Source organism: Chaetodon auriga, chromosome 12, assembly GCF_051107435.1.
Source record: "Chaetodon auriga isolate fChaAug3 chromosome 12, fChaAug3.hap1, whole genome shotgun sequence".
NCBI lineage: Eukaryota > Metazoa > Chordata > Actinopteri > Chaetodontiformes > Chaetodontidae > Chaetodon > Chaetodon auriga.
Window position 1 is genome coordinate 12,573,541 of NC_135085.1, and position 478,931 is coordinate 13,052,471.

General features: G+C 43.5%; 33 protein-coding genes and 3 long non-coding RNA genes across 79 annotated transcripts; 13 read left to right on the top strand and 23 right to left on the bottom strand.

Annotated features, from left to right (window-relative positions):
- Window positions 1-4,243: 4,243 nt before the first annotated feature.
- Window positions 4,244-13,004, bottom strand: aknad1 (AKNA domain containing 1). The gene is made up of 21 exons (XM_076745059.1): window positions 12,797-13,004; window positions 11,324-12,525; window positions 11,110-11,184; window positions 10,903-11,023; window positions 10,224-10,372; window positions 10,077-10,136; window positions 9,782-9,915; window positions 9,494-9,686; window positions 7,880-7,977; window positions 7,392-7,550; window positions 6,948-7,107; window positions 6,749-6,843; window positions 6,439-6,638; window positions 6,226-6,340; window positions 5,949-6,130; window positions 5,604-5,711; window positions 5,366-5,482; window positions 5,191-5,268; window positions 4,812-4,926; window positions 4,536-4,698; window positions 4,244-4,415 (listed from the first exon to the last, which is right to left on the bottom strand). The coding sequence occupies exons 1-21, from the start codon at window positions 13,002-13,004 to the stop codon at window positions 4,245-4,247; spliced, it is 3,903 nt and encodes a 1,300-aa protein (XP_076601174.1). The 3' UTR covers window position 4,244.
- Window positions 13,005-14,371: 1,367 nt separating this feature from the next.
- Window positions 14,372-24,414, top strand: gpsm2 (G protein signaling modulator 2). Of its 3 annotated transcripts, XM_076744557.1 has the most exons (15): window positions 14,372-14,496; window positions 15,405-15,443; window positions 20,199-20,420; window positions 20,502-20,637; window positions 20,758-20,897; window positions 21,010-21,133; window positions 21,292-21,407; window positions 21,496-21,651; window positions 21,747-21,855; window positions 21,953-22,082; window positions 22,161-22,237; window positions 22,365-22,553; window positions 22,680-22,839; window positions 23,051-23,250; window positions 23,624-24,414. In XM_076744557.1, exons 3-15 carry the CDS (start codon window positions 20,200-20,202, stop codon window positions 23,804-23,806), a joined length of 1,941 nt encoding a protein of 646 aa, XP_076600672.1. In that variant the 5' UTR covers window positions 14,372-14,496; window positions 15,405-15,443; window position 20,199; the 3' UTR covers window positions 23,807-24,414. The 3 variants fall into 3 exon arrangements, with proteins under 3 accessions (XP_076600672.1, XP_076600673.1, XP_076600671.1); XM_076744558.1 differs by lacking the exons at window positions 14,372-14,496; window positions 15,405-15,443 and adding an exon at window positions 17,688-17,913; XM_076744556.1 differs by lacking the exons at window positions 14,372-14,496; window positions 15,405-15,443 and adding an exon at window positions 18,849-19,021.
- A 50-nt stretch (window positions 24,415-24,464) lies between these two features.
- On the bottom strand, window positions 24,465-37,822 carry wdr47a (WD repeat domain 47a). The gene is made up of 17 exons (XM_076744555.1): window positions 37,668-37,822; window positions 36,386-36,555; window positions 35,932-36,015; window positions 35,729-35,813; window positions 33,489-33,620; window positions 33,077-33,253; window positions 32,480-32,991; window positions 32,237-32,354; window positions 30,166-30,347; window positions 29,148-29,390; window positions 28,990-29,053; window positions 28,488-28,645; window positions 27,878-28,047; window positions 27,581-27,751; window positions 27,341-27,472; window positions 26,943-27,161; window positions 24,465-26,026 (listed from the first exon to the last, which is right to left on the bottom strand). Exons 2-17 carry the CDS (start codon window positions 36,541-36,543, stop codon window positions 25,884-25,886), a joined length of 2,748 nt encoding a protein of 915 aa, XP_076600670.1. The 5' UTR covers window positions 36,544-36,555; window positions 37,668-37,822; the 3' UTR covers window positions 24,465-25,883.
- Window positions 37,823-39,261: 1,439 nt separating this feature from the next.
- camsap2b (calmodulin regulated spectrin-associated protein family, member 2b) lies at window positions 39,262-72,670 on the bottom strand. Of its 2 annotated transcripts, XM_076744421.1 has the most exons (22): window positions 71,978-72,653; window positions 65,731-65,990; window positions 58,389-58,568; window positions 57,187-57,273; window positions 52,076-52,217; window positions 50,714-50,853; window positions 48,954-49,044; window positions 48,707-48,811; window positions 48,015-48,084; window positions 47,638-47,919; window positions 46,754-47,483; window positions 46,527-46,673; window positions 46,216-46,444; window positions 45,869-46,052; window positions 45,035-45,776; window positions 43,634-43,770; window positions 43,276-43,490; window positions 43,089-43,188; window positions 42,313-42,378; window positions 41,540-41,655; window positions 41,331-41,449; window positions 39,262-41,241 (listed from the first exon to the last, which is right to left on the bottom strand). In XM_076744421.1, exons 1-22 carry the CDS (start codon window positions 72,114-72,116, stop codon window positions 40,942-40,944), a joined length of 4,581 nt encoding a protein of 1,526 aa, XP_076600536.1. In that variant the 5' UTR covers window positions 72,117-72,653; the 3' UTR covers window positions 39,262-40,941. The 2 variants fall into 2 exon arrangements, with proteins under 2 accessions (XP_076600536.1, XP_076600537.1); XM_076744422.1 differs by lacking the exon at window positions 42,313-42,378 and having other exon boundaries at window positions 71,978-72,670.
- Window positions 72,671-74,306: 1,636 nt separating this feature from the next.
- ticam1 (TIR domain containing adaptor molecule 1) lies at window positions 74,307-77,535 on the bottom strand. 2 transcript variants are annotated; one of them, XM_076744129.1, is made up of 2 exons: window positions 77,478-77,535; window positions 74,307-77,053 (listed from the first exon to the last, which is right to left on the bottom strand). In XM_076744129.1, the coding sequence occupies exon 2, from the start codon at window positions 76,914-76,916 to the stop codon at window positions 75,138-75,140; it is 1,779 nt and encodes a 592-aa protein (XP_076600244.1). In that variant the 5' UTR covers window positions 76,917-77,053; window positions 77,478-77,535; the 3' UTR covers window positions 74,307-75,137. The 2 variants fall into 2 exon arrangements, with proteins under 2 accessions (XP_076600244.1, XP_076600243.1); XM_076744128.1 differs by having other exon boundaries at window positions 77,262-77,488.
- Window positions 77,536-86,980: 9,445 nt separating this feature from the next.
- LOC143328870 (uncharacterized) lies at window positions 86,981-98,491 on the top strand. The gene is made up of 3 exons (XR_013077857.1): window positions 86,981-87,108; window positions 94,559-94,612; window positions 96,887-98,491. It is a non-coding gene; the product is annotated as an uncharacterized LOC143328870 (long non-coding RNA).
- A 2,643-nt stretch (window positions 98,492-101,134) lies between these two features.
- Window positions 101,135-101,984, bottom strand: ccl20a.3 (chemokine (C-C motif) ligand 20a, duplicate 3). The gene is made up of 4 exons (XM_076745690.1): window positions 101,849-101,984; window positions 101,615-101,723; window positions 101,425-101,499; window positions 101,135-101,314 (listed from the first exon to the last, which is right to left on the bottom strand). The coding sequence occupies exons 1-4, from the start codon at window positions 101,919-101,921 to the stop codon at window positions 101,266-101,268; spliced, it is 306 nt and encodes a 101-aa protein (XP_076601805.1). The 5' UTR covers window positions 101,922-101,984; the 3' UTR covers window positions 101,135-101,265.
- A 2,961-nt stretch (window positions 101,985-104,945) lies between these two features.
- Window positions 104,946-105,643, top strand: ccl20a.4 (chemokine (C-C motif) ligand 20a, duplicate 4). Its single transcript, XM_076744109.1, has 4 exons — window positions 104,946-105,061; window positions 105,155-105,266; window positions 105,378-105,458; window positions 105,575-105,643. The coding sequence occupies exons 1-4, from the start codon at window positions 104,998-105,000 to the stop codon at window positions 105,621-105,623; spliced, it is 306 nt and encodes a 101-aa protein (XP_076600224.1). The 5' UTR covers window positions 104,946-104,997; the 3' UTR covers window positions 105,624-105,643.
- Window positions 105,644-106,123: 480 nt separating this feature from the next.
- On the top strand, window positions 106,124-113,403 carry capn10 (calpain 10). The gene is made up of 13 exons (XM_076744990.1): window positions 106,124-106,414; window positions 106,924-107,167; window positions 107,685-107,816; window positions 107,975-108,171; window positions 108,333-108,562; window positions 108,647-108,788; window positions 108,904-109,070; window positions 109,171-109,427; window positions 109,513-109,715; window positions 110,326-110,581; window positions 111,400-111,593; window positions 111,716-111,761; window positions 112,306-113,403. The coding sequence occupies exons 2-13, from the start codon at window positions 107,024-107,026 to the stop codon at window positions 112,333-112,335; spliced, it is 1,998 nt and encodes a 665-aa protein (XP_076601105.1). The 5' UTR covers window positions 106,124-106,414; window positions 106,924-107,023; the 3' UTR covers window positions 112,336-113,403.
- A 172-nt stretch (window positions 113,404-113,575) lies between these two features.
- Window positions 113,576-117,400, top strand: eif4e2 (eukaryotic translation initiation factor 4E family member 2). Of its 2 annotated transcripts, none has more exons than XM_076744992.1 (8): window positions 113,576-113,670; window positions 114,497-114,608; window positions 114,694-114,828; window positions 114,927-115,031; window positions 115,113-115,265; window positions 115,361-115,501; window positions 116,086-116,161; window positions 116,257-117,400. In XM_076744992.1, exons 1-7 carry the CDS (start codon window positions 113,651-113,653, stop codon window positions 116,119-116,121), a joined length of 702 nt encoding a protein of 233 aa, XP_076601107.1. In that variant the 5' UTR covers window positions 113,576-113,650; the 3' UTR covers window positions 116,122-116,161; window positions 116,257-117,400. The 2 variants fall into 2 exon arrangements, with proteins under 2 accessions (XP_076601107.1, XP_076601106.1); XM_076744991.1 differs by having other exon boundaries at window positions 115,361-115,497.
- Window positions 117,401-117,508: 108 nt separating this feature from the next.
- LOC143329250 (phospholipid scramblase family member 5) lies at window positions 117,509-120,433 on the bottom strand. Its single transcript, XM_076745060.1, has 7 exons — window positions 120,094-120,433; window positions 119,940-120,017; window positions 119,641-119,833; window positions 118,344-118,455; window positions 118,159-118,258; window positions 117,760-117,818; window positions 117,509-117,621 (listed from the first exon to the last, which is right to left on the bottom strand). The coding sequence occupies exons 1-7, from the start codon at window positions 120,431-120,433 to the stop codon at window positions 117,595-117,597; spliced, it is 909 nt and encodes a 302-aa protein (XP_076601175.1). The 3' UTR covers window positions 117,509-117,594.
- A 1,220-nt stretch (window positions 120,434-121,653) lies between these two features.
- On the bottom strand, window positions 121,654-126,430 carry chrng (cholinergic receptor, nicotinic, gamma). Its single transcript, XM_076745339.1, has 12 exons — window positions 126,258-126,430; window positions 125,312-125,448; window positions 125,184-125,228; window positions 124,965-125,089; window positions 124,561-124,716; window positions 123,869-123,966; window positions 123,547-123,747; window positions 123,167-123,281; window positions 122,960-123,074; window positions 122,596-122,860; window positions 122,378-122,511; window positions 121,654-122,294 (listed from the first exon to the last, which is right to left on the bottom strand). The coding sequence occupies exons 1-12, from the start codon at window positions 126,319-126,321 to the stop codon at window positions 122,091-122,093; spliced, it is 1,659 nt and encodes a 552-aa protein (XP_076601454.1). The 5' UTR covers window positions 126,322-126,430; the 3' UTR covers window positions 121,654-122,090.
- A 1,381-nt stretch (window positions 126,431-127,811) lies between these two features.
- On the bottom strand, window positions 127,812-131,984 carry prss56 (serine protease 56). Its single transcript, XM_076745607.1, has 11 exons — window positions 131,801-131,984; window positions 131,575-131,683; window positions 131,297-131,453; window positions 130,946-131,088; window positions 130,639-130,798; window positions 130,317-130,505; window positions 129,995-130,186; window positions 129,672-129,868; window positions 128,786-129,353; window positions 128,567-128,676; window positions 127,812-128,451 (listed from the first exon to the last, which is right to left on the bottom strand). Exons 1-11 carry the CDS (start codon window positions 131,965-131,967, stop codon window positions 128,278-128,280), a joined length of 2,166 nt encoding a protein of 721 aa, XP_076601722.1. The 5' UTR covers window positions 131,968-131,984; the 3' UTR covers window positions 127,812-128,277.
- Window positions 131,985-141,583: 9,599 nt separating this feature from the next.
- On the top strand, window positions 141,584-153,959 carry vwa5b2 (von Willebrand factor A domain containing 5B2). 2 transcript variants are annotated; one of them, XM_076745581.1, is made up of 22 exons: window positions 141,584-141,679; window positions 143,119-143,285; window positions 144,015-144,230; window positions 145,005-145,230; window positions 145,339-145,496; window positions 145,827-145,958; window positions 146,054-146,178; window positions 146,263-146,439; window positions 146,550-146,660; window positions 147,326-147,528; window positions 148,423-148,537; window positions 148,789-148,974; window positions 149,061-149,277; window positions 149,387-149,727; window positions 150,259-150,508; window positions 150,599-150,940; window positions 151,150-151,287; window positions 151,432-151,560; window positions 151,639-151,689; window positions 152,263-152,374; window positions 152,598-152,721; window positions 152,811-153,959. In XM_076745581.1, exons 2-22 carry the CDS (start codon window positions 143,147-143,149, stop codon window positions 153,570-153,572), a joined length of 4,254 nt encoding a protein of 1,417 aa, XP_076601696.1. In that variant the 5' UTR covers window positions 141,584-141,679; window positions 143,119-143,146; the 3' UTR covers window positions 153,573-153,959. The 2 variants fall into 2 exon arrangements, with proteins under 2 accessions (XP_076601696.1, XP_076601695.1); XM_076745580.1 differs by lacking the exons at window positions 141,584-141,679; window positions 143,119-143,285; window positions 144,015-144,230 and having other exon boundaries at window positions 145,073-145,230; window positions 152,874-153,959.
- LOC143329601 (uncharacterized) lies at window positions 145,491-149,128 on the bottom strand. Its single transcript, XR_013077887.1, has 3 exons — window positions 148,415-149,128; window positions 147,389-147,536; window positions 145,491-146,444 (listed from the first exon to the last, which is right to left on the bottom strand). It is a non-coding gene; the product is annotated as an uncharacterized LOC143329601 (long non-coding RNA).
- A 135-nt stretch (window positions 153,960-154,094) lies between the features above and the next one.
- Window positions 154,095-158,173, bottom strand: alg3 (ALG3 alpha-1,3- mannosyltransferase). Its single transcript, XM_076745582.1, has 9 exons — window positions 157,963-158,173; window positions 157,318-157,417; window positions 157,074-157,221; window positions 156,796-156,956; window positions 156,499-156,619; window positions 156,175-156,380; window positions 155,484-155,561; window positions 155,166-155,309; window positions 154,095-155,080 (listed from the first exon to the last, which is right to left on the bottom strand). Exons 1-9 carry the CDS (start codon window positions 158,141-158,143, stop codon window positions 154,900-154,902), a joined length of 1,320 nt encoding a protein of 439 aa, XP_076601697.1. The 5' UTR covers window positions 158,144-158,173; the 3' UTR covers window positions 154,095-154,899.
- Window positions 158,174-158,213: 40 nt separating this feature from the next.
- mul2 (mitochondrial E3 ubiquitin protein ligase 2) lies at window positions 158,214-162,329 on the top strand. Its single transcript, XM_076744105.1, has 6 exons — window positions 158,214-158,295; window positions 159,314-159,467; window positions 160,021-160,108; window positions 160,228-160,348; window positions 160,825-161,056; window positions 161,222-162,329. Exons 2-6 carry the CDS (start codon window positions 159,351-159,353, stop codon window positions 161,735-161,737), a joined length of 1,074 nt encoding a protein of 357 aa, XP_076600220.1. The 5' UTR covers window positions 158,214-158,295; window positions 159,314-159,350; the 3' UTR covers window positions 161,738-162,329.
- Window positions 162,330-169,971: 7,642 nt separating this feature from the next.
- Window positions 169,972-173,025, top strand: camk2n2a (calcium/calmodulin-dependent protein kinase II inhibitor 2a). Its single transcript, XM_076745437.1, has 2 exons — window positions 169,972-170,461; window positions 171,101-173,025. Exons 1-2 carry the CDS (start codon window positions 170,293-170,295, stop codon window positions 171,169-171,171), a joined length of 240 nt encoding a protein of 79 aa, XP_076601552.1. The 5' UTR covers window positions 169,972-170,292; the 3' UTR covers window positions 171,172-173,025.
- Window positions 173,026-178,802: 5,777 nt separating this feature from the next.
- Window positions 178,803-249,877, bottom strand: ece2a (endothelin converting enzyme 2a). Of its 3 annotated transcripts, none has more exons than XM_076744224.1 (4): window positions 249,728-249,877; window positions 248,287-248,451; window positions 215,341-215,624; window positions 178,803-181,469 (listed from the first exon to the last, which is right to left on the bottom strand). In XM_076744224.1, exons 2-4 carry the CDS (start codon window positions 248,444-248,446, stop codon window positions 181,179-181,181), a joined length of 735 nt encoding a protein of 244 aa, XP_076600339.1. In that variant the 5' UTR covers window positions 248,447-248,451; window positions 249,728-249,877; the 3' UTR covers window positions 178,803-181,178. The 3 variants fall into 3 exon arrangements, with proteins under 3 accessions (XP_076600339.1, XP_076600341.1, XP_076600340.1); XM_076744226.1 differs by lacking the exon at window positions 249,728-249,877 and adding an exon at window positions 249,439-249,516; XM_076744225.1 differs by lacking the exon at window positions 249,728-249,877 and adding an exon at window positions 249,403-249,507.
- A 4,268-nt stretch (window positions 249,878-254,145) lies between these two features.
- Window positions 254,146-261,746, top strand: map6d1 (MAP6 domain containing 1). Its single transcript, XM_076745858.1, has 3 exons — window positions 254,146-255,237; window positions 255,945-256,272; window positions 261,052-261,746. The coding sequence occupies exons 1-3, from the start codon at window positions 254,705-254,707 to the stop codon at window positions 261,127-261,129; spliced, it is 939 nt and encodes a 312-aa protein (XP_076601973.1). The 5' UTR covers window positions 254,146-254,704; the 3' UTR covers window positions 261,130-261,746.
- Window positions 261,747-262,725: 979 nt separating this feature from the next.
- yeats2 (YEATS domain containing 2) lies at window positions 262,726-283,578 on the bottom strand. 3 transcript variants are annotated; one of them, XM_076745483.1, is made up of 30 exons: window positions 283,399-283,578; window positions 282,853-282,954; window positions 282,636-282,733; window positions 282,398-282,490; window positions 282,068-282,301; window positions 281,832-281,950; window positions 281,118-281,279; window positions 279,527-279,638; window positions 279,139-279,183; window positions 278,887-279,055; window positions 278,522-278,764; window positions 277,677-277,844; window positions 276,594-276,685; window positions 275,486-275,671; window positions 275,154-275,382; window positions 274,440-274,598; window positions 273,653-273,786; window positions 272,823-272,969; window positions 271,789-271,974; window positions 270,425-270,797; window positions 270,167-270,301; window positions 269,387-269,518; window positions 268,933-269,074; window positions 268,661-268,737; window positions 268,463-268,542; window positions 266,920-267,124; window positions 266,074-266,309; window positions 265,838-265,912; window positions 265,506-265,579; window positions 262,726-264,165 (listed from the first exon to the last, which is right to left on the bottom strand). In XM_076745483.1, exons 2-30 carry the CDS (start codon window positions 282,950-282,952, stop codon window positions 264,057-264,059), a joined length of 4,314 nt encoding a protein of 1,437 aa, XP_076601598.1. In that variant the 5' UTR covers window positions 282,953-282,954; window positions 283,399-283,578; the 3' UTR covers window positions 262,726-264,056. The 3 variants fall into 3 exon arrangements, with proteins under 3 accessions (XP_076601598.1, XP_076601596.1, XP_076601599.1); XM_076745481.1 differs by having other exon boundaries at window positions 269,387-269,521; XM_076745484.1 differs by lacking the exon at window positions 269,387-269,518.
- Window positions 283,579-288,704: 5,126 nt separating this feature from the next.
- Window positions 288,705-305,648, bottom strand: klhl24a (kelch-like family member 24a). Its single transcript, XM_076745631.1, has 8 exons — window positions 305,355-305,648; window positions 303,780-303,898; window positions 302,826-303,670; window positions 300,786-300,970; window positions 296,970-297,088; window positions 291,332-291,520; window positions 289,402-289,590; window positions 288,705-289,285 (listed from the first exon to the last, which is right to left on the bottom strand). Exons 2-8 carry the CDS (start codon window positions 303,852-303,854, stop codon window positions 289,085-289,087), a joined length of 1,803 nt encoding a protein of 600 aa, XP_076601746.1. The 5' UTR covers window positions 303,855-303,898; window positions 305,355-305,648; the 3' UTR covers window positions 288,705-289,084.
- Window positions 305,649-308,484: 2,836 nt separating this feature from the next.
- On the bottom strand, window positions 308,485-310,265 carry LOC143328866 (putative G-protein coupled receptor 148). Its single transcript, XM_076744282.1, has 2 exons — window positions 310,186-310,265; window positions 308,485-309,713 (listed from the first exon to the last, which is right to left on the bottom strand). The coding sequence occupies exons 1-2, from the start codon at window positions 310,222-310,224 to the stop codon at window positions 308,676-308,678; spliced, it is 1,077 nt and encodes a 358-aa protein (XP_076600397.1). The 5' UTR covers window positions 310,225-310,265; the 3' UTR covers window positions 308,485-308,675.
- Window positions 310,266-310,568: 303 nt separating this feature from the next.
- mterf4 (mitochondrial transcription termination factor 4) lies at window positions 310,569-313,243 on the bottom strand. 2 transcript variants are annotated; one of them, XM_076744283.1, is made up of 4 exons: window positions 313,201-313,243; window positions 312,414-312,852; window positions 312,112-312,296; window positions 310,569-311,067 (listed from the first exon to the last, which is right to left on the bottom strand). In XM_076744283.1, the coding sequence occupies exons 1-4, from the start codon at window positions 313,225-313,227 to the stop codon at window positions 310,675-310,677; spliced, it is 1,044 nt and encodes a 347-aa protein (XP_076600398.1). In that variant the 5' UTR covers window positions 313,228-313,243; the 3' UTR covers window positions 310,569-310,674. The 2 variants fall into 2 exon arrangements, with proteins under 2 accessions (XP_076600398.1, XP_076600399.1); XM_076744284.1 differs by having other exon boundaries at window positions 312,414-312,808; window positions 313,201-313,222.
- A 305-nt stretch (window positions 313,244-313,548) lies between these two features.
- On the bottom strand, window positions 313,549-323,877 carry pask (PAS domain containing serine/threonine kinase). Its single transcript, XM_076745603.1, has 20 exons — window positions 323,673-323,877; window positions 323,148-323,377; window positions 322,869-323,039; window positions 322,587-322,721; window positions 322,294-322,428; window positions 321,841-322,102; window positions 320,628-320,809; window positions 320,409-320,538; window positions 319,960-320,131; window positions 318,801-319,033; window positions 318,463-318,592; window positions 317,482-318,071; window positions 317,235-317,377; window positions 316,775-316,942; window positions 316,507-316,632; window positions 316,185-316,319; window positions 315,881-316,080; window positions 315,375-315,508; window positions 315,103-315,252; window positions 313,549-314,657 (listed from the first exon to the last, which is right to left on the bottom strand). The coding sequence occupies exons 1-20, from the start codon at window positions 323,875-323,877 to the stop codon at window positions 314,488-314,490; spliced, it is 3,801 nt and encodes a 1,266-aa protein (XP_076601718.1). The 3' UTR covers window positions 313,549-314,487.
- A 748-nt stretch (window positions 323,878-324,625) lies between these two features.
- On the bottom strand, window positions 324,626-354,918 carry kcnab1b (potassium voltage-gated channel subfamily A regulatory beta subunit 1b). The gene is made up of 15 exons (XM_076745154.1): window positions 354,423-354,918; window positions 353,091-353,642; window positions 344,508-344,551; window positions 341,293-341,330; window positions 340,455-340,534; window positions 339,919-339,963; window positions 338,666-338,710; window positions 336,484-336,527; window positions 333,045-333,131; window positions 327,621-327,706; window positions 326,901-327,021; window positions 326,702-326,796; window positions 326,419-326,539; window positions 326,249-326,337; window positions 324,626-326,157 (listed from the first exon to the last, which is right to left on the bottom strand). The coding sequence occupies exons 2-15, from the start codon at window positions 353,303-353,305 to the stop codon at window positions 326,068-326,070; spliced, it is 1,200 nt and encodes a 399-aa protein (XP_076601269.1). The 5' UTR covers window positions 353,306-353,642; window positions 354,423-354,918; the 3' UTR covers window positions 324,626-326,067.
- A 7,163-nt stretch (window positions 354,919-362,081) lies between these two features.
- On the top strand, window positions 362,082-363,533 carry LOC143329317 (uncharacterized). The gene is made up of 3 exons (XM_076745155.1): window positions 362,082-362,364; window positions 362,490-362,621; window positions 363,188-363,533. The coding sequence occupies exons 1-3, from the start codon at window positions 362,112-362,114 to the stop codon at window positions 363,451-363,453; spliced, it is 651 nt and encodes a 216-aa protein (XP_076601270.1). The 5' UTR covers window positions 362,082-362,111; the 3' UTR covers window positions 363,454-363,533.
- Window positions 363,534-367,983: 4,450 nt separating this feature from the next.
- On the top strand, window positions 367,984-368,927 carry LOC143329251 (cerebellin-4-like). Its single transcript, XM_076745061.1, has 4 exons — window positions 367,984-367,988; window positions 368,090-368,295; window positions 368,417-368,539; window positions 368,647-368,927. Exons 1-4 carry the CDS (start codon window positions 367,984-367,986, stop codon window positions 368,925-368,927), a joined length of 615 nt encoding a protein of 204 aa, XP_076601176.1.
- A 5,724-nt stretch (window positions 368,928-374,651) lies between these two features.
- Window positions 374,652-378,668, bottom strand: LOC143328913 (ras-related protein Rap-2b-like). The gene has a single exon (XM_076744411.1). The coding sequence runs from the start codon at window positions 376,522-376,524 to the stop codon at window positions 375,976-375,978; it is 549 nt and encodes a 182-aa protein (XP_076600526.1). The 5' UTR covers window positions 376,525-378,668; the 3' UTR covers window positions 374,652-375,975.
- On the bottom strand, window positions 378,660-420,840 carry mbnl1 (muscleblind-like splicing regulator 1). Of its 30 annotated transcripts, none has more exons than XM_076744385.1 (12): window positions 415,070-415,278; window positions 406,769-407,792; window positions 390,220-390,390; window positions 389,770-389,991; window positions 388,039-388,278; window positions 386,935-386,988; window positions 385,586-385,739; window positions 384,646-384,681; window positions 383,729-383,820; window positions 383,151-383,177; window positions 382,358-382,429; window positions 378,660-382,167 (listed from the first exon to the last, which is right to left on the bottom strand). In XM_076744385.1, exons 2-11 carry the CDS (start codon window positions 406,940-406,942, stop codon window positions 382,373-382,375), a joined length of 1,227 nt encoding a protein of 408 aa, XP_076600500.1. In that variant the 5' UTR covers window positions 406,943-407,792; window positions 415,070-415,278; the 3' UTR covers window positions 378,660-382,167; window positions 382,358-382,372. The 30 variants fall into 30 exon arrangements, with proteins under 30 accessions (XP_076600500.1, XP_076600496.1, XP_076600501.1 ...); XM_076744381.1 differs by having other exon boundaries at window positions 383,151-383,195; XM_076744386.1 differs by lacking the exons at window positions 386,935-386,988; window positions 415,070-415,278 and adding an exon at window positions 420,702-420,840 and having other exon boundaries at window positions 383,151-383,195; window positions 390,175-390,390.
- A 478-nt stretch (window positions 420,841-421,318) lies between these two features.
- On the bottom strand, window positions 421,319-430,955 carry LOC143328915 (uncharacterized). The gene is made up of 4 exons (XR_013077861.1): window positions 430,706-430,955; window positions 430,477-430,602; window positions 422,696-422,941; window positions 421,319-421,477 (listed from the first exon to the last, which is right to left on the bottom strand). It is a non-coding gene; the product is annotated as an uncharacterized LOC143328915 (long non-coding RNA).
- An 11-nt stretch (window positions 430,956-430,966) lies between these two features.
- LOC143328907 (cullin-3-like) lies at window positions 430,967-439,715 on the top strand. Its single transcript, XM_076744374.1, has 16 exons — window positions 430,967-431,285; window positions 433,866-434,063; window positions 434,367-434,480; window positions 435,674-435,834; window positions 436,225-436,339; window positions 436,431-436,659; window positions 436,816-436,961; window positions 437,082-437,258; window positions 437,378-437,548; window positions 437,670-437,777; window positions 437,912-438,036; window positions 438,124-438,220; window positions 438,313-438,447; window positions 438,559-438,745; window positions 438,863-439,008; window positions 439,137-439,715. Exons 1-16 carry the CDS (start codon window positions 431,226-431,228, stop codon window positions 439,266-439,268), a joined length of 2,301 nt encoding a protein of 766 aa, XP_076600489.1. The 5' UTR covers window positions 430,967-431,225; the 3' UTR covers window positions 439,269-439,715.
- Window positions 439,716-440,659: 944 nt separating this feature from the next.
- On the bottom strand, window positions 440,660-444,450 carry dhrs12lb (dehydrogenase/reductase (SDR family) member 12-like b). Its single transcript, XM_076744410.1, has 10 exons — window positions 444,217-444,450; window positions 443,689-443,822; window positions 443,527-443,609; window positions 443,345-443,440; window positions 443,187-443,268; window positions 442,971-443,032; window positions 442,715-442,819; window positions 442,129-442,219; window positions 441,363-441,500; window positions 440,660-441,223 (listed from the first exon to the last, which is right to left on the bottom strand). The coding sequence occupies exons 1-10, from the start codon at window positions 444,270-444,272 to the stop codon at window positions 441,057-441,059; spliced, it is 1,014 nt and encodes a 337-aa protein (XP_076600525.1). The 5' UTR covers window positions 444,273-444,450; the 3' UTR covers window positions 440,660-441,056.
- Window positions 444,451-444,610: 160 nt separating this feature from the next.
- On the top strand, window positions 444,611-448,849 carry ap1s3b (adaptor related protein complex 1 subunit sigma 3b). 3 transcript variants are annotated; one of them, XM_076744413.1, is made up of 6 exons: window positions 444,611-444,711; window positions 446,470-446,648; window positions 446,811-446,919; window positions 447,045-447,182; window positions 447,875-447,936; window positions 448,096-448,849. In XM_076744413.1, exons 2-5 carry the CDS (start codon window positions 446,470-446,472, stop codon window positions 447,914-447,916), a joined length of 468 nt encoding a protein of 155 aa, XP_076600528.1. In that variant the 5' UTR covers window positions 444,611-444,711; the 3' UTR covers window positions 447,917-447,936; window positions 448,096-448,849. The 3 variants fall into 3 exon arrangements, with proteins under 3 accessions (XP_076600528.1, XP_076600529.1, XP_076600527.1); XM_076744412.1 differs by having other exon boundaries at window positions 444,648-444,800; XM_076744414.1 differs by lacking the exon at window positions 447,875-447,936 and having other exon boundaries at window positions 444,623-444,800.
- A 232-nt stretch (window positions 448,850-449,081) lies between these two features.
- scg2b (secretogranin II b) lies at window positions 449,082-452,584 on the bottom strand. 2 transcript variants are annotated; one of them, XM_076744375.1, is made up of 2 exons: window positions 452,326-452,584; window positions 449,082-451,812 (listed from the first exon to the last, which is right to left on the bottom strand). In XM_076744375.1, exon 2 carries the CDS (start codon window positions 451,793-451,795, stop codon window positions 449,987-449,989), a length of 1,809 nt encoding a protein of 602 aa, XP_076600490.1. In that variant the 5' UTR covers window positions 451,796-451,812; window positions 452,326-452,584; the 3' UTR covers window positions 449,082-449,986. The 2 variants fall into 2 exon arrangements, with proteins under 2 accessions (XP_076600490.1, XP_076600491.1); XM_076744376.1 differs by lacking the exon at window positions 452,326-452,584 and adding an exon at window positions 451,919-452,086.
- Window positions 452,585-464,484: 11,900 nt separating this feature from the next.
- On the bottom strand, window positions 464,485-475,658 carry acsl3b (acyl-CoA synthetase long chain family member 3b). The gene is made up of 15 exons (XM_076745217.1): window positions 475,443-475,658; window positions 471,850-472,340; window positions 471,220-471,397; window positions 471,033-471,142; window positions 470,701-470,839; window positions 470,167-470,314; window positions 469,918-470,041; window positions 469,615-469,686; window positions 469,227-469,366; window positions 468,731-468,903; window positions 468,509-468,583; window positions 468,244-468,435; window positions 468,042-468,156; window positions 467,736-467,893; window positions 464,485-467,459 (listed from the first exon to the last, which is right to left on the bottom strand). Exons 2-15 carry the CDS (start codon window positions 472,198-472,200, stop codon window positions 467,302-467,304), a joined length of 2,133 nt encoding a protein of 710 aa, XP_076601332.1. The 5' UTR covers window positions 472,201-472,340; window positions 475,443-475,658; the 3' UTR covers window positions 464,485-467,301.
- Window positions 475,659-478,931: the final 3,273 nt, after the last annotated feature.

Below are 478,931 nucleotides of genomic sequence, written 5' to 3' on the forward strand. Positions count from 1 at the left end.
TCTCTGCACTGCTGAGGACATTGAGGGCATTGTCCATGGCTTCTAGCTGCATGGTGTACACTGTGTTTGGCGACAGGGAGTTGACGGAGCCCATCACGGTGTTGCCACCGAACTGAGCAAAGACGGATCGTTCTGGAGAGTTCTTGGGTGTTGCTGTGATCTTGTAGGAGCTGGCGCCGGTGTGGTCGCTCCACTGCACTGTCATACTCTTCGATGTGACCGTAAACACTGAAAAAGTCATGTCTGGAGGAAATGGAGACGAAAACATTGATGGGTTAAAAAAGTGCCTGATGCCAATAAAATCCACATATTTGTGTTATTTCAGGTCAATCTTTAATTCTAGAATATGAATGTCTTTTGGGGACTTTTCAAGATAATTTGGATTTCAAAGAAACAAATACTATACATTATAGGGGGAACTATCAAAGAAGATCATTTACCATTTTGAGCAGCACAAATCTGAAAAGAACAAAACATGACTAAGTTAATGGATGAAACAAAGAAATACCTTGCTGATAAAAGACAGGAAATACAGTATATTTAAGACATCATTCCAAGGATAGAGAGCTATTAGTACTGCACATTATATCCTGAGGCAAAGTATGCCCTGTATCATATTCTCGGAGCATGAGAGGCAGCAGGCTGCACATTACCTTCACTCAACACAGATTTCAGGACTGGTCAGTGCAGGTATTTCTTTCAGCTCGGAATGAATTTGTCTATTGAGCTAAGGTTGGGCATGGCACACGCACTTGTTGAAAGCAATGACACTCAAAAGAGCCTGTGTTCATGCATTTCAAAAGTACTCTGTCTATACACTACCGTTATTTATCTGGACATATAAAATATGCGTTATATCAAAGACAGGAAACGTGCTGTACACTGGTGATGTACAAACTGTTCTTTGTTGTGTGTTTTTGTTGAAATGTTTGAGAAATTCAGTGTGCAAGGAGAGAATGATCATCTCTTACCTCCGTGAAGGCCAACAAAAGCAGAAGTTTCAGCATCCTTAACTGTGCTGTTCCCATGCCTTCAGCTGAGCCACTGCCTGGAGGCGAGATGCGTGATGCTGTTTCTCAAAATGACTTCAGGGAAGCAGCTCAGGCTTAAATTCGACTTTTTTTTTTCTCTCCCTCTCTCCCTCTCAGATGAAACGACAGGTCCTTTATTGTTTCAGCAAATACCAAAGGGCCCAAAGGCTGTAACTCCTCCCCCTTAGGGGTGTTTGGGTGTCCTATCGTAGCGAGAGGAGAAAGCTCACCTTTGTTAGATGAGGATGCAGATAAAAACAACCATGCTCCAAACTTTTGTTTTAAACTTTTTGTCTTTACATCCATGTGTTTAAAATACACAAATTGTCTCCTGTCTTATGGTCTTCTATATTTTGTTTCCTCCAAACTCCCATAAGGAGCATGATTTGAGAAATATTTTCCCTCACAGCTTATAAAAAGAGAGAACATGATACAAGCGATGACCCATTTCACTTGCTGCTGTGTATGGGAGGACGTTTTATGGCCTGGTTAACAATACTTGATTTCTCCAGGTGTCCATGTCCCTGTTATCTTGTGATAGTTGAAACCTTTTTTTAAGCACTTTATCATTTTGCCCTCAATTTGTCAGTTCCTGAAGAAACACAAGTCTGTAAGGGTTGTTTACTGTAAAGATAGACATGATGTAGAATAATATGCATCTGCAAGACAGATTCTGTACATGTACATGTACTGTACACTGTGCACTGTACAGAAAAAAGCTTACTTATGTAACCACAGCATACATTTGAACAACTGTAACATAATACATTGTAGAATACTACAGGGAGGCATGGACTGTATGTACAGTACAGCAGTGTGCAGTGCAAATAGTTTATGTTAAAATGACAAAGGCGAGGTAAACTTATAATAATGGTTTTACTTTCCCCCAGTGGTCGAGTATCTGCGTCAGGTGTGTATTATGAGGCTGGGCTGGGAGGGTCCCCGAGGACCAACTATGGACAAACGCTTTTGTGCATAAAGGCCAAAAGGAGACAGCTGATTGAATTCAGTGTCACATGAGATAATCTCCACTTTCCGAAAGTTTAAAGAACAAAAAGTAACAGTGTCAGATTTCCCAAATCACCAGTGTTTTGTGCACAGATAAAGCTCCAGTGTACTTCAATACATGGTCAATTCTACAGATAAATATTTCAACAATGATATTGAACTTGTGTGCTGTGACTTTTGTAAACTTCTCAGTATATAATGACTGTACGTAGTCTACATTGTCAAGATTCAATGCAGGTTTACTTGAATAGCCATTAATCAAAATAAAACGTAAAGTGAAACAGATCCACAAGTTTATACAAGAAAGCAGTTTGTCCTGCACTGAATTTCATCTGTGTCATCCGCCTCAGGAAAAAAAAAAAAGAACATTCTTATCCTCAAGGAATATTTAGTCAAAAAAGGCAGCACTGCAAAAGCCCACTTTGAATAAAATGGTGACACTGAAGCAGACAAGAAAAAACTCCTTAACAAAGAGAAATTGAAATCGTGGGAGGGACCACAACAGTGAGCAAAGAAGGGGCAGCAGTGCCAAGCTGCTTTTTCTGGTTCTGTTTTTCTATGTCAGGGATGGACGAATAAGGACATGAATCTCATCAACCTGTCGCTAACAGAGAAAATGTTACGTCATCTCATCATCACAGACGTGAAATACTAACTACTTTCTTCGTGTCTTTCTTTCTTTTCTTACTGTAACTTTATTTATTTGCACCTCCTCTAACACCTGTCTCATGTGGGGGACTAAAACATAGATCAGAAATTTGGACGCCACTTTCACATGCACACACACGTGATGACCAAATATCTTCTGTACCCCCCTGAGAGATCACTAAGGTTTCTGGTTCACAGCTGATATGAGGTACATCTGTCTACAAGTTTCTTTGGTGCACAGTGAGATTACACAAAGGCTAAAAATAACTTTCCATAAATAGCACTGCTCATAATTTGTAGTATTTTACTGCACAGTATCTTAGCTTTTCAGCAGTGGATATTAAAGATGAAGTGCTTGAGTAAACTTGTAAATTTGAGTAAACTAAGATGACTTCTGACACACTCAGCATGGCTCACTGAAATGCTTGGCTACCTCAGAGGGACCCTGTGCTGCCTTAGACACTGCCTGGTCTGTGGGAGGTTCTGTATTTGTGTTTCAGTCTGAGAGATCTACTACATTAGTTCATGCTTGCCTCACTGTGACCAGTCCATCCTGTTTGATGGCCTTCAGGTTAACGAACACCAAGAACCTCATCTGTTCATCAATCAGAGGGGCTCAGGAATGTTGTTTGGACACATCCTCTTTCCTGATACCCCCCCTAAGAACAACAGTGAAAGTTGATACCCTGCAACAAAAACTGAACACAGCCCAGCACCAGCAGGCTACGACGGCGACAAAGCCACGCAACAGAAACTCAGTAAGAAGACACTGTGTCAGCAGCACCCACAGGCCAGCAGGATGGGCATTAGAGGCGTCAAATGAGCATATTGGCTAGAAGGACAAAAGCTGATACTCATTCAAACTAAAGGCAGAAAGGGATTTTCCTGAAATGGAATATTTCCAATCTGACCTACTTTTAATTAGTTTTAACATCATCTCCTCACCCTGTGGCTGCTTGTGTGTGGCTAATAGTTCGGAGGCAGGTCAATTAAAAACGGACTAAAGGATTATGTGACATAAGTGTACTGACTTGGAACATCGTGAAAAGATAAAATTTATGTTTATTGATTTATTGCTGATTGATACTGTACTGTGTGACTGATGTTGCTCCCTAGCTAAAGGTCACAGCTGGATCATATTGTTCCTCCTTGTGTGTTGTCAGTAAAGCATACATAACAGAAAAAATAAATGAGCCTTAGCAAGATATTGAACTGTATTGATGTAATATTGGCCTTGTATCAAATATATCAGACACACATTTTGCCTGTGACAGTGAACATAAGGTATTTTTTGGTTACATTTTGTACACTACTGAGAATAAAACAGAGACAGTGGATGATTTTTTTTGCAACAAAAGAAATGGCAAAAATCCTCAAAATGGAAAACTGCTCAATATAACTGAAATGTTGTCAATCAAAATGTTAAAAAAAAAAATAAAACAAACATATAAGTACAAAAGAAATAACTTCAATAAGCCTTAAATATTATCGGATGTTATTATCCTTATCATCCAACAAAGATAAACTCTACACAGGCATCAGGTCTCGCCCTGCTTGTTATAATGCGTGGTGTTTCCTGCCCCCTAGTGGCTGAATGCTGTGCAGTTTCCTGTGCAGTTGAGCCTTGGCCAGGTCAGCTGACAGTCTCTTGGCCATTCGGTCTGTGGTCCTCTTCATGCAGCGGGCCACCTCAATAGCCTGGTCCAGAGTCCTGTTCATTTCTTCCTCCTAGAAAACAGGAGCAAACTCTCCAGTGAGCACGGAAAAATCTTGCTCTTTTTTTGAGATGCGCGGTTGATTTTCTTTAAAATGTATCAGTCAGCAGAGATGCAGGTGGAAAGATCTCACCTTGTTCCCTCTGCGTCTGCCTGTCCTGCTGCCAGTCCTTGAGGGCACTGATACTGGTGTCTGCTGGAAGTACACATTGCTGGGCAGGAGTGCTGTGTCTGACTGGGTGGAGCGCTCCCTGTGATGGAGTGTAGACTGCAGCGGCGGCTCCCTCACTTTATAGCTGAATATGATGACAGACAGCGAGAAAGATGACAACCAAACTGTATAATTTAGTACCTTTATTTTGGAACCTGCTGATAAATATCTGCCTGCTTTGAGTGATGATGTGTTTACCTTGCAGGCAGGCTGCTGGAGGAGCCATAGCTGACCTGGAGAAGAGGCTTCTGAGGAGATGGAGAGGAGAAAGGAGACCATCTCTCCTTGGAGTAAAAACTCTCCGTGATGGCTGCTGACCGCAGAAACATGAGAGGCTCTACAGTACGTACACTAATAAAAACACAATACTGCTCATGTTCTTAAGTTAAAAATAAGGACATGTTATGATGATGATGATGATGATGATGATGGCGATACGCGTTGTATCAACTTTTCAAGTATATCCTCTGCACATGCTCCAGTTTGTCTATTATGGAAAAATTAGGTTGAAATCTGCCAATGTGAACTTGACAAAAAAATGCTGACGTTATATACATCAGATGATTAAATCACTTACTTTGTGTTCTCTGCTTGGCATGGCTGTCAGGAGCCTCCAGAAGACCAGAGGTTTTCACTGAGCCTTTTCCTTCTGACCCTGACGGAGAACAAACACAGTCCCATGTAAATCATACATGCACAAATAAATTCAGAAATATATACAGTGTACTGTGACAAATAGCTGGTGCTCTGACCTCGGGTGGATTGCACTGCCCCGTGACGTTTATACTCAGGTACTCTCCTGCTCTCTACAGGCACACTGTGCAACTGCAACATGATCTCAGAGCCAGAGGTGCCTCCACTGTCTGTACCTGAAGAGCCAATAATGAAAACCATAGTGGATGATGGAGGAAATACACGCACATATACAGATACAGATGTAAAGATACACTTTGGGACATGTGAGTGTCATTAGCTTTTCAGGTAAAGTACCTTTGCTCTTGCTGGGGTCCATGTCTGAAGAGATCCAGTCCTCTATCCTCATCTGACTGGAACTGAGATTGTTCACATTCTGTCTGCTACTTGATGGTTTCCACACACGACGGGTTAGAATAAAAATACAATAATAACGACTGCATAATGAATAAACGGTAAGAACATGACAGAACTTTGAATGCCTGTCCTGGACTTTTAGATGACGATATCTGTATTACTCACGGAAGCTTTTCTAGGCGCTAGTATTATAGGACATCATGATTAGTAGGTAAATGTCAGCTAAATTTCACATCAGTACATCCCAACAATGCCCAGCATACTTCTATTCCTCAGATACCCACCTGTTGCAGGCTGACCTGTGGTGGCTCCGGGGTCTGGTTTTAGACCGGAGCTCCTGCCGCTCCTGCCTGTATTTGGAGGTGAGATAATCCATCTTCTGTGCTAGGTGAGGCAGCTGGACCAAGCCCTCCTCCAGGTCCTTCTTCAGTCTAGATACCTCTGACTGCAAGGCCAGGATCGCTTCACTAAACACAGACAGACAGACACAGATAATCAGATGTTCACTGAAACATTGGAGAAAAAATTGCTTAAAATTCAGTTATCAGCAGTGCAGTCCAACCTATTACAAGAGCAGGAGTACAGTGGGCTGCCTCTCCCTTCTGTATCCATGGTGGTGCTCAGTATGGGTTCAGATACGTGTTGATGGAGCCTGGCGAGCGGGCTGCGTTCAGATCCTGTTCGGTCTGTGGTGGAGAAGCGTTTATCATTTCAGAATTGACCAGATAGGATCAAACCAAAAGAGAAATTTTTCTATGAAGAGGGATTTGCTCACCCTGCAGCCTGACTGGAGGCTCCTTAGTGGTGCTCTCCACCCACCGCTCTACTGCTGCACCACTGGACTGTGTTTGGATAGATGGGTGAGGACTGGCCCACCGCTGGCTGGTGAGGCTGTTTGAATGGATGGCTGTCCGCAGGTTAGAGCAGGAACCCTCACTGTCTGAACTATTTAAAGCACCACTCTGGGACTGCGCACTGTAGATGGAAGGATGAAACTTGAGTTATTCTCAAGTTAGTCTCATGTTCCCAATCAGTTCCTGTCTACTGAAAGTATTTCTTTGATTGCTGTTTATATATATTTGTACCTTTCTGGAAGCAGATTTGGTTGAAATGGTCCAGAAGCTGACTGATTCAAGTAAGAACTCCCAAATCCACTGTCTGTCTCTGGGCTCACAATCCTCTGCACCCCAGAAAAAACACACATCAGTTTGAAGTGTAGCCTATGCACCCTACAGGTCACTGTAACTTAAACAGCACACAAACCAACTACTGTCTGTGACTGACCTGTGATACAGATGAGGTGTTGAGAGGAGGCTCTGAGAGGTTGTGGGTGCCAGAGTCTTTGGGTGCAACAGAGGAAGAAGAGACCTCCACAGCCAGACTCACACAATCTCCCAGATCACATTCACATACTGGGTTCACGGCACTATCCAAGGTGCTACAACTACAGCAACAACAAGTAAGATATTAAGTCACTGTGGAGTGGAGATGAGAGGAGTTAAAGTCGCATTTTTAACAGTGTGGCATGAAAAGCATTGCATGATAAAGCTAAATCTTGGTGCAGTAGATGCTTTCTATATCTGGACAGACAATACATACAGTGTGCAAAAGTAGCTCACTTACACTGTGACAGGATTACAAGCCTGATTACTTGTATGAGCTATGCATCATTTAAGAGCAAACGAGCATAGAGAAACCACAACACAGAATCAGTCAAGTCTCACTCACCTGTTGGGTGTGTGCTGCCTCCATCTTAAGGATGAACTGGTTCCACTCAAGTGTGCTAAGATGTTATTTTGATCTATCACCTCTGATAAGACGGGGCTCCTCTCCTCTTCAGCCTCAGCTGTCTGGATGTCCAGTGCCTCCAGAGAGCCCTGTGAGCTCCTGAAACAGGACAGAGACTCAAACACTGAAAGGAACCTAACACCAACGCTGCACCTGAAACACTATCTGCTGCACAGGAAGGATGAGAACATGCCAATAGTTTTAACACAAACACACATGCAAGCACCACTCAGAGCATCAACAGCTAGACACAACAGTGACAGTGAAGCATGCACGACAGCAACAGTATTATATTTATGTACCCTAGCCATTAAAACTGCTGTAATTTTTGTGTACAGAATTAACGCTGGTACCTGTTTGGCTACATTATTTGATATACTATGAAAAGACAAATATTATTGAAACTTTTAAAGTATTTTAACAAGTACCTTGAATGCTGTAATCTACCATCTCCATGGATCCGACTGGCCTCCTCCTCTTCTGTCTCCCTTTTATAACCCACAGTGGAAAAGTCTGCATGTGGTCCCTGAAACATGAGACCCAGTCAGATAATTTGCAGTTAGTGTAATGTTGCACACATGCACACGCCACAATTCATCACAAGTTCAGGTGCAGGGTGTGATTGCTATGAATTAGCTTCTACAGTTCAACATAGAGCAGGCTGCATCCACAGCTGGAGTACAATGTTAACTGTAATTGATATAATGTGTAATATTCAAGAATTTTTAATGAGGTCATGAAATATAACATGCAATGTTTTAGAATTATTAACAATATTAAGAGATATAACATGTTCTAAAAATCTAAATCATAGATACATAATGTGTTATGTTCTAAAATTCTTAATAATACGATACAGCAAATATAACATGTAATGTTCTAGAATTCTTTATGCTATAATATGTAACATGTAGAATTCTAGAATTCAAAATGCTATGATATATAATTTGTAATGTTCTAGAAATTCTAATGATATGACATATAATGCGCATTGTTCTAGAATTCTTAATGATATCTTGATATATAAAGTTCAATGTTCTAGAATTATTAATGACATGATATGCAATGAGTCATGTTCTAGAATTCTAAATGATATCATGATACATTATGTGTAATGTTTGAGAATTCTTGATGATGTCATGATATATAATGTGTAAAGCTTTAGAATTCTTAATGATATATAACATGTAATATTCTAGAATTTGAAACGATATCATGACATATAACGTGCAATGTTCTAAAATTCTTTATGATATGATCATATTTAAAGTGTAATGTTCTAGAATTCTTTAAGTAGAAACAGACAACTTTTCAAACCCCCCAGCATTCTCTGATATTTCCAATGACAGACCTGAAAATATAAGACAAACTGAGAAACTGAGTGGTCAGAATTATGTTGCAGAACCCACTGAGTAGTGTGAGAATCAGGTTCTTTGCAGAAACAACAGCGCCCTCCAGCTGCAGAGTGCAGCAATAAAACGGTACTTCAAAAACAAGCTCACAGCAGAGACCCCCAGAGAAACCTTGTCAAACACATGGACGTGAAGCAGGTCGGCTCAATGCCAGATGCTTGCCACTGAGTTCAAAACAGATAAAAAGAAGCGGGAACTTCTCTCTCAAAGCATTATGGAGCTCAACCACCAGCTCATGATAGAGTGGGACCAGAGGGCCTAGGCCGGGGCCGCAAAGGAGGTGAGGCACTTTGCCAAAAAACAGAGAAAGTGTGCTTGAAGTCCCAGGAGGGAAATGCATGATCTGCTGCCAAGACTGTGGCAAGACCAGCCAACTGAGCACTGATACCCTTTATTCTTCAGTCCTTCTTTACTCAAATGTACAATATAAATAGCACCACAGTGCACGTCCAGCAAAGCAGGGACAAATGCTTGAGATACGAGTTTGATCCAAAGCTATTTTTATATAATTAATTCATTTATTATTTGATATAGAAATATACCTTTTGTTGGAGCTACTCAACAGTGAACTTATGACGTTCCTCTTATTTGGCATAAATATGATATTATATGGGTGTGTGCATTGGTTACCTCATGCAGGGATGGTGGAGGTAAGGGTGTGTGCATACAGACAGGACTGGACTTCACATGCAGTGTCTCCTTCATGGGCGTGGGAGTGGAGGATGAGTTGGGTGGAGAAATCTGCTCACACATGTTTATGTCTATCATCTCCTTTATGTCCTCCAGGTGCATCCCTATCCTGAATATGTCTCCCTCCACAAGCCTGCACAGGTTTTAACACACACACACAAATAGATGCATTAACATGATGCTTACAGTGACACATTCATACAGATGCAATAACAGGGTCTCTTTAACCTGTCTGGGTCAAAGGTGCCGGTGTTCCTGGACAGGCCCATGTAGTTCTGCATCTCTAGAGCTCTGTGCTCTTCCTTCTTACTGATGTAGTTTCTTTCCAGCTGGTCCTGAGCCTCCATAATACTCCTCAGCATCTGAAAATGGACGCATTTCACATTTCTGCACACACAGAAGAAAAAAGGGGAACTATGCTGCGCTCAAAAATTTTAATTTTACAATCAAGATGCTCTAAATTTCCATATTCTGTGCATTAAAAAATGAGCTACATACTGTAAAGGAGGTGAACAGTACTTACCATTTGCTGTTCTGCTGTGGTCACTGACATGTTCCTCACATTCAATTTGAATTCTTCTACCTGAGTAGATTAAGGTTTACAAACTGTATTGGATGTCTGTTAGTGTGATAGCTTATTATTAACATCGTGGCAAATCTTCAGATTTACCTTCTGTATGAACTGGCTGATGATGTCTCTCAGCTCAGCAGTCATTCTTTCCCCATCACTGGGACCCTCTGCAGGCTGGATGAAGGAGGCTGTGTTCACGTCTTTAATGCAGCTCTGGAGGGTTGTTCGTCCTTTTTCACCAAAGTTTTCTGAAAACAAAGCAAGACAGGAGTGATACACAACATACATTGGTGGGCAGAAGACAAGCAACATGTCCTTGCTTGATATTAAGTCTTTGATAAACTTCAACATCTTATCGATCCATTTTGTACAGATAAGGGGAATCAAATTCAGATTTTTTTCTTACCTGCCTTTACCTCACCAATGTACTTGATGAAGAAAGTACCTAATGTTTTGTACATTCAGTGTTTACATGCAACAAATTTTTTGATGAAAAATCACATGATGATTCATAGTTACCATGATCTTAAGATGTAAACATATTGCATAGAATCCAAAAGTGAAATGTTTTATTGTGGTTAGATTCCCCAGTTTACAGCTATTGTTTTCCATATAATTAAAGTGCCCCAAAAGGAAAGAAAAGATGTTTGTGTAACTAGAATGTCATCGGACCCCATTTGCCTCTGTGGAAACCAGTTGCACTTCGCTGCCTAATTTGCAGGTAGTGAAGCAAAGCGCTGACCCGCCATAATATCAAATGTCAGACACAGAAACGTACCTGATGGGGGAAGGTAAGGAGCCAAGGATCCAAGATGGCTTCCCTCCACTGCAGGTAAGTTTCCCTGATGATCATCATCATCATACTCTAAACAAGGCATCAGTTCTGAGGAGGGCTGAGTCTGGGAAAAGAGATCCATATGTTTGTAGCTTGAAATGAAAATGACTGTAAAATTATAACCAGTTGAAGCGCCAGCTTTTTACTTACATTTGTTCCTAGTCTCATTTGATCAATAAGGTTCTCTGCCTCAGCATATTTGGTTAATAATTTATCATATTCGGCCTAAAGAAATACAGAATGAGACAAATGTTGGTCCCTTGCCCTATGCACAGCATCCATATTTGTGACTGCTTGGAAATACAGGCAAAAGAAACCAAAATGCCTTCATGTACAAGTGCACAGTGAACAGTACGTTCTCTACCTGCAGGTGATGCACCAGGGCTGGAGGAGTCTGGTCCTCATCTTTGAAGACGTAAGGCTTCTTTGTTGGCTGGACTGAATCTTCCAGGACTCTGCTGATCAAATCTAACATCCCTGGAGAGGACTGGGCTCTGTGTATGGTGCTGGGGCTCTGAGGAACAGGTCTGGCTGGCCCACTTGGAGCTTTGGGGATTTTGACCTTGGGGGCTACCTTGGAGAAGTCAGGGAGTGGGTAATGGACTGGACCTTGGCCATACTTCATCTCGCTGAAGGACCTGGTGCGCATAAATGGTACTCTCTGAACCTGACCCTCCTCTTGAGCCTTTCTCTGCGTCGCTACATCTACGGCACTTTCATCACCGCTGCCTTGTTTTGAGTCTGTACTTGAAGAGCTGGATGTAATGCTGTCAGTACCAACAGTGGTGATGTTATCAACTTTCCTCTCTGCTTCTTCCTCTACACTTGAAGTCTTGGATGCAGTGTCACTCTTTTCATCAGTCCTATCAGAGCACAAACTCTGATTAATCTCAGAATTGCACGTAAGGCTCTCTGAGTGGTTACTATTAATTGTTATGCTGTTGTGTGTTGGAGCCCTGCTAAAAACAGTGTCATCCACGCTCTCCAGCAGGGACACCTCCGGCAGGGTCTCTGCCTCGATTAGCCTGCCTGACCGCAGCAGCTCCTCTTGGGAGAAGTGTCGCAGCAACAGCTGGTTAATGTCTACAGGACAGGGGCACGATGCTGCTACATCATTTGGCTTGGAAACATCAAAAAAGTTGTCCTGCTTGGTGTTGGCATCCTCTTGTGACAAAATTGCTGGTTTCTCAGCATTATGCTCAACAGAAACCAAGCGTTCAATAACACCATCTCTTGTATTGCATTCAAGCAAACCAGGAGCATCAGGACTTCCATGGACAGTTTCTCTTCCATCAGAGCTCGTGTTGCCCTCAGAGGTGACTGTCTGGTTGAAATAGAGGCTTCCAAGGTCACCATCATAAGGTAGGTCATCCTGATCCTCATCACTAGTATTCTGTCCTGGGTCCTCGTAGCCCTGGTTTAAAGGAGGCTCATCTTGCACGGTGTTTGGTCTTTGGGTAGATACATGCAATATGCTGCTCTTGCTCTCTACCACCCTCTCACTCTGACTGCTGACATTACTGGACCCTGAGGAGGTGACATCCAAGGCTGACATCTCCGCGCTCCCTGCAAATACAGAACATCAACAACATAAATGCCAAATTAGAGGGTTGCATAGATTTAAGTCTTAGTGTTTGCATTTACTTTTTTTAAAGACTGCCCATTAACAGCTCCAATTTACTCTGTGACACTGCCGACATACAGTATGTCATCATTACATGTAGCACTTTAACTGACATTACGTGTCAAAAAATAAATAAAATCTCCAAAAGTCTTTTCCATTGCTTGAATTTAAATTCACATCCAAGCCTACAATCACCACTTATGATCCACTCACCGCTGAGATGGATGCTGGCCTCGGAGGCAGCAGACTCTGCCTGGGACAGATGTAAGGCTAAAGAACTCTCCAAGTCACTCAAGTGGAGACTTTCATCCTCACTTAGGTCAACAAAGATGCTCTGCTGAATGCACTTCTCCCAGAGCAGCGTGGGCTTGCCCTCTCCCTGAACATCCTCATCTGATTCCTCCAGTTCTTCTGCCTCCATGGACACTCTGTGACAGAAAATGTAAGCCTCTGCGCCTGTGTGAAGACAGGGGGTAAGAAAGGAGGATGGAGCACCTGCTCATCACTTAGCAACGCAACTTGTGAGCTGACAACATTGGATCAAAATGTGCAAAGCTGTCAGTTATTTAACAACACATGCATTGTGTGGGCAGAGGTTTGCGTGACATAAGTGTGCAAGGTGATTGTGTGAATGATGATTACAGGAAAAGTCCAGCATTTGAAAGTGTTGTCAGAGTACAATAATGCATTCATTAACATGTTAGCAGCATTTCAATGTTGGAGACAGACAAGGGAGTTATTCATATTCTGTTGGGTAGTTTCATATAACAATGCTCCATATTTTATAAGCTGATGTGTTTTGCATGCAATATCACAATGTCTACAGTACTAATCTGTAAATATAGTAACTGTATCTGTCAAATAAAGCAAAAGTTCAGTATTTCCTTCTGAACTGGAGACTTCCACTGGTGAGTGAGGACATGTGTGTGTGTTGTGACAGCCCTGGCATTACAAAGCAACCCATGTTAGTACACTGTTGTCAGACTGTCAAAAGAGCACCTTTAAATTTCTGTGTGCACTGCTTCTCTGTACTAAATGTTCAGCCTCATTTTGAAGTGTCATGGTGGTAACTTACTTTTGAACGGGTCCTTCAGCAGCAGTGCCTCGTTAGTTTTAATTCGATCCGTTCCACAGCCATGTCCCTGCTCCTGGCTTCATCTTGTCACTAGCCACAGCATTTCTGTCTCTTTCTTTCTTGACATATGGCTTCTCGGACAGGTTTAGTTTCGGTGGCATCATTAATAATGTAGGTAGCTGGTGTACACGGCAGCACTGGACGTCTGGCAGCTGTGCAGGCAGAGTCTGGTTGCCTGGTAACGGTGGTGAAACCACCACCAGAAGGACTACCGAAGAAGTTGGCGTTAGCAAGTTAGGACAGTTTTGGACAACTTTACGTATTTTTAAACATTTTACGTGTTTATTATCTTTTAGGAGGTATGAGTAAGGGGAACTTTACATCCCCATGTTTCTTAATGATACACAGTGGCAAAGCGGCTCTTTGTGTTTACTTAGCAAATGTGACGGTGTCAAAAATTCATACTTGAAAAAATCTGTCAGGTACAGTGTGACAGCTAAACTTGATAATACGTCATCTCTTTTCTATTCAAATCCATTGGTCCAATGACTGTTATTCGGGGCGTGGCTAACTTTGAATGTCGTGATCTGATTGGCTACTTGGCGAAAACACATACGCCAGTACAGCCGTAAAGATTTTCGTCTTTCTCGGAGTTAAATCGAAGTTTTATAAAAGTTAAAGGGTAATGTAGAGTTAGGCTGGACTTAGTACAGGTCGTCTCTGAATTACACACGTCCGTTTATTTATTTTTAGAAAACGGACGTATGTTTTTAATTCTGTGAGAAAGTTAAACAAAAAGAAAGAAGAAGTCACCATTGTTCGAGCTGGATCGTCTAACGTAAGTTTACAAGCTAACATGCTAACTAGCTAACGTTAATCTTTGCCTAGCTGGATGTAATACGGTGTAACCAGAGCGAGATGAATTGAGTGCCCGAGTTTGTCGCTTCTAGCGGGGAAACGTCTGACAGTAGTCCCCATCATGAAAGTGTGGTGTTTACAATCCTCTTTCAAGCTTCCTCCTGGAAGCTGCAGTCTGTCTGAATGGAGCTCATACTGACAGCAGTATGTTCAGCACAAACTAACGTTAATCTGTTGATCCGTTTCAGTGAATTCAAGTAATCAATGTTGTTACTGCTTGTTTACGCCAATATGAAATATCTGAATCGCAAACTCATGTTGTAGCTTGTTGTATTTTCAAGCTTGTTAAATGAATGCAATTGAAGTACTATACATAATTAGAGTAATTGTTTCACTGTAATTATCTTACATGATTATGGCGACTTTCTTATGTTTCATTTGCTTGCACTAACATTTTTATTATTTATGCCACTTTAGTAATACACAGTTACACAGACACACACACACACACACACACGCACACACACTCATTTTTATTTTATATTTCTACACAGTGTTGACACAGGCATGGACATTACACTCAGATCATTACCCAGACCATTATCATATGGCTTATATACACTCAGTTGCTAGTTTATTAGTTACACTAAGCTAAAATCTATGCAACAGCCCTGCAAGAAATGTTAGAGTTTAGTTTTTGTTGAAACTGTCACAGAATAGTTTTGATTGTATGGTCATTTTGGAGATGCTGTATTGCAATATACCAGGAAGTGTTGATAATATCCAGTCTTCCTTCACTGTTAATGCTGTGTATTACATGTTTCTAATTTACTGTACAGCTTTATTTAGATGTAAATTTATTTATGATCACAACACTATTCCTTGCAGGCTTTCCAGATATCCTGTTCCTGTGAGGAAGAATTACCGGTCAGTATCCCAGTACTTATGTAGTTGTTTCCTTCTTTTGTTTTGGTGCAGGTTTTTGCTTACTCATGGTGTAGTGCTGAGTGGTGATTCCATATTTAGGTTTTGCTCTCAGTGGCAGTAGTCATTTTAGTGCATCAATGGCCTGTAAGCACAAAGAAAATAGATCACATCTGCTGTGTGTTTAAGATGAAATCATGTCATGTTTGTGACTCAACAGAGTCCCTGATTACCTCCTGCGAAGCTGTCATTAAAAAACAACCTCGTTTCCTTTGATGTGCCCTTAGTCATGAATCACTTCTTCCTCTTACCCTTGCTCGTGCTCTTTGCCTTGTGAGCTGAGAAGGTCTCTCTCAAACACACCCAGTTGGCATACAATGGTGGAAAAGGCTGCACGAACACTGGCACACATCAATCTGTGATTATAATAATGTGCCGGAACATGTACTTCACAGACTCTGAAAGCCCTGGGCTTTGGTTTGTTATAACCGTTCATGTTCACACAGCAGTGGGAAGAACAGGGTGAAAAACACAAGTAGTCATCAAATATGGACTATTTATACAAAGACTACAAATTGCCATAGATGGTTTTTGTTAGTTAATGCATGGATTGTGGTAAGATAAAAACCTCTCTTTATAAATGTCAGCACCATGTTACGCTCATATTCACACACAAGTCCCTGTCTGTGTATTTTTTTTAGCAGGCCCTAAACTTGACATCCCCTCAAGTTTAGTCATGGATTTCTTCTGCCACTCAAACTGTGTTGAGTCTTTTAATTGAGAGAAATTTACCAGCCTTAATATTAGTTGAACAACAGATTCAGAAACTAACAATCATGATTGAGTTGTGGCATGTTCTCATTTTTTGTTGCTATTTAGGTTGTCATCAGTTTTGGGTTTGTTTTTTTTTTTAGGATTCTTTGCTCTTGCAATATGAGCTCAGTGCTGATCTAGCGCTGGTCAAAAGTAAAAAAAAAAAAAAGAAAAAACTGCTCAGCAGGTCTAAGGTCCTAATCCAAGGTCCTTTAGAGACACTGCCCTCCTTTTTATGGGCAGTAGGTAGAACTGGGTCGGCATTAATAAATAAGTACATATTAAGTAATATTCAAGTAAGTGAAAATTCATAATTGACAGTCACATACACAACTTAAACACCCAAAGTTTTCTCATATTTTGACATTTAGAATGCGTTAATGGGAATGTGTTTTGTAGAATAAAAAGGCAATTTTGCATACCACTGAGTGACCTATATGTAACGTAGTGCTGAACATATTTAGAGTGCTAGAAAAAGAACATGGTGGTTGTTATTTATACTCTGCCCAGAATATAAAATGCACTACAGTTTATGTGGCAGTGCCATGTAACTGTCCCTGAAAGGTTTTTAAATACACACCCTGCTTGTTTGCCATGTTTTTGTTGCCTTTGAGCTGTTTTTACCATAAAGAATTAACCCGGTTTGCAAATAACTGGTCTGCCCCGTTTTCCATTTTGTGTGTATTGGGGAGAGGGGGGGCTGATGGGTTAAACTTGGGGGACTAATGGGTGTGGCTAGTATGACCTCATGGAGAAATGAGGTAATGGTTGGCTCTGGTCTTTACTTGGTGCAGTGTATCTTATCCATGCAGCTTGCTTGTCACTGTCCTTTCCTTTGGTGGTAGTTGCATACCCTCAGGTTCATCTGCTCTTTTATTCAGATCTTAAGTTTTAATTTAGTGACCTTTTTTGTTTTTTTTGCGAAATCATGCAAAAGGTTGCTGGTTGCTTTCTTTTCAGTGACTTCTTCTAATTTGCATCCACACGCCCTGGAGATGATGTTCTCCTGCTTGCATAGGTTACATTCTCTGCGTCCATTGCTTGCTCACCTTGTAGCAACTTTAGAGCAGACGCTCACGTCTCCAAGCCTGGATGAACTGAGTCACCATCTTAGCCTGACAGCTTGCCTGTGTTGTTGACCCCATCCATTCATTCCCACCCTGCTCTCCCACTTCCTGCCTGCCCCACTTGTGCACGCTGCTGTTTGGTTGGTGTTGCCATGGCACTGTGTGGCCAGAATGAGGCTTCACATACAGCATCTTGTGTTCTCTTCACAGAGGGCAGCTGACGAGATTGAGGCGCGGTGACGCAAAACACACAGTATACGAAAGCAGCCGCGTGGACTGCCGCTCAGGACTCTGCAGCTCTGTCTAACACTCATGGGGGTTACCTTCCCCTGTCAGCATTCAGCAGACGGACAGTCGCAGACTTGACCACGTTGGGTGATTTTTTTTTTTTTTGCTTGGTTTACCTCCTTGCACCCAACTCCTTTCAACCGGAGATTTTTTTGTTTTCTTTCTTGTTGGCTCTTGTTTTTAAACGCAACCATTTTTTCGGGAACAAAACTGGGATTTTCCCTCATATTATGCACGTCAATGGATACCAGTGGCTCAGTGGTTAGCACGCGAGCTGAGGAGCAGTCCTTTCATGTCCGCTACAGGTAGGAATCTCTCCTCTCTCAACTAAGGTATGGTTATAGAGTAGATTCCCTGGTTCTGTTTTTAGCTCTTTAATATTTTACTTTGCCCTTGTTAGTTTTAGAGGGCACTGTAAATAACATTGGTGGTTAAGAGGAGGAAAATCTCTTAATTTTCGCAATTATTTAAATGCTTGTAACATAAGATGCGTCACTGAACATACGTTATTTATTTATATAGTGTTAACCTTGTTGAGGAATTAATGGCATTATGTGTAATGTGGAATTGAAAATAGAGGCTTAAGTTATATTACCGAGTGGTGGACCCTTTTCACAGTGCTTTCAGTGAGTTTGTTGACTAAAGGCAGGTGAGTTTCCCCAAAAAGGCGTCAGCCAGCTGTCCCTACATACCCGAGTAAAGAGCTCTGGCAGCAGGTGTGACCTGCCAAACACAGACAGAGCTGCTCCAGTTAGCTTCAATATTTAACAAGCCCTGAAAAATTCATCACTGCTTGCATTGTTTTTCCCCGCACATGTTTTTGGATAGAGCAGGCATCTGTTTTACGATGTCTTTTGCCAGTGGACACTACTGTCGGGGTGGTTATCGCCAATGACTTGATTCCATTAGACTTCACTACAGAGTCTACTGTCTGTCTGACACATCTAATAAAGCTACTTAACACTGAATCACCGGTGCTTTAATCTGTCGGGTGCACACGCTAGAGCCGTAATCTCAGGTGACCAGGTCAGAAGAGAGAGAGCTCGAAAGAAAGAAAAGCAGATTAACTTAGAAAACGCTGAATGAGCAGTTTCCTTGCTGCCATGCATTGGAAGTTAATACTGTGACAACATCGTCTCCTTGGAAGTTTTCCAACATGTGCTGCTAAAATATCTCTATGACGTCAGTGATTTTGATATCACAGGAAAGAAATGCTATTTTTTGACCCTTTTTTTCTCAACTGTTGATCACCTGCTTTTAGTACAAACTACTGAATTGGGTTGAGTTGATCTCTCCATGTGTCAGACAAAGAGAAGGAGCTGCGGCCTGGAAGTTTTTCTAGTGGAAACCTTGGTAGATGCCTCTCAGATGTTCCATGTGCTGTTGTTGTTGTAAGACACAAAAAACAAGCAGGTAGGCTAGTGTTTGCCACAACTACAGTGCTGGAAAAGTATGTTGTAGAAAATAGAAAGTGGGTTTTTCATGTTTGCCATTGTTCACAAATTATAGCCTGACCGGATTAGGAAACAAGCTACTGTGGTGGGACTTTTTGTGTGATTTTAATAGCACACCAGAGACTGTGTAAGATATTACATGAGGAGTCCAGACTAGATTGTGTCTTTAATTCAGTGTTGTTGTGTCAGTGTTTTGAGAGCTGTAAGACAAACCTTGGGTGGGTACAGGAGGAAAAGTTTGAGATAAACACACTTTGTGTGGAGCCGATCGTTTCCCAACGATAGTTTCCTGAAAAACAGAAGTTGGCAGACTAACAATTTTTGCTTTGTGCAAATGTGCCGCTTAATCTAAAGATAATCCATGTGCAGATAAGCCACCAGCCATTGTCTGACGCTCCTTTCATCTGGCCTATAAACACCCGAGTCTAACCTCATTTGTTACTCCACACGTCTTAGTTGCCTACATTACAAGAAGTTATTTGCTGCATCCTTTGATGTCAGTGTCTTATGAAAAGTAACCAACTGCTTATTACTTTCACAAGCGAAATTCAGGATAATGTGAATATGATTGTTTCTTTCCTTAAAAAGATTATTAAGAGCCGACTCACGAATCTCAATTGGGCTGTAACATACATCTTTTTAGGCACAACACAAAATATTAAACAATTAATCTAATTCTATCTAATTCTAAAGCAAAGCTAATAAACAGGGGAATTAAGGACTTTGCATTTCTACCTGCTTTTTGTTTCATTTGACTGTAAAAGGAACCCACTTAACTTTCTGAGGCATGTCTAAAGGATGTGAGATCTACCATAACAAACAAACCCCAGTTTGAACCATTGTTCTCTGTAGGTGGAAGGAAGTGGCTAAACAACATTCCCTGTTGAGAGCCTTTGCTTAGAAAGAGGATTTCTTCCCTGGTTTTGTGCGGAGTACAGTCAGTTGGCTGTAGGTTTCAGCCACGAAAGATCTATTTTTTCACAGTTTTGTCATCGGCCCTCAATAGTTGTGTTTGGATTCTAGATAGTTTGGTGCTGCTCAGTAAGAGGAGAGTAAAAGAGTCTAAACTATTTCAAACAGCAGTCCAGATCCTTTTTCGACCTGTGACGGACTGACTCTGCTTCTGTCTGCTGTAGGATGGAGGTGTCCTGCCTGGAGCTTGCGTTGGAAGGCGAGCGGCTCTGTAAGGTGGGCGACTACAGAGCAGGCGTCTCCTTCTTTGAAGCTGCCATCCAGGTGGGCACAGAGGACCTGCAGGTGCTCAGTGCCATCTACAGCCAGCTGGGTAATGCCTACTTCCACCTGCATGACTATGCCAAGGCCCTGGAGTTCCACCGGCATGACCTCACCTTGACCAGGTTAGACCTGCACAAGAACCTCACAACGCTGCTGACAGATCATTACTATGCTTATTATTACTGACATAAACTGTTGTGTAGGACTATTGGTGACCTGCTTGGAGAAGCTAAAGCCAGTGGGAACCTTGGCAACACATTAAAGGTGCTGGGGCGGTTTGATGAGGCAGTGGTTTGCTGTCAGAGGCACTTGGACATAGCAAGAGACATTAGTGACAAGGTGAGGCTGAGAGATATTCAAGCGTTAGTGATCATTTTTACAGTGAAGTATTCTGTAGTGTGTGGGCGGATTCAGGGGACATCAATCATCACCGCTGACATGTCGAACATTTCCTGTTAGGTGGGTCAGGCGCGAGCTCTGTATAACTTTGGGAACGTGTACCATGCCAAAGGCAAAAGTATCTGCTGGAGTGGAGCTGAGCCTGGAGATTTCCCAGAGGAGGTCATGATGGCACTGCGGAAGGCAGCCGAGTACTACGAGTAAGTGGCTGTACATTATAACGCTGGCTGATATGTGTGGGTGACATTTTAATGACACCATCCGTCTCTGCTGTTGTCCAGTCATATTGCATTTGACTCTGCGTATTTTCAGGGCAAACTTGACGATAGTGAAGGAGCTTGGGGATCGTGCCGCTCAGGGCCGAACCTACGGCAACCTTGGCAACACACACTACCTGTTGGGAAACTTTCGCAAAGCTGTAGCTTCTCACGAGCAGGTGTGGTATAAACACGAAAAACCCTTTTATTGTCCAAGCATATTTGCAAAGTCTTCACACTACCCAGACAATCATTACGAACGTGACTCAGGTCCATCTGTAATTACAGTTAATCTAATAGAAATAATAAAATCTGTTTCTATGTCTCTTTCACGCAGCGCTTGTTCATAGCTAAGGAATTTGGCGACCGCTCAGCAGAGAGACGGGCTTACTGCAACCTGGGGAACGCCTATATCTTTTTGGGGGAATTTGAAGTGGCAGCTGAACATTACAAGTAAGCCAAATGAAGCGTTAGTTTTTCTTTCTTCCACGAGCATCCGTTCCCAGACTGTTTTGAACCAGCGTGTCTGCGTGTTTGTCAGGAGGACACTGCAGCTGGCGAGGCAGTTGAAGGATCGAGCTGTGGAGGCCCAAGCCTGCTACAGTCTGGGCAACACCTACACGCTTCTCCAGGATTACGAGAGAGCGATAGACTACCACCTCAAACACCTCATCATAGCCCAGGACCTCAATGACAGGTACGCACACAAGCATATTCACGTAGAGTTCATACTGATGTTTGCTTTATTTGAACTGTGTCCCTATGCATGTTTTGAAATGTGTTTTCATGCAGGATTGGGGAGGGCCGTGCATGCTGGAGTCTTGGAAATGCTCACACTGCTCTGGGGAACCATGACCAAGCCATGCACTTTGCAGAGAAACACCTGGAGATCTGCAAAGAGGTAAATCCAAGTGATGGAATTTTTCCTTTGCAGCATTTACGTCAAAGCAAAGAAAAATCTAATCAGTACTTTACAAAAAACTGTTTTGTTTTTCCAGACTGGAGACCGGAGCGGGGAGCTGACGGCTCGTATGAACGTCTCTGATCTCCAGATGGTTTTGGGTCTGAGTTATAGCACAAATAACTCCACTCTGTCAGAGAATAAGGACATAGACTACAACTTGCATGGTACGTCAGTCAAGTTATATGTCTCATTTGAACAGTGTAATTGGTGTTACAGCTGCTTACACTGTTTATGTGTTTTAGGAGCGAGACCCAGGATGAGCAGACGACACAGCATGGAGAACCTGGAACTGATGAAACTCACTCCAGACAAGATGAATGTAAGAGCTTCTCTCCTGTCCCATGATCCTTTTCAAGTTTGAACCACAGACAATTGGATGATTTGCCGTCTCCGAGCTTTGTGTTTCCTCTTATCGTCTTCTTGTGGTCCATTTCTGTCTATTGAAGGGTCAGAAGTGGAACAGTGACATCCTGACCAAACAGTCCAAACCCTCCCTCGCTAAGAGCTCCTCCAAGCTGTTCTTTGTCAGCCGCCTGCGTGGGAAAAAGTACAAGGCTGGTGGCTCCAGCAAGGTCCTCCAGGACACCAGCAACACCCTGGACACGAGCCAGGTGCCTGCACAGGGACCACAAAAGGTACACAGTGCAGGGTGCAACCGGCCGATAACCACACGCACTTAGACCTCATGTCATCTCCTGCAGCATCGTCATACAAGGCTGGTTCTGCCGTTTGTTCACGCTCCTGTTTTTGTACTTCCTTAGCGACTCAGTCCTGACATGCTTGGAGATGAAGGCTTCTTTGACCTGCTGAGCCGTTTCCAGAGCAACCGTATGGATGACCAGCGTTGTTCGATTCAGGATAAGGGCAGCAGGTTATCATTGAACAGCGGTCCAGAGTCGCCTCCCAGAGCCATCAGGAAATGTAAGTCCACGCCTCCCACAGTATACAGGATGCATACAGCTTTTTAAGAGTGAAATTCAAGCACCTTCAAGGTACCTAATCCAAAGATTTGCAGACTCTTCTACTGGATTATATTGGAAAATCAGGCATTTTTCAAGCAGTACATTTAAATGTCTCCTGAGTTTAACTTGCTTGTCACACTGAAATAAAACTGTCACTTCATTGATTGTAGCGGTGTCAGAGTCTGCCAACGTCTCGGACGTCCACGGCCGGCGGTTAGAGGACTCGTCAGTAGCAGCAGCAGGAGGAGGAAGCCTGCCCGGCCTCAGGCTCAATCAGAACAGCAGCCAGGCCGTGCTCAGCCACCTGATGGCCAACGCTGACAGTGCTGAGCCTGACGACGACTTCTTCGATATGCTTGTGAAGTGCCAGGTGATATGACCAAATATAGTGTTTTCCACAGGATGACTGTTAAACTGTGACGGGGACCGGGGGCTTGACAGAATAGAATACATGACCCTATTTCCAGTATGTTATTTCTTATTTTACCATTTGGATTCTGCTTAATTCTTCTTCTTTTTTTTAAACTCATAAATCACAGCTCACCTTGTTTGTCCCTTTAGTTCTCTTTTCGCCACACACACACACACACACACACAAAACAACAGCATAAGTAGGCCCACATGAAAGAAGGCTAACCACTGTTTCTTACACAGGGACAACAGTACATTTACTACAGAACAAGTTAGAATATCCAGAAACAGATCTCAAGCCAACGCTCTCTTCCTTCCTCTAACTCTGCCAGGGGTCCCGTTTGGATGACCAGCGCTGTGCCCCTCCCCCTCCCCCGGTGCGAGGGCCCACTGTACCGGACGAGGACTTCTTCAGCCTCATCATGCGCTCTCAGGCCAAACGAATGGACGAGCAGCGCGTCACTCTGCCTTCTGCAGCAAACAATACAGCCAGACCCGGTGCTGGCTCCAACTGAACGAAGCACTAAAGGGATCGCCAGGTTTTCATTTGTTTGGTTTTTTTTTCTATCTCACGAAGGTGTGGACAGTGTTGTGACTGACCAGTGGGTGGTCATTCAGAGGTCTCATTGCATTAGTCCTCTTGGACAAAACAAAGCACTGTCAGCATTGTATGTAGTATACATGATGGAAAAAATCTCAAATTAGCTTGGACTTGTTTTGGAAAATACCAACACACTCTCAGTAGTATCAGGGACAAAAGTGTTTTATTTTTTCATCCTTGTTTGTCATTTTTTCTGTCCTCCTTTAAATTTCATTTCACCTCACGTGTATTTTTAAATACACGACTGCAGTTATGTTTGTATTTATTGTGCTCTTTATGATCTGATTACTGCCGTCCCACTACAATGAAGTGATGTGGTTTTACTCACTGTGGTGTCTGAGTCAGTGTGGACACAGAGGTACAGCACTCTTTTCACATGTTTGGGGGGGGTTACAAGTTTCATAAGGAACAAAGGAAAAGGTATTTTAAGCTAACTGATAAAAGATGAATTTAACCCATGTTATGCTTTTTTGTACTAAATGTTTCAGTGAGGTCAGAGGAATAAAGCCTCATTTGTGTAGCCATCTTGCTTGGACTCTTTAAAATGTTGAAAGCACAAAAGCAGACGCAGCTTGTGTAAAAGACACTTTATTGAACGTACCAGCAGTCAGACTTGGATCAAGTTAAGTTACTTTTAAAAACAAGAATTAGAAAGGCTTAATGCAAGAGCCACTAGCATTTCAAAAACATACTAATAACTGTACATATATATTAAACACAACTGAAATAAATACATCTATGTACGTATTAGTTTGGCCTTATTTGTTAAAACAATATACTATACATGAACATAAAAACTTAAATATGCATCTCTGTAAGTAAATCAATATTAGAAGACAATGTTAAGAGACAAAGTGCGCATGTAAAATACTAGAAAAGAATACAACGCAAATACTGGTTCTACATAAATATCAAAACACCCGTTCCTCCATTCAGATTTCTTTGTGCATATGGTTAGACACTCATTATGGGCAAAGACTGCCACCTGCTGTTGTTATATTATTACAGCAGTAGACAAACCAAAGCTTTTGAACACTGGAAAATCCTAAACGGAACGCTAGAACGGCACAAATTACTCTTTGTATTTCCCTTTGATGCCGGCATAATAACAATCTTCCATTGCAAGCAAGCCATCGCAAGACACTGTAACAGCTTCAGCGCAAAACACCGATTTTCAGATTCAAAACAAATGCACAAGCTAATTTACACATTTTGAGTTGTAGTAATGCAGTGGATACAGTAACAGTACACATCATCCCACAGGGAAGCAACAGCCGACTGGTCAACAGATAGTATGACTTCCACAGATTCAGCATCCTGACGGGAAAAGCTCACTACTGACACACCGAAAATTACATTTTACACCATAAAGTCAACTCTTGTTTTCCCAAACAATAGCAGCATAAAATGATACGCTAAAGGAGGCGGAATGTAGGGTTTCTCAGAATGACTTAACAAAATTTGATCTTGAAAAATGACCACATTATCTTTTTTTTTTTACATCGTTGTTATGGAAATCGAGAACTCAAGGAAGGCACCATCATGAACAAAGCACTCTGCCCTGTCTGACCTCAACCACTGCTCAGTGAAAAGGACGCGCAGCAACCGACTGGTGTGTGTGTGTGTGTGTGTGTGTGCGTGTGCGTGTGTACAAGGGGTGAAGATGGAGGATGGGACCACATGAAGGGATGAAGCGATTTTGAGAATAGTGATTTTGCTGTTTTACAATCGGAGTGACGCACGCAATGTGACAGATGAAAAGGAAAAGAACTTCGAACGTGTGCGTTTGACGTGTCACAGGTTTGAATCCATGTGGTTTCCTACGGACAGGAGTGAAAGGCCCGTCGTGTTAACGTGTGTTTGCTTTCAGGCTGTAAGTGTTAAGCGTGTGTGGAAAGGGTGTGACAGTGGTGGTAGTGAGGAGGAGCAGTGTTGTTTTAGGGAAATGTGTGTCTTTTAGATTATAGCAACTGGTTGTGTGTGTGTGCTCATTATGGGTTGTGTGTCCAGAGTGTGACAGTGCGGTCAGCAGAGGATGAGAGGAAGGACAGGTCTTGTGTGTGCCATCGACACTGAATCACCTTATCGCCGTGTTCTCCCACCACTGTCAGAGGCAACTGCTTGGTCAGGTCACCTACAAACACACACACACACACAAAAGAAATGGAGCTCAGACGGGCAGATTTAAAACCAGGACACACTAGAAGACAAAAACATGTCTCACATCAGATTATAATTATGATAGATTTTCCAGGATTATTCCTGAGCTTACATGAACACTATGTAGAGGTTATTAAAATCCTGTACAAGACAGACGAGTGGTTTAAGCACACTCTACTTTACATCACTTTCTCCTGCTTTTTATTCTGAGACATTACAAGCTGGGGAAAGCACACTATGAGAAGAGTCTCCCTTCATCAAGGGTGCAAAATAGTCCTTAGACCAGGTATTTCCATTCATGGCAACAATATTCCGAAGTGTAGAATTCAGAATGGTAAGTGCAACAGTATTAGTCTAAGCAGATGATTAAGAAACATTAAGTATAAAACAAGAAACCAAAGTATATCAGTATATCATTCCTTAACTCTCATGTTTACATAGTTTTCAACTAGTCTATGTACTAAAACAGCATGATAGAAATTCAGTCTAGACAACCCCATGAAAACAGCCAGAGCCGGGGGTGACGGTAGCTTTTAATCCACTGTATCTGTCTGCTTACTGAGGCACTAGTTAAACATTTTGGGAAATATCTGCAGTCTGGCAGACAATTAGATGAGAAGACTGACATCACTCTCATGTCTGTAGTGTAAATATGTAGCTACTGCCAGCAGCTGAGCTTAGCATTAACACTGGAGTCAGATAGCCTGGCTCTGTCTAGCACCTCTAAAGCTCACTAATTACCACCAAAATACAGTAAAACAGAAGGGCCCAATTATGGACTGAACATCCTCAAATAAGAGATCTCCACTACTGCCAGCCTAAAGGTATCAGTTGTGGTTAGCTGCATCACTCATACATCAGCATACATCAGCTGATGAGACGTTTCGTACCTTGGAGGTTTGTGACCATGACCTTTGTGTCATAGGAGCCGGTGAGCAGGTAGTGTGCTCCGGGGGAGAATCTGACGGATCGCACGTCACTGCTGTGCGGCCGGTACACCTGGACGATTCGCCCTCCTCTGATGTCATACAGCATGCACGCACTGTCTTCCTGTCCTGTTGCTAGGAGACGGCCACTCGGATCTACTGCTACTGAGGCAACGGGACTGCCTGTGGCGTAAATTAAAAAAGGCGGGGGGGAGCTGTAAAAATCTACACAATTACCAGTAAAATCATTTGACGCCAACTGAGAGAAGCATTACTTTCATCAGCACCCATTATGGAAGCAGTGCTATTACTGGTGTCATACAAGGAGTTATTTGATCCAAAGGTGGAGATGAAGCTCATACCTGAACCATGGAAAGCAGTTCCCACTACTCGGACGCAGCTGGGCACCCTGAGGTCCCAGAAACGCACCGTCTTGTCTTGAGAGCCAGAGGCGATCATCCAGCCCCCCCACGTATACAGAGACAGGATGTGACCTGAACAGCAACACAACACAATGACTCATCACACGCTTACATCGCTGCTCTCTCTTTGACACTCCGCCTCGTGTTTTGAGTGCAGAAGGCCAGGTGGGTGGAGCGTACCTGTGTGTCCACTGAGGGCGTGCAGACCCTGGCCTCTCTGGCAGTCGGTGGTGTAGATGTTACAGTCTCCAGCTCCGGCGCTGATCAAGATGGCTCCTCCACTTTCTGGACCCTCCATGAAGGCCAGGTCTCTGATGGTGCCGTCGTGCATGCTGAACTCCAGGTCTGGACCTGAGGCGCAGCAACAGAAGAAAACATGAAAATGTTATGCTAATAATAATAACAGGTAAACTTCAAATCACAAAAGTATCCCACTGATGCAATCAATCAACACTGTCACATGCAGAGTATGCTCACCTGTGGCGTTGCATGTCTCTGCACTAAAAGGCAGGACTTTGACATATTTGTCATTGGAGCCTGTAGCCAGCAGCTGCCCACAGTGGCTCCAGGCCACACAGTAGATTGAGCCTTTGTGGTGTTTGTTCCTCTTGAAGCGGACGACCGGCTGCTTGACTGGACTTGAACCACTGAGGACAGAAAGAGCACAGATGAGAAAAAAGTCAACTACATACTGATGAAAAAAACAACAATTTTCTTAAATGAGGAAACCACAGTTATAGATTATGTACTTTTCCTGAAAGGGACCAAAGTCCTGCCCAGTTCATAGGATGAACATTAACTTAACTTTTCAGCAAACGTGGATGAAACCTCCAACGTAAATGAATTGGCCAGCTGTCGCAGGTCACTCCCAACAAATAGTTGTACACATATCACCAGGGGAACTGCTAGCTGCTGCTCACTATACTCTACAAGCTGCTGTAAGCTAGTTAGCTCAGTTAGCTGTGCAGCTTGTGGCCCTATTAGCTGACTGGAGTCTGCCCCGACCGAGAGCTCGGAGCACCGGGAGACTGTTTGTTTTGATTGTCTGTTTTTGAAGCTAAATGCTTGAGATGTCCGTCCAGGTTACCTTAGGTCTAATGTTTCTGGATAAGCACAGACTCGTAGAGTTTTGGAGTTGGACCCCACGGCGTAGAGTGCTCCAGACGGGTGAAAGGCAACAGCTCGAACAGCCTGAGTGTCCTCCAGAGTATGCACAGGCACAAACAGGCCTTTTTTCTTGTCACCCTAAAAAAAACACAGCCACATTTTAAAAACACATGAACACAGATTACATGTAATTAGCAGTCTAATCTGCTTTGATCTTCTCTAGCCTATGACATCCATACTGTCATGATGCCAGCATGACATCAATGCTGAAATCTGCTTAGTCAAATTAGCATTGGACTGTATCAATACTATGATGGAGGGAATCAGCTCAACTTTTTGATCAGATCAGGGAAGAACAGAGTGATTCAAGGTCACCATTCAGCACAGTGAGTCAATGATACGCTTGTTGAGGTTTAAATCATTTACAGAATCGGGTGAATGTTGCTTTCAGCTATTGACTTTATATCTGTGATCATATCTACCTCTTTACTTCGTGACAAGGAGCCCGGAGAGTCTTCTTGTTCACCTCCTTTGTGTTTCTGCTCACTGCCAAAAAAAAAAAACCCCACAAAATACAGTAATCACCAAATTTAACCCTGCAACAAATGGCGTTCTATAGACTAAAGAAACCATGTAGCACCTCTGGGTGATGACTGGGGACTCATCTGGAGGAGGGACTGCGCGGCCCCCCACGGTGTGTTGTGGTGTGCTGCTGAGCACCCCTCCCCCTTGTGTCCCGGTCCGCTCCGGGGTCCCAGATGGAGGGTTGTTATTGTCCTCGGAGGCGGGCGTGTTCCCGTTGCCATTACAGTGCTGAGCCAGGGACTTCACCTCCCCTATATTCTCCATCCCCACGTTGAGCTCCTCCAGCTTCTGGATGGACCTGAGGAGCACAGACACACTCATTAACTTTCTCCACAAATTCTCATTTTCTGTCTTTTAACCTTTCCCTTTCTTGCTCTCTTCTCGTATGGTTTTCTTGAACGGTACTTCACATTTTACTTTTCGAGATGGCAGTCTAGTTAAATTTTGTTAAAACCACAAAGGACAGAGGACAAAAGAAAACCAAGGTAATGATGTCATTATGCACAACTACCCTTGTGAATAATGCAGGAGGATACAGAGACAGGGAGAGGCAGGGGAACAGGAGGACTGGAGGAACTCTCAGGGGACAAATCAAAGGGCCTTTGTCCTCCTGACAGAGACAACTTGAACAAATTTCATGTCATTTTTGTCACACACCCAAAGCTAACACACTCTTATGGTGGTTTGGGAGCACGCTAACGTGGACAAGGGACATATTTAAGATGGATGCTATTTTTGAGTGGAGTCTGGGTTTAATATTGTGTATAACTAACACACACGAGGCGATGGTCCCATGTGACGCGATGTAGCTGATCACCACAGATGGTGCAGTGTGGACCGGAGGCGGGTTTCGGGGGAGGCGTGTGTCATGCTAGGAGAAGCCACCTGGGACTCATAATTATCAGGGGCCTTAACATGTCTACTTCTGCTTGTCTGACAGCTGCTCCCCTATTGTTCGAGAATATTAAAAGCCGTACAGTAATTAGCAATTAAGTTTGCCACATGACAGTGACAGGTGTCGACGTGTGCACTAACTGTCTGATGGGGGAACATTTTGGGTACCATGTCTTTACCTGTTGAGGAACTTCTCTGTGAGGCTGTGCTGCATGTCGCTGGGTGGGGGCTCCTGCTGGACCCCACCCTCCAGCAACATCTGCTGGTACATCTGCCTCTGCTGCTGCTTCTGCTCCAGGTGCTGCTGCACGCGCAGACGCTGTCGGTAGTACTCCTCATACTTCTCTGTTGAGTCACGAAGCTGAGGATTGGACACGACGCCGTTCATGAAAAATACATGGAACATCTCCTATGATGAAAAACTCCCTCTAACTTCCCTCTTGTATAGTTCACTAATTCCTCTTGGTTGTTTATCTGCATTCATGAATTTATTCTGTTTGGTGATTCATTCTAGAAAGTAGAATAAGTCACTCTGGATAAGAAAAAAACAGTTAAATGGCTTAAATGGAAAATATAAGCACACATACAAATGAACAAGGATACACACTCATAGCACACAGTGAAGCATGTTAAGCATCTGAAGGAGGCCACTGCCAACTCCTATAAACACCACTGAAAGGCAGCACTGTGGCCAGATGAACCCTGCTTCACCCTGATCCACTGTCAGTTCAGGTATTTGAAGAGGAAGAAGGGCGAGACTGAGAGCTGAGGACAGGTCACTTCCCCTCTCTGTCCTCTACTTCCCGTCCTGACAATCTGATGGGAACAGATCTATGGTACGTTTCAGAGGAGGGGAGGGGGGGAGTGATGCTGGCACTGTGCCAGCTCTGGAAAAGGGATGGAGGGCAGCGAGGAAAACAGAGAGGACAGGGGTGTGACAGTGAGATCACAGAGGCCCCAGAGTCTGCTTCTGTTTCTGGCCTTTTTATGCGTCTCCAGGGTGACGGGGAAGGCAGAGCAGAGCACTAGCTTCACGCTGAAATGCACAAGGGGGCCCAGAATAGAAAGCATGAGACAGACAGAGACGGATACTGTGTTAACACTGTGTTTACAGGCAACATGAGGGCAGTAATGACTCATTATTTTGTGGTTAAGCTCCTGGGTTCTTGAGCCGCATGTCCCTGCTGACCTAGAACCAAATCCACCTGGGCTTCTTTTCCCATTTTCTGCCCCGTTCAGGCTCCTTTGTTACTGGCTGGATGCTTAAAACAGCCAGAGCTGCATTATGTTTCATAATAATCTCTGTAATAAAAACTTATTAAATCATTCAGGACCATAAACAACAACTTTTCATTATTAATACTGGATTTTATGCAGCAAGTTGCTCTAAATCTATTATTATCTACTGCAGTGGTTTTCAAAGTGTGACACAGTGAGCCCCCAAAGTGCACCCCATCAAACACCCCCATCATCTCGTCCCTGTTGCTATAGAGAGAGTTACACTGAGGGTGACAACTTCAGCCTGTATTTGTTTCCATATGGGCAAATCAGCCATTAACAGTATGCTGAATAAGCAATTAGCAGTTCCTGTTTGCTTTGTGCTCGTGGATGAACAGAAAACTGTCACTGGATTACTTTGACAGTGAAGCTCTGGAATTATAAGGAGCTTCTTATTTCTTCTTCTAAGCATTTATGGAATTTTGTAGTCATGGATTTTTGAGGTAACAGCATCAGCGTAAGTCACACTGAATCTGAAAATATGAGCATCGTGTCTGTGTGTTCAGTTTTGACTGAGCTATGACACAGAGAACAAGCACAAATTTTGACGAATCAGCAGGCCAAACTGTAATAATTAACTTCCTGTTGTTTTGTCCCTTTCACGTCCTTTACACACAGATAAAAGCTCCTTCCCTACATGCACAAAGGTTTAGGGTGCACACTTTAAAAAGACAACCGTTCATCCAGGCTGAGGACAACAGAGCTTGAATGGACTGAGCCAGCAAACACAGCACTCTCAGCAGCCATGTCGGCCTTGACAGAGACTAGCTGTAATTCACACTTGCAGGAGGAGGATGACTCAGACACTCAGAAAACGACTCATCAGAACTGGCCGATACACAGATTTTCATGGGTGTAACCCATGAAGGAAAGAAAACAATGCAGGGACATAGCAAAGTCAAGCACATGTTCAGCAATGCGTGATATACAACAGGTCTATCGAGTTAAAAAGCAAAGGTGGATGATGTTTACCTCGTTCCTGTCAGCGGGGCTGGCGGATGGTGCATCCTCACCCGGAGCTGAGGCAGGACGCAGGTTCTGAGCTCCACCTGAACTCATCATCTTATCCACAGGCGTGTCAGTCCTTGACCTTCACACAGAAGACAACAGATTATCTAAGACATCTGACACTGTGAAGTGTCAAAACATCAACAGAGCTCGCTCCAATTGTGCTTTTGGACAAAAACTTGGTCTTCTCCAAACCTAAACTCTTACGTTTCAGGGGATTCCTCAAAGATGCTGTGGCAGTCAGAGCTCTCCATCATGAGACTCCTGCTCAGGCTCTGCCCTCCTGCTCCGGGGTAGTGGAAGTTGGCAAATGAGTGGGACATGGGAGAGACACCTTTACCCGGTGCTACCTCCCCGCCACTCGCTCTCTTATCTTGGCCAGACAGTCCATAAGATAACCCATCCAACGCCGGGTTCAAGGAGCGTGACATGTAGGTATCAGCGGACTGGGGGCGGCGCAGGGGCGAGGAGGGGTATGGAGAGAGCTTGCTGATGAGCGGGGTGAGGAGGTCAGCGTAGCCGGTCTTTGCGGGCTTGACCAAGCGGTCCACGTGGATGTTGAGCTGCTTCTGTTCGAAGGCGCAGGAGAAGACGCTGTGGGAGAGGTTCTGCATCCAGGAGAGCAGGGACAGGTCCAGGTCGTCACAGCCGTTCCCGCACAGCATGTCGACACCCACGAGGACCTCGCTCTCTGTGATCTCCTCACCTGTCGCCTTGCTCTGCACACAAAAACATCCAACACATTCACACCAGCCACTCTGCAAGCTAGTGTAGACCACAGTGTTTATGCTCAGTGATTCAAACCTGGCAGAACTCCACACAGCATTCATAGAGGACTCCCTTGAGAAGCAGCTGGAAAAGTCGATCTCTACTGGCCTTGAATCCAGCCTCACTCAACTTCCTGTCAGCAGGGATGAACTCCGCTACCATGGTGCAGGCCTCCTCAAAACACTGCACCCTGGCTGTGCTCGGGTTCCAATCCTGAGGGACACCAGAGGAGAAATAATCAACATACAATCAACACGTGGAAATAAAAATCTCAAGAAAACGCATGATTGTTTCTTATTGACATGAATTCAATTTGTATAATTGTCATTTTAACCTGCAGATCAGTGCACAATAGAATAAAAAGAAGATGCTTCCAGTCTTAAATATGTAAGTACATATTCTGTACTACTGGAATATTTCTGGTTCAGTCCAATTTCACAAGTCTTGCCTTGAACTCTGCGTGGTTTGTGAGGCGAGGCAGTGTGAGGAGCAGACACAGTTTGCTGTAGTCGTCTTTAGAGGGACAGAACTCCTCCAGGGCGTGGAGACACTTGACAGCCTCCTGCATGGTGAACTCCAACTGAAAAAACATGAAGACGGTCACGAATGCCAGAGGAGAAGTTTTGCTCTGAACGACAGACATAGAAAGACATGATGCGTTTTAAGGAGTTTTGTCTCCAGCAGCACACCGGAGGTACAGATGACTTTTAAATGTCAACCAGACCAGCTTTGAGGCTAACACTCAGATAAGCCAGACAACTCTTTGTTCTTATTCCTGAAGCTTGTTCTGCACCATCCTTGCCAGTGAACACGCACACCAATACATTAGACCCACAGATGCATTCACAGCTCTGCCATGTGACAGCAGTATGAGTTCCACAGTGCAGAGAACACAGACGCAATCACGGGATTTGATAATAAAGAGGAATCAACTGTAACATGCAGAATAACACAGAAATTGCCAAAATGTGGATATAAAAATCCAGGCTTTCCCTACGATTGTAAGTGTTGTTTCACAGGCGTATGCTGCTAGGTTTTGTTTTTGCTCACTCACTCACTCACTCACTCACACGCTCACACGCTCACACACAGTCATGTCAAAGAACATGCTAGCAAGAGCTCATCACTTCAACAACCTCCAGACGAGCAACAACATCAGCAGATGTGAGACGTGAGTTTGTAGAAGGCTTCGCTGCTGTAAGCACAGTCAGATAATCCATTAGAAACAATTAAAAAGCCTGGCCCATTTCTGGTCAAGCATCATAAACAAGGAGGAGTGTTGACCAGACATGAGAGTGGCCTCCATCACACCCACTTACGGAGGAGCCATTTCATAAAAAACAGTGTAATATCAAATTCACTGATATTCATTACAATTTGAATGTTTTCTTATTGAACTGTTGAAATTATATTCATCCACCACACACAATTCACATGATTCAGAACAATTTAAATGGAAAACACAGAGTTTGGGAATAAGTCCAACGGATATCCCAGGGCGGTCCAGCTAGCTGAGTTTAAGAGCATGAATAGAGGAGAAAGAATGAGATGGGAATATAACGGTAATTGAAACACTGTATACTAGATTTGTGGATTTGATTGATCATTTATTACAAATTAGGATTTCTAATATGCTCAGACTTGATTCAGGGTTGTTTATTTATTTGCTTTGGTGACAGTTCTGCAATTCATAGAGAAACCATGCAGAGTGAAAGATTGATCAGATTCATTATGCTCTGTTCAAACTGTTGGCGACTCTTCAGGTGCATTTCGTTCTTCAGTTACTGTTTTTAAGCTGCCTGACACCACATCCTCATCTTTTAATGGCAATATTTACATATATGTGTTATTCACGGAGGATTTTGGATTGACTCAAATCATAACTGAGCTACAACTCAAAAAAGATAACACTCATCATGAGTTAAGGGGCGACTGCACAATTAAAGTGATTGCTAAGCATATTCATTCACGCTTTGCAATATGAGAACCTTCTGGTATTGAGTAAAAGCATTTTAGTATCCATTGCTTACTACTATTGTTGCCAATGGGCTATCCTTTCTGCCCACTGTGCTAAATACAATCTACAGCTCAGGCAAAAAGAAAGGGGGCAGCACATGGCTGCACTTTCATTGGACTATTTCATCTGTGGGTGGGACATCACAGGTGAGCAGATGCATTCTGCAAAATGGATTATTCTCAGGATAGTCAATCATGTCGTACCAGGGGTACACATGGACAGCTTAATCCAGATAAATCCTTGGCCGCAGTGAGGCCAACAGCCACGTCACTCCTTGCATGCAAATGTGCCCACTGTTGAGCGCACACACACACACACACACACACACACACACACACACACACACACACACACACACACACACACACACACACACAACCTGCCTTCTCCTGCATTTACATACAGAAGAACTGTGAGGTTTATTCAGATAACTCGCAGAGTTGCAGTTTAGGATGACATGCATTAAAAAACAGTTTGCTTCTCTTCATCTTTGAGATTCAGCCTTCGTGTTTACTGCCATGACAACCGGCGACAGTCAGAGGGAAGACAAAGCAGCGCCATTACAAAGTCTATTCATTAAGGATAAGAATTTATGGCCGTGTCACTCGAGAGGCTGAGAGAACATTAAAAAACACTGATAGCCAGTAAACTTACTGAGCTTAGTGACTTACATGCTGTGGCTCATCTTCTGCAGACATTGCGTTATTCACACAGAGAGCCTCCAGAAACTTCTGCTTGAGGACGATGTAACGGAACCTGTGGACACGACAGCAGACATTAGAAATCCTGCCACAAAAAGAGGCGATTTAAGGGTCGACGCACGTGATGCCTCTTTGAGTCGACATGCTGACGGTGATTTGCACCGTGGACACACCTTTTTCTGTCAAACTTATCCATGCACTCCAAAGGCTGAATGAACTGCAAGACCTCGTCCCACTGGCCATCGAGCACCAGTTGCCTGAAACAAACATAGGCTTAGTGTGGCAACATGGAACAAAATAGTTTCTTAATGAAAGTGGACCAAGACAAGAGAGCTTATTAACAGACATTTCATAGTAAAAGGGGAAGTACCAAAATGTATTTAATACTCTTTACTATACTTGTATATTATAACAGGCAACACACTGTGCGCTAACTTTCCAGGAATCCCTCACATCTACAGAAGTGGTGCAGTGTTACACTATGTCCAATGTAGAGGACACAATCAGAGACACTAAACTGAAGACTGGAAGAGCCGCCTGCTGTGTCTGCCTCATAGTGCACTAAACAACCTGAGACGACTGTATCCGGACTGTGCAGGTGTGGCTGCTGCTGCCGAGTTCATGTACCTGAGGAAGAGCATGTCGTCTGAGTAGAGCCCATTGATGACGCCGCTCTCCTTCTCCAGCGCCAGCATGCTGATGTGCAGCTTCCTGGTGTTGAGAAAGTCCAGGATGGCCTTGATGATCTCCACCTCCTTCACATTTATGGTTTCTTCCGCTGTCATGGTGACGACGGGCTGCCAATGGCAAGGGCAAAGAAGCAAAACACTAATACAATTAACAATACGCACGCATATAAAGAAACAAAAACAGAACAGAGCAGTTTCTATGTTATTTCACACTACAGGCATAACAAAACCCCGAGGTGGTTGAAGTAGACTTGTGACCAAAACGGGAAAATGTGGATAGCAAGGAGGACGGGGAGATAATTCAATATCATCACTTATCAACGATCAGCAGAAGCATTAGTTATATCAGAAAATACTGAGATTTCAGCCATATCACCAAGCCCTATTCTTTTATGACCAGCAAAATGCAAATGCTTAAGTGAAGCTGTTCAATGGCAATGACTGGAGGACTGCAGTAGACTGGAAAGCTCCTAAATATGCATGTGTGGAAGTGTGTGCATCTGAAATAAACAGTGCCTCATTCTGCAGAATGAACGACAAAAGTCCAGATTTTCACTCTTGCCTAAGCCAGTCTGATAAAATTTCCTCCGAAATGCAGAAAAAACATGCCAACACCTGCTATGTACAAAGCCAAAATGCATGATCACAGGTCTCAGATTACCTCTTCTCTGTAAAGTAGGATTTTACAGAGGCAACAGAGGATGATGGCACTCCTCCACATGTGTTTAAGAGGAGACAATAATCTCATATTACTGTCATGACAGTGAGCAGCCTCTGATATATTAACGATTATGTACCTGGGTGTGTGGGCTTCAACAATTAAGTTACATATCAGCGGCTACAAAACTAGCAAGAAAGCTAGCTTACGAATCACCAAAGACTAGCACACACGCACTGCAGTCCGGCTAAGCTAGCATGAGAGATGGTTAGCTAATAACACGGGCACTGAGCCACGAGTCAAACAGTATAAGAAGCTTAGGCTGCTTGTTAGCTTTACATGGTTCCTGAATTTAGCGGATTACAGCAAAACCAACAAATAGCTAGTTACCGTTAGAGCTCATACAAAGCCGACTGGTTTACCCGGCGGTCGGAGGGGGAGACTGTCTAGCTAGCCGGGGCAGAGAGGCATCATCCGCTAGTTAGCTGGGCGGGCGGGGTGCGCACTGACAGCTTTCCAAACAACAACACAAATCTGCCCCTGTGCTGCGATTAATGCTCACCTGAGTCTAAAAATACATGAAAACGCAGCTCTCCTTGTTGTTTCCGTGCTGTTGACACACGCTGTCGCGACGGCACCGCTCGGTATCGTCGGGGCTGTTGGTCTCGCCGTCCCGTCCCTCCTCCTCCTTGCTGGATCTTTCTGCGGCGCTCCGCTGCGGTGCGCTCCGCTGCCGCCCAGCCCTGCCTGCTGCCTGCCTGCCGCCTGCGGGAGCACCGCCTCCATCCATCCTCCAGACACTCCTCAAACAAACTTCACACGATCCGCAGCAGAGAATACAGCGTGACATGGCACGAATATGAACAAAAAACAGGTAAATGTTGCAATGGAAGGTAATAGGAAGAATTAAAGCGTTATATGAATGTCATGAAACATCGTGCGCAGAGACTGACGGGGCGTTTTTCACCTTGTGTGCAAAATAGTCCTTTTGAGTTTTTCACTCATTTGCTGATGTAGCCATCATCTGGCCTGCGTGATACAAATTTGGAGGAAATATGTGTAAGCTGTCAGTACTCCTGATGCCCCCCTTCATTAGCAGTGACCCTCTGCAGCCCCTCAGTATAAACCTCTATGGCAGCCAAAGCTCAAGGCAGGTGCTCAGTTTTATCCCCTTCCCCTGTTAGTGGTTTTATTCAGCACTGGTTTTATTCATGGTGAAATGCATTATTTATCTGTAGATTATATATGAGAATTTCTAGTTACATTTCTAACAATATCATATTTATCCATTACAATAATTTAGGCAGCTTTCATAAGTGCTTCATATAGAAAAACACTGTCATATATAACAATAGCATGCACCATAACAATTGATTCCTGAACATTTTTAAGTTTATGAGACAGATACTGATGTCTAATAGTTGACAATATATCAGCTGATATCCATTTTCCATATCTATATCCAATATAAACAAACATTCCCTTAAATCCCTTAAATTTATCTATTAGGGAGTTGTCACCCTGACGTGTGAGTGGACACTTTATATTTGAAAAGTAACAATAACAAAGGATTTAACTGTTTCTTTATTTCAAGTTATGTGTTTAAACACTTTCTAAATCACCGCAAACATATCTTTGGCATTTCTCTCAGCAGTGTCCTGTTGATTATCAGCCGACATACCAACACTCACATCTAACTATCTGCAATGAGCTAATATTGGCTATGTGGGCCCAGACGATTTATCCGTCTAGCTCTAAGAACAATATAAGGATGTGGTGGAGAAAGTGCAGATTTTCTAACGACTCCATGTTTTGTTTAATAGCCTGAAGTCAGTAGTATTCAGCGTCTGCCACAGTAAAGCCTCATTAGCCTCGAAAAAAGTACACAGACACACCACAGCAGATCATGACTATGATAGTGATAGTAAAGACTAAAGTATGTCTGGTGTTGCAGAGTAACTGGACTTTCTGTCTTCACAATCATGATGATGATGATGATGATACTTACCCTTGTTATTCTTGTAGCTCTTTGCAAAGACAAGGACAAGTGGTGGAGTGATATTTTGTCAGACAGTGCATCAAGCAGCATTAATATCAGTTTAAATGAGGCTATTATTGTCATAACACTTGAATCAATCAAAATGAGACACCATGGATACTGTTGATAGCTGGCATTTTAATAAAGCTCAAAGGAATAGAAAAACAACAGAAATCCATGAACAGTTGAGCATATTTAGTAAATTGAAAAGAAAATGAATTCTGAGTTGGAAAAAATACTATGATTTTCTCAGTATACTTAATGGATTTCATACAATAAAGCCTCGTGAAGGCTTTATAAACCTTGCCTCACTTCACTTTCAACTCACGTCCTTCAACAACTGTACTGCTTCATTAGTACACAAACCCAACAGGCAAATGTCATTACAAAAAATACTTCTATATGCCAAAATATATCTGTACAGTGTCAACACGTACTGAAGGAACACATGATAAAAAAAAATGGAACAGTAATGTAAAAGTAAAGAAATGAGCATGGCGGTCCTGAAGTGGGAACGACTCAGCGACAGTGGGCAGGGTCTTGAAGTGCTATCGTAGGTGAATTCATTTATTTACACTTGTGGACTACTTCGAGGGCATCAAGATCTAGTAGTTAAGACAATATCCACATGAAAAGTGGCTTTTTAAGTATTTGTTAGTTCCAACTGCAACATGATCAATGGTGATTACTTAAGTGACTCTTAAATTGCACAGACTGATATAGACTGACATAGTGTGGGATTTCCATCTATTCTACTACTGATGATAGTCTCATCAGTGATACTGTTGAGTGATCACACGCTTTGCATTTGTAGCACGATAAAAGGCCCCAAACGACAACATACTGATACACATACATGATAAATTATAAACGCTACTCCAAAGCTACTACAAGCGGACTTGTTCATTTTGAATGGATCTGCCGTCATATACAAATTAATTTAACTTATATACGTACAGTATATTATGTTTCTCTGAATAAAATCTAAGACGCCTTTTAAAATATCTTCAAAGCATTATCAAAATGAAATAAATTAAGAGTCTATTGCAGGTGCTTTCCAGAATTGTTTGATGGTACTCCATACGCTCAGTCATCTCATCATTTCACACTTTTGGAAAGTAAATGCAATCACCAACTGAGGTATTTTCCTCGCTCTTCTTGGCACTTCACTATACACACACATACACAAGTTTGAAATGTTTATAAGTGTTTCAGTCACATGTAAAAAAAAAGAAACAACAACATGCCTGTGTAGCAGCAAAACTCATCAAAAATGCTGCCTCGACCTGATCACAGATCAGACAGGCCATCCTCTTAACAACCTGGGCTTTGGGTGCGTGGGTGGGGGGGGATGTGATCTGATCCCAGACCTGTATCACAACAGACTTTTTCAACAGGCGCTGACAAAATGACACCAACACTCACAGCGCATCCATATGACACAAAACAAGCATAAGGCCACACATGATCAACTTATAGAAACCAAACTGCCTCTTTCAGAGACGTGACATTCACTGCTTCAGTGGTTCAACTAGGTAAGGCATCGGTCCGCCTCTTATTTTCTTCTGTTTTTTTGGCAAACGAGAACATTGATACACATGCTGACATGGTCACACTTGCGCCCCATCGAAGCAGTCCAGTGTGTAACAGTCAGCTCTGAATTGTAACAACAACGTCTGTGAGGCCCGTTTGTGTTCTACATTCCAGTTGTGATTTCTTACAGTGGGACAGCGTGTCCTGTTAATGATACAGTAAAATCCACAAATTCGTCTGCGTCCGATTCTTGCCCATTCTGGCGCTACTTAGGGTGCAGTTTTTTGGGCGTCCCCTGCTTCTTGGTTTGCCACAGGTGACTGGCGATGGTGATGGCGTCCACGCTGGCGGACATGGTTTTGGCTGGGATCTGGCTGAACTGCTTCCTGTCCGAGTTGTACTTGTACAGGCCCTCGATCATCTTGGTCGTGATGCTCCTCGGCCCGATGCCGGCCAGTTTGGTGATCTCCTCAGTCTCGGGGCAGTAGGTGTACACAGACCTGAACTGGCATCCGGCGTCACGGAACAAAATCAGGAAGTTATTGGCTTCGGATTTCTCCATTTCCTGCAGAGAGTCACAGAGAAAAGCCATTGTTTTAGTGCAGAATGTTATTATAATGCAGAAAGACACAGACACATAGCTGCAAAACATACATCAAGTATCTTGTTCTTCTGCCCTTCGTTGACCTTGCCAGCCAGGCAGCAGTAAGCCAAGGCATTCTGGATGATGTGCTTGTTGGACTTGGCACTCGGCTCCTTGTATAATTTGGGTCCTGTGGACAGAAAGCACAGGCATGAGATCGCTAAAAAGGAATGTCGTGCTCCGCACAGTGGCTGTGTAAATGTCGAGGTATGTCTTATACCTGTGTACTCAGCGTTGGAGGGAGTGGATGAGGTGGTAGAATCATTTTCCCAGTCCTTCTCACCGTTTCGACTACCAGTCGAGGGACAAGAGGAAAAACCTTCTGCAGAGTCCGGCCTGGAGACGATCACACACAAACCAACCAATGACACACAGACGCAACAAAAACCCCCCGACAAACACGTAAAGGTCGATACACGTAAGCGTGTAGGAGGTATGAAAGCATACGAGCACAAACAGACATGCACACATACACAGAGAGATGTGGTAAAACAAGGTCAGACGCCGTGACACAATTGTCCAAACCCTGCCTGTTGTCTCGCATTACATCACACCGTACATACTCCGACGAAGCTGTGCAGAGAGGGACAAAGGGCATGTTCAGCCAAGCAAAGCAAAGTCTCAGTGCCATCTTTATGGCTACTGGGAGAGATGAGCGCAAGTGCTTGTGGAAGAAACAGCATACACAGCGGTGAAGTGCAGAGCAGCCAACATAAAGAAGAGAGCAAACAACAGCCTGAGAGCAATGCTGCAAAAGACAGAGAAAGGATAAAGAGCAGGAGAACTGAGGTGGAAACATCTCAGCCACGCAGCTCCAGTGTGCCTTAATGCAGAAGCAAAAACTGCAGTGACGGAATATGTTAAATGATTCACTGTCTCGTCTACTGTCTGTGTCGAAAGGACGTCTGATGAAATGCAGGCTGAACCAAAGCTGGAGCTGTTTCTACATGGAGCCACATCAGCTGAAGCGCCACTTTTCGGAGCATTACTAACCTTCCCTTTCTTTCTTTGGGAGAGCTTAGAAAGAACGGGATGTGGGCAGAAGCTACTTTATTGCCTCTGAGGTGATGCAGGCAAAATGTAGAGAAAGGAGAGAGGGATACAAGAGAATCAAGGTGCAAGGGGTAAGAAAAAGAAGAACCTCATCAACAGAACACCCCACGAAGTTAAAGTCACAGCAGAGTATTTGATGTCGGGATGACACAAATGAAATATGGGGTGGGAGGTGGGAAGTTATATTCATTGTGGGAGTGCACATCACAATGGTGGTAACAAAGGAATGAATGATCAACTGCATGAGCCAAATGGAGTATCTGACAAATGGATTCTGAAATACTTGATGTAGTAAAGCAGATTTTAGACACATCAGCGCGCAGACCGATCTGATCCATTATTGATCTCAGGGGCCCATACTGATGTCATTCACTCATCGGATATTGGACTGACATCACAGATCAACATACCGATCCAGACATCGATCCGAATTCAGGTATCAGAAACAGATTAGAGCTGAAAAAAGTGGATCGATGCATCTCTACATAGATACTTGAAGGAAAGGTGCATGAAAATGAGATGCATGTGAAGAGTGAAGTCAGCTGTAACACTGAACTCTGATTCGGGTTGAGAGTGGAGAGGTGGTAAGAAGGCAGAAGATGACAGAACTGAGGACGCTAGACTAACAGGGTGCAGGCGGAATATTTGTTTTTCTTGAGCTTCTTACATCTGTGATTTGTCTAAAATTCAGGCTCCAGGCAGAGCGAGGATCTTACCTGTTGTTCTTCCTGTTATTTGGCTGGTCTCTGTCGTTGTCAGCCAGATTGAGTGACGCCAAAGAGACACTTGATACCGAGAAGCCTCGAGGACGCACGCCTGCAACATAACCACAGGGACAGCTGAGGACAGGTGGAGCGTGGACTAGCGGCTGTCATACATCGATAGTGTGTGCTTGTCGCTCACCTGTTGCTCTCACAGGGGGAGTGGACGACTCCATGACGTCCCTGTGGATGGACTTGGGCCGCGGCTTCTTCTTGAGACTTCCAGACCGGGGCTTGATGACCTCGTCCATGTCCACCATCAGCTTGAGCTGCTTCTTCCTCAGATATTCATTCCTGATGTACTCTCTCCTTGCCTTCTCGTCATCCTTTTTCTGCTGCTCTTCTTCAGCTTTCAACCTGGAGGAGGAGACGAGATGAAGATTTATTGCGCATCTGCACACTTCAAGTTCAATAGGCACGATGCATGTACTGCTGCTATAAACCTGGGAACAGTGTCAGAGTTGGCATATAGAGAGAGACAGTAAGAGAGTCAGACAGACCGTGCAGCTTCCTTCTTCTGCTCCTGGTCCAGCTCCTGCTGCTGCTTCTTCTCCTGAGCCTCCTTCTCCCTCCTCAGCCTCTTCTCCAGCAGAGCTGCTTTCTTTGCTGCCATGTCCCCTTCCTCTTTCACATCATCCTGGTGTTTGATGGATGGAGAACACACAAAATACATGAGTCACATTATACGTAGAAATATGCAGACAGCATCTGTATTACTTTCATGATGAGCTAGCAGACATGATTTTCAATTAATAATTTACTCAGTTGATGAATTATTCTATCGTATATGAAGTTATTATGACAAAAAATGCCCTAATGTGTCACTGTTCTGTCCTCTCAACCATCAAAAATCCCAGATATGAAAGGGAAGATTCTGCTTCTTAATAATAATAGAGTATGCAGTATTTAATATGGCATTAGTGTAACTGCCTTCTGTCAACAAAGCTCTGACATTGCTCTCTAATCAAAGCTCTAATGGTCGACCATGCGTCTGCCCTGGCTGGGTTTTTTTTGGCCCACATTCATTCGTGCATTGTTTTTGATCAGCTCATGGCTCAGCGGGCACAACACTGCACATGTTGTGCCAGGCACTCACAGTATGAGATCCTTCCTGTCGCTGCGTTCTGTATACAGCACCATAAGGCTGCATTGAATTAGATATTAGATAATAGAATGTATTATTAATGAGAAGTTAATTAACTGAGTATATCACCTGCTATTGTAGTTTTACTGCAGTGGTTCCTAAACTAAGGGTTTTTTGCCGTCAACCACAAGTGCAACCAATAAAATACTCATGAACTACTGTATTGCATTGCATTAACTGTAGGGGAGACATCATGAAGGTTGTGAGTGCCATCTAATGCATTTAGAAATACAGAAACAAGAATGTTCTGATGCTAGCAAGGCCAACAAAATTCATGGATAAGCCTGTCAGTGTTCAGTTGTCGTGCTGTGGCAGCAGACATTAAAAGTGGACCAAGTTACACGGACAAAGCTGTGCCTGCACTCTGGCTTTACCCACAGCCTGACAGTACTTTTAATTCATTCATTTATCTTGGCCTTGAGTCGACGCGGCAGACCAGCCTTGTGTGTGTATGAACTCTGGTATTCTGGCAACATTTCAAGCAGCACTTCGACACTTTGGGAAATATGCTTTCTGGCAGAAAATCTCTGCCCCAGTTCCTCAAATAAAGTCAATACAAGCAGTGTGAAGGTCATAAAATATGTCAACAGAAAGCAGCCTGTTTAGTTTATGGCTAAACCTGTGTCCTCCTCAGTCCTTACCGACAGGTGTGTTACAGATAATATTTACAGAAACTATTATCATTGATAATGTGAGATAGAGTTTTTTATGTATACCACACATATTATCCTATATATACTCTACAGCTCCAGCTCACCTTGAAGAAGAATCCACAGCACATCTTTTGGTCGTCTCCGTAAGTGTCTCCTCCTGCCTCACCCTCCACCTCTCCCATCATCTCCTGACCGCCGGGTAGTTCTCCTGGAGGTTTCAGCTCAGACAGAGGCACCTCCACCAGGTCCCTTCTGTCCTTGGTGTCTCCCTTGACCTGGCTGCCTGTGGGCCCTTGGATCTCAGACACCGGCTGACACAACACCTCCGATGACCTTGTTTGTTTGACTTCACTCTTCGACTGAGCCTGCTCCGCCTGTTTTCTCTCCTCCTCTCTCTCATCTTCCTTCTCTTTGGCTGCTTCTTTAGCAGAAGTCTGAGGAGTGCCAGCACTCTTCTTTGCCGCTGTCTCTTCTTTGTCCTGAGTGTTTTCTTTGTTCTCCTTGGCCTCTCGGTCCTTGCTTCCCCCTGGTCCCTCATCATGGCCCAGGTAGGCAAACGAGCTGGGCTGGGTTTGGTTGGGGGTGAACCGCCTCAGTCTGGGTAGACTGTCCACTGAGGTCGGAGTGTTGAGCATTCGACTGAAGGGTGTCACCTTCAGATCATTTGGTCGCGGAGTCCGAGGTGTCCTGGCATGGAAGGAGGCTGGTCGCCGCTTAATACCAGCAGGGGAACGATTGGGAGCGTGGGGAGAGCCAGAAGAAGACAGGATGGGAGACAAAGACCCGACCGAGCCTCTGCCTGATCCCCGGCCAGTTACACTGCTGCTACGCAACTCACGGAGCTGCCTGTAGAGAAAAAACCCACATGGTCCTGTAAGTGTATACAGATTTCTTTTTTTTTCCTGGTAAAATTATTGACCTCTATCATAAAGTGATACCTGTGTGGAGACGGAGCAGGAGGAGGAATGACCCAGGCTTGTTGCTGCTGCTCTCTCATGGCCATGATCTTCTCCTGCTGCTGGGCCAAACGCTGCATCTCTGTCTGCAGGAAGCCCAGCGACGTGTTCAGCCTCTCAATGGAGCGAGTGTAATCTGCAAGGTCGATTTCTCCTGGAGTCACACCTGTGTCACCACATGGAATACGCAGGTCAGTCATTCAATCACCAGTTTGATCAGAATCCTTCTCAATGGAAAACAGCCCCCAAAGAAACAGCATCATTATTCTGGCATTGTCTGTGCTGCTACGTTATTTTTCTTACTTTGAGATCTGTGAAAGTGAACTCACCTCCACCGTCCTCACAGGGGGATTTAGGAGCTGCTCCGTCTGGCTTACATCTCTCCGCCCGCTCCATGCTGCTCTGGCTGCTGTCCTTAGATGGGAGTGGCTCTGGAGAAGGTGTTTCTGCTCCACCTGAGCTGGGGCTGGGAGGAGCAGTGACTCCTTTTCTCCTCACCACATTCAGAAATGCTGTCCTGCCCATCTTCTGACGATGGCGGGTGAATGCTGCTTCCACCTGGAAAATGTGAGAAGAGGAACGTGGTGTCGATATTTACATTTAAAGCTATACTACTGGCTATGTGTCTATATCTGTTTACCTTCTTCTTCTGGGCTTCAATGGCTCTGCGTTTCTCTTCCAGCTTCATCCTCAGCTGAATCATCTCTGAGGCTATCAGGTGGGAGGGGTCTCTGGGGGAAGGCGTTACTGGAGAGGGAGATGTGATTGGCAAAGGAGGTGAAGAGATCTAGAAAAAAGCACAGGGATCATTCACATTAATTCCATGCCAACCCCAAAGAGAGACAAAACACACAGTAGGACACAAACCTGAGAGGAAATGTTTTTTGGCGGGTGTGTGTACGGCACATTGAGATCTGAACTCTCTGGTGTGGTTCCTCCACTACTCCGTCCCTCCAGCTTCCTGAACTTCTGCTCTGCAAAGCTTGTCATGCGGACCATGCCACCTCCAGAGCCTCCAGAGGACGAAGCGGGGCTGGCTGTGTGGGATCTGGGGAGTGTGGGTGCTGAGCTGGGGCAGGGGCTGCTCCTGTCACCTCCATCTCCCCTCTCGCCCTCAGGGTTAGCATCACCAAAGCCTTTCTGCCCCCCTTCCCTGCTCCTCTCCCTCTCGGGGCGGTCAGTCAGGGGGCACGACCGAGTCATGGCCTCACAGTCTGGGTCTATATCGGAATAGTCTCTCAGAGAGGAGGAGTCCTCATCCAAGCTCTGGATGTCCTCTGTCCTCACATGGATGCCCGTGTCGACTTCATCAGTGGACACTGAGTTAGGGTCGTGGTCATTCAATCGAGCCTTGGCTGAACCTGGGTCGTCTCCTTGACCTTGGGCCCCTGGAGGGTCTGAGGGCTCTGCACCGTGGAGAAAGAAACCATTGTCTCCGTCCCCCACACCCAGGCTAGCATGGGGCCTTTCAGTGTCGTGGATAATCTTCAGGGCCTCCTCAATGCTCGGAGGTGTTGATGGGCTGAGATGGCCACTGTGGTTGCCATGGTGATCGCTGGGACTGTGGTTGCTGTCTGGAAGGACTCCATTGGAGTACCTAGGGACAATGAAAAAGCAAAGACAGTGAACGGGAAGGTGATGTTTACTGTGTCTTGCTGGAGCTGCAAATGCTAGCATGGGTGCAACATAATGAAAAAATGGTACTTTTCTATTATTCATAAATCATAACCTCACACACCCCTCTGCTGTACCTGCTTTGGTTCTTGACTGAGAATGTGTTGTTCCTCCCCAGGGGTTTGTGGGAGCTGAAGTCCTCATCCTCCTCTGGTATGTGTCTGCTCTGGCCGTTTACACTGACGGGCATGAGGGAGAGGTGGCGCTTCATGCCCCCTCGAGATGCAAAGTGAACTTTGAATCCAAGACCGTCACTGCTGGCAGAGCGGGTCATCCCGCGGAGGGGGGGAACTTCACAGGGCGGCAGAGTGGGGTCTCCGTCCAGAGGAATCTCAAAGGAAATTCCCCGAGAGGAGGAGCTGAGGGAGTGAGGAAGTGTGCTGTTAGCCAAACAGACTGCTCCACATGTGCAGGTCAATGAATGTCATCTGTGCTGTGGAGTTTGGGTACCAACCGTTTTTCTTTGGGCCATGTCCCGACGCAGCCATCCACATAGGACATGGAGGTAGATCTCTTCATCACACCTGTTGCAGACACGGAGAAGTGTGTTTGAGTTTCTTACTGGATTTCACCCATCAACAAGTGTGAATATACTTATATACATAAGAAGTTTAACTCCAGTGAGAGAGTCCAGCTCAGATTTTTAAAGGCAGTCTGGAGATCTGAGCTGTCTGACTGCGACACACCTGGCTACTTATTCCACATTAGATTTTTCTGAAATAAATTTTACTGTATAGTGTATATATACAGTAGAATAGCTAAATGTTTAAGTATACAGCTGAATAGGAGAGCATAACAACTGCTGCATGGCTGTAAATCAGCCACTAGATGGCCTCTGGTTTCAAAGTAAAACACATCCACACATTCTTCCACTGCTCTGTATTCATGCCCCAGGTCACTCGTTCTCATAGTGATACTGTCTTGTTTTTTAACCACCACAACAGTATTTACAGTATGGGCAAGTACAAGAAACTAGAGGATAAACTAAATTACGCACCTAATTAGAGATGGATGTGATTTTTCTTCTTACTATGCGCTTGCCTGAGCAAACACATACTGTATATATATTTATTTGGACTAGCACTCAATTTTCAGCCGTCAGCAAACAGATTTGAGCACATCCTCAGCTGATGACGGATAGTTTACCCTCTGCTGGGATGCTCTCTGGGCTGTCAGGTCTGTCTGCATAGCTCTGTTTGACTGGACTGGACACAGGAGCCATTTTTCTACAGGATGACACAGGCTCACAGGCTGCAGAGGGAAACAAAAGAAAATAATCATTATTCAACTGCAACCTTGAGTTAATTACTAAAATTAACAATTTATATGCATGAGATGGTAAAGTTATCATCAGTTAACAGCATGCTGACATTACTGTGAAGCTGTGCTGTACCGTTTGGATCGAAGACTCTGGGCTGTACAAATGAAGGTTTAACCACTTCAAACCACCAGAAAAGCTCAGCCATAAACACCAGGTAGTTACTCTGCAAGAACACAGACACACAGACACACACACACACACACACACACACACACACACCTTTGTGGTAAATGTTGCAGTCATATTTGTAGTTATTCATTGATCTTGTAAGCACAACATTTGTCTCTTTGCTGTCATAGCTCCTTCTCCCATGTCTCTGTTAAGACATTAGCTACAGCATTATAAAGCATTTTGACACATCAGTGAGGTCACAACCTGCCAACTGTTGCTAGGTAACAGGTGCAGGTGTGTGTGTGTGTGTGTGTGTGTGTGTGTGTGTGTGTGTGTGTGTGTAGGTGAATATCAGTGCATGTTTCATTGCCTAAGTGGTTTAATGTCAGACCTGTGCCAAAAACACCATCTGGAGATTAGTTTAAATGTGTCACATATGCACAGATGGGTGCATGGAGCAGCGAGTAAGTCACCCGCATCAATGATAAATGCATTTGTGTTATGAACAGAAAGTCTCTGGAGGCTGATACAGATGATTTCATCTGTAGGAAACCTTTTGGTCAACACACACAATTCAATGACTCTCTAGCAGGGATAGAAACACTGGGGTTTTCTTCCTCTTTCCTATACACTGGCTCTCCAGTTTGCATTCTGTTCAATGGCACAAACAGTATTTCTTTTTGTCTAATATATTAAATGAATCCACACACACACTAGTTAAGATTCAGTGGGCAGTGAGTCTGTGGTGAATGGGCAGTGAGCCAGTGTCTGAAGCTGCTCTTCATGACAATTTTTCTCCCTCTCCTCCCCTATTTCCCTATTGTACAACTGTAGCATTATACAGCCAATAAACACTCACTATGAACAATGTAGTGACTGAGAAATACACAGCAAAGAGTGCATAAGTGTGAAAGCCGTCTGCTGTGTTGTCTTGAAGAATGGAAAGTCCCGGTCAGCTCAGACCGTGACTTGAATCCGAATGTTTCAACCCACGCTCTCCGCATACTATTTACCCACATGGGCGCTGCCGCTTCTAATGTGTGGATGGCACAGAGATGCTCCGACTGCTGCACACTAAGTCTTTGATTAATCAGAAACAAAAGTGTGTGAAATGGGGAGATCTAAGCCAGAGGGCCGAGTGAATCAGCAGTTGTGTTATCTCCAAAGTTCACAGATTTTGCTGTTTGATAAAAAGAGAGGGGATGTGCAGGGGGGGAGAACAAGAGAGGCAGGCAGAGACGGGGCAGGATTGTGGTGAATGTCCTCGGAGCAGAATCTGTGCTCTGTCGGGGGGTGGGTGGGGGGGGTGGGGGGTATTTGGCCAGCAGCGTCTGTACTGAAAAAGCAGTAACACATACTCTCACACACACATTCATCATATTCATTCCATCTGGCCGCAAAGCAATATTCATTGTGACAAAATGAACTTTATGTCCCTGTTAATACATTCACACACACACACACACACACACACACACACTAACAACCCCTGTCAGAACCAAGCGTGCACACACACACACACATCCATTATTAAACTTTTCCTTGCATGACTCATTTTTGCCTTTTTGTAATTCCTTGCCCTGACTCTCCTTATTCCCCGAAGCACTTTTCTGTTCTCTTTTTCTTTACGTCAATCGACATTTTTAAAAAACACCACTTTTCACATCCTCCACATCCATGTTTTTTAATGTGTTCCAGCATTTGAATGTCCGTCTCCTTACCTTTATGGATGCATGCGCGTAGAGCATGTCCTCCAGGCTGAAGTGGCAGCAGTGGTTGAGGTTGTTCCTGCAGAACTCCTGCACCAGCTGGAGGTTGTACAGACTGTCAGCCAAAGACATGGTCTCCTTGAGGCAGATATCTGCTCAGCCAGGGGAGGGGTCAGGCACACAAACACACACAAAGGAGGGGGGGTGATAGCAAGGCCAAGCAGGAAGGCGAGGAAAAGATAAGGCATTGTTTATGTTAAAAAAAAGGAACAGATGAGAGGAACATTACCCTACTTTTCCCTGCAGTATTTGTGCCATGCAGTAGCAGAAGCCGATTTTAATCACTCAAAATCCTTGAAACAATTCATGATACAAGTTTTCAACTTTTCAAACCGTCCCCAACTCCTTCCAGATGAATCATCAGGATTTTTATCCCATGACGTTACTGTAAGGGCCGGCCCATGCATGTGTATAACGTCTGACACGAGGGAGCAGCTCAGGCACAGATGATGTCATTCTGTACTTTACTGTACTTCTTCATTACATTTAAGTAGTAAATCAAGCTCCCAGCAAGCAGACCTAAATGAAGTTTAACTCGCGTCCACATCTGGTCCACATGTGTCTGAGCTCCCTGTGAACTACATTCAATCCCAGAGCACCAACACAAGGGTTGTTTATCTTTGAAATAGCAGCCAAGCTACTCCTCTAACGGTTCTCCGTCACATACCCCTTGTGACCAATCACAACCCAACCCAGGGCATTTTTAGAACTGAGGGCGCAGGCGAGCTGAGAGGAAACAAGTCTTTGTTTCTCTTTGTCTCGTACTTGTTCTCCATGTTTGTCCTGAGACCTCTCTGCCACTCACTGTCTTTCTTAGTTCAATATCGTGACCAATATCCTGCATTTATATCATTAAACGTAACAGAAAGTCAGAACAGGGCCCTTGATCTCTTGATTATGTTCTTTGAGATGAGGATTAGAGTTTAGGCCACTGAAAACCATAAAACATTTTCTAAAAAAGGGCTCCTATGGTATTATTAGTTTCCATTCAATTTACTTATTTACTTACTTACTATATATTCATAAGGAAAAAGCCCTCAGAAAATAAAGGCACATTGATAATAAATCTTTGTTTGAAGCCCCGTATTCAAATGTCAGGGTGTTTGTAGTTGGAAAAGAGCGTCCTTTGTGCTGTCCAGCTGTGACCGAAAATCATTGTGGTTCGCTCATTGTATACCATTTCTCTCCTATTTCTTCTTGTTTAACTGAACTGACTTTTGTCTCTCTGTTTACTTGTTGGAATAGTTACAGTAAAAAAGGCCGTAGCCAGTGACGTCACGTGGGTGTGGTTACAGATTGAGGGGCTGGTCCCACCTTCCAGTCTGATGGCCTGTGAGCAGTAGAAGTGCAGCAGGGTGGTCAGGGCACAGCCGTCTGTGTTGTCCTTCAGCAGGTTCTCCACCAGGGGGAGTGATGGAGCGTTCCTCTGCTGAGCATGCTCCTTCCTGTAACGAGCCTGAAACCATGGCAACAGCACAAAGACATCACCTATATGTGTCATCAGGGTGGATACATACAGCTGTTGGTGCAGAAACACTTTTGTCTGCATGCACCAAAACTCAATCACACCCACACACAGACTAACAGGTGCTAATTTGAGGGTCTTCAAGCACAGGGAGGGCTTCAGGCTCAACTCAAATAAATTGATCATGCAAATAGTCAGACATAACGGGTTAGGATTACAGAGTCATTTTACAGTAAAATGAATAAGAAAGGTACAATCACAACACCTTAGCACTACTTTGCTCCCTTTGATTGCTTGTGAGAAATCGTTAGTTGTTTAGAAGGAGAAGGGGAACAAAATGCATGCAGCATGGGGGGGCGGGGGTGGGGGGTGTAGCAGACAATGAATGTGATTTAAAGGTTAATAATAATCTACTTTAGCAAGTCCGCCCTTCTCTGTACATCTCTCTGGGCCTATAAAGATCAACACCTCTACTACTACAATCCTGCTACATATGTCTTTAGGACACCAGCATTTCCCAGTTTGCCCATTAACACACAAGAGTGGTGTCACATATGCATGGCTCTGGCTGTCTGACAGCCTCTCTGTGCATCCAGCTCTGTGGAACAAAATGTTGTCCCTCGTTGCATTTGGTTTGTATAAACAGATAATACAGCACATCTCTGACAGTTTGTGTCACAGCAGCCAATCTGAAGTGGAACTGGGACGATCCGATCCAATCTCCATACCAATACCATAGTCTGATGTTTTTAGCTATTAAAAATTTTATGCCAATACCAAAAAATGTAGCACACGTGGCATTAGTTTCCACTTTCCATTTTAAGTGGAATGCCTTATAAATTGTAAACTGCAAATTGTTCGTATTAGTATCATCAAGCTATAGGACTGTACTCCTCCAGGTAGAGTTTGTAACTCTTGATAGTGAAGCCAGTTCAAACTGGTTACTACACCAGTCAATCTGACCCCTGGGAATGTGGAGACGAGGCCTGGGGTGGGAAAAGGTGGGAGGTGTCTGACCAATGCATGATGAGGCTTAGGGCCACATGCAATGACAAGAGACTTGGAGGGGAGAATGTGAAGGGATGTATCCTTGCAGGTTTGGGATTAGACAGAGAGGAGGTGGATGCTGGTGGGGGGTGCAGAGGAGGTCTTCAGAATGGATGAACTTACAGGTACTAATCTCCAGTACCATTTGCTAGGAGACTTGATGGTGGATGATGATTGGACAACAACAGGAAAGAGTGGGAGAGGTGTTAGGCCGACAGCAGGCAAATAAGTTTTGCTACCACAGATGAGATTTGGGGACAAGCCCTTAAACACAGTTTAAAATTACACTGCAAACAAAGAGCTTTGTCTCCCCGCCCGTGCTCCTCAAATAAAGTCTGCTACTAAAAGCTGCTTTCCTAAAACACAAGTCAGGACTTTTATAATCATCCAACCACAGAAAGCTCTAGAAATGAAGGATATCTTACAATGAAGTACTGCACTTAAATCACCTTACAAGGAGGAATCAAAAGTCTGTTCAGGGAGTCCATTAACTTACCTGTTTCTACAGCAGCTTCAACACTATAATTGTTTTTATGAGACACCAACAGACTGCATAAAGATGACCTAATTTTTTGTGTGTGTGCAGTAGTTATGTGCAGTAAAATAGTGGATCTGTACCAAAAGCTAATCGCTCGTTTCTTGGCCTCTGTCCTCACATTCCACTGCATTTTATTGAAATCTGTTGAAATGTTTTTGAGATATGTTGCAAACAGATTTTCATGATGTAGAAGCTCCCGTTGCACATGTAACGATCCGACGTGTCCGTCATTCTGACTTTTCACTCAGTCTAAGTGTAAGCACATACTGAGCGTCAAGCGCAAACACAGAATCCACACACAGAAATGCTAAGCACTTAGTCATAAGACCACAGTTAAAGATTTTTCACACCGTCCCAGAATAGACAAGACTTACTGAGAAGTGTCTCGTGCTCATCCATTAGTGTGTGTGTGTGTGTGTGTGTGTGTGTGTGTGTGTGTGTGTGTGAAATGATCTGCTCTGAGTTTGTCCTACTCAGTGAATAGACTCCTGTTGAAGCTGATATTGCAGACAGGGAGCTGTGTGATGGAGCAGGAAAGCAGCTGACTGACACTGAGTGTACAGAGTATTCCTCTTCTTCTTCTCTTGCTGCAACTTGCTTCCTTTGACAATGCCCTAGTGTCTATGTGAGTCAGTCCCGGATAGGTCACATATCCCGCGTGTATTATCAGCTTACAGAGCAATTAGAGTAAGGTGGTGATCACTCTCACTACATCGACACAAAAACAGACAATGAGCGCGTGAAATCTCGCCTAGAGGCTCCCGTACAGCTCCTTCTAAACTGATTTAGCCGCTCAAGGCATCCTGCAGATCTTTGAAGAGAAAGGTAATGTTACTCCATATGACAGAACAGGGACACACTCACCATGAGACACTGTACAACCTGTTGTATGAAAACAGCATGACAACAAGTGTTCTGCCCTTATGCATGGTGATGTCGGGCTGTCCACCACTTTGGTCCAGATTGTGCTATGTTGTTTAGCGTTTTTGTGTTTTTCTGTTTGTGCTTCACACTCAGTATGCGCTTACACATTAGACTGAGTGAAAAGTCAGAATGACGGACACGTTGCATCGTTATATGTGCGTCAGGAGCTTCAACAGTCATGGAAATCTGGTTGCAACACCCGTATCTCAAAAACATTTCAACAGATTTCAATAAATAAATAGCATCTTTGTTGCCTTCAAGTATATTTAAGTGTACTCAATTAGCGTGTAATACATGAGTATACCCTAAGTGCAAGTAGTATGCTAAATTGGCACAACGTTGTACAATATTTAAGTGTATTGAAGTACACCTGTGAAAATCATGATTCATGAGCATTCAAAACACACTTGCCGTACAATTGTATCATATCACCAGTGTGATATGTGTGTGACATGTTGGAAATATACTTCAACTACTTAAAATGAAGTGAAATTAAAGTGCACTTTAATTGAGCACGCTAACAGTAAGCACACTTAAGAAAAGTAAGCATACTTTTCTTAAGTACACTCTATTACTATTAAAAGTATTTGCAATTTAGTACATTTTTTCAAAGTACACTTGAGTACAATTTATTGTACACTTTGAATAAAGTACACTTTTTATAAGTACTCTGAAATACCACTTTAGGTATTGCAGAATCAGTATATTCATTTTGAATACATTTAAGTAGTTCAAAAGTCAAACATACTTTAAGCACAAAAAGTAAAAGTGTACTTGTACTGACCTTTCTATACTTTAATTATATTTCTAATTCACTACTGTATACTTCTTTTTGACCCGGGTTACCTCTTTGACCTGGTCTTGAATTGCAGGAAGTTGACCTACTACATTTGCCAGGGTTGAATTGAGTAAAATAATATTTGTTTGTCCATTTTTTTACTTTTACCCTCTTGTCAGTGTCACCATCAAAGAGCAGAGACCTGAGGCGAAGGTCGTGACCTGATCAGGCACCAGCTGGAGCTTCATGGTTAAGTGAGTAGAAGAGGACGCTAGCTGACTGCTGTGTGTTTGTCCCAGTGGACGGACTCGTTCCGTCACATGGACCTTACATAACTGCGAGGCCTGCAGGATGACAACACTGTCTCTGTCTGTCACAGACTCTCTTTTGCTACAGCTGACAAAGTTCCTGAGTGTCTCTCTCCATGTCCACCACCCTGGTGTCATGTCTCCCGTTCTCCTCTCTCTGATTATCTCTCCTCGCTTTTCTTCTCTCTCTGTCCGTCACCCTTTCTCTCTTCCTCCGCCCCGCGCATTTCTTTGTCTTCTCTAACAGCAGTGTCGCGACTCTTGCCAACATTTCTCTGCAGCTGGTCTGAGACTGAGCTCATCTGTTCCTCTGATTTACAGAGCTCTGTGCACTCGGCTGTATGTGTGTGTACGTATCATGTGAGTCTGCATGCGCCTTGTGTGGATGCAAACGTGTTCATGCCTATGGGTAGGAAAGATTTCAAATCCAATAACAGATAGGAGACAAAAGAAAAGCATGACAAGCAGAGAAATCAACTCAAGACAAATGAAAATTAGATGAAGACATTAAAGAAAAAAGGCTTTTTAATGCTTCTGTTTTTCGTGCTGTCTTTAAAGGAATTGCTCAACATTTTGAGAAATATATACACGAGAGTATCAATTTTCTCATTTAACTCTTGGCAAGAAAGCATGTTTCCCAAAATGTTAGCCTCCAGATTATCTTAATTTAGCCCAAAGATGGGACATAGGGGTTAACAGCTATTCTGGTTGTCTCCAAAGCTCAGAAATACAGCCACCACCTCTTGAAAAGCTCATTAATTAAAGGGCTATATCTCTTATACACAAACTGAATTGTAAAAACAATAATTTGAGGTTTAAGAGGGAGTCACTAGGTGTTAACTCAGACAAACAACAGTTCATCCATCCATCTCTTCTGTGTAGCATCAGCAATGTGCCGGCTGTTCACCAAGAAATAACGGTAGGTGACCCCCCTCTGATGACAACTCTGGACAGAGCCAGGCTAACAGTTTCCCCCTGCTCCCTGTCTTTATGCTAAGCTAAGCTAAGCTTCTCCTGGCCCCAGCTCAGTACTTAACACACAGATATGACAGTGGTATCGATCTTCTCATTTAACTTCGGTCAGGGATGCAAATAAGTGGTGAAAGAATTAAGAGTGATTTCAAAACCACAGACACAGACTGCCCACATGACTCTAAAACCACAACCTGTCAGCTTACATTTGACTGGAGATATTTTTGGACTTTGGACAGAACCAGGCTAACAGTTTCCACTTGTTTCCAGTCTTTATGCTAAGCTAAGTTAGCTCCTTATTTAAAGCTCAGACCAAATGCTGAATGATGTCTTTAAAAACCTCGTTATTTGAACACCTGACAAATAAGAGCTTGTGTTTGTGTGTGTTCTTACTTTCTGTGTTGTTGCATTTGACTCCTGGAAGGAAGCCTCTCTCAACTTTTGCTCATCCACTAGGATGTCCCTCAGGTGTTCATTCACCTGGAGAGAGAGAGTGATAGAGAGAGAGAGAGAGAGAGAGAGAGAGAGAGAGAGAGAGAGAGAGGGAGAGAGAGAGAGAGAGAGAGAGAGAGAGAGATGAAGGTCAAATTTCAAGCAAGCATTTTGTGCACACTGACAGACTGAATGGTGAGTCTGTGTTGGAGAAAGGAGAAACTTGAATTTGAGAACCAGAGTCTCCAAACATCACAGAACAACTTTTCACCACCACCTCTGCCCATTAGCCACTGATGCTAAATATCATTGTTACCTGATATACAGCACTCAGCTGACTTCCGACCCAAGCACGACGTAGAAAGAACTTCAAAGATAGCTGATAGTATTGTATGATAGTATTTTTGTCTTCAAAAGCCTCAAGTTACTGCTTTTCTGTCTTCAAAGGTTCTTTACAATCAGTGATGCAACGTTTTGACCTGAGGACACACAAGGCTGCATCGACCAATCCCCACCACGGCGTGCTGTGTCACAGAGAGACACGTGTTTTTTTTAATGTGTGTCTGTAAAAGAACATGTGTAAGTTCCTGCCTTTGGGCTGCAAAAGGAAGCCGCAAATGTCAGTGAACACTGAACATTTAATTGATTAATTCATGCCATGGTGGGGCTCGTTTCATTATTTTAAACAAAGTGAAATTAGGTCACAGTTAAAATCTCCTGCAAGAAAAGTAAAAGTACTTCTAAATAATCCGGAAAATGATGAATTAAACGAAAGATGCAATCACAGAGACTTGACTGCCCTCTTAAAGCTTAGAGCCCTCTCAAGGTCTGACTTTATACTCCCAATCCTGCTTTAACAGACCAGAGGAGGTTTGGATGAGTCAGCTGTGTCTCAGTAATCTCTCTGACATGATTACAAGCAGTCGGTGCCAGGTCTTCATCTAGTTTTCTTGCAAACATATTAGATTTTGAAGCAGCAGTGGAGGAATTGAGTGCTGACACACTTCCCAGCACCTCTCGTGTCTCGAAAATCCAGAGTAAAACAAAGACGTGTGTGTCCTCATTGTAAAGGGCTCCAGGATGTGTACAGTTGTTATCCTCTGAAATGAGAAAACACACACCCTTGTGGTTTTGTGTGTACATGAACGTGCTCCCGTGCGTACCTTGTTGATCCAGGTGATGATTGCATCCTCGGTGTCATAAGGCAGCTCCTGGATGTGTCTGTCACTGTGTGAGGGTTTAGCGGAGGAGTACCTGTTGATGCAGGACATCACCCTCTCCACGCTCACCATCTCCACAGTGTACGCCATCATCAGGGTATCTATGAGCGCCAGGTGGGAACTCTGTAGAGACATACAGCAGCATCGTCAGGATTGCCTTCTAAAAAAGCATCAAACTGACAATAAAGTGCTAACTTCATATTTGTGTCAGTCCTTCTCTGTGCTTCTGCACCTCACGCTGACTGTGGCTCGACACTGTATGGGTGTTTTTGATGTACAGCATTGGCTAAATCTGTTGATCTGAAAGAGCACCTACAGGACCGCAACCATGATCAGACAACAATTATTTGATAAATGTCACATTTGCTCAACAATCCAACATGCATCCATCTCATTTTCACGCAAACCTGCAAGTGATCGGCAAAAACTGCCTTTCAAATGCATCGACATGATGCTGCTGCATTACACAATTCAAGCAGGGGTTCGAACAGAAAAACACTGGCTAACAAATAACGAGGAAGTCATTTCCTGATGGGAAATACGTTGTGTACTGATGTTTGACGTTATGTACTGTGAGGCAATAAATCTGTCTGTAGTCAGAGAGTTTGTCAAACCATGATATTGTTTTAAACTAGTGAGCTGAGAGAAGAGAGCTGACAGGAAATGAGCCCACAGAGAGAGAGAGGAGCAATATGGAATAAAAGGTATCCACCTGAGCTCAAACTGGGGGCATTGTGCTTCATGGTCTGCATCTTAAACCGCTGGACCACCAGCTCATCCCCATTTATGTGTTTGCTGGCCTTTAACATGTCTGATATGACAATATGAGCCAAAGGTTCAATGTTAGCCAAAATCAAAATGTAATCCAGTAACAAATTTTCAACTGATTTTCGATAGAACTTCTGGTATCACAGTATTTATCAATTTTGTGATTTAAAATGACATGACATGTCAGGAGAGGGGATTTCACCCATACCGCCCACCACTATAAAAGACACACAGCCTGCAATCTTCTTTTCACATCTCTTTTTCTATCTTTCACATTAAACTGACTTTGCTGCACAACTTTTCAGCTCCCCCCTCAAGTGTTTCCATGTGGTATTATTGTTGGCATCACTCTCACAAAGACAACTGGATGGCTTTCCGTTTTCCTCCAGAGCCCAGCAACTACCAACAACACAGGACACGCTGCATTCGTTTCCAAATTTCCACGAATGAACCATCAACACCACTTTGGAAATAATAGAGACGAAAGAAACATGTTCACTGAGGAGGTAAAGTGACAGTGTCAACATTTTACATGGCTCTCCATGTAAAATGATGACAGTAACAGTTTGAGTATTGATAACAGTTTGAGTATTGCTTCATGCAGCAGTAACTACAGGAGGAGGTGGCAGCGGGGTGGAGTAGAAGAAATCAGGACAAAAGGATGAGTTCATTCATTCATTTAGTCCATAATGAAGACATGAAAGCTGGTAGAAATTCTACAGTATGTGTTGAGAAAGGTGAACTGGGTACATATCATTTCATATTTTTACAAAATTAATAAAAAGTGTGCAACAGAGACAGTAAAAAGACATTTTCTGTATGACTCTGCTGTAAATTGAGCCTTCGTTTTCCTCAGATCGGACCTGGTGGCAGACAGAATTGCATAGTGAAAGCCAGGCTTGTAGGGAACCAATCAAAACGCTGACGGGGTCATTATTCCATAACCATTACACTGTGCAATCAACACTTAGTTCATAATGAGAAATTGAAGTAAAAAACACGTCTATTGCCAGTTTAGCATCAGGAAGAAATCAATAAAACCACTGTGCAGTTGTTTAGGACGTAAGCAAGGATGCATTGCCACACAGGTTACTAAACACACACTGAGCCCATCAGGCTTCAAACCCTCTCTGTCCTGTAATGTCAACTGAGGAAGTTTTTTGTGGACACCAGGAAGCTGCTGGGAATCAAATGTCCATCTGTTCAACCCCTCTTGCGTCATGATGCCTGAAAACACTCTGCGCTCTGAAATGTGTGTACATGGAGAGCTACTTTTATAGCGCACACATGACCTAATTTTGAGTCATTCGCTTTATGCGAGTGGTTCAGCCATCAACACCTACACAAAGCTTGACATTCTCCTGGCCTTTCTAATCCCATTCCAGACCAACAGACCTCCCCTTCCCCTTCCTGTCACACCACAGGCCTGCTCAAAAACATTACGCTCTGTGTGTATGTGTGTGTGTGTGTGTGCGCTTACAAGTGCTCGCTGCTTACCTAAGCATCTATGTATGAGTCCAACCGACACCTAAAGTCAGGTGCTCCACGGTCCTGGAGAATCAAACAGACACAAACAAGCAGCGAGACCTCGTCCCGCTGGAGCCTGTACTGTCAAGCACAGACCTCTATTCATAACCACAGAGCCTCATGTAACAGCCAGCGTGACCAAATGTTTCCCCAAGAAACCAACAACTGATCCAGCTCTACGACTGTGTGCTGCTGCTGGTGCTCAGCGTCAGCACCACATGTTCATCTGCCAGTCTAAACAGACAGCGTGTACAGGAGAAACACGGCCGTTACACGCAAACGCCTCACGGAAAGAAGTGCAGACATATTTAAATAAACTGAACTCAAGTGTCACCTGATGTCAGAATATGTCAATCTAATTAGATTTAATTACAAAGGAAAAGGAAAAACTCAACAAACAGACATTTGTGACAGGAGTGTCACAGTGTTGACCAAATGCTCATCCTGTTGACTCGGGGAAGGATACAATTAACAATTATTGTCATTATTGTAGATGTAGATTATTTTTTTTTTCAAGTGATCATTTAATTTCTATCAAAATGTCATAAAACAACAGACGTTCCCCTCAGAATTGAAAACTTCAATAAACAAGATATTCAATTTACATGGACATAAAAAACACATTGTCACATTGGAGAAGATGGAACCAGAAAATATTTGGTATCATAGCTCAAGTTTGTAGACCCTGATGGATGGCTGACCTTTATAAAGACGCAGGTAGACGTACAATGTGTTACGCTAAGTGCTACAGCTGTAGTGCATTACATGGCTATACAGGATTGTTTAGATTGGTGCCTGAACACAGCGCCGCCACACTAGAGGAGCCTGATCGTGAACTGTCTATGAAAAGTCTGCAAACACTGCTTTGAATTCCTGCATCTTCAGGATATTACCAAATATTTGACATTGCGTGCATTCTCCTCCAGAGGTACAGCAGCCGGTCTGGGTGACAGCTGGACTGACTGACAGAGAGACAGACGGAGGGAGAGACAGGCCAAGCAGCTTAGACTTGGACCTGGAGATCCAGAAAACACGATCTTCATGAAAACCCACTGAGCTCTTTCTGTGATTGAAGCTTTTCTGAACTCATTTACATAAAACCCCCAAATCTTTAATGTCATTAAGAAGCTTGTGCAGGTGTGTGCTCATGCATCTGTGTGTGTGTGTGTTCAGAGCATTGGGCAGAGAAGGACCATGAATTCAAACGATGACGGCAAATCACTGTTTTATTAAGGCTTTTGTCTGCATTCAAACATCTGCATTGAAAAAAACATCATTATTTGTGACAAAGGTCAGACGACTGAAACTACATCTGCATGTGTTTTCTTAACCTTTCTGTAGGCTTGTCTGTGTCATTGTGCTCTCACTGCACTGTTTCTAATAGGGCACCGCATTCAGAGCTAACGTGCAAGTGTGTGTGTGAATGTATGTGGATGTCCATAAAAGTGAGTGCACAAGAGACAGAGAAGACAGACAGACAGTATATGGAGCCGCTGCTTACATATCTACAGACCGTTCTGGCATCCACTACTGTTGACACTACAGCATGGATTTAAAAGCCATGTGCTGTCTATTATCCCTTCACAAAGGCCTTTGGTGTGTGTGTGTGTGTGTGTGTGTGTGTGTGTGTGAGTGTGAGTGTGCTCACAGACGAGTCTAAACCACTCACAGTGACAGACACGCCTTATAAGGCTGTGGAAATGGCACACACTGGTCATAAAGAGCAGTAAAGAGCTGCAGTGCACTCATGCACACTATCTAACAAGAGCATCAGTATTCACCCTAACTACTGTTGTATGGCTGCATGAGTGTGTGTGTGTGCGTGCGTGCGCCCTTGATCAAAGGCATCTATAGGAAAGCACAATACAGCTGAGCAAACAGATAATCAAAGTAACCTCTTTCTGCACAAACAACCCAAGTGTCCATTCAAGACGGGCACACGCTCAGAAATGGCCGACACCTGAGCAACGCAAGTGTTTTTGTTGTACAACTTCACACCTTCATGTCTGGCTCTGTTCAGATGTGTGTGTGTGTGCCGACAGTTGAGGTGCAATTGTCCAAACTGCCAGTTAAAATAGTGACTGCTCTCGCTATCTCTCTCACACACATCCATGACATCCTGCAAATCTTTCAGCGTTATTTGGCAGAAAGCTTTCAGATGAAGGTACACGCCCCTCTGCAGGAAAATCCAACTACCACTACGTCTCTCTCTCTCTCTCTCTCTCTCTCTCTCTCTCTCTCTCTCTCTCTCTCAGTGTTTTAACACTTAGAGGGCAGTGCCTGAGAGCATGTGCGAGGCCGAAGCAAAGTCCAAAAGAGACAGGAAGGTCGAGTTAGAAAAGGACACACAGGTCATGTGCACACTGCTGGAGGTCTGACAGCTCTTTGGAGGTGTGTGTGTGTATGTGTGTGTGTGTGTCTGAAGAGGGGGTAATGGGGGAGTGGGGGGCTCTCATTTGTGCACCAGACGTGCTTTGACTCACTGTGAGACCCCACCCCGCACAGTGCTGCAGTGGTGCACATCACGTCTTGCTCCTCTCGTCTCCCTGCTCTCCATGTACTCTGCTCCTCTCCTCCCCCGTCATCTCCCCTGTTTTTTCCCCTCCTCTCCCCTCATTCCAGATGGCCATATGAACAGTGGACCGTTTCCACTCTCTTCTCTGGCACGCACATGTCATCCCGACCGCCAAAAAGGCAATACCTTACCCTTCCCCTCCTCTCCTCTCTATCTTTCCCTTCCCGCCTTTCCATTCGTCCTCTCACAGACTTCCACACTCACCCTTTCCTTCTCTCCTCTTGCTCTACTTTCCTGCTTCCTGCTGGATCGCAACCAAATGGCAGCCCCTAAACTCCATCTTTCCCCCCCTTTCCCTCCTTCTCTGTCTATATCCATTCGCCCTCTGACTGCCACGCTCCTCCTCCTCCTCCTCCTCCTCCTCCTCTTCCTCCTCCTCCACCTCCCTGACATGAGTTATTTCTCTGTTGCACAGTATTTGGAAAACCATGAGGTCATCATTTTCTCTGCAGATATACCATAACCCAAAATGAAAAGCCCTCACTTTAGCGTGACTGAAATTATCCCGCTGAGTCCACAAATACACACACACACACACACACACGCACACACACATGCACGCACAGTTCCTGTACTTTGCAGAAGCAATCTAATAAATTCAGGGCAGCACAGAGCAACAATAAGGACGGACAGGATAACAAATTGCCTGGCTGTGTGTTACACAAATGAAGGTCAATAGTCATAGAGAGTCGAGGGGCTATAGGCTCCATTTGTCTTCTTAGCGCTGCCACTGAATCACCTGCCATACACACAGAATCAGAGACAAAGAGGGAGACTGCACATTTACTTTTACGGCTGTGGAAGGACACAGGATCATTAAGCGCTGCACCTAATCACCGCCAGTTACTCCCACCTTCATGACATCCTCAGTCAGTCAGTTTTGTCTTGAGCACAAGCAACTAAACATAAAAATGTCCTTCACTTGTGACGTTGAATTTTCCTCCAGAGCTGTGAACCGGGAGAGAACAAGCAGAGGGCAAAAAAAAAAATAAAAATCCAACCTGAGTTAGAGGAAGATGTGTGGGCACTGGTGGCTTTAATGAAATATGCTTTTCCTTCAATTAAATATTCAGGAGATAACAGTGTCCCGGCCTCATTTAATCCACAGCGATGAGAGCTGGGATGAGAGGGAGGGCTGGAAAAGGCTAAGAGAGAGACAGGAAGAGGGAGAGTTGAGGAAAGAAACAGCAAGACAGACGGAGTGAGAGCAGGAGAGGGAGGGAGAGAGCGTGCACTGCAATGCAGACACCTTTGGGCGTCAGCAGAAGTGCCTGGCCTCCAGCCATGCGTGTGTGAGCCGTGTGTCTGGATCAAGCTGCCACAGACTCAGCCTCCTTTCATAACTACAACAGCAGAAATGAAGACTTTTTGGGCTTAATATCTGTTCCACTCACGTCCAGTATAATATTAAATGGCTGAAACAATGAATAATGAATTATTACCGACAGTTACGCTAATCGTTGGGCTCATTTCTCAATCGAAAATGTGTCAAATTAGCTTGTTCCAGCCTCTCAGGTGTGAAGACTCTCTGTTTCATATCACTGTAAAATGAATATGTTTGGATTTGGACTGTTAAGACATCACATGGGCTCACACAACGTGATTGACTGACTAATCTTTCGATAAAAAATAATGCATTTTCAGATGAATCTCAGTCGCTATTACTGGCATGTTGTAGCCTCTTCTAGCACCCGGTGCTGCACACAGTGCTGACAACATGCTACTGGAATATCTCTGAGCTAAGGCATGTTTGCCAATGCTGTCTAATGACACAGAGACCGAACAGTGAGTAATGGGTTGCTATAGGAAACCCGTCATTAGCGGTTGTTTTTCTCTCAACAGGACAGATCTTGGAGGACGGTAGGACACACGGAGCGGTACACACAAAGACACTATCATATAACTCACTTATTCCGCATGAGGGGAAGACACAGCAAAGCACACAGTAGCGTGCGCTCTTCTAATAGTCCTGAAACGATTAGTGGATTTATCAATTAGTCGTGTGACAGAAAATAGATCGATTTAAGCCATTTATCAAGCATTTGTTGGGTCCAGCCTCTCAAATGTACGGCTTTCCTCCTTTTCTCTGTTTTATATTACTGTAAATTCTGTATATTGGATTGTTTGTTAGTCAAATGTGAAGACATAATATTGAGCTCTGGGAAACTGTGAGGGTTTTTGACATTTAATGGACAATTAATGGAGTTAATTCCTTAGATGTAGCCCTGGTTTATATGCTCACAGACTTGTGTGAGCATATGCATGAAATCAGGAGATCCCATTTCATGCATCATATCTCCACAGTTGCTAAATTACACGCATTTTAAGCGGGAACATATAGATACAGAATATATGTCGAAAAAACATGTGCAGTGCAAGCATTAAAAACAGGATGTCAGGTGCATGTCCACTCACCATGTGTATAGGCGTGCTGGTCAGATCCCTCTCAGTGACCAGTCGGTCCTGGTCTGTGACGTACAGGCCTTTCTGGGCCAGCGCCTGGATGACAGCATTGTGTCCCAGTAAAGGTTTGACGGCATCACTGCGGAGGATCAAGCTTCCTGCCCGGCAGTAGAGCTCTGCAGACTGGAGCAGGCAGGCCACCGGAGGCTTCAGGTGCTCCTGGTTGTACTGGTCCCTGTATAAAGGCTCAGCCAGCTCCTCTGGTACTGCGTCTGTGCGGAGACAAAGACACACATGAGGGAGAGGATACGGGGCTGAGAGCTGATCTTGAGCACCTCCTGTCCTCCAGCTGCATCTCTGCTGAGACGCCACCATCGACAGCGAAGCAAACAGTGAATGTATGCAGGCAATAAAAAAAAGCTGTGCTGCTATTCTTTCTCGGTTTTACTGCCTTTGTTGTTGTTGCTATGGCTTCACTACAGTACACTGTAGCTCAGAGCCTCGCCTTCACGGCCACAAGCAGCTCAAAGCTTGTTGAACACACCCAGAAGAGACGGTACATGCATCACGAAACCTCCGGAACATCATGACTGAAAAGCACTGAAAAGTTTCATAAGTCAGAAGGTCAGTTCGTGGTGAAAAGTCAGTTTTCAGGCAGAAAGTTTTCCCCATTACAACAAAGAGCGCAACAATGTCACATGTTTATCTGCTTATCTTACCAATGAGCCACACAAGACATCTTGTGAGCACAAAGCCACAGTGTGTGTGTGTGTGTGTGTGTGTGTGTGTGTGTGTGTGTGTGTGTGTGAAGTATACTGGTAGAAGCGCACGTTACAAAGCACGGAGTACCTTATAATCTTGTTACCTCACCAAGTAAATCTGATTTGAAGAAAATAGCATGGAGACACACACACACACACACACACACACACACACACACACACACACAGCTACACTAAGACTCATTCACTCTTCTTCTTTACTACCGAACTATGTAGTGCTGTGACTCAAAGTTATAATACTCGTCATCAATCTGTCATTGAATGACATACAAACTCTACACACCTCCATCCCATGTGTGTCACTTTAGGCGAGGAATTGGTGTGTGTGTGTGTGTGTGTGTTTTGCATGCATGCTCAAGTATGAGTGTGTATTCCTGGTGTGTGGGGTCATTTCCTCTTTGCCTGCCTCTGAATCACACTGAGGGAAACAAAGGACACTAAAGGAATCCATCTTAAAGGTACAGCTTTCTGTTCTTCAATCCTCCATAACAACAGTGTAGAAGAAAATGAGCTCAACAAAATGACATTTAAACAACATTTAAAGCTCGGTCCAGAAAAAAAATAAAGTCTATTAAGCGTGTGATCAAAGCTCGGCAGTTTCCAGCGGCTGTGGTTACTGTAGCCCCCCCATAACCCTGTGCTGGGTGATGAAAAGAGATATTTAAAGCAACAGGCAGTTGTTAAACCACACAGACATCTACTTCATAACAAGCCCGACTGCCACGTCTAGTCACAGCTATTAAATCGATCCAACTTTTGTCAGAATGTCTATAAAGCCGATAAATGAAGCCGCACTTCAAAGAATACCAATTTGGCAGCTAAAGCGACATCTGTGTGATGTACACAACCAGAGACCATTCACGAAGATGACCTTTAAGCTCTGAGGTTAATAAAGAAATTAAAAAGAACAGCAGGCGGCAATACAGCAGAGAGATTTTCTAGAGTTCATGAAAATCTGCCGCGTCAAGTAAAAAGCCTCTCCTTTGTGTTGGCCATCAAAGAGGAAACAGACAGGAAGTAGCTGCCACAGGAAGTGCAGGCATGGAGAAGACTGCTCCCCTGGAGACCCCCAGATCACAGCTCAGCACACACAACATCATGGTCAGCAGCGTTTATCTCTGCTGCGCAACTGCTTTGTTAAAAAATGAATTCATTTAGTGATCCAGGTTTCCAACTGGTAATGATTTCTGACGTTTTTACACAGATTAGATTATCAGTTCATTAGATTTGGTTTATGTTAGTAAGTGGTGTTGGCTCACTCTCCATTTGAAATCCGCTGGGCTCCAGTTTTACACAGATTATCATCATGTGACAGACTAGTTAATAAAAAAATGACTTTAAACCTGCAGTGACTGATTTTTTTTGGCTTCTTGGGAACAATCTGCGAACCCAGCACAGACATATTATCACCTTTTAAGATAATATGGCAAATTTGTTCGCACACATCTCACAGACACGCAGCAACATTATCATCCATCTGGAGTCGTATTTCTTCTCGCCACCTGATGAATGCAAGTCCAACATTTACTCTCCTCTTAGCTGTTTTTGTTCTCTATCAGCTCCTGAGGGACATATCTGGCCCTGTAGCTGCTGAATGCTCCACTGTGATCACCAGCTAGCTGCTAACTGTGTTGATGTGTGGTTTGGCGCTGGGCAGGTAGCATACAGTTGGCTCTGGTTGAAAACAGCTGCGACTCTGTGAGAGAGAACAAAAAACGAGCCGTAAAATCCTAACAATACGCTGAAAGACGCTATATCTGAGCTGAGTCCGATGATAAGCAAGTTATCACATACTGATTTATTGATGTTTCACACAGCACGCCAGTCTTTCTGGAATCAGGGTTATACAGTATTTGACAGCTGCGATGTGTCCAAAACAACTTGCATGTTTTTCCTATGCATGCACATTAGGAGTAATTTTAGGTTTCAGTGTCTTGCTCAATGACACATGGACAAGAGAGGCTGGGATCAAACCGCAAACCCTACAATTAACAGTCCACCCTCTCTACCATCTGAACTACAGGATCACTTTCTCACATGACGGCTGGTGGCAAATTCATCCATGTACTGGATATCCAGTATTTATTTTTCTTCTACACTGCATGCCAAGTAAGCTAATGGACAGCATGAGCCAGCTTCTCAATTCACAGCCCTGTAGCCTATGAGACACAGAGCACAAAGAATCACCGCACAGCTGTTAGCTGAAATGCATGTTTTCTCTCACTTCCATCATTGATTTCACTGATCAGCTCCCTCACAGCTTAAGAAGCAATGCAGCATCTACTCCATCACCGCTGGAGGAGATACTCTCTTGGCTCTCCATGATCATCTTTGTCTGTAAGTGACACTGATGGAGATGAAGAATTGCATTTCCATCCATCCTCTGAATGAGCTGAATGTCTGTGCTGCGGTGGATGATGTGATACGGCCCTTTAGTGTAAATCTGCCATCACATGATAGTTTGGATGTCAAAAATATGACCTACCCACACTTGTAATTTGTCAAAGGTCATTGTCAGATGTCAGGTGTGATTAAATACACTGCAAAAGGCCAAATCTAAATAAGATGGGATATCTTAAACAATGGCAATAAAAGCTGATTTCTTTGTCAGCCAAGATAAATCTTCTACCAGGCAGCTTTTCTATTACAGTATCTGACTTGTTTCAAGCTTTTTGTGCTTAATTATCTTCATAAGATATTATAAGTTCTTAGTGAAATTTCATTATTGGTTCTGTGTTACTTCATGCTTGAAATTAGACCTTCCAGAATCATAAAGCTGTCTGATCAAGTGCAGAAGTGCAAAGTGACAAATGTGCTTGTTATTAGTCAGGCTGCACTACTTTTGAGACAACTGTGGGTTCTTTGAGACTTGATATTTTTACTTGTTTTAAATTTTCCTATTCTGTTGGCAGATGATTTTGCTTATTCTAAGTAATATTACCCCATTTAGTCGCTGTTTTTTTGTCTTGAGAGCTGAGATCTTGCAGTGTATTCAACTTATAACCACAAATTTGCACTCGAGCGCAATCGAAGCTGAGGTAAACAAATGCCAGACAGTGACCAGTAACCACCAGCTACCATCATCAGTCCCAAGGGAACTTCACAAAAATCAATGCTGTTCATGGAAGTCCTCCTCCACTCAAAAAAAGTCTCTTTCCTGTTGTTCCTTTGATTTCATACCTTTCACTTAATTCTGCTTGTTTAAAGAGCTCGTCCTCTTTTTCATCTCCCTCTTTCCTTCTTCTTCTTAATCACTTTGTAACTTCTGCTCTATGAATATTGTTCCTTCCTTGCTTGCTCCTGTGCTTTATGTGTACCCATGTGCACGTTTTACATGTGCTCATGCAAATCCATCACTCTGACGTTTGGGCACAAACATTCTGCTGATGAGAAAGTTGTTCCATCCGAGCACATTCAAACCATCGCTCGTCCCTCCAAACTAGGCCAAACGGGGCTCTGAAGACTGGTTATGAACTGGGCCACAGTCCTCGGCGGCGCTGGGAGCTGAAACTGTGTCACTGAAGGGATGAAAAAACACGGCGGCGGCAGAGCGCTGACAGCCGCAGGTCTTGTACAGCTTTCCCCCACGTCGCTGTCCTCCACCTTCTATATGTCTCCACCATTTCATGCTCTCTGAGAGCAGAAAAAAAAGACCGGCGTGCAGCCCCGTCTGGCACTCACTGCTGGATCAATGGGTGTGATTCAGAGGTCTGTCTTTTGATCCGTCTCTTTCTAGGTTTGTCTGTCCGTGCGGCGGAGACTCTGAGTACTGTACATGGAGGAGCAGCTGTTAAAAGCATTCATTAGGAGCTGGGGTAAACCTCTGGGCTGAGGGCAGGCTGGAATTACTCGTTGTGAAGGAAAGGCCGCCAGAGCTGCTTCCAGACCACACTGAGGACAGGAGACAGGCCAGCGCTCGCAAACATGCAGTCACATATGAAGAGTAACTGGTGACACACGCGTCCATATGAAAACATCGTCATTGTTACTGTCAGGACACGCTACAGTCAACGCCATGTTAACAGAGCTGAAGCTACTAGTCAATCAATCAATTACCTGATCTGAAACTGAATGTCTTTGGGTTTTAGACTTTTGGTTGGACAAAACAAGACAGTTTATGATGCTGCCATGGGTTTTAGGACATGTGATATCCATAAATTCAATATATTCTGACATATTTATAGAGGAAAAATATTTGTTTTTTCTCTATAAATTTCCACCTTCTCCATGTTCTCAGGATTTGATTAATTTTTTGTCTGATGTCGTGCACTAAATATCTTTTAGCTTTAGATTGTTGTTTGGACAAAACATTTTAAGACGTCACCTTGCCCTCTAGCAAAGTGTGATGTGCATTATTCACCATAGTTTGACATTTTTATCGTCCAAAACATTGAGTGCAGAAATCTGTTTCAAGCAAATATGCCAAACATTCGCTGCTTGCAGCTTCTCCAGGATTTGCTGCTTGTCCTCATCCAATGTGATAGTGAACTGAACATTTTGGGGGGTTTTGACTTTTTAATCAAAGTTTTGGCTCAGATATTTTAGAACATTTAGATTCCCTGCAAGTAAACCAAATAGAAGGAGGTCATTAGACTTCTGAACAAGACGTGATCAGTTCACCGTGTTTACAGAACAACAAATCCATCTGCACCTGTTGATCGTCTTTGTGGTGACACTGTCGGTCAGCTACAGATTGGTCCCTGCCATCAACTGTGTAGTTCAACTCTGGCAATGTAATATTTAGCCTTTCTAGATTGTTTTCATGTGTGTGAATGAACATTTGCTTGTACTGCTTTTGCAAACCTGCTGGCCTCAAAATGCATTCAATTTCCTGACATTGCTGCCATTTATTCAGTTCTAACTGATAAACTCATGGACAGACTGCCATCGGCTGCAGCTCTAAACCCTAACCTTAAGCAGAAGTTAAGCTCTCGCATGGGTTGATCAGCCACCACACAGTTAAGACTGGCAGTCCAGGTCTGTTGTCAGAGTTACATAATAGGTTTGGCCTGACTTCTGCAGAGGGGAATAATTAGCATCAGGCATGCAACAGGTTAAATCAATGACACTGTGACATGAGCAGTGATGTGGAGGATTTGAACTGCAGGTGGAGACTGCCATATGAAAAACAATGCAGTATACACAAATACAGGCATGCAGTCATGAAGCCTAAAATGCCTTACAGTGTACATCAGGGTGATAACACTCAGTTTATGGATAAAGAAGACATGCTGGTGTTCAGTCTTTAATCAACTGCTGCTATTTCATAGACTAGAAAGTTTCTATTTATAATACAAATGGAGGGACACTTAAATAGTTTTGACTGTGACACTGAGAGTCTGATTACAGGCTGCTGTTTACAAAATAGTCCTGCGTCCAAGTCAACATCAGTCCTCATTATAACACCCGTTAGATGATTCATCTCAACAACGTTTTCCTCTAATCTAATCCAGAGACGATTAGGAGAAGCCACCTACCCGAGCCGAAAGCCTTGGCCACCAGCCACGTCAGGCTGCAGGATATCTTGGCCCTGGTAAAGTCATAGTGATCGAAGCTCTTGATGGCAGGGACGATGAAGGTCCGTCTCATCCCTCTGTCGTCTGCCGCATCTCCCATCTTCTCTGTCTATCACGACTATCAACGCTGCAGCTGGAGGATCAGTCAGCCTGAGGAATTCCTCCTGACTGCGGATGACATCCCGTCCGGAGGAATTCAATGCAGCAAAAATTTCCCCCTTCTCCAGAAAAAAGGAAAAAAAAAAAAAAAAAAAAAAAACTTTGCGCGTGGCCTTGACTGTTGGAGAGCACGACGGGCGGCTTGGAAAAAGGGCGCTCCTCGCTTACACGAGCACCATCCTCCAGATTTTAGGTCTGAGTAACACCCTTAAAGCCTGATAGCGCAGCGCAGTTTAGGAGGAGGATTTCTCCAGATTTCCTCCATTCCCGGACATTATTATCCTCAGGTTGTCCGACATAACGGAGCAGCTGTGCGGCAGAGGAGAGAGGCCACAGTTCAGCACCGGGGGCCAGTTTCACACATCAGCTAAAGACGCTGTTCGTGTCCATGTTGCTCCGCTTTTTCTTTTCTAACTGTTTTCCTCTCTCCTCTGTCTCTCCGCGGCGTCTTCTCTGCGCTTTTCCTGCCGCACCGATCGGAGGAGAGAGCGCAGTGCGCATGCGCGCTCCACCCACCCAGTCTATTCAGCGCTGACAGGAGTCACCACAATGTAACTCAGACCAAGGTGGAGTTAACTGGCAGGAGGGTCTCTGACTAACTCCCAGATGTTGTTTCCATGGAGAAACGGGGAGAGAAATGCACTTTTTGTAATTCTTCTTCACAAATATTTGTGACAGGATGGCTGGCACTGACTCTGAAAGGAGTCACCATTACATTTATTCCATTTGTTTTTATTTCCACCAGAAATTTTGGAAAAGTGAAAAGAATATTTAGGCCTCAGTGGATAGGTGCTGTCCCTACTTTCATAGATATGACTGGTTTTATTATAGCTTACTATTAAGACAAATGACACATATAAAAATCAAATGTTTCCTAAATATTCTCCAAATTTCTGATTATTTTTGTTATGTGTCACTTTATTATGAGGATACTTTCTCAGTGGTAAGCAACAAAATAAATTAAGAAATTTCTGAAACACAGAGAAGTACCATACCATAAAGTGTCTGTAGCACTTAATGTTGTATTCCTTCATTTGGCGCTCTGATAAGAAACATGAAGATTAGGGACTAATTATGACGATGTCACCTATTATTGTACATGTATTATCTTAAAATATGTATATAAGGAAAGAGATGCTTCTGGTGCACTGAATGTCTGTATTTTGTAAGATTTTAGACTTTTACACCACTAAACTGTTATGTTGTATTACTGAAGATTGATATAAGATAATGAAATATTGCTCTTTCCTGGTAGGGGTCATACTTCTTTACGATTAAATTTTACAAAATGTTAGAGTCTTAGAAAGAATAAGAGGTGCAACAGGTCAGAGGATTTTCTTATCTTACTAAAAAATGACATCACAGACTCTTAAGGCCAATGGACAAAATGATGAAGGAGCAGCAGAGCCCCACCTGGTTTGGAGGAGAAAGTGCCCAGTTTAGGCTGAACTGACACACACACACACACACACACACACACACACACACACACACACACACACAAATGTACTATAAACAAGAGTCCGATAGGGGGATTGTCTGGCTGATATGCCTGTAGAAGAAGTCTGAGCTGCTCCTATGATAGAAAAAAGTCACTCATGCTCCTCTGATGTGAGATTAGAGCAAAAATAAGGCACGAGTGTCCTATTAGAGCGCAGACAGAACCTGGTCATCATTATCATGCATATCTTGAAGGCACTGTGCAGGATTCTCACCTGACAGTGACGATATGACACGTTTCTTTAGATTCACAACCAGCCAAACCTGCCGTCACCTGAACCATTCACAACACTAAAATACACTTAAATATCCCCATCACTTATGTTATTGAGTCAATTATTTTTATACCCAGCACATTTCATTTTAGTGCTTAACACAGTTTGACTGCAGGATGTTTTATCAATAATTGAGTATTTTGAGTATCTGCTTAAATACTTCTTCCACCACTGATTAAAGGCACAATACGCAGTTACAGAGGAGTAGAAAACAAGCATACACATACAGATCACACAGCAACAGCCATGGAGAGGCTGTACATGTCCTCTCAATACGGATGAGACTATAGTGAGAATTAGAATAAAAATTTATTCATGAAGCTTCCTCACAAACAAGCTTACAAAGTGCACCAGAAAACACTGCTTGAGGGAAAAAAACTAGCTGAACAACAGTGAACAGATACTAACAATACAAGAAGCAAAGAGTAAAAAGAAATGTAGAAAAGTAAGTGTCATTGAAGTGATTTTACCTGTTCTCAGGTAGTTTGTGTCATCGTCATTTTCAGCCTGACCTATCAAAGCACCTGTCTGAGAAGCTCAGCTGGCAGTTTGGCTCATATACAAATTAGCAGAGACCCATGCACCCGAGCTGATCAAATTCATTTTTAAACTCATTTCTGAGCGACGGTCATGTCTCCAATATTGTGTTAACAGCCTGTTGTCGTCTGCAGCTACAGATATGAGACACAGAGACACGAATAACACATTTGGAACAATATGGAAAATACAGAAGTGAGATGGCTTTTAGCTGTTATTGGATGACACTGCACTCCCAAGATCCTGTGAAGGGCAATGAGGAGCAATACCGAACGTGTAACAGCATTGCTCCCTAGTGCCTACAGTGGGTTCACACAGCTCACGAGACCAGGAGGTATAAGTCACATATCTGTCAGTAGATGGCAGTCTTCTGCTAAATATTCACTTTAAACACTGGTTCTGCTCAACAGTCTTTACAGAATCCTCTCACATCACATCACTGAGAAGGCCCTTAATTGCTCTAGTGACAGTTTTATTGAATTGTCTTTGCCCAGCAGGTTTAAATACAGTGAAACAATTTGCAGTGAATACCCCACAGTGGTTGTTACATTTTAGTGTTCAGAAAAACATTATTTCTCTCAGTTCTGACGAATGAATTGACTCCAGAAAACGGCGCCTTATCAAACATCATCACATTTTCATCTTTAAGCTTATTGCTCCTCCTCTCTGTAAACTGAATCGTCTTTGTCAGCGCCGCCGCCCAAATCCACGGTCATCTGAGAGTCGTTGCCAATCATAATATACTTGGCATTTTCAATATGAATATTTCGTGGCCAGTATTCTCTGCTGTCTCCGCCGCGCTGTTCTGGTGGCACAGTGGAACCGAGAAGAAGTTTCTGTGCCATTAAAAGCCTGATGTTCTCCTCCTCCAGAATCTGTACTGAGGCACACTCTTTGATCAGCTGCTTTTGATGCTGGTTTAATTGCTTTAGTCTCTCCTGTCTCTCTATCTGCATTTTCACCGTTTGCTCTTCAGTCCAGATTTTCTTCTGTGTCTTAATCTTTGCTGGAGACAGCGACCTTTGTATTTTTCTCTCAAAGCTCTTGTTCTCCTCGAGTGGAACTATTGTCTGCAAAGCTATAGGGATGCTCTGCCTGGGCATGCAGTTCTCCCGCGGCAGCAGAGGGATGACGGTGTTGTACTTGTGCCTCTTGTTTATGGAGTTGATGAGGGCAGAGTTTGTCTTCATCTCCAGCATGCGAGTGTTGAAGTTGCGGGTGAGCAGCAAAAGAGTAAAGGCTGTGTTGTTGATAGCATCTTCCACACACTTCAGAGTGCTCTTTCCAGGGGTGGCGAAGTCCTCCGAGAAAGTTGCACCTTCACTACCAATGACCGTTTCCAGCTTTTCCCTCATGCTCTCGGCCACATCTGCATCCTCTGGCGCATGCAAGATAACGAATGCGTAAAATATTGCCTCTTCTTCCTCTTCCGCACTGTTGCTTCGATGCATTTCATTTGCAACAGGCGTCATGGGCAGAACAATGTTTGTTGCAGTAGGTAGTGCAGTGGCTGGTTTGGTGGTTTGGGTTGGAGCGATAAGACTGTCCAACTTAATGCTCTTGGCAGCAAATGTTTCATCCATCCTTGAGTGTTTCTGTGCTCCAGACATTGGAGGTTCAATGGATTTACGGTCAGGCTCCTCAGATGTCAGAGATCGCTCAGATGGATTTTTTGCGTCAAATCCACTAACAAGGACGGTGGGGGTGTTTTGCTTGGATTTATCTGATGTTTCTGGGGAGCTTCTCTCTTCTTGAAAAGGGGCTGTTGGAGGCATACTTATCTCTAGGTGAGTGGGGTATGAGGGCATTGAGGAGCTTGCCTGCAGTGGGCTGGGCAGACCGTGAGCTCTCTCTGACTGATTATGGGACAGCGTCACTTTTAAAGTTGTGTTTCCTTCATCCAGGCTGCTATGAAGATCACAGGAAGACCCTGACTTGAGATCTGTCGGGGACCACATGCTCTCTGCGAACTGAGGTCCACACACAGCTTTAGCTTCCTCTCTGAGTTGATCGTACTCCAGATCGTCACTGGAAACGGCTCTCTTATAGGCCAGATTTCTCAGAAGTGGATCACACAGCCTCTGTTCTGACAAAACTTTGAAAATGCGAGCCAGCTCTGCCAAAGATTCCCGTGTAAACTCTTGGAAATTACCACAATGAATGGAAAAATCTTCTAATTTACCTCCACACATCTGCCACTTCTCAGCCAGATGTTTAGCGAGGTAGTTGTCCCTCAGCGTCTGGAGTTTGTCCAAGGCCTGTGCCTCCCTCTGGAGAACGATCAGACACAAGGCGTGTATGATATTATCTTCAGGAGACTCACCCAGCTGGAATGTCAGGCTCAGCAGTCGCTCCTGAGGTGCTTTAACAAGTATATCAAAAACATCTCTCAGTCCTGTTCCCTGATTGTCTTGTCCTCCGTGACTCATTTCCAGTTTCACTCGCTACTCAACCTCCAGCCAATGACAGAAGCTGATCACATGTGATTTTCCAACGTATTCCTCATTTCTTCAAAAACCTGAGTTGTTGAAGAGAGAGGTATGACATTTCCTGGACATTCTTGTTTCTGTAAAGAGATCAAATCAACATCAGAAGTTATGTAGCCAGCATGTAAGGTCACAACATGATGGCTTTTTGTAGCTGCACATTTGTGTGCATCAGCAGCCCAAGTGGCATTCAAGAGATCAAACTTTGTATTCTTGTTCCACCAAGATCAAACTGACCCTTGAACTGATTTTAAAACAACAAAAAAAAACTTGATGACAACAACTCACCGGCATGGAGTGCTAGGCGCCATAACATTAATCAGTCTGTGTGCTTCCAGCTCAAACAAGGAAGTCACTCAAGTCTCTTTTCCAGCTCAGTTCAACCAGCAGAAAACTCTTTTGTCTCAACAGGAAGTTCTCAGTGCACACTTGAGACTGACAGAACACCACTGAGCACACTAAGTCTTGTCTAACCTTCGGTATAAACTTTAGAAGTAACCGTACCTTTGTCAGCTGTAGGCCTCAGCCAGCCTGAAACACTTTTGCACAGCACAATGATGATGTCACAGGTTGGGAAGTAGTGGAGCCCATAAGGAACAAAAGACAAAAGCAGGAAGAAGCATTCGTGACAAGCAAAAGCACAGTTCTCCACATTACAAAATAAGTTAACACATGCTATGCATAATAATAACATTAACCACAATTGTACACCTCTTTAACATATTGCGTGACTTTAAATTTCCCACAACTTTGCAAATCTGCCACAAAAAACAAAGCGAAACCTTGGGATGAGTGTGGGAGTGTTTACCTCCTCGTGCACAATAGGCACAGAGGAGAGAAGAATTCTGGCTTTTCTCCCTCTCTGCTGAGAAGCAAGTGTATTTTTATCCACGGAGGAAACCTCCAACCCTGTATTTACCAGGGGTGGGGTCACAGCAGGCAGAGTGCAAGCCAGCATCAAATCCCTCCATACAGTGCAGACAGAGAGCCTCTCTGTTCTTAGTGCTGAGCACACTGTGTGTTTACTGTATGACCACTTCTAAGGGATTACAGTCAATCTATAAGAAGTGTGGTTTCTGAGTCTATTGTAGCGTCGGTATGTATATGTGCCTTCACAGGATAAAGTATCATCATGCCGTTGAGCTGTACAGCACATGCCACAAGACCGCAGCTCTGTTGCTTTAAGCGTAACCCCATCCAGAGCCAACACAACACCGACTAAGGGACTGTATGAAAATTATCTCAGAAAAAGGGAGAAGCATTGTGAGTTTTCTTTTGGCTAGAAAGATGGTAGTTTGTGGTCTTTATTTTTATCGTAGCCTTCCTTTTATAGAGTTAATATATACATGACGATATCAAAGGATAGAGTTGTTAGGGTATGGACTCATGCATTGCATGAGCGTTGAATCTGATTTTGAAACCCTTATTGAATCTTGTCATGTAGCTTGTTTGGTGGGAGAAGAATACATTTCTTAGTGAAAAGAACATGTTCTGTTGGTTTGCTGGGATGCTGTGTAAAACATCATTAAAACAGAATGTGGTCATTTCCTAATCCTTCGCTGCATATACTCAATCGAAAACAGTACCGAGACGATGTATTTAATGTTTTACTCATCAGCTTCATTGATTTTTGTAAATATCTGCTTATTCTGAATTTGATGCAGCAACATGTTTCAAACAGGTTTGGACAGGAGCAACTAAAGACTGGGAAAGATGTAGAATGCTCCAAAACACCTGTTTGGAACATTCCACAGGTAAACAGGTTCATTGGTAACAGGTGATAGTGTCGTGATTGGGTATGAAAGGGGCGTCCTGGAGAGGCTCAGTCGTTCACAAGTGAGGATCGAGTGAGGTTCACCACTTCATGAACACACGATTGGATAAAGGAGATTAGTGGGCCCAGGAACACTCTTAAAACCAGTGCCGATAAACACAGTTCATTTGTAATGATGCATCCTGTATTTATTTACGTTTACACAGCATCCCAACTTTTTTGGAATCAGGGTTGGATTTTACTCAGTATAACACCTATTCCACAGATATTCTACTGCGCTGAAAGGGTGTTGGGCTTTCACTACATATTCTTGTCACTGCTCTGTGACATTCAGTAAACCTGCCCTGACACATTTCTCCACTTGCTGCGAGGGAAAACAGTGTTAACTCCTCACTGGGGGCCTGTGCTACAGCTGCAGAAGAAAATTAAAACAGTCTAGAGACTGGAAATAATATTAATTCTACTTTATCATTGAGCACATATCAACTAAATAAATCTCAGATTCTTCTTCGAGCACAGTGCCCTTACTGTTACGTGAAGGTGAAATGGTTGTCGCACTGCTACAAGTCAGAATCTGATGGGTCACAGAATATGATGTAACACCAGCGATCAGGTGAGGAGCTCTCTCTTCTTTTCAGCTAACCAAAAATGCTGGAAAGGTTTTAACATGATGGACAGTAAATAAATATATTAGCAAAGGGATTAAACTCGCTTCAGCTTGTGCCCTCCAAGTACTGCATGTGGCAGTTGTTTTTGTAGACTCTGGTGAAATGCATCCACATTTTTAGTTAAGGTGGTCTGACATGTTCAGTTGGTTAACAACTGTGTTGAGTTAACACTTGTTTGATATGTTGCCAGTTTTTCCAGGTGCCTGTAGTGTCAGAAATATACAAAATTCCCATCTAAGAGAGATCGTGAAGGGAAGATTCCATAAGGGACACTCAGAATTTTGCAGTGTCTGCCATAATTTTGGTCATTTCCAGTTTGTTCCATAAAGGTTTTAAATTGATTACACGATTAAACAGGTTTTACCAATTCAAGTGTTTTTTTTAGTCAAAGAAATGGGTGATTATTAATAACACTCTTTTAAAAAAAAAGATTCAGACCCCTCCCCACCCCAGCCATTTTCCTACGTTCCCTAACTTGCCATGATATGCACATGAATTTTCTCATGAACACTCTCACACACACACATGCACGCAGATGCACACATGAAAGCACTCGCACAAAAAAACAACACACGCATCCACACAGCCGCGGGATCATCCTCAGCCAGTTACATAACGCACTGCCAAACGTCCATCTTTATTGAGGTCAGTTCTTTTAACGAGAGGCACGCTCTCCCAACAGCTGTGTTAGTCAGCCTGGCGGTAAATTTGCCTTCACCTTCGGGCAAAACATATAGTAAGATGCTCTGTCAGTTTGTGGCTTTGCACAGCTTTGATAATGGTGTTTGGAGCAAATGCATTCTGACCTCTGCTTGTTTTTTTTTTTTTTTCTTTTCTGTTTTTTCATGGTTGAAATATTATGTTGTTGCAACACAAACACATGCAACTTTCTCCGTGTACCGTAAAATAAAATGCACAGATGTGTGTGTGTTTGTGAGTGTGGTTTCTGTCCGTGGGAGAGAGCCCTGAGGGAGAGACAGAGGGGTCACATATAAGAGGCTTTAGGGCAGACAAGTGAAAGGGAGGCCCTTTCTTGGACAGAGACTACGGATTAGGATGAAAGACGTACGAGTGGGGGATGCTCTCTCTTTTTTATCTCACACGCTCGCTGCATCTCTCTCCCACATTCTGCATCATGTCTATTCAAAATGAGCACGAAATAAAGAAGAAGATACAAAGACGGACACTGTGGAAGATGCAGAGATGAAGATACAAAGCCAAATAGATAAGATAATGAGTTAGGGGCAAAGCAAAATACAAACTGAGACCTTGACAGATCGATAGCCTCTTTAGAATTTAGCCTGTGAGAGGCAGAGAGAGGCCACGCAACGCGCTGCTCTTTTCCCAGCCACTTGATTCGTCACACATGCTAAGAGAATTTAACACACTCGCTTCTGGCGGGCAAATATATGCTCCACACATGTACATGTGAAGACATACACAGATACAAGGCCATGCACTCATTCAATGGAGCGTCCACGCCCACGGTTTGGCCTCTATTGAAACGCTGAATGAAACACCTGCACGATTACACTCCGCAGAAAAGTTTTGCATTTTGCTGCACAGTTTTGCTTGGAGAACACAAAGCTGCATGCATAGCTTTAAATTCTTATACAACAGTGCGTTTTGCTCACATAAGATAGAGGTTATATATGGATGGCTGCAGCTTTCGGTAGCCTGCATACATAGAGTCCAACTCAGTCCGTGCGTGTGCTGTGTATCAAAGCAAAAATAACCCTGGCTATCACATACTGAGGCTAGTTTATGTTGTTGACAAAGCAAGCAAACAGATATGAGTTAATGTGACAGTTAACTAGCATTAATTCAGGAGCAAAGGTAAATGAAGCGGGCCTGCGGACACGACAGGGGAGTGCAGTGTAGATGGGAAGACGTGTGTACTGTACCACACTGAACCATGCTTGGGTGAGCATGTAGGCCATGCCAACAACAATGCATAATACAGCCTCTGGTGATGGGGGATGCATATGCACACACACACACACACACACACACATACACACACACACACACACAACACCCCCACCTCACCTCACATACACAAACAGGGATACACTTGCACAAATGCACACAGAAACTCACACGCATGCACAGACATTGACGGTGATGGGGCATGGAGCAGTTTATGCTCATATCAAGAGAAACTCTTTGATCAATGTGACAGCAAGGGCACTCGCCCCGAAGGAATTAGCTAACTCTTGCCTCGCAAAAGCACAGCCGCCATAAATCGCGCGTGTTTGCATTTGCAACAGAGGAGACAATGTCTGATATTTAACGTCATTAATATGCTAAATGTATGAATATGATTTGTTCCAGTTCAACGTCCAGAGTAGCATGTCCAAGAGAGGCATGATAACCATAAAGAGAAGAATGTGCAGAAATTCAGGTTGCATGCATAATCCTCTCCGTTTAATAGGTTGTTAAGCTGCACAAGCAATTTACATATGGCTTTTAAATTAGCACAACCACTGGTTTTATTTCTCCTGTGAAATAAAAAAATTACACAGTGTTTCTGACATGTGGAGGACTGTATAACAGATTTCACATTTTCCTTATTTCTGCTTTTGGAGTCTGAAGTTACAGCATTTTATCACAGTCGCAATTAAAACTGCAAGGTTTTACATTTAATATTTACTCAATGTTGTGCATTTCTAATTCATTTCCTTTGGGAAAGATCCGATTCTTCTTCTCCTTACTTTTGTTTGTTCATCCTACAAGAGAGTCCCTCCTCCTGAAATTTCTGCCTTTTTTCCTCATTAACCCCCCCCCCTTTTTTTTTGTTGATGTTCTAGAGCTGTACAACACTGTGATGCTCTTTAAAACTAACCTGTGATTCTGTCCCACATAGATAAAATTGGCTTGATTTGACCTGATGAGTATTACGTTGGATCTCGTTTTGGCCTGAGAGACAGGTTGCTAAAGGTTTTTAAAGTCATCCACGCATTCGTAGATTTGCAAAGAAGAGTAGAAAAGAAGTGACAGAACAAGGGCATCGAGCAGAAGAGGAGAGGAGAGGAACTAAAACCAGCGTTCTATCAGAAATGAACAGAACTAAAAGAATAAATGGACCCAATCTGGCTGCACTCGGTGTTAGAATAGCTGCCCATCCAAAAGCCCATGCCCAATCCCCCATGTCACTTTTGTCCGTCTCCAAACCCTGCGGATGCTCCGCTTGTATAGCAGATGCGCATAACCAAAGGATGTGAGGCATGAAAGCAATGGGAAATTCATTACATATTCCTACCCCCCTCCGTTCGCCATAATCACCACAATTAGCAGACATCTGCAGTGACTCCAAAGCTGGGAGTGTATTCAGGCAATCAGAGCAGCTTCACCGACAGCACTGACTGCAGCCCCCTCTGTGATGGGCCTCATCCTGAAGGGAAGCATTCCATTAGAAACTCAGTGATTAATTGAGATGGAGAATTTGCTCCTGGCATCGAGCGAGAATGAGACCCGACAGGAGGCATCCATGATGGCAGAGCTGTACGCAGGGTTGTTGGAGGTGGTCTGACGTTGGCGGGGACTGTGCCATACTGCTGATGGTGTGAGATAAGGCGCTCACACTGCGGCTCGCAATTAGCTGTATGAGAACAGTTTCCAGACAACAGCTATATCAAGATTTTCTGACCCATCAAATAAACAAAACCTGTGTGTGTCTAATGATAATCTGGATTTTATAGCTACTTACATTTGGAGGCAAAAAAAAAAAAAAAAAAAAAAAGCAATTGGTGGTGATCACAATTGCTAAAATCCTCTGTTCTCTTTTGGAAATGTTGAATATCTGGATTCCCAAATTACCCCAAACTCTACAGGCCTGTATGCTGTGCGGGTGCGCAGCATTTTAGCTCGAAGAGAAATGTGTCTCGTGTGTAAGATTTAACTGCTGAAACTTTAAAGGAAGAGTCTGATATTTTGGAAAATACATTTACTTGCTTTCCTTTGCACTCTCATGTCTGTACGGTAAATGTGACACCACAGCCAGCAGCGGTTTAGCTTAGTGTAGCATAAAGGAAACAGGGGGAAACAGCTATGTCCATTCAAATGTAGCAAACTCTGCCTACCAGTGCATTTAAAGTCTGTTTTAACACTTTATATCTCATTTGTTGTTGCGATCTGGATTCTCTCTAGTTTTTTACGCAACAAAGTGTTTTCCTCCAGGGATTTACCAAACAAGTCATACTGTGTTAATTAATGAGTCTCAGAGGTGCTTGTATGTGAATTTTGTTACCTTTGGACAGCCTTGCTATTTCCCCCTGTCTCCAGTCTTTGGTAGTAGCTTCATATTTACCGTACAAACATAACATAGCTGTCTCACTCACAACAAGGAAGTGAATAAGCATATTTCCTGTATGTCAAAGCATCCCTTTAAAACATTTCTGGTAATTCTCAGGAGAGTTGAGTGGCCTACTGTAGTCCGTCTGTGGAGGATGACAGCATGTTAGACAGCTCATTACTGAAGCAGTTGGAGATGTCACTCTTACTAGGCACAGTATGGCACAGCCATGGCTTTAAGCCTCAGCTTAATACGTTGTCATGGAAATCAACAGTAGCACATCGGACACTTTCCATTTGTGTGGAGTCCAGGGCCGGCTTGAGCCTGGATCACACACACATGTGGGCATAAGAGGAAATGCGCACATCAGTCTAGCTTACGCAGGCACAGCTGCACATGGACCTTATGCAAAAAAAAAAAAAAAAAAAATCTTGTACAAACCAAGAAGAGAGAAATGTTTTCAGGTTGATGAAAACACATATTGAAGGTTATCAGACTGAGTTTAAGAATGTTGTGTTTGCTAAAGCAGCTGAATAATTAATATCAGAATCACCACAAGATCTGATGTTTGTGAATAGAACAGAATAGAACAGAAAGGATCTCTCCTGTTCACCAGGGTTGAATTTTGGCCCAAGAAACTGACATGCAGTTAGCAAACCAGACACACGGAGAAGGTCACATTACACAGTAAACAGTTCATTTCAATGTCTGTGACTTAAATTTCAGCAGTCACTTTGTCGGGTGAAGGATACTGATGGGACGAGGGACTTCTTCAACACATTTTTAGCTGCCAGAGGGATTCTATAGCGCCTCCTGGAGCTGAAATGCTCAAACTGGCTGGAGACAGGATGTGAGCGATACCTTCTTCCTCATCCTTTCTGTACAAGCTATTTTGGTTGCCACAATCCTAGAAAACTTATTGTTATAGGTTCAGTGTATGTGATCGTACCAGGAAGGAAGGTGAAAGGTTTTTTAACTTTCACCAACAGTTTTGTACTAAAATCTGCTGACGAACACCAATGCCGCTGAGTTAACGCTAGCTAACATTAGCCACCATAAGCTCCAAGTACGGCTGCCGCAGCAAAACTGCGGCTAGATTAAACAAAGGGGTTTTATTGCAAATGAACTAAACGTAATTGACTGCTGTGAAAATTCCTTTTGGCTGGTGTTCATCCTTTCTTCTTTGTAATAATACAGTTATAAATATTAGTAATTCATGAATAAATTCTTCTGGTTTCTCAACTTTCTTATCATGTCTGGAGTTATAAATGTTCATAAGTGGCTAAGAAATGGATCCTCTGCAGTATTAAGTGGCATAAGTGGTCCATTGAATATTAAACACCAGCCATAGGGCTTTTTCACAACCTGGTAACCAAAAAGTAGGCTATTCTTAATCCTGTTTAATAACTCACACTGTTCATAAATGATTTATTAACCATCTAAACGTTACAACTTATAGATGAGTTTTAAAAGCTGCTTCATCAGAAGGTTGTGCCAAAAAGCTTTAAACTGAAGGAGAATCAAATGACCCTTCAATTAGAAATAAAGCACCGAATATGCAATTATAAGGTTTTCACATGATAGCAGTCACACACATAAACTCCCACACAGTTAGGTTTGTGAAAGAGCTGTGATTGAAGCTGCAGCTAAATTAAGAGGAAAGAGAGATTAGAAGCTTAAAGGAAATCAAGCCAAGGCTGTTGCTCTCATTTGGATGTTTGAAATTAGACTGAATACTGCAGAACTCTAGGTGCTGCACTTCTGAGAGCATCATTCCCACCAGTTATGCAAATGAGCCTTCAAATCCACACAATAATCAGATGATGTGCCGCTTTGTTGAGATTTGAGCGTGCCATTTTATCGGCTTGAAGAGCACAACGTCTTCCCAAAAAGAGCCAGTTTGTGGTCGACGGCCTCTTGACTGTCGTAAAATTGTAGAGTCACAATGAAGCGGGGTGTGATCCTCCACTTGGCGCTTCCTTCCTTCCAGTCCAAGGGTCTGGGCCTAATAAAGGCCTGTGTGGTGCAGCACAGACACACCGCCTTTCTGCTGTGTGGAGAAATGTGTTCAATCACCATGGCTACCGGTCAGAGCAGAGCCCCCGCTGTGGTTATTAGGATTTCTCTGTCTGCTCGCACACCGGCTCAGTACGCAGGTTAGTATTGTGGATGTGAATCTGTGTGCCTTCACGGGGCCTGTAGGTCAAGGGTGATTTAGTATTGTAATTACCCCTCCACAGAAGGAGGGGTGGAGTTTTTAATTCAAAACATCATCTCTAGAAAACACCCAAAATGGACTGGCCCGGACTCCCAACAGCAGCACTGATGTGAGAAGGGGAACATGAGAAAGCTTTGAGCAGTATTGATTCAGCCGAGTACTCTCTGAGCGAGCACCAGAGGATCTGAAGCGAGAATTATCCATGCACCATTTCCTCCCCTACTCCTGTGTGGAGAATTCTGCAGTTCCAGCTTTCTCGTAGCCTACATACAGCAGAAACGCACACGCAGGAGCGCGCACACACACACAAACACACACACACACTCTGACACAGACACACACACACACTCTGACACAGACACACACATGCAGAAAGTCACATGCACACACAGAGACTTTCTTGAGGTTTGATGTTGCAAAATAATGGCTGTTTGATTTATTTATAGTTGTTCCCTTCCATCTGGTTAGTCCAGCATATTTTATTTTTGTCCAATTTTAATCTTAAAATAGGACAAACATGGGCAGGAAAGCTAAAAGGCGAAATATGCTCATGTAATGGTGGAAAATTAAGGGTTTTCTCTGTGTCACATCATTTTTTTCCGATAGGAAACTGCCATTATGGGCTTATTACAGTGATCCCACAGCCTATATTAAGCACTCCGGGGTCATTATAAACACAGACACTCTTGGGGTTAACATAAGTGCTCCGATTTGAATGTTAGTCCATGTGAAGAGATTATTGGAAGCCATAAACTGTGGCGCATAAGTCCACCAATGAAATCTGAATTTCTGAGACACAGGGCATTGTCTGCATATGCCGCTTTGCCCCGAGTATCCTCCTCCTCCACTCCCCACCCGGTTTCTCCTGAATAATACACGACAGCCCCCTCCGCGCCTCCGCCCCGCTTGCAAGCCCGTCCAATGGCAGACGCGCATTTTATCAAGCTATCTCCTCTGAGCCAATCCCGGTCCTCCCGGTGATCCCTGTAAACCGGATGCCCTCCCTCCTGCCTCTCAAACAGACGTAATCTGTGGATCAGAGCGGCAGCGGGCGCTCAGTCGGTGGAGAATTGGTCTTGGACGGAAGTGATGAGAGTGAAAACACCCACTGTGGAAGACCTGAAGAAACCGCATCAGTCCACCTCGACAGGAAAGTGCATCAGGAGGTAGAGGGACAAAATGTAAGTATGCTACCATGTAAAATGCAAAAACTCGAACCTAAAAACAGAGCGGCGGCGTTTGGTTAAATCCAGCAGAATCTGTGCAAACTGATGTTTTAGGGGGGAGATGGCGCTTCTTTAAGATATTCATTCATTTGAAGAAAGTGTGGATTTTCTGCTGATCGTGCACACGGAATGAATGTGGAACTCTGACATGATGTGATGGGGTCTGGGTGGGCGCTCAGTGCCAATAAGGCGGCTTCGCGTCTCTTAATCCGGCGCATGTTGTGAAACATGCCAGCAGATAGAAAAAAAAATCCTTCATCGGTGGTTTCATGAGGGCATCCGTGTGACTCGAGGAAAAACGGGATTTCCGATTGGTCTGTGCGAGCTTTTAATGCACACTTCAACTTTTAATGCCCAGCAAGACGCGTCGACGGTACACAGTGTACAGACAAATGCTGTTTCCGTCGCTCGGAAAGTTTTAACGATACGTTTAAACAGCCAGTGCAGCCCAGAGGAATCCTGGTGGGAGCCTCCCAAACAATATAACTTTGATTCATTTCACTCACCAGACAGTCTTCTGTTTCTATTGGGCCCGCACGCTGATAAATGGTGGCTATTATTTTTCAGCTGAACAGTGCGCACCGGCTTTGTGCGGACCATCTGTCATTGTATAGACATTACAGCCCCCCCCCCCCCCCCCCGCCTTGAAGAATCCGAGTGAGACACCTGAAGACCAGAGAACAGACAGCGATCATTCAGAGCCGCCACCCGTCTCTCGCCAAGCCGTGACTCATGATGTGATCCGTCTGTGTGGATGGGTGCGTAACGCTGCCAGAAAATAAAGAGGCACCCGAGCACAGCGCGTGCGGGTAAAATATTCTGTTTCGTGGCGAGGTGCAGCGCAGCGCAATGCACGCGGGGATGTTTTTTTTTTTCTTTCTTTTTTTTTGTGCAAGTAGACTATACACTCATGGTTTTGCGCATCCTGAATTCTCGGAAACAGTCTTTGCGCATCTGACTTCCTCCCGGAATTTGGGCCTCCAGCACATGGCAGAAACAGCCAGACTGCCATTTTCAGGGTGGGCACTCTGAGAAGATCCACATTGACCCAATAAACACACTCCATCGCGAGCGTTTCACGCTCACTTTTGGGCCACGATATGGCCCAACGTGCCACTCAGTGGTTTTGACCCTCCAGGTGGTTTAATGCAGCTGAGACAGGCTTTCTTTAAAGAGATGCTGCCGTGCTAAGTCTGCCAAGCACTAATATGCCTTAAGGTTAATGAGGCAGCCTCCATAAATTCTCCTGCCGTTTGGATATAGTAGGTCTAGACGCTTAGTGCAGCACTACATTTTACTTGCTATGGATTGTGTACACAGCGTGCTTTAATTAAAAAAAAAAAAAGGTTTTATTGAAAAACGGATATTTAGCTAACTGGCATTTAACTGCTTGTGCTTACATATGTTGTACATAATATAGTGAGGGGGGAAAAAAAATCAGTGTCAGGAGTTGTTAATAGAGAAATGCAGAGTGAATGAACAGTACTGATAGGTGCGGATGTGCTGTGATAGCCTCACTTCCGTCCCTCTCAGGGCTGAGTTACATGTAATTCACTTTGTCCCCAATGAAGAGACAGAACAGCAACCTCGTAGCAAAGAGCAGCGCACGTCCGAGTGCGTATCTCTTGTGGGGCTTTTAATTCAGTTTGGAGCTGCGCTCAGAGAGCTATCAGGATGAAGTAAGTGTGGCAAAGCCGCTGTCTTCCTGCCGCTGTTATGTAGGCAGAAGGATGGTTGGATGTTGGCTTATCATATCTCCTGCTGGAACTATGATCATCATTCCTGCATAGCTCATTATCACACGGGATGAGTTTCATCGGCTGCACCCCGCAATTATCTCGAGAAGCAACCTGCTATCACAGCGGAAGAGGCTCTCCACCACAGATCACTGTGGTTCCTCCATTGTTACACATCATCTTTGTATCAACGGCATTCACAGAGCAGTTCAAACGAAAAAGAATACAACCTCTTTCTCATTTTTCGTTGGTGAAAATGTGATGTCGTCCGCACCGGGGAGCCCTGTCTCACCTCTCCCACCATCACAGGACTCCCAGCAGACACCCACTTCTTTCCCTGCTGCCATCAAACACACAAGCGAGGAGGGAGAAAGATGCTTCCACTCATTCTTCGTCCTTTCCGATCATTAAAAAAACAACATGCACACATTTGGTGAATTATTTCATCAGCTTGAAGACGTGTCAGTTTGCCCTAATGTTCCACCTCAGACTTAGTTGTCGATCTATGGATCCAAAGCAGCACCACATACACTTGCATTGTGCTCATGAAGTTAAGGGTTGAGTGAGTTCACAGCAGCAGGGACCTGCATCCATATGTGTGCGTGTTTGTGCTTCTTTGTGAGTGCAGAGTTGGGTAAATGGAAAGGTTAGGTAGTGCGCCCTGCCTCAGGCACCGCAACATACTGCCTATCTAGATGAGTGGATGACCTCTGACCTCTTGTCTCGCCGAAGGCCCAGGTCTGCTCGGGTCAAGCCAGGTGGCTTTCAAGAGCCTGTCGGCCCACTCAGGAGCACATGACACTTGAACTCTCTCCACTTCAGGACTAAACGGGTTCTTTTGGTTAATTAAGGCACTCCTGCGGCTTGTGTGTGTGTGTGTGTGTGTGTGTGTGTGTGTGTGTGTGTGTGTGTGTGTGTGTGTGTGTGTGTGCGCTGTCTGTGCTTTAGGTAAAATTATAGATTAGAAAATGCAGATCAGGGAAGCTTGTTAAAACTCAGAACATCTGCTGAAACTCTGCTGAGTTTTTAGTGCTCCTCTGTGCTTAATGTCCAAACAGTTTGATGCTTCAGAAGCTCCTTTTATCTACGAGTTCACACTGCAGATTTTGCAACATCCTACATGTGAGAAATGGCAGATATTCCAAAGACGGATCCAGGCTTCACTCTCAGCTCGTTCATGAGACGTTACAGCTGCTGTGTGGCCGCTTTAATCGTGAAGTATGGTCGCCGTAAGACAGAAACACTGCATTAGTCCCGATCGTGTCACAGCTGAGAGAAACAGCCCTGTCACAACATGCTTTCTATTGTGTCGCCACGCAAAGAAACTCCCCGTGGAAATTTTGGAATCTTTCCCATTGTTCCTAAAGGAAAAGGGGGCTTTCATATGGAAGTGGGGAACGCCAGGAAATGGCAGGCATTCTTTGTGGACTATTTGAAAATAAACTTGTGGGTTCTCGCTTCCCTCTCGACAGCTAAGCAAAAACTAGAAATAAGAAGAGAGGATTATGGTCTTAACAATCCCTGAATGGCATTTTCACTTTCTCACCTTTCCTGCCGCAATTTGTCCCGAAAGTATATTTTCTTATTCAGCGTACTGGAGACGTGCCATCAGAGTTTCAGCTAAAGAGCTTTTGTCTAGGGCTTTTCACTCTTTTCTCCGCAGTTTTCTGAATGGGTGCATTCTTATTTGCCTCCGCATTTGTCCTTATTTTGCCTTATCTTTCCCCCTGGCTTTTAAACACAACCCCGGTGCTCGAGCTCTGCTTTATGAGGTGTGACAGTGAGGTCTGGTTGCCGATGCAGGCCGTGTGGACTGGAACGTAAAGCTTTTTACATTCAGCCGGCTGCAGTCGGGTTTAGGGAGGACTTAAACTCACTTCACCCCCATACAGTACCTCACATACAGGAACTGCCTTCATTCTGCTGAGCTGGCATGAAAGTGCAGAATTGGACGAGGGAAAAGGGGAAAAAAAACCCTGCCTTCTTTCACCTCAGAGTTCTTAATTGCACATGTACAGTTGTTACCTTTTTAATAAGGAAGAAAGACGAGCGAGAACTGGATGAAAAGTAAAAACAGGTGGGCATGACTTTAGTCTCTAAAATCATGTATAACATTTTTTCTCCAGTGTCAGCGGCCTTAACGTCTTTTTGAAGTGCAGTTTGGTGCCAGGTGTTCATAGTTCTCTGCAGCTTTGTGCAACTTCCCCCATCCTTCCCTTTGAGATTTAATAACAGGGTTTTGTTTTTTTTTTTTTTTTACAGGCTCTTCTGTTTTAGCTGGTCAGTCTCGCCGTGTCTCAGATTAACACTCACACCTTACCCCCCCCACCCCTCCTCTCTCTTTCTGTCTCTCTTCCTCCTCCTCCTCTTGTTGTTTTTCCCACCAGGCTAGTGGTAGTTCCCAGGTATTTGACCAGTGTAGCGTAGCCGGGAGGCTGGCTGTTCTGTCCTCTGTGAGACAAAGGCAGCGTGCCACAAGGAGAGGGATGAAAGGAAACGGGGCTGTGCAGCCACTCCTTTTTACAATGGGAAACCTCCTTAGTTAGGTTGTAGAGCAAATAACCATCTTCTCTCTTCCTTTTTTTAACAAGCGCTGAGACTGTGACAGTGTATCTCTATCTTTTTGTGGTAGTGCTGTCTGTATACGTACAGATGTGAGTTTGTGTGTGCGTGCAAAGAGGGTTGATTGAGCATCCTTTATGTCCTCATAGAACGTTTTTCAGCTTTCTCTTCCTTACACCTGCTTAGTTTGAGCTGACAGATGGTGCTCCTCTTGTTAAAAATCTTGCATTAAGGGTTTTTTTTTAACTGTAAAGAGATGGTTGTAAATTGAGGGAGAGAAGGATAAGAGAAAGCTTTTAAAGATGAAAATGAATCTGTAGCAGTCTAGTCTCATCCAGTGGGCCAAAAGCATTTTTATTGCACAGTGTTAGTGATAGAATTATTGATTATAAAGTATTTAAATCCTGTACTCGTGTATGAGTGGCAATGCTATGTTTTCAAATACTTAAGCATTAAAATTCTTAAGTAAAAGCAAATTAATATGAGCAGGAAAATGTACCTACGTCCCAAGCAAACACATGAAAGTTTTGATGTATGTGGGTATGTTTGAAATCCCGTATGTGGTTCAGCCGGCGGTGGGTCGAATTAATACACACCCACCATATTTTATGATTTTGTTATGTATTTTCTTAAGCAGAATATTGAAATGTTTTTTAAAAAAATCTGAAAAAGTTGTGAAGGACAAGATGAAATTTTAATGTTCCTTGGAAACTCAAAAACCCTGAACTTTCCATCTGTAGTTTTCTGAAGCATTTTTCCATCCCATTGTTCACTCACTCATTGTTCCATGTTTACAGATGAGTTGGATTACACGCATACACTTGCATGTTGTGTGTCTGTGCTGCATAGCTCTGTCTGGCGCTCAGTCTACTGTTATCATCTCGGGTGGTAGTCAGGGGGAGGGAGCGGAAGCCGCAGGAGTCTTTTATGGCTGCAGCTCCAGAGACAACCTGTTCTCAGGCACTTCTCTTCTGGCACTTTTTTATGACATCATAAATTCCTCCATTTCCTCTGACCAGCCCTAGGTGGGTATAAAGGACATACCTGGCCAGTAATTGTCTGTCTGGCCCTCTCATCTGTCAGTCTCCTTCTACTGCTGTTGACTTCCTCCAGAGCCAGACTCTCAGACTGCCTGAAGACTCTCAGATCTCTTAGATCTGGACAGTGGACCAATAAAAAACAGTGGTTTATTTGATTAGTGATAGGGCAAAGAAGGTTTTCCTTGAGTGTGGTTTTCTTAGACGCCCTTTTACTGCATCTTTGTTGGTCAATTAGGTCAGCGAGGAGCGTTGGCCTGGCACCCTCGTTAGTGGCCTTTCTGCATGTGCACTTCAGGCCGACAACGGCGGCACACTCGGACCTGTTGATACCTTTTGTTTGTTGAAGTCTGAGGATGAAGAGCAGAAAAGAAACGGATTAAGGCAAGAAAGAGGAGGTTTTTTTGAGGGGGGGGGGGGCCCTCAGGAACATTCAGCGCTCAGCATTCATCTGATGCTCGGCTGGGGCTCCTCAGGGAGGCTGGAACAATACAGGCACCAGCACAACAACATTCCTTGGGGTTAGAAAGGTCAAGGGTCACCCAACGACCCCACCCTGCCAATCAGTCCTGAGGCGCTAACTCTGTGCCTTTTGTTTTTGGTTTATGTCTACGCACTTGTTGAGCAGACTCTGCACCTTGTGTTACAATGTGCCCTTTGCTCTCTAATAGACTACATTGGCATGGAGCACTGTCACTGCTTTAGAGGGCCTGTTTTGGTTCAGGTATCAATAGATTAAATCCACAACCCTGATTCCAAAAATGCTGGGACGCTGTGTAAAACATAAATAAAGCATAGTGTGATAACGTGCTAATCCTTTTTGACGTATACTCTATTGACAGCAGCACAAAGACAATATATTTAGAGTTTTACCTCTTTTTCTACATTGGTTTTGGTAAATTTCTGCTTATTCTGAATTTGATGCAGCAACACATTTCAAACAAGTTGGTTCAGGAGCAACTTAAGACTGAGAAAGTTGTGGAATGCTCCAAAAACACCTGTTTGGAACATTCCACAGGTAAACAGGTTGATTGGTAACAGGTGACAGCATCATGATTGAGTGTGAAAGGGGCATCGTTTGACCGCTCTGAACACGTGACGGCATACAGGATATTACTACATGGACTCAGGAACACTTCTTAAAACCGTTCCTTTGCAAATGTCTGCACTCTGTTTTTATTACCGCTTTACACAGCGTTAGCGGGGTTGTATAATGTGGGGGTTGTGAGGAAGGAGATTATATTTTTTCTTTCATGGTCATCATTTTAAGGGAAACTTCTGCTACACAGGAGATGAAAATAGATTTTCTAGAAGCTGCAGAGACGTGCAACTTCAGTTAGATTCTTTTCCTGGCGATATACTTTTTTTTAAATTATGTCTGCAGTCTATATCACATATAATATCCCAGCCAGATGTTTGGCAACCCCAGATCTATATATGTTAGACAAAGAGCCACCACAGAGCAGGCAAGCTGCAATTATCCACATTTTGATTTAAATGGCCACTTTATATAACCAACCCCCAAGGGTCAAATATTAGTCTGAGGGCACCGCAGGTCCTCAAATCCATATTTTTCTTCCCTTATGAAAAATCTGGGGTCAGTTTTTTTAGTGAACACCACAGCGCACTTCAAATGAAGTCTGAAGGCTGCCATTAAAGTGGAGCGTATGCATGTGTAGGCATGGAGTGGCGTGTGAGGCCCTTACAGGCAAACTGCAGGTCTGTTAGTCATTAGTACGATGTACAGTATACACTGGAGTGGACATGCAGCTACATTAAAGCCTCGCCCACGGCCACATCAGACCACCCCAGAGACACACCACTGGCACTTCCTCCGCCCGCCTCCGTGGCTCAGCCTTGGGGGAAGTATGTTTTGGGATTTCCGGAGGATGCACTGGACATTAATCATCTGTTGATTAGGAACCTTTCTAGTGAAAATCAGATTAATTGTGAATGTATGTGATAGATGGTCAGGTTCCTGGAAAAGTGATGCTTTTTGTAAAAATCGATCTCCATTTCTTTGCCTCTGACTGGTTTGTGTTTATATCTGCTTCTGTCTCCAATCTGTAGGTGTTCACACTGTGCCTCCTGACGCTGTGACTCCATGGAGATCGTTTCCATCAGGTATACTGCACATCATCGTTAAAGCGTCCTCATAAAATCCTCAGTTTCTCTATTGCTGAATATTTACCATGTGCCACATTCTTTTGTCCCCTTTCTTGGTGGAGTAGCATCACTGAGAGAGATGGCTATAAACCTCCTGAATTTGATCCCGTGCACTAAATCGGCTTACAGTAGAGGAAGGAGACGTTGCTCTCTATTAGTCCGCAGTGAGAAACGAAAGCCTATCTGGCTGCAGCTGTGGAGGAGCTCCAAAGATGGGGACGTTTATTGTCAGGAACAAATAGAGGCCTTTTAATTTTGTCTAGCAGCTGACGCCTTTCCCCACCCACTCCTCCAAAACCGCTTTTGTCAGTAATGTAGAGAGGCCTGCTCAGGCAAAAGCACGAGCGACCATGAGTTTCATAAAAGAAGAAAAAATAAAGTGTGGGGTCTGTTGTTGATAGGCTCAGAGGGGGGAAAGGCCCGGCTGTTTGCCATATGATGTAATTATCTGCTATTTCAAAAGATTATCTCCCTCCATCAATATAGTGTTTAAATGTGTGTATGTATGTGTGTGTGTGTGTGTGTGTGTGTGTGTGTGTGTGTGTCTGTGAGTGATTTGATCTCTGGTTTGTACCCCGGTGTAATGTTGAGACTCTGTGGCCTGCAGCTTGGCCCCCCATTTAAGCTGGGTTAGCTATGATCTCCCCCTCTAACCCCAATCCCTCCCCCCTCCGTGATCCCTCCCTGTCTCTCTCGCACACACACACACACACACACACACACACACACATATACATAGAGTCTCTCAACACAAAAGAAATATTCAGCTGTAGAGAGGGGGTCCCTGAGAGGGCGCGACATTGAACTGGGGGGATTAAGAAGAAATGGCTGGCTGACACAGGGGTTGCCATGACAAAGCCCTCTTTTCTCCCCTCCCTCGAACCTCTGACTATTTTTCATTTTCGGTCTCATTGTGGGGTGAGGTGTAAGTGTGTGTGTGTGTGTGTGTGTGTGTGTGTGTGTGTGTGTGAGAGAGAGGCTGTGACGGAGTTGGGAAGATGTAATATGGCTTATGAATTTAGTCTCTTATCTGAGCTGGTCTGCTTCGTCCTGAGAGAAAAGAGACTTCTGGTTCACATGCTGCAGTTCAGACGGCAGAAAGAAGCCGACTGAAAAAGCTCCTTTTCATGATGCAGGCCGTTTATAGTGTTTTATCTTATTTACTAAGTGGCTGTAAATATTATACTACATTATTTGACTACCAACCTGGCTGCCATATTTCTTTCCCTGTGATCATACAAATTAATTTGTACATTTTTGCATATTCATAAAAGAAAGCATGCCGTGAATGAATGCGGAGGCTATAATTCAAATACCTCGCATACTCGCGAGACAAAAACCAAACTGTCTGTTTTATGACCTTCTGAATTATAGCTGCTATAACGTGACGCATTGCTCATCCATTGTAGCCAGTGTGCGATCATGCTAGCCTGACGTCGGCCTCCCACAGCAGAGTAATGGATGCAGGTCTGGCCTGCTCAATGACATCAGCTCCCTAAGCCGATGAAACGGGGCGACGAATGACCAGAGATCAGCGTTTACCATCCTGACGTCAGCCCCCGGTCGGCGCAGCGGCGCAGTGACACTGTCGGCAGTTGTTCCCCAGCTATGCCCTGCTTCTGACAATGGGAGCTCTCAGCCTGTGGCCGGCTGACGGCTGGGGTATAAAAAGCTTGGCTGCACAGCGGGACATCGCAGCATTGTTCTCTGGACTAGATGTCCATAAGAACCGTGACAGGCTCCGTGATAATTCTCTAATATCGTCCTGGGAAGCGCTTATTTTATTAATTTAAAGCATTTATATAATTGTAATCTAATTGAAGGGTGAGTTCACTGAAATTGCAAAAACATTCTCCCTCTTAATTCTAGTGTTGTCTGTGTATGCAAGTAGTTTTGTTTCATTTGCCCTTCTTCACCGCGAAGCAGTGGAAGTGATATGTATGTCGTCTGCGTCGCTACATTTCTCCCACGAAAACTGTGCTGTGGATTATTTAGGGTGGCTGGGACTTTCTGGAAGGAGGCGTTGCTGTTGAATATTTTAAACATGTCTGAATGCTGCGACCGTGGCACGTTCCATTCACCTCTGTTACACTCACCTGCGCAAAGAAAAACAAAAATGATCTGCATGGCTGGACTCTGCAAAAAGAAATGGAGAAAGGCGTTAATTGAATGTGAACTGATCCTTTAAAGACCATATCGCTGCTAACAACTTCCTCTTCATCTGTGTTTCAGATGCTGTTACGGCCAAACTGAGCTGAAGATGAAAGACTTGGAGTTCCTCTGATAAATGAGGTGGTGGTAACGCGGTAGAGCAGACCCTCTCAGTTCATGTTCACGCACCATGTGATCCTGTGTAACGTAACCACGGCGGACTCATTCTGCCACTGTCCGCTGCCGTTACGTCCCCGTGCCGTGCGACCTGCCCTCCGTGGATTGAGCAACGTCCTCGGCTCTGTCCCCGTCCCCGGCTTTGCCCGACTGTCTGTGCCCCCCCCCCCTCCCCCTCCCGCCTCGTCTGTCAGCCCCGGCTCACGCTCACAGCCCCTGTCCCGCTTGCCTCGGTGAACATTCAACGCTGTCGGTGAGTTTGGTATGGATCACATAAAAACCATCGACCGTTGACTGTGCCCCGCGGCTTGCTCCGGCGACGTCAGGAAAGAGCAAGAACGAACAAAAGGCCAAGTGGGCGCATGCAAATCTCAGAGACGAAGACACACACACGCACGCACGCACGCACGCACAGAAGTGACGCTCTGTTTCCACTGTACCCAAAGACCAAAGGTCACAATCAACATTCATTGCTGTCGCTGGGTTGGACTGTGTAGAAAAGCTCACTGAACAATGAGTGCAACTGTGGCCCAGATCTGCCTGACTCGTGTCTCAGCCAATCAGCCGACCGGATGTGAAACACTCTGATTTCTTTATTTATATACTTCTTGTTTTTCACTTCTATTTTCTCCTCTCTTCCTCCCTCCCTGGCGCTGGGAGTCTTCAGGGGGAAGAGAGAGAGAGAGAGAGACACAAATAGACTTCTGGCTGCTTGCTTGTCCTCATCCTCCTCTTTTCTCCTCTAATTGGTGGTTATGTGTGCAGCAAGGGGGAAGGAAGCGGAGTGAATGTGTAATCATTTGGAGCCTCTTCTCCTTTAGATGTTTCATCCCTCTCTTTTTTGTTTGTCTAATTATATACCGAGCCCAGTTAACTCCGTGTTAACTGTGCTGGCAAGAATGAACGAGTGACAAAGCGAGGGAGGACAAGGGAGACGATAAAAAAGGTGGAGAGATTATAGCACCAGTAAAATTATTATCTAGTTTTTAGTATAGCTCAATATTCTTCCCGGTGGTGTGGGTGAGTGTGTCAGGATATGAGCAATTTTCAAATGCAGAGAGAAGATTGTTTTCACCTTTTCAGGCTGAGCATGTCTCATTATCTGTGTTTGAGTTTCATGAGAGACTGTCTGGTTTCCTGCCTGCCTCTGTGTGTGTGTGTGTGTGTGTGTGTGTGTGTGTGTGTGTGTTGCTACAATGACAGAGGACCTGTCTGCTGATCTCAGAGAGCAATATGTTATTTTCTTTCTATACTAAAGCAGCCGGCTCCCTCATGGGAAAACACAGTCTATAACCTTGTCTTCCTTCAGACAGTCTGGGACCGGCCAGGCTGCTGCCATTTCTCACTGCACCTGTCTGTAACATCTCTCTGGCACTCCGTCCTGTGTCTGTGATTCATGTAAACACACGGCTGGCACTGCTGATCGATATGCAGGAATGTGTTGTCGTGCTCTCGTGAAGTTTTTCATGTGGCTGATCCATTGATTCAATAAAGTTCAATCAGAATCCATGCATTGGTGTCTGATGTGTTTACTGACTGTGTGTCTTACACATATAACTCACATTCACTGTTTCACCCGAGGATATCCTCCCAACTCCCATCTTCCTCCAGTCTCTCGCTCCTTTCTAACAGCATGTACTTTCTCTGTCATTTAGTAACTAAGCCCCATGTCCATGTCCCCCTCTCCCCAGTCTCTCTGTATTATTCATAGAAAAGCACTCTGTACAGTGGTGCAGAACAGTGGAAGTGATGTAACAGTGGCTGCGAGCGTGCCTCCAGACTGTCATTTGGGATAGATTCATGCGACAGGAGAAGACACTCATTGGTTCATTTGTTCAGCTTTGTTGGTGTTGCCCACAGCTACAGCTGATGACCAGGGATTGGAGATGAAGCACATCCATGATAAAAGTGTCGTTTTCAGCAGCTTAAAAGTCAGAAAAGTTTTTTTTCCACGATGAGAAAAAGCTGTTCGAAGTAGACAGAAGGAAATAGTGTGGAGTCGCAGCTAAAAGTCCTCGTCATCATCATCATCATCATCATCATCATCTCACTGAACATCATCATGCTGTGTGATGACTCCTTTTCACTTATGAATAGCACTGAAACAGCAAAAAAAACTGTTGAAAAAGTGTTGCTGACGCGTTGTTTCACAGCATTTCTTTGAAGTGAGGCTACCGCCATCTAGTGTTCACAGTTTCTCACAGGCTTCATGCGCGAGAGGATCGTTCATCCTGTGATTGTTGAGGAAATGACATGAAACAGTTTCCATAAATCACAGTAATCAGGTCACTCCTTATTCGCACGGAGCAGCCTGTTTTATTTTATTATTTATTTCATTTAGCTTGTCTTTAATTTGAAAATGTATTCATGCTTTTTAATCATCTCGTTTATTGGAGTGAAGCACTTTGTAGCCCTGGTTTTTCTTTTGCATATTTTAAGTACAGATAAAGTTTTACTGACTCATGTAAGTGCTGTCAAGTTGTCATGATAAAGTTACGGGGGAACAAAAGGTGGACAGAGAAAAACTGATCATTAATGGACAAAGTCTCTGAAGACTCAGAGGCCAGATAAGCAGGAGAAATTTCATAATGACAATTCATTGTTACATCCTGCCTGCGATTGATTTTTTTCTCTTCATTTGAAATGCTCATTAAAGTCTCTAGAAAGACTACAAAGAATTACGTCTTTGTGTGTGTGTGTGTGTGTGCGTGCGTGTGTGTGTGTGTGTGTGTGTGTGTGTGTGTGTTTTTCCCCCCACAAATTACATTTAAGAAGCTGAACTTCTATTGACAAGCTGCATAACTTGTCAATATAAACATTTTACTTATAATCAATAGCACTCTGACAGATAGAGACAATTGATTCTTTTTTCCTGGGGATTAATGTGACTGCTTCCTGTCTCATCTGCAAATGTAAAGCTTTCGCTGCTCTTTCCTACAGTTACAGAACGTCTCCTCAGCTCAGCTTTAAAGTGCATACTGCTGAAATTTACATTCTTTTATCTGTTAAATGTTCAAGCGGTTCCTCTGGATTAGTGGCTTCATCATCTCACTAATCTTAAAACACATGTAAAAGCTCTGCTCTCTTTAAAGCCAATAACATGTTTGAAAGAAGAAAAAACACATTCTACCTTTCACAAATGAATAGTGGACTTTATGAGAAGTAAAACACACTTTTGCTCAGTGTCTTGATGCTCCAGACTCATCAGCTCTGGTATAACAGCTGACATGAGCGAACTTTAAACAGGTATTACTATGCAGCTGACACTTGAATGACTCAACTGTAGGATTCTTCTCTGCTTGTGCTTCTTTTATATTCTCTTATTATTACTGTTGTTGTACTATTTACCATTATCTCATAATTGTCACATGTGGCGACAGAACAAGTCAGCATTGAGTCTTTTCATCGATGGCTGTTTAAATCGAGTTGAAATTGTAAAATCATAACAGAATTCAAACATTTTCAAACTGATGAACTACGTCACACTGGACGATGGGGAAATGTGTTTAAATAATGCACAAAACCTCTTGCAAAAAAATCGCATTTGATGTAATGGTGCAACCAAAAATATGACACCTAGAATTTTAATATTTAAATGACCGTGAGTCATATTCGGTGGCTTCACAAACAGATACATAATATATTTTGTTTGGAGGATAATCTTGGTTCAAGTGGTCAAAATTGTTCTTTTTAACAGCAAATTAAAAATATTTTAAATTGTTCTAGTCTAATAGTCCCTGAAAAACACCGTTACACCATGACCTCGAAAGTAAGCACACTTCATTACAGCTGATGTCAGCTTTGTGTCAACAGGGAAATACCTGTTGTGCTACGCACCTCAAATAAACAGCTCTCCTGTAACTTCCTCTTCCTGATGTCACAGCATTCGCACCACTTGGTCCGTAACTGCTGATCACAGGACGTAAAACTTCCAGAGCTGGAAGTTTTCACCGTGAAAGCACGAGGAAGTCAAGATAAAAAAAACAAGTGCTGTGCTGTCAGAGAATGCGTGTGTGTAGTAATTCAGTTGAGTTTACTATGAGGCCTTTCATTCACTGGACACTTTGTTCTTTTTTTAAAAAAACTTTAATTCTTCTATATTACAGCATGTGCAAATATAACATCTGATATAAAAACAAAGGACAATAAAATGTTCTAATAATTTTTGCAGTGCTCTGGGAAACATCGTTTGCTCCAAACGAGGCAAAGCGTAAAAGAGATAAAAAGAACAGTGCGTTTGCTGCAGCAGAGCTCCACCGTCTCTCCAGAAAAGCAGGATTACTTTACTTCTGTGCTTGCGAGGATTTGATGTGAACCATTTGGGCTTTGTTCCTGCAATCAGAAGCAATCACATCATCACTCTTGTGATTTCACAGGCCACAAATGTACAAATGTATGCTGTTTGTTAGTTATGCTGCCCAAGTCTTTTCTGGACGTCTTACCTTAATTTGTTGACATAGTCCATCACCCACGTCAGAGCAGGATTGCAGCATGCTTTACCCCTCCTTGTGAGGAAACTAAAGATTAAATGGAAAGAGACAAAACATTTATACACTCTTGATAAACACTGATGTTATGTCTGTGTTGTCTAGGAGGAGGAGAAGAGATTAGCATCATTTAATTGATACTCACATGATGGCATTGATGTGACACATCTCTGTGACCGTCTGGACTGAGTACCCCCTGATTGCCGCAAATGGTAATTTAGCTTCCATGTAACTTCGACAACATCCATGATAGGCTGTGAAACAAGAGAAATTATGGTTAGAAAGAAAAGGAAAAGTATGTGTGAATGCATGAAATGAAATAACAAGCAAATAACAAACAATTATTTACTTAAGAGAGGAGACCCAGCACTGTATGTACCTGCAGATTGTGTGGCCAGCAGACAAAAGGTGAGGAGCATGATCGCCATCGCTGTGGCTTTGATTGACACCATGTCTTCTTCTGTGTAGGCAGCAGTGACTCTGAGCTGAGCTGGTGTCTGGCCTGTCCTCAGGTGGAGTCAGAGACTTGTGGTGACAAGCTTGCTGATCACTGCAGCCTTTTATATTCCTCAGAGAAACAGGAAATTTCCACTCGGAAAGCATGAGATAGAAGCATTAAGCCAGCGCAGAAAACCCCCCTCACTTTCCCCAGTGAGAGTAAAAGGGGAAGGTGAGGGGAAGACATATCACGCACAGTAGTCATATTGTCATTCATCTGTGAATAAGATGAAGTGCTGGTTATTTGTGTGTGTACGTCTTTATTATTAAACAGATGGTATCAATTTGAAAAAGTCCAAGTATGCAGAAGTGCTCTTAAAGATCACATCGTAGAGGAAGGAATGAAAACAAGCAGGACGATCCAATCAGGGCTGTCATTTCAGGGTATTTATTCTCAGAATAAATGAGAATATGTCACTGAATTATAGTTCAGCACACTAACATTATGAATATGAACAGAACAAAATAGAATCAGAAACAGAGTAAAACAGGGTCTCACTTGGTATACTGACTAAATATAAAGATGGGAAATATAAAAGAGGAGTTGAACGTCTAATTACAAACTAATCCAGTAGACTAATGTTAGTGTGTTGGGTCAAACACGTTAAATCTTTCTATCACCACACCTTGATCTGACAAAGAGTCCTGTAAAACCAGTGGCACATGGGAAGTTACGAAGGCGCGGTTCCTTTCTTAATGGCTCTCAGCATGCACATAATAATGCCCACGCCAGAATATTTAATCATAGTAAACTATTTGAAATCAAGCCGGAAAAGAGTTCAGTGGGGTTGAAGTTTCGCTGAAGAACAATCTGACTTTTCGTGGGTTGCAACCAGCAGGTTGCTCTGAGGTTGTACGGAGGTTCTTTTCTAGGTCAGAGGAACACTTATTACATACTCGAGAAGCATACATCAAAGGAAAAAAGTACATGCAAGCATTAAAATAGGTCATGATACAGTCAATGTGTGTGTGCTTCATGACATTTCCACCATAACCACACCATGTTTGATCTACATCACTCTTCACCGATTCCCTGCAACATGCATCTTATATTTCATCTCAACTTCAGAGCTTTATTTTAATTATTCTTACTTCTACTACTCCGCTGTGCCTCCACAGGGAGACAAACCTTAAAACAATACTCACATGTGCGCATGTAGTTGTTAGTGACCGTCCTGCCTGTTCAGACTAGACGTGAAGTGGTCTCTTTCCAGAGTGACCCACATGTAAGTACTTAAGTTTATATGGTGTGATTAATATCAGCAGAATAACTTCATGGTGGTTCAACAGACCTTTTTCACAACCCACTCCAAAACCAGAGAGCAGAGCTGAGAAAATACACGGATCCACAATGTGAAATAGCCCAAACGGGTTAAATTTGGTAGAAGCTGCCGAAAATCCAGACGGTTCCTTTCTGATCCCTCTGCTCACAGTAAAGACTTGATTGAGAAAATGGGTTTTCGGGGTCTTTGGGGTCTGACTAACTTTCCCAGATTGATATAGAAGAGTTAGAGTATTTTTCACAGCAGAAAAAAACTCACATAAGCCATGACAGTGTGACAGTGGGCCAGCATGCACAGCACCAGGACCTGAAAGTGAAGCAGCTAAATAGAATTCAGCCGTCATTGATTTTATTATTATTACAGCCTCCGACTGTGACGTATGGCCCGTCACACTGTGTGTGAGGAGGTTCTTGGTGTCCTTAATGTACATTTTACCTTTTAATAAAACTACGGTGCTCTCATGAAAAAGGAGATTATTTAGGATGTTTTGAGCTTTTATAATACAAAATATGCTTATATTGACTTTTAGTTGGTGGTCATGTCTGCATCACCACAATGACTAATTTACATTTCCTTGTAGTAAATGCAAACTTTTATAAGAGATGCTGATGTGTAATGTTAAGCAGGAGCGGCAACTGACCAATGATAAAAACTGTATGAATGATAATTAGATGTAAAGACAATAAACACAATGACAAACAGCGTGTGGTCGTAATTAGAGTCGAAATGACTTTCCTTTATTGCGCCATAATATTGTCTGTATGCAGCAACAAGGTCAGCAGGATGTTATGTTGTGAGGCGGTTTAAGGTTCATGTCAGTCTACTTCGTCTTGTACGTTCTCAGGTCTCTCTTGAAAAATAGGCACTGATCTCCATGAGACGACTAACAATGCCGCAAGAAGTAAACAGATATTATACTTACTGTACTGTAAAAGTAGCAGTACCACAACATAAAATACTCTATTAACAGTGATAGTACTGTATTCAAAATGTTACTTAAGTAAATCTACTCAAAAAAGTATTATTAGCATAGTTATCAAAAGTAAAAGTACTCATTGCGCTCCAAAACGACTCTAGTCATAATTATATATTAGATCACTGTATTATACATTATTACTGATGCAGTCATGTGAAATCAGCTGATTTAATTTATCAGGATACGTCACATATTATAAACTGATCACATTTTTTGTGTGAAATTCTGAATGTGCAAAGTAGTAACTAATAAATGTGGTGGAGTAGAGCCATAAAGTAGAGTAAAATTGAAGTAATAAGTTAAAGCACAAGTAACCTCATATTTATACAGTAGTTGAGTAAATGTACTTAGTTACACTTATTAAAAACAGCTGAACAACAGCGCTAATATTACTTACTTATGTGGTACTAATTGTGTCTAACAGCGTTTACTTTCAAGGAATGAACGTGAACAGAATTCATCGTCTTCATGCCGGGATCTTCTTTAAAAGATGAAGTAGCACATATGTGTGTCTTGGTTCCTGTGTTCCAGCCCACAGAAGAGGGGGTTTTGTGCCACTGTTGTGGTTAAGAGTACACTGCATGTCATACTTCCCACTTGACCCAGTTACATTACAGCATTGGTGTTTCCAGGCAGTTCCTCAATGGGACTTTACCTTCCCATTTGAGAGTGTATTTAAAGCTGGCCACCAGAGACAGACTTCACCAGTTCATCACTTTTGAGAATCCTGATCAGAAAACTGATTGACTGCTGAAGAGACGCTGTGTGAAGATGGCAAAGCTTGCAGTGTTTGTCTCCATAATGCTGGTGCTGCTGGTGTCGCTGGGTGACAGCAGTAAGTATGACTTCAGCAGTTATTTACCGTGCATGGTTGGACATTTCACTACTGTTCTTTTGCTAACATGTTGGTAATGTCTCTTCATTAAAGGCCCCTTGAGCGCTTGCTGCACGCAGTACCATGAAAGTCCAGTCCCAGTAAGACTGCTGAAGTGCTACGCTATCCAGGACGACACGGATTACTGCAACATCAAGGCAGTAATGTAAGAAACTAAAATGAAGGCATCTGTAAAAACACACACTTCTATAACAAACAGAAATGTTGACTCTGCGATCGTACTCACGTCTTAACTGCTTCCTTTGTCTTAATACAGTTTCAAGACAGTGAGAAACAAACTTCTCTGTGCCAATCCTGAGAGCGAGTGGGTGCAGAGGGCCATGAAGTCCGTGCCACCGTAAGTTCATTTCTCTGATCAATCAACCTCTGTGCTCACACACCCAGCAGGTATCAATGCTGAGTCAAGATGCAACCACCTCTGCAAATTCATTTAACGCTTTTTTCTTTTGTCAGTGTCAATAGGAAAGCTGATGCAGCAGATCACCTGAGGAAGTCATCGTAAAGAACTCAAAGACACACAAGATGAATTCATGTATCATTTGGATGTCAAATAACCAGATATTTTTGTACGACTTTAATGCCAATAAATCGAATATTTTTGTAATGATTTGCTGTTTCGGTGTTTAAGTATTTAAGCATGTTGATGTAGTGTTTTTTTTTCTAATATTTACACTAAATTGTTAAAACAGTGAGGAGGACAATGATGGCTGCTTAGTTTAATGCAGTCCTGGAGACAACTGGATCCCAAGCTGTATCCTCCAAAGTGACCACAAAGCTGAATTTGTTGAGTTTAAACAAGAACTGAATATTATAACCTGGGTTTGTTGCAGGACTGTTGTATTAGCCTGCATTTATTTTCGCGATATGTGCCTGATAATAAGCTACAAAACAGTCCTTGTCAATACAAACACATGGTTCACAGTGAGCGGACATGCAGTGTGTAGTTCACTGTACCGACAGTAGGTGGCGGAAGTGCTCAACAGCACAGGAAGGATTCTCTTCATGAATGAGACGCTGGATGTCCAACCGGAAGACACTTTACGTGCTTCCAGAGCTTCAGATGGAAGATGTTATGTCTGCTCTGGGTTTAACTGTCAGTCGAAACTAAATGTGTCATGCTTTTGGATAAAACCTCGTTGTGACTGTGGTGATGGTTCTGAAACCATGATGAGATGAAACCGTGCGGAGATGCTACAGCTATGCATGTCAAGCTAGCTGATGCTAACAGTTAGCTGTGGTGTTATTGTGAAGAATGAAAGCTGTGAGGGGAAAGATGCTTAAAAGAGGAGAAAGGTAAGATACAGAAACAGAAGAGAGCCACGTAATGAACCAGCCCTGTTTCTAACATTACATTTTAATAGTCACAGAGCTTTTCCTTATTTTTTCCTTAAATAACGGTTAAGTTAATTTCATGAGTGAGCAACGTTAAATTGAGATAACGGTTAAAATATGAATGTTTCCCCCGAAAAGACACCTTTACTTACATACCTATAATCATGTGATACGATATATACATTGAAACATTAACATATATTAAATATATGACAGTTTTTTGTTGATTTGTGAAGGAAGATGAGTCATAAATAGCACGCATGCAGCACAACAGTTCAAATAGTCATAATACAAATTAATAAAGAAGAGGAAAAAAACATTAGTAACCATATTGTCACAGATAAATAAGTTTAACTTCCAAATCCCTACACACGTCTACAGCTTTCTCTTGGTGCCTAAGATCTTTGCACAAAACCACAAATACACAAACTCTCATGAGTGCATAATGTCAGTGTTTCTTTTGCTTTTAGGTGAAACGTACATGGAGGCAATGAGGACGGTCACAGCTGGCTGAGATTCAGCCGCTGACACAGCAGGCACGACGATCCAGGTTGAAAAGAAGCCGGAGCCATGAAGGAAGAGGGCAAGGCAGAGTGCGGAGCCCAGGCTCTGTTTGAGGACCCGGACTTCCCCTCTGAGGACACGTCACTGTTCTGTGACCGCTCCACGCCCATCGGCAGGCTGCAGGGAGAAATCACCTGGCGACGCCCACAGGTTAGACTCAGTGTTAAGGCTGAGTGGGGAAATGCCGCTGTAAATTCCTTGTATGTGTGTTTTGTGACGGGTTGTGATCATGTGTACTTTTGGCAGAGGTTGGTTTGTTTAACCAAAGAAGGATTTCCTTCATCAGGTGGTTGGTTTTTCTTAAGAAAAAGTGCCTGCAGGCCTAAAGTTCAGCAGTTCACAAACAGGGAATATGTAGTAAAGGACAAAATGTGATATCTTTTTAGTTATTTCTATATCTATCATCTTCAAACTAGACAAAATGATAGTGTGACAAAACAACACAGTGAGAGGCCATGAACTCCATTGCAACAACTTCTGGTTCAACCTGTTGTAAATAACATTTATTGAGATCAACTTTCTTTGCCCACGTTCAGTTAAATTACTTAGAATGAGACATTTCTGCACCTCATTTTTTTTTTCAACCGCCCAAAAACCAAAATGATTGCAAGTCGTCTTCAAGCAGCGTGTCTCAGTAATCCTCCTTATGTCTATTTCACACTTCCAGGAGATCTGCCAGTCGCCAGCTCTCTTCCCTGATAACATCAACCTGGGTCATGCAAAACAAGGCTTACTGGGAGACTGCTGGTTTCTCTGCGCCTGCACCTTCTTGCTCAAGAACGAACGTCTATTGAACAAGGTAGAGAGACAACTGTATTATCATTTAGGTTTTTGTGATCTGCAGCTCTGGCTCTCGCTGAGTGGCCATGTGGTGAGACTAAATTGCTGTGAGGAAGCACGTCATAAGGATATTATGTACGTCACTGCTTTACTGACTTAGTCTGTGACTCTCTGTAGGTGTTGCCTCCAGACCAGCCCCAGTGGGGTGACAGCGGGTACAGGGGCTCCTTCCAGTTTTGTTTCTGGCAGCAGGGGCACTGGACAGAGGTGATCATCGATGACCGACTGCCCTGTATCAGTTCCAATCTCTGCTTCTCACGCTGCCACTCCCCCTCTGCTTTTTGGGTAGCCCTGTTGGAGAAGGCCTATGCCAAGTAAGTAATCCCGATCTTTCTTTCAGGTTGACCTGCTGTGAACTTTTAGGAGAGACTGTCTTGATGGTACTTTTGGAAAGTTTTAGTGACCCTCTGATGAATTCCATGCATGTTAAGTGAAGTTTGGAAACCCCATTTGCTGTCCCCTCCATCCTCATTAGGCTTCACGGCTCATATGAGCGACTGTGGGCAGGGCAGGTGTCTGAGGCCCTGGTGGATTTGACTGGGGGCCTGGCAGAGCGCTGGAGCTTGGGAGGCTTGGGCTCAGGAGAGGAGCAGGGACCAGAACGGGACAGCGACCAGGTCAGAAGGAGAAGGCTGGACCTGAATCTTCTGTACCCGGTGAAAGACCAGTGTGCGATCAGCTGCTCCACTCACAGCAGCCCCGGAGGTCAGAAATAAAAAAGCACCTATGTGTAGATGCGTGGTTTTGATCCTGTATGACATCACCTCATGACCTCACTGACTGTTCTAGGGGCCAGTGAGCTGGGTCAGTACCACGCGCTGAGTGTCATGGAGTGGTTGGATGTGAAGACGCTGTCAGGGAGCGAAGTACTGCTGCTCAGAATCAGAAACCCCTGGGGAAGATGCTGCTGGGGAGGGGCCTGGATGGGGAGGTAGGCATGGGTGTCTCCTTATGTGTGTTATAATCACAAGTGTGTGTGACCTCAAAAGGAGTTTTGCTGCATCCAAATGTCCACCCTCCAGACTCTACTACTACTGTCTCTGCAGTGGTGCTGGTTGGAGTTCTGTCGACCCTGTTTCTGCTTTGGACCTACAATCCAGAGCGACCGAGGGCGAGTTCTGGTTGGATGAGACCGAGTTCCTGTCCCAGTTTGATGATGTCACAGTGGGCTACCCCATCAGCAATGAGGGGCACCTAAAGAGCATCTATAGTGGTAAATCCCTTATTTTGCTAAGGAATTTGTTCAACTTGCCGTCACTGACTGTGACCTCCTTGGCAGCCTTTTTAACCCTGATGACTCTCCCCTCCGACAGGAAACCTGCTGATACACAACCATCAGCTGGCTGGCCGGTGGATGAAAGGGCACTCCGCGGGCGGCAGTCGAAACAGCAGCAGTTATGGTAGCAACCCTAAGTTTTGGCTCAAAGTGTGTGAGAGAGGAGAGGTGCTGATATCCCTGCTACAGCATCGAAAACTGAGAAACATGGAGAAATACGCACAAACGCCACTCGAGGATAGCAAGAACACAAAGCACCAGCACTACCAGGCTATCGCTCTACACATGTGGAAGGTACGAGCCGTCAGTTAGAGGTGAAAAAAAAGGTTTGTGTTTGTGTCTGTGCATCGTGTTACTTGTGTTTTTTTTCTGTAACTAGGTGGAGAAGAAGCGTTTTAATCTAAGCCGGATGTTGAACAAACCTCCTTGTGCTTCTACTCACTGCCACGCGTACGAGAGAGAGGTGGTCCTCCATGGAGAGCTCGAGCCCGGATACTACCTGTTGATCCCCAGCACCTACCAGCCAGGGGCTGAGGCCCGCTTTCTCATCCGGGTCTTTTCTTCCTCCTCCACATCCCTCAGGTAAGGACCAGTTAATGGGAAGAGAAATAATACAAGAGATGATATTTTTTAATGGACCATGGAACAGGTGTCACAGAGAAAAAACTAACCCTCTCAAATCAACAAAATTTAATGCACAAATTAACAGAATATGATGTTAAACGGTGGGTACAGTCAGCACATTTTTGTCTACTTTCAGATTCAAACCGATACTGTATTAGGTATTTTGCCCATTAAACAATTATCTTTAAAATCCCTTAAACATATATTAAATGTCAATAGTATTGTTTAATGTCATGTTCTATAAATTTGCACACATAATTTATAAATGTGAAATCACAGTTTATACATTTGTGCAAACAAACTTTCTTAATTCCAGGATTTCCCATAAAAAAAATGAAGGACATTAAATAATAGTGACATCTGCTGGTCAATTTGAAAGACGCCCTTGAACAGAATCAACTATTAAATTCTGATTTTTATCAAGTGCACTTCCAGCTGTTTGTCCACACGTTGTTTACTAAAGATGGACTTTCGTGCTTCTGTGTTTCAACATGTGAAGTGCTGTGATCATAAAATTTGTTTTGTTTCTGCATTATTCACGGCATAAAAATGTTGGTTTCCTCCTCAGTGGCCTGAAAAGCCCAGCACCTTCACTGCCATTAACAACAGATGGAGAGTGGGAGACCAGTTACTTCCGAGGCTCGTGGGTGGACGGTAGGACAGCCGGAGGAAGCAGGAACTTCGTGTCTCACTGGCAGAACCCGCGCTTCCCTTTTACAGTGTGTGATGAGTCAGCAGTGACATCAGGAGTTAATGTCAGGATTACCCTGCACCAGAGCCGCCCTGACACTGATCTACACCCTATTGGCTTCCACATTTATAAGGTCAGTCAAACAATGAAGGTTAATTCTGGCATATTTAAGTAAAGACCATAGTTTTACATATTTGCTGAATAACTAATAGGTAGAAGAAGTTTTAGAATTGGTCCAGTATATTGTCTCAGCCTGCAGCCATGAAATGGGCTGCATTGTCACCCTTGGGGGCGTTTGCACACGGTCAAAATTCATCCACTAAAAGTTATTGTTTTTGCCACTGAAAGGCTCAGATTGTTACTCTAATGTCTGACAACATTATGGAAAGGATCAGTACAGAGGTAGGCCTTTTTTTAAAAAAAAAAAAAAAAGAAAGAATCAAAAATCCATTTGTTTAACCACAAACAGCCACTATATCACTCTATTCAAAGCCTCCAGACTCCATTGACTAAAACAGTAATTTTACCTCACAGAACATGAGAGTTACTGGTCTATAGCTGCCTCGGTCACTTAGTTTGTTTGTGTTGTTGTGTGACTTTAGTGTTTTAAGACAGCAGTTTTGATCTACTGTTCAGCAAAGTAAAATTACTGTTCTTGTCAATGGAGTCTGGTGGCTATGAACAGAGTGATATGATGGCTCATCAACAAAAAGGTCCATCTCTGAAGGGATTCTTCCATAATGTTGTCAGACACTCAGAAAAGCAATCTGAGCCTGTCAGTGACACAAACAAGCACTCTGTTAGTCATTTAGACACCAAAATATGAAAAAAGCTTAGGTTTAAAAATACTGGAACTACACAATCTTCATATTGTTCATGTACTATTTGATAAATTTGCTAGTGATTGTAATTCATTATAATCTGAGCATTTGATCTTCACTATGTATCCAGTTCCCAGAGGGGGAATCTGAGCAGACAGTACCCAGGGATGAGGATCCTGTGGCCAGTTGTGTCCCTCACTGCTACACCCAGGATGTCAGTCTGGCCTGCTGTCTCTCTCCTGGAGCTTACACCATAGTGCCATCCACTTATCAGCCCGACTGCTCGGCAAACTTCACCCTCAGCCTGGCTCGCAGAATACACAGGTAGGCTGTGCTGCTCTGTCTTAATCCTGTGATTAGAGCGTGAGTATGCAGCTAATAGCAGTAGCTTCAGGTATCTTTATTGTATCATGCGCGAAATAATAATGGATGCGTGTGTCTTTCAGGAAAGTGGTGAAAAGTCAGGAGAGGCTGGGAAGAGCCATTCAGGAGGTGAGTTCACTGGACAACTCAGCGACACTAACTGTCTTTATTTCACCAGTGGCACAGAGCCTTCGTCATGCCAAGTATTCGGTTGCTTCTGCTTCTCAAATTTTGATGATTTTCTTCTTTTTTCTCTTTTATATCAGTGTAAATTGGGTTTTATAATCTTGGCCAGACAAAAGATGCCACTTTAGGCTGTGATGGATGCGTTTTGTGACATTCTGTATTCTTAAGTTTTAATCATCTACACAGTGAAAAGACTTGTTATTTGCAGCCCTGATGTTATGTGACATTGTGGTCAAGAAACTCTCTTGTCATAAGTTCTTAGGCAGCACCTTCTCTCTCTCTTGAGAAAAGCTCAACAAATCAAATGTGTTTTTTTGGAAAGTTGGTGGTAGGATGAGGCAGACGGGGCCTGACAGCAAATCCTCCCTCGAGGAGATCCTCCCAAATTTCCCTTTTGTCTGCCTGTATTTTTAAGACTGTGGTCATGGTCAGAAGATGGCAGCGCTGAATAATCACTGTCTTGCTTTTGTGTCTTTCTGGGCGGCAGATCTCTCACATCTCAGTGATGCAAAGCTAGTTCTCTGGGACTGTTGCTGCTCCACTGACATCGCCTCACCTCCCTGTGCCTCTTGGCCCATGATGAAAGAGCCAGCTCTCCCATCCACCCTCACCACGGAGGCTGTATGTGTGCATATGTATGTATGTATGTATGTGTACCAGCAGTGGCTGAGAAGGCAGGCAGGCAGAATTAGTGGGAATGTGTGTGTCGGGAATCCTGGAAACCCCTTTATCCTGAACCGCTGAGGCTCAGGGCTGATGGGCAGCCACACACTCATCGGCGATTAGGACATCAGAGGTTGTCGGTGGGCTGGGCTGCTAATGAAGTATGACGGGACTGGCTGGTGTAAACAAACAGCCGCCATTGAAGAGGGCCGCCGCTGCTCTTGCTCATTCACTCACTGGTGTGCCTGCCGGCCCAGAACAAAGGGCCCTCTCATGAAGGTCCTCACAGAGGCACAGGGGGCAAGGGGCGAGGGGATGGTCTCCGACTGCAGAGCCAACCAAACCACACCACACCATACCGTGCCATACCATGCCAGAGCTTTCCTCCCATCCCTCACCCATAGACACTCTGCTCCTTCCCAAGCTTGCACTGTTTGCCTCTAGACCCAGTCAGTCGTCCCCAAACCTGATCACCATCCACTAACACTAAAGTCAGACTGGCCCTAAAGAAGTCCGCTCCATCAGCCCCCTCCACTCCCTTTTTGTACCCCCAGACTCGGTCCACAGCTCTGCTTGGACCTGAACAGAGCGACGGTTTGAAGTTGCCGCGAGAACAGATGACAAGCGGACGGATGGAGGGGATGAAACGAGGGATGCGGCACATCAGAGGAGGCCGGTTCATATGAAGAAGCTGCCAGTCCCTTTTTGTGTTGAGGCTGCGTATGTGTGGTGGTGTGTGTGTCTGCCTGCTCGCACACATGTCTGTGTGTCTAAGTCACAGGGTTTCTGGTTTATCATTGGAGCCAGTCTTAACAGAGACTTTCACAAAGCTATAATTACCTGATTAGAGTGGTACTTTGCTGTGTATTTATTATGTTTGGGAATCAGCTGTATGAGATGTGATGAATAAATTGTTTAAACACCATTTCATGTGTGTCATATTTTGATGTATTTTTTCGTACATCTTTACATCATCCATGTTCTTCGGTGAGTGTAAATGAATGAATGTGGTAAAAGAGTGAAAAGAGTTATGTGTTCACCCCTGAGCTCTCCACGCGCATCACCCCAACCGAAATACGGCGTGCGCGTACACGTACCGTGCGCGCCGCTGTTCCTGCGGAAAACAGGAGGCTGAGGTCGGACTCCGAAAGGCTCCCACCTGGAAAATAATGAACAACAAATTTGACGCGTGAGTAATCCAACGTTTCTGTGGAGTGTCCGCCGGACGGTGGGCTCCCCGTCGTGGCTGCAAATTCACGGGGGAGCGTAACGTTAACGAAAGCTGTTGCGTGTGAAAGAGAGGTGTGTCAGCTTTATTGCATGGTCCTGCGTGCTCTGTGTGTGCTCATAAACCCAACTGAGAGGGAGGTCCACACACATAGGTGCATTTACAACGAAGGACGCAACAACAGCGATTTAACAGCATTTTACAATGGGGAATATGCTATGTTGCTAGCTGTAGCTTAGCTTGGCGGAAGCCGGATAGGCCCCGGATCCTCGGTGTGGTAGTTGTTGAGAGGCGGCGGAAGGGGCTCGCACTCCTCGCTCACACTGCACTCCCATGGCCCCCGTAGCGTCCGGGCAGATAGCTAACTGCGCTGTAGGCTATTCACGGTCAGAGCAGTTTTCAAGTGGAGGTATGTACGTGTGCATCATTAACAGTCCACATCTGTTCAGGTAGCAGGGGAAAATAACTATCAGTTGACAGTTTATTAGGTATACCGAGCTAAAACTGAAGGGTATGGTGTTCAGTTTTTGTTCAAAGTGTCTTATTTTGTCTAGTTCATGTATATCCATGAGGGCACTCTTAATATTAGTTATACCTATCGATACAGTTCAGTACATTTCATCAGCACCTCAAACTGTAACCGGGAAAATGTCCATGAAGTTGACTCAACTCCTTAATTTTAGCTAATTTAACTGACAACACAATCCGGTGCTCCTTCACTGAACTGAATCTAATGCACGACACGAACGTGTTTGTTTTGCTGCCTGTGTGTTTCCACCAAATCCAGTCTGAAAGATGATGACAGTGGAGACCACGACCAGGACCAAGGCTCACCGAAAGACAGTGAGAAGGAAAAAACTGAAGACGAGGATAAGGAACAGAACATCTCCAAGAAAAAGGTGAGCTTGCGAAGAGTGACTTGTGTGTGTCTGCTGCAGCTTCAAAGAGAAGTGGAGGACTAAGCCTCCGTCTTGTTGTCTGCAGATGGTGGTGCCAGGGGCAGGAGAGCACCCTCTTCAGTACAACTACACCTTCTGGTACTCCAGACGCACCCCAGGGAGGCCAGCGAGCACTCAGAGCTACGAACAGAACATTAAGCAGATTGGCAGCTTCGCCTCGGTATGTCGATCTGGTGGATATCACAGTCTCCAAATGCAAGCTCATGCTGACTCATTCTCTCACAGTTGTTGGTATAAACATTTCTTGGTCCTCACCAGGTGGAGCAGTTCTGGCGTTTCTATAGTCACATGATCCGGCCAGGTGACCTGACAGGCCATAGTGACTTCCACCTCTTCAAGGAGGGTATTAAGCCCATGTGGGAGGTGGGTGCTCATTTTCTAATACATTGAATCTGTTTGGTTTTAAAAATGGAAAGCTCACTGTGAAACCCCGCCTGTGTTTAGGATGATGCCAACAAGATGGGTGGAAAGTGGATCATCCGTTTGAGGAAAGGTCTGGCATCTCGATGCTGGGAGAACCTGATCCTGGCCATGCTCGGTGAGCAGTTCATGGTGGGAGAGGAGATCTGCGGGGCTGTGGTGTCAGTACGCTTCCAGGTAAAAGCAACAGACAGACACACACCTGTTTTATCGATCCATGCACCGCCTGTTTCAGTACACTCAGACGTGCCCTCTGTGCTTCTCCTCTGTAGGAGGACATCATCTCCATCTGGAACAAAACCGCCAGTGACCAGGCGACCACTGCCCGCATCAGAGACACCCTGCGCAGAGTCCTCAACCTCCCGCCCAACACCATCATGGAGTACAAGACTCACACAGACAGCATTAAGTATGTATGTCTCTTCGTTTTATTATTTTCTCTTCAACCTCTCTCTCTCTCTCCCGCACACATACACATTCACATAAATGTATGCATACTCTCAAACTTTATTGGTTATTAGTGTTGTTTTAAAGCAGAATTATAGAGAAGAGTGCTAATGTTCCTCAAAGCTTTTGCATGTGTATATTAACTGTGTGTATACTGTGTGTATGTGTGTGTGTGTTTGTGTGTATAACAAGCAAAAATTCCAAACATTTGCTTGTTTGAGCTTCTCAAATGTGAAGATTTGCTTCCCTCTGTTTTATGTTATTGTAAATTAGAATTTGAACTGTTTTGAGACGTTTTATTGAAGAAATGTTAAAGTTAAGAGATCAAATTTATACTTGATAATGAAAATAACTTGCAGTGCTGCTTTTCATTACTTGTCATATATGTTAGAAAAGAAAGATCAGTAAAACACATGCGACTCCATCATGTTTCATGTACTTTTGCAGTAAAATGATGCATTTGTGAGCCTCCCATTGAAAACACATACACATCCAAAACCGTTTGTTTTATTGTGAATGATGAAATGCTGCATCCTCCTTTTGTTTCCAGAGCCTGGGAAGACTTCCATGGTCTGGTGAATGCTAGCGGCGGACGTTAGCCCCTCACACAGAGAACCTCTAAAAGAGTAAGACCAGTTGCTGCGTCAGCTTTGAGTGGGAGAAATCCTCTGGTGTGCTTTGTCTCATGCCGCTGTTGGTTGTGTCTGCGTGTGCTGTGCAGGTATGTGTATTTGCGATGTGTTGGGGGATGACGAGTCCAGGAAAGGACACCTTAACATGGATTGGCACTGTGTAGTATGAAGACAGGAACAGAGGCAAGAAGACCATTCCTTCTTTGTGTCAACTTGGAAATGAACAGAAGAGCCTGTCAACAGAACACTGAATTAAGCCGAAGAGAGAAATACGCGTCATTTTTTTTATCAACCAGAGAAGAATGAAGCCTCCTTCTTTTCTTTTTTTCCAAAAAAAAACCAACAAAAAACACAAGTTGTAACATACATTAACTTGCCACCAGAGGGAGGCCATGTGACTGGTGTTTGCTGATCTGTTCATTAGACGTTAACAAAGTGTACTTGACAAAATACAACACAACCAATCTGATACTAGATCTGATTTTATTGCTTGACATAACATCACACTTCCTGCTGTTGAGATACGTTTGTGTTCATCTGTTGTATTGGGACTCAAACAGGGTTGCAGGTAGATGTTATTTTATTACAGTGCTGTATTTTAACTACAATTCCTCTGGTCATTTCGAACTAGAATGATTACTTTTAGTGTGTATGATATATTTGTAAATACAGTCCACTTCAAAGATCACTTAACTGAATCAGCGATGGTTCTCCATCTTTGACCTGGAAGTCGAATCCCAAAGGATGAGGACCATCCTGTGCTGGGCAGAAGGTTGTGTAACTGGCATCTTAAGAATGGACTGCCAAGCTGCCTAAATCACTGTGCCTGGCCTTGAGCCCAACCCGAACCAGTTTTCCCGTCTGTCTCTTTTGTCTTTACCCCGCCTTTCAACAATCCAAGGGATGGGCTTTGTTTTCATGTCCTCGACAAAGGCGGATAGGAGTCCTGAAACACTGACCTTCACCCCTTTTCCATTTTGTAGTAATGAAATGAAACTGGGCCCGGGGTCAGGGTCTGTTACAGTTTTTGTCAATTCCTCGGGAGCATTTCTTTTTTTTTTTTTTTTCGTGGAACCATGCCAAGAAAGCAACTATAGTTTGTTGAAAAACTGTAATGCTACCCATGTTTGGTTTTGTGATGATGGGTGCAGGTGTGTGTCAAAAGTGAAGATACACTGTTGGATGTACACCTGATGGAGTATAGCAATAAATGTCAAATATGCATCTGCTGCTAAAGTTGGTTCACTGTCGTTTTCTTTCATAACTGTGTGTTGAAGCTGAATTGTTTGAAAGCCACGCCAGCCTTTTCCAAACACAGCTGAAGGATGCAGCGTCTTGAACCAGAAAGGGACTTGGCTGCTGTTCCCCGGTAGTTATAGATCACTTGCAGTGGTGTTCGTGTGCTCCTGACTCATCCTTTTCATCGGTCAGCTCATTTCAAAATACATGTGATTCTGTAGAGAAAAATAATGTGTGATATATTCAAGCAGCACGAACAGCACCCTGAAAGTGAGGCAGCAGTGCTTTTCCTGCTGTGAGAAAGCCCTATTTTAACACAACATAGGAGTGAGGATAGAAACTCATATGCTTACCAACAGGAACGTGGCTGCCAGCAGCAGCAGTTTAGTGTGTGGTTCCACACTCTGCAGCACTGGAAGAGTGACATCGTTTTAGAAATGGCACAGTTTCTCATTTGACATGAGAACAGGGTATAAAAAGCAGTGGTTACCCTGAGGGCATTGCAAGAATCAAAAATACATTATGGCAGTAGATCCCAAACCATGGGGTGCACATGAATCAGGAAAAACTAATCAGACATTTTGACTTGGAAACACATGAAAGTAATTTATTAATTGCTGTATTTGCAGTGGAGCCATCATTGATGTTATTAGGGACACTTGTCTCTTCTGTTTTTTATCTTTTAATACATAAATACATATATTCCTTGCATGTATTCACTTCATGATCACATTTCCGTATGTACCACTCACCATCCAGCCCAAAATATTCATGGTCCATGTTGTGTTCTTCACTGAAGCCGGGCCATTTCTTCCATATTGTGCCCATCTTCTCACCAATGTTGGAGACAATCTGCCGTGTGATTAAAAGCCAAAAATACTGAATGCAATACACTTGCAGAAACACATCTTATTTTGGTTTGCTTCAATGGTGCTACCTGGAATTGCTGGTTGGAGAAGCAGCGGCACGGACAGCAGGAGCCCTGGATTCTGACGATAGATGCTCCTTCTGCATCACACACTTCCAGGAGAGGGCTGAACATGCTCCACCTGAAAACACAGTCAGCCAACACAAAACACATTTTCTTACATAATCATGCAATAAGCAAACCGGCAGATGCACTGGCCAGTACTTCACACGCTGGCGCAGCCCAGCCTTGATGCTTGGTTGATCACATTTTCAGCTGTCATGATTCTGCAGCACCAAAACCATTGTTTGCTCGGCGTCGGAGGAGTTCAAATTGGGGCATGCTTTATTCGAGCACAACTGAGAGAATATTTATACCAAGTAGATCTCTGGTCACTGAAACCTCTGCCAGATCAGTCTTAATTGGACACTACTTCATCGAGCGCTGCTTCTGCAGAGCTCTAAATTCGACACACAAAGGCAGCCCAGCTAACCTTGGGTCAGATTTAGGCCAGATGAAGAAGGAAGTATTTCAGGAGACACGAGAGCTGGCATTCATTAGCCAACATTCCCGTTATGAAGGATGCTGCATTCCTTCCCTGCCAGCCCAGGGTAGCTCCGGTGGTGTGTCTCTGTGCAGAAAACTGTACTGTGCATTAACTCTCCCAGGTTTAGACGATACCCCGGCTGGATGGAACAATAAAGGCTCTCATTGCTATTTACAGACAGGCCTGGGCATCGACAGTGGCCCAGGGAGGCCACAGGCTGGGAGTGACATGGAAAAAGGCTCACATGACAAGTTGTTCGGTCTGAGAATGTAAAGTATTAAGATTGGTGTCACTGGTCAAAGGGTTAAAGGGTTCATACACACAGATGACAAGAAACTTGAAAAATGACGAAATTTGAACACTTAAAATGCCGTAAAATGTGTCCTGTTTCTCTGGTTAACCCACAGAACTAGCTGTCAACAGCTTTTGCATGAGCTGTTTTTTTCGACTGGAAACTTTTCACAGTAAAATCAGACTATTTAAAAAGCCTGTGAGCACCACAAACACAACTGTACACCACCACTGTGTTTGGGAAGTCTCAAAAATGGTCAAACAGTCAGAGCAAACCAAAAACAGATAACATTATTTCATAAGTAAGTGAGTTTCTTTTTATAATTTGAGTTAACTGATCCTGTTTTTAAGGCTGTCATTCAAAATAACGGCAGGTATAGATAGGGTATTACAGTTAAAAGTCCTTGTTTAAGTACAGCATTTGAGTAAACATACTTTCTCCTGTTCAAGTTAGACAAGGCTGCTAGAAGCAGATTCAGGCTGTCCTACCTCTGGCATACAGTGCCAATGAGATGTTTTTGAGGCGTGTAGACCCTCATCTCCATCAGGCAGCAGCCGAAGCAGCAGGCGTCCACCCTGAGGGGCCTTTCAAAATGAAAGACCTGCCGCCCCTGACAGTCGAAGCCCTGCATGGAACAGGCCCGAGCTGGACCGCAACACTGGAGGCACACACAAGAGCTATCTGACAAGAGGGCGAGACGGAGGAGAGACTCAGAATACGGTGAAAAACTCTCTCATCATATGAGTTTTCTTAATTAAGACACATGTAGCTGACCAGGGATCAGTACCTTCCACAGCTACAAGTAACTGTGACCTGCTGCCTCCTGTGCTGATGCTGTAGATCCTCCTGGGAACACACTGCAGTCCTACAACGATGAAGCATTATTGTTCAAAGACAAACCTCTCTCACAGAAACACACACAATCAGTCCCTCCTGCTCACCCTGCAGTTGTGGTCTGGCAGTGATGTGTATCTGACTGACTGTTTCCAGCACTGACATAAAGTGAGATCCCGCTGCACCTCCAGGCCACTGCTCCTCCACCCCTGGCCTGTTCACTCTCCCCAGTTGCTGCATCTTCTCCATCTTCCTCTCAGCAGCCTGACCTGACGGCTGCTCAGATTCACAGCCTGGAGGCGTTCGGTGGGGTTTTGGTCCAGGTGAGAGCGTGTGGTGCTCACATGAAGGCCCACAGCTGTTCTGGAAAGCTCTGAAGATCATCTGGATGTGCTTCTCTCGCTCAAGCCGAGCAAAGGGAGGAGGCTGACTGGTCACCGCTGACATGGTGCAAAACTGGAAATATATGTGGAACTCAGCTTTCACATAACAATGACGAACAGTGTTAGAAATATGTAGATGAATATTCTAACATTGTATTTTTTTGCTAAATTGAATCAACTTCATACAGAAAATGAAGAAGAAAGATAATTTTAATAAATTGTGACAGAGGAGGTGGGGTTTTTTTTTGGAGCTGATGGATTGGATCAACCTTTTTGTGTCTGACCTTTATTACAAGGCGATGTCTACTTGTCACCGCCTGTTTTCTCTTCTCAGATGGTTTCATTTGAACCATTTTTAGTTCCCTGAAGTCCTAAACTGCACAGTTTATGACTTTAAAGCCTCATTATTGAGCTTGTAAACAGTAATTCTGACACTTAATTCTGAGTTCAAACTCTACTTTAAGTATAGGAAGCAAGCAAAGATTAGAGAAAAGTACAAAAAATATTTTGTGTGATTTTGAATTTTGCATAGCAGAATTTAGGTTTGAAAATGTAGGCTTACAACAAACAAACAAACAAACAAAAAAATTAACTCTTGAATTTACAGGGAAAAGTTCAAGGCTCCTTACAGCAGGTCAGCAGATGCAGACAGTTCTCTGGCACAAGCGTAAACATCCTCCTCTAAAACAACGTGATTTCATCACAGCAGCCAGCCTGAGCCTCCTTTAATTCACATCACACACACACACAGCTTGTTCCCTTTCTACAGCTGCACTGTATATTCCTCTACAAAAAAAAAAAAAAAAGCAAAATAGCACTAGCATTAAAAGTCTCTTGCTTACCGTCTGTGGTCAACCTCCAGGCTCCTTCAGACTCTGATAATCGAACTGAGAGAATGAAGAGACTGGGCAAATGTTCATAAGTCTTCATGATGGGGGGGAGGTTAAGCACACCCCTCTTCCCACCTCTGTGTGTTTGTGTGAATATTCACGTAGTAATATTTGGCTTTGTGAGTGTTTGTGTTTGGACAGTCTCACTCCCGCTCCTGTTCCCCGGCTCTGTCTCACCCCCTGACTCCGTTTCCATCCCAACCAGCCGGATCTGCCTTTTGTTGGGTTAGAAAGGCACCACTCAGCCATGTAATTGAAATCCTGTTTCCAGAGGTGGGGGGCTGTGCAGTGGGTCTGTGTTTCGGGGCTAGACTGGGGGGTGTCAGTGCTCTCTATGCACCTTGAAAAAGGTGTCAAACACAGGAGGACGAAGAAAGTGTACAATCACAAGATTACAGTTGTGACTTTTATTGATAAAAGCATTCATTTAGCTGTTGTTCACTGTTTGCATGTGTGAGCAACAAATCTTGTGCAGTTTATTACGATGGCCTTGACTTCTATCAAAGTGACAGCAGGTGAAAAAGTTACAGCAAACACTGAGCTGGTAAACTAAGGAAACTGCTGTTTTTCACACATTCTCAACCTCACCAAGTGGTCACAGCTGATACCAGCAGGCATCATCACGGATCAAACGTGGCATCCACACCACCCTTCAGTGTATCCATTAATACCACAAACAAGCATTTTTGACTTTGTGACAGACCCACATTCCCAAACACACACAGCTGTATCTGCTCCATCCTCTCTGTGTCCCGGTCATGGATGAAACATCACTGACGGACAGGCTTCCACTTCAGTCGAAGGGATAAAATCTGGAGAATCTCTCCTGGCTCACCCCAGGAAGTCTGTTAGATCAGTGAGATTGTTGACTGGAGGGAGATACTTCTTAGGATCCCCAAGGAAAGGTGAGGAGGGAGGCTGGTTGAAATGGCCCATCAGGAAGATTCCGATTGTGCCAATAAAGAACAACAATGCCATGAAAATAAAGCAGACCCTGTCGATCACCCGGGCGACCAGGAACCACTCTTCGTTCTCCTGGGGTTAAGGGACATTAGAGATTACCACTGATGTTAATCTAAATCCAAGAAAAGGAGCAAATGTATGGATATAGAGCTTACATTCTGGAAGTTGTTCTGTTGCCTTGCAGCCTCGGCTATGTGTTTGCAGGAGGCCACACACTTCTTCAGCTCTGGAGAGGCCTTTGCCAGGCTGGTCCCGAGCTGCTCAGCTGTACCCGCCTCCAGTCCATCATCTGTGCATTAAACACACCAGATATTCATTCAGTAAAGGGGGAACGCACTTTCATGTGCTCTTGTAAAGTCGTTCAAATACTCACGTAGCTTCTCTAGCACTGACTTCATCAATCCATTTCTTTCTTTGAGTCTGGCGAACATGAGTTCAGACCGTGCCGTTTTCATCACATATTCCTCCGCCTTGGTGATCAGGGTTATGGAGCTGCGGCGTCGGCAGGGGACCAGGAACACGCCGTTTCCGTCTGTGGCCAAAGTGTTTCCGTTTCCAGTTTCTGAGGTGTTGTCATTGTTTGGCAACCAGGGTCGCATCTGCATCCTCAGCAGCCGAGGCAGGACGTTTAAAAGGATCTGAAGAGGACATCAACGGTTATCAAATAGACCTGTGTTGACTTCACAGTATGTTCATTCATTAGCTTCTTCTTGGATTTAGAGTGAAAGTAGTCTCACCTTCCGGACTGTGTTTGTCATTCTGTGAGTGTTTGGGGTTCTCAGGGAGACGTTGAGGACTATCACACAGTTCATCACAACCATCGTGGTCACTGACATCGCAAACATCAAATACCTGGAGACAAAGAAGTATATGTCACGCCCTTTTCAGCTGTTTCAGATCAGCAACAGGTGGACTGAAATCTTAGAGCGATCACGTGAACTTACTTGCCAATAAGAGGCACTGCCTTCGAAGTCTCTGGAACCTTCTTAGCGATAAGGAAGAGGAACACAGTCTGGCCCAGAAGAGTGGCAATAGACATGGTGCACTTCTGACCACCCGCTGCAAAACTCAAACCAACATTCAGTCAGTAGTGGTGAGGTCTTGTGTTGATGAAAACAAATACTGATGACTTATTGTAACCCTCCTGGAGCCAGGCCTCTGTCCTGTCAACCACATGGAGGTCTGGGGAAAATCTTGATGATGAGATCTTGGAAATCTGAACACATCTGATTACAGGATTTCACCAGACTTGGATGAGGTTGATTTGACTGAGGTCAGACAACCCGAGATGATGCTTTTAGATACACAAAGTGGGGAAAAAGACCTTTGGCAGGTAGGTAGTAGACCAGGAGGCAGAGGGAAGAGAAGAGCACACAGGGAGCAATGATGTTGATGATGTAGAAGAGGGGCTTTCTCTGGATGATGAGGAAAAAGACCACCTCCTGGTACTCCAGCTCATCCTTAGTGTACTGAGTGTTGATCATCTTCTTAGCTGGCCTGTGTTTGATGACCCACTCTCCATTTTCTAATAAACAGCAACAAAATTAGGCACTTTCATTCTGTTTTAATTGCAGAAGCACACTTAGATCGCAGTGAGTTTTATTTTGAATAATTATCCAAAATCTTTTATGCAAATGTTACTTTACCAGTAAAAGCCTCTGGGTCAATATCCACCCACTCCAACGTGTGGTTATCCTCCTGTTTGAGAACCAGTTCGATCTCATTGGCGCTGTAAGTCTGGGAGCTGAACGCAGGGAGGAGACATACGGTCCATCACCACAACAAACCCAAGCATCAATTTACTTTTACAGGACAACACGGTGAAAAGGGACCAAAGAAACCTGATATGTGAACTGGATGTCGAGAGGCCAAATCTCTTCAAGGCAACAACTTAGAAATGAAAATAGGCACCAACAATGATTTTTCTGATTTTGTTTCCCTTAATTTTATTTAATAATTTCATATAACTAATTCCATTTTCCTCCTGGGTATAACTCTGGGGGAGGAGAACAAAATGCCTCTATTCATTTAATTCAATGTTTTAGCTAAAATGTCAAATTTAAAGAGTTTTGGTCTAAACATGGTTCAAATCAGCTTGTAAACTCCACCATAAGTACTATATTGTTATTATTGTGGTCAAATGTTATTATATTATCATGCTTATTATTATGCTCTTTGATTTGCACACAAACAAACACACACACACACACACACACACACACACACACCCTGTTGGGTGTTTTATACGCTTAATTGAGTTATAGTGTCTCATGTTTTACATGTACTAGAATTTTATCATCATCATCATGACATCCCAACACATCTTGCCTCTACTCACCGGAAGACCATGGTGCAGTTCTGCCAGTCAAAAGGAAAGTAGTTGACAGTGATGGTACAGGCGCTGCGGTAGATGGCAGGAGGCAGCCAGTACACACAGCCGTTGGGAGACACCAGAGCATTGCAGTAAAGTGCTACCTCGAACTGCCCGTCCACACTGTGCACAGGTTAGAGCAGATGTGCAGGTGTAGGTGTGTTCAAAGTCACAGACACATGGTGTCCACATTGCAGATACTGCACTTATTGTACAAAGAAGGATGATATGGGCTTCTAAAATGTAATGAGGTGGAAATATTAAAGATTAAATGCTCAAGTAAAGTACAAATACCTAAGAAGTGTACTTAAGCAGCTTGCTGGCTGAGACCAAACTCTGTGTTCATAAAATGTGAGGGCAGTCATACTCACTTGTTCTCCAGTATAACGTCTGGCAGCCAGATGCTCTTGGAGGGGACCCGCAGCTCAGAGGTGATGTTGCCATATAGAGCTGATCTGGGCAGTTGGTCCCATCTGAGCCTGTAGTCACACCACTGCTACATACAGAAATGCTATAGGTTGGACCATGTCTGTGTTAAATCAATGGACAGCAGCTAAAAGAAGCAGCAGGTGAGGTGTGTCTAAGGTTACCAGTTCTATCCAGACACTCGTTGTCAGGGCCTCCTCCTTTTCATTCTAGGGAGAGATAGTTAAGTACAACAGTGTTAACTCTCAGGCCGATGCATTAAAACCAAAACAACAGCCTGAACTCGACTCACCAGAGAGATGAGGTTGGTGAGCGTCATCTTGATGTTGACCTGAGTGACGTCACCACTCTTCTCCATGGGCCGGACGTTCTTGTTGTAGCCCTTCATCAAATCCTTAAAAAGTTCCCCTTCAAGGTTGACTGCTGATGCTGCAGACAAACCACACGCATGTCAGAGAAATAAAAACAAGTGATAGCAAGTTGAGTTGAGTTCAGGTTGGCACCCTAACCCTAACCCTTCCAAAGTTTACAAAAGTAACCTAAATGATGTCATAATGATTCTTAAGAAAAGAAGACTGGACACGTGAGGTTTGGAATATGGGCATTTAGGACGCGGGGGTGTCTGATTAAAGATTGAGTTGCATTATGGAAATGTAGGATTCATTGTTTCTGGAGCTCGACCCATGCTGGGACTTACAGTCAGGATGTCTCAGCCTCTGCTACTTCGGTTCTGACCATTTTTTTAAATCTGCCTCTTGTGAGTCCAACAGCTATAACTATAGCTAAAACATCAAGACCCCAGTTTACGATTTTGTTGGAATATATCAGGACAGAAATAATAACTAAAGAGCAAAAGAGCAAACTAAGTAAAGCTTGATGAATAACTGTATAAGAGGCTTTTAGGTAGGTTTAGCAAGATTACCAAGCACAAACAAATGTTCCTGGTGTGGTTGGTGTCTAGTATTACAGTCATTTCAACCCCTTTGCACCAGGTAGTATTACTAATTTCCCGATTACTAGTGAGTAAAAGTAAAAATACTATTTAAAGGGTTTAAACGGTAATTAAATGGATTTTGTTGTTGAAGAAAACCTGTCACTTGTGTTGCACTCAGTTCAATACAAATCTGATAATCTGACATCACAAATTCACACCACACCATGCAAATCTCCAGAAACTAACAATATGCTGTATACTTTCTCCCAAATGTGGCATGGGGTTGATGAGCAGGCGCTCCTACCTGTGGCAGAAACCATAAACACCCGTACGAAGAGCGACAGAGAGAGCAGAGGTCCACAATCCATTAGTATGTGTGTTTGTGCTCCAAGTCAAATCACTAATCTGATACACACGGACACTACTTGATGTAGCTGCTGTCACTCGGCTTGTGTGTGTGTGTGTATGTGTGAGTATGAATCTGCATGTGTGTGTGCTTCCCAGCAAAAGTTGGGGCTCGGGCTGATGGGAGGGTTGAGGTTTAGAGGATTGGTTGGGGGTTGTTAGGGGAGATGATGATTGTTAGGCTTCAATCCAAGAGTGTATTTCCAGTACTGCATAGCCAGCTGTCAAAACATACACACGCACGCACACGCACACACACACACACACACACACACACACACACACTGGGAACATGACATGCAAATAGTTTAGGCATTGTACTAAGTACATGGCTGCCCCCCAGTGTTAAGGTACACCATGAAAACACACACTGTACTGTAATTGGGTTCAGTGCACCTGGCTATTGTCATTCAGATGTCCACATGAACACAGCCATGTAAATTTAGCGCAGCAGTGAGCTATATTAAGCTAGCTAACATTATTTTCCATTCGAGCCATGGTTAAATGTGTTGTCTTTAATAAAGGGCTTACAGACACACAGATTAGATGATAAACAGTCGCAACACTGTGTGTGTCTGCAAGCCAGGAAGTTAAAAGAGACGTACAGTGGACAAGAGAACAGGTGTTAAGTCCCGTCCATTTACAGCACACTGTCTGATGATGGACCAGGCTCTGTGGAGGTTGCTGGCGCATTTGTGGCCTGTCATTACTTGGGGCACGTGCACGCGCGTGTGTGTGTCTCACAAAAATACTTCCTACCATGATTTGGCACACTTCCCACACACACAAACCACAGGCAGGAGTTGATGTGTTGCAGCAGAGGTATTTGTGTGTGTGTTTACTCAGCTGTTCCACTCATATCCCTGTATATCCCTCTTTTAGCACTTGGAATTAGTTACTTTGGTTTATTTGGGCTCATTCAGCCTATCAGCGGCTGAGACATGGCAACCACAACGAGGTGGACAGAAGTCAACACTTGTCTACGACTCAAAAGCGTCACTTCCTGAAAAAGCAGTTGTCTTTACTCGCTACGCTCTGACTCATGACAACAAGAGGCTATAAAGGTCAGCCTAGTTCTGTGTCCAGTTACAATTCCCCGTCCTGGAAATAAGGAGTGAAGACAGGGACGAGGTGGGAGGTACTTCTCGCCAAAGCACGGCAGCTGCTGTGCTGATGGCAAAGTGTACCATTAAAGGGTCAGAGGACTGAGGTCAATCTGGGGTCTCAAAATGAGCCAATCAGCATTGAAAACGTGTCTCAAGAGAGTACGTTTGGATCTCGGCTGAGCCGCTGTGCACCAGGACCAAAATACTGCAGGATTAGCAGCCAGACTAACCGCTAATTCAAACATCTCACTTCTAAAATTCAATTTGGCGTTACATGATTACAACATTCAACACATACCATATCATTAATCATTTTATTTATATATAGATTTTTTTTTTTTTTTTTACAAAAATACAAATGCTTTGTTCTATACAAATAAATATGGTAGGAATAAGGTAAGAATATGAATAATATATACAGTCTGCATGCTTCACAAGAGGCTCAACCTTTGCAAAAGAAAATATGAATAACTTATCATTTTGTACAGATTCATAAGTTAGACAAGGCTGCGTCTCGCAACCACATACAAAACAAAAAAAAAATCCTGTGGCCTGATGGGCGGGTGATAGTTGGATTGATACATTCATGGTTGGGTTTTCTTCTAGAGCCGAAGTCAAGCTCTCACATGGGGAAAACAAAGTAATGTTTCTCACAGGAGGGACTGAAGGAGGGGTAAAGTTTTCGTGAGTGTGCGTTTTATGTGCGTCTCCCTGTCCCATGATGAGGGGTTTCTGCAGGTCTCTTGGACAGTCTTCGTGCATCTCTCCTTTCAGTCTTTCATTTCTGGCATCTCACTCACTGTTATGGCAAAATTAAGTCTTGAGTGCCTCCAGTGCCAAAGCAATGATCCTTGGCACGCTGCGGTAGAATGACTCATTCTCCAAGCCCACGAGACTGTAGAAGGTTAAAGGTCGTCCTCCCACTACAGCTCTGACCCGCGCCTGGTAAAGTCCTCGATCGTTTTTGGAACTCAGATCAACTAAAACCTGAACAAAAAAAGAATCAAGAAAGGAGACAGAGAAAATTAATCAATACGTATGCTAAAAATGTTTCCGTTTGGTGAACTTTTACTGAACTTCTCCATCTTAAACGATAACTTACCTCTTGGAAGATCATGTGTAGGTTCTTGCTGGGGATGCTTAAGACCCATCTGTAAGAGTCTCTGACTTGGCTGACTTGCTGTGAGGACTCTCTCACTCCAGGACAAACTACTGCGACAAAAACAGTTCATATAAGAAATAACATCTACACACAAACAAATATTACAACAAATATACATTTATAGAAATATATCATGTTAGAAGTGGGCGTGGCACATACTTTTCCCATTGGTCCCGGGCAGTTGCCTCTTGCGAAGAAGGCTCCTGTATTTTCTGTGAAGGCTGGAAGTCTCTACAGCATGCACAGTTTGTTTGGGGTCAGCAGTCGTCTCTGTGTGAGCACCCTCACTGATCAGCTGATCGACAGTTGTTGACTGCTCCGGTGGTGGTAACGCTGAAGATTTTAATTCTGTTCTGTCTCCATTCTCAACAAAAGTAAAATCCTCTGAGGCGGCGCTCCATCTAACATCAGGAGAAGCATCTCTATTGACAAAGGTTGTATCTTCTGTCACAATTTCATCTTGTGTCCTTATTTTCTGAAATTCATTCATCAGGGCAGTTAGAAGTGACCAAGGCTGCTGGGACTCCTGGGAGGATGAGGGGCCGGTGTCGACTGATGCTTCAGTGGAGGAAGCAGGAAAAGGGGGACTGTTGGGTGACTCCTCCTGCAGGTAGAGTGTGTCCAAGTGCATGATGGGAGGAGCAGCTCTGGAGTCCAGTTTGGAGCGCAGAGCTGAGATAACAGATCGAAGTTCTCCCTCTAGCCGATGCACTGAGGAGTCCTCTGTCTGGGGATGACATGTAAAAACAAGTTGGATTTTAAGTTTAGCTTCCGATAATTCACATCAAAACATTATATTTAACTTTCCCAAACTGCCTTTCAAAAAAGAAAGGACAAAAATGGAAGAAAATAGCAAGCAACACGCTGAAGACCTAATCAGTAAACCCTCACCTGTAAACCATTACTGATTAACACAGTTTACTTTTGAAGGACTTCTGAACAGTCAAACATCAGTCTGTGCTGAGAGTATTTCAAAATGATGTGATATGACGTGACGCAAACTCATCCTCGTTTGGACATTTTCCAAATACCACAAATGATCTACCTGTGAGAAAAGGTTGTCCTCCTGTCTTGCGGAGGAGATGTCTGTGGTTGTGTCAGGGTGTTGTTTGTCCAGGTCCTCAGCCATGTTTCTCAGGTATTTCTCCCAGTCATCCACTGAGGGCCCCACCTCTCTGAATAAGGCTGGAGGAACTGGAGAAGGACCCTGCTCTGTTGGCACCACAGCGCCACCTAGCTGTTCTGCAAAGAAAAAAACACGCATTACAAGAGTAACCAACAACAGAATTTTGCAGTGTACAATGTTGTCATGTTTGTCTTTACATTTTAAATTGGACAGAAGAACAACATAATCTGTCAATCATGTACCTTCAATCTGTGTGAGACCATGGCTCAGACTTAGGTCTCTCCTGTCTCTGGTGTGGGTGAAGGCTGTGCTGTAGATGTGCTCCACCAGCTGAGGCAGAGTCTGGGTGAAGAAAGTCAAGTCGACTTTGTCCCTGATGTAGTCCTCGGCCCTCTGGAGCAAGTCCAACAGGGTCTGCAGGAACGAACGCAACTCTAGGGGGCAAAGAGTGAGCAACAGATCAGAAACCTCTGCACAACCACAAACCAACATAAAGAGTTTATGCAGTTTCTGTTCAACAACCATCAAGTTGGGCTTTTGAATTACTTTGAATTGAGTACTCACGACATTTCTTGAAGCGGGTGAGGCACTTGTCCTCGGCCATTCGGCTGCAAGAGCTGGCAGACTGACCAGGGGGGCAGGTCAGGGTATAGAAGCGACAGAGGGAGCTGAACTCTGACCTCTGCTCCTCCTCCGTCATTTCTGTTGTCTTCAGAAGCTCTGGACATGTTGGCTCCCTGCTTCCAAATGACTCTAAAAAAAAAAAAAAAAAAAAAAAACAAGTACAGATTGCAGTATTGTAGATAGTATTTTAACACACAAGACGTATGCTGTACGCCCAAAGTATTTGAGTTTCTGTGGTGATTTAGTATTGCTTTAAACTCACTTTGTATCTCAGCCTGAATCCAGTCAGAGAAAGCAGACACCCGTGTGTACACTCCAGGCTTGCCCTTCTCCCCACAGCCATCCCCCCAGGAGGTAATGCCGTAGAGTTGGAACCGACCTGAAATTCGGTCCTGGTAGATCAGGGGGCCACCAGAATCTCCCTACAGATGACAGAAAATAACCCAAACGTTAAAAAATATTATCTGTCGGCTAATTTGATAAAATGCATCAGAAACAAAACCAGCATCAGATTTTTTTTTTGCAGTGAATTCAAGGTATGCTAATTCTGAGCTGAAGACAGTTCCCACCTGGCAGGAGTCTATGCCTCCAGAGAGATAGCCAGCACACAGCATCGTATTGGTGACCAGTTCTTTACCAAGGGCACTCTTACAGGTGCTCTGAGGCAGCAGAGGCACCTTGGCCTCCATCACCACGTCAGCAGATGGGCCATCTGTGGAGAACAATGCAAACAGAAATGCACCTCGTTATATCATGAGTACCTTTAGATTTAAATATTTAGCCACATTTTCAAGCTTGCGGTCTTCATAAACAGCACATATTCTCGCAAAAAGGAACAATAATCATTTAATCTTGCTTGCAGAAATCTAATCTATAAATACCTCTAAAGTGAAAATCCATGTCAATTATCTCCCACTCACCCTCATAGAGGGACCCCCAGCCTGCCACCAGACATGGACTGCCAGTAGGGGGCTCCATGCCAGAGGGGAGACACACCGGAGTGACACGGTTGGACAGGACCACCGGGGATGTTAGCTCCACCAGGGCTATATCGTTGTTAAAAGTCTTTGGGTTGAACTGCAGGAAGTGGAGAAGGTTTCATTGATTAAATGGCTTGAAGACTGATCTGGTTGTTTGATGGTTTGACCAGGAAGTGTACTAATACTAATACTATTATTTAGATTGATTACATTGTTACCTTAGGATGAGGGATGATTCGGTTCACTTTGAGAACCTGCTCATCAGGGTCAGTCTTGGTGATGTCAAACTCTCCCACCACAGCTGTCCAGTAACTCTCACTACGGCTGCTGTGGAGGTCAGAACAATAAGAGAAACTAGGAGTGAGAGGAGAAAAAACAATCTCAAATGCTATAGTCAAATCAAAGATATTATTACAGTTGCATCAAAAAGTGATGCACACTCACCCGGCAAAACAATGAGCAGCAGTGACCACCCAGGAGCTGTCCACCAGGACCCCTCCGCACATCAGACCACCATCTAGCTGGAGGTTGACCAGCCAGGGCCAGCTGCCTGGAGGCGCAGGAGAGCCACCCACAATCCGAGAGCGAGGCTGTGTGATGTTTTGCACCATGGACGACCTCTGACCACACACTGCTGCTGGGACAGAGACACACTGATGGTCAAAAAAGGCAGCAAAACTGATTTTTCTTGCAGACAAACATTGAATATTGGAGCTGTGCAAATGAGCCTCACACCTCTTCACTGACTTCACTGACAGAGACAGTAGGATAATCTATGAATGCATGAAAACTTCTTTGTGATCACGTATGCCCTCACCCTGTGCATGCGTCTGTGTAGCAGGTTCCAGGTTCTGCATTGTGTTAAGTAGGCTGCACTGGAGGACACGGGCGCTGCAACTCTCACCCATGATCCTGATGCAGCTCTCCTTGTCCAGTTCACCAGGCGGGCAGCGATGCTGATAGTATGCACAGGCCTGGCTCAGAGCCCAGCTCCGCTGAGCTTCATCCTGAAGCTTCTGGGCCTTACTGATGACATCACAGCTGGGCTCTGATAAGGCACTGGCAGGAGACGCTGTTGGGCAAGAGGAGGAGATATGACAGTTATAGGCATACTAACATTATTTGGCGAGTGTGTGAGACAATGTGACCCAAGAATGAAAAGGGCAAGAGGCACTGTATTTTACTTACAGCACGAACCAGACAGCTGTCCACAGTCCTGAAACAAACAGGGAACACAGCCCCGGCAGCCGGCTTCAGCCCGACTCCTCTCAGATGACGCACGCTCAAGAGCGGACAGAGCACTAGCCATGGCTGCCTCCAGAACCACAGTGCCACGATCAGACAGAGCTGCAGGAGATAACAGGAACACACAGGCAAGAGAGATAATGTTTGAAAAGGCAGAATAGAACAGTGAACCAGACCAATATATTGGACAGGCTGATATGCAGATATAATTTATACTATATTACATTGTGTCTGTGTATATATACAGTATATAGTATATTGTGTATATGTTGACCAATCTGTAACAAGAAATCCCAACAACTTAAAAAACAAATTCAAGGAATTTTTATAAAAAATCTTGACATCCACTGTTGGTTGGACTTCAGTGCAAACTGGACTGATAGCAGGTTTTTGACAAATACATTTGCATTTAATTAATTTCGAAAAAATTACTAGAATTTTGAAAGGAAACAGGCAAACAGGAAGCACCCCCAGGTCGTAACATCGTCATCTGCTGTGGGAACACCATGTGTGTATGTGAGCATTAGCATGAACGGGTGCAGAATTGTGGTATGTGTTTGAGTAGCCCCCTTTTTCTCATGCTGCTCTTTGAGCTCATTGGCAGCATGTTAGGGAGGCTAGCTCACGCTCAGCGCGCTGGTGAGGCTTCTGCTGACACACATCAATCGGGCCGCCGACCCGGCAGCCCCCCTCTGTGCCGCACAACATCACAGGATAGGCCACTAACAACAACAATGCTGATTGAAGACTTAATTAGAAGGCCAGGGCTGAGCTGGCAGAGGCTGGCGGGCAGGGACAGGCCGTAGGGGCACGGGCTGGCAGTCCCGGGGTGGCTGGGACCCCAAAGCCCTTGTTCTAAACACTCCAAACACACATTGCCATCACCAGCCGTTGTATGAAGGCTCTGCTGTACTCAGCACTTCAACTAGAGAGGGCCAGAGGTCTCTCACCACTGTGCTCTATTGCAGGATTAAACAAGTTCCTCTGCAGTAAATCTGTGACAAGTCTGCCTGAGAAAGTGCAAAAATGACACCACTGTAGGCTGAAGAAGAGATCATACATGCAAGTGAAAATATTTCTGTCCTTTCCTGCTTAAGACAGTTTATGAGGATGAATGCTGAAATGCACAGTATCATAAAATGTGTTGTACTACTTCCTCTAAGGTTAGACACCTGCCTCTCATCAGGGAAACACTCAACCATTTATCACGTTAAGTTTCCAAGCATATCACTAATCATCCAGCTGAAACACAAAGTAGGCCCATAGCAAAACAAATAAAGCCTAGGAATTGAACGCGTGTCATCTATGTCAGGGTAAGACACAAGCGATCTCATCAGGACTATCATCAGGTGTTTTGCCTGCTTAAATCTTGGAAAGATATTGATGCTTTTGAAAAATCACAGCATCACCAGTGTTGGTTTGCAGGGTTCTCACTGTAGTGTATTTAAAAAAAAAAAAAGATATGAATAAAAGAAAGCTATAAGAAAGATTTGCCTACACGCTTAAAACGCAGTCATCAGATTTCCAAACTGTCATCACTTCTCCTAACCTATATTGCCACAATTGAGAAAGACTAAAAAACAAGTTGAAATAAAATTACCTTTGAGTGCACTCTGGGGCATCCTGTAGACCTCCCGACCTGTCGGGGCTCCCAGCAAGCAGTCGAGTCCCACAAGCAGCAGTGATATCAGCAGCAGCATGATGTCAGAACATCAGACCTCCACTCCACAGAGACAGCAAGCGGACAGGCAGGAGACACGCAGAGCGAGCTGGGAGGATGCAGAGGTGCTGGAGATGAGTCTAGCCTGCAGTGTTTCCAGGTCCTTATTGTCTGGTTGCTCTCTGCGATCTCTAACTGTCTCCCTCCTCCTGATTCTTTGGGCTCTCTCCCACACTGTGGTGCAGGGCATCTGTCTGTAAGTTTACTTAGAGGAACAATAGGTGCCTGGAGTGGTCCCTGGTATATATAGAGTCCCCAGGGGAACACCAGTAAGAGGGAGGGGGTGGGGTGGGGGGGGGATAGGAGAGAGGGAGAAGAGGGAGGAGGGGGAAATGCTCCCATGGCCAATACACAAACAGATGAATTCATTAAGACTGTGACAGCAAATCGGGCGCAACTTGCCAAGGCTGGACATTACAAAGAGGTTTGGTTCTATGAAAGAGACAGAGGGAGGGAGAGAGAGATGCAGATTGGGAGGGGGGAAAACGGGAAGGCGGAGTGATTGGCTGGGCGGCAGGGAAGGGGGTGTTGTTTGAATTAATTAATGTGAGAGGAAGAGGGAGAAAGTTATGCAGATAAGGATATGGGCTGATGTGACACTGGAGTAGAGCGATGTAGAGCAAGAGAGGGACGTGGACGAGCGTCTGAACCGAGGAGTCACAGCGTGAGTGGAGCGAGGAGCAGGAGATGGAGGGAGGTTGAGTGACAGAGTGTGAGAGAGTGAGAGAGAGGGAGAGGGAAGTGTCTGCCATTCTGCATGCCCCTCAAAGAGGGCATTGTCCCCGGCGTCCCTCTGAGGATGCCCACATCAAAGCCGTCCCCCGGGCATCACTTGGCCGCCGCCTCCATTGATCACTTACAGTCTTTTATCCCCCCCATTAAAATATTGTCAGTTCACATCACTTTTGTCTTTCTCTGCTGAACTCTGCTTTTGTTACATAAAGATACCGCAAAAAAAAAGTGCTCATAAACATGGTGTATTTTTAAAGTCCGGAAGAAATCATTCATTGAACACATCAAAACATTTTTTTTTTTTTGTTTTAGTGTCTTGTATTTCTTGTCAACTTTTTGGATGTCTCCTGTCACTGCTGAAAGAAAATCTGACATTGTGACTGTTGGACAAAATGTCTGAGTCTTGTTATTACAGAGATAATGTATCTAAATCGTTCAAGTGTGTAGTTACTGCAGCCTTTCACCTTTAAGATTTACAGCTCAAACAACAACAACATAATGTGAGACACAACTGTAAAAGAACATTACAGTGAATGTGAAAAGCATTGTGACCACTCTGCCTTATTAAAGCTGAATGTGACTAAAACCTAGGATTTCTTACTGAGGGAAGATGAGTACTCTTCAACACATGAACGAAGCAGATAGAGATCAGGGGCAGCTCTGTATGCAAGAACTGCCAATATGTAATGTGTCAAAATCAGAAATGCAAGTTTGCTTAGTCCAGATCACTGTAATGTCAAAGTATCTACATATTCAAGGAGAGTAAAAATGTCTGCAGAGAGTGATCCAAGTATAAAACAGATACAAACAAAATGTTCTGTACATTCGCAGGCATCAGACAGGGGCATGGTCCGGACCGGTAACCCAAAGGAGAAGCACAAATTGGAGTCAACTTTGAGCCAACTAACTGGCTGAACGATAAAAAGAGTGGCGGCTGAATCTAGCAGGGCATTATCAAAGAGAGCCGTCCACTGCTGCCACAAGCCAGCACTGACGGCAGAGTTCACACTGACAACAACTTAGAGTACGTGTTTAGGGAGTGTGTGACTGTGTGTTTATGTTAGGTTTGTGCAGCCAACTCTGGTGCATTCAAATGATTTGATGGTGAAATAATGCAAGCAGGTGTACAAATGCAAGGTGTCAGAAACAGAATAAAGGGACAGAATAAAGAGGATTAGCAGGATCGAAAAATGATATTTCTTCCTTTTTGAGCTTAACGTTTAGACATTTGTTTGTGTGTGTGTGTGTGTGTGTGTGTGTGTGTATGTATGTTTTGTTGTGTGCATTGTGCCCCAGCCCCCTCCATGCACCCGTGCGGCACAATGGCCCTGAGATCTGAGAGCAGGCTCAGGCGGAGCGGAGCGGGAACGGCATGGGACAAACGGGCGGCACTCTTTCATTCCTTCCCTCCCTCAGTCCGTTTTCCTTTGATGTCCTTTGATTAATTTGCCTTCTGCTCGCTCTTCCTTCATCCATCCACTGAGTATGGAGCACTCTGTCTGTCTTTTCTCCGCCGCCTGCCTGTTTCTATCACTACAAACGGTGATGTTCCACCTTATCTACTCTTTCCCAGCAGTGGCTACAAAAGGTTGTGCGCCTCTTATACTTTAGCATCTTTGGTTACATCTTAAGCAATAACATTGTAAATATATTGTAAATAATCACAATGAGCAGAAGTTTGCTCTTTAATTAATGGCACAGTTTATGTGGGTTTGCCCTCAATACAACACTAATTTAGGTGCATTGTGTGTCTGTGAGCGTTGCTGGTATGATTTCACCACCTCAGGCCAAAATACTTTTCTGATCTGTTTGATGAATGTTAACCCAGCAGGTTTTTCAGCTCCTCAAAGAAAGCCACAAACTGGTATCGCCTGGAGTCAGAACCACTTAGTGTGAAGCCGCTTTTAGCTGCTGGAATCAACTTCTTGATCATCTTAAGCCAGTTTTAAATCTAAGTCAAACCTCTGCTGTTCCTCTGTGCCTTTGGTTTATTAATCCCTCTACTGTCCTTTTAGGTCCTTTATTGAATTTTGGGCATCTTATTACTGCACTGTAGCTGCACTATAGCTGTATTTCTGATCTTTTATCCTATAATAGAATTTTTCTGTCTCATTTTATTCTATTTAATTGATTTCATTTTCTGTATTATTGTGTTTCATTTTGTTCGACTGCATTTCTTTGCTTTATGTGAAGCACTTTGATTTGCTCCTTGTCTGAAAGGTGCCAAAACTGAAAAGTTGTATAACACCAGATGTAAGCTATTTTTAAGTCTCATCTGAGTTCCATAGTGCAGGATGGTACATAGATTATCATCCTCAATTCTGGACCAAGTTCGAAACCTCACCAGTGCGTAGGGGGACTTTAAATAGTCAGGGGCGAATGTAGCTCATACCCAATGTGATTTTGTTTTTCAGGCCCAGGGAGCAGCTGTCCTTAATTTTTAGTGAGCCACTAAATTACATATTTGTCTCCCAGATTATAACAATGAAGTATTTCTTTGGAGAGTGGAAACCTTTTTCAAATCTTGTAAGAAATGTGCTTTTGTTTGAAACAGGAGTGGTTGGATGAGCTGTGCTGCAGAAATTCACGTGAATGCACAATCATCTGTTGAACCGTCTAGAAGAGATTTATTGTGGGCTGCACTGGCTCGCCACCGGCTGGCTGCTTGAGCAGGTTACATAAAGAAAACACACAACGCTCAGCACAAAATCACACCACAATGAGAACCTTAACAACAATCGTGTTGAATAACACCCAGGTATTGTGTTCAGTTATGAAACCATTTCTCCCATTGTCTCAGCCAGAAAACAATTGAAATCTAGGTCAGTGGGGTACGCAAGAGAGAAAAGGTTCCCAACATTTCAACACAGACAGACACTTGAACCCCCTGACAATAGTCAGGCAAGAGCAGCTCGTCTGCACAGGCCTGTATTGGGTCATTGTTATCCATGTTGTTAATTAGATCTATTATGACCTCAACAATCTCATAACTGCCATTAAATGCACATTAACCACCAACTGTTCAATAATGAAATATCCACTTTACCTAAATGGAGTGATAATGATGATGTGGTTGATTAAGTCCATAATAATTAGAACAATGACGATCATCTATCGTCACAGGCCCTTTGTCCTGTCATGTTACATTTTTATTGAATGAAATCACTTTGTACAATTCAATCACAAGTAGCAGGAAGGACTTTAAGTTGTATTTTATAATTGGATTAAATTTGATTTTAACTCAAATTTGCTGTAGTGCTGAAGTTCAGTTCATATCTGTTTATTCATGAACAAAAAGAAGGGTCCTGGCTGTCTCCTCCACCCAGCGGTAACATGGGGTAGACCCCCTTCACAAAATGATGCTTTGATGGTCAGTGACGCTGACAGGCTGCATCTTTGACCTTTGAGCTAAGTTTGAGGGGTGAAAACCTTCACTTTATCCCCACACTGTCCACATCCCATTCTGTCCCTTTGCTCTTTCAGGCTTTGTTTAGTAGATGTATTGGAACTATTCCACGTTTACAGGTGGATGTACCTCACCTGTAGGCAGCAAGGCCAGGTGAAAAAATGTGTCTCTCAGTGTGCTGTAAAACATTAGAGCAGGCCTCATTGCTCTTGTTCATGCTATCCACCCACTAGAGGTTAAAACACAGCCTCACACTCTTTGCACCTGAAGCCACAATGAACAGAAACACAATGAGTCAACCATTTGTTTGTTATATACAACTGTACTCTATGGCAAGGCTGAGATGCATAATTATACATAATGGAGATCATTGCCACCCAAAACTGTCTTCTGTTAGAGTCCAATCAGCAAGATGCTGCAAGTACAGAGCAAAAAGTGTTCTTTAAATAGTATGTGCAAACTCTTGAAATTCGGCTTCCTCTGATGCAACATTCCCGCACCCACAGTATGTCCAGCTGTTGTTTTCACTTGTCCAGCCTCCATGTACACACACCAACACACTCAACCAGTCCACCAGCTTCCAAACACTCACCAGCTCTGGTTTGTCCATTAATGTTTGGGGCAACCTTAGAATAGAGAATATGTAAGTCAGGCAATGTAAAGGCAAAAATGGGAGGAATTGTACACTAAGTGTGAAACCTGTGAGCTAAACTTGTACACTAAAAAATGGACTGTTACGTAAATCAGTCGGAACAGAAAAATACATTACATGATGTTATTATGTGCAGTTCCACCTTTACAACCAAATCGGCAATGAAATGTCTTTGAAAGCTGTAAATGAGAATCACCGTTGCTCTTGCTGTGCACCTAATCTACAAGTTAAATATAGCCTCTGTTTGGACTGTCAGACAGCTGAAAATTCAGAAACAGAAGAAACTACATGAAGTGCTGACAGTGCGCTACTGACGTGCTGCAGCTGACTTGAAAAGGCTGACATCTAGTGTCACAAAATTGAAATTTTCCTTTTACAGAATTGCAGTCCAGCCTGGTCATCCTCCTCTGCTGAAACTGCAATATCCTGCATGTTGTGAGCTTACATGAGCAGCTGTTGAATGCATGGATGCTAAACAGAGTGAAAACAGGGGTTTGAGCCTTTGGTTCCTTCGACAAACAGCCTGATATGTTCAAGCTCTTCTCCTAGATCAATTAAACCTTTCCGAGCTCCTTGTTATGCTTAGAGTCAGCTGAATAATGCTGAACTGTAGTTAACCTGGCTAACTTAACTGTGACTACATTTGTTTGCTAATTAACCACATTCTTAGTTCATTTACCATTACTTTCTTAACTTGGTTCAACTATTAACCTTAGTTATATTGTTGTCTTGTAAAAGTTATTTTGCTATAGCTAAGACAGATATATTCAATTGGAAATACATTATTTAAAAAAAAACCTGCAGCAACATCAAATAACATTCTTTGCACTTTTCAATGCATTTACTGTTAATTACTCAGCAGCCTTTTCAATACTGATTCTGACTTTTCAGCAGGCAGGAACAGTATAAAACTGACAGGTGTGAAGAATGTGATTGACTTGAATGTGATGAAATCAATAGGATGGAAAATGTCTCACAAGTTAACGGGAAAGATGATCATGTAAAGGCTGTTTACTGTGACATAACTTAAATAGATAGGACATGTAAAAGGCCACATGGAGGCAGCATGGGACACAGATTAGATTCGTCTCTCTCTCTCTCCCTCTCTCTCTCTCTCTCTCCACACACACACACACACACACCCCTGCAAGCACTCTGCCAAATAATGATGGAAAAAATTAAATGAAACAAACAGTCTTGTGTCCTCGGTTCTTACTGACCCAGCACTTTTTTGTCGCTCATTACAGCAGCCTATTTTAACAGATGCACAGTAACGGTACATTTTAAAAATATATGAGAACATACAGTATGGAGTGCCAAGTGAGCTATAATGACACATATAGGCATGTTGATTTCTTCATATTCTTAAAATATAATGAATTACTGCTGTCATGCTTTCACTAATCAGTGTAACTCTGCTCACTCACGTTTAAACAAATTGATTAAAATGACTGTTTTTATTTTGTTATTATTTTGCTTTATTATATTCCAAACACTTGTCTATAGATTAAATGTTACATAGTAATAACTTGAGAAGCAAACAATAACATAAGAAAAGTAATTTCTTCTTTGTTTAACATAGTAATTCCTTATATTTTAAGAATATGAAGAAATCAACACACAGCAGAATAGTCATGCTTATATGTCTCATTATTACTTACTTGCCACTCCATACTGCACGTTCTCGTTATTTATTTTTGAAATGTACCTTTACTGTTTATTTATTTATGTGGTAGCACTGGACCCATTAAAATGGAGAGGACGAAAAGCTGCTGCATCTTTGGTCTCACCTACCCACGCCTGCTGCTGCTGCTGCTGTCTGACTGACCTGTTGGAAGAGGCAGAGCACATCACCCTCCCTCCCCTCTCTGGCTGAGCCATTAGCCATGAATTATGGTGCTGCTACCATCACAGCCAATTGTCTGGATGAAAAGCAGGCTCTGCCTCGCTTACCGTTGTGTGTTAGCTTGTGCCTGAACAGCAGGTTCAGGATCATAGTTTCTGATCAGCACTGTGGCTCAGGTCAGAGCAGGTAAGCAGATGACATTTCACTTAGCAGGAAATGCAGGTTAGTGTACAGCTGTATGTTGGTGATTGATCACAGCAGTGAGATTTCCAGGTCTGCTGAAAATGGACATTTTAATTCATATTTACTGTTTGTCTGATGCAGAAAATACATTTTATGTAGTTACTCAAGATTTTGGTTTGATGTGTCATGATAGTCTATGCATGCAACAATCTGTTAATATATATAAATTTTCATCCCAGATACTCTATTGAGCTATAGTTGTGATATCATATCTCTGAATATATGACTGTACTCTGTTAAATGATTGTTTTCCTTATAGGGCAACTGGTGGATTTGTAGAGAGAGAGAGAGAGAGAGAGAGAGAGAGAGAGAGAGAGAGAGAGAGAGAGAGAGAGAGAGAGAGAGAGAGCGAGCAGTATCTGTTACCAGGAAAAGTCCTACCCTTGTATCACTGGGAAACCCGCGAGCAGATGTGATGGTGGAGTGATGCAGAGACTGGACACAGAGGCAAATTATCAGACACTGCACTGAACAGTACAGTAAGTGTTCCTGGGTGATTATTTTGCTTGTTATCTGGAGCTTGTAACTGACATAAGGGGATGACTGCAGTGTTGCCCAGAGCTAACTCTTTGCCAGATATGCGACTGCAAAACCCCAGACGGAATAATTAAACCTCACAGAGGAAATGCAGAGTTGTCGTTCTGTAACATCTGGATTTACTTTCAAAGCTTTATTCTTGAGACAACAGCTACTGCAGCAACTTGTGCCAAAATGTGTTACTGAACGTTTTTCAGATTTTATTTTGTAAATGTGTACATTTAAGTTTCAAATGGAGCTTTACAAGGTTACCATATGTTGATACACTCTAATTAAAACCAGACATGCACGCACACACGCACACACACACACACACACACACACACACACACACACACACGACTCATTCATGTGTAAAGAAGTCCTTATCTGTCTTTTTCCTGTGACAAAGCTGAACAGACAGTCTTTCAGACTTATTCTTCAGCTTGAGCACAGTTCTGAGTCTCAGCAGTGTGCAGAGAGGTGCTGTGCTGTACTTTTCCTTTTGTTTGTATTGTGACAGCATCAGTTTGCCCTACTTTAACAAACCAGGCATTTATTTGCCTGTTATGAGCTGAGAGCACGGTAGCCAGATGGAGACTGTTGATCTTGTTAGAAAGGTAGATGTGAAAAAACCATTACATGGACCACAGCAAACACACACGCACACAAATGCCCACGTGTGCATACACAAACACACATGCATACACAGACACACACACATGCACACGCACACACACACACACACACACACACACACAGTTTTTTGCAGTTTACCATCCACTAAGCTGTGATTTGCGCACTGGTCTCTGCACCTGCCGCACTTAAACTTATTAAGAAGTCAATCATGAAGAATTATTGCATTCACCTCGAGTTACAGAAATGGAAGCTCTGAACCAAAGTGGGATTAGTTGGGTGTTTGTTATCCCGTATAGCAAAGACTATAGTCTACCGTTTCTTACCATCCTACCGTCGCAGTTGACTCAGAGTAAGACAGTTGTGCTAAGTTCAAATGGATTTGCATATGGGTAGACGACTGATTACATATGTTAGGCATGATGGATAATGTAGTAAGTGCTGACCTGCAATGTTAATAATTGACCAAGCCTCTTACACTCAAACTACCACAGTTGGTTGCTAAGAGCCTGAGGACAGGAGATAGCATTTCCAAGAGCTGATACATATAAATAAATATCTGGCAGGTATATATACATATAAATGTGACACCAATAGACATTTTAGACGCTTTTAATCAATGCAGGAAAAATCAGGTCTGATTTACAAAGATTACTGTGATTGAGCCACGAATGGAAAATGAGGGAATTTAGATGCACACTCACATATTCTTCTTCCCGTCTACTCAGACCATTTCAGTGTACCTGTGTTCTCATGCAACCGGCAGAGTCGAGGCTTGTTGCTGCCCGGGAAGGATGGTGGGACTGAGAAACTGCTCTACCTGGGAACCATTGCTACTCAAGGCCTCCTGCATCAAGTCGTGTGCAAACGGCTGTTCCCTGGGCATCACCGCATACCTTACCTATGCCAATGCTGACATAGAGTCTGTAGAAGGTGAGTGGTGGGATGATACACTCTTAGAGCAAGTTGAACTGAACTACATTTTGTGAGAAATCTAGGGCCTGGTTTGAGTCGGAAGAAAAATAACTAGACAGCCCTCTTTATTCAACCTCAAAACAATATTTTTTGTGATGTCTGCATTTAGCACAAGTAAATTGAAAACAGTAGAGGGATAAGGATTGACCCTGGAGGAACACCACTGAACATTTGCATTTAAACAAACCGTCCCATTTAAATTCAACTCGATCTATGCTCAGGCGCCCCTATTGGTCAGTTGGTTGGGTGTGCACCCCAAATATTGAGGCTATCAGTCCTGTACAGTGGCTGCAGGTTCGACTCCCACCTGTGGCTCATTTGGTGCATGTCGTCCCCTCTCTCTCTCTCTGCCCCCTTTCCTATCGCACCTTCAGCTGTCTCTATCATAAAGGCTAAAGAGCCCCAAAAAATAACAATAATGACAAAAATATCAATAACAATAACATTTGAAACATTTTTTGAAAAACTGCTGTGTCAGCATGAGAGCCATCACAGCAAATTCATTTGGCAGATGGTTATGTCCAAAGCAGCTACAGTGAAAACGTCAAACGAAGTTAGAGACTTTGGAAATGCCAAAGCAGATCTTTATCGTGCTCTAAGAAAAATATCTATTGTTTTTTTAAATATGTTAAATGTTCTGTGGTTTGGTAAAGTCTAAACTCATTGTTTTGTGTGACAAACATCTAGGTGTGTTCGTGTACCCTCTTGGGGAAAAGGAAGTCGTGGTGGGCTTTGAGGCTGTGATTGCGGGCCGGTTGGTGGGGGTCCAGATCCAGAACCGAGGGAAATTGAAGGACTGCTGTTTGGATTGGTGCCCTGGATCTGGATTTGAAGGTCCCTGTGGAAATGGACGGGAGTGGGGATGCTGTGGAGGATCCAGCCTCGACATGCAATGCACCAATGGTGAGGAGGGAGGATGGAAGATTACTGTAAAGGAAAGAAATCTTATGCCTGTATAATTATCTGATATGATTCCAAAAACTCATGATATACTACACATTTAGCTTTCAGTTTAGAAAATTAAAGCTGGTGAGACTTCCTGTGTTTTGCTCATAGATAAAAAAAATGTAATTTGGTCTATAAAGCAGCAGAACTGCAAGTCATTTCAACCACTGGTTGAACTGTGGTCTGCTGCTGTAATGATCTGGTTTCTGCATGAATGTAAATATAACTGCAGTAAGTCCCTTCTTTGTCCCGTTTTAACCTCACTGAGGGAAGAGAGGACAGACAAGGGAGGCAAATAGATTTGGCTGTCTGCCTAATGGTGAAATGGCATTCACTTAGTACAAGCATAAATCAACTTGAAGTGCGTAGTATTTTATTGGAAACAGTGATATCATGTGCATGGAGTAATTTCAACCATACAACCAACACCACACAGATTCAAGTAACCCTTACACAGCACTGGGTTATTTTCATTTCAAGGCATGAATGAATTTATTTGGGACTGCACAAAACAGACTATGAGGTCAGAAAAGAAGGAAAGTTAAGCTTTCTTGTTGTTTTTTTGCTGGAGAGAGGGTGGTCTTTTAACTTTTCTCATCCCCGATTTAAATTTGATTTAATAAATCTCTTGTGGGATTCATGGAAAGAGACATCTACATTTCAGCAAGCACTGGACTCTAATGTACAAGTAATTGTTTCATGATGTGAGTAAATGTTGTATTTCTGCTTTAGGACATCTCATCCTGGACGAAGACCTTGAAAGAACCACCTTCATTGTGGGCACAGGCGTCATTGGTCCCATGGATATCGTGTCCGTTGTCATAAGCACCACGTTAGAACTCCCCACATTAGAAAATGGAGCAATCCGTATTGTCTACCCAACATTGCTTACTCCGATCGTCACTGGCCAGATGACTTCCAGCAAGAGTGAAAATGAGGGGAAATCTGAAGAAAATGGGTATTTACGTTTGGACTAACTGTAGCAACACAATTTGACCAGACAATGTACATATCAGTAAATTAGACGCAGTAAGGACCGAGTGCTGTATGTTGTTCTACTCCTCAGACCAACCAGCTGTTTCGGTGCCGCCTCAGGAAAACAAGACCGGGCTCTCGACTCAGAGCAGCAGTGTGCCCATGCCATCTTCACCAGTCCAGCTGCCAACCTGGCACCCTATGAACTCAACTTCCAGCTGCTGGTCAGAGGGGCCTGCCTGCTGGCCGGTACTGCGTTTCTTCCTCAAATATCTTTGAGTCAGTGAACCACGCCACAGTGGGCAGTAGTGGGCAATCTCATTACAGTATAAAATCAATGGGTTTACAGAGAGGGCCTGAATCCAAACACAGCCAGAACACAAAATCAAAAGGGACACAAGGAAAACTTATTCTCTTCCAGTGGTATGTGCTGTAGAAACTGAAAAAGCATGCTCAAATTCTGAAAGAGTCTGCAGGACTGGTGTTGATACATCTTCACTAAAAAAGCCACTGCTAAAAACACATTAAACCCTATGAAAACTCTCACTTTGTCCTGTTTTTTCCTGAACTGATTTGTAGGCTTGGAGAGTCCCACTCACGCTCTGAGGGCAGATGCAGACCCCAGTGCCCAAAGTGCCTCTGCTACCTACATCACCTTGGCACAGGAGCATCCATACGACAGACACATAGAGATCATTCTGCACCTCAGCGGTGAGCGACTGAAAACTGTCCCAATGGTTTTCCCCTTCCCTGTTGTGTCATTTTTTTCCCCTGATAATTGAATGTGACTCAAAACTGTTCCACAGAACCTCACAGCCCATTGGTCATATTGGAGAGAGGCAGGCTCTCATTCATCCAGTATGAGCAGCAGATCTCTTCACGCCGTGATTTCATTCGCTGCACTCGCAAGGATTCAGAACCTGAGAGGAAGGTCAGTAGATACTCACACTTGCTTTACTGATGTCTCACACGTGCCACAAACTGACATGCTAAAGTTCCACTTGGGCTCCTGCAGCTGGAGTTCGTGAGGAAGCGATACCACAAAGACATTCTGAACAGCCCCGTCTTGATGCTGAACTTCTGCCCCGACTTGCTATCAGAGCCTCTGGAGCTGCACAAAGCCACCAGAGAGCTGCTGTTCCTCGTGGATCGCAGTGGTAGTATGAGTGGCACCAACATCCGTCGTGTGAAGGTGAGCTACAGGCGGGATAAAAATATACCAATGAACCAGAGTGCTGTTGGTAGATTTAAGCAGATACATTGATCTGGCCCCATCCTGTCTATCTCCTCTTCTTTCCACAGGAAGCCATGGTGGTGGCACTGAAGAGTCTCCCCTCGGGCACCATGCTCAACATCGTGGGCTTCGGCACCACCATCAAGCCTCTGTTCACCTCCAGCAAGCTCAGCACTGATGTTAGCTTTACACAATGACTTTGTTTAGGATAGATAATTATCTGAATCTGTCTTGTTTTAAGGATTTTCTGTTAAACAAATCGTGTTATTCTTCATTACATATGAAGTGTTTTCAGTGAAAGTTGGCACATGGAGCAATGGGATCGTGTTCCCTAAAAGCAGATGTTTTTCAACCACATAGGACTACCTGTTCTATTTTGTCTACCATCTAATCAGGCAATAGGTCAGTTCTTTGGGTTGCCTTAGTAGCAGAGTATCAGGTTTTATCCAGACCAGGGGCTGCAAGGACAAACAGCCTTTGCACATACTCCCGACCATATGGTGACCTTTCATGCATTTTCACTAAGGCAGGACATGTCCTCCATCTCCTCTCCTGTCAGGCATGTTTGTTCACGGTGAGATTTGAGGGGGTTTTAAAGCAGGTGCTAATGTGTGTATGTTTGCTCTCGCTTTATTAGAGACACACTGATTCAACTCTCTGCTACCCTCACAGGGTAATTGGGGCATCTGATATCAAACAGTGAATTTATCTCGACAACATAGGTGTATGTTTGCAAAGGCGACGTCATGCAGTTGGACAGGTGTTGTTTGATGCTTGCCTCTCCCAGCTTTACTGTAGATCTGATAGCATCTTTCCTCCTCTGTTTCTCTCCGCATCCACACAGGTCACTCTAATGCAGGCATATGAGTACGTCCAGAGGATGAGAGCCGACATGCGAGGTACCAACCTGCTGGGGGCGCTGTCCTGGGTGTACCAACAGCCCATGCAGCGCTCATATCCTCGTCAGGTCTTCATCATCACAGATGGATCCATCAGCAATGTGGCTAAAGTGCTGGAGCTGGTCCGCAGAAACACATGTGCTGGCAGGTACTGAGCTGAAAGTAAACCACCAATTAGATATTTGGCACAAAGAAATGGATATCTAATATGAGGCAAAAAACATGTACAAAATGGACTTTAATTTGTGTACTGCTAACAAAGATTTATTCTGAGGCTGCCATGTGATAGGACATTAAATCACTGAGTGTGACAAGGAAGCAGAGAGGAGTGGAGTGCAGGCAGAACAAGGTGATAAATATGACAGAGACACCATGGGAGAGGATAGAGAGGAAGAGAGAAACAGACAGAAAGAGAGGGGACACAAGCAAATGGCCATCTTGAAGATGTGAGACCAAAGCGCTGTGGAGAAAGAAAGAAAAGAAAAGGGTTGAGGTATTTTTCAGCCCCGCCCAGTAATCCAGTTAAGTGCCTTCCTCTGCAGTAAGAGTCACGCCCCTCCGGTTCCCCCCAGGCCCTTCAGCAATGTACAATAACTCCATTTATCTCTCATTAGTATTCTGCTATTGGAGTGACTTTCTCCACTGTATTTTGGCTGTCCCTCCACACCTTTTACACGTTTGTTGTCTTGTATTTTGGTCATGTTGTGTTTTCAGTTATTCTGTCCCCTGCTCTTTTCAAATTCTCAATTAGACAAATAACAAAAACAGTTTTGTCTGTTTGATGACTCCAAATTTTCTCCTTCCTGAGACTCATGGAAGTCTCTGAATACCCTTATGTTTTCACAAACAGATACTTATTCAAGTCTGAGTTGTTGGGAGAGGCTGGTACTTGATTTGCTGCATAGTGCAGGCAGTGCATCAAAGACCACACTGGAATAGTCGAAAGTGAAGATAATTCTCACATAACAGTTGTGGTATCATAATTCGGTTTTCTCAGGGGATGTGATAAAAACTTGATAGATGTACTGAATCACCTCTGCAGATGCTTTGGCCTGGGCCTTGGTCCCCGAGCCTGCAGGAGACTCCTGCAGGGCGTCGCCAAACTGACAGGAGGGACGACAGAGTTCTTGGATGACGAGGAGAGACTCCAGCCCAAGGTCAGTACCATTGCAGCACCTATTGGAGAAAATATGAACTGCAGAAAAATTATAAGCAGAATTTTACATTGGGAGGTAAATATATACAGCTTTAGTACTGCTAGCAGTGGACAAAATTTAGTCAAGTACTCTATGTAAGTACAATTTTGAGGTACTTTTGCTTTACTTATCACCTCATTTCAGATGGAAATACTATACTTTTTACTCTCCTAGATTTATCTGACAGCTGCACTTACAATCTTTATCCCCAGTTGATCAAGTCTCTGAAAAAGGCCTTTGAACCTGTGCTGACTGATGTGCGGATTGACTGGTACCTGCCGGAAAACATGGAGGCTTTTCTTTCACCCAATGAAATCCCTCCTCTCTACCCTGGGAGTCGTCTGATAGGATATTGCACCCTATATGATATGACGAATTTCAAAGCAAAAAAGACAGAGGTACTACTAGAGTGTACTACATTATTTAAAAGTATGTTTGTGTCTGCGTAGGAAAACAGATCTAATCTAACTGTCTTATTTTATAGTCTCAGGGACGGTGCTTTAAAGGTGTTCATCGTGGCTCCACGGGTTCAGTTTTTGGCCAGTCAAATGATGAACTTTCACCTCCTCCTGCCTCTGAATTAATGCCTGTGGTGACATGTGCAGATGGCACCGACTTGGAGGAGGCACTGAGAGAGATTTCCAGAGAAATCTCCTCTGAGTTCTCATGTGCCAGAGACACAGAACCTGGCACCAGCCCAGGTCTGTCATGCATCAGTGGATCTTGCAGTGAATATATACCGAGTATGCAGAATCTGAAACTGGACACCTCATGCCATAGTGGCTGACATTTAGCTTTTATCGTCTCTAGGTGTGGAGCTGCACTGGTCCAGTGACGTGAGGAGGAGGATCCAGGAGAGCTCTTATATCCAGGAGCAGTACGTCCTCACTCGCTGCTCCCTCAGCAGCGAGCGGAGTCTACAAACACAGTCCCACTCACACATACATGCCTCGTCCAACTCTGACTCTGCAACCGGTGTCTTTCTGCCTGACCCTCGCTCCTCTGGTTCAGTGCTGGATACAGGCTCTCTCCCCCAAGGCCTTGAAAAGATGCCCGCTCCGGAACAAAGGTCATCCCTGTCTCGCTGGGCAGACTCTGCGTGGCAACAAAATCTCTCAGAGATTCAAACCCCTGACAACAGGCCAGAAAAGGTAACAGAATCCCCCTAAAGACGTTTTTTGTGGTCCTGCTGCCATAACTTAGATGCAACAAGTCATGAAAATATACCTCCACCCCCGCTACAAAATAGTTTGACAGCATAAAATGTTTTCGTCTATCAGTCCTGTGAATCAAAGATCTTTTTTTTTCTTTCTCTGCCCACTTCTTTATGACAAACTGCAACAATAATGGTGGGAGCAATCCATTGTAGAAAATGAAAGATACCAATTTATCCACCGACACAATAAACCAAACACAATAAAGCCACAAGACATGTTTTGAGAGAGGGGTGTAACCTCTAGCTTTGTGACTCTTACTTGACAGTCATTATTGAGGATTGTTGAAAAGTTCAGGCACACAACAGAGGTACATCACAGGACTTCATTACCCCTGGAATGTACAAAATATCACAAATACACAGTACCACACAATACCAGAAGTAGCAGATCACTCTAATGTATTTCAATCTTAGACATACTGCCTAATAATAGGCCTAACAACTTTTGAACATGTTTGGTTTTCAGTTTGACAGCCGGAGTGGGCGTCTGGATGGAGGTGAGGAGTGTCGTAGGAGACACAAAGCACTGGCCCGTTCAACCATGGCAGCAAGGAGTTTCTCGTCACCCCAGGGCGAGCTGGAGATGCATCGCCTGAGGAGAGCTCTGGAGAGGGTCTCCTTTGACCAAACACTGGGAGGGAAGTTGGAGGAAAGCGATGGGGAGACAAAGCCCCCATCAAGAGGGACACTGTCCCACAGAAGCCTCACTGACTCCAGTAAGCTTTAGTGCTAAGAAAAGCAGGATTATCCTTCCTGCCTTGCCTCTAACAAATTCCTAGCTCTTTCTCTCTGACTCTGACCCTCAGATGGACTCCTGTTCCCTGCCTCTCCTCTGGACTGGGACAGCTTCACAGACCCAGAGTACCTCTTTACTGCTGTTCCCCCCGAGGATCCCCCGCCGGGCCAGTGCCGCTCCCTTATTCACGGCATGCTGAGTGGCAGACCTATGTCCTGGGAGGTCACTGTGGACCTGGGACACCTCTGGACCCCTGAGGGCCAGGAGACACCAGCAGTTGAGGGATGTGGAGGAGGAGGGGAAGAAGGAAGAGGAGGGGAACCATGGGAGGAGATCATTCACCAACTGACTGCTCGCTCAGTTATAAGGGACTTTGAGAAGATGGCCGAGAAGGAGAGCGACTTTGGACATGGTGAGGTTTGACTTCAGATGCTTATCTCGCTGATCTGTTGACACTTAATTTAAATCATATTGATTGACACATCTACAAAGGGAGCCTGTCCTCATGCATGGAGTCCACCGTGTTTCTACAGCAGCCCAGGCTGTGGAAATTAGCTATTTTTTGTACCAGGTTCTGAACATTTTTATTCCTGCGTATTTCTACCCCTTACTGTTTCCTAGGTTCAGCAAAGCGATACCGTATGAAGGCTATCCAGACCAGTAAGCATTGTAACATCATCTGCATGTACACAGCCTTCACTACCACTGATAGCAATCCCAACAAAGGCTTGCCAGACAGCATGGATGCCCAAAACACAGGTGTGACTTATTACACACACAGAGACAACGATGTTACATATAAAGTGTAGTCTACTTGTGACAGAGAGTACTATCCAGTCTGAAAAGTAATTATATAATATCTGAGAAAACAGTGTGTGTGTGTGTGTGTGTGTGTGATTTTAGGGGTGCATTTGGGGAACAGGCGGAGTGTCCAGGCTGGCAGTCGCAGGCAGAGAGCCTATTCTGTTGGTTTGGGCAGGCGGCGCACCAGTGGAGACAGTGAAGAGATCGAGGATACCTGGAACTCTACAGGTACAACAGGCTAACAGATACCACCACCCATTTCTGCTGTCAAGACTTTAGGTCATCAACAATCTTTGTATCTCTCAGACAGAGATGACACTCCTGCGTCACCCTGTAGCCTTACATCCTGGGACTCTAGTAAGTATTACAGTCGTCTCGATCAGTGGAAACATTGTAGTATCAGTCTCAAGGTTAGAGGCATCTGACCAGAAAGGCAGTGCAAACGTCCAGGTGTGTCTGTATGGAAGGAGAGAAATCAGAGCTGCTCTCCCCTAACTAAAGTATACACATACGCAACCACTGAGGTTGTTCTCAAAGGACCAATTCACCCAAATTAGAAAAAAAACCTGTTTCTCACCCCTAGTGGCATCCAGCCATGCAGATAGTTTTGGTTTCATTGACCCAGGTTTCTGCCTTTGCCCCAGCACAACAAAACTGTATGGACTTTCTTTGTGGTGCTCCCAGCACGGTACTTCAATAGCAACATTTCTTTCCAGAAGCATTGGAAACATTCATCCACAAAATACACTGCAAACCATTTTTTAAGGGGCTAATTCTAAAAAACGTGTACAGCAAAGACAAAAATGTGTTGTTTTTTTTGTCATGTCATGTAAAGGGTGAACTGAGCCTTTAAACACAGCCAGGGAACATCTTTTAATCACTGTGCTGATGAAATAACACTGTTTGTTTTATTCCACACTGCCGTCTCAGGTGTAGGAGGCAGTGCCTTCTCTGCTACAGCCCCAACAATAACAGGTGCCCCATGCACTCGTTCACAGCGATCTATTGAGAGCAAGTCAATGGAGAGCTTTTTTGGTGCCAGGTAAGACTTTCACGTTGAATGATGCACCTACAGTTTGGGAACAGATATTTTGGTCTCTTTGAGGGTCTGTTATTTGTTTCAAGCTGCTTTAAAACTTGTGCCACTCATCCTTTTGTGGCAGTGTTTGTGCTTGAATTACTTTGGAGAGAAAGCTCCTTTCTGTGAGGGCTGTCTACATCCAAATGTATATATTCCATATATATGTTCTTTCTGTGTATTCCAGATTTCCACTGGGCAGACTCAGGTCCTCTATTTCATCAGGAAAGCAGGTTCCTCTCAAGTCCCACTGTCTGTCTGCAGAGACGGAGAAACGACCTGAAATTGAAGCTCCAGACTACCTGCCCCTGGTGAGCTGTGCAGACACTTCCAACATATATATTTACCTTCACACAAGCGTGCACATTTATTAATTTGTGTCTATATGGTGTCAAATCAGGTGCGTCTGCAGTTGGCATCAGGAGCTTTTCTTCTGACAGAGATCTACTCTGACTGTGTCCAGATCCCCCTAGACCGCCTGAAGAGGGCTTCACCCTACAGCCTCCACCGTCGCAGCCTCAGCCCGCCCTTCCGCTGCACATCTCCCAGTGCTCCATCTTTATCCACCGCTACCAAGCCTTCTGGTGCTCCTACTAGTCACCATGTTACCTTTTCTCCTTCTTCCTGCTCCCTTGCCAAGCCAAGTGCACCTCCTTTCCACCACACTCCAGATGACACTCCCCTGATGCTGGAAGCACGGCTTCGTCGAAGACACCTGTCTGACAGAGACCCTGTCACCTCACCCCCTGACCTCCCGAGCTCCGAGGAGGGCTCCCTGGAGCTATCTGTTGGCCCCTCTCCGAGCCAGAGCCACGGCCAGGCAGATAGTGGTCGCGGATCAGAGACAGATGTATGTGAAGGCTCTTTGGGAGAGCCAGCTGACCTCCAGGGGAGCAGCCAGTTGGCTCAAGAGGACCTGGAAGGCTCAAGCTGGGCCACAGCAGTGGCTCTCGCCTGGCTAGAGCACCGCTGTGCTGGCTTCTTCATGGAGTGGGAGCTGGTGGCAGCAAAAGCGGACTCATGGCTGCGCTGTCAGGAGCTGCCCGAGGGAGTGGACCTGGCAGGGCTGAAGGGAGCCGCCAGGCAGCTGTTCCTGCTGCTACGCCACTGGGACGAGAACATCAAGCTGAACATGCTGTGTTATAACCCCAATAATATGTGACACAATGATCCCTGAGGAACCTGAGCCAGATCTACTGATTAACCTACTCACTTGTTACCAGTGATAGTGACTCCTAAGAAGCAAAGCTTTTACATGAAATAGTAAATCCTGGATTTTATCTGCAGGATCAACTAATACCATAATCCAGTGCCAAGTTCAGTCTAATATTAAGTTGCACATGAATGATGTAAGACTTTATATTTATGTGACTGGAATACCCTTTACATGACATAGACCAAGTGGCCTTTTATCATAAATATGCTTTATGCAATCACAAGAATGCCTTGATCATCTGAATGGGCTTTTTATAATCTATATGTAGACAGTATAATGCTTTACTTTGCCAAATGTATAATCACAGTCAGTCAGTGCTGAATGGGAATGATTTTGATTACCAGAGCGATTATTTGATTAACTGGTGAGATATAACTTTAAATAATGAAACTATTGTTGGGCAAATAAAAAGCTAAATTGCGGAATTTGTCATTTCTTGTAATGCGGGAAGAAGAAACAAACAAAGCATCGAGGTTAAGTGGCATCTGCGTTTAATAAAAAATGTCAATTTTTGCAGCCTCGGTCTACTGTGGATTTTCCACATCAAATCTACTTCTGTGCTTGTGAAGCCCCCCCACAACAGAGGATGAATGAATTACATTAGAAATTGGACCTGATTGTCTACAGCTTAGTTTTACACATTTGTGTAAAATTCTACAACTACTGAAGTTTTTGGCCTCATTCTGGAGAATACTGAAAGTGCAGTAGCAGGAGGAAATGCTACTGATGCAGCTAATTTAAAGCTTTGGGTGCCAAGTTCTATATTATATTAATGACATTTTTCAATATCCTGCCTTTTAATACAATGTACAAGATCATTTGTGTATGAGTAGATATCAGATGAAAAAAGATCAGGCCAGCAGAGTGCAGTTTTAACATAATATGTGGAAATACAGGATATGTAACAAATTTTCAAAACATCAGCATAACATTCACAATTTCCTTCTCGCACTATACTCCTCCCTTCCTTTTCTGTATCTGAAAATGAAACCTGAGAATCCACATTCCCTTCCTCCTTTCATCTCTTCAACTATAAGTCATTTCATCATGTAGGTACCGGTCTGCAGACTGCACCCACACGTTTGCTTCCTCCACTTTTAGCAGTGAGCCGAGATGAGAAGTATCAAATGACTCCTTGTATTCACTTATAAAAACAGTCTACCCCAGTGACCTCCCTCTGCACTGGTGGTGTGAGGATCAAAGAGAGGAGCATGATGGAGGCTGTTCGGCAGTTGATTAAACTCACTACTGTCTGGTCCGATGAGGCTGCGGCTCACTGGCGTTTGTCCTTGGCTGGTGCATCCTCTTGCTTTTCCGTTGGCGCCGAAGGCAGGGGCGGAGCCAGCCACAGACAGAGGAGGATGATGAAGTGACAGACATGGAGGGCGGCAGAGCTGCTGTTAGTGGAGGGGTAGGTGTTCCACGAAAGCTCGATCAGACCCAGAATGAGGACCCTGAAGACAAGAAGACCATATAGCATTAACGTGTGAACAAATGATGTGAATGGAGCTTGTGGTTTCGTATTGGGCTACTTCTTACCTGAGCAGGTGAGCCAGTTTCTTGACTCCTCCACTCCAGAGCAGGTAAGGCAGCGTGTGGAAGTACCAGACATAGAACTGGTAGTGCAACGAACGGCTGAAGCACATGCCAATGAAGTTAGAGGTGAACAGAATCAGCACAATCTGTGATCGTCTGTTAAGGTTCAACACAAAAGACAGCGAGTAACAGGGACATCATTCATTTACTCTCTGGCCTGTATCATGCAGACATTCACAGCAAATGAATATCTGATGTCTAGCAGTGGAAGTAACGGTGTTGCTGACAATCCTCTACAGATAAGAGTAGATTCAAAGGATATGATCGACAGTGCTTTTCTGGGCAGGGATCTTCCTCTTGTTTGGCTCCTTGAGGAGCTCAAAGATGTTTTCTCCTGGTCTGATAAGAGAGAAAATAGTTACCTTTCATTAAAAGAAAAAATTGTATTTCCACTTCCATGACTAACACATAAGCATTATGACACAAATTGCTAATACCTGCCATAATTCTAAAAAAAAAAACACAACAACAACCAATATCTAAATCTGACTTTAAGACATAAATTGTCATGAAATGCCAAAATGCATCTATATTTTTATATGCTTTTACGGGTTCAGCAGAATACAGAGACAGACTGCAGACATTTGACATGTTAAAATAACACATCCAGCAAGGACTCGTATGATGTTGAGATCTCCCGCCATTTCTTTGTGACAGCTTGCTGCCTTGTCTGCAGTCATAATGACATACGGTGGCAGGCAAAACACTGCTGTCACTGCATAACAGATCAACAGCAGCTCTGTCTGAAGTCATTATTCCTGCCATCCTCAGGCTTGGTCAAAATACCCAGGGTACCCTGCCTCAGGGTCTATGAGATCAGCTACTGACTGAGCCAACGCCTGTGGTGCTGTGGAATAAAAACTGGCACGATATTAACCCCCTCCGATTTGGTCCAGCTCATCTTCAACTCTAACACCAACAGTAACCTTGGCACAGCCAAACTCTGTCTCACCTCTTCCAACGGTGGAGCGCAAAGAGCAGCAGGGCAAGCAGGTGGGCAGCCAGCAGGGCTACGTGAAAGTACCGATTCAAGAAGAGCCACTCTGGCAAGAAGCGCCAGTTGACCGTCCACTTGAACAGAAACTGACGGCCAAGATCAAACGCCCGGTTCACATAACCGATGGGGTTCTCCAGGAGGAAAGGCAGACCCAGCAAAATCTGCGATATTAAGACAGACAAATTTAGAGATGATACTTGGCAATACTGAACATAAAAAGAAATATTTTTGTATTGCAGTAAAAGTGTGCCTGGTTTGATGTTACAGGGAACATTTTACCTGAATGCCTGCACACAGAGAAAGTCTCGGGATTGTCCTGATCAGACCAAACTCAGACAGGAGGAGGAAAAGCAGCCCAGGAGCAAAAAGCAGCACATTCATTTTCACAGACACTGCTAAACTGTCAGAAAGAGAGGATGACTGAGTTGTAATTTCATCATGTCACATGGCAAAACACACAAACAAACTACTGTGCTGTATAAAGTTTCAGACACACCCAATGCATTCTCCTCTTGGTTAACTCAGAAAGCCATAACATGAAAAGCTGCATTGTGCTGTCAAGGAGTCAACACTTGCCTGTAAAGGCCGCAGCCCAGGGTCCAGTATCCATCCATGAAGAGGTTGACAGCTGCAAACAGCAGCATCATGGCCACTGGATCATTAAAGAGACGCAGCACAAAGATGGAGTGGATCCGATAAGAAGCACAGCACACAAAGAAAAACACATAGGGAGGAACCTGGAACAAAAAATGGCATACATTATTGACATGTCCTAAAAGACAAAGAGTTTCACACAAACTGAATGGCTTCATGAGCATTTGAACATGTAACTGAGGCTTTAATCACAGACCAACCTTTTTAGTGCGGTAGTATATCCTGAAGACAAGCAGTAGCGTGATGAGGTAGAAAACAGCAAAAACATACTGGCCCAGGCGAATGTTCACCCCATGGTTGGTGATGTAGTAGAGAGCAGTGAAGATGTAAACAAAGCCGGCCGGGTACCTGCAACAACAAGGCACTCATTTATGCTGCACTCAGGAAACTACATCCAATTGCAGGATGGAGACCTACATCACTGAGAAACACACTGAAACTTACACCAACGGGCCGGTGTCTCCTTTAAGCTGAGTGTAGTCGTAGGTACCATTGATGACTCCCTCTACTTCATCCATGTAGGCTTTCCAGTCTATCTCAGTGTCTGCAGTAGAGAACATAAGAACACAAGTCAGAGCTGTGGTTATTTAAAATATCAACATTAGCATTAATCTGCAGATTACTGTAACCCTTTGCTTTATCTTTTGTCTGTCAATCTACTGATACTGTGAAATTTTCTACTACTTTCTGTCATTTTATAGAGTAAGTAATTAACCGATTAATCATAACACTAACTGATGGTGTAAGTATTATTGATGGTAACTGTTGCATCATTAGAGAAATAAGAAGACTTGTCACAATTTAGGATGACATACTAATGCTTGAATATATGGGTTACGTTAGTTTACGTAAAAAAATACCTGCAGCTGCATCAGGTCTTAGAAGATAGCAGCTGCTTAAAATAATTAATGTCATTTAACACGAGAACAGAACACACGATTGTATACGGACATGTAACGGCAGTAAATTCCCTCTGACAGGTGGCAGTGGAAGTCAGTAGATTTGCTAATGCTAGCTATTTAGCGTTGAGATGCGTTCAATGAAAAGACAAAACACCATAGCATGCTAACTAGCTGCGCAGCTACTTACATGCTACTTTTTGTATGACCCACACATTGATCCCGATCTCCAGGAACCACAAAACTGAAACCACTAGTAACGTATATTCCGTCTTGAACAAGACCAAATGTTTGTCCTGCCACAGTGTATGAAGCTTCCCCCACAGTGGGGACGGGGCGCCGGGAGACTTTCTCCGCACTCCTCCTGCCATGTCGGCGGTGCAGAGACGTGGAGAGAGGCCGCAACTGACACGATAGTTAGACTTCGTCACGTGACTCAACGTTTTCGTCTCCTACATCACGTGACATAGACAACACTGTTCCAACCGAAGATGTCAAATTAAGAGATTTCTTTCGTTGACAGGTAATAAAAAACATTTTTTAATTATACTTGATAGTTAAAACATATATACTCTTATACATGAATAATTGTTGCTCATATGTTAAGCTAATGGTAAGGTTGTAAAAAAAACGCTTAAAGGTCACTGCTGTTTCCCTAGCTGTCGACAGCTAGCTAGCAGCTAGCTTTAGCCAACCAATATTTTAAAGATAAATAATCTCACGGAAATACGTTATATGGCAAGCGACACACTCACAGCAGAAAAAATTACTTTCAGCGTATGGTTACCATTTTTAAAGGCACAATTAACGCTAACAGCATTATTGACATTAAAGTGTGATTGCTTCTTTGCAAGAAACTCAAGTGCTAGCTTCCTTATAACAAGCTAGTTGTGAGTTACAGTCCATCCATGATTTTAGCCGTCAAAGAGATGAGTCTTTGTGTCTTATTATTAACACAACTTCTAGCTCTGTGGCCCTGCGCTAGCCTCAGTATGTGGCTTATTTGCAGTACCTTCAGACTACAGCCATCTGAAGTCTGAGTCCACGTCGACTCACAGTCATAGTTTGAATGTCAAAACCGCTAAGTTACACTTTAAACAACTGACACACTCTCAGCCATGATACCCACGTGTAAAATATTTACATGTATCACTTTCCTTTTATCATGTCTAGCTTTGCCTGTAACATTGTTCACATTGTTTACATCTTGCCGTGTCTGATGTCATTGAGACATAGGCCTATTTCAGTGAGACTTGATGTCTGCATATTCTGTAGGCATCACATGTGCCTTTTTACTGACTTCAGTTTGTGTTGATGATGACCAAGTGAAAGCGGTATGAAGTGCTGTCACTGAGATGAGACTGTTACACTGCATGAAGTCATAGCCTTTTTGGACACACAGCAGCAAACTATATTATTTAGTTACTTACCTGAGATCACACACTGTAAACATATCAAAGCATGTCCCAGTTAAGTCAAGATGAGTCTTGTACTTGACAGTGTGACTAATTGATCTTTTAACATATCATATGTTTGTACAGGTCTGCTGCTCAGGCAGTGACAGGAGACAAAGAGGGAATGGATGAATTTCCTGTCAGTGTTACACAGGCAGTGTGTCTTGGGACCAGCCTTGCCCTCTCAGGCATCTGCTACTATCTCTATAAGAAGAGCCGGACGACACTAGATAAACTTGATGTTAGTTGTGGATCATGTGTGATGAACTGTTTTCTGTTTTAATGATGTCTAAGCCATAGAAAGGAATTAGTTGTGAAACCCTCAAAAATACCTTCAGCTTTCACACAGACTGCTTGAATCTCTTTTTATAATGATCAACACACTGCTAATGTTTATGAACTGTCCTTTCATTGGAGGCCAATCTTCTAGGCCAGTTGTTTCCAACCTATTCGGCCTGTGACCAAAGCAGTGTCTACTCACAACTCCTCATCACAAGTTGCATGGAGTATTTCATTTTTATTTTATCGAGCTGAAGAAGTAAACCATGCCCAATCTGAAGAAAAAAAGCAAATACTGGAGAACTTGAAACATAATAAGCTGAATTTTGTATGGCAGAAACACATTTTTTCATGTTTCTTTTCCATTTTGTAAACACTTTCGGGGTCTAAACCTCCAGTTTTGGAACCTGTGCAATATGTGAGAGTTTTCTTGTGCACCGTGCAATTTTGTAAAACCTGAAACTCTGTCTACCACAGTATGTATACTATACAAATAGTCTGTGTCTCATCATCAGGATGCTCCACACTTCACCATAGATGGCAAACTCAAAGACATTTTGAAAGTTACTCCAGGAGCGTGTCTGCAGTATGCTGTCATCGAAGGTAATTAGGCTTTCACTGTTTCTGATACAGCCAAGAGGTGTTAGCATATTCTTTTCCACTGAAAATGTGTGTACTGTCCTTGCCTCTTATTCTCCAGTATGTGTGTATGTACACTGTAGGTGCTGTGCAACCAGTGGGTGAGCCTCTGACGTGTCACTTCCAGAGAGAAATTGCCGGAGTGTTGCAGAAATTCATGTTGAGAGAGCACAGGCTGGTGTGGAACAGCCTCTCACGCACTTGGTGAGAACTCCATCAATAATACAATGCTGCATTATGATATCATACACAATGCTTTTTTTTTTTTTTTTTGCCGTTTTCACCTTTATTTGATGGCGTGCAATTTAGAGGCAGACTGAAAATGAGGGGAGGTCAGGGCATGACATGCAACAAAAGTTCTCAGTAGGAATCAAACCAGGGACTGAGGCTGTGATATGAGCCTTAAAAGGTTATGTCCACATTAGATTTAGAAAGGAGAAGGAGTAGGACAGAGGAAGTACTGGCTATCAGATGTAAACACATGCGTGTATGCATTGAACAATAATTCATCAACAATCAAAATCTGAGAAAACCACAGTTTAATTCTCATTTTATACAAGCCGTATAATGTATACATGAAACAAAGAGGCAACCAGACAAAGTTCCAGTGTATGATATTTTGTCTTCATCATCGTACGTGTTGACTGAAAAGAGCTGTTGTTCCTCTATGCCTGTTGCAGGACGGACAGTGAACGAGTCTTGCACCAAAGAGTGAATGCAGTGCCCTTTGTGTTAGTGGGATCAGATGAGACCACAGTCAAAGTCCTGTGCCCTCTGCAGGCCTCCGGAGTGCACATGGAGATCATCCATGAGAAGTTCCACCAGGTCAACTACAGCTTGGGTGACATCGTAGGACAATACCTCAGTGGGGAGAAGCTTAAAGGTCAACTGGAGACCGAGGAAATACTCAAAGTCAGTTGTTACATCAGATACTGGAAGTGTAAACACCTAGAACTCAGTCATTAAGTCTTATTCATTTGACAAAGCATGAATATTTTTTTTTGCTAACCATGATGACAAATATGAGCATAAACTGATCTTAATGATACATTTCACAAATATTCCCTCTTTCTCCAGGTGGGCACAGCTCTTACAGGCGTAGGCGAGTTGATACTGGACACAGACGGCACCCTGAATCTTCGACCCCCCTCTAATGGTTCACAGTACTTCTTGAGCATTGCGGACTTTGGCACCCTGCGGGGAGAGCAGGAGAGCGCAGCTGTTTGGTGGAGGGCGCTGTCCATTGCCTCTGCTTTGGCGGGAGTGGTGGTCCTCCTCTGGGTTGGTCGACGCTACTACAACCAACTAAGAATTCGCTGGGAGCAGGAGCAGGAGAGGAGGGAATTTGAGAGACTGATGGCTGAAGCCCCAAGAGCACGCGCTGCAGTGATGGGCCCAGGGGCCCCTACTGACGGGGCTGAGGAACACATAGAGAATGCCTGTGTGATTTGCGTCAGTCGGCCACGTGACTGTATTCTGTTGGACTGTGGACATGTGTGCTGCTGCCACAGCTGTTACCAGGCGCTTCCACGGCGCCACTGCCCCATATGTAGACGGAACATCAGCAGAGTGGTGCCTCTCTACCACGCCTGAGACACCTGTGTGACCACATGACCTCAGTGGAACATCACCAACATACAAACTGTAGCTCAGCTTTACACCACTAAGGTCTAAACTGCTGCAGAACGTTAGCTTGTTGATCATCTTGTTACTGTAAAGAATAAAGATTTTCTTTAAAGAACATACTGTAAGTGTTTGTAAAACACGGATTTTAAGGATGTGCAAATGCTTTGTTCATTACAGGGTGTCAGTGAAGTACATTTATCTATAATTGTACATGAGAACTATAGGAAGTAATTGGGGAAAAGGGTGTACATTTATGCAACAGATAATTATTTTCTTACATGTTTGTTCTGTGCCTTATTCTGGTAATTTATATTGCTGCTGCTAAGAGTGATTGTTCTGTGTATATCTGAATAATTCAAGTGTGGTCATGAGCAAAACTTGTGTTTCAAAAACTTTCAGTCACATATTCGAGTCACGGGAAGTTACTGAAACACAGATAGATTTAGTGCCAAGATGAGGATTTAGTGTAAAGGTGTAATTAATGCACTAGAGACCATTGAGAGTGTGTAAAATGTTGGTTTGTTGAAAGAAATTCCATAAAACATCACCCTTTGAATCATTTGTGTAGTGTTTTTCGCTTTCTTGTCAGTATCACCATGGAGAGATGGTGCTAAAGTGCTCACCCACTTTTCTTTTATAAATTAAGTCTCGCTGTACAGACCCGTGTGAGGCTGGCATGTGTTACTGTATTATGGTCATTATGTCTGTATGTACAGATCTCAGTATAATTCAAGAGATGGTGTTCCGCCTGCCTGTGTCTCTGAATGATCCACAGACGTCTGAACAACAGCTGTTACATCAAATGGCTGCTGCTCCTCTTAAACATTAGGAAAGTAGTTTGTGTCTGAATAGATCCACATGTTTCACAGGGCTCTCAAGATGGTGTCAATTCATGATGTTTTTTTTTTATTTTTCCATAGGCACAAATGCTTGTTGACAGCACCTGGTGTCTGAAAAGATGTCGTGAGTCATCAGGCTTACTATTTCTGTCATCTCTAACAAGCAGTGAGAAGATGTGGAGATAGGGTGGAGAGATGAAACGCCACCTTCACATTTTTTTTCTCAGCAGTAGCACAAAAAGGGAAAAACTAATGGGCATGTGTAGGTGTGTGTGTGTGTGTGTGTGTGTGTGTGTGTGTGGGTGGGTGGCTGGGTGTAGGGATTGGGGAGGTGAAGAGTGGTCCATTGGGCCTGAGTGGGGGGGGTGAAAAAAGGAGCAGGTGGGAGATGCAGAACCCCATAAATCTTCGTCAGCGGTCATAAGGGTTCACTCTGACAAATTCCTCATGAGCTCTCTCAGCGGAACAGCAGCTGTGGCTCTCGTGGAACAGACTATTACTGTAGCACTCGCAGACCTTTGAGGGCATGGGAGAAAAACATTGGCATTTGGTTTGTTCATTCCAGTTTAACTGAACAATTGAGAGGATAAAAAGACAATTACAGACACATTACAGCTAAAGAGTGATAGGAATAATCTCACATGGGCCTTTGGAGAGAGTGGATGCTTTGAGAACGAGGTTAAAATCTGTAAACACACACTTCTGCTGTGATGTATACACAATTCATATAGAGGTAAAGGCTGATTCCCCCCGTCATCATTGTTCATTGCCACAAATACTTATTCTAGGCTTATTTCACCACCTCTAAATTAGAATAAAAGATTCAACCACTAGGTGTCCATCTTTCTTCACTTGTGGTAGTGAGCTGTACTGGTTGACAGTGAGGGAAGACACTGATTCCAGGGGAAGGTTTCCATGTCACATGCAATTAATGTACATTATTAAATCCTGTTAAATCCCTTCTGATAGCTGACAAACAATGTAGATGATATGATTATTCTTTCATTGGCTGTGCTTCATGGGTGTTGACCCTGATTTGTGATGATGAGGGTGCAGATTGGTGGTTATGATAGGTGAAACCTTATTTATTAGGAGAACCTGTTTGAAATGCAAGGATTTAATTGTATCATTATCTCGGCTAGCAATCATCCTAACTTTAAATATTGTCAAACTAACCTTTTTTATAGGGATGGGAATGTCAGCCTGCTGTTGAAATGCCTCAGTTATTTGATGGAATACCATGAAGTGGGTTACAGGCGTTCATGATCCCCAGAAGATGATCCCCCTGATTTTTGTGATTCCCAGACTTTTGCTTTTAATGACATGTCTCAAAAACCATTGGATGAAACTTATCCATGGTTCTCAGCTGATGAAGCCTTTTCAATCTGCCTTAACCAAACCTAATTATATTGTTAATGTTGTTTTTCACTATCAGTAAGAGGGCTATCAGTCAGGAAATTAGTAGTGTTTAGTCTGTGTTTAGTGCTAATTAGCAAATGTTAGCATGTTTACACACTAAACAAAGATGGTGAACCTGGTAAACATACCTGTTGAACATTAACATATTAGCATTGTCATTGAGAGCATGTTGACACAGAGATGTTAGCATTTAGCTCAGAGCACTGATATGCTTAAGCAAAGCTTCACAGAACCTTTTAGCATGTCTCTAGACTCTACAGTCTTGATGGAGCAAAAGTACCATCATTTCACTTCATGTACAAAAGTGGTATTGTTGTGCTTTGATTTATTTGTTCAGTTTATTGTCGTGGATGTCTTTTGTGTGTTGAAGTCTTGCATCCAAAAAGTTTCATACTTCAGCTGAACTACAGCAGGTGGAGCCAAATCCCATCTTTAACCAACGATAAAGTGTAAAATGAAAATGGCGTAGCTCCAGATCTGCAGAAAAAGTTTGGATAAATCTTTGAAATCCTGGCACACCGTGACCTTATGTGCTTGTGTTCCTGACAGGGAGCTGTGGGGTGGAGGGGTCTTTTATAACTTTGGCATTAGCAGACACTCAACAGACAGCAGGAGGAAAGGTAGAGATGTGGTATCTCAGGAGAGAGAGCCATCACAGCGTGCTGTAGTCCCTGATGCCAATTACCGCTGTCACCCATCTGCTTTGGGCATGCAGTGAAACGTGGGACAAGTGACCTACTTTGTAACAGCAGTGTGACTGCAGTGCTTCTCCTCTCATCAACAAACCAAGCACTCCCTCCCTATGGAGGGAAAGAGACAGGTGTGATATCACAGGGAAATACACAATGGTCAGATAGAAAGTTTTCACCCTCCAGTTTGAGCACACAGCCCATTCACCCAACCCAGAATACAAAAATACTGTAAATCCAACGGAGGGAGGTGAAATCATGAAAAACAAACAAACAAACAAACAAACAAACAAACAAAAACCAACCTGCCCAGGAGATATCTGTCTCCTACATTTCTTCTGTCGTTCCAGTGTACTGTAGGGGAGTTTAATTTGTGGTGCTCACAGCATTAAAAAATTGCAGTTGAAAAATTCAACACCAAAATATCTTTTCAGGTATCTTTTCCTGGATAGTCCACAGAAGACGCCGTCAGCAGTTTTCTTTGGGGCTGTGTCCTCAAGTGAAAGTAGTTTCAGTGACAGTGAAGTTTTTTTTCTTTTTCAGACTTTCCTCTGATCTTTATTTAGCAGTACTGCCTGATAATTTGACCTCTACTGCACAATATTTAAACCTGCATCAATGAATAATTTGGCCATTTTGGTGCAGTCTAGTAAGCTGGAAACACAGAAACACCAAATGATAAAAAAAAAAAAAGGTTTTTATGTGTAAACAGACAGAGGTTCATTAGCATTTCTTTTGAATCATGCTTCTGGTCCAGAAAAGCAGCTGCTTTTAGCTGCTAAATGCTCCTCTATGTTCACCAGCCTGTCACTAACTTGTCCTCTCTGCTGTTTGGTGCTGGGCAGGTCGTGTTCCACTGAAAACAGCTGCCTGCTGTTGCTGGAAACTACGCAGGTGAGAGTGGAGACCAGAACTGTAAAGTCATGGACCAGAAAACCAAAACAATGAGCTGAAAGATGCTGAAATGCTACATGGAGATGAGGAGTAACAGTCATGTGATAATTCTCTGTGTGTTTGTCACTAGCAACACCTTTCAGGTGACATTGTTTTGCATTCAGGAGTCATGTGCTACAACAGTTGAGAGCTAGAACCAGAGGTAGAGGAAGTACTCAGCTCCTTTATTTTAGATCAAGCAGTGTACCACGCTATAAAAATACTCTATCACCTTCAAAAAATGACTAAAGTAAAGGTACAGGCTTGCTGGCAACAAAATGTACTCATAGTAAGAAAAGAGAAGGTACTCTTTATGCAGAGTGAATAATTATTATTGATGCATTAACGTGCAAGCAGATCGTTAACAATAAGCTAACGCTAATTTCAGCTGCTTCATATACATTTGGATAGTTTAAACTGTAACAATGCATCATATTTTACAAATGAATGATATGTTTTATATGAAGCAGTAGCTATGTCAAATATAGTACAGTAATAAGTATGATATTTCCAATTAAAATGTTGTGGAGCAGAGGTATAAAGTAGCATAAAAAGGAAAGTACAAGTAACTTCATGTTGTACTAGTACAATACTTGAGTAAAAGCCAGCTTTAAATATGCCTGATATCTGCCCTGTCGTCCAAATACAACAAATAAAGAAATGCAGAGGCTTTGAACAGAACTTTGCGACAAGTTTTGCTTTTTCAAATCACCCACAGGCTTCACCAACATGGCACTAAACCACATGAAACATTCACCTTTGATCACAGCTTTGGCCTCCCCTGTGAACGAGGTGCAGGAGGCGGAGTGTGCAGCTGCCTCGGTGTAGCTCCAGCGTGCTGGAAACTACAGCTGTGAGCTTTTCTTTCTGAGCCGTGTGCTCGCTGATCTGAGGGCAGGAGATCTGCCAACGTTTCTAAAATCTACTGGAGGATGTTTGTGCAGGAGGACAAATAGCATTAATCTTCACGACGAGGAGAGCAGATATACATGCTTTTATTTAGCCCATCACCACAGATGGTGTGCACCTTTCCTCTTTGTCCTCTTGCTTACGTTTTTAGTTTTCCTGAAATATATACCTGCATGCGCGCGCGCGCACGCGCACACACACACACACACACACACACACACACACACACACACACACACACACAAATCCTAAGAGCTGATACTCAAGGAATTGATCATATAGCCCTTAGCTCTTGGCTTGTTATTGGGAGGAACATAGTGAGTATATTCAATGTGCGTGTGTGTGTGTGTGTGTGTGTGTGTGTGTGTGTGTGTGTGTGTGTGTTCAGCAGTGCTTGGTCTGCTCGAGGGGAGAGATGGGGAGGGGGTGAGTGACTCAGCAAGGTGATTCATTTGTAATTGGAGGCAGTGCTTCGAGAACACACACGCACACACACACACACACACACACACACACACACACACAAACACACACACACACACACACACACACACACACACACACACACACACACACACATTTCTTAAGGGTGGGTGCCCTTGTCAGAGATGAATGACTGATTGACTGAACCTGATCATTAAGAACTGCTGCCTGCTAAAGAGGCAGAGATGGAGGAAGAGAAGGAACGGCACAGAAGAGGAGGAATCACAGCATGTGGATGGAAAGAGATCAATTGAGTTAAACAGAGAGAGACTAAATGTGGAGTCACTGCACTAAAGCACGGTGGGTTAAACATCATGTACAACATCTGATTCCAAATAGGTTGGGACACTGTATAAAACACAAAAACAGAATGCAACCATTTGCAAAGAAATGTTATATTACTGTAGTAATCTCCTTCATACAGTCATGTGTTCACAAAGTGGTGAACCTCTCTCCATCTTTGCTTGTGAACGACTGAGCCTTTCCAGGATGCCTCTTTCATACCCAATCATGATGCTATCACCTGTTACCAATGAACCTGTTTATGTGTGGAATGTTCCAAACAGGTGTTTTTGGAGCGTTCCACAACTTTCCCAGTCTTTACGTCATTGATTTATTTACAAAAATCAATGAAGTCGATGAGGTCAAGCATTAAATAGATTGTCTCTGAGCTGTTTTCAATTGAGTGTATGTCAAATAGGATTAGCAAATGATCCCATTCTATTTTATTTATGTTTGATGCAGCGTCATTTTGTTTGTATGAGGTCAGAGAGAGAAACATCCAGTTGGTGTAAAGGATGCATATTTCTTGTTCATTTGGAGCGGGCAGGTCAGATTTCTCCCCTCAGCCTCAGACTGCATCGCTGACTGATGACATCATGTGAAATCCCTGCGTCAATCAGCTGCTCTGCTTGGAGGCTGCAGGTAATAACCTGCACCTGGAGCAGGTGGAGCTTTGTGAGTTATCCCTGGGGAATTACATTGAGATGAAGTGGCAGATTTATGATCTGTGACACGTTATAAAGCCTTATACATTGACTGTGGATCCATGTTAGAGAAAGATCATATAAAGGTAATGAGTTGTAGTTGTCTATCGTGAGCGGTAACCCATCAAATAACTTCATTCAAGTCTCTGTGACGACTTTTTGCCATGCATGGAAATAGACTGTTTGGGTTGAACCCACCTCCAAAGATGTTGGCTGCGTGTTTTCTGAGTAAACTGTTGGTAAACAGAAATGTTCTCTGGACTCTGAAATGTGTTTTACAGGGTTATATGGGCCATATTTCTGTGGGAAGCCAGTCAGCAGGCAGGAGCTCACTTGGCTTTGACTCAGCAGCCGCCCCGCGTCTTATCCCCACAGGAAATCCAAGAGCCTTTCCAACAGCACTGATCTCGAGACTGGTCAGCTGGTCACTCTCAACGGTCAGCTATGCAGGATGGCCACTAAAACAGAGGAACGCCACTTCAATGGAAAGTTTGTTACATGTTTATAGACAGGTCAGCTGGCCTGAGTTGTTAAAACTAGCCTGGTCCAATAATAGGCTTTCTGTTAATTAATTATTTTTAGCTTTTTATGAGGCACCATATGCTGTGAGGACAGGATATTGTAACACAGGCTGCAAAGAGAAAGAGGGAAGAATGACATAATTTCAAATGCAGCTAATGTATAAATTATGCTGCCTCTGTCCAGGGTGCTGAAATGAGCCATTTTCTGCTGACACACAGCCAGGTCCAGATTGTATATTTCTCTGTTTGACAGTTTATTTTTATTTCTTAATTTAGTGTATTTCTTGTAGAAAGTCTAAAAGGTTTTTAATGTCATCATTTAAACTCTGTAATGTTTTCTTTTCATGCCACTTATTGTGTACAGCAGACACTCATTATTTATAGACCTGTATTGTATTTTAGTGTTTCCAGTTTTTTTGTATTTGACTTCTCTTGTTTGTACAATTATGCATCTGTTTTTGTATTTTCTTTTGCTGCTGTGACACTTTAGGGGCACTTCAATGATTTAGAAAATGCACTTTAATCAAGTTGTGGGATTCACAATGATCACAATAAAAATTAATATACATAAAGAAGCAGAGGGTGACATGTCCTGAGATGATCCAGATTTTAAAAAATCCTGGTTCCTACATGTCCCATAACAATACAACTACCTTTGTTTTTGTGTTTGGCTCTTGCTGTCTCCTGCTGTCTTTGCTGTCATACCAACATCCTGTGCTGCTATGAGCGTTAGAATAAGTACTCAGATCCTTAAGTAAGAGTAGTAATGCCAAAGTATGAAAGGACTCTGTAACACAGAAAAATCCCACATTCAAAATTTTACTTGAGTAAAAGCACAGAAGCATTAAAAATAATTTTCAAAGTGTTTTATTATTGTATATAGCACTTTATTGGATTCTTATAACTGATACAATGACATTTTAACAACTTTTTAGAGTTGCAGCGGGTGGAGATGGAGCCAGTTTCGACTACTTTACCGACTTTTGCACAGTTGAATCTATAACGATACATCATATTTCATAAATGTATCACGTTTCATATGTGAAATCTTAATTTGTACTTGCAGCAGACTGTGCAAAGGCAGAGTCTGATCCTATAGTATATGGAAAGAACTATCCCATGATGTGGCTGCTGTGTGCTACAATATGAAATATAATGCTATGGTATGCATTCATTTTACCAGCCACACAATAAGTTTTTATATAACAGGGAATTTTCCTCCTTCCATCCTAAAGCAAAGTCTTCGTCTCCAAACCTCAGACCGACTCCAGTCTGAGTCCTTCACTTCTGCAGTTTCATCTCTCGCCTGTTGATGTCACTCTTGCTCCTCTCCCGCTCGGAGTCCCCAACCACACACACACTCACACACATTCACACGCTCGCACACACATTCACACGCGCGCGCTTCAAACCCGGATGGATGACTTCACCGTTCTGCCTGGGTTTCCTTTATGATCCCGGGATCTCCCACTTTCCTCATCAGACATCAGCCAGCAACACAGGCGAACACAGCTCTCTCTCTGCAGCCGCAGCACATCCAGAGACCACCGAGAGACCACAACAACACCCGGACCTCAGCCGCTGGCCCCCGGATCCACATCGAGTAATTCTCAGAAAAGGGTCCCAAACAGGAGAGACCCCAAATTGCTGCAGCTTGCACGCGCAAAAAAAGGGAATCTACGGCTGAATATATTTTTATCCACTATTTAATCCCCGCTGGTGATCCTTCTCCATCGTGCCACAATGTCCGAGGTGCTGCCATACAACGAGGGGAAAATGAGCGGCTACGGGGCGGACAGCGAGGTCAGCCAGATGTCCTTTAGCTGCGGACTGCAGGACACAAGCGCCTTTTTCGCCGCGTCGCAGGCGAAAAGACCCCCGAAGCTTGGACAGATCGGCAGAGCCAAGCGAGGTAAATGACGGTTAAATAAAGGACTGACACTTAGGCACGCTGCCACCATTCTGCACACACTCTCACAATTATTAATGTGATGGAAAATGAGCAAATCATATATGAATATTACAAGCCTGCACTGCATTTAGGGATTTATAGTCATAATTCGTATAATCTCCCTTAATCCGCGGTGCTGTATCTAGAATACTCTGCAAATATGACATTTGAAAATGCACCACGGGCATGAATCCTTCTTTGTTGCACGAGCGTGTGGCTGTCGACGACATTCAGACTGTTTACATACATGCAGGAGAAATGCTCTCCATGCGAGGACACACCCCGCGGTGTAGCCCTCAAACAATGGGGTTAAACTGTCGCCATCACCGGGGATGAGCTGTTTTCACCAAGTGCGCGCAGTCGAGGTCAGGGATTTGCAGTAGCGCTTTCATTAATTGATTGATTCACCTGCAGACGCACCACGTTCACTGGGTATTTTAGTGCGCCACATCCCCCTTACTATAGGCCATAAATAAGACTCCATTATGGAAAGAAGTCGTGACCTACAATAAAACACAATGTCCGCGCTGTTTGATTGTACTGCATGCGCCTCTGCTGTCATGGTCTCAGTCCACGTCCTCTTCCCTTCTCTCTCCACAGTGGTCATCGAGGACGACCGGATAGACGAGGTCCTGAAGGGGATGACAGACAAGTCCTCACCCGGCGTTTAAAACACGAACGATGCCTTGCAGACTTTTTAATTTTGATCACCGATTTGAAGCACTTGGCGGCTGTGCATGTTCGAGGATTGCAGGAGAAAAACGACGGCACGAAGCGTGGATGGCATGAGGAAACGAGAAAAGGCAAAGGAGGGGAAATGGAGAAGGCTGAAAGGAAGAGGAATGAGGAAGGAAGAGATGAAGGAAGGAAGAAAGAGAGAGAGATAGAGAGAGAGAGAGAGAGAGACTCTGGAAAAGACCAAGATTTATCATGGGATTTGCTGGCAATTCTCCAAACGAATCCCGATTTTAACTACTACTGCGCAGCAGGATGTTGAGATGGCGGACTCTGCTCTGTATCTCAACCTCTGCTGACTTTAATGATGGATGAACTTGTCATTACTTCACGACCATCTCTTTTTCCTTTCCAAAAGCGCTGTAAGCAACAAAATACTGCAACTGGAGGCTGAAGCTAAATCACAGCCCTGTTTCAATAAGTTGTACAGTAGGTAGGCTAAGCTCTCAGACCCCCCACCCCCCACCCCTCTTCTTCCTCCCCCCCTCCTCCTCCTGTAGGCTTTGCTTTGGTGATTCAGTCAGCGACGGTGCATTCAAGGGAGCTGTCCTTTTCAGCACTAGTCCAATGCATTCCTGTTGCTGCTAAGCTTTTTAAAAACAGACCAACCAAACTCTCGAGTCTACTAAATAGAGCAGACCTATTGTATGTAAAAACATATATCCGAGGATGGTGCAATGTTAATATTTTCTGTAGTGGAACCCCATTTATTTATGGCCCTTAAAGAGCATTAGGCCACAGTTTAAAACTGAACCACAGGCTACATTCTTCTTCTTCTTCTTCTTCTTCTTCTTCTTCTTCTTCTTCTTCTTCTTCTTCTTCATCTTGCGGCACCCATCAGTGGTTAAAGGTGCAGGTTGGCACCTTCATGTAGCTGATTTTACTCCGGCACATATCTATTTTTTTTTTCCTCTCTTTTTTTTTTTCTCTCTTTTTGTTTGTTTTGCATTTTCAAATGCTCAGATATCTACAGAGGCCAGCAGAGACGTGGAGGTTATAGTACATGTTTAAAATTATAGTCATGAAATTGATGGGAAAAAAATAAATGATTTGGTTATTTTAATTGAGCAATTATTCGTGTTTTTCGTCTTCTATGAATTCAGTTTTTTCTCCATCTATTTGCATGAACTTTCACTCCGGTGCCAACACAGGTGCCACTACTCTTACCCTGGCACGCTTCTTTTTAACAAAAGTCATATTTGTATTTTTATATCTAAATATTTGTTATTTAAATGATATGCTAGTCTATCGTCTTACAATTCATCAACAAAAATATTTCTACTTCAGAGAGGATATACAGAATGAGACTAGGCTTCATACAGCAGAGGCGGATTTAAGATTTGGTCTGGACTGGTCTCATTCTATATCAGACGTGGGACGTTTTTTAAAGACTAACTGAATGTGTCTGGGGTTTTTGCACACATCAATGTTAAACTATTATTAAGAAATCGTATACTGTGACTTGAGCTTCGTTGATGAATTTGTTAGAAAATGGCAGTTTTAGAGTATATTGCACTGTTTACGAGTATCCTCAAATAACACGTTGTTATTTGACCGATTTTGGACATTACAGTTTTTGTTTTTTAATTTTGTTTATTTTGTACCATTATTTTAAAGAAACTGGATATGGTTTGTTGTGCATGAAACCTTAATATTTTCAATAATGAAACATCGTTTTATGAAGCAAAAAAGCAACAAAAATGTCATGACATTCTAAGAATGAGTCATTGTATATTATGATGCCATTTTCACTGTATTTGGTGAATTAATAAATGGTGAAAGAAAATGTTGATGTGATTCTCTGGTATGGCTTTTGTCCAAAAACGTTTTTACTAAGAAGTCAGTGGGAGATGACAAACATCAGAGCAGCCTTGGCTTGTTCTGTGAATGAAAGACGAAGAAGAAAAAACAGCAGAGCCCCTCACCTCAGCACAGTGACGATTAAAAAAGAAGGGTGAGATCTTTTTAAGAAACAGAACAAACACGCAGTTTCAGCATTTGAAAGTGAAAATCTGCCCATTTCTTTGCAGCCTTTGGATTCAGTAGCCATTACCTGAGTGACAGTAAATACTGATCCTTAATTAAAGAGCGTGGAAGGAACAGTGATCCATCTGTTAAGCTGTTAAACAGCTCTATGCAGGCCTACACTAGTGAATCCATTAAACCACAGACCCCCGGGGGAGCCACATGATCATCCATCAAAGTCTACATGTACAGTGTCCTCATAGAGTATGTCTCACACAAACACTACAGCAGGCTGGTAAACACTCGCTTTGGTTGGAGCACCAAGAAAAACTTACATCATGCACAAGACTTCAAAAAACAATGTGTTTATTACAGCGTTTCCCGTCCTTTGTGTGTCCAACATGCCCATGCTGCCCTGTCAGCTGGGCTCAAGCAGCCCTTCATTGCACCCTTTTGATAGATTGGACGGTCTTCATAGAAATGTGCAGCAACATTTGACAGAAGAGGGAATGCAGAGGTGTTGCTGGATCTGTGGGATACATATGTAAATCCTTAGAAGACATCATCCTGGTAGCTGTGTTAAAGCTTATTTTCTTCTCTTCGGTAGTTGTGAAATTTACCCTCAAAAAACAACCACATGGAGTGGCAGAGCCTGCACATGTCAACAGTCATCCAGCAGTTTTAGCTTTTTGCTAGCTAGTTTCCACAAAGTCTCAACCGCAACATTTGGTATAAACTGATTCAGGTTGCTGGAAAACTTACTGTGCCGTTAGACCGACATAATAGTAGTTAATGTGATCTGACTTGAGTGTTTATTTTCATCCTAAACCCAATATGTGGATACATGTCTTCTATGAAGCTGGTTGGGAATATGACAACAGCAGATCTGTGAAACTGTCAGGTGGAAGAAAAGGGAAGAATACTGTACTACACTGTTTGCCAGCAGTGTCAGAGGAAATTGTGTGAGCTGATATCGCCCGTCTTCCAGCTGAGGTACACAAACCTGCACAGCATTGATAACAACTCATTTCCTTGTGATCACACTGTAGAATTTTCCTGGAAGTCCCGCCGCAGGTACGACAGATTTTCAGTCTCATTTGTGTATCTTTTGGAAGCAAAAACATCCACAGTATCAGGGCACATCTATAAAAAGCTACATGTCAACAATGTATGAACACTGGTGCTTATATTACTCTGAATTGCACTTCACTCTAATAACAGAACATCAACAAAACGTCACCAGTGGAGCTGACCACATTACCATCAGTGAGTTTATTGACTGTCCTGATAACATCAGCACTGCACTGAATGAACACATAGTGCTATCGATCATGTTGCTGTGTGTGTGTGTGTCTGTCTGAGGCCATGGGCAATTACACTTTTCACAGTAATGTGCAGCCCTGGAGAGCCGGAACCGGACTGACATATTTGGGCAGGTATTGAACTGTGTCAGCTCCGCTCCACGCCTCTCTCCCTGTCATGACTGTGATTGACTTCTTCAGTGATTCATTCAAGTCCTGCAACCAGTGGTGCTGCAGCCTCCAACATTTTGTCAGTTAATTTTTAATTCTATACTTTTGCATTCTTTTCAGGCAAAAGAACAGAGTATTCTTAATCAAAATATGCTCATATTAATATTTGAATAATTATCAACATTTTCCCTGAAGAGACAAAAATCAGCTATGCATCTGGTTACGTTTGTTTCATTACAATGAACAAAGCCAGCGTAGTATATTCTTATATCCTTAGCTGGGATTTTAGCTTATGACAAGATATTTTGCATCAGCTAAATGTCTTAACTGTCTAATCTAACTAGCACATATAATGGTCTTTTAAAGTCTACTGAGGGTTCAAAATCTCCCATATGTGATCTGGTGACTGTGACAGCCACATGATTCATCAAACCACACAGTAGCCCCTCCTGACCTGTGTGGATGTATCAGATTCTCCACTTTATTCAAGTTTTTCCTTTAATTTGTCGCCCGTCTGTATATCAGGCTCTGGCTACAGACGTTACTTTTTATTTGGATAAAATAATGCTTGGTTTTAAGACTGGATTTATCTATCACATCTAAGGCAACAAATAATGAGCTACTGTCCTCTGATGAGACCTAAATTCGGTCATCATCTTGCAGCTTTCACGGTCAGAGGTCAGCTGAGTGTTAGCTGGGGCTGTGGATGTAACCCAGGGTCTTTGTGGCTCGTGTTTCTGACCTGGCAGATGGGCTTGGAGGGCAGGCCACACTGGGGTCAGCACAGACATGCAGCCTCGCTAATGGACAGCCACTGTGGAGAGACTGAATGAAAAAACATGCATGACAAAACCAACGAAATGCTAAAGCAGCCGCACTGACAGACCACTGCAAATGTTAAGTGCCATTGTTGTGTTCGCTCTGCTGTTATCTCTCGATTACACGAGCACACACAGCTAAGAGCTACGCTCAGTGTAGGTTCGAACTGAGCGTGTGCAGCGAGGACAGAGAGCTTTGATCTGATTCCACTTTCGCCCCATCCTGAGTGGACGTCCATTAATATTCCTCCTCCAGTTACATAAGCCTGCCATACAGTATATTATGCCATTATGCTGCCCCAAGGGAGATGGGCAGATATACAGTGCTGTTTAAAGCAGCGGCAGAGCTTTAGTCCTCTCTACACTGACAAGGATAACCGATGATCCCCCCGTCCATTCTCCTCTTGTCTATAGAAATTGATGAGGCAATACAGTGTCCAATCTCAAATTTGAATCATGTTTGGAGGGCTGAAAGGTTAATCTTCCTAGTATTTAACAAGAAAAAGGGAATTTAAGGAAAGTAGAAGTAAACACAATTTTGTGCAGAAGAAATATGTTTTTTATTTATGAGGCTGATCTAAACCACTTTATTTGGAGTTCAAATCAAAAGCGAGCAACCCTAAAATGCTGGTAATAAACCCTCATTAACCAAGAAGTCTGTGTGAAAGTAAATAAGCTTGTTTAAAGCTGATCTAGGACGCTGGTCGGTGAAGCACCCTGCAAAGCGAAGGTCACATGACCAACAGGGGTGGCCGAGCTGCTGTAGCGTTAGCACTTGTGAGCTAATCTGTTAGCATGCAGACTGCCAGCTGACTGCTCCAGGTGTTCGCTGTGTGAACTATTACAAACTCACTTTGTGTCAAGAGGATCCTTCCATGAGGTTTTCAAAATCCGATTCACTAAAGGTTTTGTTTCCATGAATATTCACAGTGGATACAGTGATTTTATTTACATTTGAAGGTTTTTTGCATTGCTGGTTAACAAGGTTTAGTGTTCTTTTCTTTACTGTAGGCAGTTTTACTCATTTTTCAAAGACAGCTGTGGTCTGTTCTTCACTAATTACTTTCTATAGTACAAGCAGACAAACTAGTAAAATTAGCCTACAGATGATGCCATTCACCCATTTCAATCAATCACATGATCCTCACCTTAAAAGTTGTATAGCCTTCTCTTTTACTGTTTGCCATTTGCCTAGTCTACACATACACGAGTATTTATTTATAAAACATAGCTTTTTCTATGCATTTGGGCCTTTCGTCCACACATAAACAGTTCAAGGACACTGAAAAGGAAACTTTTGGAAAATTCTGTCTGCAGTGCTGGTGTGTAGACAGTTTTTTTTGACAACACAGCGTCACTCGCTTTCGTTTCCATGAGGCAATTTTGTGTAATGTCAGACGTGGCCAAAAAAGTTCGGGTGCTTTTTTCATGTTTAAACACAAATGGACAGTCACCCTTCCACTATATTGAGGTAGACAGACAACAGAATATGCTACAGAGGTCACTATTACATAATAACACTCCTATGACACACACTCCGCCGCCAACGTCACCGGTTTTGGACAGGAACCTGTCAAATGTCTAGTTGCAAGTAGCCTACTGCTAATGGCTTTTTTCAGGCATCTGATTGGCCAACATAGCCTTGGATTCGGGTTGTTCTGATGCCTGTGCTCCTGCCATCAGTTGTGTTGTTGCGTCTTCATATTGATGGAGATTTTTTGAAACAGTGCTTATGTGGACGAAGGAGAAAAAAGGAGGAAAAACCCTGTTTTAAAATACCCATGAGGCCTAAGTTTCATTCTCCAAATAAGTTTGACTCACCTGAGGGTTTGTTTAAAGCCTGTGTGATCGTGTTTCTCGCCTGATTGGACTTGTTTTTATTAATGTTGCTGCATTTCCAAACCTCAGAAATTGTCAGCACAACGTTTTTATTACAGACAGAACAAAAATTGGACCTTGGTTGTAAACCTTTAAAAACGGACAAAGCTTTGAGGGCAGCCGCAGTAAGTAGCCGGTTGAATGCGGCACAAACAGACAGCCGCGCTGTGTCGTGATTCAGTGTGAACACAAACACATACAATGTGGCAGATGAAACCCAGAGATGTTTGGTTAAAGCATGCAGTCGACCTTTTGACTCGCATGAGCCCTCACATAACACCCACACACCAAAGCACTCAGGGCCAATCGATGCAGACAGAGAGGGCAGGGTGGTGGTAGTGGTGAGAGGAGTGACTGAGAGGGTAAAAGAGAGACAGAAATACAGAGAGAGAGAGAGAGAGAGAGAGAGGGAGAGAGAGAGAGAGAGAAAGGCATTGAGCATGCAGGAGATTAGTGTTGTTGCTGCCCTTGGGCAACAGAGCATGGAGGACAATTAGCAGCAGGAGAGAAAATTGTGGCTCTGCTATCTCTCTCACACACATAAATCCACAGTACTCTATATTAAATCATGGTCTTAGACACCTGGATGACTCAGGTAATCAGCTGAAGAAACAAAAAAAAAACTGCACATAAGACGAAAAGGTTTGTGTTTGAGAGAAAATGATGACTAAACCTCTCCTGCACGAGGCCTGTGCCCTGCTCTGTGGTTACGTAATTTAAGTCCAGTCAAGTTAAATCTCACTGTCGGGGTCTCAGCTTGTGCATATCAGTTAGCCCGACGAAGGGAGATGCAAACTAAATTTAAGGGCTGCTGAATTTTAATATATTCATATATTGACTGAGCAGAAATGGAAGCAAGGTTAAGTCCAAGTGAGGAAAAAGTGGAGTAAACGGCATCATGCTTTGGAGGAAAAATAGAGCACGAAAAGCAGAAACTATGCATGAGAAGGGACATACAGTCTCCATCAGTCCACCCTGAGTGTTGAATCTATCAGATGATCTTATGTGGCAGTGCTGCGTTGTGGCCGCTCTGCACCCCTGAGCCTCTGTTGTCAATATCAAACCCACTGCCACTTACATAAGCACCCTCCTGTCATTCACCCTGCCAGGCCAAATAGGTGCCAGGCTGTTTTTTTTTTTTAAGCCTCCTGTTAAGGTAGCCAGGGCATTGCACCCAGACATCACCATGGAAACCAGATAATAGCCAATGGGGTTTACACAGACACAATGCAAGGGTTCGGGGGGAGATACAGAGCGGGTGAGATCGAGACCATCGCTGTCTGAGAGGAAGACATTTCAATATGCGCCGCAGTGTGTGTGCAGGGTGTATGTGTGAGTGTGTGTGAGGAATATACCACAGGAGCGAGGTCATGTCACACCGTTTTTTACTCTTTCAGTATAAAAGACACAAAGATGAACATTTTATATCTCATGAGCGCGAGACATTATAACTTGATGACGCCCATTCAGCAGCTGTTCTGGAGCTTCAGTCACACAGTGGATGAAGTTGGTCCAGTTATCACGGGAGCCAAAGATCCAGAAGAGCTCCAACACGGCTTATAAACTGACCTCATGGTGACATTGTTGCATCAGCTTCTGTTTTTAAGATTAAGAGTGATTGTTCAGTCTCAACTTTATGCACTATTGTAAGAACAACACTCAGCATTTGAGGAGTTTGGAGGAGGGTGTGCTTTTTTTTTTAGCAGCTCCAAGAGCAAAAACCCGAGAGCAACAGCAACCAAGCCGCTCTAAATGTCTGCAGTGTGAGAACAATGCTGCCTCTTTATTTGCATGTCTTCCACAAAGTCAGCAGGAGACAGCTTGTTTGACCAATTCATGGAGTTAACATAAGCTTAATTAACCAGCTAGCTGCTGCACAGCTGATAAAATCTGTGTTGTTATTTCATTTGACAAAAATCAACAGTTGCCGGCTAGACATGAAAAGCTGCTTCAGTCGCTCTCTAACTGAAATCAAGGACTCATTGTTTGAGTCCAAACAGTCGCTGATGCTGTCATTATTTTTGCATGTGTGTCCAAGGACAACACAAAGCTTGACAGGAACTACAGTCAATAGTCAGGCCCATGACAACTGGGCAAACTCCATCTGCTCGGGAAGATTGTGCAGTACGAACAAAAGCTCCAGAGCAGCTACTAAACAGACCATTCTGTTAACATCAAAGGTAAAGTTAAACAAACCGCCATGTTAGCCCAGCAGAAAATCATGGAACGAAAGAGGAGCCTTCTGAAAAATCACACACCTTTTTTTTCCCCAAGTCTTAAAAATAGGCGGTAATTAGATCTCAGTGGAGAATTAAAAATAAATGATTTCTACTTTATCAATGTGGTCCCCCCTCCAGTCACCAGCCTTCCTGCCTGTCTGCACGCCCGGCTGCCTCTCCCTTTCTGGTCTATATTTAAGCAGCAGAGAGCACAGGACCGGAGACTCATCTCATGTTTCCTCAACAAATAACACGCAGGGTGAGCTGTTACTTGTATGCACATGTGTATGTGCCCACATGCAGCACCGGTGCACTTGAGAGGTGTGTCAAACACCGCATATCTCCATTAGCAGCTTTTGTCTGGAATCTAAAGCAGACGTGGGACAGATTCAGACAACCCCAACAGGGGGGGAGACTCTGACTGACATATTAATAGACTTTAACACTGACTTTACATGCAGGCCGGGGCCGCTGTTATGTACTGTGTCTGGACATGCCGGTTTGTCTCGCAAGCTGCGCGACACTGGCAGGCTTGTCCTGGCGAATATCTCTGATATATATGCAGACAGAACAGCTGAGGACACTTGGAAGTAAAATTGCTTTATAAAAGATAAAAGTTTCTATTATGAACTCAGCTCGAACAGAAGCTGATAATAGCTGCTTCAGAAAATTATGGCACAGACGGAAGAAAAACCATGATGAGTCATGCTTGACTTTACTACAAATCACTCCAGCAATCACAATTAAACTGACGGTACAAATAATACGATCCCATAAAATGATACAGAAAACAATGTCCATGGTTCATGGAGATTTTACTGGGGCAGTTCTCCTGAGGGACCATTCCCTTGGTTGTTTTGTGGTGTTGTGTGCCATTACTGGATTGCTTTGCACCTGTGAGCTCCAGGTCTGATCATTCATTGGCCATTTTGAATCTGAGGGATCCAATCAGCAATAAGGAGACTCGCCAACGTCGTAAGAATGTGTCACTTTGACTGTGCTCTCCATTTTGTATTTGACCTTTTCTGAATTTTCATACACGTAGATGACTTTCTGTTAAAAACACCAGTTTTATTGGCTGGTGCCACCGCTGTGATGAATAGAAAAGTTAGTTAGGTCTTTTGATTGAGTCTTTGGGTGGTTATTTAAGAAATGGTTGCTTTATTAATTTCTTTTATTTGTCTAAATGTTGTAAATAGTCTGTACAAGTAAGTGATATCTGTGATAATCATTACTCATCGATGACATCATTGACATAAATACAACTCTATGCGTTACATTAACGCTCAGATTGGACTTCCTTCTGAAAAAACAGACTGTGTTTCCGGAAAAAACAAACAAACAAACAACAGTATAAATATTTATACTGTTATATTTTGTGCTCTTATTTTTAACAGATGTGTCATACACCAACTGCACCACAACAAATTCCTCGTATGTGTAAAATCATACTTGGCAATAAAGCTTTTTCTGATTCTGATTCTGATTCTGACAGGAGGATATCATTTCAAAAACAGTGGCATTTCTCAGTTTCAACATTTGGTTTAGATTTAGGATTTATGTGTATTTATATGTAGATAATCCACTTATCTCACAATTCAATATTAAACAGAAAGTCTTCCTCAGCTTCATTCAGTGTTGTGACGACCCTGGTAGGTGGGGATTTCATATCCTCCAGTAGCTTTTTTTCCAGAGCTGCATCTTCTGGGCTGAGTTCCTCTCCTTTGGTCATTACATACACAAAGTATTCAAAACCTTCTCCATAACTGTACTTCTTAACGGACCAGTTGTACTCTGTGCGCGCGTAGAGGTGTTTCCTGATGAAGGGGCTGGCGAAGGTGATGGAGACAAATCGTCCTCCAGTCTTCAAGCAGCGACTAATCTGGCAGAAGAAAGAGGAGAGGAAGAGTATTAGCATTAGTCCACATGTAGCTTGAAAAAATAGCAATGACCAGAAGGCTACCTGCAACTAGAGGTCCGACCAGCTCTGACATCAGCTGGAGTTGAGTTTCTGAATATCATCGCAGTGGAAGGAGTTTTCCAAAAGGTCAGTTTTCAGTGACCTTAAAGTGCGTTTGTGTGTGGAGGAAAAGCCAAAAAGGTGTAGAAAATACTACATTTAGAAAAAATACCTGTGTATGTTTGGACTAAGCCTCAGGAGACATTTCCACCAAGAGCCACACCATCATAACTTCCATCATCAACACCAGAAACCTCAACTGCTGTCTACCACAGTTATTGAATCATCTGAGACCGTTTCAACCGTTACAAAGGACAGATGGAGCTAGCTACTCCAGCTCAAGCTGTAAACCTCTACTTAGACTACTTGTTGGTTGTTAGATACCTTACGATTAAATGTTAAATACCAAATTCCCTCAAATCAGCATCTCAGGCACATGCATTGCACTGCATCACTGTAAGCCAGAGCAAATGTGATGCAGGGAGCCGATGCTCAGCCACGCAGTCTGATAACATGGTGTGATGGCACGAAAACCGTCAAGGCCCCTCCGTATGAATAATTGTTGTTCTGGGTCCATCAGCACTCCAGTGTGCTGATCCTTCGTGTGAGATACACGTGTGCATCACGACACAGTAAGCTTCAGAGGACTGCAGAGCTCAGGCAGACAAGAGTACATGCACACACACACAATATGGATACTGACACAAATCGAAGCATGCACAGACACATTTACCCAGACTCAGGCCGAGAGTTTCTCCAGAGACAGAAGTGTGTGTGGCAGTATTTTGTATTTCTCACATCAAACATGCAAACTGGGTCTGAACATGATGATCACAGGTGCAGTGTACAGCAGACTTTATTACAAGTTTGCATAAACCTGATAATAAACAACAGCCATTTCTCGGGAGTTGTGGCCTTGAGTCACATGACACCAATAACCTCACTTTAGCCTTTGAATAGCCTTTTATTAGCATGCTAACAAAATCTTTGCATCCAAGATTTGGGAGCTAAATGTTGCCTTTTAAAATCAGCATTCATCAGTTTAATGTTAGCTATTTGTTGCTGCTGGTTAGCAGTAAAGTTAGCCTAACGCTGCTACTGTTTAAGACCAGAAAATCACAGCTTTGACCTCGACTTGACTTGACAGCCAAGACTTGAGACTTGCTTGAGACTTTCAAAACGATGGCTTTGTCCCACATTTGCTAATTCTTGTACAATTATGGAACATTTACAGCAATTTGACTTACCACAGCTTGTTAAAAAGCCTGAATTATCATATGTTACGGCAACTGAGCTTTCTCTGTGACGCCTGAGCAAACTCAGTCAGCTGATGAGGATCCATGAGATACCGTATGGTTGACGGCTCTGGAAACGGTGAACCTTGAATTGGGACTTTTCTGTTTCATTTAAAATGTCATATGAGCAACCACGTGGACACCTACGGTTCCAGGGGATCAGTCAACTAAATATAAACATCTAAACTGTTAATTCATGAACTAATTCATGTTTCATGCCATACACTGTAGGTGCAGCAGGGCTATATGCATGCATGGTGAGAGGCTACATCACGGTCTCTGGGGATGGCTCCATGCCTGGGCTTTGAAGGCAGAGCTCACGTGTGACTGTCATGAAAGCTGGGATGTTAATGCCATGCAGCCAGGAGGGAGTAGTAGTAGCGGTCTGTACAGTAAGCTGTGGAGGAGCACAGTGGCTCCCCCCTACGCTGTCCTGGGGTCTTTGGAGAGAAGAGTCGCTCTGAGACGAGCACGTGCATCCTGCTCTACTCACATGATTCATCTCCACCAGCAAGCAGCCCGAACATGAATTATTCACTCTCCACTGTGACACGGAGGAGAAGTGGGAGGAAGGGTGGAGGGGTCGCTGGATATGGGAGAGAATGCCTAATATGATGCACAGAAGGGTTGGGTGCTCTAGATTAGATAGTACCTGACAAAAGCATGGCAAGAGCATTTAGAGTTGAAGCAATGATGGTCATAAAAATTGGGTGGATGACAGATTTATTCAAAACTTTTCATGGTGGTCCAGACAACTAGGAGAATATTATATACTGTACATACAGAATGAACAGGCTGATTCCAGATTCTGCCTGCCCCTGGACTTGTACTGGATAAAAACTCACTTTCAGTGGTGAGAAATGCAATAAACTACTGCTCCTCTTCAGGGCAAAGTGTTGCTTGAGAATTATTTTGTGATAAGTGCAGAGACGCCTTTGCAAATCTGCAGCACTCCACATTTAAGACTGTTACGAGCATATTTCCCAAAATGTTAAAGGTCTTGTGAGTCCAGAGTGTCAAGAAACAGCTTCACAGTACTGCACTCTGCAACCGTTTCAGTCTCTACAAGTATTACACACACAAGATACAGCAAGTTTAACACATTGTCTTGGAGTTACTGGAAGGCGAGTTGTTTTGCTTTTGACAGGTAACTGTTACCCAACCTCAACTGATTGAGCTAAATGAGTCTAAAGAAGTGCTGGACCTCTCCCTTTCTTGGTATTGATGTTCTTATCTGACTCTGGGCATCATAGCAAACAAAATGAATCAAACAAAAAAATCTTTCTCAAGCTGCAATAATTAATTTTTGACCCCTAAGAAGCCTAAAAACAATGTAAAATGTGTAGTCTTCAGGCGCTGGATATTCATCCATGTTCACCAACCAATCATTGACTCCTGCCTGCCGTCTGCTTATTGGAGCCTGCTGAAACAGCTGGGCTGTAAAACTAAATATTGAGCTCAAAGGGACTAAAAGGCTCAGCAGAACTGCAGAGATGTGTGTTAATTCTTTGAGTTCTGGTGCTATGAGTGACCCTTTCACATTACAAAGAGTTTTTATTCAGTCTCAGTGTGGAAAAATATATTAAGTTTAAAACTAATGATGTCTGTCCCTTTTACCTTAAAAAAAATACATCATGACAGCTTCCTCAGAAGGTCTTAAAAAGTCCAGCACAGGTGGAGCCCTCCACAGGATTTGGTGAGTGAGTAAAGCAGAGCGGGAGTTAACAAAGAGCATCATCCTCACTTCACCCCTTCAGCCATTATTCATGACACTGAGATGTATGGGTGCACCTTCTGTACCTGCACAGTGTAACTCCAGAGCCTTATGTCACTGGTGGCTGCAGGACTGACATCACTGCAACCCGACACTGACCTATAGCAAACAGCTCAGCTACAACCGTGACCGCTTGATAGCAAGGCTGGCAGTTGGAGGGCAGCTTGAACTGTAAGTTCTGTTGCGTTTCGGACCCTTTTAAACAACACAGAGTGACATCACATTACCCCGTCCCACTTCATGTGTTTACGGGATACACTACTGACCGAGATTCTCACACTCAGCATGGACATGCATGTATGCATTCACAGGAAATCCTTATGAGGAGGAGGATGATGCATCGAGTGTGGTGAGTCATATTTGTACACATTCTGTATGTATCAGCACGCGCACTACGGCAGCAGCTCTGGCGCTATGTAAACCATCCACCCACACATCAGAGTGGTGGTATTATTATGATACGAACGATCAACACTGGCAGATCTGTTCGGATGTGATGTTCATCTGCTCGGAAAGCTACAGATAAACAAGCCTTTTACTTACAGAACAGATCATTTTCAGGACGTGCAGATAAGATGGAACGTATCTAAAAGTGTCATAAAGTGTCTCGTGTGGAGTCTCTTCAGAATCAACAGGTGGATGAGGGCTCGCTGGCCGCTGCACCCAAACACAAGAGTAAGGAAACAGCATCCCCAAAACACTGAGTCAGTCTACCCCCCTCCATCCACTCGCAACCAGACGTCTGTAAACTGATCCTAAGTGGGCCACAGGGCTTCTCCAAGAGGACAGAGGAAACCACTCTGTTAGCGCCCATCTTCGCACACTCACACTCTACTGATTTGATTCCTCAACATCCACACTCCAACATGGTTTGCGCTCATGCACGTGGACACACACACACACACACACACACACACACACACACACACACACACACACACACACTCATGGCCTCTCCTGAATTATTCACAGTGGTGGTGGAAGCATGTGTCTAAGTGACCCGACCTGTCCTGAGTGTACTGCAACAAAGAGGTAACAGGAGATCCGGAGTCAAGATCCCCATGAGGAATTCCAGGTTATCCTACTGCCTTTTCAAGATGTTTCACGACATTCTGATATTGATCGATCTGTTGTATGTGAGGGAGAATGATGCTACTCATCCTAAACCCAGACATTTACCTTTGATCTGTAATTTCTCAACAACCGTTCAGTACAGTCATGGTTCCCAGGCGACGGCTCCTCGGGACTTTGGACTTTGACCGTTTTCCTGAAGCACCGTCAGCAGGTTTAAGTCAGATTTTGTACGACATTCATGGTAGCATGGTAAACTATGACAGTGAATAAGGTAAACATACCTGCACATTAGCATGTTAGCGTTATCATTGTGAGCATGGTAGCATGCTACTGTTAGCATTTAGCTCAAAACACCACGCTGCTAGCATGGCTGCCATCTCTTAGTCAAACCAACCTGATGATCCAACTTTCTAACAAGCTTTTTTGAGTTTAAATGCATCATAAACATAACTGAAGTCTTATTTTCTTAATATTTCTTCATGCGGTTATCAATTTTTTAGTGTACTGTCAGAACTAGCCTGTGTGATCGCCACATTAAGAATTACTTCAGCAGACATAGAACAGTCTTTGTACTGGGACAAGAGAATAATTTGAAATGAACTTGAAATATTAACTTTGTATATGTCAGTCTGAGTCACTGTCTGACCTTTCTGTAGCAGTCAGAAAGAAGATAAGCTGTCGATCCAAGGAGAATGACAATTCATCTACTCTGTAACCTCTGTCTTTCTCCAGGTGTGCGTCCTCAGCTTCTGCTATTCACCGCTTTGTCTTTCTGTCCTCACTGGACTGCAATAATACTCATCCTCCGTTATCTCTGTCCATTCTCTCCTCTCTGAGCTCTGGTTTGCCTAAAGATACTGTACGAGGGATAACCGATTGTCTGCGGTGGTCATATGAGGACGGGGTTTCACTCTGCAGGAGCCTCAGGTTTACGTAATCTGGGTTCATCTGAGATTGAAAAGGTATGTTTGTGGCTCCTGAGGCAGTGAGAGCACACGCTGTCATCCTGTCCAATCCTACTGCATCACCACTGATCTATTAGATGATTTGTAATAGCTGTCCACATGTTCACTGCATCAGTTCAGGGTTGAAATGTTTGAGAGCTAAAAACAAAAACCATGTACGATAGAAAGAGTCTGAAATCAAAGAAACAAAACTGTAAACAAATGAAATGTAAAAGAATGAACCGGGATGTTGTCACGAAAGCAGCTTCACCTTATTTTACATGGTTCATCTGAGGATCGGTCTGAGCTGAATCCACACAATCAGTCACATGAAAGGTGGCCTACAGGACCTACTCAGCCGACTGCATTTCAAAATTTGAGAGGAATTATTGAATTATGGCATTAACTATGGGTCAAGATGAGCGTGTTAAGCTAAGTGAGGAAAATGAGTGAAAAAATGTATTAGTCAATACCCACTGTCTTGCCAGACACTCATATGTGATCTCGTCTGAAGTTAGCTGATACGATCTCCAGGTCATAGCCAGCATCAATGTAAACCTGACCACGCTCCATGATGTACAGCAGTCCAGTGGAAAATATTATGTTATAGTATAATTGTTCAGGTAGAAACTGCGAGGGGTCTGTTTCCTTGTTTTTTACTGTCTGACCAACAGGGTTCTAAATTAACTTTTTTGATCACCAGCCAATGTGGCTGGTGACCTTCTAAAGTTACCAGCCAATCAGAATTTCCACTAGCCAAATTTTTTCCTGGTGAAAATAAGAGAGATTATGAGTGCCACTGAATGCATTTGATCATTTTATTTACATTGTTGGCATGAAAAATGCACAGAAAGTACAACACATGAAACAAAATATACAAAGAAAGTGCAAACATTTAATTTATACAAACAAAAAATGCTGTCAGATTTATTATTTTATAAGACATTTTTCCAGTATTTAGTATCATTACATTCCTAATAAAATGTATTTTTCCTTTCAACTTAAAGTGTTTCTGCCTTCCTTCTTTAATAAGAAATATATATAAGTAACAGCCATGACTTAAGCACTTGCAAAAAATTGCATTGGTAATAAATTGAATTATGTATGTACAACTAGAAAACACAAATAGTGCAGCAGTCAGTAGTGCAGACTCCTTCGACTCTCCTGATGACTTCGGGCACTCTCATGGTCCTTTACTGCCTCGACTTTAAAATTATTAGTCCCCACCACAAAATTATTCGTCTTGTTTTTTTCTTTCGTGTACATGCGGCAATCCTTACAAAACATGACGGCATTTTCGTGATCAAACACAAGCCATTCACGACCTGTCAGCCATTTAGCGTTAAACTGTCTTTTCTTCGTTTCGCACGCTTTGTCGACATTCTCATCCCCTGCCTCCTTCCTCTTCTCGCCCCCAGACGTCTGTCCCAGCCACGCATTTAGTTTAACTTTACTTTTTACTTTTAGCTAGCTCAGTCTCCTTTTTTACAGTTTATACGCCGCCGTTCATTCTTCTTCTTCTTCTTTGTGTTTGCGTTTCCGTGGTTTCTCGCGCCGGTTGCACTACAAACTGTAGCGTGCCTTCGCACAGCCAATGGGCGTCTTGTACGTCATCACGTAGCATTACGACAGTGTTCATGGGAAATGTAGGACGAACTGTCCGTGGGACAAATGACCAAGAACTGTAGAGCGGCTCTGACTGACATGATTGCCTAATGCATTACCGGCCAAATTGGCTAGTAAGTTTTTATTTACACCCGCCAATATGAATTTTAACCCGCATTTGGCGGGTTGGCGGGTGTTAATTTAGAACCCTGCTGACCAATAATCCTGCGATATTTCCATGCACATGGCTTTTGATAGTGTACGACCTACATCACTCTCAACCTGACAAATATAAACTTCGACATGTTCAGTGATGTTGACCCACAGGAGAAAAGTCCTGCCTGCACAACAGTAAACATGGCAAAGTGAAAGCAGAACAATGTTACTGCTGTTAGTAAAGTAGGACAGTGAAGTTGATCATCACTGATGTTCATTATACGAGTCATGAAGCTACGACTGGTCAGGGTCCAGTCTGCAGTCTGCTCTGCTTCTCAGGAGTCAGTTGTTCTTTGTTATGAACCTATGGAGGCTTCAGTATGGGAGGATGATTAGTGAGAGGCAAGCAGAGGTGGATCCTTCAAGTACATTTATATGTGTGTGTGTGTGTGTGTGTGTGTGTGTGTGTGTGTGTGTGTGTGTGTGTGTGTGTGTGTATGTGTGCACATGCACCCACCACACTGTGGGTGAGGCAGAGCTGGTCAGTGGGTAGAAACAACTGAGTGCTATCTCTGGTCAGCAGACTTGTGTGGACCAGAGTGTACTGTCACCTTTAGAGATACTGTACATGCACACAAACACACACACACACAGAATGAAGCACATGCACGCACGCACACACAGACACACACAATCTGTGAACCAGTGAACACGTATTTGAACTGGGGCAGAGAGAGAAGCAGGGAGGAGGTGTGCATTTTATTTAGGTCATATTTCAGATCATATTTTATAAATTCTCTCTCCATCTTCTCTGTGGTTGTTTACTGGTCTCATGCAGCTCAGCAGACCCCCTCCCTGCAGCCCCCCCCCCCCCCCCCCCCACCCCTTCTGAAGGAATGTGCATTTGAAATGAACTGCCTCTCTTCCTTTCCATTTCACCTCACCCATAGCCTGCAGCCAGGCATGTGGATGGCAAAAACGTGTAAACGTCTTGAGGAAAAAAAAGAAAAGAAACGAAGAGCGAGTGGGTGAGAGGAACATGGAGAAGAGGGGTGATGAGAGAATAAAGATGGGAGGGAGGGAGGCGGCGGGGTGAGAGAATGAGTTCTCAATGCCGGTCTAACAAAGCAGATCTACTCTTCGGCTCTACCCTCCAGGGGTGCAACAGCCTGCTTGGTTTCCTTCATCCCTCCATCCCTGTTTTTAACCCTCCCGTTCTCTTCTTCCGTCTCCAAGCTCCTGCCTTCAAGAGCCCAATGTGCGAACGCTATAAGGCACCATCTGCCCTGGAGACGCTTGATTTTGTGCAAGTATAAATTTGCCTGAGCGAGTGGGCTGTTGCTGCCCGAGCAAAGCGTCTTCCTCAGGAACATGTTTTCATTTGAAATTGACCTAGAAAACAAAATACCTCACAAAAATCGATTACATAAAGATAACACAGTATTTTCGCTTCATGTGCACAAGAACAAAACAACACAACAAACATCCTGTTAACACATTCATTGACACAGGCCCATGTTCCCACTGGACGACTCGCGGTACTTGGCACAGTGATGGATGACAGGGAAAACGTGAGTGTTGGATTCCCTCTCTCCACCCTCCAACTCCCTGACTTCCCCATTTTGCCCACCCACCTTTCCTTCCCCTAATTTCCTCTCCACTACCCTCCTGTCCTCCCCTCTCCGCTCCTCATTCAGCTCACACCCCATGTCCTTTGCTCACCCACTGCATGGGTAAATTATACATCAGAGACCCTCCTTTTCTCTTCTCTCTCTCAGCATCTATCCACTCTTGCCTTGCTATAAGACAAAAAATGGCGCGTTTGTGCTTGAACATATAGACGAAGCTGACGCTGATTCAAGGAGGAAGATTTCTATGCTCAGTACCTGCTCTGATATAAATGTGAGCGCAGGTTGTGTGGGGCTTGTGGAGGCACGGGCGACCGTAGGAAGACAGCAACATCCTGCCTTTCAAGTAGGCGCATCCCTCTCTCATGCCTCGCGTCGCCATGGAGACAAAAGTTTAGCGCTGGTCACGGTAACGTATGTAGGTCAGCACGGGACACCTCTCCAAACAAAAACACCAGGCAGCAGAACAGTGAAGCTCACGCCTTCGTTAGGCGAGGAGAACGCCAGAAAGTTGGGATAACGAGCAGCGCTGATGTGAGAAAACAGCTCGAGCAACACAAAACTACACTGAATGTTTGCAGTGGAAACAAACATCAACATTTCACTGGGATTTGAGGCTTTTTCAGTCTGCCGACAAGCAAGGTTGTGTGTCAGAAACGTCTTTCTCGGCAGCCTAATTAGTGGGTTGACTTGAGGTGAACGCAGGGGTTCAATAAAGACAAATCCCTGTTTTTTGACACTAAATGCAGCTCTGAACTGGGTCACTGCTGATGTGTTTACAAAGCGCCCATTCAAGATGAAGGAAATGGAGAAACTCTGCCTTGGTCATTTCCCTTAAAATGAGGGAAACTCTTGTCTTCAGGGATATTTTCAACAGCGTGCCCATGCTGTGAGATGTAATGTCAGTGTTGGTGTGTGTGTGTGTGTGTGTGTGTGTGTGTGTGGTCTGTGCGAGCGCAGTTCGACCCCTGTCGAACCGATCAGCATCTCCGCATTCAGCTGCCACATTCTCCCCTCCGGCTATCCGGCACGCCGAGCTAAAATTAAAACCTCCCTTTCTTCCCTTTTCATCAGAAATAACCGACTCTGGCTTTTATCTCTCCTTTCTTCTTTATCTCTCCCACTCCCTCTCACTGCCTCCTCACCCTTTCTGCCTTCCCTTTCCATTGGGGACCAGAGAGAGGTTTGCTTTAATTACTGAACTACTTTTCACACCAGCGGAGAAAGACAGAGACACACTTCAGACACCCACGCCCGCCCACTGTCATGCTCCCAGCATCCTAGCACTGCCTTTCATGCCTATACTCCAGAGTGCGTGTGTGCGTGTGTGTTTGTGTGTGTGTAAGCATTTGTGTTTAATTTAGTAAAAAGTTGCCTCATCCACGGTCACTACTTTAGAGCAGTCGCAGATACAAAGCAGCGTTTCACTGTGGTCAAATATGCAAAGTTAATTAAGCAACGTTTGCTATTCTTGGTGCAGAATGATGAAAGAACGATGCAGACTTTGTGAAAAACTTCGCACTGGATGGGAAGGCACCGAGTCAGCGAATGTGTAATTAATAAACTCATCTGCCTTTCAGAACAGTTCAAAAAATAGTAAAACTCAGAGGAATATGAGCCGCGGAGAAACTAGAGCAAAACGTGAGTGGCTGGTACAGTGACACTCTTGGCTTAGAAGCCTGAAAGGAGGGAGGGTGTTCCCCTCTTTTTGGCTCACTCCCTCTGTGCCTCTGTTTCCTCAGCCTGTAAATCTGATGCTACCCAAAGCCCAGGACACTTATTACACTTATCAAGCCCTCGCTTGCACTTATATGTAATTATCCATTAAGTTCTTGTGGGTAGACTTGTGTCAGCAGTGGCTGGGTAATTAGTTTATTGTTGCCATTCTCTATTTAGCAACACTTACAACTTACACTGCAGCTAATGCTTTACTGCTTTCCGATTGGGTTTTAGCCATAAACAGGCACTGCGCATTAAGCTTGGACAGAAACTGACAAGTCAATCGAGATATTGTGGACAGATCGTGAGCCAAAACAGAAACAACAACTTCAATAAAGTCTTCACTCATTCTCTCCTTTTTAATGGCGAGCCAGAGATGAAGAGTTTTTGGCAGCAGCTGGAGAAGGAGGAGACACCGCGCGAGGCAAAGGGAGGCGAAATGGGCCAGTGTGTCTGGCTGCTGAAGGGGTCTCCCACGGGATGGGGAAGGGGGACAGGACAGCCCGGTGGAGTTTCCAGCAGCACACTAACACACTCCAGTCCTTTCACTAGGCCAGTAGCACAGGGAAGCCACGGAAACTGAAACCAACACAACTGGCACCTGAACCGCCTCGATGCTTCCAGAGCGGCTCCGAGGGAATTCCCTCTGCATTTTCAAGTGACATAACTTGTTGATGAACACTGTAAGAAATATCTGACCCTCATCGTGGTATCGATCACTCGGCCACCAAACATTTCCTTCAGGGCAGTATTGAATATGCGATGTGATATCTGTTTGAATTTCTCAGCCTGAAAGCTCAACCAACAACGGATGTGAACTGTAACTTGGCCTGCTGGCCGAGACCCTCAACCACAAGGTCGTAACGCTAGTTTGAAAACGTGACAGACTGAGTTTCCTTATTGTGTGAATGAAGCTAAAGGTTTTATTTTTGACCAACCAGAGACGTTCATCACCGCAAACGCCACACTGATGGTGGAAAGCACTACCCACGGTGCAGGGACTTTCTGGAACCAGGAACTAGGTCTGAGGAACTGGTTCCTGGGCCTGCGGTGAAAATGGGCCATATGATGATTAAGAATATTTGAGAGTTTCATTAAGACAGTGTGTTCACGTTCAAGTTTTCCATCTGTACCAACACTTGTGTGTTACTTGGTAAGAAAATAAATGTATCACCTATTGTTCAGGCCCAGAAGCCCAGACAGTCTCTTCCCCCATAGGTCTCAGTCCACTGGGGACCTCCCAGTGACTAATCCCACTACAAAGCAGAGGTGGGTCTGCTTCTCTTTGGCTCGCTGGCTTGACTAATAATAAAAACAATAGTATGCAGCTATTATGGAGAGGCATATTTACTCATGAGTGCAGCAAGTACATGTGTTTTTACGTTTCTCAGTTTCCCTCGGAGGAGGAGGAGGAGGATGAGGAGGAGGAGCAAAGGTTCACTCTGACCCAAAGAGCTCGCTGATGGAAACCAATTCATGAAAGATGCTGGTGCTTAGCAGAGAAATAACAGTCAGAGGTCAATTCATCGTGTTTGGCTATGGGACACTGGTACATTTACTCTGTCCCTCACTGGTTCACACTCAGTGCTGGTTTGCTGTTAAAGTCCACTGAGCCACCACGAATCCTCCAAAAAGTTGTAGCTAGCTGTGCTGAGTAACAGTAACATTAATTTACTGAGTGACTGTAGAGAGACTTAGCGGCAGAAAACACTTCTGTACAGCACAGGCCTGCTGCAGACGTGGGCAGGCCAGTTTCCATAACAACCTGAAAAAAAAAAGATCATTTATTCTTGAAGTTTGGGTGCAAGAATACAAGTTTGCTCATGTACTTGTGTTATACATAACATATAACTGCAGTCTAAGTTGATTGTTCCTAAAGCAAAGCTCGTTCTTGTCACCGTAGCTCCTCCATGCTCTCACAACAGTCCGTCCTGTTCAGAGGAAAGAGGCTGTTCCTCCATTCAGAGGTAATGTAACATCAGCTGTTCAGGTGGCAGTGCGCCCAACAATAAACATTATTGGAGACAACAAAACATAAATCTCCAATGGGGATCAAATCTAGATTAACACTCAAACATTTTCCAACTTGGCATTTGTTACTGAGGCCAGTTTTGCCATCAGGATAATTTCTTGGAGCTCCAACACATCCTTGGGGGTGTGTTCGCTTCTGCAAAAGTCTATTTTACAGGACACAAAAGGCAGTAATGACAGTGTGCAGATTTTAAAAGGTTTCTGCTGAGCTGACGTCCAATGTGGTGGATTTCACAATATAAACAAGTTTCAAGAGTGTGAATTGATTTTAATGCTGCATGCAAATGAATCGAAAGCATCAATTGCCTGAAAGTGGGAGAAAAACTTTACACGCCACAGAGGCAGTCATGTGAAGTTACACATGGTTTGTATCAAATTAGCGAAAAACAAGCACAGTCACAGATTTGGTCCTTTAAGAGGAAAAGTGTGGGTTGAAATTTAGAGACATGAGAGAATATGTCCCTGACCTCCCAGCCTGTGCAGGAGTCTGGGAAAAGGTGTCCTCAAATCACAGAATTGCCCCCTAACTGCACAACAGCGCAATTACCTTTCAACTCAATAGACAGCACTCTTCCTCTTTCCAGTTATACTGCCAACGTTATAAAGCAGCTCCTGCTCTTCACACAAAACCAGGCCGAGACTCATTAAATAGTAGATCATAAAACTGTTCTTTAACTGTGCTTCTACTGTCTCATTATACGGTAAGAACACCAGGCGAGTGTTAGAGCCTTCACAGTCAGGCAGTCAGAGCCGCACACTCAGGGGAACAAGTGATGGGTTCGAGCCCAGCGTAGTGTGACTGTACCATTTGTGTGGGAGGGGGAGGAGGAGCTGGATCCAAATTAAAGCAGAGGGGGCAGAAAATGGTTGGAAGTGTCGACAAGAAGAAGAAGAAGAAGAAGAAGAAGAAGAAGAAGGAGAAGGAGAAATTTAACAGAGCAACAGGCGAAGAGCGTTAAGGGGAATATTCGGGGAGATGATGACGGCGGGGGAAACAGCTTCTTCTTCTTCTTTGGTGTTTGTAATGGAAACAGCTGATCAGTCTTGTGAGTTTTGTTTGTTACATCAGAGCTTATTCTGCAAAGGTCTCGCATTCAACACTTTTTCAAAAAAGGCAAAAACCACCTCGAGACAGCGTAAAATTACTTTTGTGAACTTGAATTTAGCTTTTAGCTTTGCAAATGCCATATTTCAAAATGTGCATAAAAACACCTCGATGGAAACACGGCGAGTGTTACTAGCACACAGTCCCTTTAAGTGATTTAGGCCCCACACACTGCACTCACACTGGTGTTTCCACTTGCTGTCCGTGTGCATGCACATACTGAGCTTGACTAACATCTGCTTCACATCTCCGTTGTGTGACGTCCTCTCATTCTCAGCAGAGCTCCACCCAAACTGTGAATCCAGTACACCTGTGTGGGTGTGCAGGGGACACTTGCCTTCCAATCAGCAATTATTTGCTTGTCCAGCTGATCTTTTTTAGGTTGTGTCCTGTGATATATGCGGATATCTGCCTCATATCAGGCCAAAACAGTGACTCAGAGCACGGACGATTGATTTCACACCGGTTTACAAGCAGCAAAAGAGCACTCGCAATGCCAACAAAGCTATATAATAAATAAAACAATTAAAAGCCACTTTGTCAACAAAAGTGTTGTAGTGAGATGTAGTGTATTGGCATCTGGCCAATAAGAGTCTGTGAATGGAGTCTGCCTCGAGGAAAACAGCTTTTACTGGAGGGTGAACGGCTCCAAAAGAGAGTTGGCTCCGCTCTGACACCTCATACTAATGGCTCTCCTGGCATTGCCAAACCAACAGCACAGTAGTCTGGACAGCTGCTGTTCAAACACACCTTGCTGGAGTCATTAAAGACGTCTGGGACGGATGGATGAAGCTGGTGAGGCTCAGGGATGCCTCCGCTGATTGATTGACTACTGGCTGGCTGCTGCAGCTCGGAGGTTTTTCCTGCTTCCACTTGGTTGCACTGGACTCCCACAGTGAGCAGAGTAACAGTCACTGTATGAGTTGATGTTGACGTGACTGGAGTAGGGCTGAGTCACCGGCGATGAGGCTTTAATCCAAATTTAACAGCCAGAGGAATTCCCTGACTGTTGTACTGCAGCATCAGGACTGACAGTGTGATCAAGTGATGGAGTTTTTGAAACCACAGCATTGTATTCAGATTTGGTCGAGGTCCCAGAGCTGAACCGCTGGGACACGCACTCCAGATCACACCGGAGCGTGGAGATGAATGTGCAGGTGGTTTGGTGGAGGTAAATTCGAGGTTTACTTTGTTAAGGGCTCAGACCTTCAAAGGCAACACACGCTGTATGCATGGCTGTGTGTATGACCCGAATTAATCATGAAAAGCTTTTGGTCTTCAATCTCCCAATTCCTTATGCTAAAAAAGCCCGAGTCCACCATTATCATCTATTCATAGCATAACACAATGACACCTAATTTATACCCTACAGCGTCGGCCGTGCGTGTTGTTTAGAGATCAAAAACAACCAACTGCTGAGATGTGACCTAAATTTATTTTCAGCTTTCATTGCCACAGTTCATTTTAGATTCGTAAGAAAACACTGCTGACTGCATGTTGTCAGCAGTGTTGACTGCAGTTATTTAACAATTCAATAAAGATAAACTAGAACAGAGTCACCGTTTCTGACTGGTTCCTTATGGGATACAACGGTGTTGTGGGGAAAGCCTGAACTCCCCATGAGCCTTTACCTGAGAGGTACTTGACACTGAAGATGCATTCGAGGCCTAAATACAGATTTTTAGATTCATGCATAAATTCAACTGCGACTGGATCACAGTCGCTTGTTTAATGTTTAATGCTGATAGCTCATGCAAACTCTTGGTCCTCTCGAGCAAAACAAGAACAAGCTGTTATGCCTCTAACAAATGGAGACTTCTCCCTCTGTGCCTTCGCTTTGCTTCTGAACAGCTCCTCTTCACTTAGGGAGATCAATATGATCCTGATGTTGACATCGGTGTGTGGCATAATGTTTAAATCCAGAAAACACTCATCAGAATATGTAAATCAATGCTTCTCAATATGATGTTATTGCAGACTTAGTGTTCACTGTAATGTATTTTCTATCTCAAGCAAGTTGCGAGTAAGTTAATTACAGCTTCTCTCGAGTAAATGGAAACCATTGGCTGCCTGGAAGGTAGGAAAAACAATATACCACTTCCTTAGAAAGAAGAGGCGTTAACTGGCTAAAACAGCAGTCAGGTTCTTTAGGAAAACATCAGATTTTACTTCATATCTGCTGATGGTAGAAGCCTGTTGTCAAATACGCCTTCAGTACAATTGACTCCAAATTTTCACAGTTGCACGTCAGCCTGATATCTATGGACAGTAATGACAAACAGCATCAAGAGTGCGTCTCCCAGAGCTAATCCCAGAGGGGACTGAACAAATCCCTTTGCTTCTTGCCACCGGCATCAAAGCTGTAGAGAGTAACACCGCACATCAAAGCCTGAAACGACTCAAATAAATAAAAAAAAAAAATTAAAAATCAACAGCCGACAAGCCGAGCACCAGAAATGCCTAAAAAACTCAAATCCACCTCGTTCCTCTTTCACCGTTCCCGGCTCATTCAGCGAACACCAGCAGCAAACAATCAAATGCTCACTCGCTGCGAGCGGCTTTGTCCAACCTTAAAATGTCACATCCAATTCAGGAGACACCCAATAGTGTCCTGACTCACGCTAAGCACTGGCGAACTGTTGCTATTATTTGGGAGCTATTTTTGTGGCAGCAGTCGATGCTCCGGGCAGAATATGCGGCTTGTAGACTGCAACAGCGGCGTCTAATCACGTGCCCCAGACTGGGAGAGAGAGGCCTGGAGCTCGCCCACTTAGGTCCCCTCAGATACTCCATCCTCAAATATGAAGTGCTGCTTCAACTGGGAAACTTTTCAAGCCACACGTTACTGCTGCACAATCTTTATGTGGTTCTGATGTGGCCTGAATGAAGGAATGCGCAGCTGACTCATTTGTGTGTGTGTGTGCATAATTTTGCACGGTTGAGTACAGTAACGTGAAAATCTTGGTAGTAGCAGGATGAGACCGCGGCGGCAACACGGTCGCTCCATCACTCTGTCGCACCTTCTGTTTGTTTGTGCTCCGCTTATCTGTCACTCTTTCTCCCTGTCCCTCTGTCTGTCTCTCCGTCTCCCTCCATCTGATCGAGGACTGAATGAGCACTTGGATTCAAAAAAGCTGTGATTGTTTTGTGAAAATTCAGCGAGGCCCCAGGCTGTTGTTTTTCATAATTAAGTACTGGAGCAACAATCTGGCTCCAAACAAAGCCCACAGCAGAGGGGGACGCTCACACTGCTGGGCTGTCCCAAAATGTCCCTCATCTAACATCCATACTGTACAGGTCTGAGCTGACCACATACAGTAGTCCTGCAGGGGTTTAAGCAGGCGGAGGCACTGTAGCAAAACAAACCCTCCACCCTCCACCCTCCACCCTCACTCCCTTTACACGTGAGCAACTTTGTCTTGTGAATGCTCGGCTGGTAGCTCTTTCGCCTTGTCTGCTTCTAAATTTGAAGCAACATGAAAGCACGGTCCATTCTTTGCCATTTCTGTGTAATTGCATCATTTGGCAAGTGGTACAGTTATTTCAGGCACTTGGATATCTCACTGTAAACAATGCGGAGGCTCAGGGGGACATAAAAAGGATAGAGAAGAGGGGCGAGGGGAATCATCAGAGCTTCTTTTCTGCAAGTGGGTCAGGATATAAATTCATCTGACGTTTTGGGACAAAGGTCAGACAAACATGCTTTTTTGTCTTATGTTCAACATTTGAAGCTTAAACCTCAACATGTTAACATTTATTCACCCAAAGATTTGGATTTAAAATGCCTAAAATACTCAAAGCTTATTCAAACCGCATGAGCGTGTACACTGCATGTATGCGACGTCTTCATGTCATACAGGCTTTCATTTCTCTGTGGCCTTAAAAGGCGTTTGAAAAGGCTGAAATAAAGCCCACGGCTTCATCTCAGTTTCGGTAAACAGGAGACGGTCAAAACAAACTTTCCCTTCCCGACCACCTCTCGACTGCGTGGCAAGAGCAGGATGGGATGCGCCGCACTGTCACCTAGTTTCCATGGTAACCTGTTGCTATGGAAACAGGCCCTGGAACAGACTCTGGAGTCGGGCGGTGGAGATTTTGCTGCCGGAGAGGCGGAGGGAGGTGAGGATAGCAGGGAGAGAAGAAAAAAAAAAAAAAACAGGGGAGAGGAAAGTGAAAACATGAGGAAGAGGATGGAAAGTAAAGTGGAGTACAATCCTATCCGAGCACCAACACAGCTCGCTCATCACCGCACCACCCTCTGAACTACATCTTCAGAGTGAGGCTGGCTGTTTTTTATTCTTTTTTTTTTCTTTGTTCACTGCATTAAGTGCAGGATTTTGGGGGCAATCAAGTGTTTGATAATGGCCAAAAAGGAGGAAAAGGAGGGAGCAGCCTCATTGACATTCATCTCACACGTCTGTTGGCCGTGTACAGCAAACATTACATAACCGCCGTGATGGCTGATGGTGCCACTACAGCCAAACACGGAGTTACACGCTCCCTCTGCGTGTTCTACTCCTCCCATCTTTGTGAGGACCACTTTGAGTTAAAGACATTCATAATGAGGAGCACTTTGACCCCTCCTCATATGTTTATGACGATGTATGAGTGTTGGCGGTCTTAAAATGACTTTAGGTATCTGATCAACAAAATGAGAGTTTGTGTGCGTGTGTGTGTGTGTACCTGCAGGCATGTTTTGATGAGTGAGTGTCGTAATTGTAATGGTTTATGTTATGAGGACTTGTGTTTTGTCCCCATCAGGACGGTGAGTCTTCATAATATGATTGCGTAAAAAGATTTGTCCCCACAACATCAGTAAAACAAAGGCACACACACACCCACATACATACCCACAAACACACCTACACACACACACACACACACAAATCACATGAGTAAGAGAGGAAAGTGGCAAACAGCTTAATTTGTTTGTTACTGAGAAAATAACAAAGAGGCAGCGCTGTGTGCTGCCAGGTAAATCCAAACCTAACACACTCATTTGCAGATGTCCACATAAAAGACTGTTTCCCAGAATTTACAGACCAAGCAGCCTTCGGACAACATTTGATTTCCTGTAACGTCTTCTTGCGCACACACCACCCCCTCCTCTCCATCTCCATCTCGCTCTCTAATCTTTCCCTGGCTGAAGTTGGACTGCAGCCTGCTGGGTTAGTCTATACAACTGCTGTCACATAGACAGCCTTGGAGCATGTTGTGTAGTACAGTCAGTGACAGACAATATGGGCAGCAACTGGCAGGGAGCACCATAGCACAGATGGACATGGACACACACACACACACACACACACACACACACACACACACACACACACAGAGTCAGAGGCACACTTATTCATGCAGTCTGAGGTTTATTCACTCAATCGCTCGGACAAACTGCACCAGAGTTCAGTCACACTTTCTACATTATGGTGTGTGGGATATGAACAATCTGACAGCAAGGACGTGGACGTGAGTCAGTCAATTTATACCCCCCCCCCAGCTGAGAGGGGAGACGCATGACAGCTTTTAGTGCTGCCCTAATTAATGTTTACAGTCTGTAGGTGCAACCTGAACATCAGATATTAAAGGAAAAGTTTAACATTTTGGGAAATTTTACAAGCCGTTAGATGCTGAGCTATATCTTGTCAGGGACTGGATTCACCTCTGGTTGCTAGGCAACAGGTCCTGACCAAGAAAGTCAAGCACATCAACCCCCAAAACTATTCAGATTTTGTACAAACTAAACACACGTGTTCATTAGTGAGTTTCCAGGTGCTGGAAGGCACTTTGTTATCTTTGGACAGAACCAGGCTAGCTGTTTCCACCTGTTTCCAGTCTTTATGCTAAGCTAATTAACTATTTAATTTTTGCTCGTTATATTTTAAAATAAGACATTTCAATACACAACATCCCATGATAGCCACTGACAGAAGCGCAGGAACAGGAATGAAAAAAGAGAGACGACATGATGGGGAGGGAGAAGATCTGATGGACAAACCAGGAGAGGAAGAGGAGTGAGACAAACTATCTCTATGAATTGTCACAGTTGCCTCAGGCATGACTGTTTTCTGTGGACGACGGGATAAAAGGTTCGCAATGACTTCAGTCTGACGATACTGAAGGAGGCGATTTAATTAACTGATTTGGAGTATTACACAGCTCCACTTCTGTTCAATGAACAACCCACAACTGCCCCCTGAAACAGCATCCAGAGGCTCTGTCATCTGTCTGTAGGAAACCACAGCTATATGTATGAATCTGTCTATTCATACGAGAGCTCGTGGGGATTATCTAAAATCCCTAAAACCAGCAAAACCAGCAAATGATCACATTCTGTTTTATTTATATTTTACACAACATCCCACTGTTTCTGGAATTGGGGTTACTTATTTGTGATGTGACAGTGTCGTTTTATGGGTTTTTTTTTTAATCTACATTTACAGTCCATAGCGGTATATTGTGGAAAAAAGGTTCCTCTCATAGCCATAAATGTGATGTAATATTAGGTACAAATGGAAGTCAGACATTTGTAAGAAGAGCATGAAGTAACTTTTCGAGTTAACGAGGCCCTGAAATACAATAAAGTCGTTTAAAACATGCAATTTAATGCTTAATACGCTGATACATTTAATGGCAAATACATCTCTGTCACATTTTATTTGCTGAGATTTGTTCAAATGAAGGCTCTTTTGAGTCACAGCAGACGTTAGGACGTTTCTTGGACTTGATTTATGTATTTCTTCATTGCTCCTCTATGTTGGCAGACGGCAACCATAATGATATTTTTTCACATATACAATAATGTGTGTGTGTGTGTGTGTGTGAAGTGCAGAGCCTGCCAAAAGCCTGCTGACAGCCGCTGGCAGCTACTGTGTTGCAGATGCATAAGTCACTGTCACAGTCTCACGCTTCCTGCAGCTTGGGAGGTGTCAGTTAAATAAATGTATAATTATCTGAAGGTTGTCGAGAAGCAGTTTAGTGCGGCGTTGCGCTGCCTGACTCAAAGAGGACGGGAAGACGAGCTCCTCAGATCTCTGACTTCTTTTCAGTGAACGAGAAATGTGAGGACATACAGCAAAGACCTCTGTCTACACATCTGGAGCTGAGACACTGGAGGGCACATCTGTGTCATGTGTGTTTGTCCATGTGTGTTAGGTTTTGGTGCATGATTTGTCCAGGCATGTATGTGTATGAATGTGTGTGTGTGTGTGTTTAGCGGTGGTGTCCAGCTGTTCAACAGTGGGATCCCTGCACATCTGGCAGCATGCTTTGGCCTGGAGTTGAGAGGGTTAGCTACCATACAGCCACGATGAGGGGGATGGGAGAAAGAGAAAGACGAGGAGGAGATAAGATTAAAGACAAAGGGGAGCCGGCAGAAGGCTTGAGAAGATGAAAAGACGATGGATTTAGCTTCATAATATGAGATGAAAATAAGCAGATATTCAGCGAGACACCTGGGGATGAGCTGTGTTTGAGAGAGGCGAGGAAAGAAATTGAATACACTTACGCTCCTCTGCCTCCTGTAGTCTTGTAATTTTCCTTTAATTCCAATAAAAAGGAAATAAACTTGAAAATGTAGTCATTAAGGATGTGGTGAAATGAGTTGACAGACCATCATCTTAAAGCTCTGCTCAGTATTCAAAGGTTCAGGCGTACCCTCGCCCTCTCTGTGAGTTCAGTCCAAACAATTTGGTGACATACAAATATAGCAAAGGTGAAAAGAACATGATCGTGGCTGACATTTGGCCTCTGCTTTCCATTACTTCTGTCACATTTGTTGGGGCTTGAGGGGAAAAAGCAGCAGATGGCTGAGCTATAGATTCATTGAGTTGAACTTATACAGTACCAAATCCTTTTAAAACCTAAACAAAGCTTAAGTCTGCAACAACTGATTATTTTGGCCCCCTGGGGACGGTGCAAACACAACACTGACATGTCGTCACCTTTTGAGCTGATATGATGAACTTGTTAGCAAACAGTTGCTTATTAACACATCCGGCAGTTAAAAGACCAACACTATCAATCATGTTTGTAGCCTCTTGGTGAATAGAAGCCCAACATTCACTCTCTTTTGGATCTGTTTTTGGTTTCTCTTAAGGGAAACACAGTATATAATGTACAATATAAATGAGCTTCTAAATGCGTTGCTATGTTTACTAGCTTGTTGCTGTTTCTGACTCTCACTTAATACTTATGACACTACGAGAGCAGTGAGACTGACGGGCCGGACAGTTAAACAATGAGCCCAAACTCCCCGTAAATCTCCGCAAAGCCGAGGGGAGCTGCAGATCCAGGTGCTAATTCTTTGCAATCACCACTATAAGCGGCATCTTTCACACAGACGTCGTCATTTGATGCATTGTTACCGTAAATATATCACTTTCAGCCACTTTAAGGTGCATTTCTTGCATACTTGTCCCCTTCCACTCAAAAATGAGGTTCGCTTGTTGTCATTTCACTTGGATGTTTCACACAGTCTCAGACACTGACAGACGTAGGCCTTTACCAGGTAGGAGGAGAAGCATGCCATCAAGTTGCATTGTGGGAGGAGTGTTTCAGCTGCTTTGGTGCTTGACCTACATTAAAATTTAAAGCCAGAACATGTTGGCATCTGCTTCAATGTTAACCAGTATTTATCCGTCTCTGTTATCTATTTGGTTCTCTTTCACTTCACAGACATGCTGAACCAAACTGTTTGAGTACCCTTTTAAATATCCAAACAAATTTTCTTTTTCCAAGGTCTCTTTATTCTACTTCAGCAGAGCCAAAAGGACTCCACGGCTGACAATTGATGAGTTACATGATCTGTTTGTACCTGCAGGAAACAGGTCTATTTCTGGTGAGAGGGTCAAGCCTCAAGAGTCCAAATCAGCGCCCTCTCCCTGCTTCAACCACTCCTTTAAAGCAGCAAATAGCTGTTACCTTAGCTGTCTGCTCTGGTCCATTAGCTCACAAGAGAGGAGGTCATTTTGGTCACTTGAGATGGAACCAGCATTATGTTGCATGGATCTCTGCCAGTTGAGAAAAATCTGTTTCTTGTGAGTCTTCTGTGTGCCCGCTGTGGGACTGGCATGCGGGAAGATAGAGGATCACAAGGCTCAGCAATCGACCCAGGCCAGCTTTCGGTGGACAGCGAAAGGTTGGGGTAGAGGAGAAAGAGAAAAATAGAGCGCAGCGGAGAAGAGAAAGTGACCAAACTGCAGGATTGATTGATTTGCCATGTGGAAGAAAGCTGTTTCACAGTTGGCTGGGTCTTATCTACCCAGAAACACCTCACACACACACACATTGAACGCTCGCTCCTGCAAACACATACGTGAACACATGCCAGCGCACAGACACACAAGCATGTTGTTGTGCATGTTGGAAAAATGTGATGATTTCTCCGTCATATATAATGAGAGACGAACATGATGATGGTGACAGGCGTCGACTGGAAGGAAGGCAAAATGGGACCGACCTCCTAAACACTCCTCAACTGGAATGAAAACTTTCAACAGGAGAATGGAGAACATAACAGGGACCAATAAAAACAAAGCATTCCCTCCTTTTCCTCCATCCCTCTCTCCCTCCTCTCTGACTTTGAAAGGCCTTAATGAAAGAAAAGCGTGTGTATTGATTCGCCTGCATTCTAACACCCTATGATCGAAGAACAAAAGAGAGAAAAGATCGGGACGACGGCAGACGGGGAGAGTGAGCGCGCGTCCTATCGAAGAAGCTTCCAGACGCTGCAGCCGACTGAGGAACAGTGCACCCTGTATACATAAGAGAAAATAAGACATTTCAAGCTTTACGGTTTGGGAGTTTTTGTTCTGGCTGTTAAACAGAAAAAAGTGAATGTGAACAGCACTGACATACATCTGTGCATGTTTACAGTATGTAACTGTTTAATGCTTTTAATGATGAAGGAACACTGTAGAAGAGCCAAACGAGCAACACAGATACAGTCCTTTGTAACAACCTCGTCGCCTTTACTTATTTGCCCTGTTTATTGCCCTATTTATGCAGTCTATGGAACTACAGGCATGACAACAGCAACTGTGGCGAGGGTGGACAAAATAACAATCTTCTGTAATAGCACTACAATAATTCACACCCAATGGAAACATGTTCAAATTTAGTCGAATGAGAAGTTTGACACTTAGGAAAATATGCATGTTTGCTTTCTAGGGGAGAGATAGATGAGAAGATCGATACTACAATCGTAGCTGTCTGTGAATAATGAGGCTAAAGCCAGCAGCCGGGTTAGCTTAGCTTGGCACAAAGACTGGAGGAAATGGGACAGTGGGAAACAGCTAGCCTGACCTAGCCGGCCAAATGAAACAAAACCTGTGCACCAACACTTCAGAGGCTCACTAAGTACCACAAGTGTAAAAAAAACGACGCCAGGAAGTTACTGTCTTTTGAAAAGCTTAGGGACAAACAGATGAAACATTGGTATTGGGGGGAAAAAAGAGGTTGAGCCTTAATATCAACAGCTGTACCAGCATCTACTTTTATATAATTAACAGTGTAAAACATCTCCATTAAAATCTGCTCAAAAGAACAGCATGTGACGGGTGGTGTTGATGAAGGGGTTGTGGATTCATGTGAGAGGGCTGTGGGAGTGCGTCTGGCTGAAGAGGTTGGGAACTGAACGGTGATGAGGTGTGATGGGATCAGGAATATAAAAGCAGCCTCGCACGCACAGTCACACACACACACACACTCCTGGGAGATTTGCGTCGTCTGCTAACCTTCTTCACACCACTCCACTTCACTGTGGCCTACATTGATTTCCCATACATCCACTCTAAACATGGATTCTGCCCCTCTTTCTACTCCCTACCACGCTGTGCTCATCTCATGTCACCTGGATGAACAAACACACGCACAGAAGAGATAAACTGAGAGTGAAAACACAGGAATACATCTTCGTAATCATTTATGTCCAAGTGCATGGGTTTTTCTTTTCAGGTTTTCTGGCCACACCTCTGCTCAGCTACACTTTCTCTCTCCCTCATTATCCTCCCTCCTGTCCCTCATCCCTCTCTCCTATATTCTCTTATTCCAATTAATGATCTTCCTCCTTTAGGCATCCGTTGTTTCCATAGGAACAGTGCTCTGTAGTCGATACCAGTTGCCTAGGCAACGGTGAGCTGGGCAGGACATTCTGTGTGTGTGTGTGTGTGCGCGACTGTGCGTGCACATATGACATGTTTACTTGATTTGGGCTTGCCCCCCTTGCAGTGGGGCAGACAAATTCAAAGTTTTCTTCATGTGTGTTTAAAACATATTTCCTTTCACATCATGGAGAAATAATACCTTCAGGTTAAAGCTGAGAGATCTTCGGCCAGCCTGCACAGCCATTTCCCTCACTTTCCTCCTCAATTCTGCAACAGCGTGCTTCGTGTTGTTGGTGTCCAGTTCTCCTCCCTTGCTCTTTCTTAACTTTATCCTTCAGTATTGTGCACACTCTCTATTCATTGCACACACACACACACACACCACTAAGGGATAGTCCCTGTAGATTATAATCTCTGTCTTGTGTACGGATTATATTGTACATGTGGTGAAAAGTGGGTAAAAAATCTGGCAGCACATTATTTCCCACAGTAATGCTGCAATCCTGTGCACAGATGACATGACAAAAAGCTACAGGATTGAGAAACAAGCACTAGTGTGTGTGTGTGTGTGTGTGTGTGTGTGTGCAAAGTGTGTGTGAATGCATCAAGCGTGCATTAAAGCATGCAGTCATATTTACGAGATTTAGCAACGACTCGATCTTTGTCTGTGTGTGTGTGTGTGTGTGTGTGAGTGAGTTAGAATGAGGGAGGGAGATGGACAGCGTGTGTGTAAAAGGGAACAAAGGGATTGCATCTGGCTCCAGGGGCTTCCCTCTTCACAGCTGGGACAAACCTTAACGCTGGATTAACAAAAGTATCCACAGATAGAAAGAGCAAATGTGAGGTGAACAGTGCAGAGAGGACTCGGGTTGAGACTGGGAGAGACGAGCGAATACATAGAAAACAGGGACAAAGGGAAGGACGTAAATGAGAAAACGGTTTTACTGAGTGTGATGAGTTGCTACAAATATGTCTTGTGATCCTGAGACCACAGACACAACTGTGTTTGTCTCTTCCCTCCTAAATTCTTCATTAAACAGAGAAGCAGACTGGCTTAAGGTCATGATTTGAATGGAAGGACACCAACATACTGCAATATTAGATGTCGATATACACTAAACATGGCATAGAATAAATACGTTACACAGCGCATGTATGTGTTGTTTTGGTGGTGGTGGTATGTGTGTGTGTGTGTATGTGTGTGTGTGTGTGTGGAGAAGGCCATCTGCCAGTATGAGTGGTGAGTCTATGTATGACTGAGCACGTGCAGAGAATCCGGCCCAGTGTGAAAATCTCTGGAGAGCCGGGAGGCCTCAGCATGGCAGTCCATCCCCTGACACACACGCGCACACACACACACACACATAAACACACACACACACACACACACACACACACACACACACTCTCAAGCAAACCACGAACACATCAAGTATACACAACAAGAAAAAAAAAACACTCATGTAAGGACTCATGTAGATGTCGATGTACAGACGTTTTGTACGCCCACACTGAAGCGCATGGACAAACAAGCACCATAAAAAATAAAGAAGATAAAGAAATAAAAAGATGCTCTGCCAGCATACACAACTGCACTCGCACACTCCGTCTTTGATCTCACCCTTGCATCTCTGCACATGCGCAACCAGAATTGCAATCACCCACGCTCCGTCTCCCTCACGTGTGCTCCACTGCTCTACTTTCCCTCTGCTGGAAACAGAGAGAGGAGGGTTCATCGGGCCAGCCCTCACACACACGCGCACACACATACACACACAAACCATAGAGGAACGCATGCAGAATGCAGAAATATCTACACGAGCATGCATGCTAGGCAATAAACACATGTGCACATATACACATGAGACTGCAGGTACGCAAAATTAAGCACGTGCAGGCACACAGGCAAATGTGCAGTTTTGGATACGCACACACAAATACATGTATGTGTGTAAAATATATGTGGGAGGAAATGGCTCACAAGGCTCGCAGATAAACACAAATACAAGAGCAGCGACGTGAAAGACTTCCTATGAAAATTAATCAGGTTTTAAAGTTTACTGACTCACTCAATCACTTTGACTTCTGGGACTAACAACATCTTCCTTTCCAGACTTTCACGGACCATGAGTCATTTCTATGTTCCCACGGTTCTGCGTTCTCCAGAGTTACACGACATGTAATGGAACATGACAAAGGGTCCTACATTGCACAGTTCTACATATGTGCTCTCCCAGCCTTCTATGTTTAAAGGGTCCATAAATCAGCTTAGAAATCATACAAAAAACACACTTCTTGTATCTCCAGAGCTTGCCTGAGAATCATCCGATTTCCAGTGATAACTGTCTGTGAAATGCAAACTGCTGCTTAATGTTCAGCATAGTATTAATGGTGCCAATCTGCCAAAATGTAAACAGCCCATTTCATTCCAACATTATATGTATTTTATGTTTATGTCCACCAAAGCATTACAGGAACTGTGGCTCCAAATCAAAGACAGACAAAGAATATTAATAGAAGTGACGATAGATAGAGCCGGGTTGTCTCATCGCAGATATATCGGTATCACTAAATGTGCTGACTGACAAGCAACAACAAATAACAGGACACAGATGTCTGACATAATTTTAGAAACAGTACCACCACAATATAACACTGACAAGTTTATTTAACTTTTGAAGTCTAACCAAGCCCTTCAAAATGTTCTTTATAACGTGTGAAGTGTTTTTATGAAAAAACATATCATTTACTGACTTTTAAAACTCTTTTATTTTGAAAATCTCAATGAATTCCCAGTGTCACTGGGTTCAAGCTGTTGTGCACCTCTGCCTATTTGCTTCTTTTGCAGCTCAAGCCTTCCTCTGTGCCACGATGACTGAGGTGGCACATGATGTTGGCTGCTTAAATTTTGGTATTTAATGAAGCTTAAATCAGCGATGCCAAGAGAATTCAGAGCTTTATGTAGCAAAACAAATAAACACAAGCGTAAAAGTCACACATGACTCGGAGCCAATTATTTACATGTATGCTAAATCTGAATCTGCAGCAACTCCAAACTCCAGTCTATGTTAAAAATGTCCTAAATTAAACAGAAGCCTACAAATCGCACTTCACCTTCCCATCTCTTTTTAAGCCTCACCTTTTACAAGAGCATGGAACGGGCTGAGGTAGAAAAGGGAGAGTGTGAAAAGTGAGAGGAGAGAGACAATAAAGTGGATTGGTGTAATCCACTTTATCCTGGCACAAAAGGTTCAAACAGCAATGAAAACATGCCAACATCAAGACACAGGAAGACACACACGTGCACACACACACTGAGTGTTCAGCGTTATTTGAGCACTGCAAGAATACATTTCACAAACTCTGAGAAATGAGACTAAAGCTTATGTGTGTGTGCATGACTGTTAATAGCATCTATGTGTGTGCTGTGTGTGTGTGTGTGTGTGTGTGTGTGTCCCCTAAAATGAATGTTCCCCTGGGGCTGTCTTCCCGGCAGGCGTCCAAGCTTCCTGGTAATGGAGCAGGGGAAAACTCTCCACAGCAGGAGCCAGGGACAGCCAATCAATGTCAATGAGTGTCTCACGATGATGTCATGACATGAGCCTCTCCACAATGACGGGTGGGTGGGTACACAGTCATATGTTTTCCAGTATCTTAGCCCAGCGGAGGCGGGGATTCACCCAATCTTCAACTCCTCGCACATTTAAAAGACGCTCGGTGAAAAGAACAGAAGGAAGCTGCACGTTTTCTGTGACATGATGTAAAAAGAAGCTGTGTGATGCTGTAAGACCATCAGCGCAGCCTTGAAGCTCTTCGAATGATTTACAGACTGTGGGATAACAGCAATCTTACAAGCTTGCTGCATGTCACACTGTCTGAGATGGGCCTAATAAAGTCTAGGTCACAGTCTGCGTCAGACAGGTCATCAACTCTCGTCATCCGTCTTTGTCTTGAAATGTAGCGCAACATCAAACAAGCTTCGGCTGTGCAACACTTCTTCAGCTGAAAAAAGATTGAGGGCGACCAAGAAAAAGATGGGTGACATGAAGTGTCAATTCTGCAAAGCGAGTTTGACTTCAGCAGACTTTCATTTTTAGGCCAGACGGAGCAAAAACACACGCAGTGTGTGCAGAACGCATCCAGGCAGGTTCTGCTGAGTTACGCCGGTTTGTGATCTGAATCGTTCCCCTCGTTCCCACGTCTCTCCGTCTACGATGCGCTAATTCATCTGTGTTATTGTCACAAAGCTTACGCTGCCAAGTTTTCCAAAGGGAATTCTTTAAAAACAGAAATGTGGATAGTTTAGATTTATCTCAAGTAATACGTTTAAAGTATGTGTGAATTATACATCATTTTAAAAAAATGAAATAAAAACTGACACACTAGCACAAGTTGAAGTTTAAAAGGTCCTCTGCTGTAGCTCAGTAAGACTGGAAAATGATTTGCATTCAAATGTTTATATTTTGAATTCTTAACTGAAAGAAAACCCAAAATCCCAGCTGGTTGCTCTTCCTGAAGTTTTATGCCTGATGAAATAATCCTCTCAGGGCTTTTTTTTGCTTGATGCAAAAACTGATCCAAAAATCTCACACTTTCTTTGAAAAGTGACAGATTTAGGTAGATCTGGATCAAAATATGTGAATGTGTACAAACACAGATGCGACTAATAAACCAAACAGAGGCACTATTCATGCTCGTCCCGCACCTGTTCCTCTCCTGCTATGACGAGTCAAAACAACAGCAGCATGTGTTGACACGCCATGTTGTTTTGTTAAGCTGCATCCTTTCAGACCAGAGCAAACGACATGATTTAAAGCCTCACTACGGCCCTGAATTGCTCGTGACAAATGACTGTGAAGGCAGGGGACGGTGGACGGTCGGCAGCCGTTGACCTGCAGTGAGGAGGATTCACATTTCTTGCCACCAAACGGAAACTTTAAAGTGAAACTTTTGACGACTAAACACCAACTTACAGATGTTGATCTCACTGATATACTGACACTGTGCAGAACTGCATCTGCTTGCTCTGCATCAGTATAGCACAGATTTGTATTTACTTCTTCAACAGCGCTGAAAAACACGGTTTGAGATGACTAAACAAACTAGCTCTTACCTCCTTGAACAAGCCCAAGGACTAGTCTTTACCTCTTTAAACAGGACTAAAGGTTAGCAATTAAAAGTGTTAGTCTGAGATGATATCCAACGAAAGAGTCTCCATAGCAACAGTAAGAGTGATTCACGGAGCATGTCAGGGTGTGAAATAAATTTCACACCTCAGTGCACCACGGCCTCGACTGTGAGGCTCAGTTTGTGTGTGTGTGTGTGCGTGTGTGTGTGCGTGTGCGTGTGTGCATGTTCGCAGCAGAAGTGAAGCTGTATTTGTTGTTACGCTGATTGTGCTGCGATACAGTCTGTGTGTCCTGGTGCATCTGAGCTGTTTGTTCTCTGCAGGGTCTTTCTTATCTTCACATGCTGAAACATGTATTTGCTTAGTTATTACAGCATCGATTGTTCATTAGTGTATTTATTTGCTTTTTCTTTCTACTCATCATGATTGCTTTTGTTAGGAAACACTCTGAAAGCATGTTTTAGATGAATTTTGCTCCTCTTTTTTCCCCTTCCCTCCTTTCTCTCTCTCATTTGCTACCTTCTTCCCTTCGGTCTCACACTGCTGCACTGCTCATTAGCTTTCTGTCATTCTCAGTTTTTTGTCTCTTTTTCTTTCTCCTGTGCTATCATGCAGTTTCCCCCTTTCCCTCCCTCCCTCTTTCCGCCGTTTCCCTCTTTAGCTGTGTGTACATTCAGCAGAGGATTCTTCAGGGATCTCCTCCTTCTTCACTACATCTTCCTGCTTCTTCAGAGCCGTTCCTTCCTTTCCTTCTCGCCTTGCTCCTCTCTCTCCATCTGCCCCTGCTTTGTGAGAATGTTTTCTTGTAAGAAATGAAACTAGGATATGAACCCACCTCCCACATTCCTGCAAAACACACATACATACATACACGAACATAAACTGGAATCGTGACTGCTGTACCCGTACAAGTCACAGTGAGAGAGCAGAAATATACCAGCGCAGAGGACTATCGACTTCTCTGTGATTACACACACACACACACACACATCAGTATTTGCACACATGAAGATGCACGCAGCAGAAAGACAACATGAACACAGTCACACACTCCCATCTCCACGCAGCCCTGAGCACAGAGCAGGTGAGAGAAATGAAAGTGGAAATGAGAGGAAAAACGGAGTGAGAGGCAGAAGTGAGAAGAAGAGATGGTGCGAAGGGAAGCAGGTGACGCCGAGTGAGAAGATCTCGACTCTCTTACTGTAATGGCTCTCAAACAGGGCTGCTTCGTGAGTTCAGCTTCACTTCTTTTGAGGGAAAGTCAAATCCTCCCATCTGTCCCCCAAACACACTCACTGATCCTTCTGTAATACTTCCTTCTGCTAGAGGAAAACACCCAGCACGCTGTCTGTTTTCCTCATGCATATGTGTGTGTGTGTGTGTGTGTGTGTGTGTGTGTGTGTGTGTGTGTGTGTGTGTGTGCATTGCTATTGTCAGACGCTGTCCTTAAAAACTTGGCCCATATACAGCACAGTATATGCCTTTGTTTACTCCCTAAGTCGAACTTGTCCTTAGTTAAGCTCGCAGCATTAAAACACGAGTTGCTTTGGGGTGATGGAGAGATCCTTTAAATACTTCAGTCTGATAACATTTTTTAGGCACCACCTTTATTGCATCGCAGTGCATCCTGCAAATCCCTTTGTTCTGGAAAATGACACCTACTTCACCTGATGCCTGCACAGAGCTCCACCAAGCAGGGCTGTCACGTTTTCAAAAAGTCAAGTTCAAACAAGCACAAAGTAATTCAAGCTGCAACTGACTTCAGTAAATACTAACTCTAACAATGATACTGATAGTTTGTATGAGTGCACGTGCTGATAATACAAGCAGCAAGGAAGGACACAGCTTGGCTGCAATGAGAGTAAGTGCATAAAGGCGTTAGCTAGCCATGCTAACTCCTGCAGTTTATGCTGAGTCCAGCCGACACTTTTTTTTTCTGTCCCACCTGATTTTTGCTTCAGCACAGAAGTTCATTTCGTCTGCAGTTATCCAGTCCGACCGTTAGTCTGTTCATTCACGGTGCCTCCACTGCCTCACTCGTGTTCCAGGCAGCATTTTACAAGCCAGCAAACATTGCATTCAAGGAAGGTAGGAGTACTGACAAACACACTGAATGCACTTCCATCTTCACAAACGCATTGTTAAATCCATGTCTGCTTGCTTGCGCTCTTCTGCCTTGCCTTATTTGCATATTACTACGTTTCTTTCCATGTTACCACCACCTGTGGATCAGAGTGAAACCAGGAGCAAGTTGTCAGGTAAGTTTTAAGCACTAATTCACCACATGTCTTTACGATGAATCCAAACCATCGGCACAAACACTATGCTTGTAGCCCACTGACTGCAGCGTTTTCAGAGCAATATTCAACTGAAAAGCACCATAATATTTTCATTTACTGAGTGTATAATTTGTAAAAATTTGCATTAACATTAGTTGCACTTACTCCCCTCTATCTGCTTCCATTATAAAATGATTCACACAACCTGACATTTCCCATTGTTGCATTTACCGTAATTACATACTGAGTCTCTCTATTGAGGCTAAAGTATACCTGTAACTCCAAACCAGACTTTGAATTATAATTCATTGTGATGCAGTGCTCCAAAGGTTGCAGTGAGTACATCATGAGTAATTCTTCTCCATTCACAGCTCGGGAGTCACCTACTCCAGTTGATAGCAGTGTTCTCTTGTCTTAGTGAGTCAAGGTCAAGCGTGGCTAATGGACAAAATATTGTCATTGTCACACTGACACAGTGGTGGTTAGTGCTGCAGCCAGCAGCTGAAGGGCACTCGACGTCATGCAAGTCAACTGATTGACTGTGGGATGGAGTGGAAATGTAAAGTGCCACTATTACCGATTTCCACTGTCAGAGAGAAATCATTTACTGACTGTGGCACCGCATTCAAATCATCATATAGTAGGCGTATAAAGACTTTTGTGGCTTGTACAATACTGACAGGCAGAGAACAGATCAGCAAATCTGGACCGGTCTACGTACATATTATTGGAGTCTATCACTACTACGCCAGAAAATAGTGCTCCAAAAGAAAAACATCTTCCAAGTGCTGTCGTACAGAAGTGCATCAGGATATGTTTGCTAGGAGAGGAGCAACTCTTCTGTTTTTAAGCAGAGATTGTCTCAAATACTGTTAAGAAGAACTAGTGAACGTCTGGAGGACATAGTGACTGATCTTTGCAGGAGCTCCGAACATATTGCTACGGCAAATAAAAGGTGTTTAATCACTTTTCTCAACGACAGACGTTGGAACCTGAACAAAATTGGATCACATTAACAGCAGGTACTTGTTTTCTCACAGGCTGAACTGGCTCAAACCCGTTAAACTAAACCAAATCACAGACCTGAATGAGAGCTAATGGGCTTGTTTAAGAAATTCCCTTTTTCGGGTCAGCTGCAGTGACAGTTTTTAGATAAATGAAGACCTCCAGCTGGAGTCAGCACTGACGCTCAATCAAAGGTCTGTTTCTTTTTCTGCATTGTTCAAAGCAGCACTTTACAGGTATGGTGGAAATGCAGGCCCACATGTTCAGTATGCTTAGTTCCTTTCATTCATTTCAGAATAACACAAATTTGTACAACTTTGTTCTAGAGATTTATCAGAATGCAGATTTTTTTGCATTGAATCAAAGTACCTTTGTTGACACAAATCTGCTCTGGTCAAACATGTTAAATTACATTATTAGTTATGTCTTTTTGAGCATATGATCATCTGAAGAAAAAGGTGTCGCATGCAGTCTTTTCTGCATCTTGTTTGAGGCTCAGCATCATTGTTCTTGGATGTTTAGTCGTATCTTTAGAGTTTTCTTATGCACATCTGAATGCTGCTCTGTATTCTGATTTAGGGGTGAATCCCTGCATGTCTGATTTGGCCACTTGTTGAACAACTTGCATAGTTTTCAGTGTTTACACTTATCAAAGTTCCGTGACATTGATGAACTGTAAGGTGTCGTTTTCAGCAGTGAACCTAACTGAAAAAAGTGCTGCAAAAGTTGATCTATGAACTTACTGTAATAATGGTATTCGAAGTCTGGATTTCAATATTTAGCTGTGACAGCTGAGGTGCTGTGGCACGCTTATGCTAAAAATCGCAGCATCCTAAATGTATGTTTTGTGGAAAACTGAATCAGTTTTGGTGAGAATTTCTGGTAAAACTTCTCACTTCAAGAAATGGTCAGCCCTTGTGAGGATTCATAGATTTTCAACAATACCTCTGTGAGCGTCTTGTGGATGAAACAGGCGGTCTGAGGGGATATCTCCCAAGGTGACTTCTCTTCCACCATGATGGCGTCCAGCGTGGCCTTCTCGAGGATGACATCGAAGGAAGCATCTGGGAAGGAGAGCTGGCGAATATCCATCTCGTGCCAGGTCATACTCGGGCAGTCGCTGTGCCTCTCTCTCATTGTACTGATGCACACGGAGGAGTAGTCTATGTTGGTGATGGAGTGGTAGCCGGCGCTGTACATGTCGGCACTCATGCTGCTGTTTCCACATCCTGATGGGAGAGAAAAGAGAAGGAAGGAAAACTGAGAGATGTTGGGAGAGGAAAGAAGGCCGTGAAAAGAGGAGAGCTGATTAAAAAGGAGAGGAGGAATAAGAGGGAGGACTGAAATGTCCCTGATGACTCAAATCCCCAATATGCTTTTCAGCGTGAGTAAGTGATGGTGTGATCAATACAGCAACAACATGTGCGTTTCTACCATGACAACAAAGGCTGCTGTGACTGAGATCGCCTCTCCTGTGACTGAAGCAGAGATGGAAACCTCCCACTCCAGAGAGACCATAAGGGGCTCAAATAAAGTGTGTTCAGGGGCAGCTGCCTATGCTGACATGACCTCAGGCTGCACGGGGGGTGTGACAGGTGAGGCTGTGACTTCCGGCAGCACGCAGGCATCGACACCTCTGCTGCAAACGTGTGGCTGGCGCTTGTTATCACCTTACTGCTTCGACTAATTACCAGCCTCCAAAAGCTCCGTATATGAGTGCGTGCGACCGATTCAGTTAGCAACCTCACACACCAAACAACCCATTTGTAACTTATTCAGCTGTGTGTGTGTGTGTGTGTGTGTGTGTGTGTGTGTGTACACATGCGGTACATGGGCAAACCTTATGCTGGACACTCAGAGAGGTCATTCATTCGCACATATAGACCTACATGAACAGCTGAAAGATGTGGTACGAACTAGGAAAGGAGAGAAAGAACACAAGAGGACACTGTGCCAAATACAGTCCACCAGTGACAGAGTGTTGTTGCTGTTTGTTTGTGTGTGTGTGTGTGTGTGTGTGTGTGTGTGTGTGTGTGTGTGTGTGTGTGTGTGTGTATGTGTTGCAGACATCAGAGGGCAGGAGCCGCTCTGTCCCGTGATGGCTCTCCCCTTCAAAACAAGGGAGGAAATATGTCAGCACCGCTTGTCACACTCAAATAGTTCAACGCTTTCTTTATGGATGACTGGAATATGAGCGAATATGTCAGGGATGAATTGCGAAGGCTCAACAGGTTATTTTAGGTAAATTTAATCTTACAGTATGTGTGCCAAAAGCAAGCAACTGCTTTGGAAAATACATTTTTGCACAGAGGAGGAGGCAATCTGACAAACGAGACATGACTTATGGGGACACTGGAGATTCTTTGCAAAAATTGTCACAAATGGTATTAAAAATGGCAGCATCGTCCTTTTTGGAAACAAAGCCAGTCATTTCACATCCAGGATTCAGTTTATGGTGAAAAATAAGGGTCTGCGGCCTTGTTTCATGCCCTGATTTGGTGCTCTTCAGAGTGGTTTAAGTCACTCCTGCACTGCCCTCTCCCCCAAACATGCCGGACATTGTTTCCAAAGGGTTCCCCCCGCTGACACAGCTATGTGTGTGCGTGTGTGTTTTCTTTTTCCATGCACTGGGCTCTGAGGAAGGGGTGTCACATGACAGCTCATTCCTAGGGGTTGTCACGACAATTATAGTTGCCAGGCTGTCACCAAGGACACTACTCTGTTTTTGGGTCCGTGACATCAGCCGGTGGCCCCCGCAACCTCTGACCTTTATACACACACACTCACCAACTCACCTGCACACACTGCCAAAGAAGAGATAGGACAGGGTGTACTGCATTTATGTCAGTGCGTGTGCTCGTGAGGGGAGCTCTTAAAGTGCATGTATCACGTGTATTTATGTGACAAAGGTTTATTCAGGATAGCGGTCCAGGCCAGGCTGGCGCCTGTTTTTCCTCCAGCTGGAGGCAAGGAAGCTAAAACCTCCTGATAGCCAGAGAGCACATCCTAACTGGATTATCCAGAGCAGCAGAGAGGGAGACTAAAGTTAGAGGTGTCATATCACCTCGTTCTGCTGGCTGTGTGATTGCGCATGTGTGTGTGTGATGGAAAATTTGAGTCCTGGTCTTAAAAAGTATCATACCACTCATAACAAATCGGCAAAAACAAACTGTGGCGAGCATCTGTCATCTGCTCGTGACATGTGTAAACTGTTTGTTAGTTCAGGCTTTGTGTTAGTCATGTTTGCCTCTCTGCGTCCATTTATACAGGAAATTCTGTGTAAAGTAAACCAGTGACGAGTCTTGGCCAAACATGGAGGTGGTTCCTTCCTGCAGGCTCAGAGATGCTCAGCGCAACAAGAGTCTCTGGTTGCATGACTGACCTGACAAAGCTTTTGATTTTCAAGAGAAATCTTGACATGTGCCTCTCGCAGCTGCAGAGATGCACCACAGGAAAGGAAACGTCTGAGGTAATCCACTGGAATAAGTCGGCATTCCTCTGCTACTCAAACACAATTGGCTTAGCAGGAAAAAAAGGCCACACAGCGGGATGAAGGGTTTTCCTAAATTACAACTTCTCCACCAACCTGAAGGGTCAAGCTGGTTAATATTTCAATCCATAAAGTCCATGTCATAAACAGATGAAAATAGAAGTGAGGGTATTGCAAATAGCAGACGTCCTATGACACAAATCAGAGTTTTAAAGGTGTTACTGACACCAGCTGATATCTCTGTGATTTTCCACAAGGAACACAACCATTCAACACTTTGCTTCAGTAAATCATCGAGCTGCCTGTGTACATGGGTGCTCACCTCATTTATAGCACAAGCATATAGGATAGTGTTACAGGAGAGTGCATAGGTCAATGTAAACCAAACTCTAATGATTGCATAAGATGCTTGCAGAAGTTTGTTTTCCCCTCTAGAAAGTGCTAATCCATCATAATATTTGCATTTATATTCAGACTTTGCTCAAAAATGTGTCCAAAATTAGACAATTACATCCTGATTTTGAGCCAATCCTCACAAAGATTTAAGGTTCCTTTTTAGTAATTTATTCATTTGCAGTCAAACCAAGGCTCCTTGAGTCTTACTCAACGTGAACTGTTGGAGATTTGACCTCTGGGCTATCAGATGACCTCCCTCCACATAAACCACCCATCTATGGTCAGGAGGGGTATTGGGTGGGGGAACCCCTGCGGGTGAACCAGCGGTGTGAAATATCAAAGCTGCTATCTCTGAGGTGAGACGAGCATAGCAGTGGAAACTCCATGATGTCAGAGGCACGCTTGGTATTCATTCACATCCCAGATTGGTTGAGACACATTAAGGATGGGAGACTGTGGCCTGCGCTGATGAAAGGTGATGTTCACATGTGCTCCAGCAACAACACGGAGCCCCCGACGCCCCCGCACACCCTGCAGGCTCTGGGCTTGCCCCGAGGTAAACTGATGCCATGGTGATGCTTCACAAAGTTCAGCTGCAACCGTAAATGTCAACATATGAAAAATGCACAGGTGCGGTGTTTGTCTTTGCTAGCGATTGCGTGTGTGTGCTTGTGCATTAATCACGTGGCTGCATGTGAGCGGCCGGGCATGTATCGGAGAATGTGTGGACATGGTGTTAATCTGTCCAAAAGAAATCAGACTGTTATGATTACTTATATTAAAGTGCTTTAAATAAAAAGGGTAATGGAGATTTTTCCATTACACACACAGATATGAAGCCAGTGTTGGTGCATCACAACGTGTAATTAAGTCTGACTGCGACTGGTCATGACAGGTTATAAGACGCCTGCACGTGTCTGTGTTTGTGTACGTGCACCATGACAATGATGACAGTTGACAGTGTCACACGGGGCCTTGTTTTAACCAATTATCTCTTGTTATCCTCCCTCTAAGTTAGAGTCCACTGTTATCTGATTAATCAAGCATTCCCGCTTAGGTGACTTGTCGACATTTACACGCCATCACAGACGCACACAAACTTCTTAGGGTTGGGTTATGCTTTAAACAAAGTAATTCAATGACATTGCACCCGACCACCAGGCAAAAGTATACGCTAGCATCCATGGTGTTGTATACATGAACAGTGACAAAGGAATGAAGAGAGTTTGAGAAGTGGACGTGCTTGTTTGATTGTAGTTTCCTGTTAAAAATGCACAATCTTCAGGAGTTTTGCTGACTGAAAGAGTCTTGCAGCTTGTTCGGGCCACACACTGAGACAGAGGAGTGACAGCGGGGAAGATTCAAGAGGGGAGAGGTGGAGGAGGGAGATAAGACACTGGAGGAGAGAGGGGACACGAGGAGTAACACAAATTAAGGAACAGTAGGGATGAAAGAGAAGAGGTGAGGGAAAGCACAGGAGGTTGAAGGAGGATCTTTTCAGTCACTGACAGGAAAAGAATGACGGGTTCAAAAACAACTGGAGCAAGACAAGGATGAAACATAGAGGGATGGGGGAGAAATGGAGGAAGAGGACAAGCGATGGAGAGGAGGGAGAAGAGAAACGACTACCCAGCCTCGTCGCCATGGAGCTGAGAATCTCTTTCTCCTCATCCAGGTGTCTCTTAACACAGATCCCCAGCTCGCATCCCCTCACAGTGACCAAGGGATATTCAAATACTCAATACTCAAATGGCTGTGTGTGGCATTGTGCGTGCGTGTGTGTGTGTTGTGGTACGCACAGGCTGATTTGAACGCAGCCTCGTCTTTGCATCCACACCAGATATAGATATTCTTTATTTCCGTGTTTTTCAAGCAGTTTCAGATGCTCCAGAGAAGTTGCATCAGCAGTGAGGCCAGATGAAATTTCTCTCAAAAGCTCGGCTCTTCCGGCAAGTTACTCCTCACAAGTCTCTTCTTCCCTCCCCTCACAAAAGCAACCTCAGTTACGTAACCGGGTATACAAGATAATTAGTGACTGAATAATTAAGAGTGTGCCCGTGACAGTGTGACTGTTTGATGGAGTGTGAGCCTGTGTGTGTGTGTGTGTGTGTGTGTGTGTATGAGTGATGGAGGACTTCTGGAAGGACTCCATTGTATGAATGTGCCTCTCTGCTGTGGCACAGAGCCTAAAGCTTCTCTCAGATCCAAAACACCAACAGGCACCGGGAATGGGGGCTTAGTAAATGGCAACGAGAGGAGAGAGCCATCTTTTCTCTGTTTTTAGCCAGAACTAACAGTTACTGAAAGCCACCCACATCCTCTTTATATTACTATTTATGCCTTGTTACCTTCCATGCCAGAATTCATACAATACCACGAGTCAAGCATTTGCTGCATGTAAAACTGAGTGCTTTTACACTTTGCTTTATACTCAAAGAAAAACACTCAGCTGCGGAAGCTGCAACACCACTAAAGCCCTCTCTGTCCTTAGCAGGGTCAAACAACAGCCAAAAAACCCCACCGACTGTTGTGAACGTCTGCACATCAAGACCGATGGATGGAGCATTAGCATGGAGGGTGGGCAGTTATCAGAGGATACGAGGGCAACAGGGGTGAGTAAGAGTGGGAGTCAAAGAGAGAGAGAGAGGCGACAGAGTGTGTGACAGAGAGCCCAAATGATGCAATTTGATCTGCCCCTGCCGCGTAACTGAAGAGCTAGTGGGGACGCACACACACATGCACGCACATGCGCACACATGTAAAGGATGATGTTGTGGCCTGTTATACTTCCAGAAACAACAACAGCAAATGATCCTCCCTTAAAATAATAAAAAAAAAATGGCACAATGAAACGAGCATGATGACAATTAGCCATCTATACAACATGTCTAGTCGCCATTGTGTCCATCTCGCTCTCCCTCCCAGTTTCCATCCCACTGAAGCGGCGCCTCAAAACTTTCATTAGATCCATCAACACCCCACGCAGCATAACCACAATCATCATCGCAAGGAGACATCCTTTGTCACAAATACAGATGGATGACATGTAAATCTCTGGAGCTCTACTGGAGGGATGAACCCCCTTCTTCCAAAAATATATCCCCTCATTTGATGATGGTCACTCCAAAATCTCCCATAGGAGTTCAACAGAATCATGCTCCATGGGGTTTTCAAACTCATTAAACATTTCAGTCACCCCTCATTCATTCACTTTTTTTCTCATGAGAAGGTCTTTTGATTGTTACATAAATAAGCAACTCTGTTGGAATCATATTTCAGTCATATAAACACTAGTACAAACAGTCGCTCCTTTCAGTTTGTCAGTCTCGGTTGGCTACTCGGCCTTGCAGTTCCTGCTCACTGCTGTAGGGGTGAACTTTGTGCTCCTGGGTTAGCTGCTGAACGACAGCCTGCTGGCTCACAGCGAGCGCATACTGGAGCAAAGTGCATTGTTGCCATTGCTTACCGTATCCAACTACCTCAAGTCTCATTCACATGTAAGAAAACACCTAACACTATCATAATGAACGCAAACAACAAACAGGGCTACTGTTAGCACTCAAAGCTGTCAAGCTAGCTTGTTAGTATCAAGAAATTTTGGCTGCACTTTCTGCAAGGGTAGTAGACTCTTAGCCGTGTTCTATTAATGTCCTCAATGTGCCTCAAGATATAAACATGAGGCTCTCTCAGGTAACATAATGATATAATTTAAATTATGGATGATTGAATTATTCCATTCAGTGTGGCAAATGAAAAAACTAACATTGTTGCCCACTCCTTCACTGCGTGCAGCGGTCACTTTCAGTGTGTGCACACAGTGAAGATACACAGTGTTTTTGGTTTTCAATTCTATTTGATTCCTCACTTCAACATGAAAACATGTAGAGAAGCTGAAAACAAAACAAGGTGCCACATTTGCCAAATTCATCCAAAACAGAGACAGAACTGAATGAATGAATGACTTTAAACTGCATTGATGTATTCAGGGTTTTCCTTTCATTTGTCTCCTATGTCTCTGGTCCGGCTGAACACCAAACCTCCAACACTTTACCTTGGTATATACCTTCCACCGTACCACACCTGTCACTTTGACTATCACATCACATGCTCTGATCACAGCTGCTCACAAAAAGCTACAGCACAAGCATCCCACGTATGATAAATTTGGCACATGAGGGGTTCACATTATGAGAATAAACCATTATTTCACCCAACACCAGCTCCGTCAATGAGTTTCAAGGACCAGAGTGTGTGTGTGTGTGTGTGTGTGTGTGTGTGTGTGTGTGTGTGTGTGTGTGTGTGTGTGTGTATCCATACCATCACAGCTTTAGTCAGGTCACACTGCCAACGAGAGCTACAGTGAACTGGAGAATCATCCACGGCCGTTTGCTTGCACAGTTGTGTTAACAGCTGTGTCTCTCAGCTGCTTTCCCCTCTCGCTCCCCGTGATATTCATTATAGCCACGCTGAGTCAGAGGCACAGGTACCAATATTTATTTTTCCATCAGGCTATTCTAGCAAGAAAGTATGTGCGTCTGTGTGTGTCAGCGGGTGTTACTCACATTGTGGGGACTTACATGTGTTTACGCACATTGTGGGGACATGCCTTGGGGACAAATCATAAGTCCCCTTAATGTAAATGATTAAATTTCAGGGTGACGACTTTGGTTAAGATTAGAGGTTGGCAAGCAGTGGTTACAGTTATGGTCAGTGTAATCTCCAGGAAATGAGTGTAAGTCTATGTAATAACCCTAAAAGTAATGGAAACATGATTGTGTGTGCGTGTGTGTGTGTGTGTGTGTGTGTGTGTGTAACCCCGTAGTACAGTTTGTTCTCTTTGGCTGGCAGTGTTTTAATCTGTCAGTCAGTCAGTGGTGCAGCAGCAGAGAGGAAGGTCATGATTCAGCATTAAACTGAGTGTGGAAATGTGTGTGTAATCACGTTAATAAGAATCAGAGAGAGACTCACATGCTGTAGAAGATAAAGTTAGTTTGTTCCACTCCCCTAACAGCCCACACTGACATACTGTATGATGCTATAAGATGCACAGGGACATCACCGTCACTATCGTGCACTTCCTTGTATCTGCATGCATCGAGGATTCAGTGCAGACTGCCTCAGCAGGAAAACACAGCACAGTGTAACAGCACAGATGAGGCAAAGTCAGGGAGATAGTGTGATAGGAGGCTGGCAAGCTGACAAAGATCCTTCAAAGATTTCCGAACAATTAGCACAAGACAGACGTTACAATGACAAATGACTGTCTGAAAAACTTTCAGACTTCTCTTCCAAATTTGTGTGTGAGGTAAGATTTAAATGAGGCCAAAACTTCTCAAAATCTCGCTGTCCCAGTGAGAGCAATGTTGGTGGATAGTCTGACACTTCATGCTGCGAACAAGAACACAAATACACAAATAAGCACACACACACTGACAGGCACAGACACGCACACACGCATTGTTTTGTGGAGTGGGAAAGAGGAGGTAACAGCAGTATAGGCATTTTCAATTAGCCACCTACCAAGACCACGTCTGTGACAAAATGAAATGGCCGAAACAGCACAGGTATTCTTAAGTTTTAAAACACGCACACACACACACACACACACACACTATGAGCACTTCTCTCCCTGCCCTTACATCGCAAACACACACACACACACACACTCACACACACACAGAAAAAAAAAAAAAATCGCTTAACACACATGCACACAGAGGCTCAAACTTGACTGGTTAATTTTCTGCCTGGTTGGCAGGCGAGTTTGTCAGTTCAAGGTGCCCGCCTCTATATGTAAATGCCTCTGTTGCCTGACCTTGGTGTGATTATGCAGTATGGATCAGGTTTTACAGCTGAACGCCGGCCCAGTGTGGGAGTTTTATGGCTGACCAAGCATATTGATCCCTGCAGGAGGAAATAGCATGTCTCTCTGCAGTGTCATTGTGTCATAGTCTAATCTGAGTCAGAGGTCTGAACCAGGCGTGCAGACAGAAATTCGGAGCACCATGACATCAGCTCACACGAGGGCCTGCGCCGTATTACATAACGCACAATGCACTTTATTGTTAAGTGGCTTTGGTAGCTGACCACAAAATGCGGATGTGTTTATCTACAAGATGATTGCAATTCCTATTTATTTAATGTTATGACCTATTATTTCACTTCACAATAAAGGAAATAATGTTACTGCTCTAGTATGTGATAGAGAGCAAGCAAGAAAAGGAAATCCCTCTTCAGCTCCACCAAAGCTCTCTGGCTAAAGTTGTGATTAACTTCAAAATGCCCTTTCAGACATGGGTCACACCGCCGTCATGTATTCCCACAATCTGGAGGCACAAAGGAAATGTGCTGTACGCCAAATACCGAACTTTCATATGGAGTTTCTGTCAATGAGGACATTAACATTTAGCTGTGGAAAACATTTTATGTTCAAATTTAAGCTGCCAACTCACTAAGCACCACCTTTCCTGTTTATATAGTGAGGCAGTGCATTAAGTTGTTAAACAACCTTTTATTGACAGACTATTAACATCCGTGCCAGCGAACCAAATGGCTTAACCTGCTGTCCGTCTGCAGGTGTTGACAATTTAAGATACATCATTAAAAGCACTTGTAATGTTTATGATAATGATCGCCTGTGTACACCAAGCAGAACCAGCAATTCAGGACACAATGGTAGCTGTGCGCGGATTCCACATTGCCCTACATTCAATTACAAAGAAAAGTGCAGAGTTGCATCAGTCCATCGTAGATTTCTGGCTGTGCTTCCAACAGGTGCTCCAAAATAGTCACTGTGGTTTGTACTGACACGTTAGTGTGGTTTGCAAACTGCTCTCAAGCCATCAGTGAGCAGCTGACAGCAGTGAAGTCGCTAATGAAGAGTGAGACAGGCTGGTGGATGAAGACGGTGATTAATGCTGCATGCTTCGTCCCCTCCTCTGGTCTGCTGCTACATGCACTACGCCGATGCCTCATTGCTACCCTCCATCGCTCTCTGACAGACACACACTTTGATTCATCCAGTCTTGCAGCTGCTTGTCTGATACATCACACGGAACGCGTTATTTATCCTTGCTTCAGTTCTGTCTTTGTTTCTTTCGGTCCTCTGCATAGGCCACTGCATGGAGGACAGAGACAGGAAGGTCGTGCTACAAGCATCTGCTGCCCTACTGACTGAGAACTGGACCGGCCTGGACTGCACAACATGAGATACACACACCGAAACACACACCATAGTCTGTTCTCACTGAATCATGACCACTTCCTGTTTGGCAGGAACTGAGTGTTCTTCGCCCATGAGAAAAGCAAAAAAAAAAAACAAGAAGTGGAGGAGGTGAGAAGGAGGACATGAGGACAAGTCAGACTGTGTGTGTGTGTGTGTGTGTCTGTGTGAGACAGAAGTTATGTAGCTGGTATCTCCCAACAAGCTCCGTGTAAACACCATCCAGTCAGTGACCTCTAACTGGTGCTTCCTGTAGGACTGACCGCTTAAGACTGACCAACGGCGTGATGCCACTCACTCAGGCAAGAGGAAGCACTTATATGGTCATGGGAGCAGGAACCGCAAGAGGAGCTGTGAATGTCACTGTAGTAATATCTGTGTTCCTCTGAGGCTACCTGCAGCGTGAGGAGGTGCTGCTGAAACTCTCAACAGCTCTTCTCTCCAGGCTGCAGGGGTTTGAGAGGGAGGTATGAATGACATTCAATTTGGTGGAAATGGGAGAGCGAGGGATGTGAATGGCTGGGGCTGTGAATGGGGATAGGAGAGGAGGAATTTGGTGGTTGGGTTAGAGAGTGAAAGGGAAGAGATGCGGAAGAAGAGCAGGCTGAGATAGACGAGTGTGAAAAGCAGTAATTGGCAAGTGCGACGATAAAGAGGGGAGAAGTGGAAGCTGGAAGTGAGCGGGTGGCATGACGTATTCAGAGCCTTTCTCTAGCGCTCTCTTCTCTCCCCTGCTTTCTCTATTAGGCATCTCTGCTGCAGCGTCGACTCCAACTGCATACTTGATGAGTGAGCCAGAACAGGTCCTGAGTCTCCACACACACGCACGCACGCACGCACACACACAGTGTGATAAGGCAGTGCCAGGCTAAGCGCTGAGTCTGGCACCGATCCTGAACCCACTGCTACCACTGCCTGACTCCCTCTCTCACTCTAACACACACACATGTGCCAACACACACACACACACACACACACACACACCAGAGACAGCAGGTTACAAGAGGGATTCCACTGTTCTCAGCACTGTTTTCCGGCTTTGAAATACTTGTTTTTTGTGTTTATTGAAAAAGTAAAGATCAAAAGAAACACACGATGCCAACTGTAATACAGAAAAAAAAAAAAAATAATCTATGTAGTGCATGTAAGTGCACACAAGTACAAGGAATACAGCTATCAAAACAGAGGTGATACAGCAAAAGCCATATCAACAAACACACATATAGTAAAGCCCACATGGCATCGGCATACAGCTGCCCTGATGCAGACAATACTGTTCAGGTGTAGAGCCAGTTCAAGGCACGGCATCACACACCACCTATAGGCAAGGAAGGTAACAGAGTTTTAACATCAGTCAGCTGATGTTACTATTGTAACTGCATAATAAAAACAACACATATGAATTAGAAGAGTTCATGTATTAATACATTTTTATAAACAATGTTGAAATTGTTTCAATCTTTTATGCCACTGGCTAAAGGCTGCGTTGGAATTTGGTGCATATTTCTGCTACTGTGTGCTGACTTTGTTCATCGTTGGGACTGCTGCTTGTAAAAATGCTCAAAATAGTCTGTGATTTAACAATTACACGGCTCATGTGACGGTAATGTTTGCTGGTTAACTAACTGGTCCTTTGGCATTGAATGATTGATAGCGAGATGTAAGATAAGATACTAGCTAGCTAATATTTTGTTAGGATATTACCAAACCTTGCCTTACAAACAAATAAAAGGTGGGGGAAAAAAGCTCCACACTTGACGCAAAAAAAAAAAAAAAAATGCAATAATCTGATGTTTCTGGGCAGTAAACACTTGCTGATGTTGCTAAATCAGACGGACAGCTCTGTGGTGTTGTATTTAAGGCCCAGTGGTGCTTGGATCTAAATGCTCAAGTCAAAATACCCATAATGCTAACATGACAATGTTTCACAGGTACGATGTTTACCATGTTCTTTTAAGTTTAGCATGCTATCATTTGCTCGTTAGTGCTAAACATTAAGTACAGCTGAGGCTAGCTGACATTGTCAACCCGAGAGCCACAGTGTCACAAAAACCAAACAAATAAAAACACAATAATTACTGTACTTTTTCGCCCTCTGTCTGCCATTGTTGAACAGTTGAACATGTGCACGTCAGTATGTATAAAGTAGTGTTAAGACACACAGAGAGGAGAGCGAGTCCGTAGATTAAACAGCTTTACACTGTAATGCCCAGCCCTTCAAAACCCGGCATAGCAGCAGCTCCTCCCCTCCTGTCCTAGCCTGCCCTCAACAAACCTAAATACAAACATTACATACACACACACAACATACACTCCGCATGATTGAACACACACAAAAAATGATACTGGACACAGATTAAATTCACTGTTTGTGCATGAACAGTTGAACAGCCTTGACATAAAATTTCATCTCTGCGGTCATTCGTGGATCTATGTGCAAAGACTATGAGCCAGCCCCCGTATTCACCCCTTGCCAAGGCCAAGGGGGGTCTAGCAGTCAATGACAATCAGATTCAAAGCCAGCCAGTAAACAGAGTCAGCATGTGTGATCAGAGGATGATGCCATGGCCCTGTGAGGAGGTGAACACAGAGAGCCCTCTGATGACACGGGACCTCATTTCCTGCTCCAGGAGGCTGATCTCTGACAAAGCTCAAACCTGCCCAGGGACTGTCTGTCACAGGGCCTTCAGTCTCTCACCTGCTGCCATTTCCCTTCATCTGTCCACCTGCTCAGCCAGGACTTTTCCACTCTCACTCCCCTTGCCAGCCATGCCCACCTGCCCACTCACCTGGTCCTCACCTGATTCTCATTACCGGTCAGTCCAGTATTTAAGATGCTCTCCCACACTCACTCATTGCCAGATTGGTCTTCAGATTGGTCACACCATGCTCTTCCTGGATCTCTGCCTGTCTTTCACTGTTTTATGTTTGATTTGCCAAACATTTCAAGAGACTCTCAATAGTTCTGAATGGGACATTGATCTGTATGACACCTTTTCGTCTCTCTCATGTCCCATGTAGCGGTGGTACTGCAATTGGGTATCAGGTTAAGATTTAGACTGCAGAGGGGTAGAGTTAATGCCAGCAGGGAGTGTGTCCTCAAAGGAATAATAACTTCCTGATGTGATGTCAAAGTCATGAAAAAACTCAGTAGAATACATGCATATAGCATGAATGAAAGTTTAACATTCAAGTGAGCCAAAGCAGTTTTCCAGAGTACAGTATGTGCACCTTGGTTCCCTTTTGGGCTGAATGGTGTCACTGCATGTCAAGTATTAATATAACACTTTGTTCATCATGTATAATTCATTCTTCATTAAGAGGTGACATAGGAGACCAAATCTTAAGGTTAGCTGCAAAATACAACTCTGATCTAAGCTAAAGTATATGGAAACATTGGCATAACCAACATTTCAGAAGAATATCCTTAAGGGCCTGTTGCTACCTCCCCAAAAAATACCCCAAACAGAGCTGGTAAGTGTTGAAAACACTACAACAGTGTTGAGCCTGAACAATGAACGCTATGTTCATGTCGGATTGATGTCCCCGATCTTAAATCCACTGACTAAACTGATTGATCACTTGTTACTCTAACTGGGGGAAACAGTCGTCACTACATTAGACCTCTTTGAAATGCTAAATAAATCAGAGATATGGGCCAAAATCCAGAGGTCTGGAACCGGCTAGGAACATATAACAAGCAGGCTTAGAACTGTTCCACTTAGAAGACGATGACTGGAGAAAAGCCAACATTCGACGCCAAAAAGAGGCCGATGTTGGAGGCTGTTAAGCGTCATTGTTTTACTCATTACTTAACAAGAGCAACATCCACATCCTGCAGAGCTTCTACCCTCTTTTTTAAGCCCTTATAGTCATACATCTGGAGCACCAAATCATCAGGGAACATCCCAAAATTCTCTCCCTCCATCAATCTCATTCACCCCACCCCTCCCCCCCACGCCCACTGAGCTATTGCTGGGAAATGTATTAGGAACAAGATTAAGACCTTAAAAAAGGGTCCGATTGGGAAGAGTGGGAGGCAGGGACCGAGAGAGGGCAGTTCTCAGAAAGATGGGAGAATATAATGCTTGGCGAGGGTAAGGTCTGCTGCCAAAAAGTAGTTACATCATCGCAGGTCAGCGAGGCAAAGTGTAATCATGACAGAGATGAGATGATGAGGGGATGAGAGAGGGAGGAGGAAAAAGAGGGTGGAGAGGACGGGCAGACCAGATGTCGGCTCCTGAAGATGAAAATGAGCTAGACGGGCAGCAAAGGCTACGTACTTAAAAAACATGCCTTATGAGGAGGGAAAATGAATAACACTTAAGTAAGAAAATGAAACCAAAGTAAGTCAATGCCGTGCACATACCCACAAAAGCTGCACTTACTAACAAACAAAAGATCAGCTGAGGCCAGAGAGTTAAAAAACCCAGACTGTTCTGTGTCAAGCATCAATTGCCCAGACAGATGAGAACATCAGGCTTCTCAGCAGAGCAGCAGGTCTTCTTCCCCTCCTCCACCTCCTCTCCCTTTACTTCCACCATTCCTCGCTACACCTCTCTCTAATGTATATTATGTAACCTGAGCTACAGACTCTGGTGGAGAGGAGGTTGCCGGGGATGAAAAGCAAAAAGACTGTGTGCCAAAGGTAGAGACAGAAAGACAGATACATGTAGACAGGCATAGAAAAAGACTAGAACACAGAGCATGCACAGGAGGAGGAAAGAGACAGAGATGTGAGGCATGAGAGCAGTTGCTATGAGTCTTAAGAGGGAAAAAAAAGGAGGCAGCAGCACAGAGTGAAAAGGAGAAAGACAGAGAATCAAAAAGCAGTTTAAGGAAAAGTACTGGGAGTAAGTGAGAATGGGGCGCATGCAAGGCAACATAATACAGAGGAGTAAACGGTCTAGATGGAGAAGAAATGGGAGGAGAGAGAGGAATAAAGATAAATATAAGGGATTTTTTTCCCACAGAGATGGCATGGTGGACGTGTCAATGTTTTATAAGGTAGCTGTACAGTATAAAACCCAGAGAAGCCCTCCTGTCATCAAACAGTCATGGGCCGAGCACTCATCAGCGTTCACGCAGCTCCACGAGCAGCACACTGTGACAGGAACCACATTTATCATCCAAGCATAATGCACAGCACAGCAGGCAAATGGGACCCGGGCTCTTTAAACTAAGAGCTATGTCTTGTTAGAGGGACTGTGAGAGTCCTCATCGGCTGGGACACAAGTATGGACACACATCCGACAGCATGCATCGTAACGTACAGCACTCTGAGCCCAGGCTGGGTTTATGTGTGATGGGTGACAGTTTAAATGTGTGTATTCTGTGTGTTTGTGTGTGTGTCTGGAAGTGTATTACTCATGTTGTCAGGACTAAAATCTGTTACAGACACATTGTGGGGACCTTCCTCATGAAGACAAAACGCAAGTCCCCATAATGTAAATCATTACATTTTAGGGTGAAGACTAAGGTCAAGGTTAGGGTTAGTAAAGAAGTGGTTATGGTTGGAGCTAAGTCTCAAGGAAATGAGTGTAAGTCAATGAAATGTCCTCTGAAGTGATGGAAATGACTGTGCGTGTGTGTGTGTGTGTGTGTGTGTGTGTGTGTGTCGGATTTAATCTGCATGGGAACACGAGGTCTGGAAAGACTCCCAACAGTGGGATTTGTGAAAATCTGCAGCTCAACTCTCTCTTTTCTCCTAATCTTTCTTCTTTCCTTTCTGTCTTTCTTTTTACTCTCTTTTTCATGAACCCAATAACAGGTGCATTGACCGTTCACTAAACCCCCTCCCCCCAACCACAGATTGTCCAGTCATAGTTCAGGGCAGGCCCGTCAAACTTTGAATTTTTCCACATGTTGAACGATGCTGTAGATGTGACGGACTATAAGAACAATATGCTGTATATGAAAACAATGGAGGGTCAGGACTTTTTTAACTTTCCAAAAAGAAAAACACAAGAGTTTAGGACTGGATTTAACAGTGTGTTTATGAGCTAACAGCTCTGAGTAAGCCGTAAAAGTTAGCACCATGCAGATAATTTACCAGCTAGTTTGTGGGTTCACAGGTCATGTTTTAAGAAAAGAGTCAACAGTTCAAACAATCACCACCAACTCTGGTTTGGCTGAAATAAAGGCACATTAGAGAAGACATCTGATGTCCGCCCTCCCTCTTCCAAAATGTGTCAGCTGGAAGCTTCAAAGAGTAGATGGAGCTGTACCTGTGTCTGAAATTATGGGCCCGTTATTGTTTCAGAAATTACTGCACATCTCAAGCGGTAACTCTGCCGCTGTTCCCGGTTTAATCAGCATACCGTATGCGCCAGGCTAAAACGGAAAACAGTCGTCGGCACTAAACTAAAGCTAAGCGATCGGTCAATTAAATGCCAATGCTTTAATAATTCCGTCATCTCTCGCTGGCATCAATACATGCACTAACAGCATACAGCATACAACATGGCTGTGGTCCTCAGAGGCTCTCCCACGCATCGAGCGCATACACAGAAACAACAACACCCCCTTCTTATTACGGCCCAACGGTTAAATTAATGCACAACAATGTGTTTTTAAATAAATGTTGTCTTAGGGAGCAGGTCGCCATGGCAACAGGGAGAGGAACTGACTCTGCGATGGCGGTTCGGGTCTGTCTCTGTACTCTCACAGACGCCACTCCAGATTTAATACTGTAGGGACGGCAGGGATTGTCTTGATTAAGTGTGTGGCATTAAACAGAAGACTGGACTCAAGCCTCGTGGGTTAGCTGCTCTCCGTCTCAGTTGACTAACCAAAACTCTTCCTTTCTTTCTTTTTCTTTCATGTGTGTGTGTGTGTGTTAAGGGATGGCAGGGGGTATTAAGGCCCCTGTTCTCAGGTTAAGTGAATGGAGCATGGCGGACCATCTGCTCTCTGATTCCCTGTACAGGCTTACAGGCTAATATAGGCCATGCACACACACAGTTGTTTGCTACGTTTTAATGCCGCTAGTTAATTCTAGCACCACTAGACAAGAACATAATCCTCCATCCAAACATGAGCCTCCTCCTGAAAATACCTTTTCTGTCATCACTGCATCACTGTCCTCTCGCACCACCCTGCCTAAACTCGGCCACAGTAACAACCTCAAAGCACCGTCAGTAGAAGCGCAGCAGCCGTGCAGCGATGATGTGCTGAAACTCTTCATCTTGTTTCTATTTGTAGTTATGTGAGACGGCTGAAATGTGGGGGAAACACACAATGAATGCCACATAAAAGACAAAGTTCAATGCAATTTGATCATGACAAGCAGCGGAGCCGGTGGGCATCATTCCCTGACCCCTTCGATTATTATGTTCCACTCTAACAGGGAAAAGTCAATACTTCTAGCTCCAGTTAACTTTTGTTTATGTGCTGTCTGTCTCTCTCTGACATCTAATTATAGAGGTGAGCCATAAAAAACCTTTTGTAATGTTACATTGCATTGAAGGGCGACAAATGATTATCTTCATCTTTGATTAGCTGGACAGTCATGATTTCCTAAAGCCTGCGTTGACATATTAAAAGGCCTGTTTTGTCTGACCAGCAGTCTTCAACCCGAAGCCGTTCAGTTCACAATCATTGAGGACAGAGAAAAATGACAGAAATTCACATTTAAGAAGCTGAAAGTCATTGTTGCCAGACAAAATGTTTCAGATTATTTTTATGTCAAATGCTTTACATATTAATAAACTTAATTTCAGCTCTAATAACACAATCAGCATATATAAAACAGTACAGCTCATTTTCTAGAAAATCAATTGAGAAGCTGTTAAAAAAAATTACCAACAGGAATTCCAAATATTTTGATATCTGCCATCAAAAAGACAGTACTACGGTTTGGTAATGGCGCGCTGCAAGCCCAGCAGCACAGAGAGCGGAGGATGTTCAGGCCAGTCGAAGTCAGCGATGTGCAGTGATGGAACTGAGGGGACAGGTGGCTTTCAGCGAGCCAGACTCCACACTGAGTGGTTTCCACCATTAATCAATTCAATCTCTCTCACACACACACATACACACACACATACCTCATTTCGCCCTCGCTGTACTCTTTAACGTGTCTCACTGAACGCCCTCATTTGCTTTTAAGTCAGTTTGTCCAGGCACCAACACCCACAGTAATATATACAGACAATGCAGAGAAGAGGCTCTGAGAGCAAATGTCCCCGAGAGAAAAGCGTCAGAGGGATCTATATTAGTTTCAGTTCCACTTGTTCATGACTTCTTACCCAGCATGCCATGGGCCACAGGTCAGTGCACGGCTGCTTCACTGTACATGAAGCCTTTTATTCCGCTAATAATAAGCTCAATCAGTTCATAATGACTTCTGTAAAATGATTAACGGCTCATTCGTTCATTTCTGTTGGGTGAATGCTCCTTCCAGTTACCTCCTTTTTTGTTATATTTAACAAACACTTGGCTTATGTAATCACTACCGACTCTTGACCTCTTTCATGTCGGACAAGAATTCTTGGTGAAATTGAATATATTCATTAGATCGTGTCGACTCATTAGACTCTGCCAGGCGTGCATAAGCATTGATGTAATACTGAACAGGCATTTGCAGGCTCACACTTTTACAAACAGCATAGCTTAGACATACATGCACAACATGGTCAAGGATCAGATGCGCTTGATTCAGCAGGTCTCACATTTCTCCGACTCTCCATATTGCTATGCTGGTGGTAGGATGTATGTGCAGCTGAGTTTCTGCTGTATTTATATGTTAGCGCTGCAAGATAACAGGTATCAAAATGGAAATTCTGATTCCTGCCTTAATGCAATCTCATCCTGCAGTATCTGAATAAGCAGGGAGATCTGTTCCAAGTGCTCTACCTTCCCTGAGTCCCATCAATAAATGACAATACTGCGTTACGCCATGTGATGGACTGTGCACAGGAAGAGGTGGCAGAGATGAAAGCAAACCTAACATGCGTCAGAGAAGCATGGTGGAAAAAAAGCCTCAGAGGAACAAAACAAGTCTCAATCAAGAAAACCCTCCTATTGATGGTGAGAAATCGTTGCAGCGCTGCACAGAAACACCGCAAATATTCAGCAAACAACCACCTGAAGAGACACCACAAAACACAATATAAGGAGCTGTGAAGGCTTGAAAATCTCTGCTGTCACTCCACACAAACATCAGACCAACAGGAACCTTAAACAGTGCCTCGCCACACCCGACGAGCTCTCCTAGACCCACACAGATTACAGAAGATGTAAAGTTTGTTAAAAACAGCTTTCCCTAAAAATTGTGAGGAAACTGTAACCTTAATTCAAAGTGGATAAAACTGTGATTCTCTTTCTCCTGTGTATGTACGTGTGTGTGTGTGTGTGTGTGTGTGTGTGTGTGCCGTTCAGACAAGAGAGAGTGCAAAGGCAAATCGGGAGTTACATAAGAATATCACAACCGAGCCGAACTAACTCTGTTATGCATGCCATATCCGAAGTGAGAGATAGAGAGATGAGATGTACAGACAGCCAGAAAATGAAGCAAAGATTGAAGACTGGCTCTGACTCGGGCCCACAAACAGAGTGATGAGACAGACAGAGAATTAGCAACAGACAAATGGAGAATCTGGGAGTTAATCTGTCAGTTAAGACGGCACAAAGAGAGACAGAGCAAAATGTTAGCGGTTACGTTGACGGATATTTAAGCTCATGACTAGAGGGACAGACAGACAGACAGACAGACAGACAGATCCACAGACACGGGCTGGGAGAGACAGACAGACATGTAGGCTGACATGAAGATGCAGAGGTGGAGGTGCAGGTCTGTTAGTCTGTGCCTGCAGCATTACAAGCAGTATTATGTAAGAGTGCCGGGGACCGTCTCGCAAAAGCCAGCGGACTCATAAAAATCCTATTGGACACACACACATACAAAAAAAAAAAAAAAAAAAAAATCAGTGTATTTAACGACTTAGCTGCAGTAATGGTCTTACAGGGGAGGATGATGAGGGGATTTGGAGACATATGTGGAAGATACGGCAAAGCAAGGCTGTGGTGAAAGATAAGAGGCTGACGAGGTAGAAGGAAAGAGACGGAGGCCAAGGTGGTGTCGTCATAGTCGAGACTTGTAATCTATGTCCCACGCTATGTTCGGTGCTAATTCTGAGGGGGTTTGACAATGCAGTGGGCTTCACACTGAGAAAAACAACAAAACTCAGTGTGGTTGAAAGTGTTGGTAGGTATACTAAATTCACTTGATGCGACACCCGTCTCACAGCAGACACCGTGACATGTCACACCTGGGAAACCACGGGTGTAATCAATGGCATTAAGTGATGACGACTTGACAAGCTGGGTGACGCCATCAGCCGGCTGGAGCCGAGCTGAGACGGGTCAGTTCACGCTGCGGCAGCTTTTCCCTGCAATGCAATCATAATTAATCTCATCAAGAACATCTGTGGATTCCCTGCTATCACATGTCAAAATGCCAAGGACATTGCACATAGGATATCAAGAAGCACAGCTGGAAAATTTGAAAAACAAATACTGGACAGTGGTCAGAAGGCTTCAGGAATATGTTGAAAAACTAAAAAAAATGCACCTTAAACATGGATTAAGTGATTATTGTGGCCAAATTGGGGCAGTGGAAACGAGCTGTAAACACAATTCTGACATATTATAGCCTTTTGAGTTAACGAGTTGTGATTCTGGCTACCTGATGAATTCAAGTGCAATATTCTCTGATTCCTCTTTCAGCTCCGTTTTTGGTCTCCACCAATATGGCCTGTTAGCTGCAATGACCTCCAGCTAGACAGTAACTGTGTGTGTCTGTCAGTTAGTGTTGGGTATATAGTGAGTTTTTAGAGCTTATTGTTGTTGGAAATTAAGTCATTTTGCGGGACATTAAACCAAAGTCATGAGCTGAAAGATGATAAAAAGCTCTGCAGAGGTTAGGGGATTTGCAGACTGCGTGCATTGCATACGACGTGCAACACTTTGCAGACGTGCATGTGCTCCTTTGTTGACATAAACTCTGTGAATATAGCTGCTTTAAGTATTCTGAAAATGCATTTTTCTCCTTATGGAGTGAGGACACAGTTGTAGTGCTGGTTGTTTACTACATCAGTCAAATAGGGCTGCACAGTACACATAACTATATATATATATATGAAAGCTTTCACTATTCACATGCCTCTGAGTGCATTGAAAGCATTGCTCCCTTCACTCCACTCTGCACTAGACTCTTAACATCTCTGTTAATTCAGAGACATGGGCAACGCTGAGCCTGCTGCTGTCGGCTGTCATTCCAGTGAAGACTCACTCACAGAAGCCCAAACACGCACAGCGCCACACCTATTCACAGGTGATTGAAGTGTATAACTCAACATTACCACAGCAGGCTTGCAGTGACAGTGCGTCACTGCAGAGAGCTCAATGCGTCGGGACATCAGTGACGCACACACAGTGCCATTACCTAGCTGACAGGGCTTTCCCTGCTCAGAGCTATGTGATGATAGGTTAATGACGCCATTGAGACTCAGGACACAGTGCCTGCGTAGCTCTCTCTCTCTGACAAGCAGCTCTATTAAAACACTCCTAAATTCTCTTTCCTTCACAAGCCCTTGGAGATAGCATTGTATCTGTACAGTTTCACAACCTTTCAGCGAACAGTATAAGTAAATGCACGCGTGTGAGCATGTTTGGTCATTTGTGCACCTTTCAGATGTCCGAACAGTCTGTCTCACTGTCACATAGTAAGTGATGCTGACACTGCAGTGGCTGTCGGTACTTTGCCTGGAGTGCACACTTCAAAACCTTATCTCCTTGTCTGAGTTGTTGAAAACAGGATACTCAGCTGTGACTGGGAGCTTTGTTGTGTTATGTACATGTACATCCAATGACCATATCTGAGTATAATATAAGTACATTGTCCAAGCGACTACTCTTGAGGCAACACAAAAACATTACTATTATGTTTTATACTCCAGGCATCATCTGTTCAAACACTGCAGAAGCATTAATGCTGCGTCACTCTCAGCCTAACAACAGGACAATATGTGCTTCAATGCCCCTGCGTCATGCACATCTGTATTGTTCAGTCTGTCATTTGTTAAGCCCTCTATGAGCACAGGGAAATCGGGTAATTGTCTCAAAGCTTCACTTGTCTTAAGACAGAGTCCGAGTCATTATTTTAATGTCTTACATGATGATTTTTTAGGATAGAGCCTGTCGCAGGAATGACAGATTTATGCGTACAAGGTCACAGAGGAGTGACTTTTTGTACTGCGACATACAGCGACTGTCACGGCGAGGGGAGCTTGTCTCTTGGTATTCATGACAAAACAGCAGCGCGACTCTGAATACACTTAGATGACCCTCCTTTAAGGTCGGCATAATGTCTTTGTGAGAAATGCACAGCGAGCTCCAGGATGACACTTCAGCTCTTGAGAGGCGACTCTGGCTGCAGAGGCACCTCTCAGCAGCTACTCTTCCTTCCTCCTCTCTGCCGGGGGAGGGCGAGCAGAGAGGAGACGAGGGGAGGAGAGGAGGTGAGAGAGAGACAGAGCGAGAGGGGAGGGAGGGTAATGTGATGCAGAAGTGTGCAGTGCAGACAGAGGAGGTTGTGTTAATGCCAATCAGCGATACATTCCCCAGGCTCAACAGACATACACACAGTTTTGTTCAAGCATTGTTCTTGTAACATAAAACCAATGAATTTCCTCATTCCTCATCACAGCCAACATTAAGATCATTCATTCACAAATACTGTACAGATGCAATTTAATGTAACTTCATGTGCCAGATTTGATAAGTATGCGTCACATTTGGTTGCTGACATGAGAAGGTGGACACACACACACACACACACACACACACACACACACACACACACACACAAAAGTCTCATAGAAAGACCCTCCTACACTTCAACTAACCCATCTGCAGGCACTCGTACTCGGGCTTTAAAACAGTCAAACTGACGCCGCTTAAAAGGTTCTGTTCACTCAAATGACAAAAAACAGATTGTCTCACTTACTCCTCGTGGTACGTAGCCATGGACACCACCCTGATACAATGGAGGCAAATGCAGTCAGTGTTGAAAAGGACATTTTAAACGCTCAAGAGCAAACTATCTTTCCATTATCAGCATTTCCATTACTCTGGATAATCCTTTTGGTGAACATTTTTCATTAGAATTACTTTCCACCAACTAAATAGTGCCCATGAAAACTCCTGACAGTGTGTTTGGAGGATTATGCAGCCTGTTGGGGACATTGTTTCTGGAAAGAGATGTTTGCTGTCAAATTGTGAAATGTAATGCTTCAATGCTGGAGGCACCACAAATGAAATTCCACTCACGGCCATTGTATTATTTACTGCCACTGAGTGGAGGCTGATATCTCAGAGACACACATGTCAAACCCTGCACAAGTAATAATAAAACTATCTGCATGGCTAGATACCATTAGGGGTTAATGATACACTATGTTTTTTTGTAATTCAGGTAAACTTTAATACATATGTACTCCTCAGACTTTGTGGTACTTTTAATTACTGTAGTAAACACATAACACTTGCTCTTGAGTGCTGCTTATGATGTGCTGACAGATGCAGAGATATTATTACAAAACCAGCCAAAAACTGCTCACGCCAGATTTATGTTGCAGTATTAGTACATTATGAGACTTTCTAAACCTGGTACGATTTAATTCACTTGTCCCTGCTGCTTGTCTGAAGTGTTTCCTCTTATTTCACCTCAAATGTGTCACCAAAGCTAACACACAGAGGAGTCTTGCGTCTCTGTCCTCACATGCCACTAGTATGCTTTCCGACATGCTAGCTTACCCTCACAACAACAGCACTTGTCTGCGGCACACATTTAATCAAATCAAGTAGCCGGTGGAACTCGTTGGCTAGCTGTATAATTTACACTCTGTGAAGGGTTGAGTAACAGCCATGCAGGCGCTCTCCTTCCAATGGCCATATTATTACTGTAAGTGAGTGAGACAGGAGTGTATCTGTGCGTGCGTGTGTGTGTGTGTGTGTGTGTGTGTGTGGTCTCTCCCACAGTCCACCTGAACAAGCCTTTTTACCAAGGACGTTCAGTGTCATTGAGAACAGAGTCAAATCCACACTCAGACAACAAACACATGTCGACCGCCACTAACAAAGACACACACGAATCATGTGAACCTGTGTCTCTGTGTGCAGTGTAAGTACCCCCCCCCCCCCCCCCCCCCCCCCACACACACACACACACACACACACACACACACACACACACACACTCTGTGCTCTGTTTATCAGGGCCAGGCCCATCGATCATCCTAGCCTGGTTGCCCGGGTAACCCCGTTATTATTCAAAGCACGGAGCACCAGCTTGCAGAGAAAGCTGTGTATGTGTAAGTGTGTGTGAGCCTAGGTGTGTGTGTGTGTGTGCGTGTGTGTGTGTGTGTGTTAGGTAGTGGAGATTCCCATTGGCTCACAGGCAAAGCAGCCACCAGTCCAGGCATCCTCCTTCCCAGCATCCTCCCTGACCTGCATACCTATGAGGGTGGGAATTACAATACACACACACACACACACACACACACACACACACGCACACCTATATACATAGGATGATAGTTCTAAAGGGACGCAGCAATTGGAGTGTGGTTATCTCTCCAATAAAAATCCCATTCTCTCCTCATTTCTATCGCACACCACCACACCGCCTCCCACGCTCCCCTCCTCCGCTCCATCCCACCCTTGTGATTTTCATTCAGCATCCTTCCTCCATTTTTCTTCCCTGCTTTGCTGCATTTCATTCAGCCTGCACCCCTTATCTGCTCGCTCCTCTCTTATTTTTCATTCACATTCTGCGGCTCTGAGGCTCATTCATAAACAGCACCACTCCTTACAGCAGCAAAAAGTAGGGAGGGAGGGAGGGGGCGGGGGGGAGGAGGGGAGGGCAGGATGGAGGGAGGGTTGCCCCTACTGACTTACTGACTGCTGCATGGTGAGGGCTCCCTGAAAACTGAAAGCAGCCAATCCGGAAGCTGAGAAGAGGGGGAGGGTAGGGAGGACAGAGAGAGAGCAATATGGAGAGAGGATGGGGGGGGTAAGAATCCATCTGCCTCAAACTGCACTCTCCTCTACCTCCTCCGCTCCTCTGTCTTTCATTCATTCATCCCTACAGTCATTCATTCATTCATTCAGCCCACCCTCCATTCACACCTCATCTGCTGCAGTTTTGTGTCTGCTGCAGATGTTCCAGCACATCGAGGGAAAGACGGACGATGATGTGATGATGTACACAATTTTGAGTGCATGGACAGTATATATGTGTGCGTGTGCGTGTGTGTGTGCGTGTGTGTGTGTGCCTTCCCTCTGGTTGAGGCCAGAGGACACTGCAGACCAAACAACCTCTACTGCCTTTGTTGGCTGAGCAGCTCCGTTTCTCTCTGCATTAACTTGTTCCTGACGAACTGTCTCTTCCAAAAACAACACACATCATTGCTGCTCCTTATTACCAAACAACACACCCAAATCCTCCTGTGCCATCAATGCAAGACCATTGGCAGCACTCTGATTAACATTTACACTTATCACAGCCTCTGAGAGCAGCCAATCACTTCAAAATGAGCCCACTGTTTGCCCATAATATCAACACATATTCCTTGAACAGCACCATAAAATAAGCTGGATGGCAATTGCCAGCACAAACTAGGACAGCGACTGGGGAGGACAGAGCTGATACAAGCCTATCTGATCAGACGTGCTCCGCCTCCGGCCGCCACAGGAAGGAAGGGCTGCAATCAATAAAAGGAAGGGCAAGCGTGAAATGGCCGAGGCCTGTGTCTTGGTTCTATTATTCCTCTGAAAGCTGCCTGTTCCTCACAGCCTCGCTTGCTGCTGTTGTTCCCAGTGCGAAGAGGAGGCGCACGCATGCATGTGCTCGTCTGTGCAGACAGTGAGAGACATGAGGGAAGGAAGAGACGGGAGGAGAAAACAGAGGGGAGGATAAGTGGAAAAAGATGAGACGGATGGAGGAGTGTGGCAATGAGGGAGGAGAGGGGAAGAAAGTAAAAAGTGGGACATATCGATGGGGGGGAAAAAAGGAGGGAAAGGTTACATGGAAAGATGTAGAAACTTTAGAAATGAGGGCTGAACTTCCCACGAGCAACAGCATATCTGATATCAGCTGGATCTTCTGACAGCTGCTAAGACATAACTCCTGACTTCAAATCTCTCTCACTCCCACCCCCCCACACTCTGTGTTGCCAGTGACTTTCCATCCCATCAGCATTTTGTGTCAGTGTGTGTGTGTGTGTGTGTGTGTGTGTGTGTGTGTGTGTGTGTGTGTGTGTGTGCGCGCGTTCCAACACTGGAAAAAAGTGATGAAATGAAATCCTCCTGCTCAGCCTCTATGTTCCTCCAATTTGACGACTTGTGCATGCAGGTTTACAAACAAACAGCGCAACTTTATGTGCATGGGCTCTTCCCAGTGCACACGGTGATCAGGACGCACAAGCACAGAAACATGAAACTGTCTGACCTGCAGAACGTTCCAGCATTAAGTTGGAGGATTTTGCTCAGCAGCACAGTTAAATCTACAGCAACAATTCAGTGGATTACATATTAAACACACTGAATACTGGATTAAAATTACCACAGAACGTAACAAAGATCAAACAGCAGCACTGACTGATAGCTAACCTAGAAATGTGGGCTGCCGATTTCTGAATGAGCTGTAGCTCAACATAATAGCCCACCAACAGTTAGCTGGACTCTCCTGAGAAAAGTGCAGCTCCCACAGCTCCCTGCACTGTTGTAAACACCTCTGCTCCAGATATATATAGGCGGACTGGCTCCCAGCACACAGGTGGACGTCCTCGATACCAAATACTGACAAGCAGGCAAGGGGGGGGGGGGGGGCAGGGGGGTAATAAGTGAGGCGATGGCCGACAAGGAGCAAGAGAGGTGAGACAGCAAGGAGGAAAAGGAGGAGGTGATGGAGGGGGAGAGAAGGGGACGGGTGTGAGGAATGAATGAGCAGGAGGCAGAGAGGGTGACAGGAGGAGGACTTTACATTGTTGCTAGCATGCAGTAATGTTCTTTAAAAAAGGTTTAATGTCATTGTAGTCAATGCACAGGGCTATACATAGTTTCACAACAGCTGAGCAAACAGTCACACTCGCAGTCGCTATCGCTATCCTTTGCTAATAAACACCACTTACATGACCCTCAGGAGCTGAAGGAACCCAGAAAGTGACGGGACAATGACGTCAGGAGGAGAGCTAAAAAAGAGGGAGCAATGCGGGACATTTAGGGAGGTGAAACATACCCTTTAAGTCTATTACATGCACAATGGAGCTGTGCTAAAAATGAATTTCTGCAGATTAAACTCCAATAAGTGGTTTGTATTAAACGTTAGCAATCTGAAACCACTGTCCACTTACAAGCTTTTCCCAGATCTCACAACCACATCTCACTGTCTTTAACAGCAAGGTTTGCTCAAAGGTCATCTACTGAAGAAGACGGTGAGATGCAGGTGAAAGCTTCGTCAAACCTCCACAAAGACCATCTGTTGTTAGAGGTAACAGTTAGAAAACACACAGACACAGGGCATTTCATGTCTGTGTCTGCATGTGTTGTTCTGAGAAAAGCTTCAGTAACTCTAGATATTCCCCTGAGGAGCCAATCGCATGTTCCTACGCACTTAAAACACACCTACGTACACCGTAGCCTTGTGGAGATTTGGCGTCATGCCCTGATGTTAACATGTTGAGAACATGAAAGGCAGAGAGATACTCCCAGGATACAGCCTCACACACATCTCGAGCACCACTCGCTGCTGGATAACAAAGCCATTACATCATCGCCCCTCGCCTCGGGGGAACAAGGCATGAGCACTGACCACTGGGAGACGTGGGGTCATTACGTCACCGGCCGCAGCCCGGAGAAAGACATAAAAGAAGGAGCTGAGACTGTGCGACAGGCGGGAACTGGACCGTGTGCGAGCCGATCGCTGCTAATGCTCGGTAATGTTTGTAACACACATACAGGTCAGGTGGAGGGTCAGGGGCTGCTTGACGCAATGCTGTGACACACACCACCCCAGGCCTTCAGCGTCTCATGCAGCCGACCCAGTCAGCAATGAGCATCGTAATGTCACATTATGAGGCCGTGTAAGTCACACACAGCGCTTCAGAAATTATATTACATTATTATCAAGCTTGAAGTTTCTCTTCCATTAAAAAACTGGAACATGCCAGCAGTACTGTTTCAAAACTGTCCGCATATTCATAAACATCACACACAGAACAACACCAAGCTAATGTCTTTGTTGTTGAAGTGGGTGTCTGGGTGGGCAGTGCGGCTTCTAAACCTGGATGTGCTATTATGAATGATTCTACCAGCTAGACCAGAGGATCAATACTGTATCTGCTTTCTAGGATCAATCCAGGAGGAGCGTGTCATCCAGTGATCACAGGGTTGGCAGTTTGAGCCCCAGCTCCTCAATGAAGTTGGTCCCAATGGGCAGGCCAGCAACTTCATGGGTGAATGAGAGGTTGAATGTAAAGTTTTATCAGTTAAAGGTGGAGTCACCGATTCTGGAGGAAGACTCTGCCTTCAGTGCTCCTTCAGGAGGTCTGTCCCCCAAATTCATGGATGCAAATTCCCAAAGCAACGACATTAACAACCGGGCGAGCTGAACAAAACAGAAATATGGGCGATATCAGAGCAGCCGGAGGGTACGTTAGCTTCAATAAGTAACGTCACACAGGTGAGGACGTGTAATTCACCAGGAGATAATGTGAGTTCTGCCACTGGCAAGCCACAGCAATATCTTCAGCACTGTCATTGCATAGCTCTGCTCTTCACGGGTGAGAATGTGGAAGAAGGAGAGTAGGCAGCAGAAACAGACGCAGGAGTCAGAGTCCAGTTGGTTCGCCTGTTGCTGATTGGCTGGAATAGTGCTGTTTGTTCCACATACAGAGCCAGGACTGTGTGTGTGTGAACAACAGATCAGGTAGCAGACCGTGCTGGAGACATTCACTGAATTTGATAAAATGCTTATTGGATTCTGATCACTGACTGCACCTTTAAGATAGAAAAGCACTATATAAGTCCATTCACCATCCATATATTGCTGTCCATGTCTGCCACTTTCAGAGAAAACAGGCAGGAAATAACTGTTTTGTGTTTACGAGAACACATCTTCAGGCATTTCGTAAAATTAAATGCTGGAGATATTTTTGTTATTGTCAACAAATGCCATGAAAAGCAAACCCACCAACGTGTTAATCCATCTCTCTAGAGTTTCTAGTTTTGCTAACCTGTCTCTGGTGATCAGCCTCAAGTCACTGGTCCCATGCTGAGCACGTAAATCCTTAAAAGCTGGTCACAAACACATAGTTTCATTCTTAGCTTTAAAAAAAGGGAAAACAGTCTCAGCTGGGCACTGTTTTTAGTAACCATGACTCAAACAGCAGTAAATAGTGTATCTGATGGGAACTATTTTCTGCTCTGGCTTTGATGCACTGGTGCGTATTTACAGCAGCAGGACAGTGTATGTGGGACTGGCTCAAAATAAACTACAATGCCCAAGTTGATCATAATAACGAAACATGCGCTCAATTGTGTGTTTTTGGAAAACAATGGAGGTCTGTGGCACAGGAATAATCATGTTTGAGATGCACAAATAACACTTAAAATGTTGGATTTGGACTCAGAATTGGTTGACAATAAAAATGTAGAATATCACAAAGAAGATTTCCTGCATATACTGAAGAACATCATCAGATTTATCTTTTAAAAGCAGAACTATTATGACCCTGCTGCCATTATAAAGTTGGTACGTGATCAAAAAGAATTCATGCACAGCAGCATCGCCCATCTCTATTGGTCAAACCCCTAAACCAGAGCTGATCACGCTAATGTTTGATGACACATTCTCACGTTACTCAGTTCCAGTTCAGATTATCGTAAAACCGTTGACGTGCAGAAACGGGATGTGCGTGGTTGTAGTCTAGACCTGAGGACTGATATTGCTGAGTAGGAGTCCATGACAAAGAAAGAATAATAAAGAAAGGCAGAAGTGGGCTACCAAGAAGGTGGGGAGTGTGATGGGGGAGCCAGTCTCTCCAGATGTTAGAAAAGTGGGTGGAAAGAGGTGGGGTGGGAGGGAAACAAGTAAACAGAGGCTGAAAAGTAACTGTACAGATAAACAGAGAACAGAGACTTAAACAAAGCGCATGAACAAAATGGGAAGGGAGGAAGATGTTAAAATTGTCTTCAGCATGCAGCAAAGCGTTCCAGTTCCCATCCCACCCTCATTTGTATCTTTGTCTCTGTGCTGCACAGACCTTCGTCTGAGACAGCTGAGTGGCCCAAACCTGATTAGTTATTTACCTCCCTTGCATCTCTCTCCTTCATCCATCCATCCATCCATCCATCCATCCATCATACGCACAAACAGCACCGTGGCGCCTCAAGTCTTTCTTTGACGTCTCCCCTCCTCTCCTCCAAGTTATGCCCTGGCCCCCCTTTGGTGACAGTAATTTATTCTGTCATTTTATACGAACCAATGGTCTCTCTGGTTTGACAGACCTGACAAGTGAGGGTAGCCGGGAGATGCGTACAACAGTGGCAGGCATTTGTCCAAGCGTGGTGATACTGAAGTGCTTTTAAGAGCTCTTCATGTCTGTGCAACACGTGAGGGTTCACACATAGGCTTCTCTATATAGCTCCTTATCTGTTCATGTGTGTGAAGAAGACATCAACACGTGCTCGTGACAGAAACGTGCGATTCCACAATCTGGCGAGAGGTATATATATTATATATAGATAGATAGATAGAGAGAGAGGGAGAGAGAGAGAGAGAGAGAGAGAGAGAGATGCCCTCCAAGATGAGTGCTCTCAAGCGATATAATGGCTTTCCTTTGGGCTTAAATCAGCGTGCAGAAAGTGGCCTGCTCTGGTGTTGCCTGCTGCAGTGCAATGCAGGAGAGAGGCAAGAGAAGATATTTTATATGTCAGACTCCAGAGCCCACTCACGCCTCTGCTGTAGGTGTGCCGATGACGCACACTGAAAAAGTGAGGCTGCATACTATCTGTGTCTGTCTGTCTTTTCTCTCATGTAGAAATGCATTTCCAAATACAGGATTTTTTTTTTTTAATTTTTAACCAGCAGGGAGCCAGACCATCATTGGAATTAAAAAAGAAGATCTCCAGGTGTAATAAAGTTGCCTGTTTAATAGCACTGTGGCTTTGCAGGAATTAGACAGCAGCAAAACGCAGAGGTTTTTAATGGAGCAAAGGATACCCAACTTCTGACGACTTCTTCAGTCCCCCTCTCCTTTACTCACACACACACACACACACACACACACACACACACACACACACGTACACACACAGAAGCCCCTGTCAGTCCCTAACACAAATTTAACAAAGCCCCCTGATACACACAAACAGCACTGAGCATGCATAAACAAGGCTCGTATCAGAAAAACACAGACCACCATAGCCCTCTATGCTTGTGTGGAGGTATAACAGTCCAACAACAAAACACTTTCAAGCTGGCATTTCAGTATAGTGGCATCTGTCTATAACTCATCTGAATTATAAAGAAGGAAAATCGTTATTAAAACAACTTTACAACCTTTTAACTGTCCAAATTAGCCTTTGTCAATGATGCTGCTTATTCTCTATTCCAAAGAAGTGACACCATCACAGCATCCAGCTTCACCTCTGGGAAAAAGATGCTTTTTTGGATTGCAGCTGCATAGATGAAGCAATGAAATTACAGTAAGAACCACTGTAACACACAAGTCCAGAGCTGCACACTGCCTGTCAGCATTAGTTGGCAAATAGCAGTTTAATATGCAAACTATGAACAGACACATTTCACTCTGGTGTTAAACAAACATTAAACCAAGAGGGACCCACTGAAGAATCTGTGCTTATAGTGACAATGCCTCCACCAGTTTTGGCTCTGAGGGTACTTGCTTCATATTTTGCGCAGCTCCAGTTCACATACAGACCTGTTTTATGTTCAGCAGCCAAAACACAGAGCTCATGCTTCAAATGATTTTGGAGGAGGTTTTACAGAGCTGCAGGGCCATTTAAGAAACAGGTACTGCAGGCAAAGCTGCATGCAAGAGAAGGGGCTCTAATTTTCAGGCAACAGGGACATCTTGTGGACAATTGTAGAAATTTCACTCCAAAAGTTCAATGACAAAAAACAGCCAAGAGCTTAGAGGTGTCCTTACATGCTTTTTCAGGTTTTTTTTTTTTTTTTCTTTTTTTTTTTTTTTTTTTAAATTTATTCTTTTCTTGCAAGTTTAAATAAGGTTGTAAATTTTAGACTTTTAGACTGATAAAATTAGTCTAAATTTCTTTTGGCTGCTTGCGTTAAACAACGTAAAAGTTTGGCTAGTTTTATTAATTGAAATGTGTTTCACAGGCAAAGTAACAAACAGAGGACTCAGGCATTGCATTGCCAATATTACTGAACAGTTTCAGACAACATCCAGCTCCACTTTCACATTGAGTTTAACAGCCTGTTATGCAGCAGATTTCTGCACATCCAGGTGTCAAATCGATTAATACTCGTCTTATATACTGAAAAAGTAGGATTTTAGAGCTGTATAAATGATGCTAATCCCAGCATTGACGACCATGATGATGCTATCTGACACTCAGAAGGACAATGGTGACAATGTATTGAGAGTTATTTTCATTTATGCATAATGTGTAGTGAGAAGATGAAGAGAGGAGCCTCCAATCAAAATGCACATCAGAAGAACATAATACTACTAACCAAGTATCAGAATAGAGTCTTCTTTCTTGATGTGTTCTTCCAGAAGGTGCTGGAATTTGGAGAAGCAGCCCAACCAGTCATAACTCTGCTCTGTCTTGAATCTTTCATTCCAGTAGTCAGCATATTTGTATCTGGAGTTGTCATCTGGCAGGTGGTCCATATTCTCTGTGACATGTAAAAAAAATAAATAAATAAATCACAATATCCATTTCAGAATAAAACCTTTTTAAATGCATTCACTCTGGCTGTCATTTTACTAGCTTTGCTCCAGGGACTATTGTAGTGTGTGTTCATATTATGGTCTAATTCTGCAGCAAAAATCCAACCATTTCAGACATTCACAGCTCATTAAGTACTGCAACGGAAAAACATTCCTCATACAAACTCATGAAAGAGAAGCTAAACTTCACCAGGAAGGAGTTATGTATAAAAAACAAAACATACTCCAATGGGGTGCAGGCCATTTCATTTAACTGACCCAACCCATGTGAAATTCAAGGTGGTTTGTATTTTCTATTTCATCGTTTTCTGATGTTCCTTCAGAGGCTTGACTCTTTTTCCTACCACTGCTTTATTTCTGACTCGCTCTTCAAAGCTAGATGTTGAAGTGACTGAGGATCACTTGTTTTTTTTAAGTGCTGCTAGAGTTTGAGAGTTCTTCTCTCAAATGAAAAAGTTATGAGAAAACATACTTAACCCTGCTCTGCATGCAGTGTGTGATACACCCCTCTGTGCTGTTAAGGATTTCGACTGGATGCATTTCCAAATTCAAAATCCATATGGTTTCGGGGGGTGCCATACCTCACTTCCAGTAAGCGTTAAGTACGATCAGTCAATCATTGATTTCGTGAATCTGATTTTAAATTTAAAAAAAAATCTGAAGTCTGAAATGTGTGATATTTCTCTGGACTTTCTCCGTCGTTCATTGCATCGCTGCGTTCATTGCTGCCACTCATGGTCGGAAGCGGTACTGCAAGCTAACGGTCTCTCCAATAAGTCTTGCTCCAGTTCAGTAACACCCAATCATATTTTTGGTCATTTCACTAGAAGTTAACCTTCTATCCGGTGGTTTCGTATCGTTTTAAACAATGGACTGGTTAAAAACAACTGGCTCACCGTTAACGTGCCAGCTAGCTTAAATGACTGTGTCACGTGTCCCAAACAAGCCGTGACGCTAACGGTAACATGATTTGAACACCAGTTTAGCAATAAGCTAAAGGTTCAAGACAGAATAACCACAAACTGGTTTTTAAGTCTTGTGTAGTGCTTCTGAAGGTCCCTCGCCGGACGTGGATACAGTCAATAATCCTGCCCACACTGTGAGCACGGCGTATCCGGGAATGCGTGTGGCTGGAGCCCAGCTGTTGCAGCCACTTTAATTACAATTTCACACTTTATGTCATTCTATAACACACATTATACAGAACAGGCTTTGCATTACATGATCGTATGGAGCTGCTCACGAATTCCTCGTTCCCCAGTGGCTCTGTTGTGGTTAAAAACGCCGATTCAGAAGTGTGAATAAATCCACATGTTGTAGTTTTACACCATTAAAGCTACAGTGCGCCTGCCAGCATGGGCTTAATAAACTGCAGTCTCATTCGAGCTTTTATTTTGAAGAAGAGAGTCAGATTTCCTGTTTGTGTCACATCTGGTCCTGACGGAGCGACATAAACATTTTCGTGACCTGCGTTTACATGCTGCCTTGGCATTTTTTAGTGAGATGCAATTGTTTTAACAAAATCCGTTTCTTTCAGTGTCTTTGTTTTTTAATTATAGTTAGCACTGTGTACTTCACTGCCATTATACATGTAACATCTTCTTTGTTACCAGCTACTCAAATGTGATGATCGGCAGCCTTCCTCTGGACTTTTGGTCTAAATAAATTAAAGCCCTAACAATGGACACTTATGGGTTGTTGAATTTTCAATTTAAGTAGCCAATTTTTTAAAAATAATCAAAATAATCACATTAGTATATATAATATTGTATTATCAGCCAAAATGGCATATATTTTAATGTCAAGGGGCTTTTACGGGAAATGTAACCTTCACAGAAAGTGAACACAGAGACATACAAAATGACTCAGCAGACCATGTTGCCTTGTGTAACCCGTTCCAAGGAGCCAAAGATGACTGTGAAACAGTCATCTTTGACTGTGAGCTGTTGCTGCTGTAGATCCGCTGTAGTTCAAAAGAGTTAAAAAGAACAGGCACTCATAACCTCTTGATATGTGAAAATGAAAGGCTGATATAGATCCACTTGTAAAGAGTTCACTTTGCATGCTGCACAAAAACTATCAGCACCAAAATATATGCAGAATGATGCTGACTATCTCTATTTGTAATATCAAATCTGATTGTGGTGGATGTACTTACAAAATAAGTGCGACAGCGATGCTGGTCAGAGAATGAACACTTCAAAACTAGCAGAGAACATTAAAACAACGCAATCCAGCTTGGTATTTGTCAAGCTTTTTAGATCGCTTCATTTAAATACCTATTTGAGGGTTGAAGAGGTAAAATTCAGCAATATTTCCCAAGATTAAAGAAAAGTAGCAGAACTTTTTTATATGGTCTCTCTGTATTATTTATAGATTATTATTTCTGCATAATTAGACCTTTTAGGCTTTAAGTACATTTTGCTGTTTCCAGATAAGCAATCCAGGACTTGGTGCCTATGCAGAACTGGACTATTTTTAGTGTTGCATAGCTGCTTGTATTTAAGTAAAAGATCTGAATACTTCTCTCATGTCTGTCTTTTGGACACAATGCATAAGAAAAATGAATATACATATATGTGCAGGAGAGTAATGTCATATTTCCCCCTGCAGATGGCAGCATCACACAGCTATTTTCAAGAGATATTCCTACCTGGATAATGTTCATGAACCGCTTCAGGAAATCACTGATAACCTCCCAATTATCATCCTAGTTCATGATGTGTCACTGAAAAGTCGTCTGCAGCGAATGTTTCTGGCTCACGTCGACCTGTGCCATCTATCACTGAAAGCACAGCGGTGTGAACGAGAGCAGATAAATCCTGAACTTAGAGTTAAACTAACAGGTAAGATGATTTATGTGCTGCATGTGGCCGTTCATCATCGAAGTGAGTTGCTTTTTCTGTGTCAAACCCACCTCAGTGGCTCTGTGCTGCCTCGCTGTGAGAGGCTAATCTGCCCTCCTTCCCTATGCACAGCTCACAGAGGGACGTTCTTATGCCTTTGCTGCATCAAGTGCCATTCTGTCAACTCAGTGCATATCCCTCCATTTCACACTCGCTGAACTACAGTCAACAGTAATTCCCTGCAGAAACTTTGCCAGTAAGAGCTTTTTCTCATCTCATTCCTTTTTAGGGCTTCTCTCTTTTATTGCCAATCCACCACTAAGGACAAATAATCAGTTATCTCAGAAGAACCAGAGAACACTTCATCCATTTCTAACACCACTTGATTACACTTATTTCTAAAAGATAGACACAATGTTAAGGATAGTTTGGTCAATGTAGCAAGATATGATGTGCTCATAGTGTCAAGCTTTGTAATCCACTTTTTTTTTCCTGTCTGGTTGATGCTGATAAATTCTGGAGCTGACACACAGTGTGTCCAGATGGAGTAACTGGGGTAAACCCAAGTTTGTTCTGGCCAACAGATAATTTACTTGGAGCCATGGGGGGTAATGACTAAATCCTCATACTTAAACAGCAAAATGGTTCACTTGTACCTGACTTTCAAAACAGGCCATATGAGTGATTATGACCTGCCAATTCTCTGGTGTCAAAGCCAAGAATCCTGTCTTGCGTGACATTAAAGCGACACAACTTCCTGTTTCAAGATTGAAAGTAAATATTGTTTCAATCTGTTTCAAAAAAAAAAGAAAAAATGGAGCTTTTTATCTCGAGAGGACAGGAAAAAAAGAAACTCTGTTAGTCTATGGTCTGGCCTAAATTGAGCAGCAAAATCTGTATGAGGAAACAGTGAACGTCATTAATCCCATGTGGAAGCCCAAAAGGTACAACCCTGATTCCAGAAAAGCTGTTTAAAGGTAATAAAAACAGAACGCAATCATGTACAAATGAACTGTGTTTAATGACAACAGTTTTTTAAAGTGTTCCTGAGCTCATGTATTAATATCCTTCATGCATTGATGTGTTCACAAAGTGGTGAACCTCTCTACATCCTTGCTTGTGAGCGACTGAGCCTTTCCAGGACGCCTCTTTCATACCCAATCATGATCCTATCACTTGTTACCAGTGAACCTGTTTACCTGTGTAATGTTCCAAACAGGTGTTTTTGGAACATTCCACAACTTTCCCAGTCGCTAGCTGCTCCTGAACCAACTTGTTTGAAACAAGTTGCTGCATTAAATTCAGAATAAGCACATATTTACAAAAATCAATGAAGTTGATGAGTAAAACATTAAATATATCGTCTTTGTACTGTTTTCAATTGAGAGATCAGACAAATGAGGATATTCTGGGCCACCATGGGACTAACTTGAGCTTGTCACAACAGACATTTTGACTTGTCATAGTAGGAAAAGCACAGGTTTTAGTAATAACATAATATAGCTCTATTCAAGTGTCTCAGTGAGCCATGAAAGTGTGACAGTCAGCGAGTGAGCACACACGATACCAGGACCCTGATGCCTAGTCCACACCTAGTAGCGAAGTCGAAGCTCAGTCAAGAGCCTGCCAAACCAACAGATGCTGATATCACTGTGATCCTAAAGCCGTGTTGGCCAATCAGAAGCCTGAAGAAAAGCCATTATTGGTGGGCTACTTGCAGCCCCTTTGGCTGAAAAATGCAAACAATGACAAAAACTGCAGTTCCTTGAATGGCTTCCTCCAAAAGCGAGTCAATTCCCATAGACCCCCCATATTAAAATGCACAACATTACAGTAGAAATAAACATGCATTCAGACTTATACAAAAAACAGTTTTGGTCTCTATACACAACTGCTTATCATGACAACTGTACGGGGGTGAATTTTTATATAACTCACTTGTTTAGATCATACTCAGGCTTAAAGTTAAGCATAATTATAGGAATGGCTGCTTTGCGTGACAGCTAGCTGCTAGGTTTCAGCAACCAGGTCCACCTCAGCTCCACCCACGCTCTGCCTCTTTGCCCATTTTTGGATAAACTGGGAGTTTGGAGGAGTCAATCACTTTCAAGATGGCGACAATCGATGCCACTGTCACTGAGCTTCACAATGGCTCTTCAGACACCTGTAGGCGAGGCCATGGAGACTACGTCCATGTTTTGTCCAGTCTACTGTCCAACCTGCTTTTGCCACAGCAGTAACACTGGCGGTGGAGTCTGTGTCCCCGGACTGCTGGAGTATGTAGCTGTGACCATTCTGGCGCCTCTGTTCCTCAATAAAAGTGGAAACGTAACTGCACACTTATGCGTAAGGTTAGCACCAGCACTATTTTGCAGAAAATCACCCCATAAAATCAAAGGAGATAACAATGGACACACAAGCCGAAAGCTCTGTCTGCAGATCAACACTGCAAACAGACTTTCTGAATATCCTCACCCTGGAAGGAGTTTTCCAAAAGCTTCATTTTCAGTGACCTAATTCTGAGTTAATGTGTGGACAAAAGGCCAAAACACATGAATAAATCTACGTTTAAAAAAAAGAAAAGCCTGCATGTGTGGACTATGCATGAAGCAGCTAATTGGAATTCATCCATTACTCCTTTCATTATTTATGCCTGTGCTTTTCTAAAATGTGTATGTCCATGGTGACCTCCATGGAAAATGAAGCAAGCTGATGCAACACATGGCCAAGAGGAGCCTGAGAAATGGTGTGAAAAACATCCTCCACACACGCTCCAGCTGGGCTCTGGGGCTTGATGAGCTGTTTAAGTTGAGCCCATCCACCAGCCTCTACTGTATACTTGTGTACACTGCATCATTATTATGTAACCCTCAGCATACTGGTAGCAGCCAACAGTATCAGTGATGGCAAGCGGAGAAGCCATCAAACATCTCCGGGGGAAGCTTTTAATTGCACATGTGTTTGGATGCAGAGGAGACGAACGGCGGTGAGATCGACGCGGACACTCCGGCTGGAGATGCGGAGAATCATTTGCCACAGATTCCTCTGCATAGTGGAGGCACTATCACAGACCACGTGAGAGGAATATTCAATGACGGTCCCCGACAGACCGGCTCATCTCTGCTGGCGCTCCTCCGCTGCTGACATGGACTCTTGGACTCTGTCTTTTCTCAGCTTCCCGCATGCGGCCGCGGAGGGAGGGCGATACTCTGCCTGAATGTAACCTTTGATCTTTTGCTCTTCTTTTTCTCTTCTTTTTTCTTTTTTTTCTTTTTGTCTTTTTTTCTTCCTCTTCTTCTTCTTCTTCTTCTTCCTCTTCTCCACAAGTCAAAACACTTTCGGGGGGGCTGGTATGGCTTGGCCGTGCATCAGCAGAGTGTGCTGCCTGGCTCGCTTCTGGAACCAGTTCGACAAATCGGACCTGTCCGTGCCGCTCACCATCCAGAACTACTCGGACATCGCCGAGCAGGAGGTGCGGTCCGTCACCAAACAGGTCTCCGCCTCGGAGCGCGCACCCGGGAATAACTACTCAACCCCGGACCCGCGTTCTGTTGGCTCCCCTCAGGCGCCCACGGATGGCTCCGGGACCCGGGGATCTTTCAGGGCGCGGAAGGAGCCCAGTTACAAGCCCCGGGAGGACTACCACCCGCCCGGAGTGCCTTTCCCCAGCGTGACCCAGTACAAGCAGGATTTCAAACCCTGGCCCATACCCAGGAAGGAGAATTTCCCTTGGATTAGTAACGGGGGCAGCAGGGCAGACAGTGTGTCGGACAGCCCGGTGAACAGTTTCCACAGCCAGGCGCAGGAGGAGAGAGAGGAGCGGGGCAGGGGGCAGAGGTGGGGGGAGCAGCAGGGGACGGAGGAGAGAAAAACCAGCTCCTACAGGTAGGTCATCTTCTGCTTGCTTCAGCACCAGTCGCTGTCCACTCCACCTGCGCACTGGGCCAGTCAGGGACCCTGGGAATGAGCTGATTGCTGCTCTGATGCTTTATTACATGCGTTTTAGTGACAGTTTATTGGCCCCCTCAGAGAGCCTGCATGCAGATAGGGGTCATCAATAATTCTCTTACACATCTCGTATTCATATATAGGAGAGCTCAAGTGTGAATGCTTGATTTTCCTGTCTGCATTTTCCTTTCAGTCTGTGGGCTAGAAGTATGTGGTTCTCAACCTATTTGGCTTGTGAGCCTCCAAAGAGAAGAAATGATGCTAATCGCCCTGCACTTCAGGTTCCTGAGAATTACAAGCAGAGCAGCCAGAGAGTGACGTTCCTCTCTCAGATCGATTGATCTGAATAGATTTTAGAGGCCTGAAAAAGTGTTTTGTAAAAATTGGAGGAAAAGACCAACTGAATGCTTGCATTAGAAGTATTTGTTTTAACCCTCTGGGTGGTCCAGAGCTCCAGTTAGAGCTGTTGTAATACTGTAAAAGTAGTTAAATGGGTATTTGGGGGATTTTGCGTTGCAGCTGCGAGAGACAGAGGTAAAAATCTGGACCATCCACCCATACAAGCCGGATAGAAACCTTTAGCCTGTGCTGAATGTAATCCACGTGGCATCTGTCAGCCTACTGATGCATCTGACTTCCTCCAGGCAAGAGTACAGGCCATGGACGGGGGTGAGACCGGCCAAAAGTGCAAGGAGAAATCCCCCAGCTCAGTACTCCAGTCCAGGAACAGAGGCCACCCACGTCCCACGTGAGACCAGCTACCAGGCTGCCTACAGTGGGGAGGCCCAAAGGTCCACAGGGCTGCATCAGGGGGAGCACGTCATCCCGTCTGCCAGCACCAATATACAACCCGCTGCTGTCCCCCAGCCCCTCCCCACTGCCCTGCAGGCCGGCAGTTCACTGAGCCCCTCCGGCCTCCAGCAGAGCGCCCTGCCCGAGAGGGCCGAGCTCAGTGGAACGACCAAGGGAGAGGTAAGCACAGGAGGCAATGCTGTTCGCCGGCGTCAGGCATTCAGCCGGAGGAGCCATGTAATGCACATCACTGAACCAGCCGTAGGTTTGCAGAGTTCAGTGGAAGAGCTACAGGTTTAAACTGCAGCACGTTCCTCCTGAAAGTCATCTTCACTCATCTCCCTGGTGGCCTGTTGCTGCTGGGCCGTCTCAGAAAAGTGATACAGCATTCTGTCCCTAAGCAGCTCAAAGTGACCCAGCTGTTTAAAACAGGCCATGTGCTGTGTTAGGTAACACTCTGCTGGTGCTACACTCATTACTTTGACCTGGATAGAGCTGGCTCAATGAGAACAGAAAAGTAAATTGGTAGTTCTTCCAACTGTGCTAAATAAAACAAACCTGGAGACAAACAGATGTGAAATCATTTCTGAGCATGGCTGCACTGAAGTACTTTATTAATGGATCATGAATCCATTTGTTTAAATGATTTAAATTAATCATTTTTAATTATACCACATAACTGTACTTGTTTAGACACACCAAACAAAATCACTGATTTCTCCATATGAAGACACATTTTATATTTCTTTTATGTCATTGAATTGATCTTAACATCAGTTTGCGGGTTAGAAATATTCTTATTTTTAAGAAATATTAAGTGTTTACCACAACACAGAAAAACTTATCGGAAAGCATCATTTAACGTACATTATGTTAAAGAGCGTTTGTATTTTTAATGCCAACAGTGTGGCCAACAACAACAACAAAAGAATCACCCAATTGTACATTTTGTCCCAGATTTCTGCTGCTCTCAGACATAAACTGAGACAGAAAGACGAGCGCACAGTCTGGATGAAGCAGAACTACGTGCAACAAGGCGAGAGGATTTGCTCACGAGGCTGTGAAGGCATCGATTCAGGTTGTTCCAGATTATCATAGGATAAACTGGGTGAGGGGACATATCCCCCCTTTTCCCTCTCTGAGTACTGTTGCTCAGGTCAGCTGTTGCCTGACAGTAAGCGAGACAGTTTTTGGGAATCTCCGGAGGTTTAGTGCCATCCCTCTTCCCCGCCCACACCCCTCAGTGCCATCTGGCCTGGGCTGGACCGGGTCAGGCTGGTTTGTCTGCTGTCCTGATAAATCTCTCACTGAAAGGCGTGTGAGAGGGTTAGAAAATGTGTTTTTGTGTGAGAAGCTGTGTTTGCAGGGTTGTAGCGACCATTGAGGACGCTGAACTCAGTATTTGGGGGGTTTAGGAACCAATTTAAGTGCTTTCAGGCCAATAAATTGATAAAGGATTCATTATTTTGGAGAATCTTGTTTCTGGGAATTTGCAGAATCGATAGCTTGTGAAAATCTCCAATTTTGGTGTTTCTCTACATGGGCTGAGCAAATTCTCCCACTTCTTTGGCTAAATACACACATTTAAAAATCCACTGTACCTGAAAAATGCATTGTCCCAGAGCACGAAACATGGCTGTTTCTCTCAGCTAGTGAGACATTTTGGAGATACGTGGTTTTCATGGGACATGGACGTTCATGTTGGGAAATACAACCCTGATTTCAAAAAGTTGGTCCCACCTTTTTTGGAATTGGGGTTGTACAATTTCCAGACAATACACTTAAATTACCTGCAATTAACACAATAAATAAAATGTTAAAGTGAAAATAAAAAGTATTTTTCAAGGTTGAAACTTGAACTCATGACCTCAGCATTTTTTCAGCCCTGTGTGTCCTGCAACTTCTGAGCTTTAGCAAAAAGTGATTAATGCATTGGAGAAAAACATGACCTTACAGGTATTTGCATAGTTTTCAGGGTAATGACTCTCCTATTAAACCATCATGTCCCTCAGTACCCGTATTATAGTGATGGAGGTGGAAGAGAGAGATGTCAACTGCAGGACACGGACTCTATTAATAACAGTTGGCCCAGTTGGAGTGAGAGTTCACGGCACATTAAGGAGGGATGTGCTGCTGGCAGTATGTTCGGCTGTGGGTCTGCACACTGCAGTCGATGCTATACACACACAGCCGCATGCACACACATGTTCACGGTGCCGTTTTTCAGTTACACCACAGTCTGCCAGTGCAACACAAACCGGCCTGGCAGCAAATCAAGTTGATCTTAGATAATCCACCCCGGTCACCGCCGGCCCACTCACTGCCAACTCATTATTGACTCACCAGCCCCCTGCAGAGGTGTCTGACGAAGCATTACACATCCCACTCCAGTATGCATTACACTGGGCCATGGCACTCTGCTGGTATTTGTCTTTGAGGGCACTCTCAGTATGTGATGTCAGTCTGTAGAATACATCACTGCGCCAAACTGTGTTATCACCAGCAGACCAAGCGTCCTCGTTTAGTGGGACCGACTGTATCTATTCATTAAAAGATTTAATGGTTAAGTCCCAAATAAGCTGCTGAAATCAAAATCAATCTGCTCTTGATGATAAAGGAGTCGGGCAGCCATGAAATTCTCATTATTGCTCAAATCAATCTGTCAGATTGTGTGCGCCCCCCACCTATAACAGATCAAATCCATCTCAACAGATAAAAGGTGTCTCTAATTGTATGACACGCAGCAGACAATTGACCGATGAGACCAACTGACGCGTTTTCTCGAACTCACTCAACTCTAATTTAAAACATCCCATCCACAGTTGAACCTCTGTTCAACCTGAAATCCAGCTTGCCCCACGTGTCCGACTTGAATGAGTGCAGCCCTGTACTCTCAGCTGTGTGTGTGTGTGTGTGTGTGTGTGTGCGGAATCAGGCTGAGCAACTGCAACACAAGGCAAACAGATTTGCGAGGATGGGGCTGTATAATCCCGAGTGTGTGTCAGGGATGAGCAAGACAAAACCGCTGAATGGGGAACACATTTAGCATGCAGAGTGGAAACCTCAGCAGGAATCTTTTGTTATGACAAATTCTTGGTTGTTTTATAGTCAGCTTAGAGGCGGCAGCCCCCCTCGAGATTTTGGATTGTGCTCTCGGAGCTCACGGGCAAACCCTGCTTAACTTCTGAATACAATGTGTAACAGCGCTGCGGTTTCGTGTGGCAGAGACATACAGTAGACGCACGGCAGAGGCATGGAAATGCTGCTCACAATGGCTTTAAACTGCATGAAGAGGATAGAAAGTCTGCAGGGACAATGCAGCCTAAAATTTGCTTTCCCGCTACCTCCTTTGTCTCTCTCTGTCTCTCCATTTACCCAGGGGTGGGGGCAAGGGGTGCCCAGGTGCCCTCCTTTAGCAGAGTCAGAGGGAGATAGGTAGCTGGCTTGTCTCACTTTATTGTCTTGGATTCAGGGACCTGCTTCATCACAACTATGCAAAGCTCACAAAGCTGTTCGCTAAATCAAGAAAAATTTAAGGGCCTGCATCTCAAAACATGCACACCTTTGTAGATGGATTGTAAGCAAGCCAACGTGTTAGCATGGATGGATTACTGAGCGGGCCGACTGACCCAGGCCAAGCGCCCCGGACCAGAGCCTCTGTATGAAGTTAACAATCAAACAGAGAGAGACACAAAACAACCACAAAGAGATGCAAAAAGACGAGGACACGACTGCAGCTGATTTGTGTCTCTTTCAGTCAGGGGGTCTTACTCCTACATATACTTCGTGGGGTAGGACTGCCTGTTACATGTCTGTGTGCTGAGGCTTCGTAAAATGTCCGTGGCTGTCAGGTATTTGGAGCTACAAACAGTAGCTATTTATAATATTTCAGGTTAAAATACTTAAAGCTGTTTATTGTTTCTCAAAAATCGCCCCTGCAGATGCCCCCCGTTCGTTCTTTCATCCCTTGTTTTTCTCTTTCTCCCCTCTTTTTTTCTACAACCACCCAAGCCAGCCTTTCTTCCTGTTTCCCTCTCGCTTCTTCTTTCACTTGGACCTCTTCCCTTTTCCCACGCTGCCCAGGACAACAGCGGGAGAGTCCTGTGCCAAGTTGGCAGGATTCTGGCAGGGAGGAGAGGATTGAAATAAGAGCAGTGGAAAGGCAAAAGAAGGTTGATGGAAAAGAGACAGAGATGGGGAAAGCTGGGGAGAGAGATGCAGCGTGTGATGGAGAGTGAGAGAGAAGTGGGGGATGGGGGAGGGGGGGGTTAGCAGCAGCATTTGATGGATTATCTGTTAAAGTGCGATGTTGCACCGGGTTGCAGTCTTCTTTGGCACCAATCTAATTTAGGAGAGAGGCAGACCTGCCTGTTACACAGAGCACAAAAGCTGGAGTGAGTGTGTGTGTGTGTGTGTTGGGGTGGGGAGCACACTCACACACCAATCTGACTTGCTGAACAGCATGTACTGCCTTCCCTGCCACCCACAGCGCCGCACAGCCACATTTAAAGTGCTGCTGGGACAGCAGGCCGTCAATCTCTCCAAAGACCTATGCTGTCTGACAAAAGCTGCCACACTCCACCGCCACGCAACGGCCCGGTCTGCTTTCACTGACCGAGCCAATCATTGCCGGTCATGATGGAATATGGGCGACTTTTATTTATTCTCTGCGGCCCAGATAGATTCTGGCCCGAGCTTTGAGAACAGCTGCCATCAGCAGAACTGAGCAGCGCTAAGCAGAAAGTGGCACTACAGTCCAGGCTGCTCGCGCTCTGACAGCCGACCTGATGCTTTCTGACGGCACAGTCCAACCAGTCTCCTCTCATTTCATGGGTCTGGTGTGAGCCCTACAGCTGCTGCCCTCTCTGGTTTCATCTGTGCGATCGCTTTAAAAGCTGCTGTTATACCTGTCTCTCTCTCTCTCTCTCTCTCTCTCTCTCTCTCTCTCTCTCGTGTCAGGAACATCTGGTGAGGACCAAGCTCCCCCCGAACCCTTCCGCCGTCTTCCAAAGCGGATCCAGGGTCTTCAACATCTGACGGCCGCTCCGATTTCCAACCATTCCACTTTGATCGGTTTCAGTTTTAAGGAATCAACAGGGGAATGATTTCAGTCCATTCCACAACACAAGAATCTATGCAAGGGAACGGATTGTTGTGAAGCCTGTGGAGCTGCAGCGTCAGTATCCCAAAGGGGGGCAGATAGATAGACACCCCCCACCCCCCCGGACCCTTTTACACCCCTTCCTGCAACTGTTGCTGTGGAAATGAATATGCATGTAACGAAATAGTTTTAAAACAAGCTCTTTGTTTCAGTTATAGATGCACAAGAAACTGGCTGCTCTCTCTCTCTGTGTGTGTGTGTGTGTGTGTGTTGATTCGTCCTTTTATTGTACATAATGTCGAGTCTGCTCTGATAATGAATGGCACGGTTGGTCATTAAGTGTGTATGCTTTAAGAGTACTATGTTGCCCCCTCGGTGTTGCTAGAAATCTGCTTGAAAATATGTTATTTATTTCCTCAGTATTCCGTTAGTTTGCTATTTTGAGAAAGTATCGTTGGGTCTGTTATTTTGTAAATCTATTGTTAAAGAAAAAGAGCAAGTATATAATGTAAGTGAAATTACAATAAAAGGATATTAGGTTCTTAGCACTTTCTATCAGATGTGACTCGGCTCTTTTTCTCAGCTGTTCTGGGTGTTTCGGAGTCATTTGAAGGATTTAATGAACAGAGGACCGTTTGCAATTAATTGCTTTTATATCAAAGGTCAAGTGATGTGAAGGCAGATGTTTAAAAACTTGAAAAGCGTTTTTTTAAATTACAGTTCAAGTTAAAACAAACTCATGTAATTAAGGCAATAACGCGATACTCCTGTTCTCTTGGTTGGCTTGTTCTCTATATATTCAGTGCTCCATGGTCAAGACACTCAAATTATAAATTAAAAAAAAAAAAAAAACTAAAACAAAATAAAAAACCCAGAAACAAAGTGTCTTTCATGACTTACCTTTGGTAGCTCGCGATGCAGATGCAGAGTTTTGATTTGGTTTGACCAGGTTTGAGATTTCTACCTCCACGAAAACAGCAAGCAGAATGGTGGTGAGTGGAATTCGGTTTGTGATGCTCAATAATAACAATGATAAAAACAATAAGCTATTTATATATAGCACCTTTAAAAACACAAAGTGCTTTACAATAAAAACAGAACACATTAAAAAACACAAGAAGAGTTGAAAAAACTAAAACGTCAGAAAACAGAATCACCAAAAAGAAATAAGAACTGTTGTATTTTTGTTACCTTAGAATGAGCTCTGTGCATCACGTGTATCGAGTCCACCATGTTTCTACGGTGGCCCAGAGCGAACAAACCCAACACCAGCTCTGTTGCACCGGAGCGCTCAACTGGTTGCAACGTGCAGCCTCACTGCTAGACGCCACTAAATCCTCCACACTGAACGTTTAAATCAGAGGGAAGCAGCTGCCTGGCTCGCATTATCCAGCACACCAGCAGAGCCAAATAAAATGACTTGGCCCTTTAACCCTCCAGTGTAACAGGTGCCCACATTATCCCTCCTGAGTGAAGAGACACTGCAGCCCGTCGTCTACAACTTGACTGTAACTTAAAAAAGAGCCATCATTCAACCAGAGTTTTTCTTTGTTTATTACAAGAATATTGATTATATTTTTTGGTTTGCACTGGAACAATAAAATACAACATTTGGGTGTCATCTCCTAAACTAATTCGGCTGAACAGGCATCACAAGCACTCGGGCCAAACGCTTGCACTCGTCCGCACATTAACGCAATTCAAAGCTCCACGAGACACAGAACTACCGACGTGACGCCAGCTGACAGAACACACACGGGCGCTCACCTCCCACCAACTGCTTTAACATTTTGACTACATCCACCGTCCACATATTCACACACGCACACACATTCACTACTGTGAGGGCATTACAGTTCACAGATAAAAAAATAAAACTGGATTTGAAAACACCATCTATTTCATATTGGTCATATACACAGTGTACATTACATGATCGATACATTACGGTTGTAAAACAGAACACTTAAAAGCACTTTCAGCTGGCTATCAAACCCGGGTCACGAAGAAGAGAAGATAAATATCGAGTAATGGTCTTGAATTCATAGATCCAGTAACAGATTTGCTGAAGGTCTCGACATAAAAATAACAAACATGAATCAGCCGCCTCTTCTAACAGCCTTAGAAAACAGCCATATTGCAAGAGCCATAATTACCTCTGCCAGGTAACACTGAAATACATCAAAGGATGCTCATGATGACGGATCATTGTTGCCATGGCAATGACACTTTTGGAAAAATCTCAGTGTTTGCTTTGCCACCAGACGCCACTATCAACACGATGGCTGGAGAATTCTAATGCTCAGACGTTCATTAGTGCTTCAGGCCTGCTGGAAATCTGTGGTTCACCTCTGCTGGTGAACTGAATCTGGTTCCAGTTCAGGCGGTGCGACGGCAGGCTGAAGCTGTCTGATGTTATCACTGAGCCCTGTAAGTCACTCAGGCTTCATTTCCCTGATGTCTAGCTGGCTGTCTGGCTGCAAAACACTTCATCATTAAAATAATCTTGTTATGAGGTAAGCGAGAGCGTGGCAGCCTCTCAAAATCGAATAACACGAGTCCCACAGTGCCGCTTCTCTCGCTACACTGGGACTGAAACGTTACAATATACCCAGAGTATTAGAAACATTTGTTATTCCGCTGCTGCGAGAAGCAAGCTGAGCCCTTCTAGGATCAAGTTAATGAATACAGTACATTAGTTATTACTGCGCAACCTGAGGCAACAGGACTACATCCAGGTGTGAGTCTTCACGGAGCAGTGCAGCTGTCAGCTCGCAGAGTCTCTCCGTCACAACCAGCAGTTCAGACAGTCCTCACATCTTTGTGCGTGTCGGTCAGAAGTCAATGCCAGTCTCGTTATGCCTCAGTTGTCCTTAGACAGGTAACCCATGTGTGTGTTGGTGAGGAAGTCACAGGTGGGGATGCTACTGACCGCCTGGTGGATGTTCATGGCTGTGATCTCTTTTGGAGCCCTGTGAAGCCCAGTGTGACAGAGTTAAAGTTCAGCCTGCCTGGGACGTCACTGCTTGGCCTCTGAATATTTCTGACTTTGTCGTGGTAAGTTTTGTTGAACATTAAGCTCTGAATAAATGCACTCTGAGGTCTGTTATATCAGTTCAGCTCAGTGTGTTACATCATGCAAATGGAACAATACACATTAATACTCTGTATGTAAGGACAGTAGAGACTGCTGATGTTTAAGCAGAGCATAGAATGACTCCTCGGTTTCTGCATGCAGATGTTACATAAGACGGTCCAAAAGATGGACCAGATGTGCAGATGTTACCAGTATTTAGCAGTTACACTGCTGTGCTTGGAAATTAATTTAACTTTCAGTCATCCTTATGTACAACTGCATATAATAGAATTGACACAGCAACCATAATAATAATTACTGATATTTCAGATGTCTTCAGTTAAGTGATCTCGCTGAGGAAAATGCACCCGATGGATCTCTTTACACTAACATCTACAAAACCTTTAAAGGGTACGGCTGGTGTTATTCCATTTTTTTCTTATTGTCAACAAATCCCAGAAAAACAAAACAAAACCATCAAAGAGCCTCTCAATACTTTCCTACCATGCTGTATCTCTGCCACAAGCCCATTTGTTTCTACAGAAGACAGAAAAAAACAAAAAAAACAAAACAACAGCAAAAAAGCTCTCAAATATACTGCATATTTTTTAAAAGGCTTTAGTTTCTCCAAAAACAGCTGGGCACTGTAAACAAGAGCAAATAGTCAGTTTTTGAGACTATTTTCAGCTGCGGATGAATACGCTTTTGGGAGTTCTGCCAAGTATTAACAGCAGTAGGATGGCGTATGTATGACTGACTAAAGTTCACTATAATGATGATGTTACCCAGAGCAGGTTTTAATACGTTTGTAGAGAACAATAGAGCTCTGTGGCACAGAGGTATGAGATAAATTAAGCTTTGGATTCAGAGAAAATATAGTTGGTCTCTGTTTTCATGGTATTTTTTTGACAATAAGAAATAAAAAATCTAAAAACAGTTAGCTCAGACGGTGTTTCTACAGTGTTCACCCAAACACAGCAAAGTAAAGCATCATCCCGTCATTAATGAAACTATTTAAGCTGCTGTAAATTCTGGAGTTCGATAATGTTCTGAAGCAGTTATTATGGGATATCTGTTCATTCATTATTAATTTTTCTTGCTGTGGACAAGTTGAGAACAATCTGAGCCGCACACTGGTTGTCTGAACCAGCCCTAGATACGACGAACGCAGAGAAAAATGGAGCACTAAGCAGGTTGCATGTGAGAGAGAGAGAGAGAGAAAAAACAGAGGCTGACCTGTTCTGAGGGGATTTGGCGTAGGCCCCAGCCAGAGCTTCTCTCAGGATGTCACTGGCAAACTGTTCGGTAGCCTGCAGTGTACACACACACACACACACACACACACACACACACACACACACACACACCATTAGTCACAAAGAAACCCACTCACTCGTACAGTACAAGGTGAAACACGCAATGCTGTGCGGGTGTACATTTTATACATACTGTATATTCATCATTCTAGTCAAGGGTATGTTGAGGTAATGGTGAGGTGCTGTGAATGGCCAACTTTTCTTTTCTTTTCTGTTTTTTTTCTCCCTGTTCTGGCCTGTATAGTGACCGACCTTCAGAATCATGGCTTCCACTCCCGGAGCGAACACATTCTTCTCCACCTCGACTGGCTGGAAGGTTACCCCGATCTGGGAGAGACAGAGGGGTCAGCATCATATAAAAATGGAGAGAGTGGTGCAGCTTCTTCTACTTAAAAATTCAGTTACTAAAAGCGGCAAAATACCAGGATGTTATTGGTTGAATTTATCAACTGTCCCTCCATTACCCCTCCCAAAACCCTGCTGCTGACCTGCTGAGCTGTTTCGCTGATAAACTGAGCGGACACGCAGGGGCCCAGGAAGAACTTGGGCTCCGCGTCAGCCTCTTGCTCCTCCTCTTTGACCTTTAGTTTCTGGCAGGGAGGAGTCACCGTGACAATGTCCACTATTTCATCATCTGCCTCCTCTGGCTCGGTCTTCAGCAGGGCTTGCATCTGCTCCAGCCGGAGCACCAGCTCCTCGCAGCTACTCAGGGTCGTAGGGCACTCTGTGGACACATTCATATGTACGTTTGACACAGTTTCACTGCGGCGTCCTAGCACAACATGAAGGGCCACAGCATCAGTGTTTGATTCAGCGGCTTGATGTGTGGCTGCGTGTTTAAAAGGAAGAAAGTTGAGAAATGTCAGAGGGATTTGCTTTTGTGAATGACTGGCTCATTTTACCAGTTCAGCAATCTGACAATTAGAAATCAAGATATCTGGGAAAGAAGGAGCGATGAGGAGAACACAAACAGACTGTCATTTCGTCTGGCTCAGGCGAGTGTGTGACTCACTCAGCTGAGCAGCCTTGTCTCTCACCCTTTAGCAACAAAAGGCAGAATTAATGAGAAGTCGCTGTGAATAAAACGACACGGCCCAACAAAAACGCCGAGGCTGCTCACTGGCCGCCCTCACAAACTACTGGACTGCAAACATTACTGGACCAACCGGTAACTGCAGAAGAACTACACCCACACATGCAGCACTGAAAGGGAAAATATTGATTCACTGTGAGCTGCTGAAAAGAAGAAACGAGCAGACTGTGAAATCGCAAAAAAAACAAGCCAAAGTAAAGAATCCCTGTGTAGAAGCTTTGCACCAAAAGCACAAACTCACCGGGCTCGTTGTCGATCTGCGTGAGGATGTCCTCGATGGACTCGTCGTCATTCTTGCGTTGGGGCTCCAGATCAGGTGGCGTGTAGCCCCTCTGCCGGCACCACTGCACCACCTCTCTGGTCTTTGGGGGGGTGAGGGCCTGCAGGCGGGGCGAGCGGTCCAACACATCCTGGACGAGCCGCTTTACTGCCACTGCTCGCTGAAGCTACACAGAGACACGGCAAACTCTGTTATGTAAAACTGTACATTAGGCGTCAGCTTGACATAGATGACCAGTTTGTGACTGCAAACACTTGATGAGCATAAATTTGGGCACCTACAATCTCTCCAGTCCAGTATCGGCTACCTTGCAGTCTATCTGCTGCTGTCCTTGTACTGCTGAATGAAGTGCTTTGAGTCCCCTGTCCCCTAAGTAAATTAGTGACCTCTAGATATAAATACTCATGTCTGCGCTCGTCTGAGAGCCTTTTATGTTAGTAAAGAACGAGAATAGACAGCTAAGACACGGGCTGGCCTGTATGAGCTATTGATGAACGCACTTGGAAGAGATGAGGGGAGACAACCAGACAGAGATACACATCTGACCAGATAGATAGGAAGACATGAGGCAAGCAGAAAGCGCGCTGAGTCAGGGGTCCAGCACCGGGCACCAAGACAGATTACACAGACAACAAAAGTGCAAACGATGCAAATTATCACTGACATTACAGACGCCCTCACCCTGGAACCTGGACAGTAACCGCTAGTAAGTGGCTGCTGTTACTGTCAGATATTAATGAGGTTAAATTAAACCTTAACTGAAGGAAACTGCACTGCAAGCAGAGCAGTGAAATGTGTTCAATGTAACACTTAATCCTGGAAAAACAAGCTTTCTCCTTCTGAAGTGCAGCAAACACTCAGCTAACAAAAAGGGCCACGAGTGCATTAAAATATGTGCATTAAAGCTGAAGTAGGAAAGTATTTTAGAAGCATTTTTCGGTATATTTGTTGAAATTCTCTTTACATCCTGAAAGCAATCATTAAATCAACTGCTGTGACAAAAAAAATCAAAAAAAGAAAGAAAGAAAGAAAGAAAGAAAGTAATTTGGCATCTGAGGCTGCTACAGGCTTGTTATAAGCCCATCTAATCATTTCACTCCTCTACCTACATACCTGCCTACATACCATATTTCCCCCATCAGTCATCAGTAATTATTCAGTCATGCCAGAAAAAAGTGCAAAAAAAGGTCACAATTTCCTGAAGCCCAACATGTCGTCTTCCAAAATCAAATATATTCAGTTTCATTATCACATAAGAGAAAGAAAAGCAGCAAATCGCCAAACTGTAAGCTGAAAATGCACTTAAAATGATGAACTGATCATGAAAATAGCTGCTGATTATTTTTATTGTCACAGTTCCACCATTCTAGTTTTTGCCAACAAAATTAGCTCTGCTGTCTTGTCAACAGTTTGACTCCACTGAGGCTTTACAATCACTCAAAGGCACAGACAACGCACAGCATTTATCACTACGCACACACAAACACACACAACAAGAGGTCACCTCTGATGCTCTGCGCTTGCCAATATTCCAGGAATAATACTGCTCGGTTGAAGAGGCACAGAACGGATGGGAGTCTTCAGCTAAATGAACAAAGAAGGAATTAAAGAGCTTGACAAACCCCAGCGCGTTAGCTTTCACTGTCATTGAATATATGGAGTCGGTTTTAAAACACACCAACTGGAAGGCGAGATCACTCACTCTTATCTGGCACAATCAGAGGGAATTTCTTCACCACGGCTGTCAGCAGCTGCATCATGGTCTCTATGTGCTCAGTGCTGAGGAGGGAATCACAAGTGTGAGGTGACTGACCAGAAATGATTCAAACCCTCCATTAACATACTGAAAGCTACGTGACAAATGAAGTTACACTGTTCTTCACTGAGTTAGAACTGGAGATACTAACACTGAAATTCCTTTAGCAGAATCATTCATGCGCTGTACGTTAAAGAAGCATCGTGAGTTGCTCTTACTTGATGAGGTCGTGTGCAGAGTTATCTGCCCCTTGCTCCTGCTTGACTGTGGTGGCTGCTGAGGCAACGTGGGCAGAGGTGGGGGCAGGAGTGGTCACCGGGGGGGATGGACCAGCTGTGCCAGCGCCTGGCTCTGTCTTCACTGTGGCGGCAAACAGAAAGCACGAAAGAGAGATGGATGACTCCACTGAGTTCGAGGTTGAAGTTGTTCCTTGTGGTTTGTATTCAACACTGATGCGTTTGAAGGTGAAATATTTCATTCAAGTGAAACTAGTTTTAAAGGTTTTATTCAGTAAAACAGGGCATCAAAAAAGGTCTCGGTATCAGTGCCAAAACTCAGTTTGGTTTTGCCACTAGTATCAAAACATGAGGAAATGGAAGAAAATGGAGGTTGGGAATAAAAGAGGGAAAGAATGAGAGTGGAGTGGGCGGAGTGGAGATGGACCCCTCTCACCTTGTGCCAGAGGCAGGACAAGGGAGGGGGACGACTGGCTGGCAGGACTTGGGGAGGCTCCAGCTCCAGCTGCTCCAGGGGTGGTGGAGGAGGAGGAGGAGTAAGGAGTACTGGAGACTGGGCCTTTAGACACTACTACACACAGAAGAAACACACACACACACACACACACACGCACACGCACACACACACACACGCACACGCGCACACACACACGCGCACACACACACGCACACACACACACGCACGCACACACACACGCGATGGATCAATGGCCCATTAGGTAAATAGGCTTAACAGTAAGATGGAAAATGAGAGGGGAGGAAGATGGTTTACTGCAGAGAGGAGAATCTATAGCGTGTTTGAGCATCCATCAGAAATAAATCACACTGTGTATTAACTAAATAAAGTCAGTTCAGAAAGACAAAGTGGATAATGTTGCTACTTTAGTCTTTCTCTTTTAAACTCATCTGAGAGAACAACATGCTGTACTTCAGCATCTGCTCTTCAGAAACGTGTTGCAGAAGACGCGGCACATCCACAAAGCAACCAAAGCCAATACTGCTTCATGTTTTATTCACATACCCTTGCCACGGCCTTTTGTCTACTTTCAGGAGTGATTTATGCTTTTGAGGTCGAGTACAGTTTTTCTAGTTGGAAAGCTTTTTTTTTTTTTTTTTTTTTTTTTTTTGGTTATAAAAGACTCTTCATTTGAAGAAGTGATGAGGCTGATTGTTGTGCTAGCTGAGTGTATCAGTGGGTTGTCTCAGCCATGCTTACCCTTCCCAACAGGCATGAGGATGGTCTGCAGCCCTCCGGATCCAGTGCCAACCCCCAGCTGCTTCAGCTGGTTGGCAGGGATAGTTAAGACTGTCTGCTGGGAGCTGGAACCTCCAGAGTGGATCTTCAGCATACCTAGACACAAAACACAATATATTCCAGATGAAGAGCAATCTGTGGCTCGACCTATACCAGATTTGTTCAGATTATTAAACTTATGAACTCATGCAAATCAGGTGATAATCAGGGGACACATACCTGAGAGAGTAGCCCCCGTCTTCCCTCCTCCTGCTGCCACTCCACTGACTAATGAGGCTGCGGTGACCAATGACGTGCCACTGCTTTTGGACACACCGACCACAGCGCCCACCCCTGCACCCTTAGACATGCTGATGACGGGCATGTTGGTGACGCCTTTGGCAACTGTTACCACGGCTCCGGTTGAACTCGCAGCGCTCTTTGTCATTGTGGCAGAGCTGCCAGCTCCCTTAACCAAGGTGGCCACGGCCGTCTTTGACAGGCTGCCGCCAGCCGCAGCGCTGGCGCTCTTAGCGGCACTGATTACTGCTGCTTGGTTGGCTGCCACCAGGAGCGAGTGGTGCTGAGAGGCAGACTTCCCAGCATCGCCAGGCTGCAGGGAGTGCACAGAAACACAGCTGTCAACCAGCAAATAAACAGAAACACTGACATTTTGCTCTCTTTCAATGGGTTTATACCGTCTGATATTGTTATGATGACAAATTGTGCTACTATAGTATGCATAACATGCTTCCTTGTAACAACACAACAGCAGTCCCACAATGAGGGACTGCTGGGAAATTCAAAGTTTCCTTTTCTTTGCTCTGGTCACGTTTGTTTTCCAGTGCCATGTAACTCCCAGAGCGAGAGATGCTGATCAGGTCACCGATTTTATGGAATTCTCAAAGACAAAAGACATTTCTCTCACAGAGAGTCCTCATATGTCAATTAACAGCCCTGAAAAGGATGTTTTTCCAAAACTGGAAAAGCAGTGATGTATTCCTCTTTTGTGTTTGTGTCAACATCTTCAGGACAGTGAGCGTTTTCCTCTGTTACATACTGCATACATATTTGTTTTTGTAGGTTGGAGCCTTTAGGAAGTCTTTTTGTGTGTTTCCATTTCTCAAGTTAATGAGGCCTGGCCACTGACTCTAAAGCTGTAATCACCCAAATGCAGACCGCTGCTTAGGGCTCTTCACACACCATCTACACTCTCTCAGTGGCGAATACAACACTGACCTTGCTCCTGCACTCTACTGTCTTCCATCTATTCATGCTGCAGGAGCAAATCAACACAACTTTTATCACAGAAGCATAAAAGCAATGAAATTTCATCCACTAGAAAGCATCTAACTCCACCATGAAAATAATCCTCACATCATAAAAACACAGAATTTAAACTTTCATATTAAACTGTATTTGGTGGGAATGTAACTAGTTTGGCAATCTGGGACACTTGAAACCCAAATAAGCAGCTAGCAAGCATAAAAGAAATACTTCAAATCCATTTTTAATGTAACTGCTGTTTGTTCCTTTTTACAAGCGATTTCAACCCAGCTGTAAGGTGGTATAAAACAGAAAAACACGAGAACTGTGAAACTAGCCTGTTGTTGGCTGGCTGCAGCAGCGCTGGCAGAGCTGGGGGTGGAGCTAGCGGCAGTGATGACTCCACCTGTCATCCTCAATGTGGTCGTCCCCGGCTTGGACAAGTGGCCTGCTGCCGCCGCTGTTACTGTCTTGACAGAGCCGTCAGACAGCTTCACCTGTGCACCCTGGGAGCCGCCCACCACCTGTCAGTCACAGAAATGACAAAGTTGAATTTAGGGTCACTTACAATCCACAACAATTGTCTATATCAATATACTTAAAATGGCAAGCAAGCAAGAGAGGTGGCAGAAAATACAGTTCAATCCAGGCTACCCCAGCAGCCTAGTATATTTTACAGTATTTAGATCTGTACAGTGTTTTATTTATGGTATAGTCTAAGCACTGTAAGGAGTGTGAAAAGCTGCAATGGGATAATTACACAACATGCAGTCTGGACACGATCTCAGAAACATACAGGGATTCTTAGTTTGACTTGAATCGTAGTGCTTCTCACTTAAAATAAGCATCTGAAATTGGCTTCTTTTTATTTCCTCCAGAGAAAATTGAGATCAGGGAACTCATCAAGTTTATTCATAGAGGGAAGTAAGAACAGCATTTTAGGAATGAGGTGAATTAGCCATAATTACTGACTCTGATCTCTGCCAAAAGCATAATCACTAGTTTTAATCTGCCTATCACAGAGCACTCACAGAACCCATCAAAACAGACTGACAGACGAGTCCCGGATGACTGGTAGGTCTGCCAGTTGGTGTGTGAAATAGCACAAACTTTGCATGTGATGTCCACAGTGGTGTTTACTAACACCCCTCTTTGAATGTGTGTTTGGTAGTGATAAAGATGCTACTTGAAGGTGGTTTTCTACTACTTGCTGTCTTGCTTTATCTGTATTTCTGACTTGCTGGGGGGGGGGTTGTATTAATAAATTATCTCACCAGCTGGACTAAGTGGTCTTGCAGGGACCAGATGTTCCCCACCCCTGCCGTAGAGGATACAGTGAAGTCCTGCCCTCAGTCTTGTTACCTGTACTGACCTGAGCCAAGATGGCCGCCTTCTGTCCAGCTGTCACCCGGATGGCCTGCTGGGAAACAGCTGCTGGAGATGATGCTGCATGACCTGCTGAACTGGAACCCCCCTGCTTTCCCGAACCTTGTGCTGGCTGGCCAACCAGAAACGTGCCCTGGGTGAAATGGACCAAGAAGGTTAGGGAACATATCACTCTGAACGCAGACCATGACAAGTTCACTGACACTGAATTTAATCAGTTAATCACACAATGTTAACAAACAGGAAAAAAGTGTGTGTGTGTGTGTGTGTGTGTGTGTGTAGACACAAGCCCTTTACCTGTTTAAGGAGATAAACTCACAAAACACTCATATCCTTGAAGACTGATCATTTTTAGGAAGCGCAGCCCTGCTCCTTACTTTAAACGTCGGTGAAACCTGTGCAGATAACTTCATTGCATCCTGTTGGCTAAATGCACAGGCAGCACTGATCTAAAGCTGGCTACAGGATCAATGTTGCTATAATGAATGTGTCTAATTAAGAACACACCAGGCTCGACATCTGACAGTCACAGAGGAAAACAATCTGCAGACCGGGCATGTCACGCTACGGAGAAAGAAAATCTAAAATCATCTTTTTTAACTGTGGTGAGTATTAAAATGGTTTATGTGAAAGCACCTTCAGATTCCTGCAGACTTATTCAAACACTGCTGGAAATATGCCAGCAAATTAATACTAATGCGCCAAAAATGAGAATCCACATTGACACAAAAGACATCAAAGAGAATGTTTTTAATACTCGAGCATGCTGGTCTGTAAGGTTTGTTTATACTGTAGTGTAAATGTATTTCTACCCACCTGTGGGGTCTGTTTAAGGATATAAGATGTGTAGGAGAGGTTCGAAGGCAGACTGCTGGAAGAGGAAGAGGAGGAGGAGGAGGAGGTCTGAGAGCCCCCAGCGCCTGCCGACGAGCTGCTCTGGGACTGCTGACCTAAATTACAGACAGCCACATACACATCAGTCTCAAATCTGACAAACAATCCTGTTACTCTTTATCTCAAATTACAGCTGGTCTTCTATTCACCATTTTCAATTAAAAAAAAAAAAGCACATTTTACTTAGACAAACGATTCTGAAGCAGAGAGATCAAATCAAATATAGGATGTTGCTACATCTCTGTATCTGACAGGAAGTGGGCTGTGTGAGGGAGTCTAGTCTCGCAATACACGTTAAAAAAACTGCAGAAAGAAATAGATGACAAGGACTGAGTCACTGTCCAGAAGGTACTGTCGCAGGCAAAATCCTTAAGTCACTTCAGAAGTGGGTTTCTTACTCTTCCCCAAACTTTATGATGAGCCAAGAGCAACAACATTTTTAATACAGTGTCTACAGCTTGAGGCATGGAGGGAAATGTCATTTGGCTGGGACACTGACCCCAGATACTGAGTCACCTACACACTCATGTATTAGATTCAGTTAGTCCCAAACCACTCCAAAGGCTACCAATCTCAACTGTCCATGTCAGAGACACATGTGTCAAATATATGACTGAAATTCAGCATGAAGGAAGGAAGGCTAAATAACAACGATTCTTTCGCCAGTGTCTGTATGTAAAAAGATGAATACAGATGCAGCGTGTCTCACTTGCACTGGAGGCTCGGAGGATTGCTCCCTGTGGGATGAGAAGCAGCTTGCCCTTCCCTGAGGGGTTCTTACTGTTGGTGGTCAGGTAGAGCTTGGTGCCTGGAGGCAAATTGGCCAGATTGGCCAGGTTGTTGGCTGGAAGCTGAAGAGTAGCCATCACTAAGGACATGCACACAAAGAAGAAAATTATTATTCACCCACCTTTGAAATCACACTGCAAAGTTTGGAAAAGGAAATGGATCTTAATATTCAACATAAATAGATTTTCCTTCACTAAACCTGAACACTTCAGTCCAAGTACAAGTTTATGTACACGACAGACCCCACACCTTTGAGAAATTATTTTCCCTCATAATTACTAACACAGTAGCAGGGTTGGCTGATTGGATGAATATATCAGCTATCGGCTGACTGGCTGAGTCTATCACCAATTTTTGTTGTTTTATGTGGTAAAGTCAATGGTCTGCCCCTGAAGAACGAGTGATTGCTGCTGCTTAGTTGCAGACTTTGTTCAGTGAGCTCGTCATTAACAGCAGCGTGAGGGAAAACAGCTTGTAGAGACAGAATATTTCACATTTAGCTGAATTAAAGGTTTATTTTGACCCAACCAAAACCGGTGACTGTTGAAACAGCGGAAAGACTAGATTCTGTTTCAGTCGAGTGTGAATAAAGTGTGTTTTATGATGAGTTGAGTAGAGTGGTCTGAACTCTGACCTCCGCTCTTTCCACTTGAACCTCCGGCCGCCTTGGCAGCAGCCTGCTGACCGGAGATGCCGCTGGCTCCACTGACGATGGCTTTAGCAACTCCCTGAGCCAAAACCTGCTTCCCGCCCATCACCTTGGAGACTGACGGGTTGCCCTTGGCAACCAGAATCTGTCCACTGCTGATAGCCACCTGTTTGACCGCAGACTGAAGCGTGGAGCTAACAGGAATGCCTAACATCTGGAAACGAGAGGAGTGCAGTTTCTGAGTGACATGTAAAAGCACGTAAATGGTCGATGTGCGTCTGTGTAGGAGTGTGTTGGTATATGCATGACAGACCGACCTTGCCAGTTGTGGCCCCTGTGGCCCCTCCTGCCTGTTTCTGGGCCGACATGGAGATCATGTGACCTCCCTTCACTGCGACAAACTGGTGTGCTGGTGTAGCAGCAGGTTGCTGCTGGCTGGTTACTGTGGAAACCATCTGCTGCTGCTGTGTTGAAACTTCCCCCGGCTCCTGCTTGATAATAACCTGCACAAGAGGTAAGCGTGGAGCACATGGAGAGGAATGGAGCAGGAAGGCCACACTGCCACAAACCACAACCGCTTGTAAATATCGCAGCTGTTTTAATTGGTGGGAATTTTACTTTCTACTTAAAAATGCATAATTTAGTGATCAACATGATCCGTTTTGACCGTATCACTGAGCTGACCTCATTTCTTTTTTCAACAGGCTACAGACTGCAGAGCAGCAAGAAGAGATCAGTTGTTTAAAACAGATTTTTGATAATCAGCATCATCATTTATTCATCAAGGAGATGTTCTTATATTCCCCATCTATCCCCATCTGCACTGGCCTTTAGTACTACAACAGAGGCAGAATCTGAGCCAATGAAAGTACCACTGTGATAAAACAGAAATTTTAAGAGAATCTGTGTTTCATTCTTCAGTGGTAATGATGGGATGGAGAGCACATGGGAGTGGGAGGTTTTTACAGTGGGGTATTGACACTGAGCGAAACAGAAACCATACAATTCTCTCCCTGCAAAGCTCCCAGCACCCACTCCTATCTTCAGAGTGATGTCCCATTTAAATAGCTTGCCAAGGCACTCGCATCTGCTGAAGATAGCACCCTGGCCTACTATTAATACCACTCTCTGCTTTGTTAAAGATACAGATACTACAGGGGCAGGCTATGTTCACATTGGTAGGAACAGATGAGTAAAAAGAGGTGTTTTAGAAGCGCCTTGGTAGCCGAAAAGCTACGGCGCATATCACATGGTCGCGACTGTTTCTGGTTCGATTGCAGCAGGCAAAGTCATAACCTCCTCTCTCTCTTCCTGTCTGCCTCTTCATCTGTCACTATCAAAAAAGCTATCATAGGCACAAATGCCGAAATATCAGAAAAGTAATTTTTGTTAATGGGTGACACCATTAAGACTCGACCGACTCACCTTCACCCCTGAGGAGAGGAAGGTACCAGTGTGAACTTTGGGCGCTGGAGAGCGAGTGCCTTGGGCAGCAGACTGTTTGGCAGAGGGGCTTCCTGCGAAATAATTTACACAAAAACACACAAAACAAGTCATGAAGGAGATGACTGTGCGGGTGATGGCTCACTGCAGTTCCTGCCATTCCTTCCACAGACATCAAGGCCATTATGGTATGAGGTGACAGTTTCATGCCAGGGTTACTCAGCGTGGGTGCTGAAGCAGAGCTTTGGCTGCTGCATCTACTCACAGAGCCGAGAACTGCTAAAGTTTCGTTCCTTACGTTAAAATTTATTTTATCCTATGATTGGTGAATCAGCCACAACACCCACATCAACCTCATCCAGCTTGATAGAACCTCACTTAATAGCACTCCAGCAATGCTGCCAGATCTGGTTGAGCTGTGCACTTTCGGAGGAAGTGTGGGAGTGGCTGAGTGGATGAGAGAGAGCGAGCAATCAAGGAGAAAGAGCTTCTAAGTGGAATATGAACTGGAGCTGCTGATGTGAGGAAATAAATACAAGAGCCTTGGTGAGGTAAGAATGACGCAGGCATGAAGTGCACACTGACAGTGAGCGATCATCTCTCCAGATAGTTGTGCACCTTGTTTATGGGGAACAACACACACAAACACACACAAAACTTGATGTGAGCGTTGGTCTCATCTTCCCAATCTGGCAATGAAACACAGCAGCTCAGTCACCATGGTAACCTCTCATCCAGCAACCATCCTGCTGGCTCACCACACGTCATACTTTATGAGTGCAAAACAGGGACAAAAGAGAGAGACACAGAAAAAAAAAAAGAAGGTAGGAAGTACAAAGCTAGGTAACAAAGTATGAGCGGGTAAAAGAGGACAAGCAAGAAGTACCAAATAGAGAAAAGGGAAGAGTCTAGAGGGTATTGTTCATCATCTGTTCAGCTACAGAGCACAATCCTCACAGCCATTTTTGTATTCTGTGTGGGCGGCTCAGACACTGCTGCTCGATTTCGCTGCAGGTCCACTTCCGATTTTAAGGAGCACTTTGACACCGAGTAGGAGATGTGTACCTGTGGAGGCGGCAGATGAGGAAGCCATGCCGATCACCTGGCCTGGCTTGTCAACAATGATGTAGGGGTTGTTGAGCACTGACGAAGAGCTCTGCTTGCTGTGGACAGGGGTGGAGGTGGTGGGTGTGCGAGGCAGTGGAGAGTGGCTCGGGGTGGAGATGGGAGAACCTGTGGGGGAGAGAGCGAAGTGCTCGGGCTATTAGATGAATAATTCGCCTTCAGGATATTAATATCAAATTAACATGCAACAAGCTCCAAGCACATGAATGCTTTGGGAAGCACCGTGTCAAATCAGATTTCGGATGGAAGCTCAGCGAAGAGAATGAGTGAAAAAATACATACAAGCACATCAAATGACAGACTGAATCTCTATCAGCCTTTATGCAACATTACAACTAATATGCTTGCTTTGGTAGGGCTTCCCAGACTTCATGCAACTGTTCTGCAATTTGAATATATAAGAAATATTATCTGAACATGTAATGATATCTACTGTTTCCCCTCTCGACCACCTTAGTCCTGCCAGCCTTCCAGTGTTGTCAAGTAGACATTAATAATTGAATTTGGAGAAATCTTCTTAAAATCTTCTTAAAATATTCTGCAGAAACCATTCTTATAAATTTTTTTTTACAGTCTTACTTTACCTTACATAACATAAACATAACATAAAGTCTGAGTTTCCAATGTTTTAAGTAGGCTGTTTAACAAAGTTATCAGATGAAAGGGTGCTAAATTATGACGTTTGAGTGACAAAATCCAATTTCACAAAATTATTATTTATGCAGAAAGCAGTGTGTAAAGACATGAAAGTCGCTGTAAACTCGCCACTGGGTGGAGACATTTACCTGAAACTATTTTACAGCTCATGGTGATTGGCTGGAATGATTTCCCGGGAGACTCAGTGGGGCTGGGCGGATGTCCCTGTGGGACGATCTTACAGCTTGCTGTGATGGGCTGGAAGGCCGAGTTGCCGTGGGAGCCCAGAGTGATCCTGTCGCCGACTTTGGGTCGGGTTGGGGTGCGTTCACCAGCGGTGAGGCCGGAGCTATGGCCACCTGCAGACCTCCCCGTCTCTGATTTTATGAAACCTGGAGGGAAATTGGAGACTGTTTTTCAGTTGAGGGCTACAGATGAAAAAAACGAGGCTTCTAATTAAAGAGACTTACTTTCTCGTGATCTTGCGTGAAAAGATAAATGTTTCTGTGTGTACCTTTGTCTACGCTGGCATCATGTGAGATGGGAGAACTGGAGCGTCCATAACTTTGGGTGAGAGAGGCAGCCATCACGGGGCTGGCAGCTCTGTGAGTCACCTTGGAGGAAGAGGGCTGAGGGATGTAGTCCTCCCCGAGAGAGTTCCTATGGAGCTCCACATCAACCACCTGGAACAAAAATAGCTCATCATCAGAGTGAAGCTTTGAGAAAAAAGTCGCTGCAGGAAACAGAGTGAACATTTCGAACTTACAGTTTCTGCCCCAAGTGTCTGCAGCCCAGTGTACGTTCTGTCCAGCTGTAGGGAAAAAAAGGCAGGTCAAAATAAAGACGTTTATGGAGTTTAGGTTATAAAGTACCATCACCATTAATAGTTGTAAAAGTCTCAGAAACTGTAGATGTTGGCTCATAATAATGACTAAAATAACTTTCAATTCTCATGAGGCTTTCTGAACTAGTTGTAACACGCAGTGTGCCTTCAGCAATATAGATACTAACTACGCCAAAAGTCCCTATGCTGGATATGTTCAAAAACAAAGGGACATCAGATGCATCAGGAAGTCTATAGAGGCTCAGTTAAAACTGCGTGTGGAAAAATACTGTGCCTAAGTCTGACGATGTGGTCTATGATCTGCTCTGACCTTTAGTTGGTGGATGATGTCAATACGCTTGTTGCGAGGGTCTTTGAAGTGGATCTGGATCCTCACAGGAAACTCACCCCAACCACGACGTGTTAAATGAAAGGGAGGCTCACTGAGAACAGACACATTCAGAAAACCTTATGTAACGTCATCAAAGTACAAATCTGGAGAAGAAGAAAAATCTACAGAGGAGACATCACACTGACTTGGTTAAAAAACAAAATGTAAGCTCCCATCCTGGTTTCTGACTCCGACTGAGTAAATAATCTCTTAAAATCAATGGCTTGAAGGGCTCTATTCTTCTCCCCCTTTGAAGCTTGAGGTTTTCATCCCCACATAACAGAAACTGTTCTGACTGCCTGCACTGACAAGGGCATGTGCATGCATTTTATGTTGAGTATATGCAAGTATATCCCACGACTGACGCATTTTTGTTTTTTTCTGTTTCATTCATCCCTTCATCTACATTCAGGCTGTGTCGAGAGTCAGCAGAGAGCACCGGGCCTGTGTGGGGTTCACTGGGAATGAAGACTTGAGTCAGTCAGTGGGGGCTTATGAGAGGCTGCTCCAGCAACGTGAGTGCCTTGTCAGCTGAAACAGCCAGGAGGCTACAGCTCAGGATAAGACTGCTGACTGATGAAAGAGATCATTTATTCAGACGCCAGAGGCTTATCCTTTTCAAGGATAAAATCTAAAATGAGACATCTTAACTACAGAATTCAAATCCAAAAGTTCTTCTAAGTGATTCCTAAATGAACTGTGCAAAACCAACCTACACACCTCAGAGTTTTGGGCTGAGGCAAACACTCAAACACATGTCTTTCTGAGTGAACACACTGTGTGGAGGATTTAGGTGTGCCCACTGTTAGTCATGTTAATGGTTACTTCTCTTCTGACTCATATGTGCTAAATGACATCACAGACCCCACCTAATGATGTGTGTGTACGATCTGGATAATGAATATGTCTTTTCTTGGTTGCATAAATAGTAGCCACAGGCAGGATTTATCTATCACTAGGAGAGAAATAGTGTTTTTTTTACTTTGAGCTAGACAATCTGCATCTTCAAATATCCACAAGGGGGCAATGTTTATTAAAGGATTTTCCCTCTGTTTACTGCTGAGTGTGCGTTACACAATGTGAATATCAGCGAACTGTTTTTGCTCCTAAAGGCTGATCTGAAAGTCGCCCTAAATAAAATATCACCTGATGACGAAGCCTTTCTCTTATGCTTCCAGATGCTATAATGCAAAATTCTTTGTTACTTCCTTCAGTTTGGAAAGTAGTGCGTGGAAGGAGGTGGGGCAAACCACTGACCAAGAATAATAATAAAAGGTTAGAAGTAAACATTGTGTCTATGGGCAACAAAACACTGCGAGGGTAAATCTTAATGGAACAAGTTTGTCCCTGTCTCTCTGACTTCTATTGGTGCCTGAGGTAACCACATAAAACAGCACCCAAGTGCTAATTTTTAGAACAAGAGAGGAGCCCTGCCAAAAACAGGAAATGTGTGCATGACTGAGAAGCTCTTACACACACTTTCTGTCTCACATATGTAGAAAAACAATATTCAAAAATATGCAGCACAAACCTGACTTCCACTAGGTCGTTGGGTTTGTAGCTGGGATGCAAGAAGAACCAGACTTTCTTCACAAAGTGGTCAATGCTGGGCTCCCTCCTGGAGCCCCTGACGTACACCATCCACTTATGGGTCGACTGGTCATTTTCTTCCCGCTTGTCTGGGGGAATGTACCTGAAGATGAGGGATAAAGAGGAAAAACAACCAGAAGGAATAAAGAATAACTCTAGGTCAACCTCAGCTCATCAAATCCCATTTATCTATTATCACCCGTCTATGACTGCTGGGTCAGGTTTAAGCCTTCTTATGTACAGTACAGCCATGTACTGTAGCACATAAGAAATGACTATCCCATTTAACCCCAAAGACATTTAGTGTACATGAGATACATGGACCTTGTAAATCAAGCTTCCTAGAATTAATGTGTACTTAGTATTGCACTGAATCAAACAGTCAGAAGGGAAAGCAAATCAAATAAGAAGTGAATTTTCAAACTGCATCAAGACTTTGCTCGTAGCAAAATATGGCTCAGTTCTACCACAATTAATTTGTCACAATTGGCTGTGATATTTAAATGAATTCAACAACACCTACAGGGTAACTACTGTACGTACCCAAAAGTTAAGTCAAAGTATGGCTTATAACACACTCATAGATTTCACCTATTGTCAAATCTTTTAAATCCTTTCTGAAGAGCTAAAGGTTTTGCTTAGTCTGGTTACATACTTGGACACATTTCCCACTACGATTGTCTTCTTTGCATAGAGCCGAGATGCCTCGTTTCCAGTAGTGTGGTATGTCACCCTCTGCTCTGCTCCAATGGACAATGGAACGCCAAACGTATCCTATGACAAATCATTGAGAGCATACCAGATGAAAGATAAAAAGATGCAAGATTAACACTGATGTGTAGTATCCACCAAATAATCACCAACCCTATCACCTTCATCAGTTGAACTCACTTTGCCCATGTTGCGTCCAGGTCTGCGTTCCTGCCTGCTGCCGTCCTCTCTCCACGCTCCCTCTCCATCCCTCTCAGCTCCCTCTCCTTGCTGCGAGAGGGACTCTGACTCTGAGTGGGCCAGAGAAGGAGTCTCAGAGCCCTGGTTGAGCGGGGAAGAGGAACGGGAAGGGGACTCCAGGAACTTGCGGATGGCTGGATGGTTCAGCACAGCAGGGTCACTCTTGGAAGCATGCTGGGACACAGAGGAAATTGTTGTTGCTTCTACTGCGCTATCCGACAGCCATTGAGCAGCTGACAGCTGTCTGAACATGAATATATGGAAATTTACCTCTGGCAGCTTTGTGCTTCCAGCATTGGCATAGTAATTGGCCACTATGCACGCCCTTAGCTTGTCCATCATCCTCCTGGCTTCATTGAGTCGCTGCAAAGTAATGGAGAAATGAACCAGAATGCTCTACTTTAATTTGGAAGTCAGTTACTGTATCAACACAACTTTTCTGCATTACTGATACAAAACAAGTGAAATATGGTTTATTGAAAAGACAAGACCAGCATCATCCAGGTACCTGACTTATCACATCTATCTCATGCTCTTTGTTCTTCATCTCCAACGAAAACTGCTCTCTGATGATGGTTTCAATCTTCTGTACTGCTGCTTCTCGGGCTGAAAAAGCAGGAGGAACTCATATTAAACGACCCGGCATCACCTGAGTACACTTACTAGTTAGTTGTCTCAATATGTAAAGCAGGTGTACTGTCTGCGGGTTCAGAGCATGGACTTACCATTATGTTCAGCAGCTTTGTTTCTCTTGCTATTTTGGACCAGCGAAATGTCCTCATAATCGGGATCATTCCCTTCTATTTTCCTTTTGATTCCCGACATGACTGCCCGTAAAGAGGAAAATGTTAGGAAAATGCATATCAAAACAGCTAACGTTAGCTAGCCACGTCCATGCTCCCGAGGCCAGTTGTAATGGTACTTAGCATGGAATTAGCCGGCTAGCAGAGAAGCTGCCACATACAGCTCATGCCTACAGCTAACTTTAGTACTGATTAGCTAGCTAGCTATGCTAATGTGCGTTAGCAAACCGTCTACACCTAACGTTAAAACTGTCCTCCAATTGTTTGAGAAAACAGTAGCCTTCAATTATAGTGTTTTAAATAGAACGTTACGCCACCAGACGGTGTCTCACAACGTCTTTTAAGAGAAATCCGAGCTCGTCGTCCGTGCAGCTAGTAGCACTGTAACGTTAGCAACCGCTGATGAGCTGGCTAACGCTAGCACACATTTGTAGACACCGGTTCAATCTGTTTGAAATGCAAACTTACTGGAGTGCCCTGTGCTGCGGAGCAACGTTGCTTTGTGAGGCGTGTGTTTTAATTCAGTGAGAGCATATCCTTTTCCTTATGCTATATTCATCTTACACACTCGTGTTTAGTAAATTGCTAAATCTCGATGTGGACAAGCAAGCTAAATAGTGGATAGTTAGCCTTGCACTTCAGCAAAACGACCACTAGGGACCGCTATTCTACAAAATAGATGCTGCTGCTCAGGAGCACTCTGTGAATATGTGGCATTGTCATCTTTCTGCAGTTGTGTTCACTGGGTTTAGGCTGTGTGATTAGATTATCAAAAACATAACATTTCTTAAAAGCATTTAGCGTTAACTGCCCAGACAGGTCACACATAAACAAGATGCTGGTGACATGCAATCAAGAATGGAGATGGCATGCCACCCTGTACATGATGTAACTGAACTGATATTAGGTACAACATCACCTCATTCAACCTGCGTGGTTTCATGACGTAATAATACACAAGAGCTCCTCAGGTATTCTTAGTCCTCTAATCATTTCATGAGGAGTTTATTTTTTTTAATTGAAATCAATAGAGCTAACAAATGGCAGAATTGTGACTACAGTCTGGCAGTGATATTTAACTGGACAGCACATATGCTTGCCTTTAAGTCAGGCCAGTAGCTATGGTAAGTATTACTAATCTTACATGTTCACGCTCGAGAGCACTGTCAGGTAGCATGACGTGAACTAGAGAGCCATGACATGTGACAAGAAGTCTCTGATGCTATCATGTCTCCCTCTATGACTGTGTGTTTGTCTGTGTCTCCTTTCTGTGTGAATGCCTCTGTGTGGTCTGTCCTTCTTCCAGGACTTGAAGCTGCTCATCATCCTCCTGGATTCATACTCTTCACTTGTCCAAAGTTGAATCATGGGCAAGTGGACAACCTAGTCCAGTTTCATCAAAATTTGATCTACTCTGTGGATGGCATCCATTCTATATCAATCTATTGTATGACAGACATTTATAGACTGTATGTCTGTTTGTCCTGGGAGAGGAATCCATGTTATGCTGCTTTCCCTCAGGTCACCCCCACCCCATCCCCCACCCCCCCACCCCCATAAAGTTTTTTTTTTTCTCCTTATCTGAATTAAGGCTTTAAGGACAGAGGGTGTCACATGCTGTGCAGATTGAGGCAAATAGTGATTTGTGATTCTGGGCTGTGGGATCAGTTTCACATGCCTTACCATCATCAAGCCCTCTGGCACAGTTCAGTCGCATATCAGAATTTCGTTTCTGAGCCACAGAAAAAACATTTGATAGTAAAAATGGTTTTATTATTATTCATAATTCTGACACATTTCCAAAATTATTTCTAATTATTGCCCTGTAATGTCCTGGCAATTTTCAATGGAGCGAAGAGGTTTTGGTTCTTGAACCCATACATAACATTCCCACCTTTCCAGTCACCCTGCTCCTGCAGTAAAGAGGCCTCTCTTGCAGCAGTGTTGACTTTGGCCACATTTATATAAAGAGCTCATTTGCCAAGAGATACTTTACAGGCGCATAGTTTCCTTGTCTGTTGTGCATCACGACATAAGGCTGCATAAGGAAGTCCTATGCTCTTCAAATGTAGGTCAGTTTGACATGTTTAGTTAAATCTATATTGATATTTATTTCATTAAGGCCAGAACAATTAAACCTACCGCAGCACCACAGTGGATCATTAATTAATGCCTGCTTGTGATCGCCAGAATGAGTGTGGGTGTGAGGTGACAGGATGCTGCCAGTGCCAGATGTCTTATAAGCACAATTAATTTAGACGCTGACATTAAGTTTGAAATATATTGTTTTCCGGTCTGTGTGCGTAAATAGTGTGATGAACTCTAAATTCTTTCTACATTGTTTAGTGTGAATGCAGAGACATTGTGCCCATAAGAATCTGAAGAATCTGTGCAAAGAATGCTTGTGGTTTTGATTAAAACAAACCATAATGCAGGGTATATAAATCACAACACGAGACGCGACAAAGAGAGAGCCATGCGTGTTTATTGCAGCGCGAGTTGCTCAATCCCAGCTTGAAATAGTGTGGCTGGTTTTTTTTGCAGTTGTCTCTTGTTCGACACAATGGCTTATTAAAACATCAACAACTTGATTGATTCATCCCCTGATGAAATGAAAGATTCAAAAGCCATGTGGAGCAGATTGCAGGATGTTTAATATGACATCATATTGTGTTTCTTGTTGTTGGTTGCTCGATAGAAAATCTGTGGTGTCTTCATTGAAATCTGTGGTTTGGTTGGTGGTGACGAGCTATGGGTTCAATAATTCATATAATTAGTATAATCACATCTGCTCTGTCTCCAATGTTTTTATGGTGTGACCCTGGTGTGGAGACCATTATGCCCATACTACATCTCCAATTCCAACAAAAATGGAAAGCTCTGTAAAACATAAAGCAGAATGTTTTTGACATATACTCAAGCATTTTTACTGATGAGACGGGACACACGCTGAAAGTGTGAAGAAAGAAAAACTTTATTGATGTTTCTCTTACACAAGTCAACCATTACATGTCAACATACTGCATTTTACAAAAATCCAAAGCTTCCTCGCAGTTAGACAAACAGCAACTGAGGAGAAAGTGGTGTTAAAATATCACATCATACAAACAGTAATAAAACGTTTTATCAAAATGATCCGATCTGAATTCCCCACTCGTTATTCTTTTGTTACAGGCACACAGGGCAGCATTATGCGACACGTTCTTGCATGCAAGCGCAATTTCCCCCATTGACAATTTTCAACAAAGTCACCTTTGGGATCGAATCAAATCCACTTTGGCTTACATCTGCGTTCATATTAAACTCCATCAATCAACTTTTAACACTCGTCTCTTCAGAGTTTAATTTAAGGCAAAGGCAAAATATCTTGGCAACAAGCAGTCCCACGACTCACCGTAAGAAAAAAAAAAAGAAAAATCAACAAACAAAAACAATCTTAACAAAGCAAACAATGTATGAAAGCTTCTACGTAGCTAATAATGAATATCAATAAATCAACATAACGCAATTTTGAGTAAACACTCAGTGAAATCACAGACGCACGCACTCAAATTCTCTCTCTCTCTCTCAGTTTATCTAACTTGTTTTGCTTTACCCCTTTCTTGCCCCTCAGCCTCCTCTCGTTGGCCTCCTGAGTTACCCTAAGTATGTTACTCTGAAAGGAGTGTGTGTGTGTGTGCGCCTGAGGATGTTTTCTTTTCAGCCTGTGCTCCTGTTGAAGACTTGACACTGAACTCATCCTTCTAACAAAATCGCCTGGAGGATGTTTTCAGCCGAAAACCCCCCTCCTGTTTTTGACATTGTGACCGACAGACGGAAGCAGTTTCTACTGTTCTGATGTTGTGTTTTATAGTTACCCAATGACAGTAAGACACATACAAGCTAACTGATCCCCAGCTTTTCACCCTGAGATGAAAAGCTTGAACTCTCTTACTCAATCTTGACTTTGTTCTCCAATAGCAGTTTTTGCTGTTTTTGTGAGAATATCAGAGCCATAGCAGGTAGCGGCCAACAGGAGGAGCTGAAAGGCCCTTTTACACTCTATTCCATACGTCACATGAAGGCAAAGAACATTTACTGATACAGTAAAAAAAAAAAAAAAAAAAAAAAGGAGAAAAAAAAAATCATCGTCAAATAATTCTACATTTAACAGGTTTCTGTCAAAGTGCACAATTGGGGCTCTCAGTTACAGAAAAAAAACACAATATGCAAAAGAAAGAGATACATTTAAATACAAGTTAAACAAAGAAAACATATTAAAGTTATATTCACAGCAATATCTCTAGTCTATCAACACCTATTGTAGTAAAAAGGTGACTTTTACTGACCATGAGCCACATCATCCAAAATCCTCATCATTCAGAACCCCCCCCCCCCCCTGCTGTGGGAGGTATAGCACTGCTACACCTACCTACACCTTGAGCTGACCAGTAAACACACATACACACATACACACCTGGAGGTATCTATGGTTACCCCGAGTAACATCTCTACATGTACACAGGTGAGAGGTGCCACCGTCAGTGTGAAAAGTTCTGTTGACAGAAGTTAGCAGTAGTGCAACGCTTACACTAGAACTCTTTGACAAACCTCCTTGGCTCCAACACGAAGACCAGACTGAGTCGTAAAAGTCACACACATACATACATACCAAACATGCACACCGCGTATTCAGAGCAGTCTTCGAGTTTGATCTACAAAGGCCTCTCACATCTACAAAACCACCCGCAAGCCCAGTACACCAATGCACTAACATCGATATGAAACAGACACTAAAGCTACTGTATGTATAGTACAATAAACATTCAATTATAAAAAAAGACAGACATGTATAACTTAAAAAAATACAAAATAAAAAGTCAGTAATGAGTGTAATAACAATTACAATGGAGCAAAAATAAAGCTTGTGATAACACAACTGAAGCGGGGAGATGGGAAACGCACACGGGAAGTGGAACCAGGTGATATGGAGGGATGTGAGGAAAAAGGAAGTAAGATAGCAGAGCTGACAGTGGCTTTGATTCAATATTTTGGTACACCTCCGCTCTTTATCTCTTCTCTTTACCATGCTCTGAGTTAACGGGCGGGAGCAACTTGGATTTATGACTGATACTGTGGGAGAGCAGCTGACTGACTGTTTACCACATTTCTACAAGGTCAAGTCAAAAGAGTTTAAGAAAAAAAAACAAAGGACAGTACTTTTTCTGTTCTGTACTATATGTATGTATCTGCATGGAGTGCAAAGGGTACAAACTTAGAAATCTGACATGGCTGCTCATCTGTCAGTTGAAAAGAAATGTCTTCTGCTTGCAGATCATTCTTGGCTCATTTCTTGTGTGGGCATCTTTCAATTGTTGCTTTAAGGCACTGTTTTTGTTCATGAGCGCAATCTGTGATCATTTCAGCTCTGATCTCAGGATGGGGTCATTTTACAAAGTAATAACAGCACAGTGTTGGGAAGTACACTCGTAAACTCATTGCCCGCTTGTGATCAGTAGCATTATGAACTAAAAACTCAATAATGTGGACTTTCAGTCAATTTAGGTATCAAATTAGTACTAAATTTTGTATTAAATCCACAAGATACACAGTTATGTAAGTTAACAATTTCCTCATTGTCATTTAGAAACTGTAGTGTTTACTTAGCTTTTCAATGAGTTTTGAACCATAAACAATGGCCTTCTTATATTTATTTTTTCATAATTCAGCTGATAATCATATTTGTTTTCCCCAAATAAGCTCCATAATCATAATCTTTTTTTTTTTTTTTTATTCTGCCATACACTTCCCAACCTTATGCAGCTACTACAAATGCAAGGTACGTCTGCCACGCTGATCTGACTCCAGTTCAGGTTACAGACCAATCATTGGCATTATCGACCATTGAGAATTTACACAGAGGGGCTATGGAACCAAGGTACTATGGTACAGAACAGCAAAAGATTCAGAGCACCACCATGAGTATTGCTACACGATGCTGTGGGAAAATAAATAAGCTCAATGGTACTGTGGGCTGAACTACGATATGTGCTTGTCCTAAAGAAGTGTGTGATTGCGTTTGTGCTGTGCATAGGGTGAACTTGAAGAGCTTAAGTTCTTTAGTGTGTGCTCTCCTGTGAGAGAGAGCGTGTGTGGTCTGTGTATTTGTTAATGATCAGTGCTTGTGGTACTTGTCATTGTAGCGGTGGATGGTGACACAGCCATGATAGGAGATCGGTCGCGGCATGGCTGCCACCCCTGTGATGATGCCTGTTGCCGGGTCGTAGCACAGGATGGTGTCGGTTGCTTCGCCATTTTCCCCTCTGCCACCGAGGATGAAGATCTTACCGTTGCATACTGACATGCCACAGCTCTCCTGTGGGGAGGGACAGACAGAAATTAGAGGTTGCAGCTTCAGTGTATACAAAGGCAGCATTCTTGCAGCAGAAGTCCAGCAGTATGACTGCTCGGTATCTGCACTTTGTCTGTTACCTGTTTGTTAAAGGTTTGAACCACATGTATCCAGTAGTCCTCTGCGGGGTCGTAGCAGAATATGGACTTGGTGAGACCACCGCACACATAGATCAGGTTGTTGAGGGACACTGCTGTGATACAGCGCTTGGCAATGGGGATGTTGGCCCGTAGTAACCAAGAGTCTGTCTCTGGATCATAGCACTGAACCTGTGACAAACAGTTAGATGTAGTTAGTTGTGTTTATTGTGGTAAAAGAAAGAAAGACATGCTCTCCATATGTCTTTAATGGATACCATGTGGTGTAAAAATAGTTGTTGAATAGAAAATATTGAAATATATGTAAGTATTTTGCGGTTTCGCAGACCGCTCTGTGGACTGACTTCAGCCTGGTTTTATGTGGCTTTTGCGTACAATCCAAACATTCTCTCACCCACTTCTCTTTAAAATAGCCTCGTTCCAAACAGCATTGTCTCTGACTACAGCTAACGTGAACAACACAAGATCTCACTCCAACAGACAGGGACCTTTGGGATCTATGTGAATGAGCCTGTTAGGGAATTCCTGAGATAAGTAGTTCCAAGGAACTGGAGCCAGCACAAACTGTAGTCCTTTCAGGCCACACAAAGTCAGGTACAAATAGTCGGCCGTGCAGTTAGAGAAACATTCGTTGTTGTGTTAACTCTTATCAGACTGCCTGGGGATGTGTGTTTTCCAGCCTGCGCAGACATAACCAAACATATCAGCTATTCCATGGTAGAAAAAAATTGCTTCTTCTGAAGTTTGGATTCCTGCGAATGACCCCATCTTCTTGTTTACTACCAGCATTCCAGGTGTCAGTCAAAACATAATGAACCTACTCCACTTTAACCAGTGACAGCGCTGACTCATGCCTACCTGAGCAGCGTGTGCATCTCATAACGTCTTGCTTTTCATTTCAGCGGCTGTGAACAGGTTAGAGCAGCCACGCAGCCCATGTGAGCGGCACAGCTGTAGCAACACGTCGTCTACATATTTGGTGTGTCGCCTATTTTTTTTGGTGCCATGCACGGTTCTCAGCAAAAACAGATTCAATTTCAATTCAGTTCAGTTGGATTTATACAGTGCCAAATCACAACTTATCTCACGACTCTTTTTATATGGAATCGATCTGAACTATAGTCTTTAAATTACAGAGACTCAACATCATCATATCATACCATCATACCATGATGAAATGAACTGAAACATTCTATTATCAATGGCCATTATGAAAGGCAAACTCAAGAGGTAGGCAGTGCGTCCCAGGCATTATCCTGCTTTTTTTCTACCTGTGCCATTTCCTATTTCCATCAGCACCGTGTCACAGAACATCACTGTCATCTCATTAAGCAAACACGTCTCTATCAATGACTCACTGATATTAAATGGAACCTGTAATTCTGCACAATAAAAAAAATTCCATGGAGATAGTGAACAGGATACAATTAAGCAGTAAAACTAGCTTAATCACGATCAACCAGACTGATCAGGACATGAGCGTTATCACATCAGATGAAGTGGCAATTGATGAAATTTAATAGGAAGAGATGCAGTTTCCTTTTCTGTACAAAAGTGCCCTAATAATGCTTCATCATTCATCTAAAAAATACAATCATGCAGAGTCTGAACTTTCATAAACTGTGTGCTTTTACATTTTTGTTGAACATTTTCTTTCTTTCAGAATTATTATTAACACAACCACAATACTTCAGCTTCTCATTTATAAGCATATGGTTTTTATGACACTAATTGAAATACATAGCTCAGACAACCCAGTGAAAAGTCTATTTTGAATAAGCCTTTGTGCATCCCTTGTATCTTTAAGGTATAATTACAGAAAACAAGTCATCTGAGACAAAAAGCACCTCAGCTGTCATCACTATGTGCTTAAGTGTGAGGTTGCGGAGGGAGTGAGACATCTGTTTCCCACCTTGTCTGAACAAGTGTCGTCGTCGGGCCCTCCTCCTATGACAAAGAGCTTGCCGGCACAGCTGGCCACGGCCGGAGAGCTGACGGCCTCTTTCATTGGAGCCACCTCTGTCCAGCGATTGGAGAAAGAGTCGTAACACTCCACACTGCTCAGGCGGCTCTGCCCGTCATAGCCACCTACAGCATAGACCTGAGGGCGGACACACAAAAGGGCAGGGATAGGACATTAAAAGTCATGGAAATTATGAGTGGCATTTACGTGTGATACATATATTTACACTATGTGAACAGAAGCACATTTGTACTCGAGCTTATTAGTTCATGAGCATGAACAATAGTTTCTACGTCAGTACTTAGAGAACCAGTCCATCAGGTGCAGACGACAGATGACGTACTGCTTTTAAGAAGCACCATCGTCCCTGTCGTTGCTGCTCTTTCAACACCACCCTGGATCCCTGTAGGGCACCAGTGCATTTACTAACCTTCCAACTTCCGACTCCGCTATACTGTCAATAACATTATGATGATATCTTGAGCCACAACAGCAGTTTGTGAATCTGTGTTATGGTCTCGTCACAATCTGTTAATCATCATTGTCCTTTACATTCAAAATAATGTTATGAGGCAGTAGCCACATCTTGTAATTAAATCTGAACCACTAACAATAAACAAACATAAATTTTACTGGAAGCTAAAGCATTACAAGCTGGAGATTTGTGTTGACATAAGATATTAACTCTAACATGTGCCTTGCGGTTACACATACTACCCTCCTGGAGTGCAAAGAATGGTCAAATGAGGAAAAAATGTGAAGGTGAGGCATGAAGAATGGAAGAAAATGTCAGGAATATGGTAGAGATTTACTGGTATGGTAATTTCTATTTCCTCAATAACACTGTCTGGAAGGAGAACACATCAAGAGCACAAATTGAGTGGCATTACTGGTTATGAGCATAACACGGCTCAACAACAAGCTGGTCTTATGCAACAGAAAACCTTCCAGCTGTTCCTGTATCTCCACAAATCTGAGACGTAAACAAGTACAGAGGTGAGAGACAGAGAGAGAGAGAGAGAGAGAGAGAGAGAGAAACAAAGAGACAGAGAAATGTGGAGGGAAAAACAGGGAACAAAAAGACAGAAGTGGAAGAGCCACATGGATATTTGCATTCAACACCTGGGCTAACTGATAGCACTACCGCCTTTTTTAACTGAAAAGTTGACCTTTGTGATCTTATTCTCTGACATCCAGGTGGTGGTTCCAAAGCACTGCTGTCTTTGTGTGTTTTCAATGACAACAACACCAATCCACATTTGGTGGAGGGCAGCTGCAACACTAATTCACTCAATATGGCACGTAGACAAACTGAAATTTGTTTGTTTTCATACTTTATGCTGATAACAAATGTTGGCTGTTTGTAGGTACAAATGAAACAAGACACACGAGAAACAAGATAAGAGGAGTGTGTTTGTCAAAGAGAGATAAAGTCAATCAAGTACAAAGTGAACATGTTTGCAGAGTTTTTAAAAGGATTTCTTTTTCCACTGGTCTTGAAGGGCGAGTTTCACGTAATTTGAAGCCATAGAGGTTTTATTTGCCCAGGTGTCGAGATTCCTTCCCTAATACAGTGGGGTTTTGTTTATGGTGCTAAAAGCACTGGAAAGTTCAACATTTTAAGAGAAAAGTGACCTTTCAGAAACAATGTCCTAAACCTTGCTGTGAACGGTTCATTTGAACTACTCATTACCAAAAAATAGTCCCTATAAAAGCTGTTGAGAGTGACGGCTGTGGATTACCCAGAATAGCAGGGGCATTAAAGGTAAAAGACAAAATATGTTTTTCACAATTTGGGTGAACTGACCCTTTAAAGCTCCATTGAGAATATCCAGACACTAGCTTGTTTGAAGACAGTAACGGTAGGAAGTGGGGGGTGGGGGTGCTCTTTTCTTTTCACCCTCACTCGACGAAACACCCCACATGGTTTCCATACACCGTGAAAGTGTAAGCATATGAATATAGGCACATTCCATGTTAGCTCAATGATGGTGGCACATACTCTGAACTGACCTGAGGTATGTGGCCATCACATAAACACCAAGTCAAACGTGATTCATGACTCTCTGTGGACACGCTCGCTAACCACTGAACGAGCACGTTCGCATCTTATTTTGTGACCGCGTTCAAACTCTTGCAATGGCTGAGTGATTAACTGTTTTCTTAGCATGGAGAGAGGCGAGAGGTAGCGACCCCGAAAGAACACAGACTGAGCAGCTTCAGGGAAAAACGACATCCAAGAAGAGAGGGGGAAAGATACAGGGAAGGACTGACAGAGAGACAAAGAGAGAAAGAGAGAGAGTGAAACATTATGATAGATGAGAACAGCCGTCACCAAGTGCAGCCATAACAGGGAGAGGAAAACAACTGGTGACCTATTTTTGCTTTTACTCTATGGAAACAAGACCAGTCCAATGAGACATCAAAGAATGCAGGACACTGAGAAGAGTGTGTGTGTTCTTGTACTTATATCTCCCTAAGAAGAAGTTTAGACTTAATGGGTAAGCGAACAGGTGTGGCAAATGGAAGGTCTGCACAAGTATAATAAAACAATGAAAGCATTTTTATGTGCACAAATGAACAAATATTGACACTTTGTATTAATGGGATATGCAAATTGTTTGAGTAAAGAAGAGGAAGTCAGCGTGAACACCCATGCTCATTATGCAGGCTTGTTTACAAGACTTAGCTTCTCCATACGTGCAACTGGAGCGTTGATGATGAACATCAAAAGGGGAAATTACAGACTGAAAGAGGAAATGTCTGGAGGAAAAAACTGACGGGGAACTGAATTCTGAGGAAAAAGCGATTAATCCGAGATACAAGAGGAAGGTACTGTATCTTTTTGAGATAGGACGACAGAAATGGATTAACTTGGAATGAAAACATTCACTGGAAAAGCCCTCACTGACCTCCTTGTGAATGTAATGGGATAAACACTGCAATCAGTACAGTTCTGAGGAAGCATAATAAAAGAAATAAGCACCAAATCATGCGAAGCAGAGGACAAGAGAGAAGACAAAACCACATGTGTGCGACAGATACAGGAAGTGGCTGGAGACAAGAGCCCCTCCTAGGATTTAACATCTCCAAGGAATGTGTTTTCAAGAAAGGGTAAAAAGTGTGTGTTTATGTTTCTCTGTGTAACACTATATACTTATGACTGCCTCTTACATGTGTGTGCTTGGTCAGTTTAACTCTTAAGACGCAGTACTTGGACTTAGAGTACATATTGGTATGACTGAACAAAAACTTTGACGATGCCGTCTTATTTTAGCATCAAACAATGTTTGTCATAACGTGAGTCAGCTGCAGATCAGTCAGTTTAAACTTCCTTAAGTGAATTAGAGTCAAGCTAAAAGGCAGCCATGTCAGTCTATCTTGTTTTGACCATACCTTGATACATGACTCACTTTGGAGTTAATTACTGACTTTTATAGCCACAGTGTGGCCATCCAGCTGATTACCTCACTGTTGTGGAAGACCCGTGTGTAGTTTGAATGCACGCACATGTGTTTGTTGTTTCTGTGGCTAAGCATTTTGGGTGTTGTTTGGAAGTCACAGAGAAGTCAATACAGTTTGCTCACAAGCAGACATCCAAACCTGCAGTTGCTGTAGATGACAAGAACCCCTCTAAAATGCTGTTTTAGCCCAAAGCTTTCCTTTCTTTACGTGTGTATACAACTGTGCGCACTTGTATACATGATGGTGAATGCACACACGACTGTTTGTGAGTGTTGTGACAGCCTGAGTCACCTCAGTTTATGCTCTGCCTGATTCAACCAAGACAATCAATGGCTGTACTTCTTCCACTCCACTAACAGACAATTACAGTTCAGGAACTTTTCATGAGGTACACATGCCTTTGTCCTACAAGTGGTCAACATTTGTTTCGTATTACAACTACATAAGTAGAATGCAGCATGCCATAGGAGCATGAACAGCCTTGTACTGTTACTCTGTAAAAATTATTTACAGAGTAAGTGTGCTAAATTATGCTTACGTCTGCAAACCAAGTGTATGTTTACAAGCTTATCAAGGGTTCTCACAGCCATGTATGGCCTCTCCAGGCTTATGTGATTGAGCAGACACGTGAAACATGATATGGGCAAGTCGGCTAAGCTAGTCCTTAACTTGGAAGTGTGAAGTGCTGGCACACGTCCATTAAACTCTCACTGCCCTCGAACAAGAATGTCCACCTAGCCTCATACTAGAGACTGTAAATAGTAACAGCTCAAAAGTAGAAGCAGTGATTGAGGATTAATGATCAGCTCACGTGGAGACATTAAGTCCACTCAAATTTCATAACCAAACTGGTGTCAGATCTCTGGCTTTAATCTGGCATACAGTATATGTATAGGGGACTATTTCTATGTGTGGGGTACGTAATGGGTGAAGCAGCTGAGATGTTCGAGTAGCTGAGATACTTTCTTATATGCTGATGTTAAATAAAGACAAGCTTCTTTCTCTCTGTCGAAACTGCTCCTGCGTATCCGGGATGTGTGAGATGAGCTGGTACGAGTTGTTCACAAACCCTTGGGCTACAAACGGATGCGTTACACACAAAAATATTATAATTTTGCTTCTTGTCAAAAGGCGCCTTCATAGACCAACATGGAAGATCACTGATGGCAGAAAAGGCAGAAAGCCAGAATGGCTCCTCTGAGGCACATGGTTGTTACAAAATAAGAAAACAGAGGCAGAGGGCAGGGACTCTGCAGATACAGGAAACACCACACATCTCTAGAGGGATTATTTTTTACATATTTCCTACTCATTCTGTCTTTAATGTAAATTGTCACCAAGTATGCAAAGTTTGTGTTTGAAATTCCTCCAAGCCTGCAAGTAAGAGAGCACATGTAGCAGTGGGATGAGACGTACGCCTGTGGTTGCAAAATGTACGAATCAAAAGCAATAAAAAAACTCAATGAAACATTTGATTATCTTTCCAGCAGGTGATTCCACAGAATTTCCTTAAAGTCCACCCACTTGCGTTTACCTCAGGTAAGTTAATAACACATAATTAAGAGGATGATGCACTGCATTGTCTTCCTACACCTCTGAAGCACCCCTGACTCATTTGTTCTGTAAGCACACAGCACATTTTCCTGAGAAAACAAACTGCTGCTTTATTGAAAGTCTGTGTGTTCGACTTGTGCTTGTATGCTCAGGGGCTATGGTGTTGCAACAGAGGAATGCATGTAGCTGACGTGCACCTCCTGTAACTATGTGTCCAAGCTGTGATGGCTATGAGATACCTGACCACCTGAATGACTATAGAATATTATATTATAATATTTTTAGGAAACACTCAACATATTTTGTGATGAAACCAATTTTTCTGCAAACCTTTTGCTCACTGTGATAATGGCTCCATGGTTGCTCCTTGTCATAAAGTAAGGGAAAAACATTAACACGATTATTTTGTGGTACAGGAGGACTGTATTATGTACGACACAGCTATCTAGTGTTGCTTTTGAGTGAAATCTGACACCGAACTGTAAATAAGCCATCACAGGCATCCATTGTGGGGTAACCAAGCACCCTGATGGAGATGCAGAAATCCGGCTTGAGGCTTCCTCCTTACCTTGCCAAGCAGGACACCCATCTTATGTCTCCAGCGGCCTTTGTTCAGAGAAGCCACTCTGATCCACAGGTTGAGCTGGGAATTGTACATCCACACGTCCCTGCTGTTGATACGACCACCTAAAAACAAAAAGGGACAAACATGCCAGACAACTGTTAATATCTGAACAATACTTAAGACAATTTTGGGTTCAGTTTGAATGAATGACAGGCAAAAAGTTAATTTAGAACTAGACAGGTCAGATTGTTAGCATTTTTAATCCAGCCGATCTGACAGAAAGGTAACGTTAACAACAACAATAAACCTGAGCTGCACTCAGTGAACCGCCAGCTTCAGAAAGTGTGTTTATGTCAAAGTGTTTCACATTTTCTGACTATTTCTTAATGTTTTGTCTCTTAACTGGGGCAGAGTTGTAACTGTCTTATCTTTGAAATGAGCCTCGAGCAAATAAAAGGTTGCCACACACACATAAACGCACACGTGCAGGCGCGTGTGCACACACATAACACACACACACACACACACACACACACACACACACACACACACACAGAGGCAGTATCACGTTTCATTTTGTATGCACAGGTGTTGAATAAGCATCAGTTTTTTAAAAGGTATTTAAAGCAAACACACCATAATCGGGAGCTTTTGCAGCTAACAGAGCTACTACAGAATGACTGAGGGTCTTATCTGCTGTCTCTGGGCAAACATGCACTGTAAGAAGTTGAAGAGAATAATAAAAGTCACCCGACCAGGTTACAGCGTGACCAAGAAGCAAAACACATGCATGCACACACACACACACACACACACACACACACACACACACACACACACAGACACACACACACACACACACACACACACACACACACACACACACATGCATGCCTGACTGTTGATTCTCCACAGACTAAGAGAAGAATCAAATGGATTTTTTAAAATACAATGGGTAGCACAAGCACACTTTTCAACATGGAGGACAGGCAAAGACATGATGAAATGTAGGTTAACCAATCAAGACCAGAAGAAATCAGTGCCAAATTAAAGTTAAAGAGGTCATTTGAAAAACTAGGTGAAATTTGTGACCACTGGGCTGCTATTAGATGCAGCAGCCATTATCTGCTGGCTTTTATCCAATAATAAGTTCAGAAGAAGTACATCTTGGATCATGGCTGTTGTGTGGGTACCAGTAAGGACTAAAATTGATCACAAAGTGTAAAATACAGATTATGAAAATTAGTTGGGGTACCCACAAATCACACCTCTACCTTTAAAACGTGGTGCCCTTCAGAAAAGAGCAGCATGATAATGTCCTGAAACTAAAATCAAAAATGTCTCAGTCCAGTATAATTCATTGCGGTAACATCTGCAATTTGCTGCTGGGTGTTTTCTTTGAACAGAATACATGTGGGTGGTTATATGGAGCAATGATGCAGGCATAAAGAAAACCTGCCAGTGTAAATAAAGGTGTCTAGGCCTCTTCTCTATTCACATTCAAACAAAGAGGAGTTTTTTTGTGTTGTTGGCTAGCTGACAGACAGACTAGACAGGTGGGTATACATATTGGGCATATGTTTCATCCTAACAACAACAAAAAAAAAATCACCTCCATGAAAGTTAATCTAATTAAATAAATCAGCGACTATACATGTCTAACTCTTCTTGTTTCTGTTGGGGTGTAATTAATGTTGAGCCCTGTTAAATTATACTGTAGCACACAGATGAAAGGAGACAAGGGAAGGAAGTTAGTTGCAGCATGTGTCTGCTCGATAATCTGCTGGGTAATGAGAGAGCCAGACAGTCTGCTGCCCCTGAGGCTTCTGTTTTAAAGATTTGCATGAAGGAAACACGTTGACAGAGCCGCACTTAAAAGAGAGCCTTGCAAACCTAAAAAGCTGGTTAAGAGAAACTACTACATTCCAAAGGGGGTCCAACTCCAGTTGGTCGAGTCCCACCCGCTCAGATGGGGACAACCACTGCTACTAATCACTGTTCTTACTGATCAAGAGGCAGTGACTTTGGCATGTCCCAGTATGATTTGTGTGGCAGCTGTCTGAGAGTTACGCATCGCTTGCAGTTACACATAGTTACATTGTTAATGCTAATGTGACTATGACATGCAACCCTCTGTAATGTATGACGCAAGCACGGGTGTTTCCAGCTCATTGGCTGATAAGGCATTTTCCAATTTAATTTAATTCCATGCGGTAGAGTCGGATAGCAGAGGGACATTTAGTTCACGTTGCCACATTATACCAAACCTAATTTATCTTGTGAGGTCATATCATAACTGAGATCATGCTGGCTGTGATCTTAAATACTTCTAAACTCAAAGCATTTTGGAGGCCCCCTCTGGATGTGACAAAGAGGCTGATTACAATGTTATGGATGTGAGAAAGTCAGCGGTGGCCAGAGTCCATGTCCCCATACAAAACCTAAGAGGTTTTGTATACTCAATTGAGCCACGTCCTATTTAAGACCACAGCTAACTGCAGCTGTGCTAGAAACTGGAGGCTCTCCAAGGTATTTGCACCAGTTCCCAGTGTGAGGAGAGGAGCAGACAGACAGAATGGAGGTATGTGTGGGAATGTAATTGAGAGGCTGCAAGATAAAAATAAGACAGGGGAATAAATGTGTCAAGGCATATGGGGCAGCAAAGAAAGACCACAGGGCAATGATGATCATAATATGTTAGAAAGTAGGATAGTAGTGTGTAAGAATGTGTCTGAGACTGAGAGATGGGGGGTGGGGGAAGGTATGTTGACTTTTCCAGGCTGTGCTTGAGGGCAGATTGATAGCGAACACGTGAGGAATTGGCACAATGAGAGCATAAAAATTCATAAACACTGCACACTCTTTGCTCATGCTTAAGCATGTTTGAGCATGAATGGTCCTAGCAGGCACATTAGATCTTCTGTCAATGCATATTCCTGGAAACAACTTTGCAAAAAAAAAAAAAAAAAACCTCTTATCCTCAATGCCCTCAGTACAACACCCATACAGAACTGCATCTTGCACTCGTTGCACGTCTTGACATCAATGTTTTTATCTTCAGAAACTACCTTCACCCAGACCTCATCAGTTAAGATGAATGATTTAATACTAATGACTTGTTTAAACTAGATTTTTTTTTTCCACCAGAGGAGGCTTACAACACATTTGGCCAATGCTATGTCCCAAAAATGCAGCAGCCTTGCTAGGTGGTAATGGCAGATATAATATATCAGTTTTAAGTTTATTTTAAGCCAATCACATCACAACCTATTGGTGTAGTCTAAAATCAGGGATGTTAGACTGCTGCATAAAGGAGATCCTAGAAAGCTGCTGAACCGATGTAAGAGGTGGTGACCCTGATGATTGGCTAACAGGAAGAGAGGACTGAGCTGGCCAATGAAGGCCTCTCCCTGCTCTAAGCCTGGAGTGTGCATCCAGATGTTGCTCTCATATTTTCCTTCAACTACAGCAGGCTGTAAAAATAACACAGGGCAAACAGCTACCATGGCCTTTCCTGCCACTCCACTGGGGGATCAGATGGCAAGCCATGCATGGGCAGACACTGACCATGTCCCTTAAGTGTGTACTAGAGTTTTTTCTTTTGAGGTATGACACAATCTTACACTTATTGACAGAAATAGACTTTCTAACAACAACTTTTGGAAAAGGACAAACAAAGGACAACATGCTGCAAAATGGTGGCTTCAGCACACTTTGGAAAAATATATCAATATTTAGAATTTTATGGCTGGCGTTCATTTCAAGCCTTGATGGGACCATGCTATTGAACTGTTTGAAGGAAAAGCAGCGGCGTCTTACCTGACACCAGAATGTCATTGCGGAGGGCGCAGACAGCATACTCTGACTTGGTGAACTCAGGTAGTTTGGCCAGTGATCTCCACTCTCCTGTGACTGGATCATAACATTCAGTGTAGGGCAGGTTGAAGCCCCCAACTCTCTCACAACCCCCCACCACCACAATCACCTCAGAGTAGCCAGTCGACCTGCACAGAGGGAAGCAGGCAAGGTTAGACAAGGGGAAGGACATGGAATATTTAGAGATGGAGGAGGAATAACAACACATTCATAGAAACACAAATGCAACAGGAACATGTTGAAATTACAGACATGGTAGCTCATTAAAATGCTATATATCTGTAGGCCTACACCAGGGGAATGAAGACATAAAAGCACATGCCAAAACTTGGAGGGATTTCTAATTACAGAAGGTTGACATTTGTGCCAGGGCATGAAGAGAGTGGTGATTTCCACAGGAACATCTTTGCTTATCTTAAAGGTAAAGTTCAGCTTACAATGAAGTTATCAATCTAGGGTACAACAAAAACACACTTGGGGCTGAATTTCCATGATCACAAAGCTTTCCGATTGTTGGCTGTTCGACACATGCCGTGGATGTGACCGCATTTCCTACTGGGGAGCTAATTAATAACAGCTTCTTTTCTTATTGTACCATTCAAAAAAGACTGATGCCGCATAAAGTCTACCAGAGGTTTATCTGGATTAAAAATTCAGTATCTTCTAGATACCACTGTCTGTACAAATGTGACACTAAAGTATGTTCCTTTGCACTTTCCCCAACATTTCGCTGTGTGTTACTTAGTATGTCAGAGAGTGTAGGTCAGACACAGGTAGGAAGTTCTGGTGGTTTAACAGGCTTATATACATCTGAGAGACACGTAGCCCAGGAGTGGTTTAGCTTAGTGTGTGTGTGCCTGTGCATGTGATAATTAGATTCTAAAGGCTTCCAGAGAGAATAGGAACACCGCTGTAGGCATAGAAAAGGGAGAACCAGGCATCTGTTTTCAGCAGAAGAGGATTTGCCCTCAGGGCAAATGAAGCCAACAGTCCAGAGACTCACTGCACGATTGGCTCACTGATCTAACAGATCTGCCTGGATACTGACAAAATACACTTGAGATATGCACTGCAGCCTTAAAAACTGACTCACCGGCACTTTAACCCTTACAGCAGGGCAAACACAAAGGCAGCTGCACTGTTGTTGGTTGTACACCTGGCTACCATATGGTCTGTTTGGTATCTCATTCACAAGGTTTCAGTCAGGGCCAGCCTTTGTCTTTTATCATACACTACATCCAACTGAACACTCTTCACAAAAAAATAAATTCATTAAAAATCACCAGAAATAAGACACCATTTGGTTAATAGGTGTGAAGTGAACAGGTGGGAACACTCAGAACCAAAACACCAAAACACATGAGCAAGGTGAGTTACACTGCTGGTATGATAACAAGACTCAACACTTCATGATTGCCTGTTTCTTGCACCACATCATCGTTTTTTTTTCTTGCCAGCCAACCAGTCTGTGCACCAACATGCCCTGCCTCCCTCATTATCATTTCCATTTCAAAACAGGGTTACAAAACATGGCTCAGTCAATCACACGTTTGTCTGTTCAGCACAATAACACTCCCTGTCTCTCTCTCTCGCTCTCTCTCTCACGCACACACACACAAACACACAGACGCAACAACAACAATGCCAGGAGCATCAAGTTCATGTGCAGGTTGTAACCTCCGGCCATACAATGTGGGATAAAAAAATCAGATGGACTTACTGCTTAAAAAGACATGTTTTCTTAACTCACTCTGGCCTCTGTCATCGCACTGGTACAAAGAACTGGTGAACCATGTGACTTCAGCATGGTATACACTATATGCATTTAATGAGTTCAATGAGTCATACGACTTCTACAAGCCAAAATGTTGTGACAGGATAAACTGACTGATGACTAATGTCTGTGTCTTCTTTTGTGGATAACATCTAGGTTAGATTATCTGTCCCCTTCCTCATAGCTAGTAAATCGACATTTTTAGTTACCTGCGTGGCCGAGTTCTGGGTGACATCATTTCATTTCCAAGCACATGGTAGCGCCTGGCCTCGTGGAGAAGCTGGTAGCACTCTGGAGCATTCTGGATGAGCTGATCTCCCTCCACCGTCTGGACAAAGTAGTTGGGGTGCAGAAGGGGCAGGCGTACATGGTGCAGAAGGGCCTTCAGCATTGGCCTTCTGTGCTCCACATTGTTGTACACCCATCGCATCACCGCTTCAAACACCACCTCTTCCTTACCGATGGCCAGCTCATCACTGCCAATGTACTCTTCCAGCTCTTCCCTGCGCAAGTCGAGGAACTCCTCATGCTGAGCCACTTCTGAGAAGTTGGCCAGGGCGTAGCTGCGGCAGCGGCTGGCGAGCTGCTTCAGGGAATGGGCATCTGCGAAGCGCTGGATGCCCAGGCAGTTGCATGGGTCCAGCTGGTCCTCCAGGAACTTTGCACAGGCATCACGCAGTGTGGAGATCTGGAAGAGGCTGGAGGTCTCAAAAAGGAACTGGACATTCTCTGTGGTGATCTTGGCGCGGCCGGTGTAAACATAGGCGAGGAAGGAGTCCATCGCCTCAGCCAGGATGCCATTGATCTCAACCAACATCTCGCGGCTCTCTCTGTGATCGTTGCAGAACATGGCTCTGAAGTAGGAAGAGCAGGCAGAGAGCACAGCGCGATGGCAGGGGAACTCGCGGCCCTGCACGCTGATCACAACATCAGTGAACAGGCGACAGTCGCGAAACTCATTGAAGACCTGCAGGATGCCCTCTGAGTGGGATGAGCCAGAACAGAAATCCAAGACATCCTGGCAGGCTAAAGTTTTGGAGTCAACCTCAAACACCTTAGGAGACAACAACATGTATGAAGATTTGTAAAAATTAAAACTTAAATTGTTTGAGACAAAAGATGTTGGATAGAAAACACAGAAAATGTTTGGTTGTTAACAGCACCTTGCGTTTGACAGCTGGTGAGTCTCTGATCCCAGAGTCTTCTCTGTTCATCCTTCTGCCAAGAATCAACACCATGGCGGCCACCTTCAATGTAGACCTTCTCTAAAGTTTAAAAGAACCTGAGGATGGAGAGCAGGCAGTATGGTACTCTTACAGGAACATTTGATTATAATATACACTGATATCATGGCATCCTATCAGATGTGGTAAGGGGGGTAGGTAGGAAAAAGTCATGAATTCATAAATAGCAACCTAATTGGATCACTGTTGTAGAAATTGAGACCAGTCACCACAGAACATGTGTAGTGAAAACATGTGACTCCCACTTACAGTTTTCTGGAGCCCGTGGGGGAGTGTTAAAATGTCTTAGATCACCACGTAAAAAAAGTAGTTTCAAGGAATGAAATGTGAGCTGCACACAAATCTCCGAAACAGTTCCTCCAGCTTATTGCTACTGTGAAACAGTTGTGCCCTGCAGCACAATTAACTGCGTGAGACTGAAGACGACAAAGAGACACAGGCAGGAGAAAGGTTGAGCAACGGCTGGTAGGCCGACCTACATGTCAGTCAGGTTTGTTTTGAACGAGAGTGGGGGCAGGGATACCACCGGACGTAATCAATGTTTGGTGAACAAATCCAAAGTCAGTGCTATTGATGACCTTGAGTCATGTTAGATTTTAGTTAAGGCTGAAGTCTCTATGAGTAAAAGTGTGCTTACAGGAAACAACCAAGGTGCTCCATGAATTCTTCTTTGTTCACATGTACAAAGCCTGTGTGTGTACTTAGGACAGCCAACATTCAAGTTCTTGAAGATATTTACTGAAAACATTATAGACTCTATAGGAGACTCATACACTCTCTTATCTTTGGCCATACTGCATTTGTTGGCAGCAGGTCTGGTCTTTGCTCCTGTGAGGTCATTTATCTCAGACTATTTTTAAACTCGCTCGGCAGACTCAACCTATTCACGTGCGTTATTTGCAGTCAGCAGCACCTCCTTGAAGTCATATAGACAAGAGGACAGGTTTATCCAGAGGTGTCTGACGCCTCAAAGAATAACTTAGTGACTAATATCTACCGAGGAGGAATAAATGACAATAATATAAAATACAACGAATAACATAAAACGAAATAAGAAGCAGATTTTAATGTGTTATGTTATTGTTTGTTGTTATCCAGGTGAAATAAAGTAACACTGAAATCGACAGAGGCATATAATAAAATGATACACCCATCAGTTCTTGTTTTTTGCATTTCTAAAAAACATTGAAGTGTTGAGATATATATTTTCTCCTCCATTATTTAAGTGCTAAATAAAATCAAGCTAAATTTATGCATATATATGACGCTGGTAGCTAAACAGGCAGAAAACAGTGCGTGCGTCGGGTTATCGGACAAAGGAGACTTGCCTCGTGCCGACCGTTAGCCCATGACAACATACTTAAAACAACAGTTCTTTCCGTTGCTTTGCTCAACATATTGTCACAAATTTAAACGGAAAGTAAGAAATAATTCAACTAAGACCTCATAAACGTGAACAACATAATTGGTTATAGCTAGCTAGAAGTTGTTTACCTTGTGCAGAGGTCTCCAGATCAAGTTTCCTCTTCAGTTGCAAGTGGAGGGAGAAGAAAAAAATATGGAGAAAATTAATCTGTATCCAAAAAAAGTTTCTCAGTGTATTTTAAAATATCCGCCCTCGAATAGTTATGGCAAACGATGTAAGATGTTACATCGCGGGGACATTTTGATTTTCAGGTGATGACAAAAACAAAGAGCTCTAACTAGCTAACAGTAAACACAAAACCAATATATACTTGTCAGGAGAAAAAAAAAACAGCCCACTGCGCCCACTCAGCTGCTGCTCCCGGTGCATCACGGGTAATTGAGTTCAAATGAACGTACGGTCTTTTATTTCTTGTTCGATGAGAGACGACACTTCCCAGGCGCCTCTAGTTCTCCACGTGGCTGTCCTTTGTTTGCAAACAAACTCAACTTTTAGTGGAGAAAAAGTTCCGAACAAGACGAGACAACAGGTTGAGCAATACAAGCAGAACAACAGCAGTTTTATGACATTACTTGTTTCAGCGTGTAGAGGATTGTAAGCAAGCCAGTGTTAACCGTCAATGGGGCAGAGTAACGTAATTATACACTTACGAAATGTACAGAATATCGGCCTTATGTACAGAGTTGACATATTTAGCTCACACAATGGCAAACAAACACAGAAGGCATGTGTGTCGAACATAATATAGCCGTAATGTGATCTAATGGACACGTGAAACCAGGATGAAACGCAGCATGCTCCGCTTTTTTTCAGGTGAGGAGGAAGGAGGCGCTTAGTCGGAACAAAGGATGTCACAACTTTTTCACTCAGTTGCAAAATATTTCTGAGAACTTCACGTAGAGTTCCACGAATGCTTCCACGGTGTCATCAATGAACCTCTCTACAATGTTTTCAACCACATGCGTAGTACTGGGGAGACACACACCATACGTGTGTGTCAGTGCAATATATGTATGTATGTGTATGTGTGTGTGTGTGTGTATGTATGTATGTATGTATGTGTATGTGTGTGTGTATATATATATATATATATATAATTTCTCATAGGTGTTCATTTAGGTTGAGATCGGATGACTCATTTATACTCATGAAAGCATTCAGTGACCCTTTGGGTCATATGGACAGAGGAATCATCATCTTGGAGGACACCACTCCTACCAGGAGAGAGGTGTTTCGATATAGGATAAAGATAATCATCCAGAACAACTTTGTACTGATTTACAGTTACCTTTCTTTCTAAGAGGATGAGTGGACCCAAATCATTCCAGCAAAAATGCCCCTCACAACATAACAGAGCCACCAGATCCCTTCACTTCAGGGGTCAAGCACTCAGGCCTGTACTGTTCTCATGGTGTATGCTACACATGCACTCGCCCACTTGACAATATGGTGAAGGGTGACTCCTCTAACCATATCGCTATTTTACACATCTCTGTAGACCAGTGCCAGTGGTTTTTGCACCGCTTCTTAAATGTGCATTTGTCTTTGTAATGAAGGGTTTAGTCACTGACGCTCTGCTCTAATATCCCTCTGTGAAGTTGATGAAAAGCTGTTCTTACTGACAGTCAGATCATGTCCTCCACTGACATTATTTTCTTTTGTCTCTTGTCTGTGCACATGCACACACAATGCTGTCTTTCTCCTTCTGCATGCCACTATTGTACACACATTGTCAGTCAGTCACAGGTCTATATCCTTGAAGTCATACAGGTACAGTGTAAGGGCAAGCTAACGACTAATACACACTATCTGGAACATCCGCAAGTTGAGACACATGGCAACACAACAGCAACTCAATGACCAACTTCGGGAAATGCACGGAATGGGCTCAGGCTTGGAACAAGTCAAATGTTCTGCACAAGGAAGTTTTTTTGTTTTTGTTTTTTTTTTGACCTCCAGGCACCTGATGTACGAGTTCACCAGAACAAAACCATGTAATCAGAGAGCACCATCAGGAAGATTAATAGGATAAGCATCACTGCCGAGAGCAAATATGTTCATGGAAAACAGGTAAATCAGTCAGTACAGAAATGAATCAGAAATCATTAGAGGAGTGCAACTACAGCACCGTGGAAACTGATACAAAAATGGCAAGCAATAACAAATGTGATCTGTGTGCCAATCTAATCCACCTGCAGATGTAGAAAGTGAGCACCTGGAGCTTATGTTTAGAGCATGTGCGAAGGGACAAAGGCCCAGTGGCTTACTGATACCAAGCAAACACACCTACATTTGCTGCAGGGGATAGCAGTGACGCAGCCCAACGGATAGACAACGTGTCCCTCTGCTGTTGAGTTGTTGTACCAGTTACAGATGGCACGCAGCAGAGACAGAAAGAAGTCCCTGCAGCCAGGATGTCTGACTCATCACTATCCACCACACCTTCTAAATGGAGGGTAGGCTCTATTTTTCTCTCCTCCAGTGCCTTAAATTTCAAAGCCACTAAGTCATTTGTTAATGATCTCCTTGGACATCTAGCTTTAGACAAACATGGCTTTCAGGGCAAATGGAGTTAAGTGCTTTGTAGCTATGGTCATAAAACTGAATGTCGAGTTTTAACACAGCTTTTAGATTACATAATGATGATAAAATACATATATGGGTTGTACAGTTTATTGTAAAAAATGTGGGATTAATGATGCCTCAACTTTGAGACATAGATGGGAAAGCAAAGGAATTCAGCATATTCTCATTTGGAACCACACGGTGGTAAAAGGGCTCTTATGACCTAGAAAAGAAATCTACAAGGTAGCAATTATCTACAAAACATGCAAGCTTAGCAAGACAATTAAGTGCTTTAAACTCACACAAAGAGCAAGTGAAGCAAACACAGGCCAGCAGCCAATGAGAACACAGAAGACCTGTCCAGCATTGTCTCTGAGAATTTGGGGGATTTAATGAACTGAAGAGGAGTTTATGTTGTGTACTTGCACATAAATTACACATGGTCTTTCAGAGTCATTATTCCTAAATATGACTGCTGTAAGCTAAAAAGAAAAAAAAAACATAAAATGAAGGAATTTTAGTGCTTCTCTACCAGAATTAAAAACTGAAACTGAATTGGACAACAAACAAAAACATATTTGAAATGAAGAAACAAAATGTGAAAAATAGACTCTTTTGGTGGTTAGTGGAAAAAACAAAGTAAGGTGGTGGGGCTGCCCTGGGGACTCATGATCTCAGTATTTCTAAAATGCTGGCTACCGCCCTTGTAGCTTCGCTTTCATTTGTTGGAGAACGACTCAGGAAATGTTTCAAATATGTAAATCACAAGTCTTTCCATTGGAGAAATGTAATAAATATGAAAAATAGCCAGTTCAGGAGTGTCTTTATGAAACTGTGATCTGTGAGTTGAGCCTCCTGTGCTGGTGCAGCAGCTGCATCAGAGTGACAGAGATCTCCCTGTACCTCAGCCCATACAGGTACGGAGCGAACACCCTGGGCAGCAGCATGAACACACACATATTGATTGTGTTGATCCACACACGAATGTCTTGACTTATGTCCTTCCGATGGAACAGGAAGAGCTCCAGGGCGAAGACAAAGCAAGGGGTGAAGTAGAGCAGCAGCAGAACCCCGTGAGCCAGCAGCGTGACCCGGGCCCTGGAGTAGCGGCTCTGCCAGATTCCCTGGGTCCTTGTTACCATGTAGAGCCGAATGTAGCAGTAAAAAATGAGTAAAGCACAGATGACTGCTGCTACGAAGAAGTAGATGTAGATCCCTATCATGTGCTTGAGCTGAATGAAGCCGAGGGAGATGAGGACCAGACACACAGCCACCTTTTCGTTGGTGTTTCCCCTCTCCACCTCCATCATGATCATCAGGGTGAAAGGGTAGAGGGCTGCCAGCACCCACACCCCAACCAGTATGCAGTGGGTGCGGGCAGGTGGGAGAATGTCATGGTAACGGAGAGGCCAGCGAACCGCGGCGTAGGTGTCCACCACCATGAGGGTGACAGTGAGGATGGCGCTGCAGCAGGTGGTGACAGTGACAGCTGTGATCAGCTCACAAACCAGCCACGGGATGTGAATTCTCACAGTGTTACAGATCAGCATAGCCAGGTTTAGGATGAGGAAGAGCATGTCTGCTGTCAGGGTGTTGGCCACCAGCAGGTAACGTGTCTCCTGACGCAAGGCACGGGACAGAAAAATACACGTCACGAGAACGGGGTTGGCTAGCAGGGTGGCCAGAGTGACGACTGTGGTAGGGATGAAAAAAAAATCGAGATGCCACCTCTGCAGACTGTCCACCCAGTCCTGCGTGAGGTTTACAATCAGTACCGATGACACCATTTTGTCCAATGGAGACACAGACACTCTGACTAAGGTGTGTTTTATGGTGTGTAGACTACTTCCTCCAGCAGCTTCCTGTGAATGAGAACAACACAAATGCCCAGATCATTCAAATATGAAGGCCATATAGAAATGGACTTGAACATTTGGCTGTTGCAAATAAAAATTTGGCTGTTGCAAATAAAAATAAATGCAAATGAAGTTGCAAATGCAAAGCTGAAGTTGTAAATCATTGACTCAATGTAAGAATAGAAAATAAACATTGCATAACAAGCTTTACCACTGACTTTAGTTGCAATTTGTAGGAAACGATCATTTTGTAAATTTCAATATAAACAAATCTGCCTTCACTTTCAAGTGCAGCAGATAAAACTCAGCTTCACAGGGAGTCATACAAACATGACAATTAAGCTGTGACGCCGCAACAAAATGCTTATAAATACTTAAACACCTGAGACGAAAACAGAAAGTCACTTGCTTCAGTTCAATCTTTGTGCTAACACTCCAACTAACAATTCATTGATTGACCAAAGGTACATTTTCTTACCTGATGTCCGAAATAGAAAAACCTGTCTGTGTGGAACATCCATTAGACTCGAGGCTTCTATAAATCAATGGGTGTTTTGTACAACTCATCTCATCCACTGGTCTTATCTGATGCGCTCTTTGTTGACTCACACAGATAATACAGGGACAGCGAAAGCTACAGGCACTTGGTCGTCACATAGTAACGGGGTGGAGCGTTCATCCACTTCGCTGCTCCTCATGCTGTTGCTTTTTTCACAGTTTTCTACCCAAGATTTGCTTGTAAGAACTCACTTGAAAAGCATCAAGATTAAATTGATTAGCTACATAACAATAACCACAACATCATGTTTCCGTGTGTGTTTGAGATGAGAATCGTCTGTCGCACTGAATGACGACCCTCAGTTCAACAGTTAAAAGGAAACTTTTTATTGGTTACCATCATATATGTCATTTTCTCTTATCATGTAGTTTCATCTTTAAATTAGTTCTCTCAGTCACTCTGTCACTGTCATTTCTTCCTCCTCTTCCTGTATCCACTTTTTCCTCCAGTCTCCTCATCTTCTTCATCCTCCTCTTCCGCATCCTCATCATCCTCATCACTATCAGCTTCAATGCTGCCCTGCTCCTCTTCCTGCCATTCTCTAGTCATCAGTCTCTTAAATACATCATACTCCTCCTCTGACGCCTGGGCAACTTCTGTGAGGAAGGTTTCCTGGTTGATGTTGAGGATGCTGTCCAGTTTGGGGTTGACGATGCTCGTCTGTCCTTTCTTGTCTGGCGTCTGATACAGACCTCTGCGCTCCAGAAAACAGTGTCGCTGGCGCACCTCATCCAGAGTGAAACGGAACAACCTGGACTTCACCATCTCTGCCTGTTTGACGCCCATTCGGAAGTAGATGTACTGTGGAGGGGTGAGTTAATGCACACTGTTACAAACAACAGACAATGATCAGTTTGGGCTGACAAAAAGCACTGAAAAATAACCCCAAATAACAAGAAAAAGATACTATAAATAGCTCAATATTGAGCTTTATGACATATATCAGATAATTAATGGCTAAAAGATCAGTTCCCAGGTTAAAAGTAACACAAAACCTGAAATGTCATTTCAAAATCATACACCACTTAATAACATCACTGTGACTCATTCGCAGGCACTGGTGTCCAAGAGGTGTGGAGTTCAATGATGGCCACCAGAGGGAGTACTACAGCAGTGAGCCAATTCCAATTGTTGATTTCTTGTATACCAATCACAGCAGATCTATACAATCACCACAGTTTCAAGGTGGGCACCCAAGGCAAGTGTCACCAATTCAGTATTGAAGTTATGGTGTTGAATAATGGCCTGAAAAGTGTTTTTGCTGAAGATTATGATGTCACAGTGAAGTTGATGTTGGACCTTTCGGAGAAAAAATGTCATCACTATTTTATCCTATAAGACATTTGTCTGAATTGTCTGTATGCAGTCAGTCTGTAGTTTGAGCTGGGTACAGCCTGAGTGAGCAGGAAACTCTCTGCAAGGGCATTGTCTTTTACAACTATGATGACATCTGATATGATATTTGATCAAGTTTTGAGGAAGTCAGTAAATCTGCAGTGGACCATGGGAACAGCTGCCTGTCTCCAAATAGAAAATTTAATTCAACTGTGCTTAACTTCCATGTATTTCAACAAGGCCTGAAACAAATGATCATTTCCCATTTGACTTTGAGTTAGCAGTCAAAAATCTACTCTGAAAATGGCAAAAAAAAAAAAAAAAATCAATGAAAAAATTCTCCATTTTCCGGAGCCCAAGGTTATGTCGCCAAGTTACTTGTTTTGTCTGAGTAACAGATCACAGACATACTATTAACTGTCTAATTTAAAATTTCTTGCTATGTCACTGGTAAGTCTGTAACTCAGTCTTTCCAGTCTCATTTCTCTCCCGTTGGGTTTACATGCTGACCTGAAACTTGTACTCCAGCTGACCCATGTTTTCCACCACTATGGCCGGACTTTCTCTGAGGATGTCTGTGACCTGCTGGACGGTAAACAGGCACTTCTCCCGGAGGAACAGCACTGTGTTTTTTATGGTCTTCACAGGCACAGTCAGGATCTGGGGGTAATGGGCCACCACTCTCTGAAGACTGCCTGAAGGGGGATGTAAGGGAAAACAATGGTTAGATAATCATACTGGGCAAGTCCTTCCACCTAAACTGATGCATCAACAGTATTAGGATCAACGGTGCTGTACAAATATGATCTCACCTTCACCTAAACCTAGTTTCCGCAGGTTGGCTATGCGCTGCTGAATCTGCGATTCCTTGACAGTGTAAAGTTCAGGACACTTGTTCAGCAGTTTCAGCACACTGGAAGGATTCAGGCCCAAGACAAACAGAGCTGTGAGAGTTGATAGAGCATGTGTGGCAGCGCTTCCTCCTCTGATTTTGGATACGTCCTCATAGATCTGCTCAGCCTGGGTGTCTGTAAATCCCATTTCCACCAAAGAGCACACGGACAGCCCTGTGTCAGGCGTCCCGGACAGACGACTGAGTTCATGGCTGTGATGTGTTGAATGCAGAGTACTCTGGCTGGTAGAAGAACACATTGATCGGCACCCGATGCACAGAGGCTGGAGGTGGCATCTCCCAAACTGAAGAGGACTGAATACAGAGGAGGTGGCGTTTGTTACAACCCACTGAAGAACCTGAGGGAAAAATAACACGCTTGTAAAAAAAAAAAAAAAAAAAGACAGCGGTTATGTCCCAGGTTTAATTCCTGCTGTTGAGTTATCGTGAGCAGTCAGAACAGGACGATGGTTATTGTGAATTGTTACAGATTAGCAGAAGATATGCTAATAAACAAGCTGCGATACTAGCCTAAATTAGCAAACATGAAGGTTATAGCAGAAGTTTGTGGTCTGTTTGGCTCTAAGCTGTTTCTACGATATGTTCGAGGTATTTGGTTCATTAAATTAAACGTTTTACTAACTATTAATTTAAAATTGAGGTGAAGGAATGTTAAAATTGTCATGTTTTGTTGCATTCTGATTCACCTGGCGTGCAGCAACTCGGGTACCCATGCTTGTCCGTCGCACATATACTTCCGTGTTTCAGCTTCAACAGCGTGTAGAGGACAAAGGTTCCGCTATGTTCTGCTTGCTTGGCGAAATGTAAATGCACTAAGCGGGCAAACAACAGGAGTGAAGGAAATCCATTTTATTGTCCTCTTTCTACGGATAATGATGGTTTCTACTGAAGAGGAAAAGGGACGTTTTTATGTCAGTGTTTTCAAAGATGGCCTAAAAACCAGATTGCTGTTGGTCTGACAGATGACTTGATGCACATTGAGATTTGTGAGTAAAGTGACAAGAATGAATGAACAGATTGAGATGGGTTGTGTTGTAGTATTTGAGTGTTTTATTCAGCAAAAGATAATTCTGCATCTCATTGCTCTTTTAAGTCAAAACTGATATTGTTACGAAGACCTGAGAAACACAGAAATGCTTATTCTACATATCAATCTTATCATTTATATGTGAACATAATTTCTAATGTCTATTGTGGAATATTACTGATGAAGCATTTTAACTTAAGCTGATATACGCTATAAGCAACAGAAGGTTTTCCCTCTAGATTTCTGACAAGTGAAATCAATTTAAAGCTGTTTGAGCAGCTGGTGCAACTTGGTACATCACCTTATTAGAAACTGCAATGTGAAAAATATTACTGCTCTGCCATTGATGATTTTCTCTTTACTGGTTGCATAGCAAATAAACAATACAAATAAATGTAAAAGTTACAAAGTTTGCATGACAAACAAAAAATTCCTACAGTTCAGATGATCAATGACCAATCATTACACTGAAAACCATGAAGGAAATGCTTGTGGTAAAATATTTATTGTGTAAAATAAATAGCTAAAATATTGTAAATATACTTACATTTTTTAATTAAAAAATTCAAGACTGAAATCATGAAGATAGAAAAAGACAAAAGCACAAAAGCTGCGTAAATCATCAAGTTCAAACTAAAATCTGTGTGATTTCTCTGAGGTTGTGGTTTTTGGTGGCAAGGCTGGATGTCCGTGAACCATTATTTTGTGTTGAATGGTTCAACTTTTCCCTAAATCCAAAGAATAAATAATATATAGATCAAATACAAAACAGTTTGACAATGATAAGCATTACACTTGGTGGCAGGCTGTGTATACTTCGTCAAGGCAAACAGACAGTAGTGTTTGATTAATGCCTTTTCTTATTTTGCACTTCAAGTCCTCTTTGCACTGCTACAGATTAAATGTTGGAGGGATGTTTGGGCTCGACTCCCTTGAAATTCAGTCTTTAATCCTCACAGAGGTACTTCTGAAGCTCTGTTTCCAAGGCCACCATTGACAACCTGTCATCCTCATCTTCCTCCTCCTCATCAGTAGGAAGAGTCTCATCATGCTGATCCGGGAACAAACCTTGCCTGACGTACACTTGAGGACTTGACTCCTGGTACTGTGGTGAGCCTGTTCAAAGAAGAGCGGGTCCTGAGTGCATGAGCTCGACTCTGTCACCATCTTTAATTTGCATGTCTGAGACTACAGATTATACAGATTCTCTGTGGTAACTTCCACACAAAGAAAGAAGTAGCACTACAAAATATCCACTAATGACTTCTGTGTATTTCAGAAGCTCTAAAAGAAAAAGGAACAAAACAAGTGCAGCCAGGTGCCATTTCCTACTACTTTAAAGTCAGACAGTGGTTTTTTTTTGAAGACCAGTTCAATAACATCAGCTATAGCCAGCAGTCATTATCAAGTGGGAGCAGGTTGGATAAATTTCCCATCTTAATTTGCATGAAAAGAGATTAATTTACAGACAAATGTACAAAAAAGTGCTATTGAATGACAGGTCTATCTGAAGTGGAAATCATGTCTCGCCATTATCAGTCTAACCTTAGTTAGTACTCACAGTGGCTCTGAGTTGTGGGGACCACCTCTGTCCAGCTGTACTCTGCCAGGGTAATGGCCTGGCTGATCCAGGGCTTCAGCAGCAGCTGGTCCAGAGTCATTCTCTGAGCAGGGTCAGGGTGCAGCAGCCCACATAACACACCATGCAGGTCTGAGAGCGTACAGGGAGACAACTTCAGCATCGACTTGTAAACAATGTTTTTGGAAACAAATGTTTTTCTCTGACAGTTAATGAAAAGTATTTGCAGCTAGCAGCAAAGGACAGCAGCATACCGTGAGAGAGGGGGAATGGGGGCTTCAGTTTGGCCTCCAGGATCTCCCCCACACCACAGAAAGGGTTCTCACTGAATAGCAGAGTGTAGAGCAACACACCAAGAGACCACATCTCCAGTTCTGGACCCTCATAGCTGCAACAGAAGCCCAACAAGGAGACACATGCTAATCAAAATGATTTTAATCAGGACAATAAGCAAAGCATGGCAACATTTATTTATCAGTTACTTTACTACGTGTGTATGGTGTTTCTAACTTTATGATTGGCTTGTCCTTGAGGCTACATATAATTCAATTGTTCATTGTAAAGGCTAATGGGTCGTAAAAGTTATACTGGAGACCAGTGCTCTAACCTAGATTCTGGTGTAAGATGCTTTGATTGAGTTTTGTAAACACAAGGGCAGTTATTCCCCTTTGACCTAATCCCTAAAAAGAACAGTGTTGTAAAATGTACTATTTGTTGTGAAATCAAAAGGAACAAATAACACTCATTCTCAGGTACGTACGGATTTCCCTGAAGCACCTCTGGTGAGCAGTACTCCAGTGTGCCACAGAAATTGTAGAAGAGCTTTCTGGGAGCCATCAAGGCAGCAGAGCCGAAGTCTATCAGGCGAATGTGGAAACACTTGTCGATGATGATGTTCTCATCTTTTATGTCCCTGTGAAGGATGTTCTTAGTCCTCAGATAGAAGACGGCAGCCACCAGCTGGGAAGAGACAGAACCTCCATTTCAGCAAACGAACACTTCACATCGCAGAGCCCCTTCTCCTGTTACATGTGTTTTCTCGGCTCTGCACTGCAGGCACATACCTGTCTAAAGATGTAGCTGGCCAGGGGTTCATCCAGCCTTGGCTGCATGTCTATGAACTCAAAAAGATCCAAGCCGTCACCATGTTTCTCCATCACCATCTGGAAGTAACTCCCATTCTCAAACACCTCCAGCACCTGACGACATACACACACACACACACACACACACACACACACATACACACACATACACACACACACACACACACACACACACACACACACACACACACATATATAGGATGAGCAAACTATCTTTTCTAGGAAATGAAGGTTTTTACAACCTTGTGTCTTACAGGCTCAGATGTGACAATCCAGTTACCCTGACTATGTTGTGGTGCTGCACTCGTGTCAGTATGGCAATCTCCTGGCTGACTCGTCCCAGCATGGGGTCATCTACCCAGCAGTCACTCACAATCCTGGCCTTGCTAATGAACTTCACAACCACCTGCAAAGTTAAAAAAAAACCCTGTTATCACAACAATCATATTACACTTGAAAAACTTTCAAACAGCAACTAGCAGAAATCGCTGCATATTGTATATACATGAACAGAATGCGTTTCCGCGTGAATGAAATCGTGTTCTCACTTCTTGTCCATCACAGCGCCTTTTTGCCTTCCAGACAAAACCGAAGGCTCCTTTACCCACAGCTTTAAGAGGCTGGTATTCTTCTTCAAACTGGCCGTCACAGGCTCGAGACTGCTCCAGGTCCATGGTGGAGCGTAATGCCTCCCCTTGACTGGCCTCACCAATCCTCTAAGGGGAGGAAAGGAGTATGATGAGTTGAAAGTAGGCCTGCAACTAACAATTATTTTCCCAGTCAATCAATCTGCTGATCATTTCCTTGATTAACTGATTAGTTGTTTGGTCTGTAAAATGTTAGAAAGATGATGTCCTCAAATGTTGTGTTTTATCCACAACCAAAAGATATCAAGTAAACTGTCAAAGGAGTAAAGAAACTAGAAAATATTCACATTTAAGAAGCTTAAAAAAAAACTACTCAAACTAATTACTCAACATATGTTTTAGTATCTTTACTGCCACTGACCTCTCCCAGGCTGGCTCCTGATTGGTCGTACATAGATTGATCTGTTTGAAAGAGTGTCCCCTGCTGACCAAGCCTACTAATCCACACGCAGAACATGAAGCTCCCATCAGAGAGGTGAGCTTTGCACACATCACACTGCACATCTGGAGACAAAGTAACATACTGGTTAAAGTCTTTTTGCTCAGTGCAACACAGTCTGTGCATTGTTTTTCAAAGGGAACAGATTAAGAGTTGTAGTCGTACCAACCTACTCTCGTGCCATCTCTGTGGTACGCGCTTCTTTCATATCGCCCCTCCAGTATCTGTGTGCTGTCTGAGGACAGTGTGTGTCCATTCACCTTCTGCTTCTTAGGAGTAGATGTGGCAGGAATGTCTGTCACTGACTGAATCCCATCATTCATCTGTGTGCAGAGGCCTTGGCTCTTTTCTTTATGAATTGAAGAGATGGCTGCCCACTGATCCTGCTCTGCCTCGTCTTTTTCCTTTTGCTCGTCACTTGAGCCGCCTCTCGCCTCTACACCAGCATTCCCAGTCTCAACAGGTTCTGCTTCCTGGTCAGACCCTAAGACGCATGGAGAGGGTGTACGCAGGAGCTCAGCTGTATCGCAGGATGTCATGGAGTGTTGGTTATCGTCATTGTACCCTCTGCTGCTGATCAGCTCTACACTACTGCTCAGATTGAGGTCAGCCAGGGCCCGAGTCACCAGATCACCATTGCTGTTCAAGTCCAGGAAACAGCTGGCTGAGTCCACTATGTGTGCTGAGGCAGAGTCCTCGGTCTGGCCTGGATCAGAACCACCATGGCCGGCAAACTTTTCACAGAAGCCAGAGGAAGACCTGGGGAATTGAGTTTCAATAAACTGATGACAAAGAACAACAACTGATGGCACTAGATTGGCAGATCTTTTCGGAATAAACACATCCAGATGGTATTCTTCTCGATTGTGGAAATATGAACATTTCTGAAGTTTTCTGGCCGATCTCACCCAGGCTGCATCACATCCACATTACTGAAAGTTTTCACCAATTTCAGTTGTCGCAGTCTGCAGTGATGCAGTAGGCAGAGCAGTTCTAATCTCGCCTTATGTTGTAATCTTAGTTACTGACATATTAGACTGTGTTAACAATTACATATCAGATAGGGTGACTGTGTGCAAATATAGCTAAAGCCAGGTGTGTATTTTGGTGCTGATAAGTGAATGAATTGATTTGCAACTTCCACCCTCACCTGCTCTCCAGCGAGATGACCTCAAAGCTGGAGTTTTGGAGGACAGAGGCGCATGAGCGGTGGTCTTTGTCTACATCAGGGGAGGTGCCACCCACCCTGCCAACAGCATTTCCATGCTGAGTGGGAGTGTCTAAAGAGGAGAGCAAAAACCAAACAACACAAACATTGCAAAACACTTGATAATAGTTTCTGAAAGACCATTAACACTATTTCTCACTGTAAACATAAAATCACTCCTCCTTACACATAGCCTGTTCTGTTCATTTTCTGAGGGAAATAAGGTTTCACTACCCCTTTCAATATAACACAAAAACTACAACAGTTTAGTCGCATCATACCTGGGATAATCTTGATGGCAGGTTGATCATTTTCATGAACCTTTTTGCTGAGCTGCTGTTCTTGGGTATGCTGTGGGGGTGTGGAGGGAACCAGGGAGGAGGTGTCTTCTTCTGAAAGTTCCACCCAGGCAAATGTCTTGAGGAGCGCCTGAGTGCTATCTGCGCTGTCTAACTGGCTACTGCAGAGAGCAACTTGGGCTGCCTCCTCCATCAGCTCTGTAGTGTCATCAGCCCTGAGGAAAGAGATTTGAATCTACTGTAATGCTGATCAGGGTCAGATAAGAAAGTAACGATCACGATATAAAAGGAAACACTCTGGAAAAAATGGGTACTATTTATTTGGTGAAAAATAATAATGCAAATGAAAAATAATGTATATTAGGTAATTGCTCAAGCACTTTATAGGTGCTTCATTAGCAGGACAGGTTGGGTTGGAGGGATCACTTTAAAAAATTACTCTACAGCAGTACCATATACCTAACCCTCAGCCTTAAAACCAGGTCTTAACCCACAAACAGGCCTTTGATGGTCTGTTTGCAGGTGAGGACCGGCCAAAATGTCCTCACTCCAAGGTCTACAGGTCAAATTGGTAGATAGATAGCTGTTCATGTACATGTACACAAACACACAAACACACACACACACACACACACACACACACACACACACACACGTCAATATACAGTATTCTTTGAGCAAACATGCTGTGACATTATTTGTCCAACAGATGGCAAAAGAGAGGAGCATTAATATACTGTAAATCCTTCATCTTCCAATTTGACTTGTGCCTATGAGCTGTGTGCTTTGATGTCTATGACATTGTTTCTTGTATTTGTTTCAGCGTCTTTACTGGTTGGTTGGATACAAGGAGGACATATTAGGTTTGACCACGGAGTTGTTGTGTTTGCAGATGTACTGGCAGACACATTACATAAACATGCAGTCTGCTGCTTTTAGGTGTCTGGGTGTTGCTACAGCAGCTTTTGTCTGATATTTGTTAACATACAAAGCACAGATTTGGTATTGGATTAATTCTAATGTCTGCTGGTATATCATTTTCTGTGCCGTTTCAACATGATCACATTCGTTTATTGTCCTTTGGGAATATGAAGTCGCTGAGTCATTGTATGGCATCAAGGACGTAGGGATTCCAACTTACATAACCACCCGTGTGGAGGTGACAGCGGGAGGAGAAAGGGTAGACAAAGTGCTGGCCTGTTTCTCCAGCCTGTTGCTGGTTCCGGTGAAGATCCTGCCTCTCCCTGTGGAGGTTCTTCCCAGGACGGCCTGATGCACCATGGCCATATCGCCAGCCACCAGTGAGGAAGGGTCTAGGATTGAGAGAAATATATATATAAGTCCTGTTTTTAGACTCTAATTGCTTACATTTTGACAATTTGGGCAGATTTTTTATGTCAAAATAATTATTAGCATTTCCTGTTTGCAATACATCAATGGATGCACTGACAACTATTACTATGAGTTTAATTCTGATGATGATGCTCACACCTCACAGTTTGAAAACCTCTGGCTTCAGACTCATCACACCTTGTGTTCTGTGGAAAAAATGCCATGTTGTACTTATAATAAATACATAAAAGTGCTCACCAGGTTTCCATGATATTTTGGATGAGGCTGTACGTTTACAAGCCTCTGCTTGAGAATCAGAGAAGGAGCTGGCCTTTCTGTCCAAGTCAGACATCCATCGATAGAAACCAGGCATCAGAAAAGTGACACTCTGTTGATGACACAGCAGCAGTGACAGAAGTGAGAGTTGGCAGAGTCGTCGATCCAAAAAGCCTTGTTCAGCTGGTCATGTTGGCTAACCTTTCTCAGCAGCTCGTCCTTGTTGTAGCCAAACAGACTGAGAGCCAGGTGGTCGTGGATGCTGTGGATTGAACCATCAGGGTGGAGCAGGAGGAGACCGCTCAGAGGAGCAAACGCCCAAACTGTTCCTGAGTACTCGAGCGCAGGACCTGGGGAGAGGACAATGCTGTCCACTTTGATTTCTATGAGAGCCGAGACAGTTCAAAATGCACAATTAGTAACAGCAAGTCCACTGGATTATAGTATATGAGTGGGTTTACATGTACACTAGTAATCTGGTTATGATCGGGTTTTGGAGTGTCATGGTTATGTTTTGTTAATGTAAACATTTTATCCCAGTTCCAGACCTTATCCCGCCTGAGAAACCTGGATATACCACCTGTAGTACTCTGACAGAAACCAGGATACTGTGGCGTGTAAACACTTTATCCAGGTTTCTGAACCATGTCAGTGGCTGAGAAATCAAGACACACCTGCAGGCAGACGATCAGAAACCTGGATACTGCTATGACCATGTAAAGGCCATATCCCAAATATAATAAGAACAGGACGAGGCTCAAATCCAACAATCTAAGGCACATGCGAATGCACTCAATGAAAGTTTTCAAGGTAAATACAGAATGTCTTTTTACCCTGTGGTGATTATTTTCCATATTGAAAACACTTAATGAAAGACTACATTACCGCTAAACATTGCTAAACTACCATTGCAAGTATCACATCTGATCAATATCGGTTGTGTTAGATTTAATGCAGTCCCAGTATTTGCCACCTCCTGTTGCTATACTGTAAAAATCATGTATCTCCAAACTGTTGCTTAAGAAAAACAGCCCTGACTTTTGCTTTGTGACAATACAGTTTTCAGATTGAATGTGTTGGCTTAAGAAGAATTTTGTCAACCCATTAAGGAATATGTAATTCTTGGAAATACATGGGTTTTAATGGACAGTGACAATTCGTCTTTTACATTACTGTTGGTTGGTTTCATCTCTACTACCCCTTTTTATCAGTGCTTGCCAGTTTGTCTGTATTTTCATTACTTTTCCATCTGGGGTTTACATTATCTTGTCTATTTTGCATATGTTTTTCTTATTATAAGAGGTATATACCGTTAGATGTGGAAAGTGCTTGGGCAGCATAACATAGACTATTGATTATTCACCAGTTTCTCCAGAAAAACATTGAGTGTTTCTTAATCCCTTAAACACCTTACCCGTGGATGTTTCTTTTCCATGAGGTTGCTCACAGTGTTCAGGGTTTGAGCTTACTGGCATGCACACAGAGGAGGTGAGAGGAGAGCACGTTTGCTTGTCCTGTGCATCTGATCTTTCAAGACTCTCTGCTGGACAGGTGCAACCGGTCCCACTGTTTTGATGTTGGGGCCTCTTGCATACCACTGCTCCCTGAAGTTTGATACACAGTGGGACCGATGCACCACTTCTGCTTTTACCACACACTCTCTGAACCCTCAGCATCTGAAAAGAAGGACGGAAAAGCGAAGTCAAAGGTAAGACTTACAGAAAACCCTGAGCTTAAAACGCTGTGGGATATACTTTCTTATTGTGTCTAAGAATCACATTGGTAAACAGAAACCTGAAAGTGAAGCTTAAGAAAGGGATTCTCTTTGTAGCTGAGTAGGAGAGTTTTGGTTGTAAAGTGTGCTTACTTTGGGCAATGCATTACTGCGAAGCGGGATTTGTAAAGAAGGGATTAGCTCTTTAACAGACGCTCCTTTTAACTCGTTGGGATGGTGGTATCCATGGAGCTGGGCAAATGCCAAGTCACAGTTTAAGATGCTGCCCTAGAAATGACATCAAAGGTGTAACAAATAATTGCTTTAATGGGTTAAAGGGCAATATAATGAAAGACAGGACAGCCAAAATCTTATTAAAAATGCATCAAAAAGGAACAGAAAAGAAAAATCACAGTACTAAGGCTGATAAATAATGATGGCCTTACATCTTGTGAAAAGGACAGAAAGGCTGACACCCTCTCCACATTTTCCATTATGACAAGCCAGGGCTCTTCACTTTGTGACTGTCTGTGGGTACACACTGACACTGGCACGTCTCCAGATGTCGTCACAACATCCACCTTGAGAAAAAGTTGCACGTTAAACAGACGAAACACGCTCTTGCAACAGTGGTGAAGAAGACTGAAGACATTTCACTTGAACAATAGTTCAAAGTTCAAAGCATAGTTACTTTCATTTTCAAGTTTTTGAGTAAGCATATTTCATACCACTTTTCCAGACACAGCTGCAACAGTTCCATCCGCAAGTGGAAAATCTTCTTCCAATGCTTCTTCCAAGACCTGACTGGTTTTCTTCAAGATACAGGACAACTTTTTGCCAATCAGCTCAATGGCGGTGCACTCAAACAGTTTGCAGGCCTGTTCGTTTGCTGAAAGAATCTGAAAAATTAAGATTAAGAACAAATTTACAGGGTATGCTCTTGTTGCAGTACTGTTTGACCAATTCTGCTCAGCTGCCACTGCTCATATTAAGTGCACACACAGTACCTCCATGGTTTTATGGTTGACAGTAAGAATGACTTTGTTTGGGTTGAGAGCAGATGGAGATCCCAACAGGTCAAAATCTCCGGAGGTTAGCTGACTGAACAACCTTTCTTCTGTCTCTGACACTGTGGACGGGTGTGGCAGGGAGACAGCAGAACCTTGAGAGGCGGGATGTAAGCTGGAGATTTGGTAGTTCCTTGTTGCGACAGAACTGCAACCATCCAGACATTCACCTGTATAAAAGAAATTCAGACAGATTTCAACATCACTTTCTCCCACATTCATCCTCTTCTAAATGAGGGTTGCAACCAATAATATTCCTTAAAGGTTACATCTTTAAAAAGCTTATTTTGTCCAAAAAGTTGCTCGAAACTAAAATATAGTAAATTTATTTTAATCAAAGACAAACAGCAAATCTTAATATTGGTCACTTTTGCTTGATAGAATGCTTAAAGGACAATCAATTATCAAAACTGTCAATCGATTAATAATATCAGCTCTCCTCACAGCCAAATCAGTTAGACTCACCTGTCAAGGAACCTGGATAATAACGACGTTGCAACGCCAGAAGGTTCTTCTTGTACAGCGGCCTCTGAGTACATGGGTAGGACTTATTCAGGTCGAAGTCATCTTCCAGGAGATCAGAGGAGAGGTCGGGCACCACACAAATAGTGTCTCCTTTACCTCTGCTGCTATGGCTCACCCCAAAATGAGCCTCAGTCGACAGCGACATTGCTGTTGGTTATCCAGCTGCGATTGACCGATATAAAGACATGAATGGAGTGTAGCACTGTAAGTATAGCATACGACGATAGACTTTCTTCTCACAGCGGTTTTAGCTTACAGAGAAACGTTTTATTGATAACATTTGAGTTGCTCAGGTACTAGCGTGTGATTTGAAGATTAAGTCCGACACAACACTCACCTCAACTCGTAGACAGAAACTGTGTGGCTTGTGTTTCCTTGCTGTTAATAAGCAAAGCAGTCTCAGTTGACGCTAGTTGACAAGGTAACGTTAACTCCCCAGCGCTACCTGGCTAACTAGCCATCTGCTAACAGAGCCGCCACTACAAACAAAACGCTACCCTGCTTGTTTGGCTCTGAAATAGCAGGGTTGCCGGGGCGGTCTAAAATGACTTTTATTCCGAGCTGACGCTACCGTAGCATTAGCACAACTCTGTAACGATATCTTCAGCTTATTAACGAAAAAAGGTGATTTTAATGCTATTTTTTCTCTTCGACTATCCGCACTTTTCGTAAACCGCGGGCTTCGAGCTCCAACCGAGTAGAATCGAGGAAGTTCTCCACAGCCAATCAAATATCACGCTTCTAGCCAAGAACAGCTCATTGGAGAATTCGCCGGAAACGCCCGCCTTTGTTTCCATGGAAACCAAGCCATAAAGTCAACAAAAATACAACGTAATAAATTAAAGTTATTTTTTTAAAAAGAGGAAAATGTCTGAAAAAGCGCACGTACTTTTCACAAGTCAAAATATTCACACACTGTTTTATTATAAAACATGAAGACACGGACGAACCGAGCAGCAACCTGCAGTAACTATACCAGTGTTTCAAGTCAGTTTTTTTCTGTTTGTTTATTTTGCTGCGGTTTACAGAGTAATTCAGCCAACAAAAAGTCTACTCTAGCTTTGTTATTTCAGTTCATAAGGGGAGAAAAATTAGAAGGCCTCCATAGCACTCAAAGAAAATGACCATAGATCTTCTAAACATATCACATGAAAATTATTAGCTCTTTACTTGTATGTACAAATCTACTGAACAACACACAAAATACATGTTTGAAAAGACAGAACATAACAAAGATCATCCCAAGACATAAAACTGGAATCTGGGAGAAGTTGGGTAAGAGTTCAGTGTGTTCCAGGTGCAATGACTGCAGGGGTCCATATGGTTTTAATTTATTTTATTCGACTTTATTTTATTTTCAGAGTCTCTTCATCAGCTACATGGCTCTGTTTTTTAATCCACAAGCACTCCCTTAGGAGAACAAATGTTTCAGCCACAACACAGACTGAAATTAAATGAATCAGACATTATCATTACTGACAGAAAGTCTGGCGTAGTCCAAATGAAAAGAATGGCCCATAATAGGAAAGCACACTATGCTGAAAGAAAATGCAACACGAGGAGATGAAAGCTCATTCTGTCATAGCTGCTTAATAAGGAAAATATATAACAGTCAGTACAGATGTTTTGCAACATATTATAGTTTAACTTAGCTCTCTTGGTATTAGCGACAGCATTGTGAGCAGAGTTTCAGTTCATCCAGCACTGAAACACTTCATCATGTTGACCGCTCAGCTCCAGCTGCAATGGGAAGTGTTAGCATATCATCCCGTCTGCTAAGATCATTGATTTCTTTTTCTTATGTCATAAACAGTAGTTTATTAAGGTAGATTTCACATTGTTTTCATGGATTAACTGCACTGCCAAATGCTTATGTGATACTTTGTGGACAATAAATGCCTCTTCAGTTTTCTTTTCTTGATACAATGACGCTTATTCAGATAACGATGACAGTTCACTGACTTGCCCATGTTAGTGTAAATCAGCATGAGCTTGGTCTGGCAGTAATCGTTTGCTCCATGATCTTGACTTTTGCTTCTTTATAATTTGTCGTTCAGCAGTGTCTGCACAGAAATCATCTAGCTGGATCCTCTAAGTGTTGTTCTGTCCAGCGGCTGGCTGTAGCATGCATGTTTTGTCAAGTAGCTCACTTTACAATAATGAGTACCGGTTGATCTTCATACAGACAAGGAGCCAAGCAGAGCACTTTTACACTGTCACACATACAGTCATACGCGCACACAAGCAAATCTGGGCACGCACTTATGGTGCCATGGCTGTGAGAGGTGAGCTTTGATAAGCTTTTCAGGCATAGTTTACTAAAACAGGGTCCATTCTAATGGTGGTAGTCCTTTTTACTGTGAGGACGATTTCCCAGTATATGATCCACTTCCGAGGCGATGCCTGCTGTCATCTTTGGAATTACCTGTGACGCACAAAATGCTTCACATCAATTTTTTTTTTAATGCAGAAATAATTATTCAGTATCACTCAGGCTTAGGAAATGTGCGTTATACCTGAATGGCTCCCAGGTTCTCTGTTAGCTGGCTTGGATTGGAGGATCCCAGCAGCACTGAGCTCACGCCCTCGTTCCTCAGGCACCAGGCTAAAGATTGGGGATAAGAGGAGCTTTTACAGTTGCTATTGTGACATTAAGGTATCAGGCTGTGAGGGTCTCGTTTCTTACCTATGGCTAACTGCGGCAGAGTACAGCTGAGCTTTTCCGCGATGTGAGCCAGTTCCTTTAGTTTGGCTTGCTGTTTCCTCCCATCCTCGCTCATTATTTTCTCCCTCAACCACTGATATGGCTGGAGGAGCAGTAAAACAACAAGCTTTAGAATTATTATTCAAAACCAGACAGAAATAACTTGAACCAGATTATGGTTTATTACTGGTATTTGTTGGATAAGAGTGAAATGATTGAAACATATAGACACTAGGCAGGTGGTCAAAAAACATTTCACCTGTACCTTCATTGAAGCCCTGGAGGTTTCTGGGACGCCATTCTCATATTTCCCAGTAATGATTCCACAGGCCAAAGGGGACCAAGAGACGACACCCACACCTGAGATAGAACAATAACCGCTGAGCAACAGGACACAAAATCTATCATGGCCCTAAATGTATTTAATAAAGCTTGACTTCAGGAGAATCTTATAGTAGGCTCACCTATCTTATGGTAGAGCTCTGGCAGCTGAGTTTCCACTTTTTCCCTCTGGAAGAAGTGATACTCTGCCTGTTCACACACCGGTGGAATTAGATTAAACTGCCTGGCCACAGAGTAGGCTTCCTAATTGAATGCCAAGAGGGAATAAAAACAAAGGGAGAAATGTTAATGAGAGGAAGAAACATGTGCAACCGCTGACATTCATGTTAAAAGATTTTCTTTTTCTTTCCCCATTGCTGTACAGTATTAGCTCATTTTCTATCTTTGTCCCCTTCTACAATACAAAGACATTTTTACACAGTGCTGATAGCTTCAGCAGTGAGGGTAAAATGGATCTCTAGATAGACAGAAGATATCCCACTGTGACCTATATCATTATAAATGTACTTTAAGATGTCAGATAAACAGGAAGTTACCTTTAAAGCATTTTCCCATTTTCTAAAAATCATTTTGGAAGATGTCTGACTTTGTAATTGCTCTGTTGGGGTAAATTAGACAGAAAATTTGTTTCTAAATGTTTCTTGGTATTAAAAAAGTTCCCAAAATATGATTGCTGGGAAAGACAAAAAGTAATAGATATTAATATATTACCCAGAGAGTGCAGTTTCTTAAGAACTATCTAAGCTTTTTTTTAATAACTTTTTTTTTTTTTTTAGCCAAGTTGGTCTTTACCTCATGTTGCTTGTTAAGAGATGCTTGAGAAGACATTTTCCATCACTCACCATGATCTCCATGGCGGACCACCGGGATGTCCCCCAGTACATGGACATGCCCTGGTTGATCACGTGTGTCATCGCTCTCACGATCTCTGTGAAGACAAAATGTTTAAGAACAGACATGTACATTGTCAATAAGCCAACAGCGGATGGCGCCACAAATGCAACTTTTATATAACCTGCAGGAGGACCATTTTCAAAACTACTTATATCAAGGTTGATTTGGAACATCTTACACATTATTTAAAAGAAGACAACAAGAAATCTGAGAAAAGCTTCAGGGGAAACTGGCACCTTCAGGACAGTAAAAACAAAGGTGATGCTTGAAATGTATTCAGATGTGTAAGCAGATATTCTGTGCCGGGGTCATTTGACTTAATGTGGCCAAACGCTGCAGGAGGTTAACTGAGAAGACTCGACTAACCTTGGCAGAGTGCTGCTTGTGCAGCTGAACAAATCAAAGCAAGTTCCAACTGTAGGGGCTGACATGAGCCACAGTGGCCTTTAGTGGTTTGTGTATTTGTGCCTGAGGACGCAGCAAGGAAGTAGCCTGATGATTGTTGAATAGCTGATAAGCAAAATGTAAGTTATTTTATTTAGGTTATTTAAGAAGAAGTTCTTTCTCAAAGGAGTTTTTAGACTGAGGGCATGTCAAAAAGGTGGAGGAAATAGTTATTATTTTGAAGGTGTCAGATGCTGTGCACAAACCCTCTAATTACTGCAGACAACAACAAGGCGATAAAGCATTTTGTCAGATTTCTTTACTCTGTTATTGCTTGCTCTCTGTAATTGCACTCAAAATGCATTAATGAAACATCTGCTGCATTAGCACAATGCAAATTCTGGAGACAAAATATGAAGTGAGGAGACTGAAAATGAGGGTGAGACCACAGCGCAGTGTGATTAAAAAGGAGCGATTCCTTTTCATTAGTGCTTCTCTCTCTAGACCAAAATGTAGCTCAGCGAGAGGCAGAGAGCAAGTGTGCGTGTGGGTGAAGCAGGTGCGAGGGTAGAGGAATAACAGTGCATCTGCTCCAAAAGGGACAGAGGGAGGGATTTGGAGGGATTTTAGGACAGAAGGAAAAACTGTGAACCAAGTAGGAACCTCAGAGCAGCACGCGATTCATAAGAGTTTGTGAATATATGAATAATCCACCTCAATGCCAGGAGGAGAGGATGACAACTTGATTCACAGCAACGTCCATCCTTACCTACGGGCCGGTCTTTACATAAAGTTTCTTTCCACAAGGCCGCAGTGAGTCATCGACTCACTCAACAACAGATGCCACACTGAGCGTCGTGCTCAGGTGAGATATCCAGCGCACCCCACTCACATAAAAGCCCACTCCACTTTTTCAAGGAGGGTGATGTGGGTGAAGTTGTGGGCACATGCGCATGGAGATGTTTGCGTGTATGAATAACATGACTGTGTTATTATGCCCTTGAATGTATGAGATTAGTGTACAATTTAGATGAGAAGATCGTTACCGATCTCACACCTGCGCAGTAAACATGTAGTTACAGTACAGCCAGGAGTAGTTTGCTTTGCTTATCACAAAGGCTGGAAGCAGGGGGAAACAGGCAGCTTGGCTCAATCTGCCAACGGACACCTCTCAAGTTCACTTATTAATGTTATATCTGCAAGAGTTGGGAAAGAATCCAGGGAGCTACTGCACCTGACTAAGAAATAGTCCAGCACATATGTAAAACTGCACTGTGCCATTTTGACCCTTAAACAAATGAGATATTATTTGTTAATTAGTGAGCTTTAGAGGTGCTGGTAGGATTTTGTTAACTTTACAGCTCGGCTAGCCTCTTCCTCTGGTCCAGTCTTTATGCTAAGCTAACTGTAGCTTCATATTTACCTACAGACAGGAGAGTGGTTTTGACGTTGCCAACTAACTCTTGGCAAACTATTTCTTTTATTTGCTATTTAATGGCACAATTGAAAATCTTATTTATGTAGCGTGGTTGCCTGAAGATGCTGAAACACAACGATGTTGTTTAATTATTTATGCTCTGACTGAACTGTCATACAGAATATTGTTTGGAACCAATCGCTTTATGTGTCTCATTGTTATAGTTAAGACAATCAAAATGCATCATATGCGGGTAAAATCCCATTTGTTTGTTACATGCATGAGCTCGCTAACTGCCTGGCTGCTAGCCAATATCAGCCTGTCCTTGAGACAGCAGCTACACACCACTGAGTCTGGAACATTTAGTCAGCTTCAGGCAGCAGGTGTCACAGTGGCCTTCTGCAGAGCGCAGCAAGGAGTGTGGAAGAAATCACGCAACACACACTGATATCCGTATTTTTCTGGGCAGGTGTTGATGTGGATGTTTGGTGTCTTTGTGAGAGTTGCTTTACGGGGAGTTGACGCTCTAATTTTAAAGCTCATGTTGAACTTCCTCATGCATACACACAGGGCGGTGATCAATATGTCACACTGCAGGAGATTTTCAATGGCTGATGAAGCCCTTTCTTCGTACTATGATCGTGGGAAAGAAGGTTGTGCATGTGCAGCCAAAAGGAAGATAAGTACCGAGGTACTGAGTGGGTGAGATCATCCTGCATGCTGCTCTTTATTGCTGAACATTTGAGGAGAGAGGTGATATCCTGGCACTTGGAGTAATGTCCCGAGTGGATGGCTTTGGGTTTGTGTTCAGTATAATGTGGCAGTACCATTTCATTTGCTCTCCAGTGAAAAACTCTTGGCTGGAGGGGTTGTTATAAAGTCTATTTATTGATGTCTGCTCTTTTTCCTCGGCCTGTGTATCCTATTCTTTGCTCGCTCTTTTCGGGGGGATTTCCATATTCAGTTGAGCGAGCGGATTCAATTTGCTGCATATTGCACTGTCAAATAAAAAACGATGTTAACTGATTGAATAGGAGCATTGTACCGAGACTTGGACAGTTTAATCTGCTAGCTATGGTATTCCTATTAAAGTGATAGGTTCACAATGTATGGATACTTCTCCCTGAGGCACCCTCTCATCATATTCAAGTACTGCACTCAAATACAAATTTGAGGTACTTGTATTTTATTTTCTTTCCATACCATTTTCTACTTCTACTCCAATACATTTCAGGGGGAAACATTATATATTTTATTCCACTTATTTGATTGCTTTAGTTATTAGTTACTTTAAAAATGAAGGGTTTTCATACTAAAAATATGATGAGCTGATAAAATATGAAAAGTTGCAGTAAGCAGTTCTGGAGAATGATTGTTGAGTCTCATTCCCATCTAATACTGACTCTTTGGTTGGTGGCTTGATCCGAGGATTTGCTCTGGATAATTATGGCAGCATTTCGCTGTATTTTCAAATCTTTTTACAAACCAAACAGCCGATTAACGTTGAAAGTAATCAGCAGATGAATCCACAGTGAAAATGAGTAATAATCTAATGATACAATTATGATGTAACAGTCACTGGGGAGCTACTGCATTGAGTACTTTTACTTTTAGTACTTAGTAATAGTTTCAATGCACAACTTTTACTTGTATTTTTACAGTGTGACAGTAGTAGTTTTACTGCTTTTACACTGTCTTTGCAACTTGTGAGATGAAATTCCAGCTAGCTGTTTAACCCCACAGAGGAAAACCTCTATTCAGTCTCATCACTAAGTGGCAGGTGCCTCAGTAAAGAGCAACAGAGCAGAATGAAACAGGAATCAGAGCTGAGGAGGAAGTTGGATATTCGTGATACTATTTGTGCCTGTCTGTGCTGTTAGATTGGATATAAACTAAAAGACAAAGCAAGTTAAGAACAAGTAGGGGGAGGAGAAAAAGAGAAACACAAAGAGAGGGATGAGTGGACAGGAGGACGAAAGCAGTGATGGTAACAAAGGGAGACTCTGCAGCCATGACATCACTTTTTTGTCCCAAAGGGGACACACGTTGTCTCACACAAAGTCGGAAGCAATTAAAGTCACGAGAACAAAATATAAACACAAATTCCACACAAATGCATGCACACACACCTGTTAGATAACATTCTTATCTTAATAAGACATCTGGAGCTCGAGATGGTTTTCTGTGGCTCACATTGATGCTGTTAATCCTGTTTTAAGTTTCAGGAACATGTGGGTGGGCGTGTAAATCAATATCTTGATCTTGACATGTAAACTGAACTGCAAATGCCCACAGAGATGCAGCAATCTCACTTCTTTCATGTCGGCACTGCTGCTTCATCCCCAGCAGAAGCTATTTAGGAAATCTCAGTGCTAATGCATGAGGAGACACAGTTTTGTGTGAGTCTATACATGCAGCCTCACTCTCTCTCTCCCAAGTTATTAGAAGTGACTGACCCTCTATACAGTGATTTATGGCAGTGGCCTTGCTCCACTGTAATGAAGGATGAAGAAAATGTGGACAATGTTTTACGCTGATTAATGGATGTGACTGGGTTGCAGAGCTGCTGAAAGCAAAACACATTCAGCCTATCTGTCTTTATATTTGTCTGCCTGTGTATTTCATCTGGCATCTCTCTCTGATCATTTTTTTTATGTCATCCTGTCAGACTCTCGATCAATCATTCCATCAATCAGATTAGGCTTCTCGACCCAAGCTGTCAATAGTGAAGTGACTTTTCTGCAGAGACGAGTCACTAGAAGGTTTGACAGAGCACGCCGCAGGGTCTGCCTGCCAGTCACCAGTACTACCAGTGACAGCAGCGCCCCGGGAACGAAAAGTATGACAGATTGGCCTCCCACAGTCTGCTGGCTTATAGGGCGAGGAAGCATGGGGGGCAAAGGGGAAAGACTGGAAAATATTTTAGTGAGCTCAGTGAGACTCCATCCATTCAGCCAAATACGAACTGTGTATGAGGGCTGATTGGATAGAAGAGTGGCCCAAGTATCTGTGATGGCCACATCACAAGGTAGAAGTAATTAAGGAAGAAATTGGAAGTATGTAAAAGAAATGATTTGTGACATAAGGTAGATGTGTGGGAAAGGCAGCACTAGACTGCTGAAGGAATAGAGAGCACACTAAGGCTTGTATCTAGTGAGACCAGCCCAAAAATACACCAGCTTCCCCTGAGGGGGGGCAGATAATCCTGCTTCTGAAGAACAGGGAGGGCTGGGAGCGGGTGCAGCGCAGAGACCCTGTGGAAACTAGAGATCCCACAGAGACAGAGAGAAAAAGAGAGGAAGAGTTGTAAACTAAAATAGAGGACAAGAGATGAGGCAAGATTGTCAGATTACTTGAAATATGCGTGTGTGCATTTGTGTGTGTCAGAGGGACACACACACACACTCGAGCTTAAAGACAAACCCCTTTGGTCAAAGGCAAAGGTCGCCGGTCCGGTGAGGGCAGCAGTCTTGTCAGTATTTCTCACCTTCTCATTTTACAGAACAACATGCATTGTCCCGGCCCCAGGCCTCCACCAGCCCCCTGCGAGGTCTGATGAGTGATCACTCACCCTCCATGGGAGTGTTGCTGTCCGGTCGGTTGGCAAAAACCACATCCACATATTCAAGTTGCATTCTCTGGAGGGAGCCCTTTAAACCTGAAGTTAGAGGAGAGAAGACGTCGAGAAAGACGTACACAGTCAACAGTCAATAGAAATCATGAGCACTAATCATAGTGGTCGGAGTGCTGGAATAGGTGTACATGTGTTAGCAACCATAGTGCAAACACGTCAATAAATGTTTCTAATTTCAAATAGGATGGTTTGACATTTGTAATAAGGACTCAGCATAACCCACTTAAGCCCTGAATATCATCAGTCTACTCATAAATTCCTCGACTAATACCAGTGGACCGAGGAGACTTCTTACAGTATCATTCAGACATGCTAGCAAATAGAAAATCTTGTCCCTTGACACCTTTGGACATGTACATGTTGGCCTGGATCTGCAGAGGAAGAGCGATAATAGCCTTGTGCACGTGACTCCCTCCAATTCTCCTTGCTATTAATTCAACACTGTCATGCAGATAAGCTATAGGAATGACTTCACTATAAAGTCGGATTGACGCCGGCAGCAGAAACATTCATTCTCTTCTTCTTTTGGAGCGGAAAGAGCCGATCAATCATGTGAATTAAATGTTGGTTTCCATCAACCGTTTCTAATGCAATACTTCAAAACGTGCCCAGAAATACACTGTTGGAAACGGCGAATGAGTTGTTGGATGTAATAAAGCTCCATCGAGCTGAGGGGAACTGCAGAGTCACGCAATAATTCTCTGAGGGTTTATCACCTGGAGTGACCCGTTATGTACAAGCGGTCATGTGATCCATTGTTAATATGAATTATTTATTATAACTGAAAAAAGATTTGTGATGGTGCTTTGCTCAGAACAACAGTGAGCCCAATGAGGTACAGAAGTGTCACTTAAAACATGGAATGAGGTAAAACAAAAAATAAGTGGATTCAGGGGGATTTAAAGTCAACATGTTCCCAAAAATGGCAAAATGACAGTTGACCACATGTGACTCAGGGCCCGCCAGCTCAATCTGGCCTTCTACATTTTTTAATCCAGCTCGCATCTGGGTTGTCATATTCTGCCCGGTTAGTAGAGGTCATGGCTACAAGTCGAATTTGCCAGACAACAAAATGCTTCGTTGTTTTTGAAGGAAATGCAGCCTTTGTCCCCTCAAATGCTAATCTGATGTCCCATAAGCAACTGGAAAGTAATGTGCTCTTTCTGACAATTTACTTCAGTAAGTGTTGTTGGACTGAGTGTTCGTTTATGATGAAGAAAAGTTTAATTACTGAGTTCTTAAGGGCTTTACTAAGCTGGAGGACTTCAATAAGATGAAGCAGGTTTTCCTGATAGACCCTTTTCAAGGCAGGCATTTTGACTTGCCGAGCAGAAAAAGCACAGGTGTAATAACATTAATTAAGGCTCTGCTTCATTAAAATGTCCCAGAAAGTCGTGACAGTGAGCATTCATAAAAGCAGGAACTGGACACCTGATTGGAAGTGAGCCATTATTTATGTTAATTACACCTGTCCATCAACATGGACTTACAGAACTTGACAGATGGACTAATGATTGTCATTGTTGTTTCGTGTAAAAAGCCTTTTCATACAGTATGTCAGCAGACTTATTTGCCTAATTTACATTTCATGCTACTGTAAAAAATACTTGTCCCCTTGACACAGTTCACACACTTCTCTCTGACTGAAATGGCCATTAGATTTAATTCACAATGAGAATCTTAAAAGGTCACATAAAGAATTTAAAACCAGATTCAGGATTAATCAGCGTCAAGCTAAGTTCACACAAATGCATCCTGGTAAGAAGGTCTATGTAGAAAAAAGCTCTGCACCTGTGTAATCTTTTATCCTTGTTACATAAATGAACGCACTTTTGACAGGTGGTGGCGGAAGCAAAGAGCTCAAAGCTGAGAGGATGATAAAAACACGAGGGTTCGGAAAAAAAAGCTCGAGCTCATTTTTCCTCTCTCGCTCAGCTTTCGGCGTTTGTCAGAAATGAAACAGCGTATATAGAGGAGAGGATGAGACGGCAGCAAAGTGTTGTGAGCAGATCAGTGCGCATTCACTCCCAGAGAAGACCAGATGAAAGATGAAAAGCGAAAATGGGAGACTGTCACAAAAGAGGACAGCAGAGTAATGGAGAGACAAGGCAAAAGACACCCTTACGCTCTTGAGTGTGTCTAAGTGTGCATGGCAGATTAGTGCCAGAGGCTTCATCATTGCCTGCTAATCCCAGCTGAGAGTTATGCTCTCCCTACCACCGTTCCGACCACTTATTCCCTCCTCTGTCATCTGCACTCCCGCCATCCCAAGAAACACCCATTACATGGATCCTAATCGGAGCCTGCACCGTCATCACGAGCGGTCTGCGCTGTCTTGTGGATTAGCCAGAGTTTACTGGCTGCAGGGGGAGTCTATTTTTGGAACTGAGGGAAGATGTTGAACAACAAAGCTATTCTAAGGGCGTCTGTGATGAATAATGCATTTTTAATTAGGTGTTCTACGAAAGTCTTTGGAAAATGATGAAATAGCCAAGGATTTCCTTTCTGTGAAGAAAATGGAAAACCTGTACCTGTTACCTCATCAGCGTTGATCTCTGCTATTGATCATGAAGTTCTGACACCCCATCAGTGAATGTCAATCAAATGACATTGACTAGCCTGTGGTGGGCTGTACAACTACCAGTAAGGACATTGGTGTCAGCAGATGTTTGACTCAGCCTGATAATTAGCCTGTGATGACATGTGACACACCGGTGAGAGAGAGGGACACTGCACCTTTCTCTCACGGATGCTACCTATCATCCGGGCAGGCTAAGTGGCTTTAGCTAATTGGCAGTTGCACCTTTCTCTCCACTCTCGCCTACTTTTTCAGTCCCTGCCATTTTCCCCCAGTCCTTTTCTAAGTGCATTCCCCTTCTCTTGTTTGGGGGGGAAAGTTGCAGAGGCTGCAGTGAATGTTAATAACGTGCGAGAGAGCTGAGTCACTGCAGGAGGTGCATTGCGCAGTGGACCGGATGGCGAGTTGTTTGGGATCAGTATGAGAAAGGTATGCCATTATGACTGAGCAAGTCTTCAAAAAGAAGGCTAAAAGAAGAGAGGAGAGGAGCGCACGAGGATACTTAAAAGTTTGTCTTAGACTGTGATGTTTCTTAAGAAGACACCTGTAAAGGTATTACAACAGCAGAGACAAAAACATCTGTCGAGGTTTTTATTAACCTTTGGCTAATACAACTTTCAAATTCAGCTGGATACACGCGTTGAGAAAATCAAAGAGCAGAGAGGAGACTTAGATGGAGGTAGAGAGAGGGGGGAGGAAACGAGATAAAAGAGGGAGATTACAGCAGGAGTGCAGCAGGGCTCCGAGTGATGGGGTGACATGAAGGACAAAGCAGAGCAGAGGAAATCGACTTGTTACCTTCAATGATGTGTTTTCTGTTGAGGCCTCTCTCAGTCTCTGCTCTGCAACGGGAGGGAGAGAAGTGCATGTCAAGGGTGTCGACACATGCCAACACTCATGCACACAATTCCCATGAGCTGAAGCATTAAACATGCCAAACAAGAGCCTGCATAACAAACTACCTACAAATCACCGAAGAGAAGCGCACCCACTCGATGCTCCGCAGTGTGCCGGCAGCTATAGAACAAACTGTGCAGTGTGTCTGTGCAGTGGCTAAATGCAGGGCTCACTGTCACTGTCCGTCCTGTTCACCAGTGATCTGACAATGACCTCCAACTTAGTACACCTTTGGTGATATGCAGGTGAAAATATATCTAGGCGGAAACTGTGCAATCGTTTGGTTGAATATATATCTTCAGATGGATCATAACGTGCATTTGCTCAAGTACTGCATTTACATATAAATGAACTTGTACTTCACTTAATTAATTCAATTTTTAACTTGTGTTTAGAGAGAAATATTAGACTTTTAAATTCACTCCATCTATAAATATTACAAATAGTTTTTACATGCTGTTACATGCTGCAAAATTGACACATTGCACGGCATTTTGCTAAAAACAGGCAATATCCGATAGCTGGTCATCAAAGTATAACAGTTTAGACCATTTACAACATAAAAATGGCTCTTTGAGGTGAATGTTTCAGTATGTCCTTTTACTAAAGTACAGTTTTGAATGCAGGACTTTTACTTAATGCAAAAAAGCTGCCTTCATTGATTTTCTGGATACTTGGCTGCAGCGCAACAAGCAATAAACACAACTTAACATCATCTTATTACGGCGAATGTGTTAACAAACAATTCACATCCAGTCAATATGGAACAACATTAGCCTTCATCAGGAGTCATGTTTCTGTCTGCCTGACAAATGCAAGTCGAATATTCGTTCTTCTTTTAGAGCTGTTTTGGTCTCCACCAACACCTGAGGGAAATATCTGGCTGAGTAGCTGCTAAAGGCTCCACTATGCTACTCTCTAGCTACGGCTGTCTGACATGCAGAGCTGAGCATGCAGTGTACGGTGGGTTTATCAGAGCTGCTGTACTGAAAATGGCTGCTGATTCATCTGTGGATGATGCTGATAAGACTGGTGAGAGTCAAAAAACTGAAACAGTCATCAGAACAGTGCAGCTGTGGGTCACACCAACACACCTGCTTACTCTGCCTCAGCGCCTCACCTGTGTTTGCTCAGTCACTTTCAGATTTTTCCTTTTCCTTTTCTCCTTTTTCCTTTCTTTTCTTTCTGCTCCAGTGTTCCTCTGTTTGCACAGTTGCCTGCTATTTGTCTTGTCCTTGCTTCATTTCACACTTTCTCTTTCTGCCTCCCCACTTCCTGCTGTGTTCCAGCCTGCTTAGGGTTCTTATAATGCACTACCAGCACAGAAACATGCTGTCATTTCTCCATATTGTCATGTCTGCTTACCTTTTGTGCAACAGGGTAAGCAACAGCAACGGAGAGTAAAAATATGCTAATATCTAGTGCATGTTGGGTGAAGACAAGCTTGACAGGTGCCCTGGGCACTCTCACAGCTCGCTCAGCAGGGGGTTAAGTAGTTGTTCTCTAAATCCATCCGCTGTGGAGACTGATTTGGTACCTTGACGATAGTCTGAGAGGATGAGCTTAAATTAAATTTACACAATTGCACCCGGGTCCTACTCTACTGATCTACATCCGGAAACCACAAGAAGAAGACAGTGGATGTATTTCAGGAGCTTCTTCTTCCCTGAGTATGAGCCTGAAGACTTTTAGAAACAGAGGCAATGTGACTAATGCAGATTGAGAGCAGATTACTTCAGCTTGACAGGAGAAGCAGATATGACTCTTGGCAGATTGTCAAGAAGGCTGAGGAACAGTATGAAGGGAAGCAAGAGGGGGTGAGAACATGGCCGTGTTGTCAGTTTTGGAGTGTGTCCTCCATATCTGTGTGCCTGTACATTTTCCAAAATGTATGATCTCATGTCACGCTCTGTAGCTGGAGGCGAATGTTTCAATGTGAAGCCTGTTGTTGGTTAGATAGCCCGAACATCTGAGGAGGAAAACACACATGCTGGACACATAATCACACACACACACACACACACACACACACACACACACACACACACACACACACACACACACTTGCAGGCCATACACTCACTTTCCACCCCAGTAGAGCTTTGTGGTGATCACCAGGCTGGATCTCCTGAGGGATGACAGACAGACAGACACATCAAAAGGCCATAAAAAGGGTTTTGAAGTTGTCCCCAAAAATATGTGTGCATCAGCATGCCCATGCCTGAATGTGTGCATGGTTGCATATGTGTGTGCATGCACATGCAAGTGTGTCCATCATACTTTTATTTATAAGTGTCCTCCAGTGAACTTCTATCCTGCAGTGTGACGCAGATGGACTGCACTGTTTTTTAAACACGGAACTTGAATAATAACAGAGGGACTCTTTTCTCTGAACTCTAACAAGATGTTTGAATGATCAATAATTTAAGCAGGATCAGAGTTGAGGTAAAGGCAGGCAGAGAGCTGGCATGAGATGTTCAGAAAGGTGAAACACATCAGTGGCAGTGCATGCAGTATAGATGCATGAAACTGAGATTTTCTGCAGTGCAGATACATACTTGTTTTTTCAATTGTGAACCATAGACATGAGCAAATCTGATATTTTTATGCAATTAATTTCTTCTAGATGGGGAGATTTAAGTGAATTAGCACTTATTTACAAGCTTCCTGGTAAGATAGGTAAGATGGATGCACTTTCTGCACCTGCTGTACAGGTGATGTACAGCTTCACAGAGATGCTAACCTGGCTGTGACTTTTTTCTCAAATTTGCAGCTTTTTCTTCTGAAATGCTGCATACTTTTACCTCATTTGGTTGTAAAAACCTTCAAATGAGGCAAAACCTAACCTTCACAACTCTTGTCCAGACTAAGGCTGCAACGTGTGATGAGGGGTCATAAGTGATTTCATTAACTTAATTTTAAATTAGGAGCTGAAGAGGTTGGGGACAATGTTGTGCCAACAGTTTCCTAAAGGCCCTTTCCAACACCACGTTGCCCACATGCACAAAGCGATAAAGAAATGGATTTCTGGGAGGAGGAAGTTGACAGACTTGTAGATCGCCCTGACCTCGGCTTTGTCTAACACTTTTGGGATAAATTGGAACACCAACTGGGAGCCAGAGCTTATCACCCAACATCAGTGCCTGACCCCAGTAGTGCTCTTGTAGTGAAAAAGAAGTAAATCCCTGCAGCCCTCCCAGAATAGTGGAAAGATGCTAACATATGGGTACACATTTTGTTTACTTGTACACATATGGCCATGTAGCCTAGTGTACACGCATATCCACAATCTAAAACCTATTCATGCAACACATTTAGAATCCAACTGTACTTTACCTCCAGCACTTTTTCTTGATGATGTTTCCTAGGATTATCTCAGCTCTGTAAAGAAAGAAATACACAAGGAGATGATGAGATTATATCTCAGGTTGCCAATTCTCTCAGAGCATGCGAGTGGGACTGTTATCTGGCTCACATCTACAGCATGAATATCTAATTAAAAATCAGAAGGAGCACAAGATAAATGATAAATGCCTCTTGCATTGTATGCCTGAATTTCACCAGCAACCTTGAAATTAATATTCATCCCCATACAGCTACAACGTGGCCTACATTATTCACTGAGACAATGTCCAGGTCTATAAAGTTAGATAGAGCTGTGAACATTATGGGGAGCCTCTAGTGATGAATAAGATTATGTAAATCACTGTGGAGTCATGGCTACCTTTCATTTTTGGCCTCCTCAGGTGAATAATTCCTAGTATGGGCCTTAACCTTGTTAACATCTAGTGTCCTATGGGTAAAACAGCTGACAAGAGCAGAAAAGTGCTTTATGGATGTGCAATAGACGACAAATTGGGGACATCACTCACTTCCCCCCGGAGTAGACTTCAGCTGTGTCGAACAGGTTGACCCCGCTCTCATAGGCGATAGTCATCAACTGCTCTGCCACCTGACACAGACAAGAAAAAGTTCCCCCTTGTGGACTTCATTGCTGTATAATACACGACTATAAATGTTAGCCAAATTACACTTCAAAAAGAAAAGGCTGGGGAATTCCCCGAAGGAGCTCAAGGAGAGTAAATCTGTTTGCTGCTGAGATACACACCACCAGGAAAATTGTACAGGCTGCTTGTTGACTGAGGTTGTTTACTGCTCAATATATTTCCCAGACTATATTGACCTAGTTCCTGGGCCTGCAGTTTATTTAGAGCCGTACATGGGAATGCCAACTTTGTCATTATGACTTTCTCTTTTTATACTCGGCTCCTGTTTTGTTCTGCTGAGTTTGTTTGTGTCTCTGTGTGTCAGTTAGTCCCAGTGGTCATCAGGCATTGATGGGCTGTCCCCAATTCCATGCTTTTTCCTCTTCAAGGTCAGATCGAGGCACTGGAATAGGTCTTCCACTTACAGTAATAACTTGTGACGGGGGGGATAAGACCTGACCACTTGGCCTTAGCAGAGCCAACAGGGACTTAACAGCCTGCTGTGATATTGGGAAATTGATACCAGACTCATTATTGTGGTCTCCTCACACTCACACCATTTTACATCCAGTTACACTAAATGTCTCCCATGGGGGCTACAAATTGGGTGTTGTAAACTGCCACAAATGCTCACTAGTTGTATTTGCGGGCTCAAAAATAATGAAAGCCAGCTTTTACTCGTGAGCTGGGATGGCTGAACGATGGATTTGACATCGTGTCTTACCTCATCAGAGATCTGACCTCCAAATGTTACCCATGTGCCTGTTGAAGGAAACGTCAATGTCAAAGTTCTGGCACAAACAAAGAACACACAGGACCTTTTGCATGTAAAACCACGTGAGCAAGTTATTTTAGTCGTACGTTAATTGTTACTTTGACATTTTGCGTGGATACATGACAAACACCCCAGTACAAAAGGCATCACAGTCAAATGTCAGGGTTGAGTGTTGACAGGAAAGAGAAGCACTGCAGTGAGTTATTGTTTTTAAACCTACGTGTGCATTTTTATGTGATTATGACATGCTTTTGTACATAGAAAAGTAGACAATACAAGAAAGAATTGGTTCAGTGTTGACAAACACTGCTTTCTGTCATGGCATTGTTTTAGACATTACCACTGTGGGCGCCAGCGTTGGAACTTCTTAAATTCTACACAGCTTTAGGAGTTTTGTGTTTAGTCCTTTAGGGATTCTTGCATGTGCGTATATTATTTTTGTGTTTCTGTGAGTAAATGAGTGTTAGCAGAACCATCATACTGCTGAGGCCTTTATCACAATCATTTGTCATGCACTGCCATTTGTCAATGACTGGCACTAAAATAGGCTTTAACAGTAATAGCATCTTTGAAGCTGTCAATAAACATTCATATATCAAGTGCCAAAATATTTCTCAGACACACACACACACACACACACACACACACACACACACACTTCACTTTAATACACAAATGAAGCTATATTAACTGTGCATACACAGACATACATCACAGGATAATTAATAATTAATTTCTACATTCTCTCAAATGTATAGATTCATATACAAATGTCTGAACACAAAATGTGAAGACTCATAATCATTCATCTACAGCTCTCATGACCCTCTTTTTGTCTGTTATTTACTCTGCTCCAATGTAAAGATCAAACTATATGCTGATGATACAATGCAAAAATGTACTAGTTTCTAGTGGATGTTAAACAGGTCGAAATTAGCCTTTCAGGCTCACTCATTTAAAGGCAAAATGAATATGTACAATAATGTACAATATTCCTGCATATGTATAAACTGCAGAGCCTACAGCCTCTGTCGTCCCTTCAAACAGCATAGGCCGATCACAGTTATTGTTAGAATTTTTATTTTCTAGTTCAAGTTTCTGTTTTAATCTTCATTTCTTCATTTTCCTTTCAACATTTTTAAACTCAGTTTCAGGGGAAGCATGTTGTAGCCTGTGGATTAACCTTTGTTGTCCTCATTCTCTCCTTCTAGCCTCAAGCGGGTTGGTGCACACAGACAGACAGCACCTGTCATCTGTCAAAAGCTAAAAGAGTCTTGATAAGTAATAGCAGTATTGAAGCTATCAATAAACACCCCTGTATCAAGCGTCAGATTTAGTCTCAGGTCATGTGAGGTCCTCTTACTGTTGCCACACACAAGTGAAAACACACGACAGACTGCCACGATGCACTGAATTATTATACTTTAAATAGAAAGAAGCAGTTGCAGCCTCTGTTCTTCCTCCAGTCTGCTTAGGCTGAACAAGCTTTTGTTAGAACTTTCACATTTCCCTGCCAATCTTCTGTTTCCTGATCCTGGCACATACTGCTTATTGCTGTCTCCCACTGATAAGAAATAATGCAGAAGCTGGTGTTGAATCTGGAGCCAACTGCACCCAAAGCAGGAGCGGATTGGTGTTTTGATGAGTTTTCTAGTTGGCAAATGTCAATTAAAATATATTTTCTTTTAAGTTATCTTGATTATTATCATCTGTTACACAGTTTGAAAGGACGAGTTTGACATTTGGGGAAATATCTAATTTTCTTGGGATTTTTCTTGCCAAGAATTTAATGAGAAGATTGGCATGACTCTCATGGCTTCAGAGTTAATTGGTAGCTCGAACCAGCAGCTGGTTAGCTTAGCATGAAGACTGGAAATGACTCACTCTGTTTAACAAAATTCACCTACCAGCACCTCTGAAGCTCACTAATTAACATGCTGTGCTGCATTTGTGTAATACAAACATAGAGGTGTAAAAATGTGCCTCGAGTTAGCTTCTAGGAAGTAACTGCACCCAGCAAAGAAACAACACACAAGCCCATTTTTACACTTTGGTTTTTGTACAGATTAAACAAATGAAAAGCATGTTAATTGGAGGGCTTTAGAGGTGCTGGTAGGTGGATATTGTTACCTTTGAACAGAATCAGGCTGTTTCCCCCGTTTCCTGTCTTTGTGCTAAGCTATGCGAACTGACTGCTCGCAGCAGCTCCTTACTTAGCGCACAAAAGTACTGTATGAGTGTTCTCAATCTTCTTAAGAAGTCTCAAGAAAGCAGATAAGCATATTTCGTGAAACTAATGGTGAAATATGCCTTTAAAGCTTGATTATGAAACCCACATAGAGTCACATGCTAAAGTGGTTTGGTGTGATCCCTACAGTCAAAGTCTCATTTTCTTTTCCCTCCTCTACTGAAAACCAGTACAAGGAGGAATCAATGTTTTGCTAAAGGGCACAACTGCACGGCTGAGGTTTGCCAATAATGAGGCTCGAAACTAATTCCTTTAAATTGAAGAATGGTTCCCTCTTCACTATTCCTCGCTGCTGCTGAATGGGTTGTGGCTGAATCTTAAAAAAAATCACTACAGATATGATTAACTAACTCTTTCATAGGTTTTCCATCATTAGCTGTGCTTGTGCAGGGCCTGGGCAGCACTGCATCATTCCTTTGCTTTTTCAAATTATTTTGTCTTCGAATACACACCCCCTATAAATGACTTGGTGCATGCAATACATACACGCATGCACATATAAAGATATGGCAAACACACACACACACACACACACACACACACACACACAAAACACACAAGAGATTTACTAAATGAATTAGTTCTATCAAGATGAATGAGAGTGTTTACGCTCTGGTGTGCATTGGATATGTGTGATAATTGAGCAACTTGTTTGCTGAAGCCAGTGCTATCGATTAAATATTAACAGGGAAAAAATTAACACTCTGCAAACAGCTCTGTGCCGTCTCTCATGACTCTCCATACGTGTGAAATATGCACGAGGTTTAGAATAGGGTGAAATGATATAATGACATTGTTATCCCCTTCTGTGTGGCTCTTGCAGGCTCCACATGCACACACAGATGAGTTGAGTTTGCACTTGGATGCTTATGAAATCATTAGACATTTGCCTCTCATGCTAATTAAATGTACTCACCAAGCCCCAGACAGGAGACACGCAACCCAGATTTCCCCAGGTTCCTATGAGGAAAAACAGAATATGATTAACAAAAGCAGTGTTGTTTAGGCTCAAGATGTCATCAGTCAAAAGTGATTGCAATTAGAAAGACAAAATCTATGTTGTTTTCACATCAGAACTTGAGAGCTTTCAACAAAATGAACACGGAGGCGCTTACGATATAGGCAAAACAACAAACAACAATGGCTGGTAGCTTCTCATGTTTGATCAAGAGGAGAATCGCTGAATGTGAGGGTCACCTTCATCACACCTGCAGTCATGAATCAGAATTGAGATATTATGGAGGGGTGGGTGGTTGATTTATTCCACTAATATAGATCCCAGATTTTCTGGGAGGAGAAGGTCCTCTCAGGACCCTGAAAAATAACTGACTCATAACCGAATAAATCCAATCACTGTTTGTACTGCAGCAGTGGGAAGTTTGGTGCACTACTTTTTTCAAGTGTTGCCCCCTGTCATTCCTCACTCAATTACCTCTGCACTTCAGTCCTCTGGCTTTTTATTGTTATTGTCTTCCCCACAAATGCAGACAACCATGCTAACTCTAAAGCACAGAGGTTGTATCACATCAGCATTTCTCAAGATAGCTCCTCACACATGCACTCTGTCTCTGCTTCCTTAATGCATCCCTCTACCTATTAACAGAGCAACAGTGCACCTCCTGATATATGTCGTCTTGATAACAGTTCATTTACATCCAGCTGATCTGCGGCAATGTAATACAGCACTTTCAACTCTCATTAACACCATGGAAGATAAACTAAGACATCAGAGTTCTTGCCACCCGTGACTCAGAGTCCCAGCCCTCCACTTCACATCTAGTTTTACAATCTGTGCCACATCAAGTCCAGCTGAGAGGCAAACTCAGAGAGCAGATTGTTCTCCCCACAGCCGCCACAGGTGTCTGCTGCAGTGTGATGTATGACTGTAGGTGAAAGAGATCTGTGACAAGGGGGTCGAAAGCCCTTCCAAAGGCAGCCACGGCCATCTGATAGAAGAGATGATTTGGAGCAAACGCTGTGAAATTGAGACATATTCGTTTTACACAAGTGTCAGGGCCACATGCACACGCAAAGCCACTGTCACAAGCAACACACTTCATCTCGAGAGGACAACATGTCCAAATCCGTATTTCTTGACACAGAAACAACCTCAAATTATGGTCTGGGGGATTGTGCTTTCTGCTTGGTTTTGCAGACATTTACTCAGTCAGGCTGTACGAAAATGCCAGCCGCCGTTTTCTCGTGCCTGACAACTAATGGCCTTTGCCTCGTCAAGATGAAGGCAGACTAATCCGAGCCCGTGCTATCTAACCGTGCCTTCAGCCAATTCAATTAGATGTTCAACATGGGGAAGCATCAGTCATCAAGTCTGCGGTTCAGCCAAGCCGCCAAGATAAAGGAGGAAAACATATAAATGAAAGCGTTTACATACAAATGCTTTCAGCGATTCGATACGTTTATGGATTCTTTGATGGATTGTGTAATTAAGGCACTGATAATAACATGACGGGAGAAAACTAGGAGACAGATCTCTCTGCAGTCGCAAACCGTGGGATGCGCTCTTGTGTCTGATATGGTGGAGGAGTTTGGATATTGTATCCTCCGTCTCTCTGATGTATTATAGAGTGGGAGCTCTGATCCATGAAAGTGTGGGGGAAGGGCTGTATGCTGTAGGTTTGAAGTCGGATACTGACTGAATTTGTGTGTGCTTGGTCAGGGGTTATTGAGGACAACCCGCGTTGATGATGAGGACCGCTCCCTGCCGTGTAGCTGCGTTTATTGCAAGTCACTCCGGGTAAAGCATCTGCTTAATGCCTATAATTGTTCTAAATTGTACATATGGCTCGGGCCTTCATTGATGCTGCTTTCACGTTTACACAGCTCATTCATGCACACGATCTCCACAATAAACAAGCTTGCAGGCACGTTTCATTTCCAAATAAAGCTGGCTGTCCCTGGAAAAGTGCTAACTGTGTTTTTGGAGATCCTCCACAAGCTAAATTTGCAGTGTTTGTGCTTTAAATTCATACGGGCTGTCTTAATGATGGGAGAAAAACAAAGCTGACGTTCAGCAGGCGGAGATGCCGCCTCGCTGCTGTATTCTTGTCCCCAGTGTTTTTCTGGGGAGTCAGGAAGCGGCAGCATCGGCCGTACCTGATTATTAACCACACAGCCTATGAAAGTGCATTAATAGATCTGTCCAGATCTCGGAAGTGGGTGCCAGCAGAGGTATGTTGCAAAAGAAGCTAATGATTTGGGGGATTATAGCGTGTCATTTGCAACAAAGGAAAGAAAATGAATAACTTTGTCTATAAGAGATAATGTGTGTGTAGAAAAGTAGAGCTGCTCGGATGCAGAGGCACAAGTTCTTTATATATTTATATTGTAAATGGTAAAATAAACACACCAAGGAAAGGACAAACTTGCACACAAACAACTTCGCAAGCCAGTTAGTGTGCCTCGGTCCCTCATGCTTGGATGGTGCCCAAAAGAAGCCTTGAAGTAAAATGACAAATGAGTCATTTGAAGACGCCCCCTCACACAAACCTGTCACCACTTATGAACATCCTGCAAGCTGCTGCTGCATGTATCCCATTCTATTCTTGGTGGATCCCCATTTCAAATAAAAGTATCAAATGAACATCTGGCTGATTTATTGTGCTTAAATCTTCGGAGGAATGGCCGCTTATTGTGGGAGTTTTGTTTTCTTGGAAAGCACATGTCGAGTTCTGTAGTCACACAAGGGAATTTCTTATGAGTTATTTCCTGATACTGGATTGTTCAAATCAATATTTGTCAGCTAACACTTCTGTCAAGGTTGTGAGTAAACAGATAAAACTCCTCACACACTGGGGATTAATGTAGACTAAGCAAACCCACACAAGCCAACCTTCATGGGCGGAGGGATTAGACAACACCCACCTCCTCGCTTCACAGCGCTCTCCTGATATCAACCATAATGTTGTTATCAAAATAATTCAGTGCAGGGGGAGAAAGGTGGGTCAAATTATAAATATATCAAAGCCAGGGCCTGCGCGGGTGGGAAGAAAGGAAGGAAGTTAAATCAAGCACTTCGAGGGGAGAAAAATGAATAGATTAAGAAGGAAAGGAGCTGCAGTGGGGAGAAAAAAAACCATGATGAAGCCTACTGGCCTCATGGCCGAGTCTTCATCAGTGACAGAAGAAGAGAAAAGAATGGAGAAGAGAAGGAGAAAGAGTACGTTAAAGAAAGAAAGAAAAAGAGAAACCAAGAGACACTGGCAGCAGACTGATGCTTGCAGAGTTGCAAGTCCAAGCCCCAAGTCTAAGCAGATCAAATGCCCTCTACAGATAAAGCATTCTATATGACACAGAATGGGAAATAGGAAATGACAGCCAGCTCGCTACAGGGCCCCGCACAATGTGCATGTTTGCATGGTGTGCCCGTGTGTGTGTGTGTGTGAGAATGTGTGTGCAAAAAAGAGCCGGAGTCTGGACCCAACTTCCTGCTTCATTTTTCCACAGGGTTGAAGTCCACAGTTTCCACTATTTTGTTTTTGATGCAGTATACCCAGACCCGCACAAGCACTCTGTTACATAGACACAAGGTTATGTTCATCGCGTGGCTGAAGGCTATTCAGGCCATCTATTTTTCCAAACCATGATTTAAACATTGTACGAGAAAAACTAAGTGACTGATGGGAAGAGAATCTCACGCAGTATTTTAAGCAGGGACACATGATTGAAGCTAGTGGCCTGTGGGTTGATCCTGTATTGGAAAACATGTGGGCAGATCTGAAGTGGTTGATTCAGAACGATTTCAGAGAGAGCTTAGCGATGTGGGAAAAAAAGTCATATCATGAGAACTGGAAAACCTTTACTTAATTGATAGAAAGTATGTCACAGTGTCTTTTCAGGTGTACTTCTGTTCTCTAGTATGCACTGAAATGAAGAAGGAATTTTACAATGCCTTATTTTGATTATTCTGGTGGAAATCAGGTGGTTTGATAACAATATTAGAAAATAAATGCTGAATATTGATTAAGTATCATGCAAAGCCCCTTTTTGATGCAAAAAAGAGGCTTTTGGCTGGCCTCACAGTATCAATTTGTGTTTGCGGTGACATTTGACAAACCTATAATAATAATAAAGAGGGGTGAGGACAGCTCAGATAGATTTCATGGCAAAGCCTATCTGATTATATGATGTTCTACCTTGTTCAGCCCAGTCAACAAGCATGTTTTTTGCAATTTACAGTCATTTTATTCTATTAGTATTTCTCTAATACACAGCGGTGTTTTCTTTCGATTTTATCACTTCCAATTACCTTCGTGATTACAGTCTGTTTACAGAGACTTGAGGAAAAGACAAAATTCCATTTGCAAGGCAACACTATTATAAACCCATTATGCTTACAGAAAACCATTTAAGTTGTGACCTTTAATTAAAATGCAAAAGTCCATGCAAACGCTCCGGCTATTTAACTGAGAGATTGGGCAGTTTTTATCCTTGGGGGCTTGTTTGGTCTTTAGGCAGAGTGGAGCTTCATTCTACAGGGCTCCTGTTGTGCAACACCCTGGCTCATATTATTAGAACAACACATCACAGCCGAACACATCGCTGCAGTAAATGATGTTGGAGCACAAAATGTTTCTTATTGAAGGATGATGAGGACTTCTGATGCATGATGACAGAAATCCAAAACAGCAACTCGGAGATTTGAATGCGCACTGTCAAACACTGCGTCTCTGAGCAAAGGCAGCATGATGAGCTCTAGTCATGCAAACACACATGCATGTATGCACACACACACAGAGGCACCTGCACACGCGCACACATGCTCACTACGGTTCACTACTAAAACACAAACACACAGAGAGCAGCAAGCGAGCAACTTATGATTTATGGTGCATCTTGACAAGTGCCACAGCAGCAGAATATGAGTAATCCTATCACCATAAGTCCACACAATAACTGTTAAAAACTGCAGCCGTCTGTGTAATCTTCAATCACAGGAGCCTCCATACACCTCTGAAACCCACTGAATGAAGTGAAGTGAATAAAAATGCAGATTTCTTGCTGACTTCATGCTAAATATGTAAAAAGAGTCTGCAGTGTATTCACCGCCAACTGTTGTAATCAAAGTGTCCTTAAACCGAGCTTATCAAACATACAGTCACAACAAAATGCTTTCCATTTGGCGATGACATACTGCATGTCATCAATAATTTTTAATTTTCAGACTCTTGAGATCTAGAAATCCATCTTCTGCACCCAGTCACTTTGGTGAATCAGGAGAAATGATAGTGTTAAGTGAAAGTCATTACACTGGTATTTTTGCTTTGCAGTCTGATAGCCCATTGGTTTATTAAATTGAGGGACTCAAAAGAGGAGAAGATTTTTAATTAAAAGGATCAAGCTAGAGGCGCAGCGGAGTCATCCATGAATGCCAGAATGACATTCACTCTGGGGGCTGCTTCACACAAACAAATGGGAAAGGAACTCTCACACTTTCCTCCACAACTTTCATTCAGCTCAGCTGTATCAAAGTGTGGAGTGCTGCACCTCTGAAATGAACCACACTCTCTGCCCCTTCCGTGTGCACAGAGAAACACTTAATATGGCAGCATTATACATTCCTCACACTGTCGCCACACAGATGTACACACAGCAGAGTGCCTCTCTCTCTGCTGGCCGCTGATAAGCCTGCATCTGAAGGAACCAACAGAAGGGATTTTTTGCATGCCCATCTGCAGCGGAGCTCTGAACTAACCAAGCGCAATCTTTCTCCAACCTCCTGTACTGTCAAAAGGCCTTCTGCTGCCTAATGACCATTATGAACTTCGATCCAGGCGACCGGGGGCTCCCTACCAGGAACCAGGAACAATGTGCACAATTTGTGGAGCCGACAACAACAGCTTGTTTTGTTATATCACATATTTTTTTGCCAGTGTGCATGCTTGTTTGTGGGTTTGTGTGCTATTTTAAGGTCAAACAGCCGTGGAAGGTTGCAACCAGGGGACACCACAAGTAGAGCTATACTATATTTGGATCACCATGACAACCAAAATGCTGTGGATGGAGATATTATTATGTTATTCTCGCTCGCTCACTCTGCATCTTCCACTTGCTACGCCCTCAGATGTTCCCAATGTGGAGCTTCCACGCCACACACATCCAACGTACACGCATGCACTCATGTATGTGATGCAGTGTGCCAATGCGTACGCCCACAAACACACACATGCTGCCGTCTTTGTGAAGAAGTGCTTTCATTTGTTGGCGCGCACAGAAAACTTCAAATACATTGCCACGTCGCAAGCTTTGCTTCACCTCAAGAGAAAACATTTGCGTGTCAGATGGCGCCAAAAGCAATATGAGTATCGACTTTAACCCAACACCTCAGAGTCGGAGGTTTGGAAAATGAGGAAGAGAGATGCAGCATGTGAAAGGGAGAGGAACAGGAAGCATCAGACGGAACAGGAAGCAGAAATTGGATGTGACAGATGAGATTTTCCATCCAATATTTGCCTCTCTTTGGTGAAAATAGGGGATTTGCTGACAGCTCAGAGGAAGCTTTACAGCTGATATCTTCCACCTGTTTTTAGAGGGAGCTACAAGGATGAGCAAATCCTCATGTTGCGAACCAAAATAAACACAGACACGTTTAAGAAGCCGCGCACTTCACATCACTCCTGCATCAGCGCCGCAGCGCTTCTGTATCAATTCCTCACTGAAGAAAAAGGAAGCCAAAGTGGAAGAAGCGCAGTAAAATGTGCTGCTTTGTTGAATCTGCTACTTTTAAAAAAATAAGACGTTGAAATGATCAGTTTCAAAATCAATCTTCCCAGTTAATGGAAAAAAAAAACCAAAAAACTTTTGTAAACGCTGAACCGGGTAACACAATGGAGTCACCAGGCTTGTTTGGTGCCGGGAACAGATTGAAGTTGGCCATTTCAATGTTGTTATGGAAACGAGATGAGATTGTGTGACAAGCAGACACTTTTCACATTTAGCAGCTCTGCATCCAATCTGTCGAGATCTCGCTAATTGCCTCCTCTTTGTGAACTGACCCGCGTGCCCCAATTCTCTCTTTCGCTCCATCTCTGATTCTGTCTTTTTTTGTTCTTGCTCTGTTCTTCCTGATTCCGTCCCCTCCCATCATCCCCTGTTTCTCCATGTGCCTCTCTTGATTCTGACACGGCAAGCGATGATGTCACCCTCTCCAGTGTTAACAGTGTGAGGTGAAAGCTACTATTTTGCTCCTGTGGTCTGGGTTAAGAGCCCACTCGCTGAGATAAGAGAGCATTGTTTACTTGGCCCAGCCTTGTTACAACTTCCCACACGGACACACATGGAGAGCTCTACTGCACAGCTCTGCTTGGCTTTACTGTCACACTCTCCAGAACATACAGTATGGTCGCGGCCAGTTATTGAGAACTGTACGCGGCTCGGTCGGAGTCTCAGACTGATGTTTGTGGTATTGAGCGAGATCACGAACGACCTTAAATACCAAACCCAGCTTCAAGCAGCGGGGTGTTGTGCTGTAGATGCACACAGGATAGTGAGTGATTTATTTTGCTTTCTGCAGTGCATTCCACCGTAATGACAGTGACATATTTCATTGGTTTTCATTTATTTTAATGCTTATTTCAATTTCTCATCTCGTCTTGCAAATTGTTTCTTGTCACTAAAAAAATCAGCGTTTCGTTTTCCCATCTTGTACCTTATGGTATGCATACTGTACTGCAGCACCACCTGTGTTCCCACCGCTCTTTATAACCTGATTTTGTCAGTACAGCTGGCACAGATGTTCAGCACCACTTTTTCAGTCGGCGTCACTGTCAGAATCTCAAATTTGTATTTTTTAGTTATTTGTACATGTGGATGGGACTGCATCAGACCATGTGGTGTGATTTGTATGGTGATTATGGTTCATTTTATAATCTTATTTTCATGATGTTAGCATGGTAATACCACGAAGACAGGTATTTTCTATGCATGTGTTGGTTATTTCATTATGTCCATCGTGAGCACCAGGTGTAATCCATCTGTTTCCACTATTTCAGCCATGATAGAGGTTTTAAACCAATTATGCCAGGCTTAAAAAAAAAAAAAGCTCACAAGTGATTAAATTCAGATGTTTATATCTGAATTTCAGAGTACTCCAAAAAAACCTAAATTGTCCCAGTTCCTAGTTTGCTACACTGACTCTATTGATCGTGGAAAAATTATATAGAGTTGCCAGTAAATTTGCATCTTGGAAAAATGTCTGTATTGTATCTTGACAGAAACACACACCCACCCCATCCCACTCATCACCTGTCACTGCTCATATATCATCTTTGTCTCCATCAGGGCTCTTTTAATTTATGTAATCTTTCTTCTCTCTTTCTCTCACATTATGCCATTCACATTCATTCATTTTCTTTCCCTCACATTCAGACTTGTGGCAGGTTTTCACAGCATACAGAAGAGAGAAAAGTAAACTAACTAAACACACCTCCTCCTTCTTCCTCACTTTCCTTTCTCATACAGTCTCCACCATCAGTCTACGTACCGGTACTTCATGCCGGTGAGCTTGGCGGTGGACTCCTTGAGGTTGTGGTGGTAACGGTGGGTGAAGGAGCCCAGGCTGCGAGCTATCAGGGCCACGGTGCGAAAGCGGGCGCGGGCCTGGCTGGCTGTGTTGGGGCTGGTGGCGTTCTGCTTGCTGTGCTCACCGTTACGCGGGGCCTTCAGCCCGTGGTCCGTACATGCAAAGGACACCTGCATGGCTGTGGGCAAAGGCCACTAGAGCTGCTCCAAGACAACCAAGGCTTTGTTTGTGTCCTTAAAGTACTAAACAGTCTTTTTTTCTATCCGTGGAACTTAGATTTTTTCCTTGTTCTTGTGTGAAGTTGAAAGTCAGTGGTCCGGGCCAGTTCTGCCTTGTGCTGCTGAATCTCATATGGAAATCACAGGCAGGAATGATGGGAGCATGAGACCGTTCAGTTTCTTTCGGGAGAAGAATCTCAAGCTGATGGTGCATCAAGATCTGACATAGCAGCGGTGCAATCCCAGTCAGTGTGTGAGGAGCCGAGACGGGGATCCTGTGCCAGTCTGACACCACCTGAAAATGTGAGAGAGTATGGAGATGGAGGGAGAAGGATGAAGGAGAAGAGGTACTGAATGAGTCGCTGAAAGAGTCGCCAACTGAGAAGACCACTTAAGAGCGTGTGATGTTGCAGGAGGTTAGAGGGGTGAGGGTTAAAGGTCTGAGGAGAAGAGCAAAATGTCCTGCTGAACCAGAAAGAAGTCTTTTGCACACATCTCTGAGCTACTTCGAGGTGGTAATATAAGAGCAATCCTGCCCTAGTTTTTCTCATCTTTCTATCTCATTTTTCTTTTTCTGTGTGTCCTGTTTCATCTTCCTCACCTCACCCTATATAAAGTGTTGAGCATTTTTCCACTTGCAGCTCTAATTTGGTCTCTTGCTTGCTTCTGATTAGCCCATTACTGTTTACAAAGTCTACCTCTAATGCCTCTTTTAATGCATTTCTCTTTGGGGTGTCTGTGAGGCTTTGTCAGGCAGCCAGGAGTTGTGGGTGTCTGGGGAGTCTTTCTCGCCCTCCAAACGCAGCTAAGCCTTTTAGCCGAACACCTGGAGTGAGGAGAGTAACACTGCACCACCACACTGTGCTTTCAACACTGTACACACATTCACACACATAATCAGACACCTTCTCAATCCCATCACAAGTCTTAAAATAAGGACATGTTTTCACAGAAAAGCAAACACTTGCAAATGAATGCAGCGCACTCACAGATCTTCTCTGACAAACAGCTGCATTTGCTTCCACTTTCAACACACACACACACAACCAAATCTTACTGATACAAGTGTTCTTACACACGGCAAGTTGCCAGCGTTCTCTGAGAAACAAGGATGAAGCAGGATGAGATTCTTGATTGATGTGTGCCCTCCTGCAACTTTGAGAGGAATCAAGCGGTGCTACACAGCAAACAGAGGTCCCGCAAAGATCCGCATCCCAACAGAAGCGGCAACTGTAGCAGCAGCGTCTCCAGCAGCTGTCCTCAGATCCAGCAAACAGCCCTGTCCCGTTTCCAAAGTCCTCGAGCACAGCAACACAGCTTTTATGGTCCCCGGCTTTGCAGCAAGAATGCTCTGTTTGATAAAGGGACCCTGGAATGGTAACGGACAAGCAGAGAGGAGGAGGAGGAGAAAGGAGGATGCATGGTACCTCACTTCAGGGAGAAGAGGACAGATGCAGTGAGGAGGCGAAGAGCAGCGTGTGTTGAGCGCAGAGAGAGTGAGCCAGGCGCTGAATGAGGGAGAAAGACAGTGTGTATAGGCTACTGGCTCTGACTGACTGGCTGAAAGAACTGCAGTGTTTTTCACTATGGCGCCACACACTCAGAGAGAGAGAGAGAGAGAGAGAGAGGGGAAGAGATGTATTTTGAATGGAAGTCAAGGGAGCTGGGTTGATGTGTGTGTGTGTGTGTGTGTGTGTGACTTTACTTAAAGAAATCCACCCCAGGCAGGGTATTAACATGGCATTTGATGGTTGATGACAGTAACCTACATGTGAACATCACAGACACGCTTCACTAATGAGGCATTTTACTTGCTAACACCTCTCTTGTCTGCCATTACAGTGCATGCCCTCTTTACTACTTTTCTATGACCCCTGTACAATAAAATTACAGCAATTCATTTTTTTTGCACTGCGAGAAATCACATGGAACAGACCATTACAGTCTCAGTGAAGAAAAAAGGGGGTCCTACACTGATGCCAACATCTCAGAGCAGATGTTGCTGCAAGTGGCACAGTGAAATAAAGCATAAACCAGCATTCAGGCACCGCAGTGCCTTATCTTTCCTCCCCCACTGAGCAGTAATGTGACCATGCAGGATTTCATGGTTCATTGAACATCCACGAACCTTGAGGCCAACGCAGTTTTATTTATATCCTTCTGATTGTATTTGATAACAGCAACACTTGTAAAGATCAGTTCGGCACGGCGGCGCCATTTTTTGATGCAGAGCTTGGCAAATGGGTCAGAAGGAGCAGTTGGGGGGGTTAAGGTTGCTCAGAATGGTTGGTCAAATTTTAACGTGCTGAGAAACTATATGTGTGTGATGAAATGTAATGTATCTGAGTTGAGGTTATGTCTTTTCACTGTCTTTTCAAGTGCATGTAATGCATAGGAATGCTATAGAATTTAATATGGTAAAATGCACTGAAATGTTCTTAACACTTTTTGATTATTGAAATATTTAGATCATACAGTAAATCATGACCTGTATTTTGTTCTGTTCAAGCTATGATAATTAGTGGAAGAAGACAAATATTCATTAAAACAACATGCAGTGCAGTTCCCTTCCACACCACCGTGTGGAACCGAGGTGATTTACAGCGGCTCCCATCAGAATTCTGATCTGGATCATATTTTATGGAGAAAATGTTGCTCTGCCTCAACATCAGTGGTTTTATGGAATTTATGGAAGATCCAAAAATGCTGGATCCCACATTGCCCATAATGCAAACAGGTTAGACCCTTCTTGCCTGGTAAATGTATTTGTGTTTTCAACTTTTTCCCAGAGTGACACAGGCTTTCTGTTAAGGATGAGAGGTATAAAAGCCTACCACATCATCAGAGTTATTTTTGCAGACTTTGGAAAACTGGAGTGCACCTTAAATGACACAACCTTTTCGACAAACCAAAAAATAGCAACATAAACTCTGCTGTGCTGTCATTTCAGCATCTTCTGCAGGCTCTTTGCCTGCCAGCAAACCCTGTTTTGGCATTACGATGTTGCTCTGTGATGCTCTGGAGAGGTAACTGCGCTGTTGGACAAATTTGGCAAATGCTCCTCTAATGTCACCAGCACCTCCAAGGCTACAACTTCCTCCCTGTCGAACCCATTTAAAAGTGTGTCAGTCAAAAGCGTCAACTAGATCTTACATTCTCGGCAAGAATCCCCAACGGGCGATAACGCTGTTACCTTGAGGCAAACTGCTCCGCTTTAATTGCTCCAGTAAGAACCTATAATAGAGTTCTGGAACTTTGTTGCTAAGACACAAACCTCCATACGGTGAGTATGCACATGCTGAAATGGATGAGCGGCCATGACGTAGCACTCGGGAGGCTGATGAATACTTCTAACCTAAGTCGGCATTTCCCACAGTGTAGAACATCTGTCAGCATAGCTTGATAGCACTGCCTGTGTTCCTCCAAAATACTTCATCTATTTATACAGAGAGCATAATTCTTTACCCGTATTAGCCACTGCTGTATAAATAAAGCCCTCAGCAACACGAGATTCCATGTCACATAATTACAGCCCTGGTAGCTCTGTCTGTTGCTTGACGAAAAGATTTTTATGTTGTCCATTTTACTTTGACAATCAAAAGGCTATTAAATGTCTAATAGATAGGTTTGCTATCAGAACCAACCTCCTGTTGAGAAAATCAGAGATAATAATGGGGAAAACCTTTCCAAGCTGTCTGTGACGTCACTGCTGCAGTATTCCCATTCTCTCGCTGCTTAATCACTTCTTTCTCCATGCATTTCCCTCTGCATTCCCCCTTTTTGCTCACATTTTCAGTCCATCTGTTATCCCCTTTCTCTCACCCCCCTCTCCCATCTCTCCTCCCTAAATCACCATTTAACACGGCACTCTACCTCACTTCAAGTCCATAGTCTTTTCCGTATGCTGCAGATTAGGTAGAGGAGCAGGAGTCATTGTGATGCACTGCGCGTTCAGCCCCACAGAGGAAGAATTGGTTGTTTAATCTGCCTTAATAGGGTGCTACTGGCTGTGTGCAGACATAATGGTCACAGTTATCAAGCGCTACAAATTTCAGGAGGCATGCACAAAATACTGATGAAGAAGCTTAACGAGAAGGGACAATAGGATTTGACTGAAAATATGAGGTCATCATCACCACCAAAACTTCACCGTCCTTCATCAACAGCACCAAAAACACCAATTTTGTCATCTGCGTACATTACAACATTACCCTCATCGTCTCCCTATAACTATTATTCCCATTATCATCATTATTTCCACCACCACCATTATGACATTTCCCATTATCACCATCAGCATCATTATCAGACTTGCCTCTGCCACGACCTCATATCATTCTGAAACCAACGGATATGGTGACCCTGATGAATGCTGACATCTTTATTGTGACAACCCCTTCAAATGCCCACTGACCTTACGCTTCTGCCCAGCAGGCATATGGCCTCATAGCTCGGATATTGAATGATAGTAGGAAGCAGATGCAGAGCTATTTTTCTCTAATGGTGAAGCACTCTGCTATGGATGAAATGTTTATGTATCTGCTGAATTTCAACCTCAGGATGAATAGCTTGGAGCTCACTTTGGGGTTTCAGCCTTTATGTTATGGTGTTATTGAAAGAAATTTGCCTCGGGTAACAGCTCATTCTAAACGCGCTGGGAGAAGGATTCAGTTCACAATAAAACACTTTCATAAACATCTTGGGCAACACTGCTGAACAGTGTTAGGCACCATGCAGAAGCAAAGCTATGTACAAATCAGCTTTGATTAATATGTCATCATTAGTACGGCTATTAGTATATCATAGTGTAAAAAAGGGTTAGCATGAAAGAAACGGTTCAACATTTTCTGAGATATGCTTATTTGCTTTTCTGCCTGGAGACATGAGCAGACTGATACCACTCTAAAGTTTGACGATAAAAGCAGGTGATTAGCTTAGTGAAGCTTAAAGACTGTAACCAGGGGGGAAACAGCTACCCTGGCTCTGTCCAAAGGGAACAAATACGCCGAACAACACCTCTAAAGCTCACTACTTTACATGATATATCATTTGTTGGACAAGGGGTCACGGCACATGGCTAAACAACAGCCCAGCAGCTCCTGTAAAACCACAACTTGAGACTTTTCTTTGTCAGTTCTTGTACAGATAAAACAAAAGCCATATAGTCTGTTATTTGCTTTCTCACTGAGATTTAGATCATATTTTTCTTATCACTCTCGTGTCTCTGTGCTCAATATGAAGCTACTGCCAGCAGTTGGCTAATTCAGTTTAGCACAAAGACTAGGAACGAGGGGACATTGTCAGCCTGGCTGTAGCCAAAAGTAAAATAGAGATGCACCTTACGCTCATTAAGTAGCACGCTACCTCTCATTTGTTTAATCCGTATAGCAAAACAGCAAGAGAGTTGCAGTGGCCAGCCAAGACACGGTCTGACAGGTAAGCTAATTAACCATGAAGAAACCTCAGCTTGTGGTTTTTACGCTTTCTTGTTTTGTGCAGATGAAGCAAATGAGATATAACATGCTCATTAGTAAAAATGTAGGTGTGCTCGTATAGCAAGATTTCTTTAAGTGACTGCAGACAGAGCCAGGCTAGCTTTGTCCCTCTGCCTCCAGCCTTGCTTTCATGCTGAGTTAAACTCACGGTCTCTTCATTAGCGCTTCACATTTAGTGCACAAAAATGGTATCATTCTCCTCATGTAGCCTAACTCTCAGCAAGAAAGCAAATAAATGCATTTTCTTAAATGTCAATATACTCTTTAAGCAAGTGATCATTATAAGACATTATTTTTAAATATTAATGTCGTGCTTTTGATTTATAGTCAAGATGCAATCCAAATATATGGTACATTCATGTGGTTCTGCTTGTTGCACTCTTATTTTTTAGTTATTTTTCATCCTGTAATATCGACTGTGAGGCAGAATGAGGATCTGGTGTCATACGAACTATGTTGTGAACTCAGAAAGACAAAAATATCGTTGGACTTGTCACACTTGAGAAACAACAGATTCAGGAAAATTTCACTCCATTTAATGATACATCTGATGATTTCTGCTGCCAGCTGACTCTCCTTCTCTTTTTGCCATGACTGTCAAATATCAGCCTTATACTTCATCACTTATTCAAATCCTCAATCTTTCAACTGAAACCTGTCGAAGCCAGTGAAGACGGAGCACTGTGTCTGGTGGCGGCCTTAAACGTCAAGCCTAATTGCGGAGGCGAATTAGCGCTGGGTCTCGCTGTGCTAAGAAGGATTCTTCCTTATCAGGAGATGATGAAAGCATTAGGTATTTAACAGGACAGGGATCCCGCTGAGCAGAGTTAAACTTTAATCCTTACTTCCAGTGGTTCATAAATTATACAAATTGGAGTGAATTGACAAACAAGCTGCTGTTTACCCTGATTGGCTTAGACTAAATTTTCCACCCTTGAGCAGATCAAAAAAGTTACAGTTCATTCATCAGAATCAAGACGGTAAGCCAAAATCATGCAAAATGTACGCAATGTAAAATGTGTGTGCTGTAAATCTCCTTCTGCGAGCCCTCTATGGCCACAGTCTCTAAGATAATGCAGCATGCACCCCTCTTCAGAACATAATACCCTACCTGTAGACCATGCTAGAGCTTGGTTGGACGGATGCTTTAAACAAATGGCTGTGCACATGAAGAAGCTCCTCCAGACTCTGCGGCTCTCGAGGTCTGCTGGCTTCAAAGCTGTCTGGAAGGCAGCTGGTGGGGCTTGAGGGGTACACTCTAGTTCCTGCCCCCTGCCTCTGCTGGATGGAACTGGGGCAGCGCTCCAGCCTCGGCCCCCCTCTCTGCCTGGACACGGGGATATCACTGCAGGCTGCCTTGAGATACATGTCAGGATCAACCTTGTCTCCCACTGGCTGATGGGACACTTTCTTTTGCAAGCAAATCCTTTTCAATATATTTAGTCATCCTGTGGAGAGAATCTGGCCTAAAAACATCTCCATGTAAGCACAAGGCAATGCTGGTCATGCGGGGCCAGGAGGATATCCGTATTTGTTTGCTGAAGAGTTCTTGTCATGCCTGGGGCCAACAGAGTGATTTAGAGTAATACCCCGACACAATTTCCATAGATATATCAAACAAGGCTCACATGTGCAAAAGACAAGACAGCCAGGCGAACGTACACAGATACACACAAATACAGCTAACATACTAACAGTATCAGAGGAGATAAAAGGGAGGGGGGAACACTATCTCTGTGAGCCATACCTGTGATGTCAACTTTATTCTTAGATGACTGACAAATTAAAAGACAAAGGCAGCTTTTGTTTGAGCTCCTGGTGGCTCCAGAGAGAGAAGCCTGCTTATCTGTGAGGCAAGCCGAACTAAACCAGAGGGATATTTCTGTCTACCTGTCATCTGTTGCATGAACAGTCAACTCAAGGTGCAGCTGGGAACAAAATCTGATCCAACTAGTCTGCTCGGCTGGTAGCATTTCCTTTAAGTCATGACTAAATGATAAGAGACATTGAAATGCAGCCAAGTATGTGACTTTGGCACCAGATTATAGGTTATTGTCTAACTTGTAACTCTTTACAAAACAGCCTCATAGCCCTTCTTGTATTTTCATGGAACCATACAATATGTCTTATTACTGACATATATTTGCCTTTCTTTGAGCTCTTGGGTATATTATTATTATTATTATTAATAATAATAACATATTTGATGTAGCTTTCCAAATAGCTTTCTAAGATTTGGTTTTATAGCTGTCATTTTAAAGAGTAAGAAAACCTTATCGTCATCATGCCTGATTCGAGGGTGAAGGAGTAGGAGAGGTCATTTACTGTGGTAAATCCAGTATATACATACAGTAAATCTTCAAGACACATATGGGTACCGTCTTCTCTCTTGGTCAGCTGTACCTGCCTGCCCTCTTGTGAACAGAGAGGATACAGCAGCCAGATCCAAGGAAACATTCAGTTTTACATTCTCACACAGCATCAAGCCTGAAGACTCTTTGTACATTCTGTGCTTTGCTCATCCAGAAAAGGAATGCACAGCCTGGCAGAAGCAATCACAGAGATGGAAGTGGCTTTGCGTACACACATACACCAACCAGCAGGAGCACACATCAGTCATTCACAGGCCTAAGTGCACGAGCATATAGGCTGAAAAGGGAGATGAGATGTTGGATGAATGTGGGGGAGCTGAGAGCACCTCTGTGTGTCTGCTGTGTCCTCCCACTCAGTGTGCAATGTGAGAGGCAGACGCAGAGCATTTAGTCTATTTCAGTCCCTGGATATGTGAGGTCTTTTCTTCACTGTTCCCTCCAAGACCAGAGTGACTCATCCACACTTGTACACAATCTGACTCCTCCAGGCAGCAAGGCAACGCTGCTGGAGAAACCAGACCCTCAAAGTGGAAGCCACTGTGGTCAATCACACGCAAACATCTTGGCTTACTCTCAGAGATTTACATTTTAAGCGTTTATTCTCTCTGTATTCATGTGCAATCTTACTTGTGCTCCCTAATTTTACCAATTGTTTCAAACGTATGTTGAAGAACGTCGTTCAATTGATGACATTGTAAAAGGTTAGTTGATCATGGGCGAAAGAAAGTAGCTCAAGTTACGTACAATTAAAAAAAACTGAAGCACGAGCCCTGGAGAAACAGGTTTACATTTTTTAGATTCCTCCTCCTTTTTTTTGCTGAGCAATCTTTCTCTCATTGTGTGCTATATGGAGCAGAGAGAGGAAAGCTGATCAAGACAAACAGAAGTAACTCAAAGATGAACACCTCAGCGGCTTTGTTGATTTTATGTCTCTTCCACTTTTGTTTGGCTACGGTCCAGGAGCTGGATCACCATGCAGGAAAGAACAATGGCTCAGAGATCCCCAAAATTGAGCCACCTTGTGCCTGTGCTGGTGACATGACAGGAAGCCGGGAAAACTATTGCCGATTTGCTGTCATTATAGGAGAACTGGAGGCCAAACTGAGAAACACTGAGAAACAATTAGAGGATCTGAGAGGGGAGGTCAGAGGTAAGATCATACCATAACTAAGCTTTAGCTTTTATTCTGCCATTGTGCTTGAATCCTTTTCATTGTCTTCAAGGTGCTTCGGGTTTAGGTATTCATAATAACAACCATTCTCATGTATCATGTAGCCTCTCAAGGTAGCCAGGTGGCATTTGGAGCATCTACTGGCATTTCTGCAAATTTTGGACCTTTTAATGCTGGGTTCACTCTGGCCTACAAGAATGTCTACCTAAACACCGGCATGTACACCCCCACAACAGGTAAACTTGCAATAATACGTACACATTGACAAAGGGTTCATCTGGATAAAATGGGTAGGGATTCACCAATATCACTTTTACAAGTACTCGGGTCCATTTGGGTGCTTGCTGAAACTGTGAACAGATACGAGCGCTGAGCAATAACATAACAATTCAACATGCGTGGGACACACAGACAAAGAGACAGACAAATACACAAGTACACACACACAAGTACAGTTGCAGTGCAGTAGAGTGGATATTTTGTGTTAGTGAAGCTGTGGTGGTTTGAAGAACTAATGTTTATTGTGTGCTGTGGAGAGGTGTGGGGCTGTGTTTCCTGTGCTTCCTAGTTTGGCAGGGGCTGGGTGTGGTTCTCCAGGTGGCTGGGAGCTGGTTCCTACTCAGCTGGGACCCATCACAATCAGCACAGTGTGAAGACAGTGGACCGCTGAAGACTCGTCACCAGATTGTTTTGGCTACTTAGTGGTATTGCTGGCCAGTTACCAGTGGTGCCAGTGTTTGTTCTCCAGTGTCTACTCCCAGTGTCTCATCACCTGCGTCTTTTTCCTTTGTTTTTGGATCAGTGAATTCTGCCCAACTTCTTGCCTCCACCTGCTCAAGCCTCCAACCCTCAACCACCACTACCACCGTGCTACACCTGTGCCTCCATCACCAGGTGCCCTCTACGCAAGTGCTCACACTACCTGAGCACTGTATGCTCCAGCGTAACTATGAAGTACTCACCACCTCATTACCTCGTGCCTCATCTGCTTTTCCCAGCTACAAGTTTCCTCTGTGCACATTCAGTAAATGCCTATTTACCCCTACTCCCTGTCCAATTCCTACCTGAACTGTCACAGAAGCATCTGTTTCTCTGGTCAAAAGTCTCTCAAGCACTTTTCCAGAAGTGAAGAAGTCCACTGGTGAGTGATGGGATTGTCAGCGATCTCATATTTGGACCCAAATTTTCCCACAGCCTGCAACTGCTCAGTGAGAGACTGTCATGTGATGCACTTGGGCCCAAAAAGACTTTTTCCCATGGACATACATGGTGAAAGAAGCAGCTGTTAACACAGCACATACATATTTTTGAGTGTCACAACTCCCATGAAATGCTTCATTTCACTATCAGAATTTGATCAGTTCAGTCAGATATCAGTTGGAAAGTCTAGAAGAACTCCATGCTTTTATTTATTTATTTGTAATCATTTTATCCCCATTCAAGTTAGCAGAGGGTTAAACTGGAAGTTATTCGGCTGAGCAGGTGGAAGTCAAAGTAATTTCTTTTTAGTGGGAAGTCTGTCAAAGGAGTTGTTATTCCCTCTTAAAGTGAAATAAAGCTCAAATAAGCAAAAAACAAGGCTTTTAGAAAAGTAAAGACAAGTAAAATGTGGTGGTTGTTGTTGCAAGTAATGCTACAATAAAAATTGGAGACGATACACAGCTGTTTCATTGGATCATAAAGTTGCTATCTACCTGATAATAGGCCTTTCATTTTTGGTCTGTGGTCTCCAACAATGCAAGAGAAAAATATCTGTATATTTCACAGCTTGATGCTTGACTGTGCTCCGCAGCCACTCTGTAATTTTCTCTGCTCACTGAGGAAATGCTGCTGGGCAGATAGTGCAGAGTGTGATTATCACTGTTGGAAAACAATTGCCTCGAAGTGTTGATGATAGCAGCTCAGTTTGAATCAATGTTAACATGAAAAATAATGCAGATTTAGAGGAATCTACGTGAAAATTGAAAAATGCATATTCATTGACATTATGTTTGCCTTAATAAAGTGTTTATTGATGTAACACTGGTTACTGTTTGTGTTAACTATACGTTTGATTGTGGCTGAATTAAAAGTGCTTTTGGGATGTGGGTACAGCAAGATGATGGGGAGAGCTCCATCTATGTCACTTGGTCTACTTTTTAAGCTACATTCTGATCTGATGAGATAACTTTGGAGTTCTCTTTAAAGTGCTAGAATGTGGAGTAGAGCAAAATCTCAAAGAATTCAGTCATGGTCCATTTGGCAACACCTGTTGTTACTGGTGGTAACAACAAATGGAGTTTAATACCACAGGTCACACAACTTTGGGGGCTGCTAAACAAACTATTGTCTAAGAAAGAAGTAAGGCAATTATTGGCCTTTTCCATCATTATATGAGCAACTGTGATCTGATGTTTTGCTGCATATGACAAGTCTGCAAACAGCAGGGCACAGTGAAACTGAAAGGAGTTTGTTAGCTTGTTGACAAGTTGGAGGTGTGCGGCCTGTCACCCGCAGCTCTGCTGAAAAAATGCTGAAAATGCCTGTTGTCTTATTTTGTAGACACATTTTTGATAAACAGTAGCTTACTGACAAACACATTGCATTTCCTGTGGCTACTTCATAATAAAAGTCGGCATGTCTTGCACCAGTTAAATGCTTTAAGCGTGAAGCCGTAGCAGTAGGAAATGTTTGGTTTGCATCAGCAGTAAATTAACACATTTACACAACATTAACATTTTTTCCAGGAATGTCACGGCACACAGTTCGTAATACTACAAATAAATTTTGCAATACTTTCATCAGTGGGCCATGCACTCAATCACCGTTGTGTTAAGTTATTTGGCAGTATTTGAATGAAAGTCTTATCATGAAGCTGACAGAGTGGACAAGAGCTGTAAATTCATGTTAGACTTCTCTCTTAAACTTGCTCCCACTCCCACAATTTTCACTCCACATAAGTTATTCATATACAAAATTGTATGAAAATTCGTGCTGATTGCCCACATCTGACTACAGAAGCAAACTGAGTTCCACTTTTGGCTCCAAGCAACAGGAGCGTCAACCGACCGCCACAGTTCTCAAATTATTGACATTACACTTCACATGCAAATGCCTTCACTTATTTTCAAAGATCGGCAACTGTCACTTGTTACTGTCTGTAGCAAAGACATTCCTGTATCATGTACTCTTTTATCTTATCTTTCTTATGTATTACAGTCTTGTATATTGTTTTGTTTCATAACTTGTTCTGCTTTATCTCGAGGTTACCATAAAGCACCACCATTAAAGTTATAAAAGAATTAATGCTTAAGGTCAGAGAACAATATTCAAAGGAAATCATCTTTATTTTTGCTATTCTAATATATTAATGGATACGGTGAGCACTTAATATATCCATGTATACTGTATATCATGTTATCAACAAATTCCAAGCCCCACGGAGCTGTGTCCCTGGTCTCGAGCCCGCGATTAACAAGTGTCCCTTGACCTTGGATGCAGCAGCCACTCCTGCTGATGTCCCTGGCCTAATTTCACCTTGACCTGTCCCTTTACTGGGTATCAGTAGCCAAAGGTTGCCAGAGAGTCTTTTTCCCTCTAAGAACCGGCATTAGCGATGACGATATCCCACAGACCAATTTTTTCCTCCTTCCCTGGAGGTTTGCCAGCAGACAAACCTGGATTTATTAGTCATTTTGACTCCTTCTGGACCACATGGGACCTGTTCAAACATGATGAATTGCACCCTCAACAGAAAAGAAACCAAAAAATTGACTTTGAATTTTCGTGATTTTATCACTTTTTCCCAAGAAGACCCTGCCCTGGCTCTGCATTTCATATCCCTGTGTCTGACAGACAGCATGATTCCTGGTTTTGTTTCTGTTCCACAACTAAAGAATTAATTCCTGTAAGGATCACTGACAGGCAGTCTGCAATAAAAAACATCTACTCACAGGCCACACACTAACAATCTTCTGGTTCCGTTTTTTTTGTGGACATTGTGCATTATTTTAATCTTATCCAATCAACTTTGAGCTCTAGGTGACAGACTCTTGACATTGTTGTCTCTTCTGGTTTTATTTTTTGACAGTGTTGATCTCTGTGAAGCCATCTTATGTGTGTCTGACCACAAAGCTATTATTTTTAAATCTGTTCTTCCACCTCCTGCTCCTACAGAGGCTGCTTATGTTTCTGTTTCTATCTGTATTTAACACTGCAGAGTCTCTACCTCATCGGATTACCTTGAAAAGTGGGTGGGCATCAGGGACACTGCTCCACAATGCTTTAAATCCAATTTATCAAACGTGATCTTCTCAGTAGCCACGGACAATGCCTCCTTTTCAGTGGTCCCTCTGAACTGTGGAGTTCCCCATGACTCCATCCTTGGACCCTTTTTTTCTGTCCATACAGGCTGCCACTGGGACATATCATAAACAAACACACAAAATCCAGGATCATTATTATGCAGATAAAACCAAGATTAATGTCCCATTACAAACCAATGAAGATGGCAATAGTAATCCTTTCTTGTCTTGCCTTTCAGGAGTGCTGGCTGTCCCATAATTCTTGTCTTCATGTACCGCACCTGCAGCCAGATACTTGACAATGACCTTTTTTTGAAAAACATATTTTGTTCAATCGTGATTCTATCAATTGAGGAGCATCGCAAAGATCAGGTCTTTTCTCTCTCAGGCTGATCTCGAGAAGGTCATCCGTGCCGTTATTTCATCTCGGTTAGATTATTCTAATTCATTGCTTTATGGGCTGAGCCATAAAACTATGTCACCCCTTCAACTCATACAAAACACAGCTGCTTGACTTCTATCAAATACAAGAAAACAAGATCACATCATCTTTGTTGAAGCCTCTTTTCATTGGTGACCAGTCAGTTTTAGAATTGATTTTAGGAGTGTATTGATCAGAGTCCCAGCTCAAGACTCAAGACTACTTTGTCATTTGTGGTTTTAAGTAAAATATACCGATTGATTGCAATGAAATTAGGTGCAAAAATCCATGCTTCTAAAATAAACATAATAATCATTAAACCTCTTAAACATCATTACGCTGGCATTTTCATTGTGAGCATATTAACATGTTAATTTCACCATTTACCTCAAATTGCTGAATTATAGAGTGTAATGGTGAATCAATGAGTATTTATGGCAACAGGATGGCATTTGTGGGACTGACTCAAAATCAACTGCAGTGCCCAAACTCATTCTAATGAAGTCATCCAGTGCAACAGTGTGACTCATTGACTTGTAATTAATAATTTTTGGACAATGATGGAGGTCTACTGTGCAGAGCAAAAACTTAAATCAGGCATTGGCTGCAAAGACAGTTCTTCGGTAAGATCAATTAATTGTATAAGTATAAGTCTTATCATGGGAATTGCTGACAATAAGAAAAATATAGAAATGTCCAGCGAGCCTTATCTTTTAAATGAAGAAAAAAGACGACTGTAAATAATTATCAGTGGTTTTGCTGACCAACGGTAATAAATAAAATAGCCAAAGAGACCTTGCATCATACCATACCCCTGATAAGAATTTGTTTATTGTGGTCCATCAGAAGATAACAGCCTTTCATTTTCTGTTAATTCAAGGACATTTAAACTTCATGTGGTATATAAAGCAGAGTCGGGAGAGCTAATCAAGATAAACAGAAGTAACTGAAAGATGAAGACCTCAGTGACTGTGTTGACTTTATGCCTCTTCTCTCTTAGTGTGGGTGAGGTCCAGCAGCTGGATCCACATACACAGCTAAGTAATAACATAGAGATTGCCAACATCATACCAACTAGTAACTGTGCTGGTAACGCAACAGTGACCCAGGAAGCGTTTTGCAAACTTGCTACCACTGTAAAAGAACTGGAGGACAAGTTGGCAAATGTTGAGAAAGAATTAGAGGATCTGAAAAAAGAGAACAAAGGTAAGAATAAAGGTTTTTATTCTGTCTTTGTGTGTCTATCTTTTCATTGTTTTCAAGTCGCATCAGGTTTAATTAAACAAAATAAATATAATAACCTTCCATTTTCATGTAATCTCTCAAGATAAGAAGGTGGCATTTGGAGCATCTACTGGCATTTCTGGAAATTATGGACCTTTTAACTCTGAGGTCACAATGGTCTACAAGAATGTCTTCGAAAATACAGGCTCATACAACCGCAGAACAGGTAAACTCACCATAACGATTCCACAGATACAGAATAAGGGGCTCATCTCAAAGAGCGTAATAGCTGAAGTGGCATATGATGTAATTGTCTCTGTTGATCATTACCAGGCGTTTTCACCGCTCCAGTTAAAGGAGTCTACTACTTCAGCTTTACTGGCCATAATTTATCAACTAAACCAATGGGGCTGCGACTGATGAAGAACGGAAGGCAGGTGGTTTCTTTGTACAACCATGCATCTGGAAACCGCTATGAGACAGCAAGCAATAGCATGATTCTACAGCTTAACTGGGGAGAGAGGGTGCAAGTGAAACTCTGGAAAGGTACCTGGATTTATGATAATGAGTATAAACACAGCACCTTCACTGGCCATTTGTTATATCCTCTGTAAATAAAACTTTAAGTAAAAAAAAAACAAAAAAAAACCAGAAGGCATTAATGAGTAATGGGTGTTGGTGGTAATCATTGCTGCAGGAAATGTTACGATAAAAAAATGGAGACTAATCAAATAATCATTAAGCTAGGATATATAATATTCATGGAAACAGGAACTAAAAATATCTTTTTTGTGTGTGTCTAAAGCTGAGCTAATCATTTGTTGACCACTGACAGCTCAAGATACTTGACCAGACACTTGACCAGCCACTCTGTCACCTGTTTGGTGCTGGGCAGATTGTGTAGTGTGGGTTTATCAGAGCTCTTTTTGTTGCCAAAAAGGGTTGATGAAAGCAGCTCAGGAAAATTGAACCAATGTAAATCTAACAAACTTATGCAGGCAAAGAGGAATCCCAATGATGATTGATGGTGGAAATCAAAATATGTATGTATTCATTGATAATATGTTTACCTGTATAAAGTGTTAATTAATAAAGTTACTATTGAAGCATTGTGGTGTACTGTCAGCTTTTCAACATCCATCATTCCCACTGCAATTTTTTTTTAGAAAATGTCTTCTCCTGTTTTCATTTTACTATTAAAATCATGACATAATTGTAATTCAACTGCTACTTTTTAACCTTCAACTTCACAGAGCATATTATATATGTTATAAAACAAAACTGCCAATCCATGTCCATTGTTATTTGAATCATAGCGTGGTTGCACTAAAGAATAGGAATACGCTTAAAAATGACTTGTTGATGGAATATTAATTTCACAAAGTGCACATTTTCAAGCACAAGGAAGGATTCAAAGGCAAGTGGCCTGGGAACTGAAGAGCCAGGGACCTCAGGCAGATGGCCTGGGGGCTGGACAGGGGCGGTGCAGGAGAGCACAGGCAGGCGACTGGGGGGCAGGGTAGAGGCCAAGCAGGCCGAGCAGCTCTGGAGGACAGATTGATGATGTAGGTGGACACCTCTGGAGTTCAGTGACATATGTAGGACCACTCTGGAGGTCCCACTGGAGATCAGCAATGTAGGTAGGACCGATCTGGGGATCCACCCGGCAACTGATAATCCAGCTGTAGGTCAGGGCAGACTGACTGCGTGTCGGCAAGGGCCACCAACTGGGGTTCTGTGGTACTGGGCAGCTGAGAGAGCCAATGGCAACACCTTTTTATGAGGGCTCCTTGGTACCCCAAGAAAATAACATGGCGAGGTAATGGCTAGGAGGCAGATTCAATGGCTGCCTCGCTGTGCTCAATACTTGAGGTGTTGTTCAGCAGTTCAGGCACAGTTCATTCTCTTGCAATGTTGAGGGAATGTGGCAACTGGGCAAAGACCCAGATGCAGACAGTAGAGGCAGTGGGATGATTTCAGTGGTTTATTTAGGGATCAAGGCTTAAAGGTAGGTAGGCAGAGAGGCAGGGCAGTCAGGAGGCTGGTAAACAGACGGGCAGGTTGGTACAGGTCCAGACAAGCATTAAGGTACAGACATTCAAACGCAAACCCAGAAATCAGCAAAACAACTAGGATGAAAAGGCAAGAGGCGAACAAACATGAGCTGGTTAAATAGCTGGGGGACTGATGAGTTAAGTGTGGACAGGTGAGTAGATGGGAGGAGAATGTCAGGTCACTTCAAGGCTGATGAAAGAAGTGGGAACAGGTGAGGAGATGGGAGGGTGGGGCAGTCAGGAGACTGGGAAAGGAGGGAAAGTTCAAGGGCATCTGGTGGAGGGGAAGAGAATAGCAGTGGTTTGAGGAAGTGGGATTGTGGCTGGAGGGAGGGGCAGAGAGGCAGAGTGTGACAGAAAGTTCAGAGGACAGTATTCAAAAAACATCCTCTTAATATACTTTGTTATTCTAAGTTATATTGCTGTCAACAAAACCCAAGCAAAGTCCAAGCCAACATTGCCCAACATAACTTTTTTGGTATTGATGACATGAGAGCTCCCCAAAGTGAAGCCAAAACTTCTCAATCACCCCCTGGTGGCGAGCTGCAGTACAGGTCAAAACCCTGCTCCCTCCGTGTCAGAGGGTGGGACAAAGGCCAAAGTGGAAAAATCAAAGTCCACACCAAATAAGGTTCTCCCAAAGATAGTTTCTGCCATTTTATGTAGCTCTTATTACACTGATGAATGTTCAAGTGTAAATTAGTTTTTTTATTAGTTACTTGGTTGCATAAAAAAGGGGGTAACTTGCAGTTGTGTTGGGTGGGTATGTGGACCGGATCTCGATACACTTTCTAGCAGCTGGATCAGCGAGCAGGAGAGGGGAATAGCATCGAGCCAGCTTGTATCTGTGCTGGTGACAATGGGGAGCTGGGAAAACTATGGCCGACGTGTTGTCATCCTAAGAGAAGTGGAGGCCAAACTGAAAAACACAGAGATATAATTACAGGCTCTGAGGGGAGAGGTCCAAGGTAAGAACATACCGTAAGTAAGTTCTGATGTGTTTAAACAAAATAAACACTGTAATAACCTCCCATTTCCATGTAACCTCTCAAAGTCTGCTGACTGCTGGCTACAGCCTCGACACAGAGCGGCATAAATTTAATCTGACTTCTAAAAGAAAGTACAACAAAGTATTTTCCAAAATGAGTTTCAGGGTAGTAATGGGTGAACACATGAACTTGCTTGACCTTCCACATAGCGGGCAGCAAAAGCAGTTCTGAGTAAGCTATGAGAAGTGATAGTGGTGTCATTGTGAGTGAACCATTTCACCTCTGTGGAGGAGCAAACTTTTTGTCCCTGTGTGGCTTCTTCCTCTCTTATTACTGCAAAACCCTGTTCGAGCTTTTCATACAGGACACAAGATGAAAAAAGACTTTCTTACTTCAACATTTTCTCATATGGTGAACCCATGCAGCTGGGGTCAGATGGAGCGTGTGTGTCAGCTGTCATTGGTTTGAGTTTGTGTGGTTCAGCGCTTCAATAATAAACGCGTGAAAGGTCTTCAACAGCGAGAGGGTGTTTTAGGAAGGCGCCAATGTTTCGAAGAAAGTTAGCTGATCTCTTCGAATACAACCCTTTCATTCTCAGGCTGTCTGACCAAACAGCTCACAGATAACCAGCCATGTCAATTAGCTTCTCTGAATTAGTGTCATATGATCCTGTTAGTTTCTTTGCTCAAATCAAATCACATGGAACCATTGCACGCACAGCAACCACACAAGTGAAATCTATTCACCCTTTTCCCTCCCAGTCCCTCCTCTTCGTTTTCTATCAAATGCTTCATTCTTACTTTGATATTTTCGATTGTGAGGTTTGGCTCAGGCTGATCTGAATGAAGGACGCGCTCCTCTGAGCGTTAAACTTCTGGGGTCATGTCCTGTGACAGTAGCGCCCGAAAGAGGATGGGCTGCGACGATGCAAACCATTTATGTAGAGGAACTGCGTCTGTTTCAACATTTCATAGATGTGAGGTTAAGTTACCGCAGCACAGGAAGCACCCTGCATCCACCCTTCCTCTCCTACATATTCTAAAAAAGCTCAGCGTATCAGTAAGCTGTGGTTGATAGATTTGCACGCAATGAAATGCTAATGCAGCCCGAATTATAGCCACAGAGGCTTCAGACTTACCAGGTTAAATGTTGACTGAGAATTGCTTTTATCTACGCCAAGCAGCTTGTGAAACTCAGGACGAACAGTGTGGGTTTGTGTAATATTGCAGTAAGCAGAAGATGGTGTCGGATTTTAGGCAGACCTCCAACTCTGAAGATTAAGTGGCAGTTGGAAAACTGAATTTGTAATATTATATTATGTAAGGAAAGCAGCGCTTTACTATTGCAGAATATGACGTACATACAGTATTTCCACGTTTTAACAGCTGTGAGTGTAGACCACTTTCACACTCAATTGAATCCTGATGCACCGAGCTGACAGTACAGTTACCACTGCTTCCAGATGAACGAAGAGTCTGCTGCAGCGTCCGTCTGTACACCAGCAACACGTCGCTGAAGTGATCTATGTGGGTAGACGGAGAGAAATACAGGAGTTTAAGAGGACACTTGTGTATATGTGAGGTTTTCTTGGGAAACTCCACCCAGGTGACGCACCCGACAGGTCATGGCCTGCAGGCATGAAACCAAGGTGAACAGAAATACCACTGGAAACCTGTTTTTATTATTATTTCAGTCTCGCAGACAGACTACTGAACTATGTCCGGATCTTCTTTGATATCTGTATGTCTTTGGGCCTTTAAAAACTTTCAATCAAACAATCTTAAATCAGGGAAATCTTTCTGACTGCTAACAACTCACAGACATCTGACATAGAACAAGAGGCCCTGACTGGACACTGCTTTTGTGCAAGGGGTCACAGGCCAAACAGGTTGAGAACCACTGGTTTCATAACAATGCATTGCATTTTGTAAAATGGTTTTACTTATGTAAAATCTTCATATGAATGGAAATGCAACCAGTTATTCCAGCTTGCTTACAAATGTAGTGGAGCAGGAAGAGCAATATTTTAGATTTAAAAAAGTCTCAAGTAAAGTACCTCAAAATTGTACATAAGTAAAGTACTTTTGCTCATTCTCGCCATTAAATTAGGTAAGAGCAAAGTGAACACATTTACACGCTGACTAGGCTCAAAACTCAGCTGCTAAACAACGAGCCTAGTCAGTCTGGCCCACCTTACAGCTTCTTCTGTATTGTCTGTTCCGTTTTTGGGGATCTACAGAAGCTTCACGAAATCCTTTTCTTCATGCATATGAAGATGTGGGAGTTTAATATGACCAGAAGAAACCTGAGTAATGTGTGATAATAAAGTCAGTGATAGTTGTTAGTAAATTCCAGTAATCTCTCATGAAAGGACTCTGAATTATTGCAAAGTGCTCTGGACTGGAGCTTCTCTTACTGACAGTAGCAGCTCCTGCAGACGGCCATGATGGAAACAAAGTAGCCATTGCTTGGCTGTCTGAAGCAACCTTTTCTTTACATTGAACCTGAATAATCCAAGCGTGTCCTTCGCCGGAGTTCAGTGATCTGACCTTGAATCGCCGTGCTTAGAGAGACACTTGAGGCGGCAGCTCATTGGCCAGTCTGAGGAGTGGCCTACCGAATACCAGTCTACAGTATGTATGGCTGATTGAACTGGGCTGCGGACACAAAAAGCCCTCTCTGTCCTGCACTCCACGGCCTAGAAAACATGCGGCGGGAAGAAATGGCTCTCGTCAGCTAAACACACACGCTGGAAACCCTGCCCACTAACCAAACAACTGGACTGAGAAGATGTTTATTCATATGGGGCACGAGGGCCACGGTCGCTCTCTTTATAATACTCACTAGGTGTTAAAGTTTGTTTGTTTGCTGTTCGTCATTCAAACAGTAAACATTTAAAACCTGTCATTCGTTTCTGTAAACAGCTGAGATACTGTACGGCATGTATAGAGCATCATCTATTACCACATGATATGTGACTACCAAGAGAAGCCACAGCTTGTCTGAAACAGTGGAGGCGCTGCGACTAACTCATTCCATTGTTCATTGGTGTATAAGATGTGCAGAATGACTGAAAGCTATTCATCACAAGTGTCCAGAGCACAGAGAGGTCTTTAAATTATGGTCCAAAACCCAAAGATATTCAATTTGTGATGATAAAAAACAGAGAAACGCAGCAAATCCTCTGTTTTTTCCTTCATGTATCACTTGAATGAATCATCAGAATCAGTTGGCTACTTGTTGAAGTGCTAAAACAGTTTGCAGGGATGATCAAATTCAAAGTACTCGTCGAGTAAAACGTAGACACTTTATGTTATCAGCAGAGCAAGCACAGCACACAGCGTTACGTAAAATGCGTTTTGTATTACAAGTCTTTTAAACTGACAGGTAGATGGCAGAAGATTTGTCCAAAGGGAGAATTACAATTACAGTAAGTCAAAAAAAGTCACTTTTTTTTTTTTTTAGAAAAGAAAAGAAAAATCTAGATAATACAGACATGGCTTGCCATTCGCTGAACCAAAATCCTAGTAGGTTAAAGTTACTCTGTTGTTCTTGTTGGGACTAGTACCTCGAGACACGGCCTGAATCTGACCCGGAAACAGCAGGTCTGTTACGGGCCGAGCCTCCTGACAGCAAAAGAGGAGGAGGCTCTCCACACTTTGACACCACATGAAACCAGAGTGTATACTGAAAACTGCTAAAAAGTTCTGATTGCCATCAAGACGCACTGCAGAGGAAGTAGGGCTCATCGGTTGGCACAGTCACAGGAGTTTTTCTTAGGAAGGCACTTGACATGGGGTCATGGCGTCCCCCATGCAGCGACAGCAAAGCACTACGGTCCTTGTTGGTGCACACTGAGGAGGGACACCGTCAGCTAAGTGCAAGTTCCACGATAAATCCACTTTCACCAGACTGGGGGGGTGGGGGCAAAAATATGTAGGCGTAACACAATTTCACCACAGTCCACAGCTCCAAAACAGCCTACAGTATCCGAGTGGGAGGGGGTCTGCGCCTCTTGGATCAAACTTGACCTTTTTTGGGATACAAATTTGAGAGCCCGGCGCAAGGCTTGAGTGGTGACTGATACGTTTAAGAGCGCTTTTAAGCACTTTAAGGTCTCCAACCCCTGCTCTGTCCGGGATCGGGCAAAGCAACCCCACCCAGCCGCCCTCCCTCAAACCACCACCCTCCAAGACAGATGGACCCAGCCCAGAAGATGCAACAGTACAACTCAACAAATAAAACCACGCGCACACACACACACACACACACACACACACACACACACACACACACATACACAAAGAAATAAACAGGTGTCTCTTAGGTTTCACGATAAGACATTCCCATTGAGGCACATTTCCAGAGAAGTGTCATATACAAAGCTATAAAAAAAATCCCAAAACATTCAAGTACTTGGTCATGTAAACACTTTTCCAGACTATAATACATAATCGATTGTTGTCGTTGTCGATTCTTTTTTGTTTGTGTGCAACAGTAAGACAACAGTGTGAGCAGAGAGGATAGTTTTGCAAAAAAAAAAAAAAAAAAAAGCCTGCAGGACAAGTTAGAAGCTCGAATCCAGCCCGGATGCACTGTCCCTGGATGTGTGCTGTGCTTTAGAGCAGGACACAGGAACAGCACTGGTCTCCCCCACTGGGCACCGTGGAGTAGTTCATCTGTCTGACTATTTCTGCAAACAGTTCGTCGACTGATCCTTTATTTTTGGCTGAGGTTTCCATAAACGGGCAGTTCCAGTCCTGGGCCAGCGCCTTGCCTTCCCCGGAAGACACCTCTCTCTCCCCCTCCAGGTCCACCTTGTTTCCCACCAGGATCATGGGCACCCTCTCGTACCTCTTCACCCGGATGATCTGGTCTCTCATCGGCTTGATGTCCTGGAAGCTCTGCTGGTTCACCAGGCTGTAAACCAAAATAAAGCCCTGGCCGTTCTTGATGTACAGGTCTCGCATGGAGGCGAACTGCTCGGTCCCCGCCGTGTCCAGGATCTCCAGCACCGACGGGGACGAGTCCACCTCGATCTCCTTCCTGTAGAAATCCTCTATCGTGGGGTCGTACTTCTCGATGAAGGAGCCCGTCACGAACTGAACCGTCAGCGCGGATTTACCGACTCCGCCCGACCCCAAAACAACCACTTTGTACTCCCTCATGGCTGTGGGGGGGAGAAGGAAGGAGAGAGAGAGAGAGAAAAAAGGCAGACACCTCCTTTTTCCGCGACGAAGCCTGCTCCCTCTCCCACCCGCTGACCAGCCCCGATGTTTTCAAACCGAGCAGGCTGGGAAGGCTGTCCTCTCGCTCGGATCGGAGTCAAATCCCACGCCGGCGAATCCTCCTCGCCTGCGCTGTGACGGCCGCGGGGTACAGGTCCGAGGAGAATGGCCGCTCCTGGACATTCAGCGCGGGGGATTAAAGCACATTTTGATCGCACTGTATTGTGCAACGGCGCTGGGAAGCGTGATAGTCCCTCCGCTCTTGCGCGGCGTTTCCTGCCCACATCCTCAGCGCGTCGAGTGCCGACGCTCAGTTCCGCTTTCTTAAAGGAGCCGTCACCCGAAAGCGCAGTCAGATGACCGGACGCGCACTGCAGGCGTGTGCGCGTCTGTCTGCACGACCTCTGGCCTCATGCACACGCTCACGGTCACTGGTCGGAAACACGAGGCGCTGGAGCTGCCCGCTGGCCCTGTAATTATGATTATGCATGTTAATGAGGCCATTAATTAATTCATTATTCAGTTTACACGAGTTTTCTCATGGTTCAGTGGATCCACGGCCTGTACTTGAGTAAAAGTTGCAATATAAAAGCAGTCCGTTACCAGTGGTGGAAAGTAAATAAATTTACTCATGTGCTGCACAGTAAAATCTTGAGGTACTTATACTTTATCAGAATCACTGGCCAAGCATGTATTATGCTTATTTCTGGTGCATACAGTACATGGCGTCTGCTGTTGCTGTTACTTCAGGTTGAGATGTGATACCGTTAAATCTATGAAAATGCATCATATTTTATAAAATCATGTAAAATGTCAATCTGTAAAGTTGGCAAATAAGTGTAGGGTATATATACAAGTACAAGTACCTCAAATTTGTACTTAAGTACATGAATGTACTTGCATTTCACTACTGACATGAACAGTTTGTTTTCTTCTTCGTGTTTGAAACACCGTAGAGACAATAATCATTTTATAATATCTGCAAGCTGGTAGTTTGTTTTATTTATTCATTGTTTCTTCTGTAGGTATACTGGAGGCACAGGGTGCAGACTGGCACTGGGTCTGTATTTGTGATCAGTTTCTATAGCTGAATGTGTTTGATTTACATGTTATGCAAATCTAAGACAGATGAGTTTTTACAGGTTGTCTGTATAAAAAAATATTAACATGTTAATATAACCCAAATGTAATCAGAGTATTCCATCAACAGGAACCATGAGATTTCTATCATTTATTTTATATTATAATCTGATCATATTACATGTAATCCTGTCCTTCTGTAATGATAATGTACCAATACTAGATTCATGGAATTACAAAGATTAAGTTGTAGATGAAAAGCAGCAGTTTCCTGTCTGATTTAAGTGAAAATTAAAGCATATATAGTTTAGCTTTTGTGTTAGTTCTTATATTAGAAAAGCTGAGAGTCACTCTGGGAGTGAAAGCAGTTTGTACTCCACTGCATTTGTCAGACAGCTTTAGTTACTTGTTACTTTTCAGATTCAGATTTTTCATATATTTCCTGTCCAGTGAGAACACTGAAACACTGAAAAATGAAGTGTTTAAAAACCCTCTTGGATTAACTGGAAAATACACTGTCAGTTCTTGTCAGTCATTCAGTTTAAATTAGCTCAACCTTCAACATCTATAGTAGTAAAATGCAACGTACACACGAATAGATCAGATCAGATACAGCACAATGTTGAGAGTTCATATAGGCTTCATTTAACATTGTCATAATCCGTTTTGACCCAGTTAATGAGCACAGTCTCGTGAAAATTGCCCTGAGCACAGTCAAGTTAACCTTGCACATCTGTCGTGCATCAGTCTCTGCGGAGCTGCTCCAGTCTTGCTGTCACTAAACCCTCAAGGTCATGATAGCTGCTCATGAGGTTGAAGTTCAGGAACAATATGGAATACATTGTCCTAGATTGTCGTCTTTACCTATGAACTGGGTCAAAGCATGATGGAACATAAATACGTGCATATTGACCTGCAAGATGTAACAGAGTAACCAACAGGCAAATATTAAGCTGAATTTTGAATCTACTGTGAACACAGAGACCACAAAAGTGTTGCATGAGCAAATCAAATATTGTTTTATTCAGATTTTTTCATCCATACAGCAAGAGTCAATTATGGCAACAATAAAATGTGCATAAACAAATCTGAAGACAGAATAGTACATTATCGTGTGGCAACTGTTAGCAAATACGTAATTGGTGGTTGCACTTACAAGTAAAAAGCAGTCAAAGCGTACATGTGCCCTCAGCAGGGAAGAGAAACGTCGCAGCCTGGAGGCTGAGCATCTGGTTTGGAGAAAATGGTGCTTTGGTTGTGTAGCGACTATACAGCAGCCTCAAGTCAGAAACATGTTGACCGGTGACCGTTACATTCATTTCAAAGACTAATTTGCCAAATATGCATTTGGTGAGCCTTCACCTGCTGAGTGCACAGCTATGATAGCAGGAACAACTTCCCGTGAGTCAGTGTCCACTGTCATTATATGGCTATATGAGAAAGTATCTGGGGTGGATGAGTGCTAATATTTTATCATTCTTTAAATAACATGTTTGCTTGGAAAATATTTTATCACACAAGAGTAAGATGACTTGTTTTTGAAGTATTATTTCTCCCCACTGTGGATGTTATCTACTGTATGTATAATTTGAAACAAAAACGACATATTACTGTGTATTCTGTAATCTGAATGTGTTATCTTTCTTTACATATCTACGCAGTTTCTTTTTGTTTACATGTTTGTACTTTTACATGCAGTCAAATCAAACTATAATAGAATACAAATTTTGATAAGTTTTATGTATCGACTGTACCATGGGAGCAGCAATACTGCATGACCAAGTCCAACAAATGAAATATGGACATTACTGGAGATGTCGTCCTACAGGAGGGGTGGAGTTAGCATGACACGGGGATATTTATACCCCTACAACATTCCCTGGCAATACTAGCCACTGATAAAATAAGACAAAAAGCGCATAGCTTTCTCTGAATGCATTGGCCAAGAAACTAGTGCCCTTCTTTGCAAGCAATTTTTTTAGCTGGTCTTCTAATTTAAGAATTTAAATTAATCTAGCAAAATTCCTTATAATTATAGATCTTTTTTTATTCAAAATAATATCTCAATATGATACACATTTTTTTCTCTGTTCATTTGACTATATACAGAAGTGCAAAAAGTCAACCTTCGTCCCTTAGGTTAGAACTCATCATCTGCAGCATTTCTGACTTCTCCGGGTCGGAAAAGTCTGAGCTTTCTCCCTCCTAATCTCACTGTCCTCCAAACATCCAAACACCCGTCAATCTCACTGCTCGTTTTGGCCTGACATTCAGGGCAAACTTAAGAAATATTCAAACAAAAGTACATATCTTTTTGAAATGGATACAGTAGAAAATAATTTTTACTCTAAAACATGGATCTATATTTCAGTACAATGTATTCTCAAACATGATCTTGACATGTTACAAGGAAAATTTAAGTTGGTTAAAACATTAATTTTTTTGTCTACTCAGAGATGCTGCTGTGGCAGCAAATTAATTGATCTCATTCCTTGTATCAAAAAAGTCTTTCATCAACAAAATTAACTGATAATGTAACATCAACTGAAAAAAGACATCCAGCTATATGAATGAAGTGAATATTTAAAACTGACTCAACACATTATCATTTATATGGTTTGAAAAAGTTATGAATGTCAGACTATCTCAAAATCTACAACGGCTATACCAATGTTGTCAAGTAATATATAGTAAGGCAAAAAAAGAAAAATCTACAACTACATACCTCAAATAGATTCAAATCCTTAAGTAGTACATAACACATAAGTTCAATGAAATTTAAGAGAGTAATTGTTACTTTTACATAGAGAGAAAGAACAAAAGAAATCATAAGCGGCATGTGAGAGAACTATAAAACATCATTGGTGTTCTTTACCTGCAAGGTGATTGAAAGTACATTTGATTGGGCTGAGACCCATTAATTGTAATCTAAGGCTTTGTTAGGTACATTACAATCGGTAAAGACACACAACACACGTCCGTGAAAACAGAAAAGGGAAGTGATCACAAAATGGACTGATGAATGAAAGGTGATAAACATGTTTCCTTAATTGTTTAAGCCTCTTGCAGATGTTGCGGTAACCCTTCGTGAATGTGATTGAGGGAAAAACTGTGCTTTGGTTTCTGTAGTCAGATCTACAAATGAATGAGAACCTTCATGTTCTGCGTGGAAACAGAAACACGTAACGTGCTGCGTTTCCTCAGCAGTGAAAGTTCACTTAAGGTGGGTTTGTGAAATTAAAACAGAGTGACCAGACAAACAATCATTCAAGTGCACATGTGGCTTAAATGACCTAATAGACCTTCAGGGTCTGTTGTTTTAAATTCCCATCAACACATGGCTCAACAGTGCTTCTTGGAGACACAGTTTTAGAGTCGCTGCTCTTCAAAAGAGGCAGAACAAGGTGACCCAATGTCGACTGAAGCTACGCCCTCTACTTCACCAGGCTTTAGAGTCAAGGGACTTGACAACTTAATCCCAACAAACAAAAACACTAGTCTATGAAAAGAGGTATGACAAACTTTAGAAAAACCCTCCATTTTTGATTTTAAAAGAACGAAACATCAAAATTAACAACAACAACAAAAAAAATTGTTGAGAAGCCCACTTCTAAAACTGATTAATTAGAGAAACGAAAAACAAAGTTTAAAAAACACACAATGGAGATTCTGAAAACAAAACCATAAAAAAGAGCCATACAAAACTTTTACCTTCGGTAAACAAATAACACTGCTGAGATAACACTCTGGTTTTAGCTGTATGGCCTTGATGGCACATGACAAGGTGAGAAAAGCTAGCCTGGCTGTGCTTTCAAGGTACACAGGTATGTTGGTTTACCCAGAACATTCATATGTCCAAGACCCTCATTTCAACATCTAGTTTCACTAGTAGCCGTAAAAACACAATACTGTACATGCCTAATTCTTTTGGCGAATAAAATTCCTGTTAAAATCATTGTGCCTTTCAGATTTCAATTCAAATTCAAGGTGCATGTTTGCATTTCACATGTAAACTATGAAATATGGCTATCAATTAAAAAAAAAATAAAAATAAAGCAGAACAAATACAAAAGGAAAGAAAGATCTTGGTCTTCTAACGTACCAGCACTGGATGTTGCTTTGTGCAACCACGCTCTTGACCTTGTGTGCGTGCAGTAATGATAATAATTAGAGCAAATTGAGTGCTATGATTTAGTCAGACACAGAGGTGTAATGTGAACGCTCCCCACGGAGGGAGAGACACACTGACCCTGGCACCAAGATATCCTCCTCTCCCGGCTGGACGTTGAATTTGACGACAAATTCTTCTCGACGTTGATATGTGGGAAGATGGCACAGATCATGTGTTGCACCCTTGATGTTTACACGTGTGATGAGACCATCGCTGTGGACCGGCTGAGAGATGGCAGACCCTCTTTGTCCCATTGCTTGACATTCTGAAGGTTATGTACATAAAGGCTGAACTCTTTTGGCTTGGACGGTGCCAGCACACATTCATTTGATCTGTAAGACATGATGGATTTCACTTGAAAAGCGCTGCGTTAAAAGTCTGTAACTTTAGGAGGAAGGAAATTTAAAACTTGTTCTCTACACAAAAACAAGCAAATGTTAAACCAGAGCAGGAATGACTCCACACAAATAAATCAAGTTGGTTATGAATAGAGAGAATGTGAGGATTCAAATAGGAACTCACTGTTCTTGAGAGGAACTACATTTGAGTCAAGTACTTGTGACTACTCAGATGATCTGCAGATATTATTGGAATCTGCGGGTAGAAAACAGACAGAGATCAAATGAAGCATCCCAAACGAAACGCACTCCAAGCGGACGCTGGCCGTCAACACAGATCAAAACAATTGAAACACATCCTTTTGCATTAAGATGAGTTCATTACTGGAAAAGGAGACAGAGATGCCAAGACAGAAAAAGCAATTTGGCTACAGTTGTGGCAGAATTCATTCAGACGTGACATGTCAATAACAATTAACAGACGCTTCTGGACAGCAGGGAGGGGAAGAGGAGGATTGAAGGGAAGGGAGAGATGAGGGGGGCAAAGGGAAACTGTCAGTGAGGTGGCTCCCCCATGCAAATCTAAGTCCTCCATGTTGTTGACCTGCACACAATGATAAAATGCAGAAAACCGGTCCTGGATCAAGACTAGTAACATGATGCTTCATCCTTCTCTGTCACAAGACCTTTCACTGGCGTTGTGAAATTGTGTAATGCAGCTAACTGCTTACAAAACGCCTTCAACAGAACTGAAATCAAAATGTTGCAAATCTTCACACAGACTGGCTTTAGACCTCTCCTGACTTTAGTAATGATTTGTCTTTCAAACACGAGGAACATGGTCAAGCTTTGCTTTGTGTGCTTGAAGCAGCAGCGAAAAAAAAGAAAAAAAGCAAAGCACTAAAGGGCACAGATAGCGACTGTTGCACAAGCTGTGCAAATTGCTCTAAAAACTGAAAAAACTACCTCATACATACCAATTGCATGTATTCGTTGGTAGTCAACTTTGATAAGGAAGAGTCCTCAAAATGGAAAAGGACAAAAATCCAGGTTACAATGAGGACAAACATTATATGCAATACAGTATGGTTTTTTTTTCAGAAAGACAGTCTAAGAAATGTGTGAAAGTTGTGGTTACAGTAAAAATGGAAATAAATGTTGTAGAAATGTCACAGCATGATATGTGTACACATGTTGGACTCTAGTGTAGGCCAACAAGAGGGAGTACCGCCTTTTACCCAACCCACCCCTCGCTGTAAGAACACAAGCATCCCCAGATCGTCCAGGTGCATTGAAAGACAGGGTGAGAGGGAGAGAGAGAGAGAGAGAGAGAGAGAGAGAGAGAGAGAGAGAGAGAGAGAGAGAGAGAGAGAGAGAGAGAGGAGAGGAGAGAGAGAGCGAGAGAGAGAGAGAGAGAGAGAGAGAGAGAGAGAGGAGAGGAGAGAGAGAGCGAGAGAGAGAGAGAGCGAGAGAGAGAGAGAGAGAGAGAGAGAGAGAGAGAGAGTGAGAGAGAGAGAGAGAGAGAGAGAGAGAGAGAGGTGGTGGAGGTGCAAACCTGATTGGTGGAGGCAGTTGCGAAGGGAACGCTTGTGGCAGATGTGGTGGCTGCAGACACAGTGGCTGGAGTACCACCGTGCATCATGGGAACTTTTTTGGAGGGAAAATCATGTAAGCAAAAATACACAGAGGAGCAGTGTAGCCACACACACACCAGGCAAATGAGGGCAGGAGGAGAGAGGGGGAGTCAGAGAGGGATTCGATTTAACTGGTTCCCTTTCTTCCCTCTGCCGACACTGATAAGAGGTCTTGTGATTCCAGAGCTGATGTGACACAGTGTAGCTGTAGCAGCGGCAGTGACTTCCTCATTTCTCTGTATTATTAGCAAGAGAATGATCAACACTGCACTTTCGTGGTAAACACCAGATGAGAGCTGACTTGTTTTATGTTCCTTAAAAAACATAAAAGTGCTGTCACAGAGTCTTAAGAATAGAGTCATTATGGCAGAGGAGATAAGGGGGAAGGTTATAATTGAACTCCCTCAGTTTTTTTTTATGTTTTAAAAAGGGTTTCAACAGGTGTCAGGTTAGACCAGCCAAAAGCCAAGTTTAGAACAGGCATGAGAACAAGAGCGCTCAAGCAATATACAGTAGGTTTACACAGAGACGTGAACAAAATAAAGGTCAGTTGAAATGATATTATAAACAATGACAGCTGTCATACAGGTAATAAACAACAGTTAAATATCACAATATTTGTCTTTCCTTATGTGGACTCTTGCTTATGCTTCAAATCATAATAAGTATCTTCACGCAACCAAAACAGTGACTCTCAGTTCACCAAAATCCCACATAAAAATCCAAAAGTGGCCATAAATGCAACGCAGTAAAATTTCACCAGGCGGTTCGATTTTGATGACGTGTGAGTCACAGACATGAGGTTACAGATAACTGGAGAAGGAAAGCTGGAACCTACCAACGCTGGCTGCAGGTGTCATGCACAATATTGAGCCTGCCCATCATGCAGTGCAACAGGAAGTGGATTGGATAGGGAAGAGAAATCAAAACAGCCCATCACAAGGTTCGTTAGAGTGAGGGGAGAGATAAGGTGGGAGAAAAAGGTTAATATCTCTTGGACACAGTCATCAGTGATTGGAAAAGGCGAAGTGGTGAACTCATCAAAAGGAAGTCAGTTAATCAAATGAGAGTGTGAATCTAAACTTTTGTCTGAAGTGTAATTCACATGAATGAGGAATTCAACAAGAGTGATAGTGCGGCTATGCTTGGAACGATCAAGTATTAAATGGTATACACACTCAAGACAGAAGTAGATAGTGTACAGAAGCCAGACTCTGCAGCCTGCTGCCAAACTGAGGCGAAGACACCATTAACCAACCCACCCGGCCCCGATCATCCCAGCCCGAGCCAAAGCCCCAGCGATGGTATGACATCAAAATATGAGTGATCACACCATGGACACTTTAATCTGACACACTAGTTAACAAGGTCTGTTCTCTCTCTTGGAAACATCCATGCTGGAGGCTATGTGGAATTACATTAAGGGAATTAGTAGGCAGAAAGACACTCTAACCCATTCTTAACACCTAGTGGCCATGCAGTGCCATACAAAGCATATTGCACATTTGTTGAAGCATTCTTAGCTTTTCAGCTGCACTTTGAGATATAAATGTTCAACCCTCACTGGCCCAGAACGAATCAATGAAAGCTTTCAGGGTTAAATATCTGTGTAAGCTCCCTATAGGTAACAAAAGTTGTGAAATAGTCCACAACCAAACTGCTCTGCATTGCAAATCTACCACTTTGCCCAACCCCGGCCAAGCAGGAGCCAGGTTAGACTGATCCAGGCATCCTCTGGGTGGTCAGAGCACGAGTGGTGGTTTCTTTGGGAACCATACCTGATGGGAGGAAAGCAGCCTGCTGCTGAAACTGCATGCTGGCCAGGGCCTGTTGGTACTGGAGCATGCCGGTGTTAAACATGGCAGAGGCCCCGTTGGCCTTCTCCAGGGCTGCCCGCTTGGGCAGGGGAGCCATGACACTAGGGGCGATGCCCTGCCCAGCCAGGCGGAGGGAGGTCAGTGAGAAAGAAGGTAACAAAAAAAAAAAAAAAAAAAAAAAAGCAGAGATAGAAAGAGAGAGAGGTGCGTGGAAAAGAGACAGAGGGTGTGTTGGAAAGAGGCAAAAAACGGGAAAGAAAACAAAAAAAAGGTACATACGTTAGAGGACATCGTATAAACAGCATCACAACATCCTTGTGTGTACAACAACAACAATATCATCATATCATCAGTAGCAAGCAAGCAGCAGTCTGACACAAGTACTACACAAGCAGGAGCATGGTGCCTATTGGAGCTACTGGCTGACAAGCATTCATATAGTCATTGTTTTATCAGGAAGCTTACTTGGATTATTAACTGTGTAGCTCTAGGACTGACTAAATGCAACATAAGCAAGCATTAACTATTAAAACAATAAGGCTGCTAACAAGAGGTGGAACAGGTAGGAAGCACAGAGAAAGGGAGGCTGCACTGCTAGCTCCATGATAAACTGTGTGTAAGCAATGTTTAAGTGATGGTTCACTCTCAGACGAGGGTCAAGAATGGTCTCAGGCCAAGGGACACAAGTCAGATACGAAGTGTTTTTCCAATGTCTGTATTTGAATGTGGTGTTTTGTCTTGGCGTGAGGCCACCCCTGAGGTCTGAATATCCGTGACAAGATTTGATGATGGAGTGAACTATCATTTGAACTGTAATCATCTGTTATGGTGGGATCACTCCTGTATGGTTTTAAAGACTGTTCCTCTTAGCCCCACCCTTATCCATCTGACATGCACTAGTAACACAGACATGCACACATTTGATTGAGCTGCTCCACAACACTGACCACTGACTTGGACGTAAGACTGAAGCCATGCCACCATTATAGAAGCTCTACTTCCCTAGCCCTCGCTGACTTTTGTTAAATAGGCTACAGGTGATGAATTGATTGTGGCTCCTTCTCACAAATTCCACATTTGAATTCGTGTTTGAAGTGAGTTCTACATGATGCGAGTTGTTGGATGTTGGATGCAGCCTAAACCCAGGAAGCCACAATCATTTTATCACAGGCAATAATGACAGATCAACAGGAGGAAAAAACAGACATTGCACTGAGACAACGACAACAAAAACAGCTAGGTATCTTTGGTTAAAACACTGCTCTACAACAAAGCCACATGCCAAGCTAAAAGGTGAAAGGTCATAGTACCAGGTCAAAGGTTGCGTCGAGGGGTCGCTTCAGTGATTTGACAGCCGACTGAGTCTTAATTAGCAGGCAGCGAGCACATGATGGCAATGGGCCAATGGGGTTCAAGCGCATTAACATAAACCAGCAAGCAGAGGTGCATCATGGGGGCAGCAGTGCAGTTTGGGTATAGGTGAGAAAAAACAAAAACAAATAAAAAAACAAATCATTGGAATGCAATATACAAGGGGATAACAGGACTAAGGCATGCACAGTGTGGACACTAGCTCTACTGCTCGACAAATGATCATCGTAATCAATGATAACTACTGGTCTACATTAGTTATTGTCACACAACGATGGATGAATATAGCGATGAGGATATTATTCAATCATTATTTTAAAGTGGGTCTCGGTAATCGTATTGGACAGAAAATGACATGGAAGCACATTTCACAGGTTTCTGTTTCACTGTGCACATCATAGTCAGCGTCACATTGCAATGATTCACCCCATAGCCCTGGCTACGTCAATAAGAGCATGTAGAAAACAGTGTGATCAACAGACAAGTGTGGCTGTACTATTAAGCACAGGTGCTGTTACTGTGAGACGGGACTGGAAGCACAACGAATTCTTTCTTTTAACAATGTCAAGAGGAAGAGAAGTAATAGATAGGAAGCACAGAAACAATTTTGTCACAAATAAGCCATCAGACAGAGAGAGAGAGAGAGAGAGAGACAGAGACAGAGAGAGGAACTGACTCTGCTTGTGGTCTGGGATGAGATGAACAAGGAACAACACAATTTTTTTTTGAGAATAGGAAGAAAAAAGCTAAATGCACAGAATAATGTACCACTGATAAAGTACCACTGTCTGATCCTTCTTCATATCATCCTGCTCAAAGCAGATTCGACCCAAACCAACTTGCAGACTTTTCATATACATAATGCCTAATAATACATAACACCAAACAGGAAGTGAGACACTTTCAAACATGAATGTGAGTATGAGCCACAGAGCATACTGTATTTCCTACTGGGTGATTGAATTTATAGCTTCCTCAAAATTGCTCCTGAGCCTGTCGTGTGGGTGCGAATGAGTGTGACCAGGCTTGTACAGACTGCTCACCATGGCTGCGGCAGCGGTGGCCTGGTTCACCTGGTGCTGGGCAGCCTTGATCTTGGCCTGCAGATGGGCCGGCGGGTGGAAGTACTTGCACTTTTCTCGGGAGCACCGGCCCTTGATGTAGTCCATGCACACGGTGACGGTGTTGTCGTTGGTGTCGATCATGGTGCTGTCGGCGGGGTGGGCGAAGCGGCAGTCGTTCTCCCCCCGAGAGCAGTTGCCCCGCTGATATTCCCGACACACCTGGAAAGAACACAGGGAGAAGAAATAATAAGAAGAGGATCCATGTAGAGCATTTCCTGCTTTGTGTAGTCTTTATGAAGAATACGTTGTGTGTGACTCATCAAGCTTTCACTTTGTTGTTACAGGAGGTGTACAGTTACAAACATCCACTAAACTTAAAAATTCATGAGACCTGCAGGCCAATAAACAGAGTAAAATGCTTTGCAAGGTCAAATTCGTCTTGCTGTGTAAAACATTTTCTAGTTTCCTATGCTGTCAGGCATGGAGTCCTGAATATTGCTCTGAGCTTGTTATGCTGAAGTTTTTGCACTTAACTTTAACAATAAACAGAGCTTGAGAGTCTCAGACATTTTCAAATGTCTGCACATCAAACACCAGAGGGCAGCATCTTCTCTTACATTAGAGGTATCATGAATGCATGAGTATTATATATCTATACACAGCAATCTGGGGTTGAGCTTAGATAAATGTATGTATCCATGAAGACAGTAAAGGCAACAGTGGCGTTTACACTTCGCTTTTTGATTTTTCTGACAGGATTTAAAAGAGGAAACTCATTCTACGACACAAAAATACCACAAGACGGCTGTTTGAGGAAGTGCCATGCATTTCTGGGACTGCTGTGTGGTTTTGTGATTTTTTTGTGGCCAAACCTTAAAAGATGCTATGAGAAAAAGTGATATTGAGATATTTCAGATATTCCCAGTATAGCAACATCAAAGTCTGATTTGGGGGAGGCCTCTCAGAATCAACAGCACCGGCGTCTTTCGGAGAGGAGGAAGATATAATGTTTCTGCTTACAGTAGCCTCCATAGACCAGAATGCAATTCTGCTGAAACGAATTACACTGAGCTTTTCTTGACTAGCAACAACGTGTTCCTTTGCTGTTGCAATACCGTCACCGGCGTTACTGAACTTGCTACTGCTCTTTGCACTCAAATAAATATCCAGCAAGTTCGGGCTCATCTCTGGTGCTTGTCTAATGCGATTTGTGAAGCATACAGTACGAAAGCACAAAGTGTGCTGGAATTAGACGAGGCAGATTAAGTGAGAGTGGGCTCATGAAAAAAGTAAACAACTCTTAATTACAAGGTAACTCTTGGAATGCAGTCGACATCATAAGCTGATGAAATTTACAGTTTATGAACCTGTGATGGTTTCATTCAAATTTTTCTTTTAATTAGCTTCTATTTTGAGTAACAGTACCTGCAATTAATATTCCAATTCAGTTTCAGAAACAGTTTATGCAAGAAAGATGAAGAGTGCCGTTATCTGTATGCCTGCTAACCGGCTTGTTAACAATACTTGTCTTGTTTGCGGGGTAATTATCATCATTGGCAGCTCCGCCCCCACTAAGAAAGAGGCACATCATGAGTTACAGTTTATTAGAGTTTTTCTGGAACTCTTTGGGAGGAGTCGCTTGCTTCTACACAACAAAATAATAACAAAACATTGAGAAAACCAGGTTTTGTTCATCGGTCTGTGTGTTACCTCAAGTCTATCTGTTCTCAGCAGTTTCTGGGCTGCAGCAGCGGCAGCGTTGGGGACTTGGCTGACGTTGGGGCTGGAGGCCATGAGGACAGGGGTGCTGGGCAGGATCTCTGGGGGCATCAGGCCTGGTGACACAGGGCTCAGGTAGGGATTAAAGGCCGCGGCTGCAGCTGCTGCCGCATTGGCGTTGGTGGCCAGGCCTGGCGTCAACGAGAACATGGGCTGGACGAGAGCAAAGTAAAAGCAGAGGGATGAAATGACTGTGGATAAAATATACACAGACTGTGAGCTTTGTGTTTGGGAAAAGAGAAGGACTGACGGAGAGACAAGTCAAAAGACTGAAAGAGCCACGCAGACAGTGAAGGAGCTGTATATGTGTGAGCTTTTACATGTATGTGGTCTCACCGTGGGCAGTAGCTGTGGTGTGTTCATACGTGTGTGTCCTCTCACCATAGGTGGTAGCTGCGTGCCAGGCATCATGGCGTTGGCGAGCTGCATCTGCTGGGCCAGCATGGCCATGTTCTTCTGCTGGATCAGGTTGTTCCTGCCATTGATCTCAAGCTGGGTCTTTAGGTGAGGAGGAGGGTGCAGGTACTTGCAGTTCTCCCTGGAGCAACGGCCCTGGAGACAAAATGGAACAACAGAGTCAGCACAAAACATATACTGTAGGTTAGGCCGCATTCACATTGGAAATATGGTCTCTGTACAACGCTTTGGTCCAGACTTTGGTCAGCATGTTATTTGATAGGATGTATTAACTGTCATTGTGAGCATGTTATTCTGATGTTAGCATTTAGCTCAACGTTGTGCTTAAGTGCAGCATCACAGAGCCGAAAGCATGGCTGCAGACTCTTGTTATGAACCAGGCTGTGATTTTATTGTACTCCATCAGTCCAACTTCTGCAGACTAATTAAACACTATAATATACTGAGCATTAGCAAATCAAAGGGTCCCATGAGAATGCAGCAGAATACAAGCAGATTTGTTTTTGTTACATGCAACACTACAACATCGAAAATGGTTTGACTGCTGCAGTGAATGGACATGTGTTCTTGAAGCGAGAGATTATACACCCAATGAAATCATGTTTATGGCTAGCTCAATGTCACTGACACTCACATTAGGTCTGGGCTGAGTCTAACACTAATTGTTAACAACTTATTTCTGTCAGTCCCAGCAGGGACATGTTGACGTGTGTGTGTGTGTGTGTGTGTGTGTGTGTGTGTGTGTCTGTTTGTGTGTGCTAGCCCCAGGAGATCATGAGGTCCAGCTTAGCTACATGTCCAACTAACGCTATAAATACTTTCCACTCATATGATCCGTATATATTGTGTCAGCAGTCATCCGGAGGTCACACTTCAAAGCCTTTGGATCATTATCTAAGACAGGGATCCCTTTTTGCTGCCTGCTCTGAGTATCCAATTATACATTCAGCCTGGAGAAGAGGAGGAAGGAGTCTGACACACACGCGCATTCTCATGCAAGCAAGAATGCATAAACAGTAACGCACGCACATCGGGGTCATGTTCGTATAACAGGTGGCAGATACGCCGACGCACGTATGACAAACATGTCCACGGTTTAGGAAAGACTTGTATTTACTTTCAGCCCTGTGGCACAGCTGAGCTGACTGTGGCAGCTCGCGCTTTCCCTCGCTGACAGAGCTGTCCCCATGGGATTCATCTCTATACCCCGTCATGACTTCATTCTCCTTTCCCATCTCCTTCACTTTCACCGACACTGGAGCAGCAGACAGGTGCGAGGGAAAGGGGGGGGGGGAGGGGGGTCTCCTTTTAAATGGCAAGGGGGCCTCTTTAAGATATTTTGTTTTATCCACTTGTCTGAAGTTGCTATCTCAAGTTCTCATTGGATCTCCTTTTAAAATGATTTCAGATTGTGTTGCACAAGGCAGGGGAATACAGACTGCACGGAGCAGGTTTGCAGCCATGGTTCATCAGTTCTGAGGCCCTGATATCTTTCAGACGGGAGCACATGGATGAAGAGTTTGTCAGTGATTTGTGTCCTAAAAACATCTTGGATGACAGGCTAACTGCTGTAAGATATCAGGTCTCTGTATGTCTTACTTTTCAACCCTAGTGTTGAATTTTTACACTTTCAAAGATGTCGGGCTACTGTAGGTGAAATTGTGCATAAAGTGCACACAAAGCATGAAAATGGCACACCTGGATATAAAAACCACTCACAGTGCATGTGATCCACCTTCAGTAATTCAAAGATACCACGAACATGTCACAGTACTTGTAGAGTATGGAATAAAATAAGTGTTTATATGACTTTCAATCTATTCAAAAGGGAAATTTCGGGGGTTTTCATTGATTGCAGAAAAATTCAACAGAAGCCTACATTCACTTTCCAGGCTGAGGTGAAGAGTGTACATAAGCTGAGCTGGCATTCAGAAGAATTCTGACACTGACAACACTGAGAGGCGTGTGTGTGTGTGTGTGTAGGGAAGTGGACGAGTGTGTGTGTGTGTGTGTGTGTGAGATGAGAGGAGCTGAAAGCAGGTTCTAACAGCACTCATCCAGAGAGTGACAATGGCATGCAGCAAGGGCAGGGTGAGAGCGTGTGGAGAGATAGTGTGTGTTTGTGTTATGTGAGTTTGAGTGTGTGTGTGTGTGTGTGTGTGTGTGTGTGTGTGTGTGTGTGTGCAGTGGGGGTTTCAAAGGCTCATGTTGCATTCGCCCTATATGACCCTGCCTGTCGACCCCTGGATTCACAACTGCAGCAGTGCTTACTGTACGAACGTGGGTGTTAAGGTGGGAAGGTAATGTTTGAGAACGTGGCTTTGACCTGAGCTGACTATGTTTGCCATTCTGCCGAATCATGCAAAGGAAAAAAAAAAAGCCATCAACCAACACCGGCAGCCATTTTGAATAAAAGATCAGGTCCCGAGAGAGGAAGCGTCAGGCTGCATGGGTGGAAGAGAGAGAGAGAGTCGAAGTGGCTCTACGGCTGCGTCAGGGAAATTTTAGAACTTGCAGAAGAAGTGATTAGTGTGGGTCATCACAGGCGGGGAGGAGGGAGAGAAATGGAGACAGAGAGGAGGAGGAGGAGGAGGTGGAAGACTTCATCTCTCTCACATCATGTTTGTGGCTGTTACTGTGACATTAGCAGCCTTGAGGAGCAGCTAGAGACGGTGTCCACAGCAACAGAGCAGCCAGACACTCCTGCTCTAACAACTCAGTGATTCCTGGAATCTTCTCCATCGCTGGCAGACACGACAACTCAGCAAAGGAAATACGACAAATACAACCGACCCTGAGGCCACAGCTATTCCAAGAGTAGAGGGCATCCAATTACTGCCCCCCTCTGTCCTGTGTCCTGCCCTTTTGTGTGTGTATGTATGTGTGTGTGTGTGTCTTTGCTGCTAATACATCAATTGTGAAAAAGCTGATAGAAAGATATCATCTCTCACGTTTCTTATCGCTGACCGGCTCTTTTGATGGCATTCAGGGATTCAAAACCGGAACGGGGAATTAGATTATCTCATCACACCAACACAATTCAAAGGTAATTATTCCAAAATAAAAAACTGGATGTGCTATGGAGATCCACAGAAAGCTTCGAATCACATTTTTCATGGCACAGTGAGAAAATGCCTGATGAGAATGTGAATAAACTGATTTGTCACCCCTCTGTACCAGAAATTAGGAAAACAACCACTTCACGTTTTCTGGAAGAACAGAACTATGGATGATGACTTAATATAATGACTGATATTGTTAGAATAATAAAAGAATACTATTATTAATAAATCATTTAATATAATAACCACTAAAAGCTAAATTCCAAGCCCAGGTTCTTTTCAAATGCATTAATGTATTATGTTGTGATAAAGCCAACTCTGCAGCACAACATGAACTCCCCCTGCCTTCTCGACAGTTCAGTCCGGACAGTGTTTTGTATTAATTGTGGGAGTCCGTGTTTCTCCTGGTGAGATCAGTCTTGCCACAATCCAGGCCAAACAGGGAACAATAATCTCATTGGCTACCGTGCAGTCTGATTGATGATAGGCTGTGATAACACGTCCCACCCTGATCGCTCTCTCTTCTAATTCCCCTTCTCTCACCCGTAGACACACGCCCTGTTTTTGTGACTGTGTGGGATTTAAACAAACAATGAACCGATGTGTAAAGAATGCTGGGTGGGGCTGCGTCTCATCCTTTTGAGGAGAAGTGATGAAGCATGCAGCAAGACGTGTTAATGCGCATGTGTGTGTGAGAAAGGAAGAGTGAAAGAGTGAGAAGGTGAAGAAAATCTGGCCTCTGCTTAAGAGTTAGAGTAAAATATATCCAAAACTTTTGACCTCGCAACCCCTCAGTGCTATCGGGTTATTAAGCACTGAATGCTTCAGGGCCAAAATACATCTGTGATCTCCTGCTACGTTGTGAACCATCCAGACCTCTCAGGTCATCTGGGACAGGCCTGCTTACTGTCCACAGGGTCAAAACAAAACCTGGAGAGGCAGCGTTCAGCTTTTATGCACCACATCTGGAACAACCTACCAGAAAAGCCCTATTTAAACATGTCTTTTTATAATACCATGTGTTTCTCTGACATCTTGCCTTAATGTTTGCTGTCTTATGCAAAACACTTCAAATTGCTTTGTTGTTGAAAGGTGCCATGCAAATAAACCTGCCTTGCCTTAAGCTATAATATGAGTCAACAAGTTGTGACCAGTTCAACCAAAGAATGATACCTCATCTCAGATTGTTTATTTGACTTATTTACAGAGGCCTGGAGAGGTAAAACTGCCTAGCAATTCAGTAAAAACACAAGAGTGAAAAGTAAAACAAGTTTGTATGGCAGAAATATGTTGTTTTGCTTCCCTATCTCGTTAAATGTCTCTTTCTTTTTATGACCCTTTTGAGAATCATTGCAACCAACCATCAATCTCAAACTAGCAAAAGCCTTTACTGACATCCTCAGGAATAAAAACAGCTACTGTGTGTCTGTTTTATACCACAAGTTTGAGGCATCGCCTATATGATATATATGCATCCTGCATGTTCAGCATCTCTTGCAGTAAAAATTGCTGTTACAATTTACCCAAATCTATGTTCCTTCTTATCTTTGATGAGATGGTGTGATGTTATGGTGTGAGACTCAGTTGCGTTGGGTTCTGGTGTGACGCTACACTGTTCTCTGCCCTGCGTTCCAGTGACTTCTGTCTAAACATACACAGAGATGAAAGCCCTTTCTCCTCACTCACACTGTGAATGAAGCTTTGTTTTGCCGGACAGCAGCGGAGACTCAAAGGGCCGGGCCCAGCGGTTGGTCTCTTTGTCTACTGTGCACTCAAATACGGCACAAAATCTAAAACACATCAACTCAGCCAACATGCTGACTGTGTGCAGATCGTCTTACATGGCATGTAAACTGGAATTTGCTGACATTCAGTGAGGTAGCATGCAAATTACTGGCAATGTAGCAGACCAAAATGGAGAATATTCAGACGTGGTGTTGTGGTTTTATGTTACCAAAAAAGCAATCAGTAATTCACAATCAATAGTCCGCTTTTACAGTAAAGTACAATTGATTTTCTTTTTGTTTTTAGCCACTTAATTCAGCATTAAATTAGCAGTAAAAGTTTTGAAGAGGGTAGAGAAGAAGGGTAGAGGGTAGAGAAGAAGGCATTAGAGATCTACGTGGGGTTGTTTCTCGCTGTGGTTTGCATTTCTGTATCATACCATGAACACCAGCCAGGCGCCACAATAAAACGTTGGCGTTGTGCATTTCTGCAAAGCACGAATATGTTAAATTTGTACATTTCATATGTATCACATCCAGGTTTCTACAATACGTATCAAAATGTAGTTCAGATCACAGGTGGCGTGACAGCCAGCTGAGACAACTGGGAAGAGGTCGGGACATTTTCCAGCAGCGTTTGTGGTCACAAAACGGGGTATTTGAAGACAAAACCTAACCAGACCTTTGACAGCATTGTCCCAACGTAAAACTGAAATGTAAAGAGTAAAGTTTCAACACATCCATGGTTTGCAGAAATGTACAGTCCCAACATTTTGTCTAGCGATTAGGTTGTGAACACACACTTGCTCCCTTGTGATTACGTCTATATCTCCCTGCTGGGACTCAGTGTACACGGTAACCCATGCTGCACAGCTTAGCGGTCAGGGAGCTGATGTGACCGGCGGAGCTTATGGAGATATGGAGGAGGGAGTGTGTGTTAATCTATGATAATAGTTACAATATGTCCCCTGTGACGCATTACCACCCTCACCAAACAACGACAAAGAGAAAGGGATTATAGGCTGGAGCGGAGCTACAACATGGACCACACAGAGCGCGATAAGGTGAGCCAGATAAATAAGGTTTGCGTGGATGGCAAATCTGGACGGATTTTCAGAGCTTTAAGATATGATTTCAAGAAATATCAAGAGATGACAGTCGTCTCAGCTGATCTTCAAACATAAACACACATATGCATTAGACACAGTAGCAGCCGTACAAACCTAACTATTTATATAGACACAAACAGACAGACAGACAGGCACACACACACATCAGTGAGTTATTCACACTTGAGAGGGTGTTGGTTCTCAGAAATGCCTCAGGTCAGATGTCACGTACACAGGAGCCCTGGATCCAAACTTAGACCTCTCTGTTTTTCCCTGACATGCCCTCCCTCCTCTCTCTTACTATCTCTTTCTATCTCTTTTCACACAAACATGCTTTCATGTGACTTTATGTACGTCAGTTTTCCTCTACGGTTTTTGTTCGGTGCAGTGCTGCTTCTTCTCCTGTGAGGGCTAACACGGTTAGTTCTTTACGTTTCATTATCGGTAATAACGGAGCAATCACGCACGTATCGATTTGAGCAGCAGCTCTTTATGAAAGCTATCCAGTACTTGCAGTGTGAGTATGTGAGGCGGCCCGGGAACGCTCATTTAATCATCTCCGAGCTCCGCTTCCAAGTGGGAGAGAGAAAGAGGAGTCATTGCGCAAAAATCACAAGGTCCGGGCAGCAGCGAGGCGTCGATAACGATGCTGTTGTTTCTGAAATGACTGAGGTGTGCTCTCCTCTCACTGTCTGTACGCCTCACAGTGGAGGATCAACGCCTGCAGTTTATCTCCATGAGCCATTTCAAAACTTGAAAGATGAGTAATCTAGTGACGTGATATTAATGGTTCTTCTTAGAATAGATATTTCTCACTAAAAAGCGTTGACATCAATAGATGATGTAGTTTTGTGATTCCTCACCGTACAGATGGATATCTACTTATGATGTGTTTATTAAAATCATCACAGGTGTATGCTTTAAGGTGAGGATTAGACTACCACCACAGTCCATGACAGCAGTAAAACACACTGCATGCCTTCTGCATCTCTCTGCCTTTCCATCTCTTTCATGCAGGGTACATCTTTGTTTTTACCTCTTCAGAGTGGCGGCTTTGCGATACAGAAACTTCAAAAGCTGAAAAAAAAAAAAAGTTTAGCGATATGTCACTACTCCTTTTCTCTTTTATATACCCTGCTTTGATCCAAGCTGTCTGTTCTTCCTTCCTAACCCTCACCACTGCCGACATTATCTGCACAGGGCTCTTCGTTTTGTGACACCTGGATTGCAGAAAAACACAGAAAAAGTCTCTTCCATCAATGGCAAAGTAATAACTACCGATGCAGATGACTAATTTGGTTTACACTAACAGATTTAATCTGCCATGTATTATGCTAATCTGATCTCACAGACTGTAATCCTTTCCACAGCTCTAATCCCACTGTCAACTGGCCTAATCCTGTTTCTGCATGCGATTATCTCCTTCAGACTTGGCACTAGCACAAGCAGGATGCTTTCACCCTCTTTCTTTCTGTCTTATAGCGGTTTAAGAAGTGATTTTGCCTCAAATTAAGTCTGCAAGTTATGTCTCTTTTTAAAAGTGATGATTCAATTTGTTTCACAAATTCTGTACAGGTGTTGATGTCCTATAATAAGGCAGGAAAAGCATTATGAAGATTCTATTGTATTCTTTTTAATCCGACTGTATAAGGGCTATATTTGCAGTTTTCAATAAATTAATAGTTTGAATCCCATATAACTGTACTGAGAGCAGCTACAGTAACCAATCTACACCTTTGCAGACATGGAAGAAGCAACTCAGCACAAAATCCAGTCAAGAAGTCTTTTTAACTGGAATTAGAGTAAATGCAGTAACATTTAAAAAAAAAACAAAAAACTGTATGACAAATAAAATACAACGTACAGACACAGTGCAAAAATACTTATTACATTTATCCTATAGAGATAAATTGTAATGTGGAATGTGGAAGTAACGCTAATGTGAATGCTACTAGTCCTCGTGGTATGTAAAGCAATACATTATGTACCTGCTGCTAATATGAATAACAGACAATGGAGAGTGTGCGGTGCAGTACACTGCAGTGTCAACAGAGGCTCCAGCAGTCTGTGCGTGTCACACGAAGCTAATCAGGGCTAACACTAATTGGGCCTCAGGTGGTGCCACTGTTTCAGGTCAAAAAACAAAGACACATGATGGATCCTGACGAGCCAAAACGGAGACAGCCTTTGTGAGGATGTTGGTGATGTGTTTACTGTCCACTTGTTTCACATCACAAAATTTAGAAAATCTGTAAGTTTTGCAACTTTAAGGTTAGGGTTCAGGGAGATTTATGAAACAGTGTATCACTGTTCCACAAAGAGCCTTGAGATAAATCAGGGACACCGAATAAGAGAAAAGGAGAAAGTAATTAAGATCAGTGCCATGGATTTGACTGGCCCAGATACTGAGATTCTGAGAAAGACTTAACTTTAAAAAGCAAGATCCAGATAAAGCCATTGAGCAAGAGAACAACAGATGGAGTACCATCAATGTTTTTCTTGTTGCCTCACATTCTTGTGCCTTTCGAAACCACCACCAGTGGGCATCTTGCTGTGTATCTCACGTTTTGGCTTCAACATAGAGATAAGGGGCAGGGTAAACTTGACTGATGGGCCTAACAGCTGGCGAGAGGGAGGGGCAGCGTGAAAAGGTGTTGAGAGAGCTGAGTCTAAGTGAGGAACTGTGCCCTCAAGCTCCTCGCTCACCTGTCTAATGGGAAGATAATGGCAGAGCTGGGTATGTGACTCTTTGAAAGTAAAGAGTATGAAAAGGCTGAGAAGAGAGAGGGAAACAGAAAACCAGAGCTGCAGACGGATAGAGGTAAAGCAATTTGGAAAAGCCAGATCAGTGAGAAGACTGAAGGTAAACTGAGATTAAAACTATTTTGGATCATCCAGTGTTTCCCTTTTACTTCCCCTTAGGTAGTTTTAAAGTTACAATCCCTTAGATTTACATGAAATACAAACAAGCCAATGGTCTGTTTCAGCATTTTTCTGCTTTTTGAAAACAACGTGGGTTTGTTTGGCTGTGCTGTGAACTGATACACCGTTTACTTTTTCATGGCTTACAAAGAAGCTGCTCAAAGAGTGTTTGCTGTAGTATTGAACCGCACTCAGTGTTAACGTGTAACCACAGGTGTCACCAAATAAAGGACTGAAATCTTAAATGGTGGACACCGTCTGATATTATTTATATATTCTGTCTGTAAACACAAGACTCCATGTTTTTTATGGTATATAGCCATTTCACCAAATGGAAATATACGTAAATATAGATCCTACGTATGAATGTAAAATGATAAATGATGATTCGTTGGCATGCATTCATTGCAGTGCATCATTTTACACACATTTTTACTGAATTCAGCCTGATGCATTTGGACAACGTCTGGCTGTATATGGATTTAAGGTGCTTACGACAGACATAATTTCATGCTTACGTCTACAGCATGGAGCCAACCATAATTTCTATCTTGAAATTCCTGTCACAAGCATTAGAAAGTGAATGCATGTAAATGCTTGCCCTTACGTAGTTCACCAACTTTAATAGTTGCAGGGAAATCAATCAATCAACCAATGAGCACCTGTATGAACACCTGTATCCAATAAACTCCTGGACATAAATCCGCTATCGCAAACCAAGTGACATCACCAGTACCTGTCCAAAATACACGTGATGACATGAGATTTAGATTATGTAACACTGCAATCTTATCTTGAACCTGTCAATATTAGTTAACTGGCGAAGCAAACAAGCCCTCAGGCTACGTAAGGTTTTATGGTATGTCTGTATGTTAAAGAGAGAGAAGGAAAGAGAATGAGAGGCCAGAGAAGTAATCATTGTATCAGTGGTGTTATAAAGAGGCCCAGTGTGATGGAGGGACAGGGACGGCTGACACTGAGAAGAAAAGACAGGCTGTTGTCGCTGCTTCTCCGTCACATAAGCTCACAGAGAAGACGCACAGCCGCACTGATCCGACAAGAATGCACACACTATGGAATGAGTGGACCAATGAAAGTCTGTGTGCGTGTGTGTGTGTGTGTGTGTGTGTGTGTGTGTGTGTGTGTGTAGGCCTGGATTAGACTGGTTCATCCACAAATCTCTCTAGCGTGAAAGTGAGAAAGACATAAGAATAAACACCATCAACACCAGGCGACAGAGGCGTAAAAGATCCCACTTACTAAAATAAAAGCTGGCGTCACATGACTCTGCCCTTATCTAGTGAAACCTGCTCTTTTTTAATCAGCTACAGAGACGGCTGAGCACGGCCAAACAGACGGCCCTGTGATATTAACAGCTCTCCTCTAGTAAAAGCTGTATCCTATGGGTGACTGAATCCTGGCCTTGTTAATTCAAAGGAGAGAAATTTTCATTATGGATGCACCCACAGATATCCCATTAAAAATCCAATTAGGATTGAAATACCATGCGTCGACTACAGAGGAGCGAAACCCATACGGATCCAGGAGACAGTCTCTGTCTGAATTATGGCATCACTGCAGTCCGCTGACTGGAGATTAGCACACTACTGAAAACAAACCTTTCTGATCACAGGTGTGATAAAACCTTCAACCTGAAAGCACATTTGTCCTGGTCAGGCTCTGACACTCTAACACTGTGCACAGGTGTCCCGTTTCCTTTTCTTCTCAAGATTTCCTTTGAGCTTGTAAGTTTTGGCGAGAAGCCAGTGAAGCAAGCAATGTGAGGATCGCGCGCCCATCTGCGGCTGTTGGGCAGATAAACAGTGTGTTTGGTTTGTGTCTGAATGTGACACAGATCTATTTAGACAGCAACCAGGGAGGAAGTCTGATCTGCTTATGTCAAATTCTGTAGAGAGTTTAACATGTTGGATCATTCCTTCTCAGGTTTATTCGCACTCATGTTTAATGTGTTGCAGCATTCAGGAAAAAAAAAAAAAAACTACATTAGAGACTGTATAAGCAAAAGGCATATTGTGACAGCATAAGAATTTCAAAAACAAGCTTTAAACTAGGATTACAATAAAACTACGCTTAGCTAAATGAAACAATTAAATGTAATTGTGCTGCTTTTGCTCTGGTTTTTATTAGTTCATCACTGGCCACAGACTTGGCAACTGTTGCCTGCACGTGGCCATGTGCAGTGTGTCTTTTAATCTGCTGTGCAGTGTGTGACAGCAGTGTGAAATACAAATTAGCCCTCTGAACTCATAACCATATGTCTACACACACACACACACACACACACACACACACACACACACACAGACAGAGGGCATGATGTGTTGATTTTACTGCACAGAGACTGGCTGGATAATTTGTTTGAAATCATAAAAAACACTGTCGACTAGCAACGCAGCTAATATTTACCCCACGTGTCTGTCTGGCCAACCACCTCTCGGTGTTCGTGTGTTTAACCTGACTGTTCCATTGAACCACTGAATATAAACATGGTGTCAGAATATGGTCAGTGAAATTAGAGGAAAGACAGATAGAGACACCGACAGCGATAGAGACAGAGAGATAAATAAGAGGTATTTACCCGCCCTCTGCTCTGCAGGAATGTAATCTTGGCTCAGGACAGAGTGGTAACACAAAGAAACCCGCTGCAACAGCATTACTAATACAGATACAACACACACACACACACACACACACACACACACACACACACATGCATACATGCACACACGCATGCATACGTGCACACTTGGTCTCTTTTTCTCAGAAGTCAGACATGATGACAGTGGGTGTGTCAGGCTGGCAGGTAGACAAAGCACAAGGTCTATGCTGTGTGCAAGTGTGTGTGTGTGTGTGTGTGTGTGTGTGTGCAAGTGTGTGTGTGTGTATTCAAGCTGTTCTCCATGGTAGACATTTACCACTCCTTTTTTATGACATGGACAGCAGTGTTAGGGGGGTAAACAAGGACCTGCTGCTGCTCTTAGGTTCACACAAGGTTGAGGCTGATGTTAGTCTGGCCCCTTGTGTGTGTGTGTGTGTGTGTGTGTGTGTGTGTGTGTGTGTGTGTGTGTGTGTGTTGGGGAGGGGGCTTACTAAGGTGTAATGTGACCCATCCTGTCCAGGAACGGGTGTGCCGTGAAGTAAATGAGGCAAAAACTAGGCTGAGCGGGAAATCAAGCAGAGGGAGCTGAAGATGGCAAGAGAATGAAAAGCAACAGCGGAAGAGAAAACGCGCGAAGGAGCAGTGGACCTGAATAGGCTTGCACATATGAAAGGAGGATGGTACGGTACTTGTGAAGAAGAAGCTGGCAGTTTACCTCTGCGTGGGTGTGGTGGAGCTGCTGTGTCACAGTTCATTTACTGCAGATAGTAACCTATATTATTTCAGACTCGTTCTCGTGTAAGCTAATGAGGAAGGCATTAGCTCACTTGCTTCTGCAACCTGAGCTGACTATTATACTCCAATCTGATTAGGAATGCTTTAGTGAAGCATTAATCACTGAAGGTTAAAGGTAGGTTACTTCCTGACATATCACTTACTTGCATTTTTTTTGTCAGTTACAGTGAAGCTCAAAGCAGCATCTGCTACCCCACACTTTTCCACCTGTCTCATCAAGTTATAGAGCAGATCTAAATATGCATTTATCCATGAATATGAACCGTTTATAAAGCTTTAGAATCAGTGTGTCTTACCTAACCTGTATGCTCAGTTAATCATTAATAACAAAGTTACAAGGCTGACTTTAAATTATGAGTTCTGGCAGCCATTATCCTTCTCCAAATATTTACCCTGCTTCGACATAGCTGAGCTGTCTTTGCTGCACCATGCAGATACACAGGCAACAAAAAGAGCTGCACTCTGAGGTTAAAGCCAAGTCTAAGGCCAGTGAACAACCACGCATGCATGTGTACTGTTAGTGCACGCACACACGCACACACGCACACACGCACATACACACACACCACAACTTCAGTTGAAATTCTGTGGCCTAGATGAAAACTTGGTTCTGATTGATTGTCTTGCTTGGGGGTATATCATCAACATCTGATTGCTGCCATGAATATCTTCCCATGAAAAATGGCAATTTAACTGTTTTTGCTATTTCTGGTACAAATACATTCCCTGCCCTAATTCCCTCAGCATGGACTCTACAAGTGCGGTTTAGTGCAGGACACATGTTTTTATTTGTGTGTGAGGGTATGTCTGTATGTGCATATGTGTGTGTGTGTGTGTGTGTGTGTGTGTGTGTGTGTGTGCACCATGTAAAAAGGAGGCCAGAGAGGGAGAGGGAGAGAGAGAGTGGCTGTTGGGGGAAAATGACTGGGTTTGGGTGTGACCTGCTCAGCTATGCACTGGTGATCATGTGAGACCTGTTCTAATTATACACCTCTCAAGAAGAAGGCCGATCCTCTCTCATGGGCAGAAAGTGTGCGCACGTGTCCAAGAGGGTGCAGTGTGTGTGTGTGTGTGTGTGTGTGTGTGTGTGTGTGTGTGTGTGTGGGTGAGTGGGGGGCTGCAAGACCAGTAATGGGAAGCGATACGGCGTCATGTAACACAACTAAATTGAGAATTTGTCCTATTTCAACCACTAAACCTGTGTGAAAGTGAAGTAGGCCGTTTGAGTTTTCAGTGTGTGGGTTTGTGGGTCTGTAGAGGAAACCCTTTGCAAGGTGATGAAAGTATCTGCACAAAATATGTATTTCAGGTCATATCTTACATGCAACTAATGAATCAATAATTTCCTCTCTCCTCTCTTTCTCTCTCTCTGTCTCGCTTTCTCCTGCTGTATCCACTGTGGGTTTTTAGAGACCTGCTCTGTTTTTCATTACCAGTGGAAAAAATGGGGCAAAGACTTAAAAAAAGTATCACCCATCTCCATTAATAAACAAGTCCTACAGGAAAAAGAGCCCAAACCACTAAAATAGGCCCCTTGGTTCCCTTAAAAAGCGTCCATATATCTGGCGGCTACTCATTTCCAGCAGCTGACCTTTATCTAAGCGCAAATGACAATTTAAACATGTGGTCACATATCTAGATCCTTCCACCTGCAGATAGAAGCCCCACCGTTTCATCAGCAGTGGTGGAATACAACTAATTACAGTTACTCAAGTACTGTACTTACGTGCAAACTCAAAGTACTTGTATTTAACTTGCGTATTTCAATTTTATGCAACTTTATACTTCTATTCTTCTACATGTCAGAGGCAAGTACTATTTTTTACTCCACTACATTTGTCTGACAGCTTTAATAGGCTGAAGGATTAAGTGTTCCTCTATGGGTTGTGAAAATTCTACTTAGTGAGCTAAATAAACGATTTTAAACCCCCCTTGGATTAGCTGCTAAATGCATTGCCACAAAGCCGAAAACAGGGCTGTTTTTCTGAGCTCATGAAAAGTTGACTTTTTAAAGATGCGTGGTTCTCACAGGACAGCAACGCTACAAACATGATCTTACAGAACATCTACAGTATGAGTACTCTTATTTTTGATATGTTACAGGTCCAGTGTGTGGGATATTAGGAGGATCTGATGGCAGAAATGGAACATGATATTCCTAATTACATTATTTTAGTGTATAATCACCTGAAAACAGGAATCAGGTTTTTATTAACTCAGAATGAGTGCAAAGAGTCCACGATGTCGCACCACCATGTTTCCACAGTCACCCAAAATGGACAAAGCAAACACTGGCTCTAGGGATGGCCTTTTGAGGTTTTAGCAGCCACCGTGGTACTGTGAGTATAATGTGATGATGCTACTTACATATTTTTACTCGAGTAAGATTTTGACTGCAGGACCTTTACTTGTAAAGGAGTATTTTCACAGAAATTATAGTTGAACTATTCCTATTACGAACAGATTTGGATTTTTCTAGAGTACATTACTAGCATGCCATTCAATGAAAGAGTTACTGGTATTATAGTATAGTATTAGTACTTTCACTTAAGGATCTGAATATCAACACTCATCAGTCACTGTCTATATGTGGTCACTGTATTAAACTGAGGGGTCCATGGCGTCCAGATAATCAGGAGGACATCTATGTTTCATGTTTCTGATGAGGTTACATTTCTGCTTGGATTCCAGTTCCTACAGCTTGGGTCTTATTTTTGTCGTTTTTGGCCGTCATTTCTGTTGGTTGTTATAACGTTTTACTCACCCAATAAATTTCTGAGATATGGGAACTTCAATGAAGTCTGACAGGAAAACAAATGAGTCTTCGGGCAATAAAGTTTAAAGACTATTTACTTATTTATGAGGAGGTAAAACCAAATATGAGCACATTAGACATGTTGTCCATTATCACTTATTGCATTGAAAAATCTTTTTAGCAAAATTGCCATGTTCCCAGATCTTTCAATTCAACTGGAAGGTCTCAGGGGATTATGGAGAATGATGGTGCCAATCTCCACCACTAGGAATGACGGCCAAAACCATGAAAACAGGACTCAAGATGTGATTAACAAAAATGATTTAATTTAGCTTGTACTTTTGACAATCGCACGCACACACATGCAACAGGCATTAGCGCATTGTGAGGAAGCTTGGGAAGAGTTCAGCCTGGGCTTGACAAAGTTCCTCTGTCCACATCTGGCTATAAACACAATTCTGTGAGTCGACTCACACGCTGCCCTCATCCTAACCCTGCCCTGCTCACATGCTGCCAATGACCACGAGTGGCCAATGTCTGCAGGAGCAGAGTACAAACAGAAGTAAAAAAACACTCGCAGCCAAACGTGTGCGGGTGTGTGTTAATGCTGGAAACTTTGGGTTTCCGCCCATCTCTAGAGATGTTGTGCTACGATAAAAAGACAGATTGTGAAAGAGAGAAAGAAAAAGAGGTCTTTGCTTTTCTGCTTTTCTGCTTTCCTGCTGCTGCCTAAAAATGGAAAATTACTGCATACGGTGCCCCAAATCTGGCCCAAACTTTGCTCTGAAACACATACACACGCATATAGACACACACAAACACACACACACACACACACACACACACACACACAAACCCCCTGTAACTGCCCCTAGGCCTCTGCACAGGAAGTGGTTTGACTGAGTGAGATCTACATGATGACGCTATTGCCTCGTTCCTCTCTAGCTGTTGAAACGTGTTGCGCTCAGGGCATCCATATGAGTCTCTACATGTGACAGCCTATTCATCCATGTTCTCCCATTCAAAGGTTGGCACACAGCAGTGTTTATCACTTCCAGAGCGACTGTGCTGACGTAGCAAATTCACGCAACAATGTTTTATGCACAACGCACTCAGTCAGAGATGCGACTGACTCCTGTTAAAAGTAAGGGCACGAAACACCAGCCAAAACTCCGCCTGCCCGAGAAAATTCCACAGTGCAGTGTTACAAATGTGTGACTTCTGCTTCCTGATTCTAAAAAGATGCAACGTCCACCACATCCACCCTACTCCTCTCTGCTTTTGATCACATGTTGCAGTCACCTGACCAGAAATAGGTGGGACCAAGGAGAGAGCACATGTCATTGCCAGATGGTATGCTGTAGCATGATATAAACTGTAGACAACTGCTATTCCCACTTTGCAACTCCATAATATATCCTCAAACGGCCTGTCAGGCAGAATGTGCTCAGTCTCTTATCTGCGGCTTATCTGTCTGCCTGTGATCTGACCTCCAGACTTCCTGTTCACCGACTCTCCTTTCTTACCTTGAGTGAGTCGAAGCACGCGATGACCCGTCCGTTGTCCACCTGACAGCTCTTGGCCGGGTGGGCGAACTTGCACTCCTGGTCTGAGCGTGAGCATGTGCCCCTCTGGAACTCCCTACATACCTCAAGTGTCAGCCACTTGGTGTCGCGGATGTGTGCCATGTTCATTGCCATGGCAACACGCTGGCAAAAGGTATTCCGAGCTGAGATCTGTTCAAGAGTGAGTAAAGTACCTCTAGTGTTTTAATCCACAACTTAAAGGTCTTTTCTTTGTTTGTCTGTTGTTAAAGTCTGCGATGCGTGTATGAAACGCTGAAATGAAACATTCAAAATAAACTTCCTATTGATTGAGAGGGCTCCTTCTCCAAAGTGAAATGTTGTAGGACGATGCTTCGCTGTCAATGTTACTGGATAAATATCCTGATCAATCGACCACAGATTTTATATCCAGGAGACGATTTCGCCTAACAATTAAGCTGCCACTCTTGGCTTGACTTTCCTCTCTCACTGTCGCTTGCCAAATGGTCTCATCTGCAACATTCAGAAGCCAAAGAGGCAAACAGATGAACAGGTCAAACCGAGAGCCCTCTGGTTAGGTGCAGTGAAGCAGGCAACAAAGGTGATAGTCTGGTGTAGCCCACTACAGGAAGGTTAAGGACACTGAGGACCAAGTGGAGGCTTAGAGGGTCGAAGGCGAAGGTTGAAGGCAAGGTGGGTGAGATGCTGCGTGGGCCTGGTGGTGTGCTGGGCTGCTGTGGTAAGGCTGGTCAGCTGGTGGAAAGCAGTTGGCAGCGGGGGCCGTCTGGAGAGGAGAGCTGAGGCTGGAGGCCGGCTGCAAGGAGTGGATGGTGACGGTGGTGGATGGACGAGCAGGTCGGAGCGTGGGCCACGAGGAGGGTGTGGTCACTGTCCTTGTGCTCGTGTTACTGTGGCTGCAAGCGAGCGAGGCAGCGGGGGGGGAGGGTGGAGCTTCAGCGGTAGAAGCAGGTCAAAGCTGCAGCAGACATCAGGGAAGGCACTTCCTCTGGGGAGAGAGAGAGAGAGCGAGAGACAGAGACAGAGAGAAAGATTAGTTTTGATGCACATCCAAAAAAAACTTTTTGGTTTATTTTCTCTTTCATTTCTCTTTCATAGGAGGCTCTGACCTGCGGTATTCTGCTAAGCTATGCAGCTGTGGGAATGAAGAATATGTAAAAATGTTAGAAATGCAGGGGTGTCAGCTAAAACAAATAAAACTTTCACCCGCCCCGCGCTCTAAACACACATGGTGCACACACACACGCTCATCACGCCACACACACACACACACACACACACACACACACACACACACACACACACAAATGCACAAAGCAGCCATTCACAACTTTCCACCTCCTCTGGTCGGCGCAGGAAAATCTGATCAAATCCTGTATCACTTACGGTCCAGCACGGCAAAGCAGGCCATTGCAAATGAGTTTAGAGGTGAAAGAAAGGAAGAGAGTGAAAGCAGAGGGGAAGTCGAGGCAGGGCATGAGGGAGAAGAGGTTAGTCATTTCCCTTCTTGCGAAGCGGTGTGAGAGCGAGGACCAATGAGAGCCAGTAGAGTTGCAGCAACATTCTGGGCTGAGCGCCAGGTGAGAGCAGGGGGGAGGAGCAAAGAGGAGGCTGACCTGCCTGCTGCTCGAGAGGAGCGAAAAGAGAGAGACAGGCTGAACTAATCACTCTGCTCACTGTTTCTGTGACTACCTGATTTCTTGCAAACAGACGATAAATTCCTTTCAAACAAACGCGAAAGATTTAATAACAATATTTCCGATGAGGTAGAGCGTTTCTGAATAAAAAGTCCACCCAGCAATGCTGCGGTGACGTCACACAGATTTGAACTTGGGATAACAACATGTTTATTATTTTGTTCACAACCCAAATTCCCCTTTATCACATGCAAAGTGTGGTTTTTTTTTTTGTTTTTTTTGTTTTTTTTTATCTCAGAGTTTTGTGATGTTGCCAGTGGTTCCTATTTTGGGTGAATCCATTGTACGGGGTTTGCTCGGGGAATTTGAATGACTGGACTCCCAGGGGCCCGTTCTGCTCTTATCGCACAGGCAGGCTAACTCACCACACCCTGTGTAGAGAAATCGCTTTTCCCAGAACAGCATGTGCACCTTCAGCAATGCTACGAACTGCTGCTAATGTTACAGCACTGCAACACTGCAACACACTGTATCAGAGCCCTGCAGCAGCACAGCTCAGGTCATGATGACCCAGCAACATGCATATACGTTACAACGAGAGTGAAGGAAGAACCTGCTTAGTTTCACCTTGGATGACCCCTACGATAGTAAAAGTAGCATTACTGCTATGAATGACCTTTGGAGTGCAAGCATAGTCATAACACCACTGCCCTACCCCCACAACACACAGGCACACACACGAACGCGGATAATCTGCCATATCATGGCCTTTAGAGGGGAGAGTAAAAACATGTTGAGAATAAAATACAAACAGAAAAGATGTGTTGCCTCACTGCTCTTACATTTATTAAATTCTGCCTTTTTTTTAATGAGGAGCAGTAATATTTCTCAGTTTGAGGGAATAATAATAATAATTACATTACAAAGTCTACTATTTCTGTGTAACCCTGTATGCCTGCGTTTTTAATATCATATAATGTTGATGTTACGTGTATTTATTGCTACAGCTCAGTCTGATATACTTTGTATTAAGTTGAGTTCAGGTGAGAAAGGATCATCTCTCAACTCATCGCACTGAACTCGAGCCACAGCTGGACATGAACTAATGAGGTGGAATAGAGACTTCTATTATAATTTTTTTTAAATTGAAGGCGCCAGGGGCTGCCTTCAATCAAATGAGAGAATGTGATGACTTGATGCATGAAAAGCTGACGCCCCCTGCGTTCTGTCTGGCTGCCTAATCTGTTTCTATGGTTTCTATTGGAGTCAGATGAGTACATATCTGTGTGAGAGAGAGAGAGACGATGCAGTATGGTGTAAGACAGTGCCAGAGCAATAATGAGCGCTCGTTATGATCCATCATGTCTGGACATGGCCGTCCTACCCCTATTGATTTCTTCATGTCTATGGTCTTTCTTGTCAGTGTGCCACTCCCTCTATCTAATTCCACTTTAACTGTCGGTGCTCTTTCTCTCCATGGTATCAATTTCTCGACTGTTTAAAGTGATTTTTTTTCTCTGCGGCAACCACCGAATTTATACTGTTTTAACTGGTGGACCCTCCTCCACTTTGTTTGTTCAACCTTCCCCATCTCCATCCATGCCTCTGCCTTTGTGCCCTCAATGTGACTGTCTGGCCTGCGTTCTCCTCCAGCATCCTCAGCAGCACTCCCTCAGACTCCAAGGTCTTGCAATCTGGTGCAAGGTCAACCACACTGGCGGAAGGGAATATGGCTAGGGAGATTGAGCAAGAGAGGCCATGTGCTTTTTATCACACTTTTGGTCAGAAACATTACATGGCTGCAAAAAGAGGAAGCGTGTCTTCAATATCAGGACATTGCCATCAGCCCATGGTCATGTGACACCAGCATATGCCTCAACAGTTTCTAACATGAAAAGCGCGCCTGGCCGTCTTTTGCTTTCTCTCGCTTATGAGTCACAAAATAAATTTGTTGTCGACGAGGTGAAGACGCTGTCGAAACCACTCTCCACTTCCACTGAAAGAGCAAACTATGCATAAAACCTGCCAGTGATTTGCACGGTGGAGTGTGATGGATGGCGCTCAGACATGTCATTAGGTTTTCTTAAACACAGAGAGGTGTTTTGTTATTAAGGCATGTCTTAACCGATTGAAAAGTGAGGGCATTCAAAGTAACGTGCTTGTTGCTAACCGGGGCCGGTCTTGAAGTTGTCACTGTGACTAACTGCTAGAGACACCAAGAAAGAGGGAGTGGCTCACAGTTATGGTAAGGTTTCCTGAAATATGACTGAGTGAGTGGCATGTTATTAGTCTGCTTTAACATCACTTAACACCATAGGTCATGAGTTGCTGGAGGCTCTATTCTGCATAATCGCATAAGAAATACTGCATGGGGGTGAACTGGTGTAGTATGAGTGGAGATAAAGCTGAAAAAAGTGCTGCTTGTTATAGTGCAACATCTGCTATGGAGACCTAGTAACAAACTGTAGCTTTTAGCCTGAGCTCCTATTTTCAGTTTTGACTGCAGAGGAGGAGGCGTTGGGCTCTTTGCTTTGCTGCTGTTCAGTTAAAGGAGTGGTTTCAGCATATTGACAGAGGTGGAGTCAGGGTGACAGTGTGCTGAGACAGGTCATCAGAGCGGAGGACGCTGGAGGAAATGCAACACCCCAGGCCTCGCTGCTGCTCCTCCATGTGTTCAGAGTATAGCATGTCAATATTGCCCTCACTGACCTTTGCTTACACACATACACACTAGTGCATATGTGGACACGTGAGCGTGTTCTCCTCGCTGTCTCTTGATCTGTTTCATACTGACACACACATGCTGAGAGGCTGAGGGCTGCTGCTCTATCCGCCATAGCTCTTCGATGCCACATGCATCCCTGAGTAAACTGCATTTCTTCTGATGATGGGATCTTTCATGTTGGCTTGAGCAACCTTACCCAAGACGGGTTTAAGGGCTAATGCAACAGCACATTGAATGAAAAATAAATGAATTTATTTACACCTAAGTTTGGTTTGTTATGAATAGAGGTTATAGATGAACAGAGCTCACATGCTCAAGAGCGTGTTGCAAAAGTAAAGTAATTTCTTGCTATATTTGAGTATCACCATAGTTTGTATTGTTATCGACCTCCTTATTGTCATCAGCATGAAGTTGTCATCTCCTCTCGTCTATTAGTTTAGCTGGCTTACTTGTTATCAGATTAAATACCGTGTTTCTGAAAGTAAGTCTTAGGCTAGGAACGCATAACAAACAATGCCTATTGATTCCTCCAAGAACAAACCTCTGGAGACAATTAGGTCTCTTGTTTAGCATACATGGACAGAGCTATGCGCATACACACAAGCACACACTGGCAAGACACACAAATGCAAACCCAAACACACAAACCACTATGTGTCCTGGCACAGAGTATTCTTAAGCTGTGGTGAATATCTGACTGTGGGCAACACTGCATCTTTGTGTGTGTGTGTGTGTGTGTGTGTAAGGATGTGGTGAAGTCAACGGACAGTGAGGATAATGGCTGGCCTTATGGTTTAATGAGTGGCTCATTGGCTCACATTTAGGTTGTCTGTGTGCTGCTGAGACATAGTCAGGCTGATTTCCACATATACAAACAGATGACAAATTGAGAACAACCTGAACGGATCCCAATTGAATAGCTGTGGGAGACTTTAGACGGGCATATTCGATGAGGGGACATCTATTGGAGGATTGGTGATCACTCCGGTAGAGTGTAGAACGTATAAACTCTATGCCAAGTTGCACTGAAGCTGTTTTTGCACCTATCTGTAGATGGCATATACAGACTTAAATAATACCGTAGGCCAATGAAAAAGAATATTATTTCTAACTTAATTAGTGCTGTGACTTTCTGTCTTTTCCAAACACGTCATAGCAGTTTTTAATTAAAATTAACTGAAAACTAGCATAAACTGTCAGTCTCATACCACAACAGAATGTTTCTTGTTTATACATTTTGATTTACATACAGAACAGAATCTTTTTCATCCCTGAGCATACACCAGCGCCTAATCATATATGCCATTACCACAAGGTGCAAACAGCACACGCTTAGCTTCTTTATCAGGATATAACATGCAAACATACCTCGCCGGTGACCAATTTTATCATCTGCACTAGTTATCTGTGTAATTTTCATTTAGTCAGTCATTTTCATGAAGGTCGGGCCGTGCTAATGCACCCACATCCACTGGTGCTTGTTGGGGCCCTACTTCTAATATAGTGAGGCAAACAGCCACTGCTGTCACAATAATAGAAACAAAGGTTGGGTAGTGAGGTAGCTAGAAAGAGAGTGTGAGAGAGAGAATGGGTCAGGCGTATGTTATTAAAGTTACAGCCGCCTGCCTCTGCTTCAGAGACGGGGAGTTTAAGATGTCAAGGCTGTAAGCAGGAGCTGATGGGGTGAAGAAAAACAAGGACAGGCTCATGTTGACACATGTACCTCTGGACAGAACAATAAAGAAATAAGTAGACACTTATTACTGGGTCCACGAATAGCAGCTTCCACATGCTGCTCGCCCTGCTTATTAGCACTGTTCTATAGCTCAGATACAGGTAGATGCTGGCTTTGATGCCTCTGTACTGCAATATCTGGATAATAATCATTATCGGCTACCTGAAAAGAATAGAAATGCGTAAATACTGGGGCAGGGAAATGACTCAAATATGTCTCTGACAGTGGCTGAAGTCAAATGGTTTTAGCTTAGCTTTGAATTTCATTAAGTGGAAGGTGTCTTACTCAACCAAAGCTGTGTCAAACGGTTCCTCAGAGGGGTTGAAATGTGGTCATAACACAGTAGGAACATACAGCAAAGCCCCCGTGTAATAAAGGCTTAACCTGTCATCGCAGATTCAGCCATGCACATAATCCTGTCTGTAGGGCAGATCTTAGATCATAGGCAACACACAGAAATGCAGAGCAATTTGCCCCTGAGTTCACACACATAGACAACAATACACAGAGAGAGCAACAATACCTTTGACATTATTAGCCACAGTATTCACATTGACAACAAGAGCACGTTCCTCAGGCCTCTGCTAGGCAGAAATTGACAGTCTACCTGCAGCTGAGCTACCATGGACATTTTACAAAGTCTCAAAAATGTAATCTGCCATACATCTGGCCGTGTTGCACATGCTTCCATGTGTGTACGTACTTCTGTGTGTGTGTATGTGCTACTGTCTGAACCACCCTCTAAGTCACAACAACAACATTCCTCATCATCGCCCCAACCACGGACACACCACCAAGAGGAAACCCAGAGAGGCAAGGGGTGGGGTGGGGTGGGGGGATAGAGGTGGTGAGGAGAGGGGACAAAGAGGGGAGAAGAGGGAAGGAAGGCTAGAGTTTAAAGCTCTGAAGATCCCCTGCCTTTCACAAACCATATGTATATACCAGAACCATCCCTGCTGTTTCGGACATTGTGACAGATTTAACGCCTACAAAAAAATACACGTAGACATTATTGTATTTGAATTGGACAAATACAATCGCACGTAAGGAGACACTTTCAGTCCATTTACCTTCGCATGATCCACACTGACAAACTTCACCGCTGAAAGGCAGAAACGCATTACGGGCCAATCTCCCGTTATCTCCCCAAAGACTTAATAAAGTGAGAAACTACTTACTTTCACTCCAGTTTAAACATCGACAAGTTAAATCCCTCCATTTACTGGGTCTCCTTCTCCCTGTCTCTCTCTCGTTCTTGCCCCTCTTTCCTTCTCTCCTCAACTTTCTTCCTCTCTCTCAGATACTCCCCCTCTGTCAGACGCATGAAAACACTCACTTAGTCACACACACACACACACACACACACACACACACACACACTCCCACAGACAGAGTCACCCTCTCACACACTCTCTCCTCCCGCGACCCGGAATGCTTGGCAAGATCCAACTGTACTGAAATACTGTGCTCACCATATAAGGTAGCAGCAGCTTCACATGTCACACATAATTTACATGCAATGGGGCGGGAGTTTGCCTTACACAGCGCACACACACGTAGAAACACACATACACACATGCAAAACCATGCTTCCCCCTTTAGGCTGACGCAGCAAGGGAGGGAAGAGGTAAGAGACAATCAAATTTTACCATTCTCCATGTTAACCAAGCCCTGCAGGATAACTCCTAACATGTCCACTGTTGAGTCAGACGGAGGGAATGAAAGCTGAGTGGGCGATCTATTGATCCTCTCCACTGCTTCCTGGAACAACCACGGCCCTCCAAACACACACATGCACACACACCAGCAAATTTTTTTGCTAACTAGCGCTACCCTCAGGAAGTAGCTATTGTGTGACTGTCTGCTTTGAGCCAAGAATGTGTCTTACTGTGTGTCTGTGTGTGTATGTGCAAGTCTGCGTGTGCCTTTCTCTATAAAACAAGCTGTAACAAATAGATGTTAACCCTGTGGCCCACATACTGGACACACACACACACACACACACACACACACATACAGCAAACACTAAGGCAAACAACCCCTGTATCTCCACCTATGCTCCAATGCACGGACGCTTACTTTGGAAAGTAAAGACTGCAGCACACACAGGAGGAAAGATCTAGATAAACCAATGAGACAAGGAGGAGGGCTATGAACCAAGCTCTTACCTCTCACATTGCTCTCCAGTTTGTGTGTGTGTGCGCACTTCCGCCTGTCGATTGACTCTGTGTTTATGCGTGTGTTCAGACAGGCCACGACAGCAGACCCCCAGGCACCGGCTGGACCATTCTCAGGCAGGCAGGCAGAGCGCAGCAAGGCAGAGCGACTGGCAGAAGAGAGGCAAGCGAGTGAGCGAGTGAATCAGCAGCGAATGAGTGGAGGAACCGTGCGGAGCCGAGCACCAGAGTGAGAGAGAGAGGGCGAGAGAGAGAGAGAGAGAGAGAGAGAGAGAGACAGAGGAGGAGTGTTTGTCTGTGTGATTGTGTGAGTGTGTGCGCGTTGCAGCGTTGGCTGTGTGCGCTAGTGTCTCCCCTCCCCTGCCTCTTGAAGTGGCTGAGCTGGGCTGTGCTGAGCTGTGCTGAGACGGGCTGGGCTGTGTCTCTACTGACTCCCCAGCCTCTGGATCGTCTGTCTGCTGCCCGAGGAAAGTGGTGCTCGCTGGGTGGCAGTAGCAACAGCTGTGGAGGAGGAGGAGGAGGAGGAGGAGGAAGAAGAGGAGGAGGAGGAGGAGGGAGCCCTGACTGCACTGGGCATACAGATCCTGCAGTCCCCTCTCCCTCCCTCTCTTCCTCACTGAAGGCTGGCCACGCCCCCCCACCCCCCACCCCCCTAAAACAACACCAGGAAGTGCTGGTTCAGTTACAGCAACACTGCCCTTGTCTATCCAGTGAAGCTGAGGAAGGAGAGAGGGAGGGAGAAAGGAAACATTGGGAAAACACTGCAAAAAGATAAATAAGGAGAAAAGAAGGGAAATTAGCAACACAGAAGTGAGAAAAGGTCAGGCAGAGTGATGAAGGGTACTTGAAGTAAAAGCCAGGATAGTCATAATAAATATCACCAGAGAGGACAGAGTAAGACAGAAACAGGAGATTTAATGAGAAAAGGATGAATGAGGAGAAACACACCAGTTGGAAAAATTGAATAGATTAAGGGGTGTGGAGGAAAGAATTGCGGAAAGACATTTACAGGGAGTTTGCGACAGATTAGTTCTGGCTTCTGTCTGGATCTCCTTCTCTCTCTTTCATACTGCCTTTCTGCTGTGGTGTGCAACCCCCAGACACCTCAGCTCAGCCTCGCACTCACAGCTCTTGCCCACACCATAAAAGCAGGACACACTGAACTGCACTAAATCAAACTGGACTACACTGGAAAGCACTTTTACATTCAGAGTAACACGGGGAGTGTAAATAGTGTGGAAATGAAATGTTCCAAAAGATGCCGACCAGTGCAGTTTGGTTGTAGGTCAGCAGCATATAATAAAAAAGGCTAACTGAGACAACGCTGAGGCAACTGCTGCTGCCAGCTCGCCTGTATTGTTGTTGACTCAAGGCTTCTGCTGCCATAGTCCTTGTATCCTGGGGAAAACCAGAGAGGCTAAAGGAGCCTCCAAGAATTTGATTTGGACCTGATGCTGTAATATCCGGTAGCCATGGAGATAGTGGCCTTGGCATCTGCAGGAATCTTTACAGATTCTGAGCCGTGTGCCGGCGCCAGGTTTTCTGACTGATCCCACATATTGTCACTGTGACTCACTTCATCTGATTGTGATCATGGACAAAGTGCATTCATAACGCTGCCTGTTTGGAATATTGAAATTAGCTCTGAAATGTATTTTCACTTCGACAAAAAGCAAATTCTGCACATTGCAGCTGAATCCGGTTTGACCGCACACCTGCACCCCTGTTCGTAGGGAGATGTGAGAACCCTTTTTTTCAGTACATTTGCATATACATGTATAACACCACTGCCTCTCCTATGTAAAACTATCTCTCTTTCTGTTCCACCCTGCTCACTGGACCAGTTTCTACCGCTGCACAGTTCTGCTTGATACAAAGCTGGTGATAAGTCATGTCTAATTTACACAGCAGGCCCATAAACCCTGGGTGACAATCTGTGGTAGAGCCCTAGCTGCAGTGCTAACCCTTTACCTAGCCAACACTCTGGTGCAATGTGCCAATATGCCAGACAGAACAAAACACCTGGTGTATACTTCATGCATAAGGTAGGTGCCATAGAACTACTTTTCTGAGATGATCGTGTTTTGATGGACAGTGCCATTATTAGCAAAGGGCATGCCCTGATCTATTTCCAACCATCATTCATTAGTGATGGAAGGATATCTGTTTCCATCCATGGAAGCAGCCGTGCTAGGACACATACAGTATGTCTCAGATTAGCCAACCAATCTGTTTGACTGATGATCAATGGAAGCAGCAGGTCACTCCAACCTCCAGATGAAGTTTTTCTTGACCCATAATGAAGAAACATGGTGATTGATGTTGCTCTGGCTCAATAGGAGACACATTCGCAACGCCTCCAAAGATCTGGTCTCTCTGTGAAACTCAGACACTGACGTGGAATTTCCCCTCTTCTGCTGCAGCTGAGTGCGTGCCAGTGCTTCTGCTCCTTTCTGTCTCTGCGTCCTTCATTTACTCCTCTTCCCTGCTAGTCTATATTTCCTATTCATGACCATTCTCCATGAGTCTTTTCATCGCTTTCTCTCGCTTATGACTACATCTTAATTCCCTTAAATTTGCCCCTGAACAACCACAACCACTTGTCTATGTGTCACAACCCACAGATCCCTATTCCCCTGGTCCAATTAGAGATAGAGCCAAGCCTTGCAGTCACCAGATGGTTTGCTCATTTGGTTCTACAAATAAAGTTTCATTCTGCATATAATCTGATCAGATGTGCACCAGGACCCTATTCTCCTTTCTCTCCTTTTCTAGTTAATGTTTCTTTAACTGAAGTGAAATCAGCCACATACTTTAACTTCCTGCTCCACATGCCCTCTATCTCACAGATAAGAGGATGGTTTGACCGTTGTTCTCTCTTGCAGATCAATGAGACTGTAGAGCTGTTTAAGTATGAGCAAAGAGCAAAGGGAATCAACACACTGGGCTTGAGCAAACTGTTCACACACGTTCCAATGTTAACTAACTGAAAACAGGAAGAGGTGTGTGCGTATGCGGTGCAGTTTAAGGGGATTGCCACTGATTTTACACATCAAGATCAGTGAACTAGCCATGCTACGCAGTCTTTGAAGAAAAGTCGTATAATGTCTCTCATGGCTCTGGAGGGAGCATTGTCAAGTCTGAGAAATAATGTCATTATCAAGTTGCATTGTGGGAATCGGAGAATTCTCTGTTGCATCGGTTCGTTCTTTTGCAAGTCTTACAGATGTATGAAAAGGAAATAATAAATTGCAAAAGAGCGGGGTAAAAAAGTAGTTGTAGCAGAATATTCCAGAAGCTCTGTCACACTCTAATCTTCAATAATCAATCACATTAACCCTCAGACGACACAGTACAGCATGGGTGACCCCTGTGCCCCTGTCAAATCATCAAATCCTAACCTTTCCCCTTTGTCCACCCCTTCGTCTCCCTCCTCCCTGATGAACCCAGCGTTCCACCTTAAGCTTCCCTATCATCTCAGCGCTCTGCTATTTCCCAGCCCTCTGTAAATGACACTGGCTGGCTGACGTGAACTCTCACTCCACTGAGGAAATGTCCCAGAGCTTTTGTGTGCCAAACTCTGACGGCTCATCTATCACTTAGGCCGCAAATACACATTACACTCCCATTACAGACCATCACAGCAACAACTGCAACAGTACACAGGCTTGCAGAAAGACCCGCAGCAGGAAGTCGTTTCACTACAGCTTATTTTAGGTCAGGCGTGGGGAACCTTTTCCCTATCAAGAGCCATTTCAATTTTTATAAAAACCTTCGAGGTCCATACTAAATTATGAAACACATATATCACATTAACCTCTAATGCGATAGCTGGAACTGCTTGGTTTTGGCGATGTGTCTGATGTCTGGCGGTAGTGATGATGATGCTACTCGCAGCAGATTTTCCAGGTTAGGATTAGAACTGAGTCTTTGCAAGAATCAGTTTTGAAAAAAAAAAAAAAAAACTGCCCACAATAGTGAGTTGTCCCCAAAGTGTGTAGCCATATGTCTGTGAAGATTCTCATTCATCTGGATCATGGTACTTCTAACTGCTTTAAAAGGCAACTAGGCTTGCAAGTCTAGTAGCCTTTTAAAGCACTTAGAAGTACCATGACATGGATGAATGGGAATCCTGACAGAGACGACGCACATCACACTGTCTGTCAGAATGTGGTCTGGTGGAATCTGCGTGTTGGGCATCCAAACTGCACTGAAGGACATTATCTTTGTCCAAGTGCATTTGTCCTTACAACTCATCCAGTTCAGCATGTTTCAAGCTGTAATGACACTCGAGATGGGCCTTTTTCACCATCTGAATGCGTCCCCACAAACTAATTTAGGTTCGTCCATTCCTCTCGGAAAGCGCAACATTCTGCATCTTTTCTTGATTCACCCGTGATGGATGTCACGATATGTACCCATTACGTATGTGTTGCATTCAAGGACCACCCAGGAGGATGTGTTTGTCAACTGTTTTATGATATTTTTTTTTTATTACAGTCTGTCTACAGATTTTTTTTTGAATTTCTAAATTGTCTCACAAACCAGACCAAACAAGAAAGCAAAATATTACTTCAGACAACTTCTGCCTATGTTGTTTTATTTTAGAATATGTGGGGTGCTCCTCCAAACTAGCTCACTGGTTCTACTCTATATTTGCTACGCATCACTAAAAATGTACATCAAAGTGGTAAGTTGTAAATGTGTGTATGCTGACAAATACCCTGCTTCTGGTGCGAATTTGCAGCCATGTTTCCCTGCTGCATATTTTGTGGTTTTCTCTTAACTTCTTTCCACTTTGACGCAATGAAGGGAAGCAGGTGCAATTCAAGCTGTCAGGTTTGAAATATAGAGAGGAAATAGCACACTGTCTTGTCCCCATTTGACACCATTGTGTGTGTGTGTGTCTGTGTGTGTATGTGTGTATGCCCCATTCAAGCTTGAAGCTTATCTTGGAGATAAAATGAAAACAAATGGAAACACCCTTTGCAAAGAGACCTTTCACACCAACTTTCAGCTATTTTTCTGTCTGAATGTAGTTAGCAGTGACACTGCTGCAAATATTAAATAAAGCCTCTTTAGATCGCAAACTTCTTATAAATGCTTCACAGTACAGAGAAACATTAGCATAAAGTTGTATCATGAAGTTGTAACATTACATAAAGTTGCATACAGAGAAAAATACTGCAAAGGTTGCCTTTCTATCATTGCGAAGGATCAGTTTCACTTTCGGGGAACGGGAATCATGAGCAATTTTGTTTTATCTTTTTTGCTACTTTTATGTCTTTGTCTTTTTATAGGATCTTTTATTCTATTTTTACAAACTTATTTATCTGTTCTGTATCTCTTCTATTGCATTTTGTTCTTAATGCCGTACTGTAAAGCACTTTGAGCTGTATTGTATGCATTTATTTCTACTATTTTGTTCGTAATGTCACACTGTAAAGCTGCATTATATACATGAAAGGTGCTGTATAAACAAAGTTAGCATTATTATACATTACACAATAATGGAATCTTATGAAACAAATTAATAGCAAATACTGAATAATAACAAAAGTCATTTAAATCTATCAACAGACATTAATCCCACCAAAAGTGATTTCATAGCCAGTGAGCTTACCTGTGTGTCTGTTAAACGCTGACGTGCCACTGGGACAGGCGAAGTCGCTTCAGCAGAGGTCACACTGACGCAGTGCATTGTGGGATGAACTGACATCTTCATTTCTCTCTTCCTCTACTTCTCTCACTCTCATAATAGCACCTTCTGCTTGGCAACGGCCATACCACAAATGTGGTCAGGTTTACAGCGAACCATCACTGCGCAACATCAAGTCTCCATGACAACCACTCCTTATCTAATTTGCATCTTCTGCCTGCATTATCTACTGATGCCAAATATGGACACCTTGTTACTTTCCCCGCCCCTCTCTGCATCCCCTTTTTATAACTTCCTCTTTCTCTCCATTTTCACAATGGTGCGTTACGCTTTTTGTGTCTAATGTATATGCACACAGATATGCATAGCCTTACTTGCAGCCTGTGAGTGAGTGAAAAGAGGAACTTCCTGTGACATTAGACCAGTTTGCAGCCTCAGAGATAAGCAGTGAAACTGCTTTTTAAATCAGGAAGTGGGGTGTTGTAAAAGCTGCTGGTGAGGGACTTAAAAAAGAAAGGCGACTTGCAGTATGTTATCACAACCCTTCCATGGCGGGTACGTCGTCACAGGATTTCACTTACCCGTTCAGTTATTCTTCTGTGAGGTTGGTGCGGGCATTTGGCCTCCTCCTCTTCCTCCCCAAAGGACTGTGTCTATCAAACTGCTGCTGGAATGTTGAACCAGGCCCCTGGAGCCCACACACACAGCAACACTCAGCAGCACTCAGCACCTGTCTCCGACTGCCAGCACAGAGAAAGAGACACGGTCAATCACACTGGACAGCACAGCAAAGGGGAAACAGCAGAGGAGAGTGGGAGGCAGACAAGCATTTTATCAGCAGAAAACAAAAAAGCATTTGCATGTTATGTGCAATACATTACTTGATGGTTAACAACCCTAATCTGTTGAACATAAAACATCATTATTAAACTAATTACAAAATCTTGGCGTGTTTACCATAAACAAAACGTCAAGACAAGTTGCAGCATCTGTCTCTTGTCAATGTTCTAGTGTTTATGACAACACATATTTCACAAACTCTGCATGTTGTGTCATGTTGCAAACATAATGTTATCACACTACATACTTGAAGCTCCTAATACCAAATAGTGCATATAAAGAGGTTTTCTGACCAAACCAGGATGGCATTTTGGTGACTTTTATGCACAAAACAAGAATAAAAAGTGCAGTTAAAGAGGGCATCTACATTATTTGGCAGCATTTCACAATTACATTTGAAGATGGATATCTATACAGGTAAGCCTAAATAGCTGTAATGAACTAACTGAATGAACACTGAGCTGAAGGTGGAGTTGAGGAAAATAATCCATTTAACAGACCTCTTATTGTTCTCTACCAAGCAATTTCTTTGTGTAGCATGTAGTAGTATTTCCCAACCCAGGGGTCTAGACCACCTATGGAGTCACAACATGAATCTAAGGTGTCAAAAGATAATCAAATCAATCTAAAGAAAAAAAAAATACATTTCTGTAACACAAAATAATGTTTATTTTTTATGACTTTTCTCCAATTTGTTCTTTTTTTCTTGAGAAATAATGGATAGTTATGCCCCCTCATGCCTTAAAATATCTATGCGGGAACAATCTGAGAAAGAAATCATTTATGATTAGTTGATTGGCTAATAACTTGTGTCCACACAAGTGCGGTCCCAAATAGGTGCCTCATTCACATGCCAAAATGGGACCTACTGCCATATTGTAATATAGCAAAATTATCTTTACAAAAACCAACAGAGCTTATTAACTTGTATAATTATCCTATTACCAAAGTTAAGTTGGTGATGATTTATTGATGCTGAAAGGTTAAACATCACAGAACCTTCGATGCTAGTCACCCTTTTTGTTTTTTTTCTGCGTTCTCTCATATTATCAAGAGATGCAACCTCTCATCTCAGGCTTTCTAGACATATCATCTCTCCATCTGACACTTTAACTTACCAGGCAGTGTCTGGAGAAGCTCTGAGCAAGCATCAGAGGCCCTGAGCACCAGACGGCCTCCACTCCTCTGGGCTGCAGAGCTGCTGAGACTCGGGGGAATGGAAGTCAATGAAACCAGGCCTAATTTAGCCTCCTCCGCTCCACGAGCTGCCAGGAATCAGAGTGAGACTCCTTCCCTTTTTAGGGCTCTCTGGACACTGCAGTCTGCAAGTGGCACTACTGCATTCCTATAGCTACACCAAGGAGCTGGAGAGAGAGAGAGAGAGAGAGAGAGAGAGAGAGAGAGAGAGAGAGAGAGGTAATAGTCTATTTACTATATAGGTTTAAAAGTTGTAACCTTGCACAATTGGAAATATGAAAATATTTTAACAAAGCTCTTATTGATTGATGTCGCATCAGGAGCTTATGAAACTTCCAGTTTGGGCACTTTAATAATCATCTTATCTTCTGGGATGATGACTGAGACACACTGGCCACGATCACATCGGCTTGTTATGAAATCACACCAGTAATTAGGTGTAAAAAGAGGACTAATCAGTGGGTCTATATTTACACTCTGCACTGGGCCAGGCCCTGACACTGTGTCATGTAATCTTTGTAACTCCAGTCTGCAATGAAACTAGATGCTGCCCGCCCAGAAGAGCATTTTTTCTCCATCGTGATCTGGCTGATTTTCACGTGACAGAGGGAGAGAGAGAAGGCAGGTGCTCAACTTACACTTACACAAGATAGATAGTATTGCATTTTAGTGTTTGAGCATTAAAAAGTGAGTACGTTTCCTTCCAACTTGTTTGGTATAAATAAACCTACAACTGCAGAAATGTGTGACATAAACTGCTTAAATTCCCGTGACATGCACTTATTTGACAGCAAAATAAAATTTAATGTGTTGATGTGTGTTTTTCTTTCTCAAAAGAGACTGGGCAAGGCAGCGGCACTCATGAAAATGATAGACACGTCACTATTTATTAACCATGGCAGGCAATGTATTTAAAATAAATGGATTAGATGAGGATTACTCATTGAGTCTTCACTCCTGCCCCATCCTTGTGTTTTCTGCTTGTGATATGACTGCACATGTACTACTGAAGACGGTGATCGCATAAGCCATGGTGTGGAAGACACAATAGGATTATCTGTGGTGCAGAGATGAAGTCTCATATTCGCCTCCCACCTCCTATGAGGAGCACACAAGTACATGGCTACCGTTTTACTGTGAGTTATGTCAAACTGACATAATCCCATTAGTCTATTCAAGGTCTCTGTCTGGCCACCCTGCATAATGAAGACATAAAGGCTTCTAGGGCGATATCCACTCATAACTGCTTTTATAAAGAGAATTATTCATGCCTCTTGTGGCGTGGACTGTTAATTCAATTAATCTCCCCTCACAATTTCTTAAGAAAATTTAGTAATTTAGTAAGTCTTTGGCTTAAGTTCACCAACTATTAAGATGGTTGTTGACAGTTGTTTATCCTGCCTGCTCCATATCTGACCCCTCCATAGGTAGTGCAGCTCACTGGAAATCTTTGCACCTCCTTGGAAAATCCTTCTGCCATCTAACATCATTTATGTGAACGATGAGCTCAGCAACTGTCATCACCACAGCATGCAATTAGATGAGGAACTTCATAACTAGAGGCTATCGAGTGACAAGAGACATCAATAAAACATTAAATTACAGTCGGGTGGTATTTAAATAATACCATCAGACTGTCTTGCCAGTGCATTTAGATAACAGCCAGGCATCCAGTGTTACAGACGTGAATTCTTAATAAACAAGTCAAATGTTGAGATGCGATAACTTACATCTGGTGTGCACTGCAGGTCATTTGATTCACCAGTAGTACATAATGCACCCTTTGGTTAAAGGAAACAACATTTACGCCCTATCAAGAGATTAAAGGATAGCTTTTTTAAATCTCTCTTAAAGAATAGTCAGGTGCCCGTAAAAACACTGAAATAGTTTTCCCTTTCCGTTATCATTCCTCCTGCTCATATTGGCCTTCAAAAGATCCATTCCTAAAGTGCCTCCGATGTGAGCGATGAGAGGATAAAATTCACAGTCCTCATTCTGTGCAAAATTGCAAACCTGTCCTTGAGCACAAACAAGATCCCAGACAGTCTCTAGTCTCATACAATCCTGATTCCAAAAAAGTTGGGACACCACGTAAAATGCAATCACTGCAATCGATGCAATTTTACAAAGTCTTCCTGAGGTCAGGTAGTAATACCCTTTATACTATCATGTGTTCACAAAGAAGTGAACCTCGCTTCATCCATGCTTGTGAACGACTGAGCCTTTGCCCCCTTCATACCCAATCATGATACTATCACCTGTTACCAATGAACCTGTTTACCTGTGAAATGTTCCAAAAAGGTGTTTTTGGAACATTTCACAACTTTCCCAGTCTTTAGTTGCTCCTGTCCCTACTTGTTTGAAACGAACTGCTGCATCAAATTCAGAACATATATTCACAAAAATCAACGAAGCTGTTAAAACATTCAATATAATGTCTTTGCACTGTTTTCAATGGAGTACATGTCAAAATTAGCAAATGATCACATTCTGTTTTATTTATGTTCTACACAGCGTCCCAGCATTTTTGGAATTGGGGTTGTATAACAATATCAGTGATGAACTATCACATGGCCTGCAGTGTTAAGTAACTACGCCTTATTGGGATGAGGGTAAGTATGGGAAAAGGGTTCAACACCAGACATTAGTCTATATCAAAAACATTTTCTATACGTACAAGACTTTCCACTTTGTAACATAGCAACCAGTGAACTCAACATGGCACCTATTGTAATTCTAAAACTAGCTAAGCTGAGTGCCAGACATAATTATATCTCTCCTCAGCCAATCACAGAAGCCTGAGCCATAAATAACAGACTGCTCCCCTACAGAGCACCAGTCTGTGCCGAAAAGTCAACAAACACTTTCTCCAGTAGCGGCTCTTGCTCACTACTGGATTCGTCTTGCTCAGAGGAGGAGGACAAACAGACGGGGGAAGAGAGACAGAGGCAAATAGGTTTCCAAAGACAGAGTGAGAGAGATAGAGAGAGGAGAGAGGAAAAGAAAAACAAATGCAGCCTGTGATTACTGAGTCATAATGAAGGCTGCTGGATGGGACTGTGGCTATGAGCTATGTCATTAAAGACGATGCCGAGTGGCTGGAACACCTACAGGTCTCTATTTGAATCACTGGCATGCTGGAAGACAAGGATGCATAGCACGGGATTCAAAGCTCCTTTCAACACACTTCTTCAAAGTTATTACAACATTTCACACACAGTACACTAATAATCCCGAGAGTAGAGACTCTCTTGTAAGCAGCAGTAGCTCCACTTTCGAGCCTTATTACTCTGTGTGTGTTTTTGCCAGACAGCTACCGCAGCGCTCTGTGAAACAGCTTAGTCTCCGGGGCCTTATATTTAGATTTTACGACCAATATTGAATTCTGACCCAGGATATTTTCACCAGGGTGATTTAAGGTGTCACCTCGAAGGGGCAACAAGTTATGGTCGTTATTACGTTCAGATCACATCACATCACATGGCAGGAAGAGGTTATTGGTGCATTTGTTCCGTCGGGGTGATGAGAGATGGGATTGGAAATGTGTCTGCACAAAAGACATTGCTAACATGTTACACAGTAACAGAGCACTTATTTTACTTAAGGGATTTGAGAATTGATCCAACCTCTTAAAGTCATATCATCACTGTCATTGTGGTGACAAGTCACAATTCCAAAACAGACACATGATGACCGTGTACTTCATGATATATCGGCATCATTTTCATCTTGCTGCAAGGCTTTTCAGAACAAACTCAGGTTTTAAGGTATGTAATCTTATCAAGAGAGATGCCACTGCATCAAAACATCATGCCATGTCACTTATCTCCTGAGATATGTAAACATGACCGATAAAGGTACCATCGGATCCTTGGCATGTGTCACATAATAAAGGCAGACGTGACCTAATCCCTCCTGCACTTCTTTGCTATTTGTTTCATCTAGTGCCCCTCGTATGGGGACGTGACACTTTCTAGACTTCAGTGTGACATATCCAGTGAGTCATAATGTTATATATATCTTACGTAGGTGCACATCTTGACTGGGATTAGGTCCATATTGACCTTTAATGGAGTGCTTTGGCCAGTCATATCATACGCCGCCATGATGGAGTTAAGTCATAACAACTGCAGTCTTTTCCACTTGGACAAGGGAACATTTTTGGGGAGGCAAAAGCACTGCATACTTGTCATTTTTCAGATTTCATGCCATGAAAAGGGCCAGATTTAGAGCACAGTGTTGACATTTAAAACCTTAGCCTTGACTGTGACTTTAAGCTTTTATAATTGCATCATGAGGGTGTTATTGTTAAATGGTTATGTTGGATCTTCTGACCTACAGCTGCTAAAATTAAATAACAGATTGATGCCATTATCACATTATCCATTATTGGCTGTGGCCTAATTCTTTAGAAGTAAGATTATACAAATATCCTCAATTTCATGCAAACCTGAAGGACATAATCATTCCTGGAGAGGTGAGGAGGCTGTGTGTGATGCTACAGGCACAACAGCATGACCCCTCTCTCAGCTCCCAGGACGTTTTCTTCAAGCCTCCCTATTGGGATTCTGGTAGCCTACATTCCCTGCTTCAAGGTCGGCAGCAGTGGCAAATTAAATTACTTGTCCTGTTTTGTGGCGTTGGCGCCGGGTCAACAGCAACTTTGCTAAAATGATGAGTACAGGATTCTGAAGGGAGCCGCATTTGTCCTTAGTCTCTGGTGTCATGTTTGCAAAGCAAGAAGCAGCGATGAAAAGAGCTGAAATCAAAAGCAGTGTATTAAATTCTGCTTCTGTAATCACTTGCAAAAAATCAATTACTTCTGCTTTCAAACGCACCACTTTATACTATTGTCCTTTGGGTTTACCCTGCCGCTGGAGGATGTCATGTGCTTGCACATGGAGTGCAGCACAAATGAATTCGGCCTAATTTTGTCAGACTCATATCACAGCATATGCCACCTGCTGGGGATCTTTGGTATGATATGTGGAGATCAAAAGTAAAGGTTAAATGTATTTTGTAATGAATGCTGTTCTTACTGCAGTTGAAAGGGATGACTTTGTATGTAACAATTTAACAGACATCCTTCACTTTGTGGGGTCTTCATTGCCACAATCACAATGCATATCTGTCACATGCGCTGTCAGCATCTCGTGCTCGCTGTGTCTACAGCAGCATGTGGAGTTTATCTCTCGGTTACTGAGGCGGTTGTTATCAGCAGACAAACAGCTTACACACCACACTGCGGGATGGGTGGAACTTAGAGTCTGTAATTTCATGTCAAAACAGCACATGAGCAAACAAGCAACTTAATATCATGCTCTGCTCAGCTACTCAAATGTGTGTCATGAAGGTCTGTTTGCAATGTCACCAAGCAAAAATTAGCAGAGAAATCAATGAGAAGTTCACAAATAACCAAATATTAGATATAGATGTGTTTTATCTTCCACCTGTAGGATGAAGTAAATTGTAGTAGAGTTGTAGAGGTCATGTTAGTGTTATTGCTCAATTAGATGCACTACAACTGACAGGCTGAATTTACGCAGTTGAAAGTCAACACAGAGCTCACTCTCCACAATAACACTAACATGACTTGTGAACACACACATTGGGGTTGTAGCTGTAGCACTTCCTCTGACAACACCACAGATCACATGACACCATCCTTATTGTCAATATCAGAGAGGATGTCATCTGAAAAAAGGCAATGCACAGCATTTTCTCATCTGACACATGTGCAAATCTGTAAGTCATGTTAATGCATCCTTGATACCTGATCGATGGGTGGCCTGAGGGCAAACATCATGATTGGTGGTCAAGCTTAACCCCCTGAGAATTCCAAAGAAGCATGCAATGGAAGGGGCTTTCAAGAGAAAGAGAGTCAAACATGATGACTGAATGCATAATGTGTGGCAGTTAAGGTACTGTATGCAGCAGAGGCGTTATTGGCATGTTGGCCATTGTCTTCTCAGACATCCACAACCCCACAGTAATTGTAGAAGGCCCCCGACTTCACTGTACACCTGTTCTAGCGTGACTATATATGTCTGTTAATTTTGCCTCTGATGAAAACACAGTAGTGTGAAATGTTAGTCTACTTGCAAATAATCAACATGCTCCAGTCCCTTGTCCTCCTTGGACTTTTCTGTCCACAAACAGAGAGGCACCTCATTCAGCTACACACTGCGGAAGGTGCTCTGTTTCAACAAGCCTCCTGCTTGAATTCAGAATGAAGAGTCTCCTCCACTGAATCAACTAATCTTGTTCCTACAGTGCTCATGTTTATGATGTCTGCTGGTCTCTACTAGTGTCCATGACACACATTTATAATGCAATCTTAAGCAGGGCTCGTGCTGTGGAAGGTGATAAACATCACTGTTGCTGTCAGACATCTTACAGACATGACAACTTCAACCAGAAGAGGTCAGTGAAACAATGCTTTTTTGCTTGGTGTTAGGTTCCTCTTTAAGCATGATGCTAGGACACTAGAGAGCAGCAGAGCAGCATCATACAGACACTCTCTGGTTAATAGCATCATCTCTAAATAGTGCACACACAATGCATGGGTGTTCTTACTATAAAGCCTCATATGCTAAGTATAAGTAAATTGTAAGTACACACACATGAATACACACAGCAGTCATCTACTTTTACTGTGCTATGAGTTTAACTGTGTATGCATTTTTAGATGCATATAAATGCAGTAAAACTGTCTGCATGAGCTCCAATAAAGAGGATATCAGTGTGGAAACTGAGAGATCTGTTTTGATACACCTCATATACTCAACACATCTGGGACACAAAGAAGAAACTGAAGGTTTAGATATATAAATATCTTAGGCAAATGAAATTCATATGTGCATCTTTATGCATTTTAGCCACACTGAGAAGTAGTCTGGGTTTAAAGCACAACTAGGTCATCCATCACCATGACACAGACTGTCAGACCAAAGGCTACGCCTCTCACAAGTGCCTATTGTTGCTTTACGTTGACAGACTAGATGAATATTTAACAGGAGGAGGGAAAGTGGTAGGCATCAGATCACTAAGAAGAAAATACCACTCTCCCCAACATGTGACCAGACTATCAATGGTCTGATGACAGACTAGATTGCTGCTCTTGATTGGCTGCTTATTTCTTTGAAGGCCCACTGCTGAGCTTTGAGATCAACTTTGAATGAAAAAGGGGACACAGGTGCCTGCAGGTGTCCAGGTATAGAAGTGCCAGATGGGGTCGTGTGGTGGGTTGGGTGCAGGCAGGGTGGAGATGTGTGTGGTCAGTACCCTGGACAGCGAACAGAGGATTATCCGGGTGATCAGTGCGATGCGGTCGGAAATCAGAAAGTTGGAGCTGGAGAACATGGGACTGAAGAGGAGAGCTGGAGCTCATCTCCGAAAGAATGCAACAGTTCCCATCATGACAGCACAGTGCAGAGGTAGACTTGTATGCTAGTATTAGCACTCAAGGTTGATGAAAAGTTCAGTAAAAGGGGAAAAAATGTCTTAATTAGCCCAGAAATGTCCTCAGTGGACTGTAAAATGTGTGTATTTGACAGTTACGTCAGTTTTCAGTTGTTGTGGCTTTTGCTGTTCTGTAGCTTCTTGGTTTAATCCTCTGATAGCCTAACTTTTCGTTTTGCTTTGAAATGCATATATTTTAGCGTTGGTATCTTTACTTTTCACGACATATCTGTGGACTCACCTACTTGTTGTTATTTGTTCTGTCTCTCAGAGAGTGTCGTCATGACAGTGAGAAGATACTCGATCTTCCAGCCGCTGGTCAATCATCGGAATTTGCAGTTGGACGATGCTAAAAGCGAGCAGTGGACTGGAAAACAGCAAAGATGAAAATTAGCATGGTGTCAAATTGTCTTTCACACTGAAACAGAGTGGTCGTGTAACATTATGCTTTCTCGGGCTGTTGGCCTGACCTGAAAGGCTGGGGTAGCCTAGCGTTATCTCTATTTTGTCGCAAAATAGTGCATCACTGTCACCAAATAAAGTCTTTCCGCCCTCGGTGTGTTCTTGTTAGTTCCTTATTGAGACGAACCAGATATTTTGTTGCTAAAAGTTCTTAAGTTCTTGCTTTACGTCGAAATATTAATATCAAATAGAATGCTAATATTTCCGCCATGATATCAGCGAGCAGTTATTATCAACCTGTGGAATGCACCTGTCAGTGGAGTGACTTTACTCTCGCGAGATTTCGGCGTTGCGCAGTGGAGTACAGCCGTCCGCCATCACTGCATACAAGCTAGCATTAGCCAAAAACCACTGAAGAGAGCGAGTGACAACAACAACATAACAGACATACAGACCGACCTAATTCCCAAACGGGAGGTCACTGAGTTTCCCTGCCGCTTTCCTGGCGTAGAAAGCAAACTAGCAGCTGCCTTTCATGTAGTCTTTAAGTCATTTTAGAAACGAAAGTCGTTCTAACTAGCGCTAATCATGTCCAACCTCAAAGGCAGCACCAAGAAGGACACCAAGATGAGGATACGAGCCTTTCCTGTAAGTCTTTACTGGCTCTGTAAGCGCTGAGACGCTAACTATGACACACTAGTAGCGAGGATGACAGGTCTTTATGCTAGCAACTGCCTACTAGCTAGGTGGTCAAACGAGAAAAACATGTCATTGTCACCTGAAAACTGTTAACGTTTCTAGCTGGACAAATTACCCGAAGCACAGCACTGCTATGTCAGCAGTTTACTTAATTTAACGTTAGCTAGCTTCTTGGTTTGAATATGCTATCGTCGATTGATGAGATAATGTTAGCATATGTAATAAAACTTCCTTAGTGACATGCTAGCCAACAGTAGCTAGCCTAGTAGCAGGCCTGTTTATGTTAGCTGACTTGATGCCAGCTAAGTTGCAGTCAGTCCGCAAGTATCATTACGCTGTGGTAATGGCAAGCTATTTTGGCTCTTGATATTCATTGCACCACGCATTTGGCGTAGGTGACAGTCAACATTACCACATTATCGTTTAAGTCAACTCAGAGTTAGCTTAAGAGCTAACGCAACTTCAGCCTAACAGGACACTACAGTAAACACGCCTTAGGTAACTTGAGTAACGTTAGTTAGCTAGCTAATGTTGTTGGCAACCCAGCTACCTGCTACTCGTACTACTGTCACACAGTGATTTCAGCAAAATCAGCTGATTACGGGACTGAATTACATGTTCATTTACTCCAGTAATCTTCGTTACGAACACAGTTGTGATTTCGTGGGATATGCAGTTTTGTCTTAGTTGCCTAGCCACATCTTCCTTCCCTTGTGGAGATTGTTCGTGTGAACACAGGCATAGGCGTTTTCTTCTGTTGGATGTCCAGGTTTATGAGTGGGTGTCTTGTAGAATGAGTCAGTGAACAGATGAGTGAGTGAACACAGTTAATCCTGTCTAAAATGGTGATCTTACATGCAAGTGCAGAACCAGTCCATTAATCCACAGTGTAGCTACTATCAGGTGGTCTCAGTCAGTATATTAAGAAACTTGAATTAAGGGATCAATTGAGCCTATTACAGCTATAGTTTTTCTAATAGCTATTGAGACAAGTTCATCCTTTGATCTGAAAATTCAGGTTAGCTGTCAAGCTGGAGTTACTTTTCACTACATGCATCTCTCCAACTTTTGCTTTGCTGGTTGTATCGATTACTGTCTGAGGACAGTACACTCTTTTTCACAAACTTAAAATTGTGTACCTGACAAAGAAACTGTATTTAATGTAGATCAGTCACATCTGGCTGACACCTGATGTGCTTAAAAAGGGCAATATTTCTGTTGATACCTGTATGGGCATCCCCAATTTTCCGTTACGTTTGTATGTGTTTTTTAGATGCATATATGTTTGTATGTTTGTATGTGACAAAATAGACATTTTCCCCTCAGGTCAGGTTCTAAGTGCTTTCTTGATTATTATACTGTATGGTGATATACCCAGAAAGTAACTCCTGCTGGGGTTTTGGAATTTGCCAGAAATCACAATATATCATCACCAAAAAATTATAATGTCACTCTTACCTTTTGGCCTCAAAATGAAATTTAACATACTAGAATGTGTGTGGTTGCAAGTATTTTATGTTCAGTTACAAAGTTGAACACGTCAAAGGTGGTAGAAAGGTTTGGCACACTCCTCTGCTCCTCTTCTCTGTATAGCTACAGGGATGCAGTTTGGGAGAAATGTTAGCACCCAAGGAGTTAATGTCTTGGTTTACTGACTTTAATTACATTGTTTAATCCTTCATTGTGGACACTCAGAAAAAGGCAGTCATTTGTTGTCAGGGCGTTAAGTTACTTGTTTGGTGGAGTCAAGAAGCAGTTGCTTGTCTTTGAGATTGTAAAGCTTATTTTGCAGTGTGCTCAAGATGAGGATGATGGCACAGCTTGAAATGCACATTGCTCTGTTTTCTTTTGAATATCGATTGCCAAACTATAACCACACAGTTGATGAGATTTGTATCATAGCCTTAATGTGGCTGTATCTAACTTCCTCTCTACCTATCTTCCTCTACTTCCTTGATTTGTTTGTTATGGCCCCATTTCTGCCACATGATTAACATAAATTATATCAGCGATAGAGCTCTCTGTTGTTGCTGCTATATGACTACGCAAGTAAGAAATAGTCATTTGCTTGCTAATAGTTCCTGTGCTGCTGCTGCTGCTGCTGCTGTTGCTGCATTGTGATGCACAATCAAATCGCTACTGTACCTGCAACAGACAGCAGAGAGGGCATCACCTGTATTTAATCACAGAGACCTGGACGTAATAGACATGTGGCTTGTTTATGTTGCTGCTACACTTTAATATCCAAGCTCGACTGAAAGTCATCAAACATCTGTGTTTTCAAAAAAAGCCATGTCTTCCCTGTCCTTGCTTAGTGTGTAAGTGAGTGAAAATTTGTGTGAATATAGTATTGCATCTTTCTAAAGCTGTTAGTCAGTAACAGTGTACAGCATACTGTATATTGGACCTGTGTCCAGTGTTGCTGGTTTACTAAATTGACATTACTGATATCATTATTATATAATGTGTAAATAATGAACAATGGACATTTCTCAAGTAAATACACTTTCATCTGTCTGTCCCTCTTAGATGACAATGGATGAGAAGTATGTGAACAACATTTGGGATCTTCTAAAGAATGCCATCCAGGAGATCCAGAGGAAGAACAACAGCGGGTTAAGCTTTGAGGAGCTGTACAGGAATGCCTACACCATGGTGCTCCACAAGCATGGGGAGAAGCTCTACACAGGCCTGAGGGAGGTTGTCACTGAGCATCTCATCAACAAAGTAAGAAAACGTTTTCCTCTTATGCAAATCTTTTTTGAAAATCCTTAACAGTACACCAAGTTGCAGTCCTGTCACTACTGAGAAGAGAAAAAAGGAATTTGAAATTTAAAATAATCGCCCATGTTCACATTGTGACAGGTTTGAACAGACTTTGAATATTATATTTCTAGGCTGCTACGAGGTGTGAAGACTTTGTAAAGTCCCCTCTCCTCTTTGAATTCTTTCCTCCTGATGTTCATCAGTCACACCAGACATAACTGAATGTGACCTCAGTTTTGTCAATCTGTTTATATCTGTTTTCAGGTACGGGAAGATGTCCTAAACTCTCTAAATAATAACTTTCTGCAAACACTGAATCAGGCGTGGAATGACCATCAAACTGCCATGGTTATGATCAGAGACATCCTCATGTACATGGTACGTGGGCTGTCATACTCACTTTGCATAATTAAATCTGGAGTTGTAGATTAATTACTGTACAAATATCTTTACCTTGTCACAGTGCAGGGGTGGCTATTATTTTTGCTTCCTTGTCAATGAGAAAAGACCAGAAGTTGTATTTTTCTCCCTTGGGTTCTGTTGCCTTTGCAAGTGGATTATGGTGCTTGTTCCCTGTCATTAATAATTTTGTGCTTTTGAAGAAGTGGCCTTTTGTTTCCAACTCTGACCAACCTTCACCTACATCCTATTCTGGACTTTGATTGTAAGATGCTATTTTATGTGTGGGCCTAACAATGAGCCTTTGTTACTGTATTTATTTGTTTTGTTGGAAAACTGGCAGGACTAGTTGATTTACTTTAGCCAGGAAAACGTCTAAAGTGTTTGTATGGCTGTGGCTATGTGTGTGTGTGTGTGTGTGTGTGTGTGTGTGTGTGTGTGTGTGTGTGTGTGAGTGAGTGACTGAGTGAGTGAGCCCTTGATAGGCACAAGTGTAGGCTAAACAATGGCACAGTCAGAACAGAGACTGCACAGCTCTCCTGGGGCTCTTTTGTTCTGCACTCTCCTTTTTCCTGTCCTGGCTTTACCCCGGACAGTTGGCTTTCTGTTGTTTAACTATGGCATACTCACCACGTCCGCAATGAGAGCAGCCTGCTGTCGACGTTACCTGCCTGCTGACCTCTAGAGGAGAGCCAGACAGATGCAGCAAGTGTGGCTTTGCTTTTCTCACCAGGTGTATTTACCTTGTTTGAAGCCACAGCGTCTCTTTAGGCAAGTGGGGTTTGTGTGGTAGAAACCACCTCCCGTAATTTGGCACTGGCTAATATTTATCATTCTGGACTAATTATGGACACTTGTAAAAATCTTGTTCCTGAGTGGCATGGTTAATATTTTATCATCTGCATTCCCATTGAATATTTATGCTTTCTGGAATGTGCTTATGCCTGGGAATTCAGACACATACAGACACACCAGTGATTTTTTCTGTTGCTCTAATGACCTTATAAAAGCTTTGCAATCTGTCATTGTACAGTGAAAGGTTTCATTGCATATCCAGCCCCTTTAAAAAGTACTACATTTACACAAATGTAATTGAGTCCGTTTTGGCCATAGTACTTCTTTTCATACAAACAGTATCTGATTTTTCCACCCCATTTTCTCTGCTCTCCCAGGATCGGGTCTATGTTCAGCAAAACAATGTGGAGAATGTGTACAACCTTGGCCTCATCATATTCAGGGACCAGGTGGTGCGCTATGGCTGCATTCGAGACCACCTACGACAGACGTTACTGGACATGATTGCCCGTGAGAGGAAGGGAGAAGTTGTAGACAGGTATGCAGGAGTACTACTTCACTGCGTGATTTAAGGAAATTCTCTGAACTGTGTGCCTCCTCCAGGATGTCTCAGATTTAGGTTGACTTAGACATTTGGGTGACGTGGAGCAGTTTTCTTACATATCTCTCAGGGCTGAACAGTATGCAAAGAAAAAAGAAATCATTTTGCTATTATTTTGATAGATATTGTGAAATTGAGGCATGGTTTTATTGGGAATGGTCATTTTTGCATTTGCTGTTCACTGAAAACAATATAAAAATGATGATATTTCAGTAATATTTAGTTTTTAGTAGATCTTGTTATTTCAATATATTATCTTCTGAAAATGAAAACATTTTAATGATCGCAAACATGGAAGCCTCATAGTTTGTGTGTCATTCATTGCAGGGGGGCCATCAGAAATGCCTGCCAGATGCTGATGATTCTTGGCCTGGATGGCCGGTCTGTGTATGAGGAGGACTTTGAGGGCCCTTTCTTAGATATGTCAGCAGAATTCTTCCAGGTAAGCCTGTGGTAGGTTCTTGGTCTCTCTGTGTTTTTGTAACCACTAGAAATCTTGATAATAAAAGAACCCACAATGTCCGGTCTTTCAGATGGAGAGCCAGAAGTTCCTCGCAGAAAACAGTGCCAGTGTCTATATTAAGAAGGTAGAAGCCAGAATCAACGAAGAGATCGAGCGAGTTATGCACTGCCTGGACAAGTCTACGGAGGAGCCCATTGTCAAGGTGGTGGAAAGGGAGTTAATATCTAAACACATGAAGACCATTGTGGAGATGGAGAACTCTGGCCTCGTCCACATGCTCAAGAATGGCAAGACAGAAGGTAAGAGCTTTACCCAGTTGATGCGTCTGTTTTACATTAATTCTGATTACAATTTTGAAATGAAATGAATTGCAAGCAATGGATGTGTTATTTTTTTCAGCCTTGCCTCAACAGTTTCTGTTTCTCACTCTTTTTCCCACCATGTCTCACTCTCAGACCTGGCGTGCATGTACAAACTGTTCAGTCGTGTGCCAAATGGTCTGAAAACAATGTGCGAGTGTATGAGCTCTTACTTGAGGGAACAAGGCAAAGCTCTGGTGTCAGAAGAGGGAGAGGGCAAGAACCCTGTCGACTATATCCAGGTATGCTTTATGTGTCAAGACACGAGGAGAGCCCTGCTTTAATTGAAAGTCATAGAGGAATGTATCGTTATCATTTTTATCACCTGTAATTTTATCACCTTGTAATTTCTTCCTCAACAGGGTCTGCTAGACCTTAAGACACGATTTGATCGTTTCCTCCTTGAGTCCTTCAACAATGACAGACTCTTCAAACAAACCATAGCAGGAGACTTTGAGTATTTCCTTAACCTCAACTCCCGCTCACCAGAGTACCTATCACTCTTTATTGATGATAAGCTCAAGAAGGGTGTCAAAGGGGTAAGTAGCTACTTCAAATGTTCTGTCAGCGTGTGGCAGATTTGTCTGCATTTGTATGCTCTGTAAGAAAGCATTATGTGCGTTGCTTCATTCATTTTCTCCATGTCCTGTTTGACCAGCTGACAGAACAGGAGGTGGAGTCAATCCTTGACAAGGCCATGGTGTTGTTCAGGTTTATGCAGGAGAAGGATGTGTTCGAAAGGTACTACAAGCAGCATCTGGGCCGCAGGCTGCTCAGCAACAAGAGTGTCTCTGATGACTCAGAGAAGAACATGATCTCGAAGCTCAAGGTAAAAGAGCGAGAAGGTTTTGAATACAGATGTATCTCTTCTCCTCTCACGTTGCCCTGCCGCCCCCCTGTCTCAATCTCTGTCAGCAGTTTCGACACTTCTCGCTTTTTCTCCCCTGCAGACAGAATGTGGCTGTCAGTTTACCTCGAAACTGGAAGGGATGTTCAGAGACATGAGCATCTCCAACACTACAATGGATGAGTTCAGGCAGCACATACAAACCACATCGGTACGGCACTCAGAAAAACAAAACGCTGATCATTGTAAACGAGGCACACGTTTCACATGAAGCCAATTTTAAAATACAGTTCATGATTCATTCATCAAAATGTTAAAGTCTGGAAAAACTTGCGTCTCTTTAAGGCATCTCTAAGTGGTGTGGACCTCACAGTAAGAGTCCTCACTACTGGTTATTGGCCAACACAGTCGGCAACACCTAAATGCACCATCCCCCCCGCTCCCAGACACGCCTTTGAAGTCTTTAGAAGGTAATGCTCTTAAATTCACTGAGATGTTTTACTATACCAAGGGAGGCCTGGTGTCTAAAGAACTTGTTCCTGGCTTTTATTTGACAGGTTTTACCTCGCCAAGCACAGTGGTAGACAGCTCACACTGCAACACCACATGGGCGGGGCAGACCTGAATGCAACTTTCTATGGAGCTATTAAAAAGGTAGATGGAAAATGGCATTTAAAAATATATATATATATATCACGGCAGTATCATCATTTATAAATTCTCCTTCCCTTCTACATCATCTGCAGGAGGATGGTTCAGAGGTGGGTGTGGGGGGTGCTCAGGTGACAGGCTCAAACACCCGGAAGCACATACTCCAGGTCTCCACCTTCCAGATGACCATCCTCATGCTCTTCAATAACAGAGAAAAGTGCACTTTTGAGGTGGGAACACTGAAACTTGCAGAGGTTATATTGGCTCATCAGATGACTTGCATTCATCCTGTATGCCTCCCCTTTTTACAACCTCTCCGTCCCTTCTGTCCACATCTATAGGAGATCCAGCAGGAGACTGATATTCCTGAGAGGGAGCTAGTGCGAGCACTGCAGTCCTTGGCCTGTGGGAAACCGACACAGAGAGTTCTCACCAAGGAGCCAAAGTCTAAGGAGATTGAGAGCGGCCACGTGTTTACAGTCAATGATCAGTTTACTTCCAAACTGCACAGAGTCAAAATACAGACAGGTGGGCAAAGTTTGTGTCCTTTGTCTCCTCTCCTCTCCTCTCCTCTCCTCTCCTCTCCTCTCCTCTCCTCTCTTTTCTCCTCATGCCTCATCTTGTCCCTTCATTCTACTTTCCTAGTTGCTGCTAAACAAGGAGAATCAGACCCTGAAAGGAAAGAGACACGGCAGAAAGTGGATGATGACAGGAAGCATGAGATCGAGGCAGCCATTGTCCGAATCATGAAGTCAAGGAAGAAGATGCAGCACAACGTCCTGGTGGCAGAGGTAAGGAACCCACACGATGATCGCAGTTTCAATCCATGTTCTCCGCTTCTTGATTCTTAAACTTCCTAATACTTTACGAGTGATATTTAAAGTTGAAAAAGTTACATTTTCTGACTTTCTGTCCTCAGGTGACTCAGCAGCTCCGGGCACGTTTTCTTCCCAGCCCTGTGGTTATCAAAAAGCGTATAGAAGGACTAATAGAAAGAGAATACTTGGCGAGGACGCCAGAAGATCGTAAAGTGTACACCTACGTTGCATAGACGATGAACTTTGGATGAGAGGAGTAAGAGACTGAACAGGGAGGATGAGATTTGTTTGTTTTCTTTGGACTGTTGTTACGCATGGACTGGAAGATTCTTTAAAAGACAAATGCTGGGAACCTGATTCATCCTCCCTTACACAAACACAGTAAACACCGAAATGGGAATAAAATGTTGGCGCAGAAATAAAATCCACCAAAACGTGTAGATGTTTTTTAAATCAGGCCCAGTCTTCCTGTTCCTTCTGAGTTTTAACATGGATGGATCCAGCTTCAAGCTTTTCACTGTTTTACCCTTGTAGAGATCAAATTTGCAAAGAATCCCTTGGGAAAAATGTGAATGCACCACATTATTTTTTTGTTTCAATACTGTATAAAAGTAATGCAATTATTAAAAACATCAAATGTGGATTGTTAAAAAACAAAAATAAAACTAATGAGTATTGATGCTCTGTAGTTTTTCACAGAAATGTTTTGCTCATCTTCAACGTTTGACTCTTACATTACCTTCAGTGTGATTTCACATTGCAGTCAGTGTTCAATTCAAAACCTCTGCTTGAGCCTCAACAATCATTGAAGGGTCCCTCATTTGCACTGATGTTGAGATATAGAGAAATGTGCAAGAGGTTAGAAAAGAAAAATTAAAATGGGAGAACAATTGCAGCCTGAGGGGAAGTGGTTTGAGATCATCGACTCGATCGTCGATCATGAGAACATGTTCTAGATAATTTCACGTTTGGTGCGCAAAAGCTAATGCAGTCGATAAACCTGTGGGAGTTAAAGCGTAAGACAGCAGAGTGAGTTTGGGAGGGTTCAGCACAGATGTTATATAGGAAATTGAATGTCCAAATAAGGCATTTTTGTATGACAAGATAGAAGTATTTGTCACGCCTCTGTGCAAGTGAGGACCAACCCACTTTTTTCCAAAGGATTTCTTCTTTATTACACAAAGAAATTCTGCAATATTTTGAGGCTGAATTGTCTCTTTTGTGAGTATTTAGTAAGTTGAATGGGAGCAGATGATGGTGATTTCTCACATTACCTCCATTAACTTCAATATTTCCATTATAAAAACCACTGCAGACTACTGTGTAAACACTGATAATGTGTGAACCGCAAATCAAAAATCTATCACATAACCAGATAAAACCCTATCTTATCATCTAGATAACATATTTTTACATGCATTCAGTAACTGCTGAGATATTCAGTGTGAATCAGTTCCTATTGTCTTTAAATCAATAGTTCATGACATATTCAATGCAGACAGTCCAGCTAGCACCAAAGCTTTCAAAACTAAGCTAAAACTAGGTATGAAAAATAATACAGGACATGTCTTTTGTTTTAGTCTTTGTCAATTTGGTCAAATTTATCAACACAGCAACCATGAGGAGGCATTGGTGGACACGTTTATTGAGACTGGGATGTCTACTGTGAGTCACAGATTGTTGTGTTTGTGTTATGATAAGCCTGACAAATAATGATAATACAAACAAAGTTAATACTGAAAAAAAACAAAAAACAAAAAACTGAACTTCGATGAGCAAACTCACTCTGGAAACTAACTGAACCTAAACTGCACTAAAAACCAAAATAATAATAAATCTAAAGAGACGAGAGAGAAAAGATACAAAACTGTAATAAGTCTGGTTAACACATGTAGACAGATAAATCAGGTGACAGTGAGCGACGCGCTGTCCTGAAAAGACATGATCTTTTAGAATAAATGGGTAGAATGAGGTGGTATATTCAACAAGACTGAACAAATAGGCCAATTGGTTAACAGGATTCAGACAAATTGAGGCCTGGAAGGGCTCATGGGCGTGTTAGACGCTGCATCTGGTTGTGACTGAATGACTCTGGCCAGAGCCTCCAGCTGAGTCATGAAACTCTGAATCTCCGCAGCAGAACTGTGAGTCCAGGCCAGAGGCAGGTGGGCAGGAACCGGCCGACGATCTGCAACACAAACAGCCTGTCAGAACGAGAGCGGCCAGGCGATGGTGATGGCTGGATTTTACCTGAGAAGATGGAAGAAAATGAAAGCAACATCTGTGGAGGCGGAGCGAAGGAACCTGTCAGGCTCGGTGCTGCTCACCTTGAAAGAACTGTCCGCTGCGTGTTCTGGCAGCAGCTCTGGACAAGGCCAACCACACCACGGTGTCGGCGCCTTGCTCGACGCTGCGCAGCCTCTCCCCCATCATCTGGTGGAACTGAGGCATTGATGTGGAAACAGCTGGAAACAGGGTTAGTGGTGTGTGTGTGTGTGTGTGTATATGGAGCTAATTAACAGAGTGGCCTGTTGTTATTGTACAACTGAAAAAGTGAAGGTGTCCACTATAGACAGACTAAGACTAATCAGGAATGATGTCCAAGTCCTCAAGGATTTTTTTTTTCACACAAATACAAATATAGAAGAAATAAAAATCTTCCTTCTTTGGGTTTATGGTCACACTTCTCGTGCATCATGGGCTCAAATTTGGATGAATTTTCAAAGCAACCACATAGAATATTTAAGTATATTTAAGCATGAATAGAATGGTGTTTTTTTTTTTGTTTTTTTTCAGAGGGACATATGTTATAATTGCTCATGTTTTTTTTCTAGGAAACTGTAGCCTGCAGATCACCTGTCAGGTGATTCTCTGTTTGGTTGTTTGTTAATGATTTTCAAAAGTTTCAGTCTTTAAACATTCGCTGTAGCACCACCATCAGGAGAATCATCGTTATATTTGATGGACAAGACTGCTGTGCATGTGCAGTATGTGTGATACATTCTGTCCATTGAAAGGCAAAAGACACAAACAGAACAACAGCACATTTCATAGTCTTCAGGGCCTTCGAGCGAGCTGCCAATTGAGTCCTACCTGGTGTATCTACCCAGCCTGGATGCATCACAGAGAAGTGAATGACTGGGTTGGCTTTGGCCCACTGTTGTGTCAGCACCACCTGCTGTCTCTGAGGAGGAACAACACGTTGTTACCTCTGCAGCCATTAGTACTATTGGAAATGCATTTTGCAATACTATTTTGTGTTCAGGAACATCACAGTGAAATCCAAACCAAGTGAGACATATAGCACCACTGTAGTGTTAAAATACTCTGTTACAAGTACAAGTCCTGTATTCAAAATCTTACTTAAGTAAAAGTACAAAAGTATTAGCATCATCATGCAGAATGGTCCATTTCAGAGCCCCATAACTGGATTATAATGAATACTAAATCAATGTGTAAATGACTTTAATGTTGCAGCTTGTAATGCTGGGGTTACTTTTAATTACATTATGTACTGCTGGGAAGCTTAACCTATGATAATATATCAGAATGCATCAGTTGATTTTTATTTTGCATTAATAATACAAATCTAAATCTGTCAAATAAATGTAGTGGAGGGAGTGAAAAGTACAAGTGAGTAAATGTACTTCGTTTCATTTCACCGTTGTTGGATTACTACCTTGTTCTGGGCGTAGACCATGACACCATCAAAGTAGCCCTTCTCTGACTGCAAGTCATCGACTCTGAGTCTCTGGACCAGCATGCCCCCTGATGACACAGTGATCTAACAGTCAAGGAGAAAAGAGGCACAGTGTGCTGAGACAACAGCCACTACAGCGTGGACACAAGTGGCTTTATGCTGTCCACATGATGCAGATGAGCACAGTGTTTGTGTGTTTTTGAGTGTGTGTGTGTGTGTGTGTAAGTGCTCATACCACCCTTGGATCCCGGCTCTTCTGCAGAAGAGGTATGAGACCCTGGGTGAGGATGTACACCCCTGAGGAGAAGTCACAAATGTGCTGTTCACGTGTTTAATTTTACTGCACAGTCGGCTATCACAATGGGAATCCTCAAACAAACAAACCAACAAACTTAAATGTGTTATTTGTGCAGCAGCGTGGCACAGCTTGACCATCAGAATGAGGCCTCACCCATCGTGTTGGTGGCAAAGTTCTTCTCCAGTCCCTCGGCATTCAGCTCTCGCTTGTGCATCATACACCCTGCGTTGTTTATCTGTCGCGGGAGAACGATAAAGTCAGATCAAACGGCCGAGTTGTGATGGAGATGAAAGGAGTCAGGCGATACCTACCAACACATTCAAGGATGGATACTGCTTCTTGAAGGCCTCCGCAAACTCCCAGACTTTGCTCGTCTCTGACATGTCCAAAACATGGACGTGTACCTCCTAGAATAACCAGGTAATCATCAGCCTCCCTCTCTTAAATCATGACGGTGTGTCACTTCATTTCTCCCATGGTGAGCAACACTCACTGTGTTCCCAGACTCATTGACGATCTCCACCCTGGCCTCCTCTGCTTTATCTTTGTTCCTGCACACCATGTGGACTGTCCCACCTGGAGACAAAAACATCAGACTTACATTTCTATTCATATAAGAGAGGCAGGACAGAGAGCATACCTCTCCAGCATTTACCTTTCTTGGCTATAGCCATGGCTGTCGCTCTGCCGATTCCACTGTTGGCCCCGGTGATCATGAAAGACCTGCCAACCACGGACACGTTCAGGTCTTGGGGATCGAAGTGTTTCGATGCCACCTCATATCCCTTCCTAAAGGCACACAGAAAACACAGAAACCAAAGTGTGGCCACAAGTTACGAGATGACTGTTGATTTTTGAAAAATATAATCACAAGATGGACATTGTGCAACACTTCTCCACACTTTTGCTTTGGTTGAGTCAGGTGATGAGAATGTCATCCTCAAGACGCATCAGCTGTCAATGGAGCTATTGTAATTGTACATAAAGGCCAGTTTGTGTGGTGATGTGTGCCATACAGCGATCAGACCTCTGATGTTCCTCTGTTTACCAATCTTTAGGCTAAACTAAATAACATGAAATACATTTTACTGGCACATATTTAAACAGATAGACTAATTTCGACTGGATCGTCTCCTCAGAGCAGTTTCTCTACATCTCTAGACAAGTAAGGATGTTGACTGACCTTGTATATTGGTGGATTCCATTCAAAAACCACACAGCATTTCGGTACAGAGACATGTCACCAAGTGAATAACAATCCCCCCGACAAAGTGCGCCAGCTTGGACGTCCCTGCGTCCCACTGTACCGGACCAGTATCACACGGAGCAGGCGGAGGCGGGGGGCGCACTTGCTGCTCTCTGCCGACGCAGCATGGGAATAACACTTGAACGCTGGCCCTGACAGGAGACTGATACTAGTTAAACTTTAATCAGCTCATTCATAAAAACGCTCCACACGAATCACGTGGTCTGACTTCACAGGGCTGTGATGGGCTGCTGATCGGGCGCATCCCTGTCGCACAAACACACAACAACCAATCCAGATGGTTGTGAGGTTTGGTGACGCGTCCAACAGGCACGGCTCCTTCAGCGGCCGCGAGGGCGGAGTTAGCCAACTTTCAACTGGCTGCGGTGGACGACGGATAGATATGAGTTCAGCTGGACCGGTTGACCCACTGTGAGGGTTAAAGTTCTGCTTTTTTTTTTTTTATTGTTGTTTTTTTAATCTGTTGATGCGTTCATAGCTCTTGGCGCACGGTCAAAATGGTGAGTGTTTGTTTTCTACGCATGACTCCAAGGCAGCGTCAGCTTGATACCGCTGTTCACCTGTCGCACCTGTTGTCGCTGACAGGTAGCTGAAGCTAGAAACTGCACCTCTACACCACTTCCTGCTATGTCGAGGCTCGTTTCTCGCCGTCAGGCCGCGTAGCAGCAGGTGTATTTAGCTTCAAATGTGACTTTTCATCGTTGTTTCACCACTTTAAGCGACGGACGGACGGAAGTGATGAGTGCGTTTCCTCAATCCGTCCCCTCAGCAGAACAGGTTTCGTTACTTTGCGTCGACTCCTGCCCTGCTTTCCATAGTAATTTGCCTTTAGGCAGGAGATATACACCTGAAATACCAGTATAAGCACTGGTTTCAGGCCTGCTGCTGTAATGCTGTTCGTTAATCCTGACGACGGTTCTGTGGCTGTTCTTTATCTGTCCATAAAACAGGTGTGTCCTCATTTTGTGGAAACCAGTTCAACTCTGGTGTTTTCCTTAAATGGCTGCAAAATTTTAGAAAAAAAAAAAAAGAGAAACAGCTCCACACTGTAGAGCAATGTCCCATATTTAAGATATTTGGTTTCTTCAACAGTTCCTTGAATTTGTATCTTCTGTTGGGTGAAATGTGAAATCCCAAGAAGCCTTTTACTGTGACTGCAGCATTACAACAAATGAGAAATACCTTCTGCATGATGCTGTTTGGAGCTGGAACAGTTAGTCACTGATTACGTCTCAGCTTTTAAATCAATCGACAACTATTTTCATAATCGATTAATGTTTTGAGTCCTTTTTTCAGTCTAAATTGTCTGATTTCAACTCCTAAAATGTGAATATTTTCTGGTTTCTTTACTCCTCGATGACAGTGAACTGAATATTTTTGAGTTGTGGACAATGCAAAACATTTTGGGATGCAACGTTGGGGTTTGGAAGAGGTGAGCAGTATTTTGGACCATTTTCTATCTTTTTCTGGAGTAAACAAAGAGATGGACAGAGTGATTGTTGCAGCCCTAATGCTGTCCCCACTTTCTTGCAATTGGCTTAGCTGTTTTTGAGACATGTGAGTGGGTTTGAACTGTGCTTTGTTCCAGTGAGTTTGGAAATGATCTCTGCACTGCTGGATCTGTGAGTTTAAAGGAGATTTTCCACTTTGTACTTAAAGTCAATTTTCTTTATATGCCCCAAAATCACAAATTTCACCCAGAGATGAGACGTCTTTAGGCCATTCATCCAGAGAGACAATCCATTCACCCTCACAGGCTGTCTTACATCAACAATGAGAGGAAGACTTAAAAGGAAATAGTTTGTCAGTGTGGTTCTGATAGAGGTGGGGGGGGGATTAATTTCCATGTTGATAAACAGCCAAGTCTATTTACAATGCTAGGAAACATGCAAAGCCCAGCTCCTCAGCTCTCTTGAAAATCGGAAAGGAAACGCCAAACTGCCTCCTCCTCAATTGTCCGTTGACCTTCACATTTCTCCCTGTCAGTGCTCTTTTTCCCCTTTTGGTGATGTGTTTGGTCAGTGGAGTTACTCTTTAATGAACCGTGACAACAGCAAGCCTGGTTTGACCCGTGCTTTGTGTCTGACGGTAGTTAATAATGTCCTCTGCGGTGACTTTGGGTGGACGCGTGTGTGACTCTGACCGGCCGCTGTGTCTGTGTGTTGTCAGATGCGCTTCCTGCTGCTCTTCAGTCGCCAGGGGAAGCTGCGTCTGCAGAAGTGGTTCACGCCTATGGCAGAACGGGAGAAGAAGAAGGTCATCAAGGACATGACCACCATGGTGTTGGCACGGCAACCACGCTCCTGTAACTTCCTGCATTGGAAAGACCTGAAGATTATTTACAAGAGGTGGGCCCCACATGTTTGGCTACTTTAAATGACTTTAGCTGCTTCTTAAGCAGCAGGACTCCCAGTCTCTCTCTGCTCATGCTTACACCTGCTGTATACGTAACGTTGAACTCCTCTGTGTAGTTACATCAGCTGATAATCACTCTGTCACCCTGTTCACAGGTATGCAAGCTTGTATTTCTGCTTGGCCATAGAGAGCCAGGAGAATGAGCTGTTAGCCCTGGAGGTTATTCATCGCTATGTGGAGCTGTTGGACAAATACTTTGGCAATGTATTTCATCATTTTTCATCCTCAGTTATTAGCCTGAAGGGTAACTGCTGAAATGTGATGGTAGCTTAGATTAAGAGCATATTGACTGTTTCTGTTCTAATAATCGCCATCGTACCTCTTCTCAGGTGTGTGAGCTGGACATAATCTTTAACTTTGAGAAGGCCTATTTTATCCTGGATGAGTTTCTAATGGGAGGCGAGATACAAGAAACCTCCAAACAGATGGTGAATCGCTCCATCGAAGCCTCGGACATGTTGCAGGAGGTGAGACGGGCACACGCTCTCGTACACGACACGAAATGAGGCGCGGCTTGCATCTGTAGTGTGAGCATGTAACACGTGTTGCATGGCTCGACATAATTAACCGAACGGTTTTCATTGTAGTTTCGAGACGATCACGTCTTTTTATTCCTAAATCTCGGCTGCGGGCTACTAGAGGACAGTCCTGAAATTGATTCTTTGTAGTTTACTAAACAACACTTATCATGAATGCTGCATCAAACCCCAGTGTGGGAACTCCTTCGAGTTGGTGTCAAGGAGTCAGTGTCATAATGAGATCAATTAACAGTGGTGCTGCTGAGTCCCCGGTGTGTCTTTCGCCTTTCCTGTAACTGACAGGCTTGTAGATATTAGCTTCTTTTAAATAGATTTGTGTTTGTGCTGCTGTTTTTCTTACCCCTCTGTGTTGTGTGTGTGTGTGTGTGTGTGTGTGTGTATCTCTCTCTCTCTCTGCCAGTGTTATTGCGAGTGAGAGACAGATTTTCCTGGAACATGGCGTAGGTTTAGTGTTTGGCTGATGCTTCCCGCTCTCCCCGTAGGTCCATGGCTCTGTGTGGTACAGTAGTTAACGGGGTGTGTTGTTCTGTGCTTGTGAGTAGGGCTGACTAACACTTTTAATCTAGAGCTGGATTGTGTGCAGTGTAGCCTCCCATTCATTTTGACCATTATCGCTTCAGGATGACAACAGTGATTGGTATGAGGTGGAGCTGTTTGGATGACCTTGAATATGGACAGAAAGGTTAGATGTTCTGCTTGTGTTAGTTATCTACCTTGTGTTGGTGTGCTCAGCATTCAATAGCAGGTGATGTGTAGATGTGTGCCTGCGAATATGAATTGTATATAATGCATTTTTACGAGGCTTACCATCTGATTTCTGCTCTGTTTTGCCTTTTTGCAGACCATGGAGGAGTATATGAGCAAACCTGCATTTTAACCCGAGGGGGAAAAGGGACTTAAAGTAACAGCGGGACGGAATACAAACATCAAATGTACTGTTTATGAGTCAAAGATGTTTCTGATGGTGAAAATGGGACTTACTATGATTCTGTTGAACATTTTCTGTAGAGGAAACGGGCATGTTGACTGCCTGCTCGTCGTCTGCCTGAAGTGTGGCTGCAGCGTGCCTTCATTCGAGAGTAAGCCTGAATATCTGTTCATAGTCGTGTGTTCTACTGGAGGAGGAGGGGAGGGTTGTTTTCACATGGGTTGTTGTTATTAAATTCAAGTGAAGTAATAATCGAGGATCGGGGTGATGAAATCATAACCATGAAGTGATTTTAGATTTATACCTGTGTTGCATTTCTATTTAAAATCATTTATTAATATATTGGAAGCGAATGGTTTGATTCGGAAAACACCATAGATTGATTCTGGAATAATTGTGCTTATCTGCAACTCCAGACAATAATTCAGACAAACAAACTTCAGCCTTTAGAATCGATGGTCTTTGAGATGTTTTGCAATTCCATCAGGAACCAGTTAATTTTGAATGTGCCTTTCTTTTCGAATGTGTGTAACGTATTACACGTGTGTGGAACCGTTAGTCTTTATAAGGAGCAGTCTCTAGCGTGGATGTGAACACAAGTGCTTTTTATAATGTGCGATTTACGATGTTTGAGCTTATGATTAAAATGTGTATTTTGCTAAACAGCTTCCTTTGAGTAATGATTCTTATGTTAACGTTTACATTTGACAATTCATGTGATTACAGGGAAACTCACCAAACCTCACTGAATTTACCAGGATCATCATTACTTTAGAAGGTTATTTTCCTCCAGAACTATTTCCACTGCTTCCTCTGACTGTGAACCCTGGCTGACTATAGTGTGTGGTGTCATATACTCTATATATATCATTTTTAATAAGGCAACACAACTCGGCAAGAAGAAAAATAATACCGCTGATGCTTTATTCATCTGTGATTCATCACACATTATTGAACATGTACAAAATGGTTTAAAAATGAGCATACATAGCACAACCACTGGTAGGCCAACAATATAGAGCTTCGCAGTATGAAAGGGTTGGAAGGCAGGCGACGGTCTGATATTTAGACTTGGAAATAATTATCCATAATAATAACATTAAATCCACGTACTGTACCCTGAATATATCAAGAGTCACAACAACACTCGTTCTCTGCCCAGCACACTGCCCTGATGAGAAATCCAGGTAACGTTCCTGTAGCACTCCTGTCAATCTACTGTATCCTTGTGTTTTAAAGGCCCAGTCAGCATTATACTTTATCATTTACAGATATATTCACATGTGTAATTGAATAGTTTGACATAGATGAAAATTTAAGCTTTTTTTGCCATTACTTAGTTGGTTATAATTGAAAATATAGGCCTGTTTTCTGCTGTTTACAAACACCATTAATAGAAACAAACCTTTAACGACATCACAAAACTTGAATAACTTGGATTTCATTGTGATTTGACATTAGTCAGTGTGTTTACTGGCAATTTGAGTGACAAAAGGTTCACATCCGATCAAAGTCGTTTGAGGATGCCATTTTTTTTTTCCACCTTTGCACCTTTGTTGCACCTTTAATCTCCTATAATGACACTATAAGATTTTTATAATGTTCTTGCAGCAAGTAGGGACTGGTATTTCTTTTCAAAATGTATCGGACCTGTAAGACTTCATTTTCGTTAGGGTGATATTAGCAATACCAGCTATAGTTCATATAATAGAAATGTATAAACTAGATCACGTCCACCAAACTGTATTTTTGAGACAGTATAAATACTATATTCATAATTTCGTGCGTCTTGCAATGCGTCAGGCTACATCCCAGCCACTGTTTTTTCACGGTGCTCCTTCTCCTCTTCCACATTTACGGTCTGTGGAGCCGAGGTCTTGGCCGTTATCTCCTCCTTCCCCTGCATCTCCGTGGGATAGACTTTCTCCTCCGTGGCCACCTCGGTTTCCCTCTTGGCCACCGGCTTCTTTTCAGTGTCCGCTTGCCCCAAGTAGTCCTTCAGGGCCCGCTCGTACAGCTCGTAGGGGTATTGGCCCTTCAGCTGCGCCTGGGTGTCCCGCTTGGTGATGGTGTTGGGGTACTCTGTGAGGATTTTAGCCGCCAGATAGGTCGTCACCTCGTCTTCCACGTCCCCGTCATCATCTTCATCATCAACACCGTCGGCCTGGCGTTTCAGGGGCATCTTGTTGAGCTCGGATAAGAAGAGGTTCTCCCTGCGCCCGGAGGGAGGAGGGATTTTAACCTGGCCTGGATTTGCAGCGGGATTGGACGCCACTGGGATTCTGTCCGAGGAGGGAGAGGTCTTCAGGGGTCTCTGCACCACAGGGTACTCGTTACTGATCGTCTCCACGCCGATGATGTCTAAAAAGTCCTCCCGGTCCATGTCCTCGGGGGCGGGCTTGTTCTTGAGCGGCAGTCTGCGGCTGAAGTACCTGATTTTGGGGGTTTGGCCGGTCGTGTAGCGAGCTGAGGCATGGGGGTCGCGGTGGAGCTTCCTGAGTTCCTCCGTGAGCAGCATATCGATGAGGTCTTGTGGAGGGACGTGGAGCTTCAGGGAGAGCTCCAGCAACTCCTTCACTGTCCGGGGGTCCACGATGGAGGGGCGGATCAGTCTCTTTCTCTGCTCTCCGGTCTTATCTCTCTTCTGCGTCTGGTCGCTCATCTCCAGGACCTTCAACAGGTAGTAATCGACCAGCTTAGTGTCATCATCGGCACCGTCTTGGTTCTGGCTCGCCCGGCGTTGCATCTCCTCCCTCTCTGCTTCCTCCTGTTCTCCGAGCGCCCTGTCCATTTCTTCGTGGCTCCTGTTGACCATCTCCTCCGTCTCCTCCCTCTCCTCCACGGGGACCCACTCCTCTCCTCCAGCAACATCTTCGTAGGCCTGGTTTCTCAGGCTCAATCCGCCCTCTTCCTCGTCGTCGTCGTCGCCGAACACGTCTCTCTTCTGGCCGCCGACTGTGGGCATCCTCCCAAGCTCTTCGAAGATGGAGCGTAAATTGGCAAGGCTCTGGGGTGTGTACTGCTCATCTAGGTCTTCTGTGGCCCGCTTGGAAGCGTCTGTATTCTCCTCATCCTCAAACATCAGTGGGTATTTCTTGTGGGGTCTGGGGAAATTACCGTAGTCTGCCGGTGCGCTCTCGGAGACCTCCGTGTCTTTGGTGCGGTGCCTGTGCGTGCGGCGGTCGTTCCTGGGAGGTGATGCAGGGCTGAGCTTGGCTTCTTTCCCGGCTTGATCCTGAAGAGACTTGAGCAGGGCTTTCATCAGCTGCTCAGCGGTAATGTCCTGCCTCTGCGCGCCAGGGGCGGGCTGACGGTCTCCGGGACCTTCATCCTGCTGCGAGGCGAGCTGAAGCAGGACCCTGAACTTGTCCACTTCGTCATAATCCACGGGTTCGGGTCGGCCCCCGTTCCGCTGCTTCAGGTTCTCAATGTACTCCAGGGCTTTGATCATGTCTGAGCTGGGAGGGTAGGCAGCCGGCTGCCCCTCGCTCTCCCCGCCTCGGAGCCTGTAGTGGCGGGGGAGAGACACAGCCTGCACGGCGCATCCATGGAGGAGGAAGGCGAGCAGGACCACGGCTCCCCCCGCGGGCAACTTGTGGTGGAAATGCAGCATTATAGGCTATTTATTACCTGCAAATCAAGAGAGCATAAAATGTCAGTGAAGCAGCTGCAAAACAGAATAACCCAAATGGAGGATGGCTATGATTCTGCCAATTATTTTGGCTAAAAAACTTACTCGAAGGCAACGAGCATAAGCGTGAGCGAGTCTGTTTTGATCTTGGATTTGTATGCCTATCGGGGAGTTATGCTCCGCAAATTGATGCTGTGCGTGAGGGGATACATTCACATCACTGGATGAGTCACTCCCCGCGTTGTTATGGGCAACCTCAGCATCCCATTTCCTCTGAACAACACAAACCTTCATTAAAAAGCATTTCCTTCCTAATTATTTCACTATAACAACAACAACAACTCATTGTGTAATCACCGATTGCTGAGGATGCGTTTCATCACATTGCTCATCACCATTCTGGCATAAATCGGCGAAAAGCGAACGTTAAAAAAAGGCTTTCCTCCAATCTATGACACTGGGATATTCATTTAATTTAAAAATAATTAAAACACATAAAAAATGTGTATTACCTTTGGCAATAAAGCTCAGACAGCAGTGAAGGTGTATGGCATCTCCTCCGAAAGCGATGCAGTTCTCTGTTTTCAGCACTTGGACAGCTCCCCTGGTTATATGAGGTAACACCTGACCGCCGCGTCATCACACAACGCACGCAAGAGCCGGTCCGAAAAAATCCATATAAATGATTCAGGTTTATCATATGGCATACTGAAAAGCCTCGCTCTATTAAAAATAGTTCTCTGTGCTGTCTGTTGCACAGCGGCGCTCGGTAAAACCTAATGACTGCAAACATCTGAAAAGTCTGGCTGTATTGACTTCAGCACTGCTGTCTCACAAAGAGCGATGTGTTTCTGTGAATATTCATCCATCGGGACATTTAAACTGCAGGTACACAATTTGCTAAATAAAAAAAAAGATATTTATTCGATAATAAATATCCAAAATGGTACTTTCCAATTTATAGAAACATCAACATTAAGGCGCCAATTTTATGTCATATATCATATAAAAAATTACTTTCACATGTTTAACCTAACTGTCTTACTGACTGGGAGACAAAAGGCACTTTGGTCATCTTGGTGAAAAATAATATGCAGTTTTACCGTCAACCTCTTCATGGCGTCATGGCGCATGAAGAGTTAAACCCTCTAGCGATGACTCACAGGCTAAAACCACCGCGGAGATGCTGTCGCAGTTCAGCAGCCCCCTCCTCCTCCTCTCTCTCTCCTCTGACAGAGACAGTGATAAACACCCTTCTGGCGGCTGGGGGCCAAAGCTCCGGCATTCCGCAGGTCGACAAGATAAAGGGGCCACCACGCACCTGCCAATAAAAGGTCAGGGATGGGTGGTGACAAAGTTTACGGTGTGATCAAAAGCCTTAGGAACATTTAAAGCCCCCCCCTTCACCAGCTGTAATGCAGTCAAGATCTGTGGTTATCATCATAGTCATTATATATTTACTTTTACAGTTGTTGTAAATAAAGAACAAAACACATCCGACCAAAATAAAGGCACTGACTCAGACGCATTTACATCATATTTAATTTCCTTTCTAGGGAAAACACTCATTCACCTTCTGATACTCGATACTTATCTCAAAAAAGAACAGCTTGTATTTTTAGCGATAGAATAAAGCTTCCACCTTCATGCTGAAGTCATTTAATGTTTTCAAAGTAATATTAAACTGGATCCGGTGGAGTTTGACTTTTTGGGGAGATCTGATTCCCTGCAGCACAATAGAGACAAAGCAAGTCGTGGGTATGTTGCCTTCTACATGTCACGTTTTTAAAGTAACAGATATTTCTACATTTAATTTGATAGTCACATTCCAGCACCCTTGTTTCATACCTTTAATGCTCCAGTATTTGTTGGCATGTCCTTGCAAACCAACCATATGAACAGTCAAAAACAGTGGGATGAGTCATCTTTATACGCTCTAACATAACTATTTCGCTCAACGCTGTCTCACACCCCATACACATAAGCACTCTTTCAGCTTGCTTTAACCCCCCCACCTCACCCCCCAACCCCCATTTTCATTGCACATCTAATTGCGTGTAATGCACTCCTTATTTATTTCATGCTGTGTGGTTAAAAAAAAAAAAAAAAAAAAAAGATTGCCCATTTAATCTCTTCACTTCACCCCTGGTTGCCAAACACACACTGTGTCATCAAATTGAGGCGACGACGACATTGGAGGTGCTTTTCACTTGAATGTGTCATCAGCTGCTCTCCACAGCCAAGGAGCTGCAGAGCCTCCTGACGTTTTAAAGACACATTCATCTGCCTGGCTGCTGCTGTGCGTGCTGGCTTGTTTAAGTTCCTGTGTGTGTGTGCGTGCACTAAAGTGAAGAAGGAAGGGAAGAAAAACTGAATCACGGATCATGAGACGGAGATGGAAAGATAGAGGAGAGATGTGGTGTTGTTTGTAAAACGTGTTGTATAATCCCACAGCATCACTCCTCTGACATCACATCTCTCCATGCAGAAACAGCCTCCACCCTGAGGGCCAGCATCAGCTCCAGAGGTCACAACAGCCAGCATATCATTCTATCAATCATTTAAAGGTTACATTCTCTCGCCCATTAAGAGGTAGATAATAGGATATGCCCATTGTCTGCTATCGCTGCGACTGAAAATGAGCAAGCACATAAGAGCTACGTGGAGATGAAATAACCGCTCAGGTCATTTTACGGTCAGGCCACTGACTGATGGAAATGTCACATCTGTGTGGATATATGAGTTAAAGACCTAGATGTTTTACACAGAGGATGGGAGCTGAGATGAAATATCTTTAAAGCTTTCTTGGCAAAATGAAGGCAATATTTGTCCATCCGAAGAGCCCTTTAATCTTTGGGTTGTGTCCACGTGCAGCCAGGAGCACATGCACTTACTGTATTTCTATGTGTATTCGAGTCAGAAATGCTCAAATGTTGTGCTGCTAAAAATAACTTGTCATGTGAGTAAGTGATTATGCACCACAACAAACAAGCAGAAATGCTTTTTACTCGGGTATGGTAATTCTTTAGACGTACCTCCGTCAGTGTCTGAGCTATGTATCAGTTAGGAAAACATCCTGGTGGTTGATTGGTCATATTCAGAGCATTTAAAAGTAGCACTGTAATAATGTGAAAATACTCTCTCAATACACTCAGAAGCATATTTAAGTTAAAGTACATTTGCATTATTATTAGCAAAATGTGTGTGTCATGGTCAACGTGGTCATTCTGCAGAGAAATTACCCTGTGACTGAAATGTTAGTATGTACTGTATTATACCATCAGATCATTAATACTGATTGCTGAATGCATAAGCAGCATTTAACTGTTGTAGTTGGTTGAGGCAGAGCTAAATTCAAAACTTTTTATATCATTATGCAGTTTAATCTACATCAATACTCTGTATTTTACAAGATTATCATATATTTTGTGTGTGTAATTTAAATATCTGGTGGAGCAAAATGTACATTTTCCTCTGAAATGTAGCAGAGTACAAGTATAAAGTCGTATGAAATGAAAATACACAAGTACAAGTACCTTAAATCTAGACCTAAGCACAATAGGGGTGGCTGTGGCTCAGGAGGTAGAGCGGTCGTCCACCTATCCGAAGGTTCGATTCCTGGCCTCGGCAGTCCACAAGGGCAAGATACTGAACCCTAAACCCGATGCTGTGCCATCGGCGTGTGAATGTATAACGCTCATAATGAGCAGGTGGCTTAGCTACCATGTGAGCGCGAATGAGTGAACGCAGACTTCAGTTGTAAAAGCGTTTTGAGTGGTCTACACAAACACAGTCCATTTACCAATAGGCCTCCTTACTCCCTACTTTGCACCACTCCCTGCATCAATGTGACAATATGCAGCTTTATGCAAAACAAACTCCTCATAAAATCTCTTTTTAGGTTTCACAGTACCAATTAAGTTTTACATTTTGATGAATGAAATAGAATTAGACAGATGTCATGTATCCCTGTGTGTGTCTGTTGTGTCAGCCCCCCCTGGGCACTATGAGGATTCTGAGTGATGGTACAAGGTTTTTAAACTCAAATCCCAGCAGGTTCCTGGCGGTGGAAGATTCACTGGCTGAACGCGTGATTCGTCTCCAGGGCTTGTGATGTGCTGTCTGTGTGCGTCCTTCCATACAGACCCACACTGCTACTTCAGACAATGGAAACAGAAACATTTCAACGCAGTGCTGCTGCTGCTGTGCCTGTTCTGTCTCTATTTCTCTCTGTTTATTGATGATAATTAGTTTCAGTTCTATCCGTCTGTCTGTCTGTCTGTCTGTCTGTCTGTCTGTCTCTTATAGTGGAATCTTTGAGGTGTTGGTAATATTTTTGTCATGTGTTCAGTGAAGAGGAAATGCAGCTGTGTCTCCTGCCTCAGAGCAGAGTTTGTCTATGTTTACCACTAACGAACTGTGTTTACTAAGTCTGCATCTTGTCCGTTTTCTTTCTGACATTGAGGTCAGTCACAATGGCCTCTGGTCTACCACTGTTTACTCTCTGGGCACCAAATGGGTTTCTGATGTATCCACGTTGTTGCTCACATGCTCAAAACTTCACGAGAGCTCTGCCCTACTGCTCAAAACATCTTGATAAACTTCAAACAAGTATAACTGGGCCTGAATGCACTCGACACAACTCGGAACCAAAGGTGCTCCATCTGGGGGATCTCAGGTGGATGTGGTCATCACTACAAGGACCGTGGAGAGTGAGAGTGCCCTGAAACTAATCTCAATAAATCCTTTTACACCTTATTCACAAGTGTTTGTATCTCCTAGTTCAGCTGCTGTTCTCTGCAATACACTTAAACCCTAAAGGGCAAAACTAAAAACAGCAATTGATCATTATTTAACCATAATCAGTGGATCACATGATAATTGACCAGAAAGACTTTGGAAGATAATAACAGACTCTCACCAGTCACAGAACAATACTGTGCAAAAAACTTCAGCTCTCACGTTTTTGCAGGTTTGTGTCTGTTTTTCTTCTGTTGAACCTTTTCGTGTTTCTTTCTTCATTTTAGGGCACAATCAATACTGGTCTCACAACGTAAACATTGGATGTTGACGATGGATACTCGAGTTGTGCTTCTCTTATGGCAAAGAAAGCACGAGCGCCTCAGAATCATGGGTGTGCAGTGTAGACTTGTATCAAATGTATATCATCTGTATGAGGTAGAAAATCCATGGAATGAAAGCAATCAGTAGAAATATTGAGTAGCCCATAATCAATCATCTTATTAAATCAGTTCATTCTACAACAGTGTACAGGCAGCATTTCCTCAGGTAAACCTCCCCCACTGCTCCAAGTTGGATGTGCAGAAAAGGCCACACGATCCATGCCGCCCCCTCTGACTGAAGCCAGTTAGCACCTGTTAGCTGGAGCGACAACACTTTCAAAGTAACTCTGATTTAATTATCTGAGTGCTGCTGTAAATAAACACAGTACACAGACATGGATATTACATCTCTGCCTTTCTGTATAACAAGACTGAACCTGCTGTAGTGAAATAAAAATGAACTTAGAAAACTGAATGAGAAAATAACATTTTACAATTTAGAGTTGAGTTTTAATAATCTCTTAATTTATTGCATTATTGTTTCTGTGTGTACTGTATATTTTACATGATTTATTCACATCACCTTTTCAGAATTAGTGTTTCATTTATTTCATATTTTGGGGCTCCTGCAGTCCAAAGCTCCCGTGCTAGTGGTGCGAACACCAACACCCAGAGCTAAGCAACTAGCTAATGGGCCCAATTAGCAGCAGTTAGCAGTTACTCTGGTGATATGTTGCCCCCTGTTTGTTTCGCATGAATATGAAAGGTGGCCATTTCCTACATATTGCACCTTTAATGATTGGGTTTAATGATTTTCATGTGGTTGTAGAATTTGATTGCTCTTTCTTGAGTATTGAAAATTAGCACGCAGGCGATTGGCCATTCTTCCATGCATGCACTGTTGTCTTTTTCTCACAGGATTTGATTTGCAGAATTCGAGCTGCTCCACCTCAACTGGATGTTGCAGATTAACATAATTTAGTTGCATATTTAGTCCCCAAAACTCACAACACACATTTCTTGAGTGAGTGATATGAGATTTTTCAGCCCGGTCCACATTTGCCTTTCAGATTTAAATTTATTCTCGTTCTCCCTCTCCCTGAAACAATCTGTATAATTTCATCTCCTTGATCATTGTATAATGTCTTCCACTATCTCACTCCTCCTCCTTCAGTCTCTAAACCCACAGCAGTCAGCTGGGACACTGCTGCTGTTTATCCACATGTCAATCAAAGCGGTGGGGAGAGAATAATATCAGCTTAACAACGCCTTGTGTGCGTCACAATGGCACAAAGACACACACCCATATGTTCTCATACACCCACCGACGGTCAACTGCAAAGATGCGAACACACACACAGACCCACAGAACTGCATCTCTGGGTGTTTTGATCTTTTGCGTGTGTTCAGATTCTTGCTTTTATGGTCTATCAGCTCAAGGACCTGTGACTCACCCAGGAGCCAAGGTTAGAGAGCTGAGAACACTTGATTGTTTCAACCTTGGATTTCTCGTTGAACGGTGTAACATTCAGATGAGACGCTGTTCCACCAAGTCATGTAAAAAAAAAGAAAAACAACAAACATGTGGTCGTTCTGCCCCTGCTCCTTTGTTTGTTTATACCCTCCTCCTTACCTCTACACCCCCCTCCCATCACCCCATCATGAGGCGGGGAGAGAACGGCACGCCTGTTGTCATGGCTCGCCTTCTTTTCAAGCAGCATCTCCATGGTGACGCTGCCTCACAGCCTTTCATCTGCCTACACCTTCATCTCTCCCCACAGGTTGGTATCCTCCTCTCCTCCATTAGTGTCTTTGTTTCTGAAGATAGTCATTTTCTTAGCGGCTTGCATTCATTACTTCACTCCTCTGCTGTACCCATCTGGCTCATCTCTCCCCTTGTACCAATTACTGTGGCTAAAGCATGGTCCTTGTCTTCAGGAGGCAGGTGGTTTCAGTCGGGAACAGAGGTGGGGGTGATTAAAGCTGCAATATGTTGTCTGAGCAATTAGGAGGAGGAGGAGAAATGGAAGTAGGCTGTCCTGTCTTCAGCAATACAGGGAGGAGACAGGAAAACTGAAGGAGACCATGAAAGGAATGAAGGTGGAGATTCTATACAAGCGTAGCCTTTTTGAAAAGGGCACATGTCCGTGTAATGCCACAGGAATGCAGCAGAAGACCAGAGGAAGAGGCCTGGATATCTCTGCACTAATGAGACTTGAGTTATCTGTCCTCTAATGGTCATCTTTTGATTTCTTCCAAAGTTGAAGAATTGATACCATTCATATTTTTGCATGGTAAAACATGTAGCTGCAGCTGGTTAGCTTAGCTCAGCTTAGCTTAGCATAAAGCCTGGGAGCAGGGGGACACAGGCTCTGTCCAATATCCGTCCACAATGGTGCAGTAGCACCACTGAAGCTCGTCAATCAACACATTATATCTTGTTTGTTTAGTTCATACAAAAGCAGAATATGTATAAACATGTCGTGGTTTTACAGGTTTTATGTGGCACGCAAGGCTATTTCTTGGCCAGGAGCAGTAACTTCCTGGAATTTCCACTGGTGTCCTGCCAAGTACCAGTGACATGGTGAATTGTTGTTTCTAAATTTCTTGGGACAGTCCCAGGCTTGCTGTTTCTTCTGTACAGTATAAATTCATGCTTTTTTTTTGAACATTTTGCGCTTTAATTAGATTTGACGGGAAATGAAGGGAGAGATAGTTTTGGAAAGACATGTAGCATAGACATGAACCAGGGACGTTGAGGTTTATGGTTGGAGCTCGAACCTCTTCGGTGCTGCAGGTTCCACTTCTGAGCTCATTTTCACATTTCAGCCTTCTACATTAAAGGCCACTATTTCAGCCCCATTGTGCCTTGCTTCTTTCCAATGGATGTCACAGCACATTGAGTCTCATCTGCTGCCATTTTCCTTCATCTGTTCATATGCTCAGTCAGTACTTTTCCACTCTCACTCCCCCGCCAGCCACCTGCTCACTCACCTGATCACACACCTGAGATTCATTCCCAGTCAGTCTAGTATTTAAGCTGCTCTCCCACACTCACCCAGTGCCAGACTGTTCTTTGTTTCCATGCAAGACTCTCCATCAATTACTATTGGACTGAACTCTTGTTGTCCAACCTGCCAGCCTTTGTCACGTCTGTTCTTCTGTCCCCCAGTAAATATCTCAGTTTTTTGTCTCTTGCCCTGCACTTTCTGGATCTCTGCTCACCTGTGACTGTTTGGGGTGTGCTGCACCAAACATTTCAAGAGACTTTGAACTGCACTGTTACTTATCTGTCTCTGACAAACCTGAAATGAAAATTGCTACAAGCTATGTCTGTGTTCTGGTGGTACTGTGATTGGGTCCTAAAACCATCCAGTGGAGGTGGTTGGAGAAAGGAGGATGATGGTTAAGCTGTCATTCCTGATGGAGAACATGTCCCAACCAATGCAGTGGGTGCTGGGCAGCAATGACCTGCTGTGTGTGAAGGAGAGATAATGCAGGTCCTTCCTTCCTGCTGCTGTCAGACTTTACAATCAACACTGCTTCCAGTAGACCGCACACACCAAACTGATAAATTCACGCGTGTGTCATTGCATGCTAAACTGGGCAATATCAATATTCCCTACGTAGAATAATGTGAATTCAACCAGTCTTTCTCTTGTTTACCTCTTTATCATATCGTTGCTTTTGTTACTGATACATTCCTCTCCCCTGTGCTGCTGTAACATTGCAAAAGGATGACTTTACCTCATTTTATTTGATCTTGCTTTCTGTCTTTTCTCAACTTAACTTCAGTCTCAGCTGCTTTCCAGCTCTGCCTCCCACTAACCTGTCAACCTTCATTTTGCTCTTTTTACCCATTATTATTCTTTTTTTTTACCCTGTACTTATTAATGGCTTCGAGTGTTCACCTTGGTGTTCTGACTCATCCCTTTTCAGCAAATCGACAGTAGCCTATGCGCCCCCCCAGCCCCACCCCCATGTGTATATATAAGCACGTGTGCACCGATTATGTTCGTGTGTCTATGGTAAGGTGAGGGACACAGTGTGACGCACTGGCTGACGTCATCGGGGGCTGAGGCAGGATGTGTTTTTGATGAAGAAATCCTGTCAATGAAGAGAGAGGAATGAGAAACAGAAAGCCACCATGTGGGGAAATTACGTACAGTCAGAAATGAGGGATCTGTCTGGAACACATGAAGTTCAGTCACGTTTGTTAATGTCATCATTCAAATAGCGGCTGAATAACCCCCTAATTATGCACATATTTACAGAACCAATTACCATAATTACATTGATGTCTTGTAAAACTCCGAGTAGTTAATAGTTTTTTGCCTCTCTAATTGGATTTTGGTCTTTTTGGCCTCCCTAATTGGTCGTGCATGGAACAGTCTTATGGGTTTTGATCACACAAGATGTACAGTGTCTAGGCAACCGCTGAGGTGATTTTTATGTTCATTAAAGCCTGCCACTGCACCCTGTCCTCCTCTGCATGAGTCCATCTGGCCAGTGTCTGAATCTGAGGCTGCAGGGAAGTGTGTGTGTGTTTGTGTGTGTGTATTTGCAAAATGTGAGACGGTACATGTCTAAGGATGTTGGTCACATAACAACGCAGATGGAGATACTGTAGGTTTGTTTTCATATTCAAAATCCAAAATATCCACTTGTTATGCACGGCCTGGTGTCCTGTGTTAACAAGCAGTTGTCTCTGCGGCGTGGCACGCCCAGTCAGACTGTTTTCTATGTGAGATTTTTAAATATGCTCTTTCTAATGCCAATGCTGCTCTATTTTTGTCTCCCCTCCTCTTCTTCACAGCTCATCCTCTCATCTCTCCATTATGTTCAGTCTCATTCATCCACCCCACCCTCCCCTCCCCTTCTCCACTTTGCCTGTTTTCCAGCCTCCTTCTCTGCTTCGTCCCTCCCACCATCCCTCTCTCTTTCCCTTTTCTTCCCCCTCTTCTTTTCTGTTGCTTTATCTCTGCGGTCTCTGTCTCTCCCTCCACCACTCCCTGTCGGCGGTGTGATGATGCTGTCCTGGCTGCCTCCCAAACCGTTTGCCCCCTCGCTCCTCCGCCCCCACACCGCCTCCCTCCCTCCTGATGCTATAAATACCCAGCATTGGTGAGTCATCGCCGAGACATATCGGTTGCCTCTCCTTCTGACTCTCCATCCTAACCCCCCTCCTCCTTCTCCTCTCTTTCCCCCAGCGTCTCTCTCTGCTCAAGCTCATTGCCAGACCTCACACGTTTTCCCACCTCCACCTTGGCCCTCGCATCATGACCACCCGGCTGAGCTAAACCGGGGCCCGTGCCTGGTGTCGCACAGCCTGCGTTAGCCGAGCGCAGCCAAAGGTCAGCTTGACACTTCATGAGCAAAAACAAAATCAGCAGGAGTCCGCACAATATGGGAAACACAGTCAACCAAAAAGTAGAGCATTGCATTCACTAACTTTCCAATTAGATGATGAGGTAATGTGGCCGGCGCTCTCCTTAAACGCCCCCAAAGTCGCTTCAAAGTCAGATGAAACATTTTTTCCTCTTTAACAACATCAAATAAAAAGGAACAGATTTTGCATCTGTTTGTTCCAGTGCTTAATTGCTGCCATATCACACTAAAATGCAGTGAAATACTGAAATCCAAGCAGCATTAGGACATCAAAGGAAAAAGTCTCATGTTTTACTTTTGACTGTATTTCAACACGTGGTATCTTTGCAAGACTTTGAATATGGATTTCAGTTTAAATTCAGGTTCTGTCTGTATGAACAGAGCTTTATCACACAGTGTGAGTTTGCTGATGGACCTCCCACTTCAGTTGCCTAGAGGGTTTAATGCAAAAAAAAAAAAAAAAACATGCTTAAGGAGCTACTTTAGACACAATTTAGACACAAAAGTTGCATTTTTCTAAAGAAAGGGCAGCAGAAAGAAAAAGAGGGCAGCTCATCCTTTCCTCATCAAGCCTATCCACACACCTCAGTGTGTCTTATCTGACTCCCAGTCCTCGCTGTGCCACCACCGTTCAGCCTCAGATGTAATTATTCTCAGTTTTCTTCAGCCACCACCCACCTCTCCAGAGTTATGAGGCAGCTCCAGTTCAGCTCTGCTCATCCTTTGGCAAACTCCAGCATGGCTTATTGGCTCACACTAGAGTGTGCGCATAAAGCACAAACACAGATTAAAGTTTTTTTGCGCACTTCTGAGTCATAAGTAGACAGGAAGAGGGAGCAAGCGAGGGAGTCGGAGAGAGAGTCGGAGAAAGAAAAAGTTGGAATAAAGTGTCAGAGAGCAAAGAAAGGCACACTCACAGACACACACACACACAAACCACATTCATACAATAGGGAAGATGTCCTTCACAGTTCCTGCTGCTTCTGCTGTTGTTGTTGTCTTGTGGTAGAGACATTCTGTGTGTGTGTGTGTGTGTCTGCGTCAGAATCACTGGGCTAATGAAGGGAGCATTATGCCTCTGACGCACTCTCCGGTCCCATAGGGTTGGATGGAGGGAGTAGAGAGGAGGAGGGGGGGTTAGAAGAATCACTCATCTCTCTGTGGTCTTGTAGCTACTGTTTTATTTTAAATAAAAACGCAGAGCAGACGGAACCACCACGAGGAACTTTAACCAGCCGCGTTCTGTCCGGTACTTTCTATACATTAGGATGTGTATTACAAGCTCAAGTGGAGCATTTATTGGCTATTTCTATGCTCATGATGTGTTGTACAACTGTAAATACTATAAAGCTGTGAAGCAGATTATGACAACAAATCAAATGACTCAAAGTGGGACCAAAGTCAGCTGCAGGCTCACAGTGTCCCCACAGGGAGTGGAACATAATGACCTGCTCCACGAGTTTTGCTGATCACAGCTGAAAGAATTAGTCCATTAATCCACTAGTAAAGGGAAAGTAGGTTCTGTTCAATTCTGATAAATATGACTTTTTTTTTTCTTTTTTTTTTTGGAAGAAACAAGAATTATCTCGTTCAAGCTTTTCAAATGTTAATATTTATGTTTTTTTCATGCTTTATGATAATAAAAATATTGTTGTGGGTTGTTTTGGACCTTGGTCAGACAAAAACAAGCTTATTCAATATGTCAACCTGGGCTCTGAGAAACTGTGAGGGGCATTCTTCTCTAATTTATGACTGAAATTAATTTCTGACTAACTGAAAAATGGGCAGATGAACCACTAATGCAATGAACCCTCCCTGCTGCAGACGCGCGCGCACACGCACACACACACACACACACACACACACTCACGCATGTTTCTTCCTTTAATCCAATGATTCCACATGTCTTTGATCCAACGTGTCGTGAAAAATACTGAAAGAAAACAATCCTTTGTTTACTAGCTCTGATTGAAGGTTGACTCCCAGAACTGCATGTTCCATTTGCGTCGCCTCACCACACAAACCACCGTCACTCACACTCACACTCACACACACACATGCACGGGCACACTGGCCTTCGTTGCCATAGAAACTCTGGTCTCAGGATGCTTCTGATCAAGCCGCTGATTGGATCAGTCGCACGTTGTGCCTCACAGATTGCGTTCAGGTGTTGAACACAGCAGCACATGTCAAAAGCACAGAAAGCAGTGGCAGCAGGGATTACAACACAAACTCTTTTATTTCATTACATGGTTTTCAAGGCCAAATCACAAATAAATAAAGGAAGGAGACACTTGCAAATCGCCCCACTTGCAGGGCTACTTAACCACACAAAACAAGGAGGAGACACCCCCCCCCCCCCAAAAAAAAAGGTCAGTAACAAAGATTATTAAATGTCAACAGGACACTTTCACCTGTACAATTATTGGTAGTTTGAATTAACTTTGATCATTGATCCCCCCCCCCCCTCTCAACTTATTTACAATGCGAGCGATGACAACAGGAGTGTGAAAGTCATCTTTGCACCGCCCGCTGTCTTCTTGTGCCGTTGTCGGATGTACAAATGGATGTCACGGCATGTGTGCTATCAACAAATCATGGGGAGCGCTTCACATTCGTAAGACCCCTGAAGACAGCTCGTGTGTGTCACAAGGCAACTAGCTGCCTCTAGCCAGGCAGAGGGAAAGCAGCAAACAGCACAGGAAGCTACTGACTTTCCACTGAAAGGTCAGGAGACACGTTTTAAAAAAACCAGGAAGGGAGGAGTGACAGTACTGTCATATCTTAACATGCTAAAATAACCCCTCTGCGTTGAGCTAGTAGCCTGATAATAGTAGAGTACATGTCTGTACCTTTAATTAACTCTAAAATGTCTTCAGTGAATGTGGGACAGGTGTCGTCCTTACAAAGGACCACCGCCCAAACACTGTTTAATCTTTTGCCCATAAAGAGAAGACTGAAGCAAGGGTGTCCCTCGTACTGATGCCATTCAGAGAACATCACCGATCTGAAAACCTACAGTAATTCACCTACATGTTACGCGTGAGTTCAAATAAATGGCAGTTGACAGCAATCTGAAGCACTGTAGACCCTTTTTTATATACATTGCACATACAGTATCATACACATGAACCAATTTGAAAATACAGAAATGTTACTCGCACTCTATGAGGTCACGTGAGCTTACTCTATATGCTCACTATTAAATAAGAAGGAGCTTCTTCAGTCCTCTGACTCTCATTTCTTTCTCATATATATATATAAATATATATATATTAGAGTGCTTTGGTAAAGTTGCACGTTTTTCATCATGCAATTTCTAGAATGCCAAATATTCGATTTCCACTTTACAGTCTTATTAAAAAACATGACATTGTTTAGCACGGCGCGTTCAAACGGGCTACATCTCGACTTCCCTATCAGTGTCTCTCTACCATCTTCCTCTTCTTCGGTTCCTGCAGGTCTTCCAATATGCGCTGAAGTTGATGCCTAAACATTCATACACTATGGAGTGGCTGCTCTATGTGCGTTTTACCTTCCTACATACTTTACTTTAAAATTTGTGTATAAATATTGCACATTCATGTTGTATTTCATATTCAGAAGTAAAAAAAAAAAAGGAAAAGAGAAAATAACAGTAACTAGACCTACGGAATAAAAGGATAAACATGTACAGTTGCACCGAGAAGTAAGTGGGAAAGCGACCAATGAAAGGCTAACTATATTTTCTACGGTAGGCTGAGTTCCCTTGGAGAGATCCATACGGTGCATCGGTCATGACTGGAGGAATGCAGATGTGGCAGATTGTGCAGGGATACGGTATGTCGATTAACCAACACAGTAACCAATAAGAGACAGGCTGGGAGACATCCAGAGCCTGTGAAGATATGGGAAAAAAAATGAAGTTTGGGGAAAAAGAACAGGGATGGAAAAATTCCCCAATGGATTATAACTGATGTTTAACCCTGCTGCAAAGGCAGAAAGCAGAGGGGAATGAAGACTGAATCGCTTCGACAAGTCAAGTCAGTAAACACACACTCAAAATGGTACAAACTTTGGGACGCAGGCAAATAAGGGGAGAAGAGGACGAAAAAAAAAACATGTAAACAAAGCTCATTAAAATACAATTAGCGTAAACAAATTGGCAATACAAAAACAGGATAAAGAACCTCAGAAAAAAAAAAAACCCCTCAGAATAATGCACCCACACAGTAACAGTAAGAAAAGGTATTTTTTATAATGCTCAATCTCTCGTGGCTCTACACACACACACACACACACACACACACACACACACACACACACACACACACACACACACACACACACACACACCAGATGGGCTTCAAAGCTAACAATCCAAATGTGAAGGAAACATAGTGACACAGGTAAAAAAAACAAAAAAAAAAAACGATAATAGAGATCCCTGCATAGATTCCAACCTGAATGTTACTTAAAGCCCAGGAGGGATCCTTCTATCGGGCTCATGCTGCCCCCGTTTCCCTGCCAGGTATCTGCACCGCCAGTCCACGACCATGCTGAACTGGGAGAAGGCTCCAGAGAGCAGGGCGAGGAGGAAGAGAAGCAACCGAGAGGGCGCGCTGACATTGATCCCGACACATCTGGCCTGACGTTTGTTTCGCTTCCAGCCGTGCGCACGTCTGCTTTCCTGTGCCCCCTGCGGTTGTCATAGCAACCCAAAGGGCTAGGTCCGTGAGAGAGAGGAGCGGTGAGTGCCGCTGCACCGTGTGCATCTTGCCTGGTTCAAATGTCTGAAGGGACCTTCTGCCTAGTCTTGGTCTTGACAGAGAGCACTAAGCTAGAAGTTTTTTTTTTTTTTTTCCCCCCCTCCTTTGATCGAAGCTGGTCGCAGGGAAGCCAAGGAGGAGGTGCATGAGATGCTTCATGTGTGCATGTATGTGTTATCCGTATCTAAAGTGTAACTCCTCTCAGAGTAGTCCTTGTTGTGGCTTCTGAGCTCCATGTGTGTGTGTGTATGCAAGTATATATTTGTGTTGTTGGGAGTGTGTCTGTGTGTTATTTGCCGCCGTACATCCTCTCAATGTCTTCCTGGTAGTGTGTTTTGAGCTCCTTGCGCTTCAGTTTGAACGCGTCGGTGACCAAACCAGTCTCCGGTGTCCACGGCTCGGCGCTCAGACGGATCTTCCTGGGGATCTCAAATCGCTCCAGTTTTGCTGGTTGGGGGGGGGGGGGAGACCAGAATCACAAGTCAGAGTGACAAAAACAGTGAGTAATGAGAGTGCAAGTCAGGCACAAGGCAGACGCCATCGCAGCACATCTGAGCTGATAACTTGACAGAGAGCGTGCCACCGGTTGCACCGCTTTAATTGCACAGTTTCTGCATAAGTAGGGTGAATGTAAGCGAAGACAGGCTTTTTACCAAAGAATAGGAAATGACATCTGGAATTCTGTACCTACTCCTCTGAGCGAACAGATCACGAAAAGCCTACCTGAGATAGCAGCCTCAGTAATGATGCGGAGGACCTCTTTCTCCATCTGGGGGTTGTTGCAGATCTCCTCCCACGTGCCCTTCACCTGCTTCTGCTCCGCCAGCGCCATCAGCTGCTTGTGGTTCGGCACCACAAAGCTGATCACGTACGACTGGTCACTGAGGAATGAGCACAAAAGAGTCCACGAGTTTCGCTTTTTCACCACGAGGGAGAAAGAAATGAAGCCATGGTTAAAGGAAAATCATTGAATGGCTGAAATGAAGTCTGGGAGAGACCGTTTCAGAGGGCGTGTGTGCAGGACTCTACCTGTTGGCATAGGCACAGATGTTGTCTATGAGTGCACAGTTCTTCAGAACAGCCTCCACTTTTCCAAGCGAGACGTACTCGCCTGCCTGCAATTTCACCAGGTCCTTCTTACGATCTGTTTGAAAGAGAGCACACGTCACAATCCCAATAGATTCAACACTTGTGCCACACAAACACGCACACTAGTCGGTGGAACTCTTACCGATGATCTTGAGGCATCCGTCAGGGTGGAACTCGCCAATGTCTCCGGTACAGAACCACCGCTGGCCCTTCTCATCCACAAAAAAGTCGTCACAGTTCTGGGTTGTATTCTTGTAGTAGCCCATCGTTACGTTGGGACCGCCGATCAGAATTTCCCCCCGTGGGTTGGGCTTGTCTGTGCTGTAGTAACCGCCTGGAGGAGAGCAAACTTGATTAGAAAGAGCGCGTTTGTTTCTCGAAAGCTGGGATGTTGCCATTTGACTCACCCTCCTCCCAGTCCTTGAGCGTGATCTCAGAGCAAACCAGCGGAGCACCCACCCGTCCTGTGCTGTAGTCCCACACTGAAACAGTGGAAAAGTCTTGGTAAACAACCACAAATCATATTCATTATGCTTTTATTTCCTCTCTTAATTTCCCACAGGGCAGCAAAAACAAACTGCTGTATCCCATCTCCCGCCTTCCTCCCTCCAAGGAAGCCATTGTCTTACTCTCACTGATGGTGCCAGCTCCACAGGTCTCCGTCAGGCCGTAGCCTTGCCCCACGGGGCAGCACAGGCAGATGTTCATGAAGCGCTGCGTGGCAGCCGAGAGCGGAGCCCCGCCAGAAAGCAGCACACGCGTGTTCCCTCCCAAGAGTGCACGCACCCTTTTGAACACCAGACTGAGGGGAAGGAGGGGGATGACAAACGAAGAATATGGAGACGATGAGAGAGGGGTGGAGGAGACTCCAACAACAACAACTCCAACAAAGCCATTCAGACCATTATAAAGTGAGCAATAAATCCACATGGCATCCAGATATTGACTTTGCTGAAGAATGTTCTGTGCAAACACAATATCCCAATCAATGCTGAGCAATGATTCACACACGTTAGAGAATAATTCCACACTAAACAAGAATTTGCAATAGGTCATGATTAGCCATGTGCTAACAGAGGTCTTTACCGAAGCCTCCGCTCATCTACACGGTAGTATGCGCGTTACCTGTCACACAGAGGCGTGGTGTAGCCCTTGGAGATCTGCTCCATCTTGTAGTTGTAAGCCAGCACAAAGAGCGTCTTCTGGAATTTGCTCATCTCCTCCACTTTGGTCATCACATTCTTGTAGATTCGATCCATGATTTCCTGCACGCCATCAGGCGGGAAAACCCTCCGTTAAAAGTTCCCATGAACCGGCTAGTGGAGCGCTATTCGCTTCAGCACATTCGTGTGTTTCCTGTCATAGCAGGCAGCTAGGGACGGACTTGTCGCAGATATTGATTGGTGGTTACAGCAGCACTGACTGTGACTGTGGTGTGGTAGATAATGTTATGAGAAGAGATATTTCGGATCAAACTGGACTGATGGATTTGTGCAGAGATGAAAACACTTACTGGTACAGCAGCCATGAGCGTTGGTTTCAGCACGCTGGTATCCCCTTTACTGCCCTTCTTTATCTTGGTGGACTGTGAAAATGACATAACAACTGGTCAGCTCTCAGTGACCGAATGATCCAGGGCTGGAATGAAGGTAGATCACACACGAGCGACCTTCTTGCATTATTTTGGTGGTGTTTTTTTAAGGCTTAATTATAAATGCACGTAAAAACCTGTGGATGGAAACCTGACAACAGACTGCAACAAAAACCTGCTGGTCTGAAGGTGTATTTGTGTGTGTGTGTGCTTTAATACACTGACCTGGTCGGCTAGAGTCTGAGGGGAAGAGTAGCCGATGCGGCAGCCATGTGAGATGCACACCAGTTCGGCGCTCAGTTCTAGAACGTGCGCCAGTGGCAGGTAGCCGATGTAGGTGTCTGTTTCACTGTCGGCACAGAAATAACAGCAGCTTAACATCCACGGCAGACACGGGAGAGGACACAGACAGGACAGTGAAAGTTGCAGAGCTCGAGACAAAGAGGACGGGGAGTGTCTCTAATATTCTCATACTTGAGGTCAGGAATTCGCTCAGCCATGCCAGTGATTCCAGCAATGATGTTGCCATGGGATATCATGACACCCTTGGGGATGCCGGTGGAGCCGCTGGTGTACATGATGACGGCGATGTCCGAGGGCTCTGGCTGTCTGCGGTTCACTTCTGCGGCAGAGACAGAGGAGTGGAGGGTTGATGGTTAGAGCGGAAATGGATCACACACCAATATACACATTATCAGCTGTACTAATAAGTTGTTATGAAGACATGTCTGCACTAAGAACATTAATATTTCACATAATTATTCACGTTTTCTTCATCAAATACTGTAAAAGGAAAAGTACAAGCATTGTTAAAGTGACAGTTGGAGCACAAACATCACTTTTTCCCCCTCATTTTCCTAAAAAGTCGACCTCTGGCTGACTGTCACACGCGGCACATCACTCCAATTACACATCAGGGTGTCGGCTTTGTGTTAAGCCTCCATCAGCGTCCTTCCATTCGCCCGACAAAATTAGAAACCTTTTTAATCACACTGCACAAATGCTCACTGTTGTCGGGCTTGGATCCCATGTCCTTCACAGCGTCCATGTTGTAGATGGTGATGCCTCTGGGGATGTTCGGCAAGGTGGTAGGCTTGCTGTCCACCACGATCACATACTGCAGCCTCGGCACGTCGCACAGAATGGCCTGCGACGTGGAGTCGGGTGTGGGAGGGGGAAGAGCAAGTGAGAGGAACAAGTAATTACGCAAATAGAGCTCAGCTTTAATCAAGTCCTGATGTTACACACAATAAACGGCCTGTAATTCGGTGACACATCGAAGTGCAGAGCCTTGTTTAACACGGCCGACATGACAGAAGCAGATGAGGCAAAGCTGGTACCTTGAGACGGCTCTGAAGCAGGTCTTTGCTTGTGATGATGTGCGTGACCTCGGTCTCGTTCAGGCCATGGGCGATGGCCGTGGGTCCGAGGGTGGCGTACAGGGTCACAACTGGCAAATTCAAATGCAGTTGGTCAGTCAAGCTGTCCAAGAATGTCTGAATACACGAGCGTCTGTCTGTCACTCACGTGGGAAATTGAACATGAAGCAGGCTTGAGCTGCCATGATCCACTCGGCTCTGGTCTCACAGAAGATGGCGATGTTACACTGGGGCCTCTGGCCCAGAGCTGCCAGACCGCTGCCAAAGCACTTTGCCGCATGGTAGGCTTCCTCGTACGTCAGCCAGTTATAGTCCCCGAGGATAACCTGCAGACGACACACAAACAACTTCTTTGGAATCAGGATTGTATAAAAGGGTAACAACAAACCGACACTGCTGAATCTGAAAGACGTCCGCTGTCACTCATGCAACATCATAATTCACATGCAGTCAGCCAGCGCCCTCTGCAGGGCTTTGGCAGCTATGCAGGTGTTAATGAGGAGGCTGTCAGCTGTGAGGCAAAGGACCAGAGACACTGCTGCTCCTCCACCCACACTCCTCACACTGTGCACAGTGGCAGACTGCGCCGTCAGCCTCACAGACACAAGCAAACTTCCTGTAATGACACAAATTCATCTGAAACTTATACAGTTCTAAGCCTGACTGTGATGAGCGGCGCCACCCACTGTCTACATCCTCGCTCCTGACGACAGACCAGCCATTTCACAGAATAATGAAACAAGTGTGTGCGTGAGAGGAACAGGTCAGCGTCTCTCACCTTCTTGAAGACCTTTCCGTTAGGCTGGAGCTCGTCCTCCTCACTGAGCACCTCCCTGGTGCCCAGACAGTCCCTCTCGGGATACTTCACTGCAGCGTATTCGAACATTTTGTCCAGGGTGTCCACGCCGGGGTGCATCCATGCCACCAGCTTGTCCTGGTTGTTGATGGCCCTGTAAGGCCCTGCTGGGTGTCCGCTGATTGAGCGTGCCTTGATCCGGCGAGCTCGTTCCAGGTTGCTGCCGGCTCCGGAGAAGAAGTACCAGGGAATGAACGTGATGACAGAGTAGACCCAGACCACAGAGCGGAAAACCTGCAGCAGCACTGGGTTCATATCCTCCTTCAACTTCATCTTTGAGGATGAAGTCAGCGCTGGAGATGAATCAAACCAGAAGCGCAATGATACACTGCACTCGTCACTGCTCCTTCAAGTATTCCGGCTCGCTGCTGAGGCTGAAGGTCGGAGACGGTGGTTCCTTTCCTCAACCGCACCTGCAACATAGAGGTCAAATATGAAATTTTAGAAGCACAGTCTTGAATACAGACAGATCAGCACATTTGGAGACGTCAATAAGCAGCGAATATGAGCTATTCCCTCCTGGTAAACGAATCCTTTCTTGCCTGAAGCCCATCTCTGCCTATTCTTAGGCCGCTTCCCAGTCAGCTTTATTTATTTCACCAGATCTGCTGGCCCCGCTGCACAGATCCGAGCCTTAAAGAGAGAGCGTGACGCTACGACGCTTAACATTGTCGGCGCTGACATGTTTGTTAATTAATTGAGTAGTTGATAAATAGAAAGTTAATCGCCTCATTTGCTGCTTTTCTGCTTAATGTCATTGTACGTTTTGTTGCTTGTCAGCCTAAATAAGCAATTTGTAGCCAAAATTAGACTATAGTTATCTTTCTAATACATACAGCTGAATCAAGCTGGGGTTGTTTTGAAGCATTGCCTCACTCATTTTCTGGACGTATAAACTTCTATGCCCCACCGCTACTCTGCAACTTAAACCAAAAGACACAATAACACTTGCAAATGCAGTATTGTACCATGTGCTACACTCGTTATGCTCTCACTTGCTTGGCTGTACCACAAAAGCCACTGGATCAACTCCGGCCGTCTCCTGGAGAGCTCAGCTATTTCTAGTGTATCCTTAGGGCCAGAGTGTAATTTGCAGTGTAGCCTTGTGGCCACTGAGCCCGAGCACGCCGGAACTGGCGGCAGTGACTCATTCTGCAGATTAGAAGGAGAAGTCCTGAGGTCACATGGGAGGTTAGCGTAGCCTGAACAGCTAATGTAAGAACACTGAGAAGAATGTGACACTGAGCAATGAGGTGGGCTGCTGCTGGCCTTGTGCAAACACAGAGTGGGTGCATGTAAGAGCCAGCGAGGCCACCTCAATACTGCTCACCTGCACTGCATCACGTTCCTCTGCTTCAGTAAGGACTGTGATACCATGGTCAGTAAAACATTACACTGCAGGAGCTTATTATAAATTCAGAGTAGCATGTCTATGTTAAGGTGCTGTGACCTCCACAAAACAGGAAACACGGAGGGAACCGTGGAATTTGATCATGAAAACATAACTGTAAAAGGCAGAAATAGAGCAACTGTGTTCAAATTCACTGCTATTCCTAACATTTTTCATATTATTGAACTGTTGAAATCATATTCTTGCAAGATTCGACACCGTTTCTACCGAGAAAATCTGTTCAAATCGTAAAAACACAGGCAAGAAAGGAAGAGAATCACCAAAAAAATGATGAGATGTGCTACACCAAGCTGCAAATGTCTCTGTAAAAGTCTGATTTGTAGATCAGTCAGAGGACACATCTTATTCTTATGCATTCCTTAATGATCAGAGGCATTAATTCAAATGCAGTAACTGATAAGATGTCATGTTCTCTCCGTCTACATCGCTAACCCTAACCCTCGCTATGAAGTTATCCAACCATCTGCAGTCAAAAGCGTGTCAGAGCACAGATGTGGAGTTTTGTTTGACCTGAGCCATGTTGGCCTCCAAAAGCTGACTTTTCAGACTGACCCATCACCTGACTGTGAGGCAAGAATCTGTTAGTGTGTGCACATCGCTGTTTATGCAAGTGCTCCAAACTTCCTCATCTGGATACTTGAATGAAAACCACATGAGCTCACACCTCAGAGCTAAAAAAAAAAACTATCATATCAAAAGTGCCCATATCTCTTATCATTGTATATTTATACACCGAAGCTCCTCAAAAGAAGCCAATGTCATTTTAAATGTACTGAAGGGTGCCGTGAGAAAGCAAAGCGCCAGCTCAGCTCCAACCCAAACAGCAAGTACACTCAAGTAATTATCTAATGACACATTTCACAAAGAGATCAGCCTCCCAGGTGAACACGCCTCACCTGTTTTGCAGCCACTCACACACCACAATCAACTGACACAGTCTGCTGCATTAAAGAAGTCAAAGGCAGGGTGACACTTGAAATACAAGTACGGCCACTGTGTACTCTCCTTTGAATGAAGCAGACACACCTGCTCCTGGGGTAGCATTTCAACAAGGTGACACATGATCAAGCAAAGACAAAGCTGTGGGAAGAAAGCAGCCGGCATGTAACACACATCAGGTGCTTTTTGCATGTAAAGTAACGTGTGTTCACTACATCCGCATCCAGCTGAGCCATAGCTGCAGTAATATGTCCCAACAAGCACATCTACTCACTTATCTGAATAACTCAAGGGCAGGAATTTTAACCGACATATTTGATTGTAGAGATAAACGCTTCAGATGGAGACAGCATTTCCGTGAGCACTACAGGCTGCAGCCTAATTATCCGTAATGAATTTATCTGGCTATAATTTGACGGGGAATGTGTTTTATCCGCAGAGCCAGGACGGCACGATGATGCTACATTACAACCTCTCCCTCTGTGATCTCGATCTTTCTCCATCTTATCGTTTACACGGCTGAATCAGATAACGCGTAACCTTTTCATTTACCCTCGGCTATATATTTTTACTTATCGGAATGTTATTCACGCTATCCACAATTCCCCTGTGTTATTCGCCTTGTGTGAAACTCTCGATCCGGTGTCGCATCCATTTGTGTGTCCTTGGTTAAGATAGTCGCTATCAACATTGGATGATAACACACTGCTGTGGCGATAACCTGCACACAGTTATATTACAGCATGTGTGATGCTATCAAAGCCTGAGTAATCAGATCGTTTTCATTGTAATCGGCTGACATCAGCATCATTTTTCCCTCTAAAGGGTGCGTGTCTGAAGCTATAAAAGGCTAGCAGCATCAACATTAGCCATTAGCAGCCAGCTTGAAGACGCGCTAGCAGCTAGCAAAGCTAAAAGCTAGCAGCTAGCATTTAGCGCTTTGGCCAACCACTGGTGCTGCTGCTGCCGGCCCGCTGCTGATGTGGTAAAAACCCGTCTATGCATCAATATCCACTGAACATTTCAAACGCGGCTCATGTGTCGCACTGCACACAGATACATGGCACATTAAAGGCGATGGGCCGCGCTGTGTGCGAGCCAACAGCTAACAATCAGTCCCTCTCATCAACATCTGCAAACCGTTCATACAGCGATACATTCTCACCTCTTCTCAACCGCTACGCCTGAGTCGCTGCGGCTGGATCAAACCTATTTATCCTCGTGACCAGAGCGCTGACATGATATTAATAAACTCTATTTACGCCGTGTATTTGGTTATGAAACACAACTGCAAGTCTGTTACAAAATGAATATAAAATTGAGTAAAATTGTAAATCTGAACATTGCCGGGACAGTCCTATCAGCCCGGAAGCGATTGAATGACGTCAGGACATGTCTCTGTCAGTGATTGGAGGACTGGAGGTGGCGCGTGCTTGGGGCAGCGGGGACGTCAGGGAGGTTACTCGCGGTCACAGCAGCCTGGCTCGCCAGTTTCCCATCAATTAAAGGCGGCTTGCCGGCTCGTTTTAACGTGTCAGTCATTATTCGAGCTGCCTTCGTGTGCACGTTTGAACGCGGGTCATCGCGTGTCTCTTTGGCAGGTGTCTCTTTTTCATTCACTGTGATCGAGTATTAACTCAGTTTTAACAAGGAGGCGTTAATATTTTTAGCTGTGATCCACGTGTCTGTGTGAACAGTCACCGGGATCCTCCTGAAACGTGGTGTGAAAGTGTCTTAAGAGAAAACCACCAAAACCACTGAATTTCCTCCATTTGTGACTAACAGAAATCTGTAGCCCGGAAGTATAACTTCATCGCAGCATAAATAAATTCCATCATATATATAACAATAGCATCTGAAGAATGGGGAGAGCAGTGCGCTTGTTGGCTTAGTGAAATAAAAAGCAAACGACAAAAACTGTCCTTGAATATATGAATATTACCACGTGTTTTGAACCGGCCAGACAGGTTAGTAGACTAATATTCAACCTGCACAAAACCTTTTATAACAACGGCTTCTTCTTCTTCTTCTTCTTCTTCTTCTTCTTCTTATTATTATTATTATTATTAGTCTTCATGTTTAAATACTAAAAATAAAAACTTCCACGGGGAGAACTGGGCAATCCAATATCATCCACATCCAGTCAGATAGTATCCTCATTCCAATGCTCTTCATTGAGATGTCACTCAAAGGCCTCTGGACACCCGCTAAAAAACTGCAAGTCAGATTTAAAGGGATGCCATCTAACTTCACAGTGTGGTCATGAAGTTCAGTTTTTCACTTAGGCTCAGATCCTTAAAAAATGTGAGTGCAGAAAATTCAGTTGTGAGTTACTGCAACGTTAACTTTCAGCAGCTGGTGGTGCTATTTTTCCTCATGTGTTTGCAGTAACTGTGTCACAAGCTTCAATAGCTTTTGCACATCAGCAACACTTGTATTGACGCGTATAGACATAAAGATGCTTCATCATGCTTTGCCACAATTAAATAGCCTGTCATAAAAGCTGTTGTGGGTAGTATCACTCATCCCCAGCAAGAGTGATTCAGAGGGTGTAAGAGGTGTCTGCACTGCTGTCACTTGTTTGCAGGGAGATTTATGGTGAAGTTTGCAGTTAGAGTGCGGTGAAAGTTTCCTTCCTCCCAACTGTGTGACTCAACACTATTTTTGGCCTCGGCTCTTTGTACTTCTCCCTCAGCTCGTCCCTTCTGGCCTTGTTACGTTTCCAGCCGAGTTCCGTCCTCTCATTTGTCCATGTCAGGATAGGATGATGAGGGAGAAGAGGGCGATCCAGATGACGAAGATGGGTGTGGGGTAGATAGATGGAGGAGGACTAGCTGCAGCTGATGAGGAAGCTGGGGGAAGACAATCCTGTAGTATCCATGTTAACCACTTACGCATAGCATCACACTGATTTTTTTTAAAAACCCCCTAAACAAAAAAAATCAAAGGCACAGATGAATAGAAAAAGTTTATTTTCCTGCAATCATCAGAGCTGTCTGCAACACTGTGCTGATTAGTCATACTGCTACTGTTCAAAATCAATGTAGTCCAGCAGTCCCATGACAGTAAATGACTAAATCTGAAAAGCTCAAACATTTGGAGCACTCACAGTTGTGTGCTTTGTCCTGCAGCTCCAGTTCAAGACTCTTACAGAAAAATGACCCATTTTAGAACTGTTTAAATTGATGCTGTAAAGTGTTGTAGCTCAAATCTAGTTATTTGTGAAGATAATAAACAATATTACCTGCCTCAGATTTTCAGGTGTCAAGGACATCTAATAATTCAAGTGAAATTATGTACTTTTGTGTGACTGCCTCGTGATCTGTGGCAGTGGTCAACAACTGGAAGACCATAAATAATGCAGACATGTAATAGAATCATAGTCAACATGTTTGCATAAGTATGATTGTACTGAGTCTCTTTTAATGGGCTTTAATGTATAACACAGGACAGACAAGCGTGATTTTTACCTTTGTCTTGTGTTTTTCTTTTTGCTTTACTGTTTCCTTCTTCGTTTCTCACAGTTTTACACGTGTGTGCTCCGATTTTTTTTTTTTTTTTTTTCTGTATTTCCATATAAAGACAAAGCGGCAAAAGCAGCAGGATGAACACCTTCATGGTGTTCAGGAAAGAGCAGAGGCCAAATATTGTGACCAAACGCCGAATCGCTGAAAGTGCTGTGGTGAACACTGTCCTGGGACAGAGGGGAAGTGTTTTGGTCTCTATGTTTGAGACACTCAATTTCACACAGACTTCATGACAGTGTGGTAAAAGACCATTATCTGGAGTCATGCTTGCAGAAATGATTTCCAGCATTTCACAACACAAACACACTGAGGGAGCTCGCATTGCAGAGCCTGCACTCATTCATGTGGATCGGTGTGCATATGTATGCATCTGCTCATATGTTTTTATGCTCCAGTTTGTGTGTGTGCACTATCCGGCCAGTAGCCGTATGTAGTTGAGTGTGCTGACAGTGTGTTGTCTTCTATCCACAGTGGAAATCACTGTCAAAAGAAGAGCAGATGAAATATTATGAAGAGGCAGAAAAGGAGACTGCTCCATGCACAGCACCGCCCTGACTCATCATCCAGGGACAATTATGTATGTACACTCTGCTCACATACAACTCACACATGTTAACATCACTCGACAAGAGCTGATGATGTAAAGTCACTGAAATGAGTCTTGTTGTTGTCAGCTGATGTCAGTCTGTTGTTTGCCATTTGCTTTGCTGTATTCTCACTTTTATGCACCAGAGGGAGCCAGTGAGCATTTCTTCTTCAGCGATGACTTTGCACTAAAGTGCTCCAAAATACGATTTGTTTCAACTTGACAGAGATAAAAATCCAACAGTGTTTGCATGTGAGTGTGTTCACAGCAGAGGAAAGTCTTCTTCTTGACATCTGAAGAGCAACATGATGAAGGTGTAATGGCTCAGTAAGCCGTGTTTGACTCTTTGACCCCGGACATTGATCCCTTCTTGCTGGTCTTTGGTGTGTTTGCATGCTTGTTAGGCCATATGTCCATACATTCATATTCTGACACGTACATGCACGCACACACGCACTTCCCCTCCTCATAAACACACGCTTGGGCAAAAACATCCACAAGCATGTGATCACATGACGAGCCAGAGTGGGGATAATCGCTC

Excerpts from the sequence above, each read along its gene's own strand:
- LOC143328907 (XM_076744374.1), top strand. The coding sequence starts at position 431,226 with ATGTCCAACCTCAAAGGCAGCACCAAGAAGGACACCAAGATGAGGATA. Across the intron at positions 436,340-436,430 it reads TGTCAGCAGAATTCTTCCAG|ATGGAGAGCCAGAAGTTCCT; the intron begins GTAAGCCTGTGG and ends CCGGTCTTTCAG. Across the intron at positions 437,259-437,377 it reads TCAAGAAGGGTGTCAAAGGG|CTGACAGAACAGGAGGTGGA; the intron begins GTAAGTAGCTAC and ends CTGTTTGACCAG.
- aknad1 (XM_076745059.1), bottom strand. The coding sequence starts at position 13,004 with ATGGAGGCAGAAGAACTGGAGGAATCAGATGAGGATGTTCAGGGAGAG. Across the intron at positions 11,024-11,109 it reads AAATGAGACTAGGAACAAAT|ACTCAGCCCTCCTCAGAACT; the intron begins GTAAGTAAAAAG and ends CTCTTTTCCCAG. Across the intron at positions 7,978-9,493 it reads CTCCACCATCCCTGCATGAG|GGACCACATGCAGACTTTTC; the intron begins GTAACCAATGCA and ends CTCATGTTTCAG.
- acsl3b (XM_076745217.1), bottom strand. The coding sequence starts at position 472,200 with ATGAAGTTGAAGGAGGATATGAACCCAGTGCTGCTGCAGGTTTTCCGC. Across the intron at positions 469,687-469,917 it reads CTCAGACTCTAGCCGACCAG|TCCACCAAGATAAAGAAGGG; the intron begins GTCAGTGTATTA and ends TCATTTTCACAG. Across the intron at positions 468,584-468,730 it reads AGCTGGCACCATCAGTGAGA|TGTGGGACTACAGCACAGGA; the intron begins GTAAGACAATGG and ends CCACTGTTTCAG.
- wdr47a (XM_076744555.1), bottom strand. The coding sequence starts at position 36,543 with ATGACAGCGGAAGAAACCATAAATGTGAAGGAGGTGGAGATCATCAAG. Across the intron at positions 36,016-36,385 it reads GACGACATGCTCTTCCTCAG|GCAACTGGTGCTCGATGGCC; the intron begins GTACATGAACTC and ends TGTTTGTTTCAG. Across the intron at positions 32,992-33,076 it reads GCTGTGTGGAGTTCTGCCAG|AGCAAGGCGACAGGTGAGGA; the intron begins GTTTGAATCACT and ends TTTTGTGTGCAG.
- ccl20a.4 (XM_076744109.1), top strand. The coding sequence starts at position 104,998 with ATGGCAAAGCTTGCAGTGTTTGTCTCCATAATGCTGGTGCTGCTGGTG. Across the intron at positions 105,062-105,154 it reads GGTGTCGCTGGGTGACAGCA|GCCCCTTGAGCGCTTGCTGC; the intron begins GTAAGTATGACT and ends TCTTCATTAAAG. Across the intron at positions 105,267-105,377 it reads TGCAACATCAAGGCAGTAAT|TTTCAAGACAGTGAGAAACA; the intron begins GTAAGAAACTAA and ends GTCTTAATACAG.
- capn10 (XM_076744990.1), top strand. The coding sequence starts at position 107,024 with ATGAAGGAAGAGGGCAAGGCAGAGTGCGGAGCCCAGGCTCTGTTTGAG. Across the intron at positions 108,172-108,332 it reads TTGGAGAAGGCCTATGCCAA|GCTTCACGGCTCATATGAGC; the intron begins GTAAGTAATCCC and ends CATCCTCATTAG. Across the intron at positions 110,582-111,399 it reads TTGGCTTCCACATTTATAAG|TTCCCAGAGGGGGAATCTGA; the intron begins GTCAGTCAAACA and ends CTATGTATCCAG.
- ece2a (XM_076744224.1), bottom strand. The coding sequence starts at position 248,446 with ATGGACCACCTGCCAGATGACAACTCCAGATACAAATATGCTGACTAC. Across the intron at positions 215,625-248,286 it reads AGACTCTATTCTGATACTTG|GATGTGGAAACAGCAGCATG; the intron begins GTTAGTAGTATT and ends CTCTCCCATCAG. Across the intron at positions 181,470-215,340 it reads TCCACAAGACGCTCACAGAG|ATTAGTCGCTGCTTGAAGAC; the intron begins GTATTGTTGAAA and ends TTCTTCTGCCAG.
- vwa5b2 (XM_076745581.1), top strand. The coding sequence starts at position 143,147 with ATGGTGGGACTGAGAAACTGCTCTACCTGGGAACCATTGCTACTCAAG. Across the intron at positions 145,231-145,338 it reads GGGAAATCTGAAGAAAATGG|ACCAACCAGCTGTTTCGGTG; the intron begins GTATTTACGTTT and ends TCTACTCCTCAG. Across the intron at positions 150,509-150,598 it reads CAGAAGCCTCACTGACTCCA|ATGGACTCCTGTTCCCTGCC; the intron begins GTAAGCTTTAGT and ends TCTGACCCTCAG.
- LOC143328913 (XM_076744411.1), bottom strand. The coding sequence starts at position 376,524 with ATGAGGGAGTACAAAGTGGTTGTTTTGGGGTCGGGCGGAGTCGGTAAA.
- kcnab1b (XM_076745154.1), bottom strand. The coding sequence starts at position 353,305 with ATGCAGGTGTCCTTTGCATGTACGGACCACGGGCTGAAGGCCCCGCGT. Across the intron at positions 327,022-327,620 it reads GGTCCGCCATGGAGATCATG|GAAGCCTACTCTGTGGCCAG; the intron begins GTGAGTGATGGA and ends GCATTCAATTAG. Across the intron at positions 326,540-326,701 it reads CCTCCAGGGCTTCAATGAAG|CCATATCAGTGGTTGAGGGA; the intron begins GTACAGGTGAAA and ends CTGCTCCTCCAG.
- mul2 (XM_076744105.1), top strand. The coding sequence starts at position 159,351 with ATGGATGAATTTCCTGTCAGTGTTACACAGGCAGTGTGTCTTGGGACC. Across the intron at positions 159,468-160,020 it reads CGACACTAGATAAACTTGAT|GATGCTCCACACTTCACCAT; the intron begins GTTAGTTGTGGA and ends TCTCATCATCAG. Across the intron at positions 161,057-161,221 it reads AGACCGAGGAAATACTCAAA|GTGGGCACAGCTCTTACAGG; the intron begins GTCAGTTGTTAC and ends CTCTTTCTCCAG.
- prss56 (XM_076745607.1), bottom strand. The coding sequence starts at position 131,967 with ATGGTGCAAAACATCACACAGCCTCGCTCTCGGATTGTGGGTGGCTCT. Across the intron at positions 131,089-131,296 it reads CTGGGGGTCCCTCTATGAGG|ATGGCCCATCTGCTGACGTG; the intron begins GTGAGTGGGAGA and ends TGTTCTCCACAG. Across the intron at positions 129,869-129,994 it reads TGGTCTCACACAGATTGAAG|AACAGCTAGGTGGCGCTGTG; the intron begins GTACATGATTGA and ends TTTTCTTTGCAG.
- ap1s3b (XM_076744412.1), top strand. Across the intron at positions 446,649-446,810 it reads CTGAAGATTATTTACAAGAG|GTATGCAAGCTTGTATTTCT; the intron begins GTGGGCCCCACA and ends CCCTGTTCACAG. Across the intron at positions 447,183-447,874 it reads CCTCGGACATGTTGCAGGAG|GATGACAACAGTGATTGGTA; the intron begins GTGAGACGGGCA and ends TTATCGCTTCAG.
- klhl24a (XM_076745631.1), bottom strand. The coding sequence starts at position 303,854 with ATGGTGTTGATTCTTGGCAGAAGGATGAACAGAGAAGACTCTGGGATC. Across the intron at positions 303,671-303,779 it reads CACCAGCTGTCAAACGCAAG|GTGTTTGAGGTTGACTCCAA; the intron begins GTGCTGTTAACA and ends TTGTCTCCTAAG. Across the intron at positions 300,971-302,825 it reads CCCAGAACTCGGCCACGCAG|GTCGACTGGCTACTCTGAGG; the intron begins GTAACTAAAAAT and ends CCCTCTGTGCAG.
- LOC143329250 (XM_076745060.1), bottom strand. The coding sequence starts at position 120,433 with ATGTCAGCGGTGACCAGTCAGCCTCCTCCCTTTGCTCGGCTTGAGCGA. Across the intron at positions 119,834-119,939 it reads GTTACTTGTAGCTGTGGAAG|ATAGCTCTTGTGTGTGCCTC; the intron begins GTACTGATCCCT and ends CCCTCTTGTCAG. Across the intron at positions 117,819-118,158 it reads TGAATATTTTGGGCTGGATG|TGCTGCAGAGTGTGGAACCA; the intron begins GTGAGTGGTACA and ends TCACTCTTCCAG.
- camsap2b (XM_076744421.1), bottom strand. The coding sequence starts at position 72,116 with ATGGGAGATGCGGCAGACGACAGAGGGATGAGACGGACCTTCATCGTC. Across the intron at positions 52,218-57,186 it reads CAAATGCAACAACACAGAAA|GCTCGTTACAGGAAGGAGCA; the intron begins GTAAGAACACAC and ends CCATGGTTTCAG. Across the intron at positions 42,379-43,088 it reads AATAACAGGAAGAACAACAG|AGGCAATAAAGTAGCTTCTG; the intron begins GTAAGATCCTCG and ends GCATCACCTCAG.
- gpsm2 (XM_076744558.1), top strand. The coding sequence starts at position 17,849 with ATGGATACCAGTGGCTCAGTGGTTAGCACGCGAGCTGAGGAGCAGTCC. Across the intron at positions 20,638-20,757 it reads CAAGAGACATTAGTGACAAG|GTGGGTCAGGCGCGAGCTCT; the intron begins GTGAGGCTGAGA and ends ATTTCCTGTTAG. Across the intron at positions 23,251-23,623 it reads ATATGCTTGTGAAGTGCCAG|GGGTCCCGTTTGGATGACCA; the intron begins GTGATATGACCA and ends TAACTCTGCCAG.
- alg3 (XM_076745582.1), bottom strand. The coding sequence starts at position 158,143 with ATGGCAGGAGGAGTGCGGAGAAAGTCTCCCGGCGCCCCGTCCCCACTG. Across the intron at positions 156,957-157,073 it reads TATACTACCGCACTAAAAAG|GTTCCTCCCTATGTGTTTTT; the intron begins GTTGGTCTGTGA and ends TTTTTGTTCCAG. Across the intron at positions 155,310-155,483 it reads CAGAAAAGCACTGTCGATCA|GATTGTGCTGATTCTGTTCA; the intron begins TATCCTTTGAAT and ends CAGACGATCACA.
- ticam1 (XM_076744129.1), bottom strand. The coding sequence starts at position 76,916 with ATGAGTCACGGAGGACAAGACAATCAGGGAACAGGACTGAGAGATGTT.
- camk2n2a (XM_076745437.1), top strand. The coding sequence starts at position 170,293 with ATGTCCGAGGTGCTGCCATACAACGAGGGGAAAATGAGCGGCTACGGG. Across the intron at positions 170,462-171,100 it reads GATCGGCAGAGCCAAGCGAG|TGGTCATCGAGGACGACCGG; the intron begins GTAAATGACGGT and ends CTCTCTCCACAG.
- eif4e2 (XM_076744991.1), top strand. The coding sequence starts at position 113,651 with ATGAACAACAAATTTGACGC. Across the intron at positions 113,671-114,496 it reads ATGAACAACAAATTTGACGC|TCTGAAAGATGATGACAGTG; the intron begins GTGAGTAATCCA and ends CACCAAATCCAG. Across the intron at positions 115,032-115,112 it reads GTATTAAGCCCATGTGGGAG|GATGATGCCAACAAGATGGG; the intron begins GTGGGTGCTCAT and ends GCCTGTGTTTAG.
- dhrs12lb (XM_076744410.1), bottom strand. The coding sequence starts at position 444,272 with ATGTCTCTGTACCGAAATGCTGTGTGGTTTTTGAATGGAATCCACCAA. Across the intron at positions 443,610-443,688 it reads CATGGCTATAGCCAAGAAAG|GTGGGACAGTCCACATGGTG; the intron begins GTAAATGCTGGA and ends TTTTGTCTCCAG. Across the intron at positions 441,224-441,362 it reads CAGCGGACAGTTCTTTCAAG|ATCGTCGGCCGGTTCCTGCC; the intron begins GTGAGCAGCACC and ends TTTGTGTTGCAG.
- map6d1 (XM_076745858.1), top strand. The coding sequence starts at position 254,705 with ATGGCTTGGCCGTGCATCAGCAGAGTGTGCTGCCTGGCTCGCTTCTGG. Across the intron at positions 255,238-255,944 it reads AGAAAAACCAGCTCCTACAG|GCAAGAGTACAGGCCATGGA; the intron begins GTAGGTCATCTT and ends GACTTCCTCCAG. Across the intron at positions 256,273-261,051 it reads GTGGAACGACCAAGGGAGAG|GAACATCTGGTGAGGACCAA; the intron begins GTAAGCACAGGA and ends CTCTCGTGTCAG.
- LOC143328866 (XM_076744282.1), bottom strand. The coding sequence starts at position 310,224 with ATGTTCCACACAGACAGGTTTTTCTATTTCGGACATCAG. Across the intron at positions 309,714-310,185 it reads TTTTCTATTTCGGACATCAG|GAAGCTGCTGGAGGAAGTAG; the intron begins GTAAGAAAATGT and ends TCTCATTCACAG.
- LOC143329251 (XM_076745061.1), top strand. Across the intron at positions 368,296-368,416 it reads TCTGAAAAAAGAGAACAAAG|ATAAGAAGGTGGCATTTGGA; the intron begins GTAAGAATAAAG and ends TAATCTCTCAAG. Across the intron at positions 368,540-368,646 it reads CTCATACAACCGCAGAACAG|GCGTTTTCACCGCTCCAGTT; the intron begins GTAAACTCACCA and ends GATCATTACCAG.
- chrng (XM_076745339.1), bottom strand. The coding sequence starts at position 126,321 with ATGGATTGTGGACCTCTGCTCTCTCTGTCGCTCTTCGTACGGGTGTTT. Across the intron at positions 125,090-125,183 it reads CGAGTGTCTGGATAGAACTG|CAGTGGTGTGACTACAGGCT; the intron begins GTAACCTTAGAC and ends TTCTGTATGTAG. Across the intron at positions 122,861-122,959 it reads TGACAAACACAGTCCGGAAG|ATCCTTTTAAACGTCCTGCC; the intron begins GTGAGACTACTT and ends TGTCCTCTTCAG.
- mterf4 (XM_076744283.1), bottom strand. The coding sequence starts at position 313,227 with ATGGGTACCCGAGTTGCTGCACGCCAG. Across the intron at positions 312,297-312,413 it reads GAAACTAGGTTTAGGTGAAG|GCAGTCTTCAGAGAGTGGTG; the intron begins GTGAGATCATAT and ends ATCCCCCTTCAG. Across the intron at positions 311,068-312,111 it reads AGCTGGAGTACAAGTTTCAG|TACATCTACTTCCGAATGGG; the intron begins GTCAGCATGTAA and ends ACCCCTCCACAG.
- ccl20a.3 (XM_076745690.1), bottom strand. The coding sequence starts at position 101,921 with ATGGTGTCAATCAAAGCCACAGCGATGGCGATCATGCTCCTCACCTTT. Across the intron at positions 101,724-101,848 it reads GCTGGCCACACAATCTGCAG|CCTATCATGGATGTTGTCGA; the intron begins GTACATACAGTG and ends CTTGTTTCACAG. Across the intron at positions 101,500-101,614 it reads TGTCACATCAATGCCATCAT|TTTCCTCACAAGGAGGGGTA; the intron begins GTGAGTATCAAT and ends TTTAATCTTTAG.
- pask (XM_076745603.1), bottom strand. The coding sequence starts at position 323,877 with ATGTCGCTGTCGACTGAGGCTCATTTTGGGGTGAGCCATAGCAGCAGA. Across the intron at positions 320,539-320,627 it reads AGGACGAGCTGCTGAGAAAG|AGTGTCACTTTTCTGATGCC; the intron begins GTTAGCCAACAT and ends TGTCATCAACAG. Across the intron at positions 315,253-315,374 it reads CCCATTCCCCCTCTCTCACG|ACCTGCATGGTGTGTTATGT; the intron begins GTATGCTGCTGT and ends GTACGCTCTCAG.
- scg2b (XM_076744375.1), bottom strand. The coding sequence starts at position 451,795 with ATGCTGCATTTCCACCACAAGTTGCCCGCGGGGGGAGCCGTGGTCCTG.
- mbnl1 (XM_076744377.1), bottom strand. The coding sequence starts at position 406,942 with ATGGCAATGAACATGGCACACATCCGCGACACCAAGTGGCTGACACTT. Across the intron at positions 385,740-386,934 it reads TCGACGCAACCTTTGACCTG|GGCATCGCCCCTAGTGTCAT; the intron begins GTACTATGACCT and ends CTGGCTGGGCAG. Across the intron at positions 384,682-385,585 it reads GGCTGCTTTCCTCCCATCAG|GCTCAATATTGTGCATGACA; the intron begins GTATGGTTCCCA and ends CATGATGGGCAG.
- yeats2 (XM_076745481.1), bottom strand. The coding sequence starts at position 282,952 with ATGTCGGGAATCAAAAGGAAAATAGAAGGGAATGATCCCGATTATGAG. Across the intron at positions 276,686-277,676 it reads CTCATCTGCCGCCTCCACAG|GAAGCCCCTCTGCCAAACAG; the intron begins GTACACATCTCC and ends ATTATTTCGCAG. Across the intron at positions 264,166-265,505 it reads GCCAAATCCCCTCAGAACAG|GGCTCCAAAAGAGATCACAG; the intron begins GTCAGCCTCTGT and ends TGGGCTTCACAG.
- LOC143329317 (XM_076745155.1), top strand. The coding sequence starts at position 362,112 with ATGAACACCTCAGCGGCTTTGTTGATTTTATGTCTCTTCCACTTTTGT. Across the intron at positions 362,365-362,489 it reads TCTGAGAGGGGAGGTCAGAG|CCTCTCAAGGTAGCCAGGTG; the intron begins GTAAGATCATAC and ends TGTATCATGTAG. Across the intron at positions 362,622-363,187 it reads CATGTACACCCCCACAACAG|TGAATTCTGCCCAACTTCTT; the intron begins GTAAACTTGCAA and ends TTTTTGGATCAG.